The sequence below is a fragment of the Opisthocomus hoazin genome, chromosome 2 (genome assembly GCF_030867145.1).
Source record: "Opisthocomus hoazin isolate bOpiHoa1 chromosome 2, bOpiHoa1.hap1, whole genome shotgun sequence".
In the NCBI taxonomy this organism is placed as follows: domain Eukaryota; kingdom Metazoa; phylum Chordata; class Aves; order Opisthocomiformes; family Opisthocomidae; genus Opisthocomus; species Opisthocomus hoazin.
In genome coordinates, this window is record NC_134415.1 from 110,239,421 (window position 1) to 110,816,136 (window position 576,716).

Sequence of the window (576,716 nt, forward strand, 5' to 3'; positions counted from 1 at the left end):
GACATTTCACCAATAAATGAATGTTGTTCTCATTCTATATTAATCTAATACACATACAGACAGGATTTATGCATTTTTTTCATAATTTTCTCACTCCCCCTGGAGACAATTCAAGTGACGGACAAATCTGAAGACTTCCATTAAGTTACTATGTAAAATATGGCCACTTTCTTACAGTGTTTGTAGACGGTAACCCTCTGCTGTAAGTCTTCTCCTTTTGCTGTGATCGAAAAGACTATTAGCAATCTGCAGGGATTGTCCTTTATGTTGTTTCTACCCAGGTGCGATGGCTCCAGAATAGCCTCTCTCTGCAGCTTGTTCGAGAGCAATGGGCCCTGAGCTCCCATTGCAGAAGACCCTGAGCTCCCGTTGCAGAGTGCCCCATCTCCATGGCTCGTGCTGCAGCGGGAAACACTGTGAGGAGGGGTTTGCCTGGGCTTCTCGATAGCTACATCTCTGCTAGTAATCTGCACAGAGCCAGGGCAGGAATTCAAGTTATGGTAAGCTGTTGTCCATGATGAGTCCGTACCGCTTTGAGGGGAAAAAAGAATTTAGCTGTACTCTATTGTTATAGTTTAGCTGCGGCCAGCAACAAAAGTGCCACGCGACCACTCTGCCGCCCCTCCCCCTGCTGGGGTGCGGAGGAGAACAGAAAGAAAACAGTCAGAAACTGGTGGGTCTGGATAAGGGCAGTTTAACGGAATAGCAAACGAAGGGAACAGTAACAACAACGATACAGATAAGGAGAATACACAACACAAAACAGCAGAACGCAGAGAGCAACTCTGACCAACCGCCGCTACCGCACGCTCCAAAGCCATGAGTGAGATCCTGCTGCCCAGCTCCCGCCAACCAGAATCCAGCATGACGGCACATGGTATGGAATATCCGGCTCTGTTTGGCCAGGTTGGGTCAGCCCACCCGGCTGTGCCCCTTCCTGGATTCCAGTGAAAATTCACCCTGTCCTGGCCGAACCCAAGACATTATCCACCCCTTATTCCATACCTTCTACGTCATGCCCAGGTCCCCCGTTGTCCAGTTGATCACCACCACTTCTCCTGTCTCCAGATATCATTCCCTTAGTCTATGGATCATCACTCTAAAGTGTCCGTTGACTTCATTTAATTCATGACTTCAGCCTCCATCTGTCATAACAGTCTTCCGTGGCAGGAGAGGTGATGTGTGGTGATGGGCGGTCACTTGCTACATCCGGAGCTCACGGCTAATGTATCTGGTGTGGCCCGTGCCCACAGTCTGCAGGTTGGAGATGTCGATCTCGATGAAGTTGCTGGGTGCCAGTTGTTGAAAAACAGGTCCAGTTCCATCATTGCTGTGCTCTGCTAGGTTTTCATCAAAAAGTCCATCCTTCTTTAATCTGGACGATTCTTACTATGCTACTACTGGTATAATATATAACAATTATAACAGTGATAACAGACAGTGACAGGGTTATTTAACAATTAACTCTATACAATTTATTTATGGACTATTCTCCACCAAAATCAAATCCCCATGAGGTACACATCGGACTTCCCCATCCTTCCGCGCTACCCACCAGGTACACCCAGGTCCTTCAGCAAAAGCAATCCCGCGGACGGGCTTGCCTTTGCCCGAGGCAGGATTAACCCAAACCGTCTTCCCTAACATGTTCCGCATGTGCACTGTAGGGACTCTATCCCCTCTACAGGGCGCTGAGGTTTTGATTGGGCAGGACCAGCCCGGTTGGTGGATCCTCTGGTGTTAACCAACCAGGTGGCCTTTGCTAAATGAGTATCCCAATTTTTGAAAGTCCCGCCCCTCATTGCTCTCAAAGCGGCTTTTAGCAGCCCATTGTACCGCTCGATCTTTCCAGAGGCTGATGCATGGTAGGGGATGTGATACACCCACTCGATACTGTGTTCTTTGGCCCAGGTGTCTATGAGGCTGTTGCGAAAGTGAGTCCCGTTGTCCGGCTCGATTCTTTCGGGAGTGCCATGTCGCCACAGGACTTGTTTTTCCAGGCCCAGGATGGTATTCCGGGCGGTGGCATGGGGCACAGGGTAGGTTTCCAGCCATCCGGTGGTGGCCTCCACCATTGTGAGCACATAGCGCTTGCCTTGGCGGGTTTGTGGCAGTGTGATGTAGTCAATCTGCCAAGCCTCCCCATATTTATATTTTAACCATCGTCGTCCATACCACTGAGGCTTTACCCGCTTGGCTTGCTTGGTTGCAGCGCATGTTTCACATTCATGGATAACCTGTGTGATGGTATCCATGGTCAAGTCCACCCCTCGGTCACGAGCCCATCTGTGTGTCGCGTCTCTCCCTTGGTGGCCCGAGGTGTCATGGGCCCACCAAGCTATAAAGAGTTCACCCTTATGTTGCCAGTCCAGATCCACCTGAGCCACTTCAATCTTGGCAGCCTGATCCACCTGGTGGTTGTTCTGATGTTCTTCAGTGGCCCGACTCTTAGGGACGTGGGCGTCCACGTGACGCACTTTTATAATCAACTGCTCTAGCCGGGCAGCAATATCTTGCCACAATGGGGCAGCCCAGATAGGTTTGCCTCTGCGCTGTCAGTTGTTCTTCTTCCATTGCTGCATCCACCCTGACAAGGCATTGGCCACCATCCATGAATCGGTGTAAAGATAGAGCAATGGCACTTCTCTCGACTGTGGGTGTCAGGAGGATGGGGCCAAGCTCTTTTCACTGGTGCCCAGTGACAGGACAAGGGGCAGTGGGCACAAACTGAAGCATAGGAAGTTCCATCTGAACATAAGGAAGAACTTCCTCCCTCTGAGGGTGATGGAGCACTGGAACAGGCTGCCCAGGGAGCTGGTGGAGTCTCCTTCTCTGGAGATATTCAAGACCCACGTGGAGGCAGTCCTGTGCAGGCTGCTGTAGGTGACCCTGCTTCCGCAGGAGGGTTGGACTAGATGACCCACAGAGGTCCCTTCCAACCCCTACCATTCTGTGATTCTGTGATTCTGTGAAAAATAAAGGTGTTTTTTTTATTTTCAAAGAAACAAAAAATATTCTAATATCCACTGGTCCATATAATTAGTTCTATGGCCATTGTTTTATGATATAGAGAACAGTATACTGTAATACTGGGACTGAAAAAAAATGAGATGATTGATTATTTCTGATGCTGGGCAGCCATAGCCAACGTTCACTTGATATATAATTGATAATTATATTATTATGATAATCTGAAGCTCACTGCTTCAGAAAGGCAGATACAAAGTGAATAAGCCTGTGGGGCCATGTCAGATTTTGATTTTCAGTCATGTTGAGGAGTGTATGCAGACCAGCTCTTCATTATTTAACTGAAATGTTTACTGTGGAAAAGTGTAATTATACTTATAAAAAATTATTTTGTCACACTCAATTACAAAACAAATTGACAGCAAGCACTGAATAGTATAAAGCAGAAAATAATTCTAAGAAATAATATCTAATTAAAATTATTAAAACTTCACATATTCATCCAATTGAATGCCTGTTGGTCATTCATAATATTAAGAACAAAGGCTACCAGAAAATTGTTGAACACACCTGCAAAACTTCATGAATTCCTGATCTCTAAAACTATAACTGTCATTCAAATAAGAACTCTTCCCAAGTGGGAACAGGAACTGCTCTAGTTTAAATAAACAAACGAGTTTGAATGAAATGGTCACCATCTGACCACATCCACTCAGGTTTCGAATATTTTCCAGGATGGAGACTCCATAACCTGCCTGAGCAACCTGTGCCAGTGTTTGACCTCGATGGAATTTCATGTGTTTTCATTTGCACCTGTTGTCACTTGTGGACACCACTGAGAAGAGACTAGTTTCCTCGTCTGCATTCCCTCCCTTCAGGTACTTACAAACGTTGATGAGATTTTTCCAACTCTTCTTTTCTCCAAGCTGAACAAGTCTCAGCTTTCTCAGCCTCTCCTCACACAACAGATGTTTCACTCCCTTCACCATCTTTGTGGCTTTATGCCGGGCACACTTCATTAAGTTCATATGTTTCTTGTACTGTAGAGCCTAGAACCAGACTCAGCCCTCCAGATGCGAAGGTGAAGGTGGTGGTTGTCTGTTCATGTACATTTTCAGGTTTTTAACACATCATTAGGAACACAGTCACCATCAGAACGGCATAGAACTATGTTTTGTTCATGTTACATGTGCATCCATTTGTATAATTAAGACTGACATTACTTTTCATTACAAAACACATTATTCTATGAATTTGTTTCTGTCCATCTGTTAATCACATCAGTGTGCTATAACATAGGCCATATAGAGTGAGCCGACTTAAAATAATGCAAGACACTTATACAACAGTGCTTTGTACCCATAATATATTACATGCCTACTGATTTCATTGACACCTTCATCAGTTCCACTAATTAGCTTGTTTCTATATATATTGACTCTTTTCACTGACCTTAGCAAAATACTACTAACTCATTTAGTATCTTAATAGACCACATATTTAATAGCTCAGTAATTTATTCAACCTGTAAGGCATTGCTCCTTGACATTATTTCCCAGTTTATGTACTCCACATAACAAATTGTCTTTACTTATAACAAACACTAATCAAATGGCAAAGGCATTCTAGCAGTCTGCTCTGAATATTAAAGATTTATGTCAACAAGATTAACTTTTTTAATCCTTGCTTGCATGGTATTTAGACACTGTGGAGATTAATGGATTTCACTCCTACAGCTGTAGGTCTCTGAAGTTCTTTCACAGTGAACTTTATTTCCCTTTGGCTTTAACTAATTGAAGGTAACTGCGTTACCTAACTGCCTATAGCATTAGCTGTGAAAACTCCCAGAGTCAGACAAGGGGACAGTCCTTGTTTGTCAGGGACTTGTGTGATTTAGCTCGGTGATGTAATTGGTGGATGTGAACTAAACCCACAATTTTGTGAAAACACATTACAAAGTTGAAATGTACTGTCAGAACAAAACACTAAACAAAGCAGTACTTTCCCAGATTTACTGCAACACTTAACAGCTAAAGCATCTATCACTGAGGACATCTCACTGGTAAAGATGCATGACATGAAGACAAAGACCATTATAGAGCTGAATGAAAATAGCGTTAAAGACAAAGTACTTTGTCTAAAATAAAAATGGAGCTTCCTTTCTTCAATACTGAGGATTAAATAAAGTAAGAGCAAAGACAGTTTTTTCCAACACAAGCATGTTCTATTATCCTGTCCAATCTAATATTAGTTCCTTATGTGCTTCATCAAAGTTATCCACATCTAATCAAAGAAAAAATTACTATAGTTCTACCTATTAACACAGCAAAGTAGAAATAGGAAAGATCAACTTCCTTCCATTTGCTACAGCCTAAAAGAATACACATGAACTTTTGTCATAGTTATCTTAATGAATGATCTTTTCTTTAGACCATTGCAACCTGATTGCTGGGTTATAGTTTCATAGATTCATTAATGGCTTTTAACTGTCATAAAATGAATCTCTATGTAATCTCCCTTGTAGGTCAGGATGTGTTCATTATCACCAGTATTAGAAACTACGTCTTATTTTTTTTAGTACTACCTTGCTTTGTCATTCTACTGTTACCCCTTGTGGAAGGTCTTTTGTCAGATTGAAGAGCATGTAAACCCAAGAAATGCCATACCACCTTGCAACAGCTGTCCTTCTAGCTCAACAGTCTGTCCCTGACAGAGGCAATAATAATCCAGGAGGAAGCAGTTAATGACATGCTATGCCCCCTGGACACTTACAAGTCCATGAGGCCAGATGGAATCCACTGAAGAGTGCTGAGGGAACTCATGGAGGAGCTGGCCAAGCCACTCTCCATCATCTATCAGCAGTCCTGGCTAACAGGGGAGGTCCCAGGTGACTGGAGGATCACCAGTGTAACACATATCTGCAAGAAGGGCTGGAAGGAGGATCCCGGAAACTACAGGCCTGTCAGCCTGACCTCAGTGCCGGGCAAGATTATGGAGCGATTCATCCTGAGTGCACTCACCAGGCATGTGAAGCACAACCATGGGATCAGGCCCAGCCAGTATGGGTTCATGAAAGGCAGGACCAGCCTGATCTCTTTCTGTGACCAGGTGACCCGCTTAGTGGATGAGGGAAAGGTTATGGATGTCATCTACCTGAACTTTAATAAGGTCTTTGACTCTATTCCCTACACTGTCCTCCTAAAGAAACTAGCTGCCCGTGCTTTGGATGGGTGCACTCTTCACTGGATAAAGAACTGGCTGAATGGACAAGCCCAGAGAGTGGTGATGAACAGAATTAAATCCAGCTGGCGGCCAGTCGCAAGTGGTGTTCCCCAGGGCTCAGTTTTGGGTCCGGTCTTGTTTAATATCCTTATCAATGAACTGGATGAGGGGATTGAGTGCTCCCTTAGTAATTTTGCAGATGACACCAAGCTGGGTGGGAGTGTCAATCTGCTTAAGGTAGGAAGGCTTTGCAGAGACATCTGGACAGGCTGGATTGATGGGCTGAGGCCAACTATATGAGATTCAACAAGGACAAATGACGGGTCCTGCACTTGGGTCACAACAACCCCATGCAACCCTACAGGCTTGGGGAAGAGCCGCTGGAAAGCTGCCTGGCACAAAAAGACCTTGGGGTGTTGGTCGACAGCAGGCTGAACATGAGCCAGCAGTGTGCCCAGGTGGCCAAGAAGGCCAACGGCATCCTGGCTTGTATCAGGAATAGTGTGGCCAGCAGGAGTAAGGAGGGGATCGTGCCCCTGTACTCAGCACTGGTGAGGCTGCACCTGGAGTACTGTGTTCAGTTTTGGGCCCCTCACTACAAGACATTGAGATGCTGGAACGTGTCCAAAGAAGGGCAATGAGGCTGGTGAGGGGTCTAGAGAAGAAGTCTTATAAGGAGCGACTGTGGGACCTGGGGCTGTTTAGTCTAGAGAAGAGGACGTTGATGGGAGACCTTATTGCTCTCTACAACTACCTGAAAGGAGGTTGTAGTGAGGCAGGTGTTGGTCTCTTCTCCCAGGTAAATAGCGATAGGACAAGAGGAAATGGCCTCAAGTTGCATCAGGGGAGACTTATATTGGATATTAAGAAAAATTTCTTTACTGAAAGAGTGGTCAAGCATTGGAATAGGCTGCCCAGGGAGGTGGTGGAGTCCCCATCCCTGGAGGTGTTCAAAAAATGTGTAGATGTGGCACTTTGGGATATGGTTTAGTAGGCATGGTGGTGTTGGGTGGATGGTTGTACTTGATGATCTTAGCGGTCTTTTCCAACCTATGATTCTATGATTCTATGATAAGATGCCACACAACCGCTTGTGCTTTAGAATCATAGAATCATAGAATGCTTTGGGTAAAGCAGATCTTTAAAGGTATCTAGTCCAACCCCCCTGCAATGAGCAGGGACATCTTCAACTAGATCAGATTGCTCAGAGCCCCATCCAACCTAACCTTGAATGTTTCCACGGATGGTGCATCTACCACCTCTCTAGGCAACCTGTTCAGTGTTTTACTACCCTTGTTGTAAAAAATTTCTTCCTTCTGTCTAGTCTAAATGGGAGTTTGGTCTAGATGACCTCTTATGGTCCCCTCCAAGCCATAGCATTTTATGATTCTATGATTCTATGAATAGGGGATATCGCTTAGGGAGACCCTTGCCAGTATCTATGCTCTATTCCTGTCTTATTCCTCTAACATCCATTTTTAGATTTCTGCCCAAACATTTTGATCCCTGAATATTGTGTTTATTGACCTGGTGATTTGTCATTAAAAGGGCCTTTTTGTATGGAAACATTTTGTCCATAAAAAAGCCACTTATTAGATTTTGAACTGAGCATCCTAACAGTCTGCCTCTGCCCTCTGCCACTTTTTTTTCCATAGTCCTTCTTCTACCTGTTTTACACTTCTACCTGTTTTGCACCGTTTCTGATTTTTCCAAAATCTTTCCAACTTTAGACTTCAGAACGAGATGAAGCAACAGTTGCACTGATGTAACTGGAAAAGGCAACATTCCTTATTTCTTCCTGGTGTTCTCCTGTTCATTTAGCTAACACTTCTGTGCACTCTAGCATCATACAGGGATTTCATGTTTAACTGGTCGTCTGTTACTACCTCTCAGCTGTCCCTTTACAATGGAATGGCATGCCAGCCCTCATTCATTCGTGGCCATATCTATTCTGCTTCTGGAGCATTCGTCTATGTACTGCTGTACCACTGTGGAATGCAGACAAAACTGAAATTGTTACGTGAGGTGTACATGTTTATAGCATATTTATGCTTCCTCTCTAAAGGGTTTATTTACTTACATTGGGTAATTTTCTTTGTCTTTGAAATAAGGTTGGTTAAGGGGTAATTGTCCTTTCCAAGCTAATCTGTCGTTTTATTGTTCCAGAATCTAGCTGTTAATCACATCTGATTTCTCTACTGCAGCATACTAACAGCAGACAGAATAAAGGTACCTTGTCTTCAAGGCACAGATATCTTTGCATTTGTCCCACTGATTTCTCAGTTTTCCATAAAAGACAGATATTTCCTAGCACCCTGCCCAATTCGAAGAACAGCTCTATCACCTTAGTAGCTATTGGAGTTAACTGTCAGTAGCTTTGTTAATGAAGGAACAAAACAGGTTGAGGAGATGTATACAATTATCTTAAATAAATTGTTTTAAAAGCCAACAGACAAATATACTGAGACAGGGATGAAGGTAGTGCAGACATTCTAGATAAAAGTAGTAATTAATGCATATTGTATTATTGTATTCCTAAGTCTAATAAGATTCCTTCCTGTGCTAACATTGACAACTCTTGAAATACTTTGTCATTGCCAGCTCATAATCTCATAAACTCATCTAATTGTGTTTTATAGGTGTGACCTTCTCCCTAATTTCCTCTTACCTGCTATACTTCTTTCAAATGTCCCGTTGCCTCCACCAATTTTCTGCCACTTCGCAACTGCCCTTATTCTCTTTGCCAGAGAATCTTTCTGCATCCCACACTTGGCACTGGTGACTTTTCCTTGTCAGTCCTTCTCTATACAGCTCCTCTTTTCCTACCATTTCCAATACCAGGAAGGCAGCAGAAAAGAAATATGCTCAGAGGTGTTCAGAGTTATAACAAAAAAGCAGATTCTGTATATTTTGCAAAGGGATAAGGGTAGATGTGGGAAATGGAAGAGCCTCAGTTGGTATCTCCAGGTCCAGAAATTATTCCTCCATCAACTAACCGCTTGTTCCCTGGAATTGTTCTGAGATGGACTTGTCTGAACTGAGATGTTCCGTCTGAACATGAGGAAGAACTTCCTCCCTCTGAGGGTGACGGAGCACTGGAACAGGCTGCCCAGGGAGGTTGTGGAGTCTCCTTCTCTGGAGATATTCAAGACCCGCATGGAGGCAGTCCTGTGCAGGCTGCTGTAGGTGACCCTGCTTCGGCAGGAGAGTTGGACTAGATGACCCACAGAGGTCCCTTCCAAACCCTACCATTCTGTGATTCTGTGATTCTGTGATTCTGTGACTTGAAGCCTGAAACAAACAGAACTGGTGCTCTCCTATTATTTCATCATTTCCTTTGTCTTTGTGAGGGGTAGAAATATTGGAAAGGAAGCAGATAATGCAAAAGGAGTTGTGAACCTCCAGCTGTCAAAAGGCACCCTTCTTTCTCCCACTTCTTCCGTGTGTCCCCTAGCTGCATAGTGGGTAGAGGAGATGATGGCACAGGCAGTGGCAGTAGACACTGCATTTGGGGCGGGGCAGAAGAGGGGTGTCACTGTACCTTCCCCTCTGTGACCAAATGGGTAACCTCTGCTGTGGCTTTAATTTTAGCTTTGACACCAGACATTCTTCCTTTCTGCTTTTAAATCCTGGTATCATACATTTTATTATTAGTACAGTATAGGTCACCGCATGCTTAATGTTATGTTTTGTCCTGATGGAGGAGGTGGTAGGACTGACTCTCTGGAAAGATTTATCGTGGTAACATTTCCCTCACTGTCCCAGAAGAGTAACATCAATAGCAACTGCAGGCTACTAACTCTGACAAAGTCTTAATCCACCTGCCTTGATGGTTTTCAGAGCTTACATTCCTAACACCTAGAATTCTTTATTAACAAAAGCAAGGAAATATTTCTTTGCTGATGACATCTATCACATATTCCTCACTTCCCTGAGGATAGTAAGATCTGATATAGCACCTCTGCAAATGGGAGCAATAAAAGTCAATGTATAGTAGTCTCAAAGTGGTTAGTGTATACAACTAGAGGTTGCATATATTGCCTATCCCAGCTGCTACTTCTTTTCATCAATCAACTGCTCTTCTTTTCTCCCCCTTATATGTTCTTTACAGCATGCTCGTATGATGTAGAGCAGGTTTTCCCTCTCTGGTGTAGACAAATCTATTGAGATATGAAACATTTAACACTGTGCAACAAGAGGCTGATGTATCAAGGATGACATTTTTGTCTAACCTGATCCTTAATTCTACTTAGATTCTATCGACAGTTGAACCAGACAAAAATATTAAGTAACGTACTGAATTTAAGCAGCATATACTTACATTCGGTTTCTTTTTGTCACCAACTTCACATTTTCACAAGCCATAACAAGCTCACCTGTTGCACAGCACTATCTGAACTGGTAATTAGGGTGCCCAAAATACTGAAGAAGGAGCAGTACAACTTTAATTGTGCAACCTGCTCTGGCTGTAGTAGCGGAATGTCTGTAAAAGACTATTTATTGGACCGTATAACATGAAAATATAAAGAAGATACTTGAAGCTATTAAGCTATTAATAGTTTTGTCAACAATATTTTTGAAAGAAAAATTTTAAAACTTTTAACACCTCTGTTTGACAAAGGCAGAAAGTGCTAAGCATGGAAGAACATCTTAGGCCTTCCTTATCTTCTGCAATATCTGTCTATTGTATCCATATTCATCTTTGGCCTCGTACTTTAATTGCAAGCTTTTCTGGGCAGTCTTTTTTGGGACATATTCACTGTTTAGTAGAGGATATAGACATTATCAGTCACATTTTGCTGAAATCTTTTGATAAGGATCCACTACTTCACACAACATATCTGAGCAAACCACATAAGATAGGTATTCTTTGAAGGGGTGAACTCCTAACTTCTCTCATTTTAGAGTGGACATCTATGGATAATGTTCAGTGGCTCCACACTTTTCTCCACTGTGCCTTTGACAGAAGCTTTTCCTTTATAATTACAGCAACATAGACAGAAGTTCATTGCAGCAGAATAGAGAAGAGTTTCCCAGAGAAATACCTCTTGATTCCTTGATCAGCTTCCCCAAGCCAAACACAGTGAAAATGCCCTCAGGAAGGGGAGGATGTCACATGTCACTGTAGTCCTTCTTGTCCATATTCACCATTTGCTTCTCCAGCTTTTTAAAATTTTTTTCTCCCCTATTATTCACTTGATTCCTAATCTCAATCACTATTGAAGGTAGCTGAGCAGGAAAGAGCCCTTCTCAGCAATGTCTGGCTGTGGGAGAGCTCTGAGACCTGGAAAGAATGGCCTGGGGGCAAAGAGGTGTGAATCAGTAAAGGAACAGGTAAGACTACCTCCACAGGCCCCAAAACTCTACCCTTCACACAGAGCAGGTATTTCAGATGTAGAAATGTTACGCAATCTATCTGGTAGAAGATCCTCATTTAGTCTTATATTCACTGTAGGCAGTAATTGCAGTCATCATGAAAGTGATGAGAAATATAACTACTTAGTTTGTCCTCAGTTGTTGTCTGTGCAGGGTGAGACTGAAAATTTCTGCTCATTAGCAGTATTGAAATTGAAGACAGTGTTCATCTTTCAACATAGTCCAAAAACCAATTAAAATAACAGGCAAGATTTGGTAATTAAAGAGAGTTTTTAATCCTAGCTTCAGAAAAAAATCCTTTTAAATTCTCGCAGCAACAATGAATTTAATTCTGATATCTGCACTGCCTTTTTCAATAGCAGCTAATTCTTTTTTCTTTCAAAAAGTGGTGAAAAGAAAGGGCGTGCACACCACCGTAAGTGCAGAGAGATAGCTTCCTGCATGCATTTTTCATTAACTTTTACCTTCATTATCCCATTGAAGATAAAATACTACTGGATTTGAAATGAAGGTGAGCACTGGACATTCTTAATATTCATATGGTGAATATTACATTCTCACTGAATATAGAACTTTTATACATTTTTATACAATTTCCTCACATCTGTGCTATCACTGTCTGTGATGTGCAAGCTGCACTATATATTAGTAGACATCATCTATTTGTTATGAAAATAGTACAAAATTCTTTGAACTCAGCTATAAACGTAGCATTTCCCTGTTTCTGCATGATGAGAATATATTTTTGAGAGTGTAACACACTATTTGTTTTTGAGAGTTAAAAATAAAAGTCTTCCTAACTTTTTCTGAAAGCATTCATGTTGTACTGTCAGGGAAGATTACTGTCCAGAACTGAGCAGCTGTGTGATTTATTCTCTGCAGATACACCATGACATTTGGTTATTAAAGAAAGACAGAGCTTCTGGAGATGGAGCATTAGCTTTGCTTTAAACTCGTTTTGTCATTCCTCTTTCTTCTTCATGTTTATTTTTCCTTGAAAAAATAGTAGCAGAACTGAACAGCCATATTACTAGAAAATATCATTAATAAGAAATTCTAACACTTATAATTAAAAATAATTTTCAATGACTAAGAGCAGTTAGCACACTTAATACCTGTTCAAAACAATCTCGACTACTTATTTAGATGGAATTCTTCTCTTGAAAACTGTGGGAATAGATTTGAAAATAAATTCCAGACTATTAATTTCAATGCAATTCTCTCAATTTACACTTTTAGTAAAGTGTTCTATTGGACAAAAACATTGCAAAATTTTTCAAAACTATTTGAAAATTTCGGAGCAGTAAATATTAATTCTATGCAAGCTGTCTGTCAGGTGTCATGTCTATGTTTCAATCAAACCTTAAAATTATGCTTTTCATGAAATTTTTAAAATATCAATTATTTCATTAGTAGGTGAAAATTATACATAGACCTTATTATTTGGAGTAATTGGAATTATTAATGTAAAAGAATACATAAAATTATTTTTGCTAACAAATCTTCAAATCTCTAAAATTGGTCCTAAACAACAGATTAATACACATCACTTTACAGAACTCCTGTGTAGTTTTTCACTTGAGACTGTTCCATGAAGTTGTCACAAGCAGTAATCACTTCCTAGCTTGACTGGTTTTCCTAGGAAGAGAACTGTTTTAATATATGCTGCAGGATGGGTGAGGCACAGGTATTCTCAGTCTTTTTGACCTTCATTGCTGAGGCTCAGATCCACAGAAGCTGTCTCTTTTGGCACCTCTCGTTTCTCCAAGGTTTCAAAAAATACCTCTGAAGATGACAAGAAAATTATTTTTCCCATTGTCTGCGTCACCATGGAACTATTTCTGGAGTTGACCCTAGCACTCTCGTCCACAATAACCTGTTCAGGTAAAAAGGAGGTAAAAGATCTTCTGAGCACCATGAGACCATGCTGGAGTCTTAGATATCCATCAGAGATTTAAAGATGAATCCTTCGATTTCCCCTACTCCTCCAAAATATCTCAGTAAATAGACCTCATGTATGTTAAAAGTAGCTCAAAAGCCTAAAGGCATTCAAAAGGGGGAGGTTTTACCAAATGGCAAAAGAAATTTCTTCTTTTCTTTAGTTTCTAACCAGTTGGGACAAATGATCAAGAAAAATAAAAAGGAGAAAGCATACTCATAGTATATTTGTTTGCAGTAAAGTTCCCAGAAGGGAAAAGAGCCAAAGCAAGTTCTGCCTAAAGCTTACAGAGTTGTTGAGTACGGAGCAGCAAGGACTAAGGGCTTGTCTTGCAACATCTGAAACTACTATTAATCTCATAAGTAAAATGTTTCTTGTTGTATTACTTCCTATAAAGACTATTTTTTCCAGTGAGGCAATAAAATGCTCATAATGCCAGGTTTCACAATACATCTGTAACATACATCAAATGGATGTAGGCCTGCTGGCATACACTTACATAGCTTACACAGTATCACAGAATGGTTGCGATTGGAAGGGATCTCCCATTTAGTTCAAACCTGTGCTCAAAGCAGGGTCAGCTACAGCAGGTTCCTCAGGGCCCTGTTCATCTGGGCTCAGGTGTCTCCAAGAATGGAGACTACACATGTAAAGATTACCACTTCATCTTAAAACCTCACACATGCAAAAACACTGACCAAACTAGATGCATTCAACTGGCTCCATCATTAGCATTCTTACAGGTTAGATGTAGCACAGTATCTGTAAAGGAGTAAAAAATTTCCTCTTTCCAGAAATTTCATTCACAGAGGCCTGTCATGGTGTAGAATCACACAAATGCTGTCCATGAGCAGGCAAGTGCTGACAGGCACAACAGACTTTCCTCAGCTCTACACAGCGACACAGGGTTTCTCTGGCTCCTCACACCTGGCGCACAGGCTTTAGGAGCTAAAGGGAATATGAAATACTGGACACTCAACATTGGAGAACCAGAGAAGGAATTAGTGGATTTGTGGGAAAAGTGGTGTGAAAATTCTCACTATCCCAGTTAAATCTAACTCCACTGAAAAGTTGGCAGCAGAATGGAAAATTAATAAATACAGTCAGGCACATGCAGTCTTGGAGGTTCCTACAGAGTTTCAATGGTAACTTCCTGATGCAAGTGCTGGAGGAACCAACAAGGAAAGGCACTCTGCTGGACCCTGTACTAACGAACAAAGAGGGACTGGTTGAGGACAGGAAGGCTGGGGGTAGCCTCAGCTGCAGTGACCATGAAATGGTGAACTTCAGGATCCTGCGTGGAGGAAGCAGGGTGATAAGTAGGATCAAAACCTTGGACTTCAGGAGAGCTAACTTTGGCCTCTCCAAGGAGCTACTTGGAGGAATCCCGTGGGTCAGGGCTCTAGAAGGCAGGGGGGTCCAAGAGAGCTGGTAGCTGTTTAAATATCACTTCCTCCATGCTCAGGATCGGTGCATCCCTCTGAGAAAGAAATCTAGAAAAGGAGGTAGGAGATCAGCATAGATGAGCAAGGAGCTTCTAGCAGAACTCATCAAGCCATAAACTATTCTGAACTATTGTAATGTCTTTTTTTTTCATAGCAACCTTTGAGATTGCACTCAAGAGAAATCCATTTCCTCTGTTTTTGCAGGTGAAAGATTAATTTTCTGTATTTAATCTAGCTAGCGTCTCTAAGGTGTCAACAATTTACTCTTGGTAGGTTTTGATTTCCAAGAGCCTCGAAACTGAAAAGCAAAGCAACAACTACTTAATGCCAGTGAATGGGAAAACAATGCAATATTCTAAAACAGGATTTTTCAACTTTGTGAAGTATGATGGTTTGGCAAAACTGCTTTCTTACTCTTGTTCTAACAGATGCCTCCAAAACAGCATCTGACACTATTTCCACTATTATCTACACTGTATCTAATAATACCTCTGTTCTTGGCTATTCTGAGAAATATGATTCCTGTCTTTGTTTGGATTCTATCTTCATTTTCCTCTGAAATGACATAAGTAAGGCACCAGTTCCGCAATTCTGCTGTTCTTTTATCCCTTCTATCCCTTTTCAGCTGTAATTTCAGTCTCACCTAAATATACTTGAAGAACAATCTACTATTAGCTGAAAAGCACTCTGCACTTCAGTGATTAGTCTATTTTTGTGTCCCTGATTCTACTTTTAGTATTTCTCTGATCATTTTTATGTTTACTTAGCAGACAGCTTGTAGTCTGAAAACCTTACATTAGTATTTTACTCCAAGGTCAAAAAGCTCTGCTAACGTGGATTCAGGACTTGAAGACCACCCTTTCAACCTATAACTCTCAGAAGGGAATGCAGTAGTGTTATTGTTAAAGAGAAAAAAATATAATAAAAAAAAAAAAAAATCTGTTCTTTTTCACACACACAACAGTGTCACCCATTTATCTGTGTAAGCATTCATATAGCTGCCATCATCTCAGTATTTAACTGCTTACCAACTATTTAAACAGAGTAACATATCTGATTGCATTGCTCCTCTCCCTTCTGAAGGAGACACAGCTGGATTGCTGTGACAGGAAGTTAAAAAGGGAAAACACGTCAAAGAAATAAAAGTTGTTTTAATTATATGAGATGTTAAAATTTAAGCAATTCTTATCTGCTGTATCAGTGGGCATCAATTCCTGTCCACAAAGAGAACTCTGTCCTCAGAAGCTCATGAGTTCCCAGGGCTGGCTGACCTCTCCACCTGTGCTAGTGACTACAGCTCAATGGAAACAGACGTGATCTCTGGAGTTGTGAGGGACTGGTCCATGGAGAACTCAATCTTTGAACTGCATTGTACAAACATACACTTTTCTTTCTTTGTTATTCTTACTCCATCTTTGGAAGTGGCGCTATTTTTTTATCCAGCAATTCAAAAATAGCTCTGAGGTATCATCCTATGTAGTCCAGCAATTCATATTCAAAAGAAAAAAATAAGCAAATAACCACCCCTAAAACATTACATACAGCAAACAGGACAAAGTTACCTCTGCGTGAACTTTTTAATTGGGATTTTAAGATGGTCAGAGGTACTAGTTAAAGATATCTTGGAAAAGACTTCTTGTGTTATAAACTTTGACTGCAAAGTTTTGAAAAGTTAAAAATTACAGTAGAAATGTCTGCAATGCAAAAAGTCTTTTTTATCATGCGAAACTTTCCTCAGATGCCACAGTCACAACTATTTTAATAGCTTTTGCCTAAGGGTTTGGTATATTTGATATCCTTTACCTGTGTGTAGATTGGATTGGTCAAATGCAGAAAGAACTAATTCACTAATATTATAATGAAGAAACATTCTACTGTTATATGCTAGGTCATATTACTTATTACTTATGACTAGTTATTATTGATGAAAATATTCATAGATCCTTAATGCATTACAAAAATAAGCATAAACAAAAGTGTATAAAAAATTCACTGTAGCTGTGTTTTGTTTTCCTTCACTACTTGCCATTTATATTTCTTTAGTTTTAAAAAGTTTCAGTCATCCAATTAAAGAAAATAAAAATATAATTTGATTTATGAGACATATCACACTCACCGAGTAGTCAATGTAAATAATTTGCAAAGAATAGATCGCTGGAAAATTTTTGAGAAATTATTCATTTTATCTTTATGAACAATGAATACATCATCCATAAAAAGCAGGTAGTTTTGCATGATCTTTACAAACAGGAACAACAAACAAGACTTAAGTTCAGCCAAGAAGTGGTTTCCAGACAACAATTTAACCAGCAGCACTAATGACACTTGAAGAATTGTAGCATATGATAACTCCGTGAAGTGCATTTCGCTCAGTATTACACTTCTCTGTTTAAATGCTATCAAAACTCATATGCACGTGTATATGCACATATATGTGCATATATATGCATTCAGAATATATTCCTGATGTATATATATATCTTCAGCTTTTATTAGTTATTTTCATTTCATATTTAATTTTCCTTGTTGCCTGCTCCCACCTGCAAAGAGTTGCTGTCTAAGAACCCGCAAAGATCTGATTAAAAAATACTGTTCTTTGAGAAACTCAGTAACAAAGTTCTTGAATATATGGAATAAATGTGGGCATATTTTTACATGTAAGTCAGCAGTAAGGGCAGACAGAATGCCATCAACTATTTACAATGATGAGCAGGAGGTGAGGTGTTTGTAAGCTGAGTTACTTTCAGAGTTTCTGGTTGTTTTCTGGTGGGCACTAGAATGACAAACATTAACTATTTACACACTGCAGAACATGGCTTCATCCTTATGCCTCCCACACAGCCGGTTTCAAGAGCTGTCACATGCAGTAAGGTATATGTTCCTCTGTCTGCCCCCACCATTCATTCTTCCTCCACCATTCTTGTTTTTTTCCTCTATTTCTATGACTGTTTCTAAAATAGCCTCTTCCTATGAAAACAGTTTGAGAAACTTTTCACAAAACCAAGCTACTGCAACCTATGGAAAAAGCCAAACTTGCCTATTCAAAGGCAACATAAATTTCTGACTTCTTTGAAAGGCTTTCTTCCATTACTTCACATTATTACCACTACTGTAATTTCTCTAGGAGTGTAAAGATTCCTAGAATTACTACTAAAATAAACAAATAACTTAAAAGGTCCTTTAGTAGGCATTTTTTCTACTATTAACTTGTGGAGTCCTGGCTGGACGAGAGGGGACATAGTTTGGTGCGTTGAGCAACCCAGGTTCCGATCAGGAAGTGAGCCTTGGGAGCGGCTGACACGGAACCCTGCTGGGAAGGGAGAGCGACGAGCTCGGGACACTGGAGCAGGGGGAACGTCACCGTTTCCTGCCACACTGTCACTTCCTTCCTGCCACGTTGTTATTTCCTGCCATAGTACTGTTTTCACATCAAGATGCAGCTCTGCACCAATCACAATGAGTTGCAGTAGTTTTGCCTATATATGGGTTGGGGGTTTAACCATTCAGATGCTGTAATAGTTTTGCTATATAAACCTTGTTTTTGCTGACTAATAAAGGTGAACGATCATACTCATACTGGGGTCACATCGTTACAACGGATTCGTAACCCACGCCAACATTAACTTTTATTTAGTTTTGCCTATTTCAACCTAAATAGCAATATATCAGCAATTCATTGCTCTACTGCACTGAATATGCCGTTTCCTGTTTTGTTTTACCCGTCCCTTCACTAAATCGTGAAACTTGATATTTTAAACCCCTCATGAATTTCTATTTCAGTGTCCCTGTCATTCTAATATTAATGTCATACAGTCCTTATCTTTGAAAACATGAAAAAAAGATGAAAGAGAAAAAGACATTAGAATTCTTTTAATATATTATGCTATGCCATACCAGCATAAGGCTTATAGCTTTGCTGCTGTCCTTAGTGATAAAACAGAATCATGTCTTCAACCCTCCTTGTTTCACGAAAATTTCCACTGTTTTCTGCAGGATTTTGTTCAATTTTATTTAAAAAAATTTTAAGCTTTCATTAATAATTTTTCAGTTTCTAAGTTGTCTCTGTCAGCTGCAGCAGCAATATCAACTCTTAGAGAGTTCCTAGTTAGGATCTGCCAAAGTTTGGGCCCTTGTTGGTTTGCTGTTATGTGACCCAAATTCAGCAAAACACGTAAATACAGTTTCTGACTTCCTGCATACACACAGATGTATTGACTGACTGATTTCATGTCTGAAATGAGAGACCTGTACAAATCCCAGCAGGAATTTAATTCTGTATTTGCAAAGTTGTTCTAGAAACAGTGCTGCATTTGAACAGAGCATGCAAATTTCAGCAATGTCATTCTACTTTATTTTTTATGAAGCACATTTTGAGGGAGGACTTTTTTTTCCTTTGAGAAAATTTTCACAGCAAAGGTACAAACATTGTACATTTCTGTGTGAACCTTTGTGGTAGGATTAGAGTTTGAAACTGCTTATGTTTTTATAGATAATCTGTTCTTGACACTCACACAAGGCTGGCTCATTTTTTCCTTCAGGACAGTGCTGAAATTCACATTTTTTTACTTGAATTGCTACAAAAATGATGCACCTGGCTTGTTTATTCTTGCATCGATGGAATGAAAACTTGCAAACTTTTGCAAAATTCACAAAGCATTATTTATTTGAGCAATTTATGGCACGTAAAACCAATAGCTGGTATCCAGAAATTATTTCCCACTTGTATTTTGGTATTGTGTAAAGAATACATAATAAGATTTTAATGATAGTTATTATTATTCATATTGTGGCAGTACTATGTAATTCTTACCGGAATGAAGGCGCTGCTATACCAAGGGTGTTAGAACACATGCTGCACTTACTTCCCTCAAAGACTTACAGCTGAAAAAAGAAAATACAGATGTCCACCTCCCTGAGTTAGTACATTGGGAAACACTGACATTTGCAGATGGTTTGGTTTGCACCTCCAAAAGAGGAGCAGTGGCCTCTGGCATTATCACTAAGTTTGCAAGTGACAGAAGATTCCTTTGGCTATATGTTTAAGCTTACTTCAGTCACACAGATCCTCAGCTGGGCCAATTAAAACAAATGATAAATGAATAATTCAAAAAGACATTAGCCTTTAGTCTGGAACTATGCTTGCTGCTATCAGTGGAATGCTTATGTCACTCAACATGTGAGTTTTATCATCTCTGCCACATTTTATGTACAAAATATATTTCCGTGATTAATTATATTGCAACTCTGCAGAATAAGCATAGGATCGAGAAAGATCTTGAAGAAAAGTACTATTTGAATTTATCAATCAAGGGAATTGGCCTCAGTGTGGACACACAACTCTTAGAAACACAAAATCACAGAGACACAGAGTGGTTGGGGTTGGAAGGGATCTCTAGAGATCATCTTGTCTAACCCTCCTTCTCAAGCAGGGCCACCTACGGCCAGTTGCCCAGGACCATGTCCAGATGGCTTTTGAACATCTCAAATGATGGACACTCCACAGCCTCCCTGGGCAACCTGTGCTAGCGCTCAGTCACCCTCACGGTAACAAAGTGTTTCCTGATGTGCAGATGACACGTCTGGTGTTTCATTCTGTGCCTACTGTCTCATCCTGTCATTAAGCACCACAGAAAACACCCTTGAGGTATTTATAGACATTGATGAGTTCCCCCTGAGCCTGCTCTTCCCTAGGCTGAACAGTTCCAGCTCTCTCAGCCTTTCCTCATAGCACAGATGCTCCAGTCGCTTCATCATCTTCATGGCCCTTCACTGGATTCTCTCCAGTATGACCATGTCTCTCCTGTACTGGGGAGCCCAGAAGTGGATACAGTACTCCAGTCATGACCTTGCCAGTGCTGGAAAAAGGGGAAGAACCACCTCTCTTGACCTGCTGGCAGTACTTTGCCCAGGATACTGTTAGCCTTCTTTGCAGCAAGGGCACATTGTTGGCTCCCGTTCAACTTGCTGTCCACCAGGACCCAGGACACCAGGACTTCGCTACATATGCTTTTTTTCTTCCTGACTGTAAACTAGATCTTTGTTTTTAAAACAATTTTTAAGCTGTTGTGTTATATTTCAGTATAGCAGTTTTAAATTACTTTGGACTTCTTAAGCACTTAAAAATTATATGCTACAATTCCTGAATAATCAAACACTAAATGGAGAAAGGGAGAAAAGACCTACTTTAAAGAGAGTCAGAAACAGCTGTAACATCATGTGACCTAAGCTGTGACATGGACTAATCTTATAAACTGACTGAATAAAAGGAAATTTAGCATGTAGCACTCTTGTCATGTTCATCCTCAGGGCTAAGTCTTCTAGTATACGGTTTGTCATTATGTTAGGGATCTTTTACTGAGAAGGAGCACTAGAGGAAACTCCATTTCATTAATAGCTTTTGTGGCAAAGCTAAGCAGAATTTCCTATGTCAGATCTCACTTTCTTCTTGCTTTCTCACTTTTGAGCAAGCCAAAGTCCACTATCAAATAAATAAGCTTTTTTTTCCTCCTAATATGGTGAATACTGATCAGTTATTTTCATGATGGCTACATGTGATTCTCCTTTTCAAACAGAAAAAAACCTGTTCTCTTTCATCTGTAAATGTGGTTTTGTTCTTTGACCTTTAGCATAATGCTGCCTCTTGACAGTTTATTACCTTCACCCATACTCCAAAATTTAAGGGTTTATCTGTAGAATAAAGCATAAAAATTACAACCACGCCTTCAGAGCAGGGTGTCAGATCAAACGAAAGCAATTGAAGGCTAAGCCAAATAGAACCAATAGAATATACACTTCCCTTTGATGGCAATAAAAATACTTACATGTATAACCACACTCGATATGAACATGGCCAGTTTTGCACAGCCAGTTCTGAATTCAGGCACCTGCACAATTAGTGGGCTTCTGTTATTGTTAATCTGAAGATAGCTCTACCTCTTCTGCCAGTCATGGGAAGCAATTGGTTGCTAAACAATTCTATACATATTCATGTTATACTGTAAAATTGGTCCTACCCAACCTGCAAAGGTTTGGGTTTGGTTTTTTTAAGTGATCGGTTATCAGTCAGTTGCAATTTACACTTGCACCTTTAGGGTCTCTGATGCTAGCCTGTACTTGTACTTTCATGGCCACTACCATCATCCCATCATTGTACTTTTTGTGGTCCCTTTCATAGTCCCTACTTTTCCTTATACAGCCTTTAGGAGGTGATTTGCTAATGACATAACTAATGTTTGATTAGCTCGTTCTAATCATACATCTATCCTTGCTCATGGATCATTGAATAGCTCACCTCACAAAAGTAGCAGATTACTAGATAATATAGACATACATGATACTTTGGTAAGCATTATAAGCTACAAGGTCTAGAGAACAAGTCTTACAAGGAGCAGCTGAGGGAACTGGGGTTATTTAGTCTGGAGAAGAGAAGGCTGAGGGGGGACCTTATTGTTCTCTGTAACTACCTGAAAGGAGGTTGTAGTGAGGCGAGTGTTGGTCTCTTTTCTCAAGTAGCAAGTGATAGGACGAGAGGAAACGGCCTCAAGTTGCGCCAGGGGAGGTTTAGATTGGATATTAGGAAAAAATTCTTCACTGAAAGGGTTGTCAAGCATTGGAACAGGCTACCCAGTGAAGTGGTTGAGTCATTACCCCTGGATATAAAAGATGTGTAGGTGGCACTTAGGGACATGGTTTAGTGGTGGATTTGGCAGTGTTAGGTTTAGCATTGGACTTGATGATCTTACGAGTCTTTTTCAATCTAAATGATTCTGTGATTCTATGACCGGTACGTTACTAAAATTGCTTTCCAATGCAAGCAAGCTGCCATGCTTTGAAGTCCAGATTCAGCTCAAAATGAGAAGCTGCTTTTCAGTGGCTGAGCATAACTAACCCACCATGAGAAACAGGTTATATAAGATTCATTACTAACACATCTCCTTGCTTGGCAGTTCAGAGTTGGCTCCTGGCTAGCTAGACAAAGCTAGTGCACATCTACTATCAAAACAATGTCTTCATACTCTACAATTGTCTTAAGCAATCTGGGGTCAGAAACAGTTCTCTGAATATCTTCCACTCATTGCAGGATATTTGGATGTAAGAATCAGGATGTCATCAGCAGGTATCTTTAGTTGTCTCATAATCAGTGCACTTAAATTGTCCAATATATCTGCATAAATTGTGCTTCATGAATGCATCGTATAAGCTGTATTTTTGACCTAAATTTTTTAGTAGAATATCTTTTACGTGTATAAAAATTTAACTTTCACCATGTATAAACTGAGCTCACAACATTTTTGCAACCACTAAAAAAGAACTCTATGATTACACCTGGCATTACACTGTCAGCCTGATGGAGTAAAAATACCTTAAGTTACTTCCTTAAAGAATCTTTATACCAGATAACCGTATGACAGAACCAAGAAAAGCAATAGGAACATTATTTAATGATGGGTCATTTACATCAGGCAAAATTCTCCAGTCCTGTTTCTCTGGTTCATTTTTAATTCTTCAGAATCCATGAGCTGGGATGGTAAATGACATATTCAGAGGTATCAGAATACGAGTCAAGTATCTCTTGTGGCTTATCAGAGTTCTTTGCTCACAGAGTGGGTCACAATATGACACTGAAATTTAGGTGTTTGCACATAGATGTTTACATGTGCAGCATGAGTCTAAGCTTCTATTTCATCACCGGATATCATACGCTGAGCTTCATCTGCCAATATGTAGGCATCTGGTGTCATTTGAAATGCTCCTGTGTGCTGGAAATATCTGCGTGGCGTTGGCAGATCTGACGCATATCTTATAAGAGATGTTTGGCCTTTTAAAGCTCCATCTGAAAACCATATGGGCAATTTTTGGGCATCACAAGTGGGATGAGACAGATGTTTAAGAAACTGAATTGGACCTTCATGTTTAAGCATCTGAGTTAAGCTGGTACAGAGCAATGACTTTACACTGCACATAATCTGACCAGCCACAAAGTGTCTTCGTCAGCCAGTAAACTGAATTACTCTCAAGGCTCCATTGTCTGGATTGACTAGAACTCTACTCACTAAAACAGGTTCTTAGTTCTTAGGCACAGGGGTTGATTTGGGTATGCAGACAGAAGTGTCAAGTGCCATTTGATGTAACGCTAGAATATCTGAGTCATTTAAATGTGGCTGGTAACATGACATAGAGACTAGGGTAGATGTAAGCCTTTGTGAGTTGCACACCAGCAGAAATCTTCTGGTCACCTCAAATGGCACTATAAGTTTTGATGAGGGTGAGTCAAGCACCCAGTGTACCTGTTGCCATGTAGATGTAGACACAGGTATGTCAAGCTAAAACAGAATCCTCTCCCATTCTACATGACGTTCCAAGATTGCCACCAACATGGAAATTAGATGCTATACTTCCAATTTTGTTTTTACAACTGTTACTTGTATTCTTCTTTACATAACTTTGGTAGATTTGGAGGCAATTTGCAATAGCACAGGGATGTTGACAGTTTTGAAGAATAGGTGGTGTAAATAAGAACCAAGCGGTGAAGGTACTAGTAGACTCTCTCATAAGCAAGCACAGAAGATCTGTCATTATACTTGAGTTCTGGACTTGATCAGATCATGGGTGAAGCAAGATACCTGAGACTATATATAATTAAAACAGCACATTCACAGTGAAAATTTTGGGGCCATTCAGTTTCAAAAGAGTAAGCATTCAATAGAGGGAAAGCAAATGCCTTATAAAGACAAAGAACAAAGTGCTGTCTAGGTAGAACTTGTACAAAAACACAAATGAGAAATGCAGCCCAGCAAATGGGTGAAGGGTCCATTCATCGTCATTGTGCAACTTTGACTGCAGAAGTTTAGTGTCAGTGACAGGGCTAAACAAATGCAATTATGTGGTTTCTGGTTTGTAGCTAGTTCAGATTGTGAGACCAGCTCTTCATCTACCTGTAAAGGACTGTGCCATCACACACTATAATTCACTTCTTAAGCAGTTCTCAAACAGTTCTCTGAATGTCTTTCAAAATGCATTGTATACTTCTATTGCTATTTATGCATTCAACGTGAAGATGACAAAATACTGCATGCCACTGTGAGACTGGCAGCTTAGAATTTGAATATTCATAAATAGAAAATGCTGAATAACAAGAACTATGATCATTAAATCAAATAATCTCTCTGAAGATCTAGATATGGTAACAAAGACTGACTTCACAGCAAGACTGTTGAATCTATAAAGTCATTAATCAAAAAGCTGATCCATCTAAATGGACTCAAACTTTGGAGAAACACTAGAATACTATTAGTTGTAATAACAAAGGGATATTTATTTTATCTGAACAACCTGACGATGGGCCGTATTGACAAAAACCAACATAATGCAGAAAAAGAGTTGAAAGAAACCAAATCACAACTTTCTAAGCAGCTGTGAGATTACATTAAAGTACAAAGTGTGAGATGAGCTGTGGCTTCCTCAACCCTAAAAATTCAATCAAATTTTACTATCTATGCCTGCTTCAGTCATCTATTTTTTTCACAGTGTTAACGGCATTTCATAAGGTGCATTTTCTCATTGTTTGTTGGGAAGTCATTAATAGACCTGGAGTTTACTGAAATATTCAGTGCACTGGAATATTCTATATCTCGTTTAGTAGTTATTTGATGCAGCCCTCTACCTCCAAAAACTAGGCTTAGCTATACAAGGTGTTCAGCCCTGCCAGAAGCTTCACTTCCATGTGTACACTTCAATAGCACAAGACAATGTTGACACACATAGGGAGAAAAGACACAACTTCACTATGGGGACAGTTGTGCAGCCTTCAGCCATTTGCTCCACAGTCCAAAAAGTCATCAATTAATCATTTGGTGAGTAAGCAGGGAATAATCAACATTATGTCATTGTCAACGCCAGCCTACAGTTCCAGGGTTGCCACCTGCTGTTAGAGCACAAAATAAAAGTCCAGTTGGATGATTGCAGCGATCCTGATCAGAAGACCATTGTATATGGAGGATTTAGGGATTCACATAGCAGTTAACCAGAGTAGTTCTGTGCTGCACTTTCAGGTTGTGTTGTGCTGCACAAATTCCTTGGCTGCAAGATAACCTCAGCCACCGCCTTGTAACAGAGGAGCCTGTGCGCAGCTCCCACTTGGTACCACCAATTACGCCACTTCCATGTCTTGTCTTTATCCAAAAGTGAAGGAGAAAGTTCTTATGTGAAAATCTTTTATGAGTAGAGTTGTTTTCTTCTAAGAAAATTATATAATAGCTCAAATGACCAAAAAGGAGAAACCTCCCTCCATGGACAGAATCTGCAGTGTGCTGTGCGAAAATCGATCCAGGGTCCATTTGTTGATGCACAAACACAGGGTGGTCAACTTCTGAAGGGCACCATCTCTCTCTCTCCTCACCCCACCCCAGTGCAGAATAGTGATATGATGTCTAATCAGTGCAGATCATGCAGGCACTAAAATTAGTAGGCGTAATTTGTTTGTTTCATCAAGTTCCTTGTATTTAAGCTGCACAAATACTATACTGAAGTGTCACAATATTTTTCAAATACTTAGAATGAGCATATTTTGAGTAACTTTCCATCTTCTTCCTGCTCCTGGGAAACATTCCTAAGCTGCAGGTTTCTTAGTGTTATGTGTAGCATCTGGGAGCATTACGCAAGGATCTGTCTAAAGGTTAATGGAAGAATACACTTCTAACCCAGCAGTCAGGCTCTACAAAGTTCAATACAAGGTACATCTTAGATAAACATAGAATGTTTTTTCCATGGGCTAATTAGACTGCTGATGTTACTCACTTCAAAGTGGCACTTAAATAATTGTGATGACATCTGCTAAGTGCATTTTGAGACAGTCCTTTGTAATTAATTACTCATTTTCATGAATCATACATCTATTCGAAGTATACCTGTTACCAGTAAGCTGGTGGTAATGGAAATTTAATAGTATTTTTTATTTTTTTAGTTTATTGTGGGGTTGAGATTTTTGTCCGTCTTTGGTGGACATTATAGCTGAGTTATTCCAGTTAGACATCCTGACAGTCTTGGTTCCCTGGGCTTTATCTATACCTGCTAAATCATTGAATGTTCAGACACTGGCAACAGGCTCAAGTTCACAGAGATGCACAGTCTGCAAAGTTGTAGCAACTACTTCTCTGGACAACAGATGTCTTGTGTGCAAAATCACTCCTGAGTATAGGTGAAAAAGGACAAGAATTATGGAACACTCAGCCTGGGTGCCTAGTGCCTCTAAGACAGTTTCAAATATCGCATTACTTTCGTAGTACAGTGTATGTATATATTTTTGTACATTTATGTTTGATTTCTTATTTTTAATAAGAATTCCTTTTAATACATGGATATGAAAAACTTGTTGTAGAACGAATACAATGTTTGTTTTATCATGCTATAATTACGCTTTTTTTTAGATAGGAGAATGTTTTGCCAACAGAATTATTACTAGGATGCTATCACTACTGAGCAATAGTATTTTATATGGAAGATTAAAACAAAATCTTCAGCCTTATATATCTTCAAAAAGCATTATTAGAGCTTTCCACCTAAGGGGTATCAGTAGGAGAAATTTCTGACTGTGGCTGACTGACTAATAGCTGTGTTTCATGATGTGACACAGCTTTTTTTCATTTTTAAGTGGTATGCAGGTCTCTCATATTTCTCCCTTGTCCTCCAGCCTAATTTTTTCTACATGTAGCCTTCCAGAGCAGCTTAGTTTTTGCTTTTTGTCTTGTTGAATGCAAGTAGACTGCAGGGAAAACGTACTGTTCTGGTGTCCCTGTCCCAGAATACTTGGTTGTTGAGAAGGAATTTGAAAGATTACATTCCTTTCATCATTTATATGCAGGGTGATGTCTGCACAGCAAATTCCATAGTATCTGGGGCTGACACATGTATTCTGACAAAGATCAAGGAACTAGTTTACAAAAAATAAAATAAAAATCTAAGGAAGTTGCAGTTCTTGCAATGCAGTGTTAAATAAATATCTATGCAATCAGTGGTATCTTATTGTGGTCTTCATCTGTCTAATGTGAGGATACAGAGCACAGAGGCAATTGGAAGTTTATAGCAATATGACAGGGGGCAATGGACTTCATTTGCAACAAGGGAAATTTTTACTACTTTTTCCCTCCACACAAAATGGCTAAGCATTGTCACAGACTGCCCAGAAGTGTTACGGGATCTCCAGCTTCGGAGATAACCAAAGCTCAAGCGGGCAAGGCCCTCAGCAAGCTGCTCTAGCTGACCCTGCATCGAGCAGGAGGCTGTGCTAGATGATCTCCAGAGGTCCTTTACAAGCTAAATTAATCCATGATTTTATGAAACATTCTCTGTCCTTTTCTTTGGCCATAAATAAGTTTGGTCTCTAATTCAGTCAATTTTCCTAAAAGCTACACAATCTGACAATTCAGTTTTAATTTAAATGGCTATTCCGGAAAATATGTGAAAGTTATGTCATGTTTTAAAACACACTACAGCTTTGTTAAGGGCCTCTCCCTGGCAATTCTACTGTGATAAAGCTGTCAGTGGTTTAAAAGTGCAGTACAGGTTACTTGTCTTATTTTAACTAACATATCCTAAAGATCTCTCTATAAATATCCTGTTACTTTATAATGAATAATTGTATTTCTATAGATCATAACACAGATTTTACAGTCTTGAAATTCTGTTTTATGTAAAATCTAATGATCTGGAGATGTCACTCATTTTGGTGGCATGTTGCAGAATGAAGATTTAATGACATGCCTAAGCAAGTTGTAGTTTAACTGTCCAGAAATTTAATTTGGTTACATGAAAAGGCATAGTAGCCAGAGTTTGTATTCCCCCTTCCTATAATAAAATACATGTTCATTCTTTTACTGTGTTTCAGTTATCATAAGTAGCCAATATGAGCTTATTAACAAATAACCAGTAACTTAATTTATACACATTTTTAGGATGTATAAGAATGAAAATTTCTCAGTGAATAAAATTTTAGTTAAGAGGGGAGGGTGCACTGCCAACTGCTATGCAAATTACAGTCACTGAAGCGTTGTTCAAGGGTCCTGTGCAGATCTATTCAGTGCTGCAAATATTTAGATTTTCTTCTTTTTAACCAATTAATTAATTAGTGCTGCTTTTTGTATGATTTGTGATGTATTTCTGATGTGCACCGGGATCATAAATCCTGCCACAGCTGATAAGCATAGGAAGGTCTCCTCCAGGACAGAGTACCACGTTGGATTGAATGCAAAATAAGTGATGCCTCGATAGCGGTAATATTACCTTGTCCAATTACAGTGACTTAAAGAACTGTACAGATGCTATGAATACACAGGAATCATGTGGGCAATAATATTTATTTGAAATCAAATTGGATAAAATCTAGCAGACAAAACACAACAGTTACAAAGGTGATAACTATCAAGAGTTACCTATTAACTATTTCTGTCTGTGAGCAAAGGTAATCTCAAGCAGAAAGTTTGTCTTCTGTACTATGGGGTAAAATTTGTGAAAGCAAGTGTAAGTGTTATTTTTGGTATTGACCAGAAATGACTGGATTCCAACTTCCTTTTAACCAAGTGACTATATAACAATGTAAGTACTCAGTGGCTGCTCACCTACTTCCAGCTGAATGGGCTGGGAAAGTATGTATTTTTCAAGCAGAAACTTCAGTTCCCCTGCCTTTGCTTCTGTTCTGAGGCAGGTGGTCCATCAGCATTTCCTTTGACTCACATTTTTCCACCATCCATTTCTCAGCTCTCCTGCTACAACTGTTAGATGATGCCTTCCTTGCAACATCCTTAGTTGTACCAGGACCTACATGAACTTCAACAATTAGGAATTAGGGCTGTATCTAACATAGGCAATATTACACAAATGAAAATAATTTAACTTCTGAAATCTGTAACTACCTCTCTGAAGATAATGTTGGCAAGTGTGGTCAGAACTACAGAGCAGCCTCTGTATGGGGAAAGACCATCGGTGAAGCAGAACTCTGCACCTGGAAAAGAAAAAAAAAAGAAAATTTTGGTGTACAATGAAAATATAGAGGATGTAAAAGATGAAGAGAATACTCATTATTATTGTAATGCAGGAAGTAGGTGGCACTTAACTAAAAGATCATGCAGTATGTTTAAAACCTACAATTGACATTGTGTTTGCTTGTTTATTTTTTCAAACAGTGCACGGTTAAATTGCAGAACTCACTGACACAGGATATAACCCAAAAGTATATATGCATTTGAAATGGATGAGAAGTTCATAGAAGATGGGATTCACAGAATCACAGATTGGGTCATGATTCGGTCATGTCTCTGAGGTCTGATGGTCCAGAGCAAGCTCTGGATTATGAATTCATTAAAGCACAACTTGTTCAAAAACAGGAAGGTTTATCGAGTTCTGGATTTCACATAGTTCTTATACTCTTTCCCTGAATGTCTGCTGCTGACTGGTATCTGAAGTGGGATATTGAGTTATTCTGTATGGACATTTGATCTACACGTATAGATCAAAGGCTGTAGCTAGAGAATATAGGTAGAGAATGTAGCTAGAGAGAGCCTGAACTATAGAGAGGTTACTTCAGTGGCACAGATCTATAATTTGCAGCCCCAGGATTCAACAAAAGCAATTATTTTTTCCCCATTTTTCTTAAACCAGAGACATAATTCTGTAAACACTGGAACCAGTGATGTTTGATTTCCTTTAGAGTTGTGCCTGCTGGATAACATTGAACTTAGGAAAAACATACGCCATGGTTGTGGCATTACAATGCACCAGATCTTTGATGTCCAACTGTCCTTCAGTTACAGCAGTAGTATGGTTTCTTTTCTCTGTTCCATGCCAAATCAGTTCATTTGTTTGTTTTTAATTGCAATTGAGTGGTATGTTAGAAAATTGAGGAAGAAATGTGGGGAAACACATATCTGCACCATGACTGTATAAAGCTTGTTCTTTTAGGAGATGAGGCTGTGGCAGTCTCTTTAATGTCCTCTGCCCTTGCTTTCCATAGTTATCTGTAGCAGCTGCTCAGTGACACTTTTGTAGTTGTTTCTTCTTCCCTTTGACTGTTCACAACCACTACCAATTTGGGCTACAATGACCTAAGAAATTTCAAATATTCTGAAACTATCCTACCCAAATAAAATAGAAAATGTGATCCTATCAAGCTTAAGACAGAAGAACTCAATATTAAATGACAGTCATTTAAAACAGATTTGTATGTTCCATTTCATCAACTTGAAATATGCTTTTAAATGATTCTCCACATTTAGTAATTATGCAGTTTTGATTAAATCAAACTACATACATAAACAATACTGGCACTGAATATGTCACCCTTTGTTTCTAGAGTCAGCACACCACTGAGATGAGTACAGGAGTACCCTAGCTTTCAGCTATATGTTTATTCTCATCCAAGACTCAGAAATGTTTAATACTATTTTATGAAACTCTGAACAACATATGGGGAAAAACGAAGAAAAAAAATTAGTCTTATTTTCAATGTGCTCCCAGGCAGATTTGGCTCACAGATTTCCATCCTGCAGGGATGCGATTTCTAACCTTTTTCCCTGCCTAAACCATGATGATTCTAGCAATTGATGAGAAGTTATACTTTATAAATGTAACTTCTTTTAATCTTATATTGAAACCAAAATAGATAAAATTGAAAGACAGCCAACAGTCTTGCTGAAATTAGTGGTTTTGGAAGAAAATTATTCCATTTTTTCTTGCAGATAGCTCTACTTGTGAACAAATGCTCAGCTAGTTTTTTACATTCTTGACACGGACATATACATTTGTGTAGGTATACAAACATGATCAGTAGGCACTACACGTATAAAATACTATGAACAAAATCCTCTTTCAAAGATGATCTCCTTCAGTTTTAAGTACATAACCTTTAATAGCCAGTTTTCCTCAGCTATATTATGTTTTTTGCTTATTCTATTTGGCTCTTGATGCTCTCCTGCTGGTCTGAATAAGACCTTCCCAGATAGCTGAATCATTACAGCACGGTGTTTTAGGTACTTTCGAAGGTGCCAAATAAATGAGGCACAAAAGCAACAGTATAAAATTATCTTCTTCTAGCTGGGTCCATCTAGCTCTATGGGAGGAAGAACTTACTTAATCCTCAGAGGAAGAACAAGAATTTTGCTCAGAAAGTTTGTTTAATCTATATGGTCTTAATGCCCTCTGAGTGATTTCAGTTCAGTCGCTATACTACTAATCATTCAAGACCCATGCTTAGACCCATGAATCCCAGCTAATGAATTAATTTGTGGCAAAGCCACAGTGAGGCTCAGTTGGCATTGATATGTCCTCTCGCTTCTCGGCTGCTCTCTGCTCACTGGAGAAGAAAGCAGAGACACAGCTGCCTTCCTACCTGCTCAGACCAGCTGAGGTACAACTTGGCTTGTGAGACTCCAGACAACACAATATGGGCTCACACACAACACTGAGGTTGCTCACTCCTTTCTCGTGATTCCTGAAGGCAAGGTTTGGGAGGAAAAGAGCTCTGGGTGCCTTCATAACCTGCAGGCACCCTTGCCCAGCCAAACTGTTTTACCAAAAGTGGGGTCGTTTACCCGGTGTGTGATACATCAATATACACACAGAGCAGAGGTATTGTCTTTGTTACATAATTGCACAGATATTGGTGCTAAGTGATAACTCCACAAAGCTAGCACCCTGCTTAGCTAAGTCACAAGGGCTATATACTCTTACAAAAACAGAGAAATTGCTTATTACACTCAGATTTGTTCATCGTGTTATACACTCATCTTGAAGGTATATTCCTTCTCTATTTAACTACGCATGCTCACAAGAAAGGCAGCGTGCAGTCTTTCTCATTCTGAATGGAGCTGGTGGTCATGATCTCCCTCAGCTGCCTTTACCTTTTTCCTAGTTACCCTTGATTTTTGTTAACTTCTTGCTTCTTTGGCATTCATCCAGCTTTTGGCACCTTCTGGGTGCCATGTTCCCCTTTTATCAGTGTGTTAGCTCCTCTTCAAGGGCATAATTGTTAGTAAGGCAGGCATTGTCTGTACAAAGTAGTCAGGCCTAAATTAAACTACAACCTAAATCTTTCCACCATATATCCAAACTCCTTTCACCCACAGCTTGGCACTGGCAGTACCACCTTTATTCCCTGAATCTACTCCCTCCACTCCAGTACTGCCCAATGAAATAAACATTCTTCAGCTAAAATTACAAAAAGTTTCCATCTGAGGCTGTTAGATGAACAGCTCATTCTCTCGGTGTGAATGGGCTCTGATGGAGACAGCTGTTTCAGACTCCACAAGTGAGTGAAAGCATCTCTGACCCCAGCTCCTTCCAGCACAGCTTTACTGCTGCCATCCTGACTGCAGCTGAGCAGATCAAAGCAGGGGTTTCACCGAGTACCTCAAAGAAGCTGAAAGGAGGAGACAAGGTCCAGCCTTTATTTCCCCAGACCTTTTGGTTCCTTTGCTATTGCTGGGATTTAGCAACTCTTCATCATCTTCTCATCACCGTACTCAAGAAGGCACATCAAGATCAAAATAAATCTATTTATATAAACCAGAAAAGTAGATTATTATACTGAACAATCACTGGAAAAATGGCACCAGTACATGCAGTATGGTGCCATAGATGCTTACATTAAAGCAATTGTCTCTGTAGACACAGTGCAACTTTGATTATTTTTTCCACTCAGTCTATATTTTCAGAGAGGTAAATGTTTCTGTATCTAACCTCTGAGATTCTTAATAATAACTGGTGGAAAAAAAAGAAAATGTTTGTAAAAAACCTGGAATATGTATTTTGCAATTTTTTAATTGAAATTCTAGATTTTTAAACAATTTTGGATTAAATTCGTTGTTGGGTCACTATGGTGGTCCCAGTCCACCAAGGAAGAGAAATTTCATAGGGTTTAAGAACCAAGTCCTTCTTCAAGCCTGAAGCGAAATGGGTCCAAGTTCAGAATTATTTTGTTAATTAATTCATTCCAAAGCATGCAACCATATTTGACTACTATTGCAGCCACTGCCACATTCAGGAGCTATTTTTTCAGTAAGAAATAAAAATTACTTTGGCGTAGTTTAGCAGGTCAGCCAGTGAATTAGCAAGCTTGTGAAAAGCCAGAACTGATGAAAGCTGGAGTGATCTTGGAAAAGTCAGGTAAGTAATTCTTTGCACTTAATTCTGCCACTGAATTAATTACGTGGAAAAGCAGAAGTTGTCCCTGACTGTCTTCAGTCCTCATCGTGAAAATGGGACCGAATGTAGTGGGTGAGGCCTGTTGTTCTTTCTGACGTGTGTTCCCTAATTCCACACTGCTAGCTCATTGTCCTACATACGCCCACAGTTTTCTGGAACACGTTCTAAGAAGAAACTTAGATGACTGCTTTGCTTAATACAGGGTTGTTAAGCAACCTTATTAGTTGTTCAGGATTTTTTTACTCAGACTTCAGTTTTGCTCAATCCTATTCTTTCACAAAGCACTAATGCAGCTCCCTCAGTAAGTCTGCAGATGACACCAAGCTGGGCGGGAGCGTCAATCTGCTTAAGGTAGGAAGGCTTTGCAGAGACATCTGGACAGGCTGGATTGATGGGCTGAGGCCAACTATATGAGGTTCAACAAGGACAAATGACGGGTCCTGCACTTGGGTCACAACAATCCCATGCAATGCTACGGGCTTGGGGAAGAGTGGCTGGAAAGCTGCCTGGCACAAAAAGACCTTGGGGTGTTGGTCGACAGCAGGCTGAACATGAGACAGCAGTGTGCCCAGGTGGCCAAGAAGGCCAACAACATCCTGGCTTGTATCAGGAATAGTGTGGCCAGCAGGAGTACGGAGGTGACCGTGCCCCTGTACTCAGCACTGGTGAGGCTGCACCTGGAGTACTGTGTTCAGTTTTGGGCCCCTCACTACAAGACATTGAGGTGCTGGAACGTGTCCAGAGAAGGGCAATGAGGCTGGTGAGGGGTCTAGAGAACAAGTCTTATAAGGAGCGACCGTGGGAGCTAGGGCTGTTTAGTTTGGAGAAGAGGAGGCTGAGGGTTGACCTTATTGTTCTCTACATCTACCTGAGGGGAGGCTGTAGTGAAGCAGGTGTTGGTCTCATCTCCCAGGTGACTAGCGATAGGATGAGAGGCAGTGGCCTCAAGTTGCATCAGGGGAGACTTATATTGGATATTAAGAAAAATTTCTTTACTGAAAGAGTTGTGAAGCATTGGAATAGGCTGCCCAGGGAGGTGGTGGAGTCCCCATCCCTGGAGGTGTTCAAAAAACGTGTAGATGTGGTACTTCAGGATATGGTTTAGTGGGCATGGTGGCGTTGGGTTGATAGTTGGACTTCATGATCTTAGAGGTCTTTTCCAACCTATGATTCTATGATTCTGTGATTCTATGACTCTAATTAATCCCTTCAGCTGAGGTGCTCTAGTCATTTTATCTGTGTTTCTTGCTGTGATGAAAGGAGGACTCCACAAGCAATAACATAGTAAATTACTTTTTTATCTCTAAAAACTGTCACCAAAAATAAGGAATATTGGCATGTGTAGCATACATTTTTGGGTTATGTTGTAGTCAGATAGAACAAAATCAGGCTTGCTTTTAAAATGATGACCAAAACCAGCTGTCAAACGTGCTTTTATAGTACATGAGAATGTCAGTTTTACAACGTGATCTAAAATTTCATTTCACCTTCTTCAGCTGTTGTATTTGGCTTATTATATTGCAACAATTTAAAAAAATAATTTAACAACAACAAAAAAAACTTCCCAGTAAAAATATAGCTGAACGATAAAACCATTTTGAACGAAAGTTTTGCTATCAATCTGAATTTAATGTGGCAGCTTGACATACAGCAGTGATGTGAATAGAAGCGTAAGCTAGGCAGAGAATGGGATGGCAATGAGAGTGGTCTGCAGGCAAGGAAAGGAAGGGGCAAAGCACATGGAGGGCAGTGGGAGAAGTGAGGAACCAGTACGTGGAAGAACAGGAGGAGAAGACACCAGGTGTCAGACTTGGGGGCAGAAAGATTGCCAATCACTCATCAGAAATAAAAGCACTTTTTCAAGTTCTGTTCAGAAGTTTTCCTATTTCTTGCTACTTATTTGCTGCTTTTTTTAATTTCTGCTGCTTAAGTGTTCATAGCTATTTTTTGTGTGCTTTGTTTTTAGAGAGCTAGCAGTAGGTAGGAACCTCCTTACACACATATTTCTGAGTTGCTGCTTCAGGTTTTTAAGTGTTCAGCTGTGAGCTCTACAGTTGGAAAATCTGCTGCTTTCACATTGCTCTTTTAAAGAAAAACCCATTACTGAAAACAGAGATGCTTGCAAAACTTAGCCAAGGGCAGTAACTGAAAGGAGTTGCTGTTTAATATTTCTCTGTAAATAGCATTAATCACAGTGTTTCTCTTCTCAAGAGACCAGCTGTTGGGTCTGTTTAAGAAATACACACCTATTAGACAAGAAGCTGAATAAATAAATGCTGCTACTTATGTAAGAAATATAAAAATGTAAATATATATATAGGTCTATATATATTTATTTGAAATATATTTGACATATTCACTGAATCTGAAATACATACATATATTTCAAGTATATATATCAAATATATTTGAATTACATCTATATATAAAATATATTAAAAATATATTTATTACAAATTTGTTGCTTAAAGGATTGGACTGACATTACCACAGCAGAGCTTTTAGCCTATCACAGGACTCGTACATGTTAGAGAGAAGCAGTCCCCAAAGCGTCTATTCAGAATCATTCCTTTAGCGCTTCTTGGAGTCAGGGTAGTTTCAGACTAGATGTTTATTCTACAGCTGGTTTTCAGGAGAAACTGCTACTTAACATTAGTTGCGAAGTGTGAATCTAAAAATGTAATGTTTGTATGCTGCAGGTAGAGCACTGGCGTTTTAGGAAGTAGGCTGACCTCAGCTATTAGAGAGACATATCCAATGACAGTGTGCTTGAAGTGGTAAAATAAGTTGTAGTGTAAGTTATGTGAGCAATTCCCACAGGTTTTCCTCAGTACCTTCCCCTACTTCCAGAGCTCATTATCACTAATAATAGTGAGTTGACATGAGGAATAAAAAAGGTAGCCTAAGAGCACCATTTATTTTGTTTCGTAGGTGGAGGTTAGCCGTCCATGGCACTAAAAAATCTTGTATTTCGCTGGAACCTCCATGACTTGTTTTTCAGAAATTCACTCAAATGCAGGGGTAGTTCTTATCTGGACAGCAGTGGAGACCATCTCCATGGGAACCTCCTAATCCTCAATAAAATCTTACAAAGTTTTGGGTTTTGCCCTTGCTGAGCGTGGATGGCACATGTCAGCACTGAGCCCAGCACAGCGACTTGCCAGGACCAGACGTACACAGTGACAGAAGTAGATCGCAGTGCCCAGTGGGAATCCCCACAGCTAAAAACTGGTGGAGCCAGTTTGAGTGGTATTTGCCTCATTTTGATTCAAATTATTTCACTCTCTCAGTTTAAATCCCTATTTTTAGAGCTTTTAATACTTGCTTCTGACTTAATTCTTAGCTTGTGACTATGTGAGGTGTTGAAACATCTGAGCTCACACTTTCTCCTGCTAAACCAGTATTGCAGGTATGTACAACTGTTGCATACAGAGATTTCTGAAAGTAGATGCTATCCTGCCATCTATAGCTCCCTCAGAAAGCTTATAGCTGTCAAAGTGGCCTCCTTATTCTCAAGGCTCAGAAGAGTTCTGGAGAGTCATGCCACAGCAAAATTTCTGTGCTGCACAGCCATGTGGCAGTCCTCCTAAGCAGGAGGTTAAACAGAAACAAAGAGACCGATATGAATACGTCCTGAAAGCCAGGACAGATCCCAACATATTTACAGCAGAATTAATTCCTGATTTGGGATTCAGAGGTCACACCTATACCAGCATCAGGAAATATTCCAGGTCACTGGATCTCTGCACAGTCAGAAGAAAACCAGCTACCAGATTTTGGCATATTTTTGATCCAGGTCAGATAACAGATCTCCCAAAGAATTCATGAGCATTTGAAAGAAGTGTGCCCCTCCCAGTTTTGAGGCTAAACTTTTAATTGCTGCTCACTAACAGCCTCAGTGCCAGAGAATGGTACTTGGCACATTTAATTTGCTAGTATAGATATAGCCAGAGGGGTTACAGAGTTGTCAGAAGTACAGCAGATCCAGATGTCGTCTGAACTCCTGTGATTCTTTAAGCTTATAGGGATCTTAATACACGCGGTCAATAATTAAATGTAAGGAAATCTGAAATACGGCTTGAAAGCATTCTACTGATTTATTTAAAAATCTATATATGTTGATTAGAAACCAGAGGAACACAACTCTAAAGTAAAACAAAGTAAAGCATAGCAATTCTGCAGAGAGTTTATTTTATAGCATTGTAAGTACATATCCCACATATCATGCTCAGATTCTTAAAGACAAGATTTTAATGGTACTTGAGCCAATGAATTATTTCCAACACAAACACAAAGCAATAACAAAATCAGCAATAGTCTTACCAATACTTATAACTTTAATTTTCTGGTAAAGGATTGTAAGACCATTAGTGAGCTCAGAGTATTGTCCCTCTGGAGTAAAATAAAATGGCTTAATATTTTTGGAGCTGCTTAAAGCATAGAGCTACTGTATTTTCCCAAATTAAAGTATCTTCATTTCATTGTGCTGCAGAAATAATCCCTCAAGTATTTATAGTGCATAGATATACAACAATTGGCATTTTTGTTTAATAGTGCATGGAAAATGAGGATAATGGATTTTTGAAAAGTAAGCTTCATCAGCCTCGGGGACCTGAGGAGGCGATATATACCCAAAGTGTTTGAGTGGCCTCTTAAAATTAGTTTCCTGGTTTAAACAAGATGTAATATGCTAAGACAAGGTCTACCGATCTTCCATCTCCATTTTAAAGCTTGCTATCCATGCTGGTAGCTTAAGTGTTTGTACATTATAGTCCTTTTTCATTCCTAAACACCTCGGAAAACCTCATTAAATGTGATGTTCAACCAAGGTGGAAAGGGCAGAAACAGAAGAAAGCATCTTGAAATGTTGGCACAGAACAAAAAGCAATTATGATGTGGAAGCAATCTAAAATTCAAATACAGTACTGGGCATGCAGGTAAATAAAGACGTGAAAAAAAACCCACTGATGTCTTCATGAAGGTGAGAAGAGTCACAAAAAGCAATAGCATACATATTTTTTTACAAATAAATTCCTGGCTCTGAGACATTTAACTACCTTCACTGAAGTTAGGAAGAACAAGTTCTCAGACTGTGCCACAGAAGTTTGCAGATCATTGCATTCCTACCAAGAATAAAGCTTTTCAAAGATCCTACTTTAATTTCATAAAGCAGGAAAAGGTATGAAGCAATTGAAACACTTATAACAGATTTTTGTGTTCTTGAGTTAAACATCCAGTTTTGATGACTCTTTAGGCCCCACTTGGGATCAGACGTGAATGGGCCTCAGTAGTCTAAAACTAAGAAAGTGACATTAGAAGAGGTCGATGTAAGTTCACTATACCACAGTGAATTAAAAGCTAGAGCAATTCACTCCGCTCGAATTGTATGCTTTGGCAAGGCAAAAAGGAGGAGTACGCTGCAGAACAGAAAATCAGGCTCCCACACAGCCATTTACTCCAGTAAGTGCACAAAATACTAACAGCTTAGCCTTTTCAGCAAGAGACAATTAATACAGTAGACGTGGAATAAAACACCGTTTCAGCATCCTGCCTTTAAATAGAACTGCTGTAAGGAAGATTGCTAAAATGTTCAGACTGGAACAGCATACAGAGAAGCCAAGCGTAAGTTTTCTGCAGAGAGGGAGCAGCACCGCCCAGAACACCAGCAGGCTGCACAAAGATGGCAGCAGCTGCAATCAAGGGAAGTTCTGATCACCAGAAGCGATTTTAGATGCATCAGCATCAACAGCACTTCTTCACAGAATCTGTACAGTAAACTTTCAGGGTTGGATATATCTCATCTAATTTTAGGCATACACTTGCTAAACCTCTGAGACAGTTCCCTAAGTTACTCGGGCAGTAAGTGCTGGAGAAATAGCTAATCTTAAAACCGTAACTCATTTGACTCCTTCTAAATGCCTGTTTTAAGAAGAGATGAACTCCACCCTAGAAATTACTTTCTTTGCATCTACTGCAAAAGTCCATACGAATCACTCCCGTGTAGCTAAGGTAAGTTGCATAACAGTAGTCAAATGTATTCTAACTCAGGCATCACAAGAGCTCATGAAGATGAAATAAAGGTCATAGAGAAAACAAAAACAGAACCAACTAAATGAAATTTATAAAAGAAGATATTTAAAGCCTAAAAATAGAAAGAGGGAAGACAATCTCATAGCAAATAAGTTAGTGAGATCATGCTAAAGCCCATGAAAAAGAAAAAATATCAGAATCTTCAACTCTCTGTGAAAATGCATTCCAGAAATGTCAGATCTATGCTGCAAATTTTGCATGGTTTATTTATGCTGAAGAAATAATTACACCCTGCTTCTGGATTATTGTTCCCATTATCTCACATTAGTTTGTTTTAGGGACCTGAAAAAGCAGCTGTTGAACAAGCAGGTCAGCGTGTAATGTTGATACCTACTAGACATGGATTCCAACTTTGATAATGACAGGAAATAAATCACAATTAGACTGCTAAGAATTTAAATATTTTGCAAGAAAGAACAGTTTTAAGCACAGCACAATGGTTGTGTCCACATCAGCAAGTGGGAAGCAGACCCATAGGGAAAATCTTGGTGCTGAGGACCCTGCATTCACCCTATCTCCCTTCCAAAGTACTCTTATGTAAAAGCATTGCAACTGCTACATAGATTTTGGACGAAAAATGAGTTTGGGTCAGCTAATGTAGACTCTGCTTGCTGGATGATTAATCTTGCATGCTATTTATATAATATTGACTGTGAAAGATACCATCATACATCTAGCTGTGATCAGGCATTTGTCTTGATAATAAGTAGATGGTAGTACACGTATACACTGCATATACGAATACAGAAGTGTAGCCTTCCATCTTTCTTTCATGAGAGGTATCTATATGATGGAGAGGTGATTTTGCATTACTAAGGCCATTTTCTGCTACCTGCTACAGAATAACTTAACTGTGTGCTTCTGAGCAGACAGCTGGGGCTGCCTCCCCACTGTGCACCAGCAGGTAACCAAGAGAGGGTGCAAGCGTGCCAGTGACGTGTGTGAGCAAACAAGCGCATGCGCTGGGTAAGCAGCTGCCTGCTACTAACAAGAGCAGTTGGATTTTATTAATAACAGCTTAATGACGAAAGGGGGTTCTAAGAAATTCTGGTTGTGATCTGTGTTTTGCCCCAGCTCAATCCATTGTCAGAGAAGGGATATTACAATGCTCCGTTCATCTTACCTACCTTTCGCTATATCAAAGCAACTGCCGACAGTCTCTGAAAACACCAAATATATCATCAACTTCTAATGAGTTTCATACCTTTGGCATTTATTGTGTCTTTTTCTCTTTTGACTATTGAGCAGGCTTAGATAGGCCTGGAATAGATATCAAGCTTTTAGATGGTTGAAGCAGGATAAAACCTTGCCACAATGATGCCAAAATAATACGTGAAATCCATTCAGTGAGGTTACTTTCTCTACAGTGGAGATGTGTGTATAACACACATATAAGAATTACATCCAGAAATTGCTTCTTAGGGAGTAAATTACCTTAGAAGATTTGGCATTCCCCTGCGCACTGATAAAGAACAAAGGAAAAGTTCTGTTAAAGTTTTGTTTCCTAATGCTCTAAAACTTGAAATCCTGAGCACCCCAAACTGCTTAGTTGTACATAATCCTCAGTGAATGAATCAATTTAGAGAATAACATTTCAGTTACATTTAAAAAAAATACATGAATGCATCCCTGCATGTTAAAATTCTTTTGATTAATAAGGGATATCATACAAACATGAGCAGTCAAAAACATGAGGTGAAACATTCACATCGGGTTTTACTCACCTTTAAATATTGAATCTGCTTTGAACCTTCAAACTTTTCACACTGAAGTTGAAATTTGCATCTCTTAGTAGTTCCAATGGAACGTAACATTAAAAGGTGCAAGGAAATTGCATAGCTTGAAAACCTGTAAATCGTGGACTATAAACCTTCACTCCGTTTCTTCTCGTATTGGTCTAATAATACGCATTCGAACTAAGTAGCACTTCTATTTTACTAATCAGTAGTTCTAATCTGACACTTTAACTTTGTGACTATTTTTTCCCAGGGTAAGGACCAATCAGAGATCACAGCAAGCTGGTGGACAGAGAAGGCAGAGAACAGCTAAACATTCTGAAGGGAACTGGAGCACAGTGCTTGTGTATTTCTTTCAAGCCTATCAAGCTTGCCGTCATGTTCAGGCTTACTGTTTGAAACTGCCTATGTCATTCCATTTAGTACATCAACTGTGGCAGAGAGGAACTAAATTCAATGACAGATGGGTCTGTTGCAGTCCTAAGAACAGTCATAAAAACTACTCACATTTAAAAATCAACAAACAAAAAATGTTAATGTACTCTCTGATGGGTGCTTTTTTTCACTGTATTTAAGAGTTCTTGAGTTCCAAATATTTAAATAGATGATCTCAAAAATATTTGTCGTTTCCTAATTATGTCCAAAGTATCAGCAAAAGAATTAATTTATAATGTCAATATTCTTAAAGACTTTACACTTCTTGGTCTGCTGTTTGTGATCTCCACTACCTGTTTTCCCCAAAGGTCACCTACAAGCCCGTTTGCCTTCATGGGATTACAAATACAGTCTGGTCACACAGCTGCAGTAACTACATCTCATCTTTCTTTCCTAATTCATTCTGTTTTCCTCTTCTTTGCATATTCTCTGGGGATTTCACACTCCCTGTTGCTGCATCGCCATTATAAAACTAAAAAATGCAGGTTTTTCACAGCGCTAATCTCACCTTCCTAATTTTTTTTTTCTTATCTTAAACCCTGTATTATTCTGAACACTACTACAGCCTCCCCAGCTCTGAGCATGAGCCAGTGTGACAAACAGCAGTAATCTCTTGCATGGCAGCTATCCCAGCGTGAGTAAAGGCATCCCGTTGCTGAGACACAGAGGTTAAAATGAATTCACATCGATGGTGCTTTATGATCACTCTTTTTAGGTTATTTTCATGATTTGTTTATTGTTTCTGCTTCTGTCCTATATTTATGATTATTATCTCTGCATGAAAATGTTTCTTTTCATGAAATACTGAAACATTTGAACTTGTTAGCTTTTTTTAAACTAATACCATACTTAAATCACTTCCTCAAACAAAATTTTACATTAGTTTCAGATCACAATATTCTCCTTCTCTATTCAAACATTCTGTTACAGTAGGCTTTAGAGTTTTACAAGTTAGACACTACTTAATTTGTTAAGAAGTTATTCTGTTAGCTTGCTGATGTATTTTACATAGGGAGGAGCAGAAGCCTCCAAGATTTAAGAGTCTCACCTTTGCCTTAAACATGTTAGAGCTAATTTTGTAGACAGTTTCCTACGAGATCAAGCCCCCAGTACATCAGCACAGATGCCTGAAAAGGTTAGTCCTTGCAATCACTTCAGTTAGATAACAGATTCATGGAAATGCATATGTTATGTGTGTTGAGATAGAAGAAGAAATTCCAAGAAAATGCAGAACCCTTGGATTGTTGATTAGTTATCCAGGAGGAAAAAAGAACTGCAAAGAGACCCAAACATGTTACTAACTGGCAGGCAGTAATCTTTTTTTGCTACAGGGTTGGATTACAGGTCAGGGATATGAAGACTGCTTTTTCTATTCCCACTCCAGGTGTACAAAGTTACCACAAACGCAGCTGAGTTTATGTTGAAGGATTATTTGGGAATAGTCTTGGAGTAGCTTCTGCACAAGATCTTTGCGACTTTTATAGGTCATGTGGACAAGAAAAAAGGAGGTAAGGATAGCACCTCTTTAATCTTAGCTAATGTCTTGCCTATAACAAATTAAGGACAGCTGGTTACTGACTGATTTTTCAGCTAATATGTGAATTATATGAATAGTTTTCTAGTCAAATTATCATTTTCATGTCTGTTACAAGGTTTAGGAACACTTCACAACTTTTTTTATCCCTCTGTTTAACCTCAGGGAAATAATCACGTGTGTAATTTCCAAAAATGCATAAGCCTTTCACTATTAATGGACTTCCTATCCTAAGCCAATTAAGAGCTTATTGAAAGTTCTGTCTGCCAAGACATTTCTTCCCAAGTCTGTCTGTCTTTTCTTTAAGTTTCAGGAGCAGCATTTTCCCATATGATGTGTATTAACACATGTCTATGTATAGGATTGGGAGTTTCTATACATTACCGTAATACAAATAATTAAAAAAAAATCTTAATATCCAGATTGGTTGAAGCTACATTGTGGAAAGTCTCTGTACTTAGAGCTGAATAAAAGTTTTTAAATCTGAATACAAGAGATAAAATTAAACTCCTCCTACATTTTTAATGACAAAGGTATTCATTCCCTTACTGTAAGCATTGCTCCTAATGGGACTTCCAAAAGTAGAATGATGAAACGTTGCAGAATTAAGTATTAGCATACTATTCAAAACCGGCATGCAAAAATTTTCTTTGAGTATTCAGTACAGATACGGTCAACGGCTTCCACAGTTAAGGTCTTTCACTTATCTAATTCACTTCTCATACTCACGTATGTTCTCATTCATTCCAGACCTCATTTGTTAAACACTACCTGTCCTTGAAAGAGTAATAAGGGCACATCTAATGCAGGTTGAATAAACCACACATTCAAACAGCTACTCAAAATTTTTGTATGTTTTTGCTGAAATATTTCAACTGACTTACATCACCAGTTTCACACAAAAAAATTATTCCAGTCAAGATACATCAAAGAATGAAAAGTTTTGAAATAGAAATCTTGCCAAATAAAACTATTGAGAGGAAACACTTATTAATGAAAAACTCCCATTAGTGATGTGGTATCTACGTTATTTTCTGCCCCTGCCTTTGTATCAGATATCACTACAATATATTTTGCATATTGTCTCAGGACCACACTTGGTATCACAGAATACAAGTAGCTTTGGAGGAAGCCTATGCTTAGGCAGAGACTTCAGGTGAATTTCTTAATGTAACAGAGGAAGAATACCTGGATTCACTATATCTGAAATATATGCCCAGCCTCATCTTGTGTGGGCATTCTTGCAGATAGCTGTCAAGCCAGGAGACATCTTCAGTGAGGGCCCAGGCCCCCAAGCCATAAGGATGGAAATTATTCCCACTGAGCAAGCGGCCACAAGAACAGTTCTCATCTGCGGGACTCCCAAATTACACGAGAGGGGAAGGGAGCAGAACGGCAACTCTGTGAGTTTTGAAGCTTCCTTGGAAGAAGAGAAAAGGGAGCTTTTGACTTGGTTGCTGCAGACCTCGCAGTCTGCATTGCAGTAGATAGATTTTCTTTGATGAATGCTACCAACAGCAAGACTCCTGCAGAAGGTTTTCCTCCAATCTGTGCACCTGCAGAATACATTTCATTATCCAGCATAGGAGATAACCTTCATGTGTTACAAACTTAGCAAAAATGTACAAAGTAAACCTGTAGTACATACCCAGTATATGATTTCTGAACTCTCGCAATTCGGTCATCTCAGAGCAAATGTTTACTAGAACATGCAGAGGCATTTTTCCACAGCAAGAGGTCTTCCCATGCCAAGTTTCAGCACTTGATACCAGCAACAGCAAGAGTGGTTCTGTTAAAAAAAAAAAAGCAACTGGTCTGTTTGTTTGTTTTGCTTTTGTTTTTAGTGTGACACAAACCTATTTAACTCCTCTTTTTCACAGTGTTCTAAAAATTGGTTAATTCACATTTAGGAGAAATAACAAGTCTGTGTGAAGAGAGTAGGTCTAGGAAACTGTTCCTCTAAGTTTGAAGTTTAGGAAAGTGATGGGCAAGTGAAACATGTGCTTTGAGACTATATTGCAGTTACTGCTTTCTGCAATGAAAAATCAATTTTCAGCAGAGCTTTCTGAAACACAAATTCTGAAAGTATAAGAAAATCCATCGACTTTACTTCTTTTATTTAATTTTCAAATCATCAAAATTTATTTAAATATTTTCATCTTGATTGGCTTACAGCATATCCCTGCACTTTGAGGGATCTAAATAGAAAGGGATTGGATTTTTTTGGTTTGTTCAGGGCACAATGGGGAATCTGTGCACTGAAGGTCAGATATTACAGATGCTGTTTACTTGAGCCTCTGTGTACCAAAGGGCAAAAGTAACTCCCTGCAAATCTTCTCACACACAAAAATACATATTTTTGCTACGCTGGAGAGCAGGCTGAAAGTATAGAAACCCAGAAATTGTTTTTAGTTAGGTGACCACTTTTACAAGATTTTAACTAACTCTAAATCCACCCAATGAGATGACAGAAATAAAATGACTGCTGTCCACAGATATAGAGGCCTAAAATGCTTGTCACTGATTGATACTATGTTCATCATTAAGCACCTCTACTTGTAATAACACTGAGAAAAATGTTATTATGTTGACAAAAAGACGAAGTATTATCATCAGTAGCAGAAGCAGAGGCAACATCCCACCTAAGGAAAAAATAAAACCCCCAACCCCTGGTGTTTTCCACTTCCTTTCTCCCCTGCAAAAATGACAGTGTTTTCTAAAAGGTGTTCTGCCACAGCAAAAGCTGGCAAAGCTCAGAAATTGCACATACATTCTCTTTTTTAGGGCCAGTTTTACTCAGAGCTAAAATTATAGTCATAGTTCTACCTGCATATGTCAAGGTGCCATGTATTCCCCAAGGATGGAGAGGAGAAAGTCCTCAGAGGGACTGCAATTCTCTTTGTGAACTCCCCTGGCCGGGCAATGAGAGCTACATTGGATAGCACCTCCATACAAAATATCTGCCTAAATCAGAAAAGCCATCTTGCCTAGGGTGATTATTCAGCTATGTTAGCTAAGATGACAACAAATCATGGTGGATTTTTTTATAATATCCAGATTGCTTTAATCCTACGTAATTTGGTGGCCTATTTGTAAATTTCTGTAAGACAGGTTATTTTAAGTTTATTCTAATTAATGCACTGTTTCAGCTGAGGCAGAATGTGAAAAATGAAATAACAATGACTGGTCGTTACATTTTAAATCTAAACTGTAATTCACATTGAACTACGATAATGTCAGCAAATGAACACAGAGGCCCAAAAGTATTTTTCAGAAATAACACTGGAATTTCAAAGGAGGAGCAGTCTGTTCATATCTTTTTTTTTTACCATGAAAGGTCTGTTTCAAGATAAATAGTAGAGAAATCGTAAGAAACCTTAATATTAATGCAAAACACATTACCTATAATATTATACCTACACTGGGTTTCCAAACACAGCTCCTGCAAGGTTTTTTATGACCAACACTAGCACTTACTCAAAATAGTAATAGCACAAATTAGACACAAGACTTCACAACTCAAAACACAACTTGCAGATTCAAACAGAGATACCAGCAATGGTACACACAAAACTGGGCTTGCAAATCTGGCCCATTTCAAAACCTGATATAGTGGACGAGCTGGATGAATTTTGAGAGAATGGTCTAATATTATTGGTTTCTAATATTGAAGGAAAATATTAGATTTCCCCCAACTTTTGAAAGTAAAGAGAGTAGCAGCTGATCATTGGCTTCAGATTTTACTTTCTACTTCTTAGTCATCTCAGTGAGGCAAAAGTTGGATCCTTTGACAAATGAGAACACCTTCAAATACAAAGAAGTGTGTTAGAGAAACAAAACTTGACAATTTTAGTTCTAGTTTTCTTTGAAGCTCTCAGATTTAAATGACCTTGAAATACAAGCAGGGCAAAAACTCATGAACCAGGTTACCCTTCTATATGTATTGGAACTCGGGTTGAGCTCTCATTCTATGATACAACGGAGAAATATGCTTGACTATGCTACATGTTTTCACACTAAAGGAAAAGTGGGTGGTTTTGTTTTTGTTTTTTTAACAAAAACAGCCGACCTTTCTATAAGAAGAAAGTCTTGATGTTGTGTCTTGAACTTTCTTTAAGGATACACTGAGACCCCTGTTATGCTATAAAGAATACACTTTTGAGATTAAAGATGTACTCAGTATTGCATAATTTTCCTTAGCTTAAAACTAAACAAATGCTTTTTGAGTGTATGAAATCATTTGGCATAGGTTGGCATCAACTCTTTCGGGTAAAATATTTACCTAATAGATTAATTATGAAAGCACTGATTATTCTATATTACTGTAAGGCAAACTGTTCCTTTCTGGAAAAGCTTCAAAATTCTGACCTAGTGAGGCATTTCTGTCAGGCACTAAAAATTAACATACAAATGTACTGAACCACTAGCAAACTTTGATGTTTTAATTCTTTCTGCTATGAAATAGGATGATCTTTTATTTCAGGAGTAATATTTGATGTTGGCAGTTACACAAATAAATTAGGAAAATCCCAATGACCGGAAAAGTGTTGATGAATTCCTGCATTGCACGAACAGATTCTTAAAAGTGCAGATGACTGACTCACTACAACTAAATGTATGGTTCATGTAAATTCCTGCTAAATTAACCTGAACAGATATGTTGCCTAATCAGTACCCTATAGCTACTGCACAGATGTACGGAGAAGTAGTTTTACAGACAAAGTTCTTCAGGAGATCACTTAATATTTTGTCAAAGTGATGATATCTGTTTCGTTCAGTGTGGTACCATATTTTTAAACCTCTGTATAACAAAACACAGGTTGCAGATAATATAGAACAGAGTAGCAATATTGTTCAAAACCTTTTTCTATTACGTGGTTAAAAGTCATGGCCCAACACATTGACCTGTCCTCCAGCATTTTCTTATAACCCTGGAGTAACAGAATCAGTACATCTCACTTTCCCTGCGAAACAATGCAAAACTGGAGATGCCCTATGGTCAAATGCCGTAATGGTGAGCGGACAGAAGGCAGCCCCCTCCACTCTGGAGTTCTCTTCCTAGTCACGAGGAGAGCACAAATCTGGCTTTTAGGTTATTATTCAGTTTCAGACAAGCTTAGAGGTTTACTACTGTATTTTATAATTATCAAAAGTCTTTGCACTGGGATGACATTGAGCATGAACTGTTAGTTCTCACTGGTGTGCTGTTCACCACACAGAGTTGTTCTTGTGGATCTTCCTTCCTACCTTACATGAAGGCCCTAAAGAAATTGCAAGATCTTTCAATACTTTCTCAGCAGAGAGTTGAAAGAAAAAAGATATATCTACATTACAGTTTCAGTTTGGAACCACTACCATGCTTGGATCAGCACCGTGGAGTGGTCTCAGAGTGCTTAAACTGCTTTGGGTATTCATTCAGAATGAGGACGTGCTGGCTGGCAATAAATCGAAAGGTGCTCTCCAACTGATGGAACGTTCAGCTCAGGAGACCAGACAAAAATTACTCTCCTTGAAACATCTATTGCATAGGCATAAGGTCCTCACACCTGTTCTCTATTTCTGCACCGTATCTTTGGACCATACCAATTACATTACTCCTTGTGTAGTCATGGCTGGTAAATTCAAGGAGTGATGGAATATTAGGGGATATTTGGGGTTGGCTGTTTTTTATTTATGGCATTTCAAATCTACTGTTTCCTGGGATACTCAAATAATTTGTCTCAAGTTTCAGTTTATGAGGGATTTACTAGCAATACTGGCTTCCGTCCACTCCCCTAACAGCTCATTCCCATCTAGTAGGTAGTTTTTAACGTTGATTGGTCCAGGGATGTGGTCTACAGCAATACAAACAAAACTGCTTTGTCACAAGCAAAGGCGTAGCACACACAGGATGGATGTGGAAGTTTCTTAATCAAGTGCTGTCACCACATTGCTCTCATTGTGGAACTGTGGACTCATATATCACGGCTATTAAAACTAAAAAGGCTTTCTCACCTTGCAAAACTTTCCTTTTCAGATTAGGTACATATATAGGATATACACCCACAATAAATAGATTGCTTTTGAATGAATCATAAGACTTTACCCAGGAATTCATCCTATTTAACATTATTTTGTTGCTCCTAAATTTTACACAGCCTAGGACAATGTATTTTCTCTTTACATAATCTATTATTGATTTTTTCCTGTTCTTCCACAAATGTAAAAATACAGGCACTGCCTCAGAGCAGATTAATTTCTGTACTAATGTAATAAGTTTCTTGACCTAATTCTGTTAACTATGTCTTGAAGTTAGTTTTGTTCCTCAAAATTGCTAGGTTTTTGTCCCATTAACACTCATCTAATAAAAAATAAGCCTAATTGTACAGAGTGAAAATAGAGAAACAGAGATAACAAGTGGTTTGCCCACTGACACTTAAGAAGCCAACGACACTTTCCTGAGATGATTTCTTCATTATTCTTCTTTAGCTCTCCTTGCATTGCAATGTTATTTCCTGAACTCTCCCTTGGAATTCTAGAATCACATTTAAATATGTCATCATAGATTAAATCACAAACTTTGTTGTGACTGCATGTATTTTTTTAAAAAAAGAAGCTATGTTTTTTTCTTTGTCAAGTATTGAGCCTTCTTTTTTTCCGTAGGGGAATTCTGCTGTAACTGACTGCTCTCTCTGAGTGACAAACGACACACACTTAAGTCTTATACATGACAGACAAAAAATTTCAGTTCCAAATCAATTTTGATTGCTCTTTTATTACTATGCATTACTACCTCAACTGGAGCCTCTTATCTCTCTCTTCTTTGCAGGAGCACAGAACTGAACTTCACTTTGTTTGTCACTTTGAAAAAGTCTCTGGGTAGATCTTCTTGAACTATTTAGTAACCCAGATTGTTTCCAGAGTTCTACAGTTTCTTAACAATAATATTATAATACTTCATTTTTAATTCATATTCCTCTTTCTTGATGCTGTTTTTCTCTGGGCATAATTAACAGTAATACCTTTAGGGCCAAAACCACATTTGAGCTTTTGAAAAACACTTTCTATTTCCATCACAATGATAATGCAGGTAAACACATCACTGCATTCATTTTTAAATATTGCAATAGAACACTAAAGCAGTTCCTTAATTTATAGAACCTAAAATAGAATAGTTCGCTTTCAAAGGAGAAAAAAGAAAACTAAATAGAATAAAGAATGCTAGAAGCAAGTAAATAAACAAACAAAAAAGTGCTGTCAACACTTTTGCAGCAGTATTTTCTCTGCTTACTATACAAGCAGCAATCTATACAATCCCCCTTCATTCTTCAGTAGGTAAATTCTAAGTCAAAAAGAATCTTCTTTATATTAATTACCTTTTGCCCAAATGATCCTCTTGCATAAAACATTAACAATGGCTTTCATAATATATCCTTGGTGAGTGGAGAATTCTTCAGCTCTCGGATTTCCCGTTTACAGTGTATGGCCTATCCATATATACTGAACCAGACTGAATTTCAGACCCATCTAAAACTAGGAATTCCAATTAGTATCAAAAATAGAAGGAGGCTAAGAATTGGTAAGAGGCCACAAAAGTAGATGAAAATTACAACAACAACTAGCAGAATTCAAGGTCATGAGTGATCAATGAAAGTATATATAAAAAAATCATACATGCAGCTCACTTCAACTAAAGGATTGTCTCTTGCTTAATACAAACTACGTCTGAGTGTATGGAGAAGAGGCCACTGACTTGATCAGAATAGTAACAGCGTTTTTACACAAAGTATGACATTTACAGCTGGGTCTTTGTCTCACTGAAGCTCACTGCAAACTCCCTTGGACTTAAATGTTAATAAGAATTCAGAGTAAACAACTCACCCCTGACAGGAAGAGTAGCAATTGAATCAGTGGCTAGTTTTATGCATTGTCTTTCAGTACATTGAAACAAAATTGGTAACAAAATCTGAAGGAACCGAATGGAACAAATCGGTTACTGAATATGCCAATTTCGTAAAGCAAGTCACAGGAAGGGGCTGGGGGGGGAAGCAAGTAACAGGATTATAGGCATGGTTCTTTATATTGGTTAAATTCAGAACTTCTGCTGTGATATACACTCAAAACTGTATCTAAGTCCTGCCTCTACTGTTTAAATCCCACCTGGGAGCTAGAAAACCCATATGATTTTACATTCTTCATACAGGATCTCTGTGCAGTTGCAGCATACTGGATACAGGTCTCGCACCTGAAATGGTATAAGTTTGAGAACATAATCTCATATAATGTACTCTGAATTAGAGAGTATCTTTCCCTGATACTCTATCAAAGTTATTTCTACTTTATATAGTTTTGGTTGAATAACTACCTTCACTGGGGCACTAAGATCACTTGGGCCATACTGGGCCATACACTATTTTTAATGCAACTAAACCAGATGCCATCTTGCTTGCACGTAAATTTATTTTGGTAGCTCCACACATGCATGCTCGATTACTATTAGTGCAAGACATTTTAGTGTCTTCATTTGGTGCCCAGCTTTTTGGTCTTTACCTTTACTTTACAGAAAAAGCCTGTTCTCCAGAAGAAAAGCCTCCCCACACCCCAAAAATCATCACTGAACCTGGTCATCTGTGTGCGTGAGTGTGTGTATGAGACAGAGTGAATCTCCTAGAAGCTCCTTCAGAAATACTGATCCAGCAGGGTTTTATTTCCTCTTCTGTACAGTGAAAAGGGTGGTCATCCCCTTGAGCTTTATTCCCCCTTTGTACATTTTATCCCCTGTACAGAGCTATAGGGTTTAATTTCTCATGTCTTTGAGCTTTGCTGGCTCTGCTACAAATTCAGAGCTCCTCTCCTCTAAGGAAGGAGAAGACTCTGCTTCTTGCCCAAGGACATTTCAAAGGGGTTCTTCTGATTACGTCTCCTCATCAACAAAAACAGAGGCTACCCACAGCTCTCTTGCTGCTCTCAAACTTTCTGCTCCCTCTCAAATTTCCAGCTAGTCCTTAAAGGTTTGCCTACATTGCCTTCACACTCTACCACTTTGTTGCAATAAATCACAAGCAATTTATTTTATTATGACTGTTGGACTTGATGGTCTTAGAGGTCTTTTCCAACCTTAATGATTCTATGATTCTGTGATTCTATGATTTTGGCTTAACAGAACACTCGTCATATGCAGAGCCATGAATTTATTAGTAGTCTCATTAGTGTCTTGGCAGCCTAATACAACAAAGACATATAGTAATCCAGTTACAATGATACTAACAACACATGTACTCCAAATTATTCAGTTATTGTTAATCCTCATCAATTTTATTCTTTCAGTTACACGCTGACTTTCTGCGATCTGACCCTATGTCCTAGTGTTATGTTTACCCTTTGCATGATCTTCAGGATCCTAAAATTGACACTGCCAGCCTCACTTGAGAAGAGGAAGGGTTTGCAGTGAGTCACCAGTGACTTGAGTTCTCTGCTGGGAAGAGCCTGCTCTTGCTTTTCTCTCTGCTCTTGGGCCTGCTTAGGGTTATTTTTATACAGATCTGTTTGACCGCCCTGTCTCTTATTCCCCTCAGGTTAGTCACACAACGACCACTTACTTTTTTGTTGCTGTGCTTACTTAGAACACAACTGCAGTTAGTGTTAAGCTGAAGCAAAAGCAAGCTGGGCAATAGTCTCCGAACTCCTATGCCATTTGGCTGTTACAGACCCATAACTGCCCACGAGAACTGCTGAAAAGTCCTGAAGTTAGTTGTTAAGTTTATTAGAAAGCCTGTGGTCAGCTGCTTACAGCACAAGGGTGTATAAAAAATGCTGGTTGCTGGTGTAGGTTCACTTAATGTTTGCATTCAATTCCTCTGCAATGACAGGCAATAAGCTTAATCAACACTTTATTTGTCGATTCTGTAAGTATGACTGAATGATGTAGAAATAACATAAAATCACAAAATTTGGTAAAGGTAGCTAAATGTCTTTGGAAAAGTCATTTGGTATTAATATGTGGCACTTTTTTTCCTGTATCTTAGAATACAACTGTAAACCTTGGAGCTTAAAAGCTGGAGAAAAATTTGATTTAAAAAAAAACCAACAATGAATATTTTGTGGTGCCAGAGCACATAGAAAATCTTTGCACTGTTGTAGAAAGATGAGCAGAAATGGGACATTACCACTGCAATGAACATTTTCTTTTATTTCCAATTCTATTTTGCATGAGGACTATTAAATAGTCTCCTGGTATTTTTCAGGCAATAAAACCAGCAGTAAAATTCCTACTTTCTTGTAATTGTCCACTTCTACGTTTTTTTCTTAAAACAGCATGTCTGTCCCAAACGAAGCTGCAGCCACTTTTCTTTGAAAATGAGCTGAGAATTGATTCTAAAAGCTATAGTATAGCATAGCATAGCATAGTAATGCTATTCAAGAAGTGTATTGCACCCTTGATTCTGTTCATTAATTACGCATAAATGAATCAACAAATCCATAAAAAACATGTTCACCAGTACTGAAATCATTCAACACACAAGACTATGGAATTTTTGCCAGAAGTAGGCCATGAATTAGGTACTCATAAGTTTCTATCTGATTTATTTATTGGTGGCCCAAACCACATAACATCGCCTCTGTTCATTGACTACAACTTACCAGTGCTTCCACTTCCAAACAAGTTTACTTTGTTTGTGAAACACATTTTCTTTCTTAATTAATAAGTCTTGGCTACTTGTGTACATTCATATGATTGAATGGATATTGGTCAAATACTGTCAAAACACAAAAAATGAATCTAAGCAAGCAAATTATATGATATGACAAACAGCTTGCCATTGGGCTTATACATTGGCTACCAAACGTAACGAGCAGAAACCATAGTGAAAGGGAAGGCTGAAAGGAGCATCACACTCTATCACAGTGACACAGGCACTTCCCAAGAAGAGGGGATTTCTATATCCTAGTGCCTGTTCTCAGAACTGGTAATTATTTTGGTGCCAAGCGACTGTTGCATAAAATCGAGCAGTGGCAGTAGGTTTCCAGAACTCAGCTCTTCCCTTTCTCACAAGCTGAGCACTTGTTTGTGCTTTCTTTGGCCACAAAATACTGTATTCGCTCCCGCATATTGACATAGCTTCCACAAAACATCTTGGCACGCTGCTGTCTGGAGAGAACCGGCACACGCAAAATACTACAGTTTGCAGAACATCAGCTCCTCCGTTTGGTAATATAAGGCAGATTTCAAGGACAGGCAAGTAAAAAAAAAAAAGTGCTTAAGTACTTTATCAGCACCTTCAAGAAACAGTACAAAAATCCTGCTTGGTTCCACAGAGTCGTTTAGCCGCTTGCTTGTCACTTACTACTTGCTTCTTTTCCTCAGTTGGTGAAGAGTGCTGGAAGTCCACATTGATGTTTTCAGTGTTATCAAAATTGTCTGATTTTGAAGTAAGAATACATACTGGTCAGTGCAACATCCCTCTATAAACACCCGCTGGGATTTCATCTTTCAGATGTCCAGTTGTTCAGATACCCATTTTTGACAGTCTTTCACAGTAACCTGCTCAGGGCAGCAAAGACAAATAGCTCTCCTGAATAGCCTGAGATGTTGAACATCTGATTGATGCAGTCAATACTCATTCCTGCAACAGCGACAGCCAAAATACCAGAGGTTTGCCATAGTCAGTCCTTGACTGTGGCAGTGGAGTGTCCTGGTAAGGGGTACCTGTGCCTCAATAAGGGGGTCAGGAGCGGGGAGGCACGGTTCAGCAAACTTCCTCAGCATCTCTCCGACCAGCTGCTCAAGCCGTCTGCTATAAAAGCATGACATGCTTATTCCGATCACCCTTATTCAGCGAACAGTTGTTCAAAGGAAGTTTTTGCTTGTTTGTTTGAAGTACAGCAGCCTCTTGCTTTCATTTGATGTTACAGATAATTTTACTGCCTCTTTCCATTTTGCAACTGCCGTGTGTACAGTTACAGTTTCTTACCCTACGCAATGAACTGAGGAAATTTCTGGGACAGTGAGTTACAGGGTATTTGATGCATATTACAGATTTGTGAAAGCAAGGAAGTGTTTGTCTTCTGAAGCAAAATAACATACCTGTGAAATTTTAGTGATTTATCATCGCATATTTTAAGCAGCCTCTGGCACGTCACTGTCCTCTGATGGGCTGACAAGGTGTTACTCCCTGTAATTTGCCCCTTACTTGTGAACTTTATACACAAAAAGAGTAGCAAGTGGAGACTAGATTGAGATAGGGGTCTAATGCTGATTGTCCATGTACTAGAGTCTTCCTTACTCCTTCCTCTAAATTAGGGGACACTGGTGGCTAAAGGGCAGCATCCTCATCAAGACAGGCAGCAGTTCCCTTGGGACATGTGGCATTTTTACCTTACCTTACACGTGATTTCCAAGTCAGAAACATCTAACTTGTATTCCTTAGAAAAGCAAGCTTTACTTCGCCATAGCTTTGATCTCTTCCCACAACACAAAATTAAATGAAGGAGCATTAACTTTTGTAGTAAAATATTAAGCATAACGAAGTGCACAAAGCAATTAAGTTCTACAAAAGGGCCTTTTTCCCGATGAATACAGCAAATATCAAGGTATAAAAACTAAAACGGGAACGTCTGCAAATTTTGGAGTTTCTATTAAGACAACTTGACTTCAGTAGCTGTGTGAATGTTTTTGTATAGACAGAGAAATGTTCGTAATGTCTGCATAAGACATACCTACATTTCCTGGAATATCTCATTATACTCTTTTATTCACTTGTCTTTAAAAAGCCTTTAACCTTGACATCTATTTGGCTTAGTAAAATAAATTATTTATTGTTCTAGTGGTAATAGTCTTCTGTTTCCATTTTCTAAGCCAAATATCATCTCTGGGTGTGTGTTTGTATGTACGAATGCAAGTATACGTACAAAAACAGAAGGAAATAAAGATAGGTCTGTAATACGGTATCTTCCAATTTCAGCAGTTCATGTATGTTTTTATGAATGCTGATTTTATTCAAGTCTTTCACACAATTTGAAATTTTCCTGTTGTCAGCCAAGTCAGATCTTAATGAAACTTCTTGGCCATTATCTAACTTAACACTCTAAAATCTTGAGTTTGACTTAAAATCATGGCACATTATTGAAAAACATTTGGCATTCTCTTGACTTAGTGTCTCTTTGTATGACTACTGTCTTCATATTTTGTAAATTTTTATGATATCTCAAGGCCTAGAAATTTTCAAATAATTCCCTTTCTCCAAATTATAGAATGTAACGTAATCCAGAAAAATAAAACCTGTCATTGCTAAAATAGCTACTTAACAGCTAGCTTTCATTTATTGTGTTTCAGGAATAGCAAAGCAAAACCTTTTGCCAGATCAGGGATGCAGTGAAACCAAAAAAATTACAAACAGAAGAAAAGGAAAAATGCATGTAAGCCTTTCACTAGTAACAAACTGAACGAGGTTTCAATTCCTAAAAACTCATAGGTTTCTTAAGCTATTAAACCGGATTGTTCCTTGACATAAAGAAATTTGTTAGATGAGGCTATCACAGACTCACTTAGCTCAAATCACGTACAAAATAATGAATTTATTTTTTGCTAATATTCCTCCAAATCATATCTACCCACTTACTTTCAGTACATCAATATCATAGGAGGATATAATTTTGTGAAGTGTACCCATTAAATCCAAAAAGAATTAAGCATTGGTAGTTCCTTAGCTGTCTGATGTTATCCAGTTTTCAGTGAATTCCATAAATTATTTATGTAATTGTCAATGCTAAGATCAGCTTCTCAGGAAGTTATATATTGCGTGCAAGGCTTATTATATCCAATTGACAAAGATTTTTAAGTTTAAAACGTACAGCTTGTAGATAAATGGAAACATTCTGAAAAGGGCTTTCTATTCTACTTATCTCTGTAAGTCATTTCCCATATATATTCCCCATGTATTATCATACTGCTATGTAATTTATTTTGTATTTACACTAACTTACACCTCCACTTTTTAATCCCCACTTATGCACCATATTTATGAAAGAAAAGCATGAAGAAGAACCATGAAAAGTAAAGCTGAATGTGATAAAAACTTTGTAATCACAGCAAAACTGTTATCCATACTAGCAAATATCCATCAGGACGGCTGCTGCTATTTGCTGATTCCTGGCAACTCTCAGCCCTTGGAACCTGGCGGAATACATCTCCAAACAGGCTGCAGCTCATCCGTGTGGCTTTGCTTTCCTTGATTGTCTTAAACCTTAAGCAGAAAGACTCGCACCTCTCACAATGCCAGCACACTCTGAGTGCACGTAAGTTTGCATGGTCGTGTTAAGATGCGGCCCAGACTTATCTCCTCTAACGTTTGAAGCTGCCAACATGTTGTCACACAGTTTTCTACAGGCACAGAGTGAGATTAATGGCTTTTTTAGGCACAGGATGGATTGGGGCAGATTGGCTTGAGTGCGAGCTCTGCCTCTTTAGGCGAATGGCGCTGACTCCTTGCTGTGTGGCAAACTCCAAGCCTCCGGGCACAGCAAAGAGAACAACTCAGGCACAGCCAGAGGGTCCCCAGCACCCTTAGAGAGCAACTGAAATCCCATAACCCCGTTGAGCAAACTGCCTCTTGTCCACCTCTTCTCATCTTCTGAGGGCTCTGGTACGTGTAGTAGACAGAGATAGCAAGCAGCATTTGCTTGTCATAATATGTGGTTTTACAGAGAAGTCAGGTATGTTTGGACTGGGACACCTGGGGAGAGAGGAGTTCATACTAGGGTAAAACACAGCAGAGGCAGGCAGTGTTTTGCATGCAGTTACCTCCAAGTAGATGATGCTCGTTTCTTTCATGCTTAACTCTTGTGCTGCTTTTACAAAAGCTTTTGCAAAAAAAAAAAAAAGTAAAATTAAGTAGAGAAAATCTTTAACTTTAGAAAAGGTCTGGCCAGGTCTACTCACCCTTTTTTTCTTGTTATGTATTTGTGTGTGGTAGCTTCTCATCCTTGCATGACAAGGCAGAGGCTTCAAAGGGGAATAGAGGTGTCTTTTCAAATTACACTTAGGTAAGAAAATAGCAGGTATGTGTGTGAAACACCGATCTTCTTAAATAAACTGATGAGAAAAGATAAAAGCTTTCCCGTCTCTCCCCCCTCAGGGAAGAAAAATATGTCTAAGAGAGTAGCATGTCAAGGACAGCCCTCTTCCCCTTAGGGCCAGCCTCACCATTGCCACCAGTCCTACCAGAAATTCCCCCAAATCTGACGGCCCGGGGCCACGGCCTGTGGTTAGAGACTTGGATGAAGGCCAAGGATCAACCGAAGGGCAGAATCTGATGGCAACGTTCAGGGGTGGGGCCTTTTCCCGCCGGCAGACGGATTGCCCTGTGTTACCCAACCTCACGGGTGCCAAGCATACGCGAGGGATGTCAAACCGCTCCCGGTTTCGATGCAGAGACCGACGAGCGAGGGCCGCACGCTTTGCTGTGGCAGAGGCCGCGTGTGGCGGTGCCCGACGACCCCGGCGCCAGGCCTGGTGTCCCGGAGCGCGGGGCCCAGCCCCTTGGCGCGGCAGCACCCCCCGCACCGGCCTCCCACAGGCTTCGCTCCACCTGCCCGACGGCCTTCCCCCGGGGAAAGGGTGCGGTAGGCCGGAGCTCAAACCCGCCCTCGCCTGGGGAGCCCCGCGGGGCGGCGCGGGCGGGCCGAGCCGCACCGTAACGGGGAGGAGGGCGGTTGCGCTCGTAGCAGCGCCCAGAGCCCGGCTGTCGGGATGCGGCCGCAGAGGGGAGGGGAGCGAGAGCGGCGGCGCCTTCCCCCTGAAGAAGAGCGAAGTTAAATAGCCAGCGCCGCTCTGCCGCCGTCCTCTCCCCTCCCGGCTCGGAGCCGCCGGCGAGCCCCGACACGTCCCAGCCCCCCGCCCGGGCCGCGGACAGCGGGGCAGAGAGCGGAGCGGTGCGGTGCGAACCCGCCCGCCCCGCGGAGCCGGGACGCTGCCGGTAGGGGCGGGCGTTTGGGAGTCGGTGCCTGAGGCGCCGCGTCCCGCCGAGCCGTCCGTCTGAGAGGACTACGGCAGCTTGCATGGGAGGAGATGAGCGTGGCGGGGAAACAGCCTCCTCCAGCACCGCTCGAACGCCCCGGCAGCCTCCTCGTTCCTACCTGGGCAAGTACCCGCTTTCCCCTCAGCCCGTCCCGGTACCGGCTCCCGCGGCGGGGCGGGGGGTAGGGAGGGTCCCGCCAGCGGCGCTGCCCGGAGGGCGGGAGGGAGGTGCCTGCTGAGTGGAGCGGGAAGCGGCGAAGGCTGGGCCGCCGTGGCGGGCTGGGAGGGGGAGCAGCGGCGGGACCCCCCTCCCCCCTCAGCCCGCCACGGCCGTCCGCCTTTCCAGCCCCGCACGACGCCGAGGGGCTCTCGGAGGGACGAGGCGGCAGGTGCCGAGGTTCAGCGCGGCTCCCTCAGGCGAGGCGCCCGCCTTCCCGCGCTTCGCCCCCCCTCAGCCCGACACCGGCCGCGGGGGTGAGGAGCCGGGCGGGCACCGGCGGCCCGAGCGCGGTCGGGTGGGATTTGTGTACCCCCTCTCCGCGGTTGCGGGGGTTTTTGGCTGCCGTGATCGCGATTTTCCACCCGCCGTGACAGGTTGCAGAGCGAGGGTCGAATTTCCCGGGGACAGCGGTGAATGTCTCGGTTTGTAAGCCAGCTGCGAGCCAGTGCTGACCAAAAAAAAAAAAATTAAAAGCTACTTCGACGTCCTTAGGACCTCACGCACTTTTAAGAGAAGCCCGTGAGGGAGTTGTTGGAATATAACTTGCCACTTCACGGCAGCGTATCTGGAAAATCATTTCTGAGTGATGCCCTCTGACGGCGGCTCTCGGCCGTCCCTGGTTGATACAAAATGTAGTAGGGATGCCCGGCGTGCATTCCGAAATCGCTACAGATGCTGGGGCTTAACGTGCTGCTCTTTTTGGCATGCAAAGTTGTTTTGCTGAAGTGTAATCGCAGTGTTTTTCAGTCAGCGTCCAAAGAGTTAGTCATTGCATTTATTATAAAATCATTTACCATTGCTAAACAACCCTATAATTTTTTTCCTTCTCCTGTCCTTCGAGCTATTTCTGTGACCACAGCCTTGCAATTTTTAAAAGAAACCTGTGTCATCTTACTCATATTTTATCCAGCGTTGTTTAGAAGGCATCTCCTTTCAGCTGCATGAAGGATGACTTAAAGACACGTTCCCCCTCACAGTGAATTCAGAACTGCTTTGAGCCTCTGTAATCGTAAGACTGAGAGTAGATATTTGGAAGATGCAAGTATAGGAGCAAAGGGTAGAGGGTACCTGACATCATAAGCCTGCACGGAAATCTGTGGAAACAAACTGTTGTCTTGTCCTAGCCGGCTTTTGCACTGTGTGCACTGTATATTTGCATCACTCTTTCGGCTGTGTGTGAAGAGATGCGAACGTTTAACCTTTGGGTTTTTACAATTCCTGTAATTCAAAAGGAAGCAATCGAATTAAACCTGCTGTAGAATCCTCTGTGTTTTAAAGCTGTTCCACAGCTCTTAATTTGTAAGACCTGTTCCTGAACTGCAAAAATAATCTGTGCGGCAATTACCTAAAATGTTAACAGCTGAGTAGGTTGTATGGCAGTTCAGAATATTTCAGCGTTAAAGGTGAGGGATAATCACTATCATTAGGTGAAATTTATGACTGGTATTCTTGTAGTTGTGTTAAATGTATACGTTTAAGGCCAATAGGACATGCTGTCCCTGCTGATACTCGTGGGACTTTTGCCTGGGGCTGAAGCAGAGGCTGAGTGAATGGTGAACTGACCTTTTGGACAAGAGTAGTAGGAACTAAAGGCTTGTGGCTATATAGTTTACCTGAACCCTAGGTTGGAAATAGTGGCATGAATCTCAAGCTTTGGCAAGCTGTCTGTTTCCAGTAAACACAGAACAACATAGCCTCACTTTCCAGAGTATTTTAAATGGACAGGTATGATTGAAAGAATGCATGTATGTATAGTCTTAAAAAAAAGCACGCCATATAGACTTCAAGTTCAACAGGGACATCTTATGACAGATACTTCTTTAGGTGAGTTCCTAACTGCCTGACTTCCCAGAGATGCCGTGTACTCAACCTCTGCACAGAAGTATGCCCAAAATGTCTTGAAAAATAAGGACTTGTTTTATAATTGATAGTGGGATAAGTGCTTGAATTGCATTTTCTTGAGTTACTTAACAGTATTGGAATCTGGGCCTGTTTACCTTGCTAAAAGAAAAATGTGTATTTTAGTATCGGTGTATTGACTGTGTCTGTGCACATTTTTCTCAGAAATAAGATATAATGACACTAGTGACCATTTAACTACTGAATATTGCATGCTGGGCCCACTTCGTTGTTTGGGATTGTGGTAGCTAGGCAGTTTTAAAGGTACAAGGTGTGTGGGGATTTTTTTTGTTTAATTTTTTTGTCCTCAGAAGAATGACAATTAAATACTACTCCTTGGAAAGCAGCTCAGCATACTTTTAAATTAAAGACAGCGTGATAGCTTGGAAATACAATACTCATGTGTTTTGTATGCTTGTATTTTTAACACTAACAATCTCTTAAGAATGTTTCTCTGAATATAATTATAAACTTCTTGAAGTGCAGTTGTGTATGTTCCGTTCTATAGAACTGCAATTTCAGTCAAGCCTTGTCTCTAATGTTTTGCCAGTCTCTTCTTAGTGTAGTTTCTGATACTTGTTTCATTCAGGATCAGACACATGTTCTTATTGAGCTGATTTCAGAAAGCAGCGTATGTTTCCTCTATCTCTAGTGAACGTTTTGTTCTGATTTCTCATAGAATTCTTCCCGTCTTTGCTCCTCAGAAATACTCAAGAGGTCGAATCCCTTTGGAATTGTTACCCACTGTGTCAGAGTGCCTGTGCCATGATTTTACGTGGATTTTATGATCTCGTTGATCTAGTATGCAATAGATACTGTGGCTTTCATTGTATTACTAGAAGCATAAAAAGGAATGATAGCCTTACAGTCACTCATACAGTTGGTATGACAGGATTTTAAATGAAGAAATGGAAGTGTAGCTCAATGCTATGTATAAATAAACCTTGTCACTAGTTTGTGTTTTTTTCAGAATAGCAACCATTGTCTTAAACTTCTGTTGTGCATGTTGTATGTAATAGACACAGTTTTATAATAACTTCCATACACAGCCACAAAAAAGCTGTCAGTAGACTTTTTCATTCAGCAGAAACGCAAATGAAAAAGATGTTGTGGAGCTTTTCTTGGGTAGCGCTCTGTTCTGGAGTTACCCAAATTGTGAACACAATAAATGCAGCACATGCAGATTTTCTGTTCCTTTCCTCTCAAAAAAACAAAACAGGAGGTCCTTCTCCTCCTTCTCCCTTTTTTTTTTTTTTTAATTTTTTTTGGAAAGCAGGTCCTGGGGCATGATTTGTTTTTTCAGAATTTGGCACCCACCAATACAGAAATTTCCTGAAAGTGAACACTATGTGTCATGTTACCACAAACATCGGTGTCCTGCCCTTTCCCTATCTATCTTTTCAGGGTCAACATTTAATCTTGCCATTTTACTAAAATACATGACCACCATTAATATTCCATGCCAGTATTTTGGTAGACTTGGACTGTATTCAGTCATACTGTATGTGACTGTAAGAAGCTTCAAATTTCCTATGTTTTTTTATTAAAAGTTGTATCAGGACGAAGGTGGCATGGATTTCAAGATTATTTCCAACATCTGTCAAGGCCACAATACATATCAATAGGATATACTTATTAATTGAAGCTTTTTCCTCCCACATGCTCATTTTCTAGTCAAATTCTTTGCTGGGCAAAAGCTGATTTCAGAAACTTTTTTGTGAAGTGAACAATTTGCTGATTTGGGGATGGAAAACACAAGAAAACAGATGGTGGAGCTTCATGATAGGGAGGGGGTGTCCATGTACTCCATTGTGTGAAGCCTAATAATTACTTTCCAGTGAAAATCTTGTTGACTTCCCACTAATTTGGGACGATGCTTTTTCCCCTAAAAGTCTGTGAAATTAATAGTTTCGAGATCTTATTAAAGAAATTTACTAAGCACTTACTAAATATCAGAGTATGCAAATGTTTCACGTTTCTTCACTTGGCTTCCTTACCATCACAAACCAAATGTGAATCCTGCTTCTACCTGTACATATGTCCATGAAAACAGTTATCAAACTGATAAAAAACATATTCAGCCGTATGACTTCAACATCTTAATGGAAATAAGACTTGTGCCCACCTGCTGCTCTGAAAAAGAATGTCTAATCTCAGAAGAACAGCGTTGGTATTCTTTTTACATCTCAGAACTGTGTTTTTATTGTAAGCATTTTTTTTCCTGATGTTTTAAACATTCTATGAGATGAATATAAATAGAATCACTTTCACTTGGGAGTGCAGAGACTGCCGAGAATAGAAATGGTAGCAGAGCTCAGCTGAAGGAACAGGGCATGCCAGTGTTTGTACAACACTGACACCTAATACTACTTGTCAGTGGCATCACGGTAATAGAGGCAGCAAACACAAATCAGACGCATTTGGATTGAAAGGGACTTTGGGAGGTCTGTGGGCCTAACCTTTCCCTGAAAGCAGTGACCGTGTTGAATTCAGACTGAATTGTTCAGGGCTTTTCCCATTGCATCTTTAAAACCTCCAAGGATGGAGACTGCACAGCCTCTCTGGGCAACCTGCTCCCTGCTGGCTTGTTTTCACAGTGAAGTGGGGGGCTGCTGTTAGCTCCTCCCCAAAGCTACTTCTTCTTTAGGTTCAAGCAAGCCCGGCTAACTCAGCTTCTCCTCACAGGGAAAGTGCTTCAGCCCCCTGACCATTTTGGCGGGCATCAACTGGACTTTATCCCGTTTGCCAATGTGTTTCTTGTATTGCAGGGCCCAAAACTGGATGCAGTCTAATGAGAGCCAAGTAAAGGGAAATGGTTACGTGGATCGCGTCTCTTGGTGGTGGTGCTGTTAGCCTTCGTGGCAGGCAGCATGCACTGGGAACACTGTACAGCCTGCTGTCCACCAGGACAGAACGATCTCTGGTCGTTTTCAGTATTACTTTTTTAATTTTTTATTCCCCCCTCCTCCATCCCTTGATGCCTCAGAGAGAAATTCTAAGCAATGAAAGTTTTTAAAAAGCAGATGGCTAATAAATGTGCCTCTTCCTCCATTAGTTAAGAATGAATGCCTCACTTGAGGGGAATTTAGCAGATTATTCTACTTGCTTTTTTGCGTGCTTTCATGTATTCCCCCCATGAAAAGCAGGGAAAGGCTGATGCTGACTTGCATCTGAAGTTAAGATTGATTTAATGTAAAAGCTGCATGTGAAAGTAAAGTACTTGGAACCATTTAGTGGATTTGCTCATCCTTCATGTTACTGACAAAGCTGACAGTTAAAGCCAATGGAGGCCTAGGATTGTTCTTCACTCCGGACACCCTTTCTCAGTAACAGTCATTTAATAACAGTTATGATCAAAATTTTTTTGGTCTGTTTCCTTTGAAAAAGGCAGGCTAATTCTCCCATTTTGAACTCCTCTGTACCTGCTTGTCTGAACTTCCTGTCTGAAGAACAGTGTGATTCCAGCGTAGGCTGTCGTACTGGAACCCCTCTGCCACTCTTTATTTATGTACATCAGCAGGCAGATTTGTGTAATGAGATTTACAAACTCTCTAAAGGATATAACCTTGAAGAGCTGGAAACCTTTAGCACAATCTAATCAATATTATCTCATTTATCATCTCCTTGTGAAGTTAAGATTGTAGTAGGGACAAAATGCATTTGTAGTATTTAGAGAAATTCTGGGCAAGGAAATCAATGCAAAACCTCAGTTGTTTTTTACTGTTTTTTAAAGAGGCGTAGTACATGCTCACACTGTATGATATTGTAAAACCAGTAGCCTGTTAGTGCTTCCCTCCACCGTGCCAAGCTTGCAGAACTGTTTATGCCTGTTTTTTGGGGATTTTTGCCTTTGTACAATTTATGAGACTGCTAAATCGCTGGATGCATAAAAACTGAGGAGAAACTTTTCCCCTGAACAGGCGAGTCCTCTGTAATGCAATCTGCTGTGCAAGCTGCACCCGGAGTAGTTTTGTTTACAGGTGGTTATCATCCGCACTCTGAACATACTTCCCAGAGTCTGAGCCACTGAGTCTCACGGCACTTCCTTGGTCTGAAGCAGTACTGACTTCTGCACTTTACTTATGAAGATGTGTAGCAGAGAAGGGTTAATTGATTTGTGGAGGACCACAGAAGCAGTCTTCATCGGAGAGAGATGGAATCAAAGCCTTTCAGCATCAAATCTTTGTTGTCAGCTCTTAATGATTCTTCCTTGCCACAAAATGGAAGTTTGGTTGTTGTACCTTTTGATGGGAATTCCCTTTTTATGCCCAGTTTTGTGGGAAAGTTAGCAACAAATGGAAGAAGTTCAAACGGGGTTCAGAGCAGCTCAGCCTGTGTTTTGTGATGGGCAATTTTGACACAGCTGGTGGAAATCCAGTGTGTTGGCTGCACTGTGCATGCTGGTGGGCAGAGTTTCCTCAGTGCTAATATTCTGGTTTGTGTTACTAACAGTTCTTAACATCTGTCTGTACACTGGATAAACTGTTGTCCTGGGTTCAGCTGGGACAGGGTTAACTTTCACAAGCCGCTGGGTGGGCTGACCCGAACCAGCCAATCAGATGGGATGTTCTATACCATGTGATGCCATGCTCAGTATTTAAGTGAGGAGCCGGCTAGAGGAAGGGTATTTGCTACTCAGGAGCAAGCTGAGCATTGGGTGGTGAGAACACTGCGTGTTGTGTATTCTTTTTATCAGTATTAGTGCTGGTTGTTTTCTTCTCCCTTTGCCATTCTGTTAAACCGTTCTCATCCCAACCCACGAGTTCTGCCTTTTCCTTCTGATTCTTCTCCCTGTCCCACCAGGCAGGGGGAGGAGTGAGAGAGCAACTGTGTGGTTCTTTGTTGCCAGCTGAGGCCAAACCACAACAACTGTAAATAGTATACTGAGTTTCAGAGTACAATGTGGAGAGGGTGAGCATTATTGTTCCTATTTTTAGTGGAGAAGCTGAAGAATAGAGAGCTTAGTTAAGGGGTTTTTTTTGTTGTTACTGTTCGTTTGTTGTTTTTAAATTGGGATTGAGTAAATTGTTTTTCAGTACTTTACGTTTCCTGAATACGTGATAAAACTTCTCCAAAGATTAGATGGAGAACGTTTTTCAGTTTTAAAGTTTTTTTCCACATCTCAATTAGATTTTTTTTTTTTTTGATAATTTTCTTATTGGCTTGAGTAAGTCATGAATTATCCTGTCCCATCCAATAACTGATGTGGACTTCTTTGGAGAATACTCATTCATTTAACTTAGGAGCATAAGCATACTTGCTTCTGTTGCTTGTGTAACTAAGTAATAGTATATTTAGCATCACCAAGAATAGGGATATATTATATGCCTTATATAATAGCTAATATGTAATATGAAAAATACAGAAGAATAAGGATACACATTCAAAACAGCGCTAAATGATACAGGAGATAGTAACGAATATTTTGTTTCCTCTATAGAAGCTGTCTTTTTCCTCTAAGTGTATGTAAAACTACTACATTTACTGGAGGAAAGTGTCAGAAGAATTGATCTCATATTTGGTATCATGAGGACGCATGTGCATTTGAGAACTGTAGCAAACATGGGCTGCCATCTTCCTCTCCAGCAAAGCCCATTCAGTCAACAGGCAGAGAGACAGATTTGTTTCGCTGGCAGCAGCTAAGATGTAGACACTGCAAGGAAATTCATAGGCGTGTATCTTTCCATACAAATCCCGTCTAACAGTATTAAGTCATGTTTTTAGAAAGGCTTAAGGAATTACTCAGGTGTTCATGTGTTAATGAAATGCAAATTTCTTCTATATTAGTAAAATATTCTACTCTCTTCAAGCAGGCATTACAATCTAATTTTATATGATGTCTTTTCCTCTGTTTTTTTCAACATATTCTGCTGTTTTATGCAGCATTTTTGTAAATGTAGCTTTTAGACGTTCTTCTGCCACCCTTCACGAGCCCTCACGGAACAGCAGTATAAGGGTATACAGTAATCTGTGCTGCATGCTCGTTTTCAGAACACAGTTGAAGCACAAGGAAGCATATGTTGCCAGTTCAGTCTGACAGTCCTGTTTTGTGATGTAGCTATTGCTTTTTATAAAATCTTTTCTAGTTTTGAATTGCCAGTGTAGTTATCAATTGCATCAACACATTTTTTTATGCAACTATTTATTATACTTTTCATTTAAAAGATGGATTAATTACTAAGGCATCTGGTGCGTCATATGGTGCATATGCTGGATGTGCTAAACAGAACAGTCTTTTCTAAATAATAAGAGAAAAATGACATTACATAAAATAATTGGACTTTTTAGCGTGCTTTGAAGAGTAACTTTACTGTACTAAAATCTCCAAGTCAGTTGTTCAGGATTTTGTGATCATTAGAGGAATCTTTGCTTCTGCAGGAACAAGGGTGCATACCTGTATGTATCTGGACTCATAATATGTGAAAAATAGAGGGGAAAAAAAGACAGTATTTTGCGAGAAGAACGTTGTTATACATGGGCTAATTATATGATACTTCTTGTGAGTGATAATTACAGAATGGGTTATAGTTAACCTTATTTACAATTCAAAAAGCAAGACATTTTTATTCTTACTGTCTATAGAAATGACATATTCTCCAAGGTTATCAAACACTGAATGAAGACTTTCTCAGTCTTCAGATAACCTGTAGGTAATAGATACACTTCAACCCACTCTAACTCCACACAACCCTCCAATCCCTCTTGTCGCGTCTCACCGGGGGGGGGAGCAACTCCGGTTCTGTGAATCCCTTCGGGCTAAATTAAAGTGAAACTACACCAAACAATCTATTTAAGCATTTTATTTATAACAGAGATACCTTGGAAAACATGGAAAGCATTGTCAATGCGAGTTCTTATAAAAAATGTCTGTAAGAGGGAGAAGAGCGAAGAAAAGAAAGAAGGACAACAAAGAAGAGGTCTATCACCCTAGGATCCCGTGATGATAATGATAGTGGGCGTGGCATCCTCCAGTGGTGGGCGCGCACCAGGCTCTTTGCATGTGTGTCTTTTATCACCCAGTCTCTGCCCTTAGTCACACCTATTGGCAGCTTAAATGGCAGTTCTTCCAGAAAGTTCGTGATCATCTGCGCAGGCGCCAGTCGGGTGGGAGATGTAGTGATGGGTCCATTAGGGGGTCTCAAGCCCCTTCCTCAAATAAGCTTTTGTATGACATCTGGCCATATTTGGGTAAGGCACATGAGAGACGTAGGACTGCGCATCCTCTGATCCGCGCTCACCATCCTGTGTTACGTTATTGCAGTCTGCTGTGGCTGGGCAGACCTCCCCACTGCACTGTGGGTGGGCACCCTCCTGCCTTCTCAGGACAGCCCTTTGAAGGACTGCCCCGGGGCTGAGGCAGCTGTTTTAGAACAATGTTTGAGGCGTTAACATGTTCAATCTCTGATACCTTCATGTATTTAAGACAAACTTCACACTCATTCTACATTAGAAAATTACTGAAATCTATTGTAGCCAAAATTACTCATGCCAGTTTAAGGTTGAATTATTAATTTGTTACATACTGTCATCTCCAAGGGAATGATGGCAAAAATTGGATATGAGCCAATGTATTCACTGTTTACAGTTATACATCTTTGTTCCCAATCAAATCAAGTTTGATATGTATCCCCCCTCTTTACTTATAAAGTTTAGAATATGAGGCTTAAATCTTTCCAGCGTACCTTCCATTTACAAAAATTAATTTCTTCAGTAAAATTGGACTTCCAGAAGTTTAACAGCAGTGTGGGTTTGGTTTTTTTTTTAGTTTGTTAAATGGCACATTAACAAAAGCATGGCACCGTCACTATTCAGTTTAAGCACTCAAGGTTGGAGATATAGCAGGATGTGTTGGTCTCAAAGGACTTCCAAAAGCAACATGATCTTTTCCGGGAATACACTGATTCTAACAAGAAAGCAGTCGTCTTTAAGCATATCAAGCTTAAGAGTGTGTGGGTACTCCTAAAGGTTAGATGGTCCAGTAAGCAAGTCGGAAGTCTGAATTGTCAGAATGCTACCACAGCAACCTATTGGTGAAAATTAATGAACTGAAATTGTTTAGATCTGATTTGCACATACAACCCCAAAGAGCCTTCTGTTGTTTATGACAGACAATATAAATTGTAGCTTGCAAGAATGCTTCCTTTTTCTGACTTTACTACCTGTATTTGAACCTTTAGAGTAAGAAAAATAAATTCGATTTGTGATTCTTAGCAAGGGCAATTTTGTAGCAATTGGAACCATCTGTGACTAATACCCTCAAGAATATTTTTTTCATGTGTCAGGAAAGAGGAAAGAATGGGTAATCTTTTACTGTCCCCAAGTCAAGAAAAAACCCAAACCAACCACAGTTAATGATCTGACTCAATTTGTTTTTTGTCATCTCTTCATTTTTTAGTTTATTGTGTGACCAACTGTGCTTATGTACTACTGTGCTTATATACCCCTCTTTTTCTGTACTCCTTTCTGCTCCTTCTTTACATTCCTTGTTTTATCCCTAAAAAAAAAAAAGATTTTCAGGCTTTCTCATTAGCTCATGTACTCTTTGTAGATGCTCCATTTCACAGTGTATCATACCAGTTGATAAGAAATAAAAACGAAGAGAGGAATTTTTTTTTTGTTTAAAGAACAGAAACATTACAGGGTAGTTATTAAAGAGAATGGATGTGAAGGGAGTGAGCAGGCAGACAGACAGGGTGTTACCTAGACCTCAGGGATCACTGGATTGTTTTTTCTGGGTTACTTGTATTTGTATGTAGTAGAGAAGGTCCATACTTGGGTTTCTGCTATCTCTGTTTCTTCTTTTCAGCTTTCAGTAGTTTGGTAGACTTTCATGAATGTCAGTAAGGTCAACTTAATGTCTATTGACTGTGGTTTTCATAGCTAAATATAATTAAATGTAGTAAGCCTGCTTGAGTTGACTCTGTAATTCTCATAATTCTAGTGTCATTTTAATCTGACCAGGGTTAATCTAATTCTGTTCCACAAAACCGTCTTGCTTCATCAATTTATAGCGTAAAATGAAGACTTAATCTTTTAAAATTTATGAAATTTCCCCTCTATTAGTCCAATATATGATTCATTGCAAAGTGCCACAAAATAAGTGCGAAGAGTGCTTTGTGTGTATTTTTTAAGCAATTAGTGTTAGGGCTGTCTGCTCTGGGAGAACTATAAAATTATTTTTATATTTTGAAAATTAGCTCCAGACTATGCTGCCTTACAAAAGTTATGACTTAGCCTAGCATATCTAGAAGTAAGATAAATAAAAACAAACTCACCAACCTGTTGCCATGGTTTATGGCACTGAGGTGTGAGATGAACATAACGCAGTTCTATAAATTCCTTTTGAATAAAATTTAGAAGTGGTAAAAAATATATTGCTTTGTAGAGCATCATTATTTTGCAAGTATTTCTGTGAAACTTTCGCAAACAGAAGCCAGCCAAGAGAGTATTATCAATATAAATTGAAAAACTCTTGTCCTAGGGAGAAAGGATCTTTTCTGTTTAAATTAAGTAATCAAAACTTTCTCCAAAGTGAAAGATGGAAGAACATTATTTAGGGCTAAGAACAGTGTTTCTCTGTGACTGACTTGTCTGACTATAATCTCTGCTTTTATTTATGGTGTTAATGTTTTCATCAGGAGGGCTTCTGCTCGCTGAGAGCTAGTTCTCTATCTTGCATTTAATTGGATATGACTTAAAAGAACAATCCAAGCAGTAGTCTAGGTTCTCTATATGTAATCTGCAAGAAATACTAAAAAGTATTTTCTTTCTGACATATCCTGGAAAATTGTCATCTTGAACATTATTGCACAGAATAAAAATTTGGATATGCTAATTGTAAATTGCAAGCTAAATAGTCTCTCATCAACTTCCTTGATATTTACAGATCAAATATCTTGTGGAACTAATTTCATGTTCTTATGTGAAATTAAGGTGCTTTCACTAATGAGCTCTATAGATACTTTTTATGACTGTTTCAGTTAACTGGAACATAACAGCTTGTCTCAGTTTTCCAAGACTTAGTAGTCTTCCGATCTCTCCACTGGTGGTACAGGGTAACGCGATTTAGAGGTACAGCCATACCTTGAGGTCTGGGAGTTTTGTTGAAAGTGATCAAGTAATTGCTGTAGAAGCAGATTAATACTCCATTCAGATCATACCCTGCTGAAGATTGGTTTTGGTATCCATTCCCTTCTGTAGGTGGGAATTACTGGCTACCAGCTACACTAAGGTGGCCATGGCATAGCTCCAAGCACTAAAATGCATTGATCATACTGCTAAACCGTTAGCATTTTCCTTAGTGTAATTTTGTCCTGGGCTAATTAGCAGTCTCCAGACAATATCCAGACTGTGATTTGGGACTGTTCCTGTGCGCAGCATGATTGTGGTTCATGTCTTCAGGGAGGGCAAAAGTGCTTAGATTCACTGATAGGAGCTGTGCCAGCTGACCTCCGGGCACTTAGCTGCTTTAGTTGCTAGTATAGGTGCTACTGCTTAGACTTGTCCTCTTCGCTGTAGCTGTCCCGTTTGTCGGTGATACTAACCTGGTGTGCTGAGAAGTGTTTGTGACTTGCTGGCCCTTTTATTCAGGGGAATTTGCTGCCAGTGAGCTCAGTAAAGGACTGTTTTGTTTTGGTTGTTTTTTTCCAAACAAACAAATATTTATATACTCTGTGGCTTGCAGAACAAAACACAAGAAGGTGATGGAAAATATTCCATTGCAAAGAGTCTTATTTAATCCTAGGACACATGCATTAATATTTTATTTTGGATTAGGGACATGGTTTTCATGTGAACTGAACATTTACGCTATATGAATCTCTGGGTTTTTATTTCAGATTAGCTCTAGCCTGCTAATGCCTGTTAGTGGTTGGGCTTTCTAGGTTTGCCCCTGGAGTGTACCTCCAGCTTGTGTGCTCTGGGACCATGCTACAGTGCAGACCTCAGCATGAGAACTGGAAACGACTGAGGGAGATTTTCTTCAAAAATCTACTTCTACTGTGAACTAAAATGCTGATACAGAAGCATCCAAGCTGAAGGTCTTTCAGATGGAACTAAGCTAAAAGGTGTTTCATAGAGGCATCTGATTAATTGCAGCCACTAATGAGGGTTCAGTTCATGAGACCGTGCTATAGCAAGTCCAAAATGAAACCTCCCCAAAATGGCTATGGAGGAGTGTTGCATCCTTCACAAAGCAGTTTTGCTCTGCAGATCTACTTCTCTTGTAATGCATTACTAGTCTGTCTGGATGTAGACTCAATAAATTCAATTCTATGTTTTTATATTCCAAATGTGATTAAAAGGTGCAGCCTTCTTATTATCTGCGCTCCCTCTCCCTCTCTCCCTCTCTCTCTCTCCAGTAGTGTACAAATGAGGAGAGTACTTGTCTCTTTCTTGCCTTCCCCTGCTAAATCCCCACTTTTACTTAGGATATTTAGGCTCTAGTGTAATGCGTAGCACTGTAGATCAGGCTGAAAGAATAAATGTTGACAGCTCTTTCTCCTTCTTACTACTCCTTTCTAATTTTCTTACATTTGAGAGTGTGTGTTTTGGAGTATTATTCTCAGATGTGCTGTGAGAAATAAGATGGAAAATATTCTGTCAATTTGCAAATTCTCTTAGTTACACAGACTGAGGAACTCTGTAAAGAACTTACTGCTTGTTTTGCTCTTTTTCTTCATGGACTGCAGAGTACTCATCATTACTTGATTCTTTTAAGAAGTGAGGCAGGCCAGATTAGTGGAGAATATTCCAGGCAGTAGACATGGGTAATTTTTTAGGCATGCAGAACATCCTCTTTTTTCCTAGGGGAAATTATTCTTTGTATTAATTCATCAGAAGTTGGGAAATAAACTAAACATTGGGGGTGATCAGAGTTAAAACTTTTGAAAAGAATATTTCAAATGCTTAAATTCTGATTTGAAGCATCCCTTAACGAGAGATAATACCCATAACCTAGCAGTAATGTAGGGCTTTTTCTGCCTAGAAAAAGCAATATGTAAATATGACTGCAGTTTCCAGTGCCCTGATGATTTAATTCCCAGTTCTCTCAGTTCCTGTTGCAGGTTGCCTGATCTTGCTACTATGTTGACTGTTAGTCTGCCAGCAGTTTGATTATAGTGGTAGTGAAAAGAAGTGAGTATATGACACGAAGTTTTCCCATTAGGGATCAAGCAAATGGAAGGAGAAAGAACTTTTCTGATTTGATCACTTTTAAGGAGAGTGTACATGTCACTTCTTCATGCATCAGCTATGTCTGTTTATAAGCATTCCTCACTGTTTTGTCAAGTTTGATATTGTACTTTGGCTGGCATTTTGCTCTTTGCTTGCTCGCGCTATGGGACCGCACTCCTGGTGGGTAAGGACACTGCCCCTGCCTGCCTCACGGCCACCTGGAGATCCCTGCTTACCTTTCCTGGTGGAGCAGCCCGCTCTCGCTACTCCCTGGCACTTGGAGCCCAAAGTTGACCAGATTGGACTGAGTTCATTAATCTGCATTTCTTCACTCCTTTGGCTTTGCTCCTTTTTTTTTTTTTTTTTTTTCCTGCAGTTGAAGTCTGCTGTTACTTCATTTGGTCTCTGCAGTAGGATATTTGCGGTTTTCTGCAGCCTTCCGTGTATCTGAAAACTGTCAATATATCTACTGTAGTATAAGTAGCATCAATCCCCTGACTCTTTGAATCATGCGTTTTCTTTGCTATTGACTTTTTTCAGTTAGCCCGTATCTGTCTTAAAAAATGTTTACAGGACTTCAGCTGTGGCCTGGTCAATATGCTGAATCAAGCAGGATTACTCTAGATGTATCTCATAAAGTACTCATAATTACATATCCTGGAGCACGAAATAGTTGATTGACTTATGTTTGGCTTGTGATTTTTCCCTAATCCTGCAATTTCTTTTATGAAAAAAAGGTTCTGATGTTTTTGTAGCTGTTTCTTTCTGTTAAAATGGTTTTGTATGCTTGAGTCTGTTACATTGTTGGTTTTTAGTATTCAGATTTACAGCCTTCTTGACAGCAGAATCGCTTTGTATGATTGTGAAGTGAACACTATTCTGTGGATAATCACTATATTTTGGGTATTATTAACAGGTTCAAAACTGAATTGATCATGACAAAGTTTAAATACTTACTTAAACATTAACAGCTCTTTTTATAGCGGTGATAACCAGTTTAAATGTTTGAGTTGGAGCTACTTGTGTGATTTCTGTATAGCATGTTCTGCAAAGAGTGTTCAGAGCTGCACACACCAACCAAGTCCACAGATCTACTACCACTCGTTTGCTTGGTATATGTGGGAGGAACAAGATTATTAAATGCTGTTCAGTTTATTTAATGAATTCCATGGGAGAATTATTCTGCTTAAATTGCTGCTTAATTTTTCTGCAGCAAAGTAAACTGGGGAATTTGTGATTCAGGAGTCAGAAACCTTTCAGGAATGGTATGCCATGTAGCATTCTCCTTACACCTGCAGGTATGTATGTGTGTAGATTTTGTTTTTCTGCTTTGCCAGGCTGGAGCTAAGTTTGTTGGAATGGGAGAGTCTGCCTCTTAAAAGTAAGATACCTGAAATATCTAGGTAGTATGTGAGGCCACGATTCCCAGATCCAAGGTTCAAGTTTAGATTTGGTGGAATCTCTACCCTTAGAGATGCACGAAGTCATCTGAGCAATCTGTTCGTATGCAGTTTCATGGTGAAGGTGTTTTTCATTCATTCCAACTGTAATTCTAATAATTATTTCTAAAAAGAAGAAAGACAAGTAGATGAAGACCACCTTTCCAAAGTTGAATTGTTTGATTTACCACCCACTGTCTTCTCCTCCAAAGGAGAAAATCTGTAGAAGAGTACATTGAGGATTATGAAATGTTTTTCACTTTCTTCTTAAGAGGTTTTTTGACTATTAGAGTTATTTTATGAAGGGGAATAAAGGAAGCCACAATTACAGACATTTTTCATAGTATGTTGAATAAAGAGTTGGCTATGACATCTATCATCTTGATCAAGGAAATTTATGGATCTAAGTGATGTAAGAACTTAGTGTATCTTCATACTAATGAAGAGAATTATATTCTGTCTTGCTGTGACTTACTTTACTGTATGAGATTACTTTTGTAATGATGAAATTAAAATGATGTAAATGATGAAATTAGTTACAGACAAATTAGGTCCAACCATCTTTCCAGCCAGAGTGGAGTGACAGACTAGAAACCTCCTCCATGAGCGGGAATGTCCATCACAATACTCAAGATGTCAAGTAGACTTGGCAGGATAAGAGCTTTCTTAAACAGGGAACTCATGACTAATCTTCATGGCAAAAATGAAGCAAAGATGGACTACAAAAGAGGAATTTAGAAACATTGCATGGCTGTGTGGGAGTGGCGTCAGGATGGTAAAGCTCAGCTGGAGTTAAGATTTGCAAGGAACACTGAGGGCAACAAGAGCTTCTATCACTATTTTAGTAAGAGAAGGCTGAACAAGGGACACGCGAGACTGTTGCTGAATGAGGCAGCTAAAAGTGGACACAGTGGACAGAAAGCTAATGTACTTGATGCCTTCTTTGCCTCAGTCTTCAGCTATTGGGTGTCCCAGGGCTTTGCTTTTCAGGGTAATCTAAGGAGAACTACCAGTAGTAGGTAAGGGTCAAGGCAGATTTTCCTTGAGAGGTAGTGGTTATGGGTCAAACCCTATCTGTCGTAGTTGACTCTGCTTTGAGCAGGAGGCTGTGCTAGAGACCTCCAGACGGTCCCTTCCCTCAGTCATACTCTGATTTGGTGAGTCTGTGTGGTGCTTCCAAGAAGTGAAATGTAAGTAAACCTGGGTGGAATTACAGAATTAGCATCCAGTACTGTCTTTTTAGGTAATGTACTAATTAGTATAATAACGTTTGATTTTTGTCAGTGAAAAGAAATAATTGTTATGTTATGTCAAGGCTCTTGCTCCTTCAAAGACTCTGGAAATATAATGAATTAGGACAGAAGGCAATCTAATCTCCAGTCAAAACATGGGAAAGCCACACAGTAAAAAGGCCATTAGTCCAGAAGTACCACATCAGATGGACACTGTGTTATTAAGCAATAACTAGGAATATTTTATTTACTAATGTAAAGTTTTAACTTTATGGCTATATATCAATGGGATGAAGAAAGTATTTTCTAGGAGCCTTTTCAAAGCTAATGTTAGTTTTAATTTCTTTTTTCTACAGTGTGAAATGTATGATGCTTTTCCACAGAAATTCATTTATTAAAACCTTGAAAATGCCAGCATTCAGTAGTGAATTTTTATTTTCAAATTATCAGTTTAAAGAAGGCAAAATTTGTTAAAGATGTATTATCTGGGACAGACAGAACTACATTTCAAATTCAAACCCAGCTTTGCTGTTATTTTAATTACTTAATATCAGATCTTTTAAAATAGTAGCTGAGAAGGTGGTATAAATGTGTGGTGCTCTTCAGGATTTTCATTATTTCATTTTCCCTATTTCATCAGGATTTTAAGTTTTTGGTTTTTTTTGAACCAGGATAGAAAAACAACAAACCAGGTTTGTAACCATGGAGGAAAATTACATGCATTTAAAAAGATGAAAACTGACTAAAACATGCAGATATAAAAAGAAGGAAGTGGACTAAGCAAAATGCAGAGGGGAAATATCAGAAAAGAACAAGAATCAAGACATATTAATTATTTTCAGCAAAACTTTTTTTCTTCTGCAGCTGTGGTTGTCTCTATTTTCTAGATATAACTGAAGTATTTTATTTGTCTCAGGCAGTAATACACTCTGCAGATATCTTTTCTATATGAAATGCTGTGTGGAAATCGAGTAAATAACATCTGCAGTTATTTCACAACTTATATTTTGTTGTGGGATGCGTTAACTTCAGTGAGGATGCACAGTATGTACATCTGTATGAATTTTTGAACAAAGTTGTCAAAGTTAGGCCTGAGTCTTATTTTCCTACGTGCATATGCATATTTTGTTTCTTTCCTGCCTGCCTTACCTCTTAGTAGTTCTGGAGATTTACAGAGCCAGATTGTGCTTTGCATTTATGAAGAATTTCAGAGAACATGAAGCATAGGTTTAATTTGTGATGTATGTGAAGGCTAAATGTAAATACCATAAAGAATTGTATGGGAACAGTTTATTTTCTATTCAGTCTAGAGTATGGAAGTAAAGAACACCCAACAAATTCTTAAAAATTGCTTTTTCAGAAAATGTTGTACAATTCAGATTTTTTTTGCCTGAAATTACTCGTAATTTCAGTCAGGAAAAGAAATACATTTTTTACTGTTGCAACTGATGATACTTAATACCTAGCATGCTTGGAGGTTTTCTTTTATTGGATACGGATTTTACAAAACACGTTAGTTCCATATAGTGAAATATATAGTGAAAATTTATTTGTGTGATCATTATATTCCAGTAATCTGCAAACAAAGTAAATAAAACCCCCACTCTTCCTGTTTCACAGGACTGTTTTAAATGTTCTGCAAAGTGCTTCTCTTATGTAAATCCTAGCCAAGAAGAAAATTGTGGATGGGTCTTATTTTTTTAGGAAAGTTTTAGTGTGTTTTTCTCTACCAGGAAGAGAGATAGTGCTGTGTAGATTTGGATGGGTACACTGGATTTTAGAGATTCTAGTTGTAGGTGTGAGCCATCAGGTCATGGATCCCAGCTGGCTGAAGACAGTAATGACAGTAGGTTTACGTCAGGCTTGCTGACCTGTTCATTTGAATGTTGCATCCTTGTAACCTGAAGTGTAAAAATGGGAATATATATAAATGTTGTTTCTTACTATTTGACATTCCTCTAACTTTGCATAACAGCTACTGATTTTTCTAAACTCGCTGTTTATGAGGCGGGCTCATACTGGAAGTTAGCAGATTCACCAGCTAGTTTTGGAGGTTTTTGTTATAGTTTGCATTTTTAAATTTGATTGAAAGTGTTTGGAAATGAAACAGTTGTTGATTTATTCTGCCTCCTTTATCGACCCTTTCAGTCAAACATCTTTGTGCTCTTGTACTCTTAAGATTATATCATCTTTTCTCCCATAACGTGTGGTTTTGGCTTTCATCCCTGATCTGACATTGAAATGCCAGATTTTTTTAATACATTAGGCTAGACTCTAGCCAAAATAAACTATTTCTTATGTTTGTAAACGTAAGATAAATATTTATTAGTGTTCCAGACCTCTGAACTGAAAGCAGATTTTGAACCAGTGGAGGTAGTCAGTGACCACCAGTGTTTGTTAACTATCAGTTCCTCTGGGAACCTTTTCCTTGCTGGGGATTAGCATGCAAAGCTTGACTCCGTGGCTCCATGCTCTTGAGTGTTAGATGAAGTCCTTCTGTGTTGGGCACCAGAAAATGTAGCTTTACACGAATGAGTATGTTCCTGCATTCTAGGAAGTGTGACCAGTGTCCAAGAGCGCCTATTTAATGATCTCAAACTTAGCATCTTCCAAACTACATTAAAAACCAATTTTAGCATTACATTCTAGATTCAATATACATTTTGGCTCTTGGATTTGAAAATGGTAGTTGTATATGTATTCACAGAGCGCTGTATTCTGCAGCAAGTCAGACACGTTCAGGTATATGTATTGTGGGACATCAAGGCAAGTTTTAGTTTTTTCAGTTTGTTTTACCTAATAAGTTTTTTTTGCCCTATTGATGTCACAGATCATTTCTGTTTTGACTATTGCATGGACCTACTCTACAATGTAATTTATAGAAATTGGATTATTGGATGACTATAATAGTTATCAAGAATTGAAGTAATAGATATAGGCAGAGTAATTTCATGCTCTTCAGATGAGATTATATTACATTTAGGATAGGTCACAAATGACTCCATGACTTCACCAATTTTAATTAACTTTAATATCTAAGAAGCAAAAAGAGCCTTGCTAAATTGTCAGCCCTTGTATCTTTGGTTGTTATTTTACAGCTAGCAGTTTTCTATGCAAAAGATTTTATCTTTTAATTTTTTTGACATATTTCCTTTTCATGGTCTTTTCAAAATGTTATTCTGGGCTATGCTTGAAACTGAAGTGGGTGACCTGCTGGACCGAGATTGATTCTTTGCCAACCTGCCAATCACTTTTCTGTTTGAGAGGACTGGTGTTGAAGCTTTGATGTTTTGTCTGTGAAAGCCATTTTATGTGCGGCTTGAGAACTCTGTAATAAAACTGATGAGTTTTAGGTTTAAATATGGGGTCTTATAGTCCCTCTCCTTAACCATGGAAACTTGCTCAAAGGCAGTGCTTGCGAAATAGGCAATGTGGTGCTTGTTACTGCTGTAGTACTAGTTACTGCCCTTGCCGATTTATTTCCCTATAAATTCATGTATGCGTGCCACTAAACTTAATATTCTCGCAGTTCTGACTTTATTTCTTTTAGACTTCCAGGTCATTTAATGAGATTGTGAATGCATGCAGGAAACCTCCTCCCGGCATGGCAGAGCTTTGCAGAGAAGCTCATTTTAAGCACACCCCGCTCCGTACTGTAGTGGCTGTGCTGTACTGACAGGAGTTAGCCTAGCTGGACTGGAATAGTTTGATTTTCACAATTAGCGGGCTGTTGTAAATAGAACTTACTTTTAGGCTGAGAGAAAGAGTGGAATGTAAAATCTGAGTTACAGTATGGCATTTCACAAAGCCCTTGTGCCTTTAAAACAAGAAGCAACACATTTTGGTGATTTAGTCAAATGTCGGAACCCTCAGGACCCAAGGCCCAGGAGCCCCATCTGAGCTCAGCCCAGCACCCTCCGTCCGCACCTGAGCTGCACCAGCTGGTGCCAGTTTTCCTCCCAACCTGTTGTTTGGGTTTCCTGCCTCGGCCCTGGCTTGCACCTTTGCCTGATGCTTGGTGTTCTGTTGCCAGGACCGCCCTCACTGCCAGCTCACCTTCCCCTCAGAGCACTCTTTCCTCACGCTGCTCCCCGACACCGAGTGCCTGTCGTGCAGGAGCTGACTGGCAGCTGGCTGCCTGCCACTGCTTCAGTGGTTGCCCGAGGCTGCTGAGAGTCCTGTACCAGCTGGTGTCTTCCCTCAGATAAGGTATAGAATGGGATAAATGGTAAGCAAGTGGTACAGATTTTGTTTACATGTACAGAAAATATATGCAAAAAATACAATTGATGGGATGTTATTTTCTGCCCCAAATTGCATGTGTTCTCCCAAGTTATGAATTTCAAAACAGTAAGAGAAGAGGTGAAGGTTTATAGTGAAAAGCTTTATTAAATACACTGCCAGTTGAATAATGTTTCAGGAGGCTGTTTGCTATAGCACTTCTCCCCAGTTCAAGAAGGATGAAGAGCTACTGGAGAGAGTCCAGCGGAGGGCTACAAGGATGGTGAGGGGACTGGAGCATCTCCCCTACGAGGAGAGGTTGAGGGAACTGGGCTTGTTCAGCCTGAAGAAGAGAAGGCTGCGAGGGGACCTTATAAATGCCTACAAATATCTGAAGGGTGGGTGTCAGGAGGATGGGGCCAAGCTCTTTTCAGTGGTGCCCAGTGACAGGACAAGGGGCAATGGGCACAAACTGAGGCACAGGAAGTTCCGTCTGAACATGAGGAGGAACTTCTTCCCTCTGAGGGTGACGGAGCACTGGAACAGGCTGCCCAGGGAGGTTGTGGAGTCTCCTTCTCTGGAGATATTCAAGACCCGCCTGGACAAGGTCCTGTGCAGCCTGCTGTAGGTGACCCTGCTTCGGCGGGGGGGTTGGACTAGATGACCCACAGAGGTCCCTTCCAACCCCTACTATTCTGTGATTCTGTGATTCTGTGATTCTCATGTTCATTTTTATTGACAAAACAAAATAATGCAGATTGTAATACCAAGTAGTTATTGTAATCTAATCAAACCATTTCAGTTTTGGAGTGTGTTTCTTCTGGAATTTGGGGACAACCCATTACCACGTTGGCAAGACAGATTTATTATTTCTGGCTCCTCTGACAGGTGTCATGTTTCAAGTGATAATGAGTCTGTAACTTCACTTGGCAGTTTGTTTAATGATCTGGTGACTGTAATTTTTTCTTCTGGTAGGGATGCTAAATGTACCCTACTACAGCTTGAAGTGTTGCCTCTTGTTCGATCATTAAGAATAAATGAAATTAATTGTTTTCTTTCAAATCAGTAATGGTAGATTATAAAATAGTTGTCAACTCTACCATCAGAATTTTCTTTCTGATTTGTCTGTGCTGTCCAGTAAAGAGTCTGATAAAATTACAACAGTAGTTGAAAAGGAGTCAAATGAGGAATATTTTTTCATCTTTGTATTTCCATAGGGAAGTGATATTTCTGATTGCAAATCTCTTTTATATTCTGGAGGAAGCTTGACCAAAACCCAGGTGAATGCAACCTGTGTTTCTTGTTCCCCATTTAAATAATGGAAACTGGTATTCATTGAAATTTGCAAATAATACAGCATATCTGTTTTGATCGTTTGAAGTTGTTTCTGTAGACCATAACACTTTGAAATGAAAATTCACAAGTTCAGCATGAAGTAGGTTGGGAGCTGGCAAATGTGGATGAGAAAGGTTAGGGCAAATATAGGGCAGTGTTTGGTTTTCATGGGAGCCCAAAGTTAGCATCGTTAACTAAGGACAGTGCTATAATGTGTAATCTTACTGTTTTTAGCAGGAAATTAATTCTGAAATCTCGTAATGCCAGTGACAATACTGTATTACTAACTACCCTCCCACCAAGATGAACAGTGACTACAGTACATGCCAGTATGTTCTTTTCAGACTTTTTTTTAAGTCTGTCTTGTGATTCAAGGAGCATCTACATTTGCACTGGACTGGCAGATGTTCCTTAGCACCATAACCAATGTAGTGCGGAAATGTTGAACCTGAGGCCACAACTATTCCATGTGATTGCGGTGCCTGACGATCAGATAACAGCATAGAGGTCCCCAAATAGTCTCACTGGACAGTAAAATAGCTATTTTATTCTGTGTAGAGGAGCTGTACATCCTCATTTCAAAGTTGATTAATATTTTGAAATCATCGACGTGTACATATGAGTAATGTTTCCTGTACTGATAATACAACTTTATGTTATGCTGAGCATGCAAATATTTTTCATAACCTTCTGTGGTCAATGAAACTTGGTTGAATACTCAACTGAAGTATTGTTCTATCTTCCTCTTGTCAGGCTCATAAGGCTTTAATACTAAAGAGAAAAAAGTAGGAAACTAGCTACAATAAAGGAAAAATTGAAGCTACTCCTCAGGACTTTTGCAAAAAGTGACAAATAAAGGAATTATACCTCATTTTTGAAGGGTGCACTTTATATTAGCAAGGCTCTGCAGTCTTGAAGAACCGAAGACTACAGCCACTGCCGAGCATGCAAGACATCTGTGGAACGAAGAAGTGTCAACTGGTGGCTCTGTGATGACACTAAGTTGAGGATTTCAGGATTACTGTCCTGCATGTTGCATGTAAAAAAAGACTACACAATAAGGAATATGGTTAAATAAGTGCAGGTATATTAAATGCTTCTGAGACAAGTCCTGCTATACTCCTCCAGTGAAGGCAATTAAAGACTGAGGAAGCATTCCGAGCTGGGTGTTTGTGTAGACCCCTATCCTCCTTTCTTCCAAACTATTGACTTTTTTGTAGCATCATAGAATCCTATTATCTATATTAAGATTCAATTCAGATTAATGCTTTTATCTTTTTCCTGTTGTTCAGTACAAGGCAGTAGAAGTGATCTCCTCGTTTGATTGAGGAGAGAGACACTTCTCGAGTTCCCAACTGTGGGAGAGGGCCAGCAGCTCTGCGGTTTCAGCTCTGTGTGTGTGTGTGTGTCTGCGTATCCACCCATGCTGTTGAATAGACCTTGTTCCTTGGAGTTTCACTTGCTGCTTTAGCCACATCATATGCTTTGTTTGCAGCTGCCCTGCAAAGTCTAACATCCTTGTCTCCTCCTTCCACTGATGAGAGATTGTTGGGTCCCCAAGATTCAAGAATTGAGTCATGACAGGACACTTGGACTCCCCTTTCTTCTATTAAGTTTGTTTGCAGACAACCATAGTCTCTTTGTAAACCCAGGTATCTGTGTGTGATTTCTTTGAGCCTGCCAGGCATATGTTTTATATAGCCTAACACATCTGTTCTGTGTGTTGTCCTTTTGAAGCAAGAGGTGTTATGTGATGTTACTGAAATACGAGGAATCATTTTATAGTGTCCTTTTCATCTTTTTTCCAAACCTAGATGTGGTTGGTTTAATCATTTACAAAACATGTGTGTGTGTGTGTATGCATGTGCTGGGGTGGCGTTGGGACAGAATTATGGAAGTGGAGGAGGAAAGAGGGGGGAAAAAAATCTCTTTCCTTTTGGAAATAAAAATCAAACTACCATTATGTAAAGAAAAAAAGAAATCACTTATATTTTACTTTTCAGTTACAGTGGAATTTTCTACACTGATGTGAAATACATTGATGCAGTTTTGAAATACTGCCGCCTTTTAGCTGTATTCTAAGAGCAAAGCTGAAGTTGTTAAGTTCTCTGTCACGTGAATAGTTGAATACTTTATAATGTCAATTGACTCCAGGAAGAATTGAAATTGCTTCCCTTTGAGTGTGTTACAGAATGAGGTCTTTAGATCATAATGTTACCAAAAAAATTTACAGAATAAATGTTCCTTAGGATTTACTTTTCTTTAAGAATGACATAGATCGGGGACTAATCAGTTAGCCAGTGTCATCTTAAAATGCCTGATTCATTTGAAGTGTGAATCAGTCTCTCATTTTGAGTCTTAATTCAGATTAACTGCAGATTTGACGACATATGCTTGAGTCTCTCGTTTAAGCTTTTGAAGATCAAAGAGTTGCTGTCTATCTTCAAAGTGTGTTACTAAAACCCTACATAAACAATTAAGGCTGACTCTGTGTCTTTGGAGCGAGACTCCTTAACATAGGTACAACATAGTAGTTAATGCAAAATGGGAAGTATCTTAAGGGATTGTTGCAGTGCTTATGTTTTGTACTTATTTGCAGAGTAGTTGCAAGTTTTACTAACACAATTAGGTAACAACTACTGAAAGAGACGAAGTAAAAGTTGATAAGTAAAAATAATTTCTTAGGAATATAGTCAGGCAACTGAAGCAAGATTTAACCTTTTTCTGTTTGTTTCCTATCCCTAGTGAGTTGCTGGGTAATTGCATATGCTGTAGGCTATCTGAAATAAGCAGGGCATATTTTTCAGCTATATTTCCCAGGAACTGTTTTCATTTCATAATACACATAGCTGAGTTTGACTTGATTAAATTGTGTAAGTGTATATCCATAGATTAACTTTATTATTCATGTCATGAAGTAGGAATGGGTTGACGCTCACCTAGTCATTTGGGAACTGTACTCTGGGGGTGTTTAAGACAAAGAATAATTTTTGTGAAAATGATAACATCTGTTAAAATAGCATTTATATAAGCCCTACATGTACTTTCTATTTAAATGTCTTGAGACACAATTACGACACTTCATTCCTTGGTGTTTCAGTCATGTAATCCTAATTTCAATGAATTTATATCTGATTTCAGGTGATACACAGTGAACTGCTTCTGTTTCACTGTCATCTCCTGTGTTACCGGTGCTTATTGAAAACTTTCGTGGCCAGCTATTTCCTCCTGCCCTTGTGGGACTCCTCATGTGCTGTCAGGACTGTCCTCACTGTTGTCCCTCACCTTGACCGTGTATGGCTGCAGTTTTTTCACCTGTTGTTCAAGAAATGTCCTGTAGGCTGTGGTTGCATTTGGTGTCTGAGGATGCTTCTGTGAGATACTGAGGCTTATTGCCACTGTCACAGGGAGGTCCTGTTCATGGCTGCATGAGCAGCCTATGTTCTTCTGGTCATCTGGTTACACATAGACAGTAAGAAGTAACAAGTGCATAAGACGCAGATGTCTCCAGGAGAGTCTTTGGCTGTCTGAAACCCTGAAATAACTGTTCATTCGCATCAATTCACATTACTTTGAGAAAACATTGTGAATACTGGTATAGTGATAATTCGTATTAATGCCATGAAAAACATAATTTTTGTGACACTGATGTTGTGAAGTGACCCAAATTCAGAAATGTGTGGGGTGGATGCCAGGAACTATTTCTTAAATGCAACTTGTGTGTCACGAAATGGCCTGCCAGCGACATGTATGCAGCATGTTTAAGGCGGTATCACTTACGTATAATGTTCTTACTTAGCACAGAGTTGCTGCAGCAGAGTGTTTGACTTGCCTGGCTTCAGCATGTGTATAGCAGAGGCAGCGAGAGCAAGCGGCTGCACAAGAAGCCCAGGGTGATGGCCGGGCCAGACAATGTTTTTTTCTGACTCACTGCCAGGGACATGTATGCTTTCTGTAGTGAGAGAGGCTTATAAAATTATGCGTTTTGGGTTTGCATTTTTCTTGCATCTGTCACTGGAACACTGATTAGTAGGCATGGGCTATACTGAGATAGACACTGTTATGTCCATATGCATGGTTAGCTCATGAGTTCAGATGGTATTTTGTTTGATTTCACAGGGGCAGATTGATAGTTGCTTGGAGCTTAAGAAGGAAAAAGCAGAATGGTAGGAAAGTTCAATGTCTATTTTCTCCTACTGTTAGACAGCGCAAAAAAGTTGTTATAGCTTTGGAGAGAGTATTTATTTTCTTCAGCGTCTTATGTGATGACTGTTACAGAATCACAGAATAGTAGGGGTTGGAAGGGACCTCTGTGGGTCATCTAGTCCAACCCTCCTGCTGAAGCAGGGTCACCTACAGCAGGCTGCACAGGACCTTGTCCAGGCGGGTCTTGAATATCTCCAGAGAAGGAGACTCCACAACCTCCCTGGGCAGCCTGTTCCAGTGCTCCGTCACCCTCAGAGGGAAGAAGTTCTTCCTCATGTTCAGACGGAACTTCCTGTGCCTCAGTTTGTGCCCATTGCCCCTTGTCCTGTCAGTGGGCACCACTGAAAAGAGCTTGGCCCCATCCTCCTGACCCCCACCCTTCAGATATTTATAAGCATTTATTAGGTCCCCTCTCAGCCTTCTCTTCTTCAGGCTGAACAAGCCCAGCTCCCTCAGCCTCTCCTCGTAGGGGAGATGCTCCAGTCCCCTCATCATCCTTGTAGCCCTCCGCTGGACTCTCTCCAGTAGCTCTTCATCTTTCTTGAACTGGGGAGCCCAGAACTGGACACAGTACTCCAGATGGGGCCTCACCAGGGCAGTGTAGAGGGGAAGGAGAACCTCCCTCGTCCTGCTGGCCACACTCTTCTTGATGCACCCCAGGATCCCATTGGCTTTCTTGGCAGCCAGGGCACACTGCTGGCTCATGGTTAACCTGTCGTCCACCAGGACACCCAGGTCCCTCTCCACAGAGCTGCTCTCCAGCAGGTCCACCCCAAGCCTGTACTGGTGCATGGGATTGTTCCTCCACAGGTGCAGGACCCTGCATTTGCCTTTGTTGAACCTCATCAGGTTCCTCTCTGCCCAGCTTTCCAGCCTATCCAGGTCACGCTGAATGGCAGCACAGCCTTCTGGTGTGTCTACCACACCTCCCAGTTTGGTGTCATCAGCAAACTTGCTGAGGGTACATTCTAACTCTTCATCCAGGTCATTGATGAAGAAGTTAAACAAGACTGGGCCCAGTACTGACCCCTGGGGGACACCACTTGTTACCAGCCTCCAACTAGACTCAGCGCCGCTGATGACAACCCTCTGAGTTCTGCCATTCAGCCAGTTCTCTATCCACTTCACCGACCACTCATCCAGCCCACACTTCCTCAGCTTCCCTAGGAGGATATCATGGGAGACTGTGTCGAAAGCCTTGCTGAAGTCCAGGTAGAAAACATCCACGGCTCTCCCTTCGTCTACCCAGCCAGTCATGCCATCGTAGAAAGCTATTAGATTGGTCAGGCATGATTTCCCCTTGGTGAATCCATGCTGACTACTCCTGATAACCTTCTTTTCTTCCACTTGCTTGATGATGGCCTCCAGGATAAGCTGCTCCATCACCTTTCCCGGGATGGAGGTGAGGCTGACCGGCCTGTAGTTCCCTGGGTCCTCCTTCTTGCCCTTTTTGAAGATTGGAGTGACACTGGCCTTTCTTCAGTCCTCGGGCACCTCTCCTGTCCTCCAGGACCTCTCAAAGATGATGGAGAGTGGCTCAGCAATGACATCCGCCAGCTCCGTCAGCACTCGTGGGTGCATTCCATCGGGGCCCATGGATTTGTGGGCGTCCAGATCGCTTAAGCAATCCCTCACACAGTCCTCCTCGACCAAGGGAAAGTCGTCCTCTTTGTAGGCTTCTTCTCTTACCTCCGGAGCCTGGGATTCCTGAGGGCCAGTCTTAGCACTGAAGACTGAAGCAAAGAAGGCATTCAGTAGCTCTGCCTTCTCCGCATCCTCCGTCACCAGGACACCCGCCTCATTCAGCAGCGGCCCCACATTGTCCCTAGCCTTCCTTTTGCTGGTGATGTAGTTGAAGAAGCCCTTCTTGTTGTTTTTGACATCTCTTGCCAGCTTCAATTCCAGGTGGGCCCTGGCCTTCCTCGTCGCATCCCTGCATGCTCTCACCACGTTTCTGTACTCTTCCCAAGTGGCCTACCCCTCTTTCCGCATTCCATGGACCTTTCTCTTCTGCCTGATCTCTGCTAGAAGCTCCTTGTTTAACCATGCAGGTCTCCTGCCTCCTTTGCAAGATTAACAGAAGTGTGTTCCTCACTAAATGTATAAATACAATTAATGCTGAACTAATAAGCACTTAAGCAGTTAGTTGTGAAAGTAAACAGTTGATGAAACTTTTTTATTTAATTTTTATTACATCGACAGCAAGCTGCTGTTTCAGCCACTGCTTGTCTTCGGAAACAGGATATCCATTCTGGGAAGATTACAGACTAAGATATGGCCAATGAGAAAATTTTGATAGCTGAAGTGCTTATATGTAAAATACCATGCAGCCAGCTTTAAACGAAGCTTCAAATAGATAGGAATGTCATAATTCTGGGCACACTAACTCATGCCAGTGCCTTCTGAAGAGAAACTCATACATCAATTTTTTTCAGGTCATCCTGTTTCTAAATCAGTTAGCTACACCACTGAATTCTCACATCTTCTCTTAGGCTGTGTCAGTTGTCCTTGTTTGGATATACTGCATATTTGGAAGACTTTGGAAAAGAGAGTTGATTAAGGAAAGATAAGAATGTTTACTTGTGTGTCTAAGAGCACGGATTGTATTAAGAAACAAAGTCAGTGCTCTTTTATATTCTTAAAAATATTAGTAAGCAGGTGTCTGAGTCAAAGAAATACACTACTTAAGAAAAAATGTTATGTAAGGAAAATCCCACGTTTGAAATTAAGAATGCTGTATTTACCATGTTTAAGTGCCATAATTTACTAAATATATTTGGCTATTTTAACTGTAATTTGGACATTAGTTTCATTTTAAGGTTGTGCAGTGTGCATATCTGATATTTTATACAGCTACTGCTGGTGAATAAATAAGACAAATGAGCTTACTCTAGGTAAATTTCTGTCTTGATTTCAGGTAAGCTGCAATACGCGTATGATTAAACACCATATTTCATGTAGGGATTTGCTTCTCCTTATCTCCCACACTTTTTCTGGAAAGCTGCTGTGTAATTTTTTTTTATTAGAAGTGTTAGTACTTTTTAGCCCAAAATGTGCTGATAGTGGCTTTTAGGAGGAACAGAAGTCATCAGACATGGAGCAGATCTTTCTTGTGTATTTGTGGAGAATGACCAATACATTTGTTTTGCATTTCCTAGGCTAGAAAGCCATGTCTTTTCAGATTTGTGTGAAACACTGTCCGTTCTTGTGATCTTCCTCCTACCCAGCTTCTGTATCTGTTCTAATCTGATTTACTTTTTCTTTAATATAGCTACAATTTTGACATGCAGATGCCATTTTACCAGTGTTTACTAATCTGTTTTTTTTGCTTGTCTGATATTACAGAATGGTATTTGGGTTTTACAGCTTCCACTCTCATGATATTACTTTCTTATCCAGTGAATAAACTTAGAGAAAAAATTCTTTGTTTGTCTCTGCTATATGGCCCTGCGCTGTGTCTTTATGAATTGTGTAGCCTGCCTTTCATACCAATCCCCAAGGCTGTCAGTGTCTTCCTGGATGGCCCTGACTGATGGCAACCATAGATTTTACATCATCGGTAGGTTCTATTAGTGCTTTTAGTATTTTTGCTCTCTTCTTTCCATTCTGATTCCAGAGATGATTGTGTACAGGCAGCTGCTTATTTGGAGAGAAAAAAAGAAGAAAAAGGGAGTGAAAATAGGGATTTGGAATAAAAATGTCACATCCTTTAGGACTAGCCTCTCTACAGTGATACTAACATGAAAGACTTTAGAAGATTTTTTTTAAGAAAATTAAAGACAGAATAAACATAAACATCATATCTCTTACTTAAGAAATCTCTGCCGGTAGAATTAGATTTATAGCCCTCTGGAACTTGTGATCAAGATTCATGTGGAGAATAAATTTTTAGCTGCCATTACGGACATCAAAAAAAGATTTGTATGGTTAACCGTTGGTGCCCTCCTCTCAAGGATTTTGTATGTCTTATCGGAACATGTGACTGAGATACAGTAGCCATGAATATCTGATTAAAAGAGATGAGCAATGGGAAAAGTTTATGCACAATCTGTGCAATCTTGATTTAAGTGGATTTGAGCAAACTGATTTTTCTAAAAGGAGAATAAAACTATGCAAGTCAGTGTATTTGTACAGTTGAAAATTCCAGTATTCTTTGCATTTAATTTCTGTCCAATTATTTGGGATAAGGCACATCCAATTTCTCACATTGAACAGTTATATCAGTCAGCTGCTTGCCAATCTTATATGTCTGGAAATCATGCAAAACAGCTTTAAAAATCAAATCTGAGAATAGTTGTGCAAGGTTCATGTGTCTTTTCACTTAAAAGGAAGTGAGACTCTTACCTCCTTGGCAAAGGTATAGCCTGGGTACTTCAGAGAACTGAGTTAACTGCTTTATTCAGCACAGGTGTTTTTTCTTAACAGAGGTAAATTTTAATGCAGAGCTGTGTTAGAGCTTGCGCTGAAACCACAGTTTTTTCAAAATTTGGGAATGACTCTGAGGTTAGCTACATCTATACCATTTTGTGCTTGGAACTTGCTTGTTACGTCCTTCTGGAGCAAGACAGGAAGCACAGGAAGTTCAGTCTGAACATGAGGAAGAACTTCTTCCCTCTGAGGGTGGTGGAGCACTGGAACAGGCTGCCCAGGGAGGTTGTGGAGTCTCCTTCTCTGGAGATATTCAAGACCCGCCTGGACAAGGTCCTGTGCAGCCTGCTGTAGGTGACCCTGCTTTGGCAGGAGGGTTGGACTAGATGACCCACAGAGGTCCCTTCCAACACCTAACACTCTGTGATTCTGTGAAGACAGGGAAAGCTCATGTCTGACTGCTCAGGAGCCAGCAGTCGTGCCTGTCCTTTTCTTCCTTGTCTGGGTATCTACGCAGCCAGCGAACAGTGCTCTGCCTCAAGCCTGTTGTGTGTAATGCTTTCAAAACTGTAAAACAATTAGGTGTTGTGTGAAAGGAGTTTAGAAAGTACCTTATATGAGTTTGTACTTCACATATTAAGAAAGATCCTGTCTTCCTGATTGGCTTTTCTCTCCCTTTTGTCCTTTTAATCAGATTTTTTTTTTTTTTGATTAGTGAACTGACCTTCTAATGTTGCATAGACAGAAAAATAACTGGGTGTTCCAGGTACAAGTCTTAATCAGCTTAAAATAGAAAAATTTAAATTAATTTTTGATGGGTCAGTTTTACTTTTCCAAGAAGATGAATAATATGAATGTTTCAATTTATGTAATGCCATATTATTGTGGCTGTCACTCAGGCTTTTCTTGCTAATCCAATGAAAGATGAATGTGTTATGATTAAGCACAATACTTCTGACAATCCTTTAGAGTCATATTATGAATAAAAGTAAATTACTTATGAAAATATTCTGGTTTATTTTAATAAAAGCTTTCTGTTTCATTTAGAAACAAATACCAAAATGTCTGTAGTGAAGAATGCTTTAAAGAGACTTTATTTTATATTTAAATTAGTTTTTGGAGGAGAACATTATAATACTTCTTGGGAGAACGGAGCAATAAAATCTTAATGAAACTTGTTGTTTAGTTAATATGCATCTCAAAGGCTTATGAACTATACTCTAGGTGCTTGTAATCGTGGGACATCGGACTCATCTGGACTTACTGGTGCCGAAAGCAGAAGTCACTGAGGGTTGGCAGGGAGCAGTGGGGTTTGGGTCTGAGCAATACCTTGAACCACATGCTTATCTTCGCAAGGCTTGAGCCACATCTTGTGAGATTTGCGCAACGTGCTTACCACCAATGGGATGGGTTGTGGTCTAACGCTCAAACCGACAGAGTGATGCCCGAGGCGAGGCCTGATGTTATGTCAGCAAAACCAGCTAGAGCCCCCATAGATCCATACCGAGTTCCCCACCTCCGTGCTGAGCCATCAAGCCACTCTGAACTTCCATAACTGGCAACCCTTGCTAAGGGCTGATCGGTGCACAGTAATTGACTTAGTCCCACCTTGCCAAGAGTATGAATGTGGCATTTAGAATCCTCTATTTTGAGGACAAGAACTCCAGCTAACTGGATGGGTCGATGGGCCTGGACCTCCCTCCTCTGCAAGCAGGGATGCCTCTTTGGTAAGATTTGTGCCTCTGTGTCAGGTGGTGCTGGGGAAATTGTTAATATTGCTTAATTAGTTAATTACTGGCTAGCCTTAAGACATTTAGCACTAAATGCAGCAAGTGCATTTACCAATAGCAATTCTGAATTTTAGATCTGTCACCTTAATAAATCATTTATTTATCTTTTTGAGTTTGCAGAGCTATTTCAGTGAAAACCCTTGAGAGACTCTGATAGGCAAATGTTGGCTCTGATAAGAGGCTACATACACTCCTTGGGAGTAAACAGTTAACCAAGTCTGGGACTAAGACTGGATCCAGCCAAACCTAGATTCCTCTCTGAGAAGAAGTTCAGAAAGCAAGAGGGGTCCTTTCTGAGCCTTGTAACTCAACAGGAGAGCCTTCCCCTGCCCCCCCCCACCATGTCACACTCATACTCTTAACGTGACAGTAATAAACAGCATTTTTGTATTGTTTAATAGTGATAAATAGGAGATTGCACATTTTATAGAAGAAAAGATATATTCATGCTATTAAAGTTTTTCATAAAGAAGTATTTTGGGATAATGTGATAACAACTTGCTTTTGACAAAACAGGCTGTTAAAAAGATGCATAGCCTAATTCATTGCTCTTCTAGTCTTCCATCAACACAGTTCTTAGAGATGGAAGAAAGGTAGAGTGTGTGAAGTCATTCTCCGTTCCTAATTGACAGAGGTCCTGGATGGCTACTCAAGAGCAAAAAAGAGGAAAAAAAAATACACAGAGTTAATATGTTACGAAGAAAAGCTGATACATCTGTGAGTTGCGACCTGTGAGAGATATTTGTTTCCCTGGCGTTAGTATTGTTCCTCCTAATGATGAGAAGTTCTTTTCATCCCTGTTAGCACATCAGTGGGGATGATCCTGCAGAATTAGTGCAGATACGCCCACTTTCTCATAGTCACTGTCAAGGTTTGGATCTGTGGTCTTCTAAGTTTGTAAACGGAGGTATTCAGCATGAGTCAAAAAGCTGTTGTGAAGTCCTGTATTTCATTCCAGCTGTTGGCTGTTTGCCAGAGAACATTAATGCACACTGAAATACTGCTCTACAACATGTTCTGAGTGTTGGGAATAACTTCTCATGATAGTTTTGGTGCTGAAACCAGTGCTTTTATGTTTCTCTTATAAGATTTGTGTTTCTAAACCTACTTTAGCAAGTAGGTTTTGAAGTTTTTTGCAAGCTTTTAAAAAACTAAGCTTTTTCTCAAAAAAAAAAAAAAAATTTCTTCAATCCATCTCTGCTAGGAGAATTGCATGACAAACAACTGTGTTCTGTCACTTCTTGTCAGTTCTGTTCCTTTTCCTTCCTGGAAAGGAAAGCCTTTGTCAGTTTAGGGAGGGCTGTTGTCAATTTTTCTTTCTTTAATGGTGAATTAAAATTAGCCACAGTAGCTCCTGTGTTAGGTCACATGAAACTTCATGGAAATAAAACTTTCAGCTAGAGGAGAAGGTGTAGAGGGATTTTTGTTTGTTCTGTTCTGTGTGACTGATGTATAACTTTGACAACTCCGGTGCCTTTCATGAAACAAATTTCAGGAGTATCTTTTTCACACGAGACAGGTTCTTGGATTGGTTTTCTTTCAGCTTGAACAACTCGAAAAGCACTTACATTAAATGGTGTCTAAAGAGGAGAGTTTGGTTTTATTTATGTAATTTCTGTTAAACTTCTATTTTTATAGAAGAAAGGGAAAGCATGTTTAGCAACATTCTGCAACTTTAATAGGTTTATTTTTTGAAGACTACAGTTTTATGAGAAAAACAATTTTTGAGGTGCTCACAAACTGCTGAATTTGATTTCAGAACAGCAGTTTGGATGTGCTGAGTTACACTTAAAAAAAAATTGAAACATGCAGAATGCTTTTGCTTGATGAATGTGGGATGGGTATTTTATTATTCAGTCTTTTAAAAGAAAATGCTACTTTTAAATTCATTTTAAATCCATTTAAATGTAGCATTGGTGCACATTCTGCTCTGCCTTTTGTAGATTGAGTTTAAATCTTTGAAAAATTCTACATTTCTACCTGGCAACTTAAAAGAATATTACCAAAGTGAGCGTTTTCTTCTTTTATTTTTTTTTCACTTGTAATTTATGCTTATTATTTTGCCTGCTTCCTGTTGACCAGTGATTCTCTTACTATATCATGAGTTACAAAGCAACAAATACAGAACACCAAATGTTCTAATTTTCACAAATCATTACGTTTAACATCAGGATTAGATATCTGAAACTGCAGATGCTTAACAAACCTGACATTGCAGATTTGGTCTAAAGCCAGTGTAACATCAGTAGAAATCTTCCTGTTGACTCCAGTAACCCTTGAATTTAGATTTTCAGAAAGCGGAGGTATATACAGATGTCTCAAAATGATTTCTGACTTGGTGGAAAGGGAGGAACGTTGGCCATCTGGCTAGATGTGGGGGTTTCAGATGGGAAACTTAGCTACTCTGTGCATCAGATCCACTGGAGCATTAAAACTTTCAACACATTTTTGTGTATCAAATGTCAGGAAGAATTTATTGGTGTATACTGCTATGAAATCTCTAGAGGCCTCTATAAAGCAATTAATATATCATTACACATTACATGTAAATAGTGTTGTGACTTTATCAAATTCTCCAAATATAATTATTTGGGATTTTTTCTAGATTATACGGAACTAATACGCTCAGTATGCAGTCGAGCAACTGATGTGCTCAAATTTTATTTGTATTTTTACTTTTTACAATGCCAGTTTGGCAGATCGAAATTTCAGCAAGAAGTAAAATGGAATCAGGAAAACAGTCTCCAGTACTGGGGAAAGAGCATGTGGTCTCTGTTTTAGTTTTTTAAATGATGAACATATATGCATGCAGCAGAAACTTGCTAATTTTCATTTGTCGTGTGCCTAATCTGTAATTCAGACAAAAAATTCAGCATCTTCATTCTTTTTAAAAAAAGATTTCACAACAGTGCTCTGTTTTTAGGGCTTCTGTTATTGACTTTTCAACATTTTGTAAGATAGATTGTCACCTATATGTGACTGCAGAATATAACCATAAATAATCACAATAAAGTAGTAAATTCTCACATATTACTCTACAATTTTTCAGTGTTTTTAAGTCAATCTGCAGCTATTTTATATTACATTGGGAAATCTAAACTATGAGTTATTTGAATGTATGCACATGACAAATTTTTGTAAAAATGAAAGTAGGCCAGATTTCTGGAAACTCCATGCTGAAGTTTGAGTGACTTCTGATTAAAAGACTTTTTGCATCCGGATAGATAATGAATACTTATTTCTAAGTATTTATTTGCTTATATTACTTGAGTTACACACCAACATCTTCATGTTGCTTGTTCAGCACTATTTTTGTTTAAATTTTGCCTTGTTACCTTTTAAATTTTTTACATGCAGTTTCTTTATATGCAAAACATGTAAATATCTGATCTTCACTCTCAAATGATGTATTTGAAGATTAGAACATAAATGCTAATGTGGAAAGGAGAATTGCTGGTAATGTAATCATGGAAATAGTTATTTTTTAATCTTTGTGGCCTGTATACGGAAGCTTTTAGGAAGACAGAAGAGGATGGAATAAAGTCTAAGGAGTTAGTAGTGTGTTAGAAAAAAAAAAAGAGGTGTCTCAGGAGCTCATCAAACACATTTGAACTGAAGTCCATTGGAGCCAGTGGGGAGACATCCCAGTGAGATCTTTCAGGCAGGCTGTGGCTGAAGTTTTGTTGGTTTTTAGAGTCACAGAACCGCTGGGGTGGGTAGGCACTTCTGGAGATCCTTTAGTCCAACTCCTTGTTCAGAGCAGACTTAGCTGGAGGAGGTTGCTCAGCTCCATGTCCAGTCAGGTCCTGAATGTCATAGAATCATAGAACAGTTTGGGTTGGAAGGGAGCTTTAAAGGTCATCTAGTTCAACACCCAAACAATGACTGCTACCACTAGATCAGGTTGCTCTGAGCCTATCCAGCCTGACCTTGAATATTTCCAGGGATGAGGCATTTACCTCCATTGACCTGCTAGCCATGCTTCTTTTGATGCAGCCTAGGATGTGGTTGTCTTTCTGGGCTGCGAGCGCATGTTGTTGGCTTATGTCCAGCTTCTCATCAACCAGCACCTCCAAGTCCTCCTCAGGGCTGCTCTCAAGCCCTTCATCCTCTAGCCTGTGTTGATAGCGGGGGTTGCCCTGACCCATGTGCAGGACCTTGCACTTGCCTTTGTTGAACCTCATGAGGCTCACAAGTGCCCACCTTTCGAGTTTGTCCAAGTCCCTCTGGATGGCATCCCATCCTTCTGGTGTGTCAACTGCACCACTCAACTTGGTATCCTCTGCAAACTTGCTGAGAGTGTACTCGATCTCACTGTCTATGTCATTGATGAAGATACTGAACAGTGTTGGTCCCAGTACAGACTCCTGAGGGACACCGCTTGTCACTGATCTCCATTTGGACATAGAGCCATTGACCACTGTCCTCTAACTGACCTTCCAACCAATTCATCGTTCACTGAACAGGCCACCCATCAAATCTGTATATCCCCAATTTAGAGAGAAAGATGTTGTGGGGGCCCGTGTCAAAGGCCTTACAGAAATCCAGATAGATCACATCCATAGCTCTTCCCTTGTCCACTGATGCAGTTACGCCATCATAGAAGGCCACTAGGTTGGTCAGGCAGGACTTGCCCTTGGTGAAGCCGTGCTGGCTGTTTCAAATTACCTCCCTGTCCTCCATGTGCCTTAGCAGAGCTTCTAGGAGGATGTGTTCCATGATCTTCCCAGGCACAGAGGTGAGGCTGCCAGGTTGGTAGTTCCCGGGGTCCTTGTTTCTACCCTTTTTAAAAATAGGTGCAATATTTACCTTTTTCCAGTCACTGGGGACTTGACCTGACTGCCATGACTTTTCACATATCATGGAGAGTGGCTTTGCAACAAGATCAGCCAATTCCCTGAGGACTGTGGGATGCATCTGGTCAGGTCCCATGGACTTAGATATGTTCAGGTTCCTCAGGTGGTCACGAACCTGACCTTCTCTTGCAGTAGGAGGGACTTTGCTCCCCCATCCCCATCTTGTGGTCCATTTATTTGAGAGGTGTAGTAAGAGAGGTTGCCAGTGAAGACTGAGGCAAAAAGTTGTGGAGTACCTCAGCCATTTGATTGTCCATTGTTACCAGTCTGCCAGTTGTGTTTATCGTGAGATGCGCTTTCTCTGACCTTCCTTTTCTGGCTGACATAGCTGTAGAAGCCCTTCTTATTATTCTTTGCATCCCTTGCCAAGTTCAGCTCCAGCTGCCCTTTGGCCCTCCTGACCTCATCCCTACACAACTGGGCAGCATCCCTATACTCTTCCCAGCATACGTGTCCCTGCTTCCAGTGCCTGTGTAGTTCCTTCTTGCCCTTTAGTGTGACCAGCTGGTCTCGACTCAGCTGTGCTTGTCTCTTGCCTCCCTTTCCTGATTTCTGACACCTGGGGATCGAAAGCTCTTGCACTCTATGGAAAGCATCCTTAAAGATCTACCAGCTCTGTTCTGTTCCCTTGTCCCTGAGGGCCTATTGACTAACTCCTTGAAGAGCTGGAAGTTTGTTTTCCTAAAATTCAGGGTCCTGACTTTACTCTTTGCCTGACCTGTATCCCTCAGGACTGCCAACTCCACTAATGTGTGATCACTGCAGCCCAGGCTGCCTCCAATCTTGATGTCACCGATTAGCTCACTTGTGTTGGTGACCAACACGTCCGTATAGCGTCCACTCTGGTAGGGATGTCTGTTACCTGATTTAAGAAGTTGTCCTCAATGAACTCCAGGAGTCTCCTGGATTGCCTGCAGCCTGCCACGCTAGTTTTCCAGCAGATGTCGGGGTGGTTGAAGTTCCCTTGTAGGATGAGAGCCTGTAAGCATGAAGCCTCTTGGAGCGGGAGGAACAAGGCTTTGTCAGTAGGCTCCCCTTGATCATGTGGCCTGTAGTAGAGACCAACCACAAGGCTCCATTTCTTGTCTTGGTCTCTGATTCTTACCCATAAGCTTTCAACCTATTTGTGTCTGTTCTTCGGAGACAGCTCTTCACTCTATCCATTTCTTGATGTAGAGGGCAACGCCTCCACCCGTCCGTTCTTGCCTGTCCCTTCTGAACAGCTTGTAGCCATGGATAGCTGCAATATCTGCAAAGCTGGATGCTTCACAGCTTCTCTGGTTAACCTCTTCTTGCACTTGACCACTGTCACGGTAAACCTCTTGATGGTGCATCTCAGTATGGCTAGAAGTAGGCCAGAGCAATTTATAACTGTACTTGCTAATTACCTTATACATAGTAAGCCTTTTCCTGACTTACTCAGTTCTAGTTTAAGTAGAGGGTTAAGGTTTGGTTTGTCACAGTGCTGCATGCTTTTTTTCATTTTTCCTTGAACAGAATGATGGTTTCTCTTCCATGTGCCGTTAGAATCACTTGGCCTTATTGCAGTGGTCCTTTTAAATCCTTATGGGGGTGACACTTTTCAATTAGCTCAGGGTCTCATGCTTGATTTCATGTCCAAGAAGTGATTCCAGTAATGTAAAATTAGTCCAATGTTCTTGGTCGTCAACAGAGGAGAGCAGCTTTGCTCAGAAAGACTTAATTGTACATTCTCAGTAGTACAGGAAAATGTGTGGAGACTGCTTTGTGCTGTTGGACACAAGCAGTGTCTTGTTGCTGGTGCTCTGACAGAGCAGATCAGAGAGGGAGGCTGCACAGAAGTCTGAGTGGCTAAGTTTGTTGAGGAAGAAATATTAGGACTGTAAAGAATAAGGACAAAACATGCTTTTCCAATGGAAAAGGAGTTTGGAAAGCTTTAATGTTACTTGCAAGTCAGAATGAAAGGAAAACAAGAACCTTGAAACAGAGTGTTTCTAACATGCTTGGGGGAGAAGGAATTTGGGTTCCAAGAACCTTAGAGTGCTGCAGTAATCATACTATATAATTATTGTCGTTCAGGTAGAAGAGGAAAAGACAGAAACTTACGTGCTATTTTTGTATGTTTTCAAGTGTTGTTCATATCCCTGGGGCCTCCTATAAAATCTTACCTTTCTCTGCAAGAGGAAGGATAATAAAAAGTGTTTGGCAGGATGGTGGTTCTTCATATTTTATTTCACAACCTTCATACTGCAAAGAACCTTCCAAAAATAAGCGTTTTCAAAGCTCCGTTATTTTGAAAGAGCAGCTAATCACAAAGGCAGATGGTTGAAGAAAGAGCATACCTGTTACGTACCTACAGACAGGAGGTTGAAATAGAGGTTAGGATGAAATTCAGCTAGCCTTGCTCATACAGATATGCTGTGTATGTTCAGAGTTTCAGGTATGCAGAGTTTTGGGGTTTGTTGCTTTTTTCTTGAAAACCAGAATAAGAAAATGACTTTTTTTTTCCTTTCAGCTTGGGAAAACCTTAGTGTTAAGAGGGTTGCAGTGGAGGTGGGCAAACCTGTATGTTGCCTTTTATCTTTCAACATTGTGTGGGACTGTTGTGAATGTGTAGTATTGAAGTAGCTGAGAGAGCAGCCTCAGAGTGACACTGAACATGACCACGAGGAAAATACATTCTTGATCTGTTTGTGGGGTTTGAATCTTAGGATCATCTGTCTCTGTTTAAAATGTAATTTCAGTGAGACTTTGAAAGAGTGAGATGATTGAAATTTAGAGATTTTTTGTGTCAGTTGTTGAATGATATTGCCCGAAGTAAGAAGTTTTGATTGACATAGTTTTTAGGTTAATACGTAAAATATGTTCTCAGTAAGAAAGTCTGTTTGGTATTTTCTTGCACCACTTTTATCCCTGGTGAAAATTTCATTGCATGCCTAAGCTCAGGATTCTTATTCTGTGTCCAGTCTTTTAAAGCAATCCTAATGCAAAGTGTCTTATTTAGTATATAAATTTTGTTTTTATTTTCATTTCTCTTCTGAAAGCAGTCAAACCTGCAGAGAGAAGAGCAAATTTAATCTGTTAGTAGTCTAGGATTTCTATGTAATAAACTGAATGAGATACAGCAGTGTGCTATTTCTTCAACTATTCTTGGTTGCAAAGTAAGACTGAGAGTACTTAATGGGGTATGTTTAACGCTGTATTGTAGCACCTAAAAGGAAGCCATGACTAAGAAGAGGCAGAAAATGGACGGAGAATAAGAATATAATACAAATACAGAGAGACAATAAGCAGAATGTTATGAAAACAGTGTTAAGCTGTTATGTTGTACTTTTCCTTTTGAAACAAAGAATTTTTATCCTCTTGCATTGCATAGATCCCTTATTTTTGTATATAAAAAGGACACTGAAGAACATATGCGAGATGAATAATATGCATTTAAAAAGATATTCTAAATCAGAACTTAAATATACAAAAGTATTAAATCGTATGCCACACAACAGAATAATGAATACTGATTCCCAGATTTCTGAGAAATAAGCTCAGCCATATATAAAATTGGAAATTAAGACGATAACTGTGCCATGAACAGGTGCGTCATTTTGTAATGACTGTATGAAGTCCTTATTCAGTGTGGCAGTTCTAAACGAGTACAAATTGTGCATGGTTTTATATGATGTGGTTGGGAGTAGATGCAATAATGAAGTTAGTGACTTAAAGACTCGTTTCTATCTGGAATACTCTATGATAGATTAGTCCTAATAAAGTAGCTGGATTATATTTGGCTACACCTGTTCTGAGCCTACTGTACTAAGTGAAAAGATCTTTGCTAGTTCGAGTTGATTTGTTTGAACAAATGATTAAAAATACACCGCAAAGTTGATTATAAACACACACTTTACACACAGAAGAAGGATAGAGAAAATCTTGTCAGTAAGCAAAAAGTCAGTAATTCAGTGGATAAGGTTGTTATCACTGATTTTGAGGAAAGTCGTTACATGAATTTTTGTCTGGGTGTCTGATAAAAATACGAAGAGGAGCATGGTGGAGAGAAAGAAAAGTGATAGGGAGAAGTAGATAAGAGAAGTGACTAGGCAGTGATGGAGCTATCACTTGTTAAGTAGAAAGATGTGTACCATTTTTGTGATGGTTGCTTCCAGAATAAAAATTGGTTTATATAATTTTTTAGTCTGAGTCTGTGTGAGCGTATATTGCACATCCATGTGTTTAAGGTTGAAGTTCTTACTTCCACCAATTCAGAACTGTGTGTTCATTATGTTAAAGGCTTTCTTCCGTTTTCTTTTGCGATCAAAAGACTCAGTGTAGTTGAAGGTAGGAAAATAAATGATGAAGGTTGAAAATGATCATGCTTTAGGGGTGGGATAGTCTTTCACATTTATTTGTAAATGTTAAAACACCAACATTTTCCAGCATCTTGGTATAGCCGAACAAAGTTGTTTTGGACTCCACTTCTGAAGAATTTTTGATGGCAGGGAAGACAGTTTGCTGAACAGATACCTGTTCTAGCGAAATCGGGTATTTTAGGCCCCAGAGCAATACAGACGCATTAGTGTCCTTCAACCAATTATCCTTATTGAGAAATCTAGCATTTCAGCCATTTTGGAGCCACTCTGATATTACGCTGCTTCTCAGAGCCAAGCTAGCTCAAGTACCTCTCTCCTAGTCCACTAAGAGCCTAAGCATTGACTTCTGCTCGTTTCAAGGCACCATTTATGATTAGAAGACTAAATACCTGTTTTTAAGGAGCCTGCTTTCAAAATTGGGCCTGCTTTCAAAATCAGGCCTTGTATGCTTGAAATCTTTTCTCAGTTAAGCACTTATGTTATTCTCCATAACTATGAAATTATATTGATTCTCTGGGAGATATTCCAACAGAGCAGTCATTAAAATCAAACAAATCCTATGTAACTGGCATGTAGAGTTTTAACTAGCTTCTGATCTGCATGAAGATACTCAGCAGTTTGCTTATGAGCAAGTTTGTAGTAATACCTTATCGTGCAGAGCTTTAAGTGGGCTTTGCTCTCACTGCAGCTCAGTGAATTTTTTTCTATACATAGTAGGATTAGATACAAGGTGTTTTTTGAGTTGATTTCAAAAGTGAAAAAAAAACAAAACCAAAATGCAAAGAAAAAAACTTAGAGATTCATTGAAGTATTTAATTTGTTTCCTGTTCCTTACATCCCAACACAACAGTGAGCTGTTCTGTTGTTTTCAAGCAGACATCTAAATACCTTGTCTGTGTCAAATGGACACATTTTTTGTTGAGTTCACATGTTGATATGATACACTGATGGTTTTAAGAGATGAAAAATACATGTCTGCTTGGGTGTACTTGACAGTATGGTAAAGTTGCTTTCATGATGTATTTTTGTCAGTAGAATGTGTCAGTATGTAAGACTATCGTCAGAGGTACATTTGCTTTTATACTAGTGTTTTGTTTTCTTAAAATGACTAGTCACTATGAGTTAGGTCTTTAAAAAAATCTTGTGTAATGAGAACTACAACTTTTTATTACTTCGAGCTAAAATATGAATAAATTATTCATTATGATATTTTGGAATTGTTCCCCAAAAGCCTTACAGCAGCCTTCCAGTACTTGAAGGGGGCCTACATGAGAGGTGGAGAGGGACTTCTTACAAGTGCATGTAGGGATAGGACAAGAGGTAACAGCTTTAACAGAGGGTAGATTTAGATCAAATACAAGGAAGAAATTCTTTACGAGGAGGGTGGTGAGGCACTGGCACAGGTTTCCCAGAGAAGCTGTGGCAGCCCCCTCCCTGGAAGTGTTCAAGGCCAGGTTGGATGGGGCTTTGAGCAACCTGGTCTAGTGGAAGGTGTCCCTGTCCATGGCAGGGGGGTTGGGATTAGATGATCCATAAGGTCCCTTCCAACCCAAACCGTTATATGTTTCTAAAAGATTAAAAAAAAAAATATGCCAACTAAACAAATGTTAGGAAAAAGGATTTTCACAGGTGATTGTATAGTTTGCATTTGAGATTTATGAAAGGTTGGGTGGTGAAACCAGGTACTTGTCAACCCTCCAGTTCATGGTGAAGTTCTCACTGTTGCTGTTACATTAGAAGACTGGAGATTATGCAGCACAGACATTTGGGTACTGAGAGGAGGACACCATTGCAACTCCAGAGCAGGCCAGGACTCAGGGATGACACTCCCTCCAAGTCCAGAGCTGGAGTTAGGGGCAGGTCACTCCTTTTAGGATTCATTTGATACTGTATTTTGAATGCCCCTGTGCAAGGAGCTGTGCACACAGGAAGAGCAGGACAAGTTCATGGCGTTGCTTGGGCTGAATGTCTATGCTGGTGTGAGTTTCCATCTAAACCAGCTCCTGGAGCACCTTGGCCCCTGGGGCCACAGCTGTGCTGGTAAAACTCCCCCTTCCTCAGCTGCCTCCTGGGAATGGTCCCTGACCCATGTTCCCTCATTGACTCTGCCCAGGGAGTGGCCACTGCCAAGGCTGGCTTTATCAAGTTGGTTAGACCGAGGCTGTAATGGTGATTCCAAGTTAACCTGAACAAGTGAGGTGATAATCACCTGAATGCTGGATGGTGGTAAGCACAGCTGCAACAAGCTGAAATAAGCTCAGGCCAAGAGAGATCCAAACCCTTGGAAGTGTGGAGACTCAGTACCATCAGGTCAGAGCAGACCCTGTGACCTTTCAAAGGAAAGACAAAAGCCTGTGTCCTGGGCTGCCCCAGAAGACCCCAACATTTTCTCATCTGGGTGTTTTTTAGATGCGGGGGACTGAAGGCTGCTTGATGGATCTCGCACGTGGGTGGACTCTGATGCCACGTCCATGACACAGTGAGGGTCTTGTTTCATCCCTCTGCAGCTTTTGAGCTTGCAGTGCAGTGGGTTGGGGCCAGAGAACAAAGTTGTTCAGCTGGTGATGCCACCATACCTGGGTGTGGAGGACCCTTCTTTCTGAAGCCCTATATGTGTCAGGCCTTACGTAGGGCCTTGAAAAGTGCTGCATTTTTATGTATTTACTTTTATTTTTAACACTGATCCAGTAATAAAGGTGCCATAACAAAACACCAAACAATGGCAGTGAAGGGTAAAACTGTAAGTTAACAATTTCTTCAGGTAAGGCCTATTTAGGCTTTTGCTTTGTTCGGTGTAATAACATATGCAGAGGCAGTGTCTTGACATCTTGCCAGATCATACACGCCTTACTCCTTGCTTGGGTACAAAAGTACAGCATCTTGCTATAGTGATAACTATTCCAGGGCATTGCACCCTGATAGTCTGCACTGGGATGCTGTCAGCATGAAGCCTAGCAGTGTTTGTCCCAAACCAGCCAGCACTGACCCAAACCCTCCTCGGGCAGAGTCACAGGTTGGTAAGAGCCGAAGGAGTTTGGGTGAGGCCCCTGTGATTGAGACAGGGAGTGAGAGCTTAATAGTAAGGACATGGACCGCGTGTCAGCAGGGCTCCAGGCCACAGAACAGTCGTGGCGCATTTAATTCAGGAGTCTAGACATAGCTTTTGGACTGAAGCCATGCTCAGGGCAGTAGGCAGCAGAGTAGATGAGGAATACACAGACCACAGACTTCTGCTTCGAATGAGAGCTGACTGCGCTCTTCTTCACCTTGCAAAGTACTTTGCTGTGGAAATGGAGCAAGCGAACTCCTGCTTGCTTGACAGAACATGAACACCAGGCAGTGGTGTGCAGCAGTCAGCAAGCTGGGAAGCCAAACACCATCCTTTTTGACACAGTAAATTTCTCTGTAACATGTCCTGGGGCTGTGCTTATCAGTGGTTTAAAAACTCTCGCTTCCTCCCAGGACAGGGGTAGAGATGCTCAGGCACCTTTCTAATGCCATAATCGTGCCCCGCTCTTCTCTCTTCGATGGCATCTCCATGAAGAAACAGGGCAGTGTGAGCTGATATTTTAATGTCAGCTGTTGCTCATTCCAGCTAAGGGAGGAAAAGGGTTGGGCAAGATAAATATATAGGTCTGAGTAGGGGATATATATATAGGGAGGGGCTGAGTTTTTTAGCTGTAGGTAGTAGGCTGGGTTTTTTTCCAGGCAGGGGGCTCAGGCCTTCCTGTGAGAACATGCAGCAGCTGCTGGCGATGCAGGGAACTGGGGGTGGATGATGGAGCAAACTGAAGCTGGGACCAGGATGGACTGGGTGGAGAGCCTGGGAAGGATGGCATTGCTCCAAGGTGATCAGCTCTGACTTTGTTGGGTCATTCTTCAGGTCCCTTGACCCAGCCTGGCCAGCCACCCAAGACAGGTGTAAGTGTGCCTGAGGGAGTGTTTTCGCTTGAGGTCCGCATATTTCTCTTGTGCTTCAGTCAGCCACTCACAATAAAACTACACTGAGCGTAGCTTGTTTCTTGACGAATTACTTCTTTGAGTAACACACTCTTTTTCCTTAAGATGATGTAGACTAAAGGTATTTGTAGGATATTCTTAGAAGTCTGTATGAATGTGCTTGCAAATTATTTTCTGAAGCTGGTAATAGCAACAAAAACAACATATTTCTGGGTTTCATAATCCCTGCAGTAGTATAAGGCTTTTCTGTCTTCTGGACTGACAGTGAAGGTTTGAGATATCAGAGAGGTGTTTAAAGCGGCATTCTCTTTGCAGAGCTGAAAATTGAGGAAGACAGAACAGATGACAATGGGAAAGGGAGGAGTCCTATAGAATTAGATAACAGCCTATAGTTAAGTGGTATAACATAGTGATAGGAGGATGGTATGTTAGAATGGCAGCTCTTTCCAGGCATCTGTAATATACATAAACAAGCATGTGGTGCTAATTAGGAGTGGCATTACAGTAAATTAAGAAGTTTGCGTATCTTGTTTTAATGGATGCTTCATTATATTCATTGTTTTTTCAGCAGGCATCATCTGTTTCATTAATTTTCTTTAATCTTGAAAACATAATGTGTGTGCCATATGTTGTGCTGTCTTGCTCAGATAGTATGTAGATGAGGAAGACTTCTATATTTTGCTTCAGACTGCAAATTCCACTATTTTTTTTTTTTTAATAAATGGAAGGAACTCTTTTGGAAGACTAAGACTGATGGGAGAATTTGTAATGTATTTTGTTTCTTAGAGTACAGGAATGGAATTCTTAGTTCCTTTGAACTAAACAACTCAAGAAATGTATGGGCTTAATTAAAAGATGTGAATAAATATTTTGTAAGGACTGCCTGAAAATGTCCACAGAGTAAGACTAAAGGACAACAAAATCTAGGTCTTAATTGGCAGAGGAACACCACAGATAAACTTTTGCCCAGCTATTTGGCAAGCTGAATTCCTTTCTTATCAAAATATGCCCATCTCACTTTCTTTGAGAACTAAAAAGTAATCCTTGCTTACAAACTCTTCTTAAGTGAAATGGAAAATAGAAGTTGGAGTTGTCCTCAGTAAAACATTAATTGCAAATGAAGCTACCATATGCCAGTGCATTCTTCTAGCCTGATTCTTAGTTGCACTTTTGAGGAATGCATTTGCTAACAATGTGAAATGATTAGCAGTCCAGATCTGTAGTGGCTTTAAAACATTTGGCATCTATTAATTGATAGGGAATGGGTTTTTGAAGAAAACTTTGGGAACCATTAAAAATGCAAGTGGATTCTATTTTGACCAGCACTCTATGTTTGTTGTTTTACCTTTGATCCTGCTATGTATCCGCAGGGTAAATTGTTCATGCTGATATTTTAAAATTGTTCGTTAAAAGCATTATGTTAATTTTTATAAGGTTTAAGCATGATATACTTTCTTAATATGTTGCAGTGAGATTTTATATTCTCTGATGTGACTGGTGTCTAACAAGGCCTTTTTATAACAAAGGAGCATAATGTTTGTTAACATTTAATGTAAATGCTAGAATATAAATATTTAATGAGCTATACACCATACTAGAGATTAGAATTTCAATTTACTTCCATTACTGCCTTATAGAAGGGCAGTGTTCCTAGTATTTAATAGTTGTTTGGTTTTTTTTCTTTTTCAAAATTGCAGTTACTTCATAAAAATTTGGGGGAAAAAGGGTAAATGTCTCTGGAATTTATTAAATGGTTAGTGCATACTTTTAACGTACAATTTCTATTAAAAATTACTGATACTACATTTAATATTTCCTGTGTCATAGCTGGGGTTGATGCAACTGTGTGGCTGAATTTTTTAGGCTTATGTCCTGGGTTTGGCCAGAACAGGGTTAATTTTCACCGGAATCCAGGAAGGGGCACAGCCGGGGGGTGGGGGCTGACCCCACCTGGCCAAACAGAGCCCGGTATTCCATACCATGTGACGTCACGCGGGGTTCCGGTGGGGGGGGCAGTGCGGCGGGAATGCACTCGCGGCTTTGGGGGGCGCAGCGCCGGTCCTGTTTCGGGAGAGCGGCTGTCTGGGTCGTTACGGTTCGTGGTTGTGTTTTCTCCTTATTTGTATCGTTGTTGTTCCTGTTTCCCTCTGTTTGCTGTTCTGTTAAACTGCCCTTATCCCGACCCACCGGTTTCTGCCTCTTTCTTTCCATTCTCCTCCGCACGCCGGCGGGGGGAGGGGTGGCCGCGTTGAGCTTTTGTTGCCGGCGGCAGCCGAAACCAAAACATTAATTTGGCGCCCAAGCGTGGGGCAAGGATAACGGCAGGGCTGAGCAGCGGGTGTTAAAACAGCTTTCTTAGATTTTGTTAAATTTTGTTATACGCATTTTTCTGTGTTAAATAGTCGTCGGTAAAAATGTTTCTGTCTTTGATCAGATGGCTGTGGTTTCTGAATCCTTATTTGCAGTATGTATTCAATGCCGTGCTGTTCATCATCGCTGGGAAAAAGATCAGGATGATAATTTTGCTCTACCTTACGATATCGACTTATGATATGATAACATCACTGTGCACAATTAGTCTTGTATTTGCATGCGGCACTGCGGTCATTTCCATACCTCGGATCCTATGTCTTAGAATTTGTTAATAATCAAACCCAGCCTGTGGGGAAAACCGAAGGGGATACCTTCCCCCACTCTTTCGCCCCCCCTCTCTCCCTCAGGCTGGTCCTAACTGCTTTTGAGAATTTCGAGTACCCGTGGGATGCTCCGGCCAGCGGGTTTCTATTGTTATGCTTCCTGATTGGGTTGCAGGTTTTGTTTAGGGTTAAACAAGTAGTTAATAACATCGTGCAGAGACCTGCCCCGGGGCTGGATAGCTGTGAGTGGCTGGGTGTGTGGGACAGCATGGGCAGGTGTCTAGAGCAGTGGGCACCTGCGGTGTGTTTTAAACTCACCCCTGAACAAATACAGAATCCGGACAATCTGGTAAAATATCTGCAAAAAGTGTGCTGCCACCCTGGGAATTCCAGAGAGACACAGATCACCACAATGTGCTGGGGTCTGGCCCATGCCTACCGAGCCCTGTTCAACACTGTTCAGTGCCTTAAAGGGGAAAGGGGGGGAAGCGAAGTGGCAGGCGCTGCAACTGGCGCTGCCCCCCCAGCCGGCCCTGCAGCCCCTCCAGCCCAGCAGGCAGTCCCGGCTCCCCCGACTGGCACCACAGCTGCTGCAGCCACTGGCGTTGTCCCGGCTCCCCCGGTGGGCACGGCAGCTGCTGCAGCTCCAGCCACAGGCACAGTGACTGAGCCCAATGACCAACCTGTGCCAGCAGCAGTCGCCCCCGTAAAACTAAAGAAAGACGCAAAGAGAGCAGATCGCTCTGGGAGGGATGACGATGAGCCAGGGTCATCACGGGAGATAGAGACAGAGATCATCACCCGGTCCCTGTCCCTGGGCGAGCTGCGGGACATAGGGAAAGATTTCAGCCGCCACCCTGGCGAGCACATTGCCACCTGGCTGCTGCGGTGCTGGGATAACGGGGCCAGCAGCTTGGAATTAGAGGGCAAGGAAGCCAAGCAGCTGGGATCCCTGGCCAGGGATGGGGGCATTGACAAGGCCATTGGGAAAAAGGAACAAATCCTCAGCCTCTGGAGGAGACTTCTGTCAGGCGTGAGGGAGAGGTACCCCTTCAGTGACGATTTTGTATGCTATCCTGGCAAGTGGACCAATATGGAAAGGGGTATTCAGTACTTGAGGGAATTAGCTGTGCGGGAGCTGGTTTACTGTGACACAGACGATGAGCAGGTACCCACAGACCCAGATGAACTCCAGTGCTCACAATCCATGTGGAGGAAGTTTGTGCGGAGCGCACCCTCCTCGCATGCCAACTCCCTGGCAGTTGTAAACTGGAAAGGTAAAGAGGCACCAACAGTGGACGAGGTGGCTGTCAGACTCCGGCAATATGAGGAAAGTCTCTCTTCCTCCCTTGTCTCAGCCGTGGAGAAACTGGTCAAGCGACTAGACAGGAATATGTCCTACTCCCCACCTGTACGGGCCAGTGTCTCAGCTATTAGGGGCAGGCGTTTCTCTGCTCCGGAGAGGGAATGCAGAGGCTATACACCCCGAGGCACCCTGTGGTTTTACCTGCGTGACCACGGAGAGGACATGAGGAAGTGGGATGGAAAACCCACCTCAAGTCTAGAGGCCCGAGTGCGTGAGTTGCGAGGTAAAACAATCACCAAAGGGGATTCTGTTAGGAAAAGTGCCGCTCCAGTTTCCAGAAGCCAGCTCTCCAGACCAGGTAGAAAGTTTGACCTTGATTCTGATCCTCTGGAGGGGACCTCCAAGTCATTTTTACAGCAGGTGAGCAGCAAATTCTCTGACGAGGATTAGAGGGGCCCTGCCTCCAGCCAGGTGGAGGAAAGGGGCAACCGTGTTTATTGGACGGTGTGGATTCGGTGGCCTGGCACGTCAGATCCACAAGAGTATAAAGCTCTAGTGGACACTGGTGCACAGTGTACTTTAATGCCATCAGAGTTCAAAGGGTCAGAGTCCATTTGCATTTCTGGAGTGACAGGGGGGGTCCCAAGAGCTGAGTGTATTGGAGGCTGAAGTGAGCCTCACTGGGCAGGAGTGGCAGAAGCACCCCATTGTAACAGGCCCCGAGGCTCCGTGCATCCTTGGCATAGACTATCTTAGGAGAGGGTATTTCAAGGACCCAAAGGGGTATCGGTGGGCTTTTGGCATAGCTGCTGTGGAGACGGAAGAAATTAAACAGCTGTCCATTTTGCCTGGTCTCTCGGAGGATCCTTCCGTTGTGGGGTTGCTGAGGGTTTAAGAACAACAGGTGCCAATCGCGACCACAACGGTGCACCGGCGACAGTATCGTACCAACCGAGACTCCCTTCTCCCCATTCATCAGCTGATCCATCAACTGGAGACTCAAGGAGTGATCAGCAAAACTCGCTCACCCTTTAATAGTCCCATATGGCCAGTGAGAAAATCTACTGGAGAGTGGAGACTGACAATAGACTACCGTGGCCTGAATGAAGTCACACCACCGCTGAGTGCTGCTGTGCCAGACATGCTAGAACTTCAATATCAGCTGGAGTCAAAGGCAGCCAAGTGGTACGCTACAATTGACATCGCTAATGCATTCTTCTCCATCCCTTTGGCAGCAGAGTGCAGGCCACAGTTTGCTTTCACCTGGAGGGGCATCCAGTACACCTGGAATCGACTGCCCCAGGGGTGGAAACAGAGTCCCACCATTTGCCATGGACTAATCCAGACTGCACTGGAAAAGGGTGAAGCTCCAGAACATCTGCAGTACATCGACGACATCATTATATGGGGCGACACAGCGGAGGAGGTTTTTGAGAAAGTGGAGAAAATAGTTCAGATCCTTCTGAAAGCCGGTTTCGCCATTAAGCGAAGTAAAGGGACCTGCGCAAGAGATCCAGTTTTTGGGGATAAAATGGCAGGATGGGCGCCGTCAAATCCCAATGGATGTCATCAACAAAATAGCAGCTATGTCTCCACCAACCAGCAAAAAGGAAGCACCAGCCTTCCTGGGTGTTGTGGGTTTTTGGAGGATGCACATCCCAAATTACAGCCAAATTGTGAGTCCTCTGTACCACGTGACCCGGAAGAAGAATGATTTTGAATGGGGCCCTGAGCAACGACAGGCATTTGAACAGATTAAACGGGAGATAGTTCATGCCGTAGCCCTTGGTCCAGTCCGGTAAGGGCAAGATGTTAAAAACGTGCTCTACACCGCAGCCGGGGAGAATGGCCCAACCTGGAGTCTCTGGCAGAAAGCACCAGGGGAGACTCGAGGTCGACCCCTGGGGTTCTGGAGCCGGGGATACAAAGGATCTGAGGCCCGCTATACTCCCACTGAAAAAGAGATTCTGGCAGCATATGAAGGCGTTCGAGCTGCTTCAGAAGTGGTCGGCACTGAAGCACAGCTCCTCCTAGCTCCACGATTGCCGGTCGTGGGCTGGATGTTCAAAGAGAGGGTCCCCTCTACGCATCATGCCACCAATGCTACGTGGAGTAAGTGGGTCGCGCTGATCACCCAGCGCGCCCGAATGGGAAACCCCAGTCGCCCAGGAATTCTGGAGGTAATAATGGACTGGCCAGAAGGGAAAGATTTTGGAGCATCGCCAGAGGAGGAGGTGACACGTGCTGAAGAAGCCCCACTGTATAACCAGCTGCCAGAAGATAAGAAACAGTATGCCCTGTTCACAGATGCGTCCTGTCACATTGTGGGGAAGCAGCGGAGGTGGAAGGCTGCTGTATGGACCCCTACACAACAAGTCGCAGAAACTGCCGAGGGAGAAGGTGAGTCCAGCCAGTTTGCAGAGGTGAAAGCCATCCAGCTGGCTTTAGACATTGCCAGTCGAGAGAAGTGGCCAGTGCTCTATCTTTACACTGACTCTTGGATGGTGGCCAATGCCTTGTGGGGGTGGCTGCAGCAATGGAAGAAGAACAATTGGCAGCGCAGAGGCAAACCTATCTGGGCTGCCCCATTGTGGCAAGATATTGCTGCCCGGCTAGAGCAGTTGGCTGTAAAAGTCCGTCACGTGGACGCCCACGTCTCTAAGAGTCGGGCCACTGAAGAACATCAAAACAACCACCAGGTAGATCAGGCTGCTAAGATTGAAGTGGCTCAGGTGGATCTGGACTGGCAACATAAGGGTGAACTCTTTATAGCTCGGTGGGCCCATGACACCTTGGGCCACCAAGGAAGAGACGCGACATACAGATGGGCTCGTGACCGAGGGGTGGACTTGACCATGGACACTATTGCACAGGTTATCCATGAATGTGAGACATGCGCTGCAATCAAGCAAGCCAAGCGGGTAAAGCCTCAGTGGTATGGAGGACGATGGCTAAAATATAAATATGGGGAGGCTTGGCAGATTGACTACATCACACTGCCACAAACCCGCCAAGGCAAGCGCTATGTGCTCACAATGGTGGAGGCCACCACCGGATGGCTGGAAACCTACCCTGTGCCCCATGCCACCGCCCGGAATACCATCCTGGGCCTGGAAAAACAAGTCCTGTGGCGACATGGCACTCCCGAAAGAATCGAGTCGGACAACGGGACTCACTTTCGCAACAGCCTCATAGACACCTGGGCCAAAGAACACGGTATTGAGTGGGTGTATCACATCCCCTACCATGCATCAGCCTCTGGAAAGATCGAACGTTACAATGGGCTGCTAAAAACCACTTTGAGGGCAATGAGGGGTGGGACTTTCAAAAATTGGGATACCCATTTAGCAAAGGCCACCTGGTTGGTTAACACCAGAGGGTCCACCAACCGGGCTGGTCCTGCCCAATCAAAACCTCAGCGCCCTGTGGAAGGGGATAAAGTCCCTGTAGTGCACATGCGGAACATGTTAGGGAAGACGGTTTGGGTTAGTCCTGCCTCAGGCAAAGGCAAGCCCGTCCGCGGGATTGCTTTTGCTGAAGGACCTGGGTGTACCTGGTGGGTAATGCGGAAGGATGGGGAAGTCCGATGTGTACCTCATGGGGATTTGATTTTGGGCGAGAATAGTCCATAAATAAATTGTATAAAGTTAATTGTTAAATAACCCTGTCACTGTCTGTTATCACTGTTATAATTGTTATATTTTGTACCAGTAGTAGCATAGTAAGAATCGTCCAGATTAAAGAAGGATGGACTTTTTCGATGAAAACCTAGCAGAGCACAGCAATGATGGGACTGGACCTGGTTTTCAACAACTGGCACCCAGCAACTTCATCAAGATCAACATCTCCTGCAGACTGTGGGCACGGGCCGCACCAGATACATCAGCCGTGAGCTCTGGATGCAGCAAGCAACCGCCAATCACCACACATCACCTCCCCTGCCACGGAAGACCGTAACGACAGATGGAGCCCGAAGTCATGGATTAAATGAACTCAACGGACACTTTAGAGTGATGATCCATAGACTAAGGGAATGATATCTGGAGACAGGAGAAGTGGTGGTGATCAACCGGACAATGGGGGACCTGGGCATGACGTAGATGGTATGGAATAAGGGGTGGATAATGTCCTGGGTTTGGCCAGAACAGGGTTAATTTTCACCGGAATCCAGGAAGGGGCACAGCCGGGGGGTGGGGGCTGACCCCACCTGGCCAAACAGAGCCCGGTATTCCATGCCATGTGACGTCACGCGGGGTTCCGGTGGTGGTGGTCGGCGCGGCGGGAACGCACTCGCGGCTTTGGGGGTCCCAAACCCAAACCGGCGCAGCGCCGGTCCTGTTTCGGGAGAGCGGCTGTCTGGGTCGTTACGGTTCGTGGTTGTGTTTTCTCCTTATTTGTATCATTGTTGTTCCTGTTTTCCCTCTGTTTGCTGTTCTGTTAAACTGCCCTTATCCCGACCCACCGGTTTCTGCCTCTTTCTTTCCATTCTCCTCCGCACGCCGGCGGGGGGAGGGGCGGACGCGTGGAGCTTTTGTTGCCGGTGGCAGCCGAAACCAAAACAGGTTACGAGCTGCAAGTGAGGCAGGTACTGACCAAAAAAAGCAGGGGGAAGGGGTGAAGAGTGAATGCTGTGAGGATGCTGCCCAGGGACAAGTGACAGCTCAGAAGCAAATGGTTTGTTTTCTGCTCCACATGTGCTGCCTGTTAGACACAGTCAGTGCTGTCTCCTGACCTGTGCTAGGCTATTTGCTGGGGAAATGCTAGTAAACACACTCCAAACTGTGCCAAGGAGTAAGCTAACATTTAATTAGCATGGGTGATTCCTGTCCATGCCCTGGCCCTGGTTTGTTTGTTAGAATGGATATGCTTTGGGATTAGTCATAGATTTTTCTTACAATTTATCATCAATTTTAGGACGTATCTGACTTGGGTTTTTTTCAGCTTGTCACTGTTGATACTAAAGCCTCGTCCATTAAAATGACAGCCCTTCAGTAACATACTGATTTTTTGTAATTTTACCATGAAATCTAATAGTAAGCATGTTTAAGAACATATATCTTCTTGAATCCCAACCAAATCTGTAAGAATTGTTTGGGGAGGGTTTTGCTGTGGGCTTGTTCTTTGAAACTCAAATTATGAATCTCTAGTAGGGTGCAAGGTGAATACTGTTCAACATGAGAAAGATCTCAGCTATAAACGGTGAGGAAATGACTAAAGTAGTGATGTCTGATAAGAAATTTATAAACTAGACATATATTCACTTCAGTGGTTTATAGATCTATGTCCTTATTGTTTCCAGCAGATTTGCATTTAAAAATGGTTATATGCAAAAGAGCAAACTCTCTCTGCAGATATAGCACTCCAACATCTTTTAAGGTCAATATAATAGAGGATTTCAAAAACAGTAACTGGCGTCATGATTTTTTCAGCAAGGCTTAGGCTGAAAGTCCCAGCAAAATATTTAAAATGAATAATTTATATAAAAGATGAATTAAATATTCATAGTGAATATAGCAAGTGTGTGTTCCACCTCAAAATACTGTAGGTGCTATAGTAAAAATCATTCTTCCAGTTCCAAAGAAACTACTCCTTCTAACTTAGGCGCAATTAAGTGGTAACAGACAGAATAAACACCTACATAATGACAAGGATCACAGAACTTTTCAGGTTGGAAGGGGCCTCTGAAGATGGTCTAGACGAACCCCTCTGCTTGAAACAGGATTAGCTACAGCAGGTTGTTCAGGGGTGTGTCTGGCTGAGTTCTGAGTATCGCCCCATGTGGAGGCTCCACAGCCTGCCAGGGCAGTCTGTTCCAATGTTCAACCACCCTGTCAGTAAAATAAATTCTTTGATGTTTAAATGCAGTTTTCTGTATCTCCGTTTGTGCTCATTGATGCTTGTCTGTTTTGGATCTGTCTGGGTCAATCTTTGTTACCGTCTCTTTCAGATTTTTATATAAGTTGGGAAAATCTCCCTAGAGCCTTCTCTTCTGTGGGCTGCATCCCAGCTGTTTGTGTCTCCTCGTGCAATACCCTGCACTCGTGCCAGTATATCCATGTTATGCTTGCATGGGGAGCACTAGAGGCAGCACTCCAGTTGTCTCACCAGTGCTGAGGAGAGGGAAAGCATCACCACCCTTGACCTGCTGGTGATGATCTTCCTCATGGAGCACAGGCTGCTGCCAGCCTTCTTCAGCACAATGGCATATTGCTGGCTCATGGTCCTTGATCATGCTCAACATGGTGTCCACCAGGATCCCTGATCTTTCTCTGTAAAGTTGCTTTCCAGCACCGGTTGCCCCAAGCCTGCACTGGTGCATGAGGTTGTTCCTTCCCAAGTACAGGACTTTGCACTTTGCTTTGGACTTCATGAAATTCCCATTGACCTGTTTCTCCAGCCTCTCAAGGTTCATTTGAATGGCATGCAAACATCTTGTGTCTCACCCTTCCTGCTTGTTTTATGTAGTCTGTAAACTTGCTGAGGGTGTGATCTGTCCTTTTGCCAGGTCATAAATTACAATGTTAAGCAGTACTGGTCCCAGTATCTACCTCTTGGGCATTCCACTAGTGACTGGGCTTCAGCTGGACATCATCCTGCTCATCACCACTCTTTGAGCTCAGCAGTTCAGATGTTTTTCAGTCCACCTTCACCTCTTATCTGTTCAGTGTTCTTGCCTAATCTTACTTTTGCTGCTGGTATTCAGTATTTCAACTTGTGCTTGTTGCTTGTTGTGTGTGCTGGATCTGTCTGGGTCCACCTGTCTTACTGTCTCCATTGTTGTTTATGTACGTTGATAAGGTTCCCCTGAGCCTTGTCTTTCTAGGCTGGACTGTCCCAGTTCTCTGAGCATCTCTTAACGTCAGATGACCTGTGGAAGCACTTCTTGTTGCTCTTTACACCTCTCACCGGATTCAGCTTTGGATGGGCTTTCACTTTCCTAACCCCATCTCTGTACACTTGGACAGCATCCCTCTGTTCCTCCTAGATCACCTGTCCCTGCTTCCACCTCCTGGATGCTTCCTTTTCCTGTCTCAGTCCAGTCAGGAGCATCTTATTCAGCCATGCAGGCACCTTACCACCTTTGTTTGAATTCTTGCTTGTCAGCACTGACCTTTCTTAAGCTTGGAGGAGGTAATCACTGAAAATCAGTCAGCTGTCCTGAACTTCTCTTGCCAGGACTGTATCCCCTGGGATTCTTCCAAGCTGATTCCTGAACAGGCCAAAGTCTTCTTGCCTGAAGACTAGTGTTTGAACCCTGCTTTTTGCTTTCTTCCCTCCTTTCAAGATCTTGAACTCTGTCACCTCGTGGTCACTGCAGTGAAGGCTATCTGGTCTGTGCATGCCCAACCACAGCATGATTTTTACGGAGAAGTTATGAACAGAGCTATAAAAGAAGTCTGTTTGGCCTAAAGCTTACTAAAAGTCAATAAAAAGAAAAAAAAAAAAGGGTCTGTGTGGCATACTTGGATCTAATAATAAGTTGCATATCTCTGTAGAGATTTTACTAAATTGTATCTATGCAGAGATTTCATTAATTTTAGATTTTTCAATTTATTTAATCCATTGTGCCAGACACTGGTAAAAATAATACTACTTTTTCAAAAGAGCTATTTAATTTGTTAAATGTCTGATATATATTGTAAACTCCCTCATTTTGCTAGCACAAATGTGGTTCACAGGTAGCTGTCCTGCCACATATTCTTTTGGCACTGAAGAAGAGAAAGTATGCCTTATAGGAGAGAAGAATCTTTCCTTCACTTTATGTGCTTATGTGTTTCTTCATAACCAGTTAGTGCAGTGACCACTAATGTAAGATATGGGCAGCAGATTCCTTCCATTACATGACAACAGCTTCTGCTTTTGGAGAGAAAGTTCAAAGTCCTGGAGCTTTTGAATCCCATTGGAAACTCAGTTCTGCTCTTACTGCTACCAATTAAAATGAAAAATTATGGAAGATGTTATTGCAGGCTATTAATGTTCTGTGCTCCACACACTGTATTTTTAAACTAATTGGAATTCATTTTTTTCGAGTATGTTTTGGTTTACTCTTCATTAAGGTAATGGTGTTATTGTAGCCTTTTCCTTTCTGACATGTTTGGTGCCTCTTGAAGAAATATGTGTTTCTATATGCACTTTTTCTTGAAGGGAACAAAGAACATGTAGAAGTGGACTTCCTCCTCTGGCTATGCCTCATACAACCTGAAAACTGAAAAGTAGTTTTAATCTGTTTTTTTCATTACCATTTTGTGTTTAGATACAAAGACTACTTACAAGCATTAGAAGCACAGATAGCATAGAGGTTTTTTAATGGGACTGAAGAGCATGTGGTAGGTGCTGTGTCACTTATAATGTTAGAAGATCTTCTTTGAAACGATGTCGTGCAATTCAATGTTAATGTGTGGTTCTTTTACCCTGTACTGTCTCCTGGAGGGGCATATCAAAACATACAAAATGTGAGATGTGGAAAACTAGATCTCTGTAGAAATGAGTTGCTGAATGTTTTTTCTATTGTGTGTTTCTTGGGTAAAATTGTGAAGAGAGCACCCTAGGGCTGCGCTTGGCCTTTGAGATCTTACAGTCAGTAGATTGAGAAACATGGATGAAAATAATGTCAAGCTGTATTTGTTCCTTTCGAAGAATGTGCTCTAAAAGACTCAGTGCTCTTTTATTGAAAGTGTCTCAAGTAATGAATGTGATTTAACAGGTTTCAGTATATGGAAGTAAGTAGTCCCAGACTCTTGAAGAGTTGCACTTGGTAAGCAATGAGAATTTATAAAAAAGATACTGTGATTTCTTGTGTACTGTAAGAGAAGTTCCACGTTAATTTTCTCTTACTACTAAAAGATTATTTCTTACTACAAACTTGAGACTCAGTATCTGCATAGCAATGATACTTTTCAGTTGGTATCATTGCTTGTAATTCTGCACAGCTAGTTCTTTTCATTGTTGCCCTTGACTAGACTAGTTTGGGCCGTATATGTTATTTTAAATGATGATGGAAGTACATAGAATAAATTCATCTAAAGATAATGGAGGTCTATCCAGTGATCTCCACTGCAGCATTTTTAGTAGGCAATGGTCTATATGGATTATCTCAAATTACCTTGCACATTCCTCTGAAATATTTGGTGAACTTTCTGTCACCATTTAGAACAGAGAGGCAATAAACAGAGCAGCAGATGCTCTCTATTAACCCCCAGCCTTCCCCATCATGGTAAGGAAAAAAGGAGGAAAAGGGAAAGATACTTAGAAATTTGATATTAAAACAGCTTTACTAATAATATTAATAATAAAAGAAATGAAACATAGTATACCAAACGGATACTGAGTTTCCCGGAGTTGGGTGCTGGGGCTCTGGTGTCCCACCAGCAGCTGCCAGGCAGCACCAGGCAGTCCCGGACTGGACTCCGCATTAGGCGGGAACTGGACTCAGGAATGCACAGATGGGAATCTGGATCAGGATCACAGGCAGAGCAACGAGCAGGGTCCTCTTCAGAAGGTGGCCATGGACGAAGAAAGCGAGACCCTTGTGATCCCTCAACTTTAAAGTGAGTGTGACGTGCATGGCTTGGAATACCTCGCTGGTCAATGTTGGGTCACCTGTTCTGTCGGTCCCTCTGCACAAGTGTGTCCCATTACGACTCCTCACTTGCTGGACCTGAGAGGTCTATTGGTGACCTTTGCTGCTATAGTGATAATTCTGAACAGGGGCCTTTTTCTGCATTGCTTTCCTGCCATTAGCTCAGTGTAACTATAAACATCAGGTGTTCCCAATCAGCTCTGGAGTGGACACTGTCTGTAAAATATGCAGCCAGCTTCAGAAAAATGCAGTTACTTAGAAGAACTTAGCTGCAAGGAAGATTCACTAAAACAGAATTGGTTCTGTTTTAACCAAGACCAGGACACTTTCAGAGTAAGGATGCTAGTGTAGTGTGTGGTTCTGACTTAGTAGGAGACATAGACACGTAGTGGATTACCTTTGTTTCTGGCTGGTTTTGGAGGTGAAATAATTTTGTATGGACATCTAAATTTTCTGAGCTAGGTTTTTGTGTCACTAAAATGACCATTAATAGACAGTGAAATTTCTCAAATGAAGCCTGACTCTTTTAGTTGAATGACAACAACTTTTTGAGTCATTTCTCAGGAAAGGACTGTATTCCTTTACGTCAGTTAAATGCTGCTTCCTTCTTATGCAGGTTTGTCTGGTGTAGTTTGTGGCTCTACAGTACTGGTGATGCTCAGAAATTGATTGCAGATTTTGTAATGTAGGAACATCCTTATTTAATTCCTGATGCTGTCAAATGTCTCACCTAGCATATGCTGATGCTATGTTTTAGTAGTTGGCATCTTGTAATTTGTGTCTTAATAACTGTGAAGAACTTGAGGCAACCACTGAACTCGTTCCAAAGTGAGGTCAACATATCTAAATGTCTTCATAAAATCTTTTCTTGCCTCAAACATACTTTTTAAACATACTTTTTAAACAAATGTGTCTATGAAATCAGATGTTGTAAGATCTATTTTAGAAAACCCTAGGTGATTTCTGAGACACATGGCAATTTTTTGAAAGATCAAATTTCAGTGTTTTTCTCAAGTGTTATAGTACAGAAATTTGATTATGAAAGTAAGAAAACAATTTGAAGTACCCTGGAAATACAGGTAAAGTTCTTCTAAGTCCTGGCATGTTTTCTGAACTGCTTTCCGCTAGATAGATTAAAACAATGAGCAATTTCCACCCAAAAGGTAGTAGATTTCAGAATGTTCTGAAAGTTTTTTTTATAATAAAATTTCTGAAGCTTTGAATCTAATCTAGATCTCTTGGAGTTGTTGACCTCTTTATTTTCAGCTTGGAGATTTGTATGCCTGTGTATGTGTGTATGGTTATGAAAATTGACCTAAATACAGATGTGTATTTTACTAATGTCCTATATTTGTGTCACTGCTTATCGATACAATAGTGCAGTGACAGTCTACATTATACTATTCTATTAAACAGTGCTGGGGCTTAGACTGGAGACTTTCCGAGTTTAGGAGTTTGTATTGGCCAAAGGCTGTCTACACATGGCAGTTCGTGTGCACCTCTTGTGTTTTGGAGACTAAGAGGTTCGGGAGAAACAGCTGTTGCCACACCGTGCTCTTTGGTTTCCTGAACAGAGAAAGGCACTTGGAATATAGTTGTTTACTATAGAGATAACCTAGAGATAACCTAGCGTTTGGTTGGCATTCCTTAAGGAATCATAACTCTTGCTGTGAAAGTATTCATGTTTTGGTGATTTAAGGTAATCACACATAGATTTTAGCAAAGAAGTGAGGGCCTAGGGTGTAAGAGGAGCAATCCTGTGGAGAGCTGGAAAAGTAACTAAGCAGGAATAAAACACTGAGCTCATGCAGTAGAGTTTGTTGCATTTCTATCAGTGCTGTCAAACCCTGGGAATAAATGAGAACTCTTTTGTCGTGTTTTTGTGGGGAATGGCACTTACTCATAGGCTGATGGCTTAGATACCATTTGGGACTTTCTTTGGCAAAGGAAGTGTTTTGCCGTGTGATGGGGAAACTGAAGGTTTGGGAGGATTTCCGTTTAATTAGGGGATAGCCCTACTCCCAGTTTTTTGCTTTTACCTTTCCCCGGTGTCTGTCTAATGCCAAAGTCTAATTCAGTTAGAGTGGAATTGTGCACAGAAAGTGCCTGTAAATATTTCCAAGTGAAAAAAGATAAAGAAGCAGACACAGAAAAATAGGAGCGTATAAGATTTAATTTTGACTGAGCTCATCTTCTATGGGGAAAGGTGTTTTGCTGGTGAATGATGGGTATGGAAATAAAAAGAGATCTTGCACTAAGAATTCAGAAGGCAGACTAGTCTTAATAGTGTCAGTGCTTTTCCTTTTCCATTTGAAGAAAGGAGGAAGAGGCCAGGAGATGACAAAAGGAATGAGCTGTATTAGAGAGGCCTGACTTGGTTTTCTGGATTTGATCGGAGGTGGTATTTGTAAATCTTCAGTTGGTGTTTTCTGTATCATGTGATTTCATATCAGAATACAGAATTATTCATATCTCTTTGTGTCCCTCTTCATATTACATACCACTGCATCTCTGTGAACGTGCTTGATGAGCTTGAGGCAGAACATACATGTGTGCATTTGAATTTGTCTTTATTCCTCTACTCTTCTATCTTCAGTTGAATGGTTTGCAGGTTAATCGTAGAATCATAGAATGGTTTGGGTTGGAAGGGACCTTACGGATCATCTAGGTCCAACCCTGTGCCATGGGCAGGGACACCTTCCACCAGACCAGGTTGCTCAAAGCCCCATCCAACCTGGCCTGGAACACTTCCAGGGAGGGAGCAGCTACAACTTCTCTGGGCAACCTGTTCCTGTGCCTCACCACCCTCATAGCAAAGAATTTCTTCCTTATATCTGACCTAAATCTACTCTCTGTTAGTTTTAAGACGTTACCTCTTGTCCTAACACTACATGCCCTTGTAAAAAGTCCTCCAGTTTTCTTGCAGGCCCCCCTTCAGGTACTGGAAGGCTGCTATAAGGTCTCCCCAAAGCCTTCTCTTCTCCAGGCTTAACAGTCCCAATAAATGAATGAATTTGCCTTAATTGTAAGTGTTGAGGTCACTTAGGAAGACTTGTTGGTAAATGTAAGCTAATATTCTAATTTTCATAACTTCTTATAGTTTGAGATTTGATGTACTTTTTTTGATGGGGAAAAGCTGTAAATGAAGCTAAGAAATCTTTATTACACTTTTGAAGGCTTTATTAAAGCAGAGGAAAAGGGGGAAAAGCAGATAATTTTATGTTGGGGAAAGGGTAAAAATATGAATTTCTAACCATTTTGAGCTAAAAGCTTTTTTCATAGATATTAATTTCTGAAGAATTTCTGCAGAGGGAAAGAACTAGAAATCTCACCATTTTGTTTCTTATTATTGTAGTAAGACCAAGGTATAATTTTCTGTAGTGGGACATGCAGAAAATAAAACTAGTCTTATTTTTAAGTTTCTCTTCCTCAGGAGTTGCATGTGGGTTGTATGGTAGAAAAGACATATGGATTGACAAATAGCAAGCTATTACTGCGGTAAATGAGAATTCTATAAAAAAATGGAAGTTACAGCTGCCAGCCAAAGCGCTTGAATGCCGTGCTGTTTCTGCCAGTGTCACCTCTGCTCCATTGATGATTTCTGCTGCAGGAAGATGAGCTGGCCCAGGGGATGCTTCTGGGCAGAAGGGTCAGCCCTCTGCTCTAGTGGGTTGCTGGAGGGGTCTCGGGCTTGGTTTTGGTGTAGGCTGAAGCTTTCTTCATCTGGCATCCTGCGCGTGGGGTGGGAGTTCACTGGGATGGGGGCTGTTCCCAGGTGGGAACAGGTATGTTTTCCTACTCAGGGGAGTAGTACTGGAGAGAGTCCAGCGCAGGGCTACAAGGATGATGAGGGGACTGGAGCATCTCTCCTATGAGGAGAGGCTGAGGGAGCTGGGCTTGTTCAGCCTGAAGAAGAGAAGGCTGAGAGGGGACGAGAAGGCTGAGAGGGGACCTAATGAATGTTTATAAATATCTCAAGGGTGGGTGTCAAGAGGATGGGGCCAAACTCTTTTGAGTGGTGCCCAGCGACAGGGCAGGGGGCCATGGGCACAAACTGAAGCATAGGAAGTTCTTCTGAGGAAGAACTTCTTCCCTCTGAGGGCGACGGAGCCCTGGAACAGGCTGCCCAGGGAGGTTGTGGAGTCTCCTCTGGAGATACTCAAGACCTGCCTGGATGAGGACCTATGCAGCCTGCTGTAGGTGTCCCTGCTTCGGCAGAGGGGTTGGACTAGATGACCCACAGAAGTCCCTTCCAACCCCTACCATTCTGTGATTCTGTAAACAAGGTCAGAAGACTGGACCTGAGCTGTTCCCTGTCAATTGGCCTTAGTGGCGAAGGATGATCCTGGCTCTATCAGATTCATGTGGGTTTTATCCACGGTGTCTGTTAGCTTGCTGTGGGCATAGTGGGAAGTTCCCTGGCATCTTTTACTCTGTATGCTTAAGGAGATGTCAGGACTGTACTATTTATAATTAACCTGTTTTACTGTTTGTATGATACCCCAGATGAATAGAACAAATGTTAATAGTATAATAGAAATAGAATTTTCCCATCACTACATTGTTTGTATTCCTGAACAGAAGAGTTGTGATATGAGAGGGTACGTGAGAGCAATACAAATTCACATTATTGGCTTCTGATGACCGTTGTATCTAAGTGAAGAATTTGATTACACTGTTAAAATAATATTTATTTTCCCAGTAGGTTTTGAATAGATCTTTAGTCATATTGTTTATTGAAAATTTTTGCAGACTGTTAAAGGCCTGTTTCTGTGCTAAGCAGATTTTTCTTGATACACAAGGGTGATGTGTTTCTGATCACGTTAAAATTCTCAATTTAATAGCCAGAAAACTGAGAAGCTGGTTTGAAATGCTGGTGCATTTGTCTTCAGAAGAAAATGATTATGGAAAAGTTGTACCCCACCCAGAGAGTGCTGCTGGCTACTTGACACCAGGCTTTCTCTCCACGATAGTATAAGGGTCCAGAAAGTTTAGAGGAATACATTAACTGGTAGAGGATTATTGGCTTCAAACAGAAAATAGTTATGTGCTTTATTTTAGCTGAATCTTAATCTTCACCATGGCATCCCACAGCACATCAGCAGAGGAAAAAACATCTGCCCCTTTTGTCTTGGCTTGACTCTTGAGGGGCACTTCCCTGGTGCTGTAGAGGATTCTGCATTCATGCCAGAATGCCTTGATTCTGGGGTTACCTCACTTTTCTGGAGAAGCAGTAATGTGTCTTGGACTTGAGTTAATTCTTTGCTTCCACAAAGCATACAGTGTAATAGAAATCAGAAGAGAATTATGCTATTTAGAAAATAGTATTGGAATCTCACATATCCTTAATTCAATACAAATAACTCTCATATTCTGAATTTCATAGATGGCTGAAAGCATTTAAGAAGCTAAAATAATTAACTTCAAGTACACAGAACATGCTGGTTATGCATTTTTACAATGTTAAGAAAAAATTATGTTTAGCTGGAGAAGTTTTGACTGAATAGCTGTATCAGTTAATTACCATGATTAATGCAGTAATTGATGTTGTTGTTCTATGTAGGTTTTATGTAAAACATTGTAGTAAACTAGAAAATGCAAAACAAAACCTTGAAATATTTTTTCCTAGAGGGGAAGGGTAGCACATTTCCTCTATGGCAATTATTTTGCCTACCAAATTTAACATTTCAGATGTAAACAGTATGCAAGTGTCCCTTATGATGCTCTCAGATCCATTTATCACATGAATATTGTTCTGTTTGGCAACGAGATCAGGCAGTGAGTTCAAATTAAGAATGTGTTTGAGGATTTATCATATTTATATTTTCCCATAAAAGTAGTTTTTTATGTCTCTACTTTCTCTGAGATATCACATCTTGTGATGTTAGTGACCCAAACTTTCTTATTTCTTCCTTCCACAAAATTCAGTAAAAAACCACTAATACAGGAGAACAAAAATAATCTTTACTAGACTTCTAATTATGTACTGTAAATCATGTATTGTGATCATTGTCAACTTCTAATCTATTTTGTTCTTTACAAATGGGTTGGGTTTAGTTTCAGTAGAATACCTGAGTCTGTTTCTCCTTGTGAATTTCACTTTTATGTCTATAATTTAAAAACTTCTGGTCAGCAAGAAGCATGTGAAAGAGTACTAATTTAATAAATCCATGCTAATTTTGTGGGGGGGGAATTGACGGGTGAGGATGCAGAAGATGAGAACAAATAGAACTAATTATCAGCTAACCTTTATTCCCCACTCCTTCAGAAAGTTTCGTGCTGTAGAAGAGGCGACTCTAGGATCATCTCCCACTAGGAGTGGCAAATTGTCTTAGAATAGGAAATATTGAAGTCTGTGCTGTACAGATTCCAGTTTTGTCTGGTGTTTCTAGACTTAGCTACAAACCCTTCTTCACCATGTAAAAAACCTTTTCATGAAAAGGAGAACCACTGCCAAATAAAACTTTAAGAAAAATTGTTTATCCGTGCTTGTTTGTACATGCTACGTAGTTGATCCCATATTAATTTGAATTTCATAAAGTCAGCTGAGATTTGTAATTTTTATCTTTAATGAAAAAGTGTTTTCAGCAGAAATCATCATTTGGCACTGAGTTTATAGAATGTTAATTATATTACAGTAATTAATTCTACCTCACTTTGTGGCAAAGACCCTAAAGTATGTGCCAACATAACAACACATGTGCTGAGTCTTCTGTTTATGCCTTGGCAGAAGTGTCCTCTCCTTCCCAAAAAAGAAATTATAGCTCTGCTTTAGGTATGTCTGCTACAACTACTGGTTAAACTGCATGCTTTTATGCTCTTTGGTAAACTGTTCTACAAAGTTTATAGTTACATTTTTTTAATGTTAAGCTTGTTTATCTGAAAATTCTTTTATTTATTTGCTCTTTACTTTAGAAAAGCTACCAGTGACTGCTGTGGAAAAGGCTACCTGAAGGCTTTACACTTTCTGTTAGGTACAACCTTACTCTAGCAGCAGTGAGGAGCAGCGTCTTTGCAGAGGATCTCAGGAGAGATGCTTTGCAAGGTAGTGGAAATCGGCAAAAGCTGCTCTGGGGTGTAGAGAGGAGGGAGCACCAATGGAGATACAGCCGCTGTGGCTAGAGAAAATTGTTCTAGTAATTTACTCAGTGTCTAATCAGCTCAACTGTCCGGTATGTATAACCATCTGCTGTCATGGTTCACTTGAAGCCTCCAGTTACTCTGTTTGTCCTCATGTTTTCAAATGGCTCTGGCATGGATCTCTTCCAAGACTCTGCAGCCTTACTGGAAGAGAAGCATGCATACATTTTTTTTCCAATGGCTCTGGCTGCTGGGCTCAATGTGAAGATTTCCAAATCTTTATAAACAACTTGTAGGTTCCCAGGCTCTGTAGTGGGCTGATATGCGTGTGAGGTTCTGAAAGGTTTAAATTCGGGTTCCTGGAAAATGTTGGTTGTGTTGCTTTTGAACTTTTATATGGAGGTGAAGGCAAAGCAAAATGTTAATGTAGTACCTCCCTACGGTTAGTTAAGGGGCAGGTACAAATTTGATGGAGCCAAAAATCACCGTAGTGCTGCTAGGCCCTATAACAAGGGCACAAATTGCAGCTTGGGTTGAGAGTTAAGAAAAAAATTCCCTCTGGAGGCTGGGGTAGTGCAGCACTGGAGCAGGTTGCTTAGAGGCTGTAAAACCTCTTTCCAAGGAGCTTTTTCAAGACTTAGCTAGACAAAGCAACAGCTGAACTGGTGACTTCATGTTGGACATACTCCCACTTAAAGCTCATGATTGGACAGGAGGCTCCCAAAGGTCTTCATTGTTGACACGATTCTGTATCTTAACTCTGAAGTGGACCATCCAGACCCCAACCATGTGGTCACTCAGTTCAGCTTATTGCTCAGTGGGCTCCCACGGGAAGGAGTGGGCCCAGCATGTTCAGTCTCCTCCTGAGTTATATATTCCCAGGTCCTGCTGTATCAGGCCTGACCATCAGAGGCAGACAGACAATATTTCCAGTGGAAAACAGGGAGTTTTAGCTATGAATTTTCAATTTACTAGTGACCCGTTTTGAGTTTCCCTTGGTTTCTAATGCCTGAGCAGTAAAAGGAATGTGTGGGTAAGGCAGTACTGGGCTTTCAGATTGGGAAAGGCCACCCGTGGAAATACAGTGCAATTACATGGATTGAGGGGGAGGGGCAAAATAAACACCATTCTTAAATGTATATATTCTCTTTGTCTGTTGGTCAATAGCAATTCAAATTTTGAGTAAAATATCCTTCACTTGCTTAGAAAACTGCGAGTACTGAAGTATTTGCTTAAGCAAGAGCACACAGACATCAAAAGAAGAGAGGTAAAGAGAAGGCATCAGGGAGATACTCGTGCTTCTTTTATGGTTGGATAGTGTGTGGGCAGTAAAGCCAAATTATGGCTACTGCTTACACTGGCAAAATCCTTGAATTAGAATAGAAAACAAGTTGAAAAGTCAGTCAAGGTGGGTGAAAAAAATAATCTTCTGTTTTAATAAGAAATTGGTTTTGAGGAACAGCAAGTTTTAATTAGTCTTGAAATCCGAGGAACTATCTGTATATGCTTTTGTGGAATCCATATCTACTGGCATGCAGTACTTGTATGCAGGCATCACAAAATTAAAACCGTCTGCCACTCCTTTACAGTTTCTTTTTAAAAACTACTGGGAAGCTGCTTGTTTGGGGAAGATACAGTTTGTGAGTGATTTGAAGTCTGGGAAGGGTGATACCTGGGAGACAAAATGCTTTTTGCTTTCTTGTGGAGGCATACAAAATTGAGCAAGTTCAACATCTCCCAAAGTGCTTCTTTTGTTGGAAATGATTGTAATGTTGAGCATGGGAACTGAGAACAGGAAAGCTGTCTTCTGTGCTAGAGAAGGTTATGAGGTCATTAGATCATCTGGAGGAATAGACTTCTAATACTGAAAACATTATTAAAAGATCATAGTTTTTTTTCAGATATTCTGCCTCTTCTCATCCAAATTCATGGACTGTGTACCTTCTCATAGCCCACTTTTGGCTCACATGCAATAGTACATAGCACTGACTGCTAAACAGTAACTCCTCTGAATAACAGATAAATATAGAAAGGCTTCAGGCATTCAGTAAAACGCATTTCATTTTATGCTGAAGGAAAGAACTTAATCCTTGGCAAGTTGCATGGTTCTAACAGATAAAATTAAATTACATAAATGTTATTCTCCTTGTGAAAACCTTCCATATTAAGAGCAGCCTTTAAAAATTTTCTTGAACAGTATTTTCGTGTGGGAATATGATCCATTTAGTAGCTGCTCTTGAATGTGATTACTGACCTAGCAACTGATCACTTACACATGTTCATAACCTTACAGTTTATGTTTTAGTTTTGCAAGTATATTAGCTGAGTTTTGAATAATGTAATAAAATAATCAGTTAAATGGAACTAGGGATTTTTGTTACTTTGCTTTTCTTTGAAGACAAAACATAACTGCTTTAAAAATGGAGTGTGGGGATATTTAAATGATTCAGAACAATAATCTCTTTGAAAAAGGTGATTTTGCATTCCTTGCAGACCAACCTGTCAGTGAACTAATAAGATTTTGGCAGATTTGCTATGTGTAGAACTAGGCTTCTGATGAATCCCGTCTTTAGTTCCAATGAGTACACCTTTTTTTTTTAAAAAAAAGTACGTTGCTCCTCTAATTGAACAATTTAAAAAAAAAAAAAAAGCCAAAAGCCATACAGCAAAGACTATTGGTATTCAGCAGAGATGGTATTGGGGAATTTAAGTTCTGGATACTTTTGGATTTAGAAGAGTATGTAGGTGTCTGTCTTCACTTGAAATTTGCCATTTTCCTTCTCTGCTGTTGGGTGCAAAATTCAGATTTTGCTAACTTTTCCCACATAAGTAGTTGAAGGAAAAAAAAGGTATGGTTACATTGCTTTTTTTTTTGATTCATAGCTGATTTCTTTTCTTCAGAAGTCTGTTATGCTGTCAGCCTTTTCTAGCATAAACAGGAAAGGAATTAGTACAGTTAGTAAGGACGTGTGGTGTTCTGTCTGTTTGGCAAAAAATATTTTATCACACTTGATGTGGCTAGTTTTCTCACAGTCAGATATATACCTGTCTAAAAGGTGAATCAATCCAGAAAATGGAGGTGATACAGAGGACACAGGAAGGGACGTTTGATTATAGGAGTATTCCTGTTTTAAGCATTAAAACCAGAAAGTGAACCTGTTTTGTAACTCCTTACTCTGGCTGCTACTGGAGCTTCAAGTTGGAAGTGGTTGCTAGGAGCGCTCTGGGTTTTGTGTTGCAGGCAGAATAGCTGCCTAACTTGGAACACTTTAGATTAATTGGCTGAAAAAAGATGCGTACAGCCGGTGGCTATGGATTGGCATGCACTTGGTTAAGTACAGCTATGGGACGTATAACCGTACTTTAGTGTTAAAAGTGGATAGGACTGGTTTTGGCCAAGCAGGATTGTCAAAAATCTATGGTGTTACTTTCTGTTTGCTCTGCCTGCGGACCAGCCATTTGCAGTCCCACAGCTGCTGGTTCCAAACCGAGAACCCTATTTGGGTAGCAAATTCATGCCTGTATCACATGAAATATTTTCATTATCCATGACAGGCTACAGGCTTGTCATACCTCACTTGGCTTCCTAACAGGGGCTTGTCAGGCTTACTTTGAACTTTTCTTAGACTTGCCTGGGGCTCTGTTACAGCTGGTTCAACTGTAATAGCAATTGCATAAGGACCAGGAAATTTTTTCCATATCTGTTTTGGTTTTAGCTTAGTTTTGTAGGATTGTATAGTGAAAAGCCATTTTTTTCCATAGAATTTCATACACTTTTATGACTAATAATGTAGTAAGTTGCTACTCCATTAAGGATGAACTGTCTATGACTATAGGAGAAAGGTACAGCTTAGAAAAGCAGAGACATAGAATGACAGCAAGGGAATGAAATTGCAAGTACAGAGAATGATACACAGATCCCAGAGCTGTGATGAGTTCAGCAGTGTTCAATGACTGATCATGGAGGGGATGAACTCTTTGGAACAAAGTAAAATTGGTTCTAGGAATTAAAAAAAAAAAAAGCATCCATGATAGAAAACGTAGTAAAGCATACCATTATATTGAAGTTAAATGGTATGTGGAATTGCAGACCAAAGAAGAAAAAGGGTTTCTGTTTTCTCATCTCATCATCAACACTTCATTTTTTAAGTTTTCCTCTTTTTTCTCTGTTTGGGTTGGTTGTAGTTAACTTTCTCCATGGAGAAATGGAAGAGTAGGAAAGGTGGGTGTGCAATGAGATACTAGAGCAAAATTCCAAGGCAGCAGCTCAGTCAGGCTTAACTTCAGCAGGGCTGTCTAGGTATGTGCCCACATGTAAGAATTAAGGTGAATCTGAGCATGAGAGTGTAGCTTCTCATTCTGTTTTCTTTGGCAATAAGGTGAAATTGAGTTCTTGCTGACCAGTTCATCTAATGAACCTAATTTACAGCCTGGCCTCATAAAGTAGTAACTGAAGAGGTTGGAAAATGGGGGATGGGAGAGTTTGTTTGGATTCTTACGTTGCCTTTGCCACCAAACAAGTTATAATTGAATCTTGGAAGTACTGTTTACCTAACAATGTCCCACATAGTGCTTAGAAAGAGTGCTTTTAAAATGAGCGTGTATTCATGTTGCTTTTTCACCATGTTGCATTTGTATGGGGCACAAGAGTAGCATGCTTTTTCCAAGTGTTTTTTACTAATAATCTACCTATTTTACCTTTGTCTGCTTTGTGTGGTAATGTTAAAATTACTTAACTATTTTTTTAATGGTATAATTATAATTTCAGTAAGTATTTGTAAATTATAACTGTTGCCTATCTCTTAGCTAAAGTTGACAGCAATACGGCAAGTCTTGTTAACAAAGGCCTTAGAATACTGCATCTAATATCCCATATTTTTCCCCAGATGCCTTTGGGCACCTCTGTCAAAGACTGAGAAACAAAATATTCTTAGCAAATGAGAAGCTATTTATGATCAAATAGATTTGATGGGAAAATGTTTTGGGTTTTCTTAGAGGTATTTTTTGGGCCAAGTCCCTGCAAAGATCCAATGTATTAGAGAATCCCCAGTAATTTGCGCAGCAGTTATGTATAATATATGTATGACTGACCATTTTTAAATTTGCATCATGTTTTTTCTGCCATATAGTAACTGGATAAAGGGCAGTGTTGATTTTGTGCCATATTATATGGTCAAAACGGATTTCAAGTTGGATATAGTTATAGTCTGATTTTCTCAAAGAAAATACTAGAGTACTAGAAAATGTTTTGATAAACAAGTGAACTTAATACTGTGAAGTGTAATTGCTTTCACTAAATTCATTGAATTATAGGTATATATTTTGTCCTAGGTTTGGCTGGGATAGGTTAATTTTCACAAAAAGCTGGCTGGACTGACCCAAACCAGCCAATCAAATGGGATATTTGGTACCATGTGACATCTGGCTTGGTGTTTAAGTAAGAGAGCTGGCTGGAACAGGGTAATTTGCTACTCAGGAGCAAGCTGAGCATAGGGCAATGAGAAAAATAGCATTCTGTATATTATTTTTATCAATATTATTGTTATTTTCTTCTTGCTTTGCTGTTCCTTTAAACTGTTTTTATCCCAGGCCACGAGTTTTTGCCTTTTCCTTCTGATTCTCCTCCCCATCCGGCTGGAGGTGGCAGAGGAGGAGCGAGAGAGCAATCGCGTGGTTCTTTGTTGCTACCTGGGGCTGAGCCATGGCATATTTGTATATAGCCATGGGTTTATGTGATTCCAGATGACTGGCAGGCCTGATGGGCATGGTCTTAATTTGCAAGCATCTTTTTTCTTGCTGCCTAAAGATATTAAGAATAATGCAAGCATTTGTGACAATTCTGCTATAAGGCAGGTGAATATGGACTAAGTTGTCCAGAAGGACTATGCAGTGAGAAAATGCATAACATGTAGTCAAAGACATGGAAAAAGTGTGCAGTGGAGACAGTAAGAGCTTTTCAGGGCATGTGGGAGACATCGAAAATACGGTAAAGAGGGAGGGAATTTGAAAGAAAGAGAAGGAGACAAAGTGGTAATTAGATTAAAAAAAAAAAGTGGGAGTTTGGCTAAAGCTGTGGATTTAGGACAGAGGTTATATGCATGAAATTGTATGCCTTAGTAGCATCACAGTTACTTTACATTTAATGTAGGCTATGCATTGGAAAAAAAAAAAGAAACTAGTTTGTGTCCCTGTGAAATTATTGAGGTTTTGACTTGTAGCATTCTGTAGTTGAAGGACAGCATATAAGTACTCGTGCCTATGTTCCATGTGTCTTCCAACAGTTATGTGGCATATTATTGTTGTGATGTTAATGACTTAGGATGTTTGATACCGTGAATGACATGTAGGACTTCTATAACTTGTTTGCAGTTCTGTTCATTTCTGAATATTTTTGGTTGATCATGTGTGGTAAGGACTGGAAAAGAGGTCCAGTCACATGAGTGGAATCTGGCAAATCAACAGATAGCTACAGGGCTGGTGCCACAGACAGGGGTTTGGTTACTCAGACTATGGGAATTTCTTTGAGAAACCTGGTCTGCTGGGGGCTGATGGGGGTCCATCTGACAGAGAAAGGGAAGAGCATCTTTGGTTAGAAGCTTGCCAAGCTGGTGAAGAGGGCTTTAAACTAAAGATGCTGGGGGAGGGGAACCTCTGTCCATCCCACTGCTACCAGTTGGATGCTGGTCCCAGCAGTAGATGCCCAGAGCCTGGAGAAGGATCACAGGTCAGCAGGAGAGCACCTCAAGGGCAGCACAGATGAACTCCAGCCAGTAAATCAGCTTTACTGGGGGCCCAAATTAAATGGCTCTATGCAAACGCATGCAGCATGGGGAATAAAGAAGAGGAGTTAGAGACATGCGCAGGCGTACAGGGCTAAGACCTCACTGGCGTCACGGAGACGTGGTGGGATGGCCCCAATAACGGCAATGTTAGAATGGAAGGATACAGGCTCTTTAGGAAGGATGGGCAGGGGAGATGAAGAGGGAATGTCACCCTCTAGGTCAATGACCAGCTGGAGTGCATGGAGCTCCACCTGGGGATGGATGAGGAGCCCACTGTGGGTCAGGAGTAAAGGGCAGGGACAGGTGACATTAGAGTGGAGGTCTGCTACAGGTCACCCAACTAGGAAGACCAAGCAGATGAGGCACTCTGTAGGCAAATAGGAGCAGCCTATCACTTTTCACAAGCCCTGACCCTCATGGGGTACTTCAGCCTCCCTCATATCTGTTGGCAGGAAAAGAAAGCAGGGCATAAGCAATCCAGGAGGTTCCTGAACTGCGTTGGTGATCACTTCCTTCTCCAAGTGAGAGAAGAGCTCACGAGGAGAGGTGCTGTGCTGGACCTTGTTCTCCCCAACAAGCAGGGGCTGGTGGGAAGTGTGAAGCTGAAGGGCAGCCTTGGCTGCAGTGACCATGAAATGGTGGAGTTCAAGATTGTTAGGGCAGCAAGGAGGGTTCACAGCAAGCTCACTACTCTGGGCTTCAGGAGAGCAGACTTTGACCTCCTCAGGGATCTGCTTGGTTAGAGTACCATGGGATAAAGCCCTGGAGAGAAGAGGGGCCCAGGAAATCTTGTTAATGTTCAAGGATGACCTCCACCAATCACAGGAGCGATGCATCCCAACAAAGAGGAAGTCAGGCAAAAACACCAGGAGGTCTGCATGGATGAACAAGGAGCTCCTGGACAAAGTCAAGCAGAAAAAGGAGGCTTACAGAGGGTGGAAGCAAGGACAGATAGCCTGGGAGGAATGCAGAGGAATTGTTTGAGCAGCTGGGGATCAGGTTAGGAATGCTAAAGCTCAGATAGAGTTAAATCTGGCCAGGGACGTCAAGGGCAACGGGAAAAGGTTCTATAGGTACACAAGTGATAAAAGGGAAGATGTGGGCCTTCTCCAGAAGGAAACGGAAGACCTGGTTTTCTGGAATATGGAGAAGGCTGAGGTACTCTGTGCCTTTTTTTCCCTCAGTCTTCACCGGCAAGTGCTCCAGCCACACGGCCCAAGTTGCAGACAGCAAAGACAGAGACTGGGAGAATGAAGGTACTCAAGTCCATCGGACCTGATGAGGTGAATCTGTGGGTCCTGAGGGAACTGGTGAATGACATTGATAAGCTGATATCTGTCATATTTGAGATATTACGGCAGTCTGGTGAAGTTCCCAGTGATTGGAAAAGGGGAAGCAACCCCCATTTTTAAACAGCGTAAAAAGGAAGACCCGGGGAACTACAGACAAGTCAGTCTCACCTCTGTGCCTGGTAAGATCATGGAGCAGATCCTGCTGGAAACTCTGCTAAAGCACGTGGAAAATAAGGAGGTGATTGGTGACAGCTAACATGGCTTCACTAAGAGCAAATTGTGCCTGACAAATTTGTTGGCCTTCTACGATGGGGTTACTGCATTGATGGATAAGGGAAGAGCAATTGCCGTCATCTGCTTGGACTTGTGCAAAGCATTTGCCACTGTCCCGCAAAACACCCTTTTCTCTAAATTGGAGAGACATGGATTTGACAGATGGACCACTTGGTGCATAAGGAATTGACTGGATGGTCGCACCCAAAGAATTGCAGTCAGTCGCTCAATGTCCAAGTGGAAACCAGTGACAGGTGGCGTTCTTCAGGGGTTGGTATTGGAACTGATTGTGTTTAATACCTTTGTCGTTGATGTGGACAGTGGGACTGAGTGCACCCTCAGCAAGTTTGCAGACAACACCAAGCTATGTGGTGCGGTCGACGTGCTGGAGGGAAGGGATGCCATCCATAGGGACCTGGACAAACTTGGGAGGTGGGCCTGCACGAATGTCATGAAGTTCAACAAGGCCACGTGCAAGGTCCTGCACATGTGTCGCGGCAATCCCAAGCACAAATACAGGCTGGCCATAGAATAGATTGAGAGCAGGCATGAGGAGATTGTGGCGTCTCTCTCTCTGGAGGTATTCAAGACCCACCTGGACAAGGTCCTGTGCAGCCTGCTGTAGGAGACCCTGCTTTGGCAGAGGGGTTGGACTAGATGACCCACAGAGGTCCCTTCCAACCCCTACCATTCTGTGATTCTGTGAGAAGGACTTGGGGGTGCTGGTTGACGACAAGCTCAACATGACCTGGCCATATGTGTTCGGAGTCCAGAATGCCAACAGAATCCTGGATTGCATCAAAAGAAGCACGGCAGCAGGTCGAGAAAGGTGATTCTGCCCCTCTGCTCGGCTCTGGTGAGACCCCACCTGGAGTCCTGCATCCAGCTCTGGAACCCTCAGCACAGGAGAGACATGGAGCTGTTGGAGTGGGTCCAGAGGAGGGTGACAAAGATTATCAGAGGGCTGGAGCACCTCTGCTGTGAGGAAAGGCTGAGAGAGTTTGGGCTGTTTAGCCTGGAGAAGAGAAGGCTTTGGGGAGACCTTATAGCAGCCTTCCAGGACCTAAAGGGGACCTACAGGAAAGCTGGAGATGGGCTTTTTACAGGGGCATGCAGTGACAGGACAAGGGGTAATGGCTTCAAGCTGAAAGAGGGTAGGCTTAGATTACATACCAGGAAGATACTATTTGCTATGAGGGTGGTGAGGCACTGGAACAGGTTGCCCAGAGCAGTTGGGGCTGCCCCCTCCCTGGAGGTGTTCAAGGCTGGGTTGGATGGGGCTTTGAGCAACCTGATCTGGTGGAAGGTGTCCCTGCTCATGGCAGGGGGATTGGAACTAGAAGATCTGTAAGGTCCCTTCCAACCCAAACCCTTCTATGATTCTAACTTTCAACTGAAAGTGGTGATGATTTGCCTGCTAATAGCTCACTTGTGAGAGGGATGGAAATCCTTGCAGGCAATTTCTCCATGGTATTATTAGCATTGTTTATGACCTCAAATGTGATGGAATATGTTTGTTATAGGGTGTGATACAAGGATCTGTCTTATGGGCACTCTAATATGGTCTTCTGTGTATTCATTATGAAATTACAGTATTGAGCCAGTATTTGTATCTGCAGAAACCTCTCAGGAACCTTGTACAGTCTTGCATTAATAACTAAGTGGAACTTCGGCAGTCAGTTTTCTGCTTACTCTTTTTTTGCTTCATCTTTTAGGTTTAATCTGTGCTTCATTCCTCCTGCCCTTTGTCATAGCTGTTAGCTCAGTGGGGGAATATTATACCGCTTCTTGGTAATACAGATTGAATGCTAGTGTGAGTAAAACTCCTTGTACCATAAGTATTTTATAGCTACATTTATTATACGTGTTGCATATAGTGTACTTTACAGTAATCAGAAAAGAATAATGGACTTGGTATGTTATTCTGAGTTAACGATGTCATAAATATCCTTTTAGGAGGATAATACACATAATACACGGGGCACAGAGTATGCAACTTGTCAATGCAAACTTCAAGGAGAATAAAATGACGGTGTAATGTCTTTATTGTTTCAGTGGAGTGATTGGAGATGTGAACAGTATCCTCCAGGGCTGGAATATTTGCTGAGGAAGGAAAGTAATCTGTGCTCTGAACATTCTCAGAAATCTGAATTTCTGAGAAAAATAAATCATCAATCTTCCTAATGGCTTAATTGCCACAACTTGGAGTTACTGTGGAGATTTTGTAAAATGGATAACAAATAGAAACAGAAATATCAGTAATCTTATTGCCTTTAGCTGAAAAAGAATTTGGCATTACACCGTATCCCCTAAGCTCAAACTGAAACAGTAAAAATATGTTTCAGAGAAGGGATGGATTGTTGAAAGGTAGTGAATTCTTATTCATTGGCTCTGTCACACAGCAGTACTAAACCAGTAATACATTAGCATAAACTGTCTTTAATAAGCATCTTTCTTATTGGCTCTGTTCTTTTTCTGATGCTGTCATGCAAAAGTTCAGAAACCTTTCCTGTATAAAGCTGTCTTCAATCTGCAAAGATAACTCTTTCAAAGAAGGCACTGTTACAGAAAACTGTATACCTCAGATTTTATCTAGCATATTAATAATGAATTATTGAAAAAATAAGACTGACAACTGCAATTAGTTGCATCTGAATGCAAGTTAGAAAATAATTTGTCTGGAGATCACAAAGAGCATCTCTACAGTGCTGTGGTGGTGCTTTTTAGTCTCGGGCTATGATCAATGCAGATAAGCTGCCAGTCTCTTTACTGTGGCTGCACAGTAGGATGAAGTCCTTCATACAGTGCTGCTCACTCCTTAAATACTGTAATAAAATGAATCCTGTAGGGCCTTTCTAGCAGTCTCCCTACAAAGAAGGCTAGAAGTCAAGGATGGAAAACCGATTTTTGTGTGCTTAAGATACGCAGTACCTATAGGTACGCTTCAAATGTAGAGATAAGAAAATAGAAGTTAAAATAGAAACAGAAGAAGCTTCTTCCTGAGGTTAGAGCAGCAGTCTGTTTCTAACAGTGGCAATACAAGATGCGGTTCCATATTCTAGCTTTGGAAACTGTTTTCCTTTAACTTATCTAATTCCTGTTTTCAAGTGGGTAACGCTGTCTGCCTGGAGAACCCTTGTGATGATAGATTCTCCAAGTTCGCTGCCTGCATTCTAAACGAGGTATTTTTGTTTGTTTTAAAACTGGTCTAGTTGATGTTGAGTTCTGGTATTGCACAGTGCTTGGTGAGAAGCACTTTTATGTTCATCTTACCCGCTGCTTTCATGATCTTATAAACCTTGGTTGCATTCCTCACAGACTTTCACTTGTGAGAGTTACAAATTCCTTAATTTCTTTGAGAGGCAGCTGCTCCGCTCCCTTGGCCCTACACTTTTAACTCTGCTGTGTCTTCCCTGAGATAGAGAGACTGGGACTGCACATAGGACTCATGGTATGGATGTGCTGAATGTTATTGTTAGAAGCTGAAGAGATTCCAGAATAAGACTGGTGTAATTTGTTGTGTGTATTATGGTATAGATGCCCAGCAAACAGGGGCCAGAGGATGTTGTTAAGTTTGGTATTAAGTATTGTTCCTGTATTTGAGTAATACAACACTTCAGATTATGTAGTAGAGACCGTTTTCACATGCATTAATTTCAGAACAAGCCCAAAATTGGAAGAGATGGTGCATCAGTTCATTTCCAGTTCAATAGCTATGACTTCATTAAGGCATAAGTATAGAACCTAATACGTTTTTTGGCAAAACTATTCTTTTCCATTCAGAACTGGTCCAGCGACTTCTTAGAAGGCATGCATTTGTGCATGGTAGTTTCATATGTGTTACTTCCATATTTATGGCAGAGAAAAATCGATGTAAAGACAAATACACTTTTCATTGTAATGCTGTGGATTTATTACACAATAAATGAAAAGTTTATTTCAATGTCAACTTGGGTGTTAAAGGTAATGAGGCGCTATATATGTAAAGTTTAGTTAAATTATTTTGGAGTGAAGTGTAGTTGAAAATACTTTTTAAGAAAACTGATATATTCAAGGAAGATATCAATGCAACCAATAAAAGAAGCATATGGGTTGTCTAACTAATTGCATTAATTAAATTTACCTAAATGTTTTTTTAAATTACCAGGCAAAATATTTCTTTTCGATTACAATTATAACCTAATATATATTGTACTTTATTTAGATTTTTTATGTTTTATTTTCTTTTATTCTTTGGGATTTTGGCTTTTTAGGGGTTTTAATACCTTACAAGAAATTAAGCTGAGTTTATATCAAGCCAAAATTTGAATTTCGAGGTAGTTACCCTTTTCTCTTCCAAATAGCCTAGTAAGGGAATCTTTTAATGGTTGATTGCATCTAGATTTATTAGCTAAATAGCTGAGGCTTTTTGTCTTGTAGAAAGAAGTGACGTAGGCTCAGGAGACAGCAGTTGCCAATGGAAGTGTAGCTAGTTCAGTGTTCTTATACCTCTGTATACAATCTCCTTCCATATCTTAGAGCAGCTATTTCATTTACACATCTCACTGCTAGTATCCCTGTCATTTGATTATGCATATTCATATGTCACAAACAAACGTATGGTGAATATTTACAATGCGTGCATATATCTATCTGCATGCATGCCTACAAATATGCGATCGACAGGAAGGTGGTTGGGAGTACTCAGCATTCATTTATGCATGGTCTGTCCTTGGGTTGGTCTGCCCTTACGAGTCTCATAGCCCTGACTGTTTCGGTGAGCTGTGACTGTCTTGATGGATGAGGGGTGAAGAGTGGTTGTTGTTTATCTTGGCTTTAGGAAGGCTTTACGCAGGGTCTCCCATCACATTGTCGCACCCAAACTGATGAATACAGATCAGCTAAGTGGACAATGAATTGAGATGAAAGCTTGGATGAACTGCTGGGTTTAGAGGGTTGTGATGAGTGGAAAGAAGTTGAACTGGAGAATGGTCACTAGTGGTGTTCCCAGGGGTTGATACTGGGGCAGTACTGTTCAACATCGTTAATGACCTAGATGATGGGATACCCTCAGCAAGTTTGCAGATATAAAACAAGGAGTGGCTGATACACCAGATAGCTGCACTGCCATTCAGAGGGCTGGGGAAAGGGCAAGAGGGGAACCTCATGGAGTTCAAGAAAGGGAAATGCAAAGTTCTGCGCCTGGGAAGGAGTAACCCCAGTAACAATACAGAATGAGGGCTAAACAGATGGAAAGCAAATTTGCTGAAAAGGACCTGGGGATCCTGGTGGACAGAAAGTTGAACGTGAGCCAGCAGAGCACCCTCATGGCAAAGGCTGACAGTGGCATCACTGGCTGCATTAGGAGCATTGTTGCCAGCAAGTGAGGGAGGTGATCCTTCCCCTCTACTAAGCCCTGATGAAGCTGCATCTGGAGTCCTGTTCTGGACTCCCCGGTACAAGCAACATGAGCATACTGGAGAGAGTCTAATGAAGGGCCATGGAGATGCTGAAGGAACTGGAGCATCTCTCATATGAAGAGAGGCTGAGAGAGGTGGGACTGTTAAGTGTGGAGAAGACTTGGGGAGGGGGGTTCTTATCAATGTGTATAAATGCCTGGTGAATCATAGAATATCTGAAGCTGAAAGGGACTCATAAGGATCATGGAGTCCGACTCCCTGCTCCTCACAGGACTACGTAAAACTAAACCATATGACTAAGTGTCCAGATGCTCCTTGAACTCGGACAGGCTTGGTGCCGTGACAACTTCCCTGGGGAGCCTGTTCCAGTGACCAACCACCTGCTCAGTGAAGAACTTTTTCCTAATGTCTCATCTGAACTTTCCCTGACACAACTTCGTTCCATTTCCGTATGTCGTATCACTGATAGGGAGTAAAGAATACAGACGCAGGCAGTGGCTCTGCAGTGGTGCCCACTGACGGGCAATGGGCACAAACTGGAATACAGGAAATTCTGATTAAATATAAGAACATTTCATTGTGAGGTTAGTCAAACCTTGGAACAGGTCACGCAGAGAGGTTGTGAAGTCTTCATTCTTGGAGATACTTAAAAGCTGTCTGGACATGGTAATGTGCAGCCTGCTCTAGTTTATTCTGCTCTGAGTAGGCTGAACTAGGCAGTCTTCAGAGGTCGCTTCCAACCTTAACTCTACTGTTATTGCCGTGGTGGGATAGAGTTATGCATTATGTGTCTACCTAGATGACCATACTTAGAACTCTGTCTGGTTTCTCTTTTTGCTTAACAAGCCCAACACCCTCTCCTGATCCTGTCCTAGAGTACCTTGTTCTCTTGCCTGCTTTCTCAGCTTTTAACTTGTGCTACGCTACATTTGAGATATTTCTGAGCACTTTGCTGCTTGGAATAGTGGGCAAAAATTGCTGTTGTGAGCCACTTGGTGCTAACTACCACAATCCTGCAGATGCTTTTCAAGATTTAAGAAATGCTGCTGAAGTACAGAGAGAACAGAAGCTCTCCAGGAGAACTTCAGTAGTAGTGGGTTCTTTCCTCACCCTGTGAGAGACAGTTAGTGCTAATTTTCTTCTGTCCTAAACAAAAAAGGACAGTACATGGTTTGATACAGTTAAAAATGTCTCAAGTCTTTCATAGTACATTTAGCGTGTAATCTGTTTCTATTTTATTTTCTTGTCAGTTAAACTTTCATTTTCACAACTAACATCTAAAATTTCCTAATGAGTATTGCCTTTAATGTCACCTAATGCACTGTTCTGATTGGCAGTAATTTTTTTTTTGCTTCAGAAGAGTAGAAGTACAGATTTTATTGGAGAAAGAAATGGTCTAAATGTCTGCTGTCCTTTGAAGTTTAGCGGTTATGAAAAAAAAATTTTTGAATGTTTAAATCACAGTTTGTATAGCAGCTACTTTATTGTTTTCTCTTACATTCTTTTTTAGCTTTCTATAATGAATTCAGGCACATGGTCCTATAATTTCCACTGTGGAAACCACAGCAAGAATAAAATCAAACTTTCAAAAAAAATCCTTTTTTTTCTTTATTGTTTCATATCAATTCTGTAGTCTCTAAGCAAAAGAGAAATGTAAAACTATGTTTTGTAGAACAATGAGCTTTATTCTTTCTAATTACTAGTAGTAAATCCTAATTTCATCTTTCCAAGTTTACTTTAATGTTATGACTGTGTGTTTTTAATATATTGAAGTAGTTTTTTATAAATAAGGAAAAAATCAGTTTAGAAATTTTGATGATGTTGCCTTGCTTTAAAAGTCTTCTTAGTTTCTGAAGAAAAAACCTCCCAGTTTTCTCAAGGTAGGCTGGGGTTTTGTTTCATTTCTTGGCCTTTACTATAAGTTTGAGCTTTTCTTAGTGGACTGTGGAGATGAAATACCTTGCTGTTGGGAGTATATATGCATAAGAAGCTTTGATAGTAGTGTAGTATCAGATGTTTTAAAATACTATAATATATGGAAAGTAGAGAATTGAAGTGATGTTCAAAGCAAGCTGGTGATAGTTTTGTCAACTAAACTTAAATATTGATGATTAGGAAGTGCATGAAGAATCCAGGAGTGAAGCTTGGAGTTTGTTTCATTTTGTCAACTCTAGCGTGTTTTGTTCTTTTTAAAAATTTATGTATTCAGTGTTGCCTACAGTTGCATCTATTTAGTGCCTATATATACTAGTTCATTAAAATGTCACTGTCAAATGTTTTGTGTCAAGAAATGAAACTTGTATTAACAGATGTTGCTTCTTCCAGTTAAACAGTAACTTCTTAAGAATGTTTACATTGTGGTTGTGTTTAGGTCAGCAAAGGTGGTGGAAGTAGGATGGTGGAAATGTTTTGTTCATTTGAAATCAGTTGTTCTTTGCTCACATGAGGAAAATACTGGTAAAACTGAAGAATTCGGAAAATGAGTTTTGTTAGAATAAAAGCTGAAGTTAATCCCTCAGTCCTGCACACTGCTCTGCCCAGCTCACAGACAGCCGGTGGAACTGGTGAGATTTGTCTGTGCACTAGAGGCAGATCAGGGCTTAGAAATGCTGCAAGGAAGCTGACAACTACAGTTTGTGTTTAAATAGGTAAGAACATAGAACAGAAGGAAACTTCCTAGTCATCAAGTCCTCCTCTATTGCTGCTACTTGTGTGTTAAACAGTTTTGTTAGGTTTGTTTAGAAATAGGCTTGGCTGCTGAATTTTGCTTTTTTGTATCACTTGTTCTGATGACAATGCTGCCTTCAGCTTGGCTTGCTCTTACCTCCTGCATGTTCCCTCAACCTGAGATGTATTTGACAGCAATGCTATTCTTTTCCTCTTCCCTCTTCTTGCTATGCAAAACACATTATTTCCTTGTAATGTTCTCACCTTTAACTCAGTCCTCCTTGAACAAAAGTAACTAGAATTAAGCATGGTGTCCAGTTCTGGGCTCCCTAATTCAAGAAAGATGAAGAGCTACTGGAGAGAGTCCAGTGGAGGGCTACAAGGATGGTGAGGGGACTGGAACATCTCTCCTACAAGGAGAGGCTGCGGGAGCTGAGCTTGTTCAGCCTGAAGAAGAGAAGGCTGAGAGGGGACCTTATAAATGCTTACAAATATCTGAAGGGTGGGTGTCAGGAGGATGGGGCCAAGCTCTTTTCAGTGTTACCCAGTGACAGGACAAGGGGCAATGGGCACAAACTGAAGCACAGGAAGTTCCGTCTGAACATGAGGAAGAACTTCTTCCCTCTGAGGGTGACGGAGCACTGGAACAGGCTGCCCAGGGAGGTTGTGGAGTCTCCTTCTCTGGAGATATTCAAGACCCGCCTGGACAAGGTCCTGTGCAGCCTGCTGTAGGTGACCCTGCTTCAGCAGGAAGGTTGGACTAGATGACCCACAGAGGTCCCTTCCAACCCCTACCATTCTGTGATTCTGTGATTTTTAATCTTTTGTTGTGTTCCAGCTGAAATCTCCTTGTGACGTTCATTTGTGCTGTGGTTGTGCTACACTGATTGTTCAGAGCAACTCTGTACAGCGTTCCTTCTCTTCCAGCTGTGGAGATCTTAGTATTTCTAGTCTTGACATGCATAGACTTAACCTTACTACCAAATCTTAACTATTTCCTTATGAAGGTATAGTCCTTGCTCTTCATATTTTAAGCCTTTCTTGTACTGACAGTATCTCCTATCCTTCTGCCATTATCAATTTTCTTTAGAGAGACCCTTATAATAAATTATATACGCAGTATTAGGTACATTAGTACAGAAGAGTATCCTTTGGACAATTCCCCAAGTAGCAACCCTCTAGTTTCATACCTTTTCCCTTAGTACAGCATGTCATTATTTTCTTTACTTGTCTCCTGCTTTCTATTTTCTTGTTGTTCTGACATCTAGGCAGGTTAATTCTGTCAGATACTTTGTATCTAGAATGACAGGGTAGATACCAAATTAAGTTGTATGAAGTAGTTTTTGTTAAAATGGAAATGTGTTTTATTACATTCTGTGTTTACCCTGTCCTTTAATTACTGCTTTATAAATTGTGCTGTCTCCTTGCATGATCGGTACCTTCCTCCTGAGGTCAATACAGGTGCTTTACATACACAGTAGACTCTCCAAATCTTTATAAAGGAAGTAAACTTGCATGGTTACCTGTAACAACCAAGCTCTGTACAAGCAAAGAAGGGTATAAAAGATTATTCATGGGGTAATATAATTTCTGTTGCTAGTAATTATTTTTTGTAACTGGAATATCCCATAATAATACAAGCTTGCATGTCAAAAAAACTTTTATCAGTTACGTAGCCTTGGGAAGGTGCAGCTGGAGTATAGGTGGTTAACAGGGTTGGATGCTCTTTTCAAATTTCTTGATGTGGTCCTGAGTTTACATTACACTATACTGACTGATCAGATACAAGAAAAATCTCAGCCCTTCTGCTTATTAACACTGCCAAGTATATATATGTACACATACATATGTATCGTGTGCATGTGTAAATGTATGTATAGATAGATGTGCATAGAAATAGGCATACAAACAATCTGAATGCAATTGCATCTTTGGTTTTGTTTTTTGCCTTTTTTTTTTTTAACCTTACCCCATCTTAGTTACCAGGGGAAAAAAAAAAAGCCTTACACTGCTCTAGAGAAAAGTATTTTTCAGAATTATGCCTCTAGTAAATTAAAGGGGTGCATAAAGACCCATTGCAAGACTGAGAAAGCAATGCTTTGGTACGCTAAGTAGAAGCAGAAACCTTGTCCATCAGCATTGCCCAACTGTTCCAGCCGCTGCCCAGTTCGTCTTCATTAGAGCTCAGAGTCTTACTGGAGTATGTAACAGGAAGATGAAGCACACGTAGGCAGAGAATTGAATAAACTTCACAGAAAAGTTCAACAAGGCCAAGTTCGAGGTCCTGCACGTGGGTCGGGGCAATCCCAAACACAAGTACAAGCTGGGTGGAGAGTGGCTCGAGAGTAGCCCTGAGGAGAAGGACTTGGGGGTACTGCTGGATGAGAAGCTCAATATGAGCCGGCAATGTGCACTTGCAGCCCAGAAAGCCAACCATATGCTGGGCTGCATCAAGAGAAGTGTGGCCAGCAGGTCGAGGGAGGGGATTCTGCCCCTCTACTCTGTTCTGGTGAGACCCCACCTGGAGTCCTATGTCCAGCTCTGGAGCCCCCAGCACAAGAAGGACATGGAACTGTTGGAGTGGGTCCACATGAGGGAGTTGGGGCTGTTCAGCCTGGAGAAGAGAAGGCTGTGGGGTTACCTTATATCAGCCTTCCAGTACCTGAAGGGGCCTACAGGAAGGATGGAGAGGGACTTTTCACAAGGGTATGTAGTGGTAGGACAAGGGGGAATGGCTGTAAACTAAAAGAGGGCAGATTTAGATTAGATATTAGGAAGAAATTCTTCATCATGAGGGTGGTGAAACACTAGAACAAGTTTCCCAGAGAAGCTGTGGTGGCCCCCTTCCTGGCAGTGTTCAGGGCCAGGCTGGATGGAACTCTAAGCAACCTGGTCTAGTGGAAGATGTCCCTGCTCATGGCAGGGGGGTTGCAACCAAAACCCAAACCATTCTAGGCAACAAGCTTTTACCTACATTAGTAGAAGGAAGGAAGCATTAGAATAAAAGCAGTCAGATTTGCACCTAAAGGGTTTTTTTACACTTTGATCTTACTGGCTTTGCCTTGACAATGAATAGGTACTGTGAAAGTAACATTGTATTGGAAAAACATTTTTTTTGCTTAATGTCTTTTCTATTTAACTCTTTGTCTGACTACTTCAGCAGGTGACAATATTGAACTGAGCTGTGAGCTTTGTGTACTATCTGCTCAATATCTGATTCTTCTTCCTCGTTCAGAACTATTCTCAAAGATGGAGCCAGGAGGGAGTTTGCATGCTGGGCTCCATTAGAGTGCACTGTTAGGAAAAATATATAAATAAAATTGAAAGTTGACACAAGTTAAAATCAAGCTTTCCAAACCACTTACTCTGTGAACACAGACCAATGATTTCATAAAGTTACATTTAGCAGATAAGTATAAATGTGTGTTGCTATTCTCTGTAGTCTGTGCCAGCAAGAGAGATTCCAGCTTCATTGTGCAAGCAGTATCATTTCATTAGCAAAGAATAGTTTCCAGTTTCCTGAAAGATTTTGAGTACGGCACTTTACTAACGTAGCCAAATGCCCACTTCAGCCAGGGTGGGCTGCTGTCTGGCCATCTTGGCAAATGAGCGGAAAAATAACCCTTTGTGCTTGTGGAAAGATCCTAACTGTCTTGAGCGTAATTAGAGGGAACATGAGGTCTGGGAGAATAAGTGCTTCATCAGTTATGATGATGTTCTTGTAATAAAGGTCATTTCTTTTATTACTTCTGTAGCAATAGAACAGTCATTTACATTGATTCAGAAACATGGTTAATGAGTCCTTAAAGTGAAATACTAGCTTCCTTTAGCAGAAGTTTGATTTGCGTTCACAAGTAGAATGTACCTCATACTCTGCTGAACTGCCAGCCATTAAAGGTCCTGTGCTATAGACGACTAATTAAGAAGTGCAGCATGTATTGATTTACTGTGTGACTTCTGTCTAGGAACATAATATGGCTGATGTATAATGGAGATTGTTAGTGGTCAAATTATAGCAGGTAGATATCCTTATAATAATGTTCAAGAACTGTGCTGTAGATTATTATGATAATGTGCGTGAAAGCAGAGTTTGATAATTCACCTAAGGAAAGCTCTAAGATGGAGTATTAAGTGTTAAAGGAAAAATGAGAAATAGGTAAGAGTACTTGGTAACATCATGACTCAGGATATTTTGTATTAAATGTACTATAAATTGAAGTAAAGGTCATAAGTGCATGGAAGATCTAAGTTGATTGTGGTCATCGTCTTCAGTTTTATTGGTATGTAATTGAACGTAAGTATTGAGCAAAACTTGAATGTTGAAGTATCTGAGGCTTCTTAGCTAAAGAATTTTAATAGATTATCTCTGTATTTGTGCTTTAAAATAGCTTCTTTATAGTAAGTCATTCCTGCTGAAAGTGTGTATCTAGTGAAGAAATGTTGCATGTCTGACAGTAAGTAATAATGAGAATTGCTTGCAATCCTTCATTATGCTGAGGCATTATTTCCATAAGTTTCATAAATGTTCTGTGGAATTGTATAAATTTTTTTTATTTAGACAGCACAACTTGGAATTAAACAATAAGAATGAGAAATGTTAACTGATACTGAATATTTTGATTTTAAAAAGAAAGAAAGACTATTGTTACATTTTGGCCCATACTCCCTTGGAACAAAGTCAAAAAAATATTACAGTCCTAGGAGATTTAAAGAAGAAATGTTTCAAGATAGAATTCCTTTAAATAGCCAATTACTAACACCCCAAGAAAATAATCCATTAAAAATAGTTCTCAGTCTTTTGAGAAATTTCTTACGGTTTCATTTGAACATGGTTCTACCTCTTGAACTGAAAACCCTTCACATCAAGCATTAAATAGGGGTACCAGTTTTTCTGTTCTGTGTCCCTTGGGAAAATTTTGTGGGATTAAACAGGGAAAAATAGTGCCTCATTTTGCTCCAAATAAATTTTCTTGTCATCCTAATTTAGGCATCTAAATGTTCCTTTTCTAAAGCTAGGCTAGTTATGCTGTATATCTTTGGAAGATGAGTTGCCGTCTGCAAGAATGGCTGACCTGCCATCTCATCCTGCAGTAGGAAAACGAGTCTCATCTTGTGCTGGTTGTGTTAACAGCTGGAGATATTAAGATATGGGCTTCTTTCCTAACCTGGATAAACTCATGCAACTTTATTTTTATTTCTTAAAGCAATTGAAGTTGTTTAAAAAACAAAAAAAATTCACAATTTGATAATTTTAATCTAGATTCTGAGAAGATCGTATTCAATGAAGCTCTAATTTCTATTTTCAGAGATCACTATTGCGGTCAAGTTGTACAACTTCTTGGTGACCCAGTCCAGGGCATTCATCTGATTATTAACCCTGGAAAAACGTACAAGTGTTCTTTCATCAGTCTGATGCCAAAGCAGTAGCGTTGGTGTGATGGAGGAGACAGAATATGCAAGTGGAAGTGGAAAAGAAAAAGCAGTGATGTATCTTGCCTTAAATACGTTTAAGGTGTTGTAGAGCCACTCAGGTGTTTTGAGATGCAGTTTCTAAATAATGCAGTCAAAAGACTAGTTATAAGGAAGTTCTTTATTTCTAGAATATTGAGAAAGTGGAAAAGGACAGGTAAATACAGTTTACTTCAAATTCAGAGGAAGATTTCAGCTTCTATAGCAAGTGACGAGAGCAGAGAAGAAGGGCGGCATCAAGCTGAACTGCTGCCTTCTGCTGGTGGGGAGAAACTGTGGCTTCTTAGCTAATTGTTGACTGGGGTGTCCTAGGCTGTGCTCTGTGTGTGTGGTGTTCGTAGGTTAAGAACCTAATTTACAAAAGATGTTTAGTACATCTCGTGGTTAAGGCTTTCGTAAATTCACTGCCACTTTGGTTCATTGGCTCTTTGGCTCTGTGTCTGCTCCAGAAGCATTTGAAAACTTTAAGGCTTTAGCATTAGTAGAAATTACAGGTAAACATACGTTGTATGAAGTTAAATAGTGCTCTATTCTTCATATGTATTTAAAAGTAAAATTATAAGCTGCATGCGATTTGAATATTTATAGTTAGGGCTCTTGCCTCTTTTGCCATAGTTGAGCAGTTGCCATGGTTCCTATTATACTGCCTGCTTTAGAGACAAACTTCATAAACAGACATTAAATGGAACTGGATTTCTGAAGTATACTACATTTGTAGTGCCCTCAGCTGCATCTTGAATTGATCTATATTTTCCACTGACTCCCCTCAATAGCGTCAGAGGTCAGGGCTCATAAGAGTTACAAGTAGTAATACAGAATATTAATCCCCTTCATCTGTTTTACCAATAAAGAGCAACTAATTACTTGATTAGACTGTTTGAAGGGTGTGTATTAAGAAGTAATTAAAAAACTACTGAGGTTCAGTTAAACATGGGTGACAATGTACTATGTAGGCACAATATTTCAACTTATTCTGCTTTGTGTAGAAACTCTTCTTTCCAAAGGAATGTGAATGGGGATAGAGAGTTAACATAAGCTTTTCAAGGATGAGAAAACTGGGGCAATTTGCAAGATATCAGCTTCAGGGAAACAGGTTGAAAACTTGGAAAAGGAGCAGATCTATATGTCGTGTTACTGTGTTTACACCTTGTGTAAACCCTGAGTATGTGAAAGATAGCCACATCTCCATGAGAAGTTGACTGGCTTTGTGAATTCCTGAACCCGTACACACCTCAGGACCAAGGTGTGACTTGAATTAAGAAGTGACTCTATGAAGACAACAGATTCATTGAGTTAATGGTTAAAGACCAGAATCTTTCAGCATAGTTTCTCAGTGACTAATATTGCAGTTAAATTTTTTGTGATTTACTTTCACATTAATTGCAGTGATTTTTCTGTTCTGTTCCTCTGCAGTTCTCTTACAAGGGGACATTATTGGCTCCAGTTAATTTAATCAGCTGTCCATTTCTGACAAATATTCTGAAAATATTACTAAGCTTAAATGTTGGATTTCTTAACCAAAAAGACTGTTGGATGCTGAAGGTAAATGAATTTAAATGAGAAATAAATTGGAAATGGTTTATTTATACCTCTTGGTACGAATGGGGATGATGAGTAACCACTTCGATTTGTTAAAACTTTTAGTGTTTTTTAAATTGAACTTAGTTGTCTTCATATAGTATGCTTCAAAAATTGTTAAGAGAAGTTGGTGATTTTCATAAAAGGCTGCTTTTCAAACAGAACTATATGTGCCTGAATGTATTTTGAAATTAAATGGTATGGACTGTGCTATTTGGAGAAAGCTGGTTAGAGTGTAATGGCTTTGTTTTGCGTCTGTAGGAATTTATGATTAAAAGAGCAGTGTACTTTTTCACTCAGATGCTTGATACTTGCCTACCTGTTTCTGTGTGAGGATTTAAAGGAGACTGCTGGAGTCTCTGTGTTTGAAACAAGCAGTTATGAACAGGATTGAATATAGCTCTACAATCCAGGAAATGCTGAAGGGCTTGAGAAAACAGTGCAGTAACTGATGTGGGAATAGTCCTGGGCTTGCTCCAGCCAGGCTGGCAAGGCTTGTTCTCCCTAGTTTTGTTCTAGGACCAAAGAGGATAATAAAATCTTTAACGCTGGGAACACAGAAATGAGGCTGAGCAGAGTGGCAGAGTGTTGCCATGAGGGAAACAAAGAAGGACATGGAACTGGGAGTGCCCCATTGGGCAGTACTACCAGAATACTAAAGGTTGGATGCTGGAGATGAATGTTGCGTGTCTGAATAACATTTGGCAACAGTTCATACTTTTCAGCTCTGTTAGATAAGTGTGATGCTTTGTACAAGGGAATTATTTTTTTCCTTACTATATGAATTTTCATTAACAGCTGATGTATAACTTTATATGGGTACTAAGTGCCTCTGGACCTGTCCTGTTAGTGCAGTTAACTTGTTCCTTGAGTTTGAGCATTATGCTCCAGCCTCTCTTCTCTCTTCCCCGTCCCGTGGGAGCTGAAGACAACCACACTTGTTGCTTTAGGGATGCACTTGACAATTGACTATTTTAAGCTTGCTTTACTAATGAAAATATAATTACTGTCTCAGTTTCAGAAGTGCAATAATTAAATAGCCACAGAGGGATCTGGTATGGCACTGGTGAGACCATTAGAGGAGCAGTCTTTATACAAAAAGGTTGTGAGTTTCTTGGATAAGGCTTTATAATAGCCAACAGGGGAAGTACAGGAATTACTGCGTAGACCACAAATGTGGCTTTGTGTTGATCTTCTCCTTTGTAATTTGGATTTATGGTGTTGCCTTGTGATACCTGTAATGTCTTGTTAGTGTTTTGCTTGTTTTTTGTATTTCTGTATTCATATTGAGCTGCTGCAGAAAAAATGGTCTTGGGTTTTTGAACTACTTGTTTTGTAGCAGTGGTTACTGCCTTCAGTAGTGTGCGTGTGTGTAAATGTGTGCGTGTGCACATATATATCAAACACACAAAATCTGAAGTCAAAGACTGATTTTTAGAGAAATGAGAATCAGGTGGATGGGGGAGTAAAAATAGTTTTGCTTAGATAAGTCAAGTGAATTTGAGGCTATTATAAAAGCAAATTCCTATTTTTAGACTAATGTTTTATGCAATACATCAAATAGCTAATAAATTGTTTTGCTAATTATGTGAAGAAAAAGGTACTTAATACTGGGCCAATCATTTTAAATTCTTTTGCAATCAGGTGTTATATATCCCCTACTTTCTAAACTTCTCATAACTTTAAAATAATAAAATATCTTACCAAGGGAAAAATAACTTAAAGTATTGCAGCCACTTTTTTACCATTAATAATTTCAATGAAATCACTGAGGAAATGATTCTGAAAAATGTTGGAGATTCACATGTGGAAGCTGTTAGTGAAATCTTTGAGCTGCAATTTTATTTTATGTGCAACTACATTACCTATTTTAACATAATGTGAAATAAGCATTACTCTGTAATCTGTAGGCTCTTTTAAAACTTTGACAGTGCCATTGTATTTCTCTTAATTATCTATTTTCTGATTTTCATGTACTGTAAGTCAAGAATTTGTTTCACACTTAGAGGTTCAGGTTCTGGATCATTTTCTCCTTTTTTCACGTGCCGTTTGAAATAGCATTATAGTTATAGTTGCAAAACAAGTTCTGTTCATCACAATATTTAACAAATCGTTTATCTATGTATTGCAATTTTTGTAATAATATTGGAATGACTTTTTTATATTTGGGAATATCAGTATTATCCGCATTGTAAATCGTCTGGATAAGAAAATCTTCAAATGGTTAGTAAAAATCATAATTAGATTTGTGAGATTAGAAACCTTTCTCCTCACTTTTTAACCACATACATTGTTTCCTGTACATGTGTGATAAAACCCGGAATAATTTTCACTTCCCAGTTGAGGAATTACTATAAAAGGTTTCAAATTAAGCTGGCTGGGGAAAAATATGAAATTTATGAAATATCACTGATTGCTGCTTTTGTGACTGTTTTTCTTCCCCTTTACTTCTCTTTAGTAGCAATGGGCACTTCCGAATGTGGTGTTATGCTGGGAGTTTGGTAGAATGTCCCATGCTCTGAAAGTCCTGACCTAGTTTTTACATTAACACTTCATGTTCATTAGAAGAGCCCTCAAGTTGTTCTGAGTAGGATATAAGGCCAAAATATTTCCTGCTGGGAAAGAAGATAAGACGTTGAAAGAGAGAAATGGAGAAGTGGTTTGAAAATGTGTAAATCCATTTCTCTTGCTGGCTTGTAAGAACTACAATCTAATCATCCCCAAGAAACTGTTCTTTCTGTGAACTGCAGGGGGTTTGGGAGGAAAATGTGTACTATGCATGCTCAGTATTGCCAAGTGCTTATAAAGCATTATTTATAATTACCTCATTCTTCCTGTTCTTTTAACCAGCCAGTCTTTTGAGCAGTGGTTGTGTCTCTTCTAATCCCACTGCAAGCACACACTTTGGAACACAGGTGAAGACCTGGACTATGCTGAGCTGTCTGTAGCTGTAGTGAATAATTCACACATAGAAGTGATGCTTCTTTTTCAAGTGTGGCAAAAATTAAATTAGAATAGAATCGAACAGTTCCAGTTGAAGGACATCTACAATGGTCATCTAGTCCAACTGCCTGACCAATTCAGAGCTGATCAAAAGTTAAAGCATGTTGTTAAGGGCATTGTCCAAAAGCCTCTTAAACACTGACAGGCCTGGGGCATCGACCAGCTCTCTAGGAAGCCTGTTTCAGTGTTTGACCACCCTCTTGATAAAGAAGTGCTTCCTAATGTCAGGTCTGAACCTCTCGTGATGCAGCTTTGAACCATTCCCACACGTTTTATCACTGGATGCCAGGGAGAAGAGCTCAGCACCTCCCTCTCCATGTCCCCTCCTCAGGAAGCTGTAGACAGCGGTGAGGTCACTCCTCAGCCTCCACTCCAAACTAGACAAGTCGAAAGTCCTTAGCCACTCCTCATAGGACATGCCTTTCCAGCCCTTTCACCAGCTTTCTTGCCCTCCTCTGGACCCTCACATCCTCCTGAAACTGCACACAGTACTTGAGGTGAGGCTGCACCAACACTGAATACACCGGGATGATCACCTCTCTTGACCAGCTGGTTATGCTGTGCTTGATGCACCCCAGGATGGGGTTTGCTCTCTTGGCTGCCAGGGCATGCTGCTGGCTCCTATTGAGCCTGCTGTTGATCAGCACCTCCAGATCCCTTTCTGCTGTCCAGCCAGTCCTCTCCCAATTTATACTTGTGCCCGGTGTTACTCCATTGTAGATGCCGAATCTGGCATTTGGACTTGTTCAATTTCATGCCATTATTGCGCATAAAGAACTGTATGGGAAGAACTGTTTTACATGCACAGGATGGACTGGAGAGGAGAGTTGGTTTTTTCGGATTTTCTTAGTTCAGTGATTCATCACTGCTTGGGAAAGGCTTCTACGGGTACATCGGATTAAAGAAAATGTTACCCCCCTGATAAATAGTTAACAGGAGAACTAGTGGCAGCCAACATGAGGCAAAAAAAATAAATGTTGAGCCTTCAGTTTTTCATGATAGTCACTCTTCCTGCATCTGTTGAGTCCCTGAACTTCAAGGCAGGGAGTTGCAGGATCAAAGTCCATCCCATTGTAAGTGAAGATCATGTTTGTGGCCACCTGAGGACACAAGTCCGTGGGACCTGATGAGGTTCATCCCAGGGTCTTGAGGGATTGGACAGATGTAGTTGCTAAGCCACTCCCCATGATATTTGAAAAGTCATGGCTGTCAGGTCAAGTCCCCAGTGACTGGAAAAAGGGAAACATTGCACCCATTTTTAAAAAGGGTAAAAAGGAGGACCCTGGGAACTATCAACCAGTCAGCCTGACTTCTGTGCCCAGGAAGATCATGGAACAGATCCTCCTGGAAGATATGCTGAAATATGTAGAAGACAGGGAGATGTTTAGAGACACTCAGCATGGCTTCACGAAGAGCAAATCGTGACTGATTAATCTAGTGGCCTTCTATAATGGAGTGACTGCATCAGTAGTCAACGGGACAGCAGCAGATGTCGTCTACTGGGACTTTAGCAAGGCCTTTGATATGGTCCCTCCACAACATTCTTCCCTCTAAATTGGAAAGATATGGGTTTGATGGATGGACTGTTAGGTGGATAATAAATTGGCTAGATGGCCACATCCAGAAAGTTACAGTCAATGGCTCGATGTGCAAGTGGAAACCAGTAACAACTGGTGTCCCACAGGGGTCCGTACTGGGACCGATGCAGTTAAATATCTTCATCGGTGGTATAGACAGTGGGGTTGAGCATACCCTCAGCAAGTTTGCAGTTGACACCAAGCTGAGTGGTGCAAAGGGAAGGAATGTTATCCAAAGGGACCTTGACTGGTTTGGGGCAATCCTCAGTATCAGTACAGACTGAGGGATTTATATGTTGAGAGCAGCCCTGCAGAGAAGGACTTCGGAATACTGCTGGATGAAAAATTGTATGTGAGCTGTCAATGTGCACTTGTAGCCCAGAAAAACAGTCATATCCTGGGCTGCATCAAAAGCAGTGTGGCCAGCAGGCCCAGGGAGATGATTGTCCCTCTCTGCTCAGCCCTCATGATACCCCGCCTGGAGTGCTAGATGATCTTTGAAGGTCCCTTTCAACCTAAATCATTCTATGAAATAAATGGAGAATAATTCCTTAATAACTGTAGAGCTGCCACAGATAGACCATGACTCTTCTGTAAAATGGACTGAGAGGAAAATCGGAAGGAAAAAAGACAAGGTGAGTCAATGCACTGAAATTTCTAGCTGGTCCCAAAAAGGTTTCTGCTAATAGGATTGGTGGAGGTATATCTTCCTTCTTACTGACTGTATTTTTGTTTCAGTGTGAAAATATGCAGGGAGCTTAGCATTGAGTCATATTGGAGCAAGTAGAGACTAGCAATCAGAAAAAATAAAACTAGACTTTTGGGGTTTGATATAACCACATAATCACTTTGTTTCTTGGCACTCTTTAGGGCATATTTTTAGTTGTCACTTATGTGATGTCTTAGTTGATGAATTCTTATTTGGAATCTGAGGGGAAAATGTAACAGCCATGACTTTTTATACTTCAGTTGAACAGTATTGCATGTATTGAGTCTTTTCTGTCTTAAAGAAAAGAAACATTTTTGGTTTGGGGTGGTTTTTTTTGGTCAGGTCTCTTTATCATTCAAATATCTTTAGCTTTGATTATGTGAATACGCAGATGTTCTTTGCCCTGAGACAGCTGAAACCCAAGAGATTCTTCCCTGTCTGAGCTTCTAAAAGGAAACAAATAATTAATAGTATTGGAATTCTCAGTGTTCAAAATACATTCGGTCTTATTTTACCTTTATCTTATGATAAACTTGTTTGTAGGAGAGTTCAGTCACCTACCTCTAACAATAATCTCTGAAGCAGGCTTGGTCTCCATAGTGGTCTCTGTAGCATGGGTGTGCATAGTTAGCAAGCCAAGAAGCCAGCTTTCTTCATTGCACCATTTTTCTGACAAAGAACTAGCTCAGCTCCTGGCCCTGTTCTTCTCCCACTCAAATGCAAGCTTACAGTGTGCTGAACTATACCAAAATGTTTTTATGTACAGTGAAAGGATCTTGTTTGTCTGTGTCTTCTGTTCGTAGGTTAATGTGATTAGGTACACTTCAGTCCATAACGGAATGTTTAATTTTTGTGTTGTTCTCTTCTAAAAGCTTTGCTGGGTTGGTTATCTGAATGACAAAGACAGTGAATACATTCAGAGCAGAAGGATAAGCCATCAGGTTACAGAAGGATTCCGAGTCAGAGAATTTCTTTGGCTTCTGTTTCTTTAACTGTGTAAATTGTGAGGTCAAGATCCCAAAGCTGTGATGGTTAACAAGAAGAATACAGACAGTTTCAAATTGTTAGGAAACTTTTTTGTCATCTACCCAGGAAAAATTAGTTCAGACATATTCTTAAAATAGAAAATAATTAAATTTTAATTGCCTTTGATAATGTCTAATGTAGTGCTAGGTGCCTTACCAAATAAGTAGATTTATTTTTTTGAGATCTACTATAGGATGTTGGTATTATGTAGGTTAACCTACTTCTTGCCAAATCACTTGTATGAGTTGAGCTATGGAAGTTGTGTATCAGCTCTTCAGGAGTGTTTTTGATAAGATACTAGATAGAAATATTAGGGTGAAAAGGTTTGTAGTTCAATTTATAATTCGGAGGAATTGTAAAAATGCGAAGACACTAGATGTGCAGAAGACACCAGTGGGCTGAAAGGTTAAGTGCTGTGCTAGGGAATGGTATTTGTAGTTTTTATCTTGAAAAGAACATTTTTATTAATGACCTAAGGAGGAGAACTTTGGAATTTGCTAGTGAAATAAACTCAGCTACTGATGATTCAAAATTAGATGGTATTAAATCTGTCTGGGAAAAGAAGAATAACATGAACATTCATAATGACTAAGAGTCACAGAGTGAAGTAGGGTGAAATTTAATGATAAAAAATGGCAAGGGCATAGTTGTGGTTTAACCCAGTAGCTGTCAACTGAGCACCAGACAGCCGCTCGCTCACTCCCCCTCTTCGCCCCAGCAGGATGGGGAGGAGAAATGCACAAAAGCGGAAACTCATGGGTTGAGATAAAGACAGTTTAATAAGGCAGTAAAGGAAATACTGATAATACTAATAATGAACATGCAAAACAAATGATATATACAATTTTCCTGGTGACCAATTCATAGTGATTGCGGAACCCGAAACTCGCGGATTTTGCGAATTTTGCAAAACTCCCCAGAGAAACGAACGCTTGGGACAGCTTGAACTCATGGAAAAGAGAAGAGCAGAGAGATTCCTGCCCCTCTGCTAACATCCCTTTATAAAGTGGGCATGATGTCTATGATACGGAGTATTTCCATGGGGCAGCTTGGTCTGGCTGGCTGGCTGTGCTCCCTCCCAGCTCCTGCACACCTGCTCCTGAGCTGAATAGGAGAGACTGGAAAAAGTCCTTGATTTCATAGCAGCAACTGAAAACATCAGTGCTGTCAACATTCTTCTTGTACTAAATCCAAAACGCAGCAGCTACTGGGAGGAAAAGCAACTACTCCAGCTGAAACCAGGACAATCATTAATGAACTTGGGGGGGGGGGGGGGAGATATCTATAAATACATTGCTGTAAGCTTGAAACTCAGAAACTGCAAATGCAGAAGTGGAGAAAGAGTGTATATTAGCAATTACAGTATGTTTGTATAAATCACATACTGTGCTGTTTTAATCATTTGTTTTGGAAAGACTTATTCCAAGCAGAATAGGTATAAGATGAGCTCCAACAACTATTAAGGTAAAGCGCAGCCATGTCATGAGGTGACTAACTCTCGTGTTGCTTTTTTGCTCGGCAAAAGGTCTGAGGCAGGAGGTAATAGTTCTCTATACACTAGCAGCTGGGCTTGGATAAAAAATGGCTCTTCAGAGAGGCTCTTCAGACACTAAAAGCAGCTGTAGTAGCTGGGGTGAGCTGTTCATATCACTATTAAAATGAGCACACCCTGTGTTGAATCAGGGTAGTCTGAGTTTCATCAAAGAAATGGATCACGGATACATACTTACTGCTGAATAGTGGTTTGTGCTTGTTCCATGCAGGAATTAGGGAAGATAATGTGGTAGAACTTAGTGGAAAACTTCTTTCAAAAGGCTGGAACTAGTTGCAAAAGAGTAGGTACTGATTCAAGACTTTTTTTAAGGCTCTGAAAATCAGCTTAGACTAATTTTTGCTCTGGTAACTTTGACTGTGCTTCTCTGAAGTGGTGTAGTCTGAAGGGAAACAGTGTTTAGAAGCCGTATTTGTTAAGCAGCTGTGTGTTTTCATCACCTGCTACAGAACCAGTGAGGCCATTGAGACTTGAGTTGGAGAAAATGAGAAACGTGCTTTGAACTTCACTTTTTAGAGATGATGGCAATGGGAAGGTGGACTGGGCTTACCAGTGATGCTCACAACAATATGAAAGGTTGCCCGCATATAACATGACAGGGGATAATGAAGCAGTGCTTTGCTTTTGTACTGGTTTCTGCACGCTTATCAACTCCCACCATCCCATGACTAGCGTCAAGCACTAGTGCTGTTACGCTGCCTGGGTCTACTTGGTGTCAGACTCTAGTTAACTGGACAGTTGCTCTCATCTTCAGTGCTCAGTTGCAGAAAAACTGCAGATGAAAATGGAATGTAAGGATGCCTCTAGTTGCCTGCTGCATTGTGAAGAGCTCAGTGCAGTGAGGTTGTGCTTGACTAATTTATTTTCTGAGAAAAATATCAAAATTCTATATGCAAAAGATATCAAATTACTAGTAGGTTGGTTTCAGGGTGCATAGATAAAATAACTCTTTGACACCAGAATAGCATAAAATACTCAACAAACTTTGCAGATCACTTGAATATCAAACAGGTTTTTGCTGTGTTTGGTTGTTTCTTTTAGCATATTTCACAGAAACATCTGGAAGAGTACTTTCTACATTTTTTTGTAGGTTCAAAGGGTAATTCAAGTTGAAGGGATCTCAGGGAAGGGTCTAGTCCAACCTTCTGCTTGAAGCAAGGTCAGCTGTTGAGATCAGACCAGATTTCTAAGGTCTTTCTTCAGTCAATTCTTAAACTTCTGAGGATGGAGACCCCACAACACCTGTGGGCAGTCTGCTCCACTGCTGGACCATTCTGGGGGGCAAAGTTTTGCTTTGTGTCCTATCTTGTTCCAATTCATGCCCGTTTCTTCTTGTCCTTCTGCTGTGTACCACTGAAGAGCCTGGCTCAGTTGGCTCATTGATCTCCCCATTGGCACTTGGGGGGCTGCAGTTAGGTCCCACTGACGCCATCTCTGCTCCAAGCTGCACAAGCCCAGCTCCCTCAGCCTCCCCCTCTGCAGGACCCATACCAAGCGTTGCGGTGGCCTTCGCTGAGTTCATGTGCTAACTGAGTCTCCGCCAGAGCAATGAAGTAAAAAGTCATTTTCCACAAAGGGAGAGACTGTCTCTTCGTGAAATGGTATTTTAGAATATAAAAAAGTTACCAAAAGTATTTGGGAAAAAGGAATGTTCTTTACTTAAAAACAGCAACAAAAAAAACCCCGAAACTCCTTGCAGGTCTTGAGAACACAGCTTGAATCACTCCATAGTGCCACTGTCTGCCATGTAAGTTAGTCAGATGTTACAGCATACACCTGTCAAAACAGCTCTTTCCTCTTTTCTAAATGAAAAAAATTGACAGGCTTTTTTTAGTAAATGGCACAATTTTGCAGAAAGTACTAGCTATGTATATTATTAAGAGTTACATTTTCATCAGGAAATAATAAAATCTAGTGAATTCTTTGAGATGTCCAACATACATGTCTAAAAAAAAAAAAAAGTACTTTCCAAATCATATGCTTTACTTAATTACAGTCTCTTCTTGAATAAGAAGCACCACTGAGAACATCAGAGTATAGAAATATAATCCTTCATATTTCATACTCTTTGCAAACCTAAAGATAAACTTTTTGTGAATCCTTTGCAGTTCCTGTAATTATAGAAATAAATTTGTCAGGTACCTTGCCGTCTAGTTACTACCTCAGTCTTACTAGTTTCACCAAGTTAAACACCCCAGTAGAGCAAGAGGGGTCTGAGCCTCATATTCTTTTTATGCAGACAAATTAATGTTGACTGAAGTAGGACTTAAATTTCTTAACAGCAGATCAAAGAGGCAGTTGCATAGCAGATAATGGGCTAAACTGGAAGAGGCCACTGCTCTTTCTAAATGGTGGCTATTTTCTGTATAGTAAGTTCTATTTTTAAATTCTTTTTTGCTTAATTATTGTTGTATTGGTTTCACTTTAGATAGGTGGTCCCATACCACCAGTTCATAATTTCTGTGCTTGTTTTATGGTTGATTTTCTCCTGTTGTCAGAAGAGGGTAAAAAAGTGACGTAATTGGAAAAAACAGTTATTATGTAGAAGCTGTCTAGAAGCTATGCTACGTGCAAGTGCAGCCTGTCATGAACCACGATTCCAAGAGCACCCCAGATATAGATGACCTAATACAATCCTTTAAAGCAGTCATCTGTACTGCAGCTCTAGTGTTTCTCCCTTGGATTTTGGTTAGTTTTCCCCTAGACTCATTAAAGATCTGTTTTTCACTTTGACAAAGACTAATAGAGATAAATTATTGTAATTCATTTGGCCAACTCCTCCTCCTGCATGGTCATGAATGGGAAAAGATTGTGAATGTAGTAGGAGGTGTGCTTGAATACAGATATCGAAGTATACTGGCAGCAAAGTAGTTACCTTTTGTTTAATTGCTGGTGTAGAAATTAACAGTGCACCACAAACTAAGTCACACTGAAAAAAGTAGGGGGCAGAGGGGATTTGTGGCATGGACTTTTAGCAAGCTTATTTTTCAGATATAATCTTCTATTAGAATTCCCTTAAAATCTCTTCAATAAGTCTCCCACACCAATTCTGTTCCACATTTCCTAACAAATAGGAAAAGTCAGGATTTTATTGACTGCGGTTTGCAGATGAAGCTAATGGCTACTCCTTTCCCTGGGAAGTCCCCTCTGTGAAACGGCAAGAGCTGGGGGGAAAGCAGACAAGAAACAGCAAGGCGAAAGCTATGAAAAATGATAGGCTGAAGCAAAATAGGTAGAAAATCTGACCCATGTAACTCAGAAAAAGGAATTCTGTGATACAGATGTATGAAACTGAGAGGCAGTAGAAAGAAGGGAAGCTAGGAATGCAAGACGAAGTGACTGAGAGGAGCCCGTGAACGGGCACAGCTGCAGTTCACCCCTCGCAGCTTGTCAAGCTTGCTTTGCCCCTGTTAGACAGAAGAAGCAAACGAAAGCTTCACATGAGAACCGGACACAACTGCCTCACCCCAAATGAGGGCAATTAGGAAGGAGAATGGGAAAACAGACCTCAAAAGGGTCCAGTGCTTTCTTGATTTGATGCTTTCAGCGTAGCACCTATTCAAAAATTCCAGAAGATTTAGCTTGCTTAAACACATGTTCCCCCAGAGTTGCTGTTTAACTTCTCTGCTGTATCTTTGAGTGAAACATCTCCTCAATCTCAAAAGGAAAAGAGGTCTCCTACACAGAAGCATGTAGAAAGATCACATTCTGGTCTAAAGTTTTTCATTAATTCGCTTTGACTTCTTCAGGAAATTTACTCTGTTGGGGATATGCATCATATTTATGTATATATGTAGACAAATATAGATATATATGTTAACACTGAGTGATCTTGTAAAATTCCAAGTACTCACTGGTTCATTCAGAAATGCCAAAACAGGCATCTGTTGTGTTGGACGGCTCCATCTATAACTAGTATATTTTTTTTTTCCCACATTGAATATTGTGTTGGACTATAAAAGCCTTTACATACTTACTTTTGCAATACCTCTAATTTTGATTCCTATATGTTAGGGGTTTGAAACTTACTTAAAATGCCTTAGTTAAAAGCCTGACTAGGGGTGGGGAGCAACTTAATGGGCACTTATTAGGTCTTTTTTTATAAAATGAGCAGCAAACCAAACTCATCTGTTTTGTAGCCAATAAAACCTAAAAACCAAACAGTTCCCCTCCCCCCAGTGACAAAAATCCTGACTCTGGCAAAGTAAGTACTAAAACCAAGATCGTGACTTAGTGAGAATACTGCCATTGACAATAGAGGTACCAAAATTTCACAGCAAAAGTGAAAGATAAAAATTCAAAAAGTCTGCTATTTCTCTAAATGTAAACAGCTAAACTACACTTGCCATATACAGCATCCTTGGCCCTCAAGTGTACACTCAACAAAATTTCTGCACAGTTTTTCCTTCAAGGACTGTGGAGATGTGTTCATTGACTAGGAGAACGCCAGGCATTTGAAGATGGTTCTTTGACGTGAACCTTCATGTTTGTATTATGGCATTTTTCTTTACGAGACTCTGCAATAGTCAGTTACCAGAAAGAAGATAAAAGCTACTTAGTCCATTTGAGTATGGACAGGGAGAGTAGAGATAGATCATGCTTATTCAGAAGAACCTCTGCGTGTTTTACGTTGCATTGCACAACCAAGAGTAATCCTTAAAGCTTTACAGTTATACTTGCTTTATATAAATTAGTGGTGTGAACCCCTTTACAACTTCAGTGTGTGTTAAGAGATGCTCCCATCCAAACTTGAGCTGCTCTCGCTACCTTGAAACGTGCTGGTTTCCCATCTGTTGGATGGCTCTCATTCTCTTCTGTCAATCAGATAGTTGCTGCTTCTCATTCATGCTAATTAGGGTGGTAGAGCCTCACATTATTAGGTCTAAATTTGATAACTTGCTGGCACATCCAGCAAATGCTGAATAATGTGTTTCTGTCTGGGTCATGTAGGCGTTTGGAGGCTGTATGTGTATGTGTTGTGGGAGAGGGGCTTCATAGACTGCGTATACCTGCGTTCGTGCCTGTGTCGGAAATAAGTCTGGTAATTATCATCTGTGGAGATGTCGGATATAAACTGAGAGCTGTTTTGATCATAAATTATTTTAAAATAGTACCTATTATAGTATCACTACTTTTGCAAAAGGTAGTTGTTTGTTATTTTTCTTTCTCACGACTTTAATGATGTTGCGGTAGTATGTTTTCCAGAGCAGAAACTGTTATGTGTGCATTTGTATGAACTGTAACACAGCAAAACCTTGAACTTTTTCAGGCTTTACTGTAAGACATGCACATGCAGAATGATCCTGTTTTTTGGCTGGGCATACAGTGATCACACTGCACTGCATTTTGTGTGTGTGCAGCATTATATTACTGTGCACAGTAATATTACTGTACACAGCACACCTAATCCTGGTGCTAGACTTTTAATCTTAAAGGTTAAACCACTTCGACAATGCAAAATTTTTGGTACAATGTAATATAATTAATGTTTCTCACTTTAGTTTGAAGAATGCAACATTAATTATACTTAAGAAACCCATGTTGGTCCATAGAAAATATTAGTATATAAAAAGAGAAATGATAGAATGAAGTCCAAAGCACTTAGCTCTTCTTATTTTTTCTGACCAGTGATGGATTTCAGATTATGCTTGGCTGTGATGTTTGTCTGTGAATAAAGAGTTTTTCAGTAAAACTTTTTAGAGGTTGAAGCCCCGTGAAGCTAATGGATGTGATCTGGGAACATCTGTAGCTAAACCCTGGTTGCTGTGCCTTCTGGCCTCACGCAGACTTTAAAAGCTGTATAGGGAGCATTGATGCATCTCCTTGGCTTACCTCCCTTTGCTCTTCCTGCAATGAGAGCATTTCTCAGCCCATGAGAGAGAAAAAAGCCCTGTTTTTTAAGGCTAGTGACTGGAGTAGCAGTCAGTAGCCAGCTGAAGCACAGACAAGTGGGAACTTATCTGAGTATTGCAGATAAGCGAGACCCGCACAAGGGCCTTTGGAGGGTTTGGGGAATGAGAAAGGGGCTCATTCCTTGACTTTTGTTCTTTCACAGCAAATTGTTGGTTTTGGCTTCAGGCATGGACTCTTGCCATCTGCACAAGGGCATCCTGGAGATCTTGAGGGGTAAATGTCAGTGTTTTATACGTGGAGTAGAAAACTGTTAGTTAAAGGAGTTTCCTTTTTCCTGCAGTCGTAGGATAGTACTGTCTGTGTAACTAAAATAAAGAAAACCCTGTAACATTAGCCACCCTTCCACCTTAGCATACTTTGTCTGCCCAGTTAAGAGAGGCAGTAGATACCACCCATCTACGTACCTAACTAATTTTTTTTGCATTTTGCCATCCTGCTCTGTTCCAGGATTGCTTAGTCTATATTCACTACAATGCACCTTTCAGGATGAACATAGGCTTTATGAAGTGTACAGGACTGGCTATTCAATGTGATTTTTGAGCACCTTTTAGCAAATTTTGGCTGTGCTGTAAAAACATAATATCCATGAAGATGTATTTTTCCAGATCATTTTCATACTTTGTAAAAAAATATATATGAAAATCATAATAACACTTACATTTCTTGCAAAGCAGTATTCTTTTTTCTTCTCTATAAGTCAAGATCTTTAGTAAAAGTTTATTGGTATTTAAAGGGATCTAATAATTTTCTAAGAGATCTTAACAATGTTAAATGGCATGGCACAGCCATATTTCATTTCCCATATCTTGCAAATGATAATGAACAGGCAGGAGTTGTGGTAAGTATGTGTCTGTCTCATTCAGTTGCTACTTTTCTTCATTCCCTGAATGTGCATTTTGGCTGCAGTACTGCACTTTAACTATCACTCAGAATTTAATAATTCCATCTTTATTTCAGATTTAGTTTCTAAAAATACAGCTTACATTTTCAACATCTTGTCCAAGTAATACACATTTCAAATACCTGTTACTGAAAATGACACTTGTCAACCTTGTCAAGGTTTGACTTGTATTAGAATTATACCTGCTGGTGGGAAATATCCTCCAAATTGGAGATGTACTCAGTTTGAAAATTTCCCAACAAAATTTAGTCTTTGTTTCCGAGTTAGATAAGAGTAAGTAAAATTTAAGCTACTTTTCATTTCAAACATCAACTTATTTTCTAGTTTTCATAGAAACAGTAAAGATGAATTGAGACAAAAGGAAAAGATAAAGATTACAAAATAAGGAATGACAAAATGACAAAATTCATTACAAAAATTATTTGTTTGTGTAAGGAATTCAGAAAATATAAAATATAGGAATGGTAAATCACTTCATAAGGATATTTATAGAAGTATTGCTGAAATATTAACAATCTAAATTTTCAGGTTTTTTATTATTGGATATTCCTGAGCGTGTGGGTTGTTGCTTACTCTTTTTAAACTCTGGCATCTTTTTCAGCTGATGTTAGTTAGTATGGTTTCCCAAGATTGTATCATTGCATCTCTGCAGTTCTCTAAAAAATGCTGACATAAAGTCTTCATTTAAAAAAATCCACAAACAATTCCTCTGCCTGTGTTACAGGAGGAGAGAATAAATTTCCTAAAGGCTTGTACCAGCTTGCTTCAGGTGGTTTCTGCTTTTAAATGTTCAGTATTGTTTAGATCTTAAAAGAAGGCATTTACTTTCCCTGTGCTTATTAAATAGGACATGCCTACGGTGTATAAGAAGATCTGTTTTCAGTCTTTAATCCAATTAAAGTAAGAAGGTGTTTTGGAAAGTTCAGAGCCGGTGTCTGCAGTCACTGCAGTGTAAGCCCAATGGGTGAGCTAACAAACCTGTTGAAGTAAGACCAGACTGGGCTCCAAAGAGGGGAAATAGTGATCCTGCTTTATCAGCAATCTGTGTAGACAGAACTGAGCTCATGAAATGAAATGGAATTTTTAATAAAGAATGCTGTACGGTTTTAAGTAGTGCTAGCAAGTGCTGTGGGACAGTTACGGGACGTCTTATGGTTTTTAGTCTTTCCTCTGACTAGTTTGTTTTGGAAAGATGTGATTTGAGGTAATAAAGTAATTTTTAAAAATCCTGAATTTTCTTAAAGAAAGGAAGCTTCTTGCTAGTGGATCAATGTAAGTTAGGGAACTTGTCCAAGTATACATTTTGGTGGTATGTCCAATGTATTTGTAATTTCAAAGCATCTAGAAGTAAAGCAAAGTCATTTCAAAGCATGCAATTTTTGATTTTTTACTGCTTAAGTTCCTTTTTAATATGACTAATATAATGCTTTATTAAGCAGAAGCTTCATGCAACAGTTTTTGAGGGATTCATATAAAATCCAGTCTTTGCTAGTATTTTTAATCTTGTGTAGAAGATTGCAGAAATCTTGTCCTCTGATGCAATATAAACATGCGTAGGTTTGTTATCAATTGTAATCAAGTTTCTTTTCTGAATAGACTTTTTGCTGCTGTTTACCTGCTTGTGGATGGTGCTTTCAGTTGCACAGTGATCACTGCATCTGATCACTGTATGCTGAAATCACTTTCATTATCATTCTTCCACAGTTTTACAAACTCCTGTAGTGTTTCTTTCTTGGAGAAAGTCTTTTTTTTTTTTTTTTTTTTTTTTTTTAACTGCACCTTTCATTTCTTGATTCAGTTTTCTATAGCTAGATAAAGAGAAAAATTTGCAGAGCTTCACCAAATTAGATGCAAATGGGAAAAAATTAGAAGATTCTTGGAAGACTTCTGGTCATGAAATTAGATGTTTGACATTTTTCATGTGAGTGTCAGGCATGAAGAAAGGACTCACAGAATTCTCACATAAGTACTGAAAAAATAAGAGACGTCCATTTTGGAAATTAAGACCTAGCTATTTATCTCAGCCTCTTGACGGGATTGTGGCTTACTGGGACTTTGAACTTGAATTGCTGAACCTCTGATCTTCCAAGAATTTTATGAGAGAGAGTGCATTTATAAATAAAGGCAAAGAAAAAGTAGAAATGTATCTGAACAGTTTTCTGAAATATCATCTCTCAATTTTAGTAGATTGAAACTTGTAGTGGTTACTGAGTCTTGCGTGGCATTGGAGCGTGTATTTAAGACACATATGAAGGCAGCCCAGGGACTTCTGTTTTATGTATTTCATATAGCCAGGGTGAGGTCGGAGAGTCCTAGAGTGTGCTAACATTGTTGATGTGATAGTTCTATAAAGCAATTGACAAGATGCTTTATATGTAGGAAGTAAAGCTGAAAGAATGAATTACATGTGAGAGAGTATGGCTTGGAAAAAAAAGTCATTGTAGTGACTTAAGGATGTTATTAAAAACATTGTAGCATCAAAGTGAAATAGTTTGTATTAAATTCTGCTTAGAGGGAGCCACCATAAGTCTGGACAACAGTATATTGTAGCGGTATAGTTCATGTACTCCCCTGAATAATCTATATAACACTGTTTCATTGTATCTGTCTGAATCACAACTGTTAGAGTGTGTTACAAATAGTACTTTATAGATAACAGTATTGAAGAAACTGAGTCAGTTCATTTGACCATGTTGTTAAGCATAGAAAGAACAGCCCACTTTTTGTCATAAGTACAATTCTAAATGCAATCTTGATATCAAAATTTACTCAAAGTAATATCTTCCTTGTTCTCCTCTCCAGAAGAAATTACAAGGAAAGAGGTAACTATGAAATAGTGTGTAATATTTTTTTTTTTCTGTAGTTTTTCTGGATTAAAACTACTAGTAGAAAATGAACATGGGTGATACTGGTTACTTTTGGAATTTTGTAGTGTTTAGGTATGAAGGATAATCAGTCACTAATTCTGATCTCGTATATATCATAGCATTTAACTTTATGCACTTACCTCTATTAAGCTCAGTACTGATTTTGTGATTGGGTACAAGACAACCCTGGAAGAAAAATCTTGCTGCACATTTCAGTTAGATTACTGTCAAACATTCTTTAACGTACTTTTAAATGCCAGCCATGGGTCTTGCTATTCTCTCACCTTTAAAGATATTTATGCAAAATAGTCAAGATCTCTAAACTTCTTTTAATCAATAAACTGAGATTAAATGCCAAAAGTTTCTCATGTTTTTCTCATTCGTGAGTTCTTGAAGCAATGCAATTTTTATAACTTTTCCTTGTTTTTTACTAATTTTAATTTTTTTAAATGTAACACCATAAATCTGTGGAGTGTTTTAGGTTTTACAGATGCTATGTAGAGATACTGTGTAGTTATCTGCTGTTACTTGTTACACCAAAGATTTCTTTTAAGTGTGTTGCGTTGAATGTTAATGTTCAGTTGTACCACCACTATAACTTGCTTCTTTCCAAAGTAGCTTCTTGACTGTGCTATACATGTTCTTGGATATATAACTGTATATCCTCAAGGCTTACTAAAGATCACACTATTCTATTATAATTCCCCAATGAAGTTTTTTTATTTATTAATCCTTCAATAAATTTTGTTTCTTCCAATCCGTTTTGGTAGCTTTTATTTTTAGCTTAAATAATAGGTGTGTGTGAACTTGCCAGTTTTCAGTCCATTCATCTATTGTCCCTTAATCCGCCTTCCCCCTTTCCTTTGGGTTCCCTTCATGACTGTTTAATAGTTAATTTCAAACAAAGATGGAATACGTGAAAAATTAACTTGTTAGAGAAAGCTAAGCTAGTTACTTTGCTAGGGGAAGTGAAGTGCCTTTTCATGGCTGTTGTGCCTGATGGTCTGGCTGGGTGGCACTTACACGCATGGACACCCTGGTGCAAACACTTCTGTCCAGCCGCTTGCCCAGCCCAAAGGAAGGAGTGGAACCCAAGGAATGCTGGCAGGTGGTGGGAAGGGAGAGCGCTGTGAACTGGGAATGTTAAAAAAGGCTGTTCATGAGGGTATTGAATGGAAATCTGTGTAAAACCAAAGAATGCCAGTTTTGCTTCTTGTGAAACCACTTGCTTCACCAGGCCACTGCAGAGTTTCAAGTATACCAGCATGTATTGGGTAAGCCAATTCTGTTATGCACTTACCTTTACCAAGCTAACTTGTGAATGTCTCTAAGAAATAAAGGGTTTTTTGAGAAGTTGGTTTTCGTTTAACCTTGGTAACTGACATTTTTTTGTTTTCCAATGTGTAAATATCAAAGGACGATGTTTATTTTACCTGTATATAGTATGTGCTACTTAGCTTGTAGTTACCTGCGTTGTCCTACTTGCTTATCTAAGGGTGGCACCGTGCTTTTTTATAGTCATTTGGAATTTTCCTGCTATTCCATGATTTGTTAACAATTAATGTCAGTAGCCTGAGGTGTCATGAGTTGTACTGTATTGCTCTCATGGCTACTGTTGTATTTTTAAAAGCCTGTCTTCATTATGGTTTTATTTTTCTTTCTCAGATTTTTATAATTTATACAGTCTGACTTCTGCTAACTTCTAATGTTTTTCCTATTTTTTAGATTTGTTTTTTTTAAATCTTTAATAACTGCTTTGGCAAGATAGACTTTAATCTTTCTTCCCTATGTTGGTCTTTTTTCATTCTTTTGGTCTCTTGACCTCTCACATAGGCCCTCATTAGGCTGGTGATCTGCCACCTGTTTGCATTTTGTTATTGCTGCTCCTTTCAGCTTCCTTCCCCTCTCCCATTCAGCTATTTTTCTCCCTGTTAAGCTTCAGCTTTCTGAACAATCCATCAAGTGGAGTGCAAAGTTACAGAACAGGAGCTCTGAACACCCTGAAGTAGTTTAGTGTCAATTAATTTGCTCATGGATTTTTAGAGGGTATGTTCTCTAGTATAAGGCTTGTTCGTTCATAAGTGCAATTTGCTCCTGAGCATTTAAAAGCAAAGCAACACAGTCTGCTCATTTTTGACTGTCCTTATCCTGTCAGTAGCAGTATGTGTGACAAGGAGCTGGCAGAGATTGAGCTTGGAGGAGCATTGCAGGAAAAAACCTCACATTTACATTGTTTAAATCAAACCAAGAATGATGCAGTTCATTTGTTAATTATACCTAATTAACTGATGATTGATATACTGCCTGTTCGGGATCAATATCAGCAATACAACAGAAGAACCACAATAGTGTGCACTTAACAAAACGTTGAGACCCACAGATTTCTAACCAGCCCCTATTTACACACCACACATGCACATCTCTGGCTGGAGGTGTGGGTGCTCCGGCTCTGCGAGTGCCCCCGCCGCTCCCCACAGCCCACGGGGCTCATCCTGGTGCAAAAGTCCCCTCAGGGTCCCGCAGTGACACCAAGGTGGAAGTCCCTGCGTGGCACACCTGGCCAGGCATAGGTGGCCTGCAGTAACCTGTTGGTTTCAGTCCTAGGAGTAGACATCAGCAATGCTTATTTTAAATAGCGAGTACGTACTGAAGTGATTTGATGAGTTAAGTCTTGAGCGGGTTTTGAGTCACTGACAGGTCATCTATTTTATTAGATTGTCTGTTTTTTTTACAGGTCGCCTTATTTTCCCATTCAATGTAAATCCACTCAAATTGTTGTATTTCTTAGGACGGTGACAGCTCTGCATTTTAGCCATTATGTATCCTCATAAGAAGTGAATTAACTACCGTGATTTACAAATTTGCCAGTCTGTGAATATGGAATGATTTCTACTTGACTGTAAAACCTGACCTTACTAAGGTTAATGTTACATAAATTTGTAATGCTCACTTTGTTTTTAAATTAATCCCCCCAAATGATTTAAAATGCATTCGTCAACACATACTCAATCTGACCTCCAGTCTGACCCACCCCAGTAAGCTACCGTTATGTTATAATTAAACTACTGAAATAAATCCATGAGACTATTTTGCAAAATTCAGATATTCAGGCAGCATGTATGCTATGTTGCCATATTCTTTTTGCACATCAGATCTAAGCTTTTGTTCAGTAACTTCAGACCTATGAAGTTTTGTTGCAGGAAGGAAGCACTGGTAGAGAGGTATCAATTACATTGATGTGCTTTACACTGTGTGCAAGTGGGTGCATGGGGGAGAGACTGAGGATGGAGCATGTAGGTCATCTGAGGTGGCTTTCTTCTCCCCATTCTAAACCCATATGTTTCAGTTTGTGAGTTTATGTGCAGAGTCTATCCTGTCTTCCCTGCTTTGCCAGAAAAAAGTTCCAGTGTGTGAACAATGAAGTTTTTAGCTTGGTGCTACTATCTAACTTGTGGGCTACCTGAGTGCAGACTAAAAGTAGTTATGGAGGTGTTGGCAGACAGTGGGGATAGATCTCGAAATTGCATGTTGGAGTATAATTCAAATTGTCTGCACATCACTCGAGGTGGAAACCACAATGGAAGGTATACTGAAATGTTAGAAACTATCCTTCATTCTAATAGCGTTTTCTATGCTTCTATCCATGCTGCCTCTTCCTTGTTTCATGTAGAAGTTACAGCATCATAGAGAATCTGCTTTGGTCCTTTAACCATTGTATACGCCTCATGAAATCTTTGTTATCAATAGCTGGTGATTCTGAAAGCACAGAGGAAGCATGGAAAGGTAGATCCCTTTTACCTAGGCAGGCAGCAGTCACTGATGCAGGGCAGTTTTGATCACATTTACGTGATGATGATGGTGACTTTTTTCAGTACTGCGGTGTTGGGACATTGAGAAGAGATATTAAATAAACCAATGTCCGATTTGTATCGTGTACAAGAATGACTTGCAACTTGTTTCTTTTTTCCCAGTAAATAATTGGGCCATGTCACCATATTTTGACATAGAATACTGATGTTTTAAGAGCTAAGTAATGTGTGGCGCCTTTTAGTAGTAAAATAATTTCTTAATAATTAATTTTTTGAATACTTCAAGTAAATTCTCTGTTGCTGACCAGAAGCGTTTTAGAAAAAATAGGCTTGCTGAAATTTTTGCTGTGTAAAGAGACTTTCAACTATAGCAAATGGGAAGGAAAAAAAGGTGTGGAATGAAAACTTTCTTATAGGTTAGAAAGATGAATATTAGATAATGAATACTTTAATTTTATTTTACAAACAAGAGGTAGTTCCTACAGAGTAGTATTCATAGTGCTATGGGTTTCTGCCATAGACACTATTGCAATTTAACTAGCAAAGTGGTTCCAGACAGAAAAAAAAAAAAAAAAGTGGAATAGGTGATTAATGAAAGCAGCAGAGAGCTGCTAGCTTCATTTTAATGTATTTTGGCTGTTGGCTTGCAGATGCTAATGTTACATGTTTCTCGGTTGCTGTTGGCCATCCTACCAGGTAGGCATGAGGCGTCATGCATAATAATGCGCCTGAGAAGTCATTAAGCTAAGCAGCCTGTCTAGCCGATTCATCAAATGCTGTCCCTCATATCTCACTTTGGAAGGCAGTGTTAGCCTAGAACAGAAAATGTGAAACTAACGCAAATTTGAAGGGCAAAATCCTGCTGTTGGTATTCCACAACCTTTGTAATATCTAACAACAGGCTGCAAAGCACAAAATATTTTTAAGTAATCTGCATTCTTTCCAGTCTCTCCGATGTAAGAAGTGTTTTGGCACTGATGAAATTCACATTCAAATCATGTAGTCTAAGAGTACTCGATTTGTGTCTATGTATATGTTGCTTATTATGGTCTTCTATTTTCCCCCTCACACAAACGTCTTTAAAAGAATCGACTTAAACTTACGGATTCCAAGTAGACATGATCTGTACTTCCTGTGGCTGTGTTGCAGGGGTGGATTTGCCAATTTAAGGAGGGTTACTCTTTCTTAGAGTGGAGACCCCATTGCTGTGTCATCAGTGTCTTCCAAAAAGAATTCTGTCAGTTCCTTGTCTGTGGAGAAGGGAGTCTTCCCTGGGTGTAGGCTATGTTACTGCTTCAATATGGATGATGATCTTTTTAATCTGGCTCTCTTTTTGCTTATTTTTTTTCTTGCCAAACTACTTCCTATCTCGAGATGTATGAAAACAAGGCTATAGAAAGATCTTAAACAAGTATGCAAAAGTGTATTGTTATCTCTGGAAGAAACAAACAAAAATCTTTCTTGAGGTAAGACAGATATTAAGTACTGCAGAGAGAATGATGCCAGAATCTCAGTGTTACAGTGGGGAAAAAAATAAATAAATTAGGAGTATGTCTGCTTATATTCTAATTTGGCACTCCTGTTTTGGAATTCAGTGCAAATTATACAAATAAACTTGAACTAGGAAGACTTATTTCTGAGTTCATGCATGGAAATTTTAAATATTCAGAAGAATGCTCATACTTACATTTCTGCTTACATAATAATTTGGGATTCATTTCAGGTGTAAACAAGACATGCCGCAAAATAATGTCTCGATTAAAAAAACATGCACTTTTTGTGCTTCTGAAATATAAATTTTCTCTAATTTAACTTGGAGAGAACTGAGTCAAAAATATCAGCATGTTCAAAGACAAATAACTGCATCCTTTCTTAAAATTTGCTTTTACAGACTATGGAGAGAAGTGTGCCAAAAAAGGAAACCTACCCTATACAATAAGGGCAGTGACATTTCATGATAATTTAAAAAACCAAAACAAACCAGAGGGAACTTATTTTGGAGTAGGTGTAGTTAACTATGCAGACACCTTCTTTTAAAGGAGGGAAAGGCTTTGTTGGAGGGATGTCAGAAAAAGTGAGAGACAGTTATTATTGGAGATTGTGAAGGTGAAAACTTGCTTCTTATGGCATTTGACTCCATCACTTCTACATCTTTAGATATCATTCAGTTGGGAAGATCTATAAGCAAATCTACTCTCAAAACTAGAATTATATGTTTTAATTAGTAGTTAGTTTTTGAGAAACTCTGCGGACATGTGCACTCTTTATAGCTAAACCAGTTTGATGCCAGGGCCAGCGTAGATGCCCAGAGCCTGAAGAAGGATCACAGGTCAGCAGTAGAGCACCTGAAGGGCAGCACAGATGAACTCCAGCCAGTAAATCAGCTTTACTGGGGGCCCAACTTAAATGCCTCTATGCAAACACATGCAACATGGGGAACAAAGATGTGCACACGCTTCCACATCTATGATCTCATTGGCGTCACGGAGACATGGTGGGATGGCTTCTGTGACTGGCGTGTTGGAATGGAAGGATACAGGCTCTTTAGGAAGGATGGGCAGGGGAGACAAGGAGGGCATGTCACCCTCTAGGTCAATGACCAGCTGGAGTGCATGGAGCTCCACCTGGGGATGGATGAGGAGCCCACTGTGGGTCAGAAGTAAAGGGCAGGGACAGGTGACATTAGAGTGGAGGTCTGCTACAGGTCACCCAACTAGGAAGACCAAGCAGATAAGGCAATCTGTAGTCAAATAGGAGCAGCCTATCACTTTTCACAAGCCCTGACCCTCATGGGGTACTTCAGCCTCCCTCATATCTGTTGGCAGGAAAAGAAAGCAGGGCATAAGCAATCCAGGAGGTTCCTGAACTGCGTTGATGATCACTTCCTTCTCCAAGTGAGAGAAGAGCCCACGAGGAGAGGTGCTGTGCTGGACCTTGTTCTCCCCAACAAGCAGGGGCTGGTGGGAAGTGTGAAGCTGAAGGGCAGCCTTGGCTGCAGTGACCATGAAATGGTGGAGTTCAAGATTGTTAGGGCAGCGAGGCGGGTTCACAGCAAGCTCACTACTCTGGGCTTCAGGAGAGCAGACTTTGGCCTCTTTGGGGATCTACTTGGCAGAGTACCATGGGATAAAGCCCTGGAGAGAAGAGGGGCCCAAGAAATCTTGTTAATGTTCAAGGATGACCTCCACCAATCACAGGAGCGATGCATCCCAACAAAGAGGAAGTCAGGCAAAAACACCAGGAGGTCTGCATGGATGAACAAGGAGCTCCTGGACAAAGTCAAGCAGAAAAAGGAGGCTTACAGAGGGTGGAAGCAAGGACAGGTAGCCTGGGAGGAATGCAGAGAAATTGTCCGAGCAGCTTTAGGTTAGGAAAGCTAAAGCTAAATCTCTCCAACATGGCTTCACTAAGCGAAAATCATGTCTGACAAATATGGTGGCCTTCTACGATGGGTAGATAGCAACGTTGTAGCGTTGGTGGATAAGGGAAGAGCAGCTGACATGTACCTGGACTTGTGCAAACCATTTGACACTGTCCTGAATGACATTCTTGTCTCTAAATTGGAGGGAAATGGACTTGAAGGATGGATCACTTGGTGGATAAGGAATTGGCTGGATGGTCACACTTACGGAGCTGCGGTCAACGGCTTGATGTCCAAGTGGAGACCAGTGACGAGGTGTGTTCCTTAGGGGTTTGTATTGGGACCGGTGCTGTTTAACGTCTCTGTCAGCAACATGGACAGTGGCATTGAGTGCACCCTTAGCAAGTTTGCTGATGACACCAGGCTGTGTGGTGCGGTTGACACGCTGGAGGAAAAGGATGCCATCCAGAGGGACCTGGACAAACTTTAGAGGTGAGCCTGTGCAAACTTTATGAAATTGAACAAGGCTAAATGCAAGGTCCTGCACGTGTGTCAGGGCAATAGCAAACACAAATACAGGCTGGGCGGAGAATGGATTGAGAGCAGCCATGAGGAGAAGGACTTGGGGGTGCTGGTTGATGACAAGCTCAACATGACCTGGCAATGTGTGCTTCAGCCCAGAAGGCCGACCATATCCTGGGCTGCATCAAAAGCATCATGGCCAGCAGGTTGAGTGAGGGGATTCTGCCCCTCAACTTGGCTCTGGTGACACCTCACCTGGAGTCCTGTTTTCAGCTCTGGAGCTCTCAGCACAGGAAAGTCATGGAGCAGTTGGAGCGGGTCTAGAGGAGGGCAACAGAAACCATCCGAGGGCTGGAACACCTCTCCTGTAAGGAAAGGTTGAGAGAATTGGGGAAGAGGAGGCTGCGGGGAGACCTTATAGCAGCATTCCAGTAACTGAAAGGACCTAAAAGAAAGCTGGAGAGGGACTTTTTACAGTGGCATGAGGTGATAGGAGGAGGGTTAATGGCTTTAAACTGAAAGAGGGTGGATCTACTCTAGATATAAGAAAGAAATTCTTTACTATGAGGATGGTGAGGCACTGGAACAGGTTGCCGAGAGAAGCTGTGGCTGCCCCCTCCCTGGAAGTGTTCAAGGCCAGATTGGATGGGGCTTTGAGCAACCTGGTCTAGTGGAAGGTGTCCCTGCCCATGATACAGGGGTTGGAACTAGGTGGTCTTTAAGGTCACTTCCAACCCGTACCATGCTATGATTCTATATGATTCTGAAAATGTAAGCTACATTTATGGTAGCCACTGGCTTGTTACAGTGTATGAAACCTACTGAAGGTTTATTGTTTACTTAGTAATTTTCATACTTTTAAAAATTGGATTTTTATATGTTAGGACTATGTGTTTCTGATGCTGCTCAAGTTATGGATATCACAGCTGTGACAGTACTGAATCTTCAAGCTTTCACTTGCCTTTCACTGCCTCCAGCTAAAGTTTTTCAGAGATGTTTCCCTCGATGACAGGGTTACTACGGAATCCGTGGAGAAAGTGTTCTGCTGGTGGAAATGACATAGTTTTATGGGTTTAGCTGGAGTTATGACAGGGTTCACAGCTCATCTTCTACCCTGTGAAGATTGCTCTACGCAGTGACGTAAGCATGTCTGGAGAAAGTGAAAGCAATTTGTTGTCCTCTTCACCTGATCTTCACAATTAGGAATGTTCAGCCATGACAGACCCAAGTTAGATGGATGCTGTGTGAAGAGGACACAACATAGTTGAGCTAAGGAGGCCTGTGATTTATGAATAACCTTTGAGACTCCATTGCTTTCTTCTTCCCATTTCTGTTCTTTGCTATTTCTTCCTTTTTGTACTGTGTCAAACACAGACCACTTTTCTCTTTGTTCAGTACCTGTTGCTTTTTTACTCATTTCCTCTTGCTGAGTAACGAGGCTGGCCTTTGCCTATCATCAGATCATAGTGCTGACTGGTGTTTTCCTCACAACTGTACATTTTTCAACAATATTTTCTGAAGTTTTATTTTTAATGGGCTCATTTAAAAAAAGAGCTTCCCTTTAATTCAATTCATTAATGTTTGGGAAGCGTTTACCCAAAATCTATATTATAGCATTTTTCTGTTGGGTTACTGGTTTGGGATCTGTCTTTAGCTGAATGAGAGGAACCTTCAGAGGGTGGTTAATCTCTGAGTCCTTTGGAGATTGCTGTTTGCTCACTGAAATCTCAGGGAGGTTGGTATAATTAGTTCTGATCTTAGGGATTTCAACAAAGGACCTAGAATTAAATGTGATGAATTTAGGCTGTGTTATCTTAATATCTTCTATACAGTGAGAACAAGGGCTTTTGGTCCGTAATTAAGGTTCCAGTTACTGCATACGGTGTACAATCAGTAAATCCACTTAGCAGGGTGATTAGTAATCCCTTTTCTACCTCCATAATTTTAAAAGATTTGTTCATATTACTTTTGACTGAAAAAGGCACTGAAGTTGTTCACAAACCATTGATTGTTCCAGTCCTAAGATATGTTGAATACATGTAATGAAAAATGAAAAATTAATTTTGTAACTGCAGTAACGTTTTGTATAACTAACTGCATTTTATAATATATATACTTATGAAAATGTTCCTAGATATTTTTTAATAATATTTAACTTTTATCACATCTCCCACCTTTAATCAAATATTCATGTATGCTAAAAGCCCTTTTTCAGAAATGTAAATAAATTTGTCAGAAGTGCAAGTAGTTCATCAAGTAGATGCCACCGACACTTTGAATGATGTTTTGGTGCCTCTTTGTAGCCTGGGAACCTGCAGTTTTATCCATCAGTTCTTTTAAAGCTGCTGCCTAACAGTAAATAAGCTGTTCTAAGTTCTTCTCGAGCCAGAGTTTCCAAAACTTGATTTTTAATGGGTGACAGAATACCCTTATGGCACAGGGCTTGTTTCCATACTTTCTGTGCTCAAAGGTTATATAGAGACACCTCGCTGAAAAACTGAGAATACGCTAGCTAGTTCTTGCTAGAGTGTCAGAGCAGCTAGGCAGTTGGAGTCTCCTTCCACTTTCCTGCAGGTTGTTTTTTTTTTTCAGATTTTTTCCCAAAGTTATCTTGAACAGGTTTCTGTTACCTGACTCCTGAAAGTCCTCTTTTATTAACTTACTTAATTGCATACCCTGTATGAAAAATCAGCGTGTAATCTAGTCTGTTCTCTTCCTGCCGATTAAGGAGGGGAATGGTCAATAGAAGTTAGGCTGCTGAACGCAAACCAAGACTCCACCAGGTTCTTTCACAATTTAGCTGTTGGGTCCAACCTACTCTTAATTGAGTAGTATCTTATTCTCAGCTGCTATATCCTGCATTTTACCCGACAGTCCTATTAGTGTAACAAAGACTATTCAGGCTCCTGTTTTGCCAGTTGGTTTATCCTTCAGCTCATAGGAGCATAGATTGAGCCATTTCAGAGAGGGTCGATTATCTGTCATGTCCATTATCTTCTGTATGACAGGAGCCATTTTTATGACCCTTTGAAGAAGGCAAGAATTCTGCACAGTTATACAGTAGTATAACACGGAGGAAAACCTGCCTTTTACTTACAGACTGGCAGGCAATTCATGAAGTTAGAAGTGGTTTTTAGAAATAAAATTGAAAACAAACATTTTTACAGTGATATTGTGTTTTGAATATTTTTGAGTAATTTGAAAATAATTTAAAACAATTCTGTAATATATGCACTGTCTTCCTGCAAGAACATGGAAAACAAAACATAACACTTAAAAAAAGTCCACGAGAGTCTACAGGACTGATCTGAACATGGGAATTCCTGTCCTTGTATGCAGTTAGACAAAGGTTCCTACGTGCAGAGCTGAAGTGACTGCCCTACTCTGGCAGTACGGTGCTCTCAGTGGACAAAATTTTCAACAGGGTAAACGGGTCTGTGCAACTCATCGTCTTATAAGAGCTAATCTTTTTTCACTATCCTAACAAGAGCATATAAATCTCAGCTACTTTACCGGATGTCTATCCTGTATATGTGTATTTTTGTGTGGAAAAAAGTAGGTGACACACACACGTGTGTTTCTATATGTATGCATTTGTTCGAAGTGTTACATTCTCTTTTATTGAAACGGTAGGACCACTCATATCAATATGTTCATTGCTTATTTCCTGAAGGAGGATGACAAGAGTTGGTGCTTATTTTGACTTTGTAGATACTGGTATTTCAAGATTGTGGTGTAACCAAACTAGTTAGGACTGTTTTGAGGCTTCAGCAGGGAAAGGAATTAATTCTATGCAGACATTTTTTCCCTCTTTTTCTTTTTGTAGCGAGGACTTCAGTATGTCTCGTTTCTCTTCCATAGTGATACGAATGATATGGTAAGATGATCTCTCAAGTCACGTATTCGTGTCCACAACTGCAGCATTCTCCCAGTTTGACTTTATATGACTGACTTTTTCCTATCTAGGAGGACCCACCCCCACAAGATCCTTAAATTTTGACCAGAGTGGAAAATACCATTTTAACAGAGAACCTCTGGGGGACTTTTTTCCCCCCAAATGGGAGTATGCATTAAGTGAGGTATCAGACCTCAGGGCATTATGCTTTATCATCCACTCTATTGCCTGTATATTTGTATGATCTCTATACCACTGAGATGTTGTGGACTGTTCTTTGAATAAGACCAATAGACCTCTTCAAGAGTAAATATTTTTTCACAGCCTTTCATGTGGCTGTTTCAATTTAATAGAGTGTTTTGGATTTATTAATTCAGTTGTATCATTTCACTTGATTTATCTTTTTCAGCCATAGCAGTGAATAATGTAAATAACTTTATATTTAAACTTAAAAATGTTAGATCATAGTTCTTCCGAATGCAAGAGCTCCTGTCAATTCTTCATCAACTGCCTGAATCCAGATGAGAATCGGGATTTACCTTTAAGTTTTAAGATAGTTTTAAGAAACATTTTGAGTATCCCCATATCTCATGATGATGTCCCCAAATCAGGGGATGATGTCCCCAAATCAGGGTTTTTCACTTGGTGTGCAAAGAGCTGATCAACACACAGAGCCGAGCTATCAGTTTATTTCATGTCTGTGCAGAGATGGGTGCTAGGTGGTAACTCCACAAAGCTAGCACACCTTTCTCCAGTACTAAGAGGTTTATATACAGTTTGGTATACGGTAACATGATTGGCTATAACCTTAGTAGTAACTTTTGACATAGTATTACATACAGCGTGCATGCCATGGAGGCTGGGGGAGAGGCCACCTCTTTGAAGTTTCTGTTTCAAGGGCCATTACTGTTACCATTACAATGATATTATAGTGAGGGTAGGTTACTTTCAGGCAGCTTGTTCCAGCAGTTGACGAGTCAACATATGTTTCTTTTATCTTAGTACCGTGTTTTAATTACAGCTGTGGCCCTTCAAGACTGCTGTGCTAGTCCTTACCAATTCCTTGTGTTCTTCTGCTATCCTCCTCTTAGCAGTTTGTCATCACTGGCACCTTCTCCCCCCTAGAAGGGGGGGGGGGGGGCAAGCAGCATCACAGCATCTCCCAGGGGTTAAATCATTTCCCGCTGGCTTTCAGTGATCCGTTGAAACCTGCTTGCTCGAGCATCAGTGATACTCTGTCACTTTATTTTCTCTTACTTAACCACAAGACGATGGGAGTTCAAAATCTTTAGAGGAGGGAAAAAGGCAAAAAGCAGGATGCTAACTTCAGGGTTCTGGCAAGCACTCTTTGGCCTGTTTGGGGATCAGCTTGAAAGAATCCCATGGGATACATACAATCCTGGAGAGAAGAGAGGTCCAGGAGAGACTCCTCATTGACTTTCAAGGATCACCTCCTCCATGCTCAAGAACAGTCCATCCCGAGAAGCAAAGGCAGCAGAAGGCCTGCATAGGTGAACAAGGCACTTGTCACTGAATTTAGGTACGAAAAGGAAGCATACAAGAGATGGAAACAGGGACAGATGACCTGGGAGGAATATAGAGGCATTGTATAGTCATGTACGGACTAGAGTTATGAAAGCCAAAGCCCACCTGGAGTTGAGTCTGATGGGGGTGTGAAGGGCAACAAGAAAGGATTTTACAGGTACATCAGCAGAAGAAGGATACTGCTGAATGGGACAAGACTCTGATGTAGGACATGGAAGAGGCCGAGGTACTCAATGCCTTTTTCGTCTTTAGTGGTCTGTAATGCTTTTGCAGTCCCAGGTGCCCAATACCAGTGGGAAAATGTGGAGTAAGGAAGGCTTTGCTTTGTTGGCGGAGTACGAGGTTATGGAACACTTAAACTGGACATACACAAGCACGTGGGACCTTGTGGGATGTATTCGCAAGTGCTGAGGGAGCTGGGTAATGTTATTGCAAGGCATCTCTATAATTTTGGAAAGGTCATGGCAACTTGGAGAGGCTCTTGCAGGCTGAAGGAAAGTCTGTCTTCAAGAAGGGCAAGAAATTTGGATCCTTGGTTCCTTGGCAAGATCCTTGGAAAGGAGATAGAGTAAGTTCACCTGGAATCCATTTCCAAACATGATGGACAAGAAGGTGATTGGGAGTATTCAGCATTGGTTTATGAAGGGGAAGTTTCGCCTGACCAACCTCATAGCCTTCCATAATGAGGTCATTGCTTCGTGGACGGGAGTTAGGAGTGGATATTGTTTATCTTGACTGTAGCAAGGCTTTTGACACTGTCTCCCATCATATCCTCATAGACAAATTGATGAAGTGTGGAGTAGCTGAATGGAGAGGTGGATTGAATAATGGCTGAACATCCAGACTCGAAGAGTTGTGATCAGTGGCATGAAGTCCAGTTTGAGACTGGTCTTTAGTGATGTACTGAGGGAATCAATAATGAGTCCAGTACTGTTTACTGTCTTCAGTAATGACCTGGATGATGGGACAGAGAAAACCCTCAGCAAGTTTTCAGATGATACAAAACTGTGAGGAGTGGCTGGTAACACCAGATGGCTACGCTGCCTATCAGACAGACCTCCACTGCCTGTGGAAATAGGTCAATGTGAAGTTCAAGAAAGGAAATGCAGAGACCTGCACCTCGGGAGGAATAGCTCCAGGCACCAATAGAGGCTGGAGGCTGACTGATTGGAAAGCGACTTTACAGAAAAGGACCTGGGGGTCCTGTTGAACACAAAGTTGAACATGAGCCAGCCATGCAACCTTGTGGCTAAGAAGGCCGACAACCTTCTGAGCTGCATTAGGCAGAACATTACCAGCAAGTCGAGGGAGATGATCCTTCCCCTCCGCTTTGCACAGCATAGTGAGGCAGCATCTGTCTTACCAACATGGGTGAATTCCCGACTGGCAGGGAGCAATGAAGACTGAGCCAGACTGTTCTTAGCAGTGCCCACTGAAAGAGGCAATGGGCGCAAATTGCAGTACAGGAAATTCTGCTGAAAGAAGATAAATTTCTTTTTTTTTTTTTTTACCGTGAGGGTGATCAAACACTGGAACAGGTCACAGATAGATGGTGGAGTCTCAGTCCTTGGAAATACTCAAAACCTGACTTCATGTGATCCTGAGCAACCTGCTGTATTTGACCATGATTTCAGCAGGGGGTTGGACTAGATGATGTCCAGAGGCTCCTTTCAACCTTAACCCTTCTGTGTTTCTGCCCTAGTGTTTTCCTGTCTTTTTTTTGTTACGAAGTTTACAGTCTCAAACAAACAAAGAAAACTCCACTTGTGAGAGCAGAAAAATGAACGTGATTAGCATTTCCATGCTTCTAATAATCACATTTCAGAAAAAATATCCACATTGCTTTGGTTTTATTAAGTCAGCATTCTCAGAAGAGTAGCACAGTCAGGAAAACAGGCAATGAAGTGGGCCACTAAAATGGATTTTCTGCGTATCTTAGATTATTCTGTATTCGTAGTGTCTTTTCTGTGTGTTGTTTTTTTTTTTTTTCCCCTCGTTTCTCTTTCATAACTTTGCTTGGAACATCTCCATAGAAATCTATTCTACATGTGAACTATAACTTTTTAAAAGGTTCCTGTACTGTCTGGTATAGTTTTCATTTTTATGTTCAGTTTTCATCTTTTTTACACAATTACTAAAGCTGATTTTTAGTGTTAATGTTTCTTCATTCTTTTTTAGCAAATATTTTGATTGTTCTAACCTGAAGTATTTAGTATTTAATTAGGCTCTTGGTATTCTGAGATTGTCTTGAAAATAGTCAAATTTAAAATGAAACAACTTAGATTTTTTTTTTTTAATATATTTTTCATTTCTGAATGATGGAATTGCATATGTTTACAATTTGGTAATGTACCCTTGACTTGTTCAGGAACTTAGAGGAGTTGTTAATGAGGTATGAAAATCAGCATAATTTGTGGAGTCTTGATATCAGTTAACAAAATGGTTCAGATGGATTTAATCTACAAAGCTCTTTTAGAAGAATCCTGAAAGATGTCCTTCTGTGTGAATTTTTATAGTTATGGTAATAACTGTGCTATGAATGTTACAACTTGAAAAGCTGTCAACATTTGCAACAAAATTTAAACTAATTATTTGTACAATGAAAGCTTGACTTGACTGAGAATTTTCAATTGACTTCAACTTCATTGGGACTAAAATTAAATCCCTAGGATTTTTCTGAGCATTTGTGCTAGAATGCTGTTTCTCTTTTATAAAAGGAAAACAATAGCTTAGTTTCAGGTATAAGGAAAGGAGAGAGGTTATTTAAGATTACTCCCAGGATTTTTAATGTCCCATTAACATCAGTGCGAATCATCTGAATACAGAAAATGTGTATCCCTGTAGCACAGAAATCAAAGGAGGGTAACAAAGGCTAAAGTAAGCGTTTGACATTTGTGAAATGAAGAAAACATAAGCAGGAACAGGGGAGATGCCCTGTACTGCCACTTCTAATCAGATAATCCATATATGCAAACCAGAAGATCCTTACATGCGATGCCTTACGTGCAAAGGCATTGCAAAAAATCCACAGTAAGTTTTCAGATGTAGGAATAGTTAGGACTGAAACCTGTAAGTCAGAACAGAAATAGATGTTTACAGAAAGGCTGAAACATTAATATTCTCACTGTTTCACCTCTTAACATTTGTACAGAAAAGTACATTGTTTTTCTACGGTGCAGAACAGGGGTAATGGAAAGTATGACAGAGTCTAAAAGGAATATAAACCCCACATAAATCGTATGGTTGCGGCAGCAGTAAATGGGATTAAATACTCGATGATTAGCTGTGACAGTGATCCTCATGGCGGCTTGTCCCTCTGTGTGCTGGCAGCTGTGGAGAAGGAAGCAGCAGGAAGCGGTGGCACAGTTTACGCTGATGGTCATCCCAGTGAGCCTGCTGGCACTGGGAGCAGCAGTGGCAAACCTCAGGCAGGATCCTGTTTACCACCAGCTGTGTTTTATGGGCTTTTTGTTTAGCTGCACTTGCGATTATTTTGGATAGAACTTTCACCAAATACAGCTTTGTAAGTTCTGTTTCCAGTTTTCACACAGATTTTTAATACAAACTCTGAACAGAGTTAATGTGTCGGATTCTTTTGTGGCTTACTAACCTCTGGTGATCAATCCTGCCAAAACCAGACGTGTTTGTCAGTGGGCAGCTACTCTTTCTCTTAAGGATGCAAGTTTTAAAAATTGCCTTTTTTCGTTTTTTCCTCAAGACTACTTTTCTTTCATGTTTATCTTTTCCCCTGTTATTACTGTTAGTTCCTCTGTTTTTCTGTTCTTACTGTCTTCTCTTCTTCTCTAGTAACACTGTTACACCAAGAACCATTCCCGTCTTTCCATATCCATACCTCTACTTTTCTGCTTTCCTTCACCAAGTACAATCTTGCCTCTTGCCCTCCAAATCTAACTTTTGTACTTGCATAGAAATGTGAAACTGTTGATAATTTGTTTAAGATCGTATACCTTTTTCCAGCACAAGCCTTTCATAAATATGCTTCAAATATACCTAACACAGGATTTTGGATTCATGCTGTCCCACCACCAAAACGCTTGTGCTTATGTACATGTTATCTCCTTTGGCTTCTTGCTGTGAAATATCATTAGGATAATCTGGCAGTGGTTCTGCTACGGCACTGGAATGACTTCAACATACTGCTGGTGTTGGAGAGCAACAGTTAAAAGCAAGGAACAGTCCCAGCAAGCTCAGAAACTAATTGATTGAAATATTGTATAGACATTTGAAAAATCCCATTCTTTTTAAATTTTGTAACATACTAATCAGCTATATACAAATTACATATGTAGGTATACCTTTTGGATTTCTTCTGTTGACATTATTCCTAAGGAACCTCCCTTGAGAACAGAATGCTAGTGTACGCGTTTGTCAGTAACGGACTCTTGTTACAGGACATAGTGCTTTTGAAATTTGGGTGTAAACAGACTGTTCCATCTTTTTACATGACATGACATGCAATCAGTTTATAAATAAGACTCTGCTTCCCTTTTTAATAATGGCTGTCTAGCTTCTCTGATTTTTGCTTTTGAATATGAGATTGCCATCTAAAGTGTAACAACTTAAAAACTTGCCATCATCCTGCTTGGTTCCTGTCTTATTTGGCCATTCTGTGCTGATTCCACTGCTTTTTCTAGAGGCTCAGAAATATAATACAGTTTTATTTTTCATCTTGTTATGTAGCTTATCCTTTTCTCCTCTATAATGCATCTAAATTCTGTTTTTCTTTGTTAATTTCAGTAATTAAAATAATTTTGTTTTCTTATTGAAAAGTTATCTCCCATACTCAGTGTTTCAACCAGTTTGTACTTCAGAAATGTTCTGTTTGTTAAATACAGAAAGTATTAAAAAGTTACTGATCATCACAATTATGTTCAAGAGCTGCAGCCCAGACTAGAAGAAAGTTTAGCAGAGGTTAAACTTAAACATGCCATTAAGTCTTTGGATAAAGCATGAAATTGGACTATCGCATTTCTTTCTAAGCTAGCAGCCAAATGCATGGCTAAAAGGATTTTCACTTCTAACCTCTGGGTTTCTCTGAGCGACTGGTCTGTAGAAACAGTAACTACAGATGTAAGAGTGGTGGGGTTCCCCCCCGCCTTTTTTTTTCCTGGGCTTACTTGAATGCTTAGGAACTATATTTTAAATCCTGTTGTACTCCTGTGATTAATCTTTGCCTAAATCTTGCTATGTCCAGTAGCGCTAGAAACCAATACAGTATGAGCAGTTCTTACTATAAAGGTGTATGGATTTCTTTGCCATTGCAGAATTCACATGAGGGTGATGAAACCATAGAATTTAATTTTGCCACTTTAAATTTAGAAAGAAGCTAGAAATATTTACACCCACTTTATTCAGAAATTAAATAGTTCAATATATCTTTGGTTAGTTGGTTTTGGCAGAACAGCTCAAGACAGTTTAATAGAATAGAAAAAAAAATTTATGCAAAAGCTTGAAAAATAATGAATGTGGTGGCCCTGTATCAGTAGAAAGGACAAGGATAGCGGAACTGGGATGAATCAAAACATGCTATTCCATTACAAAAAATGTGATGCCTTTATGTTGTCCATAGTCAGTTACTCTAGGTTAAGAAAATGGGTGGCTGTCTCTTAATGAGACCTTCATTTACCTTTTGATATATCAACAGGAACATTTATTAACCAGCTGAAGTCCTACCGGGGTAAGCTGCATGGTACCAGTGATAGAAGTGATCATATTAATTTTCTGAGCATCTTTTAGCTGTTTCTTAAGTAGTCTCCAAAGAGAATGTTCTTGCGGTCTTTTTTGTCTATTGCTAAGTGGTTTAGTTTGAAGTGTGAAATTTCTGATTTTTTGTGTAAGCATAGGAGCATCTTTGCATTCTTAGGCTATTTAATTCTGTGCTACTGTCTGGTTGCATGAAATATGAGATGTAGTAATAAGCATGCAATTTACTTGAAGATATTACCTAAATCAAAACAAAACTGGGCAGTTTTTCTAATGGCTTGTGCCTTGGCTGTTTTCTGGGGTGGAGTCTGTATTGTATTCTAGCATATTCAACTATGTGGCACTATTATGCAACATTGATTAGAATTTTTAAGAGGGCAATTTTTATTCAACAAGACATGCTGAAAGTTCATTTTCAAAACATGCTTTACAGGATTCATATATTTGTCTGATGTTTTGAGAGGTGCATGAGGATGACAATAATCAATCATTCCTAATTAGCTCATGACACAGTGTGCTTGCAGTAATTAAACAAGACATTACTGCTTACTTTCTAATGATTAAGATCACACAGATTGAGAGCCAGCTGTTAATCATTTTTCTTGCAAGGCTAATGTCGTTAACAGAAAATCCCAACAATCTGCCCCTAAGGCTATTTTTAAAAGAGCTTTTGGTGGACAGGCGGTGATGTAAGCAAGAAAACAGACTTTTAAATTCTGCATTTTCTGTTAACCTTGAGTTAATATTCTTTCTTGTAGATTTATGTGTGCCACTTAAATATTTAGGAAAACGTAAATATTTAGGAAAACCTCTGTTTGAATTGCTGGAAAGTGATGTTGTCATGCTGCAGTTAAAAACTTCTAAAAAGTTGTGACGCTGATGTACCCTTTGCAACTGTATGTTGGGAAATTTCAATCCATAATGTCATACATGCAGATATTTAAAAAGAAGTAAGAACAATCTTTATGGAAACAGTAATTTCCAAGGTGCATATTCCATATACATAATGCATATCCCATATACAATATGTGCTTTTGGGAAAAATACACTCAAAAGTTTCTTAAATTTCTGTTCTTGACCATCTTTGTTTCTGATGCTGATTCTTATCATATAAAGCATTGAAAACTTACAATATACTGTAGTTCAATATCTTTAGTCTTTGTTTACCCACCCTGGAATCACTGATGTCCATCAGATATATTCATCAGATATACTGGCTTTGCTGTGAATGTGAATCACCTCTTTAAAATGGGTTATCAGGAATTTGCGATCTTGACTAATTGAGAACAGTGATGGTGAGTACTAAGAAACTGTGAAATGGGGTTACAGCGCTAACAAAAATCTAATGTCAGTCATGAAATGCTCAAGAGAATTTAAAAATAGTAAGAAAAGGATAAGTACTCTTACTAGCTGCTTGCTTACTGAGACCATAGAGAAGTTAGGGTTTTTTTGCTTAATTTTGGTAAGCTTTTGGCTTGAGGGTTTTCTTGTTTTAAATAGGAGCTGAAGAAGATGCGTATGTTCTAAATACATCTTGAAAGTTAGGCAGCTGTTAAGTCAGTTTGGTTGTATATTATTCTAGATTAAAAGGGTTTTTTTCTGATTTTGCAATATTGATAAGAATCCACGGTTAAATTGCATTGGCAGTTGCTTTCCAACTGGAATGAAATTCAGAATTAACTTGGTTTTTACTTTAACTTGAAATATTTCCCTTTGATCACAGATGAAAGCTGAAGGGCTGGACTGCTGGGGCAGCCACCAGTTTCATCCGCAGCAACGGTGCAACCAGGGTGCTGGTGCAGGTGTCCCCGCTCCAGTTCTTCTCTGTGTAGGGAAGGGAGGTGGAAGGAAGCAGCTGGCAGTGACCTGCAGGTCTGCCTGCACGTGGAGGGGGTGAAATGGGGGTTGTGGCCCCTGCCATGACTGTCAGTCTGTCCATCGTAGTCCTGGCCCTTGGGCTCTGAGATGGGACAAGCAGGAGTGGTGGGCCTAATGGATGCAATGGCAGCACTGCTGGACCTGATGGATGTGATGGCATCGTCGCATCCTTCTGTACATGGAAACTGGATGGTCATGACGCTGGTAATGGTGTGCAGTAGTACTTTAGAGCAGAACAGCGTCTGATCCAAAGCACTGGTCTCATACAAATTATTTCTGTATCATCTTCTGACTTTTTTACCTGTAGTGAATGTAATGACTAAAAGCAGTGGTAATGACTTTTTTCCTGATCTTTTTCTTTAGTTAGATAGCCATGTTCAGTATGCATTCAACTGTCAAAACAAACAAAAAAATGTAATTTTTAAAACATTATTATTATCAGTTTTATTATTATTTTGACACAAGGAAAAAAAATTACCTGTTAGTTACTACACTGTTGCTAGTCTCAGTCTAGATGGGTGAGTGGACAACTGCTTGAATGCTTAGGCTGAGGGTGGTGGTTAATGGATTATCCTCCTGGGTTCCCATGGCAAGTGGTGTTCTTCAGGTGTCTATCCTGCAGCCCGTTCTCTTTAACATCTCTGTCAGTGATCTGGAGGAGCTCACAGAGAGCTTGCTGATGACACCAAATTGGAGAGTCCAGTCAGTACACCATTGACAGAGACCGGGGCAGGTTAGAGAAATGGACTGCCAGCAAATTCAAGAAACTCATGAAATTCGACAATGTCAACTGCCAAGTCCTTCACCTGGGAAGGAAGAGCCCCTGGCAATGATACAGGCTGGGGCTTGCCTGTCCAGGGAGCAGCTCCGCTGCAGAGGCCGCTGGGGTCCTGGTGGGCAGTGAGTTGTACTTGGGCCGGCAGTGAGCCCTGGCAGCAGAGAAGTCAACAGCATCCTGGGCTATGTTAGGAGGAGCACAGCCAAGGGATCAAGGGCAGGGATTATCCCTCTCTACTCAACACTCACTACACTGTGTCTAGAATACTGTATGCACTTTTGGTTCCCCCAATACAAAAAAGACATTGATAATCTGGAGCAAGGTCCTTGCAGGACTACCAAGCTAGATTGAGGCTAGGATCATTTGCCTTTTGAGGGAGCTGGGCTTGTTCATCAGGGAGGAGGCTTCAGCAGGACCTAAAGGCAGCTTTTCCATGTCAGCAAGGAGGATATCTAGAAGATAGAGCCAGGTTCTTCACAAAGATACATGAATGGACAGGAGACAACAAGCAGAAATTGAAATTGGATACAAGGAGAAGCTTTTCCTCATGAGAAGAACACTAAGCAGTGGAGCTGGTTACCCAGCAAGGTTGAGCAGTCTCCAGCCTTAGATCAGCCTGGACTGAGGGCATAGTTGCACTGCTTTGAGATTGGGCTTCAAACCTCTCAAGGTCCATTCCTTCCTGTGATGTTAAAAGGAGGTTTTCTGTCCTCATCTACAGAAGTCTTGAACTACCATTTTGTCTTCCATAACATTTTTACAAATGGTTTTTCTGACTTGTTTGTAGAACCCCTCACTCACCTAGTACTGGGGAACCGTAACCTATCCAAATAGTCTGTTTAAGGGCTTCATTTTCATTATAGTCAGAATTTCTTAAAGGAAAGAGTATAAAGATTAAAGGGTTTTGTATCAGCAGTTGTGAAACAGTGTCAGGAGGAGGAAAAGCTGTAGCATGCTAAAGCTAAGGAAAAGGACAACTCCATGTGTATTTACAGGAAAAACATACTCTGTAAGGGAGTGCTGTATCACTAATTTCAGAAAGTTATAATTACTCTCTGTCTAGTATCTGCTTTTAGTTTTACTGAACGGTTCTTTGTCTGCACACAGTGATAATGAAATCATTAATTTTCTGCTTTCCACAGCTGTGTTACTGCTCTCACTACATATCTGCTGTCCTTATCCATTTGTTCCATACTGGTCCATTGAAAAGGCTGTATTTGTGTTTAGTCAAGGCCCCTTAAGCCTGGAATTGTCCTCTTGTCATAAAAGATGAAGGTACAGTTCTTTTTAGGGTGCAGTGTTCCTTCAGAATAAATGCTATAATAATTGTAATTATTAACAAATTTTATTGTAAATGTCACTCATCCATTGTTAAGGCACGTAAATTATAAACTTCTTCAGGTCTTAATAGTTATTTTTCATCTCTCCTATGGTAGCTGCAAGCTGTTCAGTGCAGGTGTCCTACTAAAGCCAGTCAGGCTTTGTCCTGAGTGCAGAGGTTCAGTCATATGCAAGATGTCACAGAATTCTGAATATTAGCATCAGAGAAAAATAGATCTGAAAGAAATTGTCTTTTCTGGGATTTTGCCCTGTGAGAGAATTAATACCAGAAGGATTTTGGCAGATGTTTCATAGAATCATAGAATCATAGAAAGTTTTGGATTGGAAGGGACCCCTAGAGGTCATCTAGTCCAACCCCCCTGCAGCGAGCGGGGACACCACTAACTAGATCAGGTTGCTCAGAGCCCTGTCCAACCTGGTCTTGAATGTTTCCAGGGATGGGGCCTCCACTGCCTCTCTGGGCAACCCGTTCCAGTGTTTCACAACCCTCATTGTAAAGAATTTCTTCCTTATATCTAGCCTAAACCTACCCTGTTTTAGTTTAAAACCATTACCCCTAGTCCTGTCACTGCTGTCTCTACTAAAAAGATTGTCCCCATCTTTCCTATAGGCTCCCTTTAAGTACTGAAAGGCTGCAATCAGGTCTCCCCGCAGCCTTCTCTTCTCCAGGCTCAACTCTCTCAGCCTGTCCTCATAGGAGAGGTGCTCCAGCCCTCAGATCATTTTTGTAGCCCTCCTTTGGACCCGCTCCAACAGTTCCATGTCCTTCTTGTGCTGAGGGCTCCAGAGCTGAACGCAGTACTCCAGGTGAGGTCTCACCAGAGCAGAGTAGAGGGGCAGAATCACCTCTCTCGAACTGCTGGCCACACTTCTCTTGATGCAGCCCAGGACACGGTTGGCCCTCTGGGCTGCCAGCGCACATTGCCGGCTCATGTCCAGCCTTTCGTCTATCAGTACCCCCAAGTCCCTCTCAGCAGGGCTGCTCTCGATCCTTTCATTCCCCAGCCTGTATTGATACTGGCGATTACCCCGACCCAGGTGTAGGACCTTGCACTTGGCCTTGTTGAACCTCAGGAGGTTCACACAGACCCACCTCTCCAGCTTGTCCAGGTCCCTCTGGATGACATCCCGTCCTTCTGGTGTCTCAACCGTACCACTCAGCTTGGTGTCATCTGCAAACTTGCTGAGGGTGCACTCGATGTTGCTGTCCATGTCATTGATAAATATATTGAACAGCACCGGTCCCAGTACAGACCCCTGAGGGACTCCACTCGTCACTGGTCTCCATCTGGACACTGAGCCGTTGACCACTACCCTTTGTCTGCGACCATCCAACCAATTCCTTATCCACCGAATGGTCCACCCATCAAATCCATGGCTCTCCAATTTAGAGAGAAGGATGTTGTGGGGGACCATGTCAAAGGCTTTACAAAAATCCAGATAGATGACATCCATAGGTTTTCCCTTGTCCACCCTTGTTGTTACACCATCATAGAAAGCCACTAGGTTGGTGAGGCAGGACTTGCCCTTGGTGAAGCCATGCTGGGTGTCTCGAATCACCTCCCTGGCCTCCATGTGCCTTAGCATATCTTCTAGGAGGATCTGTTCCATGATCTTCCCAGGCACAGAGGTGAGGCTGACAGGTCGGTAGTTCCCAGGGTCTTCCTTTCTACCCTTTTTGAAAAGGGGCACAATGTTTCCCTTTTTCCAGTCACTGGGGACTTCCCCTGACTGCCATGACTTTTCAAATATCATGGAGAGTGGCTTGGCAACTACATCAGCCAGTTCCCTCAGGACTCTGGGATGCATCTCATCAGGTCCCATGGACTTCTGTACATTTAGGTTCCTCAGGAGGTCCCGAACCTGGTCTTCACTTACAGCTGGAGGGATTTTACCCTCCTGGTGTCCTTTATGCCATTCATTGACTCGGGAGGGGTGAGGAGAGAGGTTGCCAGTGAAGACTGAGGCAAAAAAGTTGTTGAGTACCTCAGCTTTCTCCTCATCTGCTGCTGCCAGTTTGCCGGTCTCGCTCATGAGCGGGGGTACGCTTTCTTTGACCACCTTTTTCCGGCTGACATACCTGTAGAAGCCCTTCTTGTTATTTTTTGCATCCCTTGCCAAGTTCAGCTGCAGCTGTGCCTTGGCCTTCCTGACCCCATCCCTACACAACCGGGCAGCATTCCTATACTCTTCCCAGGAAGCCAGTCCCTGCTTCCGCTGCCTGTGCAGTTCCCTCTTCTTCCTTAGTTCGACCAGCGTCTCTTGCCTCAGCCATGCCGGTCTCTTCCCTTCTCTGCCCAACTTCTTACACTTGGGGATCGAGAGCTCTTGCGCTCTCTGGAATACATCCTTAAAGACCTGCCAGCTTTGTTCTGTTCCCCTGTCCCTGAGGACCGTTTCCCAGGGAGTTTGTTCAGTTTTCTCTCAGAATCCCTTAGCGATGGATGTCCGTAATCTGTCCCAGCAGTCTGTTCAAGGACTTCAGTTTCCTTGTAGCTGGAATATGTTAAAAGGAGGAGAATTCTGAATTATTTTCGTATCTGATTTTTCCGTTTGTCTTTGCAAGAGATTTTGAAGTACTTAAAGCTGTCATTATGTTCTCTTGTCTCCTGTCTTTAAAAAAGGCAGGTTCCTGCAGGATTACTTATAGGTCCTGTTTTCCAGGTCTGGGATCACTTCTAATTTTTTTTTACTTCTCATGACCCTTTTCAGTTCATTACCTCTTCTGTGTAGTGTAGCCATGAATCAACACTGACATAATACATTATAAAAGGAGACAATATACTGGGATGTATTAAATGCAACACTGGTGATGGATTACTTCATGGGAATGAAATTATTCCTCCCTTGCATTCAGCAGTGTTTAAGGAACCTCTGTACTATCCAGCTGAAAAACTGTGTTTGCTTCTGGACATCATCTTGTGAGAGTGAGAAAAAGCACATCAGTAGGCAAGAACCCAAACGAGAGCAGTCAAAATACGTGTTTGTCTTTATTGCAACAACAAGATACTGATGGCAATATTTAATGTCAGTCCTTACTGCTACCTACCCATTTCCTATCTTTAAGAAATGATGAAGAAAATCTTTGCTTTGCAAGTGACTGTTCTTCCTAGAGTGTAGCACCTTGCACTTTTTTTTTTCTGCTACACTTCATCCCATTTTTAAAATCTTTTTTTTTGTGTTAGTCAAGGCTATTTTAAATTTGAATTCTGTCTCCTTTGAGAAAACGTCAGTGACTTTTGATTACGATAGTAGATGTGCTGTAGAAAACATATCAAACCAGTTACGAGAGTTAATCGGAGCCTGCTGTAACTTAGTGGTCAGAGCACTGGCTCTGTGGGATGGCCTGAAGCTCGCTCTCTACCTAATCTGAAGTGATGTAGGATAAAAATCAGTGACTCCAGTTCTCATGTGTCTTAATCAAGTGTTCCAACCATCAGTATACCACAGATATGGAATTTCAACAGAGTGGATCGTGCCCCTGTACTCGGCACTGGTGAGGCCGCACCTGGAGTACTGTGTTCAGTTTTGGGCCCCTCACTATAAGAAAGACATTGAGGTGCTGGAGCATGTCCAGAGGAGGGCAGCGAGGCTGGTGAGGGGTCTAGAGAACAAGTCTTAGAAGGAGCGGCTGAAGGAACTGAGGCTGTTTAGTCTGGAGAAGAGGAGGCTGAGGGGGGACCTTATTCCTCTCTACACCTACCTGAGGGGAGTTTGTAGTGAGGCAGGTGTTGGTCTCTTCTCCCAGGTAACTAGCGACAGGACAAGAGGCAATGGCCTCAAGTTGCATCAGGGGAGGTTTAGATTGGATATTCGGAAAAATTTCTTTACTGAAAGAGTGATCAGGCATTGGAACAGGCTGCCCAGGGAGGTGGTGGAGTCACCATCCCTGGAGGTGTTCAAAAAAAGGTGTGGATGTGGCACTTCAGAATATGGTTTAGTAGGCATGGTGTTGTTGGGTTGGACTTGATGATCTTCGAGGTCTTTTCCAACCTATGATTCTACGATTCTATGAAAATGGAAGTTTGGTTTAGAGATGCCTACTTTGAAACAGATTTTGCAGCCGTGAGCTTTAGGCTACAGATAAAGTGCATTGAAAGAGCTATTGTATTTGGAATAGGGTCTGTAAACATTATGTGAACAGGGAGCTCTTTAAGGCAAATACACTGGCTAGGGACCTGCCTTAAGTAGTTGACAATAAAACTGATAAAAGGATTCATCATTTCTAGCTCCCTCTATGTTTTCTTCTCTGTGGTATTAACAATTTTTTAACTTGCTTGAGAAAGTAGGCTTCAATGTCTTTTTTTTCTTTCAAAAAGAGAGCAGTGACTAAGCTTGCTTAAAAGTTACAACTACTGCGATGCTTGAGCTCCTGATCTCCTTTTCCTCCCAGCACATACGTGGACATGCAAACGCACACTGCACACCCCTCTTCCTGAGGTCAGTGGCTAGAAAACTGTCAGAGATATGAAAATCAACATTTAATTTCCTCATCTACCCAAGTGAGTTTAGATTTATATTCCTCTACCTCTCGTTGTAAGCACCTAAAGTCTATTGAGATGCAACTCCCTGTGCACTTTCCATGTGGATTTTATTACAAAACACATGTAAATTTCATATATGATCTCTAACATTACTACATCATTTTGGTACATTATTTCCAGTTTTCAATCCTCACTTTCTGATACCAGTTGTTAGAACAGCTTCTGTATAGACAGTTTTCAAATGTGAAGTCAAGGCGAACATAGCGTAGTTAAAATGCTGAATATACGTGTACATGCAAAGACTAAATTCCAGTCAAAAGATCATTGCTTGAAGAAGCACTTTGTCTGGCCTGGGATTTCCCAACTAGTTATGTATGCCAGCTCTTTAACACAAATTGAGATCAAGGGAATGCGCTGAACTCTGATTCACAGCCATTTATAATGGTCTAAAAAAAGCTGACTTGAAAGGCTGAGAGAAATCTAGATTAATCCTATTGAATCTGAAAGCGAGTAATGTATTGCTGCACGTCATCTTGGATCACGTCAGGAGTTAGATGGAGTGTGAGGTAGGTATTGGATTTAATAGGAACAGATAAGCTTCAGTGAGACTCAGTTTAAGTAGTGTGATGGAGAATGTTGAACTGTTTAATCAATAACTCTACATATTTCATTCGTTTCTTGATCGTCTGTTACAAATGAAAGTTCAGGGTGTTTTTCATTGTGTTACTTCTAAACACATGTAATAATTACTAGCCAAAGAAACCTTCTGGGTTTAGGCTGTGTGAAGAGCTCGCTAGAGCTCTGTTCTCCAGATGTTTCTGTATAGCAAGCTCCACTACGTCAGCAAAAGGAATAGTGGTTACCAGTCCGGGTGGGATAGTGATGCACAGCCTCTGAACAGCAGCTAAATGAGGGGACAGTGCTTTTTCGAGGCAGTTCTACTGTTTGAAAATACTTGCTGTTAGGCAGCATAGCTTTTGAGTGGATGGTGTTGGCACGGTTTTCATATGTTGTCATTCGCAAAATTGTATTGCTAAAACATCCACACATGCTGGAAATTTAAAAGATTTCAAAATCATGAGAAAATGAAGAATTACTGATTTCCAAACGAAGAATGATTCAGGCTTTACACCCTCCCTGAACTTTGCTTCCTTTGGACATTCCCAGCAAACGCTAAGGACAAGATTTGTCTGCCTGGAATTAGACACTTGTGTCCGAGTTTTTATGCTTATTTTTTGAGTCAAAGTAGAGAGCTATAGTGCGATTTGGTCCCTTCTAGATGGATCTATATAAGAGGTCAGTTAAATCAGGCTTCAGAGGTGTCTGCTGCTCACCGCTGACTTGACAGAATCTAAACGGCTATCCTACATGTGGATTTCTACACTGTAAACCTTTGGTGACATCCATTTCACGCTGAAGATACCTGCATGTGGATGTCTGCTGACATGGCTGATGTCTGTATCCTGTTATCACCGTGGAGGTTTGGTCTTGCCTCCAGTTAGAGAAGCACCTGGATGTCCTAAAAAGCCTGTGTCAGCCTTTCATGTGTGGAGGCCTTAGATATCCTAAAGTGTCTTAGGTGGCAGCAGTGGTGTCCATGGGGACAACTGCTTTGAAGCCGGGGACGGCAGAACCTCATGAGGAATTCAGCTGAGCAATTGCTCTCTATATACTTCAGGGTAAATTGAATTGCTCTCTAGGCTGCATTTTCCATTTCTACTGTAAGGGAGGCTTTGATACTTGGTTGCTGCGTAGAGCTACACCACATCTAAATTTAAGTGCCTTAAGCTTAAGCTGATCCTGCCTTTAAAGACCAAAAGGTTTTACTGACAATCACCATAGACCTTTCTCCCTAATTTTATAGAAATGAAAATATTATTACAAAGATAATATTCCATGTTTGATGTTATTTTAAAATCCCTCAGGCATTCATTCAGTGCATAAGGCATGTTTCTTCTTTGGTTTTCATTACCCTGTTCTTTACACAGTAAACTATTTAACAAAACAGATCAACAACTTGATTTTAAATCGTCTTCTGAAAACAAATGCTGCAGCTAAAAGTAAAATTAAGCTTGATTTTTCCTCACTTGCATAGAGGAAAGTGCAGTGTTGTGATGATGCTGTTATATACATTATAAACTAACAAACAAGTATTACTTTTAAATATGATCATCCATTTCAGAACAGGTGTTTTGCTTTGTCTCTTTTGTGTTATGACTGTAAAGCTCTGAAATCGTGTTAGTCTGCTTATTTTAATGAATAGCTATAAGCAGTCATAATTCCACAGTTTTTGTTTAAGGAAATCGGACTGAATATTAGTGGGAAATTTGCAAGTAAGTAAATAAATCAAAAGTTAAAACAGAATTTCTTTTTTACTACTTATGGAGAAAACATTTTTTTACCAAAATACGTGACTATCCTACAGAGTTCACAAGTTATTAGTCCAGTGATGATTAAACTTCAGAAATGTATGTCTATCTTGACCTAAACAAGTAGAAATTCTCTAACATATGTATTTATTTGTGTGTTTTACAATGTGAAAACTCAGTTTTCTACTGTAATAGAACTCTGTATCTTAAAGGCAATGTTTATGAAGGGTACAGGTCATTTCAGACACAGTGGAAGGAACACTCTAAGTCAGGAACAACATGGCACTTCCTCGCTTCTTGCTGAAACTAGAAAATGTGTTCACATACATTTATACATACCTATCTGCCTCTAATGCAGTTTCATAAGAAGTTGTACAATAAAAACAAGTAGAAGTTCATTCGATGGCAACAGTTCTGTGTGGAACAGTACAATGGAGAATTATTTTTTTAATTATTATTTTTATTTTACATATTAATGTCTACTACAAAGACCATTTAGCCCATATTTTACAGCACAGAAGAGGCTTTTTTATGTCTAATCCATTTGAAGACTGAAAAGCAGACCAGTTTTCCACTTTCTGTAAACAGTGCTCATTTGTATGCCTTTCATGTATTGAATGGGATAGAGCTTGTTATTTATCATTATGAAATGTTCATGTCCTTAAATTGTTGTTTCCCTGCCTTGCTTTTGCAGACTAAAACTGGTATTGCATTGTTGTATGATGAAGTATCCGAAAATGCTTATGACATCCGACTGAAGCTTACAAAAGAGGTATTAACAATTCAAAAACAAGATGTCGTCTGTGTTAGTGGAAGTGATCACAGTGCAAATGTAAGTGCTTCGATATCTCTGTGGTTTTGACTGTGAGACTTTAATGTCTTCTGCAGAGATCAGTTTATGGTGTTGCAGTGCAAGAGATTTTATTGGGTAGTAGGAATACATGTAATGATCAGTTGCTGGCTCTTTTGTGCATGCTTATATTCTTGTATTTAAAATCTTTTTTTTTTTTTTTTTTTTTTTGTGGCCAGTGCTACATGTCCTTTATTCTGACATATGTAACCTTAACAGGAGAGAAAATCTCTATAAATAGTGAGATTACAACATTTCTTCACCAAATACTGTTAGGCCATTAAATGAAGAAAACCAAAAAGTGTTTCCCATTGAAAGCATTTTAAGAGTAAACGCATACACCAGGGTTTTCTTCATTTGTGTATCAAGCACTGACAGGATGTCTCTTCAAGGGCATGAGATAACACTTGACAGACACTTACTTCACTTTAATTCTTTTTCAGGCGCAGATTGGACTTAACCAGTGCCAGCATGTCTGTGGTGCTTTTTTTCCCCGAAGTTCTATTATGTTGGTTTTTCAAAGCATGTAGTGCCTCTAAGCTATAGAGGAATCTTTTGTATCACCATTTAATAAAGTGACTAGAAAAAACGACATTTTGGATAAGCAGTGCAGCAGTGGTGTCTAGGTTATGGACATCCACAAGTAATGTATTTTGTTTCCTTGTATAAACAGTGTTCCTCTTAAAACTAACTGTAGGTATCCCAGAGTTTACTGGGTAAAATAAATGTCATGAGATGTGCTGGTATTTGCTAGAGTGAACAATTCATGGCAGCCTCCCCATAGAGGGCCAAGGGGAAGCCTTTCTGCCTTCTAGCTGTATTGCACATCTTGTAAACAGAAAATCTGGCACTAGGGGACATCAGGTGAGTTTGTGATACTCTACTAAGAAGTAGGAGTGAAAAAGTATATAGTGGGTATCCGTATATGTGAGTATGTCTTAGAGTCTGCCTGTATAACACAGAAAGATGTTTCATTTCTGCTGTGGTAAATATTTATATAGATTGTTTAATATCGCACAAAAAATAATTTGAAATAGCATTTAGTAGTTAGAATAGTTATGTGTCAGTTTCAAAACTTGTCTGTGGAACTCCGTGGAACATGACTTGCTCTTAAAAATGTTCGGAAGTGTTGCGTTGGTTGGCAATGAGTAGGAGGCCACTCAAGTGAAGTGAAAGGCATGTCCCATTCTGCTTGGTTTGCTGAAACAAATATAAGCCTCAGCCAAAAATCATCAGGTTGCATGTACTTTCTACTTCATTGAAAAGCATGAAAACCTGCACCTTATAACTGCAGACATTGCTGGTAGTGCTAGTAAGTTGCATGCAAACTGTGGTTGCAAGAGTCAGGAAAATATCATGTGCAATGAATGGTGTCTGTGTATGTAAGTATACATGGTTACTCTGGACTCGATGGTGTTTAAATGCCTTGTGTATATAATTTCATAGAAAAAGAATCAAAGTTCTATCCTGTCTAGTCCCAGATTACTTCTTGACTGAATCAGCATAGGCTAGCTACATCTGAGAAAATGCTTATCAAATTTGTATGTGTATGGATCTTCACTCTTTGATCACTCAAAAAAAACCACCCCACCAAAAGACCCCACCCCACCCTCCCAAAAAATTGCAAAACAAAACAGAAAAAAACCCAGTAAACCCCACCACCCCAAAAAAAAAAAAACCCAAACCAAACAAAAACCCAAGTCTGCCTCTTCCTTTTAATATCAAGATTTGGGTTGAGCCTGGTTTTAATGCATTTGCAGATTTTATGGGTACCCTAAACAGTATTTCCTCATGGAAGACAGGACAGGAAGACAAACTCCGACAATATTTGAGGAGCTGAATTTTGAAAGAAATTCTGGAAAGTAAGAGTCCTTGCAGAGGAGACAGAACTGGGATATGCAGCCACTGCGTACAAAATGAGCTGAAGTTCCTCAGTTGTATTTCACGACCAGTAACGATTACGCAGTGGGTAAGCCTGGAGGGGAGAGACTCCTGGGACTATGTCAGAAAGGAGACAGCTTTTCCAGAACATAGAAGTAGTGTTAATGTGTAAAAGTGAGGGAATTTCAAATGTAACTCAGATGTTACTTTAGGGCTGAGCTGCAAAGTACTGTGTGGCTCCAAGTGTAAAATGCATTCAGTAAGGATTTCTTCTCTCCTCATTCTGTTGATAGACAGCATGGGCAGTCCTGCCAAGCTGACTTTTTCCTGGAAAACACTGTTAACATTATCTCCACATTTCCCTTAAGTTTCTTGCTGAAAAATCTGAAAACTAAATTTTAAGGCTCTAACCTGTTATTTTTCCATGTCCCTTGCAAGATCTCCCAAAGATGTCCCATTTGAAATTGTTATCTTCAGTCCTCGTGGGCTGCTTCTATCAAACTCTAATGAGAAAAATGAGAGTGACTTCATGGCAGTATTTGTTTTCTCTATATTATACTTTGAAACAAATAAAAACATTTGGAACACAAGCATTTAATATAGAGACCAATTAAGTGCAACATAAAGACGAACACCGTATTTTTTTATATAAATTACTAGTGTGTGTAGGACTTCAAAAACAGAATTTGAAATCAGGCTGAAATAGCTGGTGGCTCTCTAGCCATATTTTTGGTAATTCTGATGTTTACATTTACAGCTACACAAGATAAATTCCAAAGAGATAAATACTTTACATTTCAAGTGGTTCAAGAAAACAATTTTCGTCCCTGTGCTGTGTGATTCAAAATATTAATAGAAAATTATAATCTGAAAGTCAATTCTATAGCAGTCATAAACAATCACTTTGTCTTACTGATTTATTCTCCTTCTTGCTAGACTTTTTCTTTCTTAGGTATTCATAGTTAATCAGTATTTTAAATATGGCCATTCATTAAACTAGTTCTTTTGCAACAAAAATAGAAATAACTTCTTTGCCTTCTTTCTGTAGTGACCTCAAAAGTATAGGAGGGGGGAAAAAAAAATCTTCTGTTTTTCGAGTAACTCTTCTTATTAGGTGGGATATGTGAATGGAAAAATACTGAAGAAGAAAGTTCTGTGTCTACTTGTGGTAATACTTTGTTCTCCATCCAGTTTGGTGTGACAGCATTCGTGGGATGCATTTGCTTCCAGCCTCCCTTTCACTGACAGGTTTGTTAATCCTGAGGAATACCGAGGACGGGATTTGCAGCCATGTGTAATGAGCTCTGCGAGTCCCGTCCAGTTCTGAAGGCTACAGGGAGGACTGGGAAGGACATCAGTGATCACTAGTGCTGCCGTTGTGGGTTGGACTTCCAGCAATAGAGATTATTCCCAAGGATAAAAGGCTCTCACTATAAAATACCTTCTACTACCATCACCTAGATTTATTCATATATTGCCATCTGCCATTCATTTAGGTGCTACTTTTAAGCAGTGAGAAAGTTTCACCTTTGGTGCGAAATTGTAAAGCTAGCTTTCTGTAATTTAATGGCAGTTCAGCTCCTTTCACCAGTTCTTACTGTCTTAGACTTGAATGTAGAATAATGACAGAGAGGAGCATAGTTTGTGAAATTCAAGATGCGTATAGAAGAAATAATGTAAATGCAACTGTTTCTTTTCCTCAGTTTTCAATCTTTTCACAGTAGGCAAGATAGCTTTTAAATATCTGTAAAAATCCTTCTGGAAGTGGAACCATAGTGGGAAATAATATTTTCCAGTGTTCTATTATATACTATTGCATTTATAAAAAAATATTTTTATTTAACTTTATGTAATATTTCAATATTTCGTATTTATGCGATTAAACATGTGATCGTTCCACTAAGTATTTCAAAACCAGACTTGGCAAAGCTAAGCATTCTAAGCAAGACTTAGTGTTATGTTTGGGGTGTTCAGATTCGTAGGAAAAAAGAGAACGAATGGGTGCATCAGAAATGGTACGCACTCATAGAAGGCAAGCATGAATGTATTGACAGAAATGATATATTAACAATAAATACACATTTTTCATTATCTTTTAAGTATTTTTAAGAGAAGATTTTTTTTTGCCCCCAGATTTAAAGTTTAGTGCTACTCAGAGAAGGGAATTAATTGCGTGACAGGTAGGGAGAGATCCATTTTCAGTTAAAGGAGAAACAGGGAGGCATGCATTTTTATACTTTATGCTTCATGAAGTTAATGATTTTCCTTTAACTTTCTGTTATTTCGCATGCTAAAATAAATTTCTTACATACAGTGCCTCACCCTTCGTGTTCCTTGTTTTTCTTCCCTGTGTATTGCTATCATCTTTCTCCTGTTGTCAGCTCGCAATTTCATGCCTCTCCTCTTTTCATAAGCAATTTTTTTCTCTTACTTTCTATTATATTCCTGTATCTTTTTTTTTCCTGCTAATTCCACTTACAAAGTAAGAAAAAGAAGAGGCATGCATCTGGCTTTTAATCAAAATAAGTCATTCTCACAGAGCGAAATTGTCTCTGTCTTGGTCAGTGGTCAGGCAAACAGGTTTATAATGCAGGCTCCTGGCATCTTGATTGGAAGAGGACTCCTCAGAGGCTTATGTGAGTCTAATAGAATTAGAATAACAAAAACCTTTGCATCCTGGGTACCCAGCTGTCCAGCTTCACAAGCCCTGTCTTAGGTGGACTGTTAACAGAATGAAGCAAGGTGTGTAAATAGGGAAGAATAAAAGGAAGATTAGTTGTTTTGTTGATTCAAAAAATAGAAACAGTGCCTGAAAGTGCTGTTTAAATCCCTGATGAGACTGCTATGACTTTTTCTTTGTAACTCAGATACTAATAAGGACAGAGAATAATGTTATTTTGGCAAACCTCTAGGGAGCGGATCTGCGTTAAAGTCTAAAAATCTTTTTTTTTTTTTTTTTTTAACCCAAGGTAATTTCTGTCTAGATAAATAATAATATTAGTGTTTTCCCAGTGCCTGTTCTGCCGTCACTGGTATGGTGTTTTAATCCAAAATTATTTTTAAAAAAGCTAACATTTTCTGTCTTTTTGGAAACATCAAGTGGGTGATTAAGAAAGAGTCTTCTTTTTGAAATGAAGATCACTTATATGGAGAAAATACATTATTTAACCATTTGTAATTTGTTTTCCATGCTCTGGAAAGCTGACCTAGATGTTTAGAAGTTAGCTATCAAGTGATTCCTTAGGATCTTTAGTATGAAAGATCCTAAGCTTGTGTTGCTGTCACTTTGAGAACAGTTAAAGATTTGTATCACAAAATAAATAAGATATAATATATAAGATATGCGTATTCATCAGCATGACAAAAAACTTTATCATTAAAGATAAAATGAATAAGTAGCTTTAAGTAAAAAGGCTAATAAATGTAACAGAACAGAAGAATGCAAAAGACACTGTGGATATCCCTGAAAAATAATCTCTTCTGACATGGGGAAAGAGTCCAGCTGAAGGTAAGCACCCATACCAACAAGACAGAAAAAGGCAGCACAGTGTTGGTAAACCAGGCATATGTACAAATATACGTGTTCTTTATTAAAATTTTAATTACTCTGTTACAATTGGAGCCATGACAGACTGTCAGGATTGGTAAATTGCAACTGTATATATTGTGAGAGCTTGTGTAGTAGTGTAAAATCTTCAGCAGTTAGGGGCAAAATATCTGACTGCGATGGAAGCATGAGCCTTTCCAGTTAAGGTATATGGGATAGCGGTGGGTGCAACCTCTGATGTTCATCTTTGTCTTCACACCAGCCAACAAGGGAAAAGTTGCACAAAGCGAATGCAAATGAAATTACTGAACTAAAGAACAGCTGTGTTCTGGCAGGATTCAGCTGTAATTCGTTGTTATAGAATGCCTTTTTAATTGAAAGAAATCAGCCTATTTTTAGAGGGAAAAGAATTATAATCATATCTTGACACGGGGTCCTATATATGTTATTACTAACTCTGGAAGTCTATATTTGTAGATGGCCTGCATAGACTTAATCTGTATCATCAGTCTGAGTCCTCTCATACCACTTGCCAAAGAATGTTCCTGTCCCAGATTAAACATCTTACAATTGAATGGAGGAGTTCCTAAGGATTCTTGTAAAGTCTGAGTATGTTTTGTTCAAACACATTTAATATGATCACCTCACCCTGGAGAGTAAAATACCATGGTGTTTTTCACAGTCATCTTTACTAGAATAGATCATGTGATAATTTAAATTGCAAGGGACCTCTGGAGGTCACCTAATTTAACCCATTGCTCAAAGCAGGGATAGCTTCCAAGTTTGGGCAAGTGGCTGAGGGCTTTGTGCATTCATGTTTAGAAGATCCCCAAGGATGGAGATGTTACCGGCTCTCTAGGCAGCCTCTTCTAATGCTTAACCGCGCTCCCTGTGAAATTGTTTCCTGTTCTTATGCTCAGTTGGAATTTCCTTTGCTGCACGTTGTGACTGTTGCCTCTTACCCTTTTTCTCTGTGCATCTGTGGAAACAATCTGGTTCTGTTTTTTGTAAAATGCTCCTTTAGATTGGCAGGCTTGGAAAATAAAATGAGTGACTTCATTTTACAAAAAAAAAAAAAAGAAAAAAAAAAGGAAACAAAACGCAACCAAACCACCCCTATGCCCCTCCAACCCCACAAAAAAATAAACTCATAAACCCCTTTGATCTACAGTAATAGAAAGTTATAATAAGATAAAATTATTAAAATTTCTTATTATACCATATTTAGTAAGGATTCTCTGCAGCTGTCCTAGATCTTCGCTAGCGTGTGAAAAGATCTGCTTTGTCTCCGTAAAAATATTGATAGTGACTGGCATGCCTCAGTTGATTTTTATAGCTGCTTTCTTCCTGTCCTTTTGGGAAAAGGTAAGATCCTGTGCAATGCGAGAAGTTAAGTTTTAAAACTGTTTCCCATTCAAAATAATCTTTATTCCATATTACAGCTTGCCTCCTCTTCATGGAGTGGAGAATGAGGCATAACATGATGCCATGGAGGACTAATTCATGTCTTTCTCTCTCTTTCTTGAGGTTGCTTGACTTACATTTTCATTACCTCCATAATTTGTTCCACTTTCTGCATTAAACTGTCTTTTTAAATAATGCTCTGTTTCAAAGAATATAAAACAGTCTATTAAAAATGATACAGACTTGGGACTAAAGTTTATACAGTCACCCTTTGAGCAAAACGCTTCTCCTGAAAACCAGACATGTTATAACCAGCAATATAGTGAATCCTACTTGTAATAAAGTTCTTTGATTGACACCCCCCACACTGTAGTTTTACAGAAAAGCTGTTACATTATTTTTCAGTGCATTTCTTTGGCTGTTTACCTGGTTAATTCCTGAGAGGGCAGTGTTAACAACTTGTGGAAATACAGAGACGTGGCACATTCAGTCTGAGCGAAGTGGTTAACTGTGTGACATTTACATTTTCCTCGTGTTCCCATGATTTCTTGAGATTTGTCTATACTCATGATTTTTAATGAAGGCTGTGGAACATATATAAATAGTAATAGTAGTGAGTAAGGAAACAATCAAAGTTGATTACTTCAAGTTAAGTATTCTTTGACCTTGGATTGCCACGTACTGGAGAAGGAATCTCTCTGTCCCAGTCCTAGGTGGTGGCACTGCAGTTCATCTGATGTGCTGCATGAAATGTCATGTGGTATCTTCACATATTAGCATAGAGCTACATGATTCTAGCCTTATCATGTAAACGCCTGTATTGTTGGACTCAGTAATTAATCGTAATCCAGCACCTTCTCGCGTTAGAGTATTGTGTGCACTCTCTTTCTTCAGTATGTTGTTTCTTCTGAGTTCCATCTGGAAATAATTTTGGCAAGAGCAGCCCCTACAGTAGTTTAAAATCTGTATTTCTAGGAATAGAGTCAGTAGGTGGACCGCAGCCTGCAGCCCCTGGGAAGGTAGAACTGCGCTGCTGGCCAGTGAGAAGCGAGGGTTCTGTGAGCACAAGTAGAAATCTGTGTGCGTGGCAGAATGTTAAATACATGTAGAACAATTTGCTGAGGAAGCTCTGGGGCTGGAGAGGTGGAGGGTGTGGGCTGAGAAAGTCCTCATCATGGGAAGTCCCCATCTTGAGCAGAAAACTTCCTGAAGGATTTCATGTATCCTTGTTCTCCACCACATCCCCTATTTTCTTTTTGGTTGTGTAACAGCCAGCAGGATGTCTGTATTTTATAATACATTTTACTGGGTCTCATATTCTTACAGGATCTGTTTCTTCAGTCATTTTTTTATCTCGTAACTTCCTTGTGGTAGCTTCAAGAGTTACTGAAGAAAAGGGAGATAAGATATGGCTGATGTGTTAAGTACCTGTCTTTATCTTGCCCTTTTTGGTATCAGACTGTTTTTCACTTGCATCCATGCAGGACAGGTTGCAGGCTTCTTTTTTAACTCTTCATATTACACTTTTTTGTTTTGTTTCTTCTTTTCCCCTGCATGTTTCCCAAGGGCCTGGGTGGCAAGCTCTGCTGTTATTTCCATCGTTGTCTAAGAATGGCTTTTATTTTCTGTTGTCAACCTGCCATGTAGTACCTGTAGTAAACTTGACATCTTACTTTCAACAAGTAAGGAGGCCTTTTGAGACTGCTCTTTCCAATAAATGACAGATGCAACTGTAGTAGTGGGAATAATGTTTATTTATCTGACAAAAAAAAACCAGTAGTCTAAACTACTCTGAATAATGCAGTAATGAATGATTTCTTGATAACGTTTTCCTGTCTTCCTGTTTAGCCACTTACCTTGCTTAAGACATAGTCCGTTATCTGTAAAGGTAGCAATAGTCTGTTGTGGTTTGAGTGTGGGCACTTAATGGGCTCAGGTACCAAGGCATGTTGAGTTATGGCTTTATTTAATGTTGACAAGTAACTCGGCATCCAGGTCCTGCAGAGGAGGAGGTGCCCACCAGGACAGAAGCCAGCGCAGGGGTTCCCCACACAACCTCCCTGCCCCATGGCAGGGGATGGGACAGCCCAGGAGGACACCAATACAGTCAGCACAGTGGTCTTGTACTTCCTGATAAGTAGAGGAGAAAAGAATAAAAATAAATCGAAGTGTTGGCGATCTTTCTCTTCTAACCTGTTCTAGCCATTGCAATGAGCTTGTTTCTAAGAACAGTTTCAAGAAAATCTAAAGAACATGGGCTATTTTAAGTGTTCTGGCATTTTGTACTGTGTGCTTCAGTTTGATGTTTGGGAAGAATATATGCATTCATTAATATTTTTGTGCAAACTGGTACAGAAAAGGAAAATATGGTACATACAGAATGTTTTTCCAAATACATCCAATTCTATCAGAGTGTGGAATGCTTCAGCAGAATCTCCTTCTGAAATCCGTTTAGTACATTGCTCATTAGGATATATAGATAGATAGAATATTTTTCCTAATGAAAGATCCTTTACCACAAGTGCCAGTCCTAGGTGTTAACAACCTGGTGATAATGACATAATGGTAGGCATTGACAGGTGGATATAAAATCTCACTAAAAAACAGTACCAGGAATAAGTACTGTAATTGCCTTCTCATGTTGCCTCTTAAGCTCCGGTCATGTCACTTCATATGAATGAGTACCAAGACATAGAAGACCTTTACAGAGAGAAACTTTTCTGTTGAGTCATTCTGTTCTAAAATAATCCAGAAAGCTTTCTATCTCAAGAGCTATCTTATGCCTAAAAGTCAGGTGTTTGACCATATAGTTCTCCAAATTACATTTGAAAGTTTCATTCATTTTGAAAGTATTAAAACTATAGGGTTTTTTTTTTCAACTATATCATGCTTAGTAGCTGTTATAAGCAGCGTTACACCTCCTGTTACCAGCAGTCTCTTCTCTGTACAGTTGTTGGTGTAGTGTTCTTTTCTATGGTGTCTGTGTCTTGTATGTTTTAAAATTTTTATTGTATCTGTTTTTCAGTATATTCTTGCCTGACATCATTCTTGGAGTTCTTGAAAGTTCCTGCCTCACTGGTCTTTATTTCAATATTAATGACTGAAACCTTTTAATGTTCTCCTCCCCCCATCTGTATGGCTATATGTGCTGTTTCAGTCCAGATGTCTTCTGGAATTGGCTTTCCCTGGATTTCTAACACCTTTTGGAACTACATGTAAGCAAAAGATACAGGCGGAATGTAAGAATATATTACTTGCACTGCTTTCATCTGTGGTCTAAGGCTATCAGCATCTGATCATTCTGTGATCATTCTATGATCTTAAGATGGGGCAAAATCTTTTCTCTTTATTCACATCTCCAACAGCTTGTTCTGCAGAGCAGTTGTTTGCCCCAGTGCGCAGAACATGATATTGTTTTGACATAAAGCCCCTGTCTCTGAGCTATATGATTTGAGGAGATGCAAACTCCCTGGTCATTCTCTGGCCCTCCTGCAGAGTACATGCTATTCCACGAAGGCGATAGTGATGGAGAAGAAGGTAGATTGATCACACCTAAATATTGCTTCTAACCCAAAATTTAAATTCTATCCTTGCACTTTTGTGACTATGCAAATTTCATCCCCAAAAATTGTTTTTGATTTTGTAATTAGGTAGCGACTTGGTGGCTGTAAATCTTAGTCTTTCACAAAGACTAGGCTGATTTCTTAAATACCGTTTGGTTGTCTTTGAGCATATGTAAGCTTGTTCAGTCAGCAGCTATATGCTCCAGTGTTTTCGTGCATCAGAACAAGAGAAAAGTTTTACTCAGACATGCACAATTAAGCAATATGAATTTTCCTTAATACTTAAAACATTACAAAAGTGAAAATGTTAGTGGACTTCTCAGGTTTACAACTTGTTGTTCAAAGAGAAGATACATTTCCAAAATACCTGTTCATCCACTGTAGACTAAGTGCAAATGCGACAGCCAGCCTGACTGCTCAAATTGCTGCTTGACAAACGATCAGATCAAACTGCCTGGGAAACACTTAGCAGGTAAACCTGCCTTCCCTCTCCATTGCTAGTACATTTGACACTGGTCAATGCGTTTGTTTCTGAGAACTTAGATGCTAGAGATTGTCATGGACAAATTGTTACCCTAATTCGTAAACATAATGGTAGGCATTTACAGAGTCAATATCCCTTTGAGAAACAGATAATAAAATGGTTGACAACTTGCAACAATGAAAGGTCTCAAAGATAGGAATGTTTCATGTCAGAATCCTGGCCAATTACAGTTTTAATTATTAAATTTCTGTTTATTAAAATGTATCCTGAAGTTTTCTGCAGGGCACTTATTCTTCCTCTACTCTCCTAGAAACAGAAAACAAAACAAAACCGGCCTACTATGTGGTGTTCTATGGGAGGTACATAATTACTTTTGCTTTGTAGCACAACTGGAAGGAGTGATGGTTACAGAATACGCGTCAAGTACGTTGAAAGCCTTCAGAAAGGAGAGTTTTAATAAACTGTAGATACTATTAAAGAATATCATTAGCAAAACAAAATGCTAATTAAAAAGCAAAAGAAGTATTAATTTCAGCTTTCCTGTTCAGATTGATAATTAGTGATACTTTCTAAAGAGCTTTCCTTGCCTAGAATGAAATAAAATTACACAGCCATCATACAGTCAACTGTAGCTCTGTATTTTTTTTAGTTTTGTTTTTTTAAGACCAATACAGATGTTTGCCTTGCTTTAGCCTCAAGCCATAAATAAATTAGTCTGAAAAGAAAAATTGTATCTAGCCTTCAGGCAACTAAAAAGTGAAATAAGTTGTTTGTATGTTTGACTGAGACATAAACACTGGGTTTTCAGCTGCAGATGTGCATGACATTATCATTAATGTAAAAAAAAAATAGGGTTTTTTTCTACAAAGATTGGTATTCAGTTTTGGCAAGAAGTTCTGGAGTAGAATTTTCTTTCATAGTTGCTACTGAACACTGCACTGATGATGTCATGGAATCATCTACTTTAACCCCAAGGTTTTACTCCTTGGTAGAAATGACTGATTTAGAATCAATTCTAATTCCTTATGTAAATAACGTACATGGGACAAATAATCTCTCACTAGCTTTGACCTGCTATTGTATTTTGTCTGCTATTTTGTTGCCTAGTTACTATTTTGTAAGATGTTCTGCAAACATTTTCAGTTCACTTATCCTTCCTGTCTCGGTAAGCAGCAAAGGTAATCTCATTGCTCATACCTTTTTTTTGATTTTTTCATGAGTATTTTAAATAATGCAGATTGCAACATAGGCAACAGTGGAACTTTGCTTATGACCTTCCTCCGTTGTGAGAATTACATGTTTAATGCATCCCCTTGTTTTCTATCTATTTTCTAACTAGTTTTAATTAGCAATATATCTGGGCAAAGCTGTTCCCTCATGGTCCCTGTGTTTCCATAACTCACCTTTGAAAAAATACGCTGTCTCTTCCAGGTTCATCAAAGTGTCTGTCAATTCTGTTTTTTGTTATAGTTTCTCTCACTGCCTATAGATTTAATTTTTTTCTCTATAGTTTTTTCTAATTTGTGTAGTGCAGACCTAAAGTTTTCTATTTCTTAACTGGAACCTTTTATAAAAAGTAGAATTTAATTTTCAATGTGGTAGTTTTCATGTGTCAAGGCTTTATTGAGAAGTATCATTCCAGTGCTTCTGCTTTTATTCATCCCTGAGTTTCTTTAAAACTAGGCTGAATGCTGTCTGACCCTAGTGATTTGCTACTGTTATTTAATCAATTTGCTTCTGAAGTGGTTTCAAATTCAGACAGATTCATACATCCTTTGTGCCACGAAGAATGTTGGAAGAACATCTCTGCTTTCTTTCACACTAATGGAAAGTGTTCATTTATCTTCCCTTCAGTAGCCTTATTTTCTCTGAGCGTGCATTTTATATCTTGATCATCAATCGGCCCTGTGGTTTCTTTGGCAGACCTCCTGCTCCTGATAGATTTGAAGATTTCTTATTCATTTTTATACTCTTTGACAGTTCTTGGAACTCTCTTTACTGTTGCTGCCTTTTTCTGTTTTTCGATTTTATATGCTTACGTTCCCTTTACTTGTCTTCATTTGAATATGGTGTCTGTCACTCTTTACATGTAATAACATCTCTTAACCTCCTCTTTCACCAAGCGATTTTCTTTTTTTCTGTTCATTAAGCCCTTCTAATAAGTGGCATTCATTTGCTGTGTGCTTCCAGTGTGGTATTCTTAAGTACTGTTCACACTGCCTGTGAAGTTTTACTTTTCTTAGCTGCCTCCTTTATTTTTCCTTTCAACAAGCTTCCTCACCTTTGCATAGTTCACCGTTTGGGATCACAACTGAGTAAATGTTGAATGTAAAGTACATAGCAGTTACTATTACAGAGCAGCTTTTCAACTGCAAAAGTTTTAACTAGATCCTGCATGCTATATTCAAGATGAGGGCAAGTACTGAGTCTAATCTTGTGAGCTCCATGAATCAGTGACTGATAGAGACCTGCTTTTTATTGACTGCGTTGTATCCTTAAGTGTATCTGTCCAATCCACCAGAGGTTAAGTGAAGTCCGTTACCACCATTACATTTCTCATTACTGTTGCCTCTTTGCCTGTGGTCACTAATGCAGAATCTTGTTTGCATTTAGCCTGGAATCTCCTGTTTTACTTGTTGACGTAGTTGGCTTATTAGTTTTGTTTAAGTCTAAGTTCTCTGTAGCACGAGGCACTTACTCTGCTGTTTATCTAGCCTGTTTTACCTTTCTTATATACTTTGCACCCCAGTATTAGAGTTTTTTCTACCTCTCCGGAGTGTTTATACCTCTGTTTACTTCAGATTTAGTGTTTGTTCCTGGCACTCTATTTTGCATTTCTTGTTCGTATTATTCTCTCCCTGACCTGTCCATTTCAGGATACAGAATATCTCTGTTTCTACCCATAATAGAAGCATCATCCATAATTATATTGTCTTCTGTACCTGCTAACTTTTCCAGTGCTACAATTTAAAACTTCAGTTATGTCCTTTCTGAATTTGAAGTACCAGCAGCCTTGAGTCCTTTACAGTTCAGATGAAATCTGTGCCTCCTCTACAGGCTAAATTCCAAAAGTGCCCTCAGTTTCTGATGAACCTGAATCCATGTTCCTTGAGCCATCTCTTTACAGGCTCATCTCTTTAGAGACGTTAAAACTTTGCGTGTCTCCCCAGCCCTGCAGGGGCTACTGGAAGAGTTTTGGAGAACCTTAGTATAGAAGTCTGGGTTTGTAGCTTCCTTTCTTGATACCTGGTTTTTATCCCTAGGACTTATTTTCTGTGTTTCCCTACTTTTTTGGTACAAATGCAGACCACACCTCACTGGTGCTTCTTGGGCTAAGCAGGGTTCCTGTGGGATGCGCCTCCTTGCACATGTTTGGTCAGACATTTTGGAGTCTTCTCCCTGGAGTCATAAACATATTTGTCTATTTGGCTGGTGGTCGTCTACCACCATTACAGCTGTCTGGGATCATGGCTTTAAGAAGGAAATTCTCGCACCTAGAAAATACACTGACATCATCTGTTATGAGAACTACCAGTGGACTTACTTGCTACATCACCTACTTGTTGCATCCTGCCAGTTGTGACTTGTGTATTCTGCTGTGTGATGTTCCTGAAAATCTCCTCAGTAAGCTGGATCTATATGCCCTCATCCTCTGGGGAGGGAGGGTACTCGGATCTCTGATACTAATACAGTAAACTGGAAAACTCTCATCTTCCATGAATTCTGCCTTCATTTCTTCTGTGAGAAAAGATGGCAGGACAGCCCTTTGAAGCTGATTTCTGTGTTCAGGAGATTTACAGCTCTGTCTTTCTGTTGTTGAGCACCAGCAAACCGTAAAGGTCTGCCAGGCTTTTCACAATTTACGCATTCTCTGGGCAGCCAGGCATCTGCTTCTATCATTGCCTTTGCCTCCTTGCTTTACACACGTGGTTGGGCATCAACATTCTTGCTGATTTCTGTTCCCTATAGATCATTTTATGAAAATGTCAGTTTAATTTCAATGTACATGCCTGGAATCAAATATTTGATGGAAACTTTATTCGGTCACCTCTGTAAATGAACACCAGCTCTCTATTTTAGACGACATTTGAAACATACTGTGTGTGCACACAGTTCTGTTTCCACAAAAGTGGTCTTAACAGTGCTGAAACCTGTCAGTTGGGCATTTAATCGACGTCTGTATAAAGATTAGGTTTTAATACAAGTGATTGCTGATAACATATCGGCAGTTAGTCTTCTCCTTCCAACTCCGCACAGCTGACAGCTTGAAGGAAAAAGCAGAGGCAAGCAGACAGATTACCGGTAAAGTAGTCTACATTCAGGAACTGGGTTACCAATAGTCACTCGTGTGCACAACCAGCAAATTCTCCTTTGGCAGATAGGGTTATTAGTTGAATTTGCTTTCATGAAACCTAAATTTGTCTAAACTTTTGACTCACAATTATAAGAATGTTTGTACCAGTATTAATATATTCATTATGTAGTTTATAAAATAATTTATTAGTGGGACACTATTAAAATTGTATCTATAGTGCCAGCCATAGATGCATCACTGTTTAGAGTATGTTAAGCAAAAAATTTTTTATGTTCTCTGGGCCAAGGACTTCATGACATCTGTCAGAATATTACATGCTTTTCTATCAGAATTTAAGTAAATTGTAATACTAAGATGTATTTTATGTTACATGTGTTTATTGTACATGAGTACCGATACTACCAATACTTGTAAGGGTAGTTAGAAATATTTTAATTTAAATCTGTGCGTGTAGTTAATGTATGTTGGTCTTCTTTTTCTTTCTGTTTGTTTATTATGAGATCCATCATACAGAGTCTAGGTGACTTCATCTCTACCAGAAAACAAAACGCAACCGTAGCCCACATTCCACATTGGCCTGCAGTTGTCTGTACTGCGTGTGAGTGCGCTTCCTGGCTGTGCTGTAATTTGTGCCAAGTGGTCTGTGCTGGGTGTTGGTGTTCTCTCTGTCTTGGCTTTCGCCAATGTCAGTTATAGCTCTCTTAAACAGTGCCTCAGACCAAATCAGGAGATGACATGTGCCATGTAGGGCACCGGGTAGGTAGTCTGGATGTAGACATAACATTTTCAAGGAAGGAAAATTTAGTAGTGTGGACGGGAGATTTACTGTGTTGCGCTGCTGGAGAAAAACCTCCAGCCTGCTTTGTTTTAGCACAGGCATGGCTTGTGAGACTGGAACTGCAAGATAAATAGTCTGTTCTTTGGTTTGAAGGAGAAGTGAAAAATACCTTCCTGAATTTTGAGTTACAAGGTGGGGAAGAACAAAAGCAAAGAAAGGTCCTGAGAAGAGAATGGGACCACAACAGGATAAGTTAGAGGGAACAGAGAGAAGAGATCAACTGAAGGAGAATAATTACCATTTAGCACATTTCCCTACAGAACCTGGAATTGAATTCAGTAGTGTCTGGCCTTCAGCAGCTGTCTAATATTGAATCTCCTCTAAATTAACCACAGATTTTTTCCTCTAAATTGCCCACAATTTTTCTTTTGGCTCTAATAAGGAGCATCTGAATTATGGATTTAAGGGTCCAAATGAAGGACTAAATAGAAACTAGCCGATAGCAAACCATGTGAATTTGTGGGGTTTCCCCCAAAATTGTTTTTTAATTTCCTTCTTTAAATTAAAGATGCAAAGTCAAATATTAGAAAGTTAAAAATATGCAGGCTATTTTCACTTGTATCTTGGCTTTGTGTTGTCTTTTATGTTGGAAAATATGCAAGGAATGAGTTGAGAGGTTACAAGAAGAGGGTAGTCTCAATATCCATCAGGGAATGATCCTTCCTCTGAAATAGAGGTGCGATATGATCCTAGATGTGTCGTGTATGTCAGCTAACACCAAATTAACACTGCTGATCAGGCATTAGGTGCCTCTCACCTTCTAGCGTGAAATTATGATGTGTTAAAATGATGAACGTTCTAAGCTAAGGCTGAAGCTGGTCAACAAGATACTTTGAACAGGTAAAGTTCATATGAATGCTTAGAAAAACCATTTACGCATTTCAAATCACTAAAACAGAATTAATTGTCCCTAAATCTTTTTGTGCCTCCATTCTTGCTCTGTACAATGACGATATTTGTGGCAGGCTGTGAAACTGATTTCATTGATGTGGATGTACCTAAATACTATACTGCTTACTAGCATGAAAAAAGCCTTAAGTATTTTAGCAATACTGCATTTCAAACTAAGTTAGATTTATGTTCATGAAATAATATGACAGATCTTGCTTTAAATAAAGATAAAAAAAAGAAACATCTGTACACTGTAAGGTCTCAAGGCTGTATTACTATTAAAAAAATAGTACTTTTAAAAGCTTTTTTAAAAATCCAGTTGTGGTGTGCCATATTACAAAAGTTTAAATCTTGTCTTGTGTCTACAGGCTGAATGTGTATGTTTTCCACTTCAAGTCACTGAAATTTTCTGTCTGTACAATTTGGTCATCTTCTGCCAAGGAAGATGCTTTAAAACTGTGCCTGATCATCCCTGAAAAGTGCTTTAAAAAAGCTAGATATATTTAACTCCGGGCATCTGTTTCACTGCGACACAAATCTCTCAAGCTATTTGGTGTTCCTCTGGCTCCTGCCTGCTACCTCTCTAATCTATTTACATCATTTTCAAAATGAGCGTATCAGAACTGGGTGTATTATTTAAAGTCACTTCCAGATACAGAAATAATTTATAGTCTCTTTGCTCCTTCTTAGTAGTCTCCTGATGATGTGGGATTACACTAGTGTTTTTGGCTGTGCCTTTTTACAGGAACATAGGGTTTTTCTCATACTCAGCATGTTTATGGTTTTTGCAAGACCACCTTTTGCCAGACAGTGCTTTTCTGTGTTTGAGCTGTTTTCATTTTTACAAGGATGACCTTAAATGACCTTGACCTTGAAGTGCTGCGTACTTAGAACCTGTCCTGTTCATCATTACCTTATTAGAAGCGTTGTACCTTACAAACATGGTTGCAAATTAATTTCAATTTTTTTTTTCAGATCACTGATTTTTTTCAAAAATAATGCGGGTACCGTCACTATCCCACAAGAAGCATATCCACTAAATAGTAGCTTTATCTCAATTACATTTTGATTTGGGATCTTTTAGCTAGACAATTTATATGTGCTTAAAATACACCATATTTTTTTGAATAGTTTAATGTTTTTAATCAAGTTTTTGTGGGATGTCAGATCACTGCCTTAGAAGAGTTATTACAACGCTGGTACTCTGCATCAATATTAGAAATTTCATAGTGAGTATACGTGTCATTTGAAAAACTATTTCCTATAGAGCTTTTCCCTTTAAAATTATTCCTCTTTAAATCCCTATGAACTGGTTTTACTGTTATTCCATTATAGAATGGGTGGTTCATTGCCAGATTTATGATCATCTGACCTTAAAGCATTGTCGTATAATGAAGATCCATGGCTCTATTTACACGTTATCAATATTGACCCAGTGTTAGCTTTCTTCTAATATTCTCGAATTGTACACGGTTCAGATTTTTTTTCAATTAAAAATCAGTCACAAAAATCTATCTATAGAAAATAAAATGTGATGTTTGGTCTTGTATGACTGCTAGTCATAGTTGTAGCAAATGATATACGAGCATAGGATTGAAATAGGTTTGTGCAGATGATCTTGATTATGACACTTGATCATGCTCAGCCTGTGGCATTTTACTATGCAATTTGAACATCTTTAAAAGAAGGAATTTTTTGCATGTCTTTTAATAGGAATATTTAAAGCTCTGTAATAAGCAATGCTATGAACTATGAAAATACAAATATCAAGATTATTACAATGTCATGCAAATAGATTGCTTTGTAGGGCTACAATCTCAATTATATCATCAATGTTATCATTTGAAATGTACCCATCAACCATATAAAAAATACACGTTAGTTGTAGTTGAATGTGTAAGATGCCAATAAATAATACTGTACTTGTCTTTTATAAAATGACTAAAGTTATCCATGTAGTGGTTTTGTATTTGTTGTCCAGTGAAGCTAAAGCAATCTAGACTGTCAAAATATTTATTCTATCATCCATATGTGATGAGATATATTGGGATAATTTGTTTACAGGGTCTAAGTATAGGTGGAGAGAAACATGAATTAAATAAGCAGACAGGATTTAGTCTTAGAAAATGTCTCTTGGGAATGAGTCATTGAATTTAAAGGTAGAGACTTCTCATTCAGATTGGATCTGAACTTTGTCAGTGCGTATGATAATTTTGATCAAAAGTTTTGATGCAGTTCAAAATGAAGAAACAATTTGAATTAGCACAGATTTCAATAAAGCTGAATTATATAATCTGAAATTGAATCATATAAATCTTTTGATATGTCAGGTACGATGTGTCTTCATACAAAGCTTTTCCATATTTTGCGCAGACTGGTGTAGTATAATGTTCATAGGAACAGAAGAGAGAAGTTTTGAAAAAGTATGAAAGTATTCTTAAATTTTTTACCATATGGATTAGTTTTACCCTCCTGAAATTTATGATTTATTGTGTTCCCCATTCCCCTGCATCAGTATGAACATATATCTAGTAAGGTGAGTGTTAGAAAAAAAACCAACACCTAAAATTAACATGTTACTGTAAGATTATGGGCTTAACTGCTGAAATAAAAATTTACATTTGTCTCAATTAGTGAAATCATAAAATAATCAGGAAGTATACATATAGGAATAATCTCATATAATTTCTGATGCACATAAAAAGAAAAAATATTTCATCTCATATGTTCGAGAATTATTCTAAAAATGGCATGCTATGCAGTACTGTTCAGCATATTGCAAACAAGTTCCCCTCAACTCTAATTATTGTCAACAGATGAAGTGCTGTTATTATGTTGTCAGGCACCAAGAGTTACACATTAATGAAATGTCAAATTCAGCATACTTTTAAACATATGACAGCTTGTTGTAGATAAATATTGATAAAAGTTTATCATCTTCATGCACTTAAACATGAAATGTAAGAAAATAACAATTTGAAGCAGACTATCACTAAAAGTCTTTTGGCATATGCTGCAAAAAATTGCTATACGTCTGAAGATAAGGAGTAGAAAACATTGGTAATTATGATTGAAAAATTAGAATAAATATCATGCATACGTGATAGCAATGAAAATGCGCATCTCAAAGCTCTTTATATAGTTTTCTCATTAAAATGTTTGTCAAAACAAAACAAAAGCATGTAAAAATTTCTGTTTGGGAAGAATATCACTTCAGCCCTAGAAAAACATACTAAAAGTCTGCATGCACAATTCACACACAAGTTCTCCTCTCTATGGTAAGGAATTAAATATGTGCCTATAAATCAGTATTGAATGATACTTCAGAACTGAACTTGGTAACTCAGATTTTAAAATAACTTTGAGAATTAATTTTTTTAAAAGTAAAAACCAGTTTAGAAACATCTTCTATGCTTATTCAGATATTGTGTTTTCACCTAAGTTTATTTTTTCTACAATTTTTTAAAGCACAGAACTGTTACACTTCGTAGAAAACCAGTTGGTGGCTTGGGCTTAAGCATAAAGGTATGGATAACTTCTCGTTTCTTCTTTTAATTTTCAGTTTTTCTTTTAATTTTCACTTCAGTCTTAACTGTGATCTCACGGCTAATACGCTTCTTTTACAGGGTGGTGCTGAGCACAAAGTGCCTGTCGTCATATCAAAAATGTTTAAAGACCAAGCAGGTAACTTATTATTTACTTATAGAATACTGTAGTATGTATGGGCTTTTTTAAAAAATTAAATGCTCGTTAAATTAAGAATTAAAACATATGTATGGCTTATTCTTTCAGCCTCGTACAATGTTTAAGCCTTTCTATAAATGTCCAAATGCCTTTGTGCTGAATTTAAGATCTATAATCATTTCAAGTCTTTAGGACCTGTGCTTGAAATTTTACTGGTAAGTAATAGTTTCAGAAAACACGCTTTTTACTGCAGTAAGACAGTTGTGTTGTAAACAAAATATTTGAAGTTGCTTGTGAAAATAAAACTATGACATAGGAAATCTATTGATGTACTTCACTTTAATAACCCAGAGGGTAAAAAAAATACAAACTAGACATATTTTTTTTTTTCCCCACACAGTACTTCACTGCTCTATGGTATGACTGACTGTGCTGAGTTGCTAGCAGAGAGTGATTTGTAGTGTTTGTTATGGTGATGATAGCACAAGATCTAAGTCAGTGTAGTCTATCCCAGTTCAGAATTACACTGATGTTTATCTGGCAAAGGGAGCCTTGGGGGGCCGTGTCAGACCTTGGGCTGATCTTCGCAAGGTGGAGAACTGCTCTGGAAAACAAAAGGCCCTTCCGGAAGGGAAAGTAGAACCCTTGCACATGGGGGGACAGTGCCTTGCAACGTGAACTAGGGACCTTGGCTGATCGAAAACAGTCGTATTTTCTTCTCTGGTGGACGTGGACAAAGGGACCAGTTTGTTCTTTTCTTTGCTGAGGCATTTTTTACATATTTGAAGATTTATAGTGTTTCAATGAGAAGCGTCTATGTGTTTCCTCTCTTCTCTAGAGCAAATCTACCACTTTCATGTAACTTTTCCATCAAGAAAAGACGGAGCACTGTAATGTGACCCTCAGTGCATTTCTTGCTGCTTAGAGGACTCAGAGGTACTGATGTGATCACAGACTTTGCTTGGTTTTCTCCTCTGTGTTTTTTCAGTGGGTCCTTAGCTTGTTTGAAATTTAGTACCCAAACTTGGTAACCCATTTTCAGCTGGTACCTAGTAGATATTGAGGGGATTGGCTATGCCAGTATTCTGTCGGAAAGACTGCTTCAAGTTTCCTGTGTGCAGTACTTACATATATTTCATAATGATAATTCTTTTTATGATACTCTTTCTGCAGTGAGGAAGAGAATGTGTTTTTATGTCAGTTGTGCTATTGTATATGGAACAATGATAGGCTCCTTGAATACATAGCATAATAAACCATACCAAGAAAATAAATACATAATAATAATAAAATTAATATAAGCATTCAGGTCTAAGGAAAGTAATTCAGGAAAATAATCACCAACAAGGAAAGCTATCTCCTCCCCTCTTAGGACGTAGTACTTTTAATCGAGGTTAGTAGTGAGTTTATATGTAAAACACTTATTGCAGTCTTGTACGTTGTAGGTAGTTTTCCATGAAATACATTTATTTGTGTAGTAACAAGTGCAACTACAATTTTCAGTATAGGTAAAAGATAATAACAAAGACTGTTCACAGCTTTACTTTGATAGTATCATATTTAATTGATAATTAATAGTAATAAAGAGAATATGTCCAAATTTACCTCACATGACCTTGAGGGATTATTTCTGTTTTAAGATCCTAGTGTTTTAACAAACAGTCTGGTAATATTATTTAAGGGAAAATAACAACAGTTTTCTGAAAATATGCGCACTCTTTCTCCCCATATTTATGTGTATATATATATGAACACACACATATGTGTACTTAAGTATATATATTTATATATAAAAGATCTGGAAAAATATTTGTGTTGGATATACTGAGAGGAAATATTAAGCGTGAGAGAGACATGAGACTCAGATTTAGCTCAAATAGATCTTGGACTGAACATCTATATGTTCATAATGTGAATAAATCACCAATGGACTTTCATTATACAGAGGTACTAATAAAGGTGAAACTGATAGGCTAGTTTGAAAGGTAGCTTTGAATTAAGCAGTGAGATTAGTTGCTGCTTCAAGCAAACATACTGAATTTGAATTAGAAAAAAAAAATGTGTCATGGAATACGTTAGAAAATACATCAGTTACGTGATAAAAAAGAGATTTCTTATCAGGAATTTTACTGTGAAGGATTTTACTATTTTGAGTCGTTGAGTAAAATACCCGAACTTGTCTGAGTAAAATTCTCCTTACTGACTAAATTACTGATTTCATAAAATGTCTCGTAAGCTGTGATACTTTTTGTGAAATTTAATGTTCTGCTATATGACAACACTGCAGAATCATATTTCCAACCTTACTTTGTTTGGATACAATACTGTTTGATAGTTACAAAGCTAGAATTGTAACAGAATTAAACAGTTGCTTTTTTTTTGGATCTCTACAACCTTTGTGCTATCCTAAGAAATGTAATTAGTCAGCTATTTTTGTAGTCTTTGAATTTTTCAAGTATAGCAAAAGTTATTTTGTTGGTATTGACCTAAGCAGCAGCTGAAGGCATTTGCACTTCAGTTTTTGAGATGGGGTGAATGTTTCAATTGTATTTGATTTCATTGTTCAACACAAGCACTTCTGTAGCAACAATGGTAATAAATACTATGCTCACAGCTTTGGCTTAGAGACCTCTCAGCTGTGATCACTGTGTTTAAAACTTTCAAACTAAGGTGTCCTAGATCACTCTATTGAAGAAGACTTTCCTGAACAAGTTCACTGAAACACCCAGAAACTCAATTCAAGAGCATAGCTTTACATTTCTCAAAGACACGATTAAATGGTCATCCAGTGCTGGAGACCAATACCCAAAGTGTTACAAATCACAGTAAAGAATATCCTGAGTTCTTCCTGAGCACTTGCCCTCCTCAATGCTGTTAAGTAAGAGAAAGTTTTGCTAATGCCAATGACTCTTCACCAAGTTTAGGCCTTGTATGTTTTTCCATGGGTTCTGTCTTCCATTCTAACAAAGGTTACATTTTTTTCATATCACCAAAGTTTTTGCTAATTTCAGAGAGACAAAAGTCTTGTCCCACACAAAATGAGAACAAATAAATGCAAACACATTTGTGAGTTCAAAAGTAAAGCAATGTAATTAGCTACAGAGTAATTCTAATGCCGTAGGTAATTTTTTCACTTCCAAAGCGAGGATTTTTTCTCAATATATCAAATATATCAATATATCAAATATATCAATATATCAAATCATCCAGTTGATTCAGCAGATGAGGAACATTACTAGTAATCTCCCAGATTGTGAGAAGGTACTGTTGATGTTATAGCTTCTCAGAAAGATTTTCTAAGACAGTTCATGCTTTTTCTAGAGTTTTTTTCAATGTAATTTAATAGAATATTGCTTTTCCTGTATTGTCTTTTTGAAACTGGCTTAAGACAGAGTACATTGTACTCTATCATTGTACAATAGTTGTACAGTCATTGTACAATAGTTGGTGATGTGCTAATAGCTTCTAGATATGTATTATTTTTATATATCTGTTATAATCAGTATTAACTATTTATGGTAAAAACTGCAGTAAGTTTACAGTCAAATAGATGTAGAGTCCTGTTCTCAGAGATGTGTAAATGCATATCCTGAACTTTGAAAGGAAGCAGATCGTTCAGTCTTGTTGTACAGTGAATCTGTAAGGAATTTTGTCAAATCCATTGAATATACTTTAAAAAATCATTAGACACAATATATGGATAAAGTGTATGAGCTTTCATGTGTTTACATCTTTCTCTCTGTTACCTGTTATTCCCATGTTTAATTACTAAAGTCTTTATGGACTTGTGGAATCTATAGGATGGAGACTGTAAAAATGAATGGACTTTGAGATCTAACCGCATCATAAGTACAAGTGACTTACTGCATATAGTATTGGTAATTTTAATTGTATAAACATGAAACAATCAAATTTCTGTTTTGTATTGCAGAGTTATCAAGCTAGCAATCACAGTTTGTCACCTTGATGCAATTTTCATGAGACCTGCTGCAATGATCTGACTACTGCCGTGAGCTCTGTTCGTATCTCATATAGCATGTGGAGTTAGACAAGCAGCAACGATGAAACAGAACAGTGGGTTCAGCTCACTGAGGCGTGGTGAAAATAGTTATATAAAATTAAATAAAACCCAATGGAATATGGATAGTTTGCATTTTGCCAGTTTCAAAAAGGTCCTCTCTTGAGAGCCAAAAATGGTTGGATCCTTAATTTGAAAGCATTTTCCCAGCTTCTGTGATAAAAGGTGACTTATAACTCACATTCTGCTGTATTGAAAAATCTTTTATTTTATTGTGTTTAGTTCATTTCTGACTGGGGATGCCGTATACCCTGGCAGGATTGGAACAAACTCCGGACGTTCAGCCGCTGAAACATTCTTGGCTTAAAACCCTGTGCTCTGCAAACACAGACCGTGTCCAAATATCACATCCTGCCTGCCTGCATTTGGGACCATCTGTTTGGAGGACATGGTGTCAGTTTGATGAGGGCTTTTAACAGTTTCATTTACACTCATATGCCAAGCAAAGATGGTTTAGAATGGAAACATATGTGATACTTTCTTCACAGGTGTTTTTTTCTGTGTTGACTCCAGTCATTCACAAGGGTAGTACACTTAGGGTAACCAAGCCTAGTCTGAATAAATCGGTGAGCGTGACGTGAGATAACAGTCAAGCTGCACAGCGTGGTGTAGTCATACCTGATATTCTTCATCTCTACACCTGTACTCACCTTGGCTTCGTCAGCCTTGGAGATTTATTCCAGTGAGCCAGCAAGGTCAAGATTAAGGATGAGTTGAGCCCAAATGGAGGTATTTGCGTTTATAAGGAAATTAGAATGGGTGAAAAATTTGCGTTATGCTAATGTCATGGTTTAACCTGGTAGCTGGCAGCTAAGCATCAGACAGCCACTCGCTCCTCCTGCCCCCAGTGGGAAGGAGAAGAGAATGGACAAAAAGTAATACTTGTGGGTTGGAATAAAGTCCATTTAACAAGACAACAAAGGAAAGAATAATAATAATTATAATAAAGAATACGCAAACAAGTGATACACAATAGTTTTTCTCACTGCCAAATGACGGATTGCACGGTATGTCCCTGAGCAGGCTTTGCAGAACTCATGGATCCCTGCCCCCCACCAGTTGACATTTGTATACTGAGCATGACGTCTGTGGTGTGGAATATTTCTGTTGGCCAGCTTGGATTAGCCTGCCTGGCTGTGCTCCCTCCCAGCTCTTGTACACCTGCTCATTAGCCAAATGTGGGAAACGGAAAGAAGTCCTTGATTCTTCAGCAACAACTAAAAATGTCCAGTGCATTAGCAACATTCTTCTCATACTAAATCCAAAACACAGCAGCTACTGGAAAGAAAATTAACCCTATCCCAGCTGAAACCAGCACAGTTAATGAAGGTGAAGACTGAACACAAGGCCATCTTTGAACATAAGGCCTCATTTGAACATAAGACATTTGTATCTGAATGGTATTTAATATTTGTACACTATTTCCTATTACCACTTAAAAATTTCTGCAGTATTTTTTTAGGATTATTCATGTTTTCTATCATTAATTTTTAATTATCTTTGCCAGTGTTCTTTTTCTTTATTACTGCAAAGCTGTCTGAAGATAGTATCTGCTCCCTGTTCTCTCTCTTGGACCTATGCCTCCATTTCTAAATTTGTTTTCAGAGGACACAGAAGAACCTTCTGAGCATTTTTGATTTCTTTTTTTGTCTTGTGGAGACTAGGCAGGCTGCAAAAGGCAGTAAATCTTAGTAAAAAGGACATCTTAAGGAACTGTCAAAGATCAGTCACAAGTAAAAGGAAGGTATTTTGATTCCAATTCAGGAAAGTATTTTTATTCAATCGAGAACATACTTGAAGTCCTGTTATACAAATAGCAGTTGTTGTATATTTAGTGAGAAATGTATAGGTGGATGAATTCTTGAGTTGAATTTCTAGAACAATTTAAACTACTGGGATTTGTTTTGAGGGTTAAATCCTAATGCAAGGGACACATTTTTTACGTAAATCTAAAGAATTCTTTGGGTAGAAGGATGCAAAGACTTAATTTTTAAGTGTATGTTTAACTGAATAGGCATATACTTAAAATCAGGTCTAGTAAATGTTTTTAAGATGATAATGTTTTCATTGTTAATGAAATGCATATTTTTATGCATCAAAATTATTCATAAATGATTCCTGGACAGAAGAAAATTTAGGATGAAATATATGTAAGTTTCACTTTCATATTTTGTTTTGTTGTAAAATTTGTGTAAATTTTTTTAATAGTATTTAAGAGCTTGATGAATCCAGAAATCATTTTTATAGAGAAAACAAAAGCATTCCCATTTTAGGTCAATTTGAAATCTATTTTCATTCCTTTGGCTTGGCTAAAACTCAGAAGCAATGAATTAACTGTCCAGCTCTAGATTTAGGCAGTTGCTTATGTACTTTCATAAAGGGAGGCTTTATGTCGTAGAATCATAGAATGGTTTAGGTTCAGAGGGACCTTATACATCATATGGTTCCACCCCGCTGCCATGGGCAGGGACACCTGCCACTAGACCAGGTTGCTCAGAGCCCCATCCAACCTGGCGTTGAACAAGTTAGTAGGCACGGTGTGTTGGGTTGATGGTTGGACTTGATGATCTTAGAGGTCTTTTCCAAACTATGATTCTATGAATTTCAGGGAGGGGGCATGCACAACTTCTCTGGGCAACCTGTTCCAGTGCCTCACCACCCTCATCGTAAAGAATTTCCTGCTTATATATAATCTAAATCTACCCGCTTTCATCTTGAAGCCATTACCCCTTGTCCTATTGCTACATGCCCTTGTAAAAAGTCCCTCTCCAGCTTTCTTGGTGGCCCCCTTCAGTTACTGGAAGGCTGCTATGAGGTCTCCCTGGAGCCTTCTCTTCTCCAAGCTGATCAGCCCCAACTCTCAGCCTTTCCTCACAGGAGAGGTGCTCCATTCCTTGGATCATTTTTGTGGCCCTCCTCTGGACCTGCTCCAAGAGGTCTGTGTCTTTCTTGTGCTGAGAGCTCCAGAGCTGAACACAGGACTCCAGGTGGGGTCTCACAAGGCGGAGCAGATGGGCAGAATCCCCTCCCTTGACCTGCTGGCCTTGCTTCTTTTGATGCAGCCCAGGATAAGGTTGGCTGTCTGGGCTGTGAACGCACAGTGCCAGGTCATGTTGAACTTGCTGTCAACCAGCACCCCCAAGTCCTCCTTCTCAGGGCTGCTCTCAATCCATTCTCCGCCCAGCCTGTATTTGTGCTTGGGATTGCCCCAGCCCATGTGCAGGACCTTGCACTTGACCTTGTTGAACCTTGTGAGGTTCGCACAGGCCCATTTCTTAATCCTGTCAAGGTCCCTCTGGGTGACATCTTTTTTCTCCAGTGTGTCAACTGCACCACACAGCTTGGTGTCGTCGGTAAACTTGCTGAGGGTGCACTCAGTCCCACTGTCCATGTTGCTGACAAAGAGGTTAAACAGCACGGTTCCCAGAACTCAGCCCTGAGGAACCCCACTTGTCACTGGTGTCCACTTGGACATAGAGCCACTGACTGCAACTCGTTGAGTGTGACCCAGGTGGAGCTCCATGCACTCCAGCTGGTCATTGACCTAGAGGGTGACATTCCCTCCTCATCTCCCCTGCCCATTCTTCCTAAAGAGCCTGTATCCTTCCATTCTAACATTGCCGTTATTGGGGCCATCCCACCACGTCTCCGTGACGCCAGTGAGGTCTTAGCCCTGTACGCCTGCGCACATCTCTAACTCCTCTTCTTTATTCCCCATGCTGCATGCGTTTGCATAGAGCCATTTAATTTGGGCCCCCAGTAAAGCTGATTTACTGGCTGGAGTTCATCTGTGCTGCCCTTCAGGTGCTATCTTGCTGACCTGTGATCCTTCTCCAGGCTCTGGGCATCTACTGCTGGGACCAGCATCCAACTGGTAGGAGTGGGATGGACAGAGGTTCCCCTCCCCCAGCATCTTTAGTTTAAAACCCTCTTTACCAGCTTGGCAAGCCTCTAACCAAAGATGCTCTTCCGTTTCTCTGTCAGATGGACCCCCATCAGCCCCCAATAGGCCAGGTTTCTCAAAGTGATTCCCATGGTCAGAGTAACCAAACCCCTGTCTGTGGCACCAGGCCTGTAGCCGTTTGTTGATTTGCCAGATTTGACTGGCTCTTTCAAACCTCTTTCCTGTGTTTGGATGGGAGGATCGATGAAAAAAACTGCCTGCACTCTGCAGTCCCTCACTGGCACTCCCAAGGTACTGTAATCCTTCTTTCTACCCCTCAGACTGCTCCTGACTATCGCTGGTGCTCACATGAAAGGACAGCAGCAGATAATAGTCAGTGGAGTGTACGAGGCTAGTTAGTTTCTTGGTGTCATCCCTGATATGAGCCCCCAGTACGCAGCACGCCTCTCAATAGAATGCATCAGGTCGGCAAATGGGTGCCTCCGTACCCCTCAGAAGGGAGTTGCGTACTACTATCACTCGTCGCCCTTTCTTAGTGCTCTGGTTGTCACACAGAGAGCAGATCGGGCTGCCTTACTCAACTCCAGTGTCTCTTCTGATGTGATGGGTCTTTCCTCTTCACTTAGCAGAGTGAAGTGGTTTTGCAAGGGCAAAAATATAGTACGTGTATGTATATGTGTATATATATGTGTGTGCATCTAAAAAGTGTGCATTAGGTTCCTGATATTCAGCAATGCTATTCTGTGAAGTGTATAAAGAAATTGTATTCAAAGAGTATGTTAATGATCAAATTATTCTTCATGCATGTGAAGAAGATCAACTTTCAATAAAAGAGAATTAGTTTTGCTTAGGAGCTATGTTAAAATAGAAAATGTTTCTGGAAGTAGTATTTCAGTTCTATAGAATTTTATGACAAATATTCTTTGGAAGGTGCATTTTGCAGTTTATGAAACAAAAGTGAATATATTAAATCTCAGAAAAATTATTTGTCATTTCAGTGTTCCTATGTGATTGAGTGGATGCCAGTGACATGCATAGTTTCTGTTCTTTCTTCCATTCACCTATCTCTGACAATGTGGTGCCCTTATGAACTGCAGAAACGTGATGAAATAGCACTTGAAGTTACTACATGAATTTGTTACCACTGCAGTCCAGGTTGAAGAAAAAGGTTAATGATAATTATTCCTTGCAGAGAAGTTAGAGAATTGTATGGTATGTTTTCATTCAGATAAGAAGTTTTTGGAAAGAGCTGCCTGAAGTCCGTTGGAAGGTGAATGGTGTTTTGGACTTTGGATTTGGAGCTTGCTTTTACCGCAGTGCTTTGGTACAGAAACTGGAGAAGCAAGCAGCTAGACAGAAAACATCTTTTAACTGTAACAAAAATTTCCATTCCATTGAAAATACTAATTAAAATCCGAGTAAAATGATTTCACATTATTTTGGGGCGAAGCAGTCAAGAATCATACAGAATATTTGATAGAAAGAGCAAATATAACAACCCTTCTGCATGAAGATAATGTCACATGGAATAATACAAGAAACTTAAATTTTTTAAAAGTATCTGCTCTTCTTATAGTGACATCTTAGTTGTCATGGCTTTTCTTAAAAAGACGAAATTTAAAGTACTTACACTATTAATGTTTCATTTTTTTTTCCTTGCTTTAAGGATTGATGTTTTTCTATATAGGCAAAATCAGATGATGAAGAACTGGTTTACTGAATGCGTGTCAAACTGGAAGTATTATTTTCTAGTAAAAATTTATCATGATAACCATTCCTGTGGGCGCTCTCTGCTGCTACACCTACAAGCTAATCTGAGCTACATTAGGCTTCTTCCTTAATTAAAGAACTAAACTGTTGTGTCTAGGTTTTCTTAACTGAGTTCATACTATAATGTTACTCGTTTGGAAATGCCTACAAATAGGCGCATTGCCATTTGATTTGGCTTAAGGATCTTGCATGAAGACATACAATACCTGGACTTCTGCAGGAAACTCAGACCATCTGAATTTTTCTCCTGTTGTTTCCTAAAGCAGGTCTAAAGTCTACCTAATCACAGTGTATGCTGGTACTCCTTACAGATCATTTGATGAACTGGCAATGCAGCTGGTGTCAGAAACCTGTTTGCAATCAGAAAACCGTCAAAAAGCCTTTTGATAATCTTTGCTTTATTTACTCATAAGCTTTAGACTGGTAGAAATAAAACTGAAATTTGAAACTTTTTTTTATACTGTCTTTCAGAGCACATTTAATCAAAAATAATGTCACACCTAGGACTTTTCTAGATTCTAGTCTTGTCAGTTTTGGTATACGCGCAGCCATTGTCCCCACCAGTTCAGTAAAAAAGTGGCAAATTTTGGCTTTAACACAGGCTCTCTGAATTATTAGGCAACAGTAACAAAATGTTATTTTGAAATTGGCCTCAGAAAACAGTTATAATATCAGCTGCCTTCTAAAAGCCATGGCAGGGAATATAAGAATTTGCTTTTTAGGTTAAGGTTCCTTAATGCCCATTGGTATGCTTTTGGGATTGCTAATTGTACTTATACATCCTCCTTATTTTACTTCTTGGCATATATAAAATATAAAGCAATATTTCTTTGTAATAAATTTAAGCTTATCCCATTAATTATTTGCAGTGAAAAATATTATAAATTTGTTGTTGCAGTAGTTTTCCTTTTGAGTTGAATTCAATGCTATCCATAGACAGAAAAACTTTTTTATCAGTAGAAGATTCTAGTGAGCAATATGTTCTGAAAACCTGTTTTTTTGCTGAGGTCATCTAAAAGGAGAAGGTGAAGGAGCAAAGCCAATGCCAAACACCTATTGTCAAAACAGATTCAGCTGTGTAACTTTTTTCCTGTTTGGTATTTTCTGATTTATTTAGAATTCAAACATTTCATTTGAAAAAAAAGGTATAAGTTTTAGCAATTCATGTCTCGTGTTTTCAGAGTGTGCTGCTTTACTAGCTGTAAAATCTCCACTTTAAGCTAATTCTGTTTAAAAAAAAAACAAACTCGCAAGATGGTCATAAGTCCAGAAGTAATTATATACTTGCTGATCATTTGAGAATAGAGTGGAGAATGAGGTGAGAGAACTGCCCAGAAAGGACATTTATAATAGAGAGAGATGGGAAATCACAGACATAAACAGATACAGATAGATAAAGTGGGAGAGAAGAAAAAAGCAACAATGGAACAGAGAAAATGATCACAGAATCACAGAATAGTGGGGGCTGGAAGGGACCTCTGTGGGTCATCTAGTCCAACCCTCCTGCCGAAGCAGGATCACCTACAGCAGGCTGCAGAGGACCTTGTCCAGGCGGGTCTTGAATATCTCCAGAGAAGGAGACGCCACAATCTCCCTGGGCAGCCTGTTCCAGTGCTCCGTCACCCTCAGAGGGAAGAAGTTCTTCCTCATGTTCAGACGGAACTTCCTGTGCTTCAGTTTGTGCCCATTGCCCCTTGTTCTGTCACTGGGCACTACTGAAAAGAGTTTGGCCCCATCCTCCTGACACCCACCCTTCAGATATTTATAAGCATTTATTAGGTCCCCTCGCAGCCTTCTCTTCTTCAGGCTGAACAAGCCCAGCTCCCTCAGCCTCTCCTTGTAAGAAAGAAGCTCCTGTCCCCTCATCGTGAAGTGATGTTTCGTTACAGCACAATACTAGATATGACACTAAAAATAGGAAGTATGTATGTGGTCAGAAATGACCATCACTTCAGGATTTTTTTTCAGCAGAATCTGACTTGGTTACCTTTTTCCAGATGTGATTCTGCTATCCATGTGTAATTGTGGGGGATGATTCTTCTTAATTTCCCTAGCAAGTTTTATTAAAAACTTCTAAGAAAATCTATCTGCTCCAGATCAGTGATTGTTTGCTCCTCATGATCCTTATTCTTTTCTATGAATACAGTTCCTGTATCACTATTGCTCCTGTAGCAATCGGAATTAGAAAATCAAAGCCCAGGTGTCTCTCAGCAAAAAGATCCAGAAAATGAGGTGGGTTACATAGAGTGTGAACGATAATTCTGAGAAAACTCAACATTTCAGAAGTAAACTGTAAAACTAAATCCTGTTTTCATTCAGAATATCTTTATATACATCAAATGCTTCCCTAATAGGTTAATGTTATTTCAAATTAGTGATATTTTGAACAAATAGACTAAAATATATAAGCATATTATACAAATACATTCCTGTATGCGCCTTTGAAAACCACAGAATTGTTGACGTTGGGAGAGACCTCTGGAGGTCATCTGTCCCAACCCCTCTGCCCAAGCAGGGTCACCCAGAGCCAGTGGCCCAGGACCATGTTCAGATGCCTTTTGAATATCTCTGAGGATAGAGGCTCCACAACTGCTCTGCACAACCTGTGCCAGTGCTTCCATCACCCTCACAGTAAAAAAGTGTTTTCGTGTGTTCAAAAGGAATTTCATGTGTTTCAGCTAGTGCCCGTTGCTTCTTGTCCTGTCAGTGGGCACAACTGAGAAGAGTCTCGTGCTTTCTTCATCGCATCCTCCTGTCAGGACTTCATACCCATTGATGAGATCCTCCTGATCCTTCCTTCCTCCGGGCTGATGAGGCCTTCTACAGGCAGCTGCAAGCAGCCTCACAATCACAGGCCCTGGTTCTCATGGGGGACTTCAACCACCCTGACATCAGCTGGGAAGACCATACAGCTAGGCAGGCGCAATCCAGGAGGTTCCTACAGAGCATCGATTAGATAACTTTCTGATGCAAGTGGTGGAGGAACCAACAAGGAAAGGCGCGCTGCTGGACCTCGTGTTAACAAACAAGGAGGGACTGGTGGAGGATGTGAAGGTCGGAGGTAGACTCGGCTGCAGTGACCATGAAATGGTCGAGTTCAGGATCCTGCCTGGAGGAAGCAGGGCGATAAGCAGGATCAAAACCCTGGACCTCAGGAGGGCTGACTTTGCCCTCTTCAAAGAGCTACTGGGAGGAATCACGTGGGCCAGGGCTCTCGAAGGCAGGGGGGTCCAAGAGTGCTGGTCGCTCTTTAAACAACACTTCTTCCATGCACAGGAGCAATGCATCCCCCTGAGAAAGAAATCTAGCAAAGGAGGCAGGAGACCTGCATGGTTAAACAAGGAGCTTCTAGCAGAAATCAGGCAGAAGAGAAAGGTCTATGGAATGTGAAAAGAGGGACAGGCCACTTGGGAAGAGTACAGGAACGTGGTGAGAACATGCAGGGATGCGACGAGGAAGGCCAAGGCCCACCTGGAATTGAAGCTGGCAAGGGATGTCAAAAACAGCAAGAAGGGCTTCTTCAACTACATCAGCAGCAAAAGGAAGGCTAGGGACAATGTGGGGCTGCTGCTGAATGAGGCGGGTGTCCTGGTGACGGAGGATGCAGAGAAGGCAGAGCTACTGAATGCCTTCTTTGCTTCAGTCTTCAGTGCCCTCAGGAATCCCAGGCCCTGGAGGTAAGAGAAGAAGCCTACAAAGAGGACGACTTCCCCTTGGTCGAGGAGGACTGTGTGAGGGATCGCTTAAGCGATCTGGACGCCCACAAATCCATGGGCCCTGATGGAATGCACCCATGAGTGCTGAGAGAGCTGGCGGATGTCATTGCTGAGCCACTCTCCATCATCTTTGAGAGGTCCTGGAGGACAGGAGAGGTGCCCAAGGACTGGAGAAAGGCCAATGTCACTCCAATCTTCAAAAAGGGTAAGAAGGAGGACCCAGGGAACTACAGGCCGGTCAGCCTCACCTCCATCCCGGGGAAAGGTGATGGAGCAGCTTATCCTGGAGGCCATCATCAAGCAAGTGGAAGAAAAGAAGGTTATCAGGAGTAGTCAGCATGGATTCACCAAGGGGAAATCATGCCTGACCAATCTAATAGCTTTCTACGATGGCATGACTGGCTGGGTAGACGAAGGGAGAGCCGTGGATGTTTTCTACCTGGACTTCAGCAAGGCTTTCGACACAGTCTCCCATGATATCCTCCTAGGGAAGCTGAGGAAGTGTGGGCTGGATGAGTGGTCGGTGAAGTGGATAGAGAACTGGCTGAATGGCAGAACTCAGAGGGTTGTCATCAGCGGCGCTGAGTCTAGTTGGAGGCTGGTAACAAGTGGTGTCCCCCAGGGGTCAGTACTGGGCCCAGTCTTGTTTAACTTCTTCATCAATGACCTGGATGAAGAGTTAGAATGTACCCTCAGCAAGTTTGCTGATGACACCAAACTGGGAGGTGTGGTAGACACACCGGAAGGCTGTGCTGCCAGTCAGCGTGACCTGGATAGGCTGGAAAGCTGGGCAGAGAGGAACCTGATGAGGTTCAACAAAGGCAAATGCAGGGTCCTGCACCTGGGGAGGAACAACCTCATGCACCAGTACAGGCTTGGGATGGACCTGCTGGAGTGCAGCTCTGCGGAGAGGGACCTGGGTGTCCTGGTGGACGACAGGTTAACCATGAGCCAGCAGTGTGCCCTGGCTTCCAAGAAAGTCAATGGAATCCTGGGGTGCATCAAGAAGAGTGTGGCCAGCAAGACGAGGGAGGTTCTCCTTCCTCTCTACACTGCCCTGGTGAGGCCTCATCTAGAGTACTGTGTCCAGTTCTGGGCTCCCCAGTTCAAGAAAGATGAAGAGCTACTGGAGAGAGTCCAGCGGAGGGCTACAAGGATGATGAGGGGACTGGAACATCTCCCTTACGAGGAGAGGCTGAGGGAGCTGGGCTTGTTCAGCCTGAAGAAGAGAAGGCTGCGAGGGGACCTAATAAATGCTTAGAAATATCTGAAGGGTGGGTGTCAGGAGGATGGGGCCAAGCTCTTTTCAGTGGTGCCCAGTGACAGGACAAGGGGCAATGGGCACAAACTGAAGCACAGGAAGTTCCGTCTGAACATGAGGAAGAACTTCTTCCCTCTGAGGGTGATGGAGCACTGGAACAGGCTGCCCAGGGAGATTGTGGAGTCTCCTTCTCTGGAGATATTCAAGACCCGCCTGGACAAGGTCCTGTGCAGCCTGCTGTAGGTGACCCTGCTTCAGCAGGAGGGTTGGACTAGATGACCCACAGAGGTCCCTTCCAACCCCTACTATTCTGTGATTCTGTGAACAGTCCCAGCTCCCTCAGCCTGTCTTCACATGAAAGGTGCTCCAGTCCCTTCATGTCTGTGGCTCTTCACTGAACTTGCTCCAATAAAACCACCTCTTTCTTGTACTGGGAAGCCCAGAGCTGGACACAGCATGCCAGGTCTATCTCAACAGTGCAGAGTAGAGGGGAAGGATCACCTTGCTCCATCTGCTAACACCACTCCTTGTTATGTAGGTGAGGATGCTGTTGGTGAGGGCACATTGTTGACTCATGGCCAGCAGGTTGTCCAGCAGGACCCTCAGATCCTTCCAGTTGTCTTTTTGATAAAAGCAGCAGTACTCATGCATACCCAAAATACGAAGTAGTCTACAGTACACTTTGTAAATCTGTCTTTTCTGCGAACACATGCAGTTATTTTAAGTGCCTTTGTCTTTCTCAAAGGAGGAGCCATTTCCTTTCCAGTATATCAATTTATTTAACAGTCGTTTCTAATAAATTCTGAAAAACACGGTAGTTGTATTTTCAGTGAAAGAAAGCCAGAAATTAATGTCACAAGGTAGCATGGAGCTTGGCTAAACTATTTAGACAAACATTTCTGTCATTGTAAGAAGTAATAAATAATTTCAAATTCATCATAGCTTATTCCAATTTCATTTCAAATAGCACAGTGTCTTCTGAAAGTATACTTTTGCTTGCACTTATGGTTAGGCATTAGTTTAACAATTAATTCGTGTCTTGAGCAAAACTTACTGGTTTAGAAAACATCACTTTTTGCAGCAGCAGTTATTTCATGGGTTTCTTATCAAGTATTCAGCCAACCTAATACTGTCTAGCCTTTTGGAATCTGATGCAACTACATACCGTGATATGGTAAAAGGTTTAGTACCCAGACTGATTTTGTAGCAATGTAAGGTCAGAACTTACAGAGTTTAGATACAGTTTTTTCCCCTTGGCAATATGATATCGGGTAATGTCTCTTGATTTTACAGTTTTATGTTTGTTCTCTAGTTGCCTCTCTACATTTAGCTTCCGTCTGTGTAGCTTCTTAGTACTGAAGTAATCTTGAGGTAGTAAATAATTGAATAAGAGCTATAAGACTATTTTGAATTATGGGCCAGTGGGGAAGAGAAGGGAAGCAGAAAGTAAAATTAGGCAATCCCTAATTAAAATACAAAGTCCAGATTATTGCTTTCAGTTTTCCTGTCACCACAGAGTGGCAAGAAATCACATTTAATTAATTGTGTTAATTTCTTTAAAGGATTTACTTTTGGTATACTCCCCTGGATTTTCCCATCCTAATAACTACATATATTTATATGGAACAAAATAATAATTTTCACTTTTGAACGCAGGAGTGCCAATTTCTATAAATTGTGGTTTCCATAATTTTGCCATATTAGTGCTTCTAAGAGCAGTGGCAAAAGCAGTTGTCTTTTGACCAGTGTACCCATTCGGTGTCTATCCCCACCTCTTGTACACATCAACTTTCCAGCTAGGATGCCCACCCTATGACTTCACCAGCTGTTCTAGTGCTGCAAGAAAAACGCAGCCTTAGGTTGTGTGCAGCACCCTGTCTGGTGCGGTGGATAGAACAGAAAAAGACCAAGTTTGTTAGTACTTTTATGGAGCAAAATGGGAAGAAATTTACAGTTGCTAGCAGGTACGTTGTCCTACACAATTCTGTGTATCAGTTGCATGCACATGTTGCCATATGCCAGGCTGTAAGGAAAACTATGTCCAGTGATCAATTCTTGCTCAGATGCTTGGATGAAAGTCTCGCCTGGTGACACTTGTGGTGCCTGTGCGCTGTTATAGCTCATGTTGTTCTTCATATAGTCCAAGCTGAAGAGAAAACAGTTTCGAATTCCCGGGACAAACCAGTTTTATCTTGTGTTACTTTGCAGATGCAACGCTGTATTCTATGCAACTGTGCACCGTGCCAGCTAAAATACTGTTCTGCAGGATGGCCTCAGCTTTTCAACAGTTCCATAACCTATTCCCAGAGTAGCATCTTTAGTCATTTATCTGTGAGTCAGCAGGAAATTCATTCTGCCATTAAGGCAATCATGATCAGTGTATTGAGGAGGATCAACGGCAATTCCTGTAGCACTGCTGAATATCCTGCTCCTTCATTCACAGAAGGCCCATTATTATCTCTCCAAACCTGTTCTCCGTGCTACATCCAGCCTTTGCCTGCTCCTGTGTCCGGTACCTGTCTCACCTCTCATCCTGTGCATCTCTCTTATTGAATCGATTCTTACAATGTGCTGAGTTTTAGTGTTTCAGGCTTGTGTATGCTTACATCTAGAAGTGACTTCTGGATGAGTAGATACATTACGTTTAGGAACATGAAATTATCTCTTTCTGCTTGCTCCATAGGCACTGAGAAAAAGTGGAGAGAAGTCCCAGTTCCCCATCTGCCACTTAATTCAGCGTGGGTAACATAGCACATTAGAATAATGGCATGCATATTTGATGAAACGCATTGTACTGTTGACCTACAGCTTTTCTTTACATGATAAACTGAACACATATGAAGAGGAAGAAAACTAAACTAAGGAGACCTCGGGGTCAAAAACAGAAATCTGGAAAGTTTTGTTTGTTTTTTTAATTTAAACAAAGAAATGAAATTTAATTAAGTACTGTAAAGAGTATGTTCAGTTTTAAAAAGTTCCCAAACAAGGTAGTTTTCAATGTTTGAATTAATATAATTTTGTTTTAAAACATAGATTAAAAATGTCAAACTGCTTGTCTTTAAAAAAAAAAAAAAAAAAAGAAAATTGTGGCAGGTGTATCTTTACGGTCATAACTGTAGTTATGCCCAGTTCATGGAAGAGGAGGGATAAATGCATCTGGATAACTTAGAGAAGTCTCTTGCATCCTATATACTAATTTCTCCCATCTTTTCTTTTTATTTCAGCTGGTTTCTTAACTATTCAGTTAGATTTTCTTTATGCAGTGAAATACTTATGCAAATGTTTAAGTTAAGCTTATGAATTGAGAGCTCTGTGAAGTCAAAGCAGCTTGTTGTGTGCTTTAAGCAGCATATTTTACTGCATTACTGACAATGTCAGAGAACGTAGTACCTGGTATCATTCTTGTGTGACTCAGGAATTCAACAAATATTGTATGAAAATAGGTATTGTGATCAATCCTGAAAAATATAAGGACATCAGATAACTTACAGACTCAAATCTGCATAGAGTTGTGCATCAGTTGGCATGTAGTGAGTCAGAATTTCCTGAGAGTCTGTTCAGTAAATTCACCATTTCACAATCTTGCAAAGTTTTTAAAATTTAATATGGTCCTTCTTCAGCCCTAATGGACAGGAAAAAGAAACAAGGCAAAGCTGGAAGGAATTACTGGTTCTTTTCTCTTCTCACTGAGCCTGAAATAATTTTTCATAGTTCATGGCTCTGTCTGAATTTTGTATTTGAGTGACTAGAATGAGGAGTCATTTGCTTTTGGGAAAGTTTTTCAAGTCTAATATTCTCAAAAATAAATATTTTTTTTTCGTTATTTTTGTATTGTTTCTTCAACATAAGCCCCTTTGGGATTCCCTGATGTTTTTCTCGTGCTTCAGTATCACTTGTAAATTTAATCCTTGTACAGCATTAATCAATATTAAACCTTTTTACAGTTAATTAAGATGTATAGTAAAGGGGATGAAGTACTAATTGTTGTAGCACACACTTCATTTTCTTTTACAGGCTGGTACAGTTCTGTTTATCACTACTTTTTGCTAATTTAATTTTCAAAGTCTTTTCTTTGTCCATGTTTAATTCACTGCTACTAAAATATTGCTTCAAGTGAAACTTTAAGAGGTGTACTGGGTTCTAAAAAAGTTCTATTTACTGTTTCTCTGAGTAAGGTAATATACTCTTTGGTGTCCCAAAGTTCTTTCTCAAGTTTTTTGTTTTTCGTACTGGTTCATTTTACACATAGTGACTGATAATTGCAGAGCAACCTTTCGTAGACACCTTTATATATGACGATGTTACCAGTGGGAGAAGAAGTCTCACATAGCCTGGAACATTTTACTTAAAGTTTGCATTTTGTCCTTAAAACTTAATGAAAACATCAGTGGGTGTCTTGACTTCAGATTTAAAATATGCCTTAGAGAAACAAGACTGCCTTTTTGTCTCTTTCAAAGACTTTTTCCAATCACTTTATTTCTAGTATATTTGTAAACTGTGTTGTGACTTCTGCATCGTAGTGACATGTCCTCTGCAGTTTTCATTTGTGGAAAATACTTCTGCTAGAAATCATCACTGATTTTAAATTATAGGCAATTGGCTAAAACCAAAGTGTTACATCACAGACTTGCAAGCATAGTGTGCCAGAGTACCAGCACTGGCTGTGATGGCAACAGCCATGAAGGTGTCTGCATGATTAGGTTAGTTTGCAACGTAATGCACTTTTGGAGCAAATGCCCTGATTTACCCCATTTTCTGTGCTTTGCTTCAGTTCATAGGGCGCTTGGTATCGACCGCATAATGCTCTTTCATTTACTTATCCGGAAAGCTTTGATTGCATGTAGAGACTCTGCAAGCAGGATGTAATTGCTTTGTCCTCTTAAACTGTAAAATGTATTGGCTGACACACACAGAGTAGGTAGCTGGGGATATTGCAGTACTCATCACCCCTGTGGGGTGACCAATGAGTCTTTGCTGGCCTGGCAGTCAGCGATCAGGAGGAAAGGTTCAGCCTCCATTGCTCCCTGGAAGGGATTTGTCTTTGGTGCTGTGGAGTTACCACCCTCCAGCTACACAACTTTCGTCCTTGAGATTTGATACCTTTCCATGTCACTGCTTTTCCTCTTCAGTCCTAGCCCTATCTCAATACTTTTACCTGTGTCTGGAATTTTACCTTTCCTATTTTGCATGGATTCTAGTCTACCTGTTTCATAGTAACTCTTGATAGAATAGGCAGTTTTCTTGGAATACTTAGACAAGATTACACAGCTGTGCTGTTGTGTCATTATACAGTGTGTCATGGATGGCTGAACATCCAGGAGGATGGTGATACCTACTTGCCTGCAAATCTTCATGATGCGCTCTTCCATCAGGATCTCATAGAATCATAGAATGCTTTTGGTTGGAAGGGACCTTTAGAGGTCATCTAGCTCAGCCCCCCTGCAGTGAGCAGGGACAGCTTCAACTAGACCAGATTGCTCAGAGAGCCGTGCAGCCTAGCCTTGAATGTTTCCAGGGATGGGGCCTTCATTACGTCTCTGGGCAAGCTGTTCCAGTGTTTCACCACCCTCATGGTAAAAAATTTCCTCCTTATATCCAGTCTAAATCTACCCTGCCTTAGTTTAAAGCCATTACTCCTTGTCCTGTCACAACAAGCCGTGCTGAAAACATTTTCCCCAGCTTTCTTGTAGGCCCCTTCAGTTACTGGAATGCTGCCATAAGGTCTTCCAGAAAGCCTTCTCTTCTCCAGGCTGAACAGCCCCAACTCTCTCAGCCTTTCCTCACAGGAGAGGTGCTCCAGCCCTCTGACCATTTTTGTGGCCCTCCTCTTGACCCGCTCCAACAGCTCCATGTCCTTCTTGTGCTGAGGGCTCCAGAGCTGGACACAGGACTCCAGGTGGGGTCTCAAGAGAACGGAGTAGAGGGGCAGAATCACCTCCCTCGACCTGCTGGCCATGCTGTTCTTGATGCAGCCAAAGATACAGTTGGCCTTCTGGGCTGTGAGCTCACATTGGTAGCTCATGTCCAACTTTTCATCCACCAGTACCCCTGAGTCCTTCTTGGCAGGACTGCTCTCAATCCCTTCATCCCTCAGCCTGTATTGATAGCAGGGGTTGCCCTGACCGAGATGCAGGACCTTGCATTTGGCCTTGTTGAACCTCATGAGATTCATATCTTTCACCCAAATGTTTTCTGGCTCGGTATGCTTTCCTTTCCTACCAGCCCTACATTTTTCTGTTTTCAATTCTTACACATATTCTTTCCAAACTCATATCTTGCATTCCCTGCCCCTCCTTTTTTATTGTGCTGCTTTTTTAATATTGCTGTTTCAAACTGATTTTCCCAACGGCAGCAGCTGTTCTGGCCTCGTAGAAGAGCCAACAAGATGGGGCCTTAGGAACACAGTGCTGCCTGCTGCCCACATGTGCCCTCTTCACCACATCTGTGGCTTGCAGTTCAGCTGACTGACACTTGTGGAAGTGTAAACACATCTGCCTTACTGCAGTGAGTCGGTGTGTGAGTCTTACCGCAGCCCCCACACAGACAGAATAATATGTCAGGACTGGTTTATTAGGGTGTCCTCCTGAAGCAGGTAGAGACCCCACTCTCCCTGTCATTCAACTGATGTCCAGGCTCTGCATTGATTCAAGTTGCAGTGACCATTTCATTACTTGTAAGCAAGGTCTGCTTCTGTGTGTGACCTGTTGCAGCTCTTACTGGCAGCAGGAGTGCGTCACTGTGTGGCACTGGCGTGCCTTAGGATGGGCTGCTTAGGGGCCCACAAACCTAAGTTTTGTGCAATAGCTTTCCATGGGCAGCTTCTCATCACCTGGGAGTATTCAGACTGGGATACCAGTCTAACTGATCTGAAATAGCATCCCTGAAACCATACTGTGTGGACATAAGAAGCCTCAGCGCCAACTGCTTTGATTCCTGATCTATATCCATTTTACCTCATGAGTTACTAATACAGACATCCTCAAAATTTCTTCACTCAGTTCTGGATCAATCACACACAGTGGGCAAGGCATGAACCCTTTAACTATGCTTTCATACTTTCCTGCAACTGGAATTTCAGGCACACCCTCTTCCTTCTATCTCCAATTCAAGTCTGCTCCCACTTCCCTAAAGCAACCCAATAACCCTAACATAAACATTGAATTAAAAATGAATCACGTGTTTTTCACTGTTGTTTATATGTATTACTGACATCTTGAACAGAAGTTTACTATTCAGATGTCCAAGCTGATGATCAGCTCCTCTAGCAATGTATGAATCCACTATAGGCTACTTCTCATTGCTTCATGATATTTTTGAACTGCTTTAATTCAGCTGCATTTCTCTGCTCAGATGTCTCTTTTTCTATAACAGCTATTACAAATTGTGTGCATATTTTTAAATACAAAGCAAGACAAGTGGTGTAAAGACCTTCAAGACAACTTGTGGCATGGTATTTAAAATAAATAGTGATATCTTTCCTAAGTGCTGATAAAAGTATGACTGATGAACTGTTATCTTTTATCAGACAAAAGAGTGATAAAATATCTACTAAAAAGACCATTTTAATATAAACAAGGTATTTTGTAACAAAGGTACATTTGTGGTGGTAAAAGCTATATTGCAAATATGGTGAGAATACTCTATGCAGTTTTTTCTTTCTTTTTTGCCTATTTCAGTATCTCAAAATGCTGTCTTCGTTAACATTTGTCACATTATTCAAAGCCTTAAGCTGTGACCCTGTAAGATCATATATAAGACTAATATGGCTTATTTAATCATATCAGTCTTTGCAGGATCAGAGCCTTACTTTCAATGAAGTAATAAATTCCAAGAGATAAACATCCTTAAGTTCCACTAAAAAGTAAAAACTTTAAAAATCATAGAATCATAGAAAGTTTTGGGTTGGAAGGGACCCCTAGAGGTCATCTAGTCCAACCCCCCTGCAGCGAGCAGGGACACCACTAACTAGATCAGGTTGCTCAGAGCCCTGTCCAACCTGGTCTTGAATGTTTCCAGGGATGGGGCCTCCACTACCTCTCTGGGCAACCCGTTCCAGTGTTTCATCACCCTCATTGTAAAGAATTTCTTCCTTATATCTAGCCTAAACCTACCCTGTTTTAGTTTAAAACCATTACCCCTAGTCCTGTCACTGCTGTCTCTACTAAAAAGATTGTCCCCATCTTTCCTATAGGCTCCCTTTAAGTACTGAAATGCTGCAATCAGAATATACCTTAAAAATGTCACTGTTTGTATCTGTGCAAAATTGTTTGCAGTTTCATTGCATTATTCGCATTAACTCTGTAAGGCAGGAAACATGCAAATTACAGACTGGAATAATGTATTTTGTTATTCTTAGTAACAAAGCTAATTCAAAGTTCGTGTTGAAGAGTTGTATTATATTCTAGGCACAACCTCTTTAATTATAGCAGTCTCTGAATTACTAAGTAGTTTCAGAAATTCCTGTTTCCCTTTTGCGGAAGAGTAATGAAAAGTGTGAATCATGCTTTCCACATAATTTAGTGAAATCCTTCATTAGTGAGAAATGACATTTCTATTCCGTATTAAATAAGTTCTTTGTGCATGGGAAGTATCTCTTAATTTGTTTAAAATTGCTAGGAATCTATTACCTTTATAGGATGAATACTGATTGCTATGCCATTGCTATTTTCACAAGCAAATCAGTTTCAAACAAAGGTTATTAACCGCATGCTAAATCAATTGCTGAAAGAGAATATAACATTGTTTTTCAGCACTATTTTCAATTAAAATGTGCTCCTTCTGTAATCCCACAGCTGACCAAACAGGAATGTTATTTATAGGAGATGCAATAATACAGGTCAGTAAACATTCACTTTTTCCACAGATATTTGTTTCATACTTACCTTTATATCATTAGCTAACTTACACATTGCAAATATTTTTCTCCCTGTCCTATCTGTTTTTAGGTTAATGGTATAAATGTAGAAAGTGCTACCCATGAAGAAGTGGTAAGTCACTCCACTTTCATTTTTTGATAGTGTACAGAATATCCTGTGTCCGTGTGTCCATCCTGTTCTGTCTCTAGCCTTGCTCCATGTGAGTTTACTCTTTTTTACTGTAAAGACACAGTGCTATAGTCAGGTTTGTCATATATGTGATTACTAAAAGCTTAATTTTGTCTGTTAGTATTTGTTGTATTTTCTGCACTTTTACTGTTACTTTTCTTCATATTAAGATATATGCACTTGTAGCACAAATGTACTATTCCGAAGTTGAATCTCCATAATAGTTTATTATAGTTTTTGTATCCCTTATATCAAATAAGTATTTCAAAGCACATAATAAGGCAAAAATGCAAGATCCTGGTAGGTTACTTCTGTTCTATTGAGCAGGAAGTATATCACTTTTATCAGTGAGCACACGATCTTTTCTTTTTTTTTCCCTGTAAACTTTACACTGGGCTGCTTGGCATGAAAATCAATAGAATGCAAATGAAAAATTAAATGGCCTTTACTATATAAGAATGAATGGTGAAAGTGAGAAACATGTACATTACCTTTTTCATGATGCTACTGTAGATACTAAAATGTCCTTTGGGTAATCACAATTAGTCTTTCAAGGATTCCAAATAAATTGAATAGTCTTTTATATATATCATTTTATATGCATATATAACATATATATGTGTGTGCATACATATAGTCTTTATGGATTATGCCTTTGGTATAGTACCTGATGCACTGGGATTGCAGGTGCTCCTAAAGGGTTCACCTGCTGTCGTAGTACATTTAAATGGTAATGAAATTCTCAGCGTCTTAGCATTTCAGGAACAGGGATTGAATTAGTTTAGTAAATAATCTGATTTAAACTACTATAAAAACAGCACTTAAAAATCAGAATATCATAGAATCATAGAAATTTTTGGGTTGGAAGGGACCCCTAGAGGTCATCTAGTCCAACCTCCCCGCAGCGAGCAGGGACACTGCTAGCTAGATCAGGTTGCTCAGAGCCCTGTCCAGCCTGGTGAGTGTCATGATCGTGCTCAGGTGTTAAAATGCTTTGATTCCCATTTCCCTCGGTGCAACCAAAAAGGAATCAGCTTTTGTTGGTCTTACCCCTGCATGCACTGAAAAAAAGAATGTTGTGCTACCAATTTGTAAGTGTACAGTTGTGTGAGAACATGGTGATTCCTGATGGGAAATTTGTAAAGGAACACAGTTATTTGGTGAAATGATGTAACATGACCTAATTTCAGTTGTACCCTATTTATATTTATGTACCATATACATTATTGGTGTGACCTGTGGTGCACTGCACAGTGCTCCTGTTTCGTGCCCAGAATTCTCACATGTTAAGGAAGTAACAATAACAATAGCATACAGTGTTATTCTGAAACTGTTTTTAAATGCTGGGACAAGAATGGGAGGAATGTTTTTAAATTTCATCTTATTTTGTAAGTCATTTTATGATGCTATTTATCAGATTTTGTGGAAGTTTCTTTATTAGGAAGGAAGAAATGTGCTTAAATATTGGTCCTTTTTGATGGTATCCATAGGACTAAGATGCATTTCCTATCTTCAGTCCGGAGTGCACGTATTGGACGCACTCTTAATTCCTAGCTGGTACTCGGGGAGGTTAGAGAGCTATAGATAACAAATAACCATAATAAAGAAGTCTTATGCCTCATAAGTCCATACCCACATGCAAGCAAGAGCAGAATACAAAAAACATACAAAGTTCTCAACTTCAGGCTGGGAGGAGATTAGGCACACATCTCTGTATCTTGGTTTTCGTGGGAAAACCAGTGTGCGTGGGTTGCTGCGACATGCTGAAAAGGCCCCTTGCCCAAGACTGTACAGCACGCTGTGGAATGCAGGTGCAGTTTCTGCATAGCTTTTGAATCTGGTGATGTTCAGTTTAGGGAATCTTGAGACTGAAGAATGGAATTACGGTGACTAGTTCTGTCATGATATGCTGACTCTTGCTGGTGTATTCATTTTCACGGTAATGTTCAAGAAACGGATCAAGGTCTTCCAGTGAGTTTTTTATTTACTTAAAAGGAAAATTATTAGAATGGTTTTTTACATTGCTTTATGGAATTAAGATGACAAGGGCTTCTTTTGGGGAAAAAATAAAGTAGGGAACTACCTTCTGCTTATAAAGAATGCTGCTTCTGTAGCATTTCAATGCTTAGATGCTTGCAGCTGATCCTCAAATGAAAAAGCTCACATCAATCATTGCTCTGTATTACCTAGAAGAGTTTAGACAAGAGGTAAGCCAGAAGTTGGTGGCTGAATTTCCAGAACATTTTCACGATCGTGTGTTCCCCAGTGGGCCTAAGATGAATATCTTAGATCAATGTTCTGGCAGCATTTCTTGCGCTTTCCCCTCCACTTCATACTCTGCTCCAGTTGGAGAATCACTTCCATAGCAACACTCAGACTAGTGTGTTAAAAAGCACAGAGGATGGGACATGGCTGGGAACCTGTCCATTTTGGAAGCCACTGAAGCAAATCACCAGCTCCAAGTGACTCCTAGCAATAACGTGTTTCATAGCATCTGTTCCCTGTGCTGCCTGCTCTCACCTGAACCCCTGATACCTCAGCCCCATCCTTCTCCTGTACATCACTTCCAACAATTCCATACCATATAGCCTTGATAGGCCACTTCCTCTGCTGCAGTGGTGAATGCTGATTTGGTAATGGATGGTTGAAGGTTTAGTACCTCCAAAGCTTTTGCTAAGGATTCTCACCTAGCCTTATAATTATGAAAATTTTATTGGTTTCATTCTCACTGAGTTAAAGAAAAGCAGTAGCCAGTAATATGCTTTTTTTTTTCTTTTTTGCTTTTACAGTGATTTCATGTGGTTTTGAAATACAGTTTACCACAATATTTGTTCTAACCTGAAAGAAAATAATGTGTTGAATAGTGGTTAGTTTTTAACTATTTTGTTTCATATATCAGATTGACTGTATATGGATAAAGCCAGGTCCCATTCACTATGTGTAGTGCTTTTCCAGTCTGCAGTGCGAGGCAGTATAGATAAAAATTGTTACCCCTTGCTGCCTGTTTATTGGCAGTTATCAGTCGATTCACTGACAACTGTATCTCAGAATAGCATCTGTAGCAACCATAAATGACATGGGCTTTGACAGTCTTATCAGCGAGGCAGAAATTACATGGGCATAGGAACTAAACTTGCTTTTATTGCTTGGAAGTGATCTCTCTAGGTCAAGATAAAGTGAAGCTGCATGATCTTGCTGTCGTTGTCTTGGTGTTGATTAATACCATCAGGCTGAATCTCTGGAATAATTACAGACTATCTCAGTAAAACACACAGTCAGGTCTGTTGTGTATTGGTGAACTGCCCTCCTGCTGCTTGTGTACAAAACTCTAAACTTCGTGAAAGTTATTCGCCGCAAAACAGTAAGTTACATCCCTTAAAGATTGTTTTTCAGTACCAAGAAGCACTCCAGAACTGTTGATGTAACACAGTTATTCTGCAGTGGTGAGGAATGATAAATTTATAATGCTGCTCTTTGCCCTGTACCTGGGAATTCAGTAGAAGCGTAAACAAAACTTCCTGGAACAACCGTAGGCCACATGGCTGAAGGAAGCTCCAGAAGGCAGAGAGATCTCAATGGGCCGGGACACAGATCTGCAAAGAGACTTTTCTGCTACCACAACCCACTATCATAATCAGAGTGAGGTTAAATAAATGAGTCAGCTGGTAGAGGAAGGGGCTGATTGTATGAGATCTGAGGTGAGGTAGGTTATTGCCAAAGTTCCTGAGAGAAAGGAAGATGTTTTATTTCTTATTTTTATTAAAATTATGTAATTTCATTTTTATGAAATAATGGTTGAGATTTCTCATCCAAAATAAAAATCACCTCATTTGAATATGGTGGTTTTTCAATTGAGAAGAGATGCTTCAAAAAAAAAGGTTAATTTAATGTCTCTAAGCTTTCAGTTGTTTGTCAGTAGCTGTTATTTGTAGATGGAACATGTCAAAGATGATGCACTTGTTTGCTACCTGTCAGGAGGTTAATATTTCTCATCTCATTTTTGTTGGATTGCAGAGACCCAGAGTATATGCACTTTCACACAAACATGGCACATAAACATCTAAAGCAAGATTTATATTGAATTTAGGAAAAAGTCTGAGCGAACCATTTAACTTTTTGAAAAAAGGAAGCCTTTAGCTTACATTCTTGAGGGTCTATGGATCCATATGTCTTTTTGTTTGATGAAAGTGAAGGTGTTTAAACTCCTGGTATGGCACAGATCCAGAACTGCAGTAGTATTTTCTTAAAAAAAGTGCTACTTTCATGTGTAAGGTTTTTAACGTATGCAAAATAGGAAATCCTACCCCTAAGTTCCATTTAGAGTTCAGAGACCATGTAAACAATCAGCTTTGAGTTTTATCATAGCTAATCATAGACTCATAGGTTGGAAAAGACCTCTAAGATCATCAAGTCCAACCATCAACCCAACACCACCATGCCTACTAAACCATATCCCGAAGTGCCACATCTACACATTTTTTGAACTCCTCCAGGGATGGTGACTCAACCACTTCCCTGGGCAGTCTGGTCCAGTGCCTGACCACTTTTTCAGTAAAGAATTTTTTCCAGTCTGAACCTCCCTTGACGCAATATGAAGCCATTTCATCTTGTCCTATCGCTAGTTACTTGGGAGAAGAGACCAACGCCCACCTCACTGCAACCTCCTTCCAGTAGGTTTGGGCACCTAGAAACACCGCTGAAGAAGGTAGCGTTACATTGTATTAAGCTATTAATATAGTAGGTTAGTGATTAAGGGTACTTTTCCAGAAAGCAGGAGGTTAAGGATAGACCACTCATGTAACTTTTAGGAAATCATACCTGCGTCTTCTACCTCTGTAAAGAGTGCCCTATTTTCTGAGTGTGTCAGGTTAGGTGAGAGGCACTCCAAGAATTCTGTTCAAAAGACACTCAGCAGTGAGGCTTGGGTAGTCTCAGTTCACACCAGGTTGCATTTTACACTTAACATTGTTAACATCATACAGTGTATTTAATCAATGGGAGCCTGTCAAAGGTTAATGAGTAATTCTTTTGGCTTGCTTTATTTTCAGCTGGCGCTGTGATGTCTTACATATTCTTTCATCTACTTCAAGATAGGACTTCTGAAACATCATCCTCCAATATACTTTGAAAGCACTTCTTCCTCCTGCTTGCATGCTGGGTGGTGAAGACCTCTTTTGTAAATACCTAACTCTAAGATTACGAATTGTACTGTGTGATCCAAGGCACTACATACTGGGTCTGGCTGGGACAGAGTTAATTTTCTTCACAGCAACCAATATGGTGCTGTGTTTAGGGTTGTGACTAAAACAGTGTTGATAACACAGCAGTGTTTTCATTACTGCTGAGCAGTGCTTGCAGACCATCAAGGCTTTCTCTTTTTCTGGCTCTTCCCTCTCTCGACGACTAGGCTAGGAGTGGGCAAGAAGTTGGAAGGGAACACAGGCAGGACAGCTGACCTGAACTGACCAAAGGGATTTTCCATGCTAGATGACAATATTCTCAATGTTAAAAATTGCAGGGAGGGTTTTCTGGGGAAGCAGCCATTGCTCAGAGAGTGGCTGGGCATTGGTCTACTAGTAAGAGGTGGTGAGTGATTGCCTTTGCATCACTTGTTTTGTTTTTACCTTTGTCTTTGCTTCACTTATTAAACTGTCTTCATCTCAAAGATGTTGTTACTTTTGTTCTTCCTCTTCTCTCCCCTGTCCTGCTGGTGGGGGGAGTGAGTGGGCAGCTGTGTGGGTGCTTAGCTACTGCCTGGGGTCAGCCCACCACAGACTACTAAAAGGGATGCTGCTGGCAAAGGTAGAGATACTGAATTACTTCACTAGTGCCAGCCATAGTGACAAGCCTTTAAGGGACAGAAGCAAGTACATGCTACTTGGATTTTTTGCTGTTGGGCTGTTGGTTTTGTCCTGTTTGTTTGTCTTTTGGTGGTTTGATTATTTTTTTTAATTGTAGCTCTAACAAATATTTTCCAGAATTTTCTTAGGGTTTTTAAGTTTGTTTTGTTTCACAATGGTGTTTTGACTTTTTTCCTTTTCATTCTTAATTTCTACCATTTTAGAATATCTACTAGTTCACCCTTATAACGTGAGGAGGTGCACTGCATAGGCACAAACTCACATAACCTGCATTTTACTAAATGGAAGGTTTTGTCTAATTGCCAGTTTGGCTCACATGTGTTAAAGACTTAAGACCCACTCAGGTAAATACGTGGGAGAGAAGGCTATAAGATCTGGGAACTGTAGAAAAGGATGCCAATTTAGTCTGTCTGCTACCTACCATCTTCACAGCTGGCGCTCTGCAGATGCTTATGTAGATAGCTGATCCTGATTTTGTTTTGTTTTGCAGTTTTGTTTCTTGACCCTTGAACTTCCAGCAAGGTTAAAAGGTGATTACTTCTCTGAAAGCCAAACAACTAGCTGGTCTGTCAACAACAATTTCACAACAAACTGGCTTTCCTGTTTTTCACTTCTAATTACTACATTTTGCTTTTCTATACAATTCTTCAAGCTACTACTATCACACCTTAGTTCTGGTTGAGGGTATGTATAGGAACATAAACAACTCAAAATCAGGACTGAGGAAAATCCCGTGTTTGCAGTAGGTAATAAAATAGACTGTGGAGAATTGGAAATAATTTATTTTGCTTGAAAAATAAGTTTATTTTATGAAAGAGTATATTGGTATGGAAAGACTGTGAATATAGAAAATGTGAATTCAGATAAGAATATAGTTTCTGTATTGCTCATCTGAGAGGAAAATTAATTTTGTTTCCCTGATGACTAATCAGGTTATCACCCTAAACGACACAAAAGGAACAGTCAGTTCTCCTGAGGGGAGAGGGGGAAGCAGATGGGAAGAGTAATTCGGTTGAAATTCACAATGAAGGGATACTACTTGGTGTCCACTTGACTGGCACTTTGATTTTCAAGATATTCACAATAAACTGTGAAAGGAAATGAAGCACAAGGTGACAGTTTGCTGTTTCAGTAGAATTTTTCAGGTTGGTGAGAATCACAGAATCATAGAATGGTTTGGGTTGGAAGGGACCTTATGAATCTTCTAGTTCCAACCTCCCTGCCATGGGCAGGGACACCTTCCACCACACCAGGTTGCTCAAAGCCCCATCCAACCCGGCCTTGAACACTTACAGGGAGAGGGCAGCCACAACTTCTCTGGGCAACCTATGCCAGTGCCTCACCACCCTCATCATAAAAATTTCTTCCTTATATCAAAGTTAAATCTATCCTTTTTAGTTTAAAACCATTACCCCTTGTCCTGTCACTGCATGGTGATACATAATATTTTTTTCTTACCATATCTTATTAATATATTTTTGTAGTAAATTAGTGTGTTTCACAGACTTTTAGTATTTCGCACAAACGTTAATCTAATTGGAATTTTGTTCACTGACCTGGGAAAGTACTTAGAAACATTTCTTTGGGGTTTTTTATGAGTAGTCTCACAGAAGGGAATCACTAAATAAGCAATGTCCATTAAAACAGAATCCATTCAATGGGCATTGTTTTAGCTTTTCAGACTTTGAACTGCTTTAAGCCAGTAATTATGAAGTGCTTTTTGCCAGACCTTTGATAACTTCAGATGTTTCCTGTAATACTATTAATGTGTTATTGGCATGTCTGACAGGGAGTGATGAATTTCTGCTTCAATAGGCTTATTCATTGAGACACAAGGAATAAATCTGAAAATTGCTTATCTTCCTTGAGATATTGAAATTCATCCCTTATTCCATCATCCATTCTGTGTTAGCTATTTCAGAATTAAAGTTCTCTGCATGGGCTTCTGGAATTCAGTTATTAGTGGTGGAACATACATTATGAATTTTAGCCATAAAATATCAGAAAAAAAAATATCAAACAGAAAAAAATTGGAAGGCGTATACCTGAAAATGTACATAATGCCTAACTGGTCAACAAGCATCCCATATAAAATTGTAGAAGATAATAAAAACCATAGAAATATAGTGATGAATTAATAAAATCAGTAAAATCATTAAAAGAATTATAACTTGTCAAATTAATAGATGCTTGTGAAGTAGCAAAAATACATTCTTGTGATCTTTAAGGACGCTTTCCATAGAGCACAAGAGCTCTCAGTCCGCAGGTGTAAGCAGTCAGACAGGGAAGGGAAAAGACCAGCATGGCTGAGCCAAGACCTGTTGGTCAAATTAAAGAGCAAGAGGGAACTGCACAGGCAGTGGAAGCAGGGACAGGTATATTGGGAAGAGTATAGGGACGCTGTCTGGTTGTGTAGGGATGAGGTCAGGAGGGCCAAAGCACGGCTGGAACTGAACTTGACAAGGAATGCTAAGAATAGCAAGAAGGGCTTCTACAGGTATGTCAGCCGGAAAAGGAAGGTTAAAGAAAGCGTACCCTTCCAATGAACAAGAATGATGACCTAGTACCAACAGACGAGGAGAAGGCTGAGGTACTCAACAACTTTTTTGCCTCCGTGTTCACTGGCAACCTCTCTCCTCACCCCTCCCCAGCTGATGGACTGTAATATGGGGACCAGAGGGGCAAAGTCCCTCCCACTGTAAGGGAAGACGAGGTTCGTGACCACCTAAGAAACCTGAACATACATAAGTCTATGGGACCTGACCAGATGCATCCCAGGGTCCTGAGGGAATTGGCTGATGTCATTGTCAAGCCGTTCTCCGTAATATTTGCAAGGTCATGGCAGTCAGGCAAAGCCCTTGGTGACTCGAGGAAGGGAAGCATTGCGCCCATTTTTAAAAAGGGTAGGAAGGAAGACCCTGGGAACTACCGACCCATCAGCCTCACCTCTGTGCCTGGGAAGATCACGGAACAGACCCTCCTAGAAGCTCTGCAAAGGCACATGGACAGGGAGGTGATGTGAGACAGCCAGCATGGCTTCACCAAGGACAAGTCCTGCCTGACCAACCTAGTGGCTTTCTATGATGGCGTGACTAGATCAGTGGACAAGGGAAGAGCAGTGAATGTGATCTGTCTTGATTTCTGTAAAGCCTTCGACACAGTCCCCCACAACATCCTTCTCTCTAAATTGAAGAAATATGGATTTGATGAGTGGAATGTTCGGTGGCTAAGGAATTGGTTGGAAGGTCGCAGCCAGAGGGTAGTGGTCAATATGGTGTCCCTCAGGGATCCATAATGGGACTGGTGCTGTTTAACATTTTCATCAATGACTTAGCAAGACAGAGTGCACCCTCAGCTAGTTTGCAGACGACACCAAGCTGAATGGTGCAGCTGATACAACAGGAGGACAGGATGCCATCCAGAGGGACCTGGACAAGCTTGAGAAGTGGGCCCATGTGAACCTCTTGAGGTTCAACAAGGCCAAATGCAAGGTCCTGTACATGGGTCCAGGCAACCCCCGCTATCAATACAGGCTGAGGGATGAAGGGATTGAGAGCAGTCCTGCCAAGAAGGACTCGGGGGTACTGGTGGATGAAAAGTTGGACATGAGCCACCAATGTGAGCTCACAGCCCAGAAGGCCAACTGTATCTTTGGCTGCATCAAGAACAGCATGGCCAGCAGGTCGAGGGAGGTGATTCTGCCCCTCTGCTCTGCTCTCGTGAGACCCCACCTGGAGTCCTGTGTCCAGCTCTGGAGCCCTCAGCACAAGAAGGACATGGAGCTGTTGGAGCAGGTCCATAGGAGGGCGACAAAGATGACCAGAGGGCTGGAGCACCTCTGCTGTGAGGAAAAGCTGAGAGAGTTGGGGCTGTTCAGCCTGGAGAAGAGAAATCTGGGGGGAGACCTTATGGCAGCCTTTCAGTACCTGAAAGGGGCCTACAGGAAAGATGGGGAATATCTTTTTCTCAAGGCCTGTTATAACAGGACAAGGAGTAATGGCTTTAAACTAAGGCAGGGTAGATTTAGACTGGATATAAGGAAGAATTTTTTTACCGTGAGGATTGTGAAACACTGGAAAAAGTTGCCCAGAGAGGCAGTGAAGGCCCCATCCCTGGAAACATTCAAGGCCAGGTTGGACAGGGCTCTGAGCAACCTGGTCTGGTTGAAGCTGTCCCTGCTCACTGCAGGGGGGTTGGGCTATATGACCTCTAAAGGTCCCTTCCAACCCAAATCATTCTGTGATTCTGTGATTCTAATTTTACTGTGTAGTAATATGTCATAGTCATATTAATGAGTAGATTTTATTGATTTATGCTGTTACTAAAATCATTAAAGTACTTCTATCTTTAATGAAATTAAGGTCTATATTTACAATGTGAAAACTGCGATGTTCAAGTTCTGTGGGTTTAACTACATGTTAATCTTTGCATATGTATTTCAGTAATACTTGAGGCAACAACCTTGTGACATTTGGAGAAAGTAAAAGTAAAGTTCGCATTTTATATCCATTGGGGGTTAATACCTGAAGATTCCTACCAGAAGTAATCAGCAGTACAGATCAAAGTTCAAGAGAAACGCTCATTGTTTTGCTGGATTGCCCAGATAGTTGCTACATTAAAATGTATAGATACCCTTATGGACATACACACATTTCTGTCCCAAGAGTGATGCTTAACTTGAAGTCACTCTTTGAACTTTTACAGTTTTTCCTGCAGGAAGCTTTTCAGTTTGAACATGCTCTTTCACCCAACAGAGAAAATGTTATGAAGTCAAAAAGAACAGTGTAATTGAAATAATGACAAGTAAAAAAACGAAAGTTTGACAAATTAAATGAAGGAAAAGACAAACATTTTTCTGCATAGAAAGACTGTGCATGTTTCACTTCCTGGAGATCTGTCTTAATGCTGCCAAGATGAATATTCTCAATACTTTCAGCAATACTCTGTATGGTTCACTTGAATAGTTAGTCCTTTGTATTGCAATTTTATTGTTCTGTCAGCATAGGAGAAATACTCTTCTAATGTTGGAATGGTAACTGTACCAGATCCAGAAGAACAGTAACTGATATTTTCTCACATCACATGGAGACTGTCCGATTCCTTTGAATGTCATGGAACTGTTTGATTTTTTTTCTTCAATTGCCTGGCTCTCTGATTTTCTTGGTACTTTCCAAAATTAGCTTTTAGATTTCCTCATTTTAGTAAATTATTTCTGTTGAGAGTTTAAAAGTGGTGTTATAAATGGTTTTCCTCTAAATGAAGTTGTGCTTCTGTATTCCCTATCCATTGCTGCCTGATTCGCACACCCTAACAAAAGAAATCTCTTCCTCCCATTCTTGTTTTTTTTAGACACACTGGAAGAACAGGTGGATGCTACTAAAGAGCATTTTAAAAATTAACAGTTACCAAAAAGAAAAAAGAGAATAAAATTGTATACACTTTCTGAAATAGTGCATATACGCTACTGCAAATTTTAGCTGGATTTACATCTTACGATATGAATGCAAGTTTAAAAAAGTATATGGTATTGCAAAGAAACTTACCAGTAGTGTCTTAAATCACCTCAACATCACACTCTATTTTCAGGAATTGCAGTGTGTTCAAGTAATGCAAACGCAGTAGAGTGGAAATAAGAAATCAATCTCTGTAAAAATCATATTGAACACGTAGAGAGCATTTTTGTGGGGGTGTATGTTTTGTCATGGGAAACCTAAAGAAGTATGAAATAGAATAATCAAAGCAGCCATTGTGCTTCCAGAGAGACGACAAACAAGTCTCAGGAAAATGTCAGAGAGGAAAGAAAGGGAGGGGCAGAAGGAAAGCACGGAAAATCTGTTCCAGTGATTTTTTGAAAGGGCTTGCACTGCTGCTTTCTCTGATCTCACTCAAGTAACTATGAAATAAAATTTTTTAAAAAAGTAAAAACTTAAAATATACAGTTGACTAGCCTAGAGTTAAAGTAGTTTTCTTTCTCATATGTATGTTTTCAGAGAGCGTAATTAATCAAAACTTGTAGGGGAAATAAAATCAAGGTACATACTTTCACAACCTTGACATTACCACTTTCCTTCTCCAGATCCTCTCTCTTCTTCAGAGCTGAAGAGAGAGGAAGGAGGAAATGGTGGTGATTTCTCTGAAACAACTTGGCAGGGCTATGCTGTGAAATAACTTAGGGGGACCCGTCCTTATGGGTACCCACTGAGTCTCCCTTTATTTTTTCCAAAGTATATTTATGAAATGCTTTTAATCTATTGAAGATATTTTGAGAATTTTCTGAATTTTTTTCTTAGATAGTTTCAAAGTTGTTTCCTTAAAAAAAAAATTAAAATAAATAGGTGTTTGAAAAGAACAAAGCCAAAACCTTTAGCATATCATACCATTCTTTAGCTGATTTCCAACTCTGATCTGCGTTGTTGTTGGATATTGGAAAAGAAATGTAGAGGTTTTACCTGTCAGCTTTTCTATGATTGGTTTCTGTGTATGAAGTATTATTTCTTAGTTTGTGATTAGACATATTTTCTTCCTCATATGTTGCTCTTACCTTTATTTCTTTAATTGGGCAATTTAGGGCATGGAATAAAGGGATCGTTTCTTGACTGGCATAAGGTTTTAGTGGTGCTCCAGGCGAAGAGGCTATCTCCAGTTACACACAGACGTATGAACAGCAACAACATGGGTAGAATCCGTCAGCCCTAAATATTACTGAGAGGCAGCTTGCTGAAGTGAGCTCAGTGTCTCACCGCTTGCTTTCCCTGTTATTAGGAGATTTACATTTGGGATCAGCCAAAGCAGACCTGTAGGTTTGTAAGTCGCTTTCAAACACAATGCAGTTTTCAGATACAGCTGTATGAGAAACTGCAACATTTTTATAAATAAGTTTTCATGAAGAAACTCTTTTAACTATGTAACATTCAATAACTTTCTGTTTAGTTGAAGCATTTTAATGTATTTTTAGGATTACAGAGACAAAAAAGAAATAAAAGATAGCAAACTTCTGAAGATTCTACTTTCTTAACTTCATCTTAGTAGTTCTCACAGAGTTCCTTTGTTTTTGCCTCAGTCAGTCGCAAAAGAATGCTGGAGTCATCTATTACATGGGCAGCAAATACCTGTTGTGGTGAGCACATAGCTGCGAAACAGCTGCATGCATCAAAGACCTCAAGCAGGAACCGACAGAAGTGAACAAACTCTTTCATTAGGGAGCATTTATTAATGAGTTTAGTGCAGTTGCTTTCGTTAGTTAGGACTTACCATATACTTTAGAAAGTTTGCTGCTGCTATGTAGGTGTGCAGTAACAGGAAAAAAATAGACATTGATAGCAAGAATGGTAATATGTGATGTTAGAATGCAGAGGGAAGTTCTGCTGTTCACAGTTTTTCTATGCTTTTAGTTAGTCTATAGATTTTGTCTGAGCTATTTTCTTGGGGATTTGGTCATAGTAGAACAGCAGCCTTGTTATCCTGACAGTGAGACAAATAATTAAAAAGTGTTTTTCAATTTGCTTTGAAGAAAAAGATGTGAGATTTCATTTAAATGCATTTCTCCAGATGCTGATTTGCCATAAGTGTTCTGTATCCCAGCACTGCGTAAGAATAAAGCCACATAAAATCAGCAAATTATAGTATAACTTTTTGTGGGATGTACAATTCAATCTTACTGTTTCCAGATGCTCTAAGAAATGTGATTATTTCATCACTGAATGCATCTGGCAGCATGCCTCATTAAGAAGCAAGTTATAGTATGCTTTTGGTCTCCAGTGTCTTTTACATGCAAATGATAAAACTCACATGCTTTAAAACACTTTTTTTTGCCATTTAAATTTGTACCCTTTTGCACCTTTACTGTGCTTTTGTAAAGGATACGAACATTTCAGAGGAACATTTTGAAAAACAGTAACACATTATGGTAGCAGTATTAAATGTATATTTAAAAATACTATGTAATTTCTGCAATGTACTTGTAGAAATTGACTTTCTGTCAAGCTCTAAACATGTAAAGAAAGCATCCACAATTAGGTAGTTCAGATTTCAGTACTACTGTTTTACCCCCATCTACTTCACAGTCACTTAATTCCCTGGGTTAGAGAAGCAGCAAGTACTCTGGCATTATGAGCATTTACGATGTGCATAATCTTTGAGCACAAAAGCAGAATAACTATAATTAAAACTGATGGAAGAATTCATCTGCCTGGCGCAAAGGAGCTGTAGGGAGAACTGAAGTCTCTCTTAATCTATGGAGACAAAAGGTAGCACTTCTTAGATAAAGGGTAAAGCACACAGAGGGTTGCAACTGGGCAGGTACTATTTTTAGCAGTACTTCCTAAGGGTAAAATGAGTTAACATGTTAAAAATAAATAATAAAAAAGTCTGTATCTCTTTTAACCCTTTTCATTTTCTATTTATTTCATTTGTAAATGTTGAAAGGCCTACAGATGATTTATAACAAATTATACTACCGTCTTTAGTCATAAATAAAGGGGTTGCTTCTTCCATCTCCTCCTCCTACCTGTATAAAACTGAGCACCATGGAGGGAGACCAAATATTTAAGCTAAAGGAGAATGTTGGAACAAATACAAAAGGGTGTAAACTATCCATGGATAAGTGTGGAGGGTCTTTGAAAGGGCTGGTAGGAGAAGAAATTACCTGGTTTTGAAACAGGACTTGGTAGATTCAGGAACAGTGCTGTATGCTGTCCCTTGTTATCCATGACAATCGCTAGGAAGGCCTGTCCAGTCTTGCTTCCTTTGATCCTTACATCCTGTGCACAGGCTAGACTATGTCTGCGTTTTTAGTCACTCTGCTGGATTTCCACACTGCTTGAGTTAGATTCTCTGAAGCAGTATCCTCTCCTTCTCATTTCTCCCTCCGCCACCTTCGTTTTCCTTGTCTAAACAATGTTTAGTGCTTTTGACTAATTCACTCCCTTATATTGGGTGACCCTCAGTATTTCGTCAGGGTATGAGGAGCTACGGAGTGCTAGATACTGTAGCTCAATGTTGTTAAGAGGACCAAGCTGCAAGCTAATAAAGAGTTAGTGTACAGCCTTGTGATATTAAATGGATTAATTAAATAAATGTGTTTGTAAAAGATTAGACTTATGCTATTTACATAAGTTGAACTTAGTTATTTTGCATTTTGTAAATTTCCTGAAATGACATGGCAAATATGTTACATAGGGGACTCACATTCACTTAAAATTAACTCATTAATAAAGTTGTGTTTCTGATCACAAGGAAGATTAACAAACTCCTTTGAGATCACTGCATGAGCTGTACGTAAGTATTGTTTCTCTTCAAAAAGCTATTCACTTAGTGGCAGTGTGATCTAAACAAGTGAATGGGTCTTAGCACTGTCACTGTTATTTCAGGCACATTTGTTTAGCCGCTGCATTGAGGCTCGAGAATGGCACCTGCTCTTGTTCCTTGTTTTAGATAGCAGACAAAACGCTTACTTGTGGAGCAGTAGTGTATTTATATACTTCAGATGGCAAATAAGCTAGCATGTTGCATCATAATTATTAAAGAACTGGATCAGGAAATCAAAAGGTGTTGTTGTTATTTTTTGTCTCATATGGTAGTAGACAGCAACAAGTCTAATAGAAAAAAGCGTAGCCCTGTATTTAAACAAATATGCCTCTAGCTGTAAGCAGTACTCTGGGGGAAGAGAAACTAATTCTTTAGAAGACTGTAACATGTTGATGAGATTTGCATGATGTTCCCCTCATCGAGTAGAATGATTTTTTCCAGTTCAGGAAAAGTTTAGTATTGAATAAAGGGATTTATGTTATAGTGACTCACGCTGAATAAATATTGGCCTGTACAGTAGCACAATTGCAAGGCTGGGGTCCTGAGGTGGTGTGCCGAAGGTTCAGGTGTGGGACTTTGCCTAACACAAACTTCTTGCTGATGCATACGGAATATTGCGGATGATCTGCTGCTTTACGGTGATAGCACTTTCATGTTTGGGGAGTTGCGGAAACAAAAGCGTTAAAGACTGACATACAGGAGTAATGTTACTGTGAAACAGGACTGAATTTTCCCCATAGGTATTGCTATTATTCTATTATATTATTCCACATGCTGCAAGAATTTCAGTGTAAGAGAGGAATGTGGGTTTTTTTATTTTCTAGGTGCCCCAGTTCTTTAAGCCTGAAACAGTGACCCTATGGGTGATTACAAATAAATTCTATGCTTGATCCAAAGGGAAGGGCAGCCTGTTGAGCTGACCAGTCCATAGGTCTAGGACTTCTGTCTTATACTTCAGCAGTGAATGTGTAGACACCAAAAGCAGGTCTTACATTTAGACCTGTATTAACTCTGGATGTCTGTTAAATGTCTATTAGGTTAGGAAAACTTAGTACAAAAGGATCATTGTGGAAAAGTTTGTTATAAGGAAAGAAAGCAGTGCCCAAAGTTGTCAACAATTTCTGAATCGGAGAATGCAGCCTATGACCTGCTCATTTTTTTAACTTCAAAAGCTTCTGGTTTAGCTTTTGCACTCAGTAGCACAAGACAGCCTTCATTAAAAATTGTCTGTCATTCAACTGAAATTACCTTCATCGTCATTTCATACCATTGCCAGTGGATGATGACAGAAGTTTTCTGACTGATACCTCTCTCCTTAGAGGCTCTTCTAGTCAGATAAAATCTTTTTCTGAGAACTCTGCAGGTATGTTATGAATACAAGCAAACACTGACAAAGAAAATTGGAACAGTAATGGCTACATGAAAACCTGCGTTTAGTCTTTTTAGCTCAATCTGTACCAATTGGAGTTTGTATGAACACAACTACTTAACTATCATCTAGAAAGATTTTCAAATATATTTGAAGAATATGAACCTGCGGGGCTAGACTGCTCCAATTTGTTTGCTTGAAAAGCCTGCATTTGGGATAGAAATGTTTGCATTTCTACAGATCCTGATTCCACTTCCACATACGCATTTCCAATCACACTCAGTCAGATCAGTGTACGTATATTTGAACTGGAAGTGGCACTTTGATACTATAGTATGTGTTGCTGACATACCAGATATGTCAGTAATTGTTTAATAAAGTTTCAATTTAAGAACTGTATGTTTGTTTTCTGGTAATTTGGCCATTTCTGTCTGTTGTGATTTTTTGATACCTGCATAACAGTAGGTGAGCAATAAAACATACTGCTTATTCTGGAATTATGAGTTCTGTGGCTTTGAACTCTTTTCAATTATAGCACATTGGTAACAGTTGAGAATGACCTGAATTTCCAGAGAGAAGTCCCTGTAATGCTCTGATACTCTTGGAGTTTTCTGAAGGATGGCAAACTTACTTTCTCCAGGGTGGGTCTTCATGCTGCAGGCAATAATTAGCCTTAAATGAAGTTATTTAAACTTCCATTCCTTCAGGGAACAGCTGATTTGATTCAGAATGTATTTTACAATGCACAATATGTATCAGCATCTTTCATATCCCAGATATTTCTGTAAGCATTGTTTTGAAGTGAAGCACAGACTGAAGTGTGTAATTAGAAAAAATACTGTACAAAATAATGAAAAATAATTTAAATAATTTCATTTTTTGTCTATAATTCCTGGTAATTGTATCATACAGGAGCAACATTATTTGTTTAGATTAAAAATGAAGATTTGTGGTTAAAAACATCTTTTACTGTATTTGTAGGCAGAAATAAGAAAGTGCTGATTCAGTGAACTAAGAGAAATTGCAGTTTAATTTAAATCTGTGAAAATTTCCATAAGCTGCATTTTCTTCATAGGTAGATAATGGGGAGGCGACCTTTTTAAAATGCTAATAAATAGGGCTTAGTTTCTCAGAGAGTATTGTGTTTTATTTTTGAATTAGAAGATGCAGATTCTCTACAGTTTTCAGTGCCCAGTCTGGGACATACATACCCATTGCTGTTATGTATCCTCCATGACAGGGACTCCTCAGATATTCATCCAGCCAAGGGGACTGACTGGCAAGATGTGAATCATAGAAAATCCATGTGAATATAATAGGAGAAAAAAAAAAAAGAAGTCAGGCACAAGGAGGAATAGGGAAAGCACCAGTCCCGCTTCTGCTTTACTTTTCTGTGTGTTTTGTCTCCAGTTAATACCTCTTCTGCCTCTGAATTTGCATATGATTCTTTGACAAACCAAAACCTTGATGGTTTCTCTTCGCATATAGTGCAGTTGTATTATACTTGGTAGACTTTTATAGACCTGTAGCCATAAAGGGAGTTGTGCCTTACGAGCTGTGGTGAAAGCTTGCTGTGAGCCCTAGTTCCTGCTGAAGCATGAGAATGCTCCTAGATTACAGCAGCAGTGTGGTTTGAGTGCAGAGCTCATGGTGCACTAGAAATCTCGTTCATCGACATCTAAATGTTTCACCTGCTCACTGGCATCTGTCCCAGTAAGATGTATCTGACAAAATACGCATGCGGCCTGTTGGAGAATTGCTCCCTGCCTGCCTAAGATCTTTCTTTTCTGTCTTCCTGTAGTTTATTCTAAAGTATAAAATCTCTGTATTGTATTGAAGGAAATTGATTGCTTCAGCAAGATTTTCCAATCTCTGCTACCTCTGATCAGTAACTGCATAGCAAGCCCATTTCAGTGGTATGCAAGTTCTGTTTTTAACTGTGAACTTTGCATGGGACTTGTCATTTAATAATCTGTATTACTCATTAGTAATAATGTAAAATATATATTTGTCAGCTTGTTGAAAAAACATTCCCAATAAGGGCCATCTTTCCCTTTGTAACTGTAACCTTGCAGTTAACTTTCCTCTGTCTGCAGTCATGCCATCCTTCTGAGTGTAATTTGTTTCGCTTTGGAAGTGGCCATTAATCCCTTGCAAATTCAACATTATTCTCTATATTTTTCTGGGTGATTAGAAACTTTTGAAGTGTTTGTACATGTCTGATGCTGGTAAGCTCTGTCTCTTTTTTTGTTGTTTGAGGGCTTTACATTTCAGTAGAGGGATGAGAGTACAATACCTTTATCTGTGGGTGGTATCAGTGGCAGTGCAGTACTGCATCATTATTGTTGCTATGTTGTAGCAGTGACAACATTCTGGACACAAACTACTCCAAGAAAATAATTCTTTACTTCACCACTTTTCTCCCATGCTTTGTCTCATCTTTTTAAATTTTAGTTCATTAAAATAGGGCGTATATTATATGTTTGCAAAATGACAGGTAAAATAAAATTTCTCAAAATTTTAGTAATACAAGCATTCTAATAATCAGATGAAAATTGTAGAATAAATAACAGAGGTAAGAGACCACTAATAAATCAGCCATGGTAGTGATTGCCTGCTTCATAGCTTTCCTTATGCGTATCTGTATGTTTGGATGTATGCATATATATATTCTACAGGTTACTGGTGGCTTTCTGAAGTTAATTACAATATTCTAAGGCTCAGTTTGCAGAAAAGAAAGAGGAGAGAAATCAATCCATATATAAAGACAGATTATAGAACATTACAGTAAGAATCTGTCACAAAACTTAATGCCCTGAGTCTTTCATATCATAATAGGAAGAGTCCAGAGTGAAATAGAAATATATTCTTCTTTTAAATATGTATGTGTGGATTATCTTCCAGTAGCCATGTAGAAAGCTAATAATTTAAGCTAATTATTCATCACAGTCTGATGAGATAAAACCACCAGATGCTACTAATATGTATGGACAGATTTCCAAAACAGGAGTGGGTTGACTCGTTAGCAATATTATACCAAGTTGTATAATTCATTCTGTGATTTGTTCAATGGCTATGAAAGCTACAAATCTCTTCAGGCACATACACAGGTGTCAAAGAATAGTACTGGTAGAGAAATATAAGGAAAAGTTATTTGAGTCATGATATATAATTATGGAGGATATCTATGATAGATCTCTGTGAAAATAATTTTAGTTCTAATTATAGGATAAGATACCTAAGTGAAAATTGAAAGACTGGAAGAGTGTTACAAATCACTCCAAAATTAATAAATTGACTGTCATTTTCCTAGCATGTTTGTATGAATTGTTCAGAGACAAATGGTTGTTTTGGACTAGCCAATTAAGCATTAAGGAAGGGAGTATTGCTCATCGAATACTGCAAAGCTAAGGAAGATAAGAATCAGATTTATTGGAAACCACTTCAGAACTGACCAATGGAGAAGAGACAAGTGACAAGAAATCATTATTTCTTGAACTAAGTTAATTCTGCTTCATGCTTTCCCAATACTGTTTGCAATACAATTTTAATTTTAAATACTTATTTTTAAGCCATTTTGCTTCCGCTGTCATTTTAAAGACTAGTTGTACTATGAGCTCTCTATTTTTTATGCATCTTCCTTCCCTGCTCGTACACATAGAAGCATGATATCAAATTTTTCAGTTCTACTCATACCGGTTGAGCTGAAACCACCAAATTCCAAAAAAACTTTCAAACATGCTTTAGTCTAGGAGGCATTTTAAGTATTAAGTACTATTATTCCTTCTTCATTCTGAAGGTTTAAGAATTTTTTAAAACTTTTCGTTCTCTAGATTTCATTGGGTTTTTTACTATTATAGGTTATGAACTAATCTCCTGGGCTCGGCCAGGACAGGGTTAATTTCCACCAGAAGCCAGGAGGGTACACAGCCGGGCGGGCTGACCCAACTTGGCCAAAGAAACAGAGTGTCCGATACCATGCGCTGTCATGCTTGATGCTGGGTGGGGGAGCGGTCCGGAGGGAAGTTGGTTGTAGCTTGGGAGTGCGCGGGGCACTGGGCGGTGAGAGTTGCTCTGTCCATTTCACTGTTTTGTATATTCTCCTTATCAGTATTGTTGTTACTGTTTGCTTTGTTTGCTGTTCTGTTAAACTGCCCTTATCCCGACCCACCAGTTTTTGCCATTTTCTTTCCATTCTCCTCCCCACCCCAGCAGGGGGAGGGGCGATAGAGCGACCGCGTGGCCCTTTGTTTTCGGCCGGGGACAAACCACGACATCTGATTCTCTTCATGTGTTTTAATACAACTTCTTGGTTGTTTTCCTGCTGCATTACAGGCTTTTACATAATCTTCCACCCAGGTACTTATCAAGCCCAAGACTTGCACTTCGTGTGGATTTCAAGTGTTTTATTTGTGATATGCGTGTACTTCAAGATCAGACATTCACCAGGAGATTTACTTCAGAATTTTTGCTTCAGACTTTTAGTCTGAGTTAGGTGTTTAATCTTAGATTTTCATCTGTAGATGCGAGATAGGATTCATTTCATCTGACTTCAGATGTTTCAAGTGTAAGGTTATCATCCAGACTCTCCTTATTTAGAGATAGACACCTGCGGTGATGATTCCTTTTTAGCCTAAGAGCTTTACTGTTTTCTGGAAAAAAATATTAACAACTACATTAGAGTTGAATCTTTTAAATGGCCAAAGTGAAATCTGACTTCTGCTCTTGGAATAGATCTTAGCTGAAGGGCCATATGGGTGAACTAATTCATCAAAGACATGGTCCTTGTCAATTTTAATTGCTGTTACAGTTCTGCTCTATAATAAGACAGAACCTGATTCAAACAGCTGTTTACATCTCTGAGCAGTGTGAATATTAATGATCAGGTATGTCTGAAGGTTTAGAGCAAGCTACGATAAACAGAAGGCACCAGAATTTAAAAAGAATGCACAGCTGTGAATTGTGCCGTTGAGTTGCCTGCCTGAGTTAGGTCTGTTGGGTTTCCCTAAAATGAATGTTGACAGTAAAAAAGAGGCAACAAAGGTCATTTGATTTTCCTAAAATATGAGTCATATATTTCTCTGCAGACTCTGGGCTGTAGTTAACTAAGTGAGATCTAGAAGCTCCTATTTATACTTTTAACATTCTCTCTGTCCTGTTCTTGAGAAATGTGTGTGAAAAAGAGAAATGTAATAAACCTGGCTTGATGAATGCACTTAGAGAGATGCAAAATCTGCAAATTAGAGCCAGCATGAAAAGGAAGCATTTGCTTTGATGCCCTTTTCTCTTTCATACATATGAACACACAATTAAGTGCATACACACACACAGTTAGCTGCAGTAAATGTATTTAATCAACTGTTTAAAAAAAATGAACCACACTCACTTTTACAATTCTCCTTTTATATTAATACTACAGTAAGGCAACAGTGCAACAGTGAATGTTACTTCAAAGCTACAGCATTTGACTTTCTAGACTTACTGAACTTGTGCAAAAGCTTCAGCACCACAGCACAGTGCATTATTTAGTGACCTTCTGTACTGTTAATACCTTCTTGTGAGCACGGAAATTGATTTTTTTTTTCCTTAGTATGTGGTTCAATGCTATTACCTCTTCAGACACTACCCAAGAATACAGAGTAGCTCCATGAGAGTATGATACGGCATGAGTATCTTTTAAGGCATCTCTGCTTGCGAATTTTAAACCAAAGCATTAATATTAGACTTATTTCCTTTTCAAAATATCATTTGAAATAAAAATCAAATTTCACACTCTGCATCAGTTTCTAATCTACTGCTTTGTTTTGTTCTATGCAATTGTTTGATTTATCTGCATTGTATGTGACTAAGAATCTTCCAAAAATACATTAGATTATATGTCTGTCATGCTGTCTCATCTCTTGACAGATCTAAATGCTTGTCTGCAAATGTTCTTTGCTTAATTAGGAGGAAACACAGTGCTTATGCTGCATTTCATATTTTTCTTCAAAATGTTTGTATCTATTAGGAAGTTCTTCCTTGTTATTCCAAAGTCAAAGAATTAAAATGCTTCACATTTGTGGCTTTTCTAAGAATACAATTGTGAATAAGGAAGTTCGTTCTAAGTATAAATTTTATTTGGTTTATGGTTCGTCCCATTACATATTTCAATACCGTATTATATCTATATTATAAATCTGTTAGTTTTGAAATTATCTATTGGATTTTATGAAAAACTGATGTTGCTACACTGATTATAAGCTAAAGTCAGCATTACTAATATATTTACCACACAACAACAAGCAAAATGGTATCACAAGGTACAGCAGTATTCAGTGATGTGATCTTGTATTTCTTGCCAACTCTGACTTCCTACTGCAGGGATACTGACTTTCTGACCTTTTTTCTTTGGAAGGGAATATATTGGGTGTCCTTGTCTCTTCCTACCATATCTCCTTTTTGCCATTGTTGCACCCAGGCTGGGCTTACTGAACCTAAACTATGTAGATACTGTGGATAGCATTGCTTCTTCCTTTTACTTTTTTAAAAAAAACTGTCTGGAACCCACAGTGGTGGGCCAGTCTTGGCCAGCAGCCAAATGCCCACCCAGCTGCTCTCTCACTCCTCCTGCTCAACGGGAGAGGGGGGAGAAAATGGGATGAAAAAGCTCGTGGTCCAAGATAAAGACAGCGAGATTGCTTACCAGTTACCATCATGGGCAAAACAGACTCAACTTGGGGATAATTCATTAATTCTATTGCTGATTGAAATAGGTTTGAGTAGTGAGAAACAGAGACAAAAGCAATGAACCAACAGCTTCCCCCCACCCATTTTCCGAGGCTCAACTTCACCTCTTCATTCCTAACTCCTCTACCTCCCGCCCCGAGCAGTGCCCTGCGCAGGGTCGGTTGGAGCCAGCTGGAACCGGCTGTGTCCGGCCCACGGCAGCCCCGACCTCTCCTCTCGCAGGGCCGCCCTGCAACCCCTGCCAGCGCCTGGGCTCCTGCATCCCGCAGACATGCGAGTAATGCGCGTTCCCCTCCTCATGTCGACCCAGGGCATTCGTTACTCGCTGTGTGCTGCAGAGTCTGGGCAGATGCCTGCAGGATGGGCTTGTTTAGCCTGGAGAAGGCTGTGAGGGGTTCTTATAAATGCCTACAAATATCTTAAGGGTGGGTGTCAGGAGGATGGGGCCAAACTCTTTTCAGTGGTGCCCAGAGACAGGACAAGGGGCAATGGGCACAAACTGAAGTATAGGAAGTTCCGTCTGAACATGAGAGAGAACTTCTTCACTCTGAGGGTGACGGAGCACTGAAACAGGCTGCCCAGGGAGGTTGTGGAGTCTCCTTCTCTGGAGATATTCAAAACCCACCTAGACAAGGTCCCATGCAGCCTGCTGTAGGTGACCCTGCTTCGTCAGGGGGGTTGGACTAGATGACCCACAGAGGTTCCTTCCAACTCCTACCATTCTGTGATTCTGTGATAGTTACTTGTTGAATTTTTTGCAGGTGTATGTACTTGGCCTGAGCTAGGAATTTATTTCAAAGATCAGGCTAAATGTTTTCCCACTTCTGGGAACAAATCAACTTTCATGCAGGGGTCAGGAATTTAAATGACTTACTATTTTTTGTTAATTATAATGATGTTTGCTACCTGATTATGTGCAAGATTACGGAGTGAAGCACATCTGTTTCAAGTGCGTACATATATTTTCATAATTACTTTTTTTTTTTTTTAAACAATAAAGTAATTCATTTTTTGTTAACTTTATACATACACTCATAGAAAATGTTTCCAGTTAAGCTTTGTTGGTCAATGAGTCCAAAATTCAGCGGTTCTATCAGTACAGTGTGGCAAAAAAAAAAATTATTTACTGTCTTTTGTAAACATTTTGGTCATTATTAAAAGCATTTGATGTAGCTGTGAAGGCTCCATTGCAATGCAGTTTAGCATAAATAGTGCAAAGTCATTAGGTCACATGGCTCGGCTAGGAGGAGAACATCAATTCATCTCAAGGCCTAATGCAGATATTAATGGAGTTTGGGAAGACAGATTCATCAGCCAGAGACTGAAAAGCGACTGCAGTATAACTTAACATATACAAGGATAAACCAACAGTTTCTTCAATTTTTATTATAGCCATTTTTCATGTCTAGATCAGTTTGTAAGAGATATACATATATATGAAATACATACAAATATTTGTACAAATGTCTGAGCTGTGTTTTCACATATGGTCTGATATGACTGTTATAAGAGTCTGTTTCAGGTTTTGAACAAAGCAAGTATAACCTGTATATGTGTGTGTATGTACATATTTATGTAGCTCAGCTGTATATGGCAGAAAGATAGTGAAGGTCTGTAAGACCTGCTTTTTTTTGGCTCCCATTCAACCCGTCATGGATGTATTACAAAACAGAACTATATTCAGGAATATTCATTTTGAATCTTGCTGGTTAATCTAAATATCAAGTGATGATAGATCTATATAAGTACCCTAATATTAAAACGTTACTTCTGATGGAAGTTTATGTGAGTTGACATAGGTTTCATGAGTTTCTTAGCATGTTGTGCAAAGTAGCCAGTCTAAACCCACAACTATTCTAGTTTAATTTGATTTAATTAAATTTAAACTATTGAGCTTTACCGCATTTAAAGATAATCTAGAACTTATGATTAAAAATAATGTAGAAATCCAGCATCTTCAAGCCAAGTGAAAAATTTAAAGCATCCAGTTACAGAATTTCAGAATTATTTAAGACTAATGTGATAGCCGAATCTTGACTAAAAGTTTTGCATATATGTATTTATATATTAGTCTATTTTAATATATATAAAATAGGCCTTTATATGTATCAAATAGAGTGGTTTATATATTGTGTATGTATTTTATATGTATAATAGTCTGTGGGTAAAGGGAGAACTATCTTTGTAACAGTAGGGTAGGAGTAGCAGAAGTATCAGTCATCTTCAGTCCTTAGTTAGTAATAAAGAATGTCTGAAATATTGCAGGAAATAAGGGGCAGAGGATTTCAGGAGACATCGTTGTTCTCATACGTTAGAACTCGAGCCACCTTGTTTGCTTTGCAGCCCTGACACACTCTTGTATGACCTTAAAGAAGCATTCTGATTTTGCTGTACTTCCTGGTTATTCCTACCATGATCATCCTGAGAGGGTTTAGTCAGAAATCAATGATCATAATGTTTTTTTCCACTTTGTTTTTTTCCGCAATGAGACTTCAGGTTGTCCTGTAGTCAATTATCTACAAAATCTTTGACGTGAGTAGAATACCTCATATCAAAGTACTGGGGGTGAGTAAGTAGCACTAGCTGTTCTATTTTTGATAGTAAATCATTTAAAAGTGGATTGAGCCTGTGAAAAAAAAAGTAAAAATACTGGAGTAGAGAACAAGAAGAGCGGAGAAATGGGGGCCTGGGAGAGGGAGGATTCTGTTCCTTAGGAAGGAAGAACTTGAAAGGAAATGCAGGTCCTTTCTGGGAAACTTGCTTAAGCTGCAGTCACTTCTCTTGTTCTTTTTTCTTTTTTTTTTTTTTCTTTTTTAACGTCTTTCTCTTATGCATCTCCTGTCCTTTTGCTTCTGGACCCTCCTTCCTCAAGCTTTCTCATCTGGTTGGACTCCCTGTCCCTGTTATGTGCTTTTTCTGACCTTGCTGAGCTCTTGTTTCTCCCCTGTACATCTGGATTTCCTAACCTGATGAGTGCAGAACGCTATCATTCCCTCCCAGAGACTGGTCTGTGGCCACTAGTGATACTGCAGGTTGTTAGCGATGGAAGTCATTGTTTCATGGACTGAAAGATGGGTGGGGAGGTTGGAGGCAGACATTGTAAGTTTATTAAATATATGGATTTTACAGGTACAGCAAACAGTAAGTTTTCAGCAACAGTACTTTATATGAGTGATTCATGTGTCTGCTCATTTAATCAACGAAATCAGAACACGTCCCTGTCCAGACAATGTTTTCTTCAGTGTTAGTGTTCAGGGTTTTGTGGTCAATTCTCTTGCTCGCTCTTTTCCAGAACATTTTTATAGCCTAAAATTCATAGCCTCTGTGACTGCTTACTTGATTTCTTCTCATGTTCTGGGTTTTCATATCCATCAGGCATAAGCTTGCTGCTTTCACGAGGGTGCAAGCTGGTGTATGCATTATTTCAGGTGCACAAGAGGAAGAGTTCTAATGTTTGAGGTAATCCTGCAGCTCATGATATTGACCAATGTGGCACTGTGCTAAAATGGTGGTCTGAAGCAACGCAAGCACCAGCTTCCTCCAAGTACTACATCAGACCAGGGAATACATCTGCAGGAGTTAGTTTGCTGCAGTTAGTTACTTTTCTGCTTGATACATGCGCGCTCTGGTTGTGCTCAGATTAGAGGCCACAGGCGTTAGCATCCATTTCCGACAGGCGGGATCAGGGCTGCAGACCTTGCGTGCAGGCGACATACAAACGCAACGCAGTACCTGTTTCCTGAGTGTCATGGATATGAAACTGGGGAATCCCTCTGCCCTGTAATAGGAACTGAGTTCCATCAAAGACAGTATTTGAAGTTCTGCATTTAAAAAAGCCTGTTGTGCAGTGGTTTACTGTGTATTTAATTAAATTCTGATATCTTAATACATGTGTCTATCTATACACATATGTGGTGTGTATGTGTTCCCTTCTGGTTACCAAATACTTACAGATGATGAAGACAGTCACAAAAATTAAGACTATGTTTGAAAGAGAGAAATGTACTTAGTGTATCACCTAACTGAATCAAAGCAAATACTGAAGATCTACATATGTATGGTGTATTAATATATATTTATGTGTCTGTTTATGTCTATACACACACAATTAATGTATTATGTCTACATAAACACGTTTTCCTACTAGCCTATGGCAGTTTTATAAAATCAGTTTGTTTGTAGAAGTTGTGTTCAGCTTCAGGTTGCCCACCATATTATTTATTCAGGTGGTTCCATTGGTCTTGCCTACTCTTACCCATTTTTGGTGTAGCTTGACCCTCAAAGTATTCTTCATTCACAGTTAGAAATGCTTATATTGAGTTTATTATAGATCAGCAGAGATGTTGATTTCATTGTAAGTAATGTGCTTTCCATGACTGGTGGTTCTTTCATTTAAAGTAGCTGTTATTTGTCACACTGACAGGTGCACCTACTGCGAAATGCTGGCGATGAAGTTACCATCACTGTTCAGTACCTCAGGGAAGCTCCATCATTTTTAAAGCTCCCATTAGGTAAGAGGAAATTAATGGATAGGAGTAAATTGTTTTCCTCTTTGCAGTATTCTTATAATAAGATGACAATGACAGAAATAGGAATTCAATCCTTCAGTGTTTTACAGGAAGAAATAGAAAATTATGTGTGTACTTTAATGCTTAATGTATAAGAATCTAATGCATACTGCATGACTGCTTCTGTATAGTTTATTCAAAATAAAACTGAAAACCTCATTAAAATACAGTACAATCATGGGTGACATCTGAAAATTTTTTTTACAGAAGCTTTGCCTGAATACAATAAAACAGTGTTTAGAAACATTTGAATCATACACTCACACTGAAAGGTATTTTCAGGACACCAAACAAGTGGATAACATGAATTGTGCATATTTCATAAATTACTTTGTTATTTTGATCATTTTTGTCAGAGAGCAGAATTACAGTGTGACAGCTGAGCAGTTTAAGAGTAACAATAGTAAATTGTTTACGAACAATGCACATGAGGGAAATTTTTGATTCTTCTGATTAGAAAATGTAAATATTCAAGATACTCAAAATTGATGTTGCAACTAGAAAAGTGCACATAATATATCAACTAACAGATCAAATAATTTTGCACCACTTTATCTTACATGATTCTCTCTCCAAATTAAGTAAATTTAAAATGTTTCTTGTTTGGGGGATTTATGTAAGTTGGTCTCAACTATGTACTTGTTTTTTCTTGATTTCAGCAGAATCGTAGGTCTCATAGGTCTAGTTCTTGTCATTAGAAAAGTATCTGTCATTTCATCTAGATTCTTACACCTATTAAAAGCAAGCTTGATGGGCCTCTACTAAGCTAAACTATACATCTTATACTAAACCCATTATTTCAGTTCTTACTGTGTATCATTTCCATTTGAAAATGGAATCTATATTTAAAGAAATCTTATGTTTACATTTGGAGATCTTTGTCTGGTCAGTGTTCCTTATAATGAAACTTCAGGTTTTGTCTTCGTACTTCTCTATCCTGGGTCATCTGATGACTGTAGACTAATATCTGTAATACCTTGGACATCTGTGTCCAAAGTTAGACATGATTTGGCAAGCTAGCAGGGTTTTACCAGTAGTTTCTGTGTTGTTGGCCATATTCATTTGGGGTTATCACAATCCTACAAGCAACTTTATCTCAACTTCTTGACTGTCATCACATACACACTTGGACTCTTATCGCTTGTGATCGGCTAACCTTAGCTAAGAGCCAAACTCCTACCCAGCCGCTCTTTCACTCCCCTTTTTCAAACAGAACATAGGGATAAAATAGAATGAAAAGGCTCTTAGGTCAAGATAAAGACAGGGAAATCACTTATTAATTACAGTCATGGGCAAAACAAACTTGGGGAATCTTAATTACATGTGTTGCCTATTAAAATAGATTCAGGCAATGAAAAACAAAGACAAATGAATTGAAACATCACCTTTTCCCCTCCCCCCCCTTTTTCTGAGGCTCAGCTTCGTTCCTGACTCCTCTGCCTCCCCTGCAAGTGGGACGGGGAATGAGGGTTTGGAGTCAGTACACAGCATTCCCCTCAGCCACTCCTTCCTCCTCGAGCTTTTTACCCTTCTCCAGCTTGGGTCCTTCCCACTGGCTGCAGTCCTTTACAAACTGCTCTAGCATGGGTCCTCTCAATGGACTGAAGTCCTTCAGGAAATATCTGCTCCAACATGTGTCCCCCACAGGCTGCAGATTCCTTCATGGCACATCCACCTGCTCCAGCATGGGGCTGAAGTGTGAGTATCTGCTCCAACGTGGTCCTCCATGGGCTGCAGGGAGATACGTGCATCGCCATGGTCTCTCCATGGACTTGCAGGGGAATCTCTGCTCCAGCATCTGGAGCTCCTCTTCCCTCTCCTTCTCCACTGACCTTGAGGTTTGTATGATTTTTTTCTCACACTTTTTTCCTCACTCCTATCTCTGCTGTTCAACATTTTGCCCTTTCTTAAACTGTTTCCCAGAGGTGCTACTAGCTTGGCTGAGGGGCTCAGCTGTGCCCTGCAGTGGGTTTGCTGGAGCTGGCTGGAACCAGCTATGTCCAGCACAGGGCAGCCCCTGACCATCTCCCACCCCTGGAGCCACCTTGCCCCATTGCTACTTAAACACAGTACACACTCTGTGAGACAGCTGCCACTTTCACAAGGAGTTCACGCAAGTCCAGGAATATTGGTGCCCTCTTGGTACATCATGGCAGAGAAGAGGAACTTAGCTGTCTCCTGGATTGCCTTTCTCTCCAGGAGGCACTGCAGCCATTCCTTTCTGGGAGGCTGATTATGGTGCTACTTCCATAAAGTGCTATTTCTGAAAAAGGAAAGCAGTGATTAGCAGGAAGAGCAGACCATCTTCTATCTCAGTGTGGCCGGAGGTGCATGCAAAACTTCTGTAGGTAAATAGCCTCCATGAACACTCAAACCAGAAACTTTCACCTTAGCAAAGACCTCCATTCTCTTTCAAAGGGCCTGTCTCGTGACCTGTGGCCAGCTAGCACCATTTGGAGTCTGCCCTTGATTACTGTTTGAAATAGGGAAGACAGTGCCATTTTAGACAAGCTGTCACAGACTGTCAACAAGCACAGCAGAGAAGCAATGCTTCTTAAATGAAAGAGACATCTTGGGTACAAACTGCTCGTTTTGGGTAGCTGATTAGACTTGCCTGCTTTACGCAGAGCACGAGGAAATCTTTGGCAAGCATTATACTACCTGGCCCAGTCCCATGCATGATCTCACACCTCCAGTCCTGTACCACATGCTCAATAAAAGGACCTGCTGAGTATGATCAGACACCTGAGGAATTTAAGAAATAACCCTTCTTCTGAACTGAATCTGGGCCTCAGCACAGAGCTCACCTGCTTTTCTCCAGGATGTTCTGTGTGGCCATCCAATACAGGCTGAAACCAGGCTCAGTGATCAAGATGATCTTTGATGAGTGACTTGACATAAATACTCATTCATGTGGTGAGGAAATAAGCAAATAAGGTGTGGAAAATTATGGAAAACAGTTCTGGTTTAGGGCCATATATTGAAGTTAAGGAGAATAGCAATGGTGGGACAAAGCACCCCAGTTCAAGATGAGCTTTTCACAAGCCCATGCACAGAAGGGAATTCCAGTCATGAAGCACCAGTGACACATATAACAAGCTAAGTAGCAATTCTACTATGCAATAAAGTACTTCCCAGCTCACACTGTCGGCAAGACTTAAGTGCATACACATGTAAATCTGGAGAATCTTGGCCTTTGCTACCATCCCTGAAGACTCAGGCACATGTTCCCCTACCCTCAAGCATTCAGTCAGACCAGCTGCTATGCTGGCAGTTTTAGTACTGCGGTGTGTTCGCTTCAAATGCAACCATACTCTCTCTTCCTATTAACCAATATGATTACTATTTCTTAGAAGTATATCATCAGGAGTAGCATCTGCCTCCGCTGCTTCCTTCTCATACCTCTTCCTTCCCTTCACTGTCTCATGCCATGGCTAGCAAAAGCACAAGGTGTCATAACAGGGAAATATCTGCCTGCAGTTCTCACCACATTTTTTCTGGTTGCTTCAGTCTTTCATAATTGTGGACACAAACACAGGATTTGGCATGGGTTTGGACATGGATACTGATTAACTGGCACTTAAGGATGAGACAAGGACTACTTATTTCTGTGTTTGGAGGAGGCCCTAACCCAGGGTGGCATCCAGTATTGGTCGTTGTCTCTTTCACAGCTGCCTGCGACTCTTGGCCCTTTCTAGGCTATTACGAGACTGTCCGTAATAGTAAATTATGGCAGCAAATATTCTCTGCCACAGGAATTGATCAGTAATTTTGTAAAATATTGCAGAATGCTTGGCATAATTTTGCATAGAGCAAATACTTCTTTCTCAAAAAACTGTCAGGCCTGGATCAGAAGTTAGCATGAGCCATTAGCATCATTAACTGTCTGCTTCATTGGGTTGTCTGGCTCCATGGCTAGGGCAATTCCTCATCCCATGACCTGTGGTTTGCTCTAAGTTACACTGTCAGCTAAAGAGAGGATGGATTTGTGTTTCTGGAAACCAAAGGAAGGAATTTTGTTTTCTGGCACTGGGTCAGGAAGTTATTAGTTGTTATTTGTTCTCCTGTTACAGAATAATTATGGCATCAGTTCTTGGGTATTGACATTAAGGATTCTCTGGATCTAAGTCCATTACCCATCCCAGAGTTGAGCAGGGCTTGTAGGACCCTTTTAGATAAGATTTACTGCTGCCTGGAAGACTTTTCAGAATATTTTACGGTAAAACAGACTTTCTTCAGAATTTTTCTTTTAGATAGTTATAACAAATTATTAGAATACTTTGAAGTTGTATATCTTGCAGTGTAATTAATGATAACTAAGAGTGTTTCCTTTGATTTTAATTTTCTGCTTGTTCTGAAATAGGCTTTTTTGTCTGTTGGAGGTTGTCTGTGACATAATTTGCAAGTTAGATAAATGAGATTTTATTTATATACAAGAGGTCTCCAGTGTCATTGAGCAGTGCTGGTTATAAGACAAATTGCTGTAAAGGATAAAGTCTTGCTGACTGCTTGCTGTACATTAATCTGCTGTCCTGCGTTTTGGGGGTTTTGTTTGTTATTTAGAGATCTAGTGTAATTCGCTGACTGAAATAAGCAGACATCTATTGATGGGACTCTGAGTTAACCAGAACTTGAACAGAGACCCTTCTAGGTTCTAGAAAGTTTAAGGCTTTTAAAGTTAAAAATAAAATCCAGGCTTTATTAAAGTAAGTAGTAGAATACCTAACTTTTTAAAATGACAAATCTCAGTGATTCTGTCAAAAGGAATATGAAAGGACTTGTAAACAGGTCCTGCCTGTACCACTGCAAATGAGTTCATGCTTTAGGTTTAGTGTCAGCTGCCTTGGTGATTTCCTGAGTTCCTGCTAGCTCTGCAGAATCCGCTGTGATCCTTGCAGAGTTTCTTTCCCTCACCTTGGAGTTCTGCCTTTTTCCTGCTACTCCCAAGGGCGTCTCTTTTGTGAACTGCAGACTCCTATGTCCTTGTGCTCGCTCTCTCTCTCTGACTCCTTCTCACCTTACAGGGAAAGTTTTATTTTTCACTGAGCACACTCAGCTATTGCTTAGGTAAAGATCAGGCAAAGATCTCCTTGCCCACACGATTTTTCCTGACCCAGCCTTCTCAAAAGAACAAAATGCCACAGCTGAGAATCAGCAAACTAATAGGATGAAGCCTATCATCGTGTAGGTTTGCATTTCTCATAGGCTGGCTGTCTAGCTGTGATTTGCGTGGGCTAAGAGGAGAGCTAGGCAATAATGATAGCTGGAAATCTCACAACGTAACAAATACCATTTTTCTGGCATCAGTGCCCATCAGGATACTGTATTGTAGCCATGGAGGAGGGAGCTACCTGTAGCAGATGTTTTATTTTGCATAAACACTTTCTGGAACTAATGTTCCAGAGTTTGGACTGGTACCTAACACTTCATTCGGAGTCTCTTCTACTTGAGCAAGGGCTACAGTAGCAGATTGTTCAAGATTGACTTTGTGTTAGTGTATTTTGTGTCATGTATATCATGCGTGTGTACATACTGTCTTTTGTTCTAAGAACAGGGAGGAAAGACTACCCGATTGCTCTAGGGCTGCCATGTGGGGAGGCAAACGGAGCTCCTTGGAGAGACAAGAGCACTGCACCTTCCATGAAAGCAGTTGAGCATATACCCGGGGAACTTCTAAAATGCTGAAGAAGGCCATGAAGGAGTAGTCCATTAGTGAGGTAGAATAGGCAGGGAGCAAACTAAAAGTCTTGTGAACTGGCTTGCAATCAAGTGGTGGAGGTGACAGAGCCTGAGGGAGGCTGTGTAGCTTGTTGTGACTCAGAAAATAAAAGAAAGCTGCTGAACTGAAAAGAAAGTCTGCAAGGACTCTGTGGGAGGAGAAAAATTTGTTTCTTAACCTTTTATTCTTAGCTTTCCCAAGCAATGGATGTCAGTTTTCTCTACTTAAAAAAAAAAAAAATAAATCTAATGTAATATTTTGTATTATGGTAAAGCCTGGATTTAGAGATTTGATAATACCAAGGATTCATGTCTTTTGCTACACTCAAATTGCTGAAGAGGTGGGATATTTCCACTTTAAGTATCTAATTGACCCATGGACCTGTCGTAGTTGTCTACTGCTGGAGACAGGGGGATTCCCCAACAGACACACTCTTCAGTGGAGAATTTAATGCCAACTTTTTTATTTCATTGTTTTAATATAAAAAAGTAGAAATTATCTTCTGTTCCAGCAAGTCACTGTGATCATCTATGAGTCTGAACATAGATTTTGTGGTCTACTGTACGTAGATAGTAGCTACAAAACGTAGTAGCTATCGGCTAAAGTTGGCACTTGGGTTAGACACATACAAGCAAAGCAGAACAGTTCCTTTGCTGACATCATTTAACACTGTACAGAAAGAACTCCAAATGAAAACATGCTGATACTTCAGAATTCAAGGTATAATTCTGCGACCTCACTCAGAGCACTGAACTGACAGAGATTTGTTATGGAAAAAATGAGTTTTTTTGAGTTAAATTCCATTTTGCTATATCTTTCAGGTATGTGGAATACTTGCACACAAAAATACATGACTTTTTGACTTTGTGATGTTAGACTCAACAGACCTAGTAATGTGAAATGATTTACAGGCAACTTCAGGTGATTTCTTCAGATGGGAAAATGAGTTTTCAGTGATGATGAATATAATGCTGTGAAATTGATTTTAAGTTCTTTATTGGTAAGACCAAATGTTACCTGACAGTAATTGTATGTTATTGGTGTTGCATGGCAACATTTTTATATTTGAGCAAAAATTGCACAATGATGTGACTTTGTGCTGTTTACATTATTGTATGTTAAAAACGTAGTAAGCTTTCCTGGAGTCACTTTAACTACTAAAGCAGGATCATGATGCATAACTGCAGGTGGAAGAGATACCTTGAAGAATATAACTGTTTAATCTTAACATATTAACATAGTATCAACATTTCAAGATGACTGTTTGCTTTTAGTTTCTCGGTTTGAGAAGCTGCATCTTTCTTGAAAGTAACTGGCATTTTAAGAAAAAGATATATCCATTAATAAAGTGTATTATGTGTACAGTTAGTACTTGCCTGGGAGTTTCTTATTAGCTTTATTTGTACAGTCCGTAGTTATACTCTAAGGTGAGACTTTCAACAGTCACTAGAAAATTTATTGATTAAATTAATGGGATTTGTGTAACTGAATTTCTTACTTGGTTCTGAATGTCTCATTCTTAGTGAAAAAAGGCTTAATGCTGCAAACAGTATACATCAGTCATGCACACAAGTAGTTCCCGTGAGCACAGCCTCTATAAAATAACATTGAGCTAATTTTTTCTTTCCAGACATAAAGTGTAGCGTATGGTCAGAAGCATTTCATTGGCTGTCATTCTAAAATGCAAGTAGTACTTCTGGCTTGTTTTGGTGATTTATATTAAAAATTCTTTCTGTGATTTATATCTGGAATAGATCTTGCCTGATATAGACATATATTTTTAACATAAGCAATTCTTTTTCATGATTTAATTTCCAGGTTCCCCTGGACCATCCAGTGATCACAGCAGTGGAGCTTCATCACCTCTCTTTGACAGTGGCTTACATTTAAATGGAAACTCAACTAACACTGTAAGCAAATGAATAGTAAAAACATGGTGTAAGCCATGTAAGTTCTCTTCCCATTTTGAGCTTCAAAATCCTAGTGTAGGACTGTAACCTGATTTTTTTGTTGTTGTTTCTTGTTTGATGGATTTTTAAGTGCATATACTGTAAAATTCTGTACTTAAAAAGGAGCCAACATGAGGCCCTGATTTGCTAGGTTCTTACTCTGAGGCAACAGAGAATCTTGTAGAAGGGAACACAGTAAGATTTAATCATTGTTTATGCATGAATTTATGTGAACTTTTGTCATACTTTGTTGAATTGGGGTATTGTACCACTGAATGTAGTCCAGCTAGAGATGCTGAAATGTACGTGGAATTCAGAAAATAATGTAAAGTTGAATTATTGAAGAAATCTTTCATGATAGAAAGGAAAGGGAGAAAACGAGAAAAAAATAAAATGGGAAAGCAGACTTATGGATAAACAAAAGTCTGTTTCTTTAATCCAGAGGATATTCAGTTCTTTTTTTCTGTGGTGAACAGCTATGATTGAATTAACTGCATCATTGGGGGGCGGATGTGGAAATCCTTTCTGCAGGAAAAATACTAGTCACCAAAGCCAAAGAAAATAGGATGTCTCACTAGGCGACAATGTTGCTCTTTTAAAAATTAAGATGGAAGATGTAAATACTAGCTGTACAAGGACATGGACCTTGATGCTCAAAACTTGCTTAGCTCCGAACAAATTGCAGCTGTAGTTTTTCGGCTGGATATTAAATTTTACAGAAGGAATGCCCAGTGAACAGAGTGAAGGTTTCTGCTCTCCTGTGTTTTTCCTTTTCTTTGCTACTCAGCCAGAGATGTCAATGTCTGCTGCTTACTGTACTTCTCCCAAACTGCACTTTTCTGAGCACTGTCTCTCTAAACTATTCCTTAAGGCTTCATAAATATATATATATATATGATAGTATAAATATAGGATACACATACGATAAATAAATAGAAATAAGCTTTTCTGCAGTAAAATCTGTATCTTAGAACTTGGGGTCCAAAGTGAGCATAGATACGTGAGGTTTCATGTTTATTTGTTTTCAATTTTCCAGATAATTATTACCTTTAATTACCTTGTGTTGTTGTCTTACTAAGGAACCCAAATCTATCCTCAGCATCCAGCATTCTGATATGCCTGTCTACCATGTGCTCTGCAGGCAAACAAAATCCTTTCTGCAAAGAGCTTACCTTGTAAGAAGAGGGCTATGGTCAGATGATTGCCTGTGATTGCATTAGCATGTTTTAGTAAATTAGTGCCTATTAACTGCTAGAAAGAGAGTACCATAATAACTTTCAATAATCATTATGACTATGCTTTGGGAATTGCACACTTTGAATTCTACACATTATATGAACATAAGTAAGTTGCTGGAGTTTTGTAGACTTGTAGCAGAGTAGTTTAGAGTTAGTTTCCAAGGTAGCACACAAAAGGCTGTGCATAAGCTTGAAATTCAGAAAGTAAAAAAAGGGGACTAGCTTGTTTCTGTACAGCACGTAATTTTTCTGAAGCTTGACATGAGGAGCTCTGTATGCACCAGACAGTATGACCTAGAAGTGAAATAAAGCAAAACAATCTACATTATGTCTAGCCTAGTAAAAAAGTTACAAACTCCCTTCATAGGAAGCAAAATTAAAAATTGCCACATTCTTATTGTAAAATGCAAAAACAAGGTTCTAAGTATTCTGAGCAGGAATGAATGGCTTTTGAGATGGTCTGCTGGAGGTGTGTGGTCAAACTTTCTTCAATATCTAAGCTGTGAATGTAACTGGGCAGTGATCAGATCTTCAGAAGTGGTTATAAATGTATTTCGACTACCTGTTAGTGAGAGCTTCTACTTTTTTTAATTAGATATTTTCAATTTTATGCTAAGGGAAGAGCAGAATCGGTATTTCCTGTAATGCTAATGCCCAGCAAGACTAAAGATGTTTAAATCCCTTTTAAATGTCACCTTGGTAGGGGAGTCCGACTCACTTTGCATGTTACATCTTGTAAGTTTGTGTGGCAGTTTTATGTACCTTACTAACCTCAGTCACATCCATGCCAGATTAGACAATGTACATAGACTTATGGCTGGAAATGCTGCTCCAGAAAGCAAGCATTGTAAAGGAAAGGACAGGAATGAGAGGTAAAGGATTACTGTTACGCCAGTTTTACCAAGCGGTCATTCAGCGTGTATGTTCTGAAAAACAATAATACGGAGACACAAGCTGATGCTGTGTTCAGGCTGCAACACTGGCATGCCGCAATAGAATATGTTGTGGTGCTGCTAGTCTGTCTCATACAGACAGTAGTTTAGCCATGTAACATCAAACTGCTTCTGCCTAACGTGATGATACCGTTTTCAGTTTTGATGCTAGCTTACCTCTGTTAGATAAATCTTTATCAACTCTGCTGTGAAGCATTGCTATATGTGACGTGATATCATCTTCAGGATTTATATACATCCTCCCTATAATATCAGAGCAGTTTGCATTATAGCACTTTAACAGGGTTCTCTGGAACACAGAAATGAGCTGAAGTGCTCCCTTCACACTTAATTACTTTGTGCTCAGACACTGTGACAAATACTATGGAGATTGGTAGTGACAGATACATTCATCTATATCTTAGAAGTGGTTTGTTAAACGCAATGTGAAGTTTCAGAGGGAAGCATAAAATGTTCAGAGGAAGTGGTCTCTAGGCTAGTTATTACAGGTTGTTTAGCTAAAGGATTCTAACTGCAAAGCAGTGAAGAAAATACTGTAGATATATTCTCCTAGTTGTCCAAATATCCTAGATGTCCAGGCCAGCTTTCTGGAGAAATTGTAGGTGAAACAAAAAAGAGACTGGAAATGAAACAAATTCCTGTTTAAGACTCCGTATGATAGTTACTATGCAAAGGGAGAATGTAGTAGGTTTTCATTTGTTTCAAAACCTGGTTTCCCTGAATTGTCTAAAAGTGATGTTCTAATAAGCGAAGTGAGACCAGAATAAATCATGATTTTCTGTGTATTCATGTAGTTTAAGAACTCTAATTTAATTTTGATAGTGTTTGTTTAATTTAGTTGGTTAAATGAAACTAAACAGGCACTTAATATTTTATAAATTTCTTTAAAATATTTTTTCCGTGGTGGCTTTGTTTCATCTGTAAAATTAAAAAGTTTTGCTTTAAAAAAGGCATTGCCTACTTCATCACCAAGTACAGTTTTTAAGAAAGAAAAAAAAAACAGATGCTCAGCTCTTGGTAGGACCAGTAGGGTGCGAAATCTTTAATGTCTGTGGCAGTCCTGCTTCCAAAGTGAGAGAATGGTAGGGCTCAATCCCAAGTATGTAAAGCGGATCCAAGAAAGGGGAGTGGGCACCATCTTACTGAGACTAAAAGCTATTCTGATGGATACTTTTGTGGAGTGTGTGACCAGACCGTTGACTTGAGATTGAATTGCTGCCCTACATCTGAAAGCTTCAATAGTTTTACTTTTAGGATGTTCCTGTGGTGTCTTCCAGTTCAGTATAAACACACTACATATCATTCTTAAGTTTTATTTTATTCTTCATTTTTATGATCCTGTAGCTCACTTTAAAGAAGAAAAGTTTCAGGATTTCAGATCAATACCTTTACTATTAGAATAGTTTAGTATGTGATACCAATAGGCTCTGCTAGCTCTTGATCTGAAAATCCATGATTTTCTCACTGAATATGAAAACAATGAAACTTTAAATTGACTTCCAATTCACAGTGTATCATTTAGTAATGTACTTACGTAAAATGTAATTAATATAATACAAAAAATAGCTCACTTAGAGGTACAGCACTGGTTACTCTCATAAAAGTAATCATAACCATGTCTTCCATTTATTTGCTGAAGAGAAACTTAAATAGGTGAACACAGCTAGCTACACTTAAATATTTTGGACTGCTGCTGTGCTGAGGACCTTTATGACACCAGAGAAACACACTGCAAATAAGTGTGCTCCTTTTTCTCAGCTAATAAAATGTGAAGTGACTATTGGCTTTCCACCTACAGGGAAAAATAATCTAATGGTAGGGAGCAATTCATCTGACTAGTCACCAGGAGTCTGCTGTAGGGAGAGCTGTGTTGCTCTGTAGGTTGCCCCGAGTGCATTGAGTACCTTTCATTTGCACAGGTAGATAAAGGATTCTTGGAGAGCAGAGTTATTATTAACAAGTTATGCTCTTCTGTTTGGCCTGTGATATTCAGGAGTGCAGAACGAGAGCTGTGGAGAAATTAAGTTTGCATTTCATTCCTGGATAAAATCAACTCTCTTTTTTCTCTTATTGTCTGTTCTCCTGCCTATGACTACAAAGGTGCAAAATGGACCACTTCAGATCAGAGCTCGATTAGAAAGAGAAGTTAGAAATTTGAAACTCTCTTGTATGAGTAAATGAAATTATGACCATTTTTCACCTGTTACCAACATGGTGAACAGCAGGAGCAGCCATCTTTCATGTGTATTAGCAGGGAGTGTCAGAAGTCCTTGGTTAGAGGGAAATACGTGTGGTGGCATTCATGAGGTTGAAGACCAAATGAGGAAGCTGAAGTGTCAGAAGCAAGCTTTTTCTTTTTCTTTTTTCTTTTTTTTTTTTTTTCAAACTAGAAAGATCCATCTTGCCTCAAGTTAGTGTTTGATTACTGTTCCAAATACCAGGCTCTGTTAATGATCAGTGTGGAAACAGAGGAGCATATAGTGATGACCTGTTTCTAGATTTGATGTTAGCATAGATGAACGACAGCAGTTCAGGTACATGCTGTAAATGGCTTATAGTGAAAAATAATAGTAAAATTGAGGCAACAAGTTCTCCCACAAAATTTTATCCAGTGTCATTCCACAAGATCCTGCAACAAATTGACACTTACTGAGCTCCTAGTTAGCGATACAAGCAAGAGTCAAGCCTCAGCTTTATCCCGAGGGATGTGCAGACTGTGTGGAGTTCAAAGTATTTCCCTGACCTTGAGCTGATTTTTCCAAGCAAGGACAGCACGTGCCATTTGGGGATATGAAAGGCTGCCCAAAAGCTGTCTGTGACAGCTGAAGTTTGGGTACACGTGCATTTGTAGCGTAACACCGTAACAATCTCAACATTATATTTTGTTCTGTTTTTTTCTTATATACCCTTAATGTTGGGGTTTAATTTCTGACTGTGTTACAGTTTGGGAAGAGTCATAATTACTTCCTGCTTTTTGTGCTGAGATTTAATGTAAACTACTCTGTCTCCTGCCCCTAGCCCCACAGGAAGAATATATCTGGAAAGGTGTTCCTGGCAAGGTTGTTGAGGTTACTCAGGAACCAATTACATACTAGCCTGAGGGAAACAAATTAAAGAGAAATATGTAAGATTCTGTCAAATAGTCAATATGTATTCTCTAAAAATATCTTAGTCAGGCTTGTACCTTACTGGTTCATTAAAAAAATAATAATGTAATAGCACCTAGCAGCACAACTGTAATGAAGTATTCAGTAATATTTCCATTGTAAATCACTTCTAGAGAAGCTTATATAATTGAAATGTTTTTAATTTGTTCCTCACTGGTAGAATAGTAATCCCATAGATCTAAATGCATAACTGCTGCAGTGAATAGGGCAATGTAAGTCCCTAACATGTACTTGCTGTATAGACTCTCCATCTAAACACCACATATAGGTGCTCAGTGTGTGCAGTACCATCCATTAATTAAAAGCATTAAATGTCTTCTAGAGCAGTCATTAAATTTCAAAAGCATTCACGTGATGCCATGTTGGAATTAAAAGTGTGTTTCTTTTCTGTGACAGTAAGGGAGGGTAGTATCCTTGTTTCATATGCTGTTTCACCTTTCTCCCATTTAATTAAATAACATCTGTCAATTAAAATAATGTAGAATAGAGCTGTATAATTAAAAGTTGCTGCTTTCACTGAATTTTAAAGACATCAAATTACTTGTCCAAATTGTTACTTCGTCTGGAAGAGCTTGTTTCCCATGTAGAACTCTTTATGTATTAAATGATTTGGTGATGCATACTTTACCAGATAATTACTGTCTGCTTAAAGCTGTCACAGAATTGTGCACCTGCATCCAAGAATTCCATTAAACATAAACAAACGCAGACCCTCTCCTGAGTTGATGCTGCGTCAAAGGAATGCACAGGTGTTTTGATATCGTCATTAAATCTCTCTGAATTCTGAGACAAGTCGAATGCTCTAATTGACTCCTATTTACAGGAGATATCTCAATATTGTGTTTCTTTAGTTGGGCATCATAAGAGTTTCACTCATGTCCCTACTCCCAGATGAGCTCTTGTTAATTGTATTGTTCAATGATTAAAGTGAGGTAATGTGAGAGTCTTTTACTGCGAAATGGAGCAGTCTTCTTTTCTTCTCCAGCCAGTCTACAGCTTCTGTTTCCTGTCTGTCCCTGGAATAAGTATTAGCAAATGCTCAGCCATACGTTGGTCAGATCCGTTTATTGATCCACTGAGTACTAATCATATATGTATATACAATATATGCATATATTTCAGTCACAGACCTGACTGAAAACCTTAGAGAGAGCTCATCCAATTCACTGTGAGCTGAATGGTTGCTGGTGCTGTTGCAAGAAACAATGTAACTCTAATTCTCTTCCTCCAAAAGAAGTCTAACTGTCCTGGGTTTGGCCAGGACAGGGTTAATTTTCACCAGACTCCAGGAAGGGGCGCAGCGGGGGGGGGTGGGGGCTGACCCCACCTGGCCAAACAGAGCCGGGTATTCCATACCATGTGACGTCACGCTGGGTTCCGGTGGGGGGGGCGGCGTGGCGGGAACGCTCTCACGGCTTGGGAGCGTGCGGCGCCAGTGCGGTCCAAGAGAGCGGGTCAGTTTTTGTCGTGTTTTCTCCTTATCTGTATCGTTGTTGTTCCTGTTTCCCTCTGTTTGCTGTTCTGTTAAACTGCCCTTATCCCGACCCACCAGTTTCTGCCTCTTTCTTTCCATTCTCCTCCGCACGCCGGCTGGGGGAGGGGCGGCCGCGTGGCGCTTTTGTTGCTGGCGGCAGCCGAAACCAAAACATTTAATTTGGCGCCCAAGCGTGGGGCTGGGATAACAGCAGGGCTGAACAGCGGGTGTTAAAACTGCTTTCTTACATTTTGTTAAATTTTGTTATACGCATTTTTCTGTGTCAAAATAGTCGCCCGTAAAAATGTTTCTGACTTTGTTCAGATGGCTCTGGTATCTCAATCCTTACTTGCAGTATGTATTCACTGCTGTGCTGTTTGTTACCTCGGGAAAAAAGATCAGGATGATGATTTTGCTGTACTGTATGATACCGACTTATGATATGATAACATCACTGTGCATGAAATTAGGCTTGTGTTTGCATGCGGCACTGCGGTCATTTCCGTACCTCGGACCCTATGTCTTAGAATTTGTTAGTAATCAAACCCAGTCTGTGGGAAAAACCGAAGGGGATACCTCCCCCCACTCTTTCGCCCCCCCTCTCTCCCTCAGGCTGGTCCTAACTGCTTTTGAGAATTTCGAGTACCCGTGGGATGCTCAGGCCAGCACTCTCCTATTGTTCTGCCTCCTGAATGGGTTGCAGGTTTTGTTTAGGGTTAAACAAGTAGTTAATAACATCGTGCAGAGACCTGCCCCGGGGCTGGATAGCTGTGAGTGGCTGGGTGTGTGGGACAGCATGGGCAGGTGTCTAGAGCAGTGGGCACTCGCGGTGTGTTTTAAACTCACCCCTGAACACATACAGAATCCGGACAATCTGGTAAAATATCTGAAAAAAGTGTGCTGCCACCCTGGGAACTCCAGAGAGACACAGATCACCACAATATGCTGGGGTCTGGCCCATGCCTACCGAGCCCTGTTCAACACTGTTCAGTGCCTTAAAGGGGAAAGGGGGGGATGCGAAGTGGCAGGCACTGCGACTGGCGCTGCCCCCCCAGCCGGCCCTGCAGCCGCTCCAGCCCAGCAGGCAGTCCCAGCCCCCCCGACCGGCACCACGGCTGCTGCAGCCACAGCTGCAGGGTCTGCCTCGGTTTCCCCAGCAGGCACAGCAGTTGCTGCTGCCCCAGCTCCAGCTGCAGGCATCTCGGCTGAGCCCAGTGACCAACCTGTGCCAGTAGCAGTCGCCCCTGTAAAACTAAAGAAAGACGCAAAGAGAGCAGATCGCTCTGGGAGGGATGACGATGAGCCAGGGTCATCGTGGGAGACAGAGACAGAGATCATCACCCGGTCTCTGTCCCTGGGCGAGCTGCGAGACATGCGGAAAGATTTCAGCCGCCACCCAGGCGAGCACATTGCCACCTGGCTGCTGCGGTGCTGGGATAACGGGGCCAGCAGCTTGGAGTTAGAGGGCAAGGAAGCCAAGCAGCTGGGATCCCTGGCCAGGGATGGGGGCATTGACAAGGCCATTGGGAAAAAGGAACAAATCCTCAGCCTCTGGAGGAGACTTCTGTCAGGCGTGAGGGAGAGATACCCCTTCAGTGACGATTTTGTATGCTATCCTGGCAAGTGGACCAATATGGAAAAGGGTATTCAGTACTTGAGGAAATTAGCTGTGCGGGAGCTGTTTTACTATGAACCAGAAGATGAGCAGGTACCCACAGACCCAGATGAAGTCCAGTGCACACCATCTATGTGGAGGAAGTTTGTGTGGAGCACACCATCCTCATATGCCAACTAACTGGCAATAGTAGACTGGAAAGGTAAAGAGGCACCAACAGTGGATGAGGTGGCTGTCAGACTCCAGCAATATGAGGAAAGCCTGTCTTCCTCCCTTGTCTCAGCTGTGGAGAAACTGGTCAAGCGACTAGACAGGAATATGTCCTACTCCCCACCTGTACGGGCCAGTGTCTCAGCTATTAGGGGCAAGCGTTTCTCTGCTCGGGAGAGGGAATACAGAGACTACACACCCCGGGGCACCCTGTGGTTCTACCTGCGTGACCACAGGGAGGACATGAGGAAGTGGGATGGAAAACCCACCTCAAGTCTAGAGGCACGAGTGCGTGAGTTGCGAGGTAAAACAATGACAAAAGGGGATTCTGTTAGGAAAAATGCCACTCCAATTTCCAGCAGCCAGCTCTCCAGACCACGTAGACAGTTTGACCTTGATTCCGATCCTCTGGAGGGGACCTCCAAGTCATTTTTACAGCAGGTGAGCAGCAAATTCTCTGACCAGGATTAGAGGGGCCCTACCTCCCGCCATGTGGAGGAAAGGGACAACCGTGTTTATTGGACGGTGTGGATTCGGTGGCCTGGCACGTCAGATCCACAAGAGTATAAAGCTCTAGTGGACACTGGTGCACAGTGTACTTTAATGCCATCAGAGTTCAAAGGGTCAGAGTCCATTTGCATTTCTGGAGTAACAGGGGGGTCCCAAGAGCTGAGTGTATTGGAGGCTGAAGTGAGCCTCACTGGGCAGGAGTGGCAGAAGCACCCCATTGTAACTGGCCCCGAGGCTCCGTGCATCCTTGGCATAGACTATCTTAGGAGAGGCTATTTCAAGGACCCAAAGGGGTATCGGTGGGCTTTTGGCATAGCTGCTGTGGAGACGGAAGATATTAAACAGCTGTCCATTTTGCCTGGTCTCTCGGAGGATCCTTCCGTTGTGGGGTTGCTGAGGGTTGAAGAACAACAGGTGCCAATCACGACCACAACGGTGCACCGGCGACAGTATCGTACCAACCGAGACTCCCTTCTCCCCATTCATCAGCTGATCCATCAACTGGAGACTCAAGGAGTGATCAGCAAAACTCGCTCACCCTTTAATAGTCCCATATGGCCAGTGAGAAAGTCTACTGGAGAGTGGAGACTGACAATAGACTACCGTGGCCTGAATGAAGTCACACCACCGCTGAGTGCTGCCGTGCCAGACATGCTAGAACTTCAATATCAGCTGGAGTCAAAGGCAGCCAAGTGGTATGCAACAACTGACATCGCTAATGCATTCTTCTCCATCCCTTTGACAGCAGAGTGCAGGCCACAGTTTGCTTTCACCTGGAGGGGCATCCAGTACACCTGGAATCGACTGCCCCAGGGGTGGAAACACAGTCCCACCATTTGCCATGGACTAATCCAGGCTGCAGTGGAAAAGGGTGAAGCTCCAGAACATCTGCAGTACATCGATGACATCATTGTATGGGGTGACACAGCGGAGGAAGTTTTTGAGAAAGGGGAGAAAATAGTTCAGATCCTTCTGAAAGCCGGTTTCACCATGGAGCGAAGTAAAGTCAAGGGACCTGCGCAAGAGATCCAGTTTTTGGGAATAAAATGGCAGGATGGGCGCCGTCAAATCCCAATGGATGTCATCAACAAAATAGCAGCTATGTCTCCACCAACCAGCAAAAAGGAAGCACCAGCCTTCCTGGGTGTTGTGGGTTTTTGGAGGATGCACATCCCAAATTACAGCCAAATTGTGAGTCCTCTGTACCACGTGACCCGGAAGAAGAATGATTTTGAATGGGGCCCTGAGCAACGACAGGCATTTGAACAGATTAAACGGGAGATAGTTCATGCCGTAGCCCTTGGTCCAGTCCGGTCAGGGCAAGATGTTAAAAACGTGCTCTACACCGCAGCCGGGGAGAATGGCCCAACCTGGAGTCTCTGGCAGAAAGCACCAGGGGAGACTCGAGGTCGACCCCTGGGGTTCTGGAGCCGGGGATACAAAGGATCCGAGGCCCGCTATACTCCCACTGAAAAAGAGATTCTGGCAGCATATGAAGGCGTTCGAGCTGCTTCAGAAGTGGTCGGCACTGAAGCACAGCTCCTCCTAGCTCCACGATTGCCGGTCGTGGGCTGGATGTTCAAAGAGAGGGTCCCCTCTACGCATCATGCCACCGATGCTACGTGGAGTAAGTGGGTCGCGCTGATCACCCAGCGCGCCCGAATGGGAAACCCCAGTCACCCAGGAATTCTGGAGGTAATAATGGACTGGCCAGAAGGGAAAGATTTTGGAGCATTGCCAGAGGAGGAGGTGACACGTGCTGAAGAAGCCCCACTGTATAACCAGCTGCCAGAAGATAAGAAACAGTATGCCCTGTTCACAGATGCGTCCTGTCACATTGTGGGGAAGCAGCGGAGGTGGAAGGCTGCTGTATGGACCCCTACACAACAAGTCGCAGAAACTGCCGAGGGAGAAGGTGAGTCCAGCCAGTTTGCAGAGGTGAAAGCCATCCAGCTGGCTTTAGACATTGCCAGTCGAGAGAAGTGGCCAGTGCTCTATCTTTACACCGACTCTTGGATGGTGGCCAATGCCTTGTGGGGGTGGCTGCAGCAATGGAAGAAGAACAATTGGCAGCGCAGAGGCAAACCTATCTGGGCTGCCCCATTGTGGCAAGATATTGCTACCCGGCTAGAGCAGTTGGCTGTAAAAGTCCGTCATGTGGATGCCCACATCCCTAAGAGTCGGGCCACTGAAGAACATCAAAACAAACACCAGATAGATCAGGCTGCTAAGGCTGAAGTGGCTCAGGTGGATCTGGACTGGCAACGTAAGGGTGAACTCTTTATAGCTCGGTGGGCCCATGACACCTCGGGCCACCAAGGGAGAGACGCGACATACCGATGGGCTCGTGACCGAGGGGTGGACTTGACCATGGACACCATCGCACAGGTTATCCATGAATGTGAAACGTGCGCTGCAATCAAGCAAGCCAAGCGGGTAAAGCCTCAGTGGTATGGAGGACGATGACTAAAATATAAATATGGGGAGGCTTGGCAGATTGACTACATCACACTGCCACAGACCCGCCAAGGCAAGCGCTATGTACTCACAATGGTGGAGGCCACCACCGGATGGCTGGAAACCTACCCTGTGCCCCATGCCACCGCCCGGAATACCATCCTGGGCCTGGAAACACAAGTCCTGTGGCAACATGGCACTCCCAAAAGAATCGAGTCGGACAACGGGACTCACTTTCACAACAGCCTCATAGACACCTGGGCCAAAGAACATGGTATTGAGTGGGTGTATCACATCCCCTACCATGCACCAGCCTCTGGAAAGATCGAACGTTACAATGGGCTGCTAAAAACCACTTTGAGGGCAATGGGGGGTGGGACTTTCAAAAATAGGGATACCCATTTAGCAAAGGCCACCTGGTTGGTTAACACCAGAGGGTCCACCAACCGGGCTGGTCCTGCCCAGTCAAAACCTCAGCGCCCCATAGAAGGGGATAAAGTTCCTATAGTGCACATGCGGAACATTTTAGGGAAGACAGTTTGGGTTAGTCCTGCCTCGGGCAAAGGCAAGCCCGTCCGCGGGATTGCTTTTGCTGAAGGACCTGGGTGTACCTGGTGGGTAATGTGGAAGGATGGGGAAGTCCGATGTGTACCTCATGGGGATTTGATTTTGGGCGAGAACAGTCCATAAATAAATTGTATAAAGTTAATTGTTAAATCACCCTGTCACTGTCTGTTATCACTGTTATAATTGTTATATTTTGTACCAGTAGTAGCATAGTAAGAATTCTGCAGATTAAAGAAGGATGGACTTTTTCGATGAAAACCTAGCAGAGCACAGCAATGATGGAACTGGACCTGGTTTTCAACAACTGGCATCCAGCAACTTCATCAAGATCAACATCTCCTGCAGACTGTGGGCACAGGCCGCACCAGATACATCAGCCGTGAGCTCCGGATGCAGCAAGTGACCGCCCATCACCACACATCACCTCTCCTGCCACGGAAGACCATTACGACAGATGGAGCCTGAAGTGATGGATTAAATGAACTCAACGGACACTTTAGAGTGATGATCCATACACTAAAGGAATGATATCTGGAGACAGGAGAAGTGGTGGTGATCAACTGGACAATGGGGGACCTGGACATGACGTAGATGGTATGGAATAAGGGGTGGATAATGTCCTGGGTTTGGCCAGGACAGGGTTAATTTTCACCAGACTCCAGGAAGGGGCGCAGCGGGGGGGTGGGGGCTGACCCCACCTGGCCAAACAGAGCCCGGTATTCCATACCATGTGACGTCACGCCGGGTTCCGGTGGGGGGGGCGGCGTGGCGGGAACGCTCTCACGGCTCGGGAGCGTGTGGCGCCGGTGCAGTCCGAGAGAGCGGGTCAGTTTTTGTCGTGTTTTCTCCTTATCTGTATCGTTGTTGTTCCTGTTTCCCTCTGTTTGCTGTTCTGTTAAACTGCCCTTATCCCGACCCACCAGTTTCTGCCTCTTTCTTTTCATTCTCCTCCGCACGCCGGTGGGGAGAGGGGCGGCCATGTGGCACTTTTGTTGCCGGCGGCAGCCAAAACCAAAACACTAACACAAATCTGCCTACTTTGAAAAGCATATTAATATTGAGGGCTTTCTTTTGAGTATGCTGCAGTATTTGTAGTAGTGGAGTTTTGACAAAATGCACTCCAGTTTGCACCAAAATGAAACAAGAAGGTTACAAGAAAGTTAGTGTTTACTAATCTAAAAGTTTTTACCAAAATCCATTAATATCTATTGTTGGATGTTTTCAGTGGTAGCTTAAGAAAATGAAGCTATGCCAAGCCGTTTTTTAGCATTTCAGTGTTCAAGGACCATCTGGATGTCTCAGTCATATGATTTAGTTTTAGGTAGTCCTGCAAGGAGCAGGGAGTTGGACTCGATGATGCTTATGGGTCCCTTTCAACTGGATATATTCTATGAGTCTATGATTTCAACCTCAGAGGTCTTTTTTGGTAGGAAAATATTTCAATATTGTCATGGTTTAACCCGGCAGCCGGGAACTAAGCATTGGACATCCACTCGCTCACCCCTCCCCTTCCCCCTCAGCAGAATGGGTAGGAGAAATGGACAAAAGGGAAAACTCATGGGAACAGTTTAATAAGGCAACACAGGAAATACTAATACTAGTACTAATACTAATAGTAATAATAATAGGCAAAACAAACTATACGCAATACAGTTTTCTCACTGCCCGATGTCCGATTCACAGCCAGTCCCTGAGCAGAGATCATGGAACCCAGAACTCACTGTTTCTCTTGAATTTCGTGAAATTCCCAAAAAAGACTGAACTCCTGGAAAAGCTCGAAGTCCCAGATCATAGAGGATTCAAACTTACAGAAAAGACAAGAAAAAAGGATTCCTGCCCCTAGCCAACCCTGCGTTATAAACTAGGCACTACAACTACAGTATGGAATATTTCCATCGGCCAGCTGGCCTATCTGTCTGGCTGTGCTCCCTCCCAGCTCCCGCACACCTGCTCATTAGCTGAACGTGGGAGACTGGAAAAAGTCCTTGATTTCATAGCAACGACAGAAAACATCAGTGTTATCAACATTCTTCTCATACTAAATCCAAAACACAGCAGCTACTGAGAAGAAAATTAACCATCCCAGCCGAAATCGGGACAAATATATATCGAATGTATTAATATTGCTAGCATTTTCAGATACATATTTTACAGGTACATATGTTGTGTTATTTTCAGAAATTCTCATCAATGCTCACTAAAGTGGAAATAGTAAGAATACCTCAAGAGATAAGTAATGGCATCATAATAATCAGCTCTTTTTGAACCAGTATCCACAAAGACAGTTATCTAGAATTAGTCATGCCTCTTACATATACATGTGATTGGTAGAAATACCAGTTTACGGAACAGGCTCAAGACTTTAATGATGCACTTTGAAATAATAAATAATAGAGAAAAAATGGACAAATTCCACATGATCATTGAAAGGTTATATTTTTTTCCTATTGGATATCACTCTATTTTAATTTCATAGCGTCGCAGAATCATAGAACCATTTAGGTTGGAAAACACCCTTAAGATCATGGAGTCCAAGTGTTAACCTATCACAGCGAAGTCCACCACTAAACCATGTCCCTAAGCAACATGTATACACATCTTTTAAATACCTCCAGGGATGGTGACTCAACCACTTCCCTGAGCCACCTGTTCCAGTGCTTAACAATCCTTTCTGATTAAGAAATTTTTCCTAATATCCAATCTAAGCCTCCCTTGGTGCAACTTGAGTCTCTCCTCTGCTGTCACTTGCTGTCTGGGAGAAGAGACCAACACCTGCCTCACCACAACCTCCTTTCAGGTAGTTGTAGAGAGAATAAGGTCTCCCCTCAGCCTCCTCTTCTCCACACTAAACAGCCCCAGTTCCCACAGCTGCTCCTCCTAAGACTTGTTCTCTAGACCCTTCACCAGCCTTGTTGCCCTTCTCTGGACATGCTCCAGCACCTCAGTGTCCCTCTTGTAGTGAGGGGCCCAAAACGGAACATAGTATTTGAGGTGCGGCCTCACCAGTGCCAAGTACAGGGGCACGATCCCCTCCCTACTCCTGCTGGCCACAATATTCCTGATCCAAGCCAGGATGCCATTGACCTTCTTGGCCACCTGGGCACACTGCTGGCTGTTCAGCCGGCTGTCGACCAGCACCCCAAGGTCCTTTTCTGGTGGGCATCTTTCCAGCCACTCCTCCCCAAGCCTGTACCATTACATGGGGTTGTTGTGACTGAAGTGCAGGGCCCAGCACTTGGCCTTGTTGAACCTCACACAGTTGTCCTCGGCCCACTGATCCAGTCTGTCCAAATCCCTCTGCAGAGCCTTCCTGCTCTCCAGCAGATCGATGCTCCCGCCCATCTTGGTGTGATCTGCAAACTTACTGAGGGTGCACTTGATCCCCTTGTCCAGATCATTGATAAAGATATTAAACAGAACTGGCCCCAGTACTGAGGCCTGGGGAACACCACTTGTGACTGGCCACCAACAGGAGTTACCTCTCTTCTCCACCACTCTTTGGGCCCCACCATCCTGCCACTTTTTTACATAGCAAAGAGTACACCCATCCAAGCCATGAGCAACCGGTTTCTTCAGGAGAATGCTGTGAGAAACAGTGTCAAAGGCTTTGCTAAAATCCATGTAGACAGCATCCACGGTGTTTCTCTTATCCACTAAGTGGGTCACCTAGTCACAGAAGGAGATCAGGTTAGTGAAGCAGGACCTGCGTTCCATAAACCCATGCTGGCTGGGCCTGATCCCCTGGTTGTCCTGTACATGCCATGTGATGGCACTCAAGATGATCTGCTCCTTAACCTTCCCTTACACCTGTCAGACTGACAGGCCTGTAGTTCCCCAGATCCCTCTTCTGGCCCTGCTTATAGATGGGCGTCACGTTTGCTAACCTATTTTTTTCTTTTAGATTGTTTTACCTTTCAATATTCACCAAAGTAATAACTAATTAAATTTATTAATTTGTATAAATTAAATTAATTGAAAGTTAAGCTTACAATTGTATACCTTGCTAGTCTTTTGAAACCTTCACACATGCAATTTAGCAAATAACTGCAAAAATTAAGGAGTTTTCATAGAAAATGAAACTCTCACAGAACACAAATAACTCTTGTAAAATCATTTGCACTGGTTACATTTACAGTTGAAAGCTCAGATCTTCAGAAGTTCTCCTGTCCTCTCTTTATTTCTCAGTACTGATGACAACGGCAAAGCACCATGATAGCAATGAAAAAAATAAGGTTGTTTCAAGGGAGGAAATAATTGGTGCTAATTAGTTTAGTCTCCTGTGAATAAACTGTGACAAACTGTGTTGTTGCCTCTTTGCTTAATTGTGGAATGAGAATGTTTGCAATAGATACGTTGCTGCTCCAGTCTTTCATCTGCATCCACTATGATGCCTTTGCAAGACTTGCCTTTCTGCAAACCAGAGAGCGCTTGTAATATGAGATGAAAAGTATATTTAAAAGCAAGCTTAAGCATGCTGAGGAATACGACCCTGAGTGTTTTTTGACTCCAAAAGTGAATTAACCCAGCTTCAACCTGCCTGAAGCCTATGTTTAATGAAAGAACTGTATGTCAACCTAAAGTATCACTGTGACCACTTTCAAGGTATGGCCCTAGCAGAAATTGCAAATTAAGTTACTAGGGAGGATTCAGATACACTTCTTTCTGAGGAAGCGGCATTTTTCTTGCAGAGATTTAGAATCAATAACAGTTTAAAAAAATGTAAGGTAAAATAGCTGAGTTTCCCAAGCTCTGAAAATCGTATGTCACAAAAAAGATGAAAAATTGACAATCCTGGCCAGCTGTGCTCTTGTGCCTTCCCTCATATGTTCTTACTGGAAACTTGATTATAGAAACATGTCTGATTTGGTGGAAGACTTTCTAGACTCATTGTACTTATGGGAAGACTTCCTGGTTGCCCCATAATGAGTTGTTATATAGTTGTTTAAAAAAGCAACAAAGCACTTGCTTACATTGTCCTTCACAGGTCAATGATTGCTAATAGGATATAGAATCAGACCCTCCTCCAGGTCAACAGTACACAGCTGTCCCAGGTGGGTAGTGATTATGTGTCATTACAGCCGGATTCTTGTTCAGTGTTCTGTCAAAAATGAGATTTTTGTGTTCATTCCATTTCTTAATGGACAGGTGTTACAAACAAATTGGCATTAATTGGCAACATTGTTGGCGGTCTCAGCAGAAAGCCAAAAGGTGTGAAATGAACCAGAGGATAGAAGCTGTGATTGCGGAGATGCTCTCTAAACAGCCAAATTTTTTTAGTGCTTTGGAGGAACAGTGTGGAGAGTTTTCAACATGAGCAGCAGCAGCTGTTTAGGAGACAGAAGGCTTGAAGGTCAGCCAGCTCAGTACACTGGGTCAGACCGAAGGACCATCTAGCCAAATAGCTTGTCTCCAGCAGATGCCCTCAAGAGAAAGCAAGAGCAGAGGAAATATGTAGAATTATTTATACAGTGTATTTCCTGCACCCCCAGTGATTTCTGGCGTAGGGGCTTCCTGAGCTACAGTCTGTTACATAAATACATTTTTTCTTTGGTTTTATCCTACTATATTTTGATACCATTGCTTCTTATATGAAAAGGGCAAGTGAACCACTATTTCCTTATCCCTTCCTCTGTTATTTATGTTTTTTGTATTTTTTTATACTTTTGTCATACAATTCCTTCAGCTGATTCTTTTCCAGTCTAATGAAACTTTGTTTTATTTAATCGTTATTTGCATGGAAACCATTCCATACCTTTCAACATCTGCTTTTCCTACAACAGCAAGATCTTATTTTTGAGTGTTGATCGCCTGTTCATATCCCATTACAATAAGGAGAAAGTTAATATTGTCTTTCCTCGTATGCATTGCTATATGTTTATCTACTGTATTTTTAGCAGTCCTTTTATCTCTCAGTCATTCAGTATCATGGGCTTCTTCTACAGCTATTTGCAGTTTGGTTTTCTTTTTATAGTTCTTTGTTACGTGTTGTGCGTAGTAAACTTGGTTGGTCTGGCGTTCACCATCTTATCCAGATCATTAATCAGTATGCTGATGTAACTGTGGGAGTCCACTGATAGCATCCCTCCACAGTGAAAACTGGCTCTTAACTGCCATGTTTTCCTTGCTGTATTTTAGCTAATTGTTAATTTATGTGAGGATTTTGCCTTATTTCACAGCAAATTAGTTAAGAACCTTTTGTGAGGGACCAAAGGTGATTGGAAACCTAAGTACGCCTTAGCAATTGGTTGTCTTGTGTTAATTATGTTTTGGTGAACTCTAAAAGATTTGTGAGACGTGACCTCTGTTTGCAAAAGCTGCATTGCCTTGCTTCTTCCTCAGTTTGTTATTTTTATCTATGTGTAGCAAAGGATCTGTCTCAGATTGAAGTATTAATGAATTGTAGGGCAAACTGAAAAAAATGAACTGCTGGTCCTAGGATAATGTTTTGTTTCTATGCAATGGTCTTATGGCAATATGTATGCCCTCCTTTGGCCTTAAGATAAAAAGGGGTCAGTCCAACTTTCTACTCTACCGTAAATTGGTTATAATATGGCTTAGTAAGAAACAGGTATTTGAAACTTGAACCAGTTTGACCCCTTCGTATGCTTTCCCTGTTCTTGGTCATTAGTGTTCAGATCATGCAGTAGGGTGTCTGCAGGTATTAGTCCAGAACTGGAGGGGAAAAAAAAATTACTTTTTCTAATATTATTTAAAATCATATCAAAACTTAGAAGTTGTCTAGAGAAGTCACATTTTCCTTAGAAGTTTACATCATTTGCAACAGTTTAACATTTTGGGAGGAATATTTCTATACTGTAGTATCATAACTTCGGGGTTAATAGATTTTGACCAAGTGATTTTGGACATTTTTTCCCCTTCAATTCGTGAATCTAATGAATAGCTGTGATGTAGATTTTCTAAAATTCTGAGGTTTACTTACACTTGGATATTTTTTCTTTATGCTGGTATCCTATTAAAGCAGTTGATTGAAGTGTAAGAGACCAAATGGAAACATTAAATTGCCAGAGTGACCCACCCATGAATTTTTTGCTGCCAAGTGCTCTTAAATTGCCTAGAATATTACAGAATATTGTTCAACAGCCTGCTAAAAGAAGTACAGCTAATAGTTCACAAGAAGAACACAGGGGTTTGTGTTTAAATTGTCTAGATGTTTTCTGTATCTTGAGAGCTGAGAGGATGGGAACAATAGGTGAAGATGCCTCAGGAGTTTTTATGGTCCTTCATTTTCTGATTCTTGGATTTAAATTTGGTGATTTAAGCGTTTATGTTTGACTGTAATAAGCTGCCTTCTGCTTTATTCTTAGACATTTCAGTTTCCAGACAGGCACGTTAGATTATGTTGATCATTTTTGATTTCAGATTGCATGTGGTTCTGTCAATTATTTTAATTGGTACAGAATTCTAAAATATACATCAGATTCTTCACTATGATATTATTAAACTTATACTAAGCTTTGGAGACACCTTAGCCTTTTGTGGCTAATTCTGTGAAACAGAATAGTCTGTGGACTTGATTATGAAAGATGCACACTGCAGCAACACCAGGAGATCTCAATCAAATGAAAGCTGGATCGTTCTAGGACTGCAAATACTCTGAATGAAATTCGTTTCCCCAAAGATATTGCAGTCTAAAAGATTCTTTAGTGTTACCAACTCTGGCAATTTCATTACAAATTTTTCATTTACTAGAAAAGTGTCCCTCAGTCACTAACTCTCAGTTGTCCTGTTAGAACATGAAACTCGCTGTTTGATTTATTTAAAGCAGTAAATAGAGAGATCAGCCCTTGCTAACTGTAAGAAAGAGCGTGGGAGGGAATGTGTGGAACTAACCTGAAGTCTTTATGAGCAAGAAAAAGAAATAGAACAATTCCCAGAGTGCTCTTTATTTCAAGTAAGTTATGTCTTTTGAACACCTGGGCATAACAGAGCTGAAGTTGGGTCATTCTGTGGTTTATTTTCTTTTGTAAGTACTACTCAGTGCATATTTACAGCTTGTATAAAAATAATGAGCTTTCAACTCCCTTCTCCACTGGAAAGTTCTCTGTACAACCTGGGACAAATAATTTTGATTCAGAGATAGCACAAATGCCTAACTTTGACCTAAATATCTATGACTGTGAATCCTTCTCAACTGCCTCACTGTAAATAGAATTGCAATCCTTATGAAAGAGTGAAATGCTCAGCTGTCATGGTAGTGTGGAGATAGAAGTACCAGTGGAAGCTTTTCAATTTATCAATTGTATGCATTCTGTAAGAAACTCCTAGCTAGTTCTATTGTTTATTTAATAAGAATTTTATTAAGCTCATAATCATGGCCATAAATCAGAGTTGGTACACTAAGCAGTGGTTTCCAGCATTTTCTAATCTGTTTCTAATTTAATTGATTTTTGCCTGTAAATACTATTTTGAAATCATTTGCAAGCAAAACCAGTTACTGTATTTTTTGACAATTTGAGCGTAGTTCAGCACTTTCAGTCATTGGTACAGTGATATAAACCTCTGGATATTATTTCACTAGGAAACAAGCTGCATATTCTGCAAGTGTGCATCTACTAAGATGTATATCTCTCTGCAGTTTCCTGAAAGTTTTAGTTCAACTTTTATAATTGCATAAATGTTTTCTTTTTATCATGTTTCATTCTTGGTGCCTTCCTGCACTATTTAATTTTGATACGTAAGATGCTACAAATGTGAGCAGACTAACAGTCCGTATATAAGCTGTAGGTTAGGTTTGAGTAGACCGTTTTGTCAATAGCTGTATATTCAGGCTAATTCCCATAACTTAATTTGCATTTGTGCACATTTGATTTAAGGTTATTTTCTTTTGTATGTTGTAGTTACATAGAATGAGTAGATTGTGAAATGTTATATTTTCAGTATTCTGAGATCTGGACATCCTTTACTGCTTAGAGAGTATCAGCAGACTTGCCTGTCTAGTAGAAGCGTTTGAAGGAGAACTTCAAAGGAGAAACTACAAAATTCATCATTCCATATATGGATAATAATAACAACACAGAAATCAGAAGTTTAAATTTACTATTAAATAACATTATGGATAAAATTCACAATGCACAAATAGAAACTAGTATTCTCTAATGTAGTATTTACATTAGGATTTTATTTGTGTCTTTTTCTTGGATGATTGTTTAAGACGTGGAAGAGTCACAGAGACCAAATTAATTTAACCAAAATGTATTTTATATTGCATTTAGAGAAAATTCAGGACATTTATGAATAAAAACTATTTCCTTTTGGTTGTCAGTTAGGAACACTAACAAAAATATAAATGTCTTTAATGTGAAGGCAGTACTGAAATTAAGTCTCAAGTATAATATCAAGATAACTAGCGTTCCTTTCTACATGAATGCTTCTTTTTATTTCTCTACTAAATCCCGAATTTCTTGAACAGTTTTATTACTATGATTTTTCACTTCTGAGACGAGCAGAGCCAGAGATGCATATTCATGTTTTTTTCACTGTATTGCCTGATAAACTGCACTTACTGTTTCTCATTTATTCTGTACAGGCTCCATCATCACCTTCTTCACCCATAGCTAATGAACCAAAATACGAGAAGCGCTGGCTAGACACGTTATCAGTTCCTCTGTCAATGGCTCGAATCTCGAGGTACAAAGCTGGAACAGATAAATTAAGGTTCGTAATATAAAAGGAGAAGTGCTGGGTTAGCTAGCTGTACCTAATATTTTGCTGTGAAGCGTCGCCTGTGTAAGAATTCTTTGAGTGCAAATATGAAATTCTTCTTACTGAAAACTATGCAGTCCATCTTCTCTTGAGATTAATGGCATGCATGGCAATTACCAAAGATAAAGTAAAAACAGACAATAAATAAAGCTCCCACAGATGTGTTTCCATAATGTGGTACCTTGGGAATTCAGTTAGCATCAGCAGCTAGTATAGAGGTTAAGCTTGACGTAACTTGAATTAATTTTTAAGGTACTACATTTCATTCCGTATCTCTAATAGAATACTTTCATATTCCTAAACGCTGGTATTATCAGTTAACTCTCCTTTTTTTTCTTTACAAATGATAACATAGTGCACAATCATAATGACTATGCTGCATATCATTGTCGTATAGAAACTCATATTAACAAGAGATTTTGGCAAAGTACATGGTACAAAATACCGTATTTTTTATCCTAGAATCTTTTTGCATCTCACAGACCTAAGTAATGGTTCATTAAGTAGTTGTTGAATAGGATGCCAGAGGTGATGGTCCTGGACTTCAGGAAAGATGAAAGTAAAAATGAAGATTAATAAAGCTTCAATAATGTGCTTGAGAAAGGTTTAGCACATTGCAGCATGCATCATCTTTTCTCTGCAAACTATTCCATGTGGTAGGACTGCCTCAAATCTACCTGTAGTTTTGGTCAAAGTAGTCCACAGTTCTCCATATGTATGAGAACAGGAGTTCATTCACAGTTGTTCCTTTCCATTTCTTTTACTTGTCCTGTATTTATTTACTACCAACTGAAAATGTAATATTTTATTCTGTTCTAGTTCTTGTTAATGAGGGAATTGGAATCTCTATTGAAGTATCAGCTATGCAGGTGGCCTGCTACCAGGAGGTACCAGAAGTTCATGTGTGTACCTTTCTTGATCTATGCCAGATTTGTTACCCGTTTCCTGAAAATGATCTGAAAAACATTATTTTTCTAGAAGGACATTTAGACTGCTTTTAATTTAGAGCAATTAGTCTCCTAAATCAGTTTACAACTCCTCTCCCAAACTTTGTCTTAAAGCATCACAGGAGAATAACAATACATTGACCAGAAAAGTTTTAAGTTCTTCCATGGTCTTTGTCTGAACTCTTACTTCCATTTTATTTAGTCTCTTATCACTTCACCACTTTCCTCCTTCTGACTTCAACTGACCAGTTCCTGTGGTCCAACCCTTCCCAGTCTATCACAGGCCTCCAACTATTCAAGGCTTAGAAGTTCTCCTGCGAATTAAGTGAACACATCTCTGTGTGCACATTTAGACATCGATTCATTACCAACTTAGCGTCAATGCTCTTAAATTTAAAGGATAAGTGGAAGATGGAACATTTAAACCTCGGAGTTCAGTTATCACCCTGATAGTCTGAAGCATTTTCACTCCTGTTCCATGCACTCTGTGCATTCGATGGACTGATCCCAAGGGATTCGTTCCCAAAACAGTAGTGCGTGCATTTTTAGAATTCTTTTAAATAAAACACCTTCTGGTATTGTACTGAGTCTGGCTGAGATGGATTTAATTTTCTTCATAGCAACTCATGTAGTGCTGTGTTTTGGTTTGTGACTAAAACAACATTAATAACACGCCAGTGTTCTGGTTGTTGCTGAGCAGTGCTTGCGCAACATCACGGCTTTCCTTTCTTCCAGCTCTGCTCCCACTCAGCGAGTAGGCTGGGGGGGGAAGGAAGTTGGGAGCAGACACAATCTGGGCAGCTGACCTGAAATGACCAAAGGGATATTTTATGCCGTGTAACATCGTTCTCAGCAATAAAAACTGAGAAGAGGGGGTTGAGGGGAGCTAGCCATTGCTCGGAGACTGGCGGGGCATCATTCTGGTTGTGGGAGATGATGAGTCACCACTTGCTTTGTGATGGGTTGGTTTGTTGGTTTTGTTTCCTCTTCCCTTTGCGTATTAAACTGTGGGTATAAACTTTGCTTATTAAACTGTGTGTTGAAATAACAACCCACAAATTTTCTTGGTCTTCCTGTTCTCTCTGCTGTCCTGCTAGAGAGGGGTGGGGGAGTGACTAGCAGTGTGGGTCCTTAGCTGCTGGCCCAGGATTGACGTATCACAGATATGTTTTTCTTATAAGGATTGAGGAGCTTAGTGCTTTCAGTTTCAGTCTTGGAAAGTAGCGTATTCTCTTGTGATGCATCTCGCTCCCATATATATTTAGTATACACAGCACTCCTTTATTACTGAGGGTTTTTTCCTTTCTATTGTAAACTCTCTAAAGGAAGATAAAATTGTTGCGTAAAGCCTGTCACCATCCCATGATACTTCACTTCTTCTAAATGCTCCTTGCTTGTTTTGGCAAACCAGCAAGAATATCTATAAGAGCATTAAAGGAATACCACCTTGAGATTAACTGCGAATGAGGTGTTTCCCATGTTCTTACTAAAGGTGTTTATTTTTGCCTGAGGGTACCAGATTGCTCTTATCCTATTCTCTCCTCCTCTGATATACAGGTACATATTCTTACTGTTACCCACTTGTATTCTTTCTTTTACATTTCCCCATGTTCGTATAAGCATAAATTCCAACATTTGTCTTCAGTAATTGCTCTCTAAAATCGTCTGCTTTGCACAAAATAAAGCCTACAAGCAATTACAAGTGTAAATGATGACAGCAGTCTAGATAACAATCCTTTCAACCATATTGACGTCTCTCCATTCCCATTCACATTTCAGCCATCAGTCTAAAGTCATTTGAATGAGTCCATGACAATTCCCCTCTATGCAGCATCTTGCTCAATATTTTTGACCATTTTTTAATTAGAAACATGTTATATAGCTAGAGTTGTCAGACTGTAGTGCACTTTTAATGTGGTTTACGTAAAATGTAGTCTGATCTAATCAGATTAGACTATATTACTTTGTTTCTGGTTAAACTATGCACTTTAAATTCCTCAGGACTTCATAGGAGTTTTCCAGTAACTTTGGCAAGAAAGGGAGTACTTTTAGCTCTTATATCATGGTATGGCCAGGAACACCTGTATCTGTTAGATTGTTACTCTTTTTTCATTGTAAGAGAAAGGAGTTACCTTTGACTTATTTCACTTGACTTTTCATTTTATTTTTCCCAGGAAGTCTTAAGACCAGTGACCTAATGACACGAGAGTATATTTTTTGTATATTTTAGATTTTGTCAGCACCGTAGATATTAACAGAAACAAGAGAGAATGGGGTAGATTTTTTTCCTTCCTTATACATGAGGAGGAATGAATGAAAATACTGCAGTGTGGGACTGTAAAGTATGTTTGTCCATATCACAAAACAAAAGCCAAAAAATCCCCTAGACTATTTCAATGGAAAGGTAAGAAATGTAGTAGATGCCCTTCCTCTGCTCAGTGCAGGAGCTTTCCAGATATACTTCAGAAGGTGTGAACATGGAATAAAAACAACACAAAGCCAAAATCACATCTAATTACTGCATTTCTTATTGTTGATATGATTGGAGACTATCTTAATATTTTTATGCAGCATGGTGATGAGTCTTTTTGAGCAGTTATTAATTCAATAACTTTTATTCACTTGCCTTTATAATATAGCACCACTGCTTCTATCATTCTGCACATCTCACAATCCATCAGTGTCAGTTTTCTCTGTAAGAGGTAGGGTAATATACACAGTGAGAACTCTGTTCCTGTGAATACTCTTAATTGCTAGCTGATAATAGAAACATTTTGTAACTGTTAAGGATAGAATTGGTCACTAAATATGATGTAAGTGTAACAGAAATAATGAGATCAGTAAGTCTTTCTCATACAAAGGAATTTGTACTTTATGGCATAGTTTGGGGTGTTTTTAGGTTTAGGATAGAGAAGTAAAGATAAGTAGTCTTATAGAAGATGGAGAATGTAGTTCATTCATTTATAATCTTTCGTTTTTCTTATGGAATCTCTAAATCCTTACTTGGAAAAAGAAGAAGGTAAGTCTTTTCAGTCCTTACAGCTCATACTGACAGAACTATATAATCATGTTTATTTGTTGTATTGACTGGAGCTTGAGGTCAAGGTACACTAGCTATAATCCCTTGAATATAAGGAGCGTAGAGACTAAAAAAAACCAAACAAAAACTTGCTTATTTGGAAGATGGAGATTAAATTAAAGAAATAAGTGGACTGGACGTAATTCAGGCCCAGTGTCTTTGACCCCATGTAGTTATGATCCCAATTACAAAGCAACTTAATTAGATTTAGGTGTTAGTTTCTATTTCTTGGTATTCTTGCCATTGCAGTTACTACAGAGTATTGTGTGTTTTTTTATAATGGGGTTTTGGGTTTTTTGTTGGGTTTTTTTTTAATTGTCTCATTTGTTTCTTAACAGAATCTTTCTGAAGGATTCTATTTTCCATTTTAATATTTCAGTGAGTTAACAAAACACTTTTAATTAGATAAATAAATTGGAAAGTAAGAAATTGAATAAACCATTTTGAGAAAGATATAGGAATTAAACACAACATCTCTGAGTTACAATGACTGAATGAGTATTTGCTCACAGTTTTCAGTAACAATTGTGTCGAACATGGGGGTAAGAAGAACGAGTGTGTACCTGAAAGATACCACAATCAGACTGATTTGGAGCAATAGGGTGGGAGACAGTGGCGGGGAGATTAACATCAGATAAAAGGTAAGATGATAAAGAAAGTGTAGGTTTGGAGGGTTATTATCAATAGAGTGCCTTAAGTGCTATTTGACTGATGATGCAGAAAACAGTACACTCGTTAAAATCATTGGTGACACAGAAGAGCAGCACAGTATGTTATGAAAGGATGGATCTGTTGGAAATGGGATGCAGCAGAGTAGTACGAAGTGCAGGGGGATGGCATTAAGGATTGTTACTACAACAAAAGAAATTATGAAGTAGCTTTCATGGGAGGCTAGTGGAGCCTTTTGGTAGACGGCAGTAGGGGAAAGCAAAGACTGGGTACAGTAGTTAGGCAGACAATAGCTCTGCAACACCGCTATCCTGCAGAATTACGAAGGGGAAACAGTTATTTTGGAGCATAGCAGGAGAAACACATTCCCAAAGTAAGAAGCATTAAAACCATTACAGAAGCACTGCTAAGGCCCCATCTAGAATCTATGTATGATTCAGGTTATTCAGATTAAAACAGCAAATTTTCTACTGGAAATTTTTTATCACAAGGTGCTGTAATGTCACTTGCTGTTCCTATTTTTAGCTGTAGCATTTTAGGATTTGGCAACTGAGCTTTCCTTTGGCACTTAAGGAATTTCAACTCTTTTTTTTCCGTTCTGCATGGAGTTGGAAAGTGGCATTCATTTTCGATGGCTTTTCGATGTGATAGTGTTGTAATGAAATTGATATGTTTCGCTGTGGGCAATGTTTTATGATTTCTACTGTGCATATTGATTGTTTGACTATAGTTATAAAGTACTAAAACTAGCTTAGCATCTGGCTGTATGGGAGCCCATTCTGTAACCTTTGTTCTGAATTTGTTGGTCTTTAGAGCACTCCAGAAAGCCCTTTATTATGTCTTTAGGAATATGACGCAGAGGACAATTTATTGTTTTTCACTACATTGTTCAGGTGATATGTAAAAACAATAAGCCATGTAGTCAGTGCATTTTTTGAAAAAATTGTGCTGCGTACGGTTTTTTAATGACTGCCTGAAGACTGCTATGTGTGTTTTTCTTTGAAAGCATCATTACTGTAAATGTTTCCAGTACATTTGTCACAATTATGTTCAAGCAGCAAGACATTCTGGAAATCAATTGCAAGTGATCAGGTAAATGCAAGCTACAGAATACTATCTGCTCAACAGAATGTAAACAGAAAGATACCCAAGAAGCCACCAGGCATTCTGCAGATCTCTCAGCAATAAGAGACTGACTTACCTTTGGCTAGAATAAGCTGCTAAATCAGATTAAAATCAAGGTATAGGCAGGAAAAAGAAGCTAGAGAGGAGCTATGCCACACAGAATAAAAGATCAGCACTGTATACTGATTCCTAGAAGCTAGGACCTCATTAGTACCTGTTACTTATGTAAGAAGTGATGTAAAATGTTTTGGCCAGATTTTAGACATACTTTTGGATGCAATATACTGCACTCTAAAAGTGTATAAAAAAATCAGTGTCATAAAAACTGAGGAAACTGCTGTTTCTTTCCTCTCTAGGGCAATATATTCACATGCTTAAATACATCCCTTTAATTCTGTTCAGTAGTGTGAAGCCAACATAAGGAGAGTGAGCTCATTTATTTTTTGAATCTTCATCCTCACAATATTTAGCTTCTAGTTTTAAAATTTGTACTGCAGCTAAGTGCACAGACAAAAATGAAGCACTTTGGTTCGTTTCAGGATGTATTTCTGCTTTCACCCAAAGATGATGTGTTGCTCTGGAAAACTGATGTGACACCTCTTAACTCTTGTTTGTTCTAGTAAATAGCATGCCTTAGAACACAGAATGGTGGATCATGCCATGGCATACTGTCAGCAAGCAGAAGAAAAGGCAAAATAAATCCTGTCCCCCAAAAAAGATAAACAGATTATTACTCTCAGGAAATTGTTCATATTAATATTACCATTGAATTCAAAGAATTACTACTTTTTGTTTGTTTCTGGAGAAGCTTTGTCTTTTCTTTTACTTGCTGAAAGACTACAAAATTCTAATCCACCAGGATTAGCTCAGCAAGACTCTACCTCCAGATGTCTTCAATAAATGCCTCAGGGTAAATAGTCTTGAGTTTCTGCAGCAGACCTGCTTGATTCCCACTGACTTTGACACCAAAAAAGAAAAATAATTCTGGAGTGAGCTGAATATGTTGAAGTCTTTGATGCTCATTACTTAGCTGTATCACTGTTATTTTACAAAATACCTATTTGTTTGAGAAACACATATTTTCAGAGGAGTATGGGAAAAAAACAGATTTGCATGGTGTTGTCAATAATAATTATCAAGCTATATTGCCCTTTCTTCTGAAAGCAGAGGGTATTTAGATAGCACATGGACATATATTTTTCCCTAACAAACATATGTGAATTTCATAGGCAATATAAATTGGATATTTAAATCATGTGGACAACTGAACACCTTGAAGAAGTAATGTTTTGCATATAATTTAAATGTAATAATTCTAATGATTTCTGTAGTCACGACAGAGATTTGTTGTTGTGAAGTGTAGACTTTCCTCCTGTCAAAAGACTTATAGAGCTTGAACCTGAACTGGAATTACAGTGGCAGGCAGTCTAATAATTATTATCCAAGTACAGATTTTGTTAGCCATCGTATGTGTGTCAAAGTATTCCTAGAGACACTTGCGTGTTATATTGGATATTGAAGCCATTGACATATTGGTCAGCTCTGAAGACATCATTAAGATAACTCCAGTCTTCCTACAAGGAATACTGTGAAATACAGTTGGGTGATTTATTATTTAAAATATTAACCTCTCCCGCACACTTCCATTGTGCTTAAGGAGCAATTAGAAAATAACATGGATCTATATTATCCTAGCGATTAAAATATATTTTAAATAGTTGCATTAAGTCTTTTTAAAAATACAGCTGAAGGGGTTTTAACTTTTTATAATTATTTTGCCAATGCATTCAGTAAGATGGTGAAACCGATCTTGGTTGATTTGCTAGTTTATATTTACCAATATTTTGTTGTACTTTCTGAGTAGAATTAACATGTGGTTTACACTCTGAATCTAAAAAGACATCTGCATGTCAATAACTTAAGGCAAAATGACGTTCCACCTAAATTCTGTGGGACCATTCACATGCTTAAAATGTTTGTGGGATTGGAGTTTAATGGATGAGATTCATCTCACCTGACTGTAGACATCTAATAGTCATTCACCTGTGACTGTGCTAAATCCCAGGACTCGCCTTGGAGTCAATGGAGAGAATTAAGCATCTCCAGAGAATGATCCAGTTCACCTATCTTGTGCACTTGCTTATGACAAAACAGAATAGTTCCTGAGTTTTAGCATGACCCACTTATGGCTGGAAGGGACCCTGGAAGTCGCCTAGTCCAGCTCCCAGCTCAAAGTATGTCTAATGAGATCATATTGCTCAGGGCCATCTCTTGTCAATTCCCAAACACTTCCCAGGGTGGAGGTTCCAAACTTCACTGGGCAACCTGTATTTGGTCACCTTCGTTGGGAAAAAAACGAACCAAGAATGTTGAACTGAAATTTGTTCCAGCTTCTGTCTGCTGTCATCCATATATTAGTATATGTCATCCATATACTTAAGCAACAGAACTTGAACGGGGTGAAATCCATCTCACCTGAATTACCACTAACTGATAATTGTGCTGGAATTTTATAACACATATTAATAAATATATATACACTCCATTCTCCAACCCACCACAGTGACTGGTCCTACAACACATTCTGCACTCGAGAGGACATTATTACACTGATACTGCATATAGCTTTCAGTCATTCAAGCTGCTCCTATTTCCCTGCAAGGCTCCTCCATCTCTTTCTTCCATACAAATGAAGTACGCTGAAACTGTAATTCCTCAGATTTTTCTGTTTACAGCAAAGCCAAATATCTCATACCTACATCCTACTCTCTTTTCTCTTTCATCTGGTAGCATTACCCTTGTTCTTTCTTCTAAGCAGCACCAGTGTAACTATTTGTGTGACTTTGTGGGGAACACAATAAGAGGTCTCATGAATGCTACAACTGTCCCCTCTCCCACTGTCATTTTCTTCTGCACAAGTTTTTACAAATCTAATGGAATACAACTGCTTCTACTGCCACATCAGTTAGGAAAATACCTGTAGAAGCATAATGTCTGTGTTACTTCAGTTATCTTACTTAATTACTCCAAGTTTAATGCAAAATAAACAAAAGTTACAATACTGGAAGCAAAATGTTCACAAAAAAAAACCAAACATGAAATGCAGTCCGAGTGTATGTTTAATACTTTTAGATACCTTTTTAACTACATAGTTTCTGGTAATAGTCCAATTATATGAGCAAATATGAACATTTTTAGGATATGAGGCTATATGTCATTTACTATACAAAACCCCATTATTTTTAACACAGAATTACAAAGAGAGTAAGTAATTGAGAAAACTCTTTTTTTTAAATTTCCATTCAGATCCACGCATAGTCCACGAATCTTCAGGCTAAATATAAGTTCTAGCAAGAGGGCCATATAGTACTATAAACAGGCCACTAGAAAGTGCTGTAAGAAAAGTGATAAAAACTCACATCAGACAGCAAAAAATCATACAAACAGAAAGAGGACTGATTTAGGACCTGCGAATATGCAAAGCTGATCAAATCTGTCTGTCTGTATCAGCCAAGGTAGCAAATTGCAGGTAAAACAGCTGCTGGCAGACAAGCATCTAGATTTTTATTGAGGAAATGCAATAAAACACTGAGATAAGTCTAATGGAAATATGATTTCACATGCCACAGATACTGAAAATCTTAAAATCTATTTTTCTGAATTTCTTAGCCTCCAATAAAACAAAAATTCAGCTTTTCCCATTTCAGCTGGCACTGGTAATACATTTTCTCTTGAGAAAAGTCTTTGGATTTAGTACCTCTATAGTAGCCAGCTATGCTTTATTAATATTAATTAGTAGTAATTGTTTAGAAGTGTCAATGTCAGGAAGAGAACTTAAATCTACTAATGCCCATCTGTTATTCTGACTGCCATTCTCACAAAGACAGTGTTAATTTTATTAAAATAAATTAATGCAGTAATCAAAACCCAAAAGAGACCAGGAATGCAGGTCCGTTCATCATTTCACCATGAAAGTGAGATAGAAAGAGGTTGAGTATAGAAAACAGTGCCTTATGCTCCTTAGTGAAAGTTACAGATTGGGAGACAAGTTTCAAAACAATATGAAATGTGAGGGCAATTTGGCTCAGATTTCTAGAATTCAGAAAAGTAAACATTGATTTCTGGTTATAGTTGCAGTGGTTGGTACAGTAGCAGCAGGAGTATGAGAGATGGGGATTTCTTCTAACTGTATTTTAAAATGGGCTTGCAGCCTTGAGAAGGAAAAAAAAAAAAAAAGCCAAGACATGATCTTATTTTGTGGTGATGAGATGACTTCACAGCATCTTGAGACCTCTCCAACTTACTATGTGGTATTAAATGGAAAGCTCATCCTTATCAGCTGCTAGGAATAAGTGCTTAGTTGTGCCTCCATTTTTTTCTTTTCTGTGTTTTGGGGAAATGGAGAAAGACATGGTACTTAAGCCTCAAATATTTTCTGCTGATTCCCAGTGCTGCCTTGGTGCTTGCATTGCTTGTTTCACTTAAAAACAAAAGCCTCAGCATTCATTTCAGTAAGGTTTTATTTTTCATTTGGATTTTTGTTTTTACCTGTAGCCTTATATACACTAAGCTTTTCAGATGGCAGTGTGATACACATAACAATCTATTACGGGATCTGTAGAGGGAAACTATTGTAACAGAAGGCAAGAAATAATCATAGTACAGTTGAATAAGGTTGAGAGCAAAATCACTGTATTACTAGCACAGACTTCATGGCTGGCATCTCTAAACTTTGGCAAAACCTGGCTCTTTCTTTTCCTATTTCATTTAGTTCACTGAACTGCTTTCTGGTAAAACCAGCTTTCTGCCTGAGTCAGCACAGCGGGAACAGTGGTGCCCCAGAGGGCTCAGTCCCCTGTGACAGGCAGTGTGACCACCTCTGGCACATCAGAAGCCTTGAAAGGGACAAAGCTCCTGGGAAAGGATGTCCTGCTGTCCGTCTGCAGGGGCAAAGGGAGAGCTCTGCAGGAGGAGGGTTGGGGATCTTGGTGGACACCACACTGAGCTTGAGCCGGCTGTACACACTTCCAGTGATGAAGGGTGACCACACATGGGGCTGCATGAGTAATACTGTAGTCAGCAGGTGAAGGGAAGTGATTATTCTCCTCTTCTTTGCATTCCTGAGGCCACATTTGAAATACCTGCATCTAAAGTACTGTGTCCAGTTTTTGTCTTCCTGTGGAAAAGAGATTTGTATTTTAAACCAGTTAGCGAGGAGGCTAGACTCGAGGCCTTGCGGGATCCCTCACACCCTATTTGATTCTGTGCAAGTATTCTGTCAGAGAAGTGTTCAGATCTCTAGATGCATTTGTTTGAATCTTGTTAAATGTCTTTATAACTGATCATTGTATTTTAATAGGGTAAAGGACAACAGGAGTTTGCTGCTGCACTATTGCCAGCACCATGTTTCAAATAATAAAATAATGGTTAATTTTTATAATAAAACTTCGTATTTTTCAATCTTGATTGCCTGTGCTGGTTGCATTAGTTGTTAGCTGCAGAGTTCCCTTCTGTGATCTTTCGTCAGCGACTTGTAGAATTTCACACTGCTTGGGTAAGGCATTCGCATTTCATACCTTTAAGCATCTACTGAAGCTGAGTTAGTAACTAGGTGCTCTGTGGATTTAGTGAAGAGCACGTACTGTTTCTTGGCTCTGTTAAATGCTCTGGATTGTCCTCTCTGCCTGTGTAAGGATTCTACCATCTTAGCTTTGATATTTGAACTTGATATCTAAGTTAGGCATTGCGAATGGCTTCTCTTCATGGCACCACATTAAGTCTGTTACCATGCTCCACTGTGTATCAAAGCGTAGGGAATGACAGATCTTCACTGTCTCGGTGGGGTGTTGAAGAGATCATACCATAAGTCATTCCGTTACAGCACTGTTGGGATCTTTGTCAGAGCCTGCGGTAAAAGGAACAGTGTACTTGAGAGGTGATTATTTCACTCAGTTTACTTGAAGATGACAAAAAGATTTGTTTTGACCTTTTCTTTCTTTCTGAAGAGGTGAAACAGATTTACTGAAATGAAAGTGACACAGAATTCTGCCATTGTCATCAGCTTTGAGTAGTTACTGTGATAATTCAATCATGAAAGGAAAACAAGGGAATCAGCCAATATATATTTAGGTCTTCAGAACAAGAAAGTTGTTTTTGCAAACAGCAAGTATAACATTTTACAACTCTTAACAGTAAAGCATAGAGGTTAATATATATATCTATTAGGATCCTTTGTCTTGTTAATATTTTGTGTGATGGGTATTTTATATGACCTTTTTTAGCAAATATGTAGAGTTCAGTATTCATGTTCATCATCAAACTTCCTACAAATGACAAATGATAGGTTAATAACTTTTTCAGTAAGTCATGAATGGATAACTGCTTATTAACCTCTATGTGTCATCTTGAATGCTTATGTTGACATACATCATAAATTAAGCAGTAGAGGTCTTTGCCTTAGATCAGAGAATCCCAGGAAAACCCAGCAATTTCACAGAGCAGTATTCTTGAGTCAGTAGTTTGCTTTCTTCTAGGTTAGTACCAAAATGAACGCAATACAGCACATAAGTATAAATATCTAATTTGTAAATGTAGAAGGTAACAGTGACATTTTCCAAACTATATACAAAACAAACATATGCACCATCGTTCAGATAATTATAATTGTCTTTCAGAATCATATATGCTAAAGTCTAATTCTGTTGACACTCATGGGCACGTAAATAATCTGTGTAGCTTTCTGAAGTTTAGTTCCTAAAACTATTGCATGTCACATGTTTTAAATTTAGACCAGTGTATTTTCATGCCACTACTTAATGAAATTCTGTTGTTCCTACTGAAAAATCTCCTAGTTAAAAAGTCATGTCCCACCAGCAAATGGGGGGGATTTCAGAGTTACATGCACATGCCTAACTTACTACAGATAGCAAGGAGAGCACTGGCATTTTCGGAATAAAGCTGCTATAACCACGTAAACGATTCATAAAAAACAAATGAAATGCAATTGCACATTAGCATGTGTCAATGCTGTTTTGAGAAAGAGCTCTACATTCAAAAATGTTTTAAAGAAACCTCTAAGTACATTTTTCAAATTCACACATCACAAAAGTGCTTAAAGGAAACATTGTTTAGAATGTTATGCAGAAAAAGATAGAAATCCAAGAAATTCAAGCTAGGGAAGGCAATTCTTTGCAAATTAATACATTGCTAGTAAATGAAACCAAGATGAAATAAAGAAAATAATCATTTTGGTTTAAAAAAATACTATGTTTGTTTAAAAAGATCTAATGCATACTTCCTGAATACCCTACCTTAGGTTGAGTAATTATGAACATAATATTTATGCTCAAAGGAAGTAAATGATCAGCACATATATATGCTGGTACAGAGAAAATACTTGTTGTATGTATTGTTCATGGTACTGCCCATTATTATCCTTACTTTAGTTGCCTTTCTTTTGATTTATAAAGTTAAGCCTCAAAACTTGTCAAAAGGTGTTAAAATCGCTTGAAAACTGAGACATATTGGGCAGTTTCAGAAAACTGACATATCTTCCTTTACGGATGTATTTCTTCTTACTGCAGATCTAATGCATTTGAAGTGCTGGCACTCGATGGAGTTAGTACTGGGATACTTCAGTTTTATACAGCCCAGGAGAGTGCTGACTGGCTGAGAGCAATATCAACTAACATCAGTGATTTGACACTTCAAAATGTATGTTTCTTTCTGCATATTTTCTTGTCTATGCTATTGTAAAATTATTTTTAATTTTCCAAGGGTAGAAAATAATTCACATTTAAGATACAATATATAAAGCGCATGTGTATAGGGAGGAAAAGGAGAAAGGAATGAGCAGGGCGAGGTTGTTTGGGCAATCAGAAGTATCACGAAGTTTTCAATACTTGCAGTGTTGTTATAGAAGAGAGAGTGCAGAAAATCAGATTGCATTTATTACTTTAAAGACTTTTTAAGGAAAAATATTTATCCTTTCTGATCATTTCACAGAGCTTTAGATATGACCAAATATTTCATTTTCACATTTTTGTAATTAAAATGTGCTTGAAATTAGTATTTTTTTATTTTGAAGTAGGAATGTGGAAATTCTGTAGCTAGTGAAGTGTCACTTGTAGAGGCTTATTGGGAGACGGTATTTTTACCTCTCTAGTTTGTCTAGAAGTGGATTTATTTAAGGTGATGTTATTCCATCTTTCTCCCTAGAAACATAAAGGTGCTTATGCTGTTTTAAGTTATTCATAAGTAGCATTTGCTATTGCAAGCAGAAATATTATATAATCCCTGGAGAAACAAAAAAATGTTGTTTGGAAAGCACAGTATTATTCCAAGAAAGAACTGAAAGCTGTTGAAGATTCTGGAATGAATCATAAACAGGGAACTCGATAATATACAATATTGAAAATATATTTCAATCTTTTTGAAATGGTAGAAATCGATGGTGAAAACATAAGAGCACAGCTGTCCCTGGAAGAATTGCATGTGCAGGTTTTTAATCTTTTCTTTCTTAGATGTTTTCAGACTGTAACTTCTTTTATAAATTATGATGTAGGAGCATGTCTTTAATTTATACTTTGTATTCTGGGTTTATTGTTACTTAGTTCTTCAGATTATATTGTGTAGAATTTGTAATGGATTTCGACATAAATCTTTGGTCAAAACAGATTATAAATCGAATTTTTTTTTCTGGTCTTCGAAAGTTGGAATCACATTTGATCACAGTACTTCATTTATTATGTTAATTCTTTTTAAATATTCCATTGCTTAAGCAATGTTTGACAAAACTGAACATATTTACTTACGGTACATTCTATATAAATATTCTCTATTATCTGTTTAGTGATTTACATCATTTACAGGGTATTACTATTTGATAATTCTAATAAAGCAATGTAAATTATTAATGCAATTTTGTAATTACTTCTGTGTAAATAGCAAAAGGAAGTGTAAGGTAGTATTTTTAGAGCAATTCCATAGCAGAGTTACTAAGCCCATTTCTTTTGCTGTCTAAAGAAATTAACTGGATAAAAGCCACTCCAAGGATATAGGTGAATAAGACAATGAGAAGTGGCTATAAATGCAAGCAGGTTTTATTCATTGTAGAGTTCTAGTCTGTTTTTTTCAAATGCTTTATGTACAGTAGCATGTGTCCTGACATAGTATCTTCACTCTGTTGTGACCTATGTGCACCAGTGTTTTGTTATATACTGAGTACTTGCATTGGTCTCCTCCGTTCTCTATCACAATAGTGAATTCTGTAAACAAAGGAGTCCATCTGATGTTCGTGTAAGTGGCTGTTCCAGAGGAGGGTCTGAGAAACAACATCACGTGTTTTGTGTTCTTGGTGACATACAGAGTAAATTCTATACGGATCGTATGAGAAGCAAGTAAACGTTTCCTTGGACTTCATGCTTTGCAGGTTTTGTCAGGTGTGCAGCCTATGGTACAACTGGAAAGGTCTGGGCAGAACATTGTTTTAATTACTGATCATCAGAACAGGAGATGTAGTAGTCAGTGAGAATCCCTTTCATTGAAAACCATTTTTTAAGACGAGGACTGTGAGGCTGGAGTGCAGCTGAAGTGTCCAGCAAAAGGTGGCTGGAGAGCCGGAGGACGAGGACTGTTTGACATCCACGGCGTTTACGGCAGGGCGTTTGGATCAGCCTGCTTGAAAATCCATTTTGAATGCTTTTTATTACCTTAATATTGTAATTTCACAAAATTATTCTTTTCTTATCGTACTTCTGAAATTGAAGTTAGGGAATGGATCTGTAATTCCTCAGAGCTTTTTCCTGTTTCTGCACGTCTCCACTTCTGCAGAGCGTCTGCCCCGTTCTCCAGGAGTACCTGAAGATAATCACTACTGGTTCAGTGGTTACTTCAGATAATCCCTTATCTACTTACGGGTTAATTTCTTGAGTCCTTGCTGGCTCTAAGTTCAATTGCTTCTCCAAATATTTAAACTATTCATTTCTCATTCTGTCCTGTGCTATCATCTCTGAAACATAAATTAATTGCTCTATAGGTGGTTACAATGGACCTTCTTGCTGATACTGTTGACATAAAGAACGTCAGCATTCTTACCTGACCTATTACTAAGTCTTAAGCAATACTTTCCATTGTTTACTTTTTACTTCCACACATTTCTAGATTTTGTTTGTGCTGATACTTGTTTCTTGACTTTAGCAACTCTTCTTGCACCTTGATCATTCTTACTTCGTCTGTGCCTAATCATGCTACTCTTATATATAACATTTGTCATACACGTTTGCATACCATTCTGAATCATTTCTTTTAGAGTTTTAGTTGTTGAAGAGCTCGTGATATAGATTGTTTTCTGACAGTGCGCCCTATCTTTCATGTATCACTTTATCCTAATATACTTTATTTTGCTATTTTACCCTAATACAGGCTTGTTCAGCAGCTGACGACTCTTTGTCAGATCTCCTGCTGATGCCAAAAGACAGTCCTAACGTAGGCAGTACAAAAATAGCTCTGCCACAATGTGACACTTCTGCTAATGTCAGACTATTCTTTTGAAGTACTGAAACATCAAACTTCTGTGCAAAGGCAAGCTCTCAGGGGATCAAGTGTAAAGGAGGAGTTGTCTTTCAGTAGTGAAGATGTGAGGAGTCGTCACTGCATAAGGATGCTACCCCTGGATGTTAGCATGTCTAGAAAGTGTTACTTGGTAAATGAGAAGTAATGATTCTGGTACTAGCCTGGAGAGAGTTAGTTCTTATAAGAGAGAGGAGCACGTGGAATACTGCAACATGGAGAAAGATGTAAGAGCATCTTTTCAGCCCTCCTTACTGATAGGCCTTGTATGCTTAGCTCGGAAAATATAGTAACTGTCAGCTTTACAAGCAGCATAGATTACTTTTTTTTCTAAGGACCCTTGCCCAAAATTATTCATCACTCTGTTCAGATTCTTGTTTTTCACATACTTTTCAACCAGCATGAAACTTCCCTATGATCTTCCTTTGTGATTCAGTCCTCAATCTTCTCAATGTCTCAAAGCTCTTCACATTTACCTTTTGCAGAAGAAAATAGAGATGAATCGACAGCTCGCATCTATTTCTTCATACACCTCTTTTCTCGCAGGAGGAGATACAGTTGAAGAAACTGAGAGGAAAGAGGGAACAGAAACTGGCAGTCAAACTGCCATGGTGAAAGTAGCAGCACAGGAAACAACTTCATCTGCACATGCTTCTCACTGCTCCTGTTCTTAGTTTGTTCACCTAGAGAGTTCTTTGTAGGCTGAAGTGGCAATGCTATGCTGGAGATGTTTTTTTAGGAGAGAGTTCTTTGGAATAATTTGTATTTCTCTCCGTGTTTTGCACCTTTTGGATAGCCAGCTATTAAATATGTGCAGCTTTTCTCATGGATCTTAATTATTTACTTTGAAATGTGACACTGAACATTAATGTAGTCATATCCAGTATAAGCACCTAAAGATAATGCTGCCAGTTCATTTATATTATAGAGACTTGGTTTTTTATACTTATAACTTTCTGAAGGTTTGTGGGGTTTTTATGGTGTTATTTTTAAAAAAAAATAATTGCAAATAATTGAGTAGTTTATAAGCAGGTAAGAGAATGAGTTAACATACAGTTGTTCCACTTTAAACATTATTTATGATTTTTATAAAACATTCCATCAGTTTCACTAGAGGATAGTAGAAACCTAAAATTTGGCTTCAGAACAGGGTTATTAATCTGAGTCATATTTATGCCTTTGATAGCTTTTTAAATTGTATATGCCATAGTGTGTAAACCTTTTCTTTTATGCCTTTATGTACATGTATATCTAAGTGATACTCTGTATCGCAGTGGAGTGGAATTTCTGTTTGAATAGGGAGAGACTTATGAAATAGGAGCTTTGAGCATACATATAAAAAAAGAAAGAGGATTGAAGAGGTCTTGCTTTGTTTACACAGCAGAATGTGGGGTACATGTAGATGGAAGCAAAATCCTTGTGTGTAGGAAGCAGTATACAAATTTGACTGCCTCAATGATTATACAAACAATTCTGTTCCTGGGATGAAAATACATGATAGTATTTCTTTGCTGCTGCTTTTTTGTTGTTTGTTTTTAAACTCAAAAATTTCCATTTGAAAGTACCACAGTTCAAATCACTGAGGTTGTAAAGGGAAGTCAGTAAGGGTAGGAATCACATCAGCTAAATTTAACCGAGCAACAAGCAGTCACATAGGATCCTCTTACAGGCAGGAAAAAAAATAGGTGCCTGTCCAAGATCATTCTCTGTCTCTGCTGTCTGGAAAGAGAATATAGGTATATTGGATGTGTAACTCTTTTTCCTTTTTTGGCTTACCAAAGTGAAGTGAGATAAATCCCAGCCTGGGAAGTATTTGGAGTTAGGTATACAGTTCTGAATCATTTCTTCCCCATTCCGTTCTTTCCCTGTGTGTGTTCATTTACAACAGAGTATAGGAATTACAATTTCTTAATGGCTCCTCTTCCAGGTTGCCTGCAGTCTTTCAAGATCCAGGTTTTTTCTTTTAGTTCCCCTGCTGTCTCCAGCTCCCATTACTGTGCTGCAGTGCTGAGAGCTCATGCGCTGCCAGCAAGGTGCAGCGCATCCCATTTGTATTCCTGTCTCTGCACCTGCTCTGGAGGCATGTAGAGCACATGTGGTGCCAGGTGAAGTGGAGAGTGCATGCTTCTCTCTCCTCAGCCCTGTGACACAGGGACATAACATGATGCAGAAGGAGAGCTTTCCTCTCACCAGTTACGTCAGGGCTGCAGCCATCCCTGCTTTGCATAGGGAATGAGCTAAGGCTGTGCAGTGAATAACTGTGGAGTCCAAAGCATTCTTCCCTATTGCCCTTACCAATGGCAAGCTGGACTGGTTCTGAGGATCCTCTTCACAATACTCTACCCTCATTCTGCAGAAAAACTGCATGGCCAGTCCCACACACATTTTTCCAGGCACATCTGAGCACAATAAAATAAAAAGTCGGATAACAAAATTTGGTTTTATCATATAGGGAGCTTAAGTAGTTTGACTGAACCAAAACGGAAGGTGAAAGGAGACAGGATACCTGCTAATCCTGTTTATTTGCACTGATTTATGCTATGATAATCTTATTATTCAGCATGGTTTTGGCCACCTGAAAAAACATAGTATTTCCTGTCTGTATAACATGGCTTCTATATAGTTACTTTGTGTATGTATTTGTCTCTGAAGCAGTGGAGAAAGTTTGGAGCTGAATATGGGCAGGGTGTGATGGCATTCCTACTGATGTTGAAGTACCCCAGGTGCCTTTTCATTAGGTCCTGCCCAACTGCTTGGGAGTAAGCCTGTTATTGAATCAGACTGGTGAGGTCTGCTTCCTTCTGCCACACTGGGGATGTCACCAATTTGTTTTATACAAGTTAGAGTGGCGTTCTTGAGTTCCTGCTGGTTGGTTAGTGTCCAGGCCCTGAGAGCACCAAGAAGCTCTGCCACCTCTTCCCCCTCCTAAAGTGCTCCAGGCCACCTCTGGCACGGTGCAGCTGGAGGTCAGACTGCCTCAGGCAGAACTGTGTGCGAGAGCTGCAGGGAACCTTCCTGGGCCACCCTCCCTCGGCTTGGCAACTGCGTGTCAGCTCCGTCCTCGTCATCAGTCCTCATCTGTGCTATGGTGCGGGTGACTGTACCTGCAGGCTGTGACCCGCCTCTGTTGTGTTGGTCCCCGTTCCTCCTCTGGGGTGGCAAGGAGGTGGTGGGGAGCATGGCAGGGCTTCTCCAAGGGGCTGGCAGGCTCTCGCAGCTCTCCCAGCACTCTCGTAAGGTCACAGCCAGGCCTGCCAGATGCCCCAGGCCCTCAGCAGATCTGGCACCTCATCCCCAGAGCCTTGGTCACTCCCAGCTGTCTGACCCACCAGCACACCTGCACCACAATCCAATGCAAATCACACAAATCAATTCAGATGGACTGCAAAAGTGAGCATATGGGGGAGAACGAGCCCTGAGGGCCCATGATGAGTTAGGATGGACTGGTGAGCTCCTACAGCCCTGAGCCTTGGTATCACCCTGTGTCTGTACAGTCAAGCTCCTGCTGTCATCCTGTACTCATCCACATTGCGTTTTGTCATGGGGTCATTTTGTTTGCGGTCATGGATAATTCACTCTATGCAGAATAGTGACTTTTTATTGCCAAGACAGCCCAAGACAAGTCCAGCCAAACCCTGACACATGCTGAGGCCTGTGTAATTAGCGTAACACAAAGCCTGTTGGCCTCTTACAGGTGTACGGGGTCTGGCTGAGATGGAGGTAACTTCCTCCATAGCAGCCATATCGTCCTGTGTTTTGTATGTGTGGCTAAAATGGTGTTAACACACCGGTCTTAAGGCTGTTGCTGAACAGTGCTTGCACAGCAGCAAGGCTTTGATTTTCTCTGACTCTGGCACCACCACCCACAGTGAGGGGTGGGCCAAGGAACTGGGAAGGGACACAGCTGAGACAGCTGACCCAGACTGGCCAAAGAGATACTCCATACCATATAACGTTGTGCTCAGCAATAAGAGTGACATAGTGGACAAAGGAGGTGGGGGTTTGTCTTCCAGGGGGGCAGTTGCTTGGAGGCTGGTGGGGCATCAGTCTCCTTGTGGGAGGCAGTGAGTGATTGCCTTTATATCACTTGTTTTTTTCCTGTTTCCTTCACTTTTTGAACTCTCTTTGTCTTGACCCAAGAGTTTTCATGCTTTTGCTCTTCCTATTCTCTCACCCTTCTGCTGGAAGAGGGAAGGGAGTGAGTGGCTGTGTGGGTGCTTAGCTGCTGGCCACGGTCAACCCACCACAACAGGCAATAGTATCACCATATTTACTGAGCTGCATGGCTGCAGACATGCTCTGCCTCTGAAGATTATCCACAGATTTGATCTTAGATATCTGGTATTGCCAGGATACAACCGATAGTCTTGGATTTCTTCTGCTCTTTTCCTGTGGCAATTGTAGTCCTTCCTGTGCATAGCTGTAGCTTTTGATCTTCTATCACAAGACTTTCATTTGTTATAGAATGGGCTTTTTGATGAAAAGATCCTTTGGAAGTACTCATCAACTGTAGGACAGTTTGCAGCTTATATCCTGACATATAGGGGAGTCTGTCCCTACAGTCATTTATCTTTTTCTGTCTAGATTCCATATTGTTACTACACTTACTAATATTGCACTTTTAAGAAGTGTTTCACTTCAAAGAAGGGAATATCTGTCAGCATTTGTCCGTCACTCATCTATGCAAACTATGGCTGCCAAAGAAAAGCCAAAATCAACAAAACTCTCCATGGTCTGAACAGAGAGGAAAAAGAAAGATATGTAACTTCATCTTGAAGAGTAAACTAAAAGGAAAGCCTTCACAATATTCCCTTCATCTTTAAACACGTCTTACACTTTGTGGCCTTCATTTCACAAGTACTTGACATGCCTCACTTATAGATCTGCTTAAGCAGTTGTTTAGCTGAGGCCTAAGTGAGATGTCTAGAGTATAATATTTTCACTCAGAGTGGCTAAGTTAAATTCATAAATGCAAATCTTTATGAAAGATTTAATGAAAACTCTGATAAAAGTCTTCCCATCTTTTGAGTCTTTGGTTTTGTAAATTTACTGTAATAGTAAAAATATATTATTTATGTACTGAATGATTTAATTTCTTGTGAATATAATTTGGAAGTATTAATATACTATTCAATAACTAAGTCAATGCTAATTTCATCACAGAAATTCTTCAGCATATTAATAACTGTGTATTTTTCCATCTCTCTTTCATAGATGAAAATGGCAAATAAATGCTGTTCTCCCTCAGACCAGGTAAGACTTTAACTATATTAAGGATTTTTTTTAATTTCTTGTCATTGCATTAAGTTGAAAAATTTGTAGAGCTTGCATACACATTTAGTCAGTTTTAAAGTTCTCAAACCAAGTTTCATAGGGTTTGAAATTCTGAAATGACCTACTTAAAACAGCAGATTCTTACTTATCCACAGTAGTGAGTAGAATCCTCCACTATAGACCTAAAATTGGATTAGATGGAGCCATAAAATAAATGAGAAGGGGACAATGGAACTCACAACCAGGTCTTGGAAAGCGTAGTGTATGTTTGCATGCAATACTGCAGAAGTGATTCTGACAAGTTAACTCTGTATTTAGATCACATGCAGTGCACAGATATCCAAGGATCATATTACAAATCCAGTCTGTTTTCATGTGCCCTGCTGTGCAGACTACGTTTGCCATGACTGATTTTCTGGGACTTTTGGAGCTCAGGAGCCTGATGAGATATTTCTTCTGCTCTAACTAGCCAAATGTCCTGAAGACCCAGATGAATATATATCATTGGGAAGTATTCTTACTTCTGGTAGCATTGCAAAGAGTTTTTTCATTTACTTTGTAAAATATAATAGTAGCATTTTCCAGGCTGATTCTGTAATTCTGTGAAGTACTTTGAAGCTTGTATCATAAAACTAATGGGTTTCCCTTATGTATACTTTCATTCCATCAATCTGGCATTGAATCATTATTCAGGAACAAAGAGCCCAATCCCTACTGTTTCCAAAAATGCTGGATTTGTGGATTATAAAAGGGAAAATTAGGCAAGATGTCTTTTATACTGTTTTACTGCAGAAATTTTTTATGGAATTTTATTACAAAAGTCAAAGACTGAGTCAAAAAATTCTTCATATCAGGATCAAATAAATATTTATTAGTTTGAGAGCTTGTATGTTCTTTCATATGCTACCATTTTGTTCTCTTATTTGTAAAATGTATTTGGACATTCGTAGACTCTTCTAGAAGTTATTAAAAATATTTAACCATTGTCATTTTCTTACACAGGAAACTGTTTTCTTGTATTTGGGTCAGTGATTTGGAAAATAAATGTACCTCAAAAACCACTACAGACTTTAATTATATGTATGGTTGGTAACCAACTTACCCCCCAAAACCAAAATAAATACCTGTTCTGTATAGAAGGGAGCATTTAATTGCTGTCTCTGCCATGGCTTTGAATTATTTATTAAACTGGTCTGAAAAACAGGTGGCTGTGAATGCCAGGGGAAAAGGTACTGAATTTGGATATGTTTTGTTGGATGTACTCTCTATACAAGTAATTTAGTAACTATTCAAAGTTTATTCATATCAGTTTGGCCAACATAATGGGATGATGGAAGACACATTCTTCCTCAATTTTTATAAAATACTGGGGACAGACATACAACCTATCACTAACTACCTAATTTGATTTCCTAAATAAACAGGCTAGTCTCCATAAACTGCCTAGATAGCCAGTACAGAAATTGTCTCTGTTCCAGAGAGTTCTTCAAATGCAGAACTGATATCAACACTTTAAATCATCCTTTATAGGAGCCTCTTTTTCTGTCTTGACTATACTGAGATCCTAAGAAGAGTAGCCTCTTACAGTATTCATCTAAAGTGGGTGCAGTAGACAGTACAAATCTATCCCACTTTTTCCATTCCACGAATGAAGAGAAGGGAAGATACAATTAGTACCTTAATTTCAGGAGTTGAAAATTTGAGGTTGGACTGACAGCAACAAGCATTGGATTGTTCTCTGCCAAAAAATGAGAAAAAATAAAGTTTATTTTACTGGAAGAGCTGCCTTGGACTAAAATTGGTGATAGCTGCAAATTTATATTTGCTTTTGAGTATGGACATTCCTGAAGAATTAAACAGGTCCTCAGAGCTCCATTATTGTGTCACCTGTGGTGGGTTTTCTTCATTGCCTTTAGAGTCCAATTTAATCTTTCATAAAAGGACGAGGTTGGATCAGGATAGGTTTCATTCAGATTCTGTTTTTCATAGGTCTTTAACAAACTGGGATTCAGAGTCAAGAACATAAAAAATTGCCTTGCTAAACCTGGCTTTCTTCACTGTCTTTCATATTGCCCCTGACTAGTTTTACTGGAAACTGAATCTCCAGAACATGATGAATTCCATGGGCATACAACTAAGCAAACTGGAAAGTGAAAGGGCTAGGATATTGGTTCCCAGGTCTAAGCCAGCTGTATTTGTGGGTCTCTTCGCCAAAAGATGATGTCAAACAAAGAGTTTGGGCTTTCCCCTGTGTGTATGATCCAAAGTTATAAAGAGGTAGTAAAAAAAGATAGTACTAGTTGTAATTATTATGAATATATTTGTACTGTTAAAATAAACAGTACCAGGTCATGAAGCTAATTGGCATGGTCTGGCTACTTCCACTCTTTTAAATTCTCTTCTCCCACCAAAGTAGGGCGTCTGTATTTAAACTGCCTGTTGGAATTATTCCCACCAATGTTTAAATCCCAGACTGTCCTTGTGAATAGTTTGGAGAGTTCTACTTATCCCAAGGCATGTCATGCTAGTTAGTCCATGTCGAGGTCTACAAGGTTTTAACAAATATACAGGGATTACACAAATTTCAAAGGTATTAAATAAGGACCATTGCTCTAGTTCTGGCTCCAAGTGTAAATATAACCTGTGTAAATGATGAAGCACACAGCATCTACACACTGGATACTTTTAAAGTGTATTGATGCTCCGCAAGGAGAGAGGGGAATTGAGCCAGGTTGTACACTATTTTATTGAGTGTGGAGGATGTTTACAGCCACCATTCTCCAAATATTATAACTTTTGATTCTGCTTGATGTAATTTATTACAGTGCTCTAGAGACCTGAAAGCACTTCATTCTGTGTTATCAGTAGGCAGTTAGATTTGGGACTCAGTTTTCACAAAGATACACACTACTGGTTTACTTTGTATTTTTTATGAAACAGTAAATTAGGCAATCTCTCTCTTTACAGAAAAACTACTTGCAAGGTTTCTGATTTTGTTTCCTGAGTGTTTTTTATGTTTTTTAGACTGATATGATAATTTCCTGTCTTCCACTAAAATAATACTGTTTCTTCTCAGTATAAATAGGAAAGTATTGGTCAGATATTAATTAAGACTATGTATATTTTTTTCTTGTGATGCTGTAAAACAGATATTCACTACTTCCTACAATGTCTCTTCCCTTGTTTGTTTTGATTTTTTGCAGTAATCTCTACTTTGACCTGCAGAGGAAATCATACAGAAAATTAAATCTAGAGACAATGATTGTAAAAGCATAGCGTGTCATAGTGCCAGGAAGGCCAGGATACAAACTAAGATGCAACCAGCAAAAGATAGATGGTTAACAAAAAATTACCCTCTAAGTGCCTTAATAGCAAGAAGACAAAGGAAAATGTTTGTCTTCTACTCAACATATCAGAGGTCAGCCTTCACTAAAAAGGTCAACTGCAAAAGGTGCTTATTGGAAATAATACTAGCAAAATCCAATGAAATCTCAGATTACAATTCAAAGGGAAGTTTTGTTGGTACGTGTGCTTTTAATGCCTGATGATATTTAAAAAAATGGTCAAAGTAATATCAGAGCTATTATCAAGATATTTCAGGGCATTTGTGTCTGCCAGATGACATAGCAAAAGACTAAGAAAGAGCAAACATCATGGCTGTTAATGGAAAAAGAAAGAGAAGTTGGAGAATTAGAGACTAGTCAATTTAACTTCAATCTCTAGAAAGAAATCTGAAATAAATGAACAAAATAATTGTATGCAGCTGCAAGGTAACAAATGAATCACCACCCTGAAGGATATGTCAAGATTAAATAGTGACAATCGATCTAATTTCCTCCTATGACAGTCTAACACTTCTTGTGGATGGGTGACAGGTGGTTGCTGCAACATGTTTTGATTCCAGTAAGGTTTATGACATTTCTTGACATTGCAGTATTTTAAACAAGTATTATACAGATTTGGTTATATGCACTTTGTTGGATAATCCAGTAATAGGTATAAATGGTTCACTTTCAAAGCTGATATGCTGACTGGGAGTCCTAAGAAGTTCTGTCCTGGATCCAGTTCCATGGAATACTCCCTTTATGGTGCATTAGCAAACGGAAGCCTGCTAGTTTTGCGGACAGGAAGCTTTAAAATACAGTGTTAGACATAAGAATGATCTTGACATGTTGAAGAACGAGTCTGAAAAACAGGGTGGAAGCCAATTGGGTACAGCTCATAGGCAAGAATAATCAAGTGTAGGTGATAGACTATGGGAAACGACTGGAGAAGTTACTGGAAAATACTTGAAAAGTATCTGGGGAAGTAAATTCTTTTAGGGAGAATTGGTCTATCCTCTTTTGCCTTGCTAGCACTTAGGGAGGCCATCCCAGATGCCCCTGTCTGCAGAAGCCAGTCAGATAGAGATGGTAAGGAAAATAATAGGTTCATTGTTAAGATTTATTATTATGGTTTAGTATTACATCAGCCTGTGGTAATCAGGTAGAGGGTTGATCAACAGAGACCCCCAAAAGCCCCATTCATATGGTGTACCTTATATTCCTTTTTTCCCCCATTTTTCTGCTCCCAAGTAAGGAACCCACCCAGATTTTACTCCTTCTCCACAGATCCTTATTATTTTCTAATTTTTATATGCTTGTTTGGTTATTTCAGCCTTCATCTGTGATACCACCACCACTGACAGTAAGCCAGCAGCCCTTTTTCATTACCTTTTGACATTCTTCACCCATTCTTCACTTCCCTTCGTATATTCCACCTGCTGGTTTATCCAGTTATTGTTTTATTAGTACAGCCACCAGCTCGAGATAGCCAGCCAACTTCTCCCTTTGCGTTGTATGCAAAGTCCAGCAGTGTCTCACATAGTTACCTCATCAGTTTAATATCAGGCCAGGGCAGGCCACAAGCTGAGTTAGTGCACCTTTGTTTCAGAAAAGACAGTGAGCAGAGGTTTTCCATGGCTTCTGTGGACAGGCTGAAAAAAAGACAGAAAGGGAGGTGTGAAAGAAATATTCAGGAATGATAACTTTGTGCTCGGAGAATAACATGCGAAAAGAAACAAGGAATAATGCCACACAAGCTGCATATACTTGTTCATGGATTTTTGCTGCATTTATGAATTGAATATGCTTTTTTTTACACTTCCATGCCAAAATAATTTGAGTCTTTAATGGATAGGGCAAAAAAACCTTAAATTGTGGTTACAGCAAGAGCAATTCATGTTTGATGTGAGGAGTAGACTTCCTCATCATGGGTAAAGATAATGAAGTGCTAGAACAAATTGTTGAGAGAAATTATGAAGTCTTCATTACTGGAGATCCTTTAGGACGTTAACCATTTTTTAGAAATAAGATAGGTATCATGGGTACTGCATTTTGGAGAAGATAATGTACTAAATTTCTCAGAAACCTCTTTTTCACCTTGTTTTTCATAATTATATTATCCTAATTCTGAATAAGGAACTCTTCCAATATGGAGGGTTTTCCCATTGTTCCTCATAGCAGAACTGCTGCCCCATGTATGCCATGAATGTGTTCGCTTAGCTGCATGCTACAAAATGGAAGAATTCCTGCACATACTCTTGCAAGATCAATTCCTCTTTTTTTTTTTTCATTTTCTATAAAACAGAGAAAAATATTTTTAAAATATATCATATAGCAATAAAATTACTTTCTCCTAATTGTTAGCCTGGGTAAGTTAGATTCTTGCCAACTGTAATTTTACAACTTACACCTTTAGAGAGGGAGCAGGACTTAAGCATAAAGAGACAATGTAGAGAGAGAATTGAGGGCTTCCTTGGTGATTGTTTTAACTTTGTTTATATGACAGGTCAGTTATGCAATTCCTAATTAAATTCTCTTGGTTTGCGTCAGAGATTTTTTCTGGGACCTCAGTCTTCCACTGAAAAAACTTGCTCTAATGGAAGAAGTACCACTTTAAAGCACTTAAACTTTTAAACCTCGAGTCAGCTAATATGTAGTGCCTCTGTGAGGTAAATAACTATTACTACTATACTGACTTTAAAGAAAAGCAAACTGAAAAAAAAGTCAAAAGATTTGCCAAACTTGACAAAATAAATCTATACATAACAGAATTCTGAAAAATGTGGTTGCATTTCTGAACATATTTCATGAAATCTCCCTATGCTCTGTAAAACAGATACATTCATAGCGTGTTCAAGGTATTCCTATGTTCCATTTTTTTGTGTTAATGAAATAGTTTATATTAGATTACCCTTTGACGTTGTAAGACTGCAAAACATTGGATTCTAGAAAGTCTATAGATTGCGTCAGACAAAGGAAACCTATTGCTATTTAAGGAAAATTGTACAAAAGAGTGTATTTAAGCAGTGTTTCTTACCCTAATGTGTTGGCCACATCTTCCAGCAGTCAGCTGAGTCTATGTTGTCTGGCAGTGAGTGGCACAAGGTATTTCTGTCTTCAGTGAAGAATCACGGTCCCTGATTAAGCTGTTTTCCTGAGCTTCCCATAGCTGTTAGAATATTTAAAAAAAAGAAGAGTAACAACTCTAATTTATTCTCATTTTCTTTGTGTATTTCTGCTTTGTGGATTGTAAGAAAGATTCCAGAGGATATAATTTTCTACGCGGGCATCTAGTCTTCGCAGCTTTTAGGATCCATTGCTTTTCTGTTCAATATTATAGAACTGTGATTTCACTGGATTACTGCTATGAGATCAGTCCTTCTTCAGCATTATTCTCAAGTTAAAATTATGCTAACACATTTTTAAGCAGAATGATCATTTTATTTATTGAGGGATAACATGTAGAAGGAAGTTCAGACTGAATTTTCAGACGAGTTTTCTTTGAGGGCTATTTTATAACAGCTATAGCAAACAGTTATAGTTTCAGAGGTTTTCTTTTTTTGTTTTGCCAAACTGGAGAAGAAACGGTTTGAGTCTTTTCCTGTTGGGGAGGAGAATAGCTTGTTAGGTGTATTTTTTTGTTGTAATATTGCTAAAAATTAGAATAGACATGTAAGACAAAAAAATTGTGAAGGACCTGAGTTTTTCACTTTTCTTTGGTTTGGTTTGTTCCTGCTGCAGAAATAGCACTGCTGATTTAGTATAAGAATGTGTAAAGAGTAAGGCAACTTACTGGTTCAAGAGTGAGTTAGTGTTTTGTATCTTAACCTGAAGAAGAAGGCTATTAAGAGAAAAGGTGAGTGATATCAGCCCAAATTTTTCCAGCCTCCTTGCTGAAACAAGCAAATGAAGAGAAGAAACAATTATCGCCACCCAAAAGAACTCATAATCCAAATTTTGCATAGGCAGCCAGTTCCTGGGAAGATATGTGAATTCAGATACATACCTGTCTTCACAGTTCCTTTTGGGTTAGTATGGACATGTTGGTATTTGTGGCATTCAAATTGTGCCCAGCTTCCACTGCTAAATTCCATTCTTCAGCTGAAGCACATAAAACACTTGAGTGTCATTGTGTCTACGTTCCTTTGTAGTTTCATCTCTAAAACATTATGTTTTGAATAGTAGTCATTCAGACATAACTGAATGCAGTTGATGTACAGTAGAAAACATTAATGTAATCCATCAAAACTTCTGGCATTCCAAATTTTTTTTTTTTAGGTAGTCATTATGTGTGTGAAAGAACTGTGCATTTCCCCCCCCCCCAATATCTGTACTTTTCAAAACATGCAGTCTACCACTTGCTTTGGAAAAGGCCAAAAAAAATGACATAAGCTACCTCAACAAGTACTTCTCTTTGCTTTCTTAATTTTGTTTTGTTCCATTGTACTTCATGGTATGACAATGGTTCTTAGCTAGCATGCTGTTCTTGATTTTCTTTCTTCATTTCCCTCTGGAGTGTTTTGCGTCATTTACTTTTTGTAACTATTTAACTAAAAGTACTATATACAAAATGTACTGATTGCTTTATGAAGTGTAGCACATGTTAAGTGTCCCGTCATTGCAGCATCTAGATGCTTTATGGCTGTACGAAAACAATAAGTGCAAATAAGAACTTTCATTTATCTGCTATGATTGGATTATGTTTTGTTAGTGATTTGTTTTATCTCCTCATAATGAGTGCCATTGCTCATTTTGTTCCTACAGGAACTTTTGGAATGTACATTAGAACATGTTAGAAACTTAATAATACATTGATGATGTATGGGTAATTTTCCACGCAGTTTCAAATAGCAGTGTCAAATTGATTATGCAGTATGGGAATAAAGTGGTGAAAGCAGTGCTGAGAATGGGACTGTTTGTAGTGCAATGCCCTACAAGCACTCCTTAAAATTTCAAATGGCAGGTTTCAATCCAAATAACAGAACGGTTTTTATCCCAGGACTTATATTGCCACCGACATACTGAAACCAAATTAAAACCTCAGTAGCCTACTTATGAACCACAAACAGCTTGTTATTGAGTAGCAACACTTGGTTGCTTTTTGTTCCACGCAGACTTCTGTTGAAGTGAATAATTACTCTTTCTCCATTTCTATGGTCTAAATGACCATTAAATAAACCAGTCACTAAGAAAGATGTGTGGAAAGAAAGTAAAATATGTTGGATTTTCTAATAATCTCTGTAAAAAGATGCATATTTTTTAGTATTTTTTCAATATATGCAGAAATTAATCAAGCACTGATTCTGATAAAGGAAATTCTTCTATTTTCCTCGTTAATTTTTTAAGGACCTTGTGTCTTTATAGGCAAGCCTACATTTGGAATCCTCTTTTCTGTATGTTTTTTCCTCCCAAATATTTTTTTCATTGATTTTCCCCTCTTTATGTACTTGTATAGTGTCTGTCCTTATGTTGTTTTCTTCTTTTTAATTTAATATTTTCTCCTATTTCTTTATTTTTGGACTTGCTAAATTGATTTCTTTCTCCTCCTAAATGTCTTTTGCTTTGTCTTTTCCTCTTTCTCTTTCATAATCTTTAGTACTTATTTTTTAGCTTGCCGTCTGTCACAGTTTAAAGCAGGACGTCAATAAACTGAGCGGCAGACGCTCTCTATCAACCCACCCTCTCCCACCAGAGGAAAGGAAAAGGAGGAAAAGGGAGAGAGACTTACAAATTGAATATAAATACAACTATACTAATAACATGAATAATACTAATAATAAGAGAAATAATGTAAAATATACAAAACCGATACTGAGATTCCCATAGTTGGGTGCTGGGCATCATGAAAATGACAGTAATGCAGCTCTAAACCCACTGAGCTCACCATTTAATTTCCAGTAGCAATCCTTCTTTAGCTACCTAATCTGACTGTTTCTTCTTCCCCAAAAAAGTATCTCATTCAGCCTTTCATATTTGGCAATCCATATTTAAGTCGACTCAACCTTTGCTTTTTTCCTAAATGTACAAAAATTCTAAAACAAATGAACAAACAAAAAGCTCGTGTGTCTTCTAGCCTTGCTATATTTCTCTTCCTAAATACATATATGTAGTGAGACTTCAGCCAGTACTCTGCAGGGATACTCTTCTCCAAATTTTAAATTTATCTACAAATGTGCTACTTGTTGAATTTTTTCACATCTTCATTAAAAAAAAAAATGGAAGGAGTTGATGCACGCATTCATTTTGTTAGATGTCTTTTAGAAAGTTCAGGAATAGCTGCAACTTTTTATTTACTAGCACCTTTAATACTTAGGTAAGTGTTTCATGATGCTAATACACAAACTATAATCTTGGGATTTAAAAGACTTTTGGAAAGGTTTTTACTATTTTTATTTCAATGACTTTGAACTGTTATATACCAACTAGTTTTTCCAGATAAGTTTTTAATTTCTTTTGTAAGATATAAATCAACAGACCCTTTTTTGTTATTTCTGCTGTGAGGTATATAATTGTTTCCTTGCTCCACAAATTATGTTGACAATGCAAAGCTAAGTAATGGTTTTAAAGAAAATGAAAATTGAAAAACTTTTAATCAGTTTCTGGTATCTCTTGGGAATTGTAATCAAATTGAGAAACAAAAAGGATCTCTTTATATTTTTTAATGGTTCTAAGACTTTCTCTTTGCCTTGATAATCTATCATTTGTTTTTTTTTCTGATGGAAGTTATTTTTTCCTGGAGTTGGAGGTTTTGTTAGTCATTTCAATCAAGCAGAGTAATATTCAGTGCAATGTGTTCAAAATGTAACTGAAGTGTTGCTGTTCAGTTTTGTGTAGACTTTGATGAAGTGGGATGAATAGGTGACCTTATCACAATCCATATAGATTAAGAGTGATATTACAATGTTGTAAAAATTCAGTGATTAGAAAGACCATTCTCCCAAAATCTAGTCCAGTGAATGTGGTTTTGTATCATTCTTTTTTTTTTTCTGAGGTTGAAAGAGATTTAAGCATACGGAACAGCTTAACATTGAGTTTATAGCTGCTAATAATTATAAAAATCTGTTTGTCGTGTGGAGAAGGGTATACTTCAAACCACGTCTCTTGATTCTGATCTACCACAGGTAGACTGGTCCCGGTATGGTGTGAGTGCAATAAAAATAATAATACAGTTCCATTTCAGTAAAACACTTAGAACATGTGCCCAAAATATATGTCTGCTGCTAATTAGAAAATGCAGTCTTTGGTTTGTATCTAAATATGTACTTGAGAGAATTATCCAGAAGTTTAATTGCTACATTAAATTGAGGCTGTAACATCTGGCGCTCCTATCGCATCTTAGAGCCATAAGTAAGAACAGAACAGTGACAGGGCCTTCACATGAATTCCACGAAGTAAGCGAAGGAAATTATTCCCATGTCACAGATGGAAAAATTTGACGTGAAGCACATTTTGACTGAAAAACAAATCTCGTTTTATTTTGGTTAGAGAAATTCAGTGCCCTTTTTCTAAATTCAGAATTTTGTTCAAAGAAAGTTTGGTTGTCTTTTGCACTACTGTTGGTACTTAGGACCAGTGCTTACAGGGCAACTTGTGGTTTCTGTCAACTAGATAAATGAGGTGTATTCTGTCAATCACAGGAAATCACATGTGTATTTTGAGGTGAGAACACAATCTTGACAAGTACAATTCCAGTCTTCTGATACCATCCTGCCCTGAGTTTCAACTAAGAACTTCATGTTTTCCTTCTTTTAATATATTAAATGAACATCTTTGGTCTGCAACAAGAAATGTAGTTATATTTCTTGGAATGTGTCACGTTTGCTTTAATATATGGTGTTTGATAAATGACCTAGGCAAGCTGCAGACTTTGTGACTTAGTTTTGCCATTTGACATTGTGGATAATTCCAAAATTATTTGGTGAGTGCTGCTGTAAGAATAAATGGTGATGATAATGATGATGAGTGAAAAACATAATAGAGAACCATATCCTTTACTTATCAATTTATCAATTTAATCAATAAATTGCTTTTTTAGTATAGATTTTAATAGTGTTACAGGTTAATAAATGATGTCTGTTTGCAAGTCAGCAGACTTTAAAAATGTGAAGAGAATATTGTATTGTTTGTCCCCTGGATGTGGTTTGGACAATATTCTTTTTATCTGTATTATTTGGTATTATATTACCTCACTGATAAATTCAATATATAATATAGTTGTTAGTAGATTATCAACAATCCTGTAGTATAGTTTGTTAAAGTAACGAAGGGTCTGAACATCCTGTTTCTAAACCTTTGCTGCCTACTATAGAATCAATGTTTTGGTGAGAATTATTAAATTTACACAATAGCAAAGTGAGAATTAGAAAGGCTACTGTATTTATTGTGCAGTTTCTTAGATCTCCTTAAAATCTATATGCTGAAGCTCGGTGAATAGAGAAGGATTGTCTGGCTCAACATATTGATTTATTATTTATTTCTGCATAAGTTAATTGTTAAGAGACCCAATTTATACATTAAATAACAAAATTAGAAAACAATGTGTGAGATTTTCGTGATACAGGAGTATGAGCATGCAACTATACTATTAGCTACTACTCCCTGTCTGCTCTTTCCACCCGTGTGCTCTGTTGGTAATAACTACAGGTAAGCATGCTGGGCTTTCAATAGAAAAGTGTTCCTAAATCATCACATTTCTCCTGAATCTATCCATAGAACAAATGCTGAACTTTTCGTGCAATTTAATGAATGCCTTCTTCAGGCTGTTTCCACTGACTTCCAGCAAAGCTCTGTGGGCTCAGTGTAGTCACAAGTGCTGTGACATTTCTACCCCTCTGTAACCCAATTTTAAGTGCAGCCTTAACAGAAAATGAGCAACCTTATCAGCAATAGGTGTATATTCAGATTGGTGAATCTGTCTAGATTCAAGTACCTGTTTCAAGGGTGATATGTTCCTCTTAATGTAGGTAAAATGAAGCCTAAAATGTTTACATTTGTTATGTTTGGTGGGTAACTACATTCATGACATTTCACTACCACACTATGGCATTATTTTTTTATACATTTGCATTTACCTTAAAAAGGAAGCATGCAGTCTTACTTAATTTTATTTTTTCTCAAAATTAATTTATCTGAAATATAAATAGATGTATTGTAATACTATTAGAGCAAAGTTGTGTAACAACTGAATTTGACATTTATTTCTATGAGAACATAAATCACTGTCATAAGATAAAGTGTATATTAAAAAAGTATATAAGCTCTGAAGGACAATCAGTGTAACAAAGACATTTTGTTAACAGTGGCAAACATCAGCATACAGAAAGCTGTTTGATTTCAGATAAATCTAGTGTTTTGTTCAGATGTGTTTCTTTAGAGCTACATCTAACAAATTTCAGTATGTCCAAGTCTTGACTTTGCTATAGATAATGTAGGATCATGTTTTTTATAAACTGCTGGCTGAGCTATTTGACTACACCTAGGTTTTCTGCTGGCTTAGATGAGAGTCTGCTGAGACATGTGTAGGTGGCTTTTAAAATGATGATTATTTCAGGCAAGATTCAACCTGTACTGTAAGTTTAAGTCTCTTCAAGGACTTCTGGCACACTGGCACAATACTGTACACTTCAAGAGTATGGTAGTGGTGGGAAGGCAAACATGAAGAAAGAGATGATGCATCCTGTTCTAACATGACCACTCTTCCTTGTGGAAAGACTTGACCTATTCAGATATATCTTATGCTCCAGTGAAAAGTGGAGCTTTAGTTTTCAAATACTTTCTTTTACAGGTCATACACATGGGATGGGTAAATGAGAGACTTGAAGGAACTGATTCCTCTCAGCTCTACAGATTCAAATTTCTGGCACTGAAGGGTTCATCCTTCTACATTTTCAGCACTCCACCGGTAAAAATAATGTTTTTGTGACAGTTTCGTTGTAAATGGAAACCTGTTTGTTATGTCTGTGTTGTTTGTTTTACCTTACCAAGTGAAGTTGTCAGCTGAAATTTGAAAAGAAGTTAGAGCCATAAATGCCACTGAATTTCAATAAGCTCTAAATATTTAACTTCTTTCAATGTCCTCTGATAATCTTATCATACCTGGACAGTTCAAAGAATTCCTAACAGGGAGTAAGTTTTTTACTTTTTAAAGTTCTTAAGTTCAGATTTTTCTTTGGTTGGTTAGGCCCAATGTTTCTTATCTTATTTATTCTAAGGTATTTTGTAGATGTAATGAGTTGGTAGTTAGTCTGTTTTCTTAAAGACAAGATATGTCATAAAATACGCCATCCATACTATTAGGAGATTCTTGTGGATTTTGCACACAGGCAAGGGATTGAACTGTTACAGAGAATCCAGTGCTAGTTGTACAGTTTGGACAAATGACATCATCTTGCTTTGATAATTTACATAGCTAGTAAGGAGATTTTTATTTCACAACAGATGACTTATGTAATACTTCTCAAAAAAAACCTAGTAAAAATCAATTTAAAGGAATGAAACAGAAATGAGCTGTAGAATTCTAAACTTTGAAGAAGAGATGTGGACTTACCACATGGTATTGTTTTATCCTTTCTTTTTTCTCTGGAGAGCTTTTGCTTTAAATAAATCAAAAAGAATAAAATGTGGAATTAGAATGCAGTTTCAATTATACAGCTTCCTTATGGTTTTGCTCAGAAGGTGATCAGTCTCCCAATTTCTTCAGCTGATCCAAAGAAAATCTGATCCTTTACATGTGTATCATCTGCAGTGACTTTGGGAAGTACATACTCTTCGAACCTTATTTATGAACCTCAATGAGAGGCAATCAGTAACATTTTCTCTCTGCTTAGATTATTCCTATTAACTTCCAGCATTTTTAAGTGGCTGGTAGTCTTCTTTTTAAAATGAAACAACACATCTAGGAAAAGATTTTTTCCTTCTAAATAATTACTTGTTTGTATGTTAAGTCAAGGAACTAAACTCTGATTTAATTACTACAATCCAATTAAAATGCAAATCCAGTATAAAAATATTAAACTAATAAATAACACCACATGAATGCTTTGTTTCAGACCTGTTTTTGAAGAAAGATTTTTGATATAATTAAAACTATCCATCTACATGATCCTAATTGGGGATAAACTACTTCATTTATCATGTTCAGGACTCTACTAAGAACAGACAAGTGAGGATGAATGTTCATGCCATGTTACTTAGCAGTGTCTGCTACACTCTGTTGTGTTTCTGCACAAATTTTTTGTAGAAACAATGGCTTTTCAAAAAAATGAACAAAGGAAACCCCTTTGGTCAACGTGTTATGTCATCCCAGTACTCAGATACGCCAGTAAGTGTGACAGAGCCTATAAATCATAAAACCTGTTGACCAGTTTTCTTGCTGTTTAGTCATTCCACAGATGTTTTATATCAAGCAAAAAAATAAAATGGGAAATTGGCAGTGTCCAGCAACCACCCACCCAGAGATTTCAAACCTGGATCTAAAGCCACACTTTGAAGACGATTATCAGTGCCCTGAGGGCACCTCCAGCCATGACTGTCCCTGACCTTCTTCCCTGGGCCTCCCCCGACCCTTCCCGCAGCCAGGACCCTATTGCAGCTCCCCTGTGGCTGTCAACCCCTGCCCCAGCAGCGCAGCAGAGCCAGTCTCCAGCTTCCCACTGTGTGACTAAAACAGCGCTAACACACCAGTGATCTGGCTGTTGCTGAGCTTTGCTTGCCCAGCGTTTCTCTGTTTCTCACACTGCTCACCCTGGGTGTGGGCAAGAGGTTGGGAGGGGACACTGCCAGGAAAGCTAGCCCAGATAGCCCAAAAGGGATATTACGTACCATGAAACATCATGCCCAGCAATAAAAAACAGGCATGTGGTCTTCAGAAGTAGCCATTGCTTGAAAGCTGGCTGGGCATCAGTCTGCTTGGAGCAGGCAGGGTGGAATCACCTTTGCATCACTTGTTTTTTTCCTCTTTCCACCACTTATTAAACTGTCTTTATTTTGACCCACAAGTTTTCTTGATTTTGCTCTTCCTGTTCTCTCCCCCATCCTACTGCAGGCAGATGGGGAGAGAGCAAGCGGCTGTGTGGGTGCTTAGGTGTTGGATGGGGTCACCCCACTACTGGGTGATGGGATGGACCCAGGCTGGCGAGGACACTGCCCGGACAGACCCCATGGCACCCAGGGAGCCACCAAGCCATGCTGTGCCCTGGTGCTGGTTCAGTGTCACATGTCCCAGCTCTGTATTTGGAAACGCAGGCATTTACATAAAGCCATGCTTAGAGCTGTTTCACTATTTTTAGAGGTGTTTAATGGTGCTGCCATTAATCCTATTGACTTTTTTTTACTGTGTTAAGTGAAACATTAAAAGATGGATTGTTCTATTATAAAAATACAGGTTTTAACTTGCTTGGTTTTTAGAAGATAAGCATTTAACATTATGTTTTATTTCGGAGATGTTTCTATGACAGTATTGCTATTTGCATACTGAATCAATGTAGTGTATCAGTATATCAATGTAGTGTGCACAGAGTAGATGACCTATACGTCATACAGTTATATTTGGTTGTAATGACCTTACCCAAAACTTTGCAACTGCTTGTTAAAGGATTTATTTCAATTTCTGCCCTTTTTCTATTTCTGTGTGTAAAAGGCGATATGTATGTAAATACAGCTGCTAATTTTCCTAAGAATGGAAAATGTAGTTACCCATTGGCAAAAATAAAGAAAATTGTGGGGAAAATATGGATATTATAATATGAAAGAAATTACTATGGCAAGTAATATTCTATTTATACTCGATTTCAACAATATCTCAGATGGTGTTTCCAAAAATGTAGAAGCTTCACCATAGAAGTAAATGCCATAAGGTTGTGATTAACAGAGAATGGTCCTTCTGCATCCGTAAAGTGGCTTATCTGACTGTATTTAAGAAATTTAGAGAGTTCATTTACAGATTGCTGTCGTAGAATCATGACACATTTCTGAAAGTTGCACATGAAAAACATCACTGCACAAACAGAAATTATGCTTGTGTCAATGTTAATATACAAGCAGTATTTTATTACCTTCTACAAGCATCTACTAAATTTTTGTCAATTTTCATATCTTAAAGTGGTTCCAAATTCCTATCCTAGAAGAAATTGGAGAGACATTATTCAAAATGGTCATTCAAAACAAAACTATATTTTATGTCATTGAAAATTTCCAGAAAAATTAAATGTTTTGGTATTATGGAGTGTGTGCTCCGTGTAGGGGAGAACTGTACTGTTTGATTTTTTATCTTCCTTATAGTTCAAGATGGTTTTTAAATTCAAGTCTTAAAGTAGCCGTATCTTTGGAGGTGTTGTCTTAACTTTAATTACAAACTATCTTTTTCAGTATGATTGCATAAATATCACTAAAATGGTTTACGTGAATTCAACTACACAATCACTGCATGTGCTCCTTATAGTTTTAAGAAAAGGGATAAATACAATAATAATGTGAAAGTAACAGAAATAGTTCCAGTTTGAAAAACATTACAGAGAAGAAAAGCTTGCATACACGAGTAGTGCTTTGAATTAAATGTTAGAGAGTACTGCCGTGTAAGTTCTAAATACTTGCATCTGTAATTTACATTACACATAATGTAACGTATTAGGAAAGAGGTGGCAATGAGTTGGAGGGCATAGACTTGACTGAATGCTTTTGGTGAACTTTCTGACTCTGCACACAAGTCTATTTATTTTGTTCACGTATTTGCTGGGATTTGACTGCTCTTTAGTGTGTGTTTTGTACCATCAAATTTGAGTTGTTTTGGACGTCTTTAGGCTTCTTATACTGCTATATCATAGTTCATCTCAAGAACTTTTCTTCATTTTTCTTTTTCTTTCAAATATCTTTTAATAGTCTTTTACACTTATACTTGGCTCATTCTGTTCATTAACTAGTGAAGTGACCAGTGAAATGAGTTACTCTTGGTCTAAAAGTATTTCGTCTTTTGTCTAGACGTTACTACTTCTAGGTGGGTTGGATGCTTCTGCTTAATTGTCAGATAATGCAGCATTCTCTTTATTCCAGTAATAAGTATTATAGCCAATTTGAACTTTTTTTTCTTAAGTTTTACTCTTTAAATGTATTTACTTTTTTTTTTTAATATTTTGGGGAGCACTCATGATTTCTAAAAACAGATTCAGTGTTCATAGAAATTCAAAGAGTATATTATGTTCCCTTTGACTTTAGTGAGTTTTGAAGTGTGATTCTCTTTTACATGCACCCTATATTTATTTCTCATGTCTAATCAATGCTTTAGTCCTGATCTCTCAATAGGCATGAAAGTCTTTTATGCCTATTTTATGCTTTCAGAATTCTCTTATAGGGAGTAACTGTTTTGTAGTTTGTTGTTTACTACATGTATGTGTCAAAATTAATTTAACTTTATTGTTTTCTCTTTGTGTTAAATTATAACTTTGAAAAAAACCACAATTATTAATACACACATTTAAAGCTAAGTAAATTTGGAATATGAGCCTGAACTGATGCTGAGATCGCTTGGTCTAATTAAAACTAGATTTTAGTAATTTATGTATTTTCAGAAATCCATTGTAATGCTTGTTTATAAAAGACGAGGAGCTTACAGAAACTCATGCGGAAATAAAAAGTACTTGTGCAGCACTTACCACTTTTGTAACCCTACATACTCATTTCAGTTTCTTATTGTGGGCTTAAAATTGTAACTTCAGGTTCCTATTTTTCTATCTTCATTCATTTTTATTATCTCTGATCAGCTCAGTGTTATATGTGAGTTTACAAATGTGTTACTTTACAGTCTTTCTGAAAGGGTCACTATAGCCAAATATATTCAAACCCAGTTATTCAATACATCACATAACACATTGAGTTGGCTAAGGGTCTTCCAATAATAATAATAGCATATGGCTACTGTTAATCATAGAATGATAGATTGTAGAATCATAGAATGGTTTGAGTTGGAAGGGACCTTAAAGATCACCTAGTCCCAACCCCCCCTGCCATGGACAGGGACAGCTTCCACTAGACCAGGTTGCTCGAAGCCCCGTCCAGCCTGGCCTGAAACACTTCCAGGGAGGGGGCAGCCACAACTCCTCAGGGCAACCTGTTCCAGTGCCTCACCACCCTCATAGTAAAGAATTTTGTCCTCATATCTAATCTAAATCTACCCTCTTTCAGCTTGAAGCCACTACCGCTTGTCCTGTCACTACATGCCCTTGTAAAAAGTCCCTCTCCAGCTCGGTTGTAGGCCCCTTTCAGGTACTGGAAGGCTGCAATAAGGTCTCCCCAAAGCCTTCTCTTCTCCAGGTGGAACAATCCCAACTCTCTCAGCTTTTCCTCACAGGAGAGCTGTTCCAGCCCTCTGATCATTTTTGTGGCCGAGCTCTGGACCCACTCCAAGATGTCCATGTCTTTCCTGCACCAGGGGCTCCAGAGCTAGATGCAGGGCTCCAGAGCTGGATGCAGGACTCCAGGTGGAGTCTCACCAGAGTAGAATAGAGGGGCAGAATCCTCTTCTTCACCCTGCTGGCCATGCTGCTTTTGATGCAGCCCCGGATAAGGTTAGCCTTCTGGGCTGTGAGTGCACAGTGCCAGGTCATATTGAGCTTCTTGTCAACCAGCACCCCCAAGTCCTTCTCGTCAGGGCTGCTCTCAATCCATTCTCTGCCCAGCCTGTATTTGTGCTTGGGATTGCCCCAACCCATGTGCAGGACCTTGCACTTGGCCTAGTTGAAATTCATGAGATTTTCATAGGCCCACCTCTCAGGCCTGTCAAGGTGCCCCTGGATAACCATAATGGATGTCAAGGTCCCTCTGGATGGCTCGTAAATTCATGTATTAGACAAAAGTAATAAAATAGAAGCTCAGTGAATGCTAATTGGTACTTTCATGTATTTTAACACTATTTTTGACATTTCATCAGAACTAAATTCATATGAATTAAAGTATGTCTCATTAAGTGACCCATTCTGAATATACCTTTTTTGAAACATTTTGTCAAATACTTTTTACTAAAAAATAATTATCTTGTCATGCTAAAATAAACCCAAAATAGAATTTGTAATCTATAGTATACCTAAGGGAACAATTACAAAGAGGAAGTAATGAGAAATTTTTTTTTATTGCCTAAGGAATATATTTCAGTATCTCATATATCTGAGTTACCTATCATTACCTAGTTATTAATTGTGTGATGATGGATAAGCCTACAATAAACTGAAACATCCTTTAAAGCAAATGAAGGATATTGCACTTTTTGTGAACTTTTCTGATTCTTTCCAGCTTTTCTCATTGACTAGAAGTATATGATCATTTGTGATTTTTTTTTAAAGTAATGCAGTCTATAACAATAATATTTTTAACTTAGATATAGTATGATAGTTCTGAGAAAACTATAAATAATGTCAGCTGTCTTTTTGGATTATAGTATCCCTTTGTAGTGTGTTTGTTTCCCCTCCTTAAAATCCCTCTCAACACGTCATTTGTATTCTGATGACCTTGCACACTGTGATATTCAGATCGTTTCACTCTTTAAGTATGGTAGCCTTTCTCTGACATACACAGTAAGAGAAAATCTTGGCTTATATAGGTTCCAACAGTTACCATCATCACTAGGTACCTCTGCTGAAAAAGTCGTAAGAGGTTACAGAGAATCAAAGGATGAAAGAGATGCACAGGATAATGGGGAGAAGGCTGAAGTATTCAGAGTGAATTTAATGACACAGCAATGTCACCATTGTCCATGGTAGCATCATTAATAGCAGCAAAGAACTCCAACAGTTTAAATTAATCTTCAGGAATCAAAACAAATCATATGAGCAAATGAAAGTTCAGTCATGTCTCAACAGCTTTAGGTTATAGCCTGTGTCACTAAATCCAGTTTCACAAACAACAGATTAAGTCGATGCTTATGCTTTTATGTCTTGTCTAGCCTGTAATAGGAATGAAGGATTCTCCTGCTTTTAACTGAGCTTGAAAAGAATCTTTGCCTTCAAGAAATTCAAGACCAGATAATGAGCTAGCCACCATTCTAGGCTGTAAACCTTATTTTGCAAGAAGCATGAAGATTCCTTTTCAGGATCAACAGTAATGGGCCAAAACCTGTATTATTTAATTATTTTATTTTCAAAACAGCCATCAAAGTAAAAAAGATTTCCCTGTAAATAAGGGTTTAAGTACCTGTGATGGTTGCTTTTTGTGAGCATGTTTAAATGTATATTTCTTTATGAATCAGCTTTATAGTTCCTAAGTATTGCTTGTTTCTAAACTTGTTTAATTGCTCACTCTTAGGAATAATTATAAAACAAAACTCAAAGAAAATATTGAATGGACCTTACTAGAAGGAAAGGAGTAACAGAAATCTAAAAATTAGAAATGTTTGCCTCTACAAATTGCTACATTTTGTGGAGTGATGGGAGGACAAGTAGGATGTCTGCAATTGCTTGAGATTGATTTTCTAATACAGCTAACATAAGATTTAAATTTGACGAAGTTCCTTTAAAGTAGTAGTAAGTACTTTTCAAGGTCACTGTAAGTAATGTTTCAAGCTTTAATTTATGGTGAGAAATTGCTTAACATAAACCAGAAAGTATATAACATGTTTTTACATATTCTGCTGCTTGCAGTGTATTCAAGTGACCTGTGTCTTTTGAGTATTAAAATACAAAAACTGTCAAATGGAGAACCCTAGAACGTAACTCCCTTTATATCCTGAAAAGATGTGGTGATAGAACTTTCTCTTCTAGTGGCCTTCAGTCACATTTACAATAGGTGATTTATCTCATCTAAATTTAGTCATCTAGAAGTTAAAGATACAACCTTAAGTTACAGAAACCGGGAGAAAGTGCTGCTTTCTTTTTTTTTTCTTCTTTCTCAATATTTTGAAATTAAGATTAGATTGTTAAGGATTAGATTAGATTGTTAAGATTAGATACTTCTGATGTCTGAATGTAGGTGGGATGCTGTCCACACTAAGGAGAAAGAATTCAGGTAAATTCTGAAACACTGCTTTGAAACACATAGCTGTGAGCTCTACTCAATAATATTGGAGTAGACATAAGACCACATATGAGCAGAAAGAAACTAACACCAAGTTCACATTGCTCCTCCAACAGCACTCCGTAAAATAACATTTAATAACCAGTAGAATTCACATCAGTCTGCTCCGAAGTGTTTTAGTGGTTTGGATTTTCACCGTTATACTACCATATTGCTGAAGGGTTTAGAATTTATGAAGACCTGGAAATTCAACTTAAAAATAAATTTTAAAAACTCATTTTGATCTTCATGCAAAACATCAGGAACAAGATTGATTATTATAGGTGAACTATGTGCTACTGTGAATACAGTGAAAAAGAATCTGTTATTGAATTTCATAGTTCTTCCCTAGTTAAGTTTCATCCACAGAAGCCAGATGTTTAACAACCAAATTTTGCTTTACCTGAATAATTTAATTTAATTTTTCTGCTCTCTTCCTTTTGTGAGGGGGGCAGGAACAGGGAAAATTTGCATCTGCCCTAGTAGTTTAAAGCATCCAAGTTGCTATTGGAGTCACCAAAACATTTATTTCCATGTGCCAAAAGCCTCAGAGTTACAATTTAGTCAAATCCTTCATATATCTATGCAGCCATTCCTGTGCATTCACCAAGTGCTAGGATTTTGCTCTGAAATATCTAATCAAAATAATGTGTGTTCTGCTTGTATTTTTCTTACCTGGAGGTTCGTTTTTTTTTTTTCTTGAACTACATAGGCTAGGTACTGTTTTTAAAATAAAACAAATTATTACATTATGTCACGAACTAGAATTTAGGGAAAAACTTCAAATATCATTCTGTCAAATTTTAATAGCCTGTCATGTCAACAGGATAAAGTAAGGAAATCAACAGAAAATGAAAAATATGTCTTTCCATATTCGTTATTAAGCACACAGTTGAGATTGTTCTTCATTTCAAATATTGCAGTCACATGGTCCTTTTCAGTTTTTAATATAAATATTAAGATATTGGTGCCCTAGTGTATGTAAACTCAAACCTGAATTTAGGAGCATATTTTGGTCTGTTGATAGTAAGATTTTTTTCAATTGAGACTTGAAGTTGAATGACTCTGTGTTTGAGACTCTGGGTTCTCTGTTTTAGCGTATTGTGTTAGCATATGCTTATGTAACTCACCACAGAGATTACAAAGAGGTTTCCATCATATTGTAATAATAATGGGAAAAAAACATCAATTATTTAATACCTTTTAATTATAGTGAGACTCCTGTAGATGCTGTTTCTGTAAAAACTGAATGCTATTTGACAATCTTTTCTAAATGCTGGATATTAAATGTAGTAACGTGCTTATATTTAGAGCATCCAATAGAATAATGATGGGTGAAGTCTTTAATTTTTTTCATCTGTACATGATTTTAGAGTAAAGAATGTGTTGTTAATATTTTTTTTGATATTATAGGTAAGCACGCTAGACTGGGTACGAGCTGAAAAAATCTATAACCTCTGTGAGGTTCTATTTAAAATTCACAAGGTAGGTTTCTTAACGATTACAATGATATTATTTAGTAAAGAAAGCTTGCCTCTTCCTGTTAATGATAAGCTCAAGTTAATCTTAACTGGGAGTAGCTAACATTCAAATAGTTCACCTATTGTTAAAAAAAGTTATTTGTAATGGCCAGTGCATTAGCTATGCAAATGTAAGAAAATATGGAAAATTAATTAAGCTCCAAGTGAGCAAGTTACTCAAATGTTTCCATGTTGAAGAAATGTTTCCGTATTAGAGCTGGTCATATGAAGTACAGGCAAGACCCACAGCTAAGTGTAGTGAAGCTGGATGTTGCCTTATTCTTACTGGCTCATATTTTTAAGGGAATGTGATGAAGAATGCTTTTGTTGTAATTCCTGGTCTACATAAAGATACTTTTTGTAATTTCAGTAATTAGAAGTATAAAATTATATCATTCTTTTGTGTACCACAGATTTCTTCTTTCTTTCCACCACCTAGAGACACTGTCATGTTTTCTGTTTAGCTTGTCCCAAGCAAGGATTTTGGGCAAAACCTTAGCAGTCTGTTTAAAGAATTGACTTACAAAAGATATTTTCTTATATGTTGCATCAGATGGATTAATTTAGTTGTCTAACAGCTAATAAAAAACTAATTTGCAGGTGAGGTAAGGCTAGAAGAGAGCCTACTTTCCTAAAAGAATAAAACCAAACATATTATCAGGAAAAAGAAAAACCACAAGATCAGTCTTTTCAGATAAAGTGCTGTTTCACTGGAAAATTTCAAATCACCTTTAGTTCTCAGCAGCTGCTCTCCTTCTCTCTGCTGTTCCTCCTGTGACCATGTACATGGTTGTGGAGAAGGAAGGTTGTTGTTTCGTTACCTGTACAGATCCTGACTTAACATTGCACTGAAGCAGAACTGCTTGATTTTCGTTGCTTAAGGGAGTGCTACTTATGGATGTTTTTGTCTGATGCAACACAGTTATTCAAGACAATTTACAGAAGGAAAAGTGTAAAAAACAAAACAAAACAAAACAAACAAACAAAAAAAACCCACCAAAACATGGACTGGGCATTAACACTCCATTACCCTTTTCTGCCCTTTTCAGCATAGAGGTGAGTTCTCTGTTGCCCTAAATGACCAAATTCTTCAAAGAATGGGGTGACAGGGAGTTTCCATGTCCTGACTGCTCAAACTACTTGTTCCAAGCTGACTTTCAACAACATGGGCATGTTTCCTACACCAGTTTTGTTGACTGTGATTTAAAAAAAAAAAAAAAGATAAACTGAAAACGTGATGGTTACAACCAACAGAGCAAGGAGCATGCAGAACTTGACAGAAATCTAGAACAAATAGCTCTCAAACATGAATGAACGTCTGCATTTTACAGAGGTGTCAGTCCCATTAAGTGGCTGCTAAAAGAGCTTCTGCTCATGTCAGCTATTAGTTTTGCAGCCCATCACTGCCTGTTTTTTCTCTGTTGTAAGGCTGGTGTCCCTGGGCAGGGGAGGAAGGTTCCCTTCTCTGGGAAAAGTGGGGAGAGGGAACGGTCTTGGGCAGTGCCATGCCAGGAAAATAGCAATCCTGGAGTCCAGGACTTCAACTCAGCTGCAGAGCAGAGGCTGCAGGAGCACAGCCATATTCCCATGAGCATAGCATTATTTCAGTGTGACCATGCCTCCAACTGGGTACGCGTGGGCAACTTCAAGTCCTGCCCATCACTGAGACAGCAGCAGAGAGCAGAGGCTCTGTCCCAGCTTATTTGCTCTGTCTCCTTAAGCTTTTTTAAAATGTCCTTTTTCCTGGTAAATGTCAGGCAGCAATGAAATATATACTCGTTATGCCTTTTGAAAAGTTTTTGCTATGGTTTGGGTTTTGTTTTTTTTTCCTTGAAATGTTACTACTGATTTGAAACTCGGTCCTTCCTTGAATATTCTGGTAATTTCAAGGACGGTCTATCCTTAAAGCAAATTCTGTGGTGATACATTTTCATGAAGATAAATAAGTGGGAAATAAACTACCCAAGATTCAACTCTTTAATGTTCTTGACATTTTAATAAATGAATGCTTAATTGCCAGTTTTCATGAATACATTAGCTAAAGTGCAAAAGCTGAAGTTCATCACTTTAACCTCTTTTCTGTGATTCTTTGGTATAAATAACAATGAGGCGAAGTAAGCAAATCCCAAAAATAGAAAAAACTGTTAAGAGATTAAAGTTTCTACATTGCAGATTAGAAAGATGGAGTTTGTGTGTAAGGATTTTCAGAAGCTGGTTAGAACTAGTACAAAGCTGTGGTGGAGAGTGCTGTTGCATCTTCTCATGAAAGATGGATTTTAAGTCAAGGTACACTTGTTACCTAATTGTAAGCTTCTCATCTATGTTTATTATGACATGGGAAATAAGAATCTAATATGGAAATGGCATTTTAAAACAAAATGTTGCTGTATTTTAGATGTGCATAGAATCATAGAATCATGAAGGCTGGAAAAGACCTCTAAGTTCATCAAGTCCAAACGTCCCCCCAACACCACCACACCTGCTAAACCATGTCCTGAAGTGCCACATCTACACATTTTTTTTAAGACCTCCAAGGATGGTGACTCCACCACTTCCCTGGGCATCCTGGTCCAATGCCTGACCAATCTTTCAGTAAAGAAATTTTTCCGAATATCCAATCTAGACCTCCCCTGGCACAACTTGAGGCCATTGCCTTTCATCCTATCACTAGCTACTTGGGAGAAGAGACCAGCACCTCCCTTAGCCTCCTCTTCTCCAGACTAAACAACCCCAGTTTCCTCAGCCACTCCTCATAAAACTTGTTCTCCGGACCTCTCACCAGCCTCTTTGGCCTTCTCTGGACATGCTCCAGCACCTCAATGTCCTTCTTGTAGTGAGAGGCCCAAGGGGCCCAAAACTGAACACAGTATTTCAGGTGCAGCCTCACCAGTGCCAAGTACAGGGGCATGACTACTTCCTACATACATACATATAAATACAGACTTGCATACACGAACGTGCATATGAATCCTGTTTGTGATTATGAGAGCAGTACACAGAGGAGGGTGTGCTAGCAGAGCATTTGTTTCCTCTGGTTTTCATTTCTATGAAGTGGATTTTCACTTCTGTCCTTCAAGGGCGGTTGTTTGTGCCTCTAGAACAGGATGGACACAAGACCGTGAGCATTTAAGCATTTATTTTACATGTATCGAAATACCTTACATTGCATTTGGATGCTCAAATTCTAGTTATTTGTTTGTTTTCATGTGCATGGAGTTTTAACTATAACCTCAGTAGGCTATGATGGACTATTAGAGATTCTGGAAAAATAGTTTCTAAATCTTTATAAAGCTTATCCTGACTACAAGATTCTAGGACTTGGGTACCACTGCAAAGCTGCATTCTGGTCTTTGCACAGCCACCTAAGTCCACTCAAACATGACTGCTTTTATCTCAGATCTGCTTGACTAGAGTCAAGTCTCTTAAACCTAACCTAGAGTTAAAGAAAGAAAGAAAATTCTTCCTATTCCTATTCTTCCTTTCTCCTAGAGAAATAAAATTCTGTTTGAAGATGACTTTAGAAAATAAGAAATAACATTCTCTTTGAAAATTACTTTTTTTGTTCTTTCAATCTTTTCTACCACATGCCATCAGAGAAGAATGGAGATAAGAAAGGGCCCTATCTGATAAATAGAAATTAAAAAAAAATGCCTAACTTGGAAATTCAGTAAGTGAAAATACTCAGATCTATAAGCAGTAGCTTATTTTATTTTTCTCTATATGTATGCTAATCAACAAAATCATGAAAGATTAGGGAAGTTTCCTGTAAGAATTTATTTCATTTACAAAACATTCTGTTACAGGGATTTTTTTTATTATGAAAGACTAATGTGAAGCTTCAATTCATCTTGAAGGTGATGGCAGGATCTCACTTCACTCCCGCTGTAGTTGCAGAGCAGCATTGGCAGCTGTCAGGGGACATATGAAAGCTCACGTTGTCATTTCCAGAATTAGCCCTTGGGTACTTCATAAGTTACTGCATTCCTTGGTGTTTAGCGTATTGGAACCCATTTAGAACAGAATAGTTATGTTCTCCTGTAAAGCTGGTACACAGCTCTTGAATTGTATTCAGACAATTCAGGGATTTTGTTCCTTTTCACTGTAAACAATATATTGCTATGAACTCCTTTTAAATTACGTATGTATTGCTTAGGTAACTTTGACAGTATTTTGGAACTGCAGAAGTAGGTCAGATTACATGATGCAGGATGAAATGAATATGAAGAAAGGAGAGAAATTGCCTTTGAAATTATTACTTAATTCTCAGAACATTTGTTCAAGGTAATTATTAAAATAATGACATAACATGTCTGAGTACCCACCACTTACAGAAGACAATGTTGCTTTAACTGTTTGTTTTTGCTAGATGAAGAATCACATACTGAAACATGTCTTTCAGCTCTGGCTTGCTGATGATTGCTGGCTACAAGCAAACTTGTATTTAGGTATTCATCAGGACTTTGATCTTGAAGACCAGAGGCCATATTGTTTCAGTGTTATGGTTGGACATGGCAAGAGTCATTATTTCAATGTAGAGCTGGGCAACGAGTTGGCAGTGTGGGAGAAATCATTTCAAAGAGCAATTTTCTTGGAAGTTCAAAGGACAGGGGTAAGTAATGAATAATTTAAATCCTGGAGCCATTTCCTCAGTAAAATAAGTATAACAAGTTTGTAGATAATTTGTATGTTTAATAATTGCATCAGATTGATGTTCTCCATGACTAAGTATCTGAGTACACTTTAATACACCAAAGGCTTCTGAATTCTTCATCATCACATCAATATTTGTATGTCAATGTCTATGTAATAACAGTCTGTGAGCATGTTACGACACTTTTAAAATTGGAAGTTGACCTTCGTTATAACAAACTGGAAATTAATACAGTTTACCACTGGAAAACAATCTCTGTGGAGATTCTTTAGTCCACCATGAACATTTTCTTCCAGAAAGCTTATTTTCCACGCACATAAGGCAAATATGTTACATTTTACATAATGTTTCTGTTTTCAAAGAAGAAATATTTTGCTCCTACATTGTTAATTGTAAGTTGGGATCATCCTTGTTAACACTGGAAGAGTTTGAAGACAGCATAAAAATGAGAGGGAAGTCTGTGATTATCTTAAATTCTGAAAATTAAACAGCATATTATCACTTTCTACTGGCTAGTAGGATTCTCTCAATTCGATTATTTGCTCAGATCTGAGGATGCACTTCCCGTTAGGTGGTTTTAAATTTAAGATCAAGATTCCTGGTATAGTTGTCTAAATATCAGTGTCTATTAGCATTGTGGTGACTAAGGTCCTGTTAGAATCAGTGAGTTGAATCCAAAGAATGATTGTGCTTATCCAAAAGCAGATACTTTCTTTGAAAGGAGATGTTTTTTGGTGTGAAGATAAATTGATTTTTGATTTACATTGCAACTTAAAGCTTCTCTGTACTGTTATATAGACAAGTTATTTGCTGCATATCTAGATCCATACTCCTAAATGAACTGGACCAGTGGTATGGGAATATATGGATTAAGGATTTAGGACTTCTCCAGTTAAAAACATATTTACAAGGTTTAGCACAAATGCAAGCGTGATCCTGTATGTTCGGATTTGCAGGGACCTTCTGAAGATGTTTACCATAGTGAGAGCACTGGATCACAATACTGCATTAGCACAGCTTGAAAGGAGCAGGAGTTCTAGCAGGGGTGTTGAATCGGCTCTTCTAAATTTCAGAAACTCTGGGATTCTAGTGAGGTTTGCAGGTGCTTGCTTAGAACCCTTCCAATTGTCTCTCCAGACCACTGAGGTAACAAAAAAAATTCTGTAATGATGATGTTGTTGCTTCTGCACTTCTGAGAAGGAATGCAGTTCTTCAGAAAACAATGTATTGTTCCTGAAAAATTGCTGGGCATCAAGAAGGAATAATAATTCGTATCAAGTATGCATAAAATATTTTCTCACATGAGTGCAACTGTTTGACCAACCATTCAGTGTTCCTATTTATTATCTATATAAAAAGCAGATAATATATAGTTAAGTATAACAAGGGTGAAGATTAGCTGGTTCTGTAACCGATTCATTTTCTGAAGTATTTATTGTTAAATCTCAAAACTTGTTGTTCTTTTACAACCTAACCATCTTAAAATTAAGGCACAATTCTTTGCTTGTGCAATGGTCTTTTGTTATTGGAATCCAACAATCATCTAGGCTGATATCACACAAAAGACATTAATATTTCTTCCAACTGTGGTTCAACCTGTCTGAAACCTCCAGGAGAGGCATTCAGCTAAAATCCTGATTACAGTGCTTAAGTCTCCATATGTGTGTTCCCATATCTTAATTTTCTCTCACTCAGTTGCATACATTCAGGTTTGTTGTAAACCACTATGTCAGTAGGATGCAAAGCACTGTGGTCACTCTCCAGCAGTGAAAAAACTTTTGACTCCACTATTTTCATTCTTCTTTTGAAACATAAATGCTGCTTCAAATGTCTTTTCAGAAGGATATCAAAAGCAACATGAATGACGTGCAAAGTAACATTATATAGATTATTTCAAACCATAGAAAAAGAAGTAACGTTTCAGTATCCAGAAAATTGAACGTTGTCACCAGTAGGTTAGATTGTCCATAGAAATTCTTTCTTTTGGAGAAGGACCATAACTGCAGTTTTAAATTCGATTTTATTCATAAATGATTGGGCTAGATTCATGGCAGGTGTTGGATTGCACTGTCATTTCAGCCATTCTTACTTAAATGCGGCTTGGTTCTGTTATTGTTGAGGGTCGTACTAGGATCTTGTCTTTGACAGAATTGTTGTTAACCTTATCCTGTACACGTTCTTTATGTTTGGTGTTTCTATAAGAATTGTATTTCTGAGAAGATTCTGCCCTTACACAGTTTATGAAAAGAAACATTAGGGTACAATGGTACGTTCAAAGGTGCTTTTGAATTTTATACTGCACAAGTTGTGTGATTTTTTTTATACATTTGTTCTGAAAATGGCAGCAGTGTTAAATGACGGAAAGAATGCAACAAACAGGAAGAAATCCCCCTCACAATATTGTTCCCCTTTCAGCTATCTTAAAGCCATATTTCAAGCTGCAAATGCTTACAAAAGGGAGTCTACCGAGAAACTGTGAAATTCAGTGATCCTGATATAATGAATCTGTTTACAAACAATTATAGCAAGCAAACATATGTTAAATCCATGTGCTACAAATATCTCTGTTTTATTTGTATAAAAAATATTGTAGTCGCTGATGGCATAATTTGGACAGGTGGGGGTAGTAAAAATGCGGTAGGCGGAGGGCAGGAAGGCAGTGGAAGGGTAGAAGAAGTGCTGTTAGAAATATTTCCATGAGGTTGGTAATGAAAGTTAGCATTGCAATGGAGGAAGATGGACAGTGCAGTCCTCTCAATCATAACTACAAGTTCAGTCATCTTCCACAAATAACAGCAAGCCTCTCTGTCTCACCTGGAACATCCTAAACAGTGCAAGACCAATTAATGATGCTCAGATGAAGTAATTTTTCTTTTTTTTTTAAAGTTTTTTACAGTGTAGACGGTCTTCAAAAATAAAAGTCTAGCCCTTTTTCCATATCTCTTACTAATTCTTTTACGCTTCGGGGTAGTCTTGTCAGGACTATGGGATTTTATTCCATGTGTTTTCAATGTTGTCTTTTATAAGTTACTTTCTCAGTATTCTTCCCTTTCCTCAATTCGTTCCTTCCAAAGGGAATTATCTTGACTCATTTGAGCCTTGAATATGATTGTTAAATTAATGCAGAAGCATCTTGATAGGATGATTTGGATCTTTGGGGTCTTCAGTCTTCTTCCACAGAAGAACAGAGAAGGATATTGCAATAGTATTTGGTGATGGACAGAGGAAAGAGTGACAGTAATGCATTTTACTGTCAGCTATAGAAAAGTTGGGCTAACTGTTTTGGCGTCTTAAAACTTTGTACTTGTTACATGGATGGCAGAAGACAGAAGTGGAATCTGCTTCACAAGATGGAAGAGTTCTCAGGAGACTGAAAAAAACGTGGAGGGGGAAAATCACCGACTGCAGTATCACTAAAATACCTGCAGTTGGTGTATAGTGAGTAGATGTGGGTACGTACTCTCCTCATTTATCTAGCAACTTTTAAACAGGAGAGGACGTTTTCCCTTCGTGCTTCCAGCTGTGCTGCAGATGCTGCAAGCTCTTGCGGATCCTCATACAGCTGCATAACCTAGTTTCATGAAACCATTTACTTTGCTTGGACAAAAAAATTTGTTTGATATCGGTTACTGCAAAAATTAAAATAGGTCAGAAGTTGGACTCCACTCAATCATGACAGAATAATCAGGAAGTTTTGCTGCATCGTGGTTATGTTCTGTGTTTCAAGGTAGGTACTTCTTGCGAACTTCTTTCCATTTTGTTCTGTAACTCAATGACTGATCTTGACAGACAAATAAACCCTGGAAATAAAAATATAATACATATTTGTTGAGGACAGGGATATGAATGTATTGTGCTAAGAGAAATGTTAGCAGTAAAATTCATGTTCTTGAAAAGATACAAATTCCTCCTGTGAGGAATAGACATTAAAAATAATGAACACCCCTAATTTTTCATGACTGTTGTAATAATATTTCACTTAAGTCCATGTGATGTGAACATTATTGGAAATCCAAAAACAGTTTATAGTGGACATAAGTGTATGATGCAGTTATCCCATGTTTTCCTTGTTTATATTTCAGTTAACATGTATCTGTTTCTGTGGATGTTGTGTCTTTTTGTATGCATTGTCAAAATTTGCTTGTTTTCCTAAGAGTTAAGAACAAACCATTCTCTATAGTGAGATTCTTGATGCTGAACATGTAAGCCAGACTGGCTCATTGTGGCTCAGAATTGCTTGCTGATTATGTCTGTTCTTGGATAAATGCAAAAATAATTATTAGGAATAATTGTGCACACAAACCTGGAGCTTTGTTTCTGCAGGATTCCCATTTCGATTTTCTTTCCCCAAATATTGTGCTGCTAAACCACCATGATTAAAATTCCTTAAAAAAGAAACAATAAATAGTTAAAAAAAATGCAATTAATCAATTTCTTTTCTGTTTTTTAAATGAGTTCCTTTTCAATGTTGGTTGGTCTGGCCAATCTCTGTTTTCGTTCATGAGCATGAGCAGTTTTCCACACTTATGGAAGATGAGAGGCAAGAGAGTAACCTATCTTACAGTATCCTTACCTCACCATCTTCTTGTTCCAGTCTCTAGCATTTCTGTATATGTGCAGACATATATACATACATATGAACATACACTGCAAGTTCTTTGGGATGATCTATGTAAAATGCCTGAAGAGACTACAACCACATTACTGATAATTAAAACAAACAAATAAAAAAAAACCCACCAAAAAAATCACGTAATTATTTTGAAGAAGTGGTTTACATAGTATCCTTTCCTCAGCTTTGTATCTCTTTCCCATTTTGCTTGATGGACCATCTCTGATTAAGTGTCTGGTCCTGGTTACTTTTTTATATCCTCTATTCATATTTTTTACTTTCCTTGTTAATATCTTGTAATAGATTTTATTAGTTGAGCAATTTTAATTATTTTCTAACCCATTCATAATATTCTTGTCTGAGAAAGATGAAGTTGCTTTCCATGAAATATACATTGTTTATTGTACAAATCCTTTCAGAATCCATTGACATGTTTTGGTTTTCACCTCTTGTTTTTCTAGTGAAGATTTATGGTTTTAAAGTTTTCTTTAGAAGTCTTGTCCATGTAATACTTCCCTCTTATCCGTCCTCTGCAGCTCAGGAAATAATCTATGCAATCTCCTCATTCCTACAACTGCTGGCTGTTTGTCTGTAGACTTCTACTTAATTTTACATGTTTATTTTTGTTAAAAATTCTCTGAAAGGGTTCACTAGAACTAATTGAAAACATGCAGAAGTGATTTCAATAACCTCTTCAGAAAAGCAGTATTTTCTTATCATTTCTCTATAAGAGCGTTCAGTTAACTGTATTGTAGAGAATAGCAATAGTGGCTGTATGCATATATACTACTTCCTAACCTGTCATAAGCAATAATCAGTTTATAACATGAAAAGCAATGCTTGTATTTCAGATCACCTACTTGTTTCTATGATGTGTGTAATCACTTATAATGAAGAGAGATCAAAAAGAAAGAACTGTGCAAAACTGCACTATTTTAAACACCTATGTTTTCACCAAATTAGGTGGATAAATAGCTCCCATATTTCAAGCAGCTCCAGAAAGAGACAAAATTAATTTATTTATTTGCGCTTTTATTCTCAGTCTGCTGGAGGTAACAATAAACTCATCAGGATTTCAAAATTACGAGCCAGCTAGAGAAATTCCTTTACATGAAAGTTCAAATGGCATCTAAACAATTTTTTTTTTGCCACTGAACATCAATGCATATTTTACCAACATGCCTTTGTATAAGCTTGAAGTTGAGTGTTCAACAAGCCACTGAGAGTGTGAACAGTGATGTGTGCCGGTCAGTAATCTGTAGTCCTTGCAGTCCCACTGTATGGTGGCCAAGCTGCAAGGAAGTGTGCAGTTAGCCCCACCTGAAAATGTTTTTTAGCATGAAAGGCACAAGTCCAGTTGAAGATTTTTGGATTTAGAGAAAACAGAAGAAAAGTGTTTGTGATGTTCGGATCCAGGCAGCCTAAAAAAAGTTTAGTTTCTGGGTCTCCTTCCTGGAATGTTACACAAAAGGTGTTTTCTAGTCATTCTCCAGTGGCATTTTGAATTGATCTTGCTAAAAGTCAAGTTAATTGTAATCAGAATAGATCTTAAAGACTGTGTCACCACTGGACCTGAGCAGAAGTTAGGAATCTTTCCACTCATCTTCCTGTCTAGACCAATCTAACTCTTCCGACTACTTGATTTCTGAGATGTTCGGAAGACTTTGGGTGTCTTAGTAATTCTGTGATCAAAACAAAACACACTCGTTTCTAGGCATCTTTGGGAACTCAGTGGTGCTTGAGAAATGGGAGTATAAATCACTGTCTAAGACTGAGCAAAAGAAGTCCACTTAAATAAACAAATCTAACAGAAATTAGGCAGTCTGAATAAGAACTAGCTTATGTCATTTCTAACTTAACGAATCTATGAATTCCTGACGGTAAAGTGAGAAGATATGTAAAGCAGGCTTGGTTGATCACAGTGTAATCCTTAAGAGTTCCAAATAATATATTTAAAATGCAAAAATGTTAAATAAAGTTGGAAATGCTATCTTAATTGTATATTCCATGATGATGATGATGAAGCCTATATGAAACAGAATTACATATAGGAATCCTGTTAAAAATGGAAACGCCACCATATGCTAATATCAGAACTAATTTCTGAAACAAACAAATAAGCAAAGTGAATATCCTCCTTAAATTCAGGTGAGATGTTAAATAGCACTTAGGTTAGATTTATAGGGTCATTAAAAGATACTTATCGTTTTGTTATCAGAAGCACTCAGTTTAATTACACAATTAAGTTTTAGATTGTTTTGATTATGTACAGAAAGGTTATTACAATACCAATTTAACTGGTCATCTTTAGAAATTCTATGAGATTCTAATTCCTTTTCACACTGATGCAAAAACCCCACCATTCTTCAGCCCAAAAAAGATGCTGAGAACTCTACGGATTAAATGTAAATACATTTGTAAAAATGATTAACTGATTAATAATTCAACAATTCAGATACCAGGTGAGAATCAAGAAATGCACCTATTATAGTTTTTTAAAAAACAAGAGAATGTACCAATTTGCAAGGCTGTTGAATTAAATCTTGTTTACGTATGATGTATTTTAAACATGATTAATACAGAATGTTGATTTACATGAAGCTACACCAATATTTCTAAAATTAGCAGTATATTCTTAAAATTACAAATTATTCATATTGAAAGCATAAATGCAAAGACTTTTTAATATATATTAATATATATATATTTATTTATAAATCCAAATATTTAGATAACAACCATGTGTTGTGAATCTAGTTTTGTTATTATTTTCCAGATGATCCTACATACTTAAATAAGGATGAAGCGACTAAGCTGTCAAGAAGTTACTCTCATGGAATTTTAAATTTATAGAGTAATATTACCTTAGAATTTTTATATTTTATTATATGTTTTCAAAAGTTGATGTTCCCTTTTATTTTCTGCCTGTGATTCCTTTATAAGAATCAGGTAGAAAAAAGAAATCCCAGTCCAAGTGTCATGGTTTAACCCCAGCTGGCAACTAAGCACCAGACAGCCACTTGCTCGTTTACCCCTGGTGGGATGAGGGAGGGAATCAAAAGGGTAAAAGTGAGAAAACTTGTAGGTTGAGATAAAGACAGTTTAACAGGTAAAGCAAAAGTCGTGCGTGCAAGCAGAAGCAAAACAAGGAATTCATTCCCTGCTTCGCATTGCAGGCAGCGGTTCAGCCATCTCCAGGAAAGCAGGGCTCCATCACATGATACTTGGGAAGACAAACACCGTCACTCTGAACGTCCCCCCCCTTTCCTCCTTCTTTCCCCAGCTTTACACACTGAGCAGGATGTCATATGGCATGGGATATCCCTTGGGTCAGTTGGGGTCAGCTCTCCCAGCTGTGTCCCCTCCCAGCTCCTCGTGCACCCCCAGCCTGCTCGCTGGTGGGGTGGTGAGAGGAGCAGGAAAGGCCTTGACTCTGTGCAAGCACTGCTCAGCAATAGCTAAAACACCACTGTGTTATCAATGCTGTTTTCAGCACAAATCCAAAGCATAGCCCCATAATAGCTACCAAGAAGAAAATTAACTCTGCCCCAGCCAAAACCAGCACACCAAACATCATTGATTCAGAGCTGAATTTTGTACTCAGTAAAGCCCCTTGGTGAGATTTCTACTTAAAATCCTTTTTTGAACTGCAAAATTCCAGAATTTATAGATCACCAGGAAAAAAAATCTTTATTATGTAATAAGAAACTGTATCAAAAACAAGTCAGTGCCTTTGCTGAAGTAAACCGGTAGAGTTCTACTGAGATGAGTGGTGCCAGCCTGATTGCTATGATTGCTACTGAGAATCTGCCTCAGCTATGTGCAAATATACGTGGGACAATCTACAGGCAGGAAACTGTTCAACATTCAAGTTGTTGTCCCAAAAGTGGGTCGTTTACCCAGTGTGCGATACACCAATATACACACAGAGCAGAGGTATTGTTTTTGTCGCATATTTGCGCAGATATGGGTGCTAGGTGATAATTCCACAAAGCCAGCACCCCGCTTAGCAGAGACACAAGGACTGCATACTCTCACAAAAACAGAGAAACTGCTCATTACATTCTGACTGGTTCATCGCTTTACACGCTTATCTTAGAAGTGTACTCCTTCCTTATTTCACTACGCATGCTCACACTCTGGGGGGGTGCAGTCTATCTGGTTCTGAATTGAGTCGGTGGTTGCAATCTCCCTCTGCCGCCTTTATGTTTTTCCTAGTTACCCTGGATTTTTGTTAACTTCATGATTCTTCAGCATTTGTCCAGTTTTCGGCGCCTTCTGGGCAGGATGTTCCCCTTTTATCAGTCTGTTAGCTCCTCTTCAAGGGCACAGTCATTAGTAAGGCAGGCATTGTTTATACTAAGTATTCAGGCCTAAAATTAAACAGTGTCACTACGCCCTGAGCATTTCTGCCCGATATTATTACAACCTAAGCATTACTATGCCCTGAAGATTTCTGCCCGATATCAAAGTCACTACTTTTCCTTATGGAAAACCACGAAGCTGTTGCTCAGGCACATAGATGAGGAAGCATAATCTGTTCCTGACAGAAGCCAAGGCAGAAAAATGCGTTTTGAAATGTCACTGCTAGAGGATGAGCACTGCTAAATTGCTGGCCTTTGGTTTTGTCCTCCTACTTCCATTCTCTCACTACCTTTTGCTACAACCAGTTTAAGCCACAGTCTGCCTGTTCATCAGAGGAGGTGGCAAATCTTCTTTCTTCTGTCAGATTTACATTAGCCGTAGGTTCATATTACAGTGAGAATGCTATGGCCATGGGTAGGCATCCATAACTGCATTATCTGCTCATCTTGCCAGATAATAGCTGAACCTACGGTGGTTTAGGAGAAGTCAGTTGACCTGTCAGTCTTCCTGTAGGAACACAATTCCCTGCAGGGGAACATCTGCTTCAGGCCATGTGCGCATGTAGCCCTAGTGTCGCTGTGATCGTGGTTTAATGCTTAATAATCTCAATTATTCTGAACTTTTCTGAAAAGGCAGTCTATTCAAGGAGAGCTCTACTGAGAGAACCCTTTTTTCGGTTAGCTGCTCTAATATCACGAGCATTGCAAATTATGATTAGATTAGATCAGATAGATATTTATTTCAGTTAGAACAGCTGTTGTGTGGCAGAAGTTTTACTTATGAGCGTGGCTTAGAGTAATGGATGACCTAAAGGCAAAAGTTTCAAGCATAGCAGCATCCTGAGAAAGCCAGCATTTAAAACATGAACATATTAAGCATATGCGTCATTTTCTAAAGCACTAAGCACTGAGCTAGCACTGCTTCTACTGAAATCAATAGAAGCTTGCTTTGAAGTTTGGTGAAAGTATAATGAGACATTATTTGAGTCCTTTGAAAAATCTTACTTTTGGTGCCAGTGTGTCTCTTGCATACACATATGCTGAACCAAAGATGTGCTTCAATGTTTAAAAAAAAAAGTTATCATGTCTTCTTGCAATCATCAGATTACAGCAGCATCTTTTACAAGAGAATGTACTTTGTTATGCTAATGCCCAGTCAAGTATGAAAAAAAAGAGTAATTTGGGGGCATTAGATGCAATTGCTTCGATTGCAGCAACTGCAGATCTTGAAGGAACATACAAGATTTTTAATGAGATGTGGTTTGTTTCAATAAGGTGGTTTTAATTGTATCTATCCATAATTATAACAGTTCTGTAACCTTTTAATTGTGGCATGATGAATTCCTTAAACATATGGCCAAATGAGTGGATCTGCCACATTTTTTGTGTGAAGATGGTACTCATCCATTCACTCTCACAGAAATTATTTCACTGATCCTTTTGCAGTTACATACACCAGAATACGCCTGAGCTTTGGAATTCTGTTCTGGATGAAATTTCTGAAAACCCTTATGCTTTTGATGAATGTCAGATTTCATTGTCATTTCATTTTCTCATATGTAATGTAGATTCAGAGTGAGAATGCTTTCAAAGCACTTTATAAAGGTCTTCTGAAATTTTACTTTTAAAAAAATGATATGTAATATAAAATATTTCATCCTAAAATAACAGAATTTTAAAGTATGAGAAAGCCAAGTATGTACATTTTTAATTCAACTATTTTGGAATTTCAAAGAGTTTGAAAAGCACTTCTGTTCAGCACAAGTGGTACTACACAAAATGACTGTTGAAGAAGATTTTGCAGGCTGTCTTCAAAATTAAGGCATTTAATTTTGTATGCCTCCTAGTACGCTCTGTATGTGGGCTGAGATATGGTTCCAGTACAACCATAACAACTGTGACTGCTCTTATCATTTCCACATCCTACTTGCATTTTTTTTTATGCTAGAAGTGAAATTTTCAAAAAAACTCATCATGACCTAGATGGTCCCATATTAAACTTTTACCAAACTTTCTGTTTTGGTCAATACGTTGGATGCATTAAGAAACCTTACTCCTGTCACACCTGTATGATTTAATAGCTTGTAAAAAGCTGCTGTATAAGGTCTTACTGCAAGAATCTGTGTTCCAAACTGTCTGTTGTTGGTATAATTTTTTTTTCCTTGCCCTCACTGTATTTTAAGTGTTGTGCATTATTTTATTTCTAATGCATAACAAAAGAGCACATCACTTAGGTCCTTCTCTGTTTAGGCATTTAAGTTCCTCTGACAAGTGCTACAAACTTCCTGCCATTTTTTACAGATTCCCACACTGACAGAAAGATTTAAAAAAATATTAAATGTAATATGAGGTGGGATTCGGTCTTAGAAATAAGAAGAAACACATATCGGTGATATTTGGATTAAATTAAAATTTTGTCAGTTCAAATTGGCAACCCTGGAGTCTTCTGTTAATATGATTTAAATGTTGACCACTAATTGATTTCTGGGGAAAACTCTTACAATTAGATTAAATTATTATTTTAATCTGCAGTTTAATAGAGAATGACAAACAACTCACTTCATATACATTTAGCTTGTTAGAATTCCACTCTCCTCCTCATCTGTATACAATTCACTTTCTTAAGTCTTTATGAGACCATGGACTGTTAAAATATAAACTCCTTTAATATGGAAAACTGCTCAGTTTGAGGTATTTCTACTTTTGTTTGAGATTTTTGGTCACTTAATATTGATCTGCATATGGCTAAGCTTTATTTATTATTTTTTCTTACATTAAATAGCAACAGACAAATCTTGAAGAGCTCAAAAGAGCTTTGCCGTTAACTTTAATGGATTTTGGGGCCATCACTAAATTAAACATGCTAAATGCATACACTGTTGTTATTGGCTTGTATCTATATTCATTGGTAATTAACTATAAAACGGGAAAAAGACCAGAAAAAGACCAGAACCAGGTGGTGATGGCTCTTTTATAATATATGAAGTAGGTACTGTTTTTACTGAACAACTAAAACTATGTTCACATGAATTGTGTTATTTTATGTGTAAAACAGATGACTTGTCTCTGGGAAACAATATTCCAAAAATATATTCATTAGGTTAATATAATAATGGTAATTTAATTTTAGTGGAAATACTCCACTGTTCTAGGCAAGGTCAAAGTTTTATTAAGATTTTAGCATGTAGTGGATTGATGACATATTATTTCCATGCAGAGGCATAGCACATATTTTAAGTTAAAGTGAAGAAGTGAGTAATAAGAATACAGTGTGCAATGTGTATACCGTGTACATATGGATATGGTTCTTGCCCAAATGCTTTGCTGTCTGGTTATTTTTATCATTTATTTTTAGAAAGTATGTGTTGAATTCTATAACAGGAGTATAGTAGTTATTTCTGTATTTTGGTTGATCAAACCGAGTAGTATCCCTGCTCAGAAGAACATAGCTGAGTCCAGAAATAATTAATGTATTGGACATGAATGCTGTAGTTAAAGCAAAAGTGAAGTTTTTCTTCATGCAAGGCAATAATTAACCACAATGTAGCTATACAACAGCTGAATTTTTTTAAATTATATGGTATAAAATGCTGTTTTTTTACGGTGGATCTTTGTTGATGGTCTCAGAATGTAACATCTCAACTGACAGACATTATTAATAGTCATCACTTTAAAGAATTTTACTGGAAGATCTGAACAAGATCTGAACCCTGTTTCTTGGGCTGAATACAATCGTGCATCAGAGTACCATTAAAAGATGGTACGTCTTGAAAAAAATCCGTAGGTACTACATTAGACACCTATGACAGAACTCACAAATTTAGGCCCCCCAGCTAAAGCATTTCAATAAGCTCGTGTTCCGGTAACCACAAAAATCTATGGCATGTCCAGATTTATTCAGAAGCATTTGGACTATGCAGTCCCCTAAGAAACCAAGCTTCCTGATGCCTTCAGCCTACCCAGGAGACCCACATGTCTGTGCTGAAATGAGAAGGCCTCTGATTGGGCATGCATGCTCACTTCCCTCTGGCTTCATGCCACGGCTTCTGTGTGGCCAAGGACCCCTGCACATAGAAGACAACTCAAGAGGAGAGGTCATCTTCTTCTTCTTTGCATCTTCTTCCTAAGCACCTGTGTCTGGGCTGCAGCGGTGCCTATTACCCACCAAACTTTGTGCTTCCAACCGTGTCATAGGCCAGTGACTACACATGAAATGGCCCCCCTTCCTGTTTGTTGCCCAGGCTCTGTCTCTCACTGTACAGAAATTTGAGATATATTTATGCCCTCCTCTCTAAGTGGAAGTAAGAAAGTCCCTCTTGTAGTCTTTTCCCATACATTCATTCTCCAGTTTTAGCATTTACTCACCTCTTTACTTGGGTACCCAACACCCATGAACCGAGTTTAAAGCCCTTCTTGTTAAGTTAGCAGATTTGTTCACAAACACATTCCCCGCTTCTGAGGGTGTCATCGTAACTGATGATCGTAAAAGCCAGTTTTGAAATTAATTTGCCTGTCATTGAGCATATTTGTAAAGTCTTTTTTCATTGTTAGACAGAATCCTGCATTGGTCTTTATTTTAGAGTGCTGAAGCAACATGTCACTTGTCCTCTCCCTGTTATAAAAACTGATGGAAGATAAGAATGAAAGAAGTGTCTCTGTTTTTTCCATGAAGAGGTAATTGACCCAAGCCTTCAATACTAATTACCTTCTGCGAGTCCCAGGATGTGTGCGTAGTCAAGGAAGATGTTAATTGATGTAGATAACAACAGTTCCTCAAGCCTCATAATGTTATTTAACTGTAGGATCACGCTGGGATGGAAGTGTCGAGAGTTTTGTAGATGGGAGTGAAAGACGGACTACTGACCAGCTGATGAGACGGCTGAAATCTTGCTCTAGGGTAAATGTAGGGACTTAATTTCATTCTGAAGGCTGCAGCAGAAAGGTGCTTATACACACTCTCACCGACACCTCCTGCTCCTAGATGCAAGCCCTGTTCTCCCACCATTTAGCTTCCAGAACTCTCTTTTTCCTGACCCTCTGCCCTACCCAGCCTTCTTACCCTCCTCGAGGAATCTCGGTCCCCTGCAGTTCATGCACAGACAAGAGTTCAGCTTTCTGTCAGCAATTTGCTGAGCAGAGGCAGAGATTTCATTATCAAGAAGGAAAAGCTGTGGCCTGCTTTTAACCTTCCTCTCCTGCTTTTGGAGCAAAGAGGCTTGCTCACTGTCACATGAGCTTCTCTGGTGAAGAGGACCCAGTGAGGAGGCATGGACAAGATAGCCAGAGAGTACATGTGCTCAGGACTTCTCAAGACTGGTATTGCCAGTAGGTGAGATAATGCTAATTAGTGCCTAATGATATTAGTATTATGTGATACTGCCTACATTTACAGTGCAGTGCTACCATGGTAGTGTCATGCTGGCCGCCATGAGTCTGCCCAAAGGAGCAGCTGAGACATCCATTGGTTCTGCAGAATAGATCCAATGGAACCTGCCATCGGGAGGACAGGAGCTCCAGGATCCTTAGGCAGTCTGCTGAACAAGGGTGATTGATCAAAGCTGAATTTTTTCTGGGAAATCTCGCTGTCTATGGGAAGGATAGTGAGTATATATGTATAGTCACCGTAACTCTTAAGCCCTCTGAAGATCTGGGAGGACAGATACCACTGCCAAAGATAAACCAGTGCCATGCTTCTGAATAGGGACAGGAGGTCTAAGAAATTCCTCCTATGAATGAGTCAGAAACACTGTTCTGCACCCATATGGACAGTGAAATTACCAACTTCATGATCTTTTCATGGGTTAAAGGTATAGGCATGGAGATACTAACACCTAAACAAATACACAGATACGAGTTTTGTAATTGTCTTTTATTACAAATAACTATTCTACACATCATCTCATCATTGCTTGGAAAACATTAAATAATTGATCTAGGATGTATACTACAATTTTCTGAGCTGTTGCAGAATGAGGCCTTCCTTTTAACAGTTGAATTTTTAATACTTTGAAGAATCCCATCAGGCTTAAACTCCCAGTCTACATCCCCATAATGTTCAGAACCACCAAGGTTAGAACGGAAGAAACTTTTATATCTTGTCTGGCGCAGTGCAAGCCAACCATGGTCACAAGACTACATTTGCTAATGTTTTTGATTTTCATACGTGTATGAGCTATGTAAATTAATGTGGCTATTAGTGTATAGCTGTATGACTGGAAAACATTTTAATACATATCTTAAGGTTGATGATAACCTTGCAGATTCTCATCTACCTCTGCTTACAATCCCCAAGTGTTTTGTGATAAGCTGCTATTAGACTTAAGCCCAGAAAAATCTCTTTTCTAATCATTAAGGAAGATTTTTAAAATAACCTATTCTTTTCCTCTCTGTTGCTTAAACTGTGAGTTCTCAAGCTGGCTAATATGCAGTGCTATTTTATTTTCTGCAAATTCAATGAAAGACAGCTAAGCCCAGATTTCTTATGTTAAACTTACATGTGAACTATTGTAGATAACCAGGGGTGATCACACAATTGCAAGTGTACAGGAAGCTTATTCCAAAGGCACAAATTAGTGCTCTGTACTAGTGTTAATGAGTGGAGATGGGGGTCCTTATCACAGAGCTGTCTGAGAACCTGTTCAAAATCATTAAGGAAATGCCGTAGGCAAGCTTTTAAATTTATACAGCAAAACCCAAACTAATTCGGTCGTAAAGAAAAAGTTATTAATGTATTTTGTAAGTATAAACCATATGTATCTATTTGTAATGTTTATCACAGTGAAAACACACCATATTCTGTATGTCTCTAGTATTCGTCTGCAAATAATTTCCAGATCAGTTCTACTATTTGCAAATGTCTAATATTTGTAAAATACTCCAGGCTAATTATTTGTGCATAGTTCATTTTAGTATTCATCATTTGGGGCTGAGCAATTAGATGCTTACCCATTGGGGGAATCCAATTTAATATGTTTTAAAAATTGCCTTGCTGAGTCAGAGCTCAGCTAGTATAACCATTTTAATTGGAAAATAATGGAGAAGAAGTTATAACTGGTGCTTAATGCCACCTAATAATTACTGAATAAAATGTAGGGATATTTAAATGTCATTCTAATTGAATATCAATCACTTAAATCTTTTCAAATGCCAAATAATATGATCTTTGAACACCAATGAGCAAAATAATTTCTTCATAAATAATCTACACATCTGTCATTGTTGAGCTGATTATAATACTAATCTGTACTAATAATTTAATTCCCAGCCCTTTCAAAATCCTTTATAAAATGTCGTATCTGTAATTCAGAAATTATTATTTTGGTACAACTCTAAATATTACTAGTGGAATGAGGAAATCTTTGCAATTACTAAATATAGAAGTTTATACTAAAAATCTTCAAAAAACAATTAAAAGGACAATTTTTAGCTTAAGCAAGTTTATTAATGCTTTCAATTTCCATCCTTGTGTTAAAATAATTTTTTGGATTTTAAAGAAACTGTCCAGATACAAAAAATTACATGTAAACAATGTTGCCTCTAAGCATGAGGCAACATTGCAGTTTATTAAATATCAATGAAAGCAAAGTAATGCTCCCTTGGAAGAAAGAAAAAAAAAATCAAACATTTCATAAAGCACAAGGTTATCATTTTAAAAAGCACTGGTAAGGTGAGGCGAGGAAAGGCTGGAGACTGCATCTGATCTCTGATCTCTGCTGATGCTGAAGGCGACGGCCTTTTTGCCATTAACTGTGAATGGTGAATGTCAGCAAGCTGTTTCATATTACATCAGCACCAGCGTTTTTGTGTGCCTTCAGAATCTGTCATACACCCAAGTAAGCTAGCCTTAAAAACACATGTAAAGAAGAATGTTATTTGAATTTTTACTGTAAAACTCTACTCAGAAATTTAAACAGAAGTTCTGTGTTTTGTTAATAAAACAGAATTTTTCTTTCAAACCTGAAAAGTGATCAAAGAATGGGTGTATGTATAGCACTGTCTGGCAAGTATCAGTGCTAACAGAAGGGTGATAGTTATTAAATCTTATTATTTAATTACATTAACGAACAGTGCTGCACTGGCATGTCACCTAAGTTTACAAATTAAAAAAATGTTTCGAAATAAAAAAGACTGTCTATAAAGTTCAAATCAGATGGAGAAGTCAAGTAGACAGGTAGTTTTTTCATAATTAGATTGCAGTCACTGAACAGGTACTTTTACCTGCACATTGACAGGAAATGATGTCAGAAGTAATTAATAGGTCAGGTCTAAGCAGTTTTCCAAAAGGTTTGAAACAGTCGGATTTGGCCTGTTTTGTTCTATGTTGAATTTTGTAAAGGGTGGTTTCCAAGAATATGGTATGTATTTTCTGGAAGAGTGACTTGAACTATAGAAGACCTCCAGTTAATGTCTGGCTGACAGATCGGATACTGACCTACCTTCAGAAGTTTTTAATATAAAGCAGTACCAGTGTTGCTAGCTGAGAGTTTTCCCACACAAAAAAAATGCATAAAATATTATTTTTATATGGTAAATAACAATGATGTTTGTTCTCTCAAAAATCATGCATTTTTTTTCCAGTCTAAAACGTATATGTGCAGTTGGCAAGGGGATGCCCTGTGTTTCACAGTCGACTTTGCTCTGGGATTTACCTGTTTTGACAGTAAAACAAAGGTAAGGGGAAAAAGAGAAGAAAACATAACTCTGCTTTGTTGTACTATTATTGACGTTATCATTAACCATAATTTTTAATGTTGATCAGTAACAGTAATTTTTTATGTTGATGCTGAGTATTTCTTGCCCAAATGTACTGTACTTTTATTTATAGAGCAGTACTGAAATGTAGTCAGTTTGTGACTAGAAAGGAACAGTTATACTTGTGCCTTAGCATGTAAAGATAAATTTTGGAGAAAGACAGAAAAAAAAGTAATTTCCTTTTCAAACAATAAAAGCGAAGGAAGTTTATTTTTAGCAGAGAACTTGTTTCTTAGTAATGAAGAAATGTCAAGATTTTTAAAAGATCACCAGTCATGAAAAGTGTCACCTGATTCTATTTATTTTGAAGCTATGGATATAAAATGGGATTAATTATTCTTCCATCATAAGAAATTTAGGCTATGTCTAAAATAAACAGGACAAGGACAAATGCATTTCAAAGTCATAATCTATAAGATTTAATTCACTTATCTTGCAAAACAGGGTGCCTACAGGGGATGGTTTATGATACATGCCAACTTCCTAGCCCTCTCTACAATCCTACTGTTTTACAGTGATACTTTAATTTAAATTATTCTAAATTGATTTATACATTTGTTTCCCAGTAGAAGTAAACACACGTAGAAAAAATTTTTCTGCCTTAATAGAGCTGTACAGTAGAAGGTTTGTCCTCTGAAATAAGGTCTTCAGCTCCAAACTGAAAGGATTTTTTCAATATATATTTAAGAAATTCAGTCAGTCGTTCTGAGTTAAGAGAAAACATACTGCATTTTGAAATATTGACACAGGATCTAGTTTTCGTGTGAGGGTATTTTGAGGGGTCAGACCAAAATGCACAAATCTTTGTGGAGAGAAATAATGACCAAGATTGTTGTTATTTCAAAATTTAGACTAATTGCATTAAGTATTCTATCCTGAGGTGGCATAAAATTTCAGGAAATACATTTGCATACCTTTCTCTGCCTCAGGTGATACTGCATTCTGAATTTGTGCTTTTTGCACAATTGTGCACATTTTGCCCATAGCCACAAATTAACTCTTGAAAGTATTCTCATTGGTTTAGACTACACAAAATGTTTCTTTTAAATGTGAAGATTGATTGGGTGTACTCCCACCTTTAAACTTACAAACTTCTCTATTGATACTGCTTTGTACATGATCAAAAAATGAGCCATAGTTAAAATCTTGTTCCTACTGCATTCAGCAGAACCAAGATATTACCTATAGAAAGGATAGGACTTTGAGCCATAGGGCCTCCCTTCAGTGTTGATGATGACAAGGATTTAGATCAACGTTTGGTGCTCACCTAAGGAGAAATAATAACATCAGATAGATTGTTTCTCTTGTTAAACTGTAAAAATTCTGGAGAGCTCAAGACATTTATTGTTCATCTGTGTGAGTCCTCTGCATCCTCAAGCCTGAGTAAGGCAGTAATGAGTGGCTTCCACAGTTCATCTTCCTTCCCATAATTGGCAGCTGGAGTTGACTGTGTTGCCCAACACTCACAGATTTTTCAGAATATTTCCTACCAACACTGAATAATTGTTGAATGGGTCAAGCAGTTAACAGTTCATTAGGGACACGGCTATTTTGCTGAAAACCTTATTTTTTCTTAGAGATAATGAATTTCAAATTAAAGACACCTACTGATGCAAAGAATGGTCTTACACCACAGCAGGTGTTCATACAGGCATATTAAAATGAAGGCCAGTCCCCCGTCCGCCCTATGACTCTCAGCCTAGGATCTCAGATTTTGGGCAAGCAGCTCATGTACTCATTAAAAAATGTTCTTTATTACAGTCTGTACAATAATATAAAAAGGCCCTTCTTATTACAAAAGACAAAATAAAAAGGGCAAGAACTTTTTCTTAGTAATTGAAGTGTCTTAGAAAGCTCTTCTCAAGAACCATTTCGAGGAATTCTTAAACTTATTTGAAAGAATTACTGCATTTCATACATGTTCTGTTCCAGGGTCGTCATGGGCTTAACTCATTCAACTTTTACTGTTTTGGGCCCATCACAGACTTACTCCTGTGGTGTACAGCTGCTTTATATCTGATCACAGAGATCTTTTTTAACTAGTTGGCTTGGTTGGTTCATCTTCCCTATGCTGTGCTCCAGCCACTCATCCAAGTTAAAGGGATCCCAAAGTGTTCATTTTCTTCCACCTTCCAGAGCCATCTAATTCTTTTCTTTTCCACTTGGTGTCAACTGTTGAGAGAGATTATGACTCCAGCAATGCTTATTATTGCTAAATTGTTCCTAAATTCTTGTTTCATTTCCACTGTAGCAATTATATTATATGGAGAACATTCATATATTCTATTTAGATACAAATTCATTAAGCTTTGAATACTTTTTAGGTGATCTAATTAGGTCCTCTGACCCAGTTCAAATCTGTTCATGAATGTAAAGTTTAGACACCATCACAATGCTGTAGCATAGTTGGGTTTTGTTTCATCTGTTATGTTTGTCTAAGTCAATGGTGTTCATGTCTGCAGGGAACCAGGAGATGGAATCAGGGGTTTTGTGAGTTCTGTAAACACTTTTTTATTTACAGGGCATTCCTTTTCAGTCTGTGAGTGGGATTCTGAAGACCACTGGTAGCACTGGTCTACATGAAAAAAATATTTTGCGATGAGGCATATTGGAAAATGGAACATGGCAAATTTTTTTCTGTGTGAGCTTATGAAATAGCCTTCAAAGTATTTAGATCATGCTTCCTCAGCAGTGTCCAGGGACTGAATCACATTCCAACATGTGCATAGGATTTTCATTAAGAATATAGGCATTAAGGAAACATCAGTAGGAAGTCTGGGTACAAGTTGTTACCTTCTGGTTTTTTGGGTTTTTTTCAGGTGATTGATAGAAAACATTCAAATAAATACAAAAATTTACACTGGTTTCAAAAATAATTTCCCAATATTTGGTTTTAAAAACTATGTCCATAACTATTGAAACATACCTGTCAATCTAGCATTTGCCAACAGTAGTAAGATGCTACACATATAACTGTAGGAGACCAAGAAGCTTAGAATTCTTATATATTTTACAAAGAACTGTGTAATGTAGAGCATATTTTTTGTAGTTTGTGAGACTACATTCAATAATAATATTTTTTCAGTTCTATCATTTATTTTATCTGAGGATTTTAAACCACGTTACGTATTTCAGTAAATTCAGCTTTCCAACATCCAACATGTAAGACATTATTATCTGTGTTATGCAGATGAGCCAGTTAAAATATGAAAGATCGAGATATGGTATGAAATTGGGTTCGTAGCAAAACTGATACAAATATTCTTATGGATCTCTCTAGAATTAAGCTTTTAAATGAAACATTTACATTTCAGAGAATTTCTAAATAACTGTTTAATAATTGAATATTAATATTGTATCTTTTGCTTTCATATATGATACAGAGCTGTTAATTTTATTTGCTCTGCAACCAGTCTGTTATAATGCACTGTGTTTACCACCCTAATACTTTATCTTAATACATAAACATTGATCATCAATCTATAGTTCTAGATAAGAGTGTGTAACAGAGTCCTTAATCAAATGTCTTTCTCTTCAGAATGTCCTGTGGAGGTTTAAGTTCTCTCAGCTCAAAGGATCTTCAGATGATGGGAAAACAAAAGTAAAGCTGCTTTTTCAGAATCTAGACACCAAACAAATTGAGACAAAGGTAAGCAACATCCTCTTTCTCAGTCTAGGAAACAATGAAATGGAATTACTATCAAGGCATCAAAAATTCCATTTACTACATAGAATCACAGAATCACAGAATCACAGAATAGTAGGGGTTGGAAGGGACCTCTGTGGGTCATCTAGTCCAACCCCCCTGCCGAAGCAGGGTCACCTACAGTAGGCTGCACAGGATCTTGTCCAGGCGGGTCTTGAATATCTCCAGAGAAGGAGACTCCACAACCTCCCTGGGCAGCCTGTTCCAGTGCTCCGTCACCCTCAGAGGGAAGAAGTTCTTCCTCCTGTTCAGACGGAACTTCCTGTGCTTTGGTTTGTGCCCATTGCCCCTTGTCCTGTCACTGGGCACCACTGAAAAGAGCTTGGCCCCATCCTCCTGACACCCACCCTTCAGATATTTGTAGGCATTTATAAGGTCCCCTCGCAGCCTTCTCTTCTTCAGGCTGAACAAGCCCAGTTCCCTCAACCTCTCCTCGTAGGGGAGATGCTCCAGTCCCCTCACCATCCTTGTAGCCCTCCGCTGGACTCTCTCCAGTAGCTCTTCATCTTTCTTGAACTGGGGAGCCCAGAACTGGTCACAGTACTCCAGATGAGGTCTCACCAGGGCAGTGTAGAGGGGAAGGAGAGCCTCCCTCGTCCTGCTGACCACACTCTTCTTGATGCACCCCAGGATCCCATTGGCTTTCTTGGCAGCCAGGGCACACTGCTGGCTCATGGTTAACCTGTCGTCCACCAGGACACCCAGGTCCCTCTCCACAGAGCTGCTCTCCAGCAGGTCCACCCCAAGCCTGTACTGGGCTTACATGCCTATGGTGAACTCCACATCACAGTTTATCTTTTTTTTCCTATTCTCTAGAAACTCCGCAAGAAATGGAAGTGATGTAGTATCTAGAGATTTATTACACTATTTGTGTAGACCTGCTATTGAGTTGTGTTATGATGGTGTTTTCCTGTTTCAGCGAGATGATTTCTGTGAAATTGTTTAGTCAACCTATAATAGATATAATATCTAAAAACTGATTTTGAAAAGGATAAAGGAAAAACTATTGAAGTGCTAAACACATTTTTAAGCTGGTATATAGTAGACTTAAAATTTTAAGCAAATTATGTGTTTAAGATTTATCAATAAAATAAATGATTGTATACCATTTATTAGCTTAAATAAAAAAGGGAATATTCTTGCAAGAGGCCAAGCAATTGCTGAAACCTATTTGTTCTACTCAGTGCTTTGCAGGATCTGAAATTAAGCTGTGGAGACATCCAGTCGCTGCTATAGATGAGATTTTACTGGTGTCGCTTCTTGTTCCTCTAGCAATCGTGAAATAAAACTGTGAAACTTTGAATTCAGATTCCCAGCTGAACTTCAGCATTTTCTAATTCAGGACTGTAGTTTGAATCATCATCTGGAGGTTTGGCTGTAATGCCTTAATCTGGACTCAGATTCTGCCCCAAGATCCCAAGCTTGATGCTGAAAAAATAAAAAGATAATTTTTCAGTCATGCAGTTCTAAAAAGAATGAGGAAAACTTTGATGCGGTATGACAAAGAGGAAGGTAAGAGTGAGGTTCAACTGGGATTTGGTGGACAAAAGCTAGTGAAAACAACAGAAAAATATCTGAAGATCAATGAAAATTCTCAAATACTCTTAACCTGGGGTTGTACAAGTTAAAGTCACTTATAAAGTGATGTTTTTCTATAGCGACCATACACAAAGACTATATATTCCTACCCTTCTAATGTTTAAAAAAAAAGTTGTAAGAAGAAAATCTCTAACCTTGCTTGTTTATCATAAAGGTAGAACAAATACAGTATGTCTGACTTGGTACATCTCTTTAGTAAATTAGTTAATATTTCATCAGCAAACTTAACCTGAGTTTTCTGTTGGCTCTACTGTAATAGATATGGTAACATCTGCTATAAAAGTTATGATACTATAATAATTTGACTATATTAGAAGGTATTTTCCACTTAATTTCTCACAGTATTCCTTGGAGACAGAAAAGGACGGCTATCATCTTTTTATACATGATCATCTGTTGCAGAGAATGCACATAACTTGTTCCAGCTCACACAGAAAGATTGTACTGGTGTAAAAACCATAATCTGACTCTCTGAATCTGTGATTACATCATTAGATAATCCATGTGTGTCATTGGCCAAGGACCCCCATTCCTTTGCTTTCAATGGAATTCCATTGCTTTAATACCAGATCATTCCTCTTTATGTTGTGGTAAACAATCTGATTTTTTTTTATTTATTTATTTCTGTTCTCACTTCAATTAGTTTTAATGGTTTTACCTGTATTTTACTCTTTAAATAAAAAATTTCTAATTTTTACCATCTTTATGGAAATCTGATTATCTGTAAAATAATGATAGAAGTGAGTCCTAATGATAATTGTACAGCAAATTTTGTCCAGGAGACTGATTTGTTAAAAAATTCGAAATTATTCTTTTGCATAGCTCTAATGAAAACACCTCATAATTGACAAAGTTTTCATGAATATTTGTGAGGTGTCTTTGGAAGATGGTACGTGATTGGTTCATACAGAATTAGAAGTATGTATGTACTTAAATGTACATATGTGTTTTGACTGTTGGAAGAGCCCACGAAAAGCTCATTAAACGCTGGAGGAAAGGCTGATACTAAGTACCTGAAAATTTCTCAGGATTTCAGTGACCATACCTTTTACCACTGCCTCTGCACTGTGCAGTGTACCCGCTATGATTTCACGTTAAATGGAACTGGGATACAGCTGTGCAGCCTCTCCACTTCTGATAAGTGGTATATATATTCAGGTATATGCCCACCACCTAAAAGGTATTATTTCTTAGATTTCAGAATTACAGACTAGTCTGCAAGTAATCAACACTAATACCCACAGTATAGTGCAGTATCTTCCTCAGCTTATTGTACTGAAAGGGATTTCATTGAGCCAGATGATGCTGTATGGTGAAAAGCAGCCAATAATGAGAAACAGAAAATGTCATCAAATAATAGAAGTTTCTTTTTTCCTGAGTAAAAGAGCCACTACATGTGAAATAAAGCTTGATACAGAGGACTTATGTTCACTTGGCAATAAACAGTAGAGTTAGGGTTGCAAAAGAATTTTCCGGATTATGTCTAATTTTATATGCCTATGAATTCTTGGGGAAAAAAAATCACATTTGGGAATTCTATTTTTGCACTTGTTTACTAGCTAGAGATGAAGGTTCTTCTCCTTCTATGAATATTAAGCCACGCGCGTCTTCCTGTGCACTTCAGTTTTAGGTGAAGAGCAATACATTTTTCCATTTAAAAAGATGTCTTTTGAAAGGAGTTAATAAGGCCTAGATTCCTGTCAGTTGTTTCTCCTTCAGGTCCTTCATATTCCTTACAACTTCCCCTCATACTTTGCCACTTCAGTACTTCCTTGAACTTACCCTGCCTTTAATACTTCCAGTAATAACTCCACTTCAGCTCCTTGAAATACACCAAAAGTCATTGCAATGTATTCATATTGCTGCTGAGTCCCAAAACATTTTTATCCAGCCTGACAATGGGGAAAAAGTTGTCATAGCTGATTTGTAGGTATGTGTGTAATACCTGGTTAGATAACCCATGCGTGATGGGTGGCCGAGGACCCCCTCCCCAGCTGCTGGTCAAGGCAGGAAAGGACGATGCTCTCCCTGCCTTTGCTTCCCTTCAGGGTGGCAACAGGACCTTCCCAATCCCTGCCAACCGCTTGTGCCACCCTTCTAGAAATTCAGCTCCTTTGAGGTGTTCACCTCTTCGACAAACAGGGCAAAAATTGCCCACGTGCACACATACGTGGTTTCATCATTTCTGTAGGAAGTCAGACTTACTTTTATAGAAGAGAGACTTAAATTCTGAAATTGCAACATAGCATGTAAATGGATCTGTATGAAGGAGTAGCTCTGTGACTGTTTTGAAAGGGGGAGGAGAGTGGTTGATTATGAAGTATTCCTGGACTGTGGCATTAATGTGGAGTTTATGGCCTGTGGTCAACTCTTCCTTGGATCAGCAGTTTGGAATTCTTTGAGCTGGAGATGCTTGTTCATGTCCTTTTGGTGAGGGGCTCGTAAGCCTGTGTGCTCTGCAGCCAAATGGAGTATATTGACAACACATGTGCCTCTTACGCAAAAGTTCATGTGCAAAAAGATACTTGCTTTCGTCTATTCTTAACAGTTACAACTTAAAAAAAGACATGAAAACAAGAAGAAAAAAATATCTCTGAATACTTTAGTAGTACGAGAGAGCTGAAGGCATGAAAGCAAGTATTAATTCACAGTTTACTGTGGAGACTGAGCAAATAGCAAATGAGAAGGATAGGTTACGTGCTTGTTTTGTTTGCTCCAGTGATCAAAGAAATGAAATTACATCCCACATTACAAGTAAGATCAAGGATTATAAACATAAACCAGAATATGGAAGGAAGGTGGCTGAAATATTTTTATGTTAGTTCTTGCAGTATTTAGGAGCTAGTGGAAGTTATGTTTGAGAAGTCCAGGTAGATGGGTAAGACTACAGGGAGAGAAAACACAGCAGCTTTTTGGGGTTTTTTTTGGTTTTTTTTAAAAAGGGTATCAAGGGAAAACATAGAGACTTACAGACCAGTCGTCCTAACTTTGATAGTAGAAAAATAACAAGATTATTAAATAAACACCAAGGTTATTAAATAAATAATTTTTAATCATAGACAGAATAATAAAGTAATAGAAAACTGTCAAAGTGGATTTTTGAGAAGAGACTATAGCAAAATTTTCTCATTTCCGTTTTATGACAAGTTAACTGTTCTGGAGGGAAACAATACATGTGATCTCTCTTGACTTTATTAAGGCTTAAACATAGTCCCACATGATGTTCTTATAAACAATTTTGGTAAATAGTACCTAAGTTAAGTTGACATAAAAAATGGTTGAGAGTGATCGAAAAAGAAATTCTAAAAGTAGATTCCATCATTTGCTTGCTAACTGGAAGACTATAACATACCCAAATTTGCCTAATTCAGGTTCACAACTCTAATTTCCTGCCTGGTGGAAGTCTGAAGCTGGAGCATGCTCAGTGAAAATTATATCTTTATATAATATAAATTTTCCACCTAAATTTTACAATGTAGCAATGTGAACAGATTTCACAGGAATAGTAAAAAGCAACCCCCTGACGCAAAACTAATCTTCCTGCAAAATTTCAGAGTCTCAAGAGTGAGTAAATCATTTGGCTAAAATTTTCTTTTGAAAAGTAATCCATTGCGGAAAACTGGTGTGGTTAAATATCAGTCAAAACATTTAATATTTGGCAAAGTTGTGTATAGCTTTTGTACCTGAATACAGGATCCAGTACTGAAAAATTACAGTAATCTTAATAATGGTAGATATTCTTAGCCTACATTATATGTTCCCTGAATTTTCAAGGTTGCTTTAGTACAAAAATAAAAATTAATACTTCCAGGATTGCATTGATGCTTTAACTCTCTTAGCTAAACTGTAGCTGCCTGGAAGTTAAGAGGGTTTTTTCCAAGCATTTTTTAATTGAGCATTTCCCTTTTCTGCTCATCTTGGTTTTTTGTTTCTTTTATGCTCTGTGAAAAAGAAAAGATGGAATATATTTTAGCAATTTGTTCACCCTAGGAATGGAAAGAGAGTTTATTTGTCTTTCTTCACTACATTTGCTCTATTACTAGCTTGTTCTCAAACATTTCATTAAAGAAAGAAAAGGAATCACAGTGTTGCTAGACTATTGGGAGCCATACTGAAGCTTCAGCTAAAAGTTGCTCGTCTCATACACTTATTGTCTGTTACACATCTGACTGAAGAGCTCTGCGTATTTATCTGAGTGCATTCAGTATGTTTTCTTCACTGACTTCAAGCATTAACTCTTCTGGAATTCAGAGTGGTACACTGGTACAATGTGATCTGATTTTGCAGTTAGACTGCAGTGGTTTTGCAGTAAATCCTATTCTCTTTAAAACAGGAGAATGTCAGGAGAGTGATCAAGGACAGGTCAGCAACCATATTTCTTTCTTTAGATTTACTGTGTTCATCTGAGCAGATACTTACTCCATATTAGTACTGTTGAGAGATAAGGCAAATTAAGGAGAGTCCAAGCAAAGCTCTCTCTTTTCAGCAACATTAATCTCTAGCATCAAAAAAACATAATCTAGCACTCAAGCCCTTCTGTACTTTTATTAACATGGGTCTTTTGTTGTAAAAGTCTGGCAGTTTACTACGGAACATCTTGAGAGCTTGAAAAACATTTGCAAGATAATAATAGATAAGAGTTAAGATTTTGCCTGTATGACAGCATTGGACAGTCTGATTGCTGTTGGAAATTTATTTTAATATTTGCTGGAATGGGTGAATTTAGTTGGCTGCTTTTAGACAAGCATCCCCAGAAAAACTTTTCAGAAGAGTTTCTTGTGTATTAGAGAAGTTTGCATCTGCCAGTGCAACATTTAAAAGTGTTTCAAATTTAGCAGTAGACAGTGGCACTTGGAATCGCTCAAGCTGAAAGCGAAAAGCCATCTGACTTCCAGATCCCTGTAGAACACTGTTAAAAGACCTACGAACAATTGATATATGGAGTTGCAATTCATCTGGCACTCAATGTTGGCATCATAGATCTGGTTCCTATGCTTGCAGGGTACGAGCACCATTTTAGCTTACCCTGCTGCTCTTTGTGCAAATGACAGTCACAAAGAGGAGGCCAAATAAAAGTTTATAGCTGAAGAAGCTTTGATACCGTAGCTGATAATTTATCTTTGCATGTTTAGAACAGTCTTAAAAAAAGCTGTGAAATACTAATACATTTGTTCTTCTCAACTATGATATGGCAGCCAAACCCTGGTATACTAGCTGATATATAGAACTGAACTTAGAATTTCCTTTCCAGTTGTGACTTCCATGTGGACTTGAGCTAAAACCTAGATATCCTTATCTGTTCTTTTTTCACAAAAGAAATGGTTATTGTTTCAATCTGATTGAAATAATATGCTGAAGAATACAATAGTAATAGTTGTGCTCTTGTCAACAACTAATAAACACTGAGGCTTATGAATGTCCTTAAAGAAGTCATGAAATGCACAGGGCACAATAACACTGTCCGTCTGTGTCTCCTTTATCTGCCTTTGATGTGATACAGGCTCATGTCTTGTTCAAACAGTGATTCAGCTGCTCTCAGAAGTAATCAATAAAATTGTGTGCGTGGTAATGATGCAACAGGCCTGTCAAGCTCTTTATGATATGTAATAAATCCAACCCTCACAGGTGTGTGGATGAAACAAGAACATATATTTCTCTTACTTGGCTACACACATACAGTGATCGAGGTCAGTGCAGTGTGCACATTTTTATATTCTCAGTACCAGCAGGCAGTTTTGCAGTCTTGTCCTCCCACTGCTTTAATCCAATCTTTTATGTTCTGCTCTTGCTGCCTTCCTTCAAGTGCCTTTGTTGTACTTAATCCGCTTATTGGGATACATATAATAAGCTGAAATAGCTTTGATTATTGAAATATTAGACATGCACAGATTCTTCTCAATACACCAAAAATAAACTGACAATCTTAATTAAAGAAAAAATCAGCAATCACAGATCAGGCAGGCAAGCATAAGGGCAGTGTAGATGCTATAGAGCAAATAAAATGATCAGTTACTCAGTTATCTGCCTGGCTGGGTATGGAGAGAAATGTTACTTAAAAAAAAAATTATCAGAGCAATGCATTGGTTTGAAAGAAGAGTCTTTGGTGTTATTTTCTAGGAAAAAATTAATACTGTGTTCTAAACCTGAAGAGTCCAAACTTCTACCCTTTAAACCATATTCAAGATAGTCTCTTGCCAAGAGACGTATTGTGCCCTTGTCCTCTGACTATGCAACATCTATATTTTCCCAAGCCAGAAGGCCATCCTATCTTTTACCAAATCCATATTTCCAAACTAACCCCAAGTCCTCTTCCTCTTTCCCTGTTGCAATTCTGTTGCAATCTGCATGCAAGCTATATCCACTGCCAGAACACCACTTCATCTGAGCAAACTCTGTCCTGAGCGTGCACAAATCTGAACCCCAACTCCTGCTTTGGAGATACATGACTATTCCTCAACATCTGCGCCTGGCTAGCCAGCTTCAGGATTGTGAAGACAGCCAGCACAGACATCAAACACCCTTTGAACACAAAGCACCACAGCGTTACCCCCATTTGTGGTCTCCTGGGTCAGTACTACTGTGATAAACTGCATTTCTGGAAGCTTCTAGTGCATGAGGCCTCAGGTGAACCGTACCTCTCCAATACCATCATAGCTGACCACATCTAATCGAGCCCTGCAAGAGGACACCTCCAGAGCTCTGCTCCTCTTTTATGGTCCCACATGATCACTCACCACCATGGGTAACCTAAAATAAAAAAATGAAGACATGAGAGAACACGAGAGAAGCGAACCAGCTGATAAACTGCAGGAGAGGTGCTTACATTCGACTTATTTGGCTACCCAGCTCTATAACAACTTTCAAAACTAGCACCACTCTTGAATATAATTCCCCTGACCGAGGCACCTGCAGTATTAACTGGAGAAAATAGTGTTGTATTGACATAAAATATAGGTCTAGCAATACTGTTACTTTTTCAACTGTATGTAGATTATCTTCTACAGAAGTAAAAGCATATTATTAGTATTCAAAAGGTTATTCACAAGAAATTAGGCAACTTCTTTCAGACGCACAAGAGGGATTACTGCAGTTTGATCCATACTGTGAACTCTGATAGAAACAAAGAGGACTCTGCAGTAGGGGCTTTGGGAAGGGCTGACTCCAGTGATGAGACATTCCTGGTTTCGCTCCTTTCTTATCCCAAAACTCTTTGCATAATGTTAGAGCAGTCTGAAATCCTGCCTACAATCCATGTTAGGTTAGGCCAGTAGGTCGAGGGAGGTTCTCCTTCCCCTCTACTCTGCCCTAGTGAGGCCTCATCTGGAGTACTCTGTCCAGTTCTGGGCTCCCCAGTTCAAGAAAGATGAGGAGCTGCTGGACAGAGTCCAGCGGAGGGCTACGAGGATGATGAGGGGACTGGAGCCTCTGTCCTATGAGGAAAGGCTGAGGGACCTGGGCTTGTTTTGTCTGGAGAAGGCTGAGAGGGGACCTTATAAATGCTTATAAATATCTCAAGGGTGGGTGTCAGGAGGATGGGGCCAAACTCTTTTCAGTGGTGCCCAGCGACAGGACAAGGGTCAATGGGCACAAACCAAAGCACAGGAAGTTCCGTCTGAACAGGAGGAAGAACTTCTTCCCTCTGAGGGTGACGGAGCACTGGAACAGGCTGCCCAGGGAGTTTGTGGAGTCTCCTTCTCTGGAGACATTCAAGACCTGCCTGGATGATGTCCTGTGCAGCCTGCTGTAGGTGACCCTGCTTCGGCAGGGGGGTTGGACTAGATGACCCACAGAGGTCCCTTCCAACCCCTACCATTCTGTGATTCTGTGATTCTGTGATTCTGTGATACCTCTGACTGCATAGCTTGATAAACATTTATAGATTAGAAGTGCATAAAGCCAGAGTAGAGAAATGGAAAGCTTTGTGAAGGGCTCTGTTCTCAGTTTGTTTGACTGCATTTAGTCGATGTGTTGAATGTCAGAATCTGACATGAAATTACTGGATGATTTCAGTTGATTTTGGAGCAAATCTAAGATTAGTGTGAGTGGTTTTATATTCTAGAATTTATTGTATTTAGACATGGTAATTCAGGAGATGTAAACCTTTTACCTAAGCCAAGAACTGGTATACTGAGGCCTGTATTATTCCATATCGCATTGGATTTCATTAATAATCATGAGCGTGTACTTCATTTTAGTTTTATAAAACTTAAACAATGAGAGTTAAATAATGGCACTATTTTTTTTTTCTGGAAGTGTTTATATTAATTTTATATTAATATTTACAGTTGACATCTATTGTCAAGAAAATATATTTTAAGAAACTTATTCCCATACTTTCTCCATAACTATCAATCAAAATAGAAAAAGCAAGTTTTTTATGCCCCAAAAAATCAGAATAAAGATTACATGGGCTTGAAATCCTCAAAGGATTTTAACCAACATTCACGCTTCATTTTTCTTTCACAACAAGATCTAATTTTGAGTATGAGGCCAAAATGATTACTTCAGCAACCAAATGCCAGTTATTAACAGTTACCTAAGTGCTTAGGTTGATATACGTTCTCAAGAGATTTTTCTTTTTTTAGGATAATTATTTCTTAATTTGTTGACTAGTAAGTGTGCAAAAGCAGAAGTATGAGAGAGTTTTGCCTCTTCCCTCAATGCTACCTTATTTTCTCCTTATTTAACTAGGTATGAATGATAATAGCACATTCTGCTTATCAGTTGTATTGGTTTATGTCCCTATTTTTTAGTGAGGAGTGTTTTATGTTTGCTGTTCTTTTATAATCTTGGAAGTGTCAGCTTGTAATTTGTATTAAATACCAAATTATAATAATCTGGTTTAAATTGCTTATTACTTCAACTGGCATCAAAAATGGCAATGCATTGTTTCTGAATTCAGATATTTTTTCTTGGAAAGTTGTAGGCAAACCAGTCAGTAATTTCAGAGAATAATTTTTGAAGGGAGGGGAGAGTCATTTCATCTATGTTAACACATTCTCAAAGCTGTTTAATTGAGACATTCATGTGTTTCCAGGTTCTAGAAGGAGTTGAAATTTGTTTGTCTGACAAATGACCCAACCAAGACAAATTATTGTCTGCATCTAAAAATCTCTACTTACATATACTTTGCAGGACCTAGGGGCTGAAAGCATCATTCTCTTAGGCTTCTGTGTGCACTGAGCAAGCACTGTCAGACTTTCTCTGTTTCAAAGCTACTGTGTCTGAAAAGGTCTTTCCCTGTAATTTTTGCAGATGTTTCATAGGGGGTAAAGGCATTTGTAAGGCTGATTACACCATGGGAAGAGCATATCTTGGGAGCCTGTTGAATATCATTCTATTACTCTTATTGTCCAGTAATATTGCTTATTGTCACCTTACGCTGGAGAGAGTAGACGGTAACAGAAAATTACATTTTTCTGGGCATAATAAATTTGGTTACTGGGAAATAAAATCCCCAAGACAATAAACTATATGTGCCTGAGGTTATAAAGAAACTGTGCACAATTTCTTTAGAAAATCAGTAGAATTTCGTCATCATGAAGTATGTATTTTCAGGGTGTAATGGTTTCTTTCTGCCAGTTTCTCTTTTCCTTTGCAGTTTTTTGCTTCTTACTCATTTTCTTTGCTCCAGTGTGACTTCTCCATCGGTTGCCTTGTTGCCTTTTTTTTGAATTTACTGCCCTTTCTTAAATATTTTCCCCTGAGGCCCACCCACCGCAGCTGCGGGGCTCAGCCGTGCCCCGCTGGAACCGGCTGTGTCCGGCCCGGGGCAGCCCCGCCACTCCTCTCCTCACAGAGACCCCCTGTATCTCCCCACACTACCAAAAATTTCCCAGTTATCCCCAATGTAGAGTCACAAAAGCATGCCCCACAAATACTAGTGAGCAATCTATGACATTCATTAGTAGTAAAACTACTACTGCCTGTTAAATAAATACACAGCCTTTACAGCAAAATGGTGTGATGGTGAACTTTTCTGGAACAGTAGCCTTGAATTCCAAGTATTCCATTTGAGGCAATTTTGTTGAGAAGATACCATAAAATACTATCATAGGAAAAGCAGAATTCTAGTGCTTTGCTTTTGGCTTAACGGCAAGCGTACAGGGCGTGCCTCGATAAACTCCTGTGTAGCCAGCACGTTGTTGAAAACGAATGTCTTCTCCCCAAACCAGAAACTGTCCCAACTGTCCCCACGATGTATTTACCAGTTTCAGATTTTACAAATAGTAGTATCATGCAAACAGAACATGTTCCTTGTATTATATTTGTTGTCATTGTGTCAGAATATCACTCCATTTCTGTCTGAGGAGACTGGGAAACAGAAATTTAACTTGTGCACAGAAGATGAAATATGTTATAAAAAGTCAAGAGAATCTGAGAACTGGTTGGGAGTAACTTTGCTTTTCCTTGTGAATTAGGGCATATGAACGTCATACCCAGCCATATTTTTCTATAGGCAGGCTGTGGTGTGACTTTACCTTAGCCTCCACCCTGCCTCTGGCCTCCCAGCTTGCTTATCTGACTCTCCTTCAGCGGCTGCCAAAGTGTGTGTCCTCCTCACCCTCCCTGGCTGTGACCTGACACCGCATCATCCTCAGACGTCCTTAACTTATCGAATACTTTAAAATATGTTGTGATATTTGAATGGTCTTGCAAGTTGAATGCTTTCATTGTTCAAGCTGAGTAAAATGTAACAATAAATCACTGCCAGTGAACGAGGTGTGGATATGCATCTCTTATTCTTAACATTTTACTTCACAGTTCCCTATAAAGATTCAAATTTTCATTTAAAGTCGATTGTGTTTTGCGCACTAGTCTGTTCTGTGTTTGTGTAAAATGTTTATAAACCTGAATATGAATTCACGTTTTTTCTTCTTTTTTTTTTTTCTCTTCCTTCCTCTTTCAGGAACTCGAATTTCAGGATCTGACGGCAGTTTTACACTGTATTCACTCCTTTATAGCAGCAAAAGTGGCATCTGTGGATCCAGTATTCATAGACAGTCAGAGTATTGCAAGAAAATATATGTACAGTAACTGATACCAGATTATATGTTGTGACAATGGAAAATAAATTATTTTCTTAAAGAAAGTAGTAATTTCATGCACAATATTGCAGTTTTGTGATTTTATAAGTCTATAGTTGTGTTATCTGTTAAGAGTTCTCACAATCCGTTAAACATTTTGAATCTATGAGTTAACAAATATGAACTCAAACTGAATCAGTTTGTCATCTTCAGCATTAATCTAAAATTCTAAGTGAATATTCTTTCAATAATATTTGTGGTGTCATTTTGATTTCTGCTCTAATGGTCATACATGCTCCTCCTTATTAGACAGAAACGTGGAATAACATTTGAAAAGTGCATGTCCAAAATTTGGCCTCTAAATCTGTTTTGCAAAGTGCTGGGCACACAGACAATTTCCACAGCCTTCACTGTAGAAAAGAACTAATCATTGAAGACAACTGCCATAGGAACTGAATGTTCATCTTGCTTCTATATGTTTGAAAAATTATTGTTACACAGTCCAGTTCTTTCGAGGCCTGTGAGTTTAGCTCTGGCAAAACACCAAGTACTGTATTTCAGCCTGAGGCAAAGACTTAAGCACACACTTGACTCTAAGCATATTAAGTAGCCCCAGTGTACGCACAGGGTAATATTAAGTATGTATTTGAATATCATGGTACATCGACTGAAGAGCTTTAGATTCTGCTAAGAAGCCTAACTATAGGCACTCAGTTTTAAAAAACTTGCCATAGGGTTTTCTTATCTATTAATAAAGCTTCCATGAATCATTCATTTTTTCATTCATAGTTTGCCTTGATGCTGCCCTTTGATGTGATGCTCTGTATGGCTAAGAACAGCTTCTTTGATAACTGTTTTGTTTGGAGGACAATGCTCACAGTATAGGGTGAACATAACACAACATAAAGATTTTTCTGGGCTAGGTACCTTTTTTTCCTACAGCTCTGACCTTGACTTATACACAACCAGTGTGGGCTTTGTCCTTGCTAAGGAAATAATATGGTTCTACTTTTAACATATTCCTAACCTTCCTTCTGAAATCATCTTCTTATATGCACAGATAATAGTTCCTGCTATTGAAATATTATATAAAAGGAAGACATTTTAATCTTAGGGCATATCCCCTGTAAGTAATACCAAATATTTCAGGTTTCTGTGATAGAGGTCTCAGTTGTTCTTAAGTGCAGTTTGGAGGCAGCATCAGGCAATATTCTTTTTTCCCAAGAAAATAAAGCAATCAAAAAATCAAGCAAGAATAATATCCTGAAAAGTACAATGGATATGGAGCAAATTCATCAAAGTCATCCCTAAATTTTAGGAGTCTAGTGAAGGGTGCTGCTAAAGTAAAAGCCTGAAGTTACTGTATCCTAAGGAAAAGAGGTAGGTGCCTTTAAAAGCTCTCAGGTGAGGAGTGTGATTTCAGTGCTTAAATTTAGTCAGAGAAGTTTCCCTTCTGAGGTCTTAAGGCAGTTAGTTGTCTGGCAGACTGCCGTGGGCCCTCAGGCACTTCATTTAAATGGATGCCTATGTGTCCACCTAAAGCTTAGGCACAAATAAAGTGCCTGAAGTAGGTGATGTGATCCTACCGTAGGGATTACCTGTTGGGAAGTATTATCCATAGAGAAATTCATTTTAACAGTAGGGACTGTGTTTGCAACTCCAGTGTTGTTTATGGTTCTAGTGTTGTTTGCCAGGAGGCATAGTAGGAGTGCTAACTCCTGTTAAAACAATATTTAGCAAAGGTAAGAAATATTTTTATTAATTGTAAATAAATATTTGTAGCCATTATGATATTTTTTAAAAAATATCATCTCAATTTTATATTACATTTTTTCCAGAAATACCAATCAAAAAATTGTCTTTCTCAACCATGCTTTTATTCACAATGTTTCACTTAATTTTCAGTTTTCCATTTCATTTTCAGCTCTTTGTACTTACTGAGATTTCAACATTCAGAAATTACAACATTAAAATTAGAACAGCTTTCTTACAATCAGTTCTCGGTTAGTAGCATGAACAATTATAAATGACAGAGTGTATGTATGATGAAGAATGATGGAATTCCTTCAATTTTGTTTTTCTGCTGTATTCTCATATACAAAGTTCAACGATAATATGGGAGAGCAGAAAACTGTACCAGATAGTACTGAACTGATACTACAGTCAGATTTCTAGACTTAAAACACAGTGTATCTCCCCAAATACTGTAAATAAAAACTTAAAAGAAATTAAGCTAAGTTTCTTAAATAATCTTTCATTTCTACCAAAAAGTTCTACAACTGAAAATGAGCATTATTATATATATTTTTTTTAGTGTGTGAGCAGCTGGATGTTGCACATTTTCATTAGCTGCCTTCTGAATTTTTATAAGAAGTTACTCATACTGATATGAAGTATTTCTGTTATTTGTTTCATGGAATTTCTGAATTGTTTTGGTCTTTTGGAGAGCTATATTCTCTACCATTTTTGCAAGACAGTAATTTTCTTCTGATATGTCCAAATCAATCTCAAGGAAGATTAGAGAAAAATTCTGTAGAAATTCACCCTCTGGATTTTAGAGTTGTATTTTAGAAATAATTCTCCAAACGTATTTTTAATCAAAAGCCTGAAGATCCTTGTTAGCTCACTTGCTTTTTCCTTCCTTTCACATTCTGCAGCAATCTCAAGGCAGGGTCTAAAGGCCAGTCTTCTGAGGAAGTTGCCAGAGCCTGGGAAAAGCTAACAGACTGCTAGTTATGCAGCTGTTAGATAGGTTGTACAGGACTTCCATAGCACCCTCAACACGGTAACATATACCTCATATGTGAAAATGTTGCATTTCCAATTTCTTTTATTGCCTATGTTCATTTGTTACATTTTGTTATTGTCAGTGAAGCATTATTTTATCATTAGTAAAGCATCATTTTACCATTGCTTCAGAGTGTGTGTCATACAGCATGCACATATTTTTCCCAGTCAAAGGTGTTGAGTATTTGCACTGCTTTCCATGTCACTAAAGACCTCAAAATAATAGGATTCACAAATGGTAAATAGATCTGCTGGTGGGTGGGTAACTTCCACAATCGCTCCTCAGGAATCTCACGTTGAGGCAGAGGACAGATGCTTGCTTTATGACTGGACAGCTGGAATGTCAAATATTTAATTACTAATCAAAACAGAAAACAAAATTTAATATGCATTGTTACATACTTGTGATATATTAAGCTGTAGTCTTAGTACCTCATTATTAATTTGTGTATAATTTGCCTTTATTTTTTCTAGGAGGAAAAAGTGGTACCAGAATTGAACAAGGGGTAGGGGGAGAGAGGCATTTGCTACAGCAGAGCCACGGACAGCAGGCTGAGGAAAGAAGCATAAAAACACAGAGTCAGAAAATTGGGCATCATCACAAAATCAAGATAGCCACTCCTGACTAGAAACACAGAAAAAACCAGGATAATTTCTGTACGTCCAGATTATGTCTTTAATTTAAATTTGGTTAAAAGGCTAAAAATAATCTCATTTGCAAACATGATTTTGAGCAAATGGGTAGTGCCATTGATGTAAATCAGAGCAGTGGCCATCAGTGACATGTAGATTAAGGACTGGCCCGGCAGGGCTTGGGTACTAGAATTGAAGTGTACTGTTGATTTGTCAAAAGAGTTTCTGTCGTTCTTTGCTCTACAGTGGTTAAAATCTGCAGAAAAACTCCTGTGCGCAGTCATAAGCTAGAGTCAGCTCAGGTCTGTTCCCAGTACGTGGCCTGGTTGTGCTGCCCTGTTTAATACACCAGGGAGTTGAATAGAGGGGATGTGGCCAGACCCTGCCAGATGGCCTCAGGGATAGAAAACAGGCCCTGACAATTTTAGTTATAAATTTAGATGTTGCCAGAGTCTCACTGACTTCAGTGGGGGCAGGACCTCACCCTCTGTATCTGACCTATATTATTTAATTTTATTTTTGCCTATAGTCATAAAGCATAGAATTATAATATTGAGGCTATGCTGATCTGAAGCTCAAGCTCTGGAAATCTGACTTAATTCTTTTCACACTAGAGTCTTAGAAAAAGTATTTCAAAGTGATTTCCACCTTTGTGTCAGCAGGCCTGAAGCTTAAACAAGATTTTTTAGGGGGGCGGAGGGCTAAGCTCTGACAAACTTTGGAACCATAAATCTAAAATCCTGTCTCATATCTGAACTACATTAATTCATAAGTAACTTCAGACAAGGCATGCCTTTTCCACAAAACCTTTAATGTGTAGTTTGACCTTTGTCGTGGCGTAAGCAGTATTTGAAAATTCTTGAATTTCTTTTTAAGTACATTTCCATAAATGCTTCTACTAAAATACTGTCAGTATTTAATAACGCCTCCCCATCCACCTGAATATCTTTTCTATCACGGTGTTTAAAGTGGCATGTGTTCAATGGCAATGCAATTTTTCTGCTTTTGGTTCACTGCTGCGGTTGATTTTTCATTTGTAGTTTGCCCATGTCCTCCAGTAAGCTTTTGAGGGCAGAGAGGGTGAACATTAGAAAGGAAACCCTTTCTTTCATGTTCTCCATGCTCTCATGAGAGATGAAGAGAAGTCAGTGGTGATTTCCGTCCCTCTTTGCAATATATGGGAAATGGACCAAAATACTGCAAAAAATGGAAGCAGGGGAGGGATGGGCAGACAGACAGACTGTGCAATCTTAAAAATCTCCCTTACTTAGGCATGCAGGCTACAAGTACCTATCACTCGTAGAATTTTGTCAAGAAATTCTTCTTGCAGTGCAGTTCTGTTACTTGAAATTGCTATTCATTGAGTTACGGCTGCTGAATAGGAAAATATATCAAGGAAAATAATGTAAAATATATCATGTAATAATCTATTTTGTTTCTTAGCCTATGCTTCAAAAATGTTTAAGTACTTTTGTGTTGAGGCATGTAGAGAAGAGATTATCTTACGTGAAGTAAAAGACCTTGTAGTAAATTTATTAGGAAGTACAAAGGGATTTGTGTAGCATGCAAGATGAAATTGAAGATGTATTTTAATCTGTTTCAACCAGAAAAACTCTACAAGTAAAATCTTTTCATTAGATTTGAAGTTATTAAGTTCCATGGACTTGAGCCAAAATCCACTGCTGGTTTAAGTCCCAGTGACTTAAACAGGACTTAACCTGAAAAATGACAAAAAGATACACAATTTTAAATAATCCACAGGGGGAAGAAAAACTCTATTCTTTTCTAATATTCCCTTGGTGCACAGCTGCCTACATTGTCAGTAAAAGGATTCATTCCTACTGAAAAAGCTTCTGGCTTTTCTGTCAGGAATCAAACTGTGTGGACTGAAAGCTGAATGTTTTTATTTGGGAAGGCTACCATGGTGCCCTGTAAGAGTTGCAGTTACGCAGGTATTCAAACCTCTAGTCTATATGTATCGCAGACTGTTTTTTCAGTGCAAAAACATGATCTATTGGGCAAGTCTGTGCTACCTCGGGAGCTGTGAGTGGCAGAAGGATCTCAGCTGCATAGAACTGTAGGACTGCCAGACAACCAAGCAGGGAAAGGAAGTTAAATGCAAGAACAACTTTATTTTTCTCTCCTGGTTACAAATTATTCTTGGAACATTATTTCTGTTATATTTCTAGGCTAACTACCAGGTTTTTACATGTCTCTAAATTCTCAGCTGGGATGGAAACATCATACTCGATGCTTGTTAATGAATTAATGTAGAAATTAGGTGTCCAGTCTGACCAGTTAATGAGCTGGTCTCACCTCTGTAATTGGTGGAAAGAGACCAGCATTTCCACGGAGTGCTGTACTCCCTCCAGCAACAGATACCTGAAACCAGTGGACTGAACCACGCTCTGAAAGGCAGTCATCTTTCTCCATCGACTAGCCTAGATTTTCCTATGCTATAGTATAGGTTTTTGACAGCTCAATTTGCTATAGATAGCATTAGTGTCAGATTTATATATCAATGCAATAAAAAGTAGCAATCATGAGCAATCTTGGGGGATTATGAGAATAAAATAAAACAATCCTGAAATGAATAGAGTGTAAATCAGCCCCTTATAACAGGTAGAGGGGGGAAGAAAAAGCCTTAGCCTATTTTTCCAGCTAGCAGTTACTACCTAGTGCTTAGTAGAAAGTATTTCTAAAATGGCACAATAGAAATTCTGTGAATTCATAGACGAGTTCTGTGTCTCAGGGGATACTGACTCTTAGAACGTCAAGCTACTCATAAAAAAAAAAAGAAATTAGAGACATTCTGCTGTGTCTTTAAGCACTTTGTTCAATTAACATTCAAAACTGAGCTAAATTACTGCCCTACAACATCCATAAGCAGAGTACATAATCAGCTCACTGTTTTCTTTTTTTGCAGAAGCTGGACAAATATTCCCAGCTTAGTTAATATGAATGTTTAATCGGGTTTAGGGATAAAATTTTGCCTGTGTTTTAACATAGAAATCCTTTACTGAACCAGTGTGTTTAGTCAGATTATTTTATTGTTGGACAAAACTAGAAAAAAACTTGTTCCTTAACTGTTTCACATCAAGACTTGAAGAAGCGCTATGATTTGCATGTGTCTTGTACTCTAATGATATTCATTACTATGACGAATTTTCAGAGTAAAAGTAGTTTTTCCCCATCTGCCTGCTACTAAAAGCACAATCGCTTCCACAAAAGCCCCAGCACTTACTAGGACATATTGCATCTTGCGTTTGAGATATACTAGTGCTTTCATCAAACACTAATGGGGAAAAGTATGCAGTCAAAGAAAAGTGGGGAACTTAGTAATATCAAAACAGCTGCAGGGCTGAATGTCAAAGACTTTTCTGGGCTTCAGTTCTTTGTGGCAGTCAATGGTGGTTTTATCAGCATTTTTAGCATTATTACAGATTTATGTCTCCCCATCACCAGGATATTCGTAGCAGGATGAAAGGCATTAGATTCATAACCAAACTTGTATTCAATTTGCTCTTCACCTTCCGTTGAATCAAGGCGCTGAGGAGTTTTGATTAACTCACTCCATACAGTTGGTGAGAATGCTGTTGTGACAGTGCCAAATTCTGGGCTCAGAGTCATTTTAATTTATACGGAGTTAGCTGCTTCCCAGTCCTGCTATTAAGCTCCCTGAGTTTATTTGCTTGTTGCTTTGTTTTGTACTTTATTTTTTAGAGTTTTACTAAGATCTAAAAAATACTCTTAAATGTTCTTTTGTTTTGTTACAGTCTTTGTCATCCTAATTCTGTAAAGCCAAGTACTTTTAATGCCTTTTGTGGCCACATTAACCATTTCTATTCCCTCAATATTTTTTTCATTTCTTTTTAATCTCTTAGTAAGTTTCTCACACACTACTTTATATTCTGTGGAGCAAAATCTGCAATTGCAATCAGGAAATCACCCCCAAAAAAACCAGTTTTTCAATGCTCATTTGAAAACGATGTAAACAGGTTTTCTCTGCTTTAATCATGAAGAGCTTTTACTGATTTTCCTCTTGGAAAAACTTGAACCATACTTCTTTCTTCTCTGGTACGCTCTAGTAGGCACAGCAGTGTGGTACGTCTTTTCCCTTACTAATTAGTATACATCCCTCAACAGTAGATGCCTTTTCATCAGTAGTAAATCCATTTATATGGCATGCTCTCTTACGATTTTACTTAGTCTAGCTAAGAGGCATGTAGGTTTCCTGGGTGGTTTTTTTTGCGTTCTCTATCTAAATAGCTTTGCCAACCATCATCAAGTGGTTCTTTGTACTCAAAATTGCTTAGCTCCCTTGCCTTCAAAGAAAACGTTCTCCTACTTTGACAGGACTGATATTTCATTTCATAACAATACAGGCGAGTAGGCAAGGTGTCGGTGCTATTTTTTAAAAATTATTTTCAATATTCTTTTTAATAAGCATAGTATTTTCTCTACAGTCCACAGCTGCACAACTTTTTCAACAGTGTTTGCAAAAGTATTTTTTGGCTGAAAGTAGCTGTATGTAAAACTGTGTCTAATAGCGGGTCCCATCTTTGCCTAATGCTTGCTAATCAATTGCTTCAATTTTGTTGGTGTATCTTTATCTGTGATATGCACTACCCTTTGATTTGTCATACCACTTCACATTTTTTTCAAGGTCATTTTTCTGAAAGATTGTATGTTGTCTTCATTTGTCACAGCTCTTTAAAAAAAATCAATTAACCTTTGTTCTTTTATAGTTATGTTCTTATCTCTTGGTCTGAAAAAATTCAACTGCCTGAAAAAAAATCTCTGTAGTTGTTCTCCAACAATTTGCTTCAATGATTTTATTTTTTTTCTCTTCTTTTTTTTTTCTTTGACCAAAAAAAAGAAAAAGAAAGTTAAGATTTGGAATTTTTAGTGGTATGTTCCATTCTAATATTCTTTTTCATTTTTTTAATTTGACATTCAAAGCACACCCAGCAATTTCTAGAACATAAATTGGATAAATTATGTCTCTGTAGCATGAAAACGTCCTCTCCAAAATCAAATGTTAGGAGTTCAAACTGTATGAAAAAAACCCACAAGTATTTACATAAGGCAGATCAGCATTCACTATTCTTCAACATCACAGACTTTGGAAATTGCCAGAACTGTGTGCAGATGTACTTCAATTAGTTTGAACTCCAGATGAAATTTAAACCGAGGGAATGGGCATTTCATTAAATATTGCAAAAACTAGGAACATTTTTATAGCATAAGGAACAGTGAGTATCTCAGTATCAGACATGGCTTTGTTATATTAAGATGTTATCCAAACCATATGGACATAACAACAGCCATTTTGTGGCTGGCTACGATTTGCATAACCTAAAACAGCCAGGGACCAGTATCAAATACTTAGGAGGGATTTTCCCAGACTGATTCAACTCTTCAAAAAATCTCTTGTGTAGACAGATCTCTTGTCCCCATGATTTTAGAGCACCATATACAAGATTTCTAAAAGCTGACCTCTGGCACCTGACACTAAAACTCAACTCCATTCACTGCATGCTATTTGCAATCTGTTTGCAGACTGCCTGTAGGATTTCCCAACAGAAAGCAACCTCCAGCTAACAAAGAGCAAGAAGATGATGTATTGAAAACACCCACAAAAAGGATACGTAGCTAGGAACCAGGATAATTTATGAATGAAATTGTGGTTCCTCTGTGAATTGTACTTAGTGACAACATTGGAGACCGGACTCTAGGCTGTTAAACCTCCTTAGGGGTTCATTCAGAGGCAACTTGGGAGACTCAGCTCCTCTCTTGCCATGAACAGATCTTGCAATGGGAAAAAGATCGAGCTCTTCTAGTATTACATGTATGAGACTATTTAGATCCCCCCTAATGGACTTCATAATTAAAACTGCTAAATATGCAACCATCTACTCACCACAGGCACTCACTTTGAATTCCTAGACCTTTGCAGTTGTTTACTGAGGATGTTTCATTTAATATCTGCAGTCGGCTGGGAGAATGCCTGCAGATGATTGCTGCGCCTCAGCTGATGAGTGGAAGTCATTAAGCTGTAATAGCTTGGTTACCTATGATTGTTTATCTGTGAATCTGTTCTTTGACTTTTCAGGTCAAATAGATTAGCCCCACTAGAAGCGTGCTTCAGTGGTTGGCTTGAAACAAAATTAAGAATATAGAAAAATTTCTGCAAAATATTCTTCGTATGACAAGAGCAAGCAGAAGTGGTTACGTTATGAGTAGAAGAATAAGAAAATAAGCACACTTGATGCACTTGAAAAGTTTGTTAAAAGCCGTCTTTATTTTTTTAAATTCTAATAATTTCTAATCTTATCAAACTAAGCCATTTATTTTGTACTCATGGCAACATAACTTATGCAGAGTAGGAAGGTCAGACTTTAAATTGGAATACTGTAGCATTTTCAAATGTGAGAGGTCATTCAGCATATCTGCCTGCTCAATAGTGTCATTGCTTAATGTTTCTTTCTTTAAATGCATGCCTAACTCCTATGTGGCGTTATCCAGAGCCATCACCACTCTTACTCCTGGAGGGCCAACATCCTGCACATTCCCTATGCTGTGTCAGAAAGCAAAGATTCACCATTTCTTACATGCATTTTGTCTCAGATTTTTGTTGGAGAATGAGGAAGTTTTATGTTTAGACCCAGAAGAAAAATGCTTTCCTTCCCTGAATTAAAAATTCAACAAAATGGGACAAATATTCTCAAAAGCTGTCTTTAAGGGGAAAAAAAACCCTTGCTAAAAGGCAGCACAGCATCCCTAAATCTTTTCTACACCCCCCAAGCCTCCATTAGTCATCGGGATTACGAGCAGTTTACATCAGCAAGGTGCTAGCAAGCAAGCGCGGCCTCAGCTGCACACGTGGAGTTGTTTCATGACCCAGCAGTGAGACGCACTCAGCAGGCTGCCAGGTCCCTTGTTCTCGGGCATAAAATGAATCACTTCAGTAAATACCATTCTAGTGAAATTCGGTGAGGAACAGGAAACCTGATTTCACTGTAATAGTTTTAAAGGGCAAATTCAATTGTCCCTGCACAAATGTAAGTAGTGGAAGGCTGAGCTTGAGCTGGACAGAAAATGATTTGATTAACAGATCATTTAAAGTGGAAAAGGCACAATGACTAATTCAGTGGCTTTGTATAGCACAAGCAAGATTGCCAAGGGGCAGAAATATTGTTAATAATAGAAGAACCTGTAAAGTAAAGCACAGACCTTCTGCATGAGAGACCCTTTCTCAGATATATTTTTCTATAGCATCTAATTCCTGAAGGTATTCAGTAAAACTTTGAATTATTCAGTAACACATTATAGTATTGCTGGAGAGGTAGTGCAAGATGAGAAAGGAAGGGAGACCAGGAACTGTATTTGAATCTCTGAAACAAAGGTATGATTCTCAACTGTTAGAAGGAAAAGAAGGAGGAATCTTGATAGGGAAGCATATATTAATTTTATTTTTTTCTTGTACTTTTTTTGATTGTCTGCGCTTGACTTTTGTTGTTGGCTTTTTCCATGGTTCAACTGATCTGCCTCCGCGAAAAACTTTTTCTGATACCCTAACATGAATTATAAACCAAATTTGGAATTGTGCTTACTAGGATGAATTAACAAAGTAGACTTCCTTGCATCCCAGCAGAACTGTTCTGCATCTAGCAGTTCCTCCCAACCAGCAGTCAATCTGCCGAAGTCCAGACAGCAGAGACTTGAGGCTCTGGGATCCAGCACTTGGTCAGTTCTTGCGCTGTCAGTTTTCCTGCTACCATGCTTCATTTAAGAGAACAGGCCCTGGATTATAGAGATGTTTCCACGTTCTTCCATTTTAATAACAGCAGAGCTTTCAGGGTGACCAGCCAGGCACAGAGAAATACCCTCTTCTCGTTGAAAATTCCCATACTGCAGATCAGGGAAGAAACTAATTCACTGTCAGCAAGTACTGAAAATGAGAGGTGTCCGATTCTCCTCTTTGTGTTCCCTAACCATCATCTTGATTTCATATTATTCCATGATTTTAGCTGTGCTTCCTCAGCTTGTTCATCACCATGATGGTCGCAGCACCAACCACTGTTTTCTCCACTTTGAAAACTGTGCCTACTCATGCAGAAGACTTACAGAATGAAACATCTTGGGTTAATTCACTGCCTAAAATTTGTGCAGTTGTCTCTTAATCATCATGAACAAGCAAAAATGGGCTAATATGAAGTTTATAGTAAGAGACAAGTGTACTGGAAAGACTTGCTTAGTTTCAAAAATAATTACGTAATTCATTTTTTGATGAGAAAACAATATTTGTGATACAACATGATTACAGTCATAAAGACAAAATTTAGGTAGAACCATCTTGTAAATGAGACAACGGTATTCACAAGGCTCTTGTCTGTAGACCTCAAAGCTTTGCAAAAGCATGTATAAGTACTTCTAACCTCCTGTTAGACATGGGTAGCTTATTTCTGTTGAATCACTTTTCTTTATGCCATAGCTGTGTGCAATGTTTGTAATCGAGAGCAGGACTGCATAATCTACTCCAGAAACAGTCAGTTAGACTGCTGATACTTGGAAGTAATTTTAAATATGAACTCAATGGTGGGAAAGAAAATTAAACTGTGAAAGCAGTCAACTGAAAAATTTGGATGTGAAAAGAAAAAAAAAATGCGAACTAGTGAGCTCCATTGGAACAGCATGGAGCCAGGTGCTTGGGAATATGCTGAGTGTGTCCTGAGAAGTCATTATGCAGACAAAAGTGGGCAGTGTACATGATTACAAAAATGTGAAGAGCAGGAAAAGAGAATTATGCAACAATTCCTTACACAGCATGAGCAGAATTGCCACTTAACTATCAAAGAACAGTGGTCCTATCAGAGAAAGTGAAATCTTGTTTCATGGGGTTTTTTTTCTTTTTTGTGCTAGTGAGTGATTTTGCAAATGCAAGTACTTCCTGTATCTCTTCTTGAAGCATGTAAATGTATATCTCACTACCCAGTTCCCGAGATTATAATGTCATCCATCCCTTTTGGGGGACATTATTAACATTCTCTCAGAGGATGAAATTCCGTTCTCCAAGAAGTCAGATCACTGCTGGTCACTGAAAGTTTTCTCATCTCATTCCTTTGAGTTCACTTGTCTCGCAGCAGGTGCCTGTTCACTAATCATATTTCTGCAATTTACTGTATTTTTTCAGCTATAGCAGCATCCTTGGGTTGTTGGTTTTTTTTCATATCTGTTCTAGTGCCTCTGTTTATTCCCTCTGGAAACCAAATATTATGTTCTGTTAATCAATTTATTCAAAATTACTTATTTCCAACCCATATTTTTGAGTTCTTAAATCTCTGAAAGACAGAGGGAAATAGGAGTTTAGCCCCTTTTAGAACTTTCTTATAGCTCACTGTATTGACAATACAAAATGTCAGTTATTTCAGAATTTTACTTTGACATGACACCATCTGTTGTACATAAATGATTAATTATTTATGCTTATTGCATTATCTTTATTCCATTACATTTAAAAACATAGTTTTTTATATAAGCCATGATTATTAGAAAAGAAGGAATAACAATTTATGATGCTAAGATCTCTATTTCCCTGGAAAATCCAAGAAAATTACTGAAATGTTATGCAATAAGATTGGCGGTTTTAATTTTAATTCAAGTATTTTTGCATATTTCATAGTATATTAGTCTAATACTGGTCCTGTTTCAACAGAAACATGGCTAATGGCCTTGGTTGGTAAAGATAACATTCCATAAATCACTTAAGATTTAAATTTAAGGGGATTTAAAGTTCTCAGAATGTGCTCAGGTTTGACTTAGCTGTGAAAAAAATGGAGACAAGACATTATTCTTTGTGAAAGTAGGAAGTAAAAACAAGGGAAAGCTACCTGACTTCTCTGTATTTGAGAGCAGTAGTTATGTGTCCTTGAAATTTGTATTAATAGCATTCCCACATGTACTTATACATCAACATTTCCAGGAATTTCTATCTCAAATATCACAGTAAATTTGTCCGCTGTAGGTGGCAAATACCATTAGTAACAGAGCCACACATTATAGCTCTGGGAATTTGCATCCCAAAATGATCAATTTGAAATACCCAGCCATTGCTTCTCCTCCCCTCCATCATATGATCTTGTTTACAAAGTAAAAGGCAATTGCCACTTCTTGGTGAAAACTTGCAAAAAAACGTTACAGAAGTGAAGTGTGGAGGTTTGTAATGAAAGTAGTGCTTTTTTTCTGTGTATCAGTATCACCAACAATGATATCTGGAGTTTGTTCACATTCTGATCAGAAACCCACAGTACAGCACAAGGCTGATGGCTGTGTACTGTTGTTCACTGGAAAAAGTGTATACTTCCAACATTCTTTTTAATGTCTTCTTTTTCTCATGCAATGAAGAAAAAGGTCTGTGACTATCCAGTGGACACTTTATAGGAAATGTTTTAAACCACGTCCAGACATGCCTTTGAAAGTCAGTGGGCGTCGGTGGAATTGCATAAGAACTCAGGGCTTCTAGGATTAAATCTTCAGTGGTGACGTTAACACTCAGGTTTTCCTCTCTAATTGCCTCTCTGATTTGTCCTTATTTCCACCCTGTAAATCTTTCTTTGTTGAAAGGAAAAGATCATCTTTTCTTCAGTATTGACACAAATTTTGAAAGATCAAGTATACTGAAGTCTCTGGCACGGAAGAAAATCCAAGTGAGCTATACCAGGTAATTAGCACAAGATTTTCAGTTCTAAAGCTTTACACAACATCAACTCAGAAGTTCATTTTTAAGAAGACAAACATTTGAATTAGTATACCTTTTTGCAGACAATAACTAAAACTTATTAAAAGTTTCCTGACAGTCCACTAGCTGTGTCCTAAAAGTGCATTAGTTCAGCAGTTCATAATAGAGCCAAACCTAAACAGATACCAAAATTCTATGCAGACACACAGAGACTGTTTGAATGTTTTTCATCTTGCTGTGTGACAGTTCAGTGGTTGTTGATTTTCTATGACTTTTTGCATGTTGCAGGTTTCTTTCCCTTTTAGTTCAAGGTTGTATTGAGGGCCAAAATATTGTGTAACAAAATGATGCCGTAAATGTGATCTTCTTAGTATAGGAAACTACTTACAGGTAATCCCATAATTAATAAACAAAGAAAAAATAACAATATTTTTTCATACTCGTAATATTTTACATCTTAAAGGTGTTCGTTCGTGTGAAATACACATTTTTTGTATTTCAGTTGGCAAATTCAAAAATGCATCTGAAACACAGTATTTTTTGTGTGTGTAGCTTTGCTTTTGTTCTTTTTTTTTATTGGAAATGCAGCCTTGCAACCTGTGCATGATTGTAGATTTACATGGTGTAAAATTACTGTAATTTTATCTGTTCAGTTCAGGAAGTCAGAAAGGGATTTAATAAGTAGTAAACATTAAACTAAGAAGTAATATAGAGGCAGATTGTATATATTTTGCACTTTTAAATAACCTTTTATAACAAGAGAACCTATTATCATACAGTATACTGTAATTCCACTTTCTAGTGATACTCTTGCTATTGTCAAAGTGTTGTCTTTACATCTGAATATGAATAGTTTGTATATGTACGCACTTCAAAAGTGATTTCTATAATGGAATATGTGCTCCCTGTCACTGTTATTAACATCCAACTGGAAAAATATTCACCAATTATTTTTTTTTTATAAATTATGAATGTACAGTGTAAATTAGTAAATCAAATATTGTAGCAATGAAGAGATGCACTTTAAAAATGTAAAAGTGTTTATCTCCAAGAGTGTTATTTTGTATAGATGTTTTTGAATAAATAATTTCTTGCTCATTTTGGTGGGTTTCTTACCTTTTAAAATGAAAGCTTTGTAATTGGATTCATAAAGGTTTTAGTCACATTTCACCTTTCATTTAAAATTTGCCATTGGCTTGATCTAGTTGCTGTGACATAGCCTGTGTGTGATCTGTGATGCAGCCCGCGGTCCTTCTCGTGATCAACCAGTGAGCGCACCTGGCCACAGCAGCTTCCTCCAGCCATGAGAACTAGTTTTGGCCATGGAAATCAAGGTATGAAGAGAGGGGTACATAAAAAGTGCTTTCAGTCTTAGACAGGAGAAGACAGAGTCAGGGTCTGGCCTTTGTCTATAATCTGGATTAAGGAATTAGAAGCACTCTTGTTGTGTTACAAAAGGAGTTTGTTACCTGGTACACACACAGAGCCGAGATACCAGTTTATTTCATGTCTGCACGGAGATGGATGCTGGGTGGTAACTCCACAATGCTAGCACACCTGGTTACAGTCAGATTGCATATTTACCAGTTTAAAATATTAGTTCCACCTATTAGCCATAGCCTCCTAACTATGACTGGTTAGTTCTCTTCTTACTTTGGTTTAAAGATACAGTACTTTTAAATTTACTACTCATGGTCAGTAGGTAAGGATCTCTGCTTAGGCTGGGGTCGCCAGCCCAAGGGAAGTGATTTTTGGAATTATAATGAGGATAGTTCGTTTAAGGGCACTCTTTATCATTCTTCTGCTGTTAGTTCCAAAATTGTTCAAAAACATCTTAATTAGCTCACATATTTCTCTAAGATACACTTTGTTCCCAGGGACAGTAGTTACTGATTAGATGCTCTTGTATCAACCGCTCTTGTCAACATCTTGGCCTCCCATTAACCCTGTGCATGCTTGTATAATGCCAAGTTCAACCAACTGCACCCCCACTTCGCATGGTTTAAATACAGCCAATTGAGATTTACTGGGAGACATGATGACCACAAAACACAGTTGTTTCAGTGAGAGATCAGTGCTGAAATACAGAACTGGAAAGTGCTAAACAGCAAAATGTCTGCAGCTTTCAAAGCTGGGCATAATTCAGATCTGCAGTTTGAGATTTCATGTATACTTGTTCCTTGCTTTGCTAAAAGTGGAAAAATGTGACGCAATAGGATTACTGTCAACTCTACTGTGCAGATGTTTGGGATAAGGGACTTCAGAAAAGTTTTATAAACAATTTTTTTTAAGTTTTCTAGTATATCTAGCCTTTGAGAAAAAAAACACGTTTTTTCCCCATATAGATGATGCTCATACTGTTAATAGTTGAATCATCCACCTGTAGGTACTCTTAATTATAGAAAGAATTTCTTCCTAAAGGAAAGAACAGTATTTCAAGAAGAAGAGAATATATTCTGGATTAAAAATATATCCTGAATTTAAACCTAAAAGAAAAATATTATGTGCTAGTAATGGAGCTGAGCTTGCTTTCTTAGGTAATGCCAGTACAGTGTAATCAAAGACAACTTGCAAGCAGTTAACATGTTTCAGTCACCCCATCTCTTAGACTTTGAATCGAGGGGTATCCTGGTATCACAAATGTGTATCCGAAGTGAGACTTGGACAACTAAACTGAAAGTAGAGATTGAAAAAGCAGTCACAGAAGAAGTCTTCTGTCTGTCACCAAATCTGAGGACAGTAAATCTTTAAACGTCCTCAAAACCCCAAATTTCCATGTGTGCTGATGTTATCTCCATGTAGGCAGAGGGCAATCGGGAGGAAGGTAGCTTGGTCCAAGGAAAGGCTTGAAGCTGGAGTGCATTTTTAGAGTGCGGTCAGACCAGACTCCTCGCAGGATGACATGGCAGCTGGCATTTCTATTAAAATGTGTACTTCCATGTGGCGAGAGGCAGAGTGACCCTGTTAGTTAGCTGCCTATTGATTACAGCACTGGACCCAGGGGGGCAAATGTGCTTGTAACAAGTGGGCTGCCAGATGGGCTAGGTTTTGAGACAGTATCATTTGCTCCCCGTGCCCTTTCTCTGCTCAGGGCTGCCCCCTGAGAAGAGGCAGCAGAGGAGAATATGCACCCGCATCGTAGGTCGCTGTCTGGCATTTTAACTCCAGCGGTCCCCAGAGAGGTCTGGTTTAGCACGCCAGCCTTCGAGCAGCAGCAATGCGAGAAGGACAGGAGGGGCAGGGCAGATAGCCAGGGGGGCTGCATGCTCTTTAAGCAGCTACTCCTCTTTGCCTTGGCATGTGCCAGACCCCGTGGGTGCAATGTCGTAGCTGCCTTCTTCATCTCAAGAGGCTGCTGTGCATGGCTGCACTTTCAGGCCTCCTGCTGAGGTTGCGCTGCTGTGAAGGGGAGGAAGCAGATTTGCTGAGAAGGGAGAGTAAGCACAGATTAAGGTGTAAGGGTCCGTAACCTGGCAAGCAGGGCACTCGTCTGGGGAGCTCTGGTCCCATTTCCAAAGAGAATAATGCAGGGATGTGAGGAAGGTCTCATTTATGTGCAGCTTAAATTGCATTTTACTGTGACATATTGGACTTTTTCACTTCCCTGTGGTAGTAAATTGTGCTTCTCATGGCAATAGATGTAATTGCTTTGCACTAAATTATATTAACTATTTCAGATGGTTTGTTCTACTTCATGCTTGCAATGACAGAGCTGAATTATTTTCTGCAGTACATAGCTCAAAAGAGAAGAAAATTCCTGCTGATTGGGAAAAAAATGTAAATTTTTCAACTGCAGAGAAAATGTTTAGATAGTGTCTAATTTTAAAGTAATAACATTTATTTTTTGATATGATTTTTAATGCTGGTTGCTGTTAGTTGTAAACTTCCTGACTTTTTCCAAAAAATGGAGCTGTTCTTCACACTTTATTTCTATTAAACTAGGTCATACTCAGTTTTCGCTGCAACCCATGAACTCAGGACTGATAGCATTGCATCTGACAGAGAAATGGGTAGGTTAATTTTTAAATACCCAAAGAGCAGAGGTTGTCTTCCTTTTCTTTCTTCTGAGAACTGGGCTTTGTTGTTCATATGCAGCCTTGTTTAATCATTCAGGTGCAGCTTTTGTGCATCCGAAGGGGGAACTTTACTTGATGGTGTCAAAAGTAGAGCAAGAAGAGCTGAAGACTACTCGTTCAGTATTTCTGCCAGCTGTGAAACTCCCACTACAGGAAACATTTATTGCCTACCCCGCACAGGGGTAGCTGGTCTAGGAGCTCACCCCTTCTTACCTAAGAAGCTGCAAGAAGCACAGATTTTCAGAACAACCTTTTCTTGTGCTCTCGGAGCAGGCAGTTCGCAACCCAGCAGGAGCCCCAGGTCCTTTCTGCAGATCTACACCAGTCTGACAGTTTGGTAGGGAGCATTACAAAATCAAAATATTTTACCTAAAGGGTATTTGTCTAACTAGCATGAAGTATTACCTGTTCATGGTTTTTAAAGCATGTAAGACACTCCGTGTTAGATCCAAAACTGTGGTGGAAGTGAGAAAATGATTACATGACAAAAGAGAGCCAGGACACAAGAGGTAGGGTAAGGACAAAGAGTATCAGGGAAAACAGAGAAGGAGGGGTGAAGAAAGGGGGAGCAAAAAGAGGATCGGGGCAAGGGAAAGGGTTGGAAAATTTTAAATAGAAATGTGGGGTCAGCAAGAGGGACCTTGCGAGACAGGTAAAGAAGAGTTAGGGAAGCGATGGAGGGAGAATGTCCTGGAAAAGTGGCAAATGTCTGTAGCTTTGACCAAGAATCAGAGCGGTGTTCCCTGTCAGACGCTAACACTGAGGATATGGAGGTGTGCACTGGGGTGGGGAGGGCAGGAAGGAGGATGGAAAACGCTGAATAGAGCTGGCTTAAAGCAGGGCTGCAAGATAAGACATTTCCTGGTGATGCCGATGAGTTGATAGAGTTTGCTACAACCACAAAATTACTGAAAATTGCTAGAAAAAGAGCAAGGTATTTGAGTGTCTTGTCCAGAATATTTAAATCTTGTCTATTTTGAGAGCTGTTTTGCTGTAATTTGTGCTCATATCCAACTGTCTTTAAAGATTAGGTGTACGCACTGTAAGGAAAGGGTGAGACAGTTATACCTCAACACTTTGGCTGAAGTGGGGAACATGCAGAAAAAGTGAAACTTCGGGTGACAGATGAGCTCAAGGTAGAATATAGCCAAAAAGAAAACAGGAGAAAGTAATTGGGAGTTTAAACAGAAGCTAGTGAGGAAAAGCAGAGTCAGAGCAGTCTGTGAAGGGTGCAGAGACAGCTGAGTTGCCTGACCGTGATGGGTTACACACACAGGTCATGTTAACACTGACACATGAAGTAGATTTAAATGAGAGGCTGCAACTTTATTTTTACACAAGTATTGTATCTAAGCATACCAAAAGCTTCGTGACTAACTGTCCTTTGCCAATTCATTCTTACTTATTTCACTTTCCGAGCAAGCTGTTTTTTCTTGAGAGCTATTGTAGCTGATCAATACAAGATATTCTGAAATATGAAAAAATTACTGTTAGACGTGGATGTTACTAATAACACTGTTAATGAAGGACTCTTCACGTTTCTATAAGAATATGGGCCCATGTAACTAAGGCACATTGTGCCCATGCTTGTTCAACCTTTCATCATCTTCTAAAACAGCATCTGGCCTCCAGATCTCAGATCCAAATTCTCCAGTCCAAAAATTGAGCAAACCCATCAGTTCACTGCATAAGGTGAGCCATAAAGTATTTGGCTCTCAAGGGAAGACATGAGCCCACTGTCTTCTGTACCTTCCTCCTCCTTGAACTCCCACATTGAACTTATATGTCCCTGGCATTCTCAGGGCTAAAGGAGTATATGTATACCTCAACGAGGTCGTACATACTGGAATATCCATAGCTTCATGAATGTCTCCTTTCTGATTCTCGGAGAAACTTTCCTGCATATGCTGTCCTGAAACCAGGATGAAGCATCTGTTCAACTATTACCCAGGCCTGGCACATGCACGATTTTAAAAATAATGTTATGGCACAAGCAGTGGAGTGCAAAAGTCATCACAAACTATGGTCCCCATGGGGCTCTAGCCATCTGCGTGATAATTATGTACACCACAGCCTGGCTGTTGCACAGAAGCTGGCACCTTCGTGCTGCCATATAATTACTGCAACCGGCACAGGCAGAATTCCAGGAAAGTTATGCCTTTTTCTGCCCATTGCTGTTGCCACTTTTTGTTTTTTCCCCCTTTAAAGGATACACCTGCTCTTTCTGCCACCTTCTACCTCATTCTAACCTGCTTGCATCTGCCTTTCCCAGCCTGTGCTAATGTCTCTCTCTGACAGGGGAAGTACATTACCTAAGACATGCTTCGTACACCTCAAGAACTTTGCTCATATTGAGCTAATGTTGCTATGGCAGTGGAGTATTTAACATCTTATGCAACCCTGCATACAAGTCACCTTTTTGGTAAGGCAGATATATTCACTGCCTTGGCAAATGAAGCTGTGTGTCTCAGATGAGACCTCAAGAAGTGACAGCTAATTCAGAGCAGTCAGGGCACACTCCTCTGATGGCCAAATCTGTAAGAAATACAAGATCTGCACTCATCAGCATCTTCCTTTCCTCCCCACTGCTTTTGCCTGTGTGTGAATAGCTCTCCCCTGTGCCCAAATAGTTGACAACAGGGCCCAGTAGCCCGCTGTGTTCATCTGTTACAGAGAGACCTGAGAAGAAACAACCTGTGAGAATGAGCATTGCCTCCCCCAGTCCCGGGCTGTTTGGGCCCTGTGTTACACTGCTGGACAGCTATGCTGTCAAACTGGCACACAAATGTGACAACTTCTTATTAATGCAAATTCAGGTACTTTGATGCTATCGCAGTTAGGGAGCAACTGAAAAAAAGTAGCAGATCTAAACTTCTCTGTGCCTCAGGGGGAAGAGAGTATGGACATCATTCCTGGATTTATCTATATTAAGAAAAGCTTCCTAGTATCATAATATTATTTGTTTAAATGATATATGAAGATTATAAACACATCCGTATGAGTTATACACACAACTTCAGACGCTGCTTAATAATTTCTGCAGGTAGAGGAGGCATTTCTTATTCATGGTACTTCAAAGGTATTACATTATATTTGTCACATCCCAAAGCTTCTACTGGTCTTGTCGTATAGCGTGCCCTTACTTACGGATAAATACCCACACCAAATTGATTAATCTTGTCCTCCTGTTAGAGCTCTGGGAAGTTTTTTGTCCAACAGAGTGGCCATGAGGAGAGCCTGGGCATGTTATTGGATCTATTCCATCACACGGTGAAGAGTCTGAGATGCTTCCATCTTCCATGCTGGCCACACTCAATCACCTTGTAAAACTGATTAGAGAGCACTCTTTTTTAACCAAGCTGTTTCTCTGGTGAAGACGCTTTCATTACTTCAACATTAGTGAATTAAACTATATCAGAAAATGTTTGGGATCTGAATTATGATTATCCCTAAGGTAAAATCGGGAAAAATATCTCTCACGTGGTTTTGCCCCAGGCCAGCCAACAGTCTGCTGAACAAGCCCCTAGGCATGGCTGAAGAAGTAGCACGGGCCAAGCACTGTTTGTTACAGGCAGTTTAACTATACTCATCTGGAGGGTAGATTTCCAAGAGTACGAATGAAAGCTGTAGCATTTCGTGTGCATTTAACTTACTCTAGAGAAGCAGCTTTCCATTCCAGACACTCCAGTGTTCATATACAAGCTTCACCATATGGCATTAGTATGTTGTACCACAGAAAGTCTGTGTATGCCTTCTGAATGAGAAGAAGGTCTTTGATCCTTGATGGCATTGCTGAAAACTAGAAAGAAGAGCTGGGTATCAAAATGCTGCAAAACTATACAGTACAACTCATGGTACAGACTTCGAGCAGTTCTGTTACAGTAACATAGACATGTATTTGGAGTGCCTTAGCAGTGCAATGAAATAAGATTAGAGCTCTTTTTGGGGGCATGTTTCCAGTGTGCTACCAAAAAACTTCCCACCAAAGGACATTTCTCCTGAGTGTTTATTTCTCATTAACACAAATTTCATTATTTCTGATGGGAACTGTGATTGTCTCAGAAGGCAAACAATTCTGCTGTCAAATACCATTGTTCTGACGAGTCGGCAGATTTTTTTTTCTGTCAGTGGAGAAAGGGCTACCTCACGCATCAGGGATCAACTGAGTAACTGAAGAAATAAGGTGTACTTCGTTAGGAAAAAAACAGACTATTTTCTAACTGTGGTACCCAGAGCAAAATTCAAAAAAGTCCAGGTAGTTTACAGCAACATACACATGAGATGTTCTGCCAGGCAAGACTTCAACCCAGACTATCCATAGTTAACTGCCTGCACACCATCATATATTCTACACTAGGCCGGTGATTAAAAAATCAGCCAGCGGGTGGTCATCAATGGGGGGCTGCCCAGGCAGAGCTCCTCACTGCACACAGCAGAGTGGTGCCAGGAAGCTGGAGGGAGAGCGGGCTGGGGAGGATGGGAAGGGCAGCCAGTGGGTGTTAGCTACCAGTCTGTGGGAGGAGTGATGAGAAGATGGGGGCAGTGATGAGAAGATGGTGCTCTTTCTGTCAGTTCTTGGATTTTTGCTCCTTCTTGCACAGAGCTGGTGCTACAGTACCAGTCACTGGTACCAAAGGAAATTTTATGTGAGAGCTCTGAACTAAGGCATGCCCAGGTGGCCAGGGTCCTGTGCAGAGAGCTTTCCTTTTTGTCTTTCTTCCTCACTGCACACCCTAGTAACCTCTTTCAATTTTAAATTGTTCCCCAAGGCTCAGTGTTGTGTCCAGTCTTGTTTAACATCTTTATCAATGATATGGATGAGGGGATTGAGTGCTCCCTCAGTAAGTTTGCTGATGACACCAAGGGTGGGAGTGCTGATCTGCTTGAGGGTAGGAAGGCTCTGCAGAGGGATCTGGACAGACTGGATCAATGGGCCGAGGCCAACTGTGTGAGATTCAACAAGGCCAAGTGCTGGGTCCTGCACTTGGGTCACAACAACCCCATGCAATGCTACAGGCTTGGGGAGGAGTGGCTGGAAAGCTGCCCACCAGAAAAGGACCTTGGGGTGCTGGTCGACAGCCGGCTGAACATGAGACAGCAGTGTGCCCAGGTGGCCAAGAAGGCCAACGGCATCCTGGTTTGGATCAGGAATGGTGTGGCCAGCAGGAGTGGGGAGGTGATCGTGCCCCTGTACTTGGCACTGGTGAGGCTGCACCTGGAGTACTGTGTTCAGTTTTGGGCCCCTTACTACAAGAAGGACATTGAGGTGCTGGAGTATGTCCAGAGAAGGGCAACAAGGCTGGTGAGGGGTCCAGACAACAAGTCTTATGAGATGCGGCTGAGGGACCTGGGGCTGATTAGTCTGGAAAAGAGGAGGCTGAAGGGGGACCTTATTGCTCTCTACAACTACCTGAAAGGAGATTGTAGTGAGGCAGGTGTTGGTCTCTTCTCCCAGGTAACTATCGATAGGACGAGAGGCAATGGCCTCAAGTTGCATCAGGGGAGGTTTAGATTGGATATTAGGAAAAATTTCTTCACTGAAAGAGTGGTCAGACATTGGAATAAGCTGTCCAGGGAAGCAGTGGAGTCACCGTCCCTGGAGGTGTTTAAAAAATTTGTGGATGTGGCATTTCAGGGTATGGTTTAGTAGGAATGGTGGTATTGGGTGGATGGCTGGGCTTGATGATCCTAGAGGCCTTTTCCAATCTTAATGATTCTATGATTCTATGTTTCTATGATTCTACTTGCAAGTTATGTTTCATTTCATGTTCAAGGTGGTTTAACTCCAGTACAGCTCACAGGTACTCTATCTTATTATACCCTTTTCTGCAGAATGGAAAATTTGCTCCCTATAGGTTTTTTTTCCAAGTGTAGATGCTCAACGGCATCAGATGTCAGTCCTCAGCATTTTCTCATCAAACCGAGCACCTTCACTGCTTTAAGCCTCACATTGTTAAAGTTTGCTCACAGTCTCCAGACCTCAGAAGTGGACATGATGAACTTGTAGTAGTGTTATCAATTCCATACATTAACACCAGACCAATTTTTTTTTTAGTTCTCCTTTTGCATCTCAAGAGCACGTATTATTTTCTCTTGCCAGAGCATTAACCTGAAACATCTCTTGAGAATCAGTGAAGATTCCTCTAGATCTTTCTGTTTTCCCTCCTGAGTCATAGTTTTTCAAGATTCTCTTATCATGTGTGTATTATCTGCACAATTTATTTCCAGAGCATCCCCTACATTTGACTGCATTAAAATAACTTTGTGGATTTGTCAGTCTACCATGGTATCTATTATTAATTTTGCTTCAATTCAGATATGAAGACTTCAGTGAAAAATGAGTTATTTTGTTATGTCTATGTAATTTCTTATATATAGTTTTACATGTATATATATACACACAAACACACACATTCACACACATACTCTTCTCCGTTCCTTCAGTTGTTTGGTAACCTCTGCTGTCTTGTTTACAAAGTATTGATTCTTCATAATATTCATTTAAATATGATGGGTTTATTGTTATTAGTGACTGTTTAATGCTGCATGCTTGATAATTCTCATGTGCCTTTTTCATCTGTATGTTTCAACATATAAATAAGAAAGCTATAACAACTCTTGTTTGTTCAGTCAGAGAATTTTCTAAAACATACTTTATCTAGCTACAGAATGCTTCAAACTCATCAGGGCATTACAAATAACAGCTCAAGATTTGTGGAACCTTGGCATGACGTCAAATAGCCAAGATGTTTTTATTAATCAGTCATAAGGCTCACTTGAACACTAAATGTCCCAGAGAGTAGTGCTGTGTGACCTCTTAATATCGACGCTCATGAAGAATGTTTCATTTAACTTCTTCACATCATTTACTTTCCTGATTTGTGACAGACAAGTGGAAATTTGGAAATTAATTCAGAAGCATACTCATTTGCCTGAGTGAATATGAACTTGGCTGAAAACAGTTCAAGAGTATCTCATTAGATTTAAAATGTGTTTGTCAATTAACAAAATGTGTTTATAATGTAGGATGTGTCTAGTGAACAATCCATCTAATGAGCTGGTGGCTGTCTTGAGAGATTCTTCTCTTCCTTGATTTACTGAATAGAGGTCTAATTTTTCACTGGCTGTTTGTTTCCCGTTATTACCTCTTTCTCCAAACTGACAATTCCACCTCTGGAATGATTTCTTACTGTGTTAATGTCTACTATCACCTTTATCTTTGAATTAATAAAAAAAATAATTAAAAATTAAATAATAAATTTGGAAAATCAGTGCCACAGTTGGGAAAATGCAACCTACCAAGCAATTCACTAAAGATGACAAGTAGAAATCATTTAAGTGTGAGGAGGAATTCAAGCGCTGCTCTCCAAGTTATTAGAACATTTGTGCCCACGTAGGGGCTTCCACATCACAGCCTTGACAGGTGTAATGACTAATTTTGGGAAAGGTATCCAGCCTAGAAAAACCCAGGCTTTTTGGACAGTGTGGAGAGAGAAGCAGGCTCTCCAAAATGGGATGTACCAATGCTGTCATACTGAGACCCTTGACCCAGCTATTAAGAACTGTTGAGAACACACAACTACCATAAAACACACTTTGTGGTATAGCATTTGCACTGCTCACTGCAAGGAAAAGTCTCTTTCCTCTTCTTTTATAGGGGTCCATGACCTTTTCTTGAGCACTTTGACTATGCCACCTCTTTTCTTTCTTTTGAACTATGGGTATAAAATGAAAACATGCAGCCACTGCTTGGATATTCACTGTAACTTGGTGTTGAGAGGCAGAAGGTGAAAGACATTGGTCCAGTTTCTACTGCTGTCCAAGGAGCTTCTGATGTGAGAGATCCATGTGTCATGGTTCCCACCATGGTTCCCACCATGGAAATATTCACAGAATATTTCACTTCTTGCAAAGCGCTAAAAAAGGAGGATAGGAACATTTGCCATCTGTGGAGATTTCGAGCAGGGCAATGAATTGCTCTCAGTACAGGCACCTTCCAGTTTTTCTTCTGCAATCTTACATCCAGTTGTGGATTTGTTACTAACCACACTGACAGCCTCATTCACAGCAGGCAGAATACTAGAACTGGTCTGTCGTAATTGTAGTATGTGGTCAATGGTTTTATTTTCCTAAATCAGTTTCTGTTTTCTGCTAAGTTACAGAGGATCATGCTTGTTATTTTGTTGGCATTTGATCAGCTTTATGGCTACATGACATATGATGTATCTACCTACCAGCCTTAAATCCAAGACATAAACTTCACTATATGATACTGCTGTGGTCTCTGCAAGAAGGCCATGCATTGTAAGAAGGCAGAAATCTCACCATCAATCTTGCCATTAAAATGATCTGTCTGAAAGAGTTTGAGTTTGGTCTGCAATCACTGCTGTATCAAGATGAAAGATTAATTTTCTCTCTGATTTTCAAAAAGAAAAGTTTTTGTTCTTCAAGCCCCTGAATTTCAGACCTCCTATAGACCTTAAAAATTGTTCAGCTATTCCACATAAATCATAATTTGCTCTTTAGTTAAAGCAGAGTTTTCAAACAGTGTTATAAAGGGTTGGCATGAATTCAGACAAAAAAAATTGAGTGGACTCTCCTCTGCAGCTAAATTTACCTTTACATAGCCTTGTTCTGCATTCATTACAAAGTATAAGAAACCACAGCACATTTGAAAAACTTTTCAGGGATGGTTCCTGTAATTTGAGTTTTAAATATTACTTGCACGAGATATAATGTCAATTTAGGTTTAAATCAACATTTTAACAAGACAATGTCATGGTCTGTAGATTTATGCAGTTAATGTTCACTGAATTGCAGTAATAGCAGTTATTTACATGTTACATTCCACCAGTTTCTGAGAAAAACAATTTATCTGAGAACATGATTTCAGCATTCTACAGTAAAATTACTATGTAATGACCAAATCTTATTGATCTTACTCAAGGCAAACCATTAGCTTAAGGAAAGAGCAGAATATAAGATACATTCCAGCAGCCTGGGACAATTTTTCTTCTCCAGGGTGAGATCATCACTAATCTGCAAAAGCACAGACATTATTTTGGAGAGCAAGAATGGCATTTGGAAAACCAGGCACGAAGTCATTCAGATGGATAGATAGTTTATTCAGTCACAGACCATCACACTCTTACAGATCTGTAAGGTGCTTGTTCTTTCTTCAAGCCTACTTATTGCAGGAGTAAAGATCCAAAGCTCTTCCCTTCTTTCTTTGCTTATGGTACTTACTGCTAATCTGAATGCTGTTAGCTACTACAGATAGCCTTTTGGTTATTTACCAACCTGCTTCAGTTTACTTCCTGATCTCTTTACCTATTTGTTAATTATGTGACAACAGTTTAATCAGAGAACCTGAGGAAAACCAGAGAGAGAGAGAGAGAGAGAGAGAGAGAGAGAAACCACCCCACCCCACCCCTAATCTATTGTAAAAAGAGTGGAATAATATCTGAACTATTCTGTTACTACAGAACTATTTAGCCACTACACGTAAGTGTATTTTTTCTTTTATTATTTATCCTTTAATTTAAGGCAGTTACATATACCAGTTAAGACAAGCTTCAAGTCTACACATAAACTGTAAAAATTAGTGCTAAGAGCCTTTTAGCTTTGTATGTTGTATTTGACAAAAAGCAACAGTCAGTGCTGAGAGAAGCCTGTAAAAAAAAAGACAAGAAAAATTCCAGCCTTAGTCAATTTGTGATTTAGGTGGTTCTTGATGCAAATCTTGTATCTCATAGGCCTTAATATATTTTTATTCCACAAAATTGTCAAAACATTTCTATGAACTCACATGAAATTTTTTACCACAACTTCTTGACACAAGATAGATTAGATAGATAGATAGATAGATAGATAGATAGATAGATAGATAGATAGATAGATAGATAGATAGATAGATAGTGTAACTATGTGTTGTCTAAATAATTGCCTTTTTAAATTTATTTTACAAGATGCCGTCTGCTTGATCCCTAGTTCTGTACTGGAATAGACAGTGAGTGATCATTACGTATTCACCCTCTTCATCCCATTTCTGATTTCAGAGACCTCTGTAATGTTTTACCCAACTAAAGCAAATAATAGCAAAAAATGTTTCTAATAAAATTGAATTGATTCCAGAAAAAAACTAAGTGATTAAAGTGACACAGCTAAATAGATCTCTTCCAATAAACTACTTTTCTTTCAAATTTTTCTTGTATTTTCTGACTTGATGACTTTTTGCTGAACTAACTAGAATGAGCCTAACTGCCATTGTTTGTATGATGTTAAGCTGGAACTTCAGCAAAATTGCTTCTCTCGGAGTATTGTGCAGTTCTATTCACTTTTTGCCTCTCCACTTGCAAAAGAGTGTTCTTGGAACTTTAATAGCCAAAAGAGATGAGAGACTAATTTTTCTATTATAGATTAGACCGGTATTAATAGAGTGTCCTTCACACCATGCTAGAGCCCAGGATTGCCACTAAATACTACAAAACAGTGTGATCTGCTATCAAAAATAGCTCCCGCAGCTGCACAGATTTGTCTTGGAGGTGTCTCATTCTAATCCAATGCTAGTAAGAATTGATGATGCCTCAGAGTGCCTGGTAGGGCTGCAGGCAGTTACAGTGCAAATGTAAGAGTTGTTCTGAGGTTACAGAAGTATGTCTGTTCCCTGTATCAAACATCAGTTGCAATTGCATAGTATTTTAAGTATGGGCTAATTTTTCTGACTACCATAGTAGGCCTGCAGAAATTCATATGTGTGAATAATCTGAAATTCTGTTGCTTTGGGGTATTTCCTTGAACAGAATTGATCTTTTTTTTTCAACAACTCAAATATTTACTTCATAAGTCTTTAACCGTTAAGAACACCGACACAGTACTGTTCTTCATGTGCAGATTCAAATCTTGGGAATATAGCAAACTGAATGAGTCACTTCATTTAAAACTTAATAATGTGGTTAACTGTGAAGGTTCACTGCTACTTTTCGTAAGAGTGCTGTTTAGCGTAAGGACTGTTTTATACTTGTCTTGTACTCCATGTTTAGACAGCCATTGTTCCGTGCAGTTCCACTGCTGGGCAGAAAGGTCTGACACCCTTTCTGCAGAAAGAATGGCTTAAAACAGGCAGCGAATAGAAAATCCAGAACAAAGGGGATATGTTCAGCAAGAGATTAATCCAAATTGTCTGCACTGACATGTAGGCAATATATGGATCCTGGATTCAAAAACATAAGGTTGCTCTTGAGCCACTAAACTTTGTGCTCTTAATTCTCTTTCAGCAGATTTCAATAGCAGGATTCTGAATGAGCTCCAGTAAGGATGGGAATACAACAGCATCTGTCTGTAGTATCAGTCCAGAGTAATTAAGACTTCCCACATGTTCGAACTAAAACTGTGTCTGAAGCTCAGTGGGGAGTTAAACATTTATATTCTTAAATTAAAATCAGGAAAATACTAAATAGATGCTGCCATTCAAATTTTTCATCACAGATCATTACTGCATGTAACCATTTAAAGCCCACTGTTGACAAATACTCAATTGCAACCAATGAGTAAAGGTTGAGATCCTTATTTAAACAAATTTTGATGTAGATGAGCTCTTTTTGAACTAAATGAGGAAGCTTTGGTTTCTGACTGTGAAACTGCAAAGAAAATCAGACCTGTTCTTCACTTTCAGAAAGCCCTTCAACTCTCAGAAATGAAACCTGTGATACTTGCGAGGTGTATGAAAGGATACTGGTGAAAGCTCCTTATTCTATTAGGGGTTTGGAATGGATCTTCTTTTCTCAGTGCTTCCCTGTGCCATGGAAGAAGTGAATCTTTGTTATGTTTTCTGATGTAAGGAGATAACCTTAAAAGATTTACAATTTGGAAAGGGCTTAAAGTGGTGTTGCATGTTTAACTTCTTAACTGCAACCTTAAAGCCCCCAACTAAGGAGCGTAAACCTACTTTTCCAATAGAGGTCTGTTTTCCTTTACTCTCTGCTTAATTTTCACCTATGTCCACTCACCTTTGCAGTGAACAAGTTATGGATAACATTCCTGAACTAACGTTTGCTGTAATAACAAGCTTGACTTTTTCCTCCAGTCAGTTCACATGCTCGTAGGTTTTCTTTCACCACCATATACCACAGCCCCAAGCTCCAGGATGCTCCCTGCTACTCAGCCCCTTCTTTACCTATCACCTCTGGCAGAGATGTAAACACTGATCTTTGGCTCCACCTTGTGATCTCCCTGGCGAGACCAGCAAAGGTGAAATGAGGGATCCTCAATCCTGGTTCCAGCTGTGGTTTTGATCTCTCTGCCTGTATAGGAAATGGAAAAAAAAGCAGTCAATAAGATTCTTCAGGTCAAAATTCTGACTTCAGAAGAAGCAATAAGGTTGAAAAGTGTAACTAAATAAAAATAGGTAGGCTCAGAAGTGTGAAATACATTATCCAAGAGAACAAAATAAAATAAGAAGCGCTGAAAGGAAGTCAGTTGGCAACCTAGGGGTTATGATGTGAGTTTAAAATGGTCATTTTTGTAAAGTGCCAATGCTAGAATGCACAAAATAGGACACAAAGTTGCCTTCTTTGTTAAATACATTAACAAAAAGAACTAGTGAAAAATGGACCCAGAATTTACTGCATAACATGGCAATATTGTTTTTTTGTTAGTCTGAACATTTGTCTGTCACATTTCCATGAAAACAACTCTGATATCAGAGCTGACCACACAGGTAGCATTTGGTTCCTAGCAGGAAAAAAAAAACAAGTCAAGCATTAACGTCAGTTTCTGCTTTGTGAGAACATATTGTGGCCAAAAAGATTTTGAAATAATTTGCATTTTTAAAGCTTGAGTGAGTACCAGTGCGTAAAGCTGACAGCATAAGCTGGGCCCCTGGAAAACACTTCGTTTTTGTATTTCAGAACAGTTACTGCCATCGATAAAGTGCAGAACTGTGGAAGATAATCTTCTCAGCAGACAAAAGGTCAGACTGTAAAAGTTTTGCTTGTCATTTTCCAGAAGAAATTCATAATATTAACTTGTGAAATGTAAAAAGGAGTGTTTTCACATTGAGTTTCTATGGGCAATGTTGCTTCCCTGAATTTTTAGAGTTGATTTATTAATTATTAATTTTTTTATGTCAATAGAATATGGAACTATACGTACTTTAAATCTCTCAAATGCCAATAACCAGAACTCGTGTGAAAAATGTTACCTCTTGGATTGTTTATGTATTTGTACTGCTGTAATAACTACCAGAAAACCAGTGCACTGAAATGGAGAACGTAGCTCACATTTGCCACGTGAGCATAGTCATTGTGCTGCTTCGATACCACCGTTAGACACGGACAGGACTATAGAGGGGTCTGATCAATGTTATTATTAGTTTGGTCAGTTTCCCTGTCTTATGTGCAATGACTAATTTACAATCAAATCATAGTAGTGCACAGAGATGTTCGAAATGGATAGGAAAATATTGCTGAATTTCTAATATATAGGCTAAGTGTTGCTGACATTGTCAGAACGTATCATGTTATAAAATCAAGTGATGTATCTCCTTGTGCTAGAAGTTTCTCCAAGTGAAAAAAAAGTAATAAGGAAGGAAGGAAAAGAGAGAAAGCAAAGTACATTTATTTCTAAAAACGAATATTTTGAACTTCGAAAACATAGTCAAACCTGTGGCTACAAATCTTATTTAAAAGTGGAATTTACCAGATGCAGGAAATTATTGATAGTATGGCTTATAATTAGAAGATGAAGGTATGTATTTTGTCAACAATTATCTCTTCTTTCTTGTAGATGAAAGTGTTCATTATTTTGGGAATTTCAGCAGCTATAGCCTTCACAGCTGTTTTCTTTTCTTTCCTTCAGATAGGCAAAGATATCCTCTTTGGTAAGTAACAGAAAAAAAAATGCATGTTATTTTATTTTGTCGCTGATTACTTTTAAGCTGAAAATACACTGGCACTGCAGACAGTTAAGCAATGGCAATTGAGCTTTATCTCTTTTTATGTGCAAAATACACTATCTGACTTCTGTGAGATTTATTCTATGGGTGTTCTCTTTTAAAATGCATCTTCATAAATTCACAAAGGAAAACTTTAAGAGTGTAATATATCTCAATTATGCATTCTTTGACTCAGAGTGATTTTACTTTCTTAGTGACATTCATATGTCAGCTGACATGTTTACAAGCATGATTGCTGGATTTCTTTCCCAGACTGCTAGTCACTACGGTTAGTGATCCTGGGCTAGAGTCAGTTGCCATAGGATGTCCCACCTGGCACCCTGCTGCTGGCCCACGAGGGTGCACGTCTGCTGTGGGTCTGTTCTCTGCTGGCACCCTGCAGATACCACGGAGATGTTAGAGCATCTCAGAATGCAGTAATGTCTATGTTCAAACAGTATAATCTTGCCATTTTAAACATCAGAGCTATTTTATTTGCATCTGTTCAATATAAATCAGTTAGAAATACTAGACTAGAAATACAGCAGATACTAGAATGAATTGTAAGAGACTTCTGCAGAGACTGATTTTACATTAAAGTAGGACAGACACGATGAAGAAATAGGATTTCAATCTTTACATTCTCTTAATTATATAGCTGTAGATCTGATTCAGAAAGGGAAGTCCTTAGGAAAGTCTTCACTTGAAGTTAGTGTAGAATCACAAATAAAATAAAATTATCTACAAAATAAACAAAAAAAACATGAACCAACTGTCAAGCCATTATATCAGATGGGAAATGTTTTTTGGACCATCACTGTGAAACAAGGAATGAGATTTATTTTCCATAGTGGATTCTCTACTTGGAGCTTCCATATTAATTGTTTGGAAAGACAAGGTCTAAAATGGGGTTATATTGTATGTTAGTTAATACAAAATTATTATACATGGACTGTAAATAAATGGAATAGATGGTCTGTATATGATTATTTTTTTATACTAAGTGTCCTTTGGTCTGATGGGAAAAATATGAAATAATATTTATTACCACAAGAACCACATTTTTGAAAACACTGCATTGGTACCAAAATAGTATTTCTCAGTAGAAAAAGAAAAGAGACAATGGAATTCAGGTATAGCAGCTGGATGTTCTCTTCTAGATCAGCGACTGAATCAATATCCCATGATGAGCAATACTGTGATCGTAATATATTTCTCAGAGGTAAACTCTCTACCAGTAGTTAAAAATCAAGCAATATTAGCTTCTAAAATCATTAGCTCTTGTATGGCCTATAAAGATCAGTCTTGCTTTTTAAAATAGACTGAAAACTATTTTCAGATGTAACCAAAATCTGAATGATAATATTAAATGAATCATAGAATATCTTATCATATATAGGTGAAAAAGAGGTATAACTACTGTGATACTTATAGGCTGAGAAGACCTTTAGTTGGGTGAAGGAGAATTTTGCCTAGGAAAGATTAGTCCTCATCATACATTATCTTCCCTTCAGCTGAGCATCCTATTCAAAAATAGATCACAGGAATAGCACAACACGGACTACAGTTATGTGACCTAAAATTAAAGCGTACATAAATGATGAGCAATTGTATCTAAATGATTATTAGCAAGATGTTCATTATTCTTTTTCTAAGAAAAAATGGGTGTTCTCACTAAATATAGATGGGAATTAAACCACTGGATTTCAAATGTAACTGACTCATGTAACATAAAGCTAGATCTACACAAAAGAGAAATAATCTATATTCCATGACAGTATTACGCAACATAGCAGAGCTAAAGTATTACTAGGTTCACATGTGTCTTTCCATCAAACATAGGTGGAAAAATGAGAATAGGGCTTTCATGCATTGGTCAAATGCCAGAACGTCTTAAAGTTTGTTGATTATGCCTGAATATGGATTTGAATTTTTCGTGTGGCTCAGGCCAGCTGATACCGCCTGTGAGGGAGACGCAGATTTGTCCTATCAATCCAAGGACAGTTTAGTGCTAAATGCATATGAAGCCTAAGGAGCGAAATCACATACACAGAACACAACACATATCAGCTGGACCTGTGAGATTTGGTACTATATAACATGTGCACAGCAGGATTTATACTGGAAGAAACAGAAGGAGAGTCTAACCCTTCAAGCCGTATAAATGAGGGAAGAATTGATTTACTACCCCTACCTTATATTTCAGAAAGGTCAGAAGCCACATTAGTTTTAGCAACATTAAAATATAGAGAACATTTCAATGGGGAAAAATTACATATACCTTAATATTAAAAACCTATGTATTTTCTAAATGTAAATATTTGAATAAATATGTTATTGGGTAACATATTAATCTTCCTTTCTTTTAATTTTTTCCCTGTTGAGAAGAAAATGAAGGTAACTGCATTGCTGAGGCTATTCAGAAGGGCTCTAATCTGGTGGATTATGCTGCACATAATACACTGAAAAGGTAAAAAAAAGTTAAGGATCTATTCAGCAAAAAGCTTTCATAACAGAGAAGTTTGGGATCAGTCTGTTTTGTTGAGGAATCATAAAGTGATAGATTATGTTTGTGATCCTCTGAACCAACATCAGTTTGTTCATTATCACCACATGAGTTCCTCTCTTAAAATGTAAGAAAAATAAGAAATATGAAAATACTTAGGAATGTTTTTCTGATCTAAGTAGCACACCACATTCCATTAACAGGTGGCTCAAAAATGATCTTATGGATGTTACATATTTTTGAACATTAATTATATTTTTTCCAGTGCAGAGTGATATGGGAACAACTCCTGTGGCATCAGTTTCAAAATCCTATTGCTTTAAATGGGACTGTTAAAGTGAATTTCATGTTTCCGTTTCAATCTAAAACAGATGTAATGAAAGGATAAGGGACAGGAAATAAAGCATTTATCTTGAACTGTGGGCAGTGAACAACTTAGGGAAAGCTCCTCTGTACTTGAGTTATACTGTAAGATTGATCCCTTTCCAGGAATTACGAAAGCGCCTTAGGATGACTAGGCATGAGTCTAAAAAATTCAACCATTTTCTGTGTAGCTCTGACTGCATTTCTGTGCTATACGAAATTAATTTTTCTCCAATGTTTGGAACATATCAGCTAAGTTTTATGGGGTACAATCACTACCCTTTTGCTTAGACTTTCCTAAAGGACTTATCTCTATGTTTTGAAAATGAATCACAATTTGCAGAGCTCTGGGAGAGATGACCATTTGTATGGACAGAACCTGTCAAAAACTGTGGCTGCTCAGTACATGGAGGCTGAGGTCACTTTCATTTTGTAGTATTAGTACTTCGGTGACAATCCTGAGGCATTCAGATTTAAAAACGTAGGTCTCAACCTTTCAGTGGCTCAGCTGCCTCATGTACCAAATGAAGATAGTGATGTTTAACTCTGTCACAGAATATTGTGGCAATTATTTGGTCAGTATTTGCCCAATACCTTAATGATGACAATTGCTAAAAGGTGCTAAAAGATAAATGCTTAAAGATGATTGTTTCAGTTCTGTAAGGAATAAAACTTAGACCACTTGCTCAGCTCAGATGAATCACTAGACTGTTAAGCTTCCATCAAAATATTGTGTATGTGGATATATAGACTCTAAAAAGCATTGTTATTCAAAAGTCCTATTATTGGGTTCCCTTTAAAAGCCTTTACAAGAATTGCAGATTCACAGCATGGCTGAGGTTGGAAGGGACCTCTGGATCTCTGGTCCAACCCCCCTGCTCAACCAAGGCCACCTAGAGCTGGTTGCCCATGACCACATCCACACAGCTTTTGAGTATCTCCAAAGAGGGAGACTCTACAACCTCTCTGGGAAACCTGTGCCAGTGTTCCATCACCCTCCCAGTAAAAAAGTGTTTCCTATGTTCAGACAGCACCTTCTGTGTTTCAGTTTGAGCCTGTTGCCTCTGTTTCTATCACTGGGCACCACTGAAAAAAGCCTAGCTTCATCGTTTTTGTGCCCTCCCTTCAGGTATTTATATAAATTGATTAGATCCCCCCTGAGCCTCCTCTTCTCTAGGTAGAACAGCTCTCTGAGTCTTTCCTCGTATATGAGGTGCTCCATTATAATTATAGGTATATTGGTACATAAATATTACAGAAAGGCAAACAAATAGCACATTTTCTCTTCTGCTCCCCTCTCATCCCTTCCTCTGCCTTCCCCTCCCTTCTCTTCACGGTACATAAATATTACAGAAAGGCAAACAAATAGCACATTTTCTCTTCTGCTCCCCTCTCATCCCTTCCTCTGCCTTCCCCTCCCTTCTCTTCACTTTCCTTTCTTCCCCTTCCTCTTTCTTTCCTCTTTTATCAGCAGCAGTTGAAAATTTGATCAGTGATTTAAAACTGTTAAATTAAGTACTTGATCTGATAGGCACTGTTGTTAACCTTTGACTTTTTCATAGGCAGAACACTGCTAGTAACAGTGCTCTGACCACTGGTTACATCTTTTGTTTAAGTTTGAGGCTAATCGTGTGCGCAGCCGAAGCCTTGTGCATGCAGCGGAGGGTAGAAAGATGTCCATTAGTATCACCACTGAGGCACATGCTTTCCTGTTTTGTGGAATCAGAACCACAAGTGTTCGACAAGTGCATTAGGAGTTTAAGTCCCATAAAGAAAATTTATTCTAATGTTAAAAATTTATTCTAATGTTAACTAGTATAAAATATTTGGTCTTTCAATTGACAAATGATCATTAGCAGAAGCAAAAATTGTATTTATATTGTGCGCTTTTATATAATTCAATTCATTGTGGCCCAATTAAATGGGACAGTAAGAATTATAAATATCATTACGATACTTCTTGTTTTAATATAAGCTTGTAAAGGTAGTCTACATTTGCTTCAGATATTAGCCCTGGCCATTTGAGAAGTACAGAGGACTGAACTATTGTCTAATCTGACCATTATATTGAGGAGTGAATGTGTTTCGTTAAATACTTTTGCATTTTCATGAAATTTTAAAGCTATTAAGTCTTCTTTCATTAGTAAGTTTAAGAATACTGTACACTTGAATTAAAGCTTTGGTCAGCACATAAGCTAAACACAAGAAAGGAATGCATGTGACTACATATTTGAGCTTCTGGAAGTTATGGAGGTCACAGTATGTTGAAAACTCATCTTACTTTGACTTACAAGTTACTGAAGGAAACTACAGTGCAATATAGATGAACTCAGTGCTGTCTTTGAGACTGAAAAGCCAGTTTGGAGACAAAAGAGCAGCTCCTTTCTCAGGTTAGAATAGGAAAACTCTTGGCTGTTCCATGTACAATAGTCCAGCCTGATGTTTGCTGAATTCATGATCTAGGTGTCTGAACTGCAAACTGAGTCACAATAACTGGATTTCTCCTGAGACCTCAATTTGACCTTGAACAGTGGTTAAAATGGACAAGTACACTTCTTCACCTCAACTGTTTAATAACATCACTCAAATTCTTGAATTGTTGCTTGTGTTTTAGAGATTTAGTTGTGTTAGAAATTACTTCTCAGGCTTTAAGGTCATGTAAGTCCCATCATGGTCCTCAGATTCTGCTGTGCTGTTCATGATTGTCTCCCCTTGCCAAGTGCTTCTTGTGACTGCTAGTATCTGCCTGCTATTCCAGCTAGCTTCTGGGTTTGTTAATCTTTAAGGGTGGGTATTCATGCTTGTCATTGTAATATAAACAGTCATAATATTATTAACATAGCATAGATGGAACACAATGGCATCATCATTAAAATATACTATTTGTATTACAGTGGCCATGCCAATGGGAACCTAGGCAATCTGGGTAGGGCTCTCAGAGCCATGTGTCACCTGTGAGGTTACAACACTTACTCAGCAGTATGTGCAAATACAATGCTAATTTACAACCAGGTGTGTTATAAAATACATTTTGAAACTAGTAGCTGGCTTGCAAGAGTAAACTGTAGTTACAGAAAATCTTGTTGTAATAACAACCAGTACAAATTATGAAACTTGTACTAGCTTTGTCTAGGGAATCTCAGCAATACTGGGAGGGGTACCGATTACAGCCACATGTTCTTTTTTGTATTCCGCTGAGTCTCTGCTTTTTCTAGTTTTTAAGGTGTGAAAGAAACTAAAGAGAACTCCAGAATGGGCAAGATGTTCAAAGTGATAGTCTCTTGGGCCTGTGTTGCACACAGCAGCAAAGGATCATCGATTTCTCCAGTTAGAACTTGGTAATTAACTCAAAAGGACTGATGAACTGGTTATGTATAAGAGAGATATGAATTATATTGGTAGGTGAGGCAGTGCTAGATATTTGGGTTGAGCCAGTTTTAGAGAAGACATATTTTTTTCAGACTGCTGTTTGAACTTACCCTAGTAGATTCATGTCAAGTACAATTCTAATACAAACGCAAGAGGTTTTCTTAGCCTATATAAAGAAAGCAATGATTGAAATTTCTGAGTATTTTTTTAACATATGTGTTAGCTAAAGGCACAGTGTTCTTAACAGATTAAAAATTATACATGATAACACTAAAAAGAATTCAAGCCATAATAGCAGAATAAAAGTATTTCTCACCACCTTCATTCTGGTAAAAATACTTTTATTTAGTTCATACTACATTTAGACTAGTTTTCTTCATGCATTTAAAGAATCTAAACTGTAAACCCCACAATTTAAGATGCTTTTTCTATTGGCCCCTATCTGTGCCAACTCAAAAGGACCAGCTACAGAAGGGACCATCATGGGATCACCTGTATGCACAGGGAAGTGGAAAATAATTTTCAGTATTCCATATAAGAAGTTATAGTTGCAGAAATTCACTAAGCTTGATCAGTTAGTGCCAGTCTGGTCTGAAAGCAGACTGGCCGTGTACGTACACTTTACAGGAAAGACGATATTCTATTCTTTATAATTTTGTAACTTCATCTCTTTATATTCTGCGCAATGTCACTGTTTTGAGAGATCTCCTGAATGGTGACAAATATCTAAGGCATGAATTCAGGCTAGAGATCTGTAAACAAGGTAGTCTATAAATATATTAATTTAAGACAGAAAGAAATCTCAGATTCAAAATATCTGAAACCGAAAGAGAAAACATAGCTTATGCTCCAGAGAATTTTATTTTAAATTTTGGTGGGTTTTTTGTGTACATGTGTTTCTAATTATGATCTGTAATGAGACTCAATAACTGAGATTTTGGCAAGCATAAAGAACATTCTGTTCAAACACTATGGTCCACAGTAGGACTTATATTCTTAAACACGTATGAAAGACTTTATATCTGATCTCATGTTCCTAATAATGATACTATCACGGATCATTCCATTAGCTTTATGGGGCTATTTCTACATTACAAAATACTGAGACAGTTTGTAACTTACACAGTGTTCAGCTTTAGGAGTGTGGCTAAGAACTAGAGGGGACTAGCGTGCATACATTGAATAGGAGCAGGGGGTGGAATCAACAGGAAATGTGGCAAATTAATAACTGCTGTAATAGTATTACAGTATCCATGAGATCAGACAAAAGATAGAAAATATCTCAAAATGGAACCTATCTTGCTGTTAAGGGTGATGGTGATTCTGTTTTGGGGGGCTTTTTGGGGTGTGGGTTATTTTTGATTCTTAGCTCCTAGCTAATTTCTACAAATGTTCTTATTTAACTCATTTGTACAGACATGTTTACGTGTTCATATAAATCTTTTTAAATGATGCATGACTGATATTATCCTCATGTGGATATTAAAATATTAAACCTGTGTTCTGGCTGGCAGTTCAGGACTTTTAATATGCCAGATTCCCTGCCAAATTGCTAGTTGTCTATGGAAAACCTGAAAAACATGCTGCTGAGGAACAAGATAGCTCTTTTTTATAGCTGCAAAAGTTCTTGAGCTCTGCTTTTGAAAGGAAAGGAATAGTTTCTGTACTGAGAATAAATAAGCAGGCTCTTTTGGATCAATTAAGGACAAATTTAGCATCTAGAAAAACCCTTGGAGTTGTATTTTGTTACTCGATGCTTTTTATATATGCATGTTTCTAATTTTGCAGACAGAAATGTAACTGTTTGCCCAAATCAAAACAGTTGTTTCCATTTTAAACTTACATCTCATGCTTTAAACAAACCAAAGTGAATATAACAGCACAACATTTTTGTGAAAATTGCGTATCCAGATAAATCCGTGCTGCAGAGAAGCCCTTGGGGATGTCTGCAACCTGTGACCATGTCTGGAAATGGATGTCTGGAAATGGAATAGGCTGGAGGTTTTTTTCTAAGCTGTAGGAGTCAGTTTAGGACTTGGGGCTTCCAGCTGAAAAGGATGCACTTTTCTCAAGGCTTCTCTGCCAATAGAAGGACAGTGGTAAGACAGTTCGTGCTGAGTAAAAAACAAAACATGGAGTGAATCACAGAAGAGTTGAGAGAGATCTGGAAACCATCTAGGCCTGCGCTGTGCTCAGAGCAGGGTCAGCTGAATCAGGTTGCTCAGTGCATGTCCAGTTGGGTTTTAACAATCTCCAGAGATGGAGAGTCTGCAACCTTTACGGGCAGCCTGTTGCAGTGTTTGACTACTCTCAGAGTAAAAGGATTTTTCTTATGTTTTCTTACGTTTAAGTGTTACATTTTATGTTACGGAAGTTATAAAACCTGAGTTCCTTAAATTTAGAGGTAAGGCCAGGCTGTATAATAAACATATATAGCCATATAACTGCCTAACGAAGTCCCACTAAACTAATTGCTGCAACTCCACTAGTCAGTGCAAGGCAGGTGCTTGGACAGTCTCTGAGAGGAGACATGTCTCTATCATGAACTGCAGACTGCATCTAGATGACTGTGGGCCACTTGTTTTACTCCTAGGTTCCAAGACATTCATAAATCCACCTGTAATGACTGAGATGGTCTTTGATATTTAATTTTATGTAAAAAAAAAGCCTACTCACTTAGGTGCATCTATAGTGGGAGTCCTATATTGTGATTATCCTACACAAGGTCTTCCCAGCCACTTTGTGCAGCAGGCTCTGTCCATCCCAGCAGTTTCTACCTCATCCTGAAGGCTTCTCACAAGCTTAACCCTGTTGTGTGTGTCTCAGGGAAGGGCACTTTCCCTCTCTTTCCAGAATTTTCCTGGGAGAACCAGGTCACAAGGTAGTCTTCCTCTCTGCTTTCCCAGCATAGCCTTCAATCAAAATATGCCTTAAACTCAGAACATATCCAACATAGACAAATACATGAATAAGTTCTAAAACACTATACGTTAAAAAATCTTCTGTATTTTATCTCAATTATAGGAATATCCAAGGAAGGGGAATAGCAACTCCTGCTTCTCTGCTGGCTTTCGCAAAATTTCCTGAACAAGAGAGTCAAGATATTTCCCAAGCAGCTGAACGAATGGAAATGTCAGTTCAAGTGCTGAAACAAAGAGTTTGCCGGAAGCACAAACGTTCATTGCATTCAACTGGTAAATATACTATGTTGACATTGACAAAACCCCCTGTTGATGTCTTGAATGTTGTATCTTAGATTAAAGCTGGCTTAACTCCACTTTCATTTTGCTTTAGGCAGGAGTATGTATTTTGTCCTCACCCTGGGGCCAGGATGCCCTCTCTTTTGTTCTTAAAAGCACCTTACATAGTCACTATTTTACATTTTTCTCTGCTGAAATGTGGGCTGTGTCTCTACAGTTGGGGAGAGCAGCACTTTGCTATTGGCATCCTGTGAACTCATGACTGTGTATTTGTATTGCCTATAAATCAGCTTGCACATCAGCAGCGTTGCAAGCTTCTTGTTCACAATGAAATATCTATCTTCCCCAGCACTGCAAGTTTAGTGCTTCTGAGGCCTAGAGTCGACAGATAAAGTAATACAATTTCTATCACTCTATGGCACTGGCTTTTAAAAATACACTTCCTCTGGACATTGAAGGACTTATTAATATCCCTATTCTGAGAAAATAATTTCTTATTTCCAAGACTGATTTATAATGCATAGCTCTTCTACATTTATTTCCACTTGTTTTGTATTTTAACTGTTTTCTGTGTCAGATGGAGGAAGAAAGAGTCTAGAAAGTTCCTTGATGTATAATTGTCTAAGTAAAGTAAAATTCTTCTTGCTATTAATTCAAGATTAATTTCAAGAAGACTGGTGTCTGGAAGACTCAAAAACTCAGAAACATTGACTTTTTTCCCCCCATAATTTAATTCTGTCACTTAGAGCAGCATGAACTGGAGAATTATAACTTGTGTTCTCTGTCTTAGTATCCTGTGACAATGTTTTTCAAAATACGGAAGCGTTTGAGTGCTGTAGACAAACATAAAGGTCTACAGTTATCTTTTATTTTTTCCTTGAGGAAAAATACAGCTTGCTAAACTAACAGGACATTTATAGAGCTAAAAATATATCTATGTGTCTGTGTGTGCATATATTTATATATACACAGTCACTCACACCCAGAGATACAATTATTTTTCTGCTGATGCAGTTTCAAGAGAAATAAAATTTCTGAATTGTAGAACAAGTGCACAAAACTGTTGTTAACTTTCAAAATTGAAGGAACTTTAATGGAAGATGAATAGATGCTATACAGTCTATGTGCCATAACAAAGAGTAGTTTTATGTGAAGTAAAGAACAACTAAATTGACTTTAAAGAAAACATGAACATTCTGTGATTCTGTGATTCTATGCGAGTCAATACCTAGGCAACACGGATAACTGAGAAACTAGGCTTTGAGCATAATTTTGAACCTGAACTAACATGGAAATACAGCTGTATCCACAACTTTGGCATAAGTAGCTAGTAAGTAATGATGAGGTTGCACAGCCAGTCTAACAGCCAATCATGTCTCTCTTCTCACCCCTACCTTGCACAGGTTCTAGCTGCTCAGCAGAACATTGCTTGAGCTGATTTGGCTTTTGAACCTTTGCTGTTTGTTTTTCTGGCTTACTCTTTTAGCTTGATTAACGGACTAAAGCAGCTTAGTGCAGAGCTGGATGGGCAGAATGGATAGGCGGTGGAACTACGTGACCTACAGTAGCCAGTGGGCAGCAAGTCTCGGGCAGGCATTGCGGCACACGCACCAGTGTAAAAGATGACTTCTAGGAAGAAAGTGTTGCTGAAAGTCATCATGCCTGGAGACTCTGGGGTGGGAAAGACATCACTCATGAACCAGTATGGGAAGACAAGGGCAAGAGTTAGATGCTGCCTCTACTATTTTCTTTGAGCATGTGATGGTTACAGTCAGCATGAATGGTGAGAGTTCTCTGAGTTCAGGAAGGATATTGCTCCTCCTTCATGGGTACTTCTACCTCCAACCTCCAACCATACACGTGTTTACATAAATGCGTGGGTGACAGTGTGCCAGCTCTCTGGAGCTTATGCAACAACATGACTTTGTACCTCGTCAGCAGAATGCTCACTCAGAGACCTGTCTGTGATCGTATTACAAAGATATTAAGAACACTTTTTCTACTGGTATGCAGCTCCCTGAATTTACCTAGCTTTCAAATTCCAGCTCATAATTTTGAGCCTCTTCCACTCCACACATAATTATATACTTAGCTGTAGCGTCTTTAAATTTCTGCATCTTTCCAGTCCCAAATTTTTCCTCCTTGGTATATACTTCTCTTCTTGAATGGCATTTTTTACACCTTTCTTGTAAGCACAGGGATCAGCCAAGCAATGTGACTACAATGCAGGGGAAGAAGGAAGCAGAGAGAAGTTTAAAGAAGGAGAAAAAGAAGAAGGTCAATCTCAGTTCTCAGCTGTGGCTGGACTAATTCCTTTTCATTCTCTAGGTATCAGATAATAAAACCAGCTATTTCCTTTCACCCTCTATCTCCTCTAAGTCCCTGAAACTGTCTCCTGGAGCACTTCTAACTAAGTGCGCTTTCCTAGGAAGAAGAGAGGCGATGCTGTAGGTGTAGCTGACATTAATGCCTTTTCTCCTGTAGCAGCTATATAGCAATAGAGCAAATTGCTTGTTTGGGTTCTTCCTTTCAGAGAGTTTATCAGCTGATCTGCTCACTATGGTTGCTAATATTTCTGGATGTCTGCCTTATATGTTGCCACCAAAATGTCCAAACACATGCTTCACAAATAAATATCGACTCATCACTGGTGCCTGCAATAACAGGTATGTATGTTGAGAACTGGGCCCTAAAAATCCTTCTTTTTTATTCTTAAAACTCGAGAAGCTATGTTTACTTTATCCTAGAAAAAGTGAAGGGGCTGACCTCAATCAGCTAACTTTGGCATCAATGTGTGTTTAAATGAGGTGCCTCTGAAAGTCCCCAGGGAAAGAATCTCTTCATCTAAACTTTGGCACACTAATTTTTGCAGACGGGCTCTCCCTATGAAGGCTTCAAAGATTACGTAAGGAACTTTAAATTTAGGGGGGAGAATGATTCAGTAGATGCCTTTTTCTGTACAAATTAAACAGAGTGAATTCCAACCCAGCATTCATTTTTTATTTAATTGGGTAAAATCATAGTTAGCAGGAAAATATAATTACTTCATAAGGGGCAACAAGAAAATCAAGTAGATTCTCATGTTTGTATTTTCCCAAAACCTTAGAATTTAGCAAGCATGCATCTAAAAATTCTGAGTGATATATTTACTTTTATATATCTGTTTATATAAATATATGCTTATTGGCTATCTAAATGACTATTTAGTATTATCTACTTGTTACCTAATATATCATAGAAACATAGAATCATAGAATCATAGGTTGGAAAAGACCTCTAAGATCATCAAGGCCAACCATACACCCAACACCACCATTCCTACTAAACCATACCCTGAAATGCCACATCCACACATTTTTTAAACACCTCCAGGGATGGAGACTCCACCACTTCCCTGGGAAGCCTATTCTGTCTGACCACTCTTTCAGTAGAGAAATTTTTCCTGGTATCTAATCTAAAACTCCCCTGATGCAACTTGAGGCCATTGCCTCTTGTCCTATTAGTAGTTACTTGGGAGAAGAGACCAACACCCGCCTCACTACAGCCTCCCCTCAGGTAGTTGTAGAGAGCAATAAGGTCCCCCCTCAGCCTCCTCTTCTCCAGGCTAAACAGCCCCAGCTCCTACGGTCACTCCTCCTAAGACTTCTTCTCTAGACCCCTCACCAGCCTCGTTGCCCTTCTGTGGACATACTCCAGCACCTCAATGTCCTTCTTGTAGTGAGGGGCCCAAAACTGAACACAGTACTCCAGGTGCAGCCTCACCAGTGCCAAGTACAGGGGCACGATCACCTCCCCACTCCTGCTGGCCACACCGTTCCTGATCCAAACCAGGATGCCGTTGGCCTTCTTGGCCACCTGGGCACACTGCTGTCTCATGTTCAGCCGGCTGTCAACCAACATCCCAAGGTCTTTTTCTGGTGGGCATCTTTCCAGCCACTCCTCCCCAAGCCTGTAGCATTGCATGGGGTTGTTGTGACCCAAGTGCAGGACTCAGCACTTGGACTTGTTGAACCTCATACAGTTGGCCTCAGCCCATCAATCCAGCCTGTCCAGATCCCTCTGCAGAGCCTTCCTACCCTTAAGCAGATCGACACTCCCACCCAGCTTGGTGTCATTTGCAAACCTACTGAGGGAACATGCGATCCCCTCATCCAGGTCATTGATAAAGATATTAAAGAAGACTGGCCCCAAAACTGAGCCCTGGGGAACACCACTCATGACTGGCCGCCAGCTAGATTTAACTCCATTCACCACCACTCTCTGCTCCCGGCCATTTAGCCAGTTCTTTATCCAGTGAAGAGTACACCCACCCAAACCATGGGCAGCTAGTTTCTCCAGGAGGATGCTGTGGGGAACAGTGTCAAAGGCCTTACTAAAGTCCAGGTAGACGACATCCACAGCCTTACCTTCATCCACTAGGCGGGTCACCTGGTCATAGAAAGAGATCAGGTTGGTCAAGCAGGATATGTGGCAATTGTTTCCTGCAAAACACAACAGATGTAATTGTATTTTCAGAATCCTCCAATACCATGAGGGTGTAAAACTGAGAATGAGAGCCATTTTGAGTACAAGGGTAACATATATTTATACTCAGCAGCCTTTAGACACATACGTGTAAGGTGACAAACTGAAAGGCAGACTGTAGTGTTGTAAGTGAAGGGCAACAGGCTAGGAAGGCCATTAGCATTGCACAGGTTAAGGCACTCTGCAACGTGGTGGATGAACAGCAGCACAATTCTGCAGTTTTATTATTCAGTCAGTCTGGTTTTATGAGATGAATCTGTTTTGCTACCTCGCAAGTCATTTGCAAGGACCATGCCTGATAGGCTCTTCGTTGAAAGGACACAACCTGATATGCATCGATGTTATAAATCTAGCTATGTGGATATCCATAGTTTCCCCCAGGCACTTCCAGAGTTGCTTGGAATCTGAATGAACAGCTAGTATAATATTTGCACTGACAGCTCCATCAGGGCTTGAACACACAGGCCAAGATTCATGCAGCTGAACATAGGCACATGGCTGAAGCTCTTAATTTGTGGGCATGGCTGCTGTAGTCTTTCTCTCCAGAGACAGAGAGAAATTTACTCTGCTGTGGGTAAGGTAAAACATCTTTTTCTCTTCAGCGACTGGTAATACTAGGAAGTGTATAGACATTTCAGCCTGATTTCTAAAGCTGGGTAGGGTAAATATGCTACATTGAGTCTGGTTAGTCTGTAGTCACCATGTTCTATTTTTTGCAGTTTTATGTTTGTGCCAAATCAGTGCTGAAACCTATCACTCATATTTGGTGGTATTTTGGACTCTTTGCTCTAAACAACTGTAAAAGGTGCAAGGTAGAAAAAAAAAATAAATAAAGACTTTGAAACCAACAAGTCAGATCTTAACTTAGTCTAAAACCTTGTGATCACCTTGAAATACCTCAAGCTTTACTGAAATACATCAGCTTAAAAAACTCATTATACTATAACATAAACAACATACTCTACGATGTAAGCTAGCTTCAAAGACTGAAAACACTAAACGAAGTACCAGTCTGAGTCTGTACTTTTCTTTGCTTTACAGTTGCCACTTTCAGGCAGAAAATATATCAGGACCTAGGTTGTATTTGTAATTTTAGTCACCCAGTAGGAATGCACAACTATGCTGTAGAGCAGTAAATGCTGTATTCCATTGGTGAAATTTAAAAGTAAAATTCACAGTGGTGTTAGTTGTTCACCTATGAGAAAAAACTATTTAAAAATGAGTATGGAATTTCTTTACAGATGCTTTACTTAATCAGTTCACAATTTTGGGACAGATCAGACAGATTACAAAGTGCTTATTGCACCGCACTGACTTTGCTTTGTATTTTTGTGAACTTGCTAGAAAAAAGATGTAACAGAATAGCGTAAACATGGCCTTCTGTGGAGAATATCAACATCACATCAGACATTCCCAGCAGTGTCATTGTCCACATTTGCTAGTAACAGATACCAACAGACTTTGCTTTTCTTTCTGCCTGAAGGCATATATCTGGATGATAAGCAAAATAGATTTATAACATTTTTAAAGGAAGAATAAAGGAGAGAAGGCACGTCCAAACAACTATTTTTTACTTATTTTTTATCCCAACTGACTAGCATTGATCTGTGTAGATTTTAGTGTCTAGAGCAATGAGAGGGATTCAAAGGTGAAGGAATTACATGTACTAGAGGAATGGAATCTCATAGTGCAATTACCCTCACCTAATCTTAGCTTGCGGAGGTAGTTATATGCCTACTGCAAGGCTGCAGTTTTGGCTGTTCCTAATAGTGAGAGATAGGATGGGATGGCACCCAGGAGTTGTCTGTGTCTCTGGCTTGGTGGACAGGTGCACCCAGGAGTTGTCTGTGTCTCTGGCTTGGTGGACAGGTGCTTAGATGAGTACATTACATTTTGCATGCTTAATATTAGGGCAGCTAGGAGAAATTCTATCTGCAGCATTTCTACTTCATTGCTGTGTCATTAACGATGTCATCAAGTAAGGACCTGATGCTCAGTCTGAAGCTCTAATACCGTCAGAGTTAGGGGTATGAATATGGTTCTCATAGTGGAAAGAATGAACAGTCCTGACTGAATCCATTGACTATAAGCAGGAATTGAGATGTTTCCTTTAGGACAGCTGCTTCACTTCAATACAAGCTAAGTGTTCAGTTTCATGGCAGGCTTATTTTTCAGTTTTCCATGTTTGCGAGAAGTTATGTCCTTGGTAGCTCAAAGCAATGTAAAACATGACAAAATCCAATTATTAAATTGCCATATGGCATTCATTCTTTCTACTGGCAACTAGGCAGGACATTAAAATAACATTCAAAAGACATGAAACTGGATAGTGAACTGCATCTGAAAACTCCAGGTTCCTGCTAAGGGACCTAAAACAAAATCCAAACTGTGCAATTCCAGTATTTCACGAGTGAATGAGAAGTCCCATTTCCCATAAACAGAATGTAATCAAACCTGACTACTCTATAAAGCTGCGTGGCACCGAAATCTCATTATTTCAGCTGTCATGGATAAAAACGTTTTTAACTTAAGCAAGATTCCAAGACATTACTATGTTTAATGTAATAATAAAAAGGCATGTGAGAAGGGTTTTACTAAAGTAGCATTCCAGTGAACTGCTAAAACATAAAAGCAATCAGGAGAGAAGTCACTGATTAAGCAGTTAAATTAACATTTCATTATTTTTAATTGAGTGAAATAGCACTACACTATGTGCAGTATTTTATGCAGTTTCAATAAAGGCAAATCAACTGTAACTAATTTGAATGCTTTATTAGAGCATACTTCAACCTTCAAGTGTGAATTATTGTGGATAATTAAGTGTATTACTATACCATATAGCTTTGCAAATTGAGCCACTTCAGTTTGTCGGAGATCATTGAAGTATTAATAAAATAATTACTCCCTCTTTAGCATCCCAGTAGACATATAAATGTATGTTTTAACACTGTGTAGCTCTATTAACTGTCTGGGAATATTTCTGGTTCTTTGTGGCTTGCTTTACAATTTTGGTCAACTGATTATATTGCAAAAATTTTATTTCTTCTTTTTAGTGTCTATATATATTTAGCAATTATGAAATATATTGAACAGGTCATGTTAAGGAACCCCTAAAATATACCTTTACGAAAAATGCATAAAAAATATTCATGAAAGAAGGAAAATTAATTGGGTCAAGCCCAAGACTCACTGACTATATTAGTAAATAGAAATCACCAGGAATAATTTCCTGGCCCTCAAATCAAGTATGACCTAACTCTTGCCACCCTTTTACTTTTAGACTTCAGTCTAAACATTTTTACTCCCCTTGCCTCTTCCGAGCAGGCTGCCTGCAGGATGGCAACCTGGCATACAAAGATGCCAAGCTGAGCCCAGACAGGTGTCATTCAGAGAAATGCTAGATGGCATGAGCCAAAACCACACTGTGGTTAGTGTTAGCAACTTCAAAGCATAGTTAAATGCATACTGGTGCTTGGGCTTGTGCATAGGCCCTCCCAAATCTGTACCCATATAATTAGTACAGATGCAACCAGAGAGAGCATGGCCACTGAATTCACCAACTTCAGCCATCATTTCCCTTTCCTCAGTCCTTGGGTCTTGCTAAATGATTACTTCTGCATGACTAGTATCCATTTTTTCTTTTAAGCTTTCTTCAACTTTGTTCTAGGGCTTCTTTATATTTTTCTAAATCTTGATTTCCTAGCTATTACTCTAAACAAACACCTGTTAAAAAATGCCAGCAAAGGCACTTAGTAGTATTTCTGACTTTATGGGGAACGAGGACACTATCAGGAAATCACCATCCAGGCAAGTATTTCAAAGACGTCAAAACATAACCAACTTACACTATAAATATAAAAAAGAACGTAATATTTCATTAGTAATTTAACGTTTCTTCATTCTCCTTTTGAGTCAAACTGATGTTGGCGTACATGAAGACCGATATTTGATATTTTTCAAAGATCGTTACATGAACATCTTACTGCAATGGAATATTCCTCTGTGGCTGATGATTATTTTATATTATTTTATTTTGAGATTATTTTATATTCAGGATATAAATATATTATAAATATAAAATATATAAATATTTTATATTCTGGATATATTCAGAGGTGCAGGATTTTTTTTGTTTTGCTGCTGTTGCTGTTGGTTTTTTGGGTTTTGTTTTTTCGTTTTCCCAGGGAACATCCTAGATGGGGAGCATCCAACATAGCCTTGGCCAGGTGGCTTCCACCAGTCTATGAAGATGGATTCAGCCAACCTCGAGGATGGGATCCCAGCATCCGATACAATGGAGTCCAGCTACCCTTGGTTAGAAAGTGCACTGTGAGATCACCTGAAACACTTACACTGGGCTATAACCATACCTGTCACCACAGACCTCCATTTGCATTAGTAAATCAAATAGCAAAGGAATCTGTTGAGTTCCGTTAAGAAGCCACTAGCTTTGCTAAAGCATAAGTTCAGTCAGCCAAATAGTGAGAGGTCCTCTGCACCTGGGCTGGGGCAATCCCATGGGGCAGTGCAGGAAGGCACTGACTGCATTGGGGGTCAGCTCTGCTGAGAAGGACGGTGGTGGAGAGCAGACAGGGCATGAGCCAGCCACGTGCCTGGCCTGGCTTGCACCAGACATGGGGTAGCCAGCAGACCTGGAGTGATGATTGCTTAGCCTAGAGAAAAGGAGCTGCAGGGTGGACCTAATTGCAGCTGAACAGGCAGTTACAGAGAAGAGGGAGGTCTTCACAAGGATGCACACTGACATGGCAAGGGGCAATGGTCACAAGTTGCTCCAGGGGAAATTTTGTCTTCATACAAAAAAAAAAAAAAATTGTTGAGAAAACAATTGAATGTTGGAATAGGCTACCTAGACAACTGCTGGAATATCTGTCATGGGAAATACCCAAGATCTGGCACGATGGGATTCCAAATAACTTGAACCCTGCTTTCAATAGAAAGCTGCACCATGTGGTCTCCAGAGTTTCCTTCCAGCCTAGACTTTCCAGTGATTTCATGATTCTTTGTTTCAATAATGGTGCCTTTATTCAGAGAAAAAGGAGTGGGAAACCATAGTTGGGTGTTAACTAAATAAGTATAAAACACGTAGATGTGCTAGCATGTGTATGTGTGTATGCATGTATACCATTTCTCCTAGGTTAGTGTACCTTAACTGAGCAAGTATTACTGTCAAATCAGAACTTCATTTTTTAGCTAGTTCAAGTTACTGAGCAAAGTAGGCATTACAATATTTATGGATTTTAGCAGCTCATATACTTTAAAAATAGCAGAGCTGCTCTAGAGAGAAGTTTGAACAAAATATATTTGAGTAGAGGACTGGGTGAAAAATTCCCCAGTGCAGTGTGCAGTGATTTGGGCTGGATTTACTGTTTCTGGTTTGTCATCATTGCTTTGAAACCTGACTTTTAGTGGACTCAAAGTCTTGTTATTTTAACCACTGTATGTTTAATAAGGATGAGCAAGAGAATTTAGTGTTAATGTCACCTGCAACTCATGTTATTAATTAAATAACATCGTCTCTAAGCTGTACAATTTAGCACTTAAGGATGAAAACCTGACATTTACACAGGTAAATTTCCAGTAGATGGTACAAACTGCCTTTTTCTAGATTTATTAGGGTACGTACTTGTGTAGTAAAACACACTAAAACAAAACTACATGAGTGCATCAAATCTGACCATATCCAACCATCAGCAAAGTTCTCTGCTTTATTTTGAAGTAAGATAGGATAAAACTAGTGCATGGATGTTTTTCCTTATTTACATAATTGTCTTTTCTCGTACTTCTAGCTATCCGACTATACCCTTTAAAAAGCAAAACGAAAATAATGTGAAGGTAGGAGATAAGCATGAGGATTACTATAGAGCAATATTAGAACACAGCATAGCTGTGCAATCTAACAGTGGTAAGAAAATCTTACTAACTGCAAGAAAAGAAGTTTGTGCTTTGTGGCCGACAAAGCTACTAGAATACTGATATAAAGATTCGTATTCCTGATCAGCTCTATGTATCTCTGCTCTTGACTATTTCAGTATAAAGCCTGATGTTCCTAACAAGTCCCATGCTGCCTCTTGTCCTTACGAATTCTGTTTAACTGCACCTTGCTTACACATTCACTATATAGCTCTGTATTTGTTACAGACTCTGTGACTCAGTTTTATGTGCTGCCCTTTCAATCTCTTGACTTCCAAGGCAGCTGCTGCATGTGAGGGAGTGTTTTGCAGCATGAGGGAGGAATTTGTGAATAATAATGATACCCTAATCATCACAAATTGACTGCTGATTTTGCTCTGATTGTTTTACTTGGTTATTGGTATAGGCTGGACATGTAGCATAAATGTCCACATGTGTTCCCCCTCAGAGCATACGCATCTTTATGCTGCTTTCACAGAAGTGTCCCAGAAATATGTTTTGCCTTCTTCCTGCCTGGGAAAATGAACCAGAGCTTTCAGTTACCATATATTTGCAACTTAACTTGTCTCCTGGGCTGCATAACCTGCTCTATTTATATATGGAGCAGCCCAAAGCCTCTGTGTGTCCACAGTGATTTGAGGTTGCCCAGCAAACAGAATCCATTTGTTAAAGCAGCAGCAAACAGAATAAATAGAATGAAAGCTTTAGACAGTCTAAAAGTAACATGTGGTTTTCAAAATTCTCTGGAAAGGAACAGATCAAAGATACACTGCTCATTTGGCAAATATATAGAAAACCTAGCCTGAAACATCTGAATATCTTTGTGGCACCAGTATGTCAGCTCCTGAACAGATATGAGTCTGTCAGAGGTTGGGTTTTTGGTTGTTATTGGGTTTTTTTTTGGTTTTGTATTAGGCAAACCATTAAAAGTACTCTACAACGTAAAGTATTCTGAGAGGAAAAATAAAGCTAGCTTTTATCACTGTTCCCCCTACTTTTTAGTGTTTTATCGTTTTGTGAGAAGTAAATACTCCTTGGCACTCAAGGTAAATTAGTTCTCTTCCCAGGTTCGTGAAGTGACAAGAAAGATTATTCATGCATCTAACGAGGCTGTTACTGAAGACAACCTGTATTCTGATATTATTATGGTATGGGGACAGTACATAGACCATGACATTGCATTCACACCCCAGAGCACAAGTAGGACCAGCTTCCTAAATGGAAAGGAGTGCCAGATATCATGTGAAAAACAAAATCCATGTTTTCCAATACAGGTAAGATTCTAATTCCTCCAACAGAAATTCCAGGCTCTAAACCGGTGAGTAAAGTAAAACACATTAGTGATACATATACACGGAAATATTTATAAAGCAAATAGATAGATCACCTAGAAATATTAGAGCAGACAGTGACAGAAAAATTGATACCCAGGGCAACTATTAAATGAAACAGATATTTCTAAATTATTTTATACAGATAACAAACTATAGCTAAGGTACTTAGTACAAATACCAAAGTTTTCTACCTTTCAGGTTTATGTTGCAGGAAACCTTAGCAGTCCCCCTCAGTGTTATTGTTCTCATGCTTCAAGGTTTTGAGTTCCATTGGGGAAAATAGGGGAGTAGTCATAAATAATTCTTTTCCTAAATTGCCAGCCAGATAAAGTGAAAGGTTCTTAACTTTACTCAGAGAAAGCAAAGATATTTCCAGCCGCTAACGCAAACTTTTGAAGAGAGCTATCTTTTCAATGTACGTATAAAATGATCTTCAGAGAGTTGCTGATACTTATGTACATCACCTCTTGGCTTTGAGTAGATGGAAAACATGAATTCAAAGCTTGTTAGATGGTTAGAAGAAACATAAATTGATATAAATACAGGATCCTGTATCCTTGTCCTATTAACTATAAGTATAGTCATTCTTTCACTCAAAAAAATAAGTAGCAAAGTGAAACCACTTTTTTGTTTCTCAGAGTGCAGCATGTCCTTCTCATGCTACAGGAGAGCCCCATGCCCGTTACAGCCCTTGGACTGATGCCCCCATCTCTATGCAGAGCAACGTAAATTACTTTCCTTAGGGTTGGAGCTTGAATACTGACCAGCTTATCTATGCACTGAAACCAGTGTATGGAAAAACTTCTATCAGCATATAAAACTCTTTTCCCCTCAAGAAACCATAACTGATAACTATGCCACAGTCTCCTTTTGCCTTACATGCCTCATTCCACTTCCACTAAACATAAAGGAAAATATCCACCTAACTGTAATGAGAACCAAATCAGGTCCTATGTTGAAAGATGACTCATCTTCCGTTTGGTGAGATAATCTAAAACACAGGGAAGACTAAGTGAAATTCATGACTCTCTGCAATTTTACCACAGGCAGCTAAGTATAGTATCTCTCAGGAGATGCAGACTTTTGAAAGTTTGCAAGTATAGCTTGAGAGCATTCAGAAAGAGTCCAGGCTTCTCTGTACATGGGGTGACTGGCTAACCTGGTTTAGCCACAACAGCCCTGATTACAATGAGTCTTCCATAGTTCTGATGAAAATGTCTAGTTTACTATGTCTCAAATTTCTCATCCACTATAAGAAACAATGTGGCTATGCATTAACTCCCATTTTAAAAACGTCAGTTTGCTGCACATATAAAACTGCAAAAGTCTTCAAAAGCTTGTATTTTTGTGTATTTTAACATATTCTTTGAAGCAGCTCAATTGGTATTGATCTGTAAGTGCAAAAAACCCCACATTTTTTGAATTACTAAATATATTTTTAAATTGAGAAGAGACTCACACTGTTGCCCATAACTGGAATAAAATGTGGATCACAGGGACTATAGTAGTCTAATCACTGAACACTGACTGGTTCAAGCCTGGAAATCCCACCTCCTTAAAAAAGAGGCAATTTAAGGAGTCTTCAAAAAAGGACTCCAAGGCTAACATTATTCATGTGGTAGCGGCATTACAGTACAGAAAGAAGTTGCACAGATCACCACAGCATTGACCCACAAGTACATCCTTCAGTGCTCCAAACGAGGGACATATTTCAGATTTCTGTCTTAGACCTGCAAAGAGACTCATCAAAGAGCATGTTTCAAGGATGCTCTTGAAGGCGAGTTATGTGTACATGCACGATATCTAGCACTGAATGTAGCCTGGGAGCTACTCGTGCCTACAGTGTAGCCTAGCAGGGGCTTGGCACACCCACGGCTACCTTTGGGAGCTTAGTGTCCAATACTCAGAATGGCCATGGCAAGAGGGCATATGAGGAAACTCAGACACAACCCTGTAAGTATTAGATAAGTTTCCCAATTTGTTGATTCATTACATGATCACAATCCCATGAATTTCTCAGCTCCATTTTATTATTATTCTGTAATTCACAGCGTGGAGGGACAGGTATGAATATGGTTGTTCTTTTGTTTTTATGATATGTCTAGTATTTTGTGACAGTTTTTGTCAAAGGCAAAGAATAGACACTGTATTTAAAAAAAAAACCAAAAAAATAAAGGAGGGGAGGTTGTTGTTATTAGTGTGACCAGAGCAACTATTTTTTGAACACTGAAAAAAAATTCTATTACCCCCTAGAACTGATTTCTTCCTGAAATCTTAATTAAAACTAATCTCCATCTATTAGATATTTGGAAAACTGCCACTGTTTTGTATGCTCATTCTTTACATGAAGAAACCGTGGCTGGTTTCTAAAGACAGTGAAATCAATAGCATATTGTCCAACAGTGTAAACACAGAGGCTGCAGTTTGCAGTCTTGCTGTGTTCCTGGAACAATGGCACCCAAGGGAGAATCCACCCACAGAAAAGGACTGCCGTGCTTGCAGCTGCACGTCTTCTCTGGGGCTTTCACCAGGGAGAGGAAGCTCCTGACTCTGCAGGTTAGGGAAGCTGTCTGGAAAAGAGTCTGAGTCAGTGCAATTCAATGAAGTATTGAATGTTGCGGTAGTGCATTAATATTAATAACAAGTGTAGGTAAATGATTCATAGTTTAGCAGGAACCATGATGATTTTCTATTTTGGACATTTTCATAATAAACCCAGTGATTCTAAATCGAGCTTGTAGCTTCCGGTAGAGCCTGAACATTCATTTTCTGTATCTTTTCGGAATCCTGTAATGTGAAAAGAAATAATGAAAAAATCACGAGCTTTAGTTTATACTTCTTTTACAGCAGCCTGACACATGAAACAGGGTTGCAGAGATAACCTGTCATTCCTCAGATAATTATTTCAAGTTAGGGCAAAGACATAATGGGGTATTAGAAAAACTCGTAGGAGAGCTACTGACTTTGTTCAGCATTAATTACATTGCTGACAAGAAGTTAGACGTGGTGCATATACATGGTAAGATACAGTCCTGAAAATCTTTCAGACAGTTAGTTCAGATACAAAAAGGTGGAAAAGAAACAGAGCCACAGAAAAGTGAGGTGATTTGCAGAAGGTGACATGTAACATGGCAGGTTACTGTCTCAGCTACAAATGGATCAGTCAGTGTGTGCTCAGCAACCAGCAAAGTGAGCCCCTGCATTTTTCTGCTGTGTTTCAGAGGCAGCAGCTCACTGTCAGATGGAGCCTCAGAATTTCATGTCCACAAATCAACATTCATGTTTTCCTTACTGGCAAATTTTCGTAGATCGTAACCTAGATTTTCTTTTAAGTCTATAGCAAAAATCTTTTTACAAGGTCGTTTTCCGCAGACCACAGGTCATTTTCTACAGAACGAGTTCACAATGAGAAAGATTTTTTTTTTTAACTGAAATAACAGTTTAGACATTGTGGTACACCGAAACAATTAGTGTCTTTCATTTTCCTACACATAAAAGAATTTCACCACAAACAGGTTTGACTGTAAATATATAATAATAGTTTAAATCAACATGTGGCTATACTAGGAAAATCATTGCGGCCAGAGAGGGTTTTGTTGTGAGTTTTTCTCCTCCAGAATTGTGCAAGGCAAAAAAAATATTAATATGAATATTATTCATTAGTATTGGAAAAAACTTGATTTTGTCTCCATTTCAGCAGAAAAGGGTCTTCTTTTTTCCCCTCAGATTGTTTTTGATGTCATTTGAATAATAACATAAGGAACCTCTCATTTGCATATTCAGCTGCTGGCTGCACACTACTTACCCCATGAAAAGGGAAAGGACTGCATTATGCAGTGCTGCCAGTCCCTTAATGTTTATTACTGCTGTTTTTCTCCACTGTGGCACAGAATGGTTTGAATTGAAATTGCAGAGGCAGTTAACTAAAGATTATTCAGTATGAACTTCATTCACTACTGGTATGTTTTGTTGTAAGCCTTGCTGTTTAACAACTTAAAAGCGTCTCATACATTTTTTTCCCAGTGATACCTGAATTCTTCCAGATTTTCCTGATAACTACAAGCAGGAGACACTCAAACACATACAATGCTGTGGCTGTCAAGTTCAGATATTTGTAGTATGAGATGAGCTTCCTGCTTACATTACCAGCTGAAATGAAAAACAAGCCACACTAATAGTAAGAGTCTTAATAAGAGAGACAAACACTAAATAGAAAACACAAGGAAGAGAAATTGCTGATTTCAGCAGTCAGTGAAAGAACGAAAAAGGAAAAGGAATTACATATTTCCTTCAAAAATAACTTTGTTTTGCTAAAACCTAGGTAATGAAGGATTATTGGTAGAATTTCTTTACTAAACAAAACTTGAAAAACAAATTAAAACCATTCCGAACTTAAATGCTTTATTCGTGTCAATCACTGCTGACATGAGTCCTCAGTAGCATGAAAATTTTGCTTGTTATAATAAATGAGGTAACGACGTTGTTAAATGAAGCTCTTGAATTCCATTCCAAAGTTGACTTGTTACTTTTACCCTCAAATTAGTGACTATTCTATCTTCACAGACTGATAGCTATATTATTAGAAGAGTGAAGAAGAAATTACATCATTTTCTATAACATCTGCAGTATTCACTGTCTTCTACCAAAGAGTATTGAAAAATGAACTCCAAGCAGATAGAGTACACATAAGAAGGGTTAGCTCAGGTGTCTGTACAAAACATTTATTTTCTCTTAGTCAAATTTTTGGAGATTATATTTTTCTGAGATATTTCAGCAGCTTTAGTAAGTGTTATCTGTGCCTACTTCATGTTAATCAATTGATAAGAACACCCTAGACCTTTATTCCCTGAAACTCATACTCCATGATTGTTATGACTTTTTTAATTGAGGTTAATCTTTTTTAAAATCTTGGAACAGACAGGCTGTTATGACTTACTGTTGATGAACAGTACAGTACTGTTAAAATTTAGAAATAATGTGCTTTTCAGAAAAAGAGAGTTTGTAAATCCAAATCTGCATTAGACAACACAGAGAGATTTTAGTAATTTTTTTGTTTTAGTTTTTGTTTTAGTGATGAACTCTGTTCTTTAAAACAGGCTTGATGATCTGAGCTTTCCTCTTGGATATCCTACAGAATGAATAAAAGTTTCCCCCCTCTTCCTTTCTCTCCTCCTCCAACGTCTCTGCTGCCCTCCCTAAAGATGTTAAGTTATTCATGTACCATTTTCAGTGCTGTCCTGTGAGAAAACTTCTAGCTGTGTGGCTGGGGCTGTATTCTCTCCTAATACTCTTACCTGTACCCCTAGGTGTCATTTGATAATTCCCACATGTCTCTCTCGCACCCTTTACCTGTTTTTTGAATACCTGACTGAGCGACAAGCTGGTTCAGACTCTCCATGCCGACTAGCACACAAATACTGCATCACTGTTTGACCTCAGTCTCTCGACTGTGTGTGGACTGGGAAGTCTTTCATTTGGCAAAGGCTATGTGCAGCCTCTGCTTTTTATAAAGACAGTCAGAAATTAATACTTGTAAGACACCTGTCACTGTAAATTAAGTGGGAAAAAGATTGTGGGGGACAGGCAGAAAGCAGAGTGAATAATTACATATGCCTTTTTTAGTTAGGAAGCTGGATGAAAATGAAGTATCAAAACAAAGCCTTTCCAGCTTGCAGCTGCAGACATTGGAACTCTTCATTACCTTTTTATGCGTACCTGCAAACCTGCTGTTTCATTTGGTGTTCAGTAGAATAGAATTTGACCAGATGTTCACATCTTCACTGTGATACATTTCATAATGAATTTTGATTGTGAAGCAGACTAATTTAGGTATATATCTGTGCAAAAAGGGTTACATCAGCAGCTTGCGTTTATGACAGAGTAAAGGTTTTAGGGGTTTTTTTCTGTCTTTGCTTAAAAATGGTGGAATCACCTTTTTGCTTAAATCTGACAAGAAGGAAAACAATCTCTACAGGCTTAGAATACGTCATTCCAATAGGTGAGATCTGAACAACTGAAAACTGAGGCAGAGAATGGAAATATTTACATAAACCTTAATTCAACATCCACAACTGTCACCTTCACTTCAGAAAATATCTGTGTTTTTTTCTGCGCAGGTGACCAACAATGATACATTATCTGCAGGGATGGATTGTCTGCCCTTCTATCGCTCGTCTCCTGCATGTGGCACTGGTGATCATGGTATTCTCTTTGGGAATCTATCAGCACTAAATCCAAGACAACAGATCAATGGCTTAACTTCTTTCCTTGATGCTTCTACTGTCTATGGCAGTACCCCTGCCACTGAAAACAAGCTGAGGAACTTAACCAGCGAAGAAGGCCTTCTAAAAGTAAACATTAAATACTATGATAACCATCGGGAATATCTGCCTTTCACAGACCGGATCCCATCACCTTGTGCACAGGACTTGAATGCAAGTGGAGATGAGAGGATTGAATGTTTTATGGCTGGGGACAGCCGATCCAGCGAGGTCACGTCTCTGGCAGCTATGCACACGCTGTGGCTGAGAGAGCACAACCGCCTGGCCAGAGCCCTCAAACACATCAACGGCCACTGGACAGCTGAGACAGTCTACCAAGAAGCACGAAAAATTGTTGGTGCTCTGCATCAGGTTGGCTGCTTATTTGCTTACCTACACTTTGCAGTGAATATCTTAGAAAAGAAACAATCACAGAACTTCAAATCTATGAGTGGCTTTGGAGATGATGTTACCCTTTATTTGCCATCTATTTCTGCACTTCAAATTTGGCATGTTTAAAGTCTGTTCTGTTTTCATCTTTCCTGAATGCAATGTCCTTGTCCTTAGTTTGTCCAGACTCCTTAGTGCTCTGATTTTCATGGCTGTTTCATCTTTCTGAGGGCTTCTCCAGTGTCTATTTTGTCTATTGAAGAGGCCTGTTTTTCAGTAAAGGAAATAATTAAGAATTAATGTCTCTGTATTTACATAGAGTTCAAAATGCTTACTTTCTCATAGGAATTCTATAAATGAATAACTTCCCTGTATAAAAATACCTGTGAAGTTCTCAATGGTGCATTAATGCATAAACTTCAAGGGCAACTCAGGAGATAGCAGGAGAAATAAATATGGGAAAATACAAAAGAAAAGAGTTCCTAAGAATGTTTATATTAGACCTGAGAATAGGAAAATCTATTTCTACTCAGTACTTTTCCTTTTTCTCCCCCCTGCCCCCCCCACCCTGAAGGAGCTACGCAGGCTTTAACTTCTTTTTTTTAAACTCCTTTTTTTTCTCACAGTTCCAGTATTCAGTGTGGACAGCTTTGGGTCTTCTAGACCTCAGTGCAACCCTACCATAGGTGAAACAAAATGGAAACATTCAACGGGATTTCTCTTGCACAAAACATAATCTGCTTGCTCACAGTGCTGAAGGCAGTCAAATCTGAATGGCAACAGGACCCGGATAGATTCCTCTAGCGCTAGCCCAATAGATGGGGGGATGTTGTGGCTCCCTGCCCTCAGGTCCAGCCAGTACAAGGCCAGGTACTTACGCCCAGTAGGCATGTACGTCAGTGCACATACACACACGGGGACACACACACGTGCCGCACCTCTACTAGTGCTCACATGAACGTGAATGGCACAGATGTCCTAATCCACGTTCTCTGCAGCTGCTCAGTACTGAAGCCCATTAGTGAGGTAGGCACACAGGCAACGCGGGGCTCTCCCTGATGCCTGCAGAGTGGCTGGCTCCAGAGCTGGTCCAGCTCATGATGCCTGCACCCACAAGTCCCTGAGGTTTGGGGTCCCACTCACTTTCTTTGCAAGTCCTCAAGTTTCTTATGCTTGCTCATCATCTCTGATCTGGCTGGAAACTCACTACTGATCACGCAGGCATGCTCAGAGTATTCCCACAAAGAAGGCAGTTAGAAATAAGATTTCAGAAGAATACAGCTTAAACTGCAGAGATCAAGCACAAGGCTCAGTCAGACGAGCACACTGATTAGCTAACTCTTCACACTCAAATTCCTTTTATTCCTTTTTCCCTCTATTTTCCTATGCTTGTTTCCGCCCCAGTCCACCTTGACCCCTTCCTTTCCCCACCTTTAGTCTTTTCCCTGAATACCGCATAATGTCTCACACATTCCCACAAACCCATAAAACATTGCAAACAAAGTTTTACACCGTCCCCCCAAGTCTTCTCTTCCCTGCACCCCACAATGGGTCTTACCCCTGTTGGAAACCTCCCCTTTAGCTTGCGTGACATTCGGGAGACAGTTTCTTTCGTTGGCTCATCTTGGCGGGTGTCACACCTGGGCTCGGGGTGTGCCCGCTCACTCTGGTGGCCTCGGGGAATGGACGATCCCATGAGCCCCTTTGCAATGGTTTGGTTACTCAGGTTGCTCTACCTGAATTTACTCTTCTGATCTTCACCAGGGCCTTTGCTTTTGTGGACTTTCACCTTTAATCAGCCAGCCTAAGAACAGTGATTTGATCTGTCCATTATAATCCACAATATTGGGTGAGCAATATCAGGACCAGAATGAACTGAGGCTAGGGAACTTTCATATGGAAGATAAATTGGGGAAGGAGGGAGGAAATTCACTATTCTGATAAAACACTTATCCTTTCTTCTGCAACAATTCTTAGTCAGCAGTCTATGTAAGTAACCACCTGCAGTCTCTGGCATGTTGTTATTTGCACTTAAAGCCAGATAATTTCAGAAAAGTAACGTACCTTATTTAATTGTATATAGTCAGTGCTTTTGAAAAGTTTGGCTTTTTTATATACGTATTTTGTTTACATTAACTATATCAGCTCCTCTGTTGTAAATGTGCTGTTTGCATTAAAATAATGTCCCCGACAAGTCAGAATTGTTGTAAACGCTTGTTAGAAGAAAAGTGCAAATCCAAAAGAAGGCCTCTGTGCGTTCATAGACTCCTGATTTAAGTTACACTATGGCCTGACAGAAAACAGTTTGTGCAAGACACTGCATGAATCTGGGCTACTCATTATCCCTACCAGTATCACAGACTAATGAGATTTGCCTATGGCTCATTAGAAATGTGTTTGAGTTCTACCTAGCTGGTTTAGAGACATTCATTCAAGAGAGATAATTGGAGTATCTCTATTAATGTGATATGCTAACCAACACACTAATGACAGCTCCAGTTGAAGTTGCCTAAAGATTTCCTCTCAAAAATGTAGTTTCAGTCACTACACATTTCTAAAATTCCTTATTTTTGTAACGAATACTTTCAAGCATAATTTTTACCTGTGGGTATTTAATTATAGTGAATTGAACAAAAAGCCTTCCCTTCCTTCTAGAATAAGGAGAATGAAAAAAATCTCTCTCTAGACCATTCTTTTCCTCCTAGACGCTTTTTTTGGCAGCATAAATATCTGTAGTGACAAGCATTTAATTTGACAAAGTTGCCAAACATAGCAGCTGCCTGTTGGTATCCAGAACAAAGCTGATTTTTTTCATTGCACTGCAGGTATGTTTCACTGAGAAGTAGCACTTTACATGAGCCACAACAGCGGTTAATTCTTCCCTTGTGTTTTATGGAAATGACACATGCTTAACTGTAACGTATTAACGCTGCAGTATACAGTGGTAAAAATACATACCCTGATTTACCTAGTGTTTTGTGCAAAAAGACATTTCTTCATTGCCATTTACTAACTGAAATTAAACCTTCTTGTTTTGCATATTCCTGTTTTGACCTGACAAAACAGAATAAGGAGAATTAGGATTCCTCCTTTTAAGCAATTTGAAAGAAACTAGCTTAAATTTGTTTTCCTTTAAACAAAAAGAGTAAACAAAACAGGAAAAAAATGCTCTGTTATGCGACTGCTACAGTCTTGACATTGCTATTTCGTATGTATGTGGTTTGCAGCCTGCAACTGCGTGCACATGTGTTGTTGTTCCCAGAAACTGATTCTCCTGATGTGTCATTTGGATTGTGAAAGCTGGATGATTCGGCACTAGTCAGAGTTTTGCAGATCAATCTGAATCAAATTCTCTTTGATTTATTGCAGTATCAGAGAACCATCTCTGAATTAATGGTGATAGTGCCAGTTTATCCCAACTGTAGTTGGTAACTGCCTTTAGTTTTCAGTGTGTATTTTCACTTCCTTCTACATCTTCTTCTGTTCTTTGACCATCTTGCACCCCTGCTTCTCTGCCATGATCTGAGGCATGGGTTGAAAGTGGGTATCTTCTGAGGCTGACATGCTGTTACTTAACTACAATTATTGGGCTCAACATGGCTAACTTGGATGAAACTTATTTGCAGATTTAGATGGTCAGATAATGCCTCTCAGAGCTTAAACTCTGTGAAATTATATATAGATAAATAATAGATGTTATAAAAAAGCAGGAGTTGCACACACTGTCATAACTCATGTTTATAAAGAGTATAGTTCAGACTATTAATGGAACTATAATCATGTGTTCATTATTTATTAAAATTTGAACTATCATACAATCACCCTTTACAGAGAAGTTTAGGACTTCGACATCATCTATAAATCTTTTCATATGTACAGTGAGAACTTAAACCAACTATGCATAGCACTTTAATAAATTAAACATCATGTCTGTGTAGTATTTCTGCAATATTTCCCAAGTGCAGGAGCTTCATTTAATTGGCTTTTCACTGGCTTAGTGAGATACAATTCCTTTGCAGTTACCTCTGGCCAATAGCAAAGACAATTTGTAGTTTTTGCCTTACTTGTTCGTATGGTAGTTCATATATTTTTATATTCTCTTTTCCAGCCTTTATTTTATTTTCCTTTTCCATCCATTGTGCCCCATTCACAGCTTCTTTGGAAAATACTAGAGGGGTTTTGGCAAGGAAAGTCCGCTGAACCTTATGAGAAATATTATGAATTTCTGTATTTTTTGCACCTAATTTGAAATAACTTTTAACATGAACAAAAAATTCTCAGAAATAATCTGAAATTATGTAACCTATTTCCAAATGTTTAATGTATGGCTGACTTCTGCTGGAGGTGGCCCAGTATGGAGGCCAAACCCAGCCAGGATAATCACTGAGTTCATATGGACACTTGGGAACCCCTGTTGTAATTCTGCCTTCTGAATGAGAAGGATAGAATCATAGAATCATAGAATCATAGAACGTTTTGGGTTGGAAGGGACCCCTACAGGTCATCTAGTCCAACCCCCCTGCAGCGAGCAGGGACACCACTAACTAGATCAGGTTGCTCAGAGCCCTGTCCAACCTGGTCTTGAATGTTTCCAGGGACCCCTACAGGTCATCTAGTCCAACCCCCCTGCAGCGAGCAGGGACACCACTAACTAGATCAGGTTGCTCAGAGCCCTGTCCAACCTGGTCTTGAATGTTTCCAGGGATGGGGCCTCCACTGCCTCTCTGGACAACCCATTCCAGTGTTTCACCACCCTCATTGTAAAGAATTTCTTTCTTATATCTAGCCTAAACCTACCCTGTTTTAGTTTAAAACCATTACCCCTTGTCCTGTCACTGTTGTCTCTACTAAAAAGATTGTCCCCATCTTTCCTATAGGCTCCCTTTAAGTACTGAAAGGCTGCAATCAGGTCTCCACGCAGCCTTCTCTTCTCCAGGCTGAACAAGCCCAACTCTCTCAGCCTGTCCTCATAGGAGAGGTGCTCCAGCCCTCGGATCATTTTTGTAGCCCTCCTTTGGACCCACTCCAACAGGTCCATGTCCTTCTTGTGCTGAGGGCTCCAGAGCTGAACGCAGTACTCCAGGTGAGGTCTCACCAGAGCAGAGTAGAGGGGCAGAATCACCTCTCTCGACCTGCTGGCCACGCTTCTCTTGATGCAGCCCAGGACACCATTGACCCTCTGGGCTGCCAGCACACATTGCCGGCTCATGTCCAGCCTTTCGTCTATCAATACCCCCAAGTCCCTCTCAGCAGAGCTGCTCTCGATCCTTTCATCCCCCAGCCTGTATTGGTACCGGGGATTACCCTGACCCAGGTGTAGGACCTTGCACTTGGTCTTGTTGAACCTCATGAGGTTCACACAGGCCCACCTCTCCAGCTTGTCCAGGTCCCTCTGGATGGCATCCCATCCTTCTGGTGTCTCAACCGTACCACTCAGCTTGGTGTCATCTGCAAACTTGCTGAGGGTACACTCGATGTTGCTGTCCATGTCATTGATAAATATATTGAACAGCACCGGTCCCAGTACAGAACCCTGAGGGACTCCACTCGTCACTGGTCTCCATCTGGACACTGAACCGTTGATCACTACTCTTTGGCTGCAACCATCCAACCAATTCCTTATCCACCGAATGGTCCACCCATCAAATCCATGGCTCTCCAATTTAGAGAGAAGGATGTTATGGGGGACCATGTCAAAGGCTTTACAAAAATCCAGATAGATGACATCCATAGGTTTTCCCTTGTCCACCCTTGTTGTTACACCATCATAGAAATCCACTAGGTTGGTCAGGCAGGACTTGCCCTTGGTGAAGCCATGCTGGGTGTCTCGAATTACCTCCCTGGCCTCCATGTGCCTTAGCATATCTTCTAGGAGGATCTGTTCCATGATCTTCCCAGGCACAGAGGTGAGGCTGACAGGTCGGTAGTTCCCAGGGTCTTCCTTTCTACCCTTTTTGAAAAGGGGTACAATGTTTCCCTTCTTCCAGTCACCGGGGACTTCCCCTGACTGCCATGACTTTTCAAATATCATGGAGAGTGGCTTGGCAACTACATCAGCCAGTTCCCTCAGGACTCTGGGACGCATCTCATCAGGTCCCATGGACTTCTGTACATTTAGGTTCCTCAGGAGGTCCCGAACCTGGTCTTCACTTACAGCTGGAGGGAATTTACCCTCCTGGTGTCCTTTATGCCATTCATTGACTCGGAAGGGGTGAGGAGAGAGGTTGCCAGTGAAGACTGAGGCAAAAAAGTTGTTGAGTACCTCAGCTTTCTCCTCATCTGCTGCTGCCAGTTTGCCGGTCTCGCTCATGAGCGGGGGTACGCTTTCTTTGAACATCTTTTTCCGGCTGACATACCTGTAGAAGCGCTTCTTGTTATTTTTTGCATCCCTTGCCAAGTTCAGCTGCAGCTGTGCCTTGGCCTTCCTGACCCCATCCCTACACAACCGGGCAGCTTCCCTATACTCTTCCCAGGAAGTCAGTCCCTGCTTCCACTGCCTGTGCAGTTCCCTCTTCTTCTTTAGTTTGACCAGCATCTCTTGCCTCAGCCATGCCGGTCTCTTCCCTTCTCTGCCTGACTTCTTACACTTGGGGATCGAGAGCTCTTGCGCTCTCTGGAATACATCCTTAAAGACCTGCCAGCTTTGTTCTGTTCCCCTGTCCCTGAGGACCGTTTCCCAGCGAGTCCTTCTGACTATCTCCGTGAAAAGGTGGAAGTTTGCCCTCCTAAAATTTAGGGTCCTGACTATGCTCTTCGTTATTCCCATTTCCCTCAGTAGCGTTAGTTCCACCAGCGCGTGGTCGCTGCAGCCCAGGCTACCTCCAATCTTGACAGCCCCAACGAGCTCACTCGCATTGGTGACCACCAGGTCCAGTATCGCATCCCCTCGGGTAGGGGTGCTTATTACCTGGCTTAAGAAGTTGTCCTCAATGCATTCTAGGAACCTGCTGGATTGCCTGCAGCTTGCCGTGTTGCTTTTCCAGCAGATGTCGGGGTGGTTGAAGTCCCCCAGTAGGATGAGAGCCTGCGAGCGTGAAGCCTCCTGGAGTTGGCGGAAGAACGCTTCGTCTATCAGCTCCTCTTGATCTGGCGGCCTGTAGTAGACACCAACCACTAGGTTCCCTTTGTTGCCTCTCTCTCTGATTCTTACCCATAAGCTTTCGACCTGCTCATGGCTATTCTTCAGGGACAGCTCTTCACTCTGTAGTGTTTTCTTGATGTAAAGGGCAACGCCCCCGCCCCTGCTTCCTCGCCTGTCCCTTCTGAACAGCCTGTAGCCATCAAGAGCTACATTCCAGTCGTGGGATTCATCCCACCAAGTTTCCATGATGGCAATCAGGTCGTAGCTTTCCAGCAGCACCATGTCACCATGTGACGCCATGCTGGGTTCCGGTGGGGGGGGCAGCGCGGCATGGACTCACTCACGGCTCAGGAGCGTGCGGCGCTGGTCCTGTCCGGGAGAGCGGGTCTGTTGTGCAAGTTTGTGTCCTATTTTCTCCTTATTTGTATCGTTGTTGTTCCTGTTCCCTCTCTTTGCTGTTCTGTTAAACTGCCCTTATCCCGACCCACTGGTTTCTGCCTCTTTCTTTTCATTCTCCTCCGCACACCGGTGGGGGGAGGGGCGGCCGCATGGCGCTTTTGTTGCCGGCGGCAGCCGAAACCAAAACAGTCCCTTTCAGGGTCTGATTTTGTTGACATATTCTTAGACAATAATATTCCTTTGCTTCCACAGGAGAATGTCAGTTGTTGAAGGAACACTGTATCTAAAAAATTTTTATGCTTATTTATGCCAAATATGAAAGGAGATAAATATTTCAAATCATTCTCTCAGAGCAGGGATTGCATGCAAAAGAATTTTGACAAAAAGAATTTTGATGTTTGCCAGCTGTTTACACCTTCTTTAAAACATATATATGTGTCAGTTTTAAGAACTTGTAGCATGCCTCTCCTTGACTTCATGCAGACAAATTCAGACAAGTGTGTTCAGAGACTACAGAAAGACTGGGTGCTACATGCTGATGTACTTTAGATACGGTTCTCTGTCAGACTCCAGATTCTTTCTAGCAGTATCTTCTTCTGCTGTATTAATAGTATCTTCTTAGTTTGTGTTGTCTAAAAGTCATCTCCGCTTGATGGAGCGTTACTTAGCCATTGGAAGTTTCCATCAAGCAGATGCCTCTCCTAGCTCAAGGCAAGCATAAGACCCCTCTTTACCTTAGGTTTTTAATTTCCATGTCTTGAAATGGTGACACCCCTTCCCCCACCAAAGAAACAAGAAATGAAGATCATATCTCTGGAGGAGACGAAAAATATGAATTGCCCTTTCCTTCGGGGAATCTGGCCTTTATCAACAGCTTAGCTTGGGATTTCATTCACAGTGAACCAAAAAATGAAGGTCATATCAAGATGTTTGTGTCCATGGCTAACCTAGTCCAATTTAAAGTCTTTGCTTGTAAAAACAAACTCTAAAACTAAATTTAGAAAGAACTGCTGTCTTGCAATACCTTTGTGAATACAGCAAAAGGTCAACTTCTCAAATGACAGAGTCAGTATTAATTTCTAGCAATTCCATTATTTTCTTCATATGTTCTACTAAAGGAGCTGTAAAAGGAATTTTAACCTATTGTCTTTCAAATATTTTGTTCACTGCATCACCTAACTTGAAAAAGTAAAGAGGTTATTACCTCTGCCTTCTGAGAAAACCAAGTGAATTCTGGAGGCATTTGCTTGTCTCTGTGCTGTGCCTAAAACAAAGATACAAGTTTTTCATAAGGTCATTTTATGCCAACTAGCTTTTCAATATGCACTATATCAAGCTCAAAGTACATTTGTCTGTATATTTTATTGCACACTATATTGAATCTATAAGGTATTTTATTGAGGTCATTATGCTTCATATTCATCCCATTATGGTTTATTGAGTTCAGCATTATCTTTAACCTATAATGCACTTTCATTTTATTTGGTACATTAGATCATCCCTTTTTCTTTTGGTCATGATTACTCATATGTTTTTTTCATGTGATTGTAAAGCTATTACATTATAAAAGCATTTGACAGAAGGTGGTTATCAGCATTTTCATTTTTGAAGTGGATTTTTTAGTCTATAAATTGGCTTGAGTTTAGCATAAAATGTCTACCAAGGGATTCTGGACACCAGTATTTTAAAGCCTGGTCATTTCAAATGTGCAGTAAAGAGGATAGGTGTCACAAATATATGTCTGAAAATAGAATCTGTTCATATCACAAGCATTCTTGAAAGATTTCATAGTAATTCATGCTTTCATTGCCATTTTTAAGTGCATTGTAATTTACACCATCACAATCAGGGCTTTGAATTTCAGCACACCTGCTGTGAGCTGGATAACACACACGGACTAGATGTGAGCAACAATGATAAACTCTACTCAGGAGGCTTTGGTCTAGCATTTATGGTAGGAGCTAACAGGGGCCTGACTGTCATGCTGCACTGAGCCGTGCCACTCATGCTCTCCAGTCATTTGTCTCCTTACTGCAAAAACAAGAATGGTATTTTTTATCAGCTGATACTGCTCTTAGCCATGACAAATGCTTGGGGAAAGATGAGTGAAGAATAATGTATTTAGCATGGGGGAATCATTATTATTCACCTGTAAAGACATCAAATGATAAATGTTTCTTATTCTTCTCTTTCAGATTATTACTTTACGAGATTACATTCCCAAAATAATTGGTCCAGATGCTTTTAATCTGTATATTGGCCTTTATAGAGGTTATGATCCCACAATGAATCCTACGGTTTCTAATGTATTTTCAACTGCTGCTTTTCGTTTTGGTCATGCAACAATCCAGCCAATAGTAAGACGATTGAATGCACATTATTTAGATGATCCAGAACTCCCAAATCTTCATTTGCATGAAGTTTTCTTTAGTCCCTGGAGGCTCATTAAACAAGGTATGTTTTTATTTAAACTGTTTGGAATTTTTTTCCAGAATATTATAATTTTTTTCAAAGTTACTTACTGTGAATTAGGAATAGGAACATTTATTTGATTGCATCACTGAATGAAGCTGTTAAATGGGTTCCAGAGCATTAACATGAACTGGAACAATTATTTTGACTTAAAAAGTTCTCTCAATCAGAAAAAATTTATTCTCCAGATTAAAACAGTCTGGTAGATTGACAATGGATTGATGACTGATGATGAAGATATTTCATATCTTTTTTGTGGATTAATCTATTACCAGGTTGCAAATTTTCTTACACCTAAAGAAGCAGATGGAACATTTTCATAGCACTGTTATTTCTTTTTCAACCTGCAGCACATTTTTACTTATGTTTGAATGTAAAAGCCTGTGGCCAATGTTTAAAAAACATAGAAGTGTAAATGCATTTGCATTTGTTAAGAAAGTTATGATTTATATATACACTGTAACATTATGTTATTTTTGTGTTTAAAGGAGGCTTGGATCCTTTACTAAGGGGTCTTCTAGCACATTCAGCAAAACTGCAGGTGCAAGATCAACTACTGAATGAAGAATTAACAGAAAAACTCTTTGTGTTGTCTAATAAGGGTTCACTTGATTTAGCATCATTAAATTTACAACGTGGCCGTGATCACGGACTCCCAGGTCAAGTGATTTTTCTTGAATTTTCTCCCAACTTGTAACTGAACTATAATTCCTTATGTTTGGAATGTAATTGTAAGATTTTAAATACTAGCTTTAGTAATCAGACAAGTAACTTAAACTATAAGTAGCTAATATTTTTAACTTTGATGGAAACCAAATATCCCCCAGCATTTGAAATTAAAATAACCTGTTAATTCTGTAATCTGGAAGGACAGTACTAGTGAGTGGATCCGGGTGTGCTTGACGTAGATACCTGAGGCTTGTGCTTGATGGAACCAGCTCTAGAGAAGTGAGTTCTCTGCCTACAACAGCTATTTGCCATCAGCATGCTGCCGCCAGCCTATGGGACATGCCGACTTAAACACAATGTCATTGGCTCTACCAACCATACAAGGTGTTAAGATGTCTCCAGCAGTGATGTAGGTGGCTTTTGTGGGTGTTGAGAAATATTACACATTTTGTGCCTGAGTTTCTTACTCCAGTCAGCTCAGGGAGAGATTGAACTAATAGTCAAGGAGCATTAGCCATGGGTGTACCAGCTTAGAGGAAGACTGCTGGAGCTTAGTTCAGTTTGATTGCATCAGCTGTTAAAACACACAGTGGATTCGCAGTCCTATGTAAAAATCTCTTACAAGCATGCCACCGCTTCTGAGAGCAGAGGCAGCAACCTTCAGCATGGTAGACAGGGCCTCTTCCTTTTTCATTTCTAAAACTGTATCCTGACAACCCTATGTTTCTTCTGTGCAATTCTGCAGCTAGAAATACACAAGTCATTGGCCATGGGCAGTAGAAATGAAGTCTGGCTCCAGGCTGGAGTTTAAAGCTCTCAGCTACACAGGGCTAGAAATGGAAGTTTGATCTCCCAGACCAGAAATTCTATTTTTGTTGGGGGACAGAGTGTGTGTGCATGTGTATAATTCCAATGATGTAAAAGAATGTAAAAGAAATATATTTTCCAGAGAGCTGGACATGTTCCCTAGGACAGTCTCCTTAGTAAAGTGCTTTGGTTACTAACTTCATTCGGGTTATTTATTGCCCACTCTTCACCTAACTAACTCCTGTATTCCTAATGTGGAAATCTCAAGACACAGTGCATGCTCCTATTATCTTTTATCATGTTTCCATTGCTTAAATATGCGAGAATTGATTTAAACTTTTGTTTTCCATCATTAAAATGAGGTAGCAATTACATATACTGTAGTTTCAGATCCTGACCTCATTTCCCTTATCAGTGTAATGAATAATAAAAGGCTTATTTTTAGACACAACCGTCTATGACTATGATTAAGGTAGTCAGAATCTGGTGCACATAAATTTATGAATTTTACATGTCATGCGTACCAGCCAAATCTAATCTTACTTTTAACATAATATTTACAGGTTATAATGACTGGCGAGAATTCTGTGGCTTACCAAAACTGGAAACTCAAACTGACCTGAATACAGTAATAACCAATCACAATGTTAGTGAAAAAATCATGGAATTGTACCATAATCCTAGCAATATTGATGTTTGGCTTGGTGGTCTGGTAGAAGACTTTCTCCCAGGTGCTAGAACAGGTCCCCTGTTTGCGTGTATAATTGGAAAGCAAATGAAAGCACTAAGAGATGGTGACCGGTGAGTTTATTCATGCTGCTGAATCATTTGTGTAATATGCAGAAGCAATGGAGATTTTACAGATACGTGAGGATACTTCCCAGAACATAAGAGATGATACTTCAACAGGCTTTACACAAATTATTCCCTGCCACTTCCATGTTTTTAACTTCGCTCCTTCAATTTTGTTGGATAAGCTTTTGCTTATTCTTATTTGATGTGCATATAATTCCAATTCCAGATGACATGGAGATTGTTTCTGTGGTATTGAGATGCCCAACTTTGCACTCCTGGTGGAAATGCAAGATGCCAACAGCAGTTAATTGTGCCAGGGGCAGCTAACTTCTCTGTGGATGGATGTAGTACTGTTCAGGCTTTAGCTATCTGATCCCTGAGGGCTGCACTGGGCTCAGGGTCCTTAACTGGAAGAACTTCAACCTTTTCCATGGCAACCACAGCAAAGTTGGAAGGGATAGACAGAGAGCTGTGATTCAGGCTTCCTAGAGGGGATCATAAAAACACCATGTGCCTAGTCTTATGTGAACTGACATGTAGAATGCTCCCAGAATTGCGTCATTGGACACAGCACAGTATGTCTCCTCACCCAACCCTGCACAATCACCACCACAATCTTGTGCCAGTTCAACCTTCTACACCAGGAAGGCAGGACAAATGCAGCTGCAGGTCACAAAGGGGTGCAAGATGCAGTTTATATCTTACTTCTGCTCCTGAAGCAATTATAAAACCAACTTTATTTTCATTTCTGTGACGTACTTGTGGCAGTAGTTTTGAATCTCATGAGAAGACTAATTTTAAACTGCTCACACCATGCCAGCAGTGGTGTTTTAAGTACATCCGGTCCTTACGCTCACCTTTAAGCTCCTCTCATAAGTCACTGTTGTGGAAAGAAAACATTATGTAAATAAGCATCCAAGGCAGAATTTAAATCTGAACTTTTAAAAATGTTAATTAATTAGTTCACAGGAAAAAATGACGTTAATCATAAAGGTGGTATCTTATTAGCACAAACTGTACAGACAATAAACATTCCACTCAGTTGTGTTAAAAACACAGCTAAAGTCTTTTGAATCTTACAGGCACACTTGACTTTATCTGGGGAAGGATAATCTACTGAGGCCCTTCCAGCCTTGCTTCCACTGTTCAGTGCCTTAGGATACTTCTTATTATTATTCAGTGTCTTATGATACTACTAACATTAATTAAGCTCAATTTAACATTAACTTCAAATTGCGAAAAAGAGTTCTAGTAATAAAAGAATTGCCCAAGTTTCTGCCACAAATTTTGTGTCAGGTAACTTAAATGTGAAATGGTATTGCTATTAATACTATGATAAGGAACTATCTAAGCGAAGTTAGAAGTATGTAGAAATATGTTATAGTTGTCACATAGTAGTAGAAGAATGGAAACGTCTAACATTGTTTGCAGTGCCTTGTCAGGTACAGTATTGGGTATTATCTATATCTGCACCAGTAACACTACATGCCTGATAGATACCCTAACTGACATGTCAATAAGTAGGGATTTCAAAACATCTCTTCTAACATACTCATTTAAGTTCAGAAATCAGGACTAAGTGGTATTTTTGACTGATTGAACTCCATCCCAGTAGCCTTAAAAAACTTTTGACAGTAATCTGGCAAAACATGAAGGGATTCATTTTTCCAGTGTACTAAACTCAGGCAATGTCTTAACCTCAGCCAAACAACCTGAAACAAATTTTTTCTGTTCCATCAGCCTTTACTTTCTTTTTTCATCTCTTCCTACTCTGTATCTTTTTTTGATGTCAGGATTTGCAATAGTTGGGCAAAGATTCTGAAGCTGACTTGTCATTCTTTGCATAGGAGGGCTTGTGCCTCTTTTTTTTTCTCTTTTCTTTCTTTTTTTACTCTAACCCTGTAAAATTCACCTGTAAAATTTTGATCACCTGATACAGATCTGTTGGAGCAACCTTTGTTAGAGTGAACACCTATCTGCTGGGTAGATTAAAAGATAATTTTCTGCTCAAGCTTTCTCTGCAATGTAGATAAAACTGAATTTGGTGATGAAAGTAGAAGAAGTTTTAAGGTACATGAAAGGGGAAATGGCAGGTGTAGGAGACCTGAGTGGAGCAAAGTCTCTGATGGTTTTGGTTGTGGGAAGAGAACTGGGAACGGGCAGTGAGGTTTCAGGATGCTCTGAGAAGTTGGGGACAGTGTACAGGTGAAGAGTAGGAGGAAGGCATCTGTCTCCAGCCTCTCCATCTCTCCTGCACTTCTTGTCACAGTGCTGCTGGGTGTGGGCCATTCACTCCATCCCTGGTACTGTAGATTGCCTCCTCCTCCAGTACAGGCAAAATGGGATAGGTTTCTCTCCAAATTGTCCTACTGTAGGTAACTATTTGCCTATTAAACCAGTTTTCCAAAATACCTTACTTAACCAATACACTCCTGTTGGCAGCAGGGTCCAATTTGCCCTGAAAAGCCCCCCTAGGGCACACTAGCAGCCCTCATGTTCCCCAGAACACAAACAGGACTATCAGACGTCTCATTTTCACCATACCATTTCAGGGGGATCGTAAAAACCCAACGTGCTTCACAAGTGCCAGGTTTGCACAGGGTCCACAGTCAACATTACTGTTCACTTCTCATTAGAAAAATGTAAACACAGAACCCACAGACTTTTCAAGAAAGCGCCCAGCCTTGTTCCTCCTGTATTACAGACACCAGTTCCTCTGTGAAACCTGAGGTTAATTTGTACAGTGTGATCACATTAGGACATGTTACCACAAATCCTGCCTAGCATTTGGGAAAATCCTAATTGGCCTGAGTACCACAGGGAACTCAGGCAGTTTAGCAGTTTAGCAGTGCTCAATACTGTTTCATGTACTAAGGCAGATGTGCTGTCAAACTCTACAGAAATATTTTCTTGCCATTCATGACATGGCTTTATGCACAAAATGTTTATATTTTCTTTTCTCCCCCCATGTTTTATTTCCTTTTCTTTTTATCTTTAAACACATATGTATGTATATGCACACATATATATTATATGTAATGTATATAATTTAATAGATACACCTTTGTAGCACCAACTGGTTCTCTTTTGCCACCGCACTCACAATCTGACAAAATAGGAGAGGCAGCTCTGTTCTGTTCCAGCCAGTCCTCTTAGCTTACCTTTTTTGTATGCTCAAATGCACAATTACAGGCTTACAATTTTCTACTATTATTAATCTGCATATCTACAGTTTGCTTAGCAAATTAAGAACTCCATATTAAACAGAGGAGCGTTCAGCAATACCTGTTTTCATAGCAACCATTCAGTAATGGCAAGCAGATTTCAAAAGCTATGGTAGAGGAAAATCTGTTATGGCTCTTTCTGTAATTCTCCTGTAATTTACGCTCAAAGCAATTTGCAAGTGTGTAGTGAATGCTGGTGTGCATAAGATTAAGTATCCAGTTCAGAGAAATTAGTTCCAAGCTTTTCTTTCAGCATTGTAACTTTTTATGTGGCCCTGTCACATCAATGAGAAGCAATTCTGCAAATGTAAAAATTAACAGTTTTAAGTAGATGAATTTAACACATCGTCTGAGTTGACCAGTATTTCAGAATCACAGTAGCCTTTTTGTGATTTTCAAGCTGGATATGCAAGTCTTCAGATCATGGTTTTTACTTTTATTATTGTTTTATCCATCTACATTTGTTGTAATCCTTATTTTTGTCTTTTACAAAGGGTACTGTGAAAGTAAAAGTACCCTTTGAATTTGACCTTTTCAAAATATTTCTATCAATCTTTCCAGATTTTGGTGGGAGAATGATAACGTTTTCACAGAAGCTCAAAAGCATGAACTCAAAAAACACTCATTGTCCCGCGTGATTTGTGACAATACAGGGATTTCTGAAGTGCCAGCAGATGCCTTTCAACTTGGAAAGTTTCCACAAGATTTTAAGCACTGTGACAGTGTACCTGGGATGAACTTAGAAGCTTGGCAAGAATTCTATCAAGCAGGTAATCTGGTAATTACAAGTCTTTTCTGACAGGAGGGGAGAGTAATTGGCAGTTAAAGCACTGACCTTGGTGGTGGCAGGTCTTGAGTTACTGGTCTGGTGCAGATCTTTAATATATCTACCACTTCGAAAGGTGATCTAGGTCTTTCTCTCCTTCCTCATCTACCTCTGTAAAAAAGATAGTGTTTGTCAACTTCACTCTGATAACATGAATGGCTTGCGATATATTCAGGCAATTGGGGCAGGCGTTCTTAGACAGAAAATATTAATCAAGAACTCTACCGAACATACTGTTAGAAGGTAACATGAATTTTAAAAAGATTAGAAGTCAAACCTGAGGTATTCCATATAAATTCTTGTTCAGAATTGAGCAACTAAATTCTTGATCACCTTAAAACATGTGAGTAATTTCACTGCAATTAATTTATAACAGTAATGGAGAATAACATCCATTTTCAAGAGTAAGGTAGTAATTTTTTAAAAGCTTGTAACAAAGTCTTTTTATTTGTAGGGGAAATATGTGGAACACCAAAGAGTGTGAAAAATGGTGATTTTGTGTACTGTTCAGATTTTGAAAAATCTACAGTGACTTATTCATGTCAATATGGATTCCAATTACAAGGAGAAGAGCAATTAACCTGCACAAGTAAAGGATGGAACTTTGAGGTTCCCATTTGTATAGGTATCTATTTCTTTGTTATTGTTTCTGAAGTTTCTAAAAGCTAAAGTCCAGCACAACTCATTGGAAGTGGTCTCCCCCCTGTCCTCTCTTGTAGTCAACCTTCTGGGTTTGTAGGTATGATAACATCATAATGTGAAACTCTACTTGCTCCAGAATTGCTATTTCAATCTCTGCCCATCCTGATTCAGCAATCAGCTTGATGATAGGAATTTTTCACTAAAAATTACCTGATAAAGCAAAAATCAGTCAATTAACAACCAATAGGGAAAAAAACACCAAAACATAATTATGCGTTGCTTCTCCCAACATTCAGCATAACAGCAAGACAGTTGTAATTTTCCTAGCATTGTTTCAATGGATGCTTTAGATACAAAATGAGCACAGCACCAGTAGTCCAGGTATCATCCTAATAAGTTAAGCAAAAGTGACAAAGAAAAAAGTGAACAAGTGAAATTAAGCAAATTAATTATCAGTTCAGTTCCAAAGTCCCTACCCCAAATAGCAGTGAAAAGATTTGCCAGAACTGAATTAGTTCTGCAGGTACAAAAGTAGAGCAGGTGAAAAATCAGTAAAAAGATATTGTCTTTTGACATTTCATGCAGCTTTTCAGGGGAATACTTTTCTGTTATTTTAATTATTATTTTATCTTCTTTATCTTTCTTTTGCCTGATTTTTACAGTTGAATAGAATAGGATAGGAAGAAAGAGAATGTGGCTACTATATAATTACAAGACCTTCACTCTTCGCAGCTATGAAGGATGAATTCTCTCTGTTCACATTTCATACGTGTGTATTTATAATGGGGAGTGTGTATATTTATATTTATTTTTATAATTTTTTGTATGTATAAAAGTATATGTATATACACACACTCAAACTGTTCAGCTTTATAAGAACATCAGGGAAAATGAAACCTGAACAGGCCATATTTAGGCATATATTATAGATGGTGATAAATTAATTTGAATGCAAGTGCTGCAGCTGATCTGCAGTGAAGTCTGCTTATCAGTATTTCTGTGACAGCAGAATGGAAAGCTATTCATTCTAATTGTATACCTGGTATGGGAAAAGTCAAATGAAATTTGCAGCTCTTTCCTTTATTCAAATCCTATTTATCCACTGAATTCCACCCACATAAATACCATATAAAGTAATAAAGCTGTTAAATGAATTATAATAAAATACTTTCAATAGATTAATGTTCTGGCAGCAAACTGAATAAATAAGTTACATGAATGAATCATTCCTTGTCCTAGTTTCTTTTAATATGTTCAGTAACATAAAGAAAAGACTGTATATCTGCTATAGAAAAACAAGCTGTTGCATATATTAAGTAAGCAATGCCTTTATTAAAGGAAAACCATCAAAACCCACTTATGCAGATGCTACTTGAATTTTACAGTAGAAAGCTCTTTGTTCCATGCATGTCTGTGCAATGTGTTCTCATTCTTTTAAATGTTCAGCAAATTAGGAAGAAGTCAAGCAATATAACTAGGAGGATAGAGCTGAGCATTTCTGCAGATGGTTTCAAAATTATATGCTGCTTTGGAAAAGACAGAGTGGCCTGCTGGCAAAAGCATAGGAATTTGAGAGCTGTTAATTCCTGCTTACTAACTCTGACAGAAATAATTTCTATTGATTCAGGAAGTCATTTATTGCTAGTCTGTACTACCTTCCTTTATATTAAGTGTTATCTTACTCTTGATAGATAACTCTGTTTACTTTGCTTTAATAAAGTACTGATCTCTTTGAGCAGTAGAGTAGGCTGGTGAGATCTGACGTGCACAATTTAGTGATGGAAAAAAAGAGCTAGTTAACAGATAACATGACTATGGATATCCAAAAGCTGAAATAGCACATCTGAATTCCAGCTAGCAAAGCCTGTGCAGGTTTTCCTTCCCAGACGACGACAAAGCCAGTGTGAGTCAACTGAAAATGTAGTCTTCAAGGGAGTAACACTTATTCAGGAATCTTCATCCTGAACAACTGATTGTTTTCCTGCTTCAGAGAGATTTTGTGGGTGTTAGTGTTTCTTAAGGATTCTGAAGTTTAAGATTATTCCTTGCATGATTAGTCTTTCGACTGTCTCGGTAGATCACTAGCTTTGGACACAGCTACTGCTTTGTATTATCATTTAAGGGAGGATCAGGCTTGACAGAATTCCTTAAGTAATCTGAGTGACTGCTAAACTAAGTCAGTAAATCATTCCTACAGGGTCAGTTTCTAATACTGATCAAAAAGAGCTACTTAGCCTAAAGGTGAGGAAAGGAAAAGAATATAATCAAAAACAGAAGACACTGAAGGCTCAGCTAGTTGCCGACATATGGGCTTGCAGTGCTTCCCCATACCATGGGTGTTGGGTTGACGGTTGGACTTAATCTTGGAGGTCTTTTCCAACCTTAATGATCCTATGACTCTCTGATTCTATGAGTCAGAGGCATTGAAAGACTGGCAAATATTATACAGGACCTATGGGAAACTGTCTAAAACGGTGCTGGACACCTGTCTTTAGGTGACTAACTCAAGCCCTGCAAGTAAATATAGAAAGAAGATGCAGAAATATGGAAAAGATGTTATTCTTTCCCTCACTTTCTATCCTGCATGCCACACCAACTCCCATTTCATCACATAATCAGAATGTGAGTGAAAGGCCTTGAGTGGCCTCAGGAACAACATGTTTAAGTGCATTTTCCAATATATAATTTTTCATCTTCTCATCATTCTATCAGGACATTGTCATTTCGCAGAATTTATACAACACCTAGAAACAAAAAACTTTGCAGTGATATCACAGATTACTGCTATAAATTTTGTATCCAAAGCTAACCTGAATCCTTGGCTCCTCAAAATCATGCCTAGAAGCATAGAGAACTGTGTCAGTGTTATTATTTTTGCTACCACTATAGAGCACATTATGGGAAAAATTTATAGAGGAACTCAAAGTCTTAGAACATAAATATGTGCAAGAACAGCTCTCAAGTTTACAGTACGCATTTTTTAAAGTTCAGCCAATTGCCATTTGTAGCTTGTGACAGATTACCAAACTAACATTTTTTTTTTCATGATTTGCATCTTAAGAATGAATAGAAAAAAAAAAGTCAAAACAAAACAACTAAACTTTGTGCTTTAAACAGTAATAATGAGGATCTTTGGCAGCATCCATGTGTCATAGAAAGTGTACAATACCTTTCATTTATGAATCCTTGGAGGAGGTGTATATGAGAAGGTAGTGTTCCCTCTGTAATTTGTAATGATTATTGATCAGTGTGTATTCATTTTGCAGACATCAATGAATGTGAAAATGAAATCAATCCACCATGCTCTCTTTCTGCTAAATGCATTAATACTGAAGGCAGCTACAAATGTCTCTGTACTGATCCTTACAAGCTGGCAGAAGATGGAAGAACGTGCATTGGTAATGCTTGTGAACCGACTGTCCATTAGAAATTCTCTGTTCTGATTGACAATGTTATAAAAATTATAAAGTTCAGATTTATTGAAGAGCTCTTAACACACGTAAAAAGCCTCTACACAGACACGGGCATAAAGATACAGTCAGATTCTGTAAAGTAAATGAAAGTATTGAATAAAAAATACAGACACAGAAGTAAGCTTTTCATTTTCCATTCCTACCGTACATAAACCACTAAGTATTTCCTGAGAGTGCATATGAAGCGGGATTCAAATCTGTCTCAGTTTCTACTAGTTTGTATCTAAGTTCAGCATCTGAATCTTAACTAAGTTCTACCTATTACATTCCAAAACTGCTAATCCTTTTAGAACTAGCATAAATCATGCATTTTCTTGTTTTTCAGCTTTTCAGCTTATATGAAAGCTGTATTGGGTCTTAAGGTTTAGATGAGGAGTTTGAATGTGGTTGCCCACAGATGCTGAGGAATACCTGTTCTGAGGAAAGAGTGCTGAGATCTCTCAAAAGCTCCATGAAAACCTGCAATCCAAACTCAAGAGGATGGATATCTGCTTCACCAAAGTGCACAAAGGAACCACAGAAAGTCTGGAGTGCTCAAGGGTTACATATTCAGTGCTATATGCTGTGCATTCATAAGTAGAAGGAATCTCATCGACGGCACACTTCTTGTTTCCTGTTTCAGCAAGTACCTCGGTTATGATATGTAGGATTACACTGTCCCTTATTATTAATCACACAAAGAAAACACAGTATAATAATTTCCCAGAAAAAAAAATTGCCTTCTTGCAAACAAACAGATGTCTTCAGTGATATAACATACATCCAGTGAGTTTTCAAGCTGTGGTTCAGGACCACATGAGCATATTCCTCAAGTGAGACCTTATCCCTCAGATGAAACCTTAAGTGAGGCCATGTGAGATCAGCAAAGGCCTAGGAGCAAAGGACAGTGGGAGACTGCAGTAACACAGCAGCACTTGTCATCCCTCTGGGCGGGCACACCAACAGAAGTGCATTCTCAACAGTGGATGTTGCCAGAAGCATCTACCTGTCTCTCACTGTAGCAAATGCAAATACAAATCCCCATGGTCAATTCTTCTTGGGATAAAACTCAAAAGGAACAGTGCTAGTCATTCAGAGTTTCATCTTTTAAAACATCAGAAAAATAGAAAAAAACTACCTTATTTGTAAGTGTTTCTTATCTTTATTTACAGGGTATTCCTTTAACCATTCAACCATGGTCACATTTATTTACCACTCTAAATCCAGAGACAAAACCCTGTCTTCAGATTAACTTCAAGAGGTTAGTTCACTGGCGTTGAGTTCAACAAAGACAGCTCATATGAAGACACTGCACTGGCATGAACGTCAGGCAGCTCCAAATATAAGGTAAATTTCAAATTTCAAGGGAGGAAACAGAAAGTGCTTACAGTCAGTGTTACCGTGCCAAATAATCATTACCCCAGACCAAGTCAAATGTATTTTTCAGAGCTTTATTGGCTTTCTGACAACTCAAGGAAACGAGTGCAGGTACAACCACCCAGGCCACTGCTGAATATAAGGTTATATTGGCATATAAGGTTAGCACCTTGCTTTAGACCTCAGTGGCTAGAGGAGTTTGTCATCCCTATGGACCCATCCTTGTGTGTTATGCTAAGGTGTGCTTTACTGGCCCTCTGGAGTCAGTCATTAATAGTTTCTGCTATGTGACACACACTGCTTCCTCTTACAGTTTAAAGCTATGGAAGAAAACATCCACTGACAAGTGATTGGCAAAATTTGGCAAGCAATTACATGGTCTCCCTTGCATTCTCTTCTAGAAATAATAAGACTTGCTTTACAGCATCTCTGCCATGATTGCATTTTAAATTGACAGGTCAACATGAAATTGTGGCATTAATCATTCAACAACACTTTAAGCCACTGCAGAGTGTCAGCCATTACATATTAGTTATAATTTATACTGTCAAACTTTTAAAAGACATCATCAGTCTTCTTAGATTCAAAGACGTAATTGCAGCTATTCTTTACCTCAGTGCCGATCCACTAGGAGTCCCTAAGCTAAGTACCATGGGCAAGGGGCAATATTTGAAGACAAAGCCTTCTAAAAAGCTGGTGTCCAAGGGGTATGTAAAGATAAGCCCAAGTTTCGGTGTTATCATTATGTGAACTGTGACCCAGATAGGCATTCCTGGGGAACAATCAGGAGGAATGAGAAGTCTGTGTGCAGTTACAAGGCTATGACTTCACAGGGATCACAGAGACATGGTGGGATAGCTCACACAGCTAGAGTGCTCCAATGGATGGATACAAGCTCTTTAGGAAGGACAAGCTGGGAAAGTGACAAGGGGAGCATGCTGCACTTTTTGTGAGAGAGCAGCAGGAATGCAGGGGACTCTGCCCTGGGATGGGTCAGGAGTCAGTGGAGAATTTACGGGTCAAGATTAGTGGGCAGAGCAATATGGCTGCTGTTGTAGTGGGTATGTCCTACAGACTACCTGATCAAGAAGAAGTATGTCAGGCCTTCTTCAGACAACTGGGAGAAGCCTCCAGTTCACAGGCCCTGACCCTCATGGGGAAATTTAATCACATTTTAACCTGGAAGAACAACACAGCAAGGCGCAAGCAGTCTAGGAGATTTCTGAAGAGCATTGATGGCTTCCTCACGCAGGTGATCAAGAAGATAACAATGAAAGGTGCTCTGCGGCACGTGATACTTACAAATGGAAGTGTTGATATTGAGGTCATTTCTACTTAAATTCTTTGTTAATGACTGGAGGACAGGGCAAAGTGGACCCTCAGTAGTTCACAGACTATCCAAAACTGTGAGGAGTGGTTGATACACAAGATGGCTGTGCTGCCATTCAGACAGATAAGAACAGCCCAGAGGACTGGGCTCACAAGAACCTCATGAAGTTCAGCAAGGGGAAATGCACAGTCCTGCACCTGGGGAGGAACAATCCCAGGCACCAGTACATGCTGGGGGATGACAAGCTGGAAAGCAGCTTAGTAAAAATGGACCTGCGTGTCCTGGTGGACACCAGGTTGAACACGAGCCAGTAATGCATCCTTGCAGCTAACAAGGCCAAAAGCATCCTAGGCTGCATTAGGAAGAGTGTGGCCAGCAGGCTGACAGAGGTGATCCTTTCCTCTACTTGGCACTGGTCTGGCATCGTCTGAAGTCTTGTGTCCCATTCTGCATTGTCCAGTACAAGAAAGATATGGAACTACTAATTGGAGTCCAGTGAAGGATGATGAAAACAATGAAGGGACTAGAGCTTCTTTCACGTGAGAAGACCTTCAGAGAGCTGGGACTGTTCAGCCTGGAGAAGGCAAGGCTCAGAGGTATCTTGTCAATGCGTATAAGTGCCTGTTGAAAGGGAATTAAGATGAATACAGACAGACCCTTCTCAGTAGTGCCCACTGACAGGAAAAGAGCTAATGGGCACAAACCAAAAAACATGAAAAGCAAAAAATACTTTTTTACTGTTGTCCCGATCCGATATCGGGGAGGTTTCGATGCGATCCCAGGAGATGAGATTAAGATGCAAACGCAGTCATATGCCGTGCCACCTTGTAAACTTTATTTTCGGTGAACCGGGAATCAGAGGTCTGGTGGGGATGGCAGTGCGGGACGGGGAGGGGGAGGGGAGAAGACGAGACAGGAAAAAAAAAAAGGGTAAAGTCGGAAAAACCCCACCAGCCAAGGAAAAGAAGTGCGGGGGGGAGAGGATCAGTTACCACCACCACGGATTTGACGATATCCAACGATGTCCAGTCGGCTCAGTCTCTGTGCAGGCGTGGAGCCCCGGCGAGAGTAGAGCCCAGCAGCCAGGGGGTGAGCAGGAGAGCAAGAGGCCGGCGAGGAGGAGAGCAAGAGAGAGGCGAGGACCACGTGCTGCCCTTTTATAGGGGCATTTGCGCATGCACAGAGCATGTCAGCATGCATGCAATTCCTGCTATGTGTGCTGCCCGCTTAGACAAGTCCGTTCTTGCCCATCCACGGGCTACTCTGTGTGCAAGCGCTTTCCTGCAGGTCGTTGTGGCGGCTTCTTTCCAGAGGCCAGCAAGAGATGACAATGACAATGTCGAGACAAAACCAGTTTGTAGCAGTCTTCTACAACTGTGAAGGTGGTCAAACGTTGAAACAGTTTCCCCAGAGACATTGTGGAGTTTTCATTCTTGGAGATATTCAAAACCTGACTGGATATGGCCCTGTACAACTTGCTGTAGCTGATCCTGCTTAAACAGGGAGGATTGACTTGTTGATTTCAAAAGGTCCCTTCCAACTTCAACAATTCTTTGATTCTGTGATGAGGTATGGAGAAAAGGAACAGGTTTCTAGCAGTGCTTTATGTGGTTTCTCTGTAAACTGTGGTGCTTGCCATGCTTGTGCATTTCTCACTGTCATTTCACATACTTTTTTTCAGTTGAGAAAGTAGTTAATTAGCTACTTGACAGTAGATTGCTCCCCAAAATATTTGTATTAATAAGTAAAAGGAGAATTTTACCAAAAGTCAACTGTGTTCTAGTTTGTTTAATTTCCCTATTAAAAAAAAAATGACAAATTTACTTAAAGCAGCTTTTCTGTGTTTTTACTGCAGCTGATATAATAAGCTTTTATCAAAGTTGTCAGGTGGTTTGGTTTGTTGGTCTGTTGGTTCTGCGTTTTTAAAGGCATCATTCATGAGGTACAGCTAATTTCACCACATATTTAGGATGAGGATTTGAGCCTTGGTAAAAAAGGCAGTGCAACACTTTTCCAAACCAATATGTTGATTATAATAAATGAGCAGCTGAAATGTAGCAGTAATAAGAATTTGGGGATTTGCAGTACAGAGTGATTTAAAATTATGAGAGCACTTCACATTATTATGAGCATTTCAATCTTCAAAACTAAAGTGCTCTTAAAATTTGAAAAGCTCTAGTAATGCTAGCTATTCAATACTGCAAATCTATATAACCTTCAATCCTGCTTTTATTGATGGAATTCATCAGTAGGCTTAAGGCTTTCCATTCTAAGGTTGCATAATGTTTTTGACTCATATGAAACTTATACAGGATAACTTTATTCAGGAAGTGAATCCATTGAGTTGCTAAAATCGAAGTTGCTCAGCCCTTACCACTTTGGCCTATGGTCTGTGCAATTTTTAGAAGTGCAAAAAAAAAAATGCATAGAAAAGTCACAGCCTTCCATCTATGTATACTTTAATCACGAGAAAAAGACTGTCATGTTGACCCACAGTGCATATATTTAAAACGTGTATGTTTTGCGTCCCAGACAAAGTAGGCTAAAACTAATCATTTATAAGGGCTTAGCCAATGGGCAGAAACTTTTTAGGTTGAAGTGTGTCATATGATTAAATAATTACGTGTTCCTGCACTCAGGACAACAGAAATAAGCTTGCTTTTATAAATCCTATTTTCTTTGATGTGATCTCAAATTAAAAAGGAATATAGATGTATTTAGCCACTTTTTTTTAAAATATGACAAATATAAAATACATTAAGAACTTTAAAAAGCTGTATTAAAATCACTTTCAACCAGTAAACGAGCATGTGTTTACAAGATTGACAGATGAGGATTATCCAAAGAACTCATGGGAAACTTTTGTCTAATTCAATGCGTAATGCAGTTTAGACTTTGCTTTTTAAATTACATAATAAATCCATGAACAATCTACCCAGTGTATTAAATTTCTGAAACTTCAGTAGGACCTTCGAGTGCTACTACAACAAGAATACATTATGCATTAAACGGATAAAACCCTATAGTGTGAGTGCCCTCACTCTTCCTCCTGTCTATGTTGTGGGCAAGAAATAAACAATATTGGACTTTTACTCAGTAAATGGAGTAAAGGTTTCATTCTGTCACTAACGGTGTCACAATGTACTCCAAAGGAATTAACACGAACAAGGGAATAGGTTTAAAATTAAAGGTCAGTATAAGTAAGTGTGAAGAAGTCTCATCTTCATTTCTGTAGTCTTGGTAAGCCGGTTGATATTACTTCCAACACTGCATACTGCAGCAAATGTAATTTCAAACTGGGAAGAAACGGATTCATTTTACTACGCTGTTTCAACATAAATATTCGTAAATATCCAGTCCCTCTCACTTTTTAAGGATATGAAATCCAACTCACTAGGAAGTGAAGTTACTCCACTTGTAAATTCTCCATTTTTTCAGAAGCCTGTTGATCTCCATATTCTGGAAACCTTTCTCTGGAAAAACTTGGGTTTCCTTCCACCCAGTTTAATTCAGCAGTTTCTAATAACTGGTCCACTGATGAAACTGTGTTTACTGTTCTTACTTCAGTACCTTTCCTCTTGTGCTGTCATGACAACATTGAGGTTTGAGATTATACTATATCTGTTTTTCTCTTCAGATGATGTTTAAATTTGATTGATTGCTTCTTAATATTATAACTTGAGAACTGACCATAAATCTTTTCCATAGCTAGTTTAACTAGTTTGTATGAAATAGATAAAAACCCCAAAGAATTTAGCTCTCATTGGCTTGTTCAAAGGACAACTCCCACTAAGGAATTGTCCTTAGCTCTTAATCCCAAAGACCAAATAACTTGAGAGAAGGTGCAGAGCCAGAAGTGACATTACACGTTTGTCTGTAATACTCCAACAATAGGTCTCTGAAAGACCAAACAAACTGAAAATTAGGAGGTCGTTCCCTCTCATATACTGAAATAAGATCTAGCTGCCAAGAAATAAGGATATTGTTTCACACAAAGTATTTTCTGTGTAAATCAGAATGAAAATGAGACATTTTCATTCATTTGGCTAAAAACTAAAGAAAGTAATGGTGAGACCCTGTAGTCTGCTCTGGGTGTGGACTTCATGATTTCTTGTGAATATGTTTTGCAAATTGTCTGGTCTGGAAAACGTGCTCACAAACGCTTGCAGTCAGCTGGTGTTTATTTACCTAGTCTATTTGAAATCTCTGATAAAATAGTCAACAAAAGTGGCAGGATATCTGTGTGCATGCTGTCACCTTTCATTTCTCTCACTCTAAATATGTATCTTAGAAAAGTACTGTATAAGAAACTCATCTGCCGAACAGCTTTGAAATTGCATTTCATTACTATACAGCCTCATTGTAAGGAATGAAGTCCTGAAACCATAAGCTGTCTGCTTTTTGCACTGAATAAAACCTGAATAAGGACTCATGTATTTGAGACACCTCTCTCCCAGTAGTAGCCCAGGCTCTGTTGTGATTTTCAATTCCCCAGGTGCACCAGACACAGTGGAAGGTTTCTCCTAAGCTGACAGGCCATGGCTGCATGATAACCCACCTGAAGTTACCCTCCCAAAGCCTGCTACCAAGAATATGTGCTTTTATTTCTACATATTCTATGCAAAGTTGAGTTCAGGCTTCCCATAAACTTTAACCACCCTGCTGTGAGCTTTGGAATGGCTCTTTTCCTGCCTCAGTTTTTGACATTACCACAGACATGGATGAAATGAGCAAAAGGAAGCAGGGATCTGGCCACACCTCATGATCCCTCAGCAAGAATGCTCTCTGACATGGGACAGCCACGCTTGCCAAAAAGTTGCCTAGAGAGGCAGTAAATTTTGTCATTAGCCCAATTTGAGGGCACTACTGAGCATCAGTGTCTATTTGGGCTTTGAGTTTTTTCTCATTCTACCTGGGTACCTGTGTGAGTTCAAGGCAGAACCTGTCATCTAGATTGTTGTATAAATACTAATCATTCAGAGAGGATAATTTCTGTATCTGACACTGATTTGCATTGGGATAGTGACAAAAGACCCCTGTCCAATTAGAGCAGGATCTGCACCAATTCCTCATTCGATTAATTCTTTAGAGACCTTATACTTTAGAGAGAAGATACAAGATGTGGATATAACAAATACGATTGGAAAAGTGACAAAATAATAGTGAGACAATTGTGATCTACTTTTGTAGTACTCAGACTCTTTGATCTTTCTAAGGAAACACAGTACACCTTTATTTTAAAATTTGAAATTATTGTATAGGCAGCATAGTTACTGTGTGTTGTCATGTATATTGCATACTTTTTGTTGTTGCAGATACTGAAATACTTCCTAAAGTTTCTTTATTTTCCATGTGTTAGGGGTCATCATGGTCATTTTTTACAAAATTGATTTGGAAACCACTGCACCAGTCACAAGTTTAACCAACTTTTTGTCTTATTTATCTAAATATAAAAACATTTATTTTCTTCTGTGTAGAATTTCTGCCCTTGATTTTTTTCTCTGCATAGTCAACAAGTAGCAGACATAAAATTCCTGAGTTTTGGCCATATGAGGTATTTCCTCTTTTCAGATTAGGATTAGACTTTCTAATGCAATGTAAAGTTTGCTTATTGTAGAATGCAACAGAGAACATGTACTGAATTAAATTGAAATTGCATTGAAAACATGCAATGAATTTTTTGAGTTCAAGGAAGAGAACAGTTTCCTTTGATACATACTTTTAGATTGTGTCTACTTGTTACTTGTTTTACACTTGAACCTCTCCAATGCTGACAGAATACAAATTTGGGATTTAACAGATTGGATCTTAGGTATCCCTCTCATATCATGCTTTCCCAGTTACTTTCTAACCCATTAAAATCTAAAAAAATGAAATTATTAATGTCTGTATATAGAATCATGTCACTTGACACTATGGGGACAGACAGATTCTTTTGGACAGCCTCAGCAGAATGATGATGACACTGAGTTTTACTTACAATGAAAGCTTTATTTTTTTAACAGACTGTTATGATTAGTATAGCATCAAATTTTATGATCAGGGTAGCACAGGATTCTTACAAGCAGAATCAGTGTGGCACAATTTTATAAATAGTGTCACACAGAAGAATTTTGTAGTATAGTTTAGTTTATGGTTCCGAGTCACCTAGACCTTCTGCAGAGTGGGTCAAATCTTAATACTTGGCTTGCCATATCAATATAACAATCATAATCTAGACTCAAAAACAGGTAAAAGAATATGTGTCACTTGCTCAGTTTTAGGAGGAAACAAATGATGGTGGAGGCGTCCCTGATCCCTTGGGGATCATAGGTTTTGCTGTCCAGCAGCAGTGCCAGTCCAAGTACAACTTAGGAGTTGTAACAGCTAAATTTTATAGACAGTGCTCTGAGTGCTGTTACCCTTCCCTCTTCTGTGACGGGGTCATCTCAACTTGGTTGGCCAGGTGCCTGGAACCTTCAAGGCTGGTGAGGAGGAAAGAAGTCAGCCTGACACCCAAGAACCTTGAGGTCAATAAGGAGGGATAGAAGAAATCTGTCTGGTACTCAGGACCTTCAGAGCCTGATGAGGAGGGGGAGGGGGACTGATACGTGACCAGCTCAGTCACAGAGTGGCCATTTGCTTTATAAAGTCACTTTCTTTACACTAACCATATTACCAGGGAACAGGATAAGGGAGTACCAGTCACAAATCAGGAGGAATAACCATGGCAATAACATTTGTGACACAGAGTCATCTCTCACGAAGTAGCAGTTTTTTGTACAACTCTGGACAACACTATTTAACTACTTTTTCGAAGAATTTTTTAATTTATTGTGCATTTACTCAATGGGATCTTGGAAACTGTGAGCTCTGATTTTCAAAGCCAATCTCCATAGTCAGGGAAAATAAAAGTATGCCAGAATTTAATTTTAGTGAAAATGTTAGTATTTAATCGGTTCAGCTGAGTATACAGCTTAGCCTATGTTAATTCCTTTTTTCAGTATGTAGTTCTCTGTAGTATGATTAGAAGGACCTATCTTTTAAAGTGCATTTTACCCCAGCACAAAAAAATTTAGTCTCAGGATTCCTTACAGTCATTCAACCCAAAACATTGTCACTGGCCTCCTAATTTTAAATGGCTTTAATTTTTGTTCTGAATTTTATGTCAGTGGCAGATTGTAACCTTTGGATAAATGTTCTTACCTTTCTGCATGCTTTTAGTGCTATGTCAAAGCAACATAAATCCTGAGAATGATACTTCTTTAAACTTTGCTGGAATTATAATGTTGAACAAACTTTCTTTGTTGTGCTGCAAAACACAGACTGCTGTAAGTAGTGACTCATCGCGGCAGGTGCTTTAGTCTGCGAAGTCGCTCATCACTCTCCGCACCACACCCTGCAAGGGTAAGAAAACCAGCTGGTTTGAGGTGACAAAAAACAGGACTTTTGACACCTTTGTCAAAACTATAAGAAAAATGCTGCCTTCATTTGAGGAAATTTTGCTGTGGGAGCCCTAGCTTCTGTGCTATTCAGGTATTTATAGAAATAAATCTTCTGACATTCTGAATTTTTTATTTTCCTTTGGATGGATTCATGTCTCTGTAAATATTTAACTGAGAAACTAATATAAATACTGAGCTGTATTCAGGGGAAGGTAAAGAGAGTAAAGTGAAGCAAAAGTGTGCAGCACTTCAAATTAACTGTGCTGAACTTAAACCACATTTTATTTCCACTAGTGACTGATAAGTGTAAAAGCAAAATGAAGTGCTTGAATTAAAGCAGAATAGGAGATGATTTTTACAATGTTTAGCAGCTATTATGCTATTTTCTGCCATGTCCCCTTCTATTAGATTGTTTCAAAGAAAAATACTAAAACTGTATTATAATTTCTATGAGTACTCATGGCAATTGCTTCTGGCATTTCAGCATACATAGGAAAAGTTTTGTACTTTTGTAGTAAGTTAAGAGCACTGACAATGACAAAGCTCAGTTACCAATATCACCAATTTTTAAAATATTCTGTAGGGCTTTTGATGAAAAGCTAATGAGGAATTAACATCCTCACTATTACGCTTCCCATCCTGGCTCACAAGCTTCAAATAAACTTGGTGTACCTCTCTTCAGAAGTCTGTCAGTCACATGATTACATCCTTTGAATACTGGAATTCAAGATGAACTGACAGTCAGACCTCCCAGGTTGGAAGGTCACGTTTATTTTACATGGTGTGCTACATGGCAATGGAAGCATATGCATCTGCCGAGCTGATGGACGTGTGCCCGCTCCCCAGATAGCAAACCAATTTTGCTGGGATACTGATGGCAGCTGAAGATGCACTGCATACCCGTCACTGCAAGCACACAAATTCCACCCTCTGAGAAAGTTTGGTCACTTTATTACCATGTGCCAGTTTGTACTTCATCATACTTCTGTTTGCGTCAGAAAGACAGCACGGTGGCGTGAAAAAGGCAAAAGATACTCTGGCACTTGACACAGCAAAATAGATTTGTTGTGATGGGCTTCTGGAATACCTGTCAGCACACATGCTAGAACCTATGTAACTGTGAGTCCCACCTCTCTGCACACAGCACAGCCAGCCAACCTCCGGGCAGACCTTGTTCACCCAGGGTTAACTCAGAGGCAAGTACTTTAGAGGAAACAAGTCCAAACCACAGACAGGGCAGAACTAGTGTGGAAAGGCCATCGAAAAGCCAAAGGTGTGTGTGCTGACCATTCTCCCAGGGTGATGTTTGCACTCTGTTACATGACGCAGAGCAAACACTATGATTTTAGACACTGTGTCTTTGCAGAGCGATGTTGCAGTGCTTGGAAAGGTGTCATCAGCCAGTGCTCCGTCAGGATTATAAGGCTCTTCCCATTCTCCTCTTGGGTGGTTCATGCACCTGCTATCTTACTATACACATGGCCTGCATGCTCTTTCTCTGCCTTTTTATCATAAAACTGTAGAGTGTTTATGCTTTATTTCCACTCAGGGTTTTTGGGGTTACTATGTTAATTGTATCTAATTACCACTTCACTGCTTCAATTGCTGAATGAGATTTGGCCACGAGGTAAAGAATCACGGAATCACAGAATCAGAATGGTAGGGGTTGGAAGGGACCTCTGTGGGTCATCTAGTCCAACCCTCCTGCCGAAGCAGGGTCACCTGCAGTAGGCTTTAGAGGACCTTGTCCAGGTGGGTCTTGAATATCTCCAGAGAAGGAGACTCCACAACCTCCCTGGGCAGCCTGTTCCAGTGCTCCGTCACCCTCAGAGGAAAGAAATTCTTCCTCATGTTCAGACGGAACTTCCTGTGCTTCAGTTTGTGCCCAAAGGATAAACATTATCTTTTGAAGAACACAAGAAATGTTAATATTGGATCAGTCCCATGAAGATGGTAAGAGAAACTTCAGCCAGTGCTCAAAATGATTGGCAATTTTCCCAGTTATTTCTTCCTAGCCTTTATCTGTTGTTCAGCTTGGTTGAGCATTATACATTACAAGTGCTGGGTTTCACATCTTCAGTAATTGTTGGTGTGATTGAAATAAGAGCCTTGCACTTCCTTTCTTTTTGAGCTCCTAAAATGAAGAATAATGGGCACTAATACGCTCTGTATAGCCAAATAATAGTAAAGGTAAACAAGCACGGGCTAAGGAACCCACTAGGTGATCTATGAATCAAAGGTACTGACCCATTTGGGTCATTAAAATCCCATGATCCTTTGTGTGAATGGAGAGTTTAGAGCTATGCTTCAAAGTTTATGTATTCCACAGTGCTTCAGGGAATTTCTGACATTTTTCGCCAAGATGACAAGTAACGAAGATGTCAGCTGGAAAGTATTTAAAGAACACTAACTTCTTCAACAAAACCAAAATATCAGCATGTGTAACTTCTTTCTCCTTTACCATTTCTATTCTGTGAGCAAATTTACAGGCTTTTTATGTCTTTTGTTATCAATTTTGAGGAAAAAGACAAAGCTCTCAGCTGCTTTAGGACATTTTCCAGCTAGAATAGCTCTAGCGATACCCTTAATCTTTGACATGTCCATGTCAAAACTTACATCAGGGATCTAATCTGCCACAAATGGTCTCTGAATATCAAGTGGGTAGACTTTTGACCACCCCAAAGATTTGTGAGCTTTGGAGGCAGAGTTGGTGGCAAGATAGCCAAGCTCTTGCTGGCTGCAAGTAGCCTGTGGACTGTATCTCTGAATAATTGTTCAAGCTTACTTGTACTCTGTAAATTCAAATATGAATCTTCATTTCGACTAAAATGTAAGAAATATGACAAAGTGACAATGGCAGTTACATAAGATTTTGTGAGAAGGGGTTTAAATAGTTGTTATGTTTTAGAACAATGCCATTCATAATCAGCTCTGACCTATTTTGGACTGTTTCTGAATGTATTTTCCCATTATAACCCTCTGACATATTACTCACATAAACTCGTTACATGAAGTTATTTCTCATGGAAAGTAAACAAGACCTCACACTGTAAAATTCTGCCACTTTCTTTTATAAGACAGAAATTCTGCCTTTAGGCTGTTATTGTGTAAAGCAGCGCTGTTTTCTTTGACCTGTTTCTGAGCTTGTGATGTCTGGCTTCTATCTGGTGTGTATTACACTTTTAAAATAAAGGGAATCAGTCTGTTTAGTTGAAGTAAGTACTGTAGGAGTATTTAAGTAAGCATACTATACAATGTGATCTTCTTGTGCTTTTCTCTTGTGGTATTTTTACAATTGTCCTTGGATTATTGCAGACACTGGTGTCAATTCTCTCTATGTTAAACACAAACCCATATGAGATATATATACCTCCAGGGAAAGAAGCCTGGCAACAACAGGAAGAGCAAATTTAAGCAACTCGTATAAGGTATGTCCCGCTCTCCACAGAAACTTTAGAAATATTTCTGCAGCAGACATTGCCCTTGATTTCTTGCAGTTGAAGGCACACCACGTAAAACCCAAATCATAAGTAATTTGGCTTAAGATAAATGAGAAAAATGATGACACGTGAAGTTGAGGTTTTCATCACTTATGCTTATAAAGATGCTATGATGTTTTTCACAAGTAGTGTAACATCTAGTCTCCTTCCAAAAGAAGAAGTACAACCAAAACTTCCATATATATATATATGTGTGTATAAATGTAACCTTGGAGATTTCAGTGATTTGAGTTAGACAGTTCCCTTTCTATGAATGCGATCTGTCGGTTTGCTTAATTCACAGGTGTTGCATTCTGGCAACATGATCCTGCGAGCTAGGATATACTATACCACGTGTTGCAGTTGCACATACCAGGTAAACATGGAGAATGGGATTTACAACACTTCACAGAATCACAGAGCGGTAGGGGTTGGAAGGGACCTCTGTGGATCATCTAGTCTAGCCTCCCTGCCAAAGCAGGGTTACCTAGAGCAGGTTGCACAGGACCTCGTCCAGGTGGGTTTTGAATATCTCCAGAGAAGGAGACTCCACAACCTCTCTGGGCAGCCTGTTCCAGGTGAAACAAGCCCAGAACCCTCAGCCTTTCCTCATAGGAGAGATGCTCCAGTCCCCTAATCATATTTGTAGCCCTCCTTTGGACTCTTTCCAGTAGTTCCTCATCTTTGTTGAACTGGGGAGACTTGAATTTAGATTTCTGCCTGTAGACGAAGTTAGGCTCCCTTTGTGGGTGTCTGGGGAAAATGGGCTCTTTTGGGGTACAGCTCTTCTGATACACTTCTTCTGACTTACTTTAGCTGTCTACATGAGGATGAGACTAATACTCCAGAAGCTCATAGCAGCATAAAACACAGATATCTGTATTCAGCTTTATGACTTATGCCAGGGCACAGCGGGGGCCAGAGACTCCCTGAGGTTGGTTGCAGGGGGCGGTGGAGGCTCCCCAGGGGGTCAGGGCATGGCCCATCCCACCTCCCATCCAGGAGCAGTGCAACTGGCGGGCACTGGGGAAGCCCCAGCCCCAGGCATCGGGTGCCTCCCTGGGGCTTGGGGATGGTACAAGGCTGGGCTGAGACATTGGCCCACGGGTGGGGTTCACGTTCCACATCAGCAGAAGACATGGCCTGTCATGGGCATTGCTGTGCAGCATCTGCGGCAGAGCTCAGGAGGGGGACAAGCAGAGAAGCCCCAGCTTAAAAGCAGATCCCAAGGAAAACCGGTTTCAAAATGCATGCAAATACTACACCCCCATCAATATTTTATTTTTGTGGAACAAATGTGGGGTTTGTGGTTACTTTATGGAATCTTCTTTATCTTTTCAACCTGAGGTTTCTCCCTGTTAAAATAAAGATTGCATGATATTTAATGGCTGAGACACCTCCTGTGAAAACTGTTTGCAGCTGAAGTTAATTTCTGATGCATCTTAAATAGGTAGAAAGTTTTGTTTAAGAGAATTTGTTGTTTAATTAGCCTGTCACTAAGAAAACCTAATAGGCAAGACTGAAATTTATTTAACAAAATTAATAATGAGTAATTGTATGTCTGCAAAGTATTTCTTCTCCTGAAGGCTCTGGAAACACTTTGGAGACTGCTAGCCCAGTCTCAACTAACAGCAGGACGCTTTTACATCACTATGATCACAAGTAATTACAGCAGTCTTTCTTCACTAGCAAAGCTACAAATGAGATTTTTTTGTTTGTTTTTTAGAAGAGGAAAAAATACAACTTCTTCAGTTTTAGCGGCAGGGAGGAATTAGATTTTCAGTAAACTGGAAATTTAGGAGCAGCAATGAGCTTAATACTTCGAAAAATATTACTGAGACATGTTGCATTGTTAATAAGAACTTATGATGAGCAAGCTGAAAGTTTATTAAATATGTGAAATATAATCCTTCAACACCATCTGGTTCACCTATTACATGTGACTGTTGAACATGTGAAAATCTTTGTTCCTCTGCTTTTGACACCCAAATTGCTTTCCTGCCTCCAGCAATATCAGATCTACTCTTTATTCCTCATATCCATCACAGACTGTATTCTTACATCCTGGCACACGACCCCCTTCTTGTTTGCAGAACCACATAATATTCATGAAGATGTTATTCTCATATCCATGAGGAAAAGAACAAAACAAATCAGACATTTTTTTTCAAACATCTTTCTGGTCTCTGCAGCAACTCCACCTTTTAAATGATGCCTAAAATATTAGTAGTATTAATAAAATGCAATAGGAAGAGTACTGGAACAGTAAGTTAATGCTGGCTACAGCCTGGATTTACCTTTTCTCTCCTGTCCTGAATCAAGTGTCTTTGTTTAACCTCTCTGCCCTCATTCATCTGAGTATGTTGTCGGCAGCATTCTTTCAAGTACTGTCCAAAAAAGCAAAAGCCCTTGTTTGAAAAATTATTTCTTGCAAAGCTCTAGGCTGTTCATGGCTAAGTCATTTGTTGAATAAAGTTTGATCTCCTAGCTTTCCTTTCATATAAAAGAGAAAGTTATACAAACTTTTGGAACTTCCTGTGCTTATTCCCACAGTGAAGCCATATCTAATACTGGTCATTTTTATGGCAACACTTGGTTTATTTTCTTCAGACACTGTTTTTAGGACATAACATAGGAGCTCAAGGGCTATACCAAGTACAGCAAATGAGCAGCTAGGCTTCCTCTACAGTGAATGAGTTACATCAGAATGACATTTAGCTCCCCTCACCGAATACACAAACACACACACAAACACACACAACTGTCTAAAATTAAACAGTTTGGAAGTACTGTGCAAGAAACATGTCTAGGCAACCCTGAAACCTCATTTCCTGGCTGAGGGAAAATGCATTTTTGCGCCCAAGATCTAAACCTAGATTCTGTCCCTGAAGTGAATTTTCTGGAGTGAATGGCTGGGACCTGCCTTTTCCTTTGCAAGTAGATCCTTACCCTGTAATAGCTTACAGGTTGGAGAAAACAATACTTTGAGGGGATTCACAGATACATCCAGCACATCCCAGGAGACTGCAACATTTAGGAGACCAGATTTGATGCTGTTACAGTTGTGCCATGGTGCACTTACATCCAGTGAAGCTGAGTTAGCAGAATGAGGAGGGCTTGATCATGTATATTTTAATTCTCTTCTGATTAATGTATTAAACTAATTGCTTATGTGGCACTTATTTTAAAAGTATCTTTTTATCATTTTCCCATACGCATGCTATGCTTGATAGGGTTTGTTGCATTATCCTCCATTTCAAAAAAAAAAAAAAAAAGTGTTGATAATAAGTAGACTCTTTATGGAATTAAATCTTTAGACAGCCCTGTACGGAGTACAGAATATATCTCCATTAGGTGAGTTGGAGGAAAGGAACAATGTAACACCTGTACTGAGCTGATTTGCATGTTTAACCCACTTCCATGAGCAGTGTGTTTAATAGCCAACCTGCTGCAGGAGAATTGTACAGATGATAAATTAACAACGCCCTGTCAGCATTCTTTAATAATATTGTGATAAATCCCTGCCCTAAATTCACACTGCATGGAAACTAGTACAACTACCACCATCTTTTTGATATTTAATAATTGTTCTGCCACTGTAGGTACAGACATATGAACAGAATTTAAACTCTACTTTTATCTTTTTTTTTATTTTCCAAATAGCTGCTGAGAAAGAGACATTTTGAGTTATGGACCCTGTCTAAACTACTTAAATGCCAGTAAAAAGGAAAGTTATGTTTACCAGGTCAACTGTAGTTTGTTTGTTTGTTTTACAGTAAATTACTTTGAAAAGAAGAATGACTGCAGTGTTAAAACTGATCTGTGTGTCCTTGTCTGTGCACATGTGTTTATTCACCTGTCTGTACACATGCTCTTTGGCAAAATTATTGTCAATTAGATGGAGAGAGAAGAAAAACAGAAGAATTCTCAAGATTAGAACTATGAGTATTTTAAACCATCTCCTCTGCCTGACTTCACTGGTGAAAGACAGAAGTGGTTTTAAAGAGCTAAGGCTGAAAGTTGAACTCTGCAGACATCCACCAGCACTGACATTCAGCTCTCAGAAGTTTCACCAAAGTGCAGAGAACCTTTTGTGCACATTCAACTTGCTGGCTTGGAAAAACATAAATAATTATGTATAAAATGGAGGCAAATTAAGCCTGCAAATAGCATTGTAAAGTCACACAGAATCACAGAATCACAGAATCACAGAATAGTAGGAGTTGGAAGGGACCTCTGTGGGTCATCTAGTCCAACCCTCCTGCGGAAGCAGGGTCACCTACAGCAGGCTGCACAGGACCTTGTCCAGGCGGGTGTTGAATATCTCCAGAGAAGGAGACTCCACAACCTCCCTGGGCAGCCTGTTCCAGTGCTCCATCACCCTCAGAGGGAAGAAGTTCTTCCTCATGTTCAGACAGAACTTCCTGTGCCTCAGTTTGTGCCCATTGCCCCTTGTCCTGTCACTGGGCACCACTGAAAAGAGCTTGGCCCCATCCTCCTGACACCCACCCTTCAGATATTTATAAGCATTTATTAGGTCCCCTAGCAGCCTTCTCTTCTTCAGGCTGAACAAGCCCAGCTCCCTCAGCCTCTCCTCGTAGGGGAGATGTTCCAGTCCCCTCATCATCCTTGTAGCCCTCTGCTGGACTCTCTCCAGTAGCTCTTCATCTTTCTTGAACTGGGGAGCCCAGAACTGGACACAGTACTCCAGATGAGGCCTCACCAGGGCAGTGTAGAGAGGAAGGAGAACCTCCCTCGTCCTGCTGGCCACACGCTTCTTGATTCACCCCAGGATCCCATTGGCTTTCTTGGCAGCCAGGGTACACTGCTGGCTCATGGTTAACCTGTCGTCCGCCAGGACGCCCAGGTCCCTCTCCGCAGAGCTGCACTCCAGCAGGTCCACCCCAAGCCTGTACTGGTGCATGAGGTTGTTCCTCCCCAGGTGCAGGACTCTGCATTTGCTTTTGTTGAACCTCATCAGGTTCCTCTCTACCCAGCTTTCCAGCCTATCCAGGTCACGCTGAATGGCAGCACAGCCTTCCGGTGTGTCTACCACACCTCCCAGTTTGGTGTCATCAGCAAACTTGCTGAGGGTACATTCTAACTCTTCATCCAGGTCGTTGATGAAGAAGTTAAACAAGACTGGGCCCAGTACTGACCCCTGGGGGACACCACTTGTTACCAGCCTTCAACTAGACTCAGAGCCGCTGATGACAACCCTCTGAGTTCTGCCATTCAGCCAGTTCTCTATCCACTTCACCGACCACTCATCCAGCCCACACTTCCTCAGCTTCCCTAGGAGGATATCATGGGAGACTGTGTCGAAAGCCTTGCTGAAGTCCAGGTAGACAACATCCACGGCTCTCCCTTCGTCTACCCAGCCAGTCATGTCATCGTAGAAAGCTATTAGATTGGTCAGGCATGATTTCCCCTTGGTGAATCCATGCTGACTACTCCTGATAACCTTCTTTTCTTCCACTTGCTTGATGATGGCCTCCAGGATAAGCTTCTCCATCACCTTTCCCGGGATGGAGGTGAGGCTGACCGGCCTGTAGTTCCCTGGGTCCTCCTTCTTGCCCTTTTTGAAGATTGGAGTGACATTGGCCTTTCTCCAGTCTTCGGGCACCTCTCCTGTCCTCCAGGACCTCTCAGAGATGATGGAGAGTGGCTCAGCAACGACATCCGCCAGCTCTCTCAGCACTCGTGGGTGCATTCCATCGGGGCCCATGGATTTGTGGACGTCCAGATCGCTTAAGCGATTCCTCACACAGTCCTCCTTGACCAAGGGAAAGTCATGCTCTTTGTAGGCTTCTTCTTTTACCTCCGGGGCCTGGGATTCCTGAGGGCCAGTCTTAGCACTGAAGACTGAAGCAAAGAAGGCATTCAGTAGCTCTGCCTTCTCTGCATCCTCCGTCACCAGGACACCCGCCTCATTCAGCAGCGGCCCCACATTGTCGCTAGCCTTCCTTTTGCTGCTGATGTAGTTGAAGAAGCCCTTCTTGTTGTTTTTGACATCCCTTGCCAGCTTCAATTCCAGGTGGGCCTTGGCCTTCCTCGTCGCATCCCTGCATGCTCTGACCACATTCCTGTACTCTTCCCAAGTGGCCTGCCCCTCTTTCCACATTCCATGGACCTTTCTCTTCTGCCTGATCTCTGCTAGAAGCTCCTTGTTTAACCATGCAGGTCTCCTGCCTCCTTTGCTAGATTTCTTTCTCAGGGGGATGCATTGCTCCTGTGCATGGAAGAAGTGTTGTTTAAAGAGCGACCAGCACTCATGGACCCCCCTGCCTTCGAGAGCCCTGGCCCACGGGATTTCTGCCAGTAGCTCCTTGAAGAGGGCAAAGTCAGCCCTCCTGAGGTCCAGGGTTTTGATCCTGCTTATCGCCCTGCTTCCTCCAGGCAGGATCCTGAACTCGACCATTTCATGGTCACTGCAGCCGAGTCTACCTCCGACCTTCACATCCTCCACCAGTCCCTCCTTGTTTGTTAACACAAAGTCCAGCAGCGCGCCTTTCCTTTTTGGTTCCTCCACCACTTGCATCAGAAAGTTATCATCGATGCTCTGTAGGAACCTCCTGGATTGCGCCTGCCTAGCTGTATGGTCTTCCCAGCTGATGTCAGGGTGGTTGAAGTCCCCCATGAGAACCAGGGCCTGTGACCGTGAGGCTGCTTGCAGCTGCCTGTAGAAGGCCTCATCAACCTCCTCCTCCTGGTCAGGTGGCCTGTAGTACACACCCACCGTAATGTCACCCTTTTGAGCCTGTCCCTTAATTCTAACCCACAAGCTTTCAACTTGTTCCTCATTTGCCCCCAGGCCAAGCTCAATGCATTCTACTTGCTCCCTCACATATAGAGCAACTCCACCACCTCTCCTTGTTGGCCTGTCTTTCCTAAAGAGTCTGTAGCCATCTATGACAGCATGCCAGTCATGCGAGTTGTCCCACCACGTTTCTGTGATGGCGACCAAGTCGTAGCCGTCCTGCTGTATAATGGCTTCCAGCTCCTCCTGTTTATTGCCCATGCTACGTGCATTGGTGTAAACACACTTGAGCTGGGCTGTCAATCTCACCCCTGTCAATCTCACCCCTGGCCTTGGCACGCCAAGCCTATGCTCATCCCTAGTGAGCTGGGCAATATCCCCTTCCCCCTTCGAACCTAGTTTAAAGCCCTCTCAATGAGCCCCGCCAGCTCATGGCCAAGAATTCTTTTTCCCCTTTGAGATAGCTGAGTTCCACCTGTCGCCAGCAGGCCCGGTGCTGTGTACACCTCCCCATGATCAAAGAAGCCAAAATTTGACCGATGGCACCAGTCCCTGAGCCACCTGTTAACCAGGTGAGTTTTCCTGCCCCTTTCAGTGCTGTTCCCTGCCACTGATGGGATGGAGGAAAACACCACCTGCGCCCCTGATCCCTCAACCAGTCGCCCCAGTGCCCTGAAGTCCCTTTTGATGGCCTTGGGACTTCTCTCTGCGATCTCGTCCCCGCCAACCTGCATTACCAAGAGGGGGTAGTAATCAGAAGGCCGCACCAGACCAGGGAGTTCCTTAGCAACATCCCTAACCCGGGCCCCAGGGAAGCAGCAGACTTCCCTGTGGGATGGGTCTGGTCGGCAGATCGGGCCCTCTGTTCCCCTCAGAAGGGAATCACCTATGACAATGACCCTCCTTTTTTCCTTAGTTGAGGCAGTTGTAATACGTGTCTGACACATTCTAGGCCACCCCCTGGATGGAGCCTCACCTTCACCCACGTCCTCTGTGGCCAGTCCCTCACATTCCAGAGCCCCGTATCTGTTGCTTAAGGGCAACTGGGCAGGTGAAGGAGGCTGGGGGGAGATTCGCTTGCCACCCCAAGCAGGGACCCGTTTCCATTCCCCCCCATCTCTTAGGCCCCCTCTTTCTGCTCGGTGGCAAGAGGGTAGGGGGTTCTCTGCTTTCTGTGGAGCCGCCTCCTGCTGCCTCTGCCTCAGGGAAGGCAGGGTGCTGCCCCACCAGTCGATCTCCCTCTCACACTCCCGGATGCTCCTCAGCCTCTCCACTTCCTCCTTCAGCTCTGCAGCTTCTAATAAAATTCCTATTGTATTTTTTGTGACTAAACTACGGTAGATTGCAGCTGGAGAAAAATTTATAGAGACCTGATGCAGGTGTCTGTGACTGCCTGTGTATATGTATGTATGCTCATGGCGTTGGAACCAGATGATCTTTAAGGTCCCTTCCAACCCTTACCATTCTCTGATTCTCTGATTCTATGTATATTTATGTCAATTTTTTGACAAAATTCTGTTTTTTTTAAAGAAGGCTCGAATTTAGAGTTCTTTCTGGCTGGTAACATTTTATTTCACATGGCACCTTTAAATTTACTGAAAATTAATAACATACCTAGTATAACTACCACTTTAATTGTTCTGTCTGACACTGCAACCTTGGAAGTTTATGGCTGTCCTGAAAAGTTACATTGGTAACTGTGTGTTACACTAGAAAGGATGAAAACTGAATGAACCTTCAGCTTTCTGGGTTGTCTTTTATTATCCACCTGTGGGTTGTAATCCATAGTTGAGAAATAAAAAACTTCAGTGCTCGTTATAGGGCGATGAGGGCAGAAGCTGGATCTCTAGGCACTGATTCAGAGAAGCATACTACCAGATGGCATAGGCATTCAGCATGCATTTATTTTTTGGGGTCTTAACACAGAAATATTCTAGCTACTCTGTGTAATTTTTCCTTTTATTTTAGTGGTTGAAAACTGATCTAAATAATGTATTTATTTTCTTTCAAAATTTTGCTCAATAAATTCTTTAGATTTTACTTTAAAGTTAGTTATATGACCCAGAAGACATGTTTTGATTTATGCTAAATTGCTCACCTTATTCGCCATCTGAGAGGTTCAACATGTTTCCTTATTGGTTTTAAACAAGGCATATTCAATTAGCACATCAGGTCAGTTGAGCATATTAAAAGATGGAGCTAATCCATCCAGAAAAAGGAAGCTACAAAAAAATGCCATAAGATGAAGACATCTCAATCCACCATATTGACTGATTCAGCCAGTAAGTTGTGACATTCCCTAAAACCAAAATGTCATAGAAAGTATTTCTCAAGTGAAATCCTACATCAGGTCCAAGTTTTCCTTACAGAGCAGATTTTTAGTGCAATTCCAGCAATATTTGAACAAGAGGGTGGGCAGTTTTACAGACTGATGTATATACATAGAATTATCCAGTTTCCAAACCCAGGGTAAGGGTGTAGAACACGGATGGAGTAGAAAACTTAGAACTGGTTACATAAAGTCCTGCAGATGCACTGGGACTTTCTTAAGTGTTTTGCTGTATTTTGTTCTGTATTTTGGGGCAAATTATTGGGTTTTGGTTTTAGTATACCTTTGAAAACAGGTAAAATACTTGAACCAGTGTCACAGACAACCTGGCAAGTACTAATAAAAAAACTTTTGCCTTTGCCCAGGAACTTGACATGAAGTGTATTCTTTCCTTCCACATGAGGTACCACAGAAAGGAGGATTACAGGTAAGCCTTGGAGACTAGGGATGTCAGCAGAACACTACGTTCAGACTGGGGTAAAATTCTGCTTACAGATTGCTGCCTGATTTGAATCCCAAAATAAGCAGGGAGCTAGTGACACTGTATTATATAGGATGTAGGTGATGACATTGTCGTTTTTTAGCACACATATGAAAGAGCAGATGGCAACTATGCTCTGGATAAATTAAGGAACTTGGACTTTGGGAGAAACAGAAAATATATTTTTAAAAGTTAAGTCAAGAAAAGACAAGTGAGTGCAGGGATATATTAGCAAGCTGCAGAAAGCACCATTTAAGCACAATGGGTGCTGAGAGAAGTGCACAAAAATTTACAAGCGGAGCTCATAGTTCATGGCATATATCAATGCTAACAGTGAAAGTTACTTTGGGAAAAAAATAAACTAAAAGGAGAGAGCCAGAGAGACAGAGAGAAAAGGAAAAGGAAAACTCTGCTTGGTGGCTAGTGGGAAGAGAAGTGATGGGGGTCGTAACACTCTACTGCAGAAATGGCACAGGTTTCATCAGGACCTGCTCAAACTCCTGTTAGTGGTTCCTGCTAACAATGCTCTTCTTTCCGACTGGTGTGTGCTGGGGCTGGTGCTGCTTCCTCACTGACTGCTACACTCAGTGGAAGTGTATTACTGAATCTCTAATGTCCCTCAAAGCCCTAGTGAAGTGAAAAGGGGGCAAAGAAGGAGTGTTTCTCCTGCCTGCCACAGTTGCTTCCTATCAGAACCTGCCACAGCCACATTACTGGCTTTGCTGGGGCAAGGCCATGAGAACAGCCTGAGAGCAAAACAGTGAGATAAAGGAGGGGAAAATATTGCCCCAGGGCCCTGGAGACCCTGCCCAAGTGGGGCCAGCTGGGGTGACGGGCACCCCCCCACTGCTGGGGGAAGGCAGGCTGCACACCTGCGCAGGGAGGCTCTCAGCCGCACAAAGGCAAAGACATTCAAAGCACTCTGCAACAGCATGCATACAGCAAATTAGCACCGAACATCACCAGTGTCTGATGAGGCTGTAAAGTATGAAAATCCTTTTCTGAGCTGTGAGTCATACAACGATTTTGTTGGTGCAGACTTTTATCAGCCTCAGCTCTCTAAAATTAGATACTTGGGATCCAAATCAGCAGAACATTTTCTACATGTACGTGGAATTCAGGCAAAGCTTTAGATGCAAAAGTGATTTATTCTTTTCCTTGTCTTTAGGACCTTCATAATTTGTTCAGCTTGTAAAAGTCTTAGAACATCTTGGAAGACAATGGAAAACTTCAGAAAAAAATTCATTGTTTTGAGAGCATTCAGTATTCAGACATTTTTGAACTTCTTTTAGTAAAAACCTTCCACAGTTAATACCAACTTACTTTAAATTTTGTTCAATTTTACTATCCTGTATCACCATTAGTATCATCATTCCAAGTATGTCACATTTTAATCTATGTGCTTTTCCAGTGTTTTGAAGTAACTAAGGAGCAGTATATTATTTGCTCTGGAAAGTCCAAGGTGTCCTCTTTATTTCTTTGTAAACAAAGGTAAACAGCTCTATTCTTTATCTAGCTCCAGAGTAATCTTCAGTAAAGAGAAAATAATAAAAAAAAACAACATAAAAACCCACAAGCCGACATAGTCCCTCCATTTCACTTGTTTGCATTTCATTCACATAAATGTTTCATTCGCAAGCACTAGCATGTCCGTTTGAAATATAGCTTCCTTGCTCTCTATTCATCCAAATTACCACTTGTACATGCTAGCCATTTAGAATCTTTAGACTTTCTCTGTTTTGGCAATCTTTGTCCAAAAAACCAAATTAGGAATATATAAGCAAGATAGATGCATATGTTAAGAAATGCAGATTAAAACAAAACAGTTGCATTTACAGCAGTGTATAGCAATATTTCAGATTGTCGTTTTTGCGGATATTGATATCCACAATGATCTCTGCACATGACTCATAGTTAACACTGTGTCTTGATGCCAGCTATCTTTTTATGCAGGTTTGAAGGTGACTTTTTAGCTTTCCCATGTGCACAGCTCCCTATAAAAATGTCTAGGAATTCTTTTACATTTATGATAAAAGTTGACTGTGTTTTCAGAAAAGAGAGCTCATTTTTATGGCTGTTTGGTGAGCTAATTTTAAACATGGTCCTTCTACCTTCTAATAAAATTTTGTCTTCTTTTACTACTTCTCCTTTCTGAGCTTCTTTTTGGATCTTCAGGCACCAATAGAATATGTGTCTTTTTCACTTTAATTTATCAATTGAAAGAGGACATGAAAAAAATAAAAAGGCATTATAAATATTTTTATATTTAATATCTGTAGAAGACAGTCAACAAATCTGTGAAATAAAACCCTGTAGCTTTCTCTTCTGAATGCAACAATTACCAAAAAAATAACAGAATGAATGAAAATATGTTTTTCCTAAGGCTTATGAATGGTTACAAACATGAAAGCATGCACAAAGCAGGAAAAAAATACCACCTGTAATGCCACATAGACCACAGATTCAGCAAGGATTTACTCACAAAGATTCACAAACTATTTGAGTTGTTGTCAGTGCCAATGGCTATCAAAAACCTGTTTAAAGTGTTAGCACTGAGATTTTCCCAGCTGTGCCTGCAGAATGTTTCCTTGCTTTCTGTCTTCAAATTCACACTGCATTTTCAAAGGAATGGCTGAACAATGCCATTTCTGCATTCTAAGGTAGAACAGCAGCGTACTGTGGTACAACACAGATTTACTGTAAGGCATTATAAGATAACGGGGAGCTTCTAATGAGCTCCATTTATCACTTTGAAGTGACAAATTCACCTGCACCACAGGGAGAGAAAATATTCAACTCTTGCTATAATATTTTTTTAAAAAAAAGAGATGAACACTCAATTGGTCTTGAACTCTTGTCTCCAGCAGTAAGAAGAATCAATTACATGTTCTATAGAGTCTACAGTTTAAATGCAGAAGCACAAAGAAACACCACGTGTTGGTATTTCTTCACAGCACAACGCAGAGACAGTGGCTAGCACTCCTGGATGTATTATGTAAGAACCAGCTTTGGGGTTTTTTTCACCAAAAGCTGTGTAGTACATTACAGATACACCTGCAAGCTTCTGCGTGTTTGGTGAGTTAGAAGCAAGACTGACAGATCAATTGCTACTTCACATTACCCTCAAAAGCCAAGTATCAGTCCCAGGGCTGGCATTGTTCATGATCAGCAACATGGATCATACAAAGTACACCTTCAGCAAATGTGCAGATGATGTGTAATTAGGGATGACACAAGAAAAGGCAGAGCTTAGTCCAGAAGGACTGTGACAAATTTAAGGACTAAACCAATAGAAAGTTCCTGACATTCAACAAGGAGTGTGAAGTCCTGTGCCCATGGGTGCAATAACCCCCCGCATGGGCACAGGCTGTGAGGCAGCCGGTTGAGCAGCAGCCCTGCTGAAAGACCATAAGCTTGGGGAGTGCAATGGGTGCCTAATGAACAAACACTGCACCTCACCACAGTTATTGCAAGACATGTACTGGGCTACATTGGAAAAACTGAGAAAAGTTATTATCCCTCTTTACTTGATACTGGTGAAGCTGCACCTGGAGCACTATGTCTTGTTTTGGTCCCTATGTCAGGAGGGGTGTGGAAAAGTTAGAGAAGATCCAGCCAAAGTCTCCCAAGGGGACCAGAGCCCTTGACTTATAAGAAGAGGTCGAGAGAATTGAACTTGTTTAGTTGGACGAAGACAGGGTAAAGAGGCAATCTAACAAAGCCACAGCTCTGAAGGTGAGTTACAAAGAGAAGAGAGTCAGACTCTCTTGCCAGACAACAAGGAGTCACAGGTACAAGCTGCAGCTTGGAAGGTTTTATTGGATTTAGGGAAACTATTTTTTTCATAGAATCATAGGTTGGAAAAGACCTCTATGATCATCAAGTCCAAACATCAACCTTTTATCTCGGGAAGTAGTTAATCATTTGGACAGATGACCCAGAGAGGTCATGTATCTCCATTTTTGGAGGTCTTTAAGACTCATCTAACAATGCCCTGGCAGACCTATTCTGCTGTCAGCAATAGTTTTGCTTTGAGCAGGAAGCTTGCCCAGAAGGCCACCAGACCTTTCTTCCGATTATCTTATCCATGATTCTACGGTCCTGTGGTAACACGCTTAAGGAGCTATCTAGTTTAAATTCTAAGCAGGTCTGGTACCACAACCCACTACTGAAATTCCCCCGTGTTATCATGGTTCTTGCTTCGCAATTATTTTGCCCTGTTATGAACTAAGCATTGCCACTGTACGCTTTGTCTTGGGTCTGAAATTTTTGTTTCAAATTTTTCATTTAGAAGAGTTGTCTTTTTCAAAAGGAAAGGGAAGGTGAGAGTCATTCCTCTTCCCAAGTAAATTACAAAGTGCTGACAACAGTTTTTTGAAACTATTCGTGTTTTGGAGCACAGATATGAAAATGATAATGGGTTGCATATTTTAAGAGGATTTTTCTGAAATATACCCAAATTTAGCCAGATTGTTAACTTTTCTGAAACACACAAGACAGTCACAAAAAAGACTTGGTAAGCTCAAAATTCAGGTGGTATTATCTGCAACAGAACAAATACCTTCTCAGACCTGTAGAAACCTAAGAAGCAGTTGCAGCTCCAGGACTGCTGCGGACAAGACTGGTCAGGATAAAAAGCCATCTTAGCTTTGCGTACAGGCTATATCTATATTAGCCGATAAAGCCCAGGCTTGGGGTTGACCCTTCTCTCACAATCGTCCGTATAGTTTTTTGACCCATATCAGTTAATATTCTCCTGTATAACGCTGGGCTGCCAAGCACCATTTCCAGCACCCAGTGGGAGACAGATTGCTCCAAGCCTGACTCCCGAGATGAACATGTTATCAGGAAATCCACAAAGAAATGAATCATTCCCATTAAGAACTGAATTTAAATGGTGTGCAGCAAATATGCCGTGGGGCCACATACTGAACAAGAAAACATTGAAGAGCATAGCTATGCTGTTCACAAATGAGATTTGGTGGTTTGTGTGGAAAAGAAGATAATATATGAGCATATAGCTGAGGAAGTAAAGCATAAACACAAGGCACCAAAGTGTCACAAACAGTCTTCAAATTGTCATCTGTACTTGAATTGGCAGTCTTAATCAAGTGGTTGGCTTTTTTTACATATAGCAAACCTATTCCTTTTTCCTGTTCTGGCCTGGTTGCCATCTAGCTCCCTGCTGCAGAGCTTTGGGATGAGATGATATAAAACTCACAAAAGAAAAGCCCCAGAAGCAGGAAATCGGCTTCAAAGAATTAGACTCTATCCAGCAAAACTATGAAGTTTTCATAAAGACTGAAACAAGGAGAAGAGTCAGAGCACATTTTCACATTACAGTCCTGTCCTGGACTGAGTAGGTTCCACTTACATTCTCTGTTTCCTGAATGAGCAATGTCTTCCCTTCCTCCCGTATTTATATATGAATCAAGGTGTCATACATTGTTGACACTTAAATCTGTCTTGAGTTCACAGCTACTTTCTGTCCCTACCTCTTCAGCAGCCTCTCTAGCTTTGGCAGTATCAACATTGCAGTACATATATCCCTGGTATATTGAAAAGCAGAAGTGTAAATTTAATACTTAGAAACCTTTGCAGCTACTGGAAATTCTGCTTTTGGTCTCAGTGTTACTGAGATGTCCTCCTGAATAAGTAAGACAGACTGGAAATTCTGCTTTTGGTCTCAGTGTTACTGAGATGTCCTCCTGAATAAGTAAGACAGACTGGCCTTTTGATTCTAATCATCCCTTTCATAATTAATCCATTCTGGTTTTCTGAAAGATAGTTTAAGTGGTCACAGAATTTCCAGTTCTCTGCATCATATGGTCACTGCAAACAGAAAGTCTTACACTGATTGTCTAAAGGTATTTTTAATACTTGTTCATTAAGCCAACATAGTTCATCATTGATATGTACTAAGCATTTCCTTGGCAGAAATTAAATCTAGATTGCCATAGGACACATAAAACAGGTTTCTGTTGTGAGCCATCCTTGGCCTTCTCTGCACATATATAATCAGCAAAGACGTACAGATTTAGGCTGGCCTGGCTTATAGCCACATAACATTGGAGTAGGGCCCAGTGTTGGAAACCAAACTTTCTGATCGAAGTCAGCTTGACTTCGTTTGTGGCTCCTGGCAGACTTATTAGTATGTATGGAGCTCCATAATAATTTGTCTATATTGATCCTGTCTATGCTGTGTGAATTTCTAATCTAATAGATGGAAATCCCTGTCCTGTCATCTATTTAGCTGTGTAGATGTGCTTGTTATTTGCTGCAGAGCTTTTGAAATGATGGTTGTTCTGCAGAGTTTCAGGCAACAGTATTGGGGAGCAAGAATAAAGAGGAGCTCTAGGGACAATACATCTGTGATCAGCTGGCTTTATCAAAATTTCCAGGTAGTAGTACCTATGAGTACTTCAACTGCTTGTCTCAGTTATGTGTGTGCTCAGTCTTCAGTATCAGTGTGAAGTTTTGTGATATGTATAAGAAACCTCTTAATTAGCTTATTAATACTTTATTGCATGCAACTGCCATTGAATTGGACAACATCCTGGGGTGGCTGCATGGAAGACATTTGTAAATACTTACATAAATGATTATATGTGCTTAACGAACAGTAGTCAGGAAAATTAATCACCACTGTCATTTTATACCATTCTCCCTAGCATGGCACAGAGACACTTGTTCTTTCACCAAAGGAGAGATACTGAGCTTAAGCTCACACAGCTACTTAAGACAGAAACAAAGCTGATAGTTGGGAGTGCTGTTGTGAAAGGGACTGTAAAGCAACCGTGAAAGCTTTACAGACATACTGAAAAAACAGAAAGAATGAGAAGGCTTTCAACTACTCCCAGTGATTTCTAACACATGCCATGTAAAGACTGCCCTGAACAATGAGAGAGAGACAGTGATTTAGAGACCAAATGTTTTTATGAATGAGCTTGATCATGTCACAGCAGTTGAAAATGGTGAAGGTAAAAAAGAGAGAGCAGAAGAAGGAGGAGTACCTGGGAGAGACTGAGGGGAGGGAGGATATTATAATAGAGATTTATATTGTCACAAGTTGTAGCAATATTGGAATTAAAATCAGAGGCAGATTCTTTGACCCTAAATGAAAGGCAAAGAAGTGGGAAAGGAGGCAAAGTAATTAATGCAAGAAAAATTGCTAGCATTGTTGGAAATAAATTGAGGAAGGAGTGTTAATCTATAGAGCATTTCTGCTTAATTTTCAAACAAAACCTAGCTATCACTGTCATAATTTATCCAGCTTCGTAGCATCACAGAGTCATACAATCACTCAGGCTAGAAGGGAACTCACAACTCCTCTGCTGCAACCTCCTGCTCAAAAGAGGGTCCACACCAAGTTCAGACTAGGTTTCTGAGGGCTTTGGCCAGGCAGATCTTTAAAACCTGCAAGAGCAGGGGTTACGAAATCTCTCTGGGCAACCTGTTCCAATTTTTCATACTGACTTTTATTTTCCCTCCCACCATGCACCTTGGTCAAGCGCTTGGCTCCATCTTTGCAGTAACTTCCATGCAGGTGTTCAAGGCTGCTGTCAGGTTCCCCCAAGGCAATCGCTGCTCCAGGCTGCACAAGCCCAGGTCCCTCAGACTCTCCCCTCAGGGCAAGTGCTCTAGCCCCCTGAACATGTTGGTCCCCTCCACCAAACTCACTCCAGTATATCCTGGAGCCTCTCCTGGACAGAGTGTACTAGAAGGTGAGTAAAAGAGAACAATCCCTTCCCTGTTAGCCCAGCCCACAATACTGTTGACTGTCACTGGTTCCAGGGCTCACTGCTGACTCAGTCTCAGCTCACGACCCACAAGCTTCATGACGGTTTATTCTGCCTCCTCCACTTGTTCACTAATTGGATATTATAGAGAGCAGGTCCCAGGACAGTGTCCTGAGGTGCTTCACCTGCTTCAGGCATTCAGGTAGAGCACAACACATTGACTGCTACTGCTTGGGCTTGACAGCTCAGCCAGTTTCTCACCCAGCTGATAGTCTCCCAGTCTAGACAGTGATACATGTTTTAGTGCCTTACTTGCAGACATGAGAATCAATATTTAATGCACCTGTCAGAGAACATCTGACAAGCAAGGAGCAGTGCTCCTCTTGCTGAGAACACTTTGCAGTAAGTGTAAAGACACAAATGGGAGTTGCAGGTTTTGAGGCAAATGTGAGTAAAGTAAGCCTCTCTACTGGTCCTAAAGATTTCACAGGAGTATTGATTCCCTGCAGAAGGCCAGAAATTGGCCTAAACCAAAGCACCTGAATGTTTTTAAGTAACTATCAGAAGCTATCAATGACGGCAGTCTTTTCACGTGCTTCTTAGTCACAAAATGGTAAATGACCAAATATATCTGTTGTTTTACAACCAGTTCCAGTATTTTTCATGTCAATACTGAAATGCAAATGAATGCAAATATTATTGCCAGTTCTGTTACATTTGAAAACTCAGTGAATATACCACGGATGGCATTGCATGTCATGGGAGCTACTCTAACCAAACAGGCTGTTCGGGGAAATGTTACCGCATGCAATCGAGATGCTCTGTTGCTGTGTTCTGCCCGAAAATATGACTGCATCTGTCAAGTGCAGCTGAGAGAAACTCCCTGGACCCAGCGCAGACATAATCTTCCTTTAAATCTTCCCCATTACAGCTGAAATTTCACTACATCAGGCTAAATGAAAGAAGGGGAGAAAAAAAGTCTCTGGTCTGAATCTTAGACTCTTATTTTATAACTGACTTCATGTGATATTAGACCGATGTTTAAGGTGTCTGAATCAAAGCCTATATTACACTGTTTATGTGTTGAGTTTATGGGAGCAGAAGTATCCTAAAGACAGAAATGGTTTAAGTCTATCATCTCAGATTTACCTCTGCTGATATTACTGTAGGTACACTACTCATTGCAGGCTGGCTAGGAGTTTGGTACCTGTGATGTCTTGCTTTCCTCCTTTTTTGTCATTTAAATGTGCTTGTCTGGGTGGAAAAGCATGAAATATAGAAAAATGTTCCCATTGCTTTTTCTCTCAACTTCAATCCTTGAAAATACAAAATGATTAAAACTCGCTTGGTTTTCCCCTTTCTGTTGCATAGAAAGTTAATATTCGCCAAAACTGAGTTATCCAATATACAAGTCACTAACACAGCCCAAGGATTCAGAAAGTAAGGAGAGCATCTCAGAGCCTTCTCAAGTCATAGGAATTTCTAATATCATTTTGCGTTAACTTATTAAGTGCTTTCACGAATAATTTTTAGGACCACAGCTTAGCTATGTGGTGTTTTATGTAAACTGTAAACATGTATTTGAAAGAAAATTATTCCAACATGTCTCTGTCCCAAGGAGTTCGGCGTACAGGACATGCGGTCGTGTATTTTGGTGAAAAACCTGTGAAAATTTAAACTCTGTGTGTGGAAAAAATACATTTAAAAAATCAAACTTGAAATTGTGCTAGTGAATGTTAGTGAATTAAGGTACATAAATATTAATTGCTTCAGATAATTTTTATTCTAAAAATATAAGCTGCTGAATACTCTGTATTTGCACTTAATTTGAAAGCCTCTGCGGTGCTGGCTGATTCATTCAGTCTTTCTCAGCTCTTCAAAGTTGCAGAAATAATTGTTGAGGATTTGTACCTACTTCTTCTAGTCCATTAAAAATAAAAATTATTTATGAGTCAGTGAATCTTTGTCCTTGAGAAGATAGGATTTTCATATTTATTGCTGAATTTCACTTATATCCAACCTCACCAGTTAGACTTCTGGAAAGACTTGTATTTTGTTTCATATTCTAAGCTATGAGTCTAGAAGCCCTATTAAACTAAGTGCTAGTGTTTTAAATATAATTCAGATAAAAATACACATCATATAAATACACATTAAGAAGAGAAAACCCATAAGAAGGTATAAATAACAGTGAAATTAATGAACAGAAATTCAAACTGGGAAAATTCAACGGAATTTCACTTTTGCATCAAAATTCTAATGTAGCGCCGTTCTGCACAGATATATTTAGGCTAACTGCATATCATCCAGTTTAATTACAACACTCATACTTCTGTTATGGCTAAAAATATAGAGAACAGATCAATGGTATACTGTGAAGTAGATAAGGTATCCCATCAGAGGCTGGAACTATTTAAATTAACTAGCCTTTATCTGTGTTATTAATTTTTGTCTTAATTAATGATCTGCTAAAAATACTACATAGTTCTTTTATGATAATGATGCTAATTTGTATTCAAGTGTCCTTCTGTAGTAGAAGATATACTTTGCCTTCTCCAGCAGTTGTAGGAAAGCATACAAATGAAAACACTGCGACTTTATCTGAACATATGGGAGGAATGACATAGCTGCATTTCTCAAGACTATATTCGGTGAGCTGGAAATTACATTATGCTTGATTTATTAGTTGCATTAAATAGGTGGCCATTAAAAGGTCAGATCCCCAAATGGAGTACTTTGGCACTGAGGACAGTGGAGCTAGGTTGACCTACCTTAACTATGGATCTGGCCCATGGCTCAGAACATGGGATAATCCAGGGACTTCCATTTATTCAAGGTTATAAGTGGAACTTAAATTTACTTTTAAAAGATAAAATCATTTAGAAGAGGAATGGCTGAGTGGAAAGGGGGAAGAGAATAAGAAACAACAAGTCAGATCTGTACAAGTATTTGCAACTTAATAACACAGACACGTTTTTTGCAACTTAATTTGCGTTTGCAAATTCATAATGCAGACATGTACTGAATGGGATTTTAAAAGCATCAAGAAACAAGAATTCGATGTTCAAAACTATCGCCTAAATGCTAAATGCCACAGCTTGAGCTATTTCCATATTTAAATTTGGTCATTGAGATAAACCGTATTGAATTGAACTAGTTGCTTACATCAACACATTGAACCTTTAGAAGCATATTGGAGCGGTCAAGCTACTGTAACCATGTGCCAGGGAAAATATTTATAGTAAAGCTGAAGCAGATATACTCACTAGTAATATAATGGTAGCACATAAGTGACACAGTTGGGAAAAAGAGTTCCCTTAGAAACTTTTTTTTTCCTTTTCAGTGGTCACTCAAAGTAATGTTTTTTGGGTGTTGAGTTGTTTTTTTTTTAAAACATGTTATTTTTCTTTTCATATGTAGCTGTTGTACATAGATCTAAGACAATTAACAAAAATCTGACTGTAAATTCAGGACCAGAAACAACAAATCAATTATTTCTCAGAAATAACTTATGACTAGCTCATGTTTACCATGACTATTTTTATGTTGATACAAGCGCTTCATCAATGATAAACAGTTATGTCAAAGAACTTCAAGGAGAACTGACAATTTCTGCTACCAAATTTGCATCTCAATGAACTTTCTGATGATGCAGCCCACTGCTATTCCAGTGCCTTAATGGAAGTTGCATATTTTATGTTTTCCGGTCAGACCTGCCCTGTGAAACACTGCATGGAAGGCGAGGGCTGCGGGAGAGAGCAGCTAGGTTCAGAAAACAAAAAAGCAGAGGGCAGAAAACACAGCTGACCTCTCAGCTTTCAAATTGGAGGCTTGATAGAAGTGCCTCACAGGTGCTACCAGGGTTTGTCCCTCCCCTTGGCAGCCAGCCTGCCTGTCCCCATGGCAGACAGGGCGCTCCGGGGACAACTGGCTGTCCAAGCATCAAAGACAAGGCTGAGTCCTGCCCTCTTCAGTGCCATAGCTCACAGGCTGACCACAGCTCATTCCTCCAATCTCTTCTTTCAGTCCTTTTGCGGACCAGACTGCTCTGCACTGCCCAGCCATGTGACTCAGTGTGACACTAACACATCATCTGATGCTTTTACTCAGGGCATCACTGCAGCAGTTAGCCTCTCACTGCTTATCAGTCATACTACCAAACTCCTACTTAGACTATCTGTTTTTAGGTCATCAAGTCCCTGCTTTTAACCTCTTCTGTCCACAAGTGAAAGACTAGAGCAAGAGGAGGAACATGCACTGCCATCTTTCTCAAAGCAGTGCACAGAAGTGCAGTTAGGCTTTGCTTCTGACTTTGCTTCTGGTTGCCTGTGTCCATGGAGACAAAATGGGTCAGGATGAGAGACACACACTCTCTCCTGTAACTGCCTCTGCTCTGCTGCTCCCAGCATCACCCAGATTAAGGGCAGGATTTTTCCCTGAGCAAATAATTTAAGAGCTATGACTGACAATTCATAGAAAAGTAGGGGAAAAAAATGCCCGGAGAACAGATAAAAGCTGATGATAAAGGACTCAAATGGTATTTTACCAGAGTATTCATTCTGATGTGAAGCTGCTTATACAGTCAGTGTTTTCTCTTGCTCTACATCTTGTCCCTCATCTCGCTTTTGGGCATATTGGTTCCTTGGCTTAGGAAGCCTTCTGTGTTGCACAGCAGGACTAGTGGTGCCTCCGTGGCTAGAAGGGGTGGACTAGTTTATACAATAATGTGGAAAAGCTTGGTAAAACAGACTCCAGGCTAGTCTAGGAGGCCAAAGAGACAGCTGCTTCGTCCAACAAAATGATTAGCAGATATTGCACTATAAGCACTACAACGCAGCAAAAGCTTTTTTTTCTAGAAGACTGACACTACGAGGAGAAGGCTAGCTAGAGGGGGTCTCCTTTCTATAAACAAAAGGATCAGCCAAAGGCGTACAAGAAAATTACTTAAAGAAGTTCTTGATCTGAAAACTTCAGAAATCTTGCTACACTAGAGATAATTTACATTTGAAATTTAGCATGAAATGATAAGTCAGAACAGGTTTTGTGGTGTGGTTGAAGACCCACCTTCTGCACACTGTATTGCTGGCCAGGCTCGAGAGGTCCTTGCCCCATGCACCCTGCAGACACCTTCTTAAGCACTTGTGTTTCATTAGACAGACACCCGCCAAGTACAGGTCTGGAAAGCAGAGCTGCAGGCTCCGTTTGACAGCAGGGCACCCAAAGCTTCAGTGTGCCACAGGGAGATGCAGCGTCCTTCGCTGCTATAATACCAGTTAGCTTGTAAGAAAGAAAAGCTATTTTCTTACATAATGACATGGGGAAAGTCTGGCTGGATTCAGGCACATGTATCTGGGTGGCAGCAGAACTTTCTGAATTTTTCTCAGTCCTAGTATTCCACTGAAGTAAGTGTGTTATGTTTTGCATCAAAGGAGTACACAAGACTCGCATAAAATTCATGTTTTAATATCTGCTTATATCAGTGTGTTCTGATGCTGAACAAAATCCAGAACATAAATCTAAAGAGTGATCTTTGTCTATTCCGTGATTAGTTCTTTCAATTTCATTTCTGGCTCATTGAGAAATATCATCTGCTTCTGCCAAGGCAAATTAATTAATTAATTTTCTTAATTTTCATTGCTGCCTTTACCCTGCAATTATAGTGTTTGGTGGACTTGCTCCTACATTGGTGTATGTTGACGCAGCTCAACTGATTTTCAAGAAAATTAGTGTTTTGTGTCCATGTGATAAATATTTGTGTACAAGGTAGAAATGTGAGGCTTTCTTAGCGCTCTCAGCAGAAGTGCTAAGCAGTGGATTGGCACAGAAATCTCATTCTGCCTGTTCTGCGTTCGTGCAAGGTGATGCATCACCTCTGGGAACTGGAGGAACTTGCTGCCCGGGGCGAGCAGCTTCCGTGGGGACACCGGGTGGCCTGCAGCAGCTGGAGAACTAGCTTTGGGGTTCATAAATGGGCTCGTGGCCCAGGCCACTCGTGGGAGTCGTTCAGACTGCTGTTATCAGTGGTACAGGGAGCCTCTCTCACATTTTACAGATATATAGGGTGGCTTCTGCTGCCTCCAGAGGAGGGGCCGGCTGTTCGCTAGCAAGCAGCTTTCCAGGATGACGCATACCCAACCACTTGAGTTACTACTGAGACAAAGGAGAGGAGGAGGAAGGTGGAGACTGGGTTTTTTTTCCTACAGTGCACCATAAGCACCAGCATTTGCCAGCTGAAAAAGAGACAAGCAAAGTGTTTTAACTCCAAAACAGACAATATGCAATAAAAACACAGACTCCCCAAGCACCTGTGAGACAAGAGGGGCAGTGCCACAGGCAAATGGGCAGGGACAGGACAGGACTCCTAACCAGCCATGCTCCTGGGTTCCCTCCTGTCCCTGAGGTCAGCTCTAGCTTGCAGCATGCAGCTATCTCAGTGAGACACTCGTTCCTCTGCTGCAAATGTCTTTTATCTTTCAGCTTGAAGCAGGGCATCATAATGGGATATCCTTCGAAACTTCTCTGGAGTAAGAATCACTTGTGCCATGTGCATTGAACTTGATTTTTACCAATGCTTTGTATTTGCCCTGAGTAGAGAAAATTAATTGACATTGATTCCCAATGAAGGAAGAGTCAGTATGAAACAAAGGCAGCTGGAAATATCTGGGCTTTTTCTCTCAGAAAAAAATACGAGGCTGAAATCTTCCTACCTTGCTATGTCCTAGGAAGCGCAACCAACACAAAAAAAATTGAGAGATTTATCCTTCTCAGCAAATTTATTCCATTGACCTTTATAAACCTAGCTTTGGCCTAGCATACAGCAGCATCTTAGTATTACAGCAAATTCAACATATTTTCCATTATTTCTTTTTTTTTTAACCATTCTGTGCTCCCTTATAAACCACAGCTAAATTGCAACATGTTTACATGACCCCTCACAACAATTTGTGGATTGATCCTGTGCGCAGTATACTTGTATGTCAGTCATAGTTAGACAGTTTAAAATCAGTAGTTAGGATGTAGCGGATGTTTTATGCTACAGCACCATCTACAGTAAGGACTGAGATATCTTGTGGTAACATTTGTATTTTATCAGACGTTAAATCTCACAGTAGGCTTTGATTTTACATTTGTCTATGAATGTTATGGTATTCCCAATAATCCCCTTCTGCAGTACTCTACTTATTTTTTGATTAATGGGTGACAATCTTTGCTTTTTTGTCTGTTCTTCTGAATCTGCTTCACTTTTTTTTTATTTTAGAGGGTAATTTTTGTACTTTTCAGTTTTACAGTAGTGTAGTCTGCGGTTACTCTTTCTAGTTACATAAAATGTATGAAGTGTTTAGTTTATATCAGATATTACAAATAAAACAGAGATTTACAACTTCAATCCTGAGTTACGTCACATGTTTTGTTTAAAGCCCAGATCTCCCTGCTTCCTCCCTTTCTGACAACAGTTAGGTATTTGCTGTCAGAGCAATCAGCTGCCCCACTGTGCCTGGATCCTGGTCCACTGGTCATCCACACACATGTTAGTTCACACCCAAGTCTTCACTTGAAGGAACCGATCAGCTTCAGATGAGCACAATCCCCAGGTGCTTTGGCTTGTTCATTGTTCTGAGGAGAATGAGAACAAAAAAAAATGAATGTTTTTCTTCCATATCACTCAAGTTTCTGGAAATATCTCTAGAGGGCACTATCATACAAAACATCTTGCACTTTGGTTGACCATATTTATCCCCCCCTCCCCTCAAATCTTTGTAATTCTACAATTTCACGGTGCATCTCATTGTATACACTTAAATTTAGAATTTCTGCTAAATGTGCAAACTTTTCTTAAAGTGTCTGTAGTTTAGCAGCACATTTTTAATTGCCCATTGCTTCTATACCTTTCCTTTACTTTTTCTGTAAACCCTACCCGAAGTGTAACAAATAGTTTCCCTAAATGTTAGTTGTTTTTTTTTTTTGTTACCAGTTTATACCAATTTACACTGTGGAATCCAAGGAATCTACTTTACCCTCCAAAATACTTCAAACTTTAAAATTATATTGGGTGACCAAAAGAAACTTAATCTAAACCTGCAATTTTTTATTCCTTACTATCTCAGTGGTGGACAAGCTAACATTTGCACAAATCACACCAGACACTGGAATGCACAAGACAAAGTGCTTTTTTTTTTCTCCCCTGTGCGATTATTAGCCCTTTAATTCTACTCTGGAAAGAGAAAAATTGTTGCAGGTGAAAAAAAGTGTAGAACAAGGTGGCACAGGAAGTATGGGAAATCCCAGGGCAGGAGTTTGTGAACATCTCCCTTGTGCCCCACAGTAAAACATCTCCACCAAATTCTTATGAACAGCTTCAGCAAATTATTTTTCTTCTGACAATTTAACATAGAATCACAGAATCACAGAATCACAGAATAGTAGGGGTTGGAAGGGACCTCTGTGGGTCATCTGGTCCAACCCCCCTGCCGAAGCAGGGTCACCTACAGCAGGCTGCACAGGATCTTGTCCAGGCGGGTCTTGAATATCTCCAGAGAAGGAGACTCCACAACCTCCCTGGGCAGCCTGTTCCAGTGCTCCGTCACCCTCAGAGGGAAGAAGTTCCTCCTCATGTTCAGACGGAACTTCCTGTGCCTCAGTTTGTGCCCATTGCCCCTTGTCCTGTCACTGGGCACCACTGAAAAGAGCTTGGCCCCATCCTCCTGACACCCACCCTTCAGATATTTGTAGGCATTTATAAGGTCCCCTCGCAGCCTTCTCTTCTTCAGGCTGAACAAGCCCAGTTCCCTCAACCTCTCCTCGTAGGGGAGATGCTCCAGTCCCCTCACCATCCTTGTAGCCCTAAATAGTCTAAACATAGTCTTAGGTGATTCACCTCATACTTTCTCATGTGACAGCACAGGAGTTTGACCTAAGAAACAGGTGGAATTAGAATTAGAGTCTTATTTAATTTAAGAGAGGAACTCTATGTATGGAAATACTTTGTCGTGAATTGGAATAATGGCTTCTTGCAAGCAGACTTGACAGCTAATAAATTTGCCTCCTGAGTGTCAGATAAGTATTGGCAGAGCTAACGATAAGCTGTAAGAGCTGTACCGGTGGCCTAATGCAGATTTGTAAGTGGAACAACTCCTGAAGGTATGTGTAATGTAACACGCATCTGAAATGATAAAGCAGATGCTCCACGGTTTGCTCCTTTTTTGGAATAACCTTAGCAGAAAGCCTGAGGGCTCATGAATTGAGAAGCCAGCTAACACTTCCTGGAAAATGGGCAGGGCAACAGAGACATCTAAAAATCCCCAAATTCTCTATAATTTATAATTTCAAGTGACAGGATGTGGCATTTATTTCACTTTTTCGTTTTTTTTTTAACGAAATCTGAGTCAGTTTTAATACTTTTCTTGATCGCACAGTCTTCCTGAGAGTGCTATTATGTCCTTATATCTCTTCCAGATCTAAAGAAATGGTGGCCTTTTGTTCGCTAAGAGTGAGAGGAGTTTATTATACACAGCCTATTCACTTAAAGACATATGGTTTGAGACAATTAAAAAGCATTAGACTGTCTGGTCTGATTTCCCATGTCTGACACAGCATTTATTTTTGTACAGTTACCCTTGCATTAGATCCTATGATTTATGATAAAGCCTGCAACTTGTGCTTCAACAAAGTGTGAGCAAGGTTTTCTGGTCTTTTCATAGCTGAAAGTCAAATAACAAAACAGCCAGAACTCTGTGCATGACTGGATTACACCTCTTGCCTGTCCTAATCTCGGGATGGTGCCGCCCATTCTGTTTCTACACTCTAGGGTTGCTGCCTTGTTCTCCCATCTGGTGCCTCTGGTTCTTCCCCTGTCTCTAAATGGGGTGAGATGTCACTTTAGCTTTAATTCCATTTAATACCTCCTTTGCAACACGATTGTGCCTCACTGGCTGGGAGCTAATGATCTGAGGACAGTGGCAGAGGAAGTATCCATCACTCTGTGGGTAGTCAGCTCCAGCTGTTAATGGTACTGTGTCTTGTTTCGAATGTAAGTTCTCTGGCTTCAGGTTTCACTTGCTGCTTCTTGTTGCCTTTCTCTGCTGCATGTTTTGTCCTCATTGGGAGATTAAGGTTCTGTAAAAAAGTCATATTTCAGACTTCTTTTTAATGAAATCAACTGGAGTTTTTAATACTTACAAAATATTTTCTTTAGTCCTCAATTGATTTTTGTGACTCTTTTTGCACCTCCTCAACTTTTTCAATGTTTTTTAAATATTGGATGTGCTGAGTATGGATAGAAAGTAATCTCACTCCTGCTACTTGCTGTTCTGCTCTTAAATTTTAACCCAGGATCACATCAGCTATTTTTGAAACAGAAGTATCTAGAAAGCTTCTGTTGAATTACTTCTCCTTAAGACCTTTCTGAGATGATGCTTTCCAGAACAGAATCCCTACTTCATTAGGCACAGACTGCATATTGATTTTTTAACTTTTAAAATAATGCCTTAATTTTTAATGAAAAAATCATCATACAGAGTTTAATCATACTAGACCTTTGTCTCTGCTCCACTAGCTATAAGAAGTCCAGGCTCATAATACCTCCAGAGAGACATGAGACTTGTGGCTCTTATTGAATGTGGAACTCAGAGTAAAACAGTTGCTGAAAGTCATAGCCATAGGATCTTTCCCAATACCCTCTATGTCCTGGCCCTGACCCAGACATGTTCACACCATTGAAAATCTCCCTGCATGCCAATTTTTGTATTGGCTCTACAGGCTGATGGTCCTCATACCATACATACTGCCTACTTGTACTACAAAATCAGCCCAGTTCAGTTCGTTTCGATAAGTGATGGGCTGGAGTCTGTGCATTGAATTCCGAAGGTTTTGAATCATGACTTTTAATTTTGAGCAAAATAATTCAGATTTCCCATATCACACAAGTGCTTGCAACTCCTGTTCATCACTATTCATTGTTGTAACAACTAAAGATTACCAGCCATAAATATGAACAGCCCTTCCTTTGACATGTTCTTGTAATTCCAGCAGGCAATTGTTTCCAGACTTTGAACACAACCTCTCAACACATGGCAAATCTGTATTCTTGTTTTGGTTTAGTAAATGCACAGAGTCCATGCACACATTTGGTTGTGTCAGTATTCTGCCACCTGATCCGTAATAGCATCATTCATAATGCTTCTTACAGTCGTGAAGTATTGTATTTAGTTGAGGAATTCGTCGATTTCATCAGCCCCTCCCAGCTTTTCCCCACAGAATATGTTCACTTGCAACCATATCATAGATTCGACCAGCATGACAGTTTTGAACACAGATAGCCAGCTCATGGTTCAACAGGCCTTTGGAAATGACAGAAACATTAAGACAGACACAAAAATAAAATTTTCTAAGATTTCAGCCAAAATTGTCAACAAGATAAACAAACAGCCATTGCTGAGAAGGAGAGTATCAGCTTTTCTGAATGCTGCCAGTGGCCTTGGTGATGAAACATATACAGGCAGCATTGTTCACATCTTAAAAAAAAAAGATGATGTGGTGTAACAAAACCCTGGCAACACCCAGCCTGATCCTTTTTTCTGCCTTTAATTTTTCTCCTAATTATTGCATACTTAAATTCAATGGTGAATGATTATTTTTATCATTAAAAGTTCATTTTACTGACCAACAGGCAAAAAAAATATGTGAAGATGTCCTTCCAAGAAGTGGATTCAGACTTCCCTAACTAAGTGAGTTCTGGAGTACGGGCAGGGGGCTAAGTGTATACATGTGTGTTCAGTGGTTGTACAAAGGAATTGTTCATTATAGTCCTAGCCATGAGCTTATGAAGAATAATAACACAAAACACTCCTTTTGAGTTTTACAGCAGTCGTATTTCAGATGCTAAATAATCAATTGTGAGAATTTTAAGTCAGTGGTGAACAAATCTAAGCTTCTTATTTCAAGAGAGAAAGCCATATTTGTGGGATTTTTTCCTCTCGGATATTTATGTGATCATGTTGATTCTCTGTGCCCTAAAGTTTTCATTTTCCTCAATGGCCTCTCCTTTATTGGCAAAACAGATAGATTGATGAGATGGAGAGAAGAGGTTTCAAAGAAAAATAAGCAGGGGTACTGCTGACAAGACACCTTAGTGTTTCCTTGCATGGGCCCTAAATTCTGCTGAGCAACAGTGTTGGATAGACTGGTACACTTGGTGTGACTTCCAGACTTGAGGTCAGGTAGAGGAGGGCTCACTTTACCTTGCAAGATGTGTAAATAGTCTTTATACCTTATTTCATGCTGAAATTGTTTAGTTTTAGTTGACAGTCACTGGATATTTTTATGCCTTTATTTGCAAGATTAATGACCCATATACTCTCAGAAATCACTTTCCTATGTAGGTACTTACAGACTGATTCAGTTACTTCCTAGACTTCGATTAAAGATTGATATCAGCTGTTTTAGCATGCCAGTACGTTGTAAGTTCATGCCCAGTTTGTTATCCCCCACAATCAGGCTAATTCCCTTGCTGAGTCAGTGATGTCCAGAACATATACCTCAATGTTTAATTAACATCCTTCGTCTCTAGAATATAGCCTCAGATTTGCTGCGTTAAAATACGTATTATTCAAGTGACCTCAGCTGGCTGCTGAGCCACATTTATTTCTGGAAAACTTATTTCCTTTACTATTATTTTTAACTCTGGCAATTTTTTTGTGTTACAAGCAACTATGCCAGCAAGGGTTTATATTGCCAATAGCTTTATTCAGAATAGTAAGAACCCAATAACATATTCTGGAAGAATTCCACTTGAAATGTACTTACCAGATAATGATTAACCAATAGCAGTTATCTTTTAAGGATCTGTAAGATAATTATTTTAGTGTAGACTTGAAATTATAGCGTTAAACTTTATATCCAAATGCTATGCAGTGCTACATCAACTGACTTCGAGTAGTATAAACATATTACGTAAAACCCTTCATAAGTAAAATCTGTAATCATAAAATGAAAATTTAGTTTATCTGGGAAGATCTAATAGCTATGCAAAAATGTTGAGTGGTTTTAATTAGTCTACAATCCTTTAGTCCTTTCTGAAGCATCATACATAACAATTTCATGAGAACTGCATAAATATACATAAAAAATACAGGAAGTGGAGGTAGTGTCAAGATATGTTAACTGTTTTAATAAATATTTTTCTACCTACCTAATTTCATTAAAAAGCAATGTAAAGAGGAAGGTACAATTTGGAGGAATACGGTTGAGAGGAACTGAAGATGACTGGAAATGCAGAGTGGGAGTTATCCAGTCTGACCAAGTTAATATTAATTTGAGTTTTGCAAGGAGATTCTTTTTTCATTCCTGGAAATCTTGTCAGAGCAAAATCTTTGCTCAGTATTTGTCCAGGATTTCTAGACATCTCTCAGCACAGAAGGAGCTCTGGCCACAATGTCTGTAGACCAGATATTCCCACTGTGAAACCTCAGACCATCATCACAGGATCAAAATGTCCAGTCTTACAGATCTGATCCTGATCTACTGAACATGTGCCACATCAAAATGTCTGGATATGCTGGAGTTACTGTAGATCAAAAAAAAATGGTACAGTATATGTAGAGTATGTCTCATGTTTCCTGGACATGTTTGACTTTCTGATGTGCTATATATAGCACATTCTCACATACTTCTGGGCAGGAAATTTAAGTCAAACTTTGGACTCCTTGCTGTCAGCCATGTGGTCTTAATATTCCTTTGTGGGCAGGAATTGTATAAAAACATTACCAGAAGATTTTGTTTGCAAATTCCCAGGAGGCAGTTGCAATACGATACACTCCAATGATCCTGGACAAAAGCACAGCTCTTGGAAGCTGTGACTGTCAACTCCAGAGAACAGTCCTGAAGCTTTAATTTGCATTAGCAAATTACCAGACTCCCCATCCTCAGAGGACAGAAAGGTCACATTTTCATTTTCACAGAAGAGAGATGCTAATGAGATATACTCATGATACAAAGGTAGAAAGCACACCACAGAGTCACTGTGACTAATTGAGACACCTAATTTTGGTGCAAATTGATCTGAATATTGGTCACACAGCACCAGTGGGGGAACACAATCTTCTTTTCTGAAGGGACATGCTTAATTTCTTTCTGCAGTCAGCAGAGAAGGAGCTACAGCTTTGAAGGCTTCTGGAGAGCTACATAGTACAATCACACTAAGGTGCTTATCTCTCTTATTGACTTCATTGAAAATGCCTACATCGACTGGCAATTCAAACGGATGGTCTGCTTTAAAGCATACGGCAAAGTGGCCAGCACAGGACACTCTTCTCTGTGAAACTCTTCTCTTTCAGGGTCTCAGCCCACTCTCCCAAGGAAATGCCCAAACTGCTAGCTTTTGGGGTAGTTTTCACTACTTTTATAGCTGGGGAGCCAAAAATGCAGAGTGAGAAGTGCTGAGACATGCAGAGCAAAGAAGGAGCTCAACTCTCACTTGCAGGGAAAAGACTCGGATTTCTTGTCCCTGCTCTGTCACACTAACAGAGCTCTGCAATGCCAGGATGAAAAAAAAACCTGTTTGTGGGTCAGAAAAGAAAGATTTTCAATTACTGGTGTTGAATAAGAAACTGATCAATGCTGACATTAGCCCATGCTGTAGAAGACATTCGTCTTCTTGGAAGATAAAATCGTTGAAGTCCAAATAACAGATCAAGGCAGTACTGCAGTATTTAAAAGGTGCCTGTCAGACAAACTGTCAAAGTTATTCCATTAATTTTATTCAACGTCTATTAGAAAGCTGGATGACTTTACTGAGAAAGCGAGATATCTTTCTATTAATTTATACTGCTGTTACCAAAATCCTCTGGGGATTAGTACTGAAATTGAGTTATATGAAGAAGTTCTATACAGAATACATGTGAAAACTCAAGCAAATTTAACATTTAATTACTGCTCTTAGCATGATGTTTCAGGAAGGTGACATTTTATTGCTTGCTGTCACAGTGCAAGGTTTAGTGCTTGCTCTCAGAACAGGTGTAAATTCAGTGTATTTCCTGATAAGTACAAAGAGTTGATAAAACCCTCAGGTCACAGCCACTCTTTTCTGCTCTATGTCTTTTAGATGACTTAATTTCCATATTTTGCACTTCTGATTCTATTTCTGTAACAAAGAGTGAGGAAAATGATCTTGTGGCATAACTGTGAGGTTTGCAATAAGAACAAATCCTGAAGGAGCCTTCAGTGATGTCACACAGAGCACACATAAAAGCATAGTCTTGAAAAAATCCTTCAATACAACAAGCTCATTATCAGTGCTATGTAGATCTAAGTCATTGCTTGATTTATTCCACTTACACACAAAAGGCCTACAGCCTAAAATATTTCATATAATACTGGATTGCTAAAAAACATATCCAGCTACTTTTTAAAATCAGTGACATTACAGTTGATGTCTAACTGAACTAAACAAAATGTCAAGCAGATTATGAATTCTTCAGCTGAACTTTTTCATTAGAAAATGGTGATTCAATTAAATTGAAACTCTGTAAAGAAATGTCCACCTCTAGTGAGATGTTCTTCTGATGGGAAATCTGATGTTCAGAGCAGCACCTCTGTGCTAGGAAGCTTGATCATGAAACAGCAGCTGGGACACTTGCTGGGTCTCTGATCACAGGAGGTGAAAGACATGCATTAATACACTAGTGCAAGGAAAACTGCTTGATTCACAATTAATCAAATCAGGATCAAAGTGGTTTATTGATTTGTTAATGACAGAAATTACTGGCAATCGGTAATTTGGAATCATTCAGAGAGTCCTTATAGCAGCCTTCCAGTACCTGAATGGACCTACAAGAAAGCCGGAAAGGGATTTTTTACAAGGGCATGTAGTGATAGGACAAGATGTAATGGCTTTAAACTGAGAGAGGGTAGATTTAGATTAGATATTAGGAAGAAATTCTTTACAATGAGGGTGGTGAGGCACTGGAACAGGTTGCCCAGACAAGTGGTGACTGCCCCCTCCCTGGAAGTGTTCAAGGCCAGGTTGGATGGAGCTCTGAGCAACCTGGGCTGGTGGAAGATGTCCCTGGTTGTGGCAGGGGGGTTGGCACTAGGTGATCCATAAGGTCTCTTCCACCCCAAACCATTCTGTGATTCTATGATCATTATCAGCAACACAACAGATAAGCCACATACAAAGTGTCAATAAACACCTATGAATTTCTGAACATTCTTTTCTAAAAAATTACGAAAAGTTCTAATCCTATCCCAACACATACACACACACACACAGAGACTGATGTGCACACGCTTGCCCTCTTTGCGGTCATGTAGGGTTACACATGCACTTCCTATCCCAAGACTGGGGGTTCGCCCGTTTGCACACTATACATTTTCATCTCCCACTGAAGATGTGAGTGCCTTAGCTCTACGTGTGGCCCTGCAGCTCCTCACAGCCTGCTGGGGCTGGTGCAAAATAACTCCTGCAGGGTCCCGTAGGCACACGGAGGCGTGGGTCCCTGCCCGTGGAACATACCCCCTCCTTGGGCTGAGTGCAGGTGGCTCATGGTGGCCTGCAGGAAGGCTGCGACACAGCGGGGCAACTCCTGGCAGTGCCACACCAGGCTTTGCCTTGTGTACTTTTCTTTGTCTCACAGGTAAAAAAAAAATTCAAGGAGTCTTTTATACTTCTTTTCAAGCTGACCTTTTTTACAATTCAAAGGTCCCCTGGCAAACGCCTGGTTACTGTTTAACTGGCTGGTGGTCATCTTCCTCTGCAGCAGTACCAGCCTGCAGCCAGACAACCTCACAGGCGGTTTGGGGCAGTCCATTCACATATCCAGTTTTCAAGCACTTGGGCTTGTTGACTTTTGGATGTTTGGGGTTTTTTTATCGTTCCCCCACTGCAATGAATGATTTCACGTGTTTGGATCTTTTAAGAGCTTGAATGGATTTGTTGCAAGTAGTGGTCAAAAGTTTGAAAAGGAATTTGAATGAAATCAAATGTACTGAATTTTTATATTCCTGAAATCAGACACCTTAACAAAACCTGTTTTCAAAGACATCCCAGAAGGGTGGAGAGATAAAGGGATATCTGATTGCTGCCTAATGCAAAGTTATAGGCAACACAGGGACAGATTCTTCTCAGGGGAGCTCAACAAAGGGTTAAGAAGCAACAGTTAAAAGTTGCAGCAACGGAAACTTCGAGTCTGTATTTACAGATAGAAATTCCCCATGAAAGTGGTTAAGCACAGGTTGCCAGAGAACTTGTGGTATCTCCACCACTGGAGATTTTCAAAAATTCACCGGACAAGGCCATGAATAACCCGAACTAACTTGGAAAGCCATGTTTCTTGGAGAAGAAGGCTGGATTAGGAGACCTTTGGTAATCCATTCCAACCTAAATAATTCTGTGATTCAGCACTTCTACCTTTCACGTACTTAGTGTCCTCCTATGGATAAATGCCTGATTACTGCAAGCTAGTCTGCAGTCTAGTCTGGCAGTTGAAGCACTCGTGAGGAACGCTATATCTGAAGTAGTAAACTACTTAGTGCACATGCATTAAATTGGCCAAGTTTGGGCAAATCCTTTCTCTTAAATTCTCTTAAACACCAAGCCAGATAGGTGCCATTGATTTTAGGACCCTGAGAAATACAAAAAGATGAGCTCAACAAAAGAAAACATGAGATAAAAGAAATTGTGTGTATATCTGTGCTAACTGTATCACTATCGGGAAAGTGCTGTAACAATTAGCCTGAATGTAAATTTTAATATAATTTTAACTAGACTAATAATAATATTGCTGACTTTAGACTAACAACAAACTATTGGCTTCATATAGAAGGTGTGTTTCTTTAGCCTACTTTACCCACAAAGGGTGAAACCTGGTAACCCACCCTTGAGAAGCAGCTGCTGAAATTTGGATGTAACAATTGATTGAGAATGTATGCAACGGAGGGGGCAAAGGGGGATGCATCAGCTGATCAGGACAAACAGCTGATTTGAACTCAGGACTATTTGGAAAAGTCCAGGACAGCCTAGGCCATAGGCATTGTCATGGTTTAGCCTGGCAGCTGGCAACTAAGAACCAGACAGCCGCTCGCTCACCCCTCCCTTCTGCCCCAGCAGGATGGGGAGGAGAAATGGACAAAAGGTAAAACTCGTGGTTTAACATAAAGATGGTTTAACAAGGCAACAAAGGAAATACTACTACTAGTAATAGTAATAAATATGCAAAATGAACTATATACAATATAACTTTCTCACCACCTGATGACCAACTCACAGTCAGTCCCTAAGCAGTGATCAAGAAACCAATGGGTTTCCCAGAGCTCACAGATTTTGTAGATTTTGACACACTCAGTAATTTCACATAACTCACCAAATTCACTGAAAAAACGAACAAACTCCCGGAAAAGTTTTAACTCCTGGACCAGAGAGGATTCAAACTCAAGGGAATTGGGGTGGACCTGCTGGAGAGCAGCTGTGCGGAGAGGGACCTGGGTGTCCTGGTGGACGACAGGTTAACCATGAGCCAGCAATGTGCCCTGGCTGCCAAGAAAGCCAATGGGATCCTGGGGTGAATCAAGAAGAGTGTGGCCAGCAAGACGAGGGAGGTTCTCCTTCCCCTCTACACTGCCCTGGTGAGGCCTCATCTAGAGTACTCTGTCCAGTTCTGGGCTCCCCAGTTCAAGAAAGATGAAGAGCTACTGGAGAGAGTCCAGCGGAGGGCTACGAGGATGGTGAGGGGACTGGAGCATCTCCCCTACGAGGAGAGGTTGAGGGAGCTGGGCTTGTTCAGCCTGAAGAAGAGAAGGCTGCGAGGGGACCTTATAAATGCCTACAAATATCTGAAGGGTGGGTGTCAGGAGGATGGGGCCAAGCTCTTTTCAGTGGTGCCCAGTGACAGGACAAGGGGCAATGGGCACAAACTGAAGCACTGCAAGATCCGTCTGAACATGAGGAGGAACTTCTTCCCTCTGAGGGTGACGGAGCACTGGAACAGGCTGCCCAGGGAGGTTGTGGAGTCTCCTTCTCTGGAGATATTCAAGACCCTCCTGGACGGGGTCCTGTGCGGCCTGCTGTAGGTGACCCTGCTTCGGCAGGGGGGTTGGACCAGATGACCCACAGAGATCCCTTCCAACCACTACTATTCTGTGATTCTGTGGGAAAGAGAAAAGAAAAAAAGGATTTCTGCCCTGCGGCCAACCCCACCTTTATAAACTGAACGTTACTTTAATGGTATGGAATATTTCCATTGGCCAGCTTGGCTGTCTGTCTGACCATGCTCCCTCCCATCTGCCCCACACCTGCTCATTAGCTGGACATGGGACTAGAGGAAGTTGCTGATTTCTTAGGAATAACTAAAAACATCAGCGTTATCAACATTCTTCTCGTAGGAAATCCAAAACACAGCAACTACTGGGAAATATTAACTCTGTCCAAGCCGAAACCAGGACAGGCAGACATAGAAAAAGAATTAACCACAGAGCCCATCAGGTTGCAGTGTCCTGTTTAACTAGCACAGACATGTGCCCTTCTCCTCTATGGGCATTCAAATCCTCTTTCTCCACCTCATTTTAAATGCCTTGGGCAGTGGTTAACAGAATAAGTACATCTTCAGCTCTGTCTGTTGAAAATTGTTAGGGAGCCGTGAATGTCAGCCATGAAAGCAGACTGAGATCAAATACAAAGTGTTACACTGTCACCTAGTGACAAATGCTTAGTTTGTGAGTGAGGACAGACTGCATGCATTCCCAAGCTCAGTTATGCATTCTACATTGTGTTCACTTTCGACTATAACAAAAACCTGAAATAACCTGGAAAATAAACACCTTACAAGGATCATAGCTATATTGAGCTATGAATATTCAAAGCTTTCCCGCATATTGTCCCAGAGCCAGCAGGATGACAGACTCTTTGTCTGCTACCAGTTCTTGTCTCACTGGTAGGGTCCTCCTCTGAAAGAATGAAGGACCCACGACCATCCTCTGCCCAAGCTGACTCTGAATGGCTGTGAAAGCGATTCTCCAGTTCACTCACCTGAGCTGGTGTTTTGGTTTGGGCTGGATAAATGCCAGGTGCCCACAAAAACCGCTCTATCACTCCCCCTCCTCAGCTGGACAGGGGAGAGGAAATATGATGAAAGGCTCCAGGGTCGAGACAAGGACAGGGAGAGATCACTCACCAATTACTGTCACAGACAAAACAGACTGAACTTGGGAGAAAAGGAAGTTTAATTCATCACCAATCAAATCAGAGTAGGATAGTGAGAAAGAAACCCAGATCTTAAAACACCTTCACCCCACCCCTCCCTTCTTCCCGGGCTCAGCTTCACTCCCGTTTCTCTGCCTCCTCCCCCCGAGTGGCACAGGGGGACGGGGAATGGGGGTTACGGTCAGTTCATCACATGTTGTCTCTGCAGCTCCTTGTGCCTCAGGGGGAGGACTCCTCACACTCTTCCCCAGCTCCAGCATGAAGTCCCTCTCACAGGAGACAGTTCTCCACAAACTCTCCAACGTGACTCCTTCCCATCGGGCTGCAGCTCTTCATCAACTGCTTCAGCGTGGGACCCTTCCACAGGGTGCAGTCCTTCAGGAACAGGCTGCTCCAACGTGGGTCCGCCACGGGGTCACAAGCCCCGCTCCAGCATGGGATCCTCTCTCCACAGGTCTGCAGGTCTTGGCAGGAGCCTTCTCCAGTGCGGGCTCCCCACGGGGTCACAGCTTCCTTCAAGCATCCACCTGATCCGGCGTGGGGTTCCTTCAACAGGCTACAGGTGGAGATCTGCTCCACCGTGGACCTCCATGGACTGCAGGAGGACAGCCTGCCTCACCATGGTCTTCATCACGAGCTGCAAGGGAAGGCTCTCTGCTCCAACATTTCGAGCACTTCCTCCCCCTCCTTCACTGACCTCGGTGTCTGCAGAGTTGTTTTTCTCACATCATCTCACTCTTCTCTCTTTACTGCCGTTTCACTGCAGAGTTTTTTCTTCCCCTTCTTAAATATGTTATCACAGAGGCACTACCACCGTCGCTGATTGGCTTGGGCTTGGCCAGCGGCAGATCATTCTTAGAGCCAGTTGGCACTGGCTTTATCAGACGTGGGGAAACTTCTCACAGCTTCTCACAGAAGCCACCCCTATAGCCCCTCCACTAACAAAACCTTGCCATGCAAACCCATAACAGCTTCACACAGTCACATGGCTTCTTTGTGTCCTGTTTTTACTTCTGTCTGAGTACTCTGCAAAAACTTGTCTTCCTTTTCTTGCCTCTGTAGCACTGACTTTGTCTCCTCATGTTGCTTCTCCAGCTGTTGCCTTCTCTGTGACATTTCTTTCATGGCTTTCAGTTTGCACTCTGCATTTTACAGTTGGGTTTGAGACAGCTCATAGTTTGGATGGCAGAATTCCACTCCTCTGCCACTTGCATTAGTTGCCCCTTCAGGCCAGCATTTTCAGCTTGAATCTTTTCTGCCCAGCGCATCTGCTTATGGAGACAAGAATTTTCTTCAGCCAGTCTGGTGTTTTCATTCGTTGTCTCCACAAGCTGCATCTGCAACACCTCACACCTTTGGCTGAGGGTGCTCACATCATATGAGCCCTCTTCATCTGCCACCAGTTAGGCCTGAAGCTCCTCAGCTGTCTTGTGTGAGACTTCGTTCTGCTTGTCCTGCGCCAGCACAGCTCTAGCACTCTTTCTCTTTTCTCCTGGCCTCTGCTGAGGAAACAATTTCATGCACAGCTCCTCAGTAGATCTTTGGATATGCAGTGGCACTGGAGTATTCATCAGGTGTTCAACAGTCTCCTGCAGACGCCTGCATCTTTCTCTTTGATGCTCAGTGAGGGCAGCTAATTTAGCATTTTTCTGCTGCAGCCTCTCTGCCTCCTTGCATGCTTCTGAAGAGCTTCCCTTTCTCAGAAGGTGGGTCTCCATCTCAAGGGCACTGCCTTGCCTCTCCAAGTCTTCCACGGCACTCTGCAGGCAGGTGGTCTGCTCCAGGAGCCAGCTGCATGTGCTACCAGGAGGCACCAGGTCTTCCCCCACAGTCTCTGACACCTGGAGTAGAGCATCTGCCACAGCCTTGCATGTTGTCTGCTGCCCAGCACTGTGGCTTTCAGGGCGTCTCCTCTGTAGCATCAGCTGGAAAGACCAAGGCTTGATCTGGTGGCTGGCCACTGACAGGGCTGAGGCCCATCTCCATCAGGGGAGCAGGAGTTCCACATCTCATGGTGGTCATAGTGCCCAAGTCAGCCTTTGGTCCGGGCCCTGCAGGGGCAGGTGGGCATCTTGCCCTCGAGCTGCTCCAGGATGTGCTTTGTGAAGAGTCTCCTCTCCATCTGCAGCTCATTCTGGAGGTGGCAGATGCAGCTGGGCTGGCAGCCAGCTGTCTCCCAGCAGAGCTTGTTTAGGACGTCCTGAAGCTTGCTGTGGGACACCCTGCAGCTCCTGCCTGCCTTCCCCAACTCCTGGGCAAGCTGCAGCTGCAGCAGCTCCTGCGCCCCGTGGAGCTCAACCTCCTCCCCGCGCAGCAGCTGGTGGGTCTCTGCTGCCTGCTGCCGCTGGCTCCACGTCCCGCACAGTCCCGCACCATGGCTGAAAGCACGGGGAGCAGGCCGTTGGCACCCAGCGTGACTGACAGCAGTCACCCATGGGCACGATCCCTGGGTCTGCGAGGGGCAGCAGCCCCCGACCCCGCTGCAGCAGCTGCCTCCCTTCACCCTACAGAAGTAGAGGCAGCTTCTGCCATCAGCCAGGGGTGGGCGAGTGAGGTCTTGGATGTGTGTCCTGGCCCCCCTCATGGCACTCAAAGGAAAGGTGAGGTTGTACGACCTTGTAGGGGATGTCCTGCCTGCCCTATACTATGGCCTTTGTGGTGGGTTGACCTTGGATGGACATGAGGACTTCCAGTCACCTCTCCCAAGGGAGCATCCTAGCAGTTAGTCTGCACTGCAGAAACGGTGCGCTACTCCCTCAGATAGATGCTGTCTGTGGTCGCTATGCTGTCTGCAGAACTCTGTGCTTACTATGTGGCAATTAGTACACAAAGATCACACCTAACAGACCCTGCTTTTCCCAGGTTTTTAGCCAGGTCTTTGTCTCAGCTCTGAATCACTACATAGGTGAGGCAGGAGCTAAAAAGACTTCTCTGTGCTTTTGCAAGCTGCAAGAATTTTGCAGTGCCAAATGCAAACACTACTTACAAGTATTTTCTGGAGTTCAGATTTTCCAAATTGCTCTTCTTTTGAGTGTGAATCTGAAGCTGGTAGGATTTTTTAAAAGAAACCCATGCTTGAAAGTTGGATAAGAAATAAATTAGATGGAAAAAAAATTAAAATCTGGTGATCATGTTCAGACTCGCAGAAGGGCTACACAGTCAGGAAAAAAAAAGGGGAGGGGATTGTTGCCTAAGCAGGAAACTACCTTGAGAAAATGTATCTGCAGGAACCAGAACCAGAGGATGCTTGTGCATTTAAGAGCCATTGACAGCAACCAACACCAGGAGCAGACGGACTAGCAATGTCTCTCAGTAGAATCCCCTTCTCATAAGTTAGGCTTGCTTTAGCTTGTTTTCTTGCTCTTTTTGCAGTTTGTGCTGTAAAAGGTCCAGGTTAAACAGAAAAAGCTCAAAAGAGATTTAGCCCTGACTTTTCTGCCAGATTTTTGGCTACAGGGTAGTAGAAACTGTAGTGCAAACATCCGCAAGCTATTGTAAAGCTAGGACCTTTTCCTGATTTTTTGGCAACTGCTTTACTACTGTCTGAAATAAGCCTCTTCCTCATACCTCCTTCTGCAGTAAGAGCCTGCTCCCAAAAGAGTAACCATCATCTGGATATTAAGGTGTCAAAATGCCTGCTATGAAACCTAAACTGATCACCTTATCATTCACCCATCAGGGACATTCCAAGTAATGGAGAGGTGGGTTCCTAAGCAAGGATCTCTGAAACCACAGTCTGGAGACCTCCATGGCCAGGTAGGAAGCCTAGGAGCAGGATAGGTTGCCTAAATCAGTTTATGAAAGCCTGGAGTTTTCTATTTAAGCACTGAAGCATCCAAGATAAATGTGTCAAGTGGGCAGTGTAAATGACAGCTTTCTCTTATCTTTGAGGAGTGTAGGACTTCTGCAATACTTTGTTCCAGTGCAGGACAAGAGAAATAGTTTATTTCGCCTATGTAATTTTAAAGGCATAATGTCTTCTTTAAAAAGCTCAAATTTAGTTCCTCTAAAGTATGTTTTGAATGTATTTCATCCTGGCAGTATTCTGCTATACATTGTCTCCTTTATTGCTATATGGATACCAGGACACAGGGAAAAAAAATTGCTTCTAGTAGTAAAACAGAATTTCCTTGTTCAACAGTACAAAACCCCTTCACACCAGAAGGACGGGATGCCATCCAGAGGGACCTAGACAGGATGGAGAGGTGGGCCTGTGTTAACCTCATGAGGTTCAACAAGGCCAAGTGCAAGGTCCTGCAATGGGTCAGGGCAACCCTTAGTATTAACACAGGCTGGGGGATGAAGTGATTGAGAGCAGCCCTGCTGAGAAGGACCTGAGGCTACTGGTGGATGAAAAGCTGGGCATGAGCCAGCAATGTGCACTCGCAGCCCAGAAGGTCAACCATATCCTGGGCTGCATCAATAGCAGCATGGCCAGCAGGTTGCGGGAGGTGATTCTGCCCCTCTACCCTGCTCTGGTGAGACCCCGCCTGGAGTCCTGTGTCCAGCTCTGGAGCCCTCAGCACAGGAAAGACATGGCCCTGTTGGAGTGGGTCCAGAGGAGAGCCACAAAAATGATCAGAGGACTGGAACACCTCTCCTACGAGGAAAGGCTGAGAGAGTTGGGGTTGTTCAGCCTGGAGAAGAGAAGGCTGCAGGGAGACGTTATTGCAGCCTTCCAGTACCTGAAGGGAGCCTATAGGAAAGATGGGGACAATCTTTTTAGCAAGACCTGCTGTGATAGGACAAGGAGTAATGGCTTTAAACTAAGGGAGAGTAGATTTAGACTGGATATAAGGAAGACATTTTTTACCATGAGGGTGGTGAAACACTGGAATGAGTTGCCCAGAGGGGTAGTGCAGGCCCCATCCATAGAAACATTCAAGGCCAGGTTGGACAGGGCTCTGAGCATCCTGGTCTAGTTGAAGATGTCCCTGATCACTGCAGGGGGGTTGGGCTTGATGACCTTGAAAAGTCCCTTCCAACCCAAAGCATTCTCTGATTCTATGATTCTACGAAATTTTAGAAGGTCTTTCATACTTTTCAATAAAGAAAACTTTCTTCTACTTTTTTAAGACCCAGCGTACGTCCATGGTGTTATAGTAACAGAGAATATTTTTTCACCTTTCTCTGTAAAATAGTTTCTGTGGAAATAAACATGAAAACCTTTGTATTGGCTGTTACTAACACTGAAAAGTATCCAAAAGCATTAGGAAAGTCTAGAGTTAAGTTTACAATTCTCGTGCTAAATCTTAAGTATTTTTTTTATACTACAGCCTTTAATAACATCAACATATACTATTTTTTTTCCACAGGATACTGTGTAATTCAATGCACAGGATAGACTGTTACGCCTGTAGTGATGAAAATCGTTGTCTGTACAAACCCTGACTTACGTTTGATAGAGTTTGGAGTTTATATAGAAAACAAAATAATGGGGTCTTAAGGAGGAGAAAGGATGGTCCTGTTAGTCAGTTGATTGAGTACAGGCTGGGTATATTTCAGCCTCTGCTGAATGTCCAGCTTCTCAGAAGAGCCTAATTTCAATGTTTTCTATGAAAATGAGAGTTGGAGAAAGCAGAATTGTTGGAAATACTGTGCAGAGTGGCACTTAAATATATTTATCCGTTATTTTTATATGTATAAGTACATTATTTTATAACACTTTAATACAGACATTAAAAAATTATAAATTTGAAATATCTTTATAAATCAAGGTTTTAAACCGTAGTGTTTGTAAGTACACAGGTGCTCCAGGAATATTCACAGACATGTTAATGCTTGTACATGCCAGGACACATTTCTTCCCCACAAGGTGGTGATATTACTATGTCATATAGATTTCTTGCTTCCAAATGAACTGAAGCAGTTTTATTTCCAAAAGGAAGAAAATGTCATGACATTTCTTGCAATGAGCAGTACAATTTAAGCTCACGTTTATCTGGTTAAAAGGTTAAATGACTCCACCCTCTTCATCTTTTAAAATTAAAATGCGTTTTGTATATTTCTTTACATAGAAATGCCTAGATAGTAATTTTATCTTAAGAACCCAAGAACTGAGATGAGAGGAATCAGCTTCTCTGTGTGGTTAGATGTGTAGGACCTTATCAGTTAGACAGACGACTAACATGTTTCTGAATGTACTCAGCAGCTCACGTTGAGGCTTTGGGGAGCAGATGACCGGTGTGCCTAGATGTGTGGCAGAGACAGTTGGTTAAACTGGGCTGTGGAATGCCAAATCTCTTTCTTTTGTGTAATTGATTAAAAACCCATGTTCATCACTAAAGATTAAAAATTGCTAAATGCATGGATAAATTAACAATGAAATAAGTTTCAGAGTGGTGTCTCTTAGCTACATGTCCTGACTGAAGAAATACTAACTGTTATAGTGCTCCAGAAGTGCAAGGACAGAAGCTGGCAAGATGAAAGTGCTTATCTGAGTCACACCAAGAAATGGAATAGAGAGTTTCGTATATCACTGTGCTCATTAAGACAAGAAGTCTGCGCCATCTTAAATTTTGTTTGGCGAGAGAGAAAACTGAATAACTGTGTGTATCACTGCATGGCTAGTATTGCTTATCTACCAAAAAATGTCTGCATCGAAGCAGCTGAAACATTGTTAATTGGAAACACCTTTACACCTCAGATGTAAAGGGTCATCTGTGACTGTAGGTGCTCAGTGCTTGTCAGGCAATGTTGCAATTGGCTTTTTATGGGTAGGATCAGTATACTGGTGGTATGCAGTGCAAGATATTAGGTCAGAATTGGTGTCTGAAGACATAAATCTCATAGAATCATAGAACAGCCTGGACTGGAAGGGACCTTGAAATATCATCTAGTTCAACCTTTCGTGGGAGAGGCAGCCTTGATGAGATGGCACGCTGTCCAATCCCATCTTGAAAACCTCCAGTGCTGGGGACTCTACCACATCCCCGGGGAGATTGTTCCAACACTCAAAACATTGTTACTAATATGAGCAAGTCATTACTGAGGGAAAAGTGTCTTATAGATGCAAAGACTGACAGCTTTAGATCACTCCTCTTTTTCTCACTATGGAAGAACATTAAACTTGCTAAAAATTCATTGAAATATTTGGTTGTTCTGAATCATCACATTTCTCCTTTAATCAAAGCAATATCTAAAGTGGGAGAATGTATCAGATTTTAAGATTTTCACTTTGGTGAAAATACAGGAAAGTACAGTATCAGACTATGTATAATTAAATTCCTTTCAAAATCTTCAATGTAGTCCAAACAAGCCCTAATATACAGTGAATGAGTGCAACTTCAGGGGAAACAAACTTTTGAAAGCCAATGGTAAAACAGCAAAAATCTGCCTTCAAAAACAGACATGTAATTCACAGAGCGGAAATTATGTTCTTAATTACTCTTTCACAACCTGGTTCTTTGGCCACTGGCACATATAATAGCAAAATTTAACATCCACATAAATGGAAGCAGACTTTGGCACTGAGTGTTTTCTTCCGGAAGCTTGGTGGTCTGGAAATGTTACTGATGTGACTGCAGTCATGTGAATGAAATACTTTCAAACTCAGCTCAGAGGAAGTATCTTTACTCCAGGCTATGAAGTAGAATCTTTGTATCAGTCATTTCTAGGATAGAATTATCTAGTGTGAGGAGTGACCTGCTGTGAATAGCATTGCTTCAAATAACAGCTTGTGAATGTAGAAACCAACAAAAAAATGCAGCAATAACTTGACCGCAGGCAGCAAAAAGGAGACTTCCATCAAAATTGAGGATTCTGCTGTAATCTAAGTAGAGACAAATGGAGACATTCTTCGCAAATAGGATGCTTTACATTAAAATCCTTAACAACTGATTGGTTTTTGCTTTTCCCTTGAGTCACATTAAGGAGAGGTTAGATGAGAAAATAATTAACATGCTCATGGCACGTTCTTCTGAAGCTCTTTATGATCACTATATAATTACTTTTTAAAGCATTTTCTCTGCAGAATTTTTTTTTAATTTTCTGAATAAACACTCTGCTTAAGAGATTATATGTTGGAATTTGGGAGAAAAAGAGTGCTTTAGTGAAGGAGCAAGAAATGTCTTACTGGAAAAAAAAAGCAAATTAATGATAAACCACTGAACATTGCTCCATTCTACTACAATCAATGTGTGACCATATTTACAGGAGAGGGAGTAAGCAAAAGGGGAAAGTAATTTGTCTAACTGATAGTTAAACCAGGTTTTTTTAATGGCCTTTGCTTCTATGTTGGGAAGATTATAGATTGCTGGGCTGTGCCACTTACTTTAGCCTCTGAATCTGTGAATCTTATGATTCGTCTCTTTTTTATTTTATATTATATGTGAAAGAGAGTTACTCATATTGACTGCCACATACTCCTACCACTTTTATATTAAGATGATGACAACATGCAAACCTCAGCTTCACAATTTCTGCTGGCTGCCTGAGGATTTTCTTGGATATCTTTTTTGCTGTAAGTAGTGTGAAGAGTTGCACACCAAGAACTACTCGGTATTACTTATCTATTATTCCATATATGCAATGTTGAATTTCATGGTGCAGGAATTCACCTGCAGGAGCTCAGAACTCTCCTCCTTCCACTAGGATTCCTAACGCTAAGCCACTGAGCCAGGCAACTCTGCTCTGACTATGTCTTGCATCGGTTCCTCCACCTGGCAAACCTCGACTGAAGCAAAGGCAATACTTCCCATCCCACTTCAGTCTCACATCTGAGCTGCTCTTTGACAACAAAAGAATTTGAGGCTTATATTCCTCCCTTAGCTGAGGCAGTAAATAAACCTAAGTGATCCTAAATGACCGCCTTCCCTGCGTAAGTGTTTTAATGAACACGATAATTCTACGGAAGATGGGCATTTTACTCTAACCATGTAATCCATTTCCATAGTCTTTCTTTAAAAGCATTATACTTTTGTTGCAACTCGAGCATAGGCATAGAACATGTAATCACTGAAGTCTGGCACAAATTCTTAAACATACTGGTGCCTGGAGGTTGCACAGAACCAGCTAAAATTTTTAACATCAGTGCCTGAGTGTCATGGGAATCCAGTTCACAACATGACCTAGAAAGAAGTCTTAATTATTGCTAGATAATTAAGGTAACTCTAAACCATATTTTAATTAGTCAATATGCCTGCCCGTAATCTTGACTCTGCACTTCAACTCAAGGGAGCAGAAAAATTTCTGCCATAATCCATCTTTGGCAACTTTTGTTGGCTAGCCTTCTCCTCCTAGTGCACAGGGTTTTGGGACTACCATGTTGAATTATACAACCCTTCCCATGCCCTGAGGACTGTAAAGATTTCAGATTTCATTCCAGGGAAAAGTGCTTAAAATATAGTTGCTACACTGCCTGACTTCAGGATCCCTAAATCCTCTGTTGGCTCTAACATAACTTCCCATTAAAGATCTACATTTTAATGCCTAGGAAGTCTATGAAACTGAGAATTTTAGATTGTTTGCTAAAAATGCACATCTCAGAATAAGGTTGAACAAATAATTAAGTCTGAATACATTGTGCACATTTTTATGCCTTTTCTTCCAGCTGGAGATTAATTAAATTAATGCAAGGTTGTTGCACTAAAATCTGACACTTGGAATCACATGAGATAATTGTATGTACAGAGCTGAAAGCAAGCCCATTTAAAGATTCCCTAAACTTCATAAGCACTTTCATATTCACTCAGACCACTTTGAGGTTTTGTGCTGAAATTATGTCTAACTTGGGGTTTTGATGTGACACCAAGAGAAATCCTGTTTCAAGTTTTAGTTCCATTCAAAGCTCCCCCCCCCAATAAAAGGCACCGTATCCTTAGTTACTGTAAACCAGCATCTCCACATTACTTTCCATAAGGCTGCGTAAGTTTGCAACAACTGAAGAGCTAATCCTAGTGAAGTAAAGCCATGTGGTGAATTGAACCAAAGAAAATGTTCAAATGAGTAAGGCCAGCTGTACAGCACAGGCAGACTCTGCAGATGGGCACTGTGCCAGGCTTCCCCATTAATTGCCTCTCTATGCTCCACTGAAGGAAGTTTGAAGCCAGTCCAAATCTCCTAAGCTCCCCAGCACCACCCCTCTGTTTCTACTCCAGCAGCAGCTTCCAGACACTGCTCTCGCTGGCAACAAAAATGGGAATGCACATGAGGAAGTTTTCAAAACAGTACTTTCTGTGAGCTGCAGAAAGGGGACTTAGTCATGGGTAACCCTAGTTCCTGGAGCAGCAGTGTTAAGGGGGCTAATGATGAGGAGCCAAGTAGAGGAAATGAGGGAGGAGAAGCAGCTGGTTCTGGAGAATCAAGGAAAAACAGTTAGAGATCATCCAAGCTGTTTTTAAAGGAAGCAGGAAGAGGCAGCTCAGAAAGTATAAAGACTTCTGGAGAAGACCGAGGGGAAGAACAGGAAAGGACAGGCCAAAAGGAAGCACATGGGATAAGGTTCGTGAGTGAGGAGATGTTTGCAAGGCAGTTTTGTGTCTGCAAAGGAAACTGAGTGGGACACTGTGGTAGAGGACTCCAGCTCTTTTAGGGCAAATATTCAAGGAAAGTTGACTGGGCTAGGAATGGTGGGAGTCAGCAAGAGACACTGGGGCTGGGGAGATTGGAGCCGAGAGCTGGAGTGGGAAGAAACTACATTGAATAAAAGGCTCAGAGAGAAAAATACGAATTGACTGAGAAAAAATCTGGAAACTGGATGTGTGAGGGCAACACCTGACCAAGGAGCTGGGAGAGCAAAGAGGCATGACATGGGCATGGTGGTGGGGCCATCAGCAAAAAGTCTTCCCATGGGGAAAAGAGATGGCCTGACTTCTCGGTATCTTGGAAAATGCAGTGTCCCTTAAAACACAGATCCCCATTTCTGAGTATCAACATTTCCAGTGGCAGCACGTAACTGTGAAAGCCAGAGTTAATTTTCTGTTGGAATGATCAAAAATAGTGTGTATTGGAATGGTGCTGCCCATCAGCTATCTGTGCTGTTCAGTATTAGCATTACGGAAGTTTACTTCACTCCTTCCAAAATAGCACTGCTGACGCCTGTTGGCAAGCAGTCTCAATTCTCTCTCACAGCTATTGCGGAGATGATAGCAGCTTATTACTGCCATCAATTAATCACTGAGTTCAAGTGGGGCTTGAAGAGGACATGGGAACAGAGTGAAAGCCATGTTTCATGTGGAACTGATGAATGAATGTGTACAGGCCAGAAGGGCTGTTCGGAAAGAATTTGCATTTTTTCTTTAATCCAAAAAAAAAAAAAAAATAGTTTAAAGAAAACCCAAACCAAAACCACTTCAAAATTTAAAAAATTTTCATGAAGAAAATTTCAAAGTTTTGCTATCAGTAGGACTTCCGACTTCTGTCTTTCAGAACAGAGAAGACACACAAGGAGTGGGACAGGGAGGAAGGGAAATGACAATTCCTGGAAAAATGCAGTTCTGTCCTACAGGCTGTCACCAAGTCCCTTTGCTGTGCTGGGCAATCAAGCCTGCCAGCCCAGGCACAAAGTCCATGTTTGCCATTCCCTGGTGCCTGGTCTGGAGGATTGGAACAACAACTATTTGCTGCTTGCTTTCTCACATTAGTGATGTTCTCTGATGAAAAATGTTCCACATCAGTACTGGAGCCTTCTATTAAAATTCTAAAATTGGAAGGGCTGATGCCTTCAGATAATGCTCTCTCTGATCCTTGTAGTTACGACACTATTCGGCTACACAATTGTGCATACAATACATATGATAAATACTCAGAAGACAGTTTACTAAATGATTTACCAAGTGTTATACGTAATCAAAAGCTAGTAAGCCAGAGTTTCTTTTTCCTCTGCTAGTCTCCAGACCACGTACGGTCCTTCAGCCGCCTCTGCCCCGCCTGTGTGAGCTGGCAGGAGGTCCCTGCAGAAGCGCCAGTAGGATGGCTGCTCCAGCATGGCACGATCAGGGCCCAATCCCACCCTCTCCTCCCTGCCAAGGCCAAGTTGTCCTCCAAGTGTGCATGTTATAACTCTCTCTAAACGGGAAAGTCCTCAACTGGTGAGACAGAGTCGGTTTTAGTTCTATCTACAACACCAAAAGAGAGTCCTGAAGCAGGAATGGAGTATTACATTTCCTTCCAGATATTCACTAGCACTACACTGACTGCAGACATCGTTCCTTTGCCTTCTGCTCTGGTTAAGCTGGACTTTGGGCCAAACATTGCTGTCAGTTGCAATTACGTAGTCTTCATGCAATTCTATTTTACTTTAAGAGTACAATAGTGTAAATACTATGACTCTGTACTTACAACGGATTAAATTCCCACTTCTGTACCATTCCGTGCAAATACACTCTGCCCTTGTTCCTTTTAACTGGGCCTTTCCTTAGTTTATTTTTATGTCTGACAATAACAAAGATAGCTTTGTGTCATGTATGGTCTCCAGTTTTTATAGAATTTAGGTTGCTCTGGCGAGCTATCCTCCCACCCTCTAATCCCTGTTACAAAGTCAGGATCAGGAGGTGGGAGGAGGGGGACACAGTACATGACATAGGGATTTTCCTTCTTACAAGTAGTTGCATTTATCAGAGTCCATGCTCTTTATCCTAGAACAAAAGAACAGAGGTTATATGAAGAGGTTTGAAGAGCATGTGGATGGCATGTACTGGATTTATTGCCACTCTATAAATTCCCACAAAGGTTTGACTTGCTTTGTTTTTAATCACCAGCAATGAAACAGTTCACAGGACACTGCAAACACAGAGCCAGCTTTTTGTTTGAGACAGTTGGAGAGGAGGGGGAAAGAGAGGGGAAAGGCTCATGAGAAACATGAATGAGTAGGTTTTGCTGACTCTTCTAACCACAGGACCTGACAAAGTGCCTATAAACATATTTCCCATGCTGTTAATAGCAGAGCAGGAGCTTTGTTGTATGATAAGTGGGTATTTTGAAGCCTGTCAAACCTAGACAAGGGAGAGGAAATTGTGATTAACATCTCTAAAGAGCACAACTTATTAAAAAGTTGATCTGTAGTATAAAGCATATCTTAACTTTGACATGTATCTCGTAAAAAATGCATTTGCTTTACTGATTGTGTTTTCAAGTTACCCCTTTAATTTTTAGCAATCTTTTGCTATATACTGTCTCCTAGTCTATATGATCCAAATCACAAACATCAGTCACAAGTGCTATTTTTCATTAAGTACAACTGTCCATTCATGGTATATTGCAGAAATGCAATTACTGACCAGGTAAGGTTATATGATTGTAAATAATGTGAAAAAAAAGAAAATGTATTAGAATTGGATGCCACAGCACGTACCTGAAAAGAGTGAGATTTTCCTTGATTATCCTTCACTTGCCTCTACGGATATATATTCCCTAAAAACCTGTTTCAGTCAAAAAATTGAAAAGAACTGCTGCAGTAAAATCTTAGAAAAAGTTTCAGCAGACTTCAACATGAATCTGTTTACTTTCCACTAAAAAAAAAAGTTGTGATCAGAGAGACTAAAAACATGTTAAAAAAAGTATTTTAACATGTCCAGATTTCAGGAGACAGAGAAGTTCAATCTCTGTGATTGACATCTTGCAAAAATAAGAATTTTCTTTAGTCTCCGAATTTTTAAAACAGCTTGAGATCCAACACACAAGCTCTGGATCTTGTGATGTCCCTAGTTAGGCTGTTATTGATTTCCTTCAGAATAGGCCATAAAGTTTCACTCAATTCAGATGCTCGTCGTGATTTTCTGTGTTGCTTCTATTAGCACTAAGTATTTTACAGGTTTGTTCTTTTTGGTTGTACTTAGCTAAATCCACTGTGATACTTTTATTTCAAGGATTTCATTTATTATTCTATTAGAAAGAGAAGATGCTTCCTCTAATTCATCCCAATCATACCAATATCTTCTGAAAATTGTTCAGTTAATCCATGGTGCATTTCCCATTGGAACTGTGGATTTTTCCTAAACTGTATTTTTGCTCCCTATTTGCACGAGGTCTGAGACATGTTTCTTTGCAGTTTTTAATGGAACAAAATTATAGACACTTACTAATGCAATCTAGTGTCTGTAGAAACCAGATGATCTTCAAAACAGGATGAGATTTCAACACAAACTGAGGTCTATAATATACCCCCTGTAGTCATACTCTGGAGTCCACATAGCATTTCCTCTACAAAAGAACCACAAAAAAGCATTACTCATTTGCTCAGCAATATTTTTCATGTGTTTTAGTGTGCATTTCTCTATTCGCTTCCCCCATTCCCTTCATCATATATTATCTTCCATGATACCTGTGTGATACGTGCAATTGGACTCCTATGCACAAATGCAATTGAATATTGCCCATAGAGACACACATGTTCTAGAAATAGTTTCCTTCATACTTCAGAACTAAAGAACCCAGTCCAGCGCCACTTCCTCCAAAACTTCGAAGCTCGCTCCTAATGAATCTAATGAGTAAAGTTGCTTCCAAGCCATCTTCATCCATTCCCTCAGGTTAGTTACCTCTGCAAATAATCTCTTTACATGTTTAAATATATATTTATACACACATACTCTTTCACCTAAAGGTCTTCATCTTTTTCCACAGATGCACTCTTATTTGGGGGACACCAAACTGCAAATTGTAAGCCGCAAGACCATCCAGGCTACTGCTCGTGGCTCAGTATATCTCTGCCTTTGGGGCAATACCTTAATCCACACTGCAGCAATTTCTTACATTTGCTCACGGCCTCCACCATGCCTTCTCCTGTTGTTGATAAAACATAGCTCTCCATATGATGCTTTTCACCAGCAAGGAAGCAATTACCTATTTTTTACTGTAGCCAGAGAAAAGGATATATAGGGAGTCACAAATCTATCGCTTAGAGCCTTTAAAAGCAATAACAAGAGTGGTGGCTGACCAGATGTGGAAAGGTAAGGAAAACAGTGAGGGTAATGAGGCTACTGGAAGAAGTGAAGTGGAAAAAGGAAGGTAGAAGACTGTACACGAGAATGGATAAGAACTTGAGAGGCCAGGTATGGTTAGTGCATTAACTAAAATTTCTCTGCCCTTCAGGTCGCCATCCTCACACCGGGAGAGCTTCTGGTGCTGCTCCCTCCTTCTGCTGGCTCTGGCAGCCAGCACACTGCCAGCGGGGTGTGGGAGGGGGTGCATGAGGTACAGCTGCAAAGAACAAAGCTCAGACCGGACATGGAAGGTGAGGTTTTGAAGTAAAAGGAATTGGGCTGTTGACAGAGCAGGCTCTGGGGCTTTGTTGCCCTGTCAGACTTGTGCAGTAACTAAACAAGAAGAAATTCAATGCAGCTTTCCAAGATTTCAAAATGTGTTCTTCCTGGAGTGCAGTTAAAGATACTCAAGTTATATTTAAATAGTGACTCTGGAGGCTTCAATTACATACATAGAAGCAGCACAAATTGACAGTCCAAGAACACACACGAAAGAAGGTTTGGGGTAATGTTAAAATGAGAAAAAAAGTGGATAAAAACCTTTAGTACTGGTTTTGGCTGGGATAGAGTTAATATTCTTCCTAGGAGCTTGTATGTTGGTGTGCTTTGGATTTGTGCTGAAAACAGTGTTGAGGGATGTTTTAACTATTGCTGAGCAGTGCTTGCAAAGTATCATGGCCTTTTCTGCTCTTCACACTGTCCTACCAGCGAGCAGGCTGGGGGTTCACAAGGAGCTGGGAGGGGACACAGCAGAGACAGCTGACCTCAACTGAACAAAGGGATATCCTGTACCTTATGACATCAGGCTCAACAATAAAAGCTGGGGGTGAAGAGGGAGGAAGCTGGGATTTTCAGTGTGATGTAATTTGTCTTCCCAAGTAACCATTCTGCATGATGGAGCCCTGCTTTCTTGGAGATGGCTGAACACCTGCCTGCCGATGGGAAGCAGTGAATTAATTCATTGTTATGCTTTGCTTACACACATTTTTTACTTTATGTATTAAACTGTCCTTATCACAACTCAAGAGTTTTCCCATTTTTACCCTTCTGATTCTTTCTCCCATCCTGCTGGTGGAGAGTGAACGAGGAGCTGTGTGGGGCTGAGCTGCCTACTGGGGTTAAACCACTACACCTTTCAAACAAGGCTTTTGTTGGTTTTGACTCCAGGAGATACAGTAAAATGAGCAGTCTGAAGAAAATGGCCTCACTAACAATACTCAGTGGCACAGTCTTAAGTACATTTAATTATTTCACTTCCAGATTTGTAAGAATTGATCTCTCAGCATGAATATTAGACACTAAGAATGAGTGAACTTAGTAAAAGAACACAAAAGATAAGAAGTAGTAGTGGAGATGATGCTGAAAACATGCTAACTATAGGAGCATTGCAAATATAGGATCTCAAGAGATTTCCTGATCAAAAACTACTGGCAGCCTGCTTAGACAGAAACATGTTTTTTTTTTAATTGTGTGTTCCATTCCAGAGCCAAGAAAGGGCTTATACGCTGTGCTGCTCAGGGCTTCAACACCTGACGTTTGGTTGCTAGTTGGAAGCATTGAGTTCACAGTGAAGTCTCAGGTACTCCCATCCTTATACTGTGAATACAGGGAGACTGAAAGACCTACACACAAAATTTCCAGCAGATAGCACTAGACCTGGGTTACCCAGGCAAGATCTCATGGGAGTGGTTTTACAGAAAGTCATTTACCTGGAAGCTAACTTGTGATTACTTTTAAACTCCTTGATGCACGCCAGATTCACAGGTAAGGGTTATAGGCAAGAATCACAGTAACATTTCACTTCAAATCAGAACTACGTTTTTGAAGGGCATCTCCCAGTCACCTCCTTTTATCATGCTTTCGTCTTAGTCCACCCAAATTGGATTAAACTGGTAGTCTAAAATCTGCCCCCAGTATGTGAAGTGTGGACACCGAGTGCCTAGCACCAACCACCTCCCTACAAAGCTGTGCTTTGTATGTCACATAATATGTCACATTGCTAACATAGGCATAGCCACAGCTTCTAGCTACTTCCTATGCTGAACTCATTCATTTGGGGTCCAGTTGACTAGATCACTGTTTTCTCTCAAAACACAGCAAATGCCATGCCGTTCAGTCCTCGAAGTGCGATTAGAAACACACGCTCCAGACCCAGGTCACACCTAACTGGGGACATGGCCAAGTGGCACATCAGAGGCCTGGGAAGGTTGTTGCACTGACTGTCGGAGTCCCACTACTGCAAAGGCTGTCAGAGATAGGATTAATAGTTGGGCATTCCTGAAGCTCTGAATAGCAATCCGTCATCATCCAGAGACTAATGGAGCTTAAAAGGGCATGAAGCCCGGCGACTGGATCCGGTCAGAACAAGCAAAAGTCTGAGCAGTGAGTGAGACAAGTTGTAACAGGTATCAAGCAGAGCTACCTGAAGGTGCTCCATCTTTCTCATTCTCTCAGTTCTCCCTATTTCTTTGCAGACACAGCATGGAAAAGATGGAGAGAAACTGGAAAAGTCTTTCAGAAACACCATTAAACCTACACGTTCAGAAAAAAATGCATTGTTTACACTAAATACATGATGCAGGAGACTGCTCTGTCAGACAAGATGTTCCTCACCTCATTATGATTTGAAAGCAATAAATAGAAAGAACTAGTAATAAAATACATGGCAACTGAAAACGCATGCATTCAGGTCTTTGGCTTCAGAAAAAATTAAGTACAAATGTATATTTTTCATATATCTGCCAGAATTCAGGTACGTATGGTTATTCTAGCTGATTTAAAAGGTTGCTTCTATGAGAAGTTTTTTCTGATGCTGAAATGCCCACTGTGAAAGAGCTTTAAGGATTTTGTTACTGATAGAGTTAAAATGTAAGGGTTTTTTCCTTATTTTCTGTGCCTGTACAACTGCCATAAATGCCAGTTAAACTTTCACATACATGCTGATGGCATCATAGACCCTAAGGTCTACTGCATCATGAAGTCTATTTACTTCTTTAACTGTTAATAAATTCTGGTCTTCATGGATATATGATAGATTTATTTATTTAATTAAACTAAATTGTTTAAAAATTCTCCAAATATTAGAATTTAACGGGCCATGCTGAAGAATATATAGCTAAATTCAATTCACAAGTAATACAAAGTGACTACCAACATTTAAAGAAATATTCTTGATTCAGCCATCAGGCAATTTTGATGACAGCCTTGAACTCCATAAGTTAATGCTCAGATCATTCTCCTGTAATGCAGTTCCCTTGAGATTTGGTCAGACGTCTTTGCATTGCATATTTTCAAAAGTATGTAGACACTGAAATCAGTTAAATCAATTTCAATGAAAGCTAGGTGCTTTGTCCATGGATGACTTAGTCTTCTTGGTTTCAGTTTCTGATCTGTAAAATGGAAATTTCCAAACATCACCAGCTGTTCAAATGTCACTTTCAATGACAAATTTTCACATCAGAAAGGGCAAAAAAAACCCAGAGTCTGTAGAGCACAGGCACATGTAGGCATAAGTAGTTAATGTTCTGCAGTTATTTCAAGCTGTCATCATTTCATTTGCAGAACAGCTCTGTGATTATCTCAAGACCTTAAAGAAGCAGAGAACACTGCTTTTTGGAGCTCATTGTTGTTCTACAGGACATGTCACCCTCCCTCAGAAGTATCATTTAACTCGTCTACATACAACTCCTCTTTTTTACTGTCTAGTTCTACCTCCATTACTAAAACATCAACTACCATAACTGACTTCAGGCTGCGTAGCCAAGAGTAACTCTGTGACTGTGACTCTCTGCTTTTTCATAGTCCTTAACTGCTTCATTATTAGGATTAGAATATTAGAATGGTATTCAGAAGTCAGTCATGTTATACAAACCTCACAGCAGTAGTGAATCCCAGCTCTGAAGACCTTAGGGTCTTGATAGGCACAAGACAAACAAATACTGCTTTCCTGACAGTACAGATCTCCCAGCTGTAATACAACTTGATGCTTCTGCTCTGAGCAATTATCATGCACTGGAAAGCAGGAAGTGCATGATAATTGCTCAGAACAACTCTTGCATGTTCAGGCAGTAAGTGGCAGCACTGCAATAGCTTTCACTTCTGTATCTTCTTTATTGTTGTCTTTCAAGGCAGTTCTGCTTTTCTGCTCAAGCACACAAATCTCCTTCTGCCATTTCTATATCCCTAAGATCTAATTTTATATTGGATAACATAATATTATATTTGATATAAACAATCTTGCATGAAGCCAAATAATCAAAAAAGAAATTTGCAGATTCGGGGTCTCTTTTGTGGACGGAGACTGTCTACATCAAAAATGATCCATCAGTTTCTATGCTCTCAGTCAAGCAGAATTCTGGATTCTTATCAACACTTCTAAAAGTGTGTGTTCCTGAACAAATTAAAACAAGGATAAGGACAGCTGGAGTCTTTTCTTTTTACTCCTGAAGCAGAGAAATAGGATGTCTGTAAAGAAGATCCTTATTCTTGAACTTTATGTTTGATAGCCCCTAAACAATAAGCCTGAAAATCAGCATCAGATCGTTTCATGTTAACTGACTTGCAGCGATAAAGGATTGGATTTACCCTGTTTTAAAAAGGCTTTTTGAAACAACAGCTGTAATTTTTTTCCTGGCTCATAATCAGCAGCAGCCATAAGGAAACTGCAGTCAGAATGTAGGAGACAGATCTGCTGATGAAGCACAAGCCTGCCTCATATCTAACTCCCTCTCGCAGACCCCTTTGTTGGCTCTGCAATGCCAAAAGGAACAATATACATCAAGAATTCAGTGTTGTCACTGGCATAACCATATAGGCCTAAATATGAATCACATCCTTTTCAGAGTCTGCTGAAGTCAATGGCAATTTTCCATTGTGGGGTAGGATTAAAGCGTGGATCTGTTCAGCAAGAAATGAATTCCCAGGATAATTGCTTTTCTGGGTAGACTTGCAATGATTAGTTTGTGTAGATTTTAGTTCTTAAGCTGCTTTTACACTATCTGGCTGCTTGCATAGGGTGATGCTGGATGTTGCTTGTCAAAGGTTGTTGCTTTCATTGGTATGGCATTTATGCTACCGGCCTTTGCAAAGGAATGAAAAGTGTATGGTCTGTCTCTTGTGGACGATTATCTTTATAAAGATCCCGTTTCCTCATAAGAATACAGCAAATTGTGTAAGGCAGCTTTTCATTGAGAAACCCTGCTTATTAGCTGTCAAGGTTAAGAGGTGAATGAGAAGACTCATTTATTCTTCAGGGCCAAATGGAACATTCCAAAGTGACAGAATCCTGGAAATGCTTGCAAGAAAATGAGAAAGAAAATGGCTTCATAATAACTTGCATGATACCTATGTCAAAAAATTACTATTTTTATGAAAATTCACAGTCTGCATTTTGAGTAGTGTCATATTAACTTAGGCCTAACTTGGTGCCTGGGCTTTCTTGTCATGTTTAGGACAACCAGCCATAATAATACTTTAGTAGAAACTTTAAAAATATTAGTTAAAATTATGATACACTGCGTAATCTGGCAAATAACTCATAATTCAGTTTCAGTGATATTTATGCTTTTCTGCAACAAGGCACACCAAATAAAAATGCTTTTATTCACCATGTTTTTAATGTGCTTTGGAATGCCTAGAATAAAAGTGTTTTACATATGTAAACCATTACTATTAATTATTACTACAGAATTTTTCCTTCATCATCTCCCTGACCTTTAAGGAACATTAATGAGAAAGTTTACTCGTTGTGATTGCGAGCTGGTTTTAATGAATGTCTTTCACCAAGACTGTATGATTGCTAAGATGAAAACTCTCAAATGTTAACGCACTTGAGGTTTATAATGTCTAATGTTAATGCCATAGGACATAGGTCAGGGAAGTGAACTGGGAGTGATTGCACATAAAAAACCATCTGCGTGTTATTTTGCAGCAACAAAACAGGATAAACTAAGTCTCAGGATATGTATACTGAGTTATGAAGTTATTGCAGGACTTCATCTAGCATTAATGAGGCCTCATTTGGACAAATGGGAAATTCTTGAAATAGGATATCACAGAACTAACTTGTGAGGGGCTCAGGGAAAGAAATTATGAGGAAAGGCTAACTAGATTTGGTCTTTAATGCTGCATAAGGAAAAAGAGGAGATGAACTTCTCACATTTCATATTCCACTGTTAGGCTACAGAAACTGCCTTGTGTCCCCTTCAGAAATAAAGAAGAAGGATGTTTTGAAGGATTTCTTTTTTTCTTTGTTTTCCTCTTCTTTTTTCCGTGTTACTGTGGAGGTCAAGATTTGAGATGACATGTTTACACATAGAACAGTGAAAGAAATCTTTAAGCTGGATGCGTACATTCACAGCTATAAGGCATAAAAATTTTCTAATCACAGAATTGTAGAATCGTAGGTTGGAAAACACCTCTGAGATCATCAAGTCCAACCGTCACCCCGACACCACCATACCTTCTAAACCATGTCCCAAAGTGCCACATCTACACATTTTTTGAACACCTCCAGGAGTGGTGACTCAACCACCTCCCTGGGAAGCCTGTTCCAATGTCTGACCACTCTTTTGGTAAAGAAATTTTTCATAATATCCAATCTAAACCTCCCCTGATGCAACTTGAAGCCATTGCCTCTCACCCTATCACTAGTTACTTGGAAGAAGAGACCAACACCTGCCTCACTACAAACTCCCCTCAGGTAGGTGTAGAGAGCAATAAAGTCTCCCTTCAGCCTCCTCTTCTCCAGACTAAGCAGCCTCAGCTCCCTCAGTCGCTCCTCGCAAGACTTGTTCTCCAGACCCCTCACCAGCCTCACTGCCCTTCTCTGGACACACTCCAGCACCTCAATGTCTTTCTTGTAGTGAGGGGCCCAAAACTGAACACAGGACTCCAGGGGCGGCCTCACCAGTGCCGAGTACAGGGGCACGATCACCTCCCTATTTCTGCTAGCCACACTATTCCTGATACAAGCCAGGATGCCATTGGCCTTCTTGGCCACCTGGGCACACTGCTGGCTCATGTTCAGCTGGCTAATATCACTGCCCTACTGTGCTCTAAACTACATTTTGTCTGCTAGTATCCAACTACAAATGATAGGTTTCAGGCTAAGCTGCTATGTCAGCTAGATAGTGATTCACATGCACTTTTATTTTATGGTCTGGTTTACATTCTACTTAGCTTTGTACTGTTCTGTGATGGGGACAAATGGTACATAGGGTGGAGGAGGACTAGAAAAATACAAATATATCTTTTAAATTTTAGCTCTTTGAAACTGAATTTAATTTTGAGCTACATGATTTGGAAGTGTCTACATCTGCAAAAGTTTTGAGACTACTAGTTTGAAATGTTAAATTGCCTTTTATTGCTGCAAGTTACAGCTTCAGAATATATAATGGAAGCTGCCCTTAAAACGGTAATGTGGAATGTACAAGCGTTATATTATGCAATTAAAGGCATGTGCATCCCGCTAACATTTAAGAGAGCAAACACACAACTAGTTCTCTTAAAAGAGATGCATTTATTTGTCCACATGCTCTCAGGCTCACAGAAGCAAGGTTTACATCAATTTTCTACCCAGCTTCTTGTACTCATCCTGTGGGATAGCTAAATCCTTATATTACAAAGTGACAAACTCACTTGTACTCAAATTTGTTCTCACAGGATTCCCTGGAGACTAGTTGATGGGAGTGAATGGGGTTAATACCAGCAGAGAATTTGAACTATTTGTTGTTAAGTGGGAAAACAGCATCAACTACCATTGTCATATGTCTCTTTTGCAAGTTTTATAAGAAATTAGAGATCTGTAAATAAGGTACAGGAAATTATTTTCCTTTCCAGGGAATTAAGCTGCTTGATTACAGCATCCTTTGGTTATTTAATAACATCTGGAGAGGCAATTTCAACTGCTTTCAAGATAAAAATTAGATAAAAATCTCAGAACATACTATTCATGTCCTAGGAAGACATGGAAATATTGCTGTGTATGAAGCAGGAAAATAAATAACAACCCATCTACTAACATTATTAGGCAGTTCCTAACACTCATTTTTCTATGAAATTCTTTTTTTTTTTAAACTTATGTCAGTCGTTCCTGTCAAGTCATCTCTTTAGAATATGTTGGCCCTTGTTACAGGAGAGGACATTTTAAATCGTTTAAGGTATTTCTGGTAACCACCAAAGTTCTATCATCGAGTAGTAGAAATGCCAATGTAAAAACGTTCATGGTACAATAGACCTCCAGAGCTTTCCACTAGGCACATACAGGAGCTTTGGACAGACTTTCTTCTGAATTCTTGTGAGGGAAGATATGAAGTGTGTTTAAACAACATGCTCATGTCTCAGTTTTTAAATACAGACAGATAACCCCGAGCCTCTCCCTCAAGGCTGAACAGATTGTCAATGAAGAGAAAGAAGCTTATAAGGACACATTCCTGACTTCTTATGGGTATCTCTTCCAGGATGAGATGAATTACACCCAAGCATGAACGGCATCTCCATGACTAGTATGAACATTTATCTTGTAGATATCCTCATTATGGGAAATGAATCCAGCCCATGGAGTTATACTTTGTCAGAAGTGAAGTGGAACTGAGAGAATGGAATCTGGGGTTCACTCATCTACTTAGATCCGTCTTCGGAGAATCAAACAGCCTAAGCAGCAGGCATTTGCCCATACAGGCTATGTATGCATCCAGCTGTCAAGGAATAAGACTGATCAGTCTTTTTGGTTGATGTGGTACAGTAAGCAAAAGTCCAAAGAAGACTAAAGGGTAAAATGAGATGAGAAATTATTTCTTCTCATTTTTTGTCAGACTCATATAGAAGGCTAACTGCTGTGTCCCAACAACAAGGCTCCAAGCATTGTCCTGGACTGGAGAAAATGAATTCCTTTTTAGTGGAGCAGTCTGCTAGCTGGCATGTGAGCTTGGAGGAATGCAGAAGGGTTGGCTGGCCTGCCTCTTAGCTTAGCTTTTGTCTTGCAGTCAGTATGATGATTCCAGGACATTTCAGTTAGTTCAGACTAGCAACATCAGGGAAAATGAAGTTGGAAGCATTCAAATCACATCTGGGTTTTACTCTTTTTAGCCTTTTATATTTTGTCTATAATAAAATAATTCAGTTTAGCTGTTGGGCTTAGAGATGTGGGCACGAGTGAAATATTTTAATTATTCTTGTGCGATCTACCGACAGTGTACTACTGCCAGTATACTACTAAACTTTTCCTCTGTGTTTCCTTGTCTTGCAACTGAGGAACCGTATTAATATTGCTTACTATTTAGTATTTATTATAAATCGTATAAATTATGAAACTATATATTAGACGTGTGTTCAATAAATTAGTGAAATGGCAAATAAAGTAGTTTGCAGATGACACTCCATGTAGTCACACAATGAAAGAAACTTCTGCAGAACAGAAACTGTGTTTTCCAGGTCTAGCATTGACAGATGGACAGCCGCTAGAAATGCTATCTGAACGGTCTTGAATGACTACGTCCTTTACTTAGCCGTGACTAAGCACACATATCTAGCAAGGAGAGTTACAGTCAATTAATTTACATAGGAACAACAACAATTTTCTGTATTCTAATGTTGTCATCTGCTTTGCATCAGGTGACTCTTACTCATCTGATTATTTCGCTGACCATCAACCTAAACCATATGCACTCAATTAACAATGTAACTCCTGCTTTGTAGGGATATTCATAAGGTTCTTGTTAGTTTGAATAAACATTGTGCTGACTTAGCTAACCATTCTTGGGAAAGGAAGAGTTGGCACTCACTGGGGGTACTATGGCTGCTTTCACACATCCTCCTTCTTTGCTACTGTGGAAAGCATTTTGAAGCAGACGTTTTTAAATGACTCTTAACTGCTACCCTTCACTGGAACGCTGCAAAACAAAATCGCACAAAACATGTTCTGCTTGCAAAGGACAGCCTCAGTGAGAGTCCTTTCATTTAACTTCAGATACCTGCAAGGTATACGTTTGCATCCAAGCTCATCACTCTTGGTTCTTTCTGCAGGCAACGAAGGAACGAGTCACGTCTAGGGCAGGATTCATCTCAGTGTAGACGTTTACAAGGTTAATGCTATCAAACTGTGAAAATCTTTCTTCCTTGAAGGTGATTAAATAAGCCTGGCTAGCCTGAGCACAGATGCTCGCATTACAGATGTCCGAAGTGAAGTAGCAGGAATCCAGGCAGGTCTTGACTATTCTTTGAGAATCTGAAATGTCTATCACCTGCCATTTCATTTTGCAATGATCTTACTGTTGAAGTTCAGACCATAGCATAGCTTTTCAGAAAATCAGCAGACTCCTGGGAAATATACAAAAAGATGGAATATCTTTAATGGGCAACAGGAAGGCAACAAGAAGGAAAAGGAGCAATGAAAGAAGGAAAAGTCACAAACTTTCTAAATTACAGACTAGGTTCCATACTGCACCTCTGGCTGACACTTTTTTAACATCTACACAAATAACACCCTGGCATCCTGGTGCTTTTGCCACACTACTCTGTCTGGCATCCATCATCCTCTCTGTTACTATAGCAGAGCAGAATACTCTCTCCTTTCTGCCTCTTGACTGCTGGTAGTGAGTGCTCTGGAGAGACAGGTGCAAAGCTCTGCCTCACAAAAAGTAATGCAATTTGTGTCCCTGTTTTTGCTCAGATACTCTTTAATAGCTTAAATTTTCTTGTGGCTGCCTGTCCGGGGCAGATGTATCTATCTTAGATGGTATTTTCAGATCTCCTTCTCTGTCTCATTGATTTTTCAAATCAAATATACAGAAAATTTGTGTTAAATAAAAAAAATCAACATTTCCTTCTCAGCAGTAGTTATTATATTACCAGAAATGCTCAGTAGTGAAATTTTAGTGTTTTTTTCAAGTCAGGGAAAATAAAGATTTCACACTCCAAAACATGTGTGAAAGTAATTATTCTTTTTCATTCATTCTTTTCTTTTTTTTACCTTAAAATCCAGTTTTCTTCAATATTCTTATACACAGTATCAAAGTCTGATGATATGTTTTCCCTTCCTTTTCCAGATATTCTGGGCTTTTTCATTTCTTTCTGACTCTTTGCACTGTCCAGGGAAATATATCAGTGTATTTGTCATAAGGACGCTGCCCCAGAATATTTCCTCAGAGAAGTTTAATGATGTTCCTCTTCTTCCCATAGGAAGTGGTGTGTATGAACTGCTCTGAGGAATGAACCCCATTCCTGCCACAAATAGGCCCAAGAAGTGTCTCAGTAGTGTCCTGGTAATGTCTAGTTTACTAACTGCTAATTATTATTCTGACCTTTAGAATCTATCCTATCAATAAAGGCAAAACTTTCCAGGGGCCTCTCTGAGCACTGATGAACTAGCACCCAGCAGAAGCTATTCTACGCTATTTCGTCATGTAACTGCACCCAGTGAGGGGCCTTCACTACGTGGACTTTTCTTTCTGTTAAAACTGAAATTTTGAACCCTCTTTTTTCCTGCATATGAGTTCTTCTTAGGTATGGCAGCTTTCCAAAATAGCACTTATATGTAACAATATCAAGAGTACTTCATATTTTCCATGTATATGACATTAAGTGAATTGAAGTTAAACATTCAAATTGCTTAAAGCATGAAATGTATTCCTGTGCTGGCACAATCACACAGTTTAAATCACAGGTTCCTGTCACAAAACAATATACAATGTCTGAGTAAATTCAAATACATCCTTTATAACCTATACTTACATTAACAAAGGCTGTGTCAGTGCCAGGTTTGCAAAGACACTGTATCTGTTGTAACCAGCCAGAATTAAAAATACGCAGTGCAAGAGAAATGCACCATTCACCAGGTAATTAATTTACCAGCTAAGCTGTTCCACATTTCTTAGCGATTTTTCATGATGAAAAACTCCAGCCATGCTGAGACACAGAAGCTCACAGTTGTCTTGTAACCGCCCGTATGGGAGCACCTTGCAGTAATTCGGAGCTCACTGCTCAAGGACTGCGCAGGGCTAAAGGACTGCAATGCAGTAACCTCCATGCAGGGTGATTAGTTATTGCTCCCTGCTTCTCCAGCAGCAGGGTAAGGAGACAAAGTGGGAGAGCAGCTGTTGGTTCCTATATTTGATAAATAATTGAAAGCTTCCTTTTGCCTACATTAACCCTCTACTCATGCTATGATTATTGCAGCCTTTCTAAGGATCTCCTGACTTCAGATGGGGATCTTAAAGGAAAGCCAGTGCAGGTAACAAAATAAGCCAGCCCTTGCTTTCAAAGCAGTACAATTTTCAAAGAAAAATCAGAGTATAACATTTGCTGATGTTGAGTCTCCCTGGAGAATATATTTCTGCCTGACATGCTAATTTTGTCATTTTGAAAGTTTAAGCACTATGTTTATTTTTGCAAACATAAACATATTTTATTTTTTAATTCCTGTTTGGTGGGGTAAAAGAGAAGGCTTTCATGCATGTTTACTTTCAAATAGCTAAGGGGAAAATGTAAGAACTGGCTGAGCTAATTTCTGTGTCTTCAAACACTGTTCGCATCCATTTACAAAATACCTGTGTAGTTGTGGATTACCAGTGGGCTATGAGGTTTCATGCCCAGTTAAGCCAAGATACAAAAGAAGGTCTCACCCATGGCATGTGACTAAGGTCACCTCCTGTGCAGGCTCCAGATGCCCGCTGCACCCTGTTGATATCTACTGCATGTTGCTACAGGCTCTTCTCTTTGTCCTCATCCTTGCAGGCGGGAGTTTGGTTACCACACAGCATCACTCCTGTTAATGTTTCTATATCACCTTACTCTCCCTGTGCTGCTCCTTCATGTTCACATGGTACTTCTATACATGATTTCAAACAGTGGTGCTGGACAGGTTTGAAGCACGAATATCTGCCTTCAGCAAATCTTCATTCAGCATCGTGCCTCCTGAGGAACCGAGGTTCAGGCACTAGGCCTTAAGCCTTTATATCTAATCTTAAATGGGTTCATAATTTAAATTCTAAGTTTCTGGACCACATTTATTTTCAGAAAACACATCTGGACACAATGTTGTCCAAACAAAGTTCCTAGACTCACAGCCTACACTTGGTCTCAGGCTGCTAGCCTGTGAAAAAGGGTTTTGTGACTAAATATAAACTGAAATGCATTTCTTTACAAAACTGATTGGTGTCCAGGGAAACTTCTGGGTTTGTTTATTTCACTTACACTGTCTTTTATTTACCAGTGACCACATGTCTTAAACCAGAATTTCCACTAAAATTCCTTTGAGATGTGACTACAAATATGTAAGCAAGTTGAATACGGATAAAATTGATGAGTTTATTTTGTGACTTTGTTGGATAGTATAGCTAGCTGCTTTTAAATTCTAACACCCATATTTCAGATCTAAATACTGATTTTTTTTTTTTATTTAGCATTTGGGTTTTGACTTGAAATATTGAGAGTCTGCTTTTCAGAAGGTGAAAGCCATCTGCTTTCAAAATTAAGCTTATTACTGTTGGGCTGCTTTTGAAGACATTCACTTTAATGCTTATGTGTTTTGTCCCACTTATAAACAAGGCAAATTAAACCTAATGTTGCGTCTTCCCATATTTACCATAAATACATTTGTTTGCTGAGAAAGATCCTGTGAGAGCAAATCAACTGCAAGTTCCCTGCTCGAGAGCTCAGAAGATTAGGCCAATTGCAAAGTTTCTTTTCCCGAAGGAAAGAGGAAAGCCTGGGAAAACATAGCAGTTTGCCCCAGGTTTTACAAACTAGAAGAATCAAATCTCCTGCTAGACATTTTAGGTGTGGGTTAAAGTTGTTTTACCATAAATTGCAGCCGTCTACATTTACTAGCTCAAATGATGCAATGAGATTCTTGCAAGGAGCTCAGTGGCACACGGGTGAAAGTCATACTGGGTACAATGGGAGCGATCGAGAAAGATTTTGTATAATTATGTTGGAGATTTAAAAAGTTAACCAACATGCTGTGTTGTGGGGTGGAGAATGCCCCTGAGAAAATTCCGGAGTTTCCATATGCTTCTCTGGTTTTGTTACTCATCCTCCCACATTTCTTTTTCCTTCCTCATTTCCGTCACAGCTGCACTTCAAATACTCTGCGCCTGATTCCACTCTCCCTTACCCCTGTTTCGCTGCAGCCCATTGGGGTTAGAGTTTGTTTTGTTTCTTTACTTCAGGTAGTAGTGATGTTATATCCAGGGACAGGATGATAGGATTTGAGAGAGTGACACAGAGCTTGGGAAAGATGCTCAGAGAGAAATGAAGACTATTTTTTCACACATACCAAGTTGATAAACCATGGAGAAATATTTCATCCTGTTCCTTTTCTGAAGACCAAAGCATCTGCACACTGAAGGTTTTTCCAGCTGCGCAGAGGCTATGGATAAGATGTCATGTAGAAGACTGTGTTTACTGATTTGAGAGAATTTTTCTTCAGATATACTACTCAGATATTACATTGGTGGGTGTTGCAGGAAAGCGTAAAGTGAGTTACAACAATTTCAACCCAAAAATTAGCATTGTGTCTGTGGTACACTGGAGCATTTGTAAGAAATTTACTTTCCACATTGAGTGAATAATGTCCTAAATCATCTCTAAGAAACAGAATGGATTAGTGTTTGGAAGACACTTCGGCCTATGTCGTTCAACACTTAGGTCTACAGCTCTAGCATTTCTAACAAATAATGAATCACAACCCACACACATGTAATGCAAACAAAACTAATGCACTGCATGTATAGCAGATCTGGCCCAAATAACCACAGTTACCTACTGTAAAGAAGATAAGACTGCTAAACATAAAAACTGTGGCATTACTGTTGATTATTACTGTATGTGTTGCAAGAATACTTGTGATGTAAGTTTCCGTTTTCTATTTACGACCCTACCTAAAAAGTTTCTGCCTTATTTGGGGCAATGGACTTGTAAGCAGTCTGGAACCTTTGTAGCTGTTTCATATTAAAAGAGAATATAAGAAAAAGGTAGACATCTTCAATAATTTCAGCTATGTTATCTAAGTGAGAACAAATGTAATGAGAAAATTTGAGGTTGCTCCTTGAAGTAGATTCAGAATTTATGGTATCTTGCAGAGAAAATTATCAGAAATCCTCTAAATTCACATTGTTCAGTTGACTGCAAAAGGAGACTAAAATTGCCAGGTTTTTAGAATTTTGTCTGTAATGCATAAGGAAACGCAGTACCCAGAGGAAACGGAACGAGATTTTTGTTTCTCTCAGCTCCTTTTGTGCCAATGGGCAGGCAGGTGACAGGAATCCAGTAAGAGATGTGGAGGTTCAGCACCCTCTGCTCCACAGGCCTCCATCCTTGCACAGATAGACTGCTTTTGTGGGGAAGCCATTGGGCAACATTTGAGAGGTAAGGTAAGAAGCTGGCAGAGGGACTACATGTGTGACACCCTCTAATATTGAGTTGTCTGGAAGAGTCATTTTATATATCACATAGCTGTCACACATCGTATTCTCAGGCTGCCACATGTTGCTTTTTCTTCTACTAAACCAGTAACTAGCTGAGATCTGAAAGCATTTTTGTTTTGTAAGTGTGACCTTCCTGCCAGAGATCTTTGACAGCATGGTTAGGACTCAAACAATTTGCAATCCCCTCAGAATGGCAACCAAGCCTGCACTGAAAATCATTATCTACTTTCCCAAGGCACTCTTCACAGACAGTTCTCACCCTCATGCAAGCACTGAATATGCACACAAACCAAGGAACACCTTACCAGGGAAAGAAGCACATGCATTATCTACTAGAGAAAACACAACCATGATATACTTAGTGATTTTAATGGGTATTTTCAAAATCAAGTCTCTGGTATGACAACCCAAGAGGTAAGTGCCGCGTTGTTACACTACGTCACTTTTCCTCACGTGGCAAGCCTTGCTAACATTTTGCTGTCAGTACAAAACCCCATCTCCAAGTGCACAGGCCACGTTGGCCAAATCTCAGTGTCTAAGGGAGTACCTGTTGTTCCTATACTGTGATTCCCATGGGAGAGGGTAACCACTGGGACCATGCTACCCTGCAGGGTATCCTTGCAAAAGGCCACATGTGCTATCTCAGTCACGTTACTACAGTGGAGGCTGTAGCGTTGCTTTCCCTTGAGAAGGATCTAAGCCTTAAAAAATAACACCTATTTCGCTTTACATTCTCACAGTGCCACTTACCAATGACTTTTAAAACTACTCACTTCAAAGGTTTTGGAGGTGGCATCCAGGTCTTCACCTGTTAGTGAACAGAAGAGCTCGTGGTTACAGGAATTGTTTCAAGTGCATGATCTGTCCACTCAGGAGACTTGGAACCTCTGTCCAGATGTAGCCCTGGATAAACACACTGTGTGGATAAAACCAGGAGATTTCCTGCTGATCACCAAAAGATGGGAGCAGAGAGCTCCTCCCTCTGCAGAGTGCTAAGACACAGTGTTTACATAACATCCTTAATAATTTTTTTCAAATGTGTCACACAGAAGTTACACAGTGCTGCTTGTCTTGAAGCTTCTTCCTTTCACGGTAAGAAAAGGGGCTGCTCTTCAGTCTGATCCAAGTTATTGTTCCAGCTAAAGACAGATGATGTTGCTGCATTGAGCAGAGCTCTGTTTCTAGCAGAGCTGTTGCATTTTTTGTATTTTAAAGGTAGATACAGGTCTGGTCTCATCTCTTCAGGCATTCAAAAAGACTACTAGCATATATTTAATGAAAAGAAAGGCTTAGAAATTTTTTTTTGTTACATTTCAGTTACCTTGAGATTTTATGATATGTACAGAATTTTTACACTGTATATATACTCTATATAAAATTCAGGCTTAGTCAAGATGAGAAGGGCATTGAACGAAAATCACATTACAAAATATTGCTAAATTATGACAAAAAACTTGATTTCGAGTAGCATATGAAGTATACAACAGAGCTGATTCCTAAACTAAATCAACAAGGCCTTTAAAAAGTTTTCCATTTGGCCCTCACTTTCTCAGGTTATTAAAGCAAAACACACCTTGAATGAAGTGCAACTGATGCAATGTACAAAGCATAAAAAGCCAAAAATAGTGTTAGTGGGAAATCCTCCTACTTCACACACAACACTTTATGCTGCCAATCTACTCTGTTTTCTTTTACATCCTGGATTTTAGCATAAATTGTTGTTTTACAGTTGACAGCTATTAGCATTCACACTGTTCAGTTCACTCCAATGAACTTCATTTTAGATTGAACTATATGAAATTATTCCTCAGTTAGCAAGCTATCCATTAGCAGTGATTTCTGGTGATTCCTTATAAGGGCAGGAGACAATGAACATATTCTTCCCTATGTCTACAAATCATATGCCAGGGTCAAACAACCTTAGGATTGCACAGAAACCCTGGAATTACTTCAGATAATGTGAAATAAGATGCTGTGGCAGTTGCACAAAGACAGGAAAAATACTCCCTCCAGATCAGGACTGAAGGAGTTGTTTAGCGTTGGCAGGCTAGCAGTCTGGAAAGAGGATATCCACATTCGAACAAGGATGGATGATGTCTTTAGTCTGCAAAGATTTGCCCGTCATTAAGACTCAACTAGTAGTAAATTGAAAGAAGATAATTCCTAGGAATTAACTTTGAAAACAAGCATTTATTAAGTTATTTATTTTTATTTGCATATTGAATGTCACTTTCGCAAGTCAAAAGCAGCAGTAATAATTCCAAAACTACATAATCTCAGTGAAAGGAAGGGAATGAGGATGCATGTTAGAGCTCCTATAAAGCTGCTCCACTTTAGCACTTCTATCACATTTCTGCTCTTTAGATTCCTTTCCAGAATAATTTCTAACAATTCAGTCAGAGGCTGCTACTCATAGCTTCTTGTTTGTTTTATAAAGGTATGACAAGATAGTTAGAAATACTCCACAGGCTGAAGAAGATGTTCACAACAGTCAGTTTCATACACCCAGCTTGGCTGACTAAGTTGAAAAGTCGTTATGACTTGACGTCTGTGTGAAACAAGCTCTTTTGAGGGAGATTGGGACCAAGACTTCTTCAAGTGCTGTCTGGCTGGAACAGCACAAGTTGCGGCCAACCAGCTGGAAAACAGAGTAGGCCTTGTGGGTCCTGATGATATGAAGTTGGCCATGAGCTAGAAAAGACCCATCACAGCAAAGGCTGTGAGCTGCATTAGGCAGAATGCTGCCAACAAGATAAGGAAGGTGATCCTTCCCCTCTACTCAGCACTGGTGAGATCCATCTGGAATGTTGGGTACAGCTCTGCGCCACTCAGAACAAGACATACATGGACATATTGGAGCAAATCCAGCAAAGGGGCATGAAGATGACAAGTATCTGACACATAAGGAAAGGCTGAGGGTTCTGGGACTGTCCAGCCAAGAGAAGAGAAGCCTCAGGAGAACCTTATCAATGTCTACAAAAGCCTGCTTATTCCTACTTGAAACTTCTTCTTGCTTCTTGAAATGTAAGTTATGTCACTGCTATAATTTTTATACCAATAAATCACTTCTAAATGATCCTAATAACATTATTTATTGGCAGGAGTTTTGAACAAACTAAAGGAATCTGATTTACACATCACCACCATGCTTTTGGTCAAAAGCTGTGAGTATTTTCATCTGTTCACATATCACCCCTACATATAAAGCCATTTCTGATGAAGCAAGGTAATGCAATCCTAAATAAATATTCACAGATAGAAAGGCCAGCAAGTTAGAGCCAGATCTCTGTTCTGGGCTTCGTATTGCATTGCCCATATACGTAACTTGGTAATTCCGCTCGACTCATATATTTCCTACACTTTAAGAGTTTTTACTTTTAAGAAGTTACCTTGCTATCAAGAAACATACCAAGCATAAGGCATAAAAATAACCAGAACTAACAAGTGAATAAAAAAGTCCTTGAGCCATAAAGCCGGTCATAAATAGAAAACACATTTCAGGAAGCATCTTGACAATAATGTTACAACTGCCTGGAAGAATCACACATTAGGCTCCTTTTACAGCCATCCTCCATACCAGTTTTACTGTCTGTACCCCAGACAGCAGGCAGAGTATAGGTATCACTAACATGCAGGAAACCAGACAGCAGCCAGTACTCTTGCATAGCTTCCAGCTCAGCTGTCATCCCAGCTGATTCTCAGTGGGCTCAGATCTAATCCATTGAAGATGTCATTCCCACAGGAAGCTGAGGATCAGTTCACACAGGACTTTGTGTTTGTTTGCATATGAGTATTCACTGTAGTTAATGTCATTTTACTGACTGCACTTAAAAATCGGCCTCCTCCCTGCATCATGTGAAATGAGATTATCCCTCAAACCATGAGACTGTTTCTGACAAAATATACTCAAATCAAGCAACAGAATGCCTCCCACATTCATGAGAACTACTGGTTTCAGAAAAACAACACCTCAACAGCTTCACATCCTATTTTGTCTGCATTATTCCTAATAGAAATAACAGATTGGTGACCTTTTTGAGTTTATGGTCCAGAATGATTACAAAGTGATTACAAGCAAATCCATTATGTCTCAGATAGATATCAACTTTTTTCTACAGGATGCTATGTCATATCATCTTCCCGGGGTAAATTTTGAAAAAACTGAAACCATTTTGACTCAAACAGAATTGTTGTAAGGATAAATGTGCAAATGAAAACAGCAAAAGCAGGACTAAAGAATAGCATTCTTAGCTATTCATGAAAACATTACAGCATCTCTTACCATATGAAATGCTAATACCACAACCAAAGAACTTAACTGAATTATCAGTTCATTCATAGGTAGAATTAGAGGAGATGCATGTTGTGCCATTGAGCAGTGAGTGGTAAAGAACTGCTACAAAATCACCTTAAGCTCATTCAAATCAGTTCAAACTCACTTCCAATGAGCATTGCCACCCAGGGTCTTTTCTGCTCCTGATTCTATGAATTCATAAAAATTTACCCTTCTCCAAGAAGAAAGGAGATAGCAAAATTTTGCATTTTGTATGATGAACTGTGCTGAAGAAACAGGGATTTGTACATATGTTCATGTCTGTATATACACGTGTCTTTGTAGAGGGCAAAAGCAAAAGGGAGCTAAATTAAAAAAAATAACTCCTGAGATTAAGCTGAAACGAGCAAAATAAATCTTAGAGTTATGTAATCCTAAAACAGTAAAGCCCAAATGAGGATTTGTAGTATATCTGTTACTGGTTTCTGACTGGCTGTGGAAAACCAGATATAGTTTCAAGAAAAGTCTTACTACAACACCTTTCAGCCAGCTGAATCTATTGAAGTAAATGGAGACTCATCAATTACTGAGAGAAAGGTTACAAGAGAATGAGAAAAAACATTTTTTAGAGAAGAGCTCTCTAATAACAAGTAGTTCCATACCAGAAAAAGCGAGAATTACCTTTGTTTGATACCCAGAGCAAAAGAAGAAAAAAAATTACTAGAGAAGGTGAAGAAGGTGGCAAAATTCAATTCTAGAAACAAGAATCTGTCCAGAAAGAATAGGGAATAATCATTACATTATAAATCTGTGAGGTCCCACCACTGACTAGACATGCATATCTGTAAGTATACGTAGAGAACAAACGTGCATTCCACAAAGCTGAAGAACTCACACAAATAAGATAGAAAAAAACAGAAATCCAAATGTTGCCAGCTAGGATGACGAATGTGCAAAACCAAGCATCTTGTGTGTATTCTTAACTGTAGAAAGTCTGGTATCTTTCTGTTTCAGAGTGTCTTAGCAATATTTCAGTGCCTTGTGTACCCTAGCATAGAAGTATAGCGTGTTGTATGCCACAGCTTCCAGCTATAGCAAAGGCAGCCAACACGCACTCACAAGTTACGATGTGTTAAGTGCTAAGTCTTTACACTGGTGAGACTGACCACCACCATACACTGTCTGGATGACCGAGTACCCAGTACTGGTATTGTAGGACAAATCTTTCCAAATCCTTTAGCAACACTGATAATACAAATATTATCCTGTGCCAGCACACTGTCAGGAACCGTGATGCTGTCCACAGCAGTCTCAGAGAAGAAATAAAAGATGTGGTGGATGAAGAAGTTCGCAGTCTTGAGGGACAAGGGTCAGGTGAAGAGTGAAGTCAGGACCGTGAATTTTAAGAAAGCAAACTTCCAACTCTTCAAGGAGTTAGTCAATAAGACCCACTGGGAAACTGTCCTCAGGGACAAGGGAGCAGAACAGAGCTGACAGATCTTTAAGGACGCTTTCCATAAAACGCAAGAGCTCTCAGTCCCCAGGTGTAAGAAATCACAAAAGGAAGGCCAGAGACTGGCATGGCTGAGACCTGCTGGTCGAACTGAAGGGCAAGAAGGAAATGCACAGGTGGCGGAAGCAGGGACAGGTATCCTGGGAAGAGTATAGGGACACTGCCTGGTTGTGCAGGGATGAGGTCAGGAGGGCTAAGGCGCAGCTGGAGCTGAACTTGGCAAGGGATGCTAAGAGTAAGGAGCAGGGCTTCTACAGGTATGTCAGCCAGAAAAGGAAGGACAAAGAAAGCGTATGCCTCCTGATGAGCAAGACTGGCAAACTAGTAACAACGGATGAGGAGAAGGCTGAGGTACTCAACAACTTTTTTTGCCTCAGTCTTCACTGGCAACCTCTCTTTCAGCATCTCTCAAGTGGATGGACTGCAAGATGGGGGCTGGGGAAGCAAAGTCCCTCCCAATGTAAGAGACGAAACCTGAACATACATAAATCTATGGGGCCCGACAAGATGCATTCCAGAGTCCTGAGGAAACTGGCTGAGCTCATTGCCAAGCCACTCTCCATGATATTTGAGAAGTCATGGCAGTCCAGTGCAGTCCCCAGTGACTGGAAAAGAGGAAACCTACTGTATCCTGGACTGCATCAAGAGCAGTGTGGCCAGCAAGTCAAGGGAGGGGATTCTGCCCCTCTGCTCCGCTCTAGTGAGACCTCACCTGGAGTCCTGTGTCCAGCTCTGGAGTCCTCAGCACAAGAAGGACACGGAGGTGTTGGAGCAGGTTCAGAGGAGGGCCACAAAAATGACCAGAGGGCTGGAGGACGTCTCCTGTGAAGAAAGGCTGAGAGAGTTGGGGCTGTTCAGCCTGGAGAAGACAAGGCTCCATGTACACCTTATTCGGGCCTTTTAGTACTTAATAGGGCCTTATAAGAAAGATTGAGACAGGCTGTTTAGCAAGGCCTGTTGTGATAGGACAAGGGGTAACAGTTTTAAACTAAAAGAGGGTAGATTTAGACTAGATATAAGAAAGAAATTCTTTATGATGAGGGTGGTGAGGCACTGGAAAAGATTGCCCAGGGAGGTGATAGATGCCCCTTCTCTGGAAACATTCAAGGTCAGGTTGGACGGGACTCTGAGCAACCTGGTCTAGCTGAAGATGTCCCTGATCATTGCAGAGGGGTTGGACTAGACGACTTTTAAAGGTTGTCCCCTTCCAACCCAAACTATTCTATGATGATTCTATGATAAGAAGTGCAAATAAGAGATCATGGGAATCAGGCTGGAAAAGGTGTGTAAGGAACTGTTATGGTTTGGTTGCGGCCGGCAACACTAGCACCACGCAGCCGCCCCTCCGCCCGCTGGGGTGCGGAGTAGAATGGAAAGAGACAGGCAGAAACTGGTGGGTCGAGATAAGGGCAGTTTAACAGAACAGCAAACAAAGGGAACAGGAACAACAACGATACAGAAAAGGGGAATACACAACACAAACCGCACAACCCAGAGAGCTGCTCTCCCAGACCGGACCAGCGCCGCGCGCTCCCGAGCCGCAAGTGAGTTCCTGCTGCCCTGCTCCCCCCCACCGGAACCCAGCATGATGGCACATGGTATGGAATACCCTGCTCTGTTTGGCCAGGTGCCCATTCCTGGATTCCGGTGAAAATTAACCCTGTCCTGGCCAAACCCAGGACAGGAACTAAGCACATCTGCTTAAACCAGAAGTATGGAAACTTCCCTTCTTTTCCCCTTATACCTTCTTTCTCTCAGTCTTCAACCTCTGAAAAGATGTTTGGGTCACTCTTCTGGGAATTCTCTTCATTTCTTTACCAAATCTCTACCCAACAGGCAAACTCTTCTGATAATGGCAGAATAGTTTTACACTTTAAGACACATCATTATGTGGCATGCAGCATTTGGGATCTAAATTCTGGGGCTTACCCAAAAATTCTATCAGGACCCAAACTTCATTTCAAATGAGGAGGCCAATGTTGAATTGTACTTAATCAAGTATACTTAATTGTCCTGAGGAATACCATCAATGTTGGTGGGAAAAAGCTTTAAAGATCAGATCCAAATTCCTTACTGTCTTCTGTTCCATTTCTGTTAGTTGGATTTTTGACATTAGTAAAGACAACCAATTTTTTAACACGTACTGAAAAAAAATAGATAAATATTCAGGCACAGTTTGGAGCAAAAAATATTTCCATGGAAATTTGCAAGTTAGTATGGAAACAAAAATCCTACGTGGCAAGAAGCCAGGTAATAAAAGGACTTTTGCAATGGAAAAGCATGCTAACTCCAGAACATAACACGACAAAACTGATAAACATCCTGACTGCTTCATCCCCAAGAAAAATCCCTGCTACATAATAACTACTGTTGCTGTGTGATCATTTTCTCCTGCATGTTCCTGTGAAGAACTAGTACTCCAGGAGGGTTTTTTTTGCTTTTGATGGCTGACCTACTGCCTCTGCAGCCAGTAGGAGTTTTCCCTTGACTTCTACAGAAGCTGGGTCAAGATCCAGAACAAACAGTGACAGAGATTCCTATTCTAAGCTATATGAATTGGGTGAAAAAAACAAGCATAAGCGTAAGAGAAGGTGGCAATGAAATTAACTTAATGATAGAGAAAATTCTTTACCTGGCACATCAGACAATACATTTTGGATCGATACTATAGGCCCACATTGCTCATATCAAAGCAGAAGTGTTCAGATAAAGCCACTTGCCAACTTGGCAAACATATCTGTTGTTTTAGTGGACAGGCCAAGGATTGACTAGACACTAGATCAGAGCTGGCACAAATCCTCATGATTGTATTAGACTGATTTATGTCAACTGAAGATCTAGCAATGTATCGTCCTCTAATAAAGTAAGGCATAAAGGAGGTAATGTGCTAAAACTTTTGATGGCTTTCTTTGCACTGAATCTATATTACTAACAGAAGGCTTCAGAATTAATTCTGGCAACATTCAAAATCATCCACTTGCAAAAATTTTGGAATCAAGCTATTCTGGCAGCAAATATCTGGAACGGATTTGAAAGGTATTATCCATGGCAATCTCTTATTGAAAAAACGAGATTTTTTGCCAAAAAGTGTGCATAAAAAATTTACTTTGTAAACCAGCAGAAATGCAAGCCCTTTTCATTAGGTGTAAACTTTATTTTCGCAATTAGACATAAAAAGAACAAAAATGTTCAGACTAGCATCACAGGAAATTCAAGGGATTGCTACTGGTTGCATCTATGTATAATTTTAGTGAAATTATTTCTCATGTGAATTTAACATATCTAAATCTGATCCCAAAATATTTTAGCTTCTCATCCATCATAAAAATATTGTATAATGCCAGAGGAAGTGCTTGCTTCACACAGGAGTTACTCTTCTGATATCTCCAAGATACTTGCCAACTTCCCATTAAAGCAGGAATGTCTGTCATTGCAAATAACACTAATGTAATTTTGTTAATATAAATAATAATGTGTCCCCCTAAGACTTTAGAATGTGATAATATAGAAATCTAATTGCAGCAATTCAACTAAAAGTTTCAAATTTGAAATCAAACAGATAAGAAGAAAAATAGAAGACAGTCAACTATATGGAAATATGCAGATATCTTTGTTCCACAGTTCTTTAAGCTGTTGCATTATCAGCAAATCTCTGCTGCTAGTTGTTCAGTTTCACCAATTCTTAATTTGACTTCATACAATACTCCCATAAATGATTTTTATGTAGATAGTCTTTCTTGGTTTTATGGGACAATTGTTCTTAAATGTTGTTTCTTCGATATTTGGGAAAAAAAATCAAACAAAATCTTTTCACAGATGACAGGAGTTTTTTTTTTTTTCTAATTAACTATTTACTGTGTTCACATGTTGCTTTATAGCTAATACAACAGAAATGCAACTGTGCAAAAATCCTGAGGGTAGGAGTAGTCAAAATTGGCCAGTTAGTTCTGGCCCACCATCAGGGCTGATTTCTGCTTTTCTCTTAAACGAAACCTGTGATTTTCTGCCAAGATTAAAAGTCTGCATGGGAAGTAATTCTTACAATTAATGGAGCCCCTTATCCTTCAGCTTTCCTTAATGCAATGCTTTGCTAGACCTACATATAGAGAATGTATTTTAAACACCAAAGTCCCCAAAAGTAGCAGAAACGCTATATTTAAAGTACATGGTCTGGATCTCCAGTTGGTACAAACTTTACCTCACTGCAAATACAAACAGAAGAAGTTGTTTGCAATGTTCTTTGGTTCTACAATTCTCATGTCGAAGAACACAGAACTGGATTTTTCAGTTTATTCTCCTCTCACTGGATTGGATGCATCACAGAGACGGGAAAGCCATCACTTTATACACGAGTGGGACATTCCTAAACGCAGCTGTGTGCACAAGCAAAACCATCTGGTGCCCAGTGGGGATTATGCTAAGATACACGTTGGACAGAATTATGGATATTTTACTTGATTGTTCTCTGAGTATATATTCCTATTTACGTTGCTACTAGGCACATAGCTGCTATTCTTCACAGAACAGCATTTTGCCTATGCAAGATGCAGAGACCTCTTCTTGAATTGAGATAGACTATTTTCTGGAGAAATGTTTTCTAGGCCACAAATGTTTGTGGATATAAGGGCACTGAGGGCTGGACAGCATTATGATAACACCACAGTAAGTTTGTCCGTACAGAGTTCCTGAGCAAAGGATGGAAAAACAAGTACCTTATGAAATGAAAAAAAAAAAAAAGTTAGGCTATTAAAAATTCTATTAAAAAATAACTTTAGAAGTCATTGTCCATTGAATTCAGCAGAATTATTACTGTGTGACTGCTGTTTCATCTTAATGTTATTAAAAAGCTGATTATCACGCATTATAATTTCCCAGATTTGAGACTGGTTTTTAAGTTTTTAAAAATTTTTAAAGAAGATTTATTGAGAATATTGTATTTACCAGTATGTGCCTGATTCACAGCTTATTGTGGTCAATGGACATACTCCCAGTAACATCAGTGTGGGTCAATTTGTAAATTTGTTGCAAATCATTAGAAATTATATCAGGAATCAACAGGAAATCATACTACTATATTTTAGGACTTACAATTTTGAGAAAAATAATGATTGAGGAAGACTGCCTGATTTGTGTTACTGACTGTACAGTGTAATTATTGAATTAGTCCAAATGGGTACAATACATTTTTGACAACTAAAATAGTGTGAAACATTCACAAGAACAGCTAAACTGTCACATATATTCTCTCAGGCAGATATATTGGCAAATGCCCCCCAGTACAGGCTCCTCTTTGGTTTAGGCTGTTCCCATGGATGATTAAAACTTCCATACTCTCAGCCTGAGGCCAAGCCAGGCTTTGCTGGAATCCTTTAGCTGCCAGACGAGTGAAGTCCCAGAAATTTCATAAATTTTTCTTGCATCCTCCCGCAAGAAGATGACTGCCAAGGTTAACTGTCAGATATTTGTAAGAAGCAGTAAATCTCACAGCAAGAAAGGTATTTCCCATTGTTTAGTTTAAAAAAAATCTCGTTGGAATATGTGTGAGAGGGAAAGATAAACTCTGCTTTGAAGCCGAGTCTTTTTCAAGACTGAACATCTTGAGTCTTTGCACCAAAAAACATTTGCAAAAAATTAATATGTGTATGGGAGCTAGCAATTCAGCAGCCACTATGGAGCAAATTATACATCACAGTCTGAGACTTTCCATGGCACAGCCAGTTTTATATACTAAGAGAATGAATCTATTAGCTTACTTTCTCCTGGTCTGGCTATGAATATAGCTCACAACTACTTTATAGTTTCTTTTGGGTGGTTGTTCTGATTTTTCTAAACAGCTAAATAAAATTCCTTCAGCAGTGTTTTCCGGCCAACACCAGTTCTGCATATGTAGCACTTCCAAATTGGATTGCTTCTGGTATTTTCTTACTGCAAGTTAAAATCAGTCAGAAACACCTGTGATTTTTGCGTTCTTCCAGCATCTTGGTATTTATAGGGCAGGATCTTATATTTACACTGTAAAAACAGTAATTCTGCTTGTCCTCTAGGAAAAGAATAAAAACTGTAACCAAAATTGTGGACAGTACCACTTTTAATCAAGATGATAATGCAACTAAAATGCACAAAGTGCAAAGTGGCTTTAGACATTGCCAGTCGAGAGAAGTGGCCAGTGGTCTATCTTTACACCGACTCTTGGATGGTGGCCAATGCCTTGTGGGGGTGGCTACAGCAATGGAAGAAGAACAACTGGCAGCGCAGAGGCAAACCTATCTGGGCTGCCCCATTGTGGCAAGATATTGCTGCCCGTCTGGAGCAGCTGGTTGTAAAAGTCCGTCACATGGATGCCCATGTCCCTAAGAGTCAGGCCACTGAGGAACATCAGAACAACCACCAGGTAGATCAGGCTGCTAAGATTGAAGTGGCTCAGGTGGATCTGGACTTGCAACATAAGGGTGAACTGTTTATAGCTTGGTGGGCCCATGGCACCTTGGGCCACCAAGGAAGAGACGCGACATACAGATGGGCTTGTGACCGAGGGGTGGACTTGACCATGGACACCATCGCACAGGTTATCCATGAATGTGAAACATGCGCTGCAATCAAGCAAGCCAAGCGGGTAAAGCCTCAGTGGTATGGAGGAAGATGGCTAAAATATAAATATGGGGAGGCTTGGCAGATTGACTACATCAAACTGCCACAAACCCGCCAAGGCAAGCGTTATGTGCTCACAATGGTGGAGGTCACCACCGGATGGCTGGAAACCTACCCTGTGCCCCATGCCACTGCCCGGAATACCATCCTGGGCCTGGAAAAACAAGTCCTGTGGCGACATAGCACTCCCAAAAGAATTGAGTCAGACAACTGGACTCACTTTTGTAACAGCCTCATAGACACCTGGGCCAAAGAACATGGTATTGGGTAGGTGTATCACATCCCCTACCATGCACCAGCCTCTGGAAAGATTGAACGGTACAATGGGCTGCTAAAAACCACTTCGAGGGCAATGGGGGGCAGGACTTTCAAAAACTGGGATACTCATTTAGCAAAGGCCACCTGGTTGGTTAACACCAGAGGATCCACCAACCGGCCTGGTCCTGCCCAGTCAAAACCTCAGCGCCCCGTAGAAGGGGATAAAGTCCCTGTAGTGCACATGCGGAACATGTTAGGGAAGACAGTTTGGGTTAGTCCTGCCTCGGGCAAAGGCAAGCCCGTCCGCGGGATTGCTTTTGCTCAAGGACCTGGGTGTACCTGGTGGGTAATGCGGAAGGATGGGGAAGTCCGATGTGCACCTCATGGGGATTTGATTTTGGTGGAGAACAGTCCATAAATAAATTGTATAGAGTTAATTGTTTAAATAACCCTGTCACTGTCTGTTATCACTGTTATAATTGTTATGTTTTATACCAGTAGTAGCATAGTAAGAATCGTCCAGAATAAAGAAGGATGGACTTTTTGATGAAAACCTAGCAGAGCACAGCGATGATGGGACTGGACCTTGTTTTCAACAACTGGCACCCAGCAACTTCATCAAGATCAACATCTCCTGCAGACTGTGGGCACAGGCCATCATTAGCCATGAGCTCCGGATGCAGCAAGTGACCGCCCATCACCACACATCACCTCTCCTGCCACGGAAGATCATTAGGACAGATGGAGCCCCAAGTCATGGATTAAATGAACTCAACGGACGCTTTAGAGTGATGATCCATAGACTAAGGGAATGATATCTGGAGACAGGAGAAGTGGTGGTGATCAACTGGACAATGGGGGACCTGGGCATGACATAGATGGTATGGAATAAGGGGTGGATAATGTCCTGGGTTTGGCCAGGACAGGGTTAATTTTCACCAGAATCCAGGAAGGGGCACAGCCGGGGGGGCTGACCCCACCTGGCCAAACAGAGCCCGGTATTCCACACCATGTGCCGTCATGCTGGGTTCCGGTGGCAGGGAGCGGGGCAGCAGGAACTCACTCGCAGCTCAGGAGGGCGCAGCGGCGGCGGTTCGGGAGAGTGGCTCTGTGGGTTGTCGGTTTGTTTTGTGTTTTCTCCTTATTTGTATCGTTGTTGTTCCTGTTCCCTTTGTTTGCTGTTCTGTTAAACTGCCCTTATCCCGACCCACCACTTTCTGCCTGTTTCTTTCCATTCTCCTCTGCACCCTGGCAGGGAGAGGGGCGGCCACGTGGCGCTTTTGTTGCCGGCTGCAGCCAAAGTGGAACAGAGAGAAAGAGGAACTGGTTGTATAAGTAAAAACGAATGGGAGAGTAAGTATAAAAAATAAGTTTGATTATGCTTGCTACATCAAGCACAATAAAGTCCAACGTAGTAATATATGTAATTAGTGCTTTGAAAGGAGACATCTCCCAAAGATGAAAAAAATTTTGAGTCGGCAGCTAGCAGAAAGAATTTCAGCAGAAAAATCATACGGCTATTGGGAGTCAATTATGGACATTTTGTTCCATGCCCAGAAAGTAATAATCCAGTAATCAAAAAAGAAATCTGGCTAAAAAAAACAAAATGAGAAGACAGCTGTAAAACCAGAGCAATGTCAAGAAAATTGGGAAAACTGATATTTACAAATATAAATCAGATGTTGGAAAATTGGAAGGAAAACAATACCAAAAATTTATCCCCAGCAAGAATAAGGACAATAAGAAAGAACAATTTAGTACATAAGAATTAAAGTTGCATAGGTCTATTATTGTATAGAAATGGTACATCCATAAAATGATACAGGAAATGCAAAAATAGATGTTCATTATTGTTTGAATGTGGAAGGAATCACAGTAATGCTTCAGAACGGACAGGCATAATGCCATCAAAATGATCGTTCTAAAAACTTAGTCTCATTCTTTGTCTCATAATTTTAAAATCAAATGAGATTAATCACTACCTATTTCTTCAGTGATCTGTCCAACAAAAAATACATTTTTAGCTGCAACATTCATATTTCCCCTCATCCATCATCTTCTCCATCCCTTTATGTTATTTTTCTCCTATTAACACATTAGTTTTCTACAGAGCTCATCCTTTGCTAGTTGTGTCTCAGGTGTCATCCAAAGTGTGTAAAACAAAAGGCTTTTAGCTGCTTCTGTGTTAACATACCAAGCAGTGCCAAGGAACATTCCTGGGCACTGGAACGTGAACATGTTAAATTCTTGCAGCATTCCCTGGCACCATTTTTCCTGGGCTAACGATTCATCTATCAAACAAATTCCAGGCATGACCTGAGTGTTCGTGCAATCCAGGGACTGATGTCAAGGATGGACACCCTGATTTGGTGGCTAAGATGAAAACGGGTTCTCTTCTTCGCCACTTGGCCTCAGTGCCAGAGGATAGTCCCAGGCACGTAGTTTCCTTGTAAATATGTAGCCTTTTGTGTCAGGTCAAATAAAGATAGAGTCAGAACTAATGTCTCAGATCCCAAGCCAATGTCCTCTCACATTTTTAGCCCCGAGTTTTAACTTCTCCCAGAGCGAAGTCACTTTATTTGACTATTTTCAAGTTGTATTTTAGGTTTAATTATCCTGGTATTATAGCTCCCAGTTTTCTGTCCACTTTTCATATTGGTTTGCATGTCCGCTTTCAATATAAGTTTCCTGTAGACAGTTTTATTAGCCACAGCATGCCCCTTTCCTTTGTAAAAGCTAGGTTTAGTTCAGAGTGAGCCTTGGATTTTCTCAGTCATTATAATCTGCCTTCCTTTTTTTTTCCCTGGATTTGTTAGTTCCCAGCACTGCAAAACAAATGTAGTAGCTTTCTAAAGGACAGTAGGCAAAAAACTTGAAACCTGTAGTTTTCTATATTGTCTTTCAAACTTAGAATGGTCTAGGCAGGGAGCTGCGGATATTTTCCTGCTGAAGGTTCCCATTTAATGACAGTAGTACAGGTACAAAATCAGCATTTCATTAACTTACAGCATAGTCTACCTGAGTAAAATTTGAAGTATAATATTTGTGAACCTGAAGTCTACATGTCTAAAATCAGTGCCTGAGTTCCCTGTTTAGTGGATGGAGACACCTCCTTAAACCAGAAAAGGGACAGCCGTTCTGGCCAGCAGAAGCACCTTCTGCAGCTCCAGTGGCATACCCCAAATCCACCTTCCTCTTAAGACTTTGGGTGATTTAGAAGTCTACATCTGCCTTTAAAAGTACACAGAACAAAGATGCAGCCTATTCTTGGATTCTTCTTGATAAGGTCATGTAACCGTATTTGTTGGACACATTTTTTTTTGGCCTAACAGATTAATGCTTACAAAATTCAAGCAGCAAAGAAGAAATTTGAGTTCTTGGCTCAATTTAGTTTGAAACAGAAACCTTTAAGAACACAAACTTGGAGTAGCTGGGTGGAAGCTCCTTGCCTTCCATTGTCTTTTGAAGGCAAAATGCTGCATGTTGAAGTAAGCCAGATCTTGTGCTGGGAGTGTAATCAAGAAGGCACCACTTTCCTATGCTATTTGCTCAAGTAATCAGGTGAGACAAAGCAGAGATAGAGATTTGGTGCCTGCTCGCAGCAAAGTTTTATTTGTTTTGTTAGTAGTCGAGAACAAAACATATGCATCTTCCAAGAAACGAGTTCTGAAAATTTTAACTGTCCCAGCACTAGCAATTTAACTACATTTAGGCACCTCTTCCCTACTCTTTTTTCAGACAAAGCAGTTTGTGGACTGAACTGCACACTGGGCTTGAGCTGAAGTGAATAATATTCTCCTCCACACTCCTGAACTACAAATTAAACAACCATCTAGTGAGGGGAGTTCAATATCTTCACAGTGAAACCTGTGCCTCCTACTTTCTGAATTAGTGCTTTAACCACCTGGGTATCTCACAAGAAAAAAGGGCTACGGGTGTCTGTTGAAACAAGGACAAAAGCAAACCACCCCACAGATCAGCCGCTCTGCAGATGAATGCAAAGTGTCTGAAATGTGTCATGGGAACTTCCAAGCTAAGTTAGGATGTGCCAATAAATACTGATGATCAGAATTTTAGGACATCTTGAAATTAAGACTGTTAAGATTCTTGCCTGAAACCTAGATGAGCAGTAGGAATTAGAATTCTAACTTGGGAAGGAAGAGGGATCTTAGGACTGCATCTATGCTACTCAGTTAAAAATGTCCAGGAATCGCTTTTGGCACCGAGGAAACCTGGCGTGAAACAGTCTGTGCCATTAATAATAGATGGTTTTACCCCTCCAACGCAGGGTGGCTTCATCCAAACTACTAACTGGAATTATTATAGCACTAATAATTTATTGCTATAGATGTTTTAGGTGGAATGGATCTCATTCAAAATTATCACAGTTCCATATCCGAAACAATCTTCAGCAAAGTACTGTATTTTACCAGCTGTTTTCTTTCTCTGTTTTCCTCCAAAAATGCATACATCTCTGCTATATTTCATTAGCAGAGCCCATGCTTCTTAACTGGTTCTATGGTTATATGATCAATATTCTTAGAACAAAGATGATTTACATTATCCACAGTGCGTATTTTTTCCAGTTTTCCAAGAAGCAGTTGTCTTAACACACCTACAATCTCCTATTACCCTGGATCTTCATTTGCAGCTGTTATTGCTATAACTGGGAGTTGGATACGGGGATTAAAAACAAGCTATTTCCTTTGGGGACTGATGTTAATACTTCTGTTTAACAACACTGAGTCATCATGTTTGCTCCAACCCTGTTCACTTACTGTCTACTAAACAGAAAAATCCAGATCTCACTTTCATTCCAGCTCACAGTTTAGCAGAATTTCTCTCTGCTCTAAACACTGCATTTTATTCTGTTTCCAGTGCATTAATTTTGTTAACTTGAATTTAGTCTGTCATGAGCTATTCGCATATATTTTATGGGCTGTGAAGAGCGAATACATTTTGACAAGATTCAGACATGACATTACTGAAGCCAAGTAGCTTAGCTATTTTCCAAAAAGCATTGGACCTTTGTATGAGTAGCAAAAGTATCCAGAGGATAGAAAAGATTCAGAGAACTTTTATCTGATATATAACTCCTCAGGTTTTAAGCTATGAACCAGCTTCCAGCTGCTGAAGGAGAAGGAACTTCCTCATAGGTAGTATCTGCCACAGCAGCCTGTTAAACCAAACTGAAACATCTGCTTCCAGCCACTGCTGGACTGAAATTGTCTGACAATAATTAACATCTTTTATTGCTTTCACCATTATTAACATTCTTCACAAATTTTCCCACAATTATTCACAGTTTTAACACAGTGAATTTGCCACTGTCACTGTTTATGACCAGCTTTCATCATCTATGTTTGTACAAATTAATGTATATCAAAAAAGGTGGGAAACAAGTTGGTGTGTGCATCCCAGTCAGAAAGTCAATTATAAGAAATGCATTCAACCAACAGGGGAAAAAAACAAATCCACATAAGTCATGCAAACTTTGCGAGTCAAACAACAGTGGCTGACTTTTGGGTTTCTCTGACTGCCAAATGAAAAAGTAGTCAAGCAGTAGGATATCAATTCCTGTCAAAACTTACTGAGAGTCCACTGAAGCTCAAACAGTAAAAAATTCCAGGAGAACTGAAATCCCATGGTATGTTTTCCTCAGAGACGTGTTACAGCAAAGCAGATTAAAGGCATGCATGTAATTAATTACAATGACCTGGCAGGAGTATCCACACCACCATGATCCAAAAATAAGAGCAGAAAGGATAGCAAAGATACAAAATTGGCTATGAAAAAAAAGTCTGAGGGAAGGCAGAAGTGAATAGGGAGCCAGCAAATTAGCTGTCAGAATGGAGAAAACAAGACAGGAAAAGGAGTAGCTCAAAGGGAGACAGAATGTTCAAGGGCTCAAGCTGTCATAATAGAAGAGCTGGAATAGAAAAGCCTTTTCCTTCAGTGGCTATTTCTTCACTTCTCTATTTTATGCTGGGATCGTGGGAGAAAATACAGATTACGTGTATGCCTTCCCTTTTCTTTGTTCCGAAACTCACTGCAATATGGGGACTCAGATGACATAAAATCATTTAAGACAATTACATTAGAAGTTACATCACCAGAGATGCTTGTCAGTGAAGTGCTTTCTAACATGATCTAGCAAGCTGCCCATGTTTTATCCAAGTGTGAACATGCACAGCATTCACCTAGTTTTGAATATCCATTAAAACTGACAGCATTTTAAGAAAGAGCTCTCCCAGCAGAAAATAGGCAAAACTGTCTCAAGATTTGAGCACTACACTGGGAGGAACACATTTAGTTCCCAGTTCTGCCAGTGAACTGCTGTTCTTTCTTCATCTGTCAAGTTGCTCAGGTCATGGTTAACAGTAGTGAAGTGTCATATAATAAATACGCCATGAACTTGATATAGAGACTTGATAAAAAAATGCTATTAATATTAATAAAGGGTCTTTGAATTAAGTAAATGTCAGTTTTTGCCAAGGGCTTTTGGTTTTATTCTCAATCAAAAAAAGCAAATAACTTCAGTTACTGGAGCTTCCTGCCCTTGTCTTTTTTCTTCTGTTCCTCCATCCCCTAATTAAAACTGATATGAAAGCAATATTAAAGAAATTAAAATCTAGCATTGCTTTAGTCTGAATGTTATTTAGAATCAAATAATAGTTGGCAAGTATCTCCGGAGTCCACCTAGTCTAACCCCCTCCTCAAACCGGGGTCAGCTACCAAGCCAGGTCGGGTTGTTCAGGACCTTGCTAAGTTGAGTTTTGACTGCCTCAGGGATGAGGGCCACAAAGATGATCAGAGGGCTGGAACACCTCACCTATGAGGAAAGGCTGAGAGAGTTGGGGCTGTTCAGCCTGGAGCAGAGAAGGCTCCAGGGAGACCTTATTTTGGCCTTTCAGTACCTGAAGGGACAATCTTTTCAGCAGGGCCTGTTGTGATAGGACAAAAAGTAATGGCTTTAGATTAAGTGATTGTAGATTTAGACTAGACATAAGGAAGAAATTTTTTAATATGAAGGTGGTGAAACAGCACAGGTTGCCCAGAGAGGTAGTGGAGGCCCCATCCCTGGACACATTCAAGCCCATGTTGGATGGGGTTCTGAGCAACCTGATCTAGTCTAAGATGTCCCTGCTCACTGCAGGGGGGTTGGGCAAGATGACCTCTAAGGGTCTTTTCCAAACCTAAGCATTCTATGATGCTATGAAGATCCCACAGCCTTTCTGGGAAACCTTCTCCAGTGCTTAACCACTGTCACAGTGAAAATTTCATACTCATATCCAACTGGAATTTCCCTTGCTGTGACTCGTGGCTGTTGCCTCCTTTCACAGACTGTGTACTTCCTATACTTTAAGCGCCAGACCACTATCTGTCTCAGTGGATGTTTGCTGGACAACTCAAAAAGTTGCTGTCAATGGTTCAATGACCAAGTGGAGACAGTGGTGAGTGGTGTTCCTCAGGGGTCACTATTGGGACCAGAGCTGGTTAACATCTTTGCTGGCAAAATGGACAGTGGGATTGAGTGCACCCTCAGCAAGTTCGCCCATGACACCAAGCTGTGTGGTGCAGTCAACATGCTGAAGGGACAGGATGCCATCCAGAGGGACCTTGACAGGCTTGAGAAGTGGGTCTGTGTGAACCTCATGAAGCTCAACAAGGCCAAGTGAAAGGTCCTGCACGTGGGTCGGGGCAATTCCAAGCACAAATACAGGCTGGGCAGAGAATAGATTGAGAACAGCCCTGAGGAGCAGGACTTGAGGGTGCTGGTTGATGAGAAGTTCAACATGACCTGGCACTGCGCTTTCACATCTCAGAAAACCAACCATTTCCTGGGTTGCAGCAAACGCAGTGCAGCCAGGAGGGTGAGAGGAGGGGATTCTGCTCCTCTACTCCACTTTGGTGCGACCCCACCTGGAGTCCTGCATCCAGCTCTGGAGCACTCAGCATAGGAAAGACATGGATCTGTTGGAGTGCATCCAGAGGAGGGCCACAAAAATGATCAGAGGGATGGAACACCTCTCCTATGAAAAAGGTTGAGAGAGTTGGGATTGTTCAGCCTGGGGAAGAGAAGGCTTCAGGAAGACTTTATTGCAGCCTTCCAGTACCTGAAGGGGCCTACGAGAAAGCTGGAGATGGGGCTTTTTACAAGGGCATGTAGGGATAGGACAAGGGTTAATGGCTTAAAGCTGAAAGAGGGTAGATTTAGATTAGATACTAGGAAGAAATTCTTTATGATGAGGGTGGTGAGGCACTGGCACAGGTTGCCCAGAGAAGCTGTGGCTGCCCCCTCCCTGGAAGTGTTCAAGGCCAGGTTGGATGGGTCTCTCAGCAATCTGGTCTAGCGGAAGCTGTCCCTGCTCATGGCAGGGGGGGTTGGAACTGGATGATGTTTTAGGTTCCTCACAACCCAAACCTTTCTGTGATTCTATGATTCTATGACTGGCACCAGTTTGTTAATATATATTTTCAACTGAAGGGCCCCAAACCAGACCCAGTACTCCACATGTGATTTTGATGAATGCAAGGTAGGACGGAATATTAATTTTCTTTTGCCTGCTGGCTACATTCTGGCTAACACAGCCCAGCATGTGGTGGCCCTGAATTACAAGCATGCACAGATGGCTGTACAACTTGGAATCATATAATCAATCAAACTTGCTATCCCCGAGGATGCTTGAGTCCTTTCTAGCAGAGCTGCTCTCTTGCTGGCAGCATTATTCCCAGCAGGCTTACAGAGAGTACGACTTGTTCTCCATTTCCTTTCTTTCTTTCCTTCCTTCCTTCCTTCTTTCTGACCCTCCCTCCCTCCCTTCCCTAACACAAAATGCAACACAACAGCTTAGGGTTTTGGGTTTTGGCTTCTCCTGGCTTAGCTTCACACATTCAGAGCCAAAGAGACAATGGGGCTGGCTCCAGCAGGCGCAAGGACGGCTTTCTTCCCTCTGCCGACCGTCTCAAGCATCCCGGAAGAGTGCGGAGTGGGCAGGACGTGCCTGCCACCCCCTGGGCTGCGCTATTCCCCTCTGCTCTGCTTCCTGGAGTTTCCCCCAATGTTTAGGGGCTGGGAAATAAAAGACAGTTCCAACCACCACCTTTCACCGAGACACCATGTGAAAAACAAATTTTGTGTGAAAAAAATGCAGTTAAGGAAAAAAGACAAAGATGGAGTTCTGTGGAAACTTCATCTCTGGACTCTGTCTCCAGGGTGCATCCTCCTTCTCCCTGGGCCATAACAAGAGCAAGCCTTTCCACCTGGACCACTGCTTTGGCTGGAGGAAACATGCCCTGCTCACCCTCATGGCAGTGGCACCAGGAGAGCTGCCGAGAGAGGGTGGGACCCACTGCTGATGGTACGGCACGGGCACAAAGAATCGCGGGACACATCCACACATACTCGTGACCTTTTGGTCAGCTTGGCAAAGCTGCAGGAAAGCAGCGTTCCCACCTACCTAACCCTAACCCTAACCCTAACCCTAACCCTAACCCTAACCCTAACCCTAACCCTAACCCTAACCCTAACCCTAACCCTGGCCCCACAGCGCCAGGGGCCGATGCAGCTCTTCGGGGGCCCTTTCTGCTGCGGGGCTGCTCGCTGAGCGCAGCGTGTTCCTTGCAGGCTGGTGCAGAGCAGCGGCCACCTCCCGTCCCCTCTGGCAGCGAAGGCGGACGTGGCCACGCGGCTGGTGAGTTTGGAGAAGGCGGGGACAGGACGGCCCTTCTCTCCTGCTCTGGCAGCCGGGCACTCGTGCTGCGCTGGGGCTGCTGCTGCCCTTCCTGCAGGGCACATCCATCCCCATGGCTCTGCGGCAGGAGAGAGATGAGCCCCGGAGCCCCTCGTTCCCAAACCATCACTCTCCCGCGCGCTCGGCAGTGGGGGGACAGCCCTGAGAGGGTCCGGGACCGCTTGCCTACCGCTTCTCCTCCACGGCTCTTTGCTCTCTTTCCCTTGGCAGCAGGCGAGACCCGCAGGAGGAGGAGGGGGCTGCCCTGGCCATTTGCACGGCGAGGGAACTCAGCCGCTGCCAGAGGTGCCCGGGCCATCGGGCTCTGGTGCCAGGGGGGCTCTCTTTGGCCGGCCCCTGGCAGCCCTCTGCAGCCAGGACGGAATGCTGCCCCAGCCCATGCAGGTAAGCAAGCCTGGCCAGGGGGTCCCCATCCCTATGGCTCCTCCAGGGAGGCGCTGTCTCCAGCAGAGGAAGCCCTGCTGGGGCTCGGGGACAAAGCCGGCTCCTCCCCACGTCCCCTACCTCCAGCCACATCTCCATCCCACCCCAGTGAAAGCCACACTCGCTCCTGCCCCTGTCGGTAGTCCTGTCTCCAGCTCTCCTCCTCTGTCCCTGCAGGACCTGCTGGCTCTCCTGCATGAGCACGGGCCATCCACGGAGGGGATCTTCCGGCGGGCGGTCAGGGAGCGTGCCTTCCGGGAGCTCAGGGAGGCCCTCGACAGCGGAGCGCAGGTCCACCTCGAAAGCCAGCCCGTGCACCTGCTGGCCATCATCTTCAAGGTGAACCCTGCTGACCTGGAGCCCCGCAGCTCCCGGCTCTGTCGGGGCTGATGGGCACCTGCCAGAGCAGGAGCACAAACCCAGCCGCCTGCTCGCGAGCCAGAGTGCCGCCCATGCTGCCTGTGCTCCCGGACGCAGCGCCCAGAGCCTCACCCGGAGCCCTTGGCTTTGCAGGACTTCCTCCGCAAGATCCCCTCCAAGCTCCTCGACGCAGACCTTTACGAGGAGTGGATGAGCGCCCTGCAGAAGACCAGCAGGCAGGAGAGGCTGGCAGCACTGAAGGAGTAAGCGTGGCGAGCAGCCTGCCTGCTCCGTGGGGACTGGCAGAGGCCAGGGACTTGCCTGCAAAGCGACGGCCTGCCTGAAGAAGCCGTGTTTTCTGTCAGCCACCTCTTGCTGCTGTGGGGTCTGGTTTTGGGGGAAAGTGGCTCAGAGAAGCATTTCTGTGCTTGGAGCTCTTCCCGCAGGCATTGGGGCTTTGCTTCGCAAAGGGACTCTTGCCAGAAGGGCAGGCGGGGAGGGAGGTGGCCGTATCTCAACCAAGGCAGTCCCTCTGCTGTAGACCAGGAGTGGCCAGGGAGCCTTCCCTTGGGTGGCCTCGGGTGACATCAGCCTGGGAGACTTGTGTTGACAGCATCTATCTTCTTGACGTTATGTTCCTGTTCCCTCAGGGTGGCCAGCAAGTTGCCCAGAGCAAACCTTCTCCTGCTCAAGGACCTGCTCCTCCTGCTGCTAAACATCAGCAGCAATGCGGGCACCAGCAGGATGACTGCCACTAACCTGGCCATCTGCCTGGGGCCGAACCTGCTCGGCCCACCCGAGGAGCACACGCTGCCCCTGGGTGTCCTCATGCAGGTGACGGGGAAGGTACGCGCTATTTACCAGCCGGCCACAGCCTTCCGGGCCCAGCCCAGCTTTGCTGCTCAGAGGCACCGGGGCTGCCTCCTCTCTTCAGCAAACGCGCGTGGATGGGAAGAGCTGCTGGGAAGAGCAGCCCCACAGCTGCAGCTTGCTGCGCAGGAGGGAGGGTCAGGAGTGGGAAAGGCCGTCTGACCCGTTTGCAGCCAGCGAGCTGGAAACCAATGGTTTGCTGTGTGCAGGTGACGCGGCTGGTGGAGTTCCTCATCGAACACCATGGGGAACTCTTTGAGGAGGAGGTGGCTGGGCTTGCAGAGGAGGCATCAGCACCAGGAGCAGAAGCACAAACATCAGAGGTATGTCAGGGCCACAAACAGCGTGACAACAAAAGCCTCCCTCCTCAGAAGGTGGGACTGCTGTCACAGGGACAAGCAAGGTCATCCACCAGCCTGGAGCTCTGCAAAAGTGCAGAGTGAGGCTGATGCAGGGTGGCCGTCACACTTTGTGTGGTGATCCAGCCAGAACTGGCTTATCTGGGCTGAGCAAACCCATCCAAGGGATCTGCCTTTGGAAGCTAAGGCAGCAATGGGGCAGGGAGGTCCTTGCCACCTCTGAACTTCCACATTTCCATTGCAGGTGCCTCCAGTTGCACCAGAAAGCGAGCGCCTGAAGAGCTCCTCCAGGGAGAGAAGGTAAAATGAGCTAGCTTTGATTCAGAGCACAATTGATCCATGCTTGTCATGGCTTCACCTGTCTAACAATACTATTGAATGGAAAGGTTGCCAGGCTCTTCGCAGGAAGAGAAAACACAACCCAACAGCAAGAGGAAACTGTGCTGCGAAGAAGAGACTGAGGGGCAGCCGGGCAAGAAAAGGCGAAAGCTGGCAACTCACAGGACTGGGCAACTGAGAAAAGCCAGGCAGGGTGAGAAGAACAAGGAGCCCAGGTGTGTAACAGACCCTGCTGTCCATCTTTCCAATCGTAATGCTGCTCTGAGTATAGGAAATGTTTCCGAGATGCACAGAGATGGCCCCGGAGAGGAAGCACGCACCTGCCCGTGGCAGACTGTGTAGGTCAGGAGAAAAATCACACTCCAGCGTTGGCAGTTTTCATTTTGCACTTGTCAGTGGATGTTACAGCAGGACTCCTCTCAATCGTCTACCAAAAGTCTTGGGAATCTGGAGAGGTCCCCACTGCCTGGAAGCTCACCAGCATTATTCTTATTTACAAGAAGGGTGTGAGGGAAGGCCCAGGAAACTACAGACATGTTAGTCAGACCTCCAGTACCTGGAAAAAATGTGGATAAGATCATACTGGGTACTACCCAGAGGCATTTAACAGGAACAGTAACTAAAACAAATGCCAGGTTCTGCCCTGGGGACACAGTAACACCGAACACAAGTATCTATGAGGGAGAGGAGTGGCTGGAGAGCAGCCCTGCAGAAAAGGATCTGGGGGTGCTGGTCGGTGCCAAGCTCAAGAGGAGTCAGCGTCATGCCCTGGCAGTCAGGAGGACAAACGTCATTCTGGGATGCATCAAACACAGCAGAACCCGCTGGTCAAAAGAGTTGATCATCCCACTGTACTCAGCGTTGGTGCGGCCTCCTCTTGAGTGCTGTGTGCAGTTCTGGGCCCCACAGTGTGAAGGCACTGGAGTGGGTCCTGAGGAAGGCAACAAAGCTGGTGAAGGGGCTGGAAGGCATGTCCTGTGAGGGGCAGCTTAAGGACTTTGGGCTGGTCTAGTTTGGAGAAAAGGAGGCTGACGGGAGACCTCGTTGCTCTCTATGGCTTCCTGAGGAGGGGAAGTGGAGCGGGAGGTGCTGATCTCCCTGGTATCCTGTGACAGGACAAAGGGGACCCGTTCAAAGCTGTGTCAAGGGGCATTCAGACTATATCTTGCAAACCATTGCTTTACTGAGAAGGTGGTCAAACACTTGAACGGGCTTCCTAGAGAGGTGGTCAATGCCCCATGCTGTCAGCATTTAAGAGGCATTTGGACAATGCCCTTCCTAATAGGCTTTAACTGTGGGTCAGCCCTGAAACGGACCCACAGTGGCACTAGATGATCGTTGTAGGTCACTTCCAACTGAAATAGCCTCTCCTCTCTCCTCTCCTCTCCTCTCCTCTCCTCTCCTCTCCTCTCCTCTCCTCTCCTCTCCTCTCCTCTCCTCTCCTCTCCTCTCCTCTCCTCTCCTCTCCTCTCCTCTCCTCTCCTCTCCTCTCCTCTCCTCTCCTCTCCTCTCCTCTCCTCTCCTCTCCTCTCCTTCTCTGCCTTCTCACTGGATTCACCAACAGAGGCTATCACTGCCACACTAAAACACAGCAAGGCAATATCTCCAATAATACATAGATATTCATATTTTCATCTACACTGGAGAAAGCAATGATCAAAGCAATTACAGGAGGTGGGAGTTTCTTGTGAAGGCAGTACAGCTGTTCTCAGGTGAGACTAGAAGGAGCTCAATTAGAATCCACCCAACAGGACCCTTCATGAGAGGAGTACCCCTAACAGTCCAGACGCGTTCCCGTGACAAAGTCCCAGTGGTCAGGCACGCGGTGTTTCCCATTGCATTTAGTTGTCGGCCATCCGCTCTTACTGGAGTTACAAACAAACTGATAGGCTCCTAGAGAGACTAGAAGACTTCCAGTCATTTCGATGTCTTCATACTTCTGCCCCAGCTCAGGCATAGGAAACGCTGAGCCAGCCTTGTGCCACTTGTGCCCACGGAGTCACTGGCACCTGCTTTTCACGTGCACATCTGTCACCCTTCCCACTGGCAGACCAATGGCAAGCGGTACTGGTGTGCTCTGGTGATGACTCCATCCAGTCCGGTGGTGGTGGTTCTTTTTCCCAAGGAACCATCAGTCACATGCACTTTTGGTGCTGCTAGGAACCACTAGTCCTCTTGAATCCTGCCTTGTGTCTCCTTCCCTGCTCTTTGGCTTCATCGGTACCCTTATTACTCTTTAAGCAATGGCATCCTTCTCTTTTGACACTGCAGCTCCTTTTCCTTTCTGCGCTTCCTTTTATGATTTCCTCCTAAGTTCCCAGGGTTTGATCTAACGGTGCTCTTAAGTGTTCATCTCCAAGTCACCGATGTCACTCTGTGTTATAAATGTGACCCCCTGTCCTGGGGATAACTATGCTTTACCGCTTTGCAGGACTGAAACTTCATTTCCAACCCCCCTCAATATTTTTTCTTCATTTAGAGGCAGCCCAGGACCTGAACGGGAACAGAAGTGTTGATTAGGGACACCAGTGTACGCTGTTCTTTCTGCTTTAGCTGTGGCAGCGGACATCATGGAAGCAAGTAACAGCAATGAACCCCAACAATGGCAGCAGTTAACAGCTAACAGTGAACTGGCAGGATGCAGCGAGTTTCTCCATCCAGAGAGAGAGGTACCATACGAAAGAAACACCTTGGGCACAAGGATTTTATTTTATCCATCTATGGATAAAAGCAGTTACGGTACCTCATCTGGGAAGACCACAGAGGACCACCAGACACCCCCAAAAGGAGGAAGACGTGCGCAGAAGGTTCTGAAAAGGAGCCAAGAAGACTGACGCCACAGAGTTGCACAGCTCCTGTAGATCAGAATGAATATGTATTAGACAGCTAGAGTATGCATGAATGTACTGTGTAAATGTAACGAAGAGGCCGGCCTTGGGTGTGCTTGGTTTGTGGAAAGTCCACCGAGCACCCCGGCCTGAATCTCTCCAACATCTCTCCTGAGTGCGTCAGGACTGGCTCATTGCACACCGGGTAGAAGAAACCCCTTTTCGGACGACCCTCTCACACACTCTCACTCCCTTCTCCCTGCTGCTGTTGCCCAGCAGTTTCTTCCCCTTCTTAAACACGTGGAGTTCAAAAAGCCAGGTGAAATGGTGCCCAGGAGCCCTTGTGAATAGCCAGTGGCAGATGAAAAGATAAAATATGTGCGTGCTCCCGTCTCACTTTTCAGCCATCCAATGCATCCTTCTTCAGACACTCGTCTCTGCAGACAGGCGTTGCAGGAGGAGGAGGTATTGCGGTCCCGGAAACTCTTGCCTAGCCCTATTCCCAGCAGGCTTACAGAGAGTACGACTTGTTCTCCATTTCCTTTCTTTCTTTCCTTCCTTCCTTCTTTCTGACCCTCCCTCCCTCCCTTCCCTAACACAAAATGCAACACAACAGCTTAGGGTTTTGGTTTTTGGCTTCTCCTGGCTTAGCTTCACACATTCAGAGCCAAAGAGACAATGGGGCTGGCTCCAGCAGGCGCAAGGACGGCTTTCTTCCCTCTGCCGACCGTCTCAAGCATCCCGGAAGAGTGCGGAGTGGGCAGGACGTGCCTGCCACCCCCTGGGCTGCGCTATTCCCCTCTGCTCTGCTTCCTGGAGTTTCCCCCAATGTTTAGGGGCTGGGAAATAAAAGACAGTTCCAACCACCACCTTTCACCGAGACACCATGTGAAAAACAAATTTTGTGTGAAAAAAATGCAGTTAAGGAAAAAAGACAAAGATGGAGTTCTGTGGAAACTTCATCTCTGGACTCTGTCTCCAGGGTGCATCCTCCTTCTCCCTGGGCCATAACAAGAGCAAGCCTTTCCACCTGGACCACTGCTTTGGCTGGAGGAAACATGCCCTGCTCACCCTCATGGCAGTGGCACCAGGAGAGCTGCAGAGAGAGGGTGGGACCCACTGCTGATGGCACCGGCACGGGCACGAAGCATCGCGGGACACATCCACACATACTCGTGACCTTTTGGCCAGCTTGGCAAAGCTGCAGGAAAGCAGCGTGACAGAAGAGGCCCTGGGGGTCCTGGTGGACACCAAGTTGACCAGGAGCCAGCAAGGTGCCCTTGCCCAAGGGCGGCGGTGAGTGGTGCCCTGGGCTGCAGTGGGCAAAGCCTTGCCAGCAGCTGGAGGGAGGTGACCCTTCCCCTCTGCCCAGCACCGGTGAGGCCATGCCTGCAGCGCTGTGCCCAGCTCTGGGCCCCCCAGCACCACAGAGACAGGGGCATACTGGGGAGAGCCCCCAGTGCCCCTCCCCCACCCCTCTGCTCCCCGTTGGGCTCAGAATTCCATGCTGAGCCCAACAGTTGGGCTCAGAATTCCATGCTGAGCCTAACAGTTGGGCTTAGAATGCCATGGTGTGTTGACCTGGCACTGGCCCGGCAACGGCCCCAGAGCCTGCAGGGACAGCGCCGAGCCAGCACCCAGTGGAGTTGGGGAGAGCCAAGCTCTTGCCCAGCACCAGCCATCGGCACCAGGACCCCCTTGGCAGCCTCGCTTGCGGCGCCTGGGCACTGCCCTGAGCCCACCAGCCGGTCCCACGCGCGTCTGCTCCTGGGCGCGTCGGGATGGGCCAGCTAAACTGCTGCCGCAGCTCCAGGTGAGCTCCCCCTGCGTGGCTCGGGGATGCGCCGGCACAGCCGGGCCCCGCGGCACCCGCCTTGCCCGTGCCTGATGCTCTCTGCTCCGCAGTGACGACCCTGAGCCCGGGCAGCAGTGCCAGCCTGCCCCGACATCGCCCGAGCCCCGGCTGCGCCAGCGCGTGCGGGTGACCCAGGGCCGTGCCACCAGGAAGAGGGACCTCCTCCTCTTCAGCGACGCCTTGGTCATCGCCAAGACCAAGTAAGACCCGCAGACCCCTGCTGCTCTGCTCTTCTCCCCCAGGGTAGGGGCAGCCGAGGACCAGCCCCAGGCCCCCGGCACCCTGCTGCTGGAGGCGCCCGCGGCCGTGCCCGGGGCAGGCGGGCGCTGGAGGGGAGCCCCCTGGCTCGGCCGCCTCCCGCTCACTCCCTGCCGCTCCTCTCTGCAGACGTGGCCGCGCCCCGCGCCCGCAGCTCCGCCTGGCCCTGGCCCAGCTGCAGGTGCTGAGCAGCGGGAGGGGGGCGGCCAGCGATGCCGCCGAAGAGGAGGAAGGCAAGACCACCAGCTCCCTGCTCCTCGTCTGGCCCTGCGGCTCCTGCCTCCTCACTTTCCGGTGAGCCTCGGGGACGGGTCCCCTCTGTCCTGCCCCGCAGGGCTCCGTCCTGCCCTGCCTCGCTGGCCGTCCCCACGTGGCAGGGCTGTGCCGGGCTGCCTCTGCCCGCATGCCGGGGAGCAGCGGGCGCTCAGCCCGTTTCTCCTCTCTCTCTGCAGCTCCCGGGCGCTGAAGGAGCTCTGGCTCGACGCGCTGCTCAAGTAAGCCCTGCCTGCCAGTGCAGCCCGGGGGGACCGTGCTCACACCCCGGGGGGAGGCTCCAGCCGCAGCCCTGCCGTGCCCAAACACCGCTCCCAAGCCGGGCAGAGAGGCCCCGCGCCTGCAGGCGGCTCTCGGGCGGGCACAGCTGGCACAGCTGCTTTGCCCCGCTCTGTCCAGACAACCCCTGCCCAGCCCCGTCCTCACCACCGCCGCTGCTCTCCGCTCCACGGCCGGGTGGCACCGGCTGCTGCGGGGCAGCTTGGCAGCGCTCCCCGGGCTGCCAGCACAGGGAGAAGGCGGCTTGGGTCTCACACAGCTCCTCCTCTGCCCCTTCCCCACACACAGGTCACCAGAAGGAGCGGAGGGAGCCCGCGTCACCCGGCTGCCCTCCATCAAGCTGCTGCTGAAGGAGCTCAGTGGCCGCGATGCTGTGAGTGTCCCTCCCGCCTCCCCTCTGCCCCAGGCGCTGCTCCAGCCCACCATCAGCTGCATTGCTGCTCACCTTCTGCTCTTCTCCCCTGCCCAGGTGACGACACTGCACGCCAGCAGCCTGGAGAGGCTGGTCACGGCCCAGGCAAAGGTGAGGACTGGTCGTGCTGCAGGCTCGGCCGTTCCCACCTCTCCCGCACAGCCAGGGGCCGATGCAGCTCTTCGGGGGCCCTTTCTGCTGCGGGGCTGCTCGCTGAGCGCAGCGTGTTCCTTGCAGGCTGGTGCAGAGCAGCGGCCACCTCCCGTCCCCTCTGGCAGCGAAGGCGGACGTGGCCACGCGGCTGGTGAGTTTGGAGAAGGCGGGGACAGGACGGCCCTTCTCTCCTGCTCTGGCAGCCGGGCACTCGTGCTGCGCTGGGGCTGCTGCTGCCCTTCCTGCAGGGCACATCCATCCCCATGGCTCTGCGGCAGGAGAGAGATGAGCCCCGGGGCCCCTCGTTCCCAAACCATCACTCTCCCGTGCGCTCGGCAGTGGGGGGACAGCCCTGAGAGGGTCCGGGACCGCTTGCCTACCGCTTCTCCTCCACGGCTCTTTGCTCTCTTTCCCTTGGCAGCAGGCGAGACCCGCAGGAGGAGGAGGGGGCTGCCCTGGCCATTTGCACGGCGAGGGAACTCAGCCGCTGCAGAGGTGCCCGGGCCATCGGGCTCTGGTGCCAGGGGGGCTCTCTTTGGCCGGCCCCTGGCAGCCCTCTGCAGCCAGGACGGAATGCTGCCCCAGCCCATGCAGGTAAGCAAGCCTGGCCAGGGGGTCCCCATCCCTATGGCTCCTCCAGGGAGGCGCTGTCTCCAGCAGAGGAAGCCCTGCTGGGGCTCGGGGACAAAGCCGGCTCCTCCCCACGTCCCCTACCTCCAGCCACATCTCCATCCCACCCCAGTGAAAGCCACACTCGCTCCTGCCCCTGTCGGTAGTCCTGTCTCCAGCTCTCCTCCTCTGTCCCTGCAGGACC

At 40.0% G+C, this 576,716-nt stretch overlaps 2 protein-coding genes across 2 annotated transcripts; both read left to right on the top strand.

The window, feature by feature from the left end:
• Positions 1–59,897: 59,897 nt before the first annotated feature.
• SNTG2 (syntrophin gamma 2) lies at positions 59,898–383,193 on the top strand. The gene is made up of 17 exons (XM_075410732.1): positions 59,898–60,052; positions 197,983–198,120; positions 218,530–218,586; positions 218,688–218,745; positions 242,267–242,310; positions 242,420–242,461; positions 270,204–270,291; positions 277,886–277,977; positions 299,755–299,882; positions 313,334–313,463; positions 321,534–321,572; positions 334,701–334,817; positions 344,363–344,434; positions 348,836–349,078; positions 366,674–366,766; positions 370,386–370,496; positions 383,062–383,193. The coding sequence occupies exons 1-17, from the start codon at positions 59,981–59,983 to the stop codon at positions 383,191–383,193; spliced, it is 1,656 nt and encodes a 551-aa protein (XP_075266847.1). The 5' UTR covers positions 59,898–59,980.
• Positions 383,194–415,201: 32,008 nt separating this feature from the next.
• Positions 415,202–463,568, top strand: TPO (thyroid peroxidase). Its single transcript, XM_075445046.1, has 14 exons — positions 415,202–415,288; positions 415,623–415,638; positions 417,738–417,819; positions 424,612–424,781; positions 427,321–427,453; positions 433,496–433,625; positions 436,310–436,516; positions 442,693–443,208; positions 452,902–453,160; positions 453,667–453,837; positions 455,218–455,455; positions 459,235–459,443; positions 459,954–460,124; positions 463,408–463,568. The coding sequence occupies exons 1-14, from the start codon at positions 415,202–415,204 to the stop codon at positions 463,566–463,568; spliced, it is 2,550 nt and encodes an 849-aa protein (XP_075301161.1).
• The last annotated feature ends 113,148 nt before the right edge of the window (positions 463,569–576,716 follow it).

Coding starts and splice junctions, on each gene's coding strand:
- SNTG2 (XM_075410732.1), top strand. CDS start 59,981: ATGAGCGTGGCGGGGAAACAGCCTCCTCCAGCACCGCTCGAACGCCCC. Junction 242,462..270,203: donor GTGCTACCCATGAAGAAGTG/GTAAGTCACTCC, acceptor TCACACTGACAG/GTGCACCTACTGCGAAATGC. Junction 277,978..299,754: donor ATGGAAACTCAACTAACACT/GTAAGCAAATGA, acceptor TATTCTGTACAG/GCTCCATCATCACCTTCTTC.
- TPO (XM_075445046.1), top strand. CDS start 415,202: ATGAAAGTGTTCATTATTTTGGGAATTTCAGCAGCTATAGCCTTCACA. Junction 453,161..453,666: donor CTGGAGGCTCATTAAACAAG/GTATGTTTTTAT, acceptor TTGTGTTTAAAG/GAGGCTTGGATCCTTTACTA. Junction 459,444..459,953: donor GCAAGAATTCTATCAAGCAG/GTAATCTGGTAA, acceptor TTTTATTTGTAG/GGGAAATATGTGGAACACCA.